General features: G+C 35.7%; 1 protein-coding gene and 1 long non-coding RNA gene across 12 annotated transcripts; one reads left to right on the top strand and one right to left on the bottom strand.

The window, feature by feature from the left end:
- The first annotated feature begins 129,319 nt into the window (after positions 1–129,319).
- SAMD4A (sterile alpha motif domain containing 4A) lies at positions 129,320–516,516 on the top strand. 9 transcript variants are annotated; one of them, XR_007950710.1, is made up of 15 exons: positions 130,771–131,078; positions 131,200–131,620; positions 312,547–313,068; positions 417,201–417,464; positions 437,419–437,528; positions 440,846–440,932; positions 455,552–455,849; positions 459,542–459,627; positions 471,438–471,556; positions 478,108–478,309; positions 480,043–480,169; positions 501,477–501,560; positions 506,489–507,462; positions 511,278–511,328; positions 515,983–516,516. XR_007950710.1 is itself a non-coding variant. In XM_051978100.1 (14 exons), the coding sequence occupies exons 3-14, from the start codon at positions 131,425–131,427 to the stop codon at positions 506,515–506,517; spliced, it is 2,124 nt and encodes a 707-aa protein (XP_051834060.1). In that variant the 5' UTR covers positions 129,320–129,616; positions 130,992–131,078; positions 131,200–131,424; the 3' UTR covers positions 506,518–510,387. The 9 variants fall into 9 exon arrangements, 5 of the variants coding, with proteins under 5 accessions (XP_051834060.1, XP_051834062.1, XP_051834061.1 ...); XM_051978100.1 differs by lacking the exons at positions 511,278–511,328; positions 515,983–516,516 and adding an exon at positions 129,320–129,616 and having other exon boundaries at positions 130,992–131,078; positions 506,489–510,387; XM_051978101.1 differs by lacking the exons at positions 511,278–511,328; positions 515,983–516,516 and adding an exon at positions 130,662–130,678 and having other exon boundaries at positions 130,992–131,078; positions 506,489–510,387.
- Positions 276,807–296,495, bottom strand: LOC127549786 (uncharacterized). Of its 3 annotated transcripts, XR_007950715.1 has the most exons (6): positions 296,397–296,495; positions 295,210–295,301; positions 290,747–290,862; positions 281,864–281,990; positions 278,161–278,383; positions 276,807–277,151 (listed from the first exon to the last, which is right to left on the bottom strand). It is a non-coding gene; the product is annotated as an uncharacterized LOC127549786 (long non-coding RNA). The 3 variants fall into 3 exon arrangements; XR_007950714.1 differs by lacking the exon at positions 276,807–277,151 and having other exon boundaries at positions 277,496–278,383; XR_007950713.1 differs by lacking the exons at positions 276,807–277,151; positions 290,747–290,862 and having other exon boundaries at positions 277,496–278,383.
- Positions 516,517–576,716: the final 60,200 nt, after the last annotated feature.

Here is a 576,716-nt window from a genome sequence, read left to right as displayed (position 1 = left end):
TCATAGTGTATTATCCTGGGGACGATTTTCTGTAATCTTTTTGCTAATATTTTATTTAAGATTTTAGCATCAATATTCATTAGGGAGATTGGTCTATAATTTTCTTTCTCTGTTTTCAGCCTACCTGGTTTAGGTATTAGTACCATGTCTGTGTCATAAAAGGAGTTTGGTAGGACTCCTTCAATCCCTATTTTTTCAAATAGTTTATATAACATTGGAATTAATTGTTCTTTAAATGTTTGGTAGAATTCACATGTAAATCCATCTGGTCCTGGGGATTTTTTCTTAGGGAGTTGATTGATAGTTTGTTCTATTTCTTTTTCTGAGATGGGACTGTTTAGGATATTTACTTCTTCCTCTGTTAGTTTGGGCAAGCTATATTTTTAGAGGTATTTTTCTATTTCATTTAAGTTGTCGAATTTATTGGCATAAAGTTGGGCAAAGTAACTCCTAATTATTGCTCTAATTTCCTCTTCGTTAGTGGTGAGTTCTCCCTTTTCATTTTTAAGACTAACAATTTGATTTTCCTCTCTCCTTTTTTAAATCAGATTTACTAAGGGTTTGTCTATTTTGTTGGTTTTTTCATAGAACCAACTCTTAGTTTTATTAATCAGTTCAATAGTTTTTTTACTTTCAATTTTATTGATCTCTCCTTTTATTTTTAGAATTTCAAGTTTAGTGTTTGACTGGGGGTTTTTAATTTGTTCCTTTTCTAGCATTTTTAGTTGCAAACCCAATTCATTGACTTTCTCTTTCTCTATTTTATACAAATAGGCCTCTAGAGATATGAAATTTCTCCTTATTACCACTTTGGCTGCATCCCATACATTTTGGTATGATGTCTCATTATTATCGTTTTCTTGGGTGAAGTTATTAATTATGTCTATGATTTGCTGTTTCACCCAATCATTCTTTAGTATGAGATTATTTAGTTTCCAATTATTTTTTGGTCTACTTCCCCCTGGTTTTTTGTTGAATGTAATTTTCATTGCATCGTGGTCTGAAAAGGATGCATTTACTATTTCTGCCTTACTGCATTTGAGTTTGAGGTTTTTATGTCCTAATATATAGTCAATTTTTGTATAGGTTCCATGAACTGCTGAAAAGAAAGTGTATTCCTTTCTGTCTCCATTACATTTTCTCCAGAGATCTATCATATCTAACTTTTCTAGTATTCTATTTACCTCTTTGACTTCTTTCTTATTTATTTTGTGATTTGATTTATCTAATTCTGAGAGTGCAAGGTTAAGATCTCCCACTATTATAGTTTTACTGTCTATTTCTTCTTGCAGCTCTCTTAGTTTCTCTTTTAAGAATTTAGATGCTACCCCACTTGGTGCATATATGTTTAATATAGATAGTGCTTCATTATCCATGCTACCCTTTAGCAAGATATAGTGCCCTTCCTTATCTCTTTTAATTAGATCAATTTTTGCTTTAGCTTGATCTGAGATCAGGATGGCTACCCCTACTTTTTTGACTTCACCTGAAGCATAGTAGATTTTGCTCCAACCTTTTACCTTTAACCTGCATGTATCTCCCCGCTTCAGGTGTGTTTCCTGTAAACAACATATTGTAGGATTCTGGCTTTTAATCCATTCTGCTAACTGCTTCCTCTTTATGGGGGAGTTTACCCCGTTCACGTTTATGGTTAGAATGACCAATTCTGTATTACTTGCCATCTTGTTAACCCCGGTTTATGCTTTTCTCCCTTCTTTCCCCTTTCCCCCCCTTCCCAGTATTAAGCTTGTGAGCACCACTTGCTTCTCACAGCCCTCCCTTTTTAGTATCCCTCCCCCTGCCTTAGAGTTCCTCCCCCTATCTTACCCCTTTCCCTCCCAGTTTTCGTATTCCCTTCTGCTTAGCTTATTCCTTCCCTTTTCACTTTTCCCTTCTCACTTTTCAATGAGGTGGGAGAAGTTTCACCATAGATTGAATATGTCTTAAGATTTTTCACTTAAAGCCAATTCTGAAGGCAGTAAGATACCCACTATATTCATCCCCCTCCATTCTTTCTCTCAGATATAATAGGTTTCCTATGCCTCTTCATGAGATGTACTACCCCCACTTTACCCTTTTTCTGATACAATGTCCTTTCCGCATCAATTTCTAGAACAAGGTATACATGTATTCTTTATACATCTATATATTCAAAATATAGTTCCCAAGATTAATCTTTACCTTTTTAGATTTCTCTTGAGTTCTATATTTGTAGATCAAACTTTTTGTTAAGTTCTGGTTTTTTCATCAGAAATAGATGAAATTCGCTTACTTCGTTGAATGTCCATCTTCTTCCCTGGAAAAAGATGCTCATTCTCGCTGGGTAAGTTATTTTTGGTTGCATACCAAGTTCCTTAGCCTTTCAGAATATCATATTCCAGGCCCTTCGATCTTTTAATGTGGATGCTGCCAGATCCTGGGTGATCCTTATTGTGGCTCCTTGATACTTGAATTGGGTTTTTCTAGCCGCTTGCAATATTTTTTCCTTCATCTGAGGGTTCTGGCATTTGGCCACTATATTCCTTGGTGTTTTGATTTTAGGATCCCTTTCAGTGGGTGATCAATGAATCCTTTCAATGTGTATTTTTTCCTCTGTTCCTATGACTTCTGGGCAGTTCTCTTTGATAATTTCCTGGAAAATAGTGTTCAGGCTCTTTTTTCATCATGTTTTTCTGGAAGTCCAATGATTCTCAGATTGTCTCTCCTGGATCTGTTTTCCAGGTCTGTTGTCTTCCCCAGAAGGTATTTCACATTTTTCTCCATTGTTTGATTTTTTTGGATTTGCTTGACTGATTCTTCTTGTCTCCTCGAGTCATTCAATTCCACTTGTTCAATCTGATTTTCAGTGAAGTAGTTTCTTCACTCACTTTTTTAAAATCTTTTTCTAATTGTCCAATTGAGTTCTTTTGTTCTGTGGAATTTTTTTCCATTTTGCCAATTTTGTTTTTTAGAGAGCTGTTTTCTGTTTCCAGTTCACTAATCCTATTTTTCAAGGATTTTACTTCTTTATCCACTCTCTCTTTAACTTTCTCCAGGCTCTTTTGCCAAGCTTCCCTCTCCTTTTCCCAAGCCTCACTCTGCTTTCCCCATTTTTCTTCTAGCTCCCTTGTGAGAGCCTTTTAAATCACTTCTATGAGGTTCATCTGTGCTGAGGAACAGATGATCTCCTCCTTTGGGGATTCACCTGGGGACTGTCTGTTTTTAGTCTCCTCAGGATTTAGAGTCTGCTCTCTATCTGTATAGAAGCTGTCAAGGGTTAAAGTCCTCTTCAGCTTCTTGCTCATTCTGTCTAATAATCAGAGACAAACTACCAAAGAAAAACAGAAAAAACTGGAGTCTTTCTTTGGGGGAGGGGCTGGGTATGTTATCGAGCTTCCTCTACAGACTGCAGGAGGCAGCAGTGAGGCACTAGCAGGACTGTGTTGCGCATGCGCTCTGAGATCCCAGAGCGTGCTGAGTCACTGTGGGGGGGGAAAGGGGGGGTGGCCAGGTCCCGAGAGACTCCAGCTGTTTGGGGTTGTATTCTTCAGCCCCGGTGTTTTTAGCTTCTCTGCTGGGCTGCTGACTTGCTGCCGGAGCAAAGTATCCAAACCTGTAGCAAAGTATCCAAACCTGTAGCGAAGCTCTCCCCTCAGAGACGGCTGCGATCACTCCCCACCCCCTCTCCAGTCTGCTCCCGTGCTCTCACTGCCGCTGCCCTCAGCCTGCGCCCGATCTAAAACCGTCCCAGCCCTCCAGTAAAGACAAACCTTTCTTGGCGAATCTCAAGGATGGCTTCTCTTTGTAACTATTTGTGGGTTTTTTTTCAGTCAAGCATTAATTCAGAGGCTTGTAATGGAATGGATAGTGAGAGAAAGCGTGGAGCTTATGCAGCAGTGTGCCTCCTCTCCGCCATCTTAACCGGAAGTCGTTCACTTTTTTTTTCTTCTTTTTTTTGGTGCTGCTTCCCTTTTGTTCTAATTTTCTCTCCCTACATTATTTATATTAAAACATGTTTAAAATGTACATGTATATGTGTGTGTATGTATACATACATATATATACACATACATATATAGGATTTAACATATATTTTAACATATTTAACATGTATTGATTGGGCTACTTGCCATCTAGGGGAGGGGATAAGAGGAAGGAGGGAAAATTTGGATTAGGTTTTGCATGGATCAATGTTGAAAAATTACCCATGCTACAGAAGTGTTTTGTAAATAAAAAGCTATAATAAAAGAAAAACAAAAAATAAAATAAAATATACATGTATAACCAAAAAGTAATTTCTGTTTTACATGTAACTGGGAAATAAATTAAAAAAAAAAAAAGAAATGGGACAAATATATTGAAAAATTAAGGTGGGGGCGGAGCCAAGATGGTGGAAAAGACATACGTGACTTTCTAAACTCTCTGATTCCCTCACGACCAATATTAAATTCAGCCTCAAAAAATAGTGATTGACTAGTAAAACCCAAGAAGACTAGAAATACAACTCACCAGCCGAAGATAATCTGGAATTTCGTCAGAAAAGGTTTGTCCTGGGAGGCTGGGGAGAAGATCAGCGCAAGCAGGGAGAGAACTAGAGGGTAGCATAGTGTGCAGACAGGGCGGGAGTGGTCTCTGTGGTTAGAAAATTACTGATAGACTGATTGCTCTGCAAAACAGAACAAAGAAATCAAAGCCACTCTTTTTTTTTTTTTTTTTTTTTTTTTTTTTTTAAAACACCAGAGCCTAACAGGATATGCCTGTACCCACCTAAAACCAACCAGAAGTGACAGCACAATGTTGCAGCCCCAACCCGCGGTATGGGGCTTTTCCTGGGGGGCAATTGTGAACCTGCATGTTAGGGGGGCACAGCCCAGAGCAGCCTCTAATGTGCACAGTGGGGGACTCAGCCTGGGGCAAGAGAACTTTCACAAGGTAATTTACTTTGGGGCAGAGACACTTCCAGTCTGAGCAGGGCTATTTGCTGGTCAGCTGCTAATACCCACAGCTCCACTGGGGGCTTTGGCCTCGGGTAGTGACACTTTCACTCCTTAGTCTTTAGCCTTAAGGCAGTCGCTAAACCGCATAAAGGGGTTCTCTACTGGGCACTTCCGTAGCTCTGCTGTGCTGAATCACTTCCAATTGGGGGGAGGGAGGGGAACTTTTGCCCAGAATACTGTCATACCTTGCTGCCTGAAACCTGTTTACATCTTTCCCTTCTTTGCTGAGGAAGCTGGTAACCCCCTTGCCCTGAAGGCAGACCCTAAAGGCTTTAAAAAATGAATAAAAAAAAAAATCAAGGGAATATCGATAGCTTCTATACAGAAAAAGCAGGTTTGCAACTCTGAGGAGACTAATAGCAAACAGTCTCCAGACAATACCCCAAAGGGGAATGTTACCTGTCCCCCTTTACATAACACTCTCCTAGAAGAGACCATTAAAAGGCTCAAAAGAGAGAAGAAAAATGGAGAAAGGAAAGAGAAGCTTTGCAAGAAAGTAACAACTTCCTGAAATATGAGTTGGAATAGGTAAAAAATTTCCAGGAAGTGGAGGGAAACAGAATTTGTGAATTAGAAAAAGTAAAAAAATCTCAGGAAAGTAGGATTTGTGAATTGGAAAAGACAAAAAATTGGCAAGAAAATAGGATCTGTGAATTGGAAAAAGAAAATTCACTAAAAAAAAAAAAATTAGTGAAATGGAAAAAATTCCATAGAGCAAAACAACTCATTTAAAAACTCAATTGGACATATACAAAAAGAAGTTTAAAAAAAAAAAAAAAGCTAATGATGAAAATAATTCATTAAAAATCAGAACTGAACAAATAGAAACTAATGATTCATTGAGACAGCAAGAATCAGTCAAGCAAAATCAAAAAAATGATAAATTGGAAAAAACCATGAAATATTTACTTGGAAAATAGATCTAGGAGAGAGAATCTGAGGATTATTGGAGTTTCCGAAAATTATGATTAAAGTAAGAGGCTAGATACTATTTTACAGGAAATCATTAAAGAGAACTGTCCAGAGGTAATAGAATCAGAAGGTAAAATAGGCATTGAAAGAATTTATCAAACACCTGAAAAAGACCCTAAAATAAAAACTCCAAGGAATATTGTGGCCAAATTTCAAAACTATCAGATAAAGGAAAAAATATTACAAGCAGCCAGAAAAAAAATTTAAATACTGAGGTGCCACAGTAAGGGTCTCCCAAGATCTGGTTGCCTCCACATTAAAGGACTGAAGGGCCTGGAATCTGATATTCCAAAAGACAAAAGAACTTGGAATGCAGCCAAGAATAAACTACCCAGCCAAGCTGAGCATTTTTTTCCAGGGAAGAAGATGGACATTTAATGAAACAGATGAATTCCATTTGTTTTTAAGGAAAAAAAAAACAGAATTAAACAAAAAAATTGATCTCCAACCATAGGACTCAAGAGAAACAGAAAAGGTAAAAGGAATTCTTGAGAATTATATTTCTGTTGTGGACATTCAAAAAGACTATATATATAATTTGATTTTACTGATATAACATAAAAAAAGGAAGTAGAAATGGAAAAGGAATAATGTCAGAAAGGGGGAAAGGGAGGAAGAGGAAAACTACATCCCATGAAGAGGCAAAGGAAATTTATATCCAAGGGAATTTAGAGAAGGGGAGGAACATTGTGTGAATCTTACTCTCATTGGAGTTGGCTCAAAGAGAAAATAATTGACATACTTGTTTTACAGAAAATCTTCTCTCACCTCATTAAAAAGGGGGAGAGGGAAAGGGAAAAGGAAAAGAGTAATAAGGGAAGGGTACAAGAAAGGGGAAGAGATTTAAAGGGGGAGGGGAGGATCCTAAAGAGGGTGAGTGGCATGATACAAGTGGGGCACATAAGTTTAAAACTGGGAAAGAGGCTTAGGCAGGGCAAGTAAAAGAAAAGCATAATCTGGGAATAAGATGGCAGGAAATACAGAATTAGTCATTTTAACCGTAAATGTGAATGGGATGAACTCTCCCATAAAGTGGAGGCGGATAGCAAACTGGATCAAAAGTCAGAACCCTACAATATGTTGTTTACAGGAAACACCTTTAAAGCAGGGAGAGAGATACAGAGGTAAAGGTAAAAGGCTGGAGCAGAATCTATTATGTTTCAGGTGAAGTAAAAAAAAACAGGGGTAGCCATCCTTATCTCAGATCAAGCAAAAGCAAATATTGATCTAATCAAAAGAGAAAAGAAGGAAAACTATATCTTGCTAAAGGGTAGCAAAGACAAAGAAGCAATATCAATACTAAACATAATATGCACCAAGTGGTATAGCATCTAACTTCCTAAAGGAGAAGTTAAGAGAGTTGCAAGAAGAAATAGACAGCAAAACTGTAATAGTGGGAGATCTCAATCTTGTACTCTCACAATTAGACAAATAAAACCACAAAACAAATAAGAAAGAAATTAAAGAGATAAATATAATATTAGAAAATTAGGTATGATAGATCTTTGGAGAAAACTGAATGGTGACTGAAAGGAGTATACTTTCTTCTCAGCAGTTCATGGAACCTATACAAAAACTGACTATATATTAGGACATAAAGACCTCAAAATTAAATACAGGAAGGCAGAAATAGTAAATGCTTTCTTTTCAGATCACGATGCAATACAAACTACATTCAACAAAAAGTTAGGGGTAAATAGACCAAAAAGCAATTGGAAACTAAATAATCTCATCTTAAAGAATGATGGGTGAAACAACAAATCATAGACACAATAATTTCACTCAAGATAGTGACAACAATGAGACATCATACCAAAATTTGTGAGATGCAGCCAAAGCGGTAATAAGAGGAAATTTTATATCTTTAGAGGCTTGCTGAAATAAAATAGAGAAAGAGAAGATCAATGAATTGGGCTTGCAACTAAAAAAAACTAGAAAAAGATCAAATTAAAAACTCCCAATCAAATACTAAATTTGAAATTCTAAAATTAAAAGGAGAAATTAATAACATTGAAAGTAAAAAAAAAAAAACTATTGAACTAATAAATAAAACTAAGAGTTCGTTCTATGAAAAAAACCAATAAAATAGATAAGCCTTTGGTAAATCTGATTAGAAAAAGAGGGAGGAAAATCAAATTAGTAGTCTTAAAAATGAAAAGGAAGAACTTTCCACCAATGAAGAGGAAATGAAGAGAAATAATAAGGAGTTACTTTGCCCAACTTTATGCCAATAAATTTGATAACCTAAGTGAAATGGATGACTACCTCCAAAAATATAGGCTTCCCAGATTAACAGAGGAGGAAGGAAATTGCTTGAATAGTCCCATTTCAGAAAAAGAAATGGAACAAGATATTAATCAACTCCCAAAGAAAAAATCCCCAGGACCAGATGGATTTACATGTGAATTCTACCAAACATTTAAGGAACAATTAGCCCCAATGATATATAAACTATTTGATAAAATAGGCAATGAAGGAGCCCTATCAAATTCCTTTTATGATATAGACATGATACTGATACCTAAACCAGGTAGGTTGAAACCAGAAAGAAAATTATAGACCAATCTCCCTAATGAATACTGATGCTAAAATCTCAAATAAGATATTAGCAAAAAGACCACAGAAAATCATCTCCAGGATAATACACCATGATCAAGTAGGATTTATACCAGGCTGGTTCAATATTAGGAAAACTATCAGTATAATTGGCCATATTAATAACCAAATTAACAAAAGCCATATGATCATCTTAATAGATGCAGAAAAAGCATTTGGTAAAATCCAACATCCATTCCTATTAAAAACCCTTGAGAGTATAGGAATAAATGGACTTTTCTTTAAAATAATCAGCAGCATCTATTTAAAACCATAAGTAAGCATCATATGTAATGGGGAAAAACTACAACCATTCCCAATAAGATCAGGAGTGAAACAAGGTTGCCCACTATCCCCATTACTATTCAATGTTATATTAGAAATGCTAGCTTTGGCAATAAGAGTCGAGAAAGAGATTAAAGGAATTAGAATAATAATGAGGAAATCAAATTATCACTCTTTGCTGATGATATGATGGTATAGTTAGAGAATCCCAGAGATTCTACTAGAAAGTTATTAGACATAATCCACAACTTTAGCAAAGTTTTAGGACACAAAATAAACCCACATAAGTCATTAGCATTCTTATATATCACTAACAAAATCCAACAGTCAGAGTTACAAAGAGAAATTCCATTTAAAGTAATTACTAATAGTATAAAATACTTGGCAATCTATCTGCCAAGGGAAAATCAGAAACTTTATGAGCAAAGCTACAAAACACTTTCCACACAAATTATGTCTGCTCTAACCAATTGGAAAAATATTAAATGCTCTTGGATAGAGCGAGCAAATATAATAAAGATGATAATACTACCTGAACTAATCTATTTGTTTAGCACTATACCAATCAAACTCCCAAAAAACTATTTTAATGACCTAGAAAAAATAACAACCAAGTTCATATGGGAAAAAAAAGGTCAAGAATTTCAAGGGAATTAATGGAAAAAAAAAATCAAATGAAGGTGGCCTAGCTGTACCAGATCTAAAATTATATTATAAAGCAGCAGTTACCAAAACCGTTTGATATTGGCTAAGAAATAGATTGATTAGTTGATCAATGGAATAGGCTAAGTTCAAAGGACAAAACAGTCAATAACCTTAATATTCTAGTGTTTGACAAACACAGAGACCCCAATTTTGGAATAAGAACTCACTGTTTGACAAAAACTGCTGGGAAAATTGGACACTAGTATGGCAGAAACTAGGCATTGACCCACACTTAACACCGTACACCAAGATAAGGTCAAAATGGGTTCATGACCTAGGCATAAAGAATGAGATTATAAATAAATTAGAGATACACATGATAGCTTACCTCTCAGATCTGTGAAAAAGGAAGAAATTTATGACCAAAGAAGAATTAGAGATCATTACTGATCACAAAATAGAAAATTTTGATTATATCAAATTGAAGTTTTTGTACAAACAAAATGAATGCAGACAAGATTAGAAGAGAAGCAATAAACTGGGAAAATGTTTTTACAATCAAAGGTTCTGATAAAGGCCTCATTTCCAAAATATATAGAGAATTGAGTCTCATTTATAAGAAATCAAGCCATTCTCCAATTAATAAATGGTCAAAGGATATGAACAGAGAATTCTCAGACAAAGAAATTGAAACTATTTTTAGCCATATGAAAAGATGCTCCAAGTCATTATTAATCAGAGAAATGCAAATTAAGACAACTCCGAGATACCACTACACACTTGTCAAGCTGGCTAGAATGACAGAGAAAGATAATGCGGAATGTTGGAGGAGATGTGGGAAAGCAGGGACACTCATACAATGTTGGTGGAATTGTGAATACATCCAACCATTTTGGAGAGCAATTTGGAACTATGCTCAAAAAATTATCAAACTGTGCATACCCTTTGATCCAGCAGTGTTACTACTGGGCTTATATCCCAAAGGGATCTTAAAGAAGGGAAAGGGACCTGTATGTACAAGAATGTTTGTGGCAGCCCTCTTTGTAGTGGCCAGAAACTGGAAACTGAGTGGATGCCCATCAATTGGAGAATGGCCGAATAAACTGTGGTTTATGAATATTATGAAATGTTATTGTTCGGTAAGAAATGACCAACAGGATGATTTCAGAAAGGCCTGGAGAGACTTACATGAACTGATGCTGAGTGAAACAAGCAGGGCCAGGAGATCATTATATACTTCAACAACAATACTATATGATGATCAATTCTGACGGACATGGCCATCTTCAGCAATGAGATGAACCAAATCAGTTCTAATGGAGCAGTAATGAACTGAACCAGCTACACCAGTGAAAGAACTCTGGGAGATGGCTAAGAACCATTACATTGAATTCCCAATCCCTATAATTTTGCCTGCCTGCATTTTAAAATTTCCTTCACAGGCTAATTGTACAATATTTCAGAATCCGATTCTTTTTGTACAGCAAAATAATAGTTTGGACATGTATACTTATTTTGTATTTAATTTATACTTTAATATATTTAACATGTATTGGTCATCCTGCCATCTAAGGGAGGAGGTGAGGGGAAGGAGGAGAAAAATTGAAACAAAAGGTTGGCAATTGTCAATGCTGTAAAATTACTCATGCATATAACTTGTAAATAAAAAGCTATTAAAATTTAAAAAAAAAAGAAAAGAAAAGAAAAAAGAAAAATGAAAGTGTTGGAAAAGCAAAAAAAAAAATTATATTTTAAAAATCTTTCTCCTAAAGTCAATAATTCCTAAATTCAGACAATACTGAACTCTTTTAGCTATTATTAAATCTATTAATTTTCTACTAAAGTTCTTATAACTTTATCTGACAGTGGTTTTTACTTCAGGAATCAGTTCAGACTTATGGGTTAGTATCAAATAAAAAAACAGTGATCTTCCTTGTCTGTTTCTAACATTGAAGAGCCACCTTGTTATGGTCCAGAACTGTGAAACAAGGATTCTTTCAAGATGTTAAGTCAGTGGAATTGATAATACAATGGTTATCTAGTTTAGCATGGTGATTAATAGTTCCCTAAGTTCAACATAATTGATTTAATCTTACAACAAATAATGGTTTCCTAGTGATATAATGATTGGTTTATAGTCAGTGTAGAGCATATAAGTTAGGAGCCTCAGTCAGATAGATTCAGGACAGAGAAAACAAAGGACTGGGGGCAGGAGCTCAACCTCTGGAGCCAAGGAGAAAGAGATTCAATTCCATCTTCGGTCAGGCTCCTGGTGGCTGGCCTGGCCTCCTGAACTTCCCCCACTGAGACCACGTCCCCTCTGAAGACCAAGAAAAAGATAGCTGAGTACCAGGCAAAGGGGACAATAAAGACTTTTGGACTTTAACACCTGGCTATTTTTGTGCTGATTACTGAATTGAAAAGAAGGCTGCCCCCAAGACCTCCAGAAAACCAAAGCTTGAACATTACATTTTGGCGCCCAACATAGGGCTAAGAACTTACATCTGTGACCCAGAAATTAGGATAAGTACAAAAACAGATAAGAAATAAACTTTGTAAAAGGCTAAAGTAGTGCTTCAGCTGAAATGGGAGAGATGTTTAGAAGGGAGCCTTTTCCACTTCAAGGAAAATGTGTGGAAAGCTTGGTTAGACTGATTAAAAGCCAAGGTTTGATTGTAACTTGGGAGCAGATCATTGAACTTTTAGAAACAGTATAGTATACAGCTCCTTGATTCTCAAAGGAAAAAAATTAGATCCAGTGGAAATTAGTAGGAGAGCAATTAAGTGAATATTACAATGATAATGGTACCAATTCGATTCCTAAAGAAACATTTTATACATACAACTTAATATAATTGGCTTTAAGGAATTATATAAGTATTAGAATAAGGAAAATGAAGAAAGTACAGGAGGGGGAGGATACTGACAAACTAGGTAAAAAAAGATGAAGAGTTAGACAAGAATGGAGTTAAGTACAATTCTGATGAAATTAAGGAGTATGGTGCTTCATAGAAGCCATTAGGGAATTCCCTAATCCCTGATTTACCCCCCCTCAACCTTTCATGGATGGAGGGAGAAGGAGAAGGAGGAGGGGCAGTGTTGTGGTTCAAATGTTGGAGTTCTTGTTCTTCTATAAAATATTATAAAAGTTCTCTCTGGGTGCCTTCCCTGGAATCAGGATTTTGTTGGTCCCTTGTTCGGGCGCCAAAATGTTGTGATCTAGTTCAGATGAATCTGAATCAGTCCCTGTTCGGGCGCCAAAATGTGATGAGCTTTTTCTTCTCAAAGCACAGCCAGGTGATAAAAGTTCAGATCTTTTATTATCTCCAATATAGCCCGGTTAGCTTAGAGATCTATTTCTCTGCTTGGTTCCAAGAGCTCCCTCCGAATGTCGCCAAATCCAAAGGTTCTGTCCTTTAGCCTCTGCCTCTGCTTTCTTCTGCCTCCAACCAGCACAGAGATGGAATGAATCTCTTGTCTCCTTCACTTGGGGCTCGGCTAGCTTTCTGGTGAGTCTTTCAGACCAGCTTGGTCTCAGTGCGGGGGATGCAGGAGCCCAGCCACCAACTACAGTGGTGTGAGATGAAGATGAATCTGGTTGTCCACTGAACTCTTGACTCGTAGCTTCTTCCTCTGAAAACTCTTCTTCTGCCACCAGCCAGCCAAGTGGAAAATATTCTGCCTTGCCTCAGAGAGAGGGCTTCTGGCGTAATTCCGCTGAAATCTGTCAAAGTGCTCTCTGTCTGCACCAGAGTTGCTCCTCTTCAGTCCAGCTGAACTCTCCTCTGCGACCAGCCAGCCAAGTGGAAAAATATATTCTCTCTTGCCTTGCCTCGGAGAGGGCTTCTGGCGTAATTCTGCTGAAATCTGACCGAGAGCCTCTGTCTGTTTCTTTTATACAAGAGGGAGGAATTGTGGGATACGAGAGAGAGGGATTATGGGTTTTCTCCCATAGTGCTCTCTGGCCCAAAGAGCTTCAAGGGAGGTGTGAACTCACAAAGGTACAAAGTTTACTTTGTGAAGCTGGCATACTTGTGAACTCCAATGAGTAAATTTGCAAACACAAGCATTGTACTAATTAGTTCTACTTAGTACCTTGTTTCAGGTTCTGCCCAAAACATCTTCTTGTAAGATTAGATCAACTCTAATTAGTTAGCAGTTTGTAAGGATTCCAACAGGGCAGTGACACAATCAGCACCACTTATGTTGTAGACTATGACACAATTACAAAAGGCACTAGTTAAAGCTAAAACAGAAAGACAGGATATATCTGATTTGATAAATGCATACCCTGTTATTCAAGAGTTTGACCCTTCAGGTCAACAAAGGAGAATATGCACTTCTTTTAATCTAGAAAAAAATAAATGATTTAAAAAAGAGTTGCATATCATATTTTAAGATGTTATTAGAGAATTTGGCTTATGAAATTTCATCCCTGTTGATTGGAAACCTATAGCAAAGACATGTTTAGAACCTGGACAAAACTTCTTGTGGCTTTCAGAGTATAATGAACTCTGTAGTGTGCAAGCCCAATGAAATAGGCAAACTGGAGTTAATGTACAAACCACCTTTGACCAACTAGCAGGTAAAGGTCAGTATCAGACACTTCAGCACAGATTAATTACCCCCATAGCAGCATATGAGCAAATTGCTGCTGCTGCTATAAAAGCATGGAGTTCCCTCCCAGGGTGAAAAGATGGAGGGGAAACCTGCACAAAAATAGAGCAAGATCCAAATGAACCCTTTGCTGTTTTTGTGGGATGTCTACAAACAGTTGTCATACAAATGATTAGAGAAAATGAAGCTACAGGAATAATTAACAAACAACTGGCTAAGGTAATGAGGTTTGCAGAAGAATTATATGGGGACTACACAAAGATGTTCCTTTAGAGGAGTTCATAAGACGCTGTGCCACAGTGGACACAAATGCTTTTTATACCTAAGCTATGATGCAGAACATGGGAAGATGGGGTCCCTCTTAACAAGGGACTTCCAGAGAGACTTGTTGATGCTTTCATTGTGGTAAAGTAGAGCATCTGAAAGCTCAGTGTGGGCAAAGAAATAGAGTGAGAAGACAGGGTGAGAGAATAAACCCCCAAATCCTATGTACAAAATGCAGTAAGAATTTCCACTGGGCCTCAGAATGTAGATTGACCCAGGGAGATAAGAGGTGGGGCCCAGGTTCAAGACCTCAAACAAAAACCAGGTGGGGCATGATGGCAGCAGAGTTTATACCCAGAGGGTCTTTAGAAGTGCAGGACTCTGATATGATCAATCAGCCAAAAAGCAATCAGATGGAAAAAAGGGGATTACATGATCAATCAGCAGAGAAGCAATCAGATGGGAGAGAGGGATTACAACTGGGGAGGATATAGGCTTTTTAACCCAACAGAAGAGCAGTGTCCAGAGCAATCAGCTCCAATGTAATTGCTAGATGATGAGGAGAGATTTAGAAAGTGGTAAATAGAAGGGATTAGACAGGTTAACTGCTTAGGAGAAAGGGTTTGTTTGTATTTCTACAGATGGAAAAGGAATCAAATGGGTGCCAATGAACACCTGGAGAGAGACAGAAAAAGAGAAAAGCTTTGAAACAAAGGAGAAGACCTAAAAAAAAAAAAAATCTGACACTGAAAGAGCATGGCTGATAATGAGACTATTAGAGAACTTCAGAACCAGCAGGAATCATTGGATTACTTGAGATGAAAAATTGTTAAGACTGTTGCAGAAGTTCAAAATCTCTAGGAATCATTGGATTCCCTAACACAAGATGAGACTATTACAGGACTTCAAAACTTGCATTCCTGACATATGAAGTAATGGACAATAGATTGGTTTTGGACTATTTCTAGGACATATATAATTCCTTATATTGACTCATGTTATTTGTTACATCACTACTAGCCTGTATTATATTGCTATGTGCTTATGTAATAACTCTCATATTGATGGATTTATGTATACCTGTTTCAGGTGAGACCCTTCAGAAACCCGCTAATCTGGTTTAATTCCCCATTTCCTTTGGTGTTTTCATCTCCCTTCCTGAGATGTCAGGGAAAATGTGATCACCTCCTTTTTTGGGGGTTCTCATCTCCTTGAGAAGTCAGGGAGAACATGACCACCTTATGTTCTAAAATAAAAGAAAGCAGGAAATGTTATGGGCCAGAACTCTGAAGCTAGGATTCTTACAAGATGCTAAGTCAGTAGAATTGATGATACAATGGTTATCTAGTTTAGCATGGTGATTGATAGTTCTCTAAATTTAGCATGATTGATTTAATCTTACAACAAAAAATGGTTTACTAGTGACATAATGATTGGTTTATACTCAGTGTAGAGTATATAAAATAGGAGCCTCAGCAAGATAGATTTAGGGCAGAGAAGATAAAGAACTGGGGGCAGGAGCTCAAGCTCTGGAGCTAAGGAAATTGAATAAATTCCATCTTCAGTCAGGCTCCTGGTGGCTGGCCTGGCCTCCTATACTCCATCAACTGAATCCAAGGCTACTCTGAAGGCCACAAAGTTAGCTGAGCATCAGGTGAGGGAGACAATAAAGACTTTTGGACTTTAACATCAGGCTATTCTTGGGGTGATTAATGAACTGAAAAGAAGGTTGCCCCCAAGACTTTCAGAAAGCCAAACTGAGAACATTACACCAATCTCTAGTGTCTGAGATTTTGCTCCTACTCCTTATTCTTTACCCAAGCAGGCAGTTGGAATACATTCAGTTTTAAGATGATCTTTAATGATAGGGGGATAGGCTCATTCACATATTCTTGGACTCATTAAACATTCACGCTGTTGTCCCAGGGACAAGTATAGGACAAGTAATTTATTCCTGGTTTTTGCCTTTTGTAGTATATTTCAAGGTCTCTCATTTGTAATAATAGTTATTAGATCTTGTGTAATCCTTTGTTTATTTGGTACTTGGATTCTTTTAGGAGTTAGGAGTATTCTTTTTATTTGGGAGCACAAGACATTCATGGGTCTTCTATTTTAGGTCTTCTTTCAGGAAGTGATCTGTGTATCTTTCTATCAATTTATCAAGTCTTCTATTTAGTTTACTTCCTGGTTATAATAGACGTGCACAATTTTTTATTTATGATTTATTTTTTGTGGCACATTTTTTCTACATTTTTAAACATTTTTTTTTTAATCTTGAGTTCCAGATTCTCTCCCTCCCTCCTCAATCCCTTTCTCATTGAGAAGGCACATGTAAAGGCATACAAAACATTTCCATAAAAGTCATGTTGCAAAAGAAAAGCTAGAGTCTCCCCCCCACCAAAAAAAAAAAAAGTCCTCAATCAAAATAAAATTTAAAAAAATATATGTTTCAATCTGTATTCAGATTGGGAATTGATCACATTTTTCATCATAACTCCATCACAGTATTTTTGGATTATTGTATTACTGAGAATATCAAAGTCAATCACAGCTGATGACCCTACAATATTGCTATTACTTTGTATAAATACATTTCACTTTGAGTGAGCTTATGAAAGACTTTTTTTCCCTTTTTAAAAAAATTTATTTTATTTGAAAAAAACTGTAAGAAAAAATAAAAAGAGAAAAGAAATATAAAACACAATAAAGCAAAACAAAAGAGAACTTTGTCACATGCCCAGCAGAACTTCAGGGAAGATTCAAAATATATAACAAATTACCATATCAAGAAAGTATATATATATATATATATATATATATTATATATATATATATATATATATACACACACACATATATATATATATAATATATATATATATACATATATATATATATATATAATATATATATATATATATTATATATATATATATATACTTTCTTGATATGGTAATTTGTTATATATGTATGTATATATATATATATATATATATATATATATATATATATATATATATATAGTAAAAGAAATTATATTCATGAATGTCTATTTTTTTCCTTTATTTCCTTGTAAATTGTTCTCTGGTTCTCTGCTACACACCTTATGTACTTTATTCTTTGTTCCCCCTTTTATCCATCCATTTCATCCCCAAGCAAGCTACATTTAAGAAAAGATATAGTTATGTATACATATGTAGATACACATATAAATACATGCACTCACACCCATACACTCCCCACTCACACACATCTTTCTTATCCCTGCTAGCTTTGTAATTAAATTCTGTTCCATGACTTCCCTTGCTATTACTTAACCCCTCTCCCCCCCCCCCCAAGGATTCCTCCATTGTCTTCAACTCTCACCCTTTGCTTCCCTATCCTTCCATCTCTTCTCCCATTATTTCTTTATAGATTTTGGAGAGTGCTATATCCTTCATGATATATATGTAATGTCGCTTATTAAACCCATTCCCGATGTGCATAGGTTTTCAAAATTATAAATCCTCCTCCTTCTAATGCCTCTGTGTCTAGTCTTCCTCTGCACCCCATTTGTATAACATAATTACTATTTTTACCTTAACTCTGCTGATCTTTCTTTTGAGTGACACTATTTTGATGTGAATCTTAAATATAATTAACATAAAATATAAATACATAAATACTTTGCCCACATTTAAACAGTTTGTCCATGTTAAGTTCCTTAAACATTTATCTTTCATATTATCTCTTATATGTTGAATTTTCTGTTAAGTTCAGGTTTCATTGATAGAAAGTGCTGAAAATCTTCAAGTTCAATGAATGTCCATTTTTTCCTATTTAAAATTATATATAATCTTGCTGGATGTGATATTTTTGGCCACAGCCCTAGCCCTTTGAATTGTCATTAGATATAATTCCAGGACCTGCAGTCTTTTATTGTAGCTGCTGATAATCCTTGTTCAATTCTAATTGTAGCTCCAACATATTTTTTTTTCCCTTGCTTCTTGCAAAAATTTTTCTTTGATTTGGGGGATTTCAAAATTTGGAAATAATATTCCCTGTGCGTTTTCCACAAAGGATCTCTTTGAGATGGTGATCAGTGAATTTTTTCTATTTTTTATTTTCCCCTCATATTCTCTCACTAGGACAATTTTCTTAAATTATTTCTTACATTATTGTGTCAAAGTTCTCTTTTTTGGTCATAACTTTCTGGCAGACCATTATTCTTATATTTTCTCTTCTTGATTTGTTCTCCAGATTTGTCATTTTTCTAATAAGATGTTTCACATTCTGTTTTATTTTTTCATCTGTTTTGTTAGGTCTTGGTCTTTTATAGCTTCACTGGCTTCTCTTTACCCAATCCTTTTTTTTTTCCTTCTGAAGATTTGGGGTTAAATGATTTGCCTGGGATCACACAGCCAGGAAGTATTAAATGTCTGAGGCTGAATTTGAACTCAGGTCCCTCTGACTTCAGGGCCAGCACTTTATCCACTGTGCCATCTAGCTGCCTCTCCCTTGCCCAATTCTAATTTTCAAAGAATTTTTTCATCTTTGGATTCTGTGCCTCCTTTTCTAATTAACAGTTTTTTCATAATCTTGTTTTTCTTGATTGATTTTTCTTCAATGTCTCTCATTTGATTTTTAAATTATTTTTTGAATTCTCTTTGGGCAGGGAGCCAGTTCACATTACTCTTTGGGTTAGAAGCTTTTTTTTTTTAAACTAGAGTGTCCTCTTCTAGAGAAGAACCCCGGTCTTTCCTGTTCCAATATGTTTCAATGATGGGGTTCTTTCTTCTTTACTAATTCATTTATTTTTAATAAGAGTTATTAGTGCAAGCACCTTTAACTGTAGGGTTGGGAGATTCCTTTCAGCTCTCCCCTCTGACCAAAAACTTCAAACTAAGAGCTCTATCCTCCTGCTAGTAACCACAGCCAGTAGTGTCCTTGCCCCACTGTTTCTGCACTTGCAGGTATATTGGTTCTGTCTCATCCAGGGCCCCATCTCAGCAGCATAACTGATATTCAAATTTTTTTATGCCCAGATTTTTTAAAGTTATGGTTATTGGGAAATCTAGTAGTGTCAGAAGAACAATGGACAAAGGTTCACAATATTGTGAAGAATGCAGCAACAACAACAAAATACCAAAGAAAAAGAAGAGCAAGAAAACAAGATGGCTATATAATGAGGCTTTGCAAATAACTCAGACAAGAAGTAAAGAAAAAAGTAAAGAAGAAAGGGAAAGATAAAATCAATTGAATAAAAAATCCCAGAGAATAAGGAGGAGAGATATGAAGGTTTTCTTAAGTAACAATGCAAAGAAATAGAAGAAAACAATAGAATAGAAAAAATAATTGATGTATTCAAGAAAATTAGAGATTATCAAGGGAATACTTCATGCAAAAAAAGACATGATAAAAGACAAAAAGAATAGCGATTTAACAGAAACAGAAAAGATTAAAAAGAGGCAGCAAGAATATACACAAGAACTATACAAGAAAGATCATTACATGGATAATATAATGATGTGATTGCTGACCTAGAGCCAGATATATTGGAGAATGAAATCAAATAGCTAGTGGAAGTGATAGAACTTCAGCTGAGCTATTTAAAAGCCTAAAAGATGATACTGTTAAAATCAATAAGCCAGTAAATTTTGAAAACCAAACAAGAGCCATTAAACTGGAAAAAAATGAGTTTATATCCCAGTCCTAAAAAAAAAAAAAAAAAAAAAAAAAAAAGCAATATCAAGGAACATTCAAATTACTGAACAATTGTGCTCATTTCAACATTACTAAGGTTATGCTTAAGATTCTGCAAGCTAGACTTCAACAATATATGAACCAAGAATTACCAGAAGAGCTGACTGGTTTTTTGAAGAGTCAGAGGAACTAGAGACCAAATTGCCAATATTGGAATTATGGAGAAAGTAAAGAAATTCCAGAAAATCATCTAATTCTGCTTCATCAACTACATTAAAACCTTTGACTATGTGAAACACAACAAAATATGGCAAGTTCTGAAAGAGAGGGGGTTGTCTGCCAACTTTCTTGTCTCTTGAGGAACCCTTTTCCAAGTGAACAAGCAAGAGTTATAATTAAACATGGAACAATTGATTGGTTTAAGATTGGAAAAACAGTATGACATAACTGTATATTGTCATTTTATTTAATTTATGTACAGAGCACATCATGCAAAATAGCAAGCTTAATGAATCAAAAGCCAGAAGCAAGCTTTTAAAGAGAAATATTAATGAGAGAAATAATAATAATAATAAATAATAATAAAAATAATTAATAAGCTCTTATGGTTAGGGAATGGTCAAGTTCTCACAGGAGAAGGAGCTAAAACATATGTTCTTATGGGTGAGAGAACGGTCAAGTTCTCACAGAAATCACATCGTACCTTGATTAGGTTCACATGGGGAAAGTCATTCACCTGGAGATTGGGTTCACATGGAGAAGGTCACATTCTAACAATGATTTGAAATGAACTTACTAATAATATGGAGATTTCCTATTCATTTGGCCTTAAGTTCATGAGAAGCATAAGAGAAATAATTAATAATGTATGATTTTAGGTGATTTTAGGGAAAAGTTCAGATCCACTCCTATAAATGAGACTCTCGTACTCAAAGTGAAAGTAAAATTTAATTATACAACACACGGAATAGAATGCTTATAATAACAATTAATACAGGAAATAACACATAAAAGACAAAGAATAATGAGGATTATGTTTAGGATAGAGGACAGAGAGAGAGAGAATACATCACCGATCGGGGGAGCTCCAACTCTAATTTGTTTGCAGTGGCTGGGAAACCCCGATAATTCAGTCTTTGAGTCCCAAACGGGAAAATCCTAGGCAGATTGTCATCTCCGTAGGTGAGGTTCAAAATAGAGGATCCTTTATCCTCCTTTTATAGGAGTCAGGACAAAGAAGGTTTTGAGCCAAATAAAGACATCATACAAGACAGGGAAGTACCAACAAGGGCTCCAGGTCGTTGTAGTCAAGTGTTGCATCGACAAGGGGGCCAGTCCTTAATTGACAGCAACTATTCCAAGGAGTGGCGAGTTCCTAGAATCATGTAGTTGGAGCTAAAACACATGTGATATGTTCCCAGCTTATAGGTCAAGTTCTCATGAGAGAAGGAGTTAAAACACCTCTTCTTATGGGTTAGGGAATGGTCAAGTTCCCACAAGAGAAGGAGTGAAAGCATATGCTCTTATGGGTTAGGGAATGGTCAAGTTCTCACAGGAGAAGGAGCTAAAACATATGCTCTTATGGGTGAGAGAATGGTCAAGTTCTCACAGAAGCCACATCATACCTTGATTAGGTTCACATGATTCACATGAGGATTAGGTTCACATGGGGAAAGTCATTCACATGGAGATTGGGTTCACATGGTTTGGATGAAGATTAGGTTCACATGGGGAAGGTCATGTTCTAACAATGATTTGAAATGAACTTACTAATAATATGGAGATTTCCTATTCATTGCTGATGGAAGAGAGTGAAGAAAAACCAAGAAATTTCTTGATTAGGGTGAAAGAGGAGAGTATAAAAGTGGCTTGAAGCTGAACATAAAAAAAAAAAAAAACCTATGACCTTAGCAACTGGTCACATAATCTCCTGGCAAATAGAGGGGAAAGAAATGAAAGCAATGTCATATTTTATATTATTGGGCTCAAATATCATTGCAGGTGGCAATTGTAGCCATGAAATTAAAATATGCTTGCTGCTTGGGCAGAAAACTATGGCAAAAACAGACACACCTTGTCAACAAAAGTCTATAATAAAAATTATAATTTTTCCAGTAGCAATTTATGGCTTTGAGAGTTAGAATAAAAGGAAGGCAATACTTTTGAACTATTGTGCTGAAGAACATTTTTTTTAAAAAAAATGTAGGGTTTAAGTGACTTGCCCAAGATCATGAAGCTAATAAATGTCTTAAAATCACATTTGAATTCAAGTCTTCTGGCTCCAGGGCCATTGCTTTACTCACTGGATCACATAGCTGCTCTTTATTTTTTTTTCCTAGAGAAGCCTTTGAGAGTCCATTGGATAGCAAGGAGATCAAATGAGTCAATATTTTGAAATTAATTCAGGCAATTCACTTCAAAGTCATAAATATTGAAGCTTAAGCTTAAATACTTTGGTCACTTAATGAGAAGATAGGTTTCATTGCAAAAAACACAGATGTTGGGAAAGATTGAAGGCAAAAGGAAAAAGGGATGGCAGAAGATGAGATGGACAGAGTGTGCCATGGAAACAATAAACATGAACTTAGACTTTGAAATATAATGGAAGATAAAAATGGCCTGGCATGCTGTGTTCCATGAAATCCTGAAGAGTCATATATGACTAAATGACTGAACAATAACAATAATTCTTATCCTCTTGGCCTGTGTTCTAGTTTGCTTTTCTTTTTTTGGTGAGGCAATTGAGGTTAAATGAGCATGTGCCCAAGGTCATAACACACTTAACACTTGTTCTGCATGACCCTGACATCTGGGCAGTTTGAGGCTGGATTTGAACACAAGCCCTCCTGACTTCAGGGCAAGTCTCTATCTACTGCACCATCTAGCTGCCCATCATTCACTTTTTTAAACTATTGTTTTCAGCCTTTTAATTTTGTTATAATATTTCTCATTGATTCAAGAAGCTATTGGTTTCAGTTTGGTCTAGTCTAGTTTTCTACAGCTCTCTTATAAGGATATGATGTACAGTTTTCTATTCCAAGCTATTTTATTCTATCAGTCAGTCAATAAGCATTTATTAAACACCTATCATGTGCCAGATACCATACTAAATGCTGGGGGGGAAGGGAGAGGAAGGCAGGCAAACAACAGTTCCTATTGTGGATGAGCTCACAGTATAGACAGGGATACAGCATGCAAACATGAACAAATAAACTATATATTTTAAATATTCAACAGAAGGAAGTCAATAGAATTAAGGAGAATTGAAAAAGACTTTCTTTTGAAAATGGTATTTGAAGGAAGCCAAGAAAATTAGGAACCAGAGATAGAGAAATAGGGCATTCCAGACATGGGAACAGCTAGATAAAATGTCTACAGCCTGGAGATGGGGATTGTACTGGAAAAAGAGGAAAATGGAGGTAAAATGGAGGAAAATATATCTCATGAAAAGGTAAAGAGGACCTATTATAATTGAGGGAAAGAAGGGAGGGGGGTGAACATTGTGTGAATCTTACTTTCATCAGATTTGGCTCAAAGAGGGAATATTAGACATATCTGTTTTCACAGAGAAACTTGTCTCACCTTATAGGGAAGTGGGAAGGGAAAGGGGAAAGGAAACAGGGAAGCTAATAGAAGGAAAAACAGAAGTAGTAGAAGAAAGGTATAAGAAAGGAGTAGGGCTATAAGGGAGAAGGCTCCTTGAGGGAAGTAGGGTCAGAATCAAAAGACTGGGGAAGATGGAAAGGGCAAAGGAAAAAGAAAAATATAATTTAAGATAAATAAGATGGCAGGAAATACAGAATTAGTTATTTTAACTGTGAATGTGAATGGGGTGAACTCTCTCATAAAATGGAAATGGATAGCAGACTGGATTAAAAACTAGAATTCTACACTATATTGTTTACAAGAAACACATTTAAAGCAGTGATACATAGTAATATGTATAGGTATATATAGTATAGGTATATACTATAGTATAGGTATAAGGCTGGAGCAGAACCTATTATGCTTCAGATGAAGTAAAAAAAAGCAGGGGTAGCAATCCTAATCTCAGATCAAGCAAAAGCAAAAATAGATCTAATTAAAAGAGATAAGGAAGGAAACTATATCAGCTAAAAGGTATCATAGATAATGAAGTAATATCAATATTAAACATATATGCACTAAATGGTATAGCATTTAAATTGCTAAAGGAGAGTTAAGAGAAATGCAAGAATATACAACAAAACTGTAATAATGGAATATCTCAACCTTGGTCTCTCAGAACTAGATAAATAGAACCACAAAATAAATAGGAAAGAAGTTAAGGAGGCAAATAGAATTTTAGAAAAGTCCAGTATAATAAATCTTCAGAGAAAGTTGAATGGAAACAGAAAGAAATATACTTTTTTCTTGGCAGTTCATGGAACCTATACAAAAATAGACCATATATTAGGACATAAAGACCCTAAAATCAAATGCAAAAAGGTAATGTCCAACTTTATGCCAATAAATTTGATAACTTAAATGAAATGAATATCTTCAAAAATATAGCTTGCCCAGATTAATAGAGAAAGAAGTAAATTGGTTAAACAATCCCATTTTAGACAAAGAAATAGAACAAGCTATTAATCAACTCCCTAAGAAAAAATCCCCCGGACCAGATGGATTTACATGTGAATTCTACCAAATATTTAAAAAACAATTAACTCCAATGCTATATAAACTATTTGAAAAAAGTAGGGATTGAAGGAGTCCTACCAAATTCCTTTTATGGTACTGATACCTAAACCAGGTAGGACAAAAACAGAGAAAGAAAATTATACACCAATCTCCCTAATGGACATTGATGCAAAAATCTGAAAGAAAATACTAAAAGATTTCAGAAAATCATCTCTAGGATAATACACCATGACTAAGTAGGATTTATACCAGGAATCCAGGGCTGATTCAATATTAGGAAAACTATTAACATAATTGACTATATCAATAACCAAATTAACAAAAACCTCAATAGATGCAGAAAAAGCATTTGATAAAATGAAACACCTATTCCTATTTAAAACACTAGAGATTATAGGAATAAATGGACTTTTCCTTAAAAGAGTCAGTTGCATCTATTTAAAATCATCAGTAAGCATCATATGTAATGGTGATAAACTGGAACTATTCCCAATAAAATCAGGAGTGAAACAAGGTTGCCCACTATTACCATTACTATTCAGTACTGTGTCAGAAATGCTAGCTTCAGCAATAAGAGATAAAAAAGAGATTGAAAGAATTAGAATAAGTAATGAGGAAATCAAATTATCACTCTTTACATATGATATGATGCTATACTTAGAGAACCCCAGAGGTTCTACTAAAAAGCTATTAGAAATAATCGACAACTTTAGCAAAGTTTCAGGATACAAAATAAATCCACATAAATCCTCAGCATTTTTATACATCACTAACAAAATCCAACAGCAAGAGATACAAATAGAAATTCCATTTAAAATAACTATTGATAGTATAAAATATTTGGGAATTTATCTGCCAAAGGAAAGTCAGGAACTATATGAGCAAAACTAGAAAACATTTTCCACACAAATAAAGTCAGATCTAAACAAATGAAAAATTAGTAAGTGTTCTTGGCCAAGTGAATATAATTAAGATGGCAATACTACCTAAACTAATCTATTTATTTAGTGATATACCAATCAGACTCCCCCCAAAAAAACTTTTTAATGAGCTAGAAAAAAAAAATAACACCAAAATTCATATGGAAGAACAAAAGGTCAAGAATTCAAGGAAACCAATGGGGAAAAAAAAATCAAATGGAGGTGGCCTCGTTGTACCTGATCTAAACCCATATTATAAAGCAGCAGTTACCAAAACCATTTGGTATTGGTTAAGAAATAGACCAATTGATCAGTGGAATAGGTTGGGTTCACAGGACAAAGTAGTCAATAACTACAGCAATCTAGTGTTTGACAAACCCAAAGACCCCAATTTTTGGAATAAGAATTCACTATTTGACAAAAACTGCTGGGAAAATTGGACACTAGTATGGCAGAAACTAGGCATGGACCCACACTTAACACCATACACCAAGATAACATCAAACTGGGTTCATGATCTAGGCATAAAGAATGAGATTATAAATAAATTAGAAGAAATAAGATAGTTTACCTCTCAGATTTGTGGAGGAAAAAATAATTTGTGACCAAAGAAGAACTAGAGATCATTATTGATTACAAAATAGAATTTTGATTATATCAAGTTAAAAAGCTTTTGTACAAACAAAACTAATGCAGACAAGATTAGAAGGAAAGCAATAAATTGGGAAAACATTTTTACAGTTAAAGGTTCTTATAAAGGCCTCATTTCCAAAATATATAGAGAATTTATAAGAAATCAAGCCATTCTCCAATTGATAAATGGTCAAAGTATATGAACAGAAATTTTTGGATGAAGAAATTGAAACTATTTCTAATCATATGAAAAGATGTTCCAAATTACTGTTGATCAGAGAAATGCAAATTAAGATAACTCTGAGATATCACTACCCACCTCTGAGATTGACTAAAATGACTGGAAAAGATAATGCTGAATGTTGGAGGGGATGTGGGAAATTTGTGACACTGATGCATTGTTGGTGGAGTTGTGAACGAATCCAACCAGAGCAATTTGGAATTATGCCCAAAAAGTTATCAAACTGTGCATACCCTTTTTTCCAGCAATGCTACTACTGGGCTTATACCTCAAAGAGATACTAAAGAAGGGAAAGGGACCTGTATGTGCCAAAATGTTTGTAGCAGCCCTTTTCATAGTGGCAAGAGACTGGAAATCGAATGGATGCCCATCAATTGGATAATGGCTGAGTAAATTATGGTATATGAATGTTATGGAATATTATTGTTCTGTAAGAAATGACCAGCAGGATGAATACAGAGAGGCTTAGAGAGACTTATATTAAATGATGCTAAGTGAATGAGCAAAACCAGGAAATCATTATATACTTCAACAACCATCCTATATGAGGATCAATTCTGATGAAAGTGGCTAGCTTCAGCAATGAGAGGATCCAATTCAGTTCCAATTAATCAGTGATGAACAAAACCTACACCCAGCGAAAAAACACTGGAAGATGAGTGTGGATCACAACATAGCATTTACACTCTTTCTGTTGTTGTTTGCTTGCATTTTTGTTTCTCTTCCCAAGTTATTTTTGTCTTTCTAAATCTGATTTTTCTTGTGCAACAAGAGAATTGTATAAATATGCACACATATATTATATTTAAGATATACTTTAACATGTTTAACATGTATGAGACTGCCTGCTATCTAGGGGAAGGAGTGAAGGGAAAAAAGGGAAAAGTTGGAACACAAATCTTTGCAAGGGTCAATGCTGAAAAATTACCCATGCATATGTTTTGTCAATAAAAAGCTATAATAATACAAAAAGAAAATAAAGAAAATACAAAGCTTTAATTAAAAAAATAAGAAGGCCAATGTCATGCAAAAGTAAGAGGGGAATAGATTGTGAAAAGCTTTGAATGACAAACAATGCTGTATTTGATTCTGGTGCAGTGCCAACAGGAAGGAAACTATCAAATGTCCTAGACCAGTGGTTCTCAAAGTATGGTCTAGAGAATCCTGAGGATCTCTGAAACCCTTTTAGAGGGTCTACAAATTCAAAAATAGTTTTTTATTTCCAATATAGTAAATGTCTATAAATATAACCCAGATAAACAAAAACGCTTTGGAGAGATCCTCAATAATTTTTAATAGGATAAAGATACTGAAAACAAAAGTTTGAGAACCACTGTCTAGGACCTAGACAGTCAAAAAATGGAAAAAGTAAAAGGTTTAAGATGAAAGCAAGTTAAATATGAAGCAGGAATTCCAGACAACATAGTAAAAGGGACAGATCTGCAATTCCATGTTGCAATATGGAATAGTATCAAAGGATGTGGGCAGCCAGGAAATTGTACAATTATACTACAATTATATCTGGGGACTCAGAATCACTAGGATGGGGAAACTGCAAAGGGTGAGAGTATGTTGGAAAGTAGTCTGTTGAAGACTATTTGACGCCATCTGTTATGAGGCTGTGTGTTACATCCTGTGAAGTCCAAGAACTCTTACCTTAGCAGACAAGAACAGAAGGTTTGGGCTGGGGGAGAATGGACAGGAGATAAGAGTTGGCAGTTCAAAATATGTCTGTTCTGAGAACAGCCAAGGGAGCAAAGCAAAGACCTTAGGTCAAAAGCAGAGGCCAATAGCTGAATGGTCTGGATCCAGTGCTAAAGAAAGGCATCTTCCACAATGTGGGGTTTGAGTTGAATCCTGAGGAAAATCAAGGAAATTTGGAGAAAAGAGGGAGAAAGTAGATAGATTCCCAAATATTTTATGCTATCAACAGTTATTTTGAATGGAATTTCTCTTTGTATCTGTTGCTGTTGGATTTTGTTGGTGATGTATAAAAATGCTGAGGATTTATGGGGATTTATTTTGTATTCTGCTACTTTGCTAAAATTATGAATTATTTCTAATAGCTTTTTAGTAGAATCTCTGGGGTTCTCTAGGTATACCATCATATCATCTGCAAAGAGTGATAGTTTGGTTTCCTCATTGCCTACTCTAATTCCTTTTATATCTTTCTCGACTCTTATTGCAGAGGCTAGTGTTTCTAATACGATATTGAATAATAATGGTGATAGTGGGCAACCTTGCTTCACTCCAGATCTTATTGGGAAAGATTCCAGTTTTTCCCCATTGCATATGATGCTTACTGATGGTTTTAAATATATGCTCCTGACTATTATAAGGAAAAGTCCATTTATTCCTATGCTCTCAAGTGTTTTTATTAGGAATGGATGTTGAATTTTATCAAATGCTTTTTCTGCATCTATTGAGATGATCATATGGTTTTTGTTTGTTTGGTTATTGATATAGTCAATTATGCTAATAGTTTTCCTAATATTGAACCAGCCCTGCATTCCTGGTATAAATCCTACTTGGTCATAGTGTATTATCCTGGGGACGATTTTCTGTAATCTTTTTGCTAATATTTTATTTAAGATTTTAGCATCAATATTCATTAGGGAGATTGGTCTATAATTTTCTTTCTCTGTTTTCAGCCTACCTGGTTTAGGTATCAGTACCATGTCTGTGTCATAAAAGGAGTTTGGTAGGACTCCTTCAATCCCTATTTTTTCAAATAGTTTATATAACATTGGAGTTAATTGTTCTTTAAATGTTTGGTAGAATTCACATGTAAATCCATCTGGTCCTGGGGATTTTTTCTTAGGGAGTTGATTGATAATTTGTTCTATTTCTTTTTCTGAGATGGGACTGTTTAGGATATTTACTTCTTCCTCTGTTAGTTTGGGCAAGCTATATTTTTAGAGGTATTTTTCTATTTCATTTAAGTTGTCGAATTTATTGGCATAAAGTTGGGCAAAGTAACTCCTAATTATTGCTCTAATTTCCTCTTCGTTAGTGGTGAGTTCTCCCTTTTCATTTTTAAGACTAACAATTTGATTTTCCTCTTTCCTTTTTTTAATCAGATTTACTAAGGATTTGTCTATTTTGTTGGTTTTTTCATAGAACCAATTCTTAGTATTATTAATTAATTCAATAGTTTTTTTACTTTCAATTTTATTGATCTCTCCTTTTATTTTTAGAATTTCAAGTTTAGTGTTTGACTGGGGGTTTTTAATTTGTTCCTTTTCTAGCATTTTTAGTTGCAAGCCCAATTCATTGACCTTCTCTTTCTCTATTTTATACAAATAGGCCTCTAGAGATATGAAATTTCCCCTTATTACCTCTTTGGCTGCATCCCATACATTTTGGTATGATGTCTCATTATTATCGTTTTCTTGGGTGAAGTCATTAATTATGTCTATGATTTGCTGTTTCACCCAATCATTCTTTAGTATGAGATTATTTAGTTTCCAATTATTTTTTGGTCTACTTCCCCCTGCTTTTTTGTTGAATGTAATTTTCATTGCATCGTGGTCTGAAAAGGATGCATTTACTATTTCTGCCTTACTGCATTTGAGTTTGAGGTTTTTATGTCCTAATATATGGTCAATTTTTGTATAGGTTCCATGAACCACTAAAAAGAAAGTGTACTCCTTTCTGTCTCCATTACATTTTCTCCAGAGATCTATCATAGCTAACTTTTCTAGTATTCTATTTACCTCTTTGACTTCTTTCTTATTTATTTTGTGGTTTGATTTATCTAATTCTGAGAGAGCAAAGTTGAGATTTCCCACTATTATAGTTTTGCTGTCTATTTCTTCTTGCAGCTCTCTTAATTTCTCTTTTAAGAATTTAGATGTTACATCACTTGATGCATATATGTTTAATATAGATAGTGCTTCATTATCCATGCTGCCCTTTAGCAAGATATAGTGCCCTTCCTTATCTCTTTTAATTAGATCAATTTTTGCTTTAGCTTGATCTGAAGTCAGGATGGCTACCCCTGCTTTTTTGACTTCACCTGAAGCATAGTAGATTTTGCTCCAACCTTTTACCATTAACCTGCATGTATCTCCCTGCTTCAGGTGTGTTTCCTGTAAACAACATATTGTAGGATTCTGGCTTTTAATCCATTCTGCTAACTGCTTCCTCTTTATGGGGGAGTTTACCCCGTTCACATTTATGGTTAAAATGACCAATTCTGTATTACTTGCCATCTTGTTAACCCTTGTTTATGCTTTTCTCCCTTCTTTCACCCTTACCCTCCTTCCCAGTATTAAGCTTGTGAGCACCACTTGCTTCTCACAGCTCTCCCTTTTTAGTATCCCTCCCCCCGCCTTAGAGTTCCTCCCCCTATCTTACCCCTTTCCCTCCCAGTTTCCGTATTCCCTTCTGCTTAGCTTATTCCTTCCCTTTTCACTTTTCCCTTCTCACTTTTCAATGAGGTGGGAGAAGTTTCACCATAGATTGAATATGTCTAAAATTTTTCTCTTAAAGCCAATTCTGAAGGCAGTAAGATACCCACTATATTCATCCCCCTCCATTCTTTCTCTCGGATATAATAGGTTTCCTATGCCTCTTCATGAGATGTAGTACCTCCACTTTACCCTTTTTCTGGTACAATGTCCTTTCCACATCTAGTTTCTAGAACAAAGTATACATGTATTCTTTATACATCTTTATAGCCGAAATACAGTTCCCAAGATTAATCTTTACCTTTTTAGATTTCTCTTGAGTTCTATATTTGTAGATCAAACTTTTTGTTAAGTTCTGGCTTTTTCATCAAAAATAGGTGAAATTCGCTTATTTCGTTGAATGTCCATCTTCTTCCCTGGAAAAAGATGCTCATTTTAGCCGGGTAAGTTATTTTTGGTTGCATACCAAGTTCCTTAGCCTTTCGGAATATCATATTCCAGGCCCTTCGATCCTTTAATGTGGATGCTGCCAGATCCTGGGTGATCCTTATTGTGGCTCCTCGATACTTGAATTGGGTTTTTCTAGCCGCTTGCAGTATTTTTTCCTTCATCTGAAGGTTCTGGCATTTGGCCACTATATTTCTTGGTGTTTTGATTTTAGGATTCCCTTCAGTAGGTGATCGATGAATTCTTTCAATGTCTATTTTACTCTCTGTTTCTATGACTTCTGGGCAGTTCTCTTTGATAATTTCCTGGAAAATAGTGTCCAGGCTCTTTTTCTCATCATGCTTTTCTGGGAGTCCAATGATTCTCAGATTGTCTCTCCTGGATCTGTTTTCCAGGTTTGTTGTTTTTCCAAGAAGGTATTTCACATTCTTTTCCATTGTTTGATTTTTTTGGATTTGCTTGACTAATTCTTCTTGTCTCCTCGAGTCATTCAATTCCATTTGTTCAATTCTGATTTTCAATGAAGTATTTTCTTCACTCGCTTTTTAAAAATCTTTTTCTAATTGTCCAATTGAGTTCTTTTGTCCTATGGAATTTTTTTCCATTTCGCCAACTTTGTTTTTTAGAGAGCTATTTTCTGTTTCCAGTTCACTAATCCTATTTTTCAAGGATTTTATTTCTTTATCCACTCTCTTTAAATGAGTGGGATGACTTCTCCAGACTCTCGTGCCAAGCCTCCCTCTCCTTTTCCCATTTTTCTTCTAGCTCCCTTGTGAGAGCCTTTTTAATTGCTTCTATGAGGTTCATCTGTGCTGAGGAACAGATGATCTCCTCCTTTGGGGATTCACCTGGAGACAGTCTGTTTTTAATCTCCTCAGGATTTAGAGTGTGCTCTCTATCTGTATAGAAGCTGTCAAGGGTTACTATTTCTGCCTTACTGCATTTGAGTTTGAGGTTTTTTTGCTCATTTTGTCAGAGAAGAATCAAAGACAAACTAGCAAAAAGAAAAAAAGAAAAAACCTCTAAATGGAGTCTGTTTTTTGGGGGGAGGGGCTGGGTAGTGTTACCAAGCTTCCTCTACAGACTGTGGGGGCAGCAGCGAGGTACTAGCAGGACTGTGCTGTGCCTGCTCTCTGAGATCCGAGAGCGTGCTAAGACACTGTGGGGGAGGGGTGGCCAGGTCCAGAGATACTCCAGCTGTTTGGGGTTGTATTCTTCACCCCCGGTGTTTTTAGCTTCTCTGCTGGGCTGCTGATTTGCTGCCAGGGCAAAGTATCCAATCCTGTAGCAAAGTTCCCCCCACAGAGATAGCTGAGATCACACCCCACCCCGCTCCAGTCTGCTTGGCTATGAGCTGCTTCCTGTGCTCTCGCTGCCACTGCCTGCGCTGATCTAAAACCGTCCCTGCCCTCGAGCAAAAACAGACCTTTCTTGGCAAATTTCAAGGATGTCTTCTCTTGGTAACTATTTGTGGGGTTTTTTTTTCCAGTCAAGCATTAATTCAGAGGCTTGTAATGAAATGGATTCTGAGAGAAAAACACGGAGCTTACACAGCTGTGTGCCTCCTCTCCGCCATCTTGGCTGGACGCCTCTCCTTTGTCAATCCTATGGATTATTTGATTCCTCTATTTCCCTGACTTGGAAACATATACATAGGCATTTAGAGCAATTTCTAGTTATACTTTAACCATCTTTTGGTTCCTAGACATACTGATCTTTTCTGAATTTAAATAGGTAAACACCATTATTTCCTAGACCTTTGGATTCTCTCCCATAGTGACAATGCTTTCCATGGTGTTCTCTCCTTTATCATTTGTTTCAGTGAGAGATTAGTTTTATTAGGACAGAATATGCATATAGAAACATTTCTAGTTAACTTGCCCAAATTTCCCTTGTCACAGATCTTTTTTAGATAATGTTTAGTGCTATAATCAAGTCAATTATAAATAATATAGGAAATAGTAGTCCACTAATGAGAATCATAGAAGGAAATGTTGTTCCTGCATGAGTGCTGTGCACATTTGATCTCAGTGCTGAGCTTTGCCAATCAGCACAGAGATTGTGGCTCCCAACAGGTTAGGTCTCATCAGAGTCACTGAAAATGATGGAGCTATTTCTGAGTTTAGGACGTTGCAATGAAAAGGGAACAGATAAAGAGCCAAATCCAGAATCCAAATTGAGACTACCAGGAGGCTAAGCGAAAATCCAAGAATCTGTCATAAGTTAAGGCCTAGTCTTATCCACTACATCCAAAACCAGTCAATCTACATCATCCAGGAATTTGAGAATGATCAGAGTTTGTTCCAAGGACAAAGTTCCAGTCCAGAAACTAAAGAAGAAAATATAAGAAGAGACTGTTGAGAATCCCAAGAGGTAGATCCAGAAGAAAATAACTTCACCAGAAATTCAACTAAAGTTTCAGAGAAAAGAATGTCCTAGTCATAATAACTATGAGTATCTAAGGGGAAAAACATGAAATGAGATACAAAATGTAACATTAATGAAATAGAAGCTAGGGAAGAAATAATGGTAAGGAAATTCATAGGTTGGAAGAGACAGTGGTAAACTTTAAGAATTGAACTTCCCTAGAATTGAACTAGTTGAAAAGACAAATCAATGGCTTTGTGATATAAGCAATATTAAAATAAAATCAAAAGACTGAGCAACAGAAGGATCTGGAAAACAGGTCAAAGATAGATACTATAAGGATCATAAGAAGACCTAAAAATTGCTCCCTCAAAGTCTAGAAAACCATTTTTTAAGAAATCAAGATAAAAACTGTCCAGTTCTATTAAAACTAGAATCCATGCCAGGGTAATTTTTTTTTTACAACATTATCCCTTGCACTCACTTCTGTTCCGATTTTTCCCCTCTCTCCCTCCACCCGCTCCCCTAGATGGCAAGCAGTCCTATATATGTTAGATATGTTGCAGTATATCCTAGATACAATAAATGTTTGCAGAACCTAACAGTTCTCTTTTTGCACAGGGAGAATTGGATTCAGAAGGTAAAAATAACCCGGGAAGAAAAACAAAAATGCAAATAGTTCATATTTGTTTCCCATTGTTCTTTCTTTGGGTGTAGCTGCTTCTGTCCATCATTTATCAATTGAAACTCAGTTAGGTTTCTTTGTCAAAGAAATCCACTTCCATCAGAATGTATCCTCATACACTATCGTTGTCGAAGTGTATGCTCATTTCACTTAGCATCAGTTCATGTAAGTCTCTCCAAGCCTCTCTGTATTCATCTTGCTGGTCATTTCTTACAGAACAATAATATTCCATAAGATTCATATACCACAATTTACCCAGCCATTCTCCAATTGATGGGCATCCATTCAATTTCCAGTTTCTAGCCACTACAAACAGGGCTGCCACAAACATTTTGGCACATACAGGTCCCTTTCCCTTCTTTAGTATCTCTTTGGGATATAAGCCCAGTAGTAGCACTGCTGGATCAAAGGGTATGCACAGGTTGATAACTTCTTGGGCATAATTCCAGATTGCTCTCCAGAATGGTTGGATTCGTTCACAACTCCACCAACAATGCATCAGTATCCCAGTTTTCCCGCATCCCCTCCAACATTCATCATTATTTTTTCCTGTCATCTTAGCCAATCTGACAGGTGTGTAGTGGTATCTCAGAGTTGTCTTAATTTGCATTTCTCTGATCAATAGTGATTTGGAATACTCATATGAGTGGTAATAGTTTCAATTTCATCATCTGAAAATTGTCTGTTCATATCCTTTGCCCATTTATCAATTGGAGAATGGCTTGATTTCTTATAAATTTGAGTCAGTTCTCTATATATTTTGGAAATGAGGCCTTTATCAGAACCTTTAACTGTGAAGATGTTTTCCCAGTTTCTTGCTTCCCTTCTAATCTTGTTTGCATTAGTTTTATTTGTACAAAGGCTTTTTTAATTTGATGTAATCAAAATTTTCTATTTTGTGATCAGTAATGGTCTCTAGTTCATCTTTGGTCACAAATTTCTTTCTCTTCCACAAGTCTGAGAGATAAACTATCCTATGTTCCTCTAATTTATTTATAATCTCCCTTTAATGCTAGGTCATGGACCCATTTTGATCTTATCTTGGTATATGGTGTTAGGTGTGGGTCCATACCTAATTTCTGCCATACTAATTTCCAGTTATCCCAGCAGTTTTTATCAAATAATGAGTTCTTATCCCCAAAGTTAGGATCTTTGGGTTTGTCAAATACTAGATTGCTATAGTTGACTATTCTGTCTTGTGAACCTAATCTTTTCCACTGATCAACTAATCTATTTCTTAGCCAATACCAAATGGTTTTGGTGACTGCTGCTTTATAATATAATTTTAGATCAGGTACAGCTAGGCCACCTTCATTTGATTTTTTTTTCATTAATTCCCTTGAGATTCTCGACTTTTTATTGTTCCATATGAATTTTGTTGTTATTTTTTCTAGATCATTAAAATATTTTCTTGGAAATCTGATTGGTATAGCACTAAATAAATAGATTAGTTTAGGGAGTATTGTCATCTTTATTATATTCACTCGGCCTATCCAAGAGCACGTAATATTTTTTCAGTTATGTAAGTCTGACTTTATTTGTGTGGAAACTTTTTTGTAATTTTGCTCATATAATTCCTGACTTTCTTTGGTAGGTAGATTCCTAAATATTTTATGCCTCATCAAATCTTCAAATGGGACCACTCTTCTTGTGATTATTCTAGAAAAATAGTTGATCACATGCAACAGAAACTGGGATGTAATTCTTTTTGCTGAATAGTTTTTTATTTAAACTCAACATCAACTGACACCATTTGGTGGGGGCCCTAAAACAATTCAAATTTATGTATGCATCCTAGGTATGTAAGTCCAGAGTTTCTTTTCCTTGTCCAAATTTCCTTACTTTCCTTATTAAAATTTCCTTACATTCAAATGCATAATTTTTGAAGTTTTCTAGAACACAATACATATAATAGCAAGCTATTTGGTTTTTGACCTGTCTCCAACAGCAGCTTTGTACAGTCCAGAGGACCTACTCCTTGCTTGATGAATAAATGATGAATCTAATTTTAAACTCAAGCTGTTAAAAAAAATAAAATAAAATTACTATTAATATAATGGTGTATATGCTTAATGAATATAGCAATAATCAGGAAATTTTGCTTTAAAGTAATATTAAAAATTAGTTTAAAATAAATAAATTCAGAATAATACACAAATCTTTAAGTGGAGGAAAAAAAATCAAAGTTTAAAAAAATTCTCCCAGATGTAGTTTTTAATTTTAACTATTAGGTATTGCTGTAGAATGATGTTCCATTTCCTCACTTCATGACTTTGTAATGATTGCCTATCATATTTGGAATACTATTTCTCCTCCTTTCTGCCATTTAGTTTCCCTGACTTCTTTTGAAACTCAACTGAAATCCTAAGTTCTGTGGGAGGTCTTTCCCAGTCTCTTTCCCTCCAGCTCTCTTTCTCTTTTTCCCTAAGGAAAGAGGTTATTTTTTATCTTTTCAATATATATCATGTATGTACAAATTTATTTACATGTTGCCTCCCCCTTAAGAAGGGACTAAATTTTTGCCTTTGTGTGATAAAACTCAACTTTCTCACTTTACGTGCACACTAGCAGGTTGAATCCTCAGTGCTTGACTATGGCAGTTTTGAAAGTTTATGCCATGAATTCCCATTTCTTTATTGGGATTATGGACTTACTCTCCCAACTCATATGTGCACTAGAAGGTCTGGGCTCCAGAATACAGCTGGCTACATCTCTCCTACAGTTATCTAGGGGGTATCTCCAAAGGATACTCGAGATCTACTTCTAGTTCTCATCATTCCAATATGTGTTCCCTGCCCCATACCAGATATCTAGAGCTACTTAATATCTTCTCAGTATCATTGATATCAATGATTAACATCCCTATTATCAATTTGATAATTTTATCTCTTTTTAATGTCATTGATAAATAATTAACATCAATTTTACAAAGGGATATTTGATGAGAAGCAGAAATATAAACACATTTGTCAACCAGTTCTCTAACAGATTATCTCTGGAGAGAATGGGCTTAAGCTTTAAATAGCTTCAACAAATATTGCCTCAGTCACTGAGTTCACTTCTGGGTGATAGACAAGTTACTCCCTTGTTTACAGGACACGTTTTCTTCACCAGGGTATCAATTCATTAATTGACCAGTTGCAGCAAGTCACTTCTCAGATTTTATTCCTTCTTCAATTCAAGAACCAGTAAATGTAATTCCTGGATTGACTTTTCTGACTTTTTGAAGTTTGAAAGGTTATTGTCTAGTCCGTTCCTTCTTAACTCATTCACAGAAAAGAATAAAAGTGACAACAGAAAACCAGTAATGTTATGATAAAGGCTCAGTTCTCTTCATCGGCCACCAGGGCAGACCATGCACTTTAGTGGATAGTAAACAATCATAGAATGACTACTCACGTACTGAATCATGGGCAGAGCACCTCCACTGTTATCTCACACTTCCAGGATCAGAATCACCAAGCTTCTTCCCCATGAGAATTGACAGTAGGCTGAACTCCCCCTGCACATTCTCTGAGGATTGAACCCCAAGCTGTCAAGTTCCCCCATTACATTTGTATCTCCAGTTTTTAGTACAATGCCTGGCTCATTATAAGCCTTTAATATATGTCTGTGGACTCACTGTTGCACTTGACAAACATGGGCAAGTTTTGGAGAAATGGGTTTGGAGCATGAAGGAAGATAATTTATCTTTCGATTTGTTGAAGGTGATTATGGGATATTTAAGAGGAAATATCCAGCAGGCAACTATAGGTGGAAAACTGGCTTTTAGCAAAGAAGGCAAGAAAAAACAAATGTGGAAATCATTCTAGAGGTGATGATGGAAAATGTGTAACTTAAGTCCCAAAACCAATTGGTGTAGTATTCTCTTATTAGTGGAGCTCAATGCTCTTTGCCTTCATGGGGGGGGGGGGAGGAAGAGGGGGAAGTAGGGCTGGGGAGAGCTCTAGTCTCTTTAGTCTGTTCTGTCTTGTCTGTAGACTTCTTCCTAGAGTCTTTTCCTTCACCAACTTAAAGTAAGATTGGCATCTTCAGTCTTCCATCTCAAAGCTGAAGCCAGAAACATTTGAAGTCTAAAGAGACTGAAGCAAGTCAAAGACTTCAAGAGACTGGGGTTCTTGCTAATTCTACCCCTACATTGACTTACACTAAAATTATGGAGAAGGAGAAGGAGGATGTGGAGAAGGAAGAAGAAAAAGTGAAAGAAACATAGGGAATAGTTCCCTATGTACATGTAATCAGTTACATTTATATAGTATTTAATGGTTACAAAACATTTTACATATATTATTTCATTTGATCTGTAATTTTCTGAGATGGGAAAATAGTGCAAATATGATTATCCCCATTTTATAGAATAGGGAACTGAGGCTTAGCAAGATTAAATGACTTGCCCAAGATCATATAGTTAGGTCTTCTGATTCCTCCCCCCCATCAGATGCTCATTCTACCATAACACACTGCTTTTCATGAAACAAAATTTCAATAGCATACCACACATGATCGGAGGCAAATAATCAGAGTAGCTCATCAATATCAAGGTATCCCTGACATTGACCTAGCATCAACTGTGAACGTCTTTCAGCAATGTGATTACTCAGCACATTTGTGTTGTCTTAATTCTCTATATCTCAAACCTATTTCATGCTCTTGTGTATGGAAAATCTTGCTAGTATGTGTGACTATATTTGTCAACCATTTGGACATCTATGTAAAGGATTTGCTTTTGTAATGCATCATTGACATAAGGGCATTAAAGAAGTAAGAAAACTGAGGGGGAAGATACAGATTATTCTTTCAAGTAGAAGAATGAATTAAGCTTTTTCAGACTAGAAGAAAACTATTTATAGGTGTTGAAGAAAGGGCTATTTAAGTCAATGAAAAACAACACAATGAAGATAATGGAAAGAGAAGGTAAAGACATACACATAGGAACAACCTCAGGATTTGGCAAAAGACAGAATTAAGAACTGAGATAGTTGATCAACAAGCATTTATTAAGTGTCTACTATATTCCAGGCACTGTGCTAAATGCCAGGAATAAAAAGGATTTTTTAAGGTCTCTGCTCTCAAAGATATTTGCAGTCTAATGGAAAGATGCAAACAACTAGGTACAATTGAGATATAAATTGGATAAAGTATGGAGATGTAGAGGGCTGAGTGAACTTGAAACAAGTAATCTTACAACAAGGTGTTAACTCAGTGGAATTGAAATAATGATTTTCTAGTTTACATGTACTTAGTACTTAGTATAGTTCTACAAGTTGACACCTATTCTATACGATTGACACCTATGATGATGTACTTAGAATAGATAAGAGCTAAGAGATCTGGAGGGAAAGAGATTCTGAGATAGACAGAGAAGACAGAGGACAAGAGGCTGGAGGACAGACTCGAAGACAAAGACCCTCGTGGTGGCTGTCCTATCTCCTTCACCACTCAACATACCCATGCAGGTCACAGAGACCTAAAATACAGAGAAACTAAAAATACAGAAGAGGAAGTTAAACGTCCTTGAAAGTTCAGCTGCTGGAAGTTCTTCACTTTATCTTTACTACATACAGCTGCTGGAAGTTCTTCACCTTATCTTCTACTACTAAACACACACACACACCTTAACTTCCAGCACCCCTTCCTCCCATGCAGGGCTATGAAGTTGGTGGGGAAGCTTGTTTTTTTTTTTTTGTTTGTTTGTTTGTTTTGTTTTGTTTTTGTCAAAAGGCCCATACAGTCCTATGAATTTGTTAAAACCCTGAAAGTTAAACTAATCAATCTCTTGCCCTGGCTTCAGTCCTACCTAAAGCTGATGAAAGGCGGGGCCAAGCCCTAGGAGCCTTGACTCAGGCTCTTGAGCCATATCCCACACCCCCTGCTTACTTCTCAAAGAAACTTGGTGTTTGGGGGGTGATCCTCCAGCCTAAGAGCAGTAGCTGCCACAGCCCTTCTAATTGAGGAAGCTTCTAAGCTCACCCTAGGCCATCCATTGGAGATTCTAACCTCCTCTTCCCCCACAGAGCATTTTTGCCCTCACAGAGTTTTAGAATTGGGGAAAGGAATGAAAGTGCACATCTATACTGACTCCAAATATGCTTTTCATATTTTGCAACTCATGGGGCTAAATGGAAAGAAATGGGACTTTTGACAGCAAAAATTCTATTAAATATGCAAGGGAAAACAGGCTTTCATATTCAGCTGGCTGTGCTGCTACCTGTTTGCTCCTGAGCACGGCACCTTTAACTCCCTAGCTCCCCAACTCCTACACTCTTTCATACCTCCCAGGAATAAGTCCTTGGCTAAAGAAAGGGTTCCTCAAGGCAGTCCACATATGTGACCTGATGAATTATTTACAAAGGCCCTGTTCCCAAATGTCACCATCCCCACCCTGAATGCCACCCCATTTGTACTAGCCACCCCACCCACCTACCCAGAGGAATAACTTTAACCTCACTGACTCGAGTGAACTCTGTAAAAAAATGTGTAAAATAATCACTGAAACCATGTCCCCTTTGATCTGCAAAAGAAGAAGCGATCAGGGTTTCCCAGGATCCAAGGATTCTAGAGAGAGGTTCCATCCTCCCAGGAAATTCTAAATTTTCATTCAATTGAGAAATCCTGGTCTGATTATCAATTCAAACTGCCCCAGATTTGCTCTTAAAGTGGGTCTTTGTAAGGGTCCATTAGAGAGGTCTGGCAAGCGCAATTGGGATGTAAGTAGGCCAATGGTCTTGAGATCCCCAGATGTGATAGGGCATGAGTACTTGCCGCTTCGTGGGTGGGATCTCTAGCCATAGCGGGAATCCTAAACACTCTGAAATCAAGTCAGATTCGGGATGTAATCTCCATCATCAATTGGCTTGTGCCTGTGACCTCATAGACCCTATATAAGCTCAGAGGAAGAGGGACTTGACCTCTTTTCCCCCTCTTTTCCTTTCCACCTTCTTCACCTGGAGCAGGAGATCATAGGGTGAGGTGTAAACCACATGAATAAAGTCTAAGCCTGTCTCTCGAGTGCTCTGTTGTGCTCAAACTGCATCCATATGAGATAGCAGCCAGAGGATTCTGGAGACTTCACAGCAGAGGTAAGATTTGTAATATTTGCCAGAGTTTCTCTGATTAGACCAAGGAATCAAGATAGATTAGTGGTAGTTGAGTGAGAAAATAGCACTTAACAGGTCTTTGCCAGTCATTCTTTGCAAAAATATTTCTTCATTAAGAAATAGGCCCACTAAAGAGAAAGCCTCTTAATGTAAAATAAAATCTCTTTTTTCCACAGCCTCCAGGGTTAGAGAATTCTTTCACTTCTGAACCTGCATCTCTGAGCAGAAGGGATCTCATTTATTCATTCACACATCTCGTCAAGACTATCCCCTGTTCAAAGGATACGAACAGACAATTTTCAGAGGATGAAATTGAAACTATTACCACTCATATGAAAGAGTGTTCCAAATCATTATTGATCAGAGAAATGCAAATTAAGACAACTCTGAGATACCACTACACACCTGTCAGATTGGCTAAGATGACAGGAAAAAATAATGATGAATGTTGGAGGGGATGCGGGAAAACTGGGACACTCATGCATTGTTGGTGGAGTTGTGAACGAATCCAACCATTCTGGAGAGCAATCTGGAATTATGCCCAAAAAATTATCAAATTGTGCATACCCTTTGATCCAGCAGTGTTTCTATTGGGCTTATATCCCAAAGAAATACTAAAGAAGGGAAAGGGACCTGTATGTGCCAAAATGTTTGTAGCAGCCCTGTTTGTAGTGGCTAGAAACTGGAAAATGAATGGATGCATGGCTGGGTAAATTGTGGTATATGAATGTTATGAAATATTATTGTTCTGTAAGAAATGACCAGCAGGATGAATACAGAGAGGACTGGCGAGACTTACATGAACTGATGCTAAGTGAAATGAGCAGAACCAGGAGATCATTATACACTTCGACAACGATATTGTATGAGGACATATTTTGATGGAAGTGGATTTCTTTGACAAAGAGACCTGAGTTTCAATTGATAAATGATGGACATAAGCAGCTACACCCAAAGAACGAACACTGGGAAACAAATGTGAACTATCTGCATTTTAGTTTTTCTTCCCGGGTTATTTATACCTTCTGAATCCAATTCTCCCTATGCAACAAGAGAACTGTTCGGTTCTGCAAACATATATTGTATCTAGGATATACTGCAACATATCCAACATATAAAGGACTGCTTGCCATCTAGGGGAGGGGGTGGAGGGAGGGAGGGGGAAAAAAAATCGGAAAAGAAACGAGTGCAAGGAATAATGTTGTCATTATAAAGTAATCATTAAAAAAAAAAAAAAGATTGGCATTGCAGTAGAAATGCTGGAGTTCATTTGTACTACTATTCTCCAATGCAGGATTGGCCCCATGCAATTTTCATTTACAACACATTATCATAAGTTTATCTTTTCATTTGCCTCTTATAATTTCTTATGCCTATAAATAGTGCTAACAACAGCATTTATATAGTGCTTTAAAACTTGGAAAGTACTTAACAAATATCTGATTTTATGCTACTAGGGAGACTGAGATGAGTGGATGAATTGACTCAGAAGTTCGGAGCTTCAGTAAAGTTTAAAACCAGTTGGGCATCCATATTAACTCTGCTACAAAATACAATGAGCTTGGAACCACCAGACATTCTGATGAAGGACAAAGTAGCCTTCATCAGAAACAGAACAGGTCAAAGCTTCCAAACTGATGAACTGGGATATCAGCCTGTGAAAGACAGCTGCACTTCCAGCCTTATTGAAATAAGAAAACTCAGTCTCAAAAAAAAAAAAAATTCTAGGAATAATCCAGTTCAGGTTTTTTTGTTGTTGATGATGTTTTACTTCAAAAAGATAATGTATACATTCATATTAGCCAAGAATTACCTCACTATTTCAATCCCTTCTTTGTAAAAAGGGAGGAACTACAGGTGTCCTATATTGTACATTGTGTCCAATATTGTATACATGTTTTAGAAAGAAAAAAAACAGAATAGTCACTGAAAAAAAAAAAAAAAGACTATCCCCTGTCTTCTTGCCAGAAAGGATCTCTTACTCACATAATAATTGTAACATATCCATTGCAAGATTATCGTGGCAAACTCACTCATAATGCTTCTACTTCACCTTGAAGCCTCTTCATAATCTCCTGAGAACTAACATTCTGACAGATAGAATGTCATATAATTATAATCATCCTTGGAGACAACTAACTAGGAAGTTACTACAAAACTTGACCTCAGATACCATCTGTGGAAACCTAAGGGTTATGTTTTTCTTTGTAAAATGGGTTTTCCATTCTACTTTGCTGTTTCTGAGGGACCTATTATGGTGCTTGCACCCCAAGTCACCTGAGTGTTCCTTTCACTGCTTCAGACACTGCTCCCACTCCTTTAAGGAGACAAAAGCAGGGATTTGAGGGAAAAACATTCTTTGGTATTTATCCTAGGAAAAGCTGTTTGGATGAGAAGCATTCATGATAGCCTCATTCCTTCCTTCCCTCCCCCCAGCTTTCCTCTGGGTGGAGTTCTGGCTATTGTCCCTACTAACTTCACTTTTAATTATTTTTGCTCATATTTGACCCTATTTTTAACCTACTTATGAAAATTTTTTCCTCCACACTCTAAGCTATGAACGTCCAACTATTTGTTCATTCTAAATACCATTGACTAACTGTTCTTGACACCCAGCATCTCTCTGAATGCTGCTGCTGCCATCTTGCCTCCCCTCCCCTGTCTGGACCCCACTAGATAGGGCCTTATATTACACCCCTTATCAGCATGAAACAGCTCCAGAAGATGAGACCTCCATCCCTTTGTCCCAAATGAATTATGGAGTTCAAACTGTTTGAGAGAGTAAAAAAAGGAGTTTTTCTAGGGAAATATAGTGGTAATTTTGGGGGGGCTTTGTTCTGGCAATCTGATTCCAAAATCCTCTGGCTTTGCAACCCCCATGCCCAATCTAGGAATGCTATTATTCTGACAACAGGTCTGATTCTGAATAGACCACTCCCCTCAATTCTTTGCTGACTGATAATCTGGTCAGTGAGAACCAAATTCTGGAAACCATAGAATTATCATTTCAATGATAGAAAACTGGATAAAGGGGTCTCCTTGCTTCTGTTTCTGCTAGGGTATAGGACACTGCTGAGAGGGAGTACAGAAGCCACCTCAACCTTTGGTGCACAATAAGTTTTCTGCCACATTGCAGAAATGCCTTTGTTGAGCAAGGAGCAGTGATGTGTGTCATGGGAAAGGGTTCAGTCTGAGGGTCACAGTATGGTTGCTTGTAAGCAGGAATGCCTTGACAAGGTCTCTCACCTGTGAGTGAGTTGCTAGAATGGCTAGATTGGCTTTCCTCCCATTGGTAGATACCATGCATATGCAAAACCCATGAACTGCTTCTCTGAATGGTAATAATGGATTGTCTACTGTTCACACGTTGATCATGCTTGCAAGAACATATATCAACAAGATTGTACAGCATAATAAACTGGAGCTCTTTTTACACTCCATGAGTCTCCTGCCTCATTCATTTTACCTCTGAGATCAAAGGTCTCATATATTTTGAGCTCTCAATCAAGATCGCCATATGTTTTTCTGCTGAATTCTCTTGGAATTTAGTCTGTTTGTAACTGGTATTACAATTATAATAAATTTTGTCCCTTGACTTGGAATGGTTCAAGTCTGCAAATTCTTTTGAGACACCTTGTGACACTAGTCTATGACCCCAAATTTTTGGGGTCCCCTTCCCAACCTCAACAAAACCTCTCAAGGGAGCTTTATGGACTAAATTTCTTTATTTAAGGACTATATCTTAAACCCAAATTACTCTAATTCCAAGCCTCACTTGGTCTTTGTTTGGATTTGATAACTCAGAATGAGTGTGAATAGCAATTGTTTCTGCTTTGGTCAGAAACCCTAAGGGTCTTCCCCTCTGGAATGATTTTTTTTAACTAGATAAAAGGGGTCATTTTTGGCTTCTTTTCTTACTTAGCCTTACTCACTGAATGGGCATTGCTTCACACAAACTGAGGCCTGGGAACGAATTTAACTTTAAAAGGCCAAGGTCTCCCACTACATCTGGGGCCATCTTCAGTCATCCTGATTTATATCTTACCACTGGACCCAGATGACTTCTGAGGAGAGAATGAGGTTGGTGACTTTGCACACTCCTGACTCACTTAACTTTAATTCACTTGCAAGTCAAGACATTACCTTCCTGAAGTCGTTGATTCTGTTCAAGAACAAAGGACAAACCACAAGAGGATTTAGAAGAGCCCTGGAACAGGTGTTCTGGGGAATTTACTACGGATTTAGCAAGAGGTCATGTGGCACAGTATTGACCACAAAAACAGAGACCCTAAGAGTAAGAAAAAGTAAAAGGAGGGTTATTATGATCTCGTGAAAAGACATTTCCCATCTGACAAGGTCTTTGTAGCAAAAGGAGTGCAAAGTAAAAACTGCAAAACACAAGATTAAATAGCCTTAACACAGAAGCCCCCAAGTCCCCACTCCACCCTCAGCCTGGTCTTTTCTCCCATTGTTTGAGGGAGTCCAGGTTTATACCCTAAACCCAGAAATCTATCCCAGAAACAAGAGTACAAGTCAATAATAATAAACTCTTAATTTAAATTTCCCTAGAGAACTGATATACAAGTAGATATCCTTGGATAAGAGAATTCAAAGTCATCATCAGCATTAAAAGAACTACCCAAATGCTAATTAAGAGGTGATGGGAAACAGGAAGAGACAAATACCTGCAACTTTCTCAGCTATGGCTCCATTTATTATTATAAAGTCTCAAGTCACAATTAAGGTACAGTGTAAGGCTATATTCCCATGAAAGTGTCTACTTAATTAATTCCACACAGAGTAAAAGGGAAAAAAATGCTCAAAGTTGTACAGATGAATTTGTAGAAACCATGAGGTTTCCCTTCCATCAGCAGCACTGATTTGAACATGGGAATTGGGAAAATAGAAGATGGAGGTGATATTCAATTGGGTAGACACAATGGAAGATCAAAAATTTGTGATAAGGGCCACATTCACAAAGTTAGCCATGAAGTTCAAAAGAAGTAGGAAATTTAGAGTATCCAAGAAAAGTGAATGAAGAGGCAGGGGGAAAGTCAATGAATCAGTGTGATGAAGAAGAGATTTCATGGCTCTGGGGAATAAGATGGATGATATTTATTTAGGAGCTTTTAATAAGGAAAGAAGGGAGGCACAAAATTTGATCCAGTGTCTAGCGATGGTCATGCTGGAAAGGAGATGTAGTATGTAAATACACACACACACACACACACACACACACATACACACACACACACACACACACACACACACACACATACACACACACATATATATATATATATATATAGTGCATAATGGAAATGGTACAGAGTTGTACCATTCTGAGTTTTTACTCTGGTTTCTACCCTTGGGATATATGCATTGCCAAATTAAGTATGTGATCAAAGGAGGATCATTGTTGATTAGTGATGATAGATAATGAATTATTAGATTGGAATGACTGATTTGGGATTATTAGAAAATCTTTGAATAATAAATTAATAATTTATTTACTTATGTTTGCCATATAGATACTTATTCTCTTTTTATTATAGCACAAATTGGAAGATGATTGGCATAATCAAAAGCCTGTTACTTGTATCATACACTAATCATATAATATTGAAGTAATGAAGTAGCAGACTACTTTTCCCTTTTTAATTGCTTTAAAACATAGTGGTGTACCAAAAGCCTTCATTTCTAGGTTTACTACTATCTCTACTTTAGGATAAGGAGACTGCCCTGAAGTTTTGCTATACAAAAGAGAGAGAGAGACAGAGAGACAAAGAGACAGAGAGACAGATCTCACAGATACCTCAGACTATCAGTTTTGCAATTAAAATATTAAGGCCCTTATCCTTGAAACCACAGATTTCACCTTTTTTCTTTAGGATATTTTTTTAATTTAAATAAAATTTTTTAAATTTTAAATAATATGATGGGATAACTAGATGGCACAGTGAATAGAGCAACAGCCCTGAAATCAGGAGAATCTGAGTTCAAATCTAGTCTCAGACACTTAACACTTCCTAGATATGTGACCCTGGGCAAGTCACTTAACACCAATTGCCTCAGCAAAATAATAATAATAATAATAATAATAATAATAATATAATAAAATAATAAAAATAAAATATTTTTTTAAAATGTCCTGCTGGTAACTTCTTTCCTTCTGAATAAGAGCAATGTTGTCTATATAACCTCATCAACATTAAACCTTTTTGCTGATTTTAACAAGATCAGCTTCTGATTTTGAATGAGCTATTATTACTTTGTAAAATTTTTCATTGTTTAATTTTTGCAATTTAAAATAATTTATGTTTGCTTTGAAAAATGATGTTATGCTTTATGAATGAAGAATAGTTCTAGTAACAGTAAAGGAAAAAGTAATTTAAAGTATTTAGAACATTTGTTAAAATTGCAAAATAATCCCACTAGTTTTTTGTTTGTTTGTTTGTTTTTGCTAAGGCAATTGGGGTTAAGTGACTTGCCCAGGGTCACATAGCTAGGAAGTGTTAAGTGTCTGAAACCAGATTTGAACTCATGTCCTCCTGAAGTCAGGGCTGGCAGCATAGCTGCCCCAATCCCACTCTTTTTTATTGATTTGTATAGCCTTTATGCTGTGCTAAGTTGCAAGCCAAGGAATTTACTATGAGAGATGAAATTTCTTGGGACTATAATCTTGGCTTATTGTTTATACTTGAAAAATTTTTGCTAACATATCAGCAATCCCTTTTTTTTCTTTTTTTTTACTGGGGCAATTGGGGTTAAGTGACTTGCCCAGGGTAACACATCTAGGAAGTATTAAGTGTCTGAGACCGGAATTGAGCTCAAGTCCTCCTGACTTCAGGGCTGGTGCTCTCTCCACTGTACCACCTAACTGCCCCCCTTTTTTAAAACTAAATCTATGAGTTTATCAGTATAAAGAGCTTTTGATGAAACTTGTTCTCTTACAATTCAGGTCCACAGCTTTGCAATGTTGCAAAGGAATTTCCTGGGGTACTCAAAAAATTAAGGACTTTGCCCAGGATCACACAGCTCATATGTCATAAATAGGCCAAGTCTTCTTGACTCCAAGACTGGCTTCTTATCTGCCACACCATGTGGGCTCTCCATCATGCAAAGCAAAAAAATCACAAACTCTTGCAGTATGACAATATGTGCTGCCTAAAGTCTTCGAGTTCTAAACTAGTTCTAAGTTGAGGTAGATTGCTGGGGAAATTGAGAATAGCCTTAAGAAAGTAATAGCAAGATGTCTCTAATTCCTTCCTTCCTTGTTGAATTTCCCCTTTGGATGGGAAAGCTCATATGACCTGTTAGGCCATGAGCCCATTGAATAATGTAAATCTTAATGTTACTGTTCCAATAGACATCTGCCATTTACAAAAGATCAAGTAGAGCTAGAGAGTTTGCCTTTAGATGCCCATGAGAGCTTAGTCTTTTGTAATAACTACATTCTGTTTCTTTCTATCAGAGCCAGATTCCAGGGTACAACAAGAAGTTTGGGGATGGCTTCTTTTGCTACTGCCATCAACTTAAGTCCCTGCTAGTTTTGTATCCTCACTTTCTAGGATTCTGTTACTAAGTACCTCAATTCCTATTAACCAATAAATAGCTACTTTTTACAAAGAAACATTTACTTTAAAGAGCTACTTTTTACAAAGAAACATTTACTTTAAAGATATAATCTAAACAAAGTACAAAAATTTCCCTCAATACTTCAAGGGCATAATTCTTTATACCACCCTGGACTCTGGGAGAGTAGGTTTGAAATTTAGCCTAGTTCTTGCTTAAGAACTTTTGGTTAAGAACAAAGGTTATCAGCATTCTTATATATCACTAACAAAACCCAACAGTTAGAGTTACAAAAAGAAATTCCATTTAAACTAACTACTGATTGTATAAAATATTTAGGAATCTATCTGCCAAGGGAAAATCAGAAACTTTATGAGCAAAACTACAAAACACTTTCCACACAAATTAAGTCTGATCTAACCAACTGGAAAAATATTAAATGCTCTTGGATTGGGCGAGCAAATATAATAAAGATGACAATACTACCTAAATTAATCTACTTATTTAGTGCTATACCAATCAGACTCCCAAAAAACTACTTTGATGAATTAGAAAAAATAACAACAAAGTTCATATGGAAAAACAAAAGGTCAAGAATTTCAAGGGAATTAATGAAAAAAAAAATCAAATGAAGGTGGCCTAGCTGTACCAGATCTAAAATTATATTATAAAGCAGCAGTTACTAAAACCATCTGATATTGGCTAAGAAATAGACTAGTTGATCAATGGAATAGGTTAGGTTCAAAGGACAAAACAGCCAATAACTTTAATAATATAGTGTTTGACAAACCCAAAGACACCAGTTTCTGGGATAAGAATGCATTATTTGACAAAAATTGCTGGGAAAGTTGGAAATCAGTATGGCAGAAACTAGGCATTGACCCACACTTAACACCGTACACCAAGATTAGGTCAAAATGGGTTCATGATCTAGGCATAAAGAATGAGATGATAAATAAATTGGAAGAGCATAGGATAGTTTACCTCTCAGACCTGTGGAAGAGGGAGGAATTTATGACCAAAGAAGAATTAGAGATCGCTATTGACCACAACATAGAAAATTTTGATTATATCAAATTGAAAAGTTTTTGTACAAACAAAACAAATGCAAACAAAATTAGAAGGGAAACAATAAACTGGGAAAACATTTTTACAATCAAAGGTTCTGATAAAGGCCTCATTTCCAAAATATATAGAGAATTGACTCTAATCTATAAGAAATCAAACCATTCTCCAATTGATAAATGGTCAAAGGATATGAACAGACAATTCTCAGACAAAGAAATTGAAACTATTTATAGACATATGAAAATATGCTCCAAATCATTATTAATCAGAGAAATGCAAATTAAGACAACTCTGAGATACCACTACACACCTGTCAGATTGGCTAGAATGACAGGGAAAGATAATGGGGAATGTTGGAGGGGATGTGGGAAAACAGGGACACTGATACATTGTTGGTGGAATTGTGAACATATCCAGCCATTCTGGAGAGCAATTTGGAACTATGCTCAAAAAGTTATCAAACTGTGCATACCCTTTGATCCAGCAGTGTTTCTACTGGGCTTATACCACAAAGAGATACTAAAGAAAGGAAAGGGACCTGTATGTGCCAAAATGTTTGTGGCAGCCCTGTTTGTAGTGGCTAGAAGCTGGAAAATGAAAGGATGCCCATCAATTGGAGAATGGTTGAGTAAATTGTGGTATATGAATATTATGGAATATTATTGTTCTGTAAGGAATGACCAGCAGGATGAATACAGAGAGGACTGGTGAGACTTACATGAACTGATGCTGAGTGAAATGAGCAGAACCAGGAGATCATTATATACCTCAACAACGATACTGTTTGAGGATGTATTCTGATGGAAGTGGATCTCTTTGATAAAGAGAGCCTTAATTGATCAAAGATGGACAGAAGCAGCTACACCCAGAGAAAGAACACTGGGAAATGAATATAAACTGCTTGCATTTTTGTTTTTCTTCCCGGGTCATTTGTACCTTCTGAATTCAATTCTCCCTGTGCAACAAGAAAACTGTTTGGTTCTGCACAAATATATTGTATCCAGGATATACTGTAACCTATTCAACATGTAAAGGACTGCTTGCCATCTGGGGGAAGGGGTGGAGGGAGGGAGGGGAAAAATCGGAACAGAAATGAATGCAAGGGATAATGCTGTAAAAAATTACCCTGGCATGCGTTCTATCAATAAAAAGATATTAAAATAAAAAAAATTAAAAAAAAAAAGAACAAAGGTTATCAATACTATATGATGATCAATTCTGATGGACCTGGCCATCTACAGCAATGAAATGAACCAAATCAATTCCAATGGAGCAGTAATGAACTGAACCAGCTACACCTAATAAAAGAATTCTGGGAGATGACTAAGAACCATTACATTGAATTCCCAATCCCTATATTTTTGCCTGCCTGCATTTTGCATTTCCTTCATAGGCTAATTGTACAATATTTCAGAGTCCAATTCTTTTTGTACAACAAAATAACGGTTTGGTCATGTATACTTATTGTGTATCTAATCTATACTTTAATATATTTAACATCCACTGGTCATCCTGCCATCTAGGGGAAGGGGTTGGGGGGAAGGAGGGGAAAAATTGGAACAAAAGGTTTGGCAATTGTCAATGCTGTAAAATTACCTATGTATATAACTTGTAAATAAAAAGCTATTTAAAAAATTAAATTAAATTTTAAAAAACAAATTTAAAAAAAGAACAGTTTATCCTTCTTTTCAGAGTACCAAATAGACTTCACTATGTTACAATCAAGTTACAATTTGTTTGACTGTAGCTGATCAGACCAATATGAGTTCAGAATGCTCTGATGTAGGTCGTACACAAATAGTTCAAGTGAACATTTGGAGTAGCTTCTCTAATTTTATACATTTAGCATTTCCTTTGGGCTAATTCAATTCTGCTTTGCTCATAGAGCATAGCACCTTCTCTGATGGGCATACTATGCTGGGCGGTCCTGTGCCAATGTCTCCCATGTCATACAATCTATTCTAAAGTTCTTAAGAGATACCTGAAGAGTGTCCTTGCATTGCTTTTTTCTAACTACCTTGTGAGTGCTTGCCCTATGTGAGTTCTCCAAAAAAAATTTTTTTTGGAAAGCATACATTTGGCCTTTGAACAATGTGGCCAGCCCAACAGAGTTATGCTCTTTGCAATTAAGTTGGAATGCTTGGCAGTTTAGTTCAAGAAAGGATCTCAGTATCTGTTATTTATCCTGCTATGTCATCTTCAGAATCTCCTAAGACAATTCAAATGGAAGCGATTCAATTTCTTGGCATAATATTGATATACTCTCCAAGTTTCACAGGCATACAACAATCAGGTCAGCACAATGGCTTTCAGTCTAGCATCTCTACTTTTTCACACTTTCATTTGGAGCCTCCCAAACGCGGAGATAGTTCTGGCAATGTATGTATCAATATCATTATCAATGTAGACATCCTTGGAAAACATACTGCCAAGGTAAGTGAACTTATTCACAGCATTCAAAACTTCACCATTTATTGTATTCCACATATGGATGGTGTGGTGCTGGCTGATAGAGAACCTGTGTTTTCTTGATGTTAATTGTTAGGCCAAAATTAGCAAAGCAGCAGAAAATTAATCCATACTTCGTTGTATCCCTGCTTTGGAGGCTGCATTGAGTGTACAATTATCTGCAAACAAAAAAATTCACACACTAACACTCCTTCCACTTGTAGCCTTTTCAAGTTGAAGAATTTATCATTAGTGTGGTAGCTGACTTTGATTTCATGTTTGTCCTTATTGAAGGTGTTTGATAACATGACTGAAAATATCATGTTAAAAAGCATGGGAGCAAGCACACAGCCTTGTTTTATTCCATTGATGACTAGGAAAGCTTGAAAGTATTGCTCATTGTCTAGCACCTAGACAAGCATGCCATCAAGAAATTGACATACTATGCTGATAAACTTCTTTGGGCAACTGAATTTTAACATAATTTTCCATAATCTCCCACAACTGACAGTTTCAAAGGCCCTGGTCAGATCTACAAATGTTGTATGCAGACCTCTGTTCTGATCCTGGAATTTTTCCTGGAGTTGTGGTAGTAAATATCATTATTGATTATTTCTTGGCCCCTTCTGAAGCCACACTGGCTCTCAGGTAGATTTTTTTCTGGTGTAAGGTCAGCCTATTAAGGAAGACTGGCAAGAATTTTGTCAGTAATAACTAAGAGAGAGATCCTCCTGTGATTGGCATAGGACAAGCCATTCCCTTCATCTTTATAAAGAGGGACAATGGAGGCATCCTTGAACTCCAAAGGCATAATTTCATCTTGCATTATATTTTGGAAATTTTCAGTCAAGTTCTATATGAGCTATGGACCCCCTCCAACCTTGTAAATCTCAGCTGGAATAGAATCAGCACCCACATAAAAATAGCCTAATGGCATTCAAAACCTCTTCTTTAATTGGAACTTCAGTTAGGGATTGATTGATTTCAATTTGAGATAAATAGTCAATAACTTCTGTTGTGATACAGGAACCACCTGCCAGTGGCTGCTGGAGGTCTAATTCAGACCTGTAGAATGAATCTCTTCATGTAAAAAGATAATGGTAATACAAGGAGACTGAGAGGCAGTTGCTGTTCTCTGATCTCTCTTCTCTTCCCTCTGCCTCCAATTTATTTCATTCCCAGTCCACAAGCAACGCCTGTGCCAGTAAGGGCTGCTTTGCAACTTCTTCAGATATTATGATCCATATCTGTGGAGGCTCTCTGAGAATTGATCTGCCCTTTCACTTAGGCATGGTCCTTAACAAACTTCAGCATTGATTGATGATGGTTGGTTGAGAATACTATGAAAGTATTCAGCCTATCTATCTCTCCAGAACCAAGTGCTTAACACTAATCAATGTGGCAACATCAGCATTGAATAGTTGAGGTGCACCATAAGTCTTTGATTCATAAATAGTCTTCAGTGTATCATAAAAACACTTCAAATTGTTACTATCAGCATAAAACTGAATTGCATCAACCTTTTTACTGAGCTAAGAACCCTGCATCTCTCTAAGTTTCATTTGTACTTTACTTTTGATGGGGTGTAAGGAGTATGCAGGGAAGACTAGTTCCTCTTGTGTAGAGGCTGCTGAGCCCTTTAGAGGGCTGCTTCCATCTTTGGTGTCCACCTGATCCATCTAACTCACCTGTGCCTCCAAGAAGCTGTAGCATGCACCACAGCCATACTTCAGTAAACCTTTTGACAGATGGTATAATCCTGGTTGAGGATAACTAAAGGGCTTCAACCCTTATGTTGTGTTGGAGGAAAGGGTCTACCTCAGGCATGTAAAGACTTCCCCGGTGGGATGGGCAAAAGAGAATAATTTGTTCCAGTGGACATGAAGGCAAATGAAGCAGGTGTTATGGAGCACTTAGAGATTGGTTTGACATAGTACACACCAAGGTCATCCACTGCATCTTGAGTCATCACCAATTGTCTTGACTCTGTCCTTCCAGTGGACAATGATGGTTTTAGAGGAAAAGGTCAGGCTGATGACTTTATACAACTCCACCTCACTTAAATTCAGTTTATGCATGAATAAAAAGATATCACCATACCATTTTTACAATTTTTACCTATCTCAAAACCCTATGGTGATAGATGAGTTATAAAGCAGCAGATGTGGATACAATGGGAACTGTAGTCACAACTCTCTACACAGATGAGCCAGACCATAGGATTGTCTTCTTACTGGACACAGCTGTGCCCTGGGTATCTGAGCATTCTTTTAAGAATAGTACTGCTCACCTCCATATGTGAGGAAGGGGCTAGACAACTTGCCCTAAAATTGTCTGCTTAGCCAATTCTGGCCTGATTATAGCAGCAGACAGAGATCCCACTCAGGTCATGACACTAAAAAATGTACAAACCTTCTGAAAATCTAATTCCTCTCACCATTGGCAGATGGAATTATAGACAACATGAAACTACTAGACCTGAAAGAAGAACGGCTCTTGCTGTGAGAGAACTCAACAGGTATCACATCCAAATAGCAGCCCTGAGTGAAAAAAGGCTGGTGAATGAAAGCCAGCTTACTGAAATAGGAGCTGGATATATGTTTTTCTGGAGTGGTCATAATGAAAAGGAATGCTGGGTAGCTAATGTAGGTTTTGCAATCAAAATTAATCTCATTAAGCTCATTTACCTTCCAAAAGGAGTCAGTGACAGACTCATGATAATGCGATTGTTATTTGAAGGAAAACGCTATGCCACCATCATCAGTGCCTATGCTCCCATCATGACAAATCTTTTTTTTTTAATTTTTTAATAATTTTTTATTGATAGAACGCATGCCAGGGTAATTTTTTACAGCATTATCCCTTGCATTCACTTCTGTTCCGATTTTTCCCCTCCCTCTCTCCACCCCTTCCCCCAGATGGCAAGCGGTTCTTTACATGGTGAATGGGTTACAGGATATCCTAGATACAATATATGTGTGCAGAACTGAACAGTTTTCTTGTTGCACAGGGAGAATTGAATTCAGAATGTATAAATAACCCGGGAAGAAAAACATAAATGCAAGCAGTTTATATTCATTTCCAGTGTTCTTTCTCTGGATGTAGCTGCTTCTGTCCATCTTTGATCAATTAAGGCTCTCTTTATCAAAGAGGTCCACTTCCATCAGAATACATCCTCAAACAGTATCGTTGTTGAGGTATATAATGATCTCCTGGTTCTGCTCATTTCACTCAGCATCAGTTCATGTAAGTCTCGCCAGTCCTCTCTGTATTCATCCTGCTGGCATGACAAATCTTTATGAAGTCAAAGAAAAATTTTATAAAGGCTTGGAGATTATGATCATCAATGCTAAAAATAGGGGCAAGTTTGTAATTCTGGGTAACTGAAATGCTAGGGTAGAGAGTCCTTGAGAGGAATGGAGTTGGAAATAGCAACAGCAATGGTCATTTACTATTGAAGACTTGTGCATCTTATGATCTTCTAATCACTAATATTGTATTCTGTCTCTACTTAAATGCACTAAAACTTTGTGGATGCTCTTTCTCAGCAAACTTTGGCATTTAATAGATTATGTGATTATAAAAGAAGAGACAGATACAATGTGAGAATGACCAAGGCAATATGTGGTGCAGAGTGCTGGACTGATCACAGAATTATCTTCTCAAAGCTGAATATTCACAGTCAATAAAAGTGGTGACCCCAAGGCAAAAAGAATACTAGAAGAATTAATGTCAACAGATTAAAGTGTTGCTCTGAAAGGGAACAGTTTGTTGCCAACTTGGAGAGTACATTAAACCAACACACTGTTGGCAACAATGAAACAAAAAAGAAGGGGGCAGCTTTCAAAGATTTGGTATATAGCACTGCATTTGCTTATCTAAGTCAGAACACTAGAAAACATCAAGACTAGATGAAAATGATGAGGAAATTCAGAAACGAAAAACAAGAACACCACAGGCTGTACCAGAAGGATAGTTCATCCATTATATAGTATTGGTCCTACTAGTTTTATGTCCAGACATGGCACAAAATGTCAGATGAATCCTATTGGATCAAAGTCCGAAAGGCCACTTTTCAATATTGTTTTCTACTTTCCAGGGTAACTGTTGGAATCCTTACAAAGTGTTGTCATTAGAGCTGATAGAGATAATAATTACCTAATTTAGCATGATTCAGTATGATTGATCTGATCCTACGAGATATTATGATCCAGAACTTGAAACAAGGTACTAAGTAGAACTGATAGAAAAAATGCTTGTGTTCACACCTTTTGAGAGCTCATATAAGCAAGAAGCTCTTAGGATCAGAGAGCACTCTGGGAGGAAACCTATAATCCCACTCTCAGAGAAGAAGCATAAATAGAACTTCAGTGAGCCAGTCGAGTTAGTTCAGGAGAAGCCCTCTTTTGGAGGCACAACTAGATTCATTCATCCCACTGTGGTGGCTGGCCTACTGTACTTCCCCCACTGAGACCAAGGCTGGTCTGAAAGGTTCTCCAGAAAGCTGCCCAGCCCCAGGCAAGGAGACAAGACTCGGAAGGAGCACTCTGGGAGATTGAGAGCCAGAAGCCCTCTCTCAGAGGTAAGAAAGATTCATTCCATTTTCCACTTTTGTGTTGGCTGGAGACTGAAGGACAAACCTTTGGATTTGGAGACATTCGGAGGGAGTTCTTGGAACCAAGCAGAAAGATAAGCCTCTAAGAAAAGCTACCGGGGCCCAAGGAAGGAGAAAATAAACATTTGCATTTTATCAGCTGGCTGCGTTTGGAGTGATTATTACTTTTAACTGAAACTAAGGCTGCCTCAGAAAACCTCCCCAAGAAATCTGTTCCCAGAGAGAACCATTATATTTTAAAGAAGAGAACACCACAGGTAACAATGCTGGCTGGAAGAGAAATGTGATCAGCGGCTCTGAGTCTTTGCTTCCTGTGGTTTGTAATCCTGACTTTTTGAATTTTCTTTGATTGGTTGCCATTCATGGACAGAAAATCAAAGAGACTCCCTTTTTATATGTGATTAGAAGATTAACTAGTTACAGAATGTTCATATCTGCTCTACTTTCTCTATGGAACTTTTTTTTTCTTGGAAGTAACAAATCTGCTTCACTTCCTTCACATGGAGAGATGACATCTAAGGTGATCTGGATATGTATCAAATTCATGATACACTATAATTTTCTGACACAGATATGCCTTAAAAATTAGTTTAATGACTTCCGGTTAAGATGGCGGAGAGGAGGCTCACAGCTGCATAAGCTCCACGCTTTCTCTCACTATCCATTTCATTACAAGCCTCTGAATCAATGCTTGACTGAAAAAAACCCACAAATAGTTACCAAGAGAAGCCATCCTTGAGATCCGCCAAGAAAGGTCTGTCTTTACTGGAGGGCTGGGGCGGTTTTAGATCGGGCGCAGGCGGCGGGCAGCAGCAGTGAGAGCACAGGAGCAGACTGGAGAGGGGGTGGAGAGTGATCGTAGCCGTCTCTGCGGGGAGAGCTTCGCTACAGCTTTGGATACTTTGCTCCAGCAGCAAGTCAACAGCCCAGCAGAGAAGCTAAAAACACCGGGGCTGAAGAATACAACCCCAAACAGCTGGAGTCTCTCAGGACCTGGCCGCCCTCCCCTTCCCCCCCCTCAGTGACTCAGCACGCTCTGGGATCTCAGAGCGCAGGCGCAGCACAGTCCTGCTAGTGCCTCACTGCTGCCCCCTGCAGCCTGTAGAGGAAGCTCGATAACACACCCAGCCCCCCCCCCCAAAGAAAGACTCCAGTTTTTTCTGTTTTTCTTTGGTAGTTTTTCTCTGATTAATAGACAGAATGAGCAAGAAGCTGAAGAGGACTTTAACCCTTGACAGCTTCTATACAGATAGAGAGCAGACTCTAAATCCTGAGGAGACTAAAAACAGGCAGTCCCCAGGTGAATCCCCAAAGGAGGAGATCGTCTGTTCCTCAGCACAGATGAACCTCATAGAAGTGATTAAAAAGGCTCTCACAAGGGAGCTAGAAGAAAAATGGGAAAAGAGCCTGGAGAAGTCAGTTAAAGAGAGAGTGGATAAAGAAGTAAAATCCTTGAAAAATAGGATTAGTGAACTGGAAACAGAAAACAGCTCTCTAAAAAACAAAATTGGTGAAATGGAAAAAAATTCCACAGAACAAAAGAACTCAATTGGACAATTAGAAAAAGATTTTAAAAAAGTGAGTGAAGAGAATACTTCACTGAAAATCAGAATTGAACAAGTGGAATTGAATGACTCGAGGAGACAAGAAGAATCAGTCAAGCAAATCCAAAAAAATCAAACAATGGAGAAAAATGTGAAATACCTTCTGGGGAAGACAACAGACCTGGAAAACAGATCCAGGAGAGACAATCTGAGAATCATTGGACTCCCAGAAAAACATGATGAAAAAAAGAGCCTGGACACTGTCTTCCAGGAAATTATCAAAGAGAACTGCCCAGAAGTCATAGGAACAGAGGAAAAAATAAACATTGAAAGGATTCATTGATCACCCACTGAAAGGGATCCTAAAATCAAAACACCAAGGAATATAGTGGCCAAATGCCAGAACCCTCAGATGAAAGAAAAAATATTGCAAGCGGCTAGAAAAACCCAATTCAAGTATCAAGGAGCCACAATAAGGATCACCCAGGATCTGGCAGCATCCACATTAAAAGATCGAAGGGCCTGGAATATGATATTCCGAAAGGCTAAGGAACTTGGTATGCAACCAAAAATAACTTACCCAGCGAGAATGAGCATCTTTTTCCAGGGAAGAAGATGGACATTCAACGAAGTAAGCGAATTTCATCTATTTCTGATGAAAAAACCAGAACTTAACAAAAAGTTTGATCTACAAATATAGAACTCAAGAGAAATCTAAAAAGGTAAAGATTAATCTTGGGAACTATATTTTGACTATATAGATGTATAAAGAATACATGTATACCTTGTTCTAGAAATTGATGTGGAAAGGACATTGTATCAGAAAAAGGGTAAAGTGGGGGTAGTACATCTCATGAAGAGGCATAGGAAACCTATTATATCTGACAGAAAGAATGGAGGGGGATGAATATAGTGGGTATCTTACTGCCTTCAGAATTGGCTTTAAGTGAAAAATCTTTTTTTTTTTTCTCTCTTTTTTTTTTTAAATTTTTTATTTAATAATTACATTATATTGACACTCGTTTCTGTTCCGATTTTTTCCCCTCCCTCCCTCCACCCCCTCCCCTAGATGGCAAGCAGTCCTTTATATGTTGGATATGTTGCAGTATATCCTAGATACAATATATGTTTGCAGAACCGAACAGTTCTCTTGTTGCGTAGGGAGAATTGGATTCAGAAGGTATAAATAATCCGGGAAGAAAAACAAAAATGCAGATAGTTTACATTCGTTTCCCAGTGTTCTTTCTTTGGGTGTAGCTGCTTTTGTCCGTCATTTATCAATTGAAACTCAGGTCTCTTTGTCAAAGAAATCCACTTCCATCAAAATATGTCCTCATACAATATCGTTGTCGAAGTGTATAATGATCTCCTGGTTCTGCTCATTTCACTTAGCATCAGTTCATGTAAGTCTCGCCAGTCCTCTCTGTATTCATCCTGCTGGTCATTTCTTACAGAACAATAATATTCCATAACATTCATATACCACAATTTACCCAGCCATTCTCCAATTGATGGGCATCCATTCATTTTCCAGTTTCTAGCCACTACAAACAGGGCTGCTACAAACATTTTGGCACATACAGGTCCCTTTCCCTTCTTTAGTATTTCTTTGGGATATAAGCCCAATAGAAACACTGCTGGATCAAAGGGTATGCACAATTTTATAATTTTTTGGGCATAATTCCAGATTGCTCTCCAGAATGGTTGGATTCGTTCACAACTCCACCAACAATGCATTAGTGTCCCAGTTTTCCCGCATCCCCTCCAACATTCATCATTATTTTTTCCTGTCATCTTAGCCAATCTGACAGGTGTGTAGTGGTATCTCAGAGTTGTCTTAATTTGCATTTCTCTGATCAATAATGATTTGGAACACTCTTTCATATGAGTGGTAATAGTTTCAATCTCATCCTCTGAAAATTGTCTGTTCATATCCTTTGACCATTTATCAATTGGAGAATGGCTTGATTTCTTATAAATTTGAGTCAGTTCTCTATATATTTTGGAAATGAGGCCTTTATCAGAACCTTTAACTGTGAAAATGTTTTCCCAGTTTGTTGCTTCCCTTCTAATCTTGTTTGCATTAGTTTTATTTGTACAAAAGCTTTTTAATTTGATGTAATCGAAATTTTCTATTCTGTGATCAGTAATGGTCTCTAGTTCATCTTTGGTCACAAATTTCTTTCTCCTCCACAAGTCTGAGAGATAAACTATTCTATGTTCCTCTAATTTATTTATAGTCTCGTTCTTTATGCCTAGGTCATAGACCCATTTTGATCTTATCTTGGTATATGGTGTTAAGTGTGGGTCCATGCCTAATTTCTGCCATACTAATTTCCAATTATCCCAGCAGTTTTTATCAAATAATGAATTCTTTTCCCAGAAGTTAGGGGCTTTGGGTTTGTCAAACACTAGATTGCTATAATTGACTATTCTGTCTTGTGAGCCTAGCCTTTTCCACTGATCCACTAATCTATTTCTTAGCCAATACCAAATGGTTTTGGTGACTGCTGCTTTATAATATAATTTTAGATCAGGTACAGCTAGGCCACCTTCATTTGATTTTTTTTTCATTAATTCCCTTGAGATTCTCGACTTTTTATTGTTCCATATGAATTTTGTTGTTATTTTTTCTAGATCAATAAAATATTTTCTTGGAAGTCTGATTGGTATAGCATTAAATAAATAGATTAGTTTAGGGAGTATTGTCATCTTTATTATGTTCGCTCGGCCGATCCAGGAGCACTTAATATTTTTCCAATTATTTAAGTCTGACTTTATTTGTGTGGAGACTTTTTTATAATTTTGCTCATATAATTCCTGACTTTCCTTTGGTAGATAGATTCCCAAATATTTTATGGTATCAACAGTTATTCTGAATGGAATTTCTCTTTGTATCTCTTGCTGTTGGGTTTTGTTGGTGATGTATAAAAATGCTGAGGATTTATGGGGATTTATTTTGTAGCCAGCTACTTTGCTAAAATTATGAATTATTTCCAATAGCTTTTTGGTAGAATCTCTGGGGTTCTCTAGGTATACCATCATATCATCTGCAAAGAGTGATAGTTTGGTTTCCTCATTGCCTACTCTAATTCCTTTTATATCTTTCTCGACTCTTATTGCCGAGGCTAGTGTTTCTAATACGATATTAAATAATAATGGTGATAGTGGGCAGCCTTGCTTCACTCCAGATCTTACTGGGAAAGGTTCCAGTTTTTCCCCATTGCATATGATGCTTACTGATGGTTTTAAATATATGCTCCTGACTATTTTAAGGAAAAGTCCATTTATTCCTATGCTCTCAAGTGTTTTTATTAGGAATGGATGTTGGATTTTATCAAATGCTTTTTCTGCATCTATTGAGATGATCATGTGGTTTTTGTTTGTTTGGTTATTGATATAGTCAATTATGCTAATAGTTTTCCTAATATTGAACCAGCCCTGCATTCCTGGTATAAATCCTACTTGGTCATAGTGTATTATCCTGGTGACAATTTTCTGTAATCTTTTTGCTAATATTTTATTTAAGATTTTAGCATCAATATTCATTAGGGAGATTGGTCTATAATTTTCTTTCTCTGTTTTCAGCCTACCTCGTTTAGGTATCAGTACCATATCTGTGTCATAAAAAGAGTTTGGTAGGACTCCTTCAATCCCTATTTTTTCAAATAGTTTATATAACATTGGAGTTAATTGTTCTTTAAATGTTTGGTAGAATTCACATGTAAATCCATCTGGTCCTGGGGATTTTTTCTTAGGGAGTTGATTGATAGTTTGTTCTATTTCTTTTTCTGAGATGGGACTGTTTAGGATATTTACTTCTTCCTCTGTTAGTTTGGGCAAGCTGTATTTTTGGAGGTATTTTTCTATTTCATTTAAGTTGTCGAATTTATTGGCATAAAGTTGGGCAAAGTAACTCCTAATTATTGCTCTAATTTCCTCTTCATTAGTGGTGAGTTCTCCCTTTTCATTTTTAAGACTAACAATTTGATTTTCCTCTTTCCTTTTTTTTTATCAGATTTACTAAGGGTTTGTCTATTTTGTTGGTTTTTTCATAGAACCAACTCTTAGTTTTGTTAATCAATTCAATAGTTTTTTTACTTTCAATTTTATTGATCTCACCTTTTACTTTTAGAATTTCAAGTTTAGTGTTTGACTGGGGGTTTTTAATTTGTTCCTTTTCTAGCATTTTTAATTGCAAACCCAATTCATTGACCTTCTCTTTCTCTATTTTATACAAATAGGCCTCTAGAGATATGAAATTTCCCCTTATTACCGCTTTGGCTGTATCCCATACATTTTGGTATGATGTCTCATTATTATCGTTTTCTTGGGTGAAGTTATTAATTATGTCTATGATTTGCTGTTTCACCCAATCATTCTTTAGTATGAGATTATTTAGTTTCCAATTATTTTTTGGTCTACTTCCCCCTGCTTTTTTGTTGAATGTAATTTTCATTGCATCGTGGTCTGAAAAGGATGCATTTACTATTTCTGCCTTACTACATTTGAGTTTGAGGTTTTTATGTCCTAATATATGGTCAATTATTGTATAGGTTCCATGAACTGCTGAAAAGAAAGTGTATTCCTTTCTGTCTCCATTACATTTTCTCCAGAGATCTATCATATCTAACTTTTCTAGTATTCTATTTACCTCTTTGACTTCTTTCTTATTTATTTTGTGGTTTGATTTATCTAATTCTGAGAGTGCAAGGTTAAGATCTCCCACTATTATAGTTTTACTGTCTATTTCTTCTTGCAGCTCTCTTAGTTTCTCTTTTAAGAATTTAGATGCTACCCCACTTGGTGCATATATGTTTAATATAGATAGTGCTTCATTATCCATGCTACCCTTTAGCAAGATATAGTGTCCTTCCTTATCTCTTTTAATTAGGTCAATTTTTGCTTTAGCTTGATCTGAGATCAGGATGGCTACCCCTGCTTTTTTGACTTCACCTGAAGCATAGTAGATTTTGCTCCAACCTTTTACCTTTAACCTGCATGTATCTCCCCGCTTCAGGTGTGTTTCCTGTAAACAACATATTGTAGGATTCTGGCTTTTAATCCATTCTGCTAACCGCTTCCTCTTTATGGGGGAATTTACCCCATTCACGTTTATGGTTAGAATGACCAATTCTGTATTACTTGCCATCTTGTTAACCCCGGTTTATGCTTTCCTCCCTTCTTTCCCCTTTCCCCCCCTTCCAAGTATTAAGCTTGTGAGCACCCCTTGCTTCTCACAGCCCTCCCTTTTTAGTGTCCCTCCCCCCGCCTTAGAGTTCCTCCCCCTATCTTACCCCTTTCCCTCCCAGTTCCCGTATTCCCTTCCGCTTAGCTTAATCCTTCCCTTTCCACTTTTCCCTTCTCACTTTTCAATGAGATGGGAGAAGTTTCACCATAGATTGAATATGTCTTAAGATTTTTCACTTAAAGCCAATTCTGAAGGCAATAAGATACCCACTATATTCATCCCCCTCCATTCTTTCTCTCAGATATAATAGGTTTCCTATGCCTCTTCATGAGATGTACTACCCCCACTTTACCCTTTTTCTGGTACAATGTCCTTTCCACATCAATTTCTAGAACAAGGTATACATGTATTCTTTATACATCTATATAGTCAAAATATAGTTCCCAAGATTAATCTTTACCTTTTTAGATTTCTCTTGAGTTCTATATTTGTAGATCAAACTTTTTGTTAAGTTCTGGTTTTTTCATCAGAAATAGATGAAATTCGCTTACTTCGTTGAATGTCCATCTTCTTCCCTGGAAAAAGACGCTCATTCTTGCTGGGTAAGTTATTTTTGGTTGCATACCAAGTTCCTTAGCCTTTCGGAATATCATATTCCAGGCCCTTCGATCTTTTAATGTGGATGCTGCCAGATCCTGGGTGATCCTTATTGTGGCTCCTTGATACTTGAATTGGGTTTTTCTAGCTGCTTGCAATATTTTTTCTTTCATCTGAGGGTTCTGGCATTTGGCCACTATATTCCTTGGTGTTTTGATTTTAGGATCCCTTTCAGTGGGTGATCGATGAATCCTTTCAATGTTTATTTTTTCCTCTGTTCCTATGACTTCTGGGCAGTTCTCTTTGATAATTTCCTGGAAGACAGTGTCCAGGCTCTTTTTTTCATCATGTTTTTCTGGGAGTCCAATGATTCTCAGATTGTCTCTCCTGGATCTGTTTTCCAGGTCTGTTGTCTTCCCCAGAAGGTATTTCACATTTTTCTCCATTGTTTGATTTTTTTGGATTTGCTTGACTGATTCTTCTTGTCTCCTCGAGTCATTCAATTCCACTTGTTCAATTCTGATTTTCAGTGAAGTATTCTCTTCACTCACTTTTTTAAAATCTTTCTCTAATTGTCCCATTGAGTTCTTTTGTTCTGTGGAATTTTTTTCCATTTCGCCAATTTTGTTTTTTAGAGAGCTGTTTTCTGTTTCCAGTTCACTAATCCTATTTTTCAAGGATTTTACTTCTTTATCCACTCTCTCTTTAACTGACTTCTCCAGGCTCTTTTGCCAAGCCTCCCTCTCCTTTTCCCAAGCCTCACTCTGCTTTCCCCATTTTTCTTCTAGCTCCCTTGTGAGAGCCTTTTTAATCACTTCTATGAGGTTCATCTGTGCTGAGGAACAGACAATCTCCTCCTTTGGGGAATCACCTGGGGACTGCCTGTTTTTAATCTCCTCAGGATTTAGAGTCTGCTCTCTATCTGTGTAGAAGCTGTCAAGGGTTAAAGTCCTCTTCAGATTCTTGCTCATTCTGTCTATTAATCAGAGACAAACTACCAAAGAAAAACAGAAAAAACTGGAGTCTTTCTTTGGGGGAGGGGGCTGGGTGTGTTATCGAGCTTCCTCTACAGACTGCAGGAGGCAGCAGTGAGGCACTAGCAGGACTGTGCTGCGCCTGCGCTCTGAGATCCCAGAGCGTGCTGAGTCACTGAGGGGGGGGAAGGGGGGGCGGCCAGGTCCTGAGAGACTCCAGCTGTTTGGGGTTGTATTCTTCAGCCCCGGTGTTTTTAGCTTCTCTGCTGGGCTGTTGACTTGCTGCCGGAGGAAAGTATCCAAACCTGTAGCGAAGCTCTCCCCGCAGAAACGGCTACGATCACTCCCCACCCCCTCTCCAGTCTGCTCCCGTGCTCTCACTGCTGCTGCCCTTAGCCTGCGCCCGATCTAAAACCGCCCCAGCCCTCCAGTAAAGACAGACCTTTCTTGGCGGATCTCAAGGATGGCTTCTCTTGGTAACTATTTGTGGGTTTTTTCAGTCAAGCATTGATTCAGAGGCTTGTAATGAAGTGGATAGTGAGAGAAAGTGCGGAGCTTATGCAACTGTGAGCCTCCTCTCCGCCATCTTAACCGGAAGTCTCTAAGTGAAAAATCTTAAGACATATTCAATCTATGGTGAAACTTCTCCCATCTCATTAAAAAGTGAGAAGGGAAAAGTGGAAAGGGAAGGAATAAGCTAAGCGGAAGGGAACACGGGAACTGGGAGGGAAAGGGGTAAGATAGGGGGAGGAACTCTAAGGCGGGGGGAGGGATACTAAAAAGGGAGGGTTGTGAGAAGCAAGGGGTGCTCACAAGCTTAATACTTGGAAGGGGGGGAAAGGGGAAAGAAGGGAGAAAAGTGTAAACCGGGGTTAACAAGATGGCAAGTAATACAGAATTGGTCATTCTAACCATAAACGTGAACGGGGTAAACTCCCCCATAAAGAGGAAGCGGTTAGCAGAATGGATTAAAAGCCAGAATCCTACAATATGTTGTTTACAGGAAACACACATGAAGCGGGGAGATACATGCAGGTTAAAGGTAAAAGGTTGGAGCAAAATCTACTATGCTTCAGGTGAAGTCAAAAAAGCAGGGGTAGCCATCCTGATCTCAGATCAAGCTAAAGCAAAAATTGACCTAATTAAAAGAGATAAGGAAGGACACTATATCTTGCTAAAGGGTAGCATGGATAATGAAGCACTATCTATATTAAACATATATGCACCAAGTGGGGTAGCATCTAAATTCTTAAAAGAGAAACTAAGAGAGCTGCAAGAAGAAATAGACAGTAAAACTATAATAGTGGGAGATCTTAACCTTGCACTCTCAGAATTAGATAAATCAAACCACAAAATAAATAAGAAAGAAGTCAAAGAGGTAAATAGAATACTAGAAAAGTTAGATATGATAGATCTCTGGAGAAAATGTAATGGAGACAGAAAGGAATACACTTTCTTTTCAGCAGTTCATGGAACCTATACAAAAATTGACCATATATTAGGACATAAAAACCTCAAACTCAAATGTAGTAAGGCAGAAATAGTAAATGCATCCTTTTCAGACCACGATGCAATGAAAATTACATTCAACAAAAAAGCAGGGGGAAGTAGACCAAAAAATAATTGGAAACTAAATAATCTCATACTAAAGAATGATTGGGTGAAACAGCAAATCATAGACATAATTAATAACTTCACCCAAGAAAACGATAATAATGAGACATCATACCAAAATGTATGGGATGCAGCCAAAGCGGTAATAAGGGGAAATTTCATATCTCTAGAGGCCTATTTGTATAAAATAGAGAAAGAGAAGGTCAATGAATTGGGTTTGCAATTAAAAATGCTAGAAAAGGAACAAATTAAAAACCCCCAGTCAAACACTAAACTTGAAATTCTAAAAGTAAAAGGTGAGATCAATAAAATTGAAAGTAAAAAAACTATTGAATTGATTAATAAAACTAAGAGTTGGTTCTATGAAAAAACCAACAAAATAGACAAACCCTTAGTAAATCTGATAAAAAAAAAGGAAAGAGGAAAATCAAATTGTTAGTCTTAAAAATGAAAAGGGAGAACTCACCACTAACGAAGAGGAAATTAGAGCAATAATTAGGAGTTACTTTGCCCAACTTTATGCCAATAAATTCGACAACTTAAATGAAATAGAAAAATACCTCCAAAAATACAGCTTGCCCAAACTAACAGAGGAAGAAGTAAATATCCTAAACAGTCCCATCTCAGAAAAAGAAATAGAACAAACTATCAATCAACTCCCTAAGAAAAAATCCCCAGGACCAGATGGATTTACATGTGAATTCTACCAAACATTTAAAGAACAATTAACTCCAATGTTATATAAACTATTTGGAAAAATAGGGATTGAAGGAGTCCTACCAAACTCCTTTTATGACACAGATATGGTACTGATACCTAAACCAGGTAGGCTGAAAACAGAGAAAGAAAATTATAGACCAATCTCCCTAATGAATATTGATGCTAAAATCTTAAATAAAATATTAGCAAAAAGATTACAGAAAATTGTCACCAGGATAATACACTATGACCAAGTAGGATTTATACCAGGAATGCAGGGCTGGTTCAATATTAGGAAAACTATTAGCATAATTGACTATATCAATAACCAAACAAACAAAAACCACATGATCATCTCAATAGATGCAGAAAAAGCATTTGATAAAATCCAACATCCATTCCTAATAAAAACACTTGAGAGCATAGGAATAAATGGACTTTTCCTTAAAATAGTCAGGAGCATATATTTAAAACCATCAGTAAGCATCATATGCAATGGGGAAAAACTGGAACCTTTCCCAGTAAGATCTGGAGTGAAGCAAGGTTGCCCACTATCACCATTATTATTTAATATCGTATTAGAAACACTAGCCTCGGCAATAAGAGTCGAGAAAGATATAAAAGGAATTAGAGTAGGCAATGAGGAAACCAAACTATCACTCTTTGCAGATGATATGATGGTATACCTAGAGAACCCCAGAGATTCTACCAAAAAGCTATTGGAAATAATTCATAATTTTAGCAAAGTAGCTGGCTACAAAATAAATCCCCATAAATCCTCAGCATTTTTATACATCACCAACAAAACCCAACAGCAAGAGATACAAAGAGAAATTCCATTCAGAATAACTGTTGATACCATAAAATATTTGGGAATCTATCTACCAAAGGAAAGTCAGGAATTATATGAGCAAAATTATAAAAAAGTCTCCACACAAATAAAGTCAGACTTAAATAATTGGAAAAATATTAAGTGCTCTTGGATCGGCCGAGCGAACATAATAAAGATGACAATACTCCCTAAACTAATCTATTTATTTAGTGCTATACCAATCAGACTTCCAAGAAAATATTTTATTGATCTAGAAAAAATAACAACAAAATTCATATGGAACAATAAAAAGTCGAGAATCTCAAGGGAATTAATGAAAAAAAATCAAATGAAGGTGGCCTAGCTGTACCTGATCTAAAATTATATTATAAAGCAGCAGTCACCAAAACCATTTGGTATTGGCTAAGAAATAGATTAGTGGATCAGTGGAAAAGGCTAGGCTCACAAGACAGAATAGTCAATTATAGCAATCTAGTGTTTGACAAACCCAAAGCCCCTAACTTCTGGGAAAAGAATTCATTATTTGATAAAAACTGCTGGGATAATTGGAAATTAGTATGGCAGAAATTAGGCATGGACCCACACTTAACACCATATACCAAGATAAGATCAAAATGGGTCTATGACCTAGGCATAAAGAACGAGATTATAAATAAATTAGAGGAACATAGAATAGTTTATCTCTCAGACTTGTGGAGGAGAAAGAAATTTGTGACCAAAGATGAACTAGAGACCATTACTGATCACAGAATAGAAAATTTCGATTACATCAAATTAAAAAGCCTTTGTACAAATAAAACTAATGCAAACAAGATTAGAAGGGAAGCAACAAACTGGGAAAACATTTTCACAGTTAAAGGTTCTGATAAAGGCCTCATTTCCAAAATATATAGAGAACTGACTCAAATTTATAAGAAATCAAGCCTTTCTCCAATTGATAAAAGGTCAAAGGATATGAACAGACAATTTTCAGAGGATGAGATTGAAACTATTACCACTCATATGAAAGAGTGTTCCAAATCATTATTGATCAGAGAAATGCAAATTAAGACAACTCTGAGATACCACTACACACCTGTCAGATTGGCTAAGATGACAGGAAAAAATAATGATGAATGTTGGAGGGGATGCGGGAAAACTGGGACACTAATGCATTGTTGGTGGAGTTGTGAACGAATCCAACCATTCTGGAGAGCAATCTGGAATTATGCCCAAAAAATTATCAAATTGTGCATACCCTTTGATCCAGCAGTGTTTCTATTGGGCTTATATCCCAAAGAAATACTAAAGAAGGGAAAGGGACCTGTATGTGCCAAAATGTTTGTAGCAGCCCTGTTTGTAGTGGCTAGAAACTGGAAAATGAATGGATGCCCATCAATTGGAGAATGGCTGGGTAAATTGTGGTATATGAATGTTATGGAATATTATTGTTCTGTAAGAAATGACCAGCAGGATGAATACAGAGAGGACTGGCGAGACTTACATGAACTGATGCTAAGTGAAATGAGCAGAACCAGGAGATCATTATACACTTCGACAACGATATTGTATGAGGACATATTTTGATGGAAGTGGATTTCTTTGACAAAGAGACCTGAGTTTCAATTGATAAATGACGGACAAAAGCAGCTACACCCAAAGAAAGAACACTGGGAAACGAATGTAAACTATCTGCATTTTTGTTTTTCTTCCCGGATTATTTATACCTTCTGAATCCAATTCTCCCTACGCAACAAGAGAACTGTTCGGTTCTGCAAACATATATTGTATCTAGGATATACTGCAACATATCCAACATATAAAGGACTGCTTGCCATCTAGGGGAGAGAGTGGAGGGAGGGAGGGGAAAAAAATCGGAACAGAAACGAATGTCAATATAATGTAATTATTAAATAAAAAATTAAAAAAAAATAGTTTAATATTGTTACAGCTGTATTCAGCTAAATGACCCAGTGGGTCGAGTGCTGGCCTTGGAATCAAAAAGATCTGAGTTCAGATCTAATCTCAGATATTTACTGTGTGACCTTAGACAAGTCATTTAACCTTTTTTTGCCTTTGTTTCCTTATCTGTAAAATGATATAGAGAAGAAAATAGTAAACTACTTCAGTATCTTAGTCAAGAAAACCCCAAATGGGAGTCATAAAGAGTTGAACATGACTGAAAACAATAATAATAGCAATAACAACAATAACAATAAATATTCACTTTTCTTTTTACTGTAAATTCCTCTAACGAAAATTCTATAAGATGCAAAAACTATATCCCAGAATGTACCAAAGTTAAAGTCATTTCCTGTGCTCAAGAATGCTGACAGAATATGAAATCCACTCAACAAACAGGTGATCTTTTCATTCACTAAATCAGAGCATCTTTCTGCCCATTTTCAACCCATCTTTAAAATATTTGTGTATGCCCTCTTCTCTCCAGTCAATGCAAAACTTTCTTATCTTAATGTCTAGTCTATTCCAATAGCTTTCTTATTGTTCAAATTATTTTTTTGTTTCCTTACTCTAATTCATCTCCTATTCAACTACCAAACTGATTTTCCTAAAGCTTCAATCTGATCATGTCACATGTTTAATGACCTAAACTCATTAAATTCTATTGGCTTCATATTACCTCAATTTTATATTTAAAGCTCTCATGGCTTTGGTTTTTTAAGATCTGTCTAGTCTCCTTACACTTTACTCCCCTTTGCATATATAAAGTAGTTACACTGGCCAATATTTAGATTTCAAACATGACACTCTATCTTCCAGTTCCACTTCTATTCACTAACTCTTCTCCATTTCTAGAATGCTCTCTCTCCCTATATCCACCTTCTAGTTTTCCCAGCCTTCTTCATGACTTGGCTTAAATTCTACTTTCTGCAACAGGCCTTTCCTACCCTTGTTCTACTCCAAATGCCTTCATTTTGATCATTTATAATATATGTAGCTTATATGTACGTAATTGTTTGCCTGTTGTCTCTCCCATTATATTGAGCTCCTTGAGAGGAAGAACCAAATTTTTGTCTTTCTTTTTATCTCCAGCATTAAGTACAAGGTCTAGAATATAGTAAGTGCTTAATAAGTGCTGTTGACTGCTTACTCAAAATCCATGTCAACTTAAACTTACTTAATGTTTCTTCTATTTCTATATTAAATTTCTAGGATGGAAGAGTCATATGCCCTTAAGGTTCTCATTATTCCCAATCCAGGAACCAATTTCTTTGTTGTTGAGAATAAGATCTGAAATTGAATTTTACCTTGATTGTTTTTCTCTTTTTAAGGATGAAATTACCACTAAGACAAGCCAAGAATCTATTAACTGTTCTGCTTTTGACAGAGAGAAGAGATAATTGAAGCTCCCTTCACTATTATATCTTGCCTTGTACCATTTGTGATGTTTACCAAACTCCTCATCTATTTCCTCTTTCCACATAGGTGGTCTATGTCATTTGTCATCTTCTGTCAACTATGAGTGTCTGAGGCATACATTTTATAAATTGAATTTTAAAGGAAATTACAATTTTGCATTTCAACAGCATTCTCATATGCAGGTTTACCAGTGATTTTTAGAGATTGTGAAATGATAATTAAGAATCTTTTAGAACATGATAGCTAAGACTCCAGATTTGTGTAAACTAAAATACTCCTTAATGATCTTCCTTCTGATGTCACACTCACTGATAAGGAGGAAGGGAATGAACATTTATTTATTTACATAGCTCTTACTATGTGCTAGGCACTGTGCTAAACTCTTAATAAACATGTCACTTAATTCTCACAACAACCTTGTAAGATGGTGTTGTTATCATCCTCATTTCACAGCTTAGAAAGGAAGAAAGGAGAAGTTAAATGACTTATCCAGTGCACCACTTAGCTAGTAAATATTTAAGGCTGGATTTGAATTCATTCTTTTTGATTCCAAACCCAGTCCTCTATCCATTGCTTCATTTTTATTGGGAATTCTTTGAGCAGAAGGCATGGCCTATCTTATCAGACTCTAATAACATCCTATACCAAATATCTACATAAGATTGTGCTGAAAGTTTCTTCACCAATAGGTTACCAAAAATCCTGCCCTGATAGCCTGACACCCTTTACCACAAGCTCAGTTTGGAAGTCTGGTCTCATTAATAAGAAAAAATTAGTTCAGCACTAGTAGTCTAACTAACCAGTAAGATTACAGATCACTGTTATGATCATCAAACATGGATCACTCATTCCACTGCATATCAGCAAACCTACCTACCATTGGAAATGGACACTTTTTTTAATATGCTGGTCTGTTTAACCCTATCAGGACCTTCTAAAGAGCCCCCAAAATGGACATACTAGCCTATTTCCACTGAATTCAAGATGTCTTATCCTCTGTATCACATGATGATCCCCGATTAAAGCTGGACCCTGATGCCTAGGATTCCTTGACTTAGATTTTTCACTCAAGAGTTCTCAATCTACTAGAAGAGTTAATCTGTATGCCTTTTATGCTTTGGTTTTTCCTTAGTCTGATGGAGCTCCCAATAACTTATCAGAATTCTGTCACCTCAAGGTTCATGATGACATCCAGTGGTCCCCTCTAGCTCCTGTTTAGAGATCTGAGTGTTAACTGTATATTTATGGAAGTACTGAAGACAGATGACATTAAATGAAGTTACAGGGCTTTAAAGGAACTATGAGATGTGGAGGCAAAGAGAAAACTACCTTGGTTCTTTCTTTTGATTTGTATACCTCTATTTTAAATTAGACTCCATTCCGATTAAAATAAGAAGTTTATTTTAGACTTCTAAATACTTCTAACTACTATCCTTCTTTATTTCTAGGCTGTTAGACTTATTTCTGGAAATGCAGATTAGCCTATCTTGTTTCTAAAGGTTATATAAACTTTCTTCAAGCCCTTACAAAGGTAGCTGCTTTCTTAAAGGAGTCTGCGGATGGCTATATATTTGTATTTCTGTATGACTTTAAAAGACACATATTCAAGAAGGCAAATTAAATCTCTTTTCTATCCATTAAAATCAAAATACATTTTATTGATTATATTTCTTTTTGTATCCTAGCCATTTCTACAGGAAAAAAAAAAACTCTACCCTCTATCCAAATGGAACCCTATGGGAAAAAATTTAAGGGGGAAAAAACAGTTATCATATCTTAGATTGAATACAACATTCTGACCTATTGGTTGCACTCCTTTCTTTTGAGCATAGTATGTTTCTTTTGTAGACTCTCTAATTCATCAGCATCCTTCTTAAACTATGGTGTCAATAACTGAACATGATATTTCATTTGAGATTTGAAGAGGGCAGGGTACAATGAGACTATTATGTTCCCAATCCTAGAAACTATACTCCTTTTAATGGGGCCCGATACCACATTAGTTTTTTGCCTGGACTCAGAAAGACTTGAATTCAAATGTGAAACTTAGTAGCTATATAGCCAAATCATTTAACCTCTCTATGCCTCAGTTTTCTCAATTATAAAATGAAGATTATAAAAGTATCTATCTCATAGAATTGTTGTGAGGATCATATGAGGTAATATTTGTAAAGTACTTAGCAAAGTTTCCTGGCACATAGTAGGTACTATATAAATGTTTTTCCCTTTCCCACTTCCTATTACTAATTCATATTAATATTACAATCCACCCACTATGGCTATAAAACTGTACATATCCTTTGATCTCACTACTGGATTTGTATCCCAGAGCATTAAAGAGAAAAGGACTCCCATGTGTAAAAATATTTGTAGCAGTTCAAGAATTGGAAATTGAGTGAATGCTCATCAATTGGGTAATGTCTGAAAAAATGATAGTATATCAATGTAATAGGATGTTATTGTTTTTTAAGAAATGATGAGCTGGCTGATTTCAAAACAGCTTGGAAAGACTTACATGAACTGATACTCAAGTGAAGTGAGCAGAACCAGGAGAACATGGTACATAGCAATAACTAGATTATATGATGATCAATTCTGATGGACATGGCTCTTCTCAGCAATGCAATGATCCAAGACAATTCCAATAACTTGGGATGAAAAATGTCATCTAGACATATCCATAAAGAGGATCAAAAAATACCATTTTCACTTTTTTTGTAGTTTGCTTTTTATTTCTTATGGTTTTTCCTTTTTGTTCTGATTTTTCTTCCCCATGACAAATATGGAAATATGTTTAAAATGATTGTACATGGATAACCTATATCCTATTGCCTGATGTTGGGGAGGGAGGAAGGAGAGGAAAAAAAAAGCTTAGAACTCAAAATCTTACAAAAATGAATGTTAAAAATTATCTTTACATGTAATTGGAAAAATAAAATATTACTGAGAAAAAAAATTACAGTCCATTCAAACCCCAACTTGATTTTTTAAAAAGAATTGCTGTCTATTCATGTCTCCCTTAGCTTATATTTGTAAAGTTGTTTTTATGTACACAAGTGTAACAATTTTACATTTATTGCAATGTAATTAAATCTTATTAAATTAATATCTATATTCTATGCTGTTAAGATCAATTTGGATGCTCATGATCATTCACTGTGTTAATTATTCCTCCCATCTTTTTTTATCTATGAATTTGATAAACATGTCATATATGGCTCTAAGTCATTGATAAAAATATTAAACAATACAAGATAAACCCAGATCCTTGGGGTATTACATTGAAGACCTCCTATGCTGACACTGAATCATTTATAGCTATTCTTTCCATCCAGCCAAAAAAAGCCAATTCTTAATCTACATGATTTAATAATCATCTAATTCATATCTTTCCATTTTTTCACAAGAATATTATGAACTACTTAATTAACAGCTTTGTGAAAATCTAGACAAATTATTTAAAATATTTCCTTCAATTACAAATTTAGCAATCATGTCCCCCAAAAAGGAAATCAGGTTTATCTTAAATGATTTGATCTTGATGAATCCATAATGGCTCTTTGTATCACCTTGAAAGTAGCTCTTTCCACAGGAATTGCTCTCTACTTCCAAGTATCTTCAGATGGATACCTCATGAAATTGAAGAACCCCCTGAGGATGGAATACCACCTATATGACTAAACTTTTTACTTGTGTGCTTGATCCCATTTTCACTAGTAACTTATACTTGCAGTTGCCCCAACTATTATTTATCTTCAATCTCCCACCCTAAAAGATGTTCAGATCTTCCCTATTCTTAAAAAAAAAAAAAGTGGCATGCCTTTCAATTCTTCCGTCATATCTATTATCTCATTTTCCCACTCTCCTTAGCTGCTACAGTTTCAGAAAATAACTTATCTACAACCAATGTCTTTTCTTTTTCACTATCTTCTCCCACTCAACCTCTTGCAATTTAGTTCAAACCTTATAATCCTCCCCCCAAAAAAACCCCAAATAGTAGATAATCTCTCTAACCTCTCTGTTTCTTGAGAGATGCTATGCTCCTTTGGTTTTCCTCTTTCTTTCAAGATTGTTGCTTATGAATCTATTGAAAAAACAAAAATCTATAACTGGCCAAGATGGCTAAGATGAGGAAACAGTACTACCCAGCTATTCCTCATCCAAAAAAGATCTAGGAAGTGCCCAAGACAGAGTAGAGATTGTGAAATCCAATTTAAAAAGACAGTGGTTCATTTTTCTAGGCAAGTGAGCCACTCTGACATCAGAATTGGATTATAGCCATCATGGATTAAGGACGGAATGTATGGCTAGAGGCAAGGCTGAGAAGTGACTATGTAACAAAACAGAAAATGGTCACAGTTTTAGGGGGTACTAAGTCTGACCTCATGTACCTTGCAGGGAGCAGCCAGCAGTTGACTGACTCCAGAATTGGATGTAGATCTAGCAAGGATAAAGCAGGGGATCTATGGCTAGGCTAGAGTGGAAAGACTGACCTGTTGCTATATTATGCTATTCTATGACAAAGAGAGGTCGTGCAAGGATCTAGCCTGGCCTGAGACTCTGTATTGGGCAAGGTACAAGAACAAAAGTGAGCAACAAAGATGTGGCACTAAAGAGGAGTGGATTGAAAATTAAGTCTCCAGGCCTGGGTTGGTACTTGAGGTGGAGGTTTGGGACTCAAAGGGGAACATTTGATTCTGTTACTCTGAACCTGCAGAGCCTTAGAAGGCTCTATCATCTAGATGACAGAGATTGAAACCAGCAGAAACCTACTAAAGTTCCATCTAGGGCCTACAGATATGTTACCCAGATTTACATTGGGATTAGAGTTTGCAGAGTTCAGACCAGGAAGGCAATGATTAAACTTCGCCCCAGATAATACCACTTAGGGCAAACTAAAAGTTTTCATGTCTGTAGTCTGATCTATCCCTAAGAAGAAAGAATTTAGTGCCCCAAGAAAGCAAAAACAAGGACCACAGATAAACCAAATTAGGGTCTAATAAGATACTAATACTTCCTGCAGAAGTGCATGATTTGACTTTTATGCAAAATTTAAATTTAAGAAGTAATACTGGCAGAATGAGTAAGCAAAAGACTCTAACAATAAGGAACTATTCTGGTCAGAAGTATCCAAGACACAAATGCAAAAAAAAAAAAAGTATAACTTCAAAATTTGCCACAAAGTCAACTAGAATTCCTAGTTGGCAGTCAGAGAGTTGTTAAAATTCCCTTTTGGTTGGCACAGGTTTTTCATGAAAGAATTCATGAAACTCCAAATTATTAATTGGCAAAAATGAAAGTTTATTGTTGACAGGAAGCCACTTTTGGTAAGAGACTTTCTTCTATAGTGGCAAAGTCCTAGTAGAAAAATGGAGTCTGGCACTGAGAAGAGAATGCCTTCTCAGTAGGCAGGGTTCTTCACAGGTGGCTATGCCAAGGAGAAAGAGAGGTTTCTTGGCATGGCATGTTTCCTACTTTGGACCTCTGCAAGGAGTGAGTTTAGAAACTGCCCTTTAAAAGGAGTCTTGAGGCTTCAGGAAGCCAAAATTCCCAGTCCTATATGTTTATTAGTATCCAGCCCAGATCTCCTATTGGAATTAACAACACTTAAGTCAAAGGGGTGCTTTTTGACTAGGATTTCTAATTTAATCAAAGGCTCTGGCATCCTCAAAAGATAATTTATCTAGGGAGATATGCCTTTTCCAGAGGGGCTGAGACTCCAAAAGGGATCACAGATCAAAAAGGAACATAGTTTTAGAGTAATAATCTTAAAGGGAACACAGCTTCAGTAAAGGAAACAATTTCCTTTCCCCTTCACTAGGACAAATAGAGCAAGAGTTGTTTTGTTTTATTTATTTATTTATTTATTTATTTATTATTTTTGCTGAGGTAATTGAAATTAAGTGACTTGCCCCAGGTCACACATCCAGCAAGTATTCAGTGTCTGAAGTCAGATTTGAACTAAGGTCCTCCTGACTTCAGGGCTCTATCCATTGTGCCATCTAGCTGCCCCTGTTTTATTTCTTTAAAGAAAGAATTAAAATGATATTATAAATCAAGTATTCTTGTGAATTTGTTTGTTTCATTGACCTTCTTAGCAAGCTAGTCAAATCTTTGAACCCCTTTTGAAAATATTGGTCTAAAGGGCAGAAAATAAAATACACAGGATTAGAAAAGAAACTAATTACATTGAAATATATACATTTATTAAAATTAAAAATCCCAAGTTAAGAATTTGTGTTTTAAATAAAATGAAAGCACTAAAGAAAAATTGATGAGTATTAATAAAAAAAAATACAAGAAGTACAAAACTTTACCCAAGCAATAGATTCTCAAAATTAAAATGGACTAAACAAATAAATAATTCCATGAGACAAAAAGAAATATTAAATCAAACTCAAAAGATCTCTAAATAGAAGGAAATGTAACATTTTATATTTTTGAAAAACTGATTTGGAAAACACATTTAAGGATTGATTATCGACTATCTGAAAGCCAAGATCAAAAAAGGGGGGAAAGTACTTACACAATAGCATGATGGCAAAGTCACAAGAATGAAGGATGACTGGTCTGGGCCCTTCCTCAAAGTAGAGGTTCTGGGAAGAAATGTAACAGCAGGAGACATGGCTTCAAAAATGGAAGGAGAATGAAGCTGAAGTATGGTGACAAAATCAAGGAATATTCAAAGACAAACAAGAAACAAAATGATCAGTTTTTGCAGATAATATCATCATCTACTTAGAAAACCTGTTGGAATACGTGGGAGCTGTTGGAATACACGGGAGCCACACGACAGTAACTGGCTGCTGGAGATCTAACCCAGAATGGATCATCCTCGTATGAGATGATATAAGAAGATTGAGAGGCAGTTGCTGTTCTCTGACCTTTCTGACTGAGAGGCCGTTGCATTTTCTGACCTCTCCCCTCTTCCCTCTGCCTCCAATTTATTTCGTTACCAGGTGGCAACACCTGTGTCAGCAAAGGGTGCCTTGCAGCTCCTTCAAATGTTATGATCCACAGCTTTGGAGGCTCTTAGGGAATTGACCTGAACAATTCCCCATTTTTTGTTTTTTACTGTTATTTCCCCCCCACAGCATGGTCTGCACATTGAGGAATGCAAGCAGCATTATCACCTCTGCATGGTTGTAGCAGGTGTTCATCTTATCATGGAGGCAAACTTTCAAATGGAAAAGAGGATTGTAGTCAGAATAGACAGTTAAATCTCTCATCAGTCTCCTGACTTGGCCCTTTGATTTGTTGGCCCATTTAATTACCCTGACTAAAAAAAGTCTTACCGGGGCTCTTCTTCCTTAAATCTGGAAGGACCCTTCTCATGAACAGTTCTGATTCTTCCTCTTCTCTAGTGCTCAAACAAATGAATGTAGGGTCCTAGCATTCAATTAATCTAAAGACCACAGCTGAAGTAAGATTTATTATTCCATAAAATCTTCTGGGAAAACTAGGAAATATCTTGGCAGAAATTTAGTTTTAGATGTGTATATATATATATATATCTCACACCATATACCAAGATAAGTTCCAAGTCAATACATGATTTAGATATAAAATCTCATAGATATATAGATAGAAGACCATGAAAAAACAAGTAGTAGAATCATAGAAGATAATAAAGACAATTTGATTAAATATATTTCAAAAATTGTGTGTACAAATAAACTGATAAAACTAAAATGAAAAGGGAAACATCTAACTGGGAAAAATACTTTGCAAAAGTGACAAAAGTCTCCATTCCCAAAACATATGAGAAATTAATATTTATAATAATACGAATATTCTTCAATTGATAAATGGTTAAAGTATGTGAACAGGCAATACTTTTCTCACCAAATGCATGAAAATTGTCATAAGCTACTGTTGGAATCTTTACAAACTGCTAACTCATTAGAGTTGATAGAGTATTGATCTGATCTTACAAGAAACAAGAAGTTTTGGGCCAGAACCTGAAACAGGGTACTAAGTAGAACTAATTAATACAAGGCTTGTGATCACACCTTTACTCACAAGTATGGGAGTTTCACAAAGTAAACTTTGTAACTTTATGAATTCACACCTCCCTTGAAGCTCTTAGGGCCAGAGAACACTATGGGAGAAAACCCATAATCCCTCTCTCTCGTATCCCACAATTCCTCCCTCTTGTATAAAAGAAACAGACAGAGGCTCTCGGTCAGATTTCAGCTGAATTACACCAGAAGCCCTCTCTCCGAGGCAAGAGAGAATATTTTCTCACTTGGCTGGCTGGTAGCAGAAGAAGAGTTTTCAGAGGAAGAAGCTACAAGTTGAGATTTCACCAGAATTACCTGACGAGTGGAGCTGGCTGGAGGCTGAAGAAAGCAGAGGCAGAGGCTGAAGGACAGAACCTTTGGATTTGGAGACATTTGGAGGGCTCTAAGCTAACCGGGCTATATTAGAGACAATAAAAGATCTGAACTTTTATCACCTGGCTGCGTTTTGGTTGATTATTACTTTCAACTGCAACTAAGACAGCCTCCAAGAAAACCTCCTTCGAGAAACCTACCCTCTCCCCCAGAGAGAACTATTCTACTTATTTTAAAAGAAGAAGATCACCACAAGCTACCTTATATTTTCCTTCCATTATCTTACATAATCTTTTCATTTTTTTGCCTTCATATTTCCTTTTGTCTTGTGAAGTTCATTCTAATTTTTATGGAGTTTATTGCTAGTGTAAAGTTTGTATGTCTTGTGCCAACCTATTAATTTCCTCTCCATTGTCTCCTTCATAGTTCTCATTTCATATACACCCCCATTTTTTCTTTTAATGTTCTCATGTAATTTACAAAAATATTTTTAGTTCTTTTTAAAAAATTCTTATTTCTATTCCAGACATTGTTGAATCTAATTGAATTTTTACCCAAAATGGGTTTGGGTTTGGATTTTTTTTTTTTTTGAAATTTTCTTTATGCATATTTTGGAGTCATTCTCTTATTTTGTGTTGATATCTTTATATCCTTTTATTGAAAGATTCTTTTTTTGTTTGTTTGTTTGTTCTTTCTTAGAGCCTACTTCCTAATTATAAACTTTATGTTAGGACTAGACTGCACTTTTTTTTGTAGGAAGGTCTAGTTAGATCCTGTTGCTGCTTTTGAGTGGTATTGTTTGTTGCATTATTCCAGGATCTCAGGGACAACTCAGGTTTCAGTTCTTCCAAAGTGTTTTAATTCACTGATACATATGATTCCTAGCACCCTAATTTGAGCTCTGCAAATTCTTGATCTGCGTTTGGATCTAAATAACAGGGCTGCTGGTCTCAGATACATCAGGTGGAAAGCAACAATGGTTGCTTCATAGTAACAGTCCTTCTTTTTGCCTAGGATTCTTGCCCCGACTATTCCTCTGCAGGCTTTCAACTGGACTTGAAATGAAAAGACCTTATTCTTCTCCTCCAGAGAGGATATGGGCTGTACTGAGGCAGTTTACTCCTGATTTTGCTTCTTTCTAGGTACACAACTTCGGCTTAAAATCATTCCTTACTTTGGAATGCCCAGACATCACTCCTGGGCACAGATCCTCTCTGCCATCTGCCCTGAATCTAAGACTTGGGACTACTCTCTTTCACTCTTATCTTTCAATAAATAAGCATTTGTTTTCTCCTAATTCTCCCAATTTAAAAGAAAAAGAAAATTCTTGTAACAAATATACACTATCAAACAAAACAAACTCACAATGCCCTTCGCACATTCTGTACTTTGAATTTATTAGCTTTCTATGACTAATGTATATCATGTTTCATCATGAGTCTTCTGGAATGGTGGACAGTCATTGCATTTATCAGAATTCTTAAGTCTTTTGAAAGTGTTTGTCTTTACAATGTTGCTACTGTGAATGTATAATATTCTTCTGGCCCTGTTTACTTCAACACTGCATCAGTTTATGTAAATCTTCCCAGGTTTCTCAGCAACTAACCCCTTCATCATTTCTTATGGTACATTACATTTATGTCCCATAATTTATTTAGTCATTCCCCAATTAATGAATACTTCTTTGCCATTATACAAAGAATCATTATAAATATTTTGTCCACATGGATCTTTTTTCTTCTTCCTTTCATCTTTTCAGGAAAATAGACCTATTAATGGTATCACTGAGGCAAAGGGTATGCACAGTTTGTGACTTTTTGGACATGGTTTAAAATTGTTTTTGGAATGGCTGGAGTAATTCATGTTTCACCAAAAATGTTTTCCTACAGCTTTTCCAATGATTGTAGTTTTCTCATATTTGTAAACTTTGACAATCTGAGAGATATGAGATACAAAGATGATAAGATTAGTGTCTGACACATAGTAGATGCTTTAAAAAACTTGTTCCCTTTCCCTCTTTCCCCTAAAATAACATCAATATTGTAAAGACAGCTCTGAAAGACTATAAATTTGAACCATGAATGACCAACCAGGGTTCTAGAGGACAACAGTGACATATATTATCTATCTCCTACCAGAGAAGTGATGGACCAGAATGCAGATCAAGACACATTTTTCAGATATAGCCAATTCAGGCACAAGTTTTGATTCTACATGTGTGCCATAATGGGTTTGTTTGGTTTTTTTTTCTTTTTCAATGAAAGGATGGGCAATTGGTGGGAGAAAAGTCAGATTTTTGTTGAAAAATTACTAATATCATACTATTTATATAATTATATTAATATATAATTTATGAAATATATTTATTTCATAGTACTTAGATCAGTAAAACAAGTCATAGAAAAATTGACTTTTTATATGGTTTTACCAATTATCAATTGAAAAATCATTTTTATTTTTAAAAATTTTAATCAATTCCTTATATATTTTGGAAGTGAGACTTTTATCATAGATACTTGCTACAAAAATGTTATCTCAATTGTTTTTCTCTTAATTTTAGCTGCATTGACATTATTTGTGCAATCAAAATTTTCCATTTTATCCTCTGTGATTGTCTCTATCCCTTATTTTGTGATGAATTCTTCTCCATCAATGATCTCAAAATAAAATTAACTCATTCCTCTTTTTTTTTTTTTTGATTAACGTGTGCATGTGCATGCACGTCTCTCTCTGTATGTGTGTGTGTGTGTGTGTGTGTGTGTGTGTGTATGTGTTTGCTTAGAGTTAATCTTAGCATATAGTGTGAGATGATGGTTTCAAAGTTATATGTGCCAGACAACTTTCCAGTGTTTCTAACAAGTTTTGTGAGGTAGCAAGTTCTATAACTGTGATTGTTAGTTTTAATGAACCCTAGGTTCTTAGGTTCCTTTGCTTCCTTATACTGTATATTTATTGTGTTTTACTGATCAGCTTCTTTATTTTGATTATTTCATTCTGATTATTCCCGTTTCATAATACTCCCAAGTCCCCTTTCTTTTCTCCCTTGTTTTTCTCCCTTCTTTTTCTAAATTGCCCATTTCCAGGAAGATAATGCTAAAATGTACTCATGATTTAATTTTTATACTAACTCTTAAATCTCCAGAACCATTTGCCTATAAATAGGTTATAGGGATAGGATCTTCATATTCTAGGATGTGGAATATTCATGAGAAGAGCCAATAAGCAATTGGCCTGGAGTACACTAGATATAGCTCTATTACAAAACATCTATAAACCCTGTTTGCCTCTGTTACTCATCTGTAAAATTAGCTGGAGAAGGAAATAGCAAACCATTCTAGTATCTTTCCAAAGAAACTCTGAAGATGGAAAGATTAAAATCATAATATGGAAATAATTTGAATAGCTTATGAGAGTATGATTCAGATTTCTAGACAAGAATCAACAAATATACCAATGAAATATGATGATTTCCTATTTCAAGTTTTGTTCACATTCTAAATATTTCTAGTTCTTATGAACTTTTCTGTTTTTAAACTATGCTCTTTAATAGAATCTGCAGCTTCCAGTATATGCTGATTCAGCATATCTACTGAATCCAAATGAGTTTTTAGCATACTCCCTATAAATATTTGGATATTTATAATTAAATTAACTAGCTGATACGTAAGACAAACATTAACCTGAGGAAAAATACTGTCTCTCATAAAAAATATCTTGACTATGTAATAGCATTAATTCACAAATCATCTAAATAAATTACATCATTGACAATCCAATGTCTTATGTATCACATTCTAGATATCATTCCCAAATTTTAATAGTACTCTTCTAATATTTTCTAAAAATAATATGCAAGAATCTTCTAAACATGTTATTGAGTCATTTCAGGCATGTCTGACTCTCTGTGGCCCTATTTGAGGTTTTCTTGGCAAAGACACTGGAGCATTTCCTTCTCCAGCTCATTTTCCCAATGAGAAAGCAAACAGGGGTAAGTTACTTTCCCAAGGTCATACAGCTAGTATCTGATATTGTTTTTGAACTCAGGTCTTTCTGACCCCAGCCCTAGAATTATATTCATTTCACCTTCCCGCCCCCTTATAAATATAGTACCACTAAAAGACAATTTTGTGAGCAGCTAAAATGTAGACCCTAAAACAAAATTTATTGTTATCAATCAAATAGAAGTAATTTAGTTAAATGCATGTGCAAATTGTGTTCATTGAAAAAAGTTCAGAGAATGTATTTCTTAATTTTGGCCTTCTGAGTTTGTTACACTAAGAAACTAGCATAGAATAGTTAATACTTTTAATTAACACCATCTCCTAGCAAATACTATCCACCACACAGATCAACCATATCATGAATAATAATTGTTCCCTATTATCAAACCCAATATAAAACCAAATTTCTAAAGATTTTACTTCCCAAATCCATGAAGATACCAACATCAGTGAAATTAAACTTGAAAATCATTAGAAATCTCAGCTCTAATTCCTCAGGGGAAAGAACCGTCTCTTTAGAGCCAATCTTCTGTCCCAGATAATTTCTAAAAGATGTTTCCTATGACAAATTTCTTTCTGTCGCTGATCTATTCTGTTTAAATCTGCCCTGGATTTTGCCTGCAGTTTATTTGGTTCTGGAATTCTATATGAATTCTTTGTGCATTTAAACTAAGCCTTTTACCAGGGATAGTGATAGTCTTTCCTTGGTAAATAAAGTACCCAAATTTAAAATAAATATTTCCAAATGGAGCTCATTATTCCATAAGTATAGCAATTCCATTTTCCTGAGCAAGTAACATCTCAAAATTTTCCTCTTATGTCAATAAGGTCTAAAATTTTTCTTAAATAGATTGCCATTTCTTAGCAAGAAATTGTATCTTTTTTTGCTTCCTTTTTAGTTATTATTTTCTGAAGATTCTGATAATTGGTGCCAAAATGGAGACCTGAAGTTAGTCTCTATTCTTATTTCTATCTTCTTGCTGGAAGAGAACAAAAAATTAATTAAAAAATTAAGCCACTGGCCTGGGCTCTAGATCATTTTGTTTTCAGATGTTCCAAATGAGTCATTCGTTCTAGTTTCTTTTTCCTTTATTGAATTTGTATCTTTCAAAAATAAACACTTTTTTTGCCAAATAAAACCCATGCAATCCTTAGTGTCCAGACTACACTGGGTTCCTTTTTGCTTCCATATGCCTAATGCTTTTATGAACATTTCTAGAATTTATTTTGTAGTATTGCTATTGTGTGAGCAGCTATAAAACTTCTAGGTTATTAACAGGCACAATTTCTTTCCCTCTTGCCCCATCCTTCAGTTCCCCTTTTAAAACATTAAGAAAATATTTTTAAATCATCCTACTCTAAAAAATTAACTTTCTTTTAGGAAAGTACACAAAAGGTTAGATTTGAAAGCTAAAATGACATTGTGTGTGGTGGTACATGCCTGTCACCCCAGCTACCATGGAGGCTGAAGTTGGTATATCTCTTGAGTTCAAGGGTTCTAGGTTGCAGTGACCAATAGTGATCTGGTATCTGTACTCACTTCTTCATTAATTTGGTAAACTTCTGGGAAAGAATGAAGCATAAGGTTGTCTAAGGAGGAACCAATCCAGGTAGTAAGGGACCAACTCAAAGTTTCCATACCAATTAGTGGAATCAGGTCTATCAATAGTCATTGCCTTTCCATTCTGGGCAAGAAAAGGAGAGCTTGTCTTAAAAAAAAAAAAATGAAAGAACATATCTCAATCTAGTTAAAGTCATCTTCAAAGTAAAACCCATACTTAAAATCAAGGGTTTGGGGTTTTTAACCTTTTAAAAATATTTTTTTTCCAATTGCATGTAAAAATAATTACTTTTTTCAAAGTTTTGAGTTCCAAATTCTCTCTCTCCCTTTCTCTTTCCTTGAGATGGTAAGCAATTTGACATAGGTTAAATATATGTAGTTATGTAAAACAAATTCCAAATCAATCATGTTTAAAAAAAAAAAAAACAAGAAAAAGAAAGGTTGGATTTTTTTTCAAGTATGTTTCAGTTTGTATCCAGAATCTATCAGCTCTTTCTCTGGAAGTTAATGGCCTTTTTCATCATAAGTTCTCTGGAACTATCGTAAATCATTATAGTGCTGAGAATAGCTAAATCAATTCGTTGCTGATAATGGTACAATATTGTTCTTATTATTTACACTGTTCTCCTAGTTCTGTTCATTTTATTTTACATAAGTCCATATAAATCATGTAAGGTTTCTTTCTGAAAACATCCCATATTTCATCACAATCACATACCAAAACTTGTACAACCATTTCCCAATTGAGGGGTATCTCCTCATTTTCCAATTCTTTGCAATGACAAAAAAGGATCTACTATAAATAATTTTGTACATAGAAATTCTTTTCATTTTTTTTAATCTCTGGGATGCAAATGTAGAATTGCTGGGTCAAAAGGTATGTAGTTTTATGGCTCTATGGGCATAGTTCCAAATTGCTCTCCAGACTGGTTAGATCAATTCACAACTTTACCAACAGAGGTTTAGTATACCAAGTTTCCACATCTTATCCAACATTTGTCATTTTCCTTTTCTGTCATATTAGCCAATATGACTAATGAGGTGATACCTCAGAGTTGTTTTAATTCTCTAATCAGTAGTGACCTAGAGACTTGGGAATATTGAAATATCAAAGCATTGATGAAGTTTTGGAGTGTAATTAGGAACTATGTCCAAAGGTCCATAAAACTGTGCATACTCTTTGACCCAGTAATAACAATATGAGGTCTGTATTGCAAAGATTTTTTTAATAAAAAAAGGAAAAAGGACTCACATGTTAAAAAATATTTACAATCACTCTTTTTGTGGTGGCAAGGAATTAGGTACATATTATGGTAGATGAATATAATGGAATACTATAAGCAGACAGATTTCAGAAAAAACTGGAGTTATATTAACTAAAATGCTTTAGTAAAGTGAGCAGAACCAGGAGAACACTGTACATAGCAACAACAATGAGCAAATTTTATATGTTTGTGTCTTCTCATAATGATCTAAGACAATTTTAAAAGCCTCGTGATGGAAAATGCTGTTTACATCTAGAAAAAGAATTATGGAGTCTGAATGTAAAACAAAGCATAGTATTTCCATTTTTCTGTTTTTTTTTTCTTTTTGTGTGTTTTTTTCCTTTTGTTCTGATTCTTTTTTCACAACATGACTAATGTAGAAATAAGTAAAATATGATTGTACATTTATAACATACCAGATTGCTTGCCATTTTGTAAGAGGGAGAAGGAAAGGGGAGATGGAAAAAATTTGGAAATTAAAATCTTATAAAAGTGAAACTGAAAACTATTTTTACACATAATTGTAAAATGTAAAATAGAATTAAGAATTGTGGCCAATAGCATTTTTTCCTGACCATTGATAGCTTTGATTTCTTTTTCTGAAAACTGCCTGAATAACAGATAAAGTTAAGGCCAGATTTAAGTTGAGGAAAACCTCAATCTAGTTAAAGTCATACTCTAGTTAAGGCCTATCCTCATCCCCAGAAAGGATTAAAATAATGACAAGACTAAAAAAAGAAAAAAGTCTTTAATTATTTCACTTAATGGAAGTATATTTTGAGGTCACCTTTAACCAGCTTGAAAAGATTAGACCTTAAAGGGCTGATCAAAGAGGGATTGAATGATTTTAAATTATATGGCGTAGAAATATGAAGTAGAATTGGGAAAGCATAATTTTTTAAAGAATAGTATAATAGAGATTCAGTTTGAGCCACAAAGCAAACAAGTCAGACAAATATCACATGTTATAAAAGCTTGTCATTTATTACACGAAATAGCTTACAGATGTAATCAACCTCCACTAAGCAAGGGAGAGTCAGGTGATTAAGCAAATTGCTTTTTGTGGGAAAGGACTTTTAAAATCTCAGGGGAGCTGGTGGAGGGAGCAGGATCTAAGGAATAAGGGGAGAAACCAGAAAGAAATTTGATTATCTAAAGATTGATGAGTATAAATCAAGACAGTCTCAAAGGTTGAGAACAGGATGGATGGATCAGAATTTCAAATAATAGGAAACCTGAGAAGCTCCAGGATGAGCATCTTTTAGAAGTTACTGATAATAAGTTGCTTTAGAATTCACAAGCTGGTCTAGCATTCACATCACAGGAATACTATAACATTACTTTTAAAAAGAAGTTAGGGATATTTTTAACATCATGGTATAATTGTCCACTTTTGGTACTAAGCTGTGTGTTTGTTTGTCTCATTCATACTGAATAGTTAATACTTCTAGCCTGGGCAAGATAGGGTGAAAGTGATCATCACAAACATACAAAGGACAAAAATGAGTTTTATATTAAGGTCAATCTTTATTATCCACTTCTACTATTTTTAACAACATACCCTTCTTTCAGACAATAGAAACAGCTAGTCTGGGCTCTAGGCTCAGATTTTTCTTTCTTCTTCTCTTTTCTCTCACAACACACTTAACTATATCTTTAACTGTTCTTTTATCTCATCAATTACAGTCTACTATAAAAGAGAGTGGGAGATTCTTCTGGAAAAAAATAAAGGCCCCAGAATTTTGGGGTTAGTATAAATGAACAAAATTTGCAAATTTTAGTTTGAGTACCCAGTTAAACCTGGATTCACAATTTATAATATTCAGTATCAATTCTTGATTAAAGTTATTAGAAAAATATAGTTACTTCAAGGCAAATTACTTCAAAACATGGGGAAAAACATTAACCCCAGAATTAAGCCTTACTTATCTTCCAGATATGAGAAATGGGGGCATTTATCTGGTTTCCACAGTTATGAAAATGGGAGAAATGAAGCTTAAATTAGAAAATTGAAATCCACAAGGATATCAAAGAATAATCAAGGGTGGAGGTTAATTTATCTTCCCCCTTCTGGAATATAAGTTCTTTTGGGGCAGTAACTAACTGTGTAATGAGGAATGGAGATTCAAGTCTTATAACTTCTGCAACATCCAATAAATGGGAAATTAGGGGAGGGACATGGGCATCAGGATAGGAAATAAAATGCTACCTCTGGAATTTCAAAGGTGTGTATACTAACCTTGGCACCCATTCTTACAAAAAAGTAAAATAAATCTTTCCTGTATCAGTGAATCAGTGAAGTTCTTGGTAAGATATTTTATTTCTTACAAATGTAGCCTCATCCAGGATCCAGATATTATGTGTTAAAAATGGCCCCTGTAGAAGCACAAGGAGATACATCCTCTTGATAATTGATTTCAATGGTTGCACGGTTTGGTTCTGGTGTCCCTCACTCATAAACTGTCCAAGATCTGATGAATCCAGGAAATCAGGAAGAGAAAAAAAGTACATTCTGCAACAGTCAGATAACTCTGCACAGACTGAGACTAAGAACACAGACTATCTAGGATTGCCTTTGGTGACTGGAGCCATCTTACAGGGTCTGAGGTATCAGACAGATTAGTAAAATGGGAAATTTAACAGCACCAAGGAGTGGGAGCTCCTGGAATATATTTCTCATATAGTCTAGAAGAGAGGGGATATCAGGTAATCTAGAGTTGAGTAAATATTAATGATCTAGGACCACTGGAATGTGACTTCCATGCTGGAGTGCAGGAAGGTTCTGCACAAGAGATATTTACAAAAAATCTAGGGAGTAAAGAAGTGGGACTCCAAAAGAGAAGAGGTTCTTCTCCAGGAAGTCAGGAAGGAACAATTCTGAATTAGACATAAAGAAAAGCTGTTTGCATGTGTGTGAGTGTTTTTAGTCTTCTATGTTTCAGTCAGCTTGATTACAAAGAAAAAGATCTGGCTATTTTAGGATTTAAAAGTGCTTTCTTTGCTATTTGTTTTAAGTCTCCTTGATTCAAAACTAATCTGAATTTTTCTTAAGTTTTCAAGCTTCTTTCCTTAAAGAGGACTGGGGAACTGAACAGCCAGGATTGATGTGTGTGGATTTATGTCCGGTCCTTGATTCAAAGTCAGGCACCTTGATTCAAACTAATCTGAATTTTTCTTAAGTTTTCAAGCTTCTTTCCTTAAAGAGGACTGGGGAACTGAACAGCCAGGATTGATGTGTGTGGATTTATGTCCGGTCCAGCCTCTCCAAAGAATAGTAGGCACCCCAAAAACCTCCACCCCATGCTCTGGAGATAGTCTCAATTTTTCTCTAGATAGGTCCCTATGACTCCAAATTCTCAAGAGTCCCAAAACTCTTCTTTAGGAGAGTCTGGACTCAGTAAAAGGGTGTGATTTATCTCCATGTGGTTTGGGGAAATCTAGGGGAAATTCACTTTACGCTTTAAAAATTTTCGCCCTACCCTGTATGAATAGTTCACATGTGATAAGGATGAATCCTGAAACTATATCCCCTTTGATCTGTAAAAGAAGGGTGAGTGGGGGGTCTCAGGCTCTTCCCTAGGAAAAGCACACCTTTCTCAGACAATGCCCTCCCTAGGTTAAGTGGTCTCATTCAGTTGGAGATCTCAGCCTGCTAGTCCTATTGCATGGCTAGAAACTCAAGAAAACTCATCTCTTTTCAATTGAAAATCTAGGCCAGAGGCATTTAAGCCCAAATCTCAGTAATTTATTGTAGTATTTTCTTCTTTTTCTAAAATATGATGGTACTCTGGGAGTGGGATTCTTGGGGAGGTTTTCTGGAGGCAGCCTTAGTTTCTGTTCCAAGGAATAATCATCTCAAATGCAACCAGGAGTTAAAATCCAATCTTTTATTGTCTCTTCCAAAATAGTCCAGTTAGCTTTCTTTGGTTCCAAGAGCTCTCGTTACTAGTCTTTTGCCTCTGCCAGCTTCTGCCTCTAGCTCAACTCTGACTCCGGGCAATCTTCCGAACTGACTGACTGACTGAAGCTCTAAGAGCTTCTTATATATGATCTCTTAAAGGTGTGAAACCAAAGGTTGACTCCTCCTCTGAAAGAGTGGGATTATGGGTTTCTGACTTGTGAATTTCCCGAACTTGTGAACTCCAATGTGTGAGCTAATGTGTGAACTCTCAAAGGTATGAGCTCTAATGTGTGAATTCTCCCAAAGGTGTAAATCCTAAGCATACAAGCATTGTTTCCATCAACTCTATTATTAGAATTAACACTTTGTAAGGATTCTAACAAATCTATCGAGATGAAATCTCTTGGGATTAATTTTGCCTTTTATGGCTAATTTCTATAATCAGACTAAATGGTCAACAAAAACCATAAGCACAATTCAAGTATGTAATATCTTGCAGTTTTCAATTTGAAAATATGTAGTCCTTATATCTTATAATTAGGTAAATAAATAAAAGACAACTCTGAACCTCAAATATTTGTAGAAGTTCTAAACAGGATTATGCTTTGCCAAGGAAGCTCTCTTCTTGCAAAATTGCCTACCAGGACTTTGACTCCCTGTGGGGATATTGTCTTCTTGGTGTTAACCTTTGCCAATTCCTAATGAGGAGTTTTGTCCACTAAGAAAGCTTCCTTCTTAATGAACACATGGATTTAGGGAAGAATACAAAATTTGGGGGCATTAGATTGCCATTTTGCTCCCAGGAGTCTGTGTCTCCATCTCAGGTTTTAAATAGTTTCCTGCCATTTAAGAGATTTAGAGGAGTCTAAAGGAGTGGAGTTTTTGAGGGAGAAGAGTTTTCTCCCAAAAATGTAACCTGAATTTCTGAATATGTTTAAATTTAAATTGCATATGATAAAATTAATTTCAACTTTCAGTTCAACTGCATTTGGGAATAAGATTTTATAAATATGTGTGCAGTAATATTGAAATATTGCTACTAGAAATTGAAATCTGTATTTGATTTGATTTTTTTTAATGGATATTAACACAGAGTTCTCTGGTAACTTATATAAAAAGGCCTATGTTTATATCTCCTAATTAGTTGAAATACATTTAAGGTACTATGTTGCTTTTAAAATTGTATATTAGGCAATTTGTAAAAACTGTATGAGCTAAGCTTTAAAATTTTCTCAGCTCTGATGGACATATGATACAAATTTTATGAAATTTGGTCTAAAGTTATTTAGATATTACCTATATTGTGAATCTTAAGGTTTGTCTTCTTTTCTCCCTTTAACAAAGAAATATACTAAAATTATAGAGTTTCTAAAATTTTGTAGAAAGTTTTTTCTTTAAAAAGAGTGATTTTAAAAACAAGGGACAAAAGAGGTTGATTATAAAAGCAATTGATAAGATTAGAAGGACAATAAGAAGCTTGTACTAGCATTAATAAAAGTCAGGAGTGTGGAGCTGTGCTGGGAACAATCTCAAGGAGAAAAGGCACATATTCTTCAGATAGAAATGGACACTTAATCCTTTCCTGGCTTGTGTGAATTAACTAAGAGTTAATTGAGTTTGAATGGAACATCCAGTTCACAACTAAAGTGTTGATTTTTAAAATAACTTTTTCAATTGGTATTATACAAAATTGGTGTGTATTTAAAATTAGAAATTTGACTATAAAATTACCTGAGATTCCTGTCCATTTTTGTGATAAGTTATATCTATTTGGCTATCACTTATGACAATTGTGAGATTTTAAAGTTATTTGGGGTTATTGTTATAATACTGAAACCTAAAATTGATAATTACTACTAAAGATAGAAAAACTGGGGTTGAACAGACAAGGGAAGCAAACTCAGCTCTTGCTTTGGGGTCCTTTCCCCTTATTTGTAAACTTGCCAGGTTCCCATGTGGCTTCAGCAAAATTATTTAAGTGCATCATGGCCTCATTGGTTAATGAATATGATAGCAAATATGATTTATAGCTTTCTTGAAGTACCCAGAGCAGATTTCACCCCGACAATCCTGCATCTGGTTTTAATTGTGCTCTGCAGGTACATGGGATAAGTTTAGGATCTAAAACCTCTGATTAGTGAAACTTGCTATCAAGATGAAATCTCTTGGGATTAATTTTTTCTTTTATAGCTAATTTCTATAATCAGACTAAATGGTCAACAAAAGCCACAAACACAATTCAAGTATGTAATATCTTGCACTTTTCAATTTGAAAATATGTGGTCCTTATATCTTATAATTAGGTAAATGAGTATTTGGCCTAATCATCTATCTGTTACATCTATATATGTCTATATTAAATAAAGTCCTTAAAGATTTCAAAATAATGTAAGAAGGGCAGCTAGGTGGTACAGTGGACAGAGCACCAGCCCGGAAGTCAGGAGAACCTGAATTCAAATCTGACCTCAGACATTTAACACTTCCTAGCTGTGTGATCCTGAGCAAGTCACTTAACCCCAATTGCTTCAGCAAAAATAATAATAATAATGTAAGAACAATTGATACAACTGTTTATGGGACCTGTTATTTATTTTATTTATTATTGAAATTAAAGCTAAAGCATCTTTAGTATGGTTTAAAGAAGAGGATTTTAATGTATTTGAGTTTTCTCAGAGAGATGTAACATGAAATATTTTGTTATATCAATGGGAAAGTCAATTATATTTAAATTTGTTACTAACATGAGGAAAGCATGTTTGTCTTGTGTGTGTCCTATGGCATAAATGTTTTTATTTTGTAAATAACTTATTTGATATGCAAAGCTACTGGCCAATCTATATTAGCCTCTCCCAGGCCATCCTACAACAGACCCTGGCAAAAGAGAGTTTATACTCTTACCCTGCTCTGAGTGGTTTTTAAACACCCTCAGGCCAGCCAAGCCAGTGAAAAGTCAGAATAGGGATATTTATCTCGGAAAAAATGCTGGCAGAGAGGTTTTAAACATGTCTTATAGGAGCAGCTAGGTGGCACAGTAGATAGAGCACCAGACTGACTTCAGAGTCAGGAGGACCTGAGTTCAAATCTGGTCTCGTACTTCCTGGCTGTGTGACCTCGGGCAAGTCACTTAACCTCAATTGCCTCAGCAAAAAAAAAAAAAAAAAAAAAAAAAAAAAAAAAGAATACAAAAGTTAAACATGACTCATATAGAAGTTTGGGTTACTCTATCTCAATATCCTACTTTATCAAGTAAATGAGACTTTGTTAAGAAACACCTTTGTTATTCTGATGAGATTTCCCCCTTTCTGAAAATTGCTTTTAGATTATAATGTAGTCTCTGTTAAAAAAAAAAAAAATGATGCCTATTTCCAGAATCTTCAGGGAAAATATAAGCACACCTCCAAAAAATGAGGGCTCTGCTCTCTCTCTCTCTCTCTCTCTCTCTCTTTCTCTCTCTCTCGTTTTTTTTTTTCCTCTAGGCTTTGATCAATTCACCTTCAAATGACCAGCACTAGACAACTACCCTGACCAGCTTCAGATATCTAATTCAACCCAATAAATCTTCAATCAGCTCAAACTCCTCCAAATGAGAACATGACCCAGCTCAACACCCATTCTTAGCAAGAAGTAGTTTCAGAAGATGAAATTAACACCCCATAATCCAAAGGATTTGAGTATGAACTGGAACTTGTTGGTGAATGGATCCCAAATTATTCCACATCTGAGTGAGATCCATATAAGAAGTACATTAATCCTATGAAAGGGGAGATTATATAGGATGAATGAATGCTACTCCCCTGCTAAATTCCCTGGGATTTAGGATAGGGACATCAAGTTAAGAATTGGGTTAATATTATTGAAAAAGATACCCCACAAACAATTAAGTTTGATGTTTGTCAAAATATAGAATTGTAGAGGCTTGACTTGTCATAGACAAGTAGGTACAATAAGTGTTTGTGTCCTAATAAAGAAAGAAGATTGTATGGAACTTACTTTCCAATTTGGAATAATGTTTTGGTTTGTTAGAAGGTCCAGACATTTAGAAAATGCAGATCAAAGAGTAAGTTGGGAATAGAGGTAATAGGTATAATAATCTTTTAGGAAGATTTGGAATCAAGTGATAGACAACTATACCTGAGTAGAATTGATAAAGTACTCTGTAGAGCCTAAACAAAAAGCAGTTTCTATGTTTATGCTGTGGATTACCCAATGCCCAGAGAATATCATTCCTTTTGGGTATGGAAAAACATGAGTATATGGGATCCTCCTGTTCCCAAACTAACATTCCTGGGGAGAATTGCAGTACTTTATTCTACCTATTTCCTTCTGTGAGGGAATAAAAAAGGCTATACTGGCCCTTCAGCTCTGGAGATCAATCAGTTTGCCTCTCATGGTAGGGTGAAAGATTCCAAAATCTTGGAATTGTAGTGGCATGTTACCAAGTCTGTAATATAACTGAGGGTAGTTGTAGCAATTTTTCAGGGATAAGCATACTTCAAACCTTGGGTGATATTGTGAAGGCAATACTTTCAAACTTTATTTGCCTGGGAACTGAGTGGGCACCTGTGCACCAATCCACCAATCCACCACCAAAGGCTATTCCTTTTACTCTGCCATTCAAAGAAGAAAACTAAGACTGAATCAGGAAGAATTAAGTCAAGAATAATAACTGATGAATTCAAGGCTAGAAATCTAGTTGGTTCTAGATATAGGTCATTTCTACTCTGCTGGGTAAATATTATTGGATAAATTACACTAGGGAGGTAGTGATGGAAATAACAGAGTAGTTAGATGCCACTAGCAGAATGACATGAGAAAATAGAATGGCTGTGGACAGTTATTGATGCAGAGGGGTGGGAAAGGGCACTCCGTGTACAGCCTGGTCAGAAGAATTAGCAGAGAACTCAGGGATTAATTACTCATCCTGTTGTAAGCTCTGTGCAGAAGTTAATAGACCCATATGAAGACATTAGCCAAATTTAAGGAATTAGAAAAGAGTGTGGAAACCAAATTATTTAAAAAAAAAAAAGAAAAGAAAAGAAAAAAAAGGGAGGGATTATGAGAAATGAATGAGCATTTAGTTGGCTCCCACAGTTATTAAATTGGAGAAATGAAACTTAAATTCGAAAATTTAAATCCACAAGGATATCAAAGAATAATTATTCCCAAAAAGAAGGTAAGAATATAAACTCTTTGGGAATTAGCACTAGTTTTTGTGTTCTGGGGTGGTGACTTGAGATTTGAAAAGAATATTTTGTTCTTTGCCCCTAAGCCTCTGTTAATCTTCCCCCTTCTGGAATATAAGTTCCTTGGGGATAGAGACTGGCTATGTAATGAGAGGTGGAAATACAGATCTTGTAACTTCTGGAACATCCAATCAATGAGGAATCAGGGAAAAGACTTGTGCATTGGGATAGGAAATAAAATGTTGCCTTTGGAGTTTTGAATGTGTGTGTACTAATCTAGGCACCCATCCTTGCAAGAAAGGAAAAAAATCTTTCCTGAATTCATTGAGTTGGTAGAATTCTTGATAAGATATTTTCTTACTGAATAGGACCAGGTGAAGATTTCTCAAAAAGTCTATATGATGGAATGGGTCAAACCCTAGGTCTAAGCTTCAGGAAGTTACATCTCCCTCTGGAAATAGATGGCATTGCTGACCATTGTCAATGGTTACCTCCTTTTCAGTCCATCCAATGAACAAAGTCTTTTGCTATTTAACCAATTCACTATTTCCTGCTCGACAAGCCCAAACACTATGCTGGGAGCTGAAAGGCTCTGTGTTTCTTCACCTGGTGTGTTTGGACCTGTCCTTGAAAGGACCAAATAAATGCTTCCTGTTTATATCTGAAGATGTCTCGGAGTAGTCAATTTAGAGAAGGGGGTCTAGTTCCTATCCCATATAGTTTATGGGGGTTGTCTGGGATCTATGACTTCTCAGAGAGATGAGTGGGGTTCTGATTCAAGGCAGAGACCAGGTTGGACTTTCTCTGACCATCCTTGAGATCAGACTCTTATCCTCCCTCTCTGTGGAGTAAGAGCCTGAAGAGAGGCATCCAGATACAAACAGGAGCACAAGTTTCTGAAGATGAAGATGACCGAGGGCAAGTGAAGTAGCTATTCAGACAACTTGTGTGTGCATAATCCAGAGGTAAAAAAAAAAAAAAAAAAAAAAAAAAAAAAGGAACAGTCCAGAAATTGGAACTTCTTTCCCCAGAGTTTGCACTGCTTTTGTCCTTGGGCTGTCCTAAGGCTGAAGGGGACTCTGGGATCATCAAGGTTAAGGGGAGGCCCCTAGTAAGCCAGAAGGAAGTCCTGATAAACAGCACAGAGTGGGAGGTGTTCTGAATCACTGGATGAGGACAATTCCCCCAAGCTTGGAGATCCGAGTTGAGAGGCTCAGTGTATTTCAGGATCTCAAGCCATGAGATTGAAGCTATTCTCCCCAGAAGGAGAGGGGAAGAAGCAGTCCAAACCCAAATCTTCAGAGCAAAAAACAAATCTAAAATACCAGAGAGTGCATTTATGAGATATTGCTGTTTTCTGTGGGGAAGGGACAATCCTCTTCCATGTAATTTTTGTCTGTGTTTGTGTCTTTGTGCAGAATATCGGTATAATGTCTATTCTGTGAGCTAGGTTTTGTTAAAAAAAAAAAAAGGCCTAAATTTTTCCTGTAGACTCCAGCTTTGGCCAAGCTGGGGGCTACAAAAACGTTAGCTAATTTTTGAAAGCAATAATTGGGGAGTTCAGCAATTGCTCATTTCAAAATTGCAAGTGCTTAGCATAAAATCAATGCTATATGAATGTTGCCTTCTTCATTGGATTTAATTGCTTCATATTTTGTTGAGCTATGACACTTCTTTAACACCTCTCTCCCTCCCTCTTCACAACCTGTGAACAGACAAACATTCTGCCACCTGTATCCTGCTTTCAAGACAAGTCCTTCATAGGATTTCCTCACTCCTTGTTTAGAATAGGCACCCCTTGAAACTGTTCTTGTTTAGAACACCCCTTAAAACTGCTGACTTTTGGCTTCTTTATCTCGCTGCTAACACAATTAATGACCCTCTAGTTTGTGGTTTTAGCCTTTATACCTTACCTCCAGCTGTTCAGGGCTGCTTGATTTGAGTTTTACTACTCCCCTTGCAGTCGCCGGAAAAATAAACTCCACTTAAAATTTACCAAGTCTCATTGGCTGTTTGTCTCAGCAATTTGATAGCTTTATGGGTTTTTAGATGTGCCCAACATACAATGCCAATGTTGAGATAAATGAATTTTGTGTTTGTGTAAAGTATTTTGGAAACAAAGTCAACTAAATTAAGGCCTCCATGAGGAGGATAGTGCATAGGATAAAGAAACACATGGGAGGAGGAATGAAAGAGAAAGAAAATATGCTCAATCAATTCAGTGAAATTTGTTATTTGAGATATGATAGTAAAAGAAGTTTTATGTAAATCCTAAACCCTATGTACTGACTGTGTTAACAGAAGATTTAAGAGTTTAGGAACTTTGGGAAAAACACAAAAGGCTCCTTTTAAAATCTGGCAGCAAACAGCCTAGTTGGCAAGCCTTTTTTGTTCACAGAGGGAAAAAAAAGAGAACAAAAATCAGGTTTGCATTTTTAAAAGCTTGGAGACCTGAGAGTATGGAGCTCTGAATGAGGGCAGGTAAAAGAACAAAGAAAGCTGATGTCAATCAAATAAAGTAAATAGATAAAAAGTGAAAAGATTTATTATGAAAAAGGGCAAGCTCCTAGTAGAACTTGCCATTTTCCAGGAGAGAAAAGACACCGCATGAGGTTGGGGCATGTCTTTGGCTGGCAGGCTGGGTCCTGGGGGATATTTGGCACCCTAAAGGAATTGGCTCTAGGGAGGAGAGATGAAGTCAGGAAGGATGATGGAAATTGGGAAAAACACGTGGTAGAATGGGGGAAGGGGAAAGGGAAAAATCTGTTGGCTTGGGAAAGTGAAGATTTAGCCCACCTTTCCCCTACTGGGTGTGGCTGCTTTTTAAAAGTGAGAGAACAAACCCACTCACTGGAGCTCACACCCCCTCCCAACTTTTGTCACCTTCCCCTCCTCCCTTCCTTCTCACCCTCCTCCCCTCCCCCATTAAATGAAACTACTTTAACATTAATTGCTTTTATTGTTTAAAGGAATAGCTTACATTTACATGTTGTAAAACTGAATAACTGAATGTTTTTATTTTTCAAGTCTGTGGTTGTTTTAAGGCAAAGTCATTTGTGATGCTATGTCAAAGGTTCTACCACTTAGTAATGCAAGGAACTTCTAAGAGACATTTATTAGATTTCTGGTTCTCTGAAAATGATTATTTCTACCAAGGTCTCCATCTGTCTTCAATAAATTATCTGTTATTTATTTAAGTGCATAATAGTCTCCTTGTTTAATGAATATAACAAATAAATAAAATTATATATATATATATAATTTTATTTAATAATAAAATCAAATCTATAGCTTTCTTGAAGTACCTAGAACAGAATTTTAACCTGATATTCCTGCACTAATTTTGACTGTGTTTTGCAGGTGCATTTGATAGATTATGCACAGTGGTTTGTAAGATTTTTGTTTGTTTATTTTTATATAGACCTGAACTCCCTGATTGGTGAAACTTGTTATTGAGATGAAATCTCTTGGGATTATAACTAATGTTGTTTTGAGTTTCAAATTTGGACATGGTAATCCACCATTCCAGAGAAATGTCATAAATTACTCAGAGGGATGCCTTCCTGAACTGTCACAAGTAGATGTCTTATCTGGGCAAGAAGTGAGAGGACAACTTTAGCCTCTGCCTAAGGTGGGATTCTTCTGACTCACTTTCCCAGTTCTGTTTCTTTGTTTCCCACCTGATTATTCCTGCCTGAATCTGGCTGTTAGGTGGAATTGTTACCGCATGGTAGTTGTCAGAGCTAACCATGTTTTTATCCTGTCATGTATGTCTGTTCAGATTGAGACCTTGAAGAATCAGTTTTGACTGATTGTATTATATTATAATCATGTCCTGCTTTTACCTCTTATAGCACATTTCTGTAATCAGCGCAAGTAGTCAGCAAAAGACATGAAATACAAGTAGATAGATAATAGCTTGATCTGCAGCTCAGCCTTGGAGGCTTCTCTGGCTACTGCCATAAAACCTTTAATTTTCTTGGTTCCTGAGGTGAGAGTTTCTTTGTCTGAAGGCCCACTTTGCTTAAGTATTTGGGCCAGACCTCCCTTTTGTTCAGTGGGAGAAGAAGAAGATAGTCTTATCACGTTCTGATCAGGCCAAGGTTTTTACGACATTGATAGCTAAACTGACCTCTCTCCTGCCTTAGCCCTACCTTTTAGACTATATTGATGAAAGGTGGGACCAGGTTCCAGGGGTATTAACTCAGTCTCTGGAACCCTATCCTAGACCCTTCTCAAAGAAACTCAGTGTCTTCGGGGTGAACCTCTTGCCTTAGAACTATTGCCACAACCCTACTAATTGAGGAAGCCCCTAAGGTCATCTTGAGCCAATCTTTGGAGATTCTGCCCCCCCCCCAACCCCTACTAGATTCAGAGCATTTTTGCCTATATCAGAACTTTAGAATTGATAGAAGGAATGAGAGTTAATATCTATACCGACTTCAAATATATTTTTTATACTCATGGGGACTATAATGGAAAGAAAGGGGATTTTTGACAGCCAAACATTCCCCATTTAAGTATGCAGAGGAACAATTGCTACAAGCTGTTCCTGGGCCTGGAGAGGTTTCTGTTATATTTCATAAAGGAAGGGGGATTCACTTCAGGCTAAGGGAAACAGGCTTGCAGATTCAATTGCCCATGCTGCTGTAATTCCCCAGCTCCTGACTCCTGTATTCCCTCATATAGCTGCCAGGCAAGTAAATTCTGAAAGGACTGTTAAATGACTAAAGTTTTTGCTAAAGGCGATCATACTCACTTATGGCCACAATATTCCATCCATTGTTTCTACTCCTTTGAGGAAACAAAAGCAAGAATTTGGGGAAAACATTCTTTGTTATACTAGGAAAAGCTGTCTGGATGAGAGACATTCATGATGATTTTATCTACCCCTTCCCCCCCCCCTGCAAGTCTTCCTCTTGATGGGGCTCCTGGTTTACTGTCCATACTAATTCCATTTTTGTTTATTCTTTTTCTTTTGCTCATATTTAGTCCTTGCATTTTTAATCTACTTGTGAGAGTTGTTTCTTCCAGACTTCAAGTCATGAAATTTCAACCACTTGGTCAACCTGAAATAAACTGACACCTGATTCTGATATTCAGCTCCAGATGCTTCTGACACTACCTACAAATCTTGTGCCTCCCTCCCCAGTTTGGACCCCACTGAGTAAGCCCAGCTCTACACCCCTTATCAGCCCAAAGCAGTTCCAGAAAATGAGACCTTCATCCCTTTGTCCCAAATGAATCTGGGTCTGGACTGTTTGAAGTAGGCATGATGTGACAATGATCCTGAGGCCACTGGGCTGTAATTCTACAGATAACTGGCTGTTAGATGCAAGTCTGTTGGTCTGTAATGACAGGGTTTCCAAGACAGATAGTGGGAGTTCCTAAAAGCAGGGTCTCTGATTCCTACTCATTGCTTTAAGCAACAATATCCTATCACCCACTTACTTATGCATTCAATCCCTAGAATGGTTCAAGATTTATTATCTAAAATGGTTCCTAAAAGCTTTCACTGGTTGTTGGTTCTAAATGGGAGAAGGGAGGTTACAGTTGATACTGAAGAGAAAGACAAGTCTGAAGGCCTAGATAACAAAGATGCTCTAATGAAAGAAAAGTAGCAAGATTGGCATGAGAAATCTTCAAACATATGGAATAAAGAGGCAGGAATGAATGGGACCAGGTGAAGATTTCTCAAAAAGTCTATGAGATGGAATGGATCAGACCCTAGATCTAAGCTTCAGGAAGTTATGTGTCCCACAGGTGGTAGACAGCATTGCTTACCATCGCCAATGGTTACTTCCTTTTCAGTCCATCCAATGACTCCAAGTCTTTTGCTATTTAACCAATTCACTATTTCTAGCTCGACAGCCCAGATACCATGATGGGAGCTGAAAGGTTATGTGTCTGTGTAATCAATTTGGGTTAGGGGGTCTAGCACCCATCCTACACATTACACTGGTATTTTCCCAAAGTTAAACACATTTCTTGCAAAGTAGGTTTGGCAAGTTATTTAATATCTGTTAAGCTATTTTATTGATAAGTACCTTGTCAACAAAATAGAAGCTATTCAAAATCCCAACAATTTTTTTCCCCTTTAAACCAGTGTGGGAGGGGAGGAAAGCACAGACACAAAAACATGAAACTCCAAAGCGGGGAAGGGAGGAAATTGCACTATGTTTTGATTGCCCTCTTTTTGCACAACTGGGAACACAAATTTCTCTACCACTTTGATGGGATGCAGCTCTCTCATTTTTAACATTGAGAATACCATACTCTCTAAAGCCTAAAACCAAGAGCTACTCCCAGAGAAAATAAATCTTCTAAGGTTTAAGAACCACCTCTGTTACGAGTGGGGGAAAAAAGTACTCTCTCCACTCCCCAAAAAAAGTAAAAATAAGGCTTTCCAGAAAAGGATATTAACTTTAGTCAAGAACTTACCCTTTAAAGAAAGATTTTTCCTAAAGTTTTAAGTGCTATCTCTCTCAAGGTGGCAAGACCTCCTTGAAAAAGGAATTTCTTCAAGGGTGTAAATTCCTTAAGGTAATTACCCAGGCTTTATAGTGCTAATTATTTCCAAATATCCTCATTGAACATAAAACAGCACCCCAATACAGACATAAACAAATGTAAAATACATAAATAAATAAATAAATGTAGAAATGTAGAAATAGATATAACTTTTCCCTTAAAGCTCAAAAGAAATTTGGGGCTGCAAGGATCCTTTATGGAAAAGCCCTCAGGTGGCAAAGTACACCAGTAAGTTCCAAAAGGTTTTTTGGAGGGCTATTTCAGGGATTCTTCTGTCTCATTTCATCCTTTTAACCATGTAACCAATTGTTACATTTGAAAATTAACGTAAACTTTGAGATAATGGTCTGAACATGATCAATTTATTGATTAGGCCAGCAATAACTAATAAATTGGATCAATGATAATTCTCAATGACCAAAAATGCTGAGATAGGAATCACAGGCCTTAATACAGTTTAGGGAATTACAGAGTATGATGAGGATGAATAAGACCCTAGCAAAAAGCTATACCCCTGCTAGTAACCCAGCATCTAGATGGATTATAGAGAGAGATGTTGACTGAGAGAATTTGAATTACTATAAACAATCTGAAAGCCAAGCTACTGCCAGAAGCTATGAGTGAGAAGCATTTTGTTAAATGGACCTTTTGATTTTGATTAGACTTTTTGTTATTCTGTATAGGCTTTTATTGCAGTAAGTCCTGGTTGAATTCTTTGTTCAATTACTTGCATTGACAAACTCTACAATTATCATATCTAATCAGAAGGCTAAATTATGGTTAGGGTTAGAATTTAGGTTTAGGGTAGGGTTAGGGTTGGTTAGGGTTAGGGTTAAAGTTAGGGTTAGGGTTAGGGTTATAGTTTGGATCAGGGTTAGGATTAGGGTTAGGCTAGAATTTGGGTTAGGAGTTAGGATTAGGGTTAGGTTTAGGTTTAGGAGTTAGGATTAGGGTTAGGTTTTTGAGTTAGTGTTAGGGTGGTTAAGATTTAGGGTTATGGTTAGGGTTAGTGTTGGCCTGAAATCTAATATATTTGGGGTGTTCAATTCCTGCACTCCATTATTAATTGTACAAGGGAATGGGACTGATTGGATGAAGTATTTTTCAGTATTTTCATATGATCCCTTTTGCCAGAACTGGGACTATGGAGAGGTCTTTTGAACTCTAGAAACTTTGAAACCTGAGATACAGAAAGTTGTTGGAATGATGTGACCTGTGGGAGGCAACCAACTTTGGTAACCAAATGTTTCTGTTATGAACAATAGGCAATTTAGAATTTTTCTATGTATTGGGTATTTTAAAAGCAAAATGATCTGCGTAATGTTAGATATGAAAAATAAGCTGTACAAACTGTGAACTTTCTAGGGTGAATCTCACTATGATCTTTGAGCTAGATTCATCTGGAGTTTTGATTAATGATAATTGTTGTAGGAGATAAAATCTTTTGGGACTGCAGCTGATATTTTTTTGGAGTTTCAAATTCAGGTATGACTGTCTGGATAGATCAACAAACCAGTGCTTCACCATCTGCATGGAATTTGCCACAAGCTACTCAGAAGAAGCTGTTACAGGTGGAAGGTCGTATTTGGGAATGAATTAGAAGGACGATCTTGGTCTGTGTTAAAGGTAGAATCAATTTCCCAGTCGTGTTCTTTTGAATGAGAACCTACCTGATTATTCCTGAGTCTGGCTTAAGGTGGAATGTTTAAAAAAAAAAAATTAGGACAGTTATCTAAAGTAAAACTGCTTTAAGTAAATCATGTCCCTAATTTTTTCTTTTACAGCAAATGTCTGTAATCAGAGCAAAGTGGTTAAGTGGAAGACATAAAACACAATACAAGTATATAGATATTTTAATTTGCAACCCAGCCCTGGAGGACTTTCTGGTTGTTGCAATTATATCTTTTAACTCTTTTATTTTCTGGGGATAGAGTTTCTTTATCTAAAGATTTACTTTACCCAACTACTTGGGGCCACTTCCAGTTTGCCTGTTGTTTATTGAGAGAAAGGAGGCAATCTTATCACGCCTTGATTTGGCTAAGTTTTTTTTTTAGGATCCTAAAAATTACACTGTATGTTGATGGAAGGCAAGGGTAGGTCCTTGGGGTCTCTGGAACCCCAATCCTAGACCCCTGACTTATTTATCAAAGATCTATACTGACTTCAAATGCATTTTTCATGTTTTGCATGATCGCGGGAGCCTATATGGAAAGAGAATTTTTGACACCCAAAGAATTCCCCATTAAGTATGCAGAAGAAGAGTTAAATTCATATAATAAAAATTAGAAGTAAGATTAATTCTGATATTTTCAAGGGTAAAGAAAAAGCATTGTTTTTAATTAGATTAATTAAAGAATGGTCCTGCTCTTAATCTAGTTTCAGAGATCTTATCAGTTCTTTCCTTCAACTTGAATTAAATTTTCCTTTAGAAACCGTTTAGGCTTCTGATAAGTATGAAGCAAGAGAACAGGACATTGTTACTTTGGAATTTATACTTTTAAAAACACATAACTTTTTTTATTCAGATGATTCCAAAGCTATAGACTAGCACACTGACAATTTTATTTCCTAACATTTTCTAATAGAAATGTGTAGAATGGAGAGATAAAGTGAAGAATTTACAGAAATGTTTAAATTCTTTTTCTGTATTTTTTATTATTTCTATGTCTCTGTGACCTGCATAAGTATGGTGTGTGCAAGCCAATGTTTACTTAAAACTTTAGATATATTTACTTAACCAGAAATTATGACTTTTATCCTTGTTCAATGTTATCAATATTTAGATTATTAAATGCCATCAGCTCAGTAATCTGAAGTTTGAAGGTCTGACTGATGATTCTTCTCTGAATCAGGGAAACAAAGCATTCCGTTCTAATCTGTCTTTGGCACCAATGTTTAACATTCAATTAGGGGAGAAGGCACTTATTTCTCAATGATCCCCAAGCTATGATGTAATCCTTTGTAACCAAAGCTATGAAAACTGTATATCTTTCCTAAATCTTTAGCCCTTCTACTGCCAGCTTTCTCTCTTTCCTTCCTCCCAGTGGAATTGCTCATTCTCATGAGAATTTATTTATTTATTTTTTTTTTTACTGTACCTAATTTTCTTTTTCTTCTTCTTCTTTTTTTTTTAAATAACTTTTTATTGACAGAATCCATGCCAGGGTAATTTTTTACAGCACTCTTGCACTCACTTCTGTTCCAATTTTTCCCCTTCCTCCCTCCATCCCCTCCCCCAGATGGCAAACAGTCCTTTACATGTTGAATAGGTTACAGTATATCCTATATACAATATATGTGTGCAGAACCGAACAGTTTTTTTTTTTGGTTGCACAGGGAGAATTGGATTCAGAAGGTACAAATAACCCGGGAAGAAAAACAAACATGCAAGCAGTTTATATTCATTTCCCTGTGTTCTTTCTTTAGTAGCTGCTTCTGTCCATCCTTGCTTGATCAATTGAAACTGGATTAGCTCTCTTTATCAAAGAGATCCACTTCCATCAGAATACATCCTCAAAAAGTATCATTGTTGATGTATATAATGATCTCCTGGTCTCACTTAGCATCAATTCGAGAATTTATTAATAAATAACTTTTCTGCTTTCTACTGGGTGATCTCTGAGTAGTCATTTTGGATAAGGGTCTTCTTCATCCCTCACAGAAATAATGTGCTGATGGGTATTGTTTTACACATTTAAACAGTCTAATACTTCTCTCCCACTTTTTCATTAACAATTCTAAGCCTCCTTAACATCTCTTAAGGATCAAACTCTTCATCTCTAAAATAAAGAGCACATTCTTTCTTATGTTTTTTTTTCCCCCCAATTGTTAGTAAATGGGACCAGGTAAAGATTACTCAGAGGCTGTAGGACTTTAGGCCCAAGTTTCAGGAAGTCACATTGATGGGGTGAACTCTGTATGACCTGAGGAAGCTCTGTAAAATTATGCAAAATCACATAAACTATGTTCCCTTTGATCAATACCTCCAAATGGTCTCAGAGTACAATAAGTGTAATGCCAGAGAAACTGAGCAAGATAGAGATTAGAGAGTATTTAATAATTTATTAAATGGGAGAGATTTACTGGGACCAAATGGATCCATGGTTTGGTCCCAGGGCTGAATGAGACTATCATCTTTAAGAATCCAGCAGTGAATGTCAGATACAAGATTCTTTTATAGGGTTACAAGAATGATGACATAATGGGGGAGGTACCTGGATGGGCATGATCTAATGGGGGGAGGAACCTAGGATGAGGATGACATAATCGAGGTAGGTATTAGAGAGGCTCCTGATGTTCTAATGATGTCTAAAATGGATAAAGACCTTTATCCCATCAAACATTAGAAGGGAATGATTATAGCCTAATGTCTAAGATATAAAACCTTTATCCTAACAGTAAGAGGAAATGGTTATAACCTGAGGCAGAGTAACTGAATAGGCCAATTAGGGAAACTGGGCCAGAACATTAAATGGGAACTGTGGCACAACATAAGCTGTGCCATTCAAGAGCAAATCAAGCACCTATTGATCTTGTCAGGAAGTCACAACCCCAGGCAAGATTTCATATTCAGCTGAGAATTATCAAACTTCCCCTAGATTTACACATAAAATAGGTCTTCTAAAAATGATTATTTGCAGATCTCTCTTAATTGAAAAAGATGTGCCTGCTAAGAGAATGCCTCTTGCTGTTTTTTTTTTTGTTTGGTTGGTTTTTTTGTTTTTTTTTTTTAATAAAGCCTCCTTTTTGCCATAGCTTCTGGGAGTAAACTAATTCTTTTGCTTTTGAACTCATGAACTAGTGTCTCGGGGCAAAAGGTCCTTCTCTCAATATGACCCCCAGGAAGTATATAGCATTGCTGACCATTGGTCAATAGTTATTTCCTTTTTAATCCATCCAAAAAGTTTAAAATCAACAGGAAGTTGATTTTTTTTTTTTTTTTGCCATATAATTCATTCTCTGTTCCTGCCATGAGCCACACACCATAATGGACTGCGCTAAATCTTCAAGTTTCTTTTTCTATAATCTCTCTGACACATAGCCCATTCTCTCCATTCATTCAGTCACTATGCCAGTCCAGGCCCTCATCATCTCTCACTTAAGACTATTGTAATTATCTTTTAATCATTCTCTCTCTTTCAAGTTTTAACCTATCTGAAATCATTCAAATGTGAAATTACTTTCTTAAAGTGTAGGTCTGCTATCCTACTCTCCTACTCTCCTATTGTCTCTAGAATCAAATATAAATGTGTAAAGGGTTGAAACTCCTAAAAGGTGTCCTTGAATCAGACAACAGAGCACTTAAGGCTAATTACCTTTTCGACAATGACTCTATTAGCATATGTTTGGGAAAATGGCCCTTCTCACCTTCAGTGCTTACTCAATGTTTGGTGTATACAGATAATCCTAGGCAAGGATTAGAGGGTAGGGTGAAATAAGCCAGACTTCACTTTGTGGCAGGAGGAGGAGAAAAGGAGTTGGTGGCAAGCCTCCTGGTGGTTTGTCTGTCTCTTTCATTTCTCCCCCTAGAGAGCAAGGACTTTTATTTATCCTGATTTCAGTTGTTCCTGACATAAATGCACTTATTTGTGTTTTAAAACTCTTTACAATCTAGCCCCTTCCTACCTTTCCAATCTTTTTATTCCCCTTTATTGACAATCCCTGTTGATGGGAACTCTGGACCAGCTTATTCTCAGAATTGCTAAACACAGCCCATTCAGTTCCTATTGTCAAACATAAAAATTCAAGTTTTCCCAAACTATCTTGATTAGCATATTTGAGCCCTGATTAGCCTTGATAAGAACTCAGTTTTCCTAAACTGTCTTTAAGACAGTCACAACATCTTAATACATAGCTTCATTATTCCCTATATCCTGTCTTTATTTCCCCTCCTCCCCTCAGACTTAAAAATTGTGTCCTCCCAAAAGCAAATTGCTAAATCTTCTATGACTCTACTCTGCTGGCTTAGTTGTGGTTGATTTGAGGCTGGGTGCTATTCACATAATAAAACAGCAAATCTTTCTAATGTGTGATGGATGGTTATGTCATAGAAACAAAGTTGCTCCATCTCATAAACCAAATCTCTATTATGATATTTTTATAATATAATATAACATTTTTAATAATGCAATTATGCTCTCCCAAATCTACTTCTGGTACCTTTATTACTACTTCACTGTCATACTGTCCTATCTGCTATTCTAGACATAATATGACACAACTTCTGCTTCAGTACCTTATTAGCAAGTTGTCTCCATGGCTACTCCATGATCTCCTTTCCAACTCCTGTTGTCTAGTAGATCTACATTCTTTAAATACTCAATTCAAATGTTACTTCTTCTGGGAGGCTTTTTCTGATTACCTCTCGTTTTTCCCAGTTTCAAATACCATCCATTCTAAGGTTTCTTTCTGTAATAGGAGCAATATCTCAACTCCTCCCCCATGTAAGTTAGGCTAGTTTTGCCTTGAAAAAGTATTGAGATGTTTTTAAAGAATTAATTGATTCAAGCGCAGGTAGATAGCAGGTAGAGCACCAGCCCTGAAGTCAGCAGGACCTGAATTCCAATCTGAAAACACTTAACACTTCCTAGCTGTATGACCCAGGGCAAGTCACTTAACCCCAATTGCCACAGCAAAAATGAATGAATGAATAAATAAATAAATGCAGTATTCAAAAAAGAGAGAGAGAGAATTAATAGACTAGGGACTCTAAGAGTTCAGACTGTTATTTCACCATCTGAATTCAAAGCAGCCATAAGGGGAGAAGGTAGTCTTGAAAGTTGAATTGGTGGATCCCTATGAGTAATGCAAGTGAAGGAATTTCTCTCACCTGAATAAATTCAGTGCTTCTCCTTACTGAATTTCCTTCTGTTTATGTTTAAGTAAATCTCATTTGATTAACTGTTGAATGACCTATTTGGTCTCATTTTGTTCTAATACCAAACTTAAGCTCCTCATTTGGTGACTAAGTCAGATCTAGTCCTGAAACTCCTCCATCTATTCTGTTCTTATCTTATATAGTCTGATTTAAATAGTTGTATCCCTCATTAGAATGTAAATTCTTTGAAAGCAGGAACTATTTTGTTTTTCCTTTGCATCCCCTATGCTTAGCACAATATCTGGAGTAAGTGCTTATTAAGTGTTTATTGACTTATTAGTTACCATGTTAAAGAGAATGGATTGTTCTCGATTTTACCTTTGCAATATGTCTGCTTACTTTGTCTTGCTCTGACCTCAGATTATTTTTAGCTCAATGTAATGAGGCTTAAATTCCCTGTTGTTTTTCCTAAGTACTGCTACCTGCTCATTGCTTAACTTGCAGATCATTGTTGCTATTTTAGCAAATTCCCAAAACATAAAATCCAAACTTTGCCTTCCCTGTATTTGAATTCCACTTATTACCAAATTCTTCAGCTTATTCCTAACATCTTTACTCCTTAGCTAAATCTTTTATCTATGACTTGCTATCTTATACAGATATTGTTGTATTGCTCAAAAAAAAAAAAAGTGAGTTCTTTTGGTAATGAACACAATAGATTTATTTACTTGGTAGGTAGAGAAGAGAAAGGGAGTGTGATGTTCTCATCATTAGTAGAATGGTCATTATCAATTTGTACATAAAAAGTTGCAAATGCAGGACCTAATAAATATATACTTGGATGGTCTAATAGGACTGCCACAATATTGTCACACAAGGCCAGTGTTTGGAAAATGTTTGTGATGAGGTGCAAGAATTAGGGTAGGATATCCTCTCTGGTCAGAGCCACAAGTCAAATGAGAAAGAATTACAAACCCAAAATCTGTGGCAAAAGGAATTTTATTTCCCCTAAGAAGACAGCTTGCTAGGAAGTCAGCCTGCGTAGTGAGCAGGGAATATAGCAAAGGTGGGTTACACTGAGAAGAAAATATCTTCAACAGTGGGTAAGGTCCTGTTAAGACATCTGCAAAGATAGGTTTGATCAACTCTTGATTATATTGGGTAAGTCTTGGCCTGAGGGCTAGAGAGCAGTTTGAGCTACTCAATGGGGGACTATTCAGCCAAGATCTCCAATTGAATAAGATAATTTACCTGGGAGTTTGAGGCAATTCAATAGAGTAGTGACTATGTCCCTGGCCAAGATCTCCAAATAAATGAGATCACTTAACTGGAAGTTTGAACCACTCAATGTTGATTATGATCCAGGCATAGATTTCTAATTGAAAAGAAATTAGTTGGGGATTTCCGGTTAAGATGGCGGAGAGGAGGCTCACAGCTGCATAAGCTCCGCGCTTTCTCTCACTATCCATTTCATTACAAGCCTCTGAATTAATGCTTGACTGAAAAAAACCCCACAAATAGTTACCAAAAGAAGCCATCCTTGAGATTCGCCAAGAAAGGTCTGTCTCTACTGGAGGGCTGGGACGGTTTTAGATTGGGCGCAGGCGGCGGGCAGCGGCAGTGAGAGCACGGGAGCAGACTGGAGAGGGGGTGGGGAGTGATCGCAGCCATCTCTGCAGGGAGAGCTTCGCTACAGGTTTGGATACTTTGCTCCAGCAGTAAGTCAGCAGCCCAGCAGAGAAGCTAAAAACACCGAGGGTGAAGAATACAACCCCAAACAGCTGGAGTCTCTCGGGACCTGGCCGCTCCCCCCCCTTCCCCCCCTCCCCCCACAGTGACTCAGCATGCTCTGGGATCTCAGAGCGCAGGCGCAACACAGTCCTGCTAGTGCCTCAATGCTGCCCCCTGCAGTCTGGAGAGGAAGCTCGGTAACATACCCAGCCCCTCCCCCAAAGAAAGACTCCAGTTTTTTCTGTTTTTCTTTGGTAGTTTGTCTTTGATTATTAGACAGAATGAGCAAGAAGCTGAAGAGGACTTTAACCCTTGACAGCTTCTATACAGATAGAGAGCAGACTCTAAATCCTGAGGAGACTAAAAACAGACAGTCCCCAGGTGAATCCCCAAAGGAGGAGATCATCTGTTCCTGAGCACAGATGAACCTCATAGAAGTAATTAAAAAGGCTCTCACAAGGGAGCTAGAAGAAAAATGGGGAAAGCAGAGTGAGGCTTGGCAAAAGGAGAGGGAAGCTTGGGAAAAGGAGAGGGAGGCTTGGCAAAAGAGCCTGGAGAAAGTTAAAGAGAGAGTGGATAAAGAAGTAAAATCCTTGAAAAATAGGATTGGTGAACTGGAAAACAAAATTGGCGAAATGGAAAAAAATTCCACAGAACAAAAGAACTCAATGGGACAATTAGAAAAAGATTTTTAAAAAGTGAGTGAAGAAAATACTTCACTGAAAATCAGAATTGAACAAATGGAATTGAATGACTCGAGGAGACAAGAAGAATCAGTCAAGCAAATCCAAAAAAATCAAACAATGGAAAAGAATGTGAAATACCTTCTGGGGAAGACAACAGACCTGGAAAACAGATCCAGGAGAGACAATCTGAGAATCATTGGATTTCCAGAAAAACATGATGAAAAAAAGAGCCTGGACACTATTTTCCAGGAAATTGTCAAAGAGAACTGCCCAGAAGTCATAGGAACAGAGGAAAAAATAAACATTGAAAGGATTCATCGATCACCCACTGAAAGGGATCCTAAAATCAAAACACCAAGGAATATAGTGGCCAAATGCCAGAACCCTCAGACGAAGGAAAACATATTGCAAGTGGCTAGAAAAACCCAATTTAAGTATCGAGGAGCCACAATAAGGATCACCCAGGATCTGGCAGCATCCACATTAAAAGATCGAAGGGCCTGGAATATGATATTCCGAAAGGCTAAGGAACTTGGTATGCAACCAAAAATAACTTACCCAGCGAGAATGAGCATCTTTTTCCAGGGAAGAAGATGGACATTCAACGAAGTAAGCGAATTTCATCTATTTCTGATGAAAAAACCAGAACTTAACAAAAAGTTTGATCTACAAATATAGAACTCAAGAGAAATCTAAAAAGGTAAAGATTAATCTTGGGAACTATATTTCGACTATATAGATGTATAAAGATTACATGTATACCTTGTTCTAGAAATTGATGTGGAAAGGACATTGTACCAGAAAAAGGGTAAAGTGGGGGTACTACATTTCATGAAGAGGCATAGGAAACCTATTTTATCTGAGAGAAAGAATGGAGGGGGATGAATATAGTGGGTATCTTACTGCCTTCAGAATTGGCTTTAAGTGAAAAATCTTAAGACATATTCAATCTATGGTGAAACTTCTCCCGCCTCATTGAAAAGTGAGAAGGGAAAAGTGAAAAGGGAAGGAATAAGCTAAGCAGAAGGGAATACGGAAACTGGGAGGGAAAGGGGTAAGATAGGGGGAGGAACTCTAAGGCGGGGGGAGGGATACTAAAAAGGGAGAGCTGTGAGAAGCAAGTGGTGCTCACAAGCTTAATACTGGGAAGGGGGGAAAGGGGAAAGAAGGGAGAAAAGTGTAAACCGGGGTTAACAAGATGGCAAGTAATACAGAATTGGTCATTCTAACCATAAATGTGAATGGGGTAAACTCCCCCATAAAGAGGAAGCGATTAGCAGAATGGATTAAAAGCCAGAATCCTACAAAATGTTGTTTACAGGAAACACACCTGAAGCGGGGAGATACATGCAGGTTAAAGGTAAAAGGTTGGAGCAAAATCTACTATGCTTCAGGTGAAGTCAAAAAAGCAGGGGTAGCCATCCTGATCTCAGATCAAGCTAAAGCAAAAATTGATCTAATTAAAAGAGATAAGGAAGGGCACTATATCTTGCTAAAGGGTAGCATGGATAATGAAGCACTATTTATATTATTATAGACCAATCTCCCTAATGAATATTGATGCTAAAATCTTAAATAAAATATTAGCAAAAAGATTACAGAAAATCGTCACCAGGATAATACACTATGACCAAGTAGGATTTATACCAGGAATGCAGGGCTGGTTCAATATTAGGAAAACTATTAGCATAATTGACTATATCAATAACCAAACTAACAAAAACCATATGATCATCTCAATAGATGCAGAAAAAGCATTTGATAAAATTCAACATCCATTCCTAATAAAAACACTTGAGAGCATAGGAATAAATGGACTTTTCCTTAAAATAGTCAGGAGCATATATTTAAAACCATCAGTAAGCATCATATGCAATGGGGAAAAACTGGAATCTTTCCCAATAAGATCTGGAGTGAAGCAAGGTTGCCCACTATCACCATTATTATTCAATATCGTATTAGAAACACTAGCCTCTGCAATAAGAGTCGAGAAAGATATTAAAGGAATTAGAATAGGCAATGAGGAAACCAAACTATCACTCTTTGCAGATGATATGATGGTATACCTAGAGAACCCCAGAGATTCTATTAAAAAGCTATTAGAAATAATTCATAATTTTAGCAAAGTAGCTGGCTACAAAATAAATCCCCATAAATCCTCAGCATTTTTATACATCACCAACAAAACCCAACAGCAAGAGATACAAAGAGAAATTCCATTCAGAATAACTGTTGATACCATAAAATATTTGGGAATCTATCTACCAAAGGAAAGTCAGGAATTATATGAGCAAAATTATAAAAAAGTCTCCACACAAATAAAGTCAGACTTAAATAATTGGAAAAATATTAAGTGCTCTTGGATCAGCCGAGCGAACATAATAAAGATGACAATACTCCCTAAACTAATCTATTTATTTAGTGCTATAGCAATCAGACTTCCAAGAAAATATTTTAATGATCTAGAAAAAATAACAACAAAATTCATATGGAACAATAAAAAGTCGAGAATCTCAAGGGAATTAATGAAAAAAAAAATCAAATGAAGGTGGCCTAGCTGTACCTGATCTAAAATTATATTATAAAGCAGTAGTCACCAAAACCATTTGGTATTGGCTAAGAAATAGATTAGTGGATCAGTGGAAAAGGCTAGGTTCACAAGACAGAATAGTCAACTATAGCAATCTAGTGTTTGACAAACCCAAAGCCCCTAACTTCTGGGAAAAGAATTCATTATTTGATAAAAACTGCTGGGATAATTGGAAATTAGTATGGCAGAAATTAGGCATGGACCCACACTTAACACCATATACTAAGATAAGATCAAAATGGGTCCATGACCTAGGCATAAAGAACGAGATTATAAATAAAGTAGAGGAACATAGAATAGTTTATCTCTCAGACTTGTGGAGGAGAAAGAAATTTGTGACCAAAGATGAACTAGAGACCATTACTGATCACAGAATAGAAAATTTTGATTACATCAAATTAAAAAAGCCTTTGTACAAATAAAACTAATGCAAACAAGATTAGAAGGGAAGCAACAAACTGGGAAAACATCTTCACAGTTAAAGGTTCTGATAAAGGCCTCATTTCCAAAATATATAGAGAACTGACTCAAATTTATAAGAAATCAAGCCATTCTCCAATTGATGAATGGTCAAAGGCTATGAACAGACAATTTTCAGAGGATGAAATTGAAACTATTACCACCCATATGAAAGTGTTCCAAATCATTATTGATCAGAGAAATGCAAATTAAGACAACTCTGAGATACCACTACACACCTGTCAGATTGGCTAAGATGACAGGAAAAAAATAATGATGAATGTTGGAGGGGATGCGGGAAAACTGGGACACTAATGCATTGTTGGTGGAGTTGTGAACGAATCCAACCATTCTGGAGAGCAATCTGGAATTATGCCCAAAAAATTATCAAATTGTGCATACCCTTTGATCCTGCAGTATTTCTATTGGGCTTATATCCCAAAGAAATACTAAAGAAGGGAAAGGGACCTGTATGTGCCAAAATGTTTGTGGCAGCCCTGTTTGTAGTGGCTAGAAACTGGAAAATGAATGGATGCCCATCAATTGGAGAATGGCTGGGTAAATTGTGGTATATGAATGTTATGGAATATTATTGTTCTGTAAGAAATGACCAGCAGGATGAATACAGAGAGGACTGGCGAAACTTACATGAACTGATGCTAAGTGAAATGGGCAGAACCAGGAAATCATTATACACTTCAACAACGATATTGTATGAGGACATATTTTGATGGAAGTGGATTTCTTTGACAAAGAGACCTGAGTTTCAATTGATAAATGACGGACAAAAGCAGCTACACCCAAAGAAAGAACACTGGGAAACGAATGTGAACTATCTGCATTTTTGTTTTTCTTCCCGGGTTATTTATACCTTCTGAATCCAATTCTCCCTATGCAACAAGAGAACTGTTCGGTTCTGCAAACATATATTGTATCTAGGATATACTGCAACATATCCAACATATAAAGGACTGCTTGACATCTAGGGGAGGGGGTGGAGGGAGGGAGGGAAAAAAAAATCGGAACAGAAACAAGTGTCAATATAAAGTAATTATTAAATAAAAATTAAAAAAAAAAAAAAGAAAAGAAATTAATTATCTTGGGAGTTGCCCTTGTGGACAGAAGGATGTGGCCCCTCCCAAGAGGCTGGGAGAGTTTGAGACCCTGGATTACCCTTCTTTCACAGATTAAAGGGGACATAGTTTCAGCACCTCTCAAAGGTTAAAAAGGGACACAATTTACATTACTTGCAATTGAGGTCAGAATGTGATGCTCTTAAGCTTCTGAGATATTCTGAGAAAGTTACAAAGACTCAGATTATCAAAGTTGCTGGGGTTATTTTATTCACTTGGGACAGCCATCTATTAGCAAAGACTAATTTGGGATGCAAGAAGATTAACAATAGTAGAATAGACCAGTTAATTCAAGGCATGACATAACAAACTATTCAGGATAAGTAAGCAAAAGTAGGCAAAGGTCACTTTCACTTTTGGCTACTGGAAAAATTTCAGTATTTGAGGTGATGTTCCGCAGGTACAAGATGGTTGTTTATTCTACAATCTTTTAGTCCAGCATAAACTTATTATTTAATGTGCTTTAATCCTAAATTTTAATCCCAATATTTCTACTTCATATCTCCTAGAAAACTTTCCTTTGTCAATGAATGGCAGTTCACTTTCTTCCTTTCCTTTTATTCTTTCTCCTCAATAAATAAAAACTTGCTGTTCTGCAACAGTGTTACCTGGTATTCTTTCTATATATAGTAGATTGAGCTCAGTCTTGAAGTGCTCTTCACTGAATCTATAAGAAATCATTGCTTGGATTCCCTTATTTATGACAGCTGTGACCACACTAGGACGGAGACACATTCAGATATCCACTGTTTTCCATATGATTTACTAGTTCCTTCTTCTAGAGAATTCTGTATTTGGCTTTTAAAGTTCTTCATAATAGAATTTCTTCCTGCCTTTTCAGTCTTAACCTTTAATCCTCTTCACATAATCTATAATAAAGTGCTGTTTCTCACACAAGGCATTCCTTTCCCAAATCTGTGCATTTTCACTAACTGAACACATTGCCTGGAAGGTCTTCTTTCATTTCTACCTCCTGGCTTCCCTCACCTGCTTTCCAATCTTAGATAAAACATGCCTTCTACAAGAAGACTCCCAATTCCCTTCATTGCCTATGCCTACCTCTGAGATTACTTCCAAATTATAAGAGTATATATGTTGTGGCAGGGGAGGAATGAGGGAGTTGTCTTTTTAATTTCTTTGTTGCCTCAGTGCTTAGCACAGAGCAAGTGCTAAATAAATGTTTGTTGATATGTCAAGGAAAGAACATTATACTAAGGCAAATAAAGTAAGCTTGGACTATTCATTCCTATATTCTCATTGCATTATAAATTTCAAAGAGGATGAACAAGCTTTGAAACTTGAGACCAGTGATTGGCTCAACTGGTCCATCATTCCAGTTGTGTTCTTCCACTTCAACATTTGCTTTTTGGTTAATCTCATAATTACTTACATAGTTCCATTTTAGAAAAAAAAAATTGAACAAGCTATTAATGAACTTCCTAAGAAAAAATCTCGAGGGCCAGATAGATTTACAAGTAAATTCTATCAAACATTTAAAGAACAATTAATTCTATTACTATACAAACTATTTGGAAAAATAGGAAAATGAGTCCTACCAAATTCCTTTTATGACATAGATTTGGTGCTGATACCTAAAACAATAGAGTCAAAACAGAGAAAGAAAATATAGATCCAATTTCTCTAATGAATATTGATGCAAAAATCTTGAATAAAATATTAGCAAAGAGATTATAGCATCTTATCACCAGGATAATGCAAACAGAAATTCCATTTAAAATACCTGTAGATAATATAAAATATTTGGAGTTTACCTGCCAAGACAAAGCCAGGAATTATATGAACACAATTGCAAATCACTTTCCACACAAATAAAGTTAGATCTAAGAACTGGCAAAATATCAACTGCTCATGGGCAGGCCAAAGTAATATAATAAAAATCACATAGTATTTTCACCTTTTTTGTTCTTTGTTTGCTTTTTTCTTTCTCATTTTGTCTGGGGGAAGGAGAAGGAGAGGGAGAAGAATTTGGAACACATAGTTTTGCAAAGGTGAATATTGAAAACAATCTTTGGATGTATTTTGAAAATAAAAGATTATTTTTTAAATGAAAGCTTTTTATTTTCAAAATATGTACATGGATAATTTTCAACATTCACCCCTACAAAACCCTGTGTTCTAATTTTTTCCCTTCTTTCCCCATATCCCCATCTCCAGGTAGCAAGTAATCCCATATTGGTTATACATGTGCAATTCGTCTATACATATTTCCACAAATATCGTGCTGCACAAGAAAATCAGATCAGAAGGGGAAAAATGAGAAATAAAACAAAATACATGCAAACAACAACAAAAAGAGTGAAAATACTATGTTGTGGTCCACATTCAGTTCCCACTGTCCTCTCTCTGGGTGCAGATGGCTTTCTTCATCACAAGACCATTGGAAATGGTCTGAATTATCTCACTATTGAAGAGAGCAATATCCATCAGAATTGATCATTGTATAATTTTGTTGTTGCCATGTATAATGATCTCCTCATTCTGCTCATTTCACTTAGCATCAGTTCATGTAAGTCTTTCCGAGCCTCTCTGAAATCATCCTGCTGATCATTTCTTATAGAACAATAAATATTCCACAACATTCACATACCATAACTGATTCAGCCATTCTGCAACTGATGGATATTTACTCAGTTTCCAGTTTCTTGTCACTACAAAAAGGATTGCCACAAACATTTTTGCACACGCGGGTCCCTTTGCCTACTTTTTGATCTTTTTAGCATATAAGCCCAGTAGAAATACTGCTGGATCAAAGAGTAGGTCCAGTTTGATATAAAAGGCTATTTTAAAAATTGCTATTGATAACTGTATTTTCCCCCATTTATTCTATTCTCTCTCTCCTTTCATCCTGTCTCTCCAAGAAAGTATTTTGCTTCTGACTACCCCTTCCCCTGGTTTGTCTTCCCTTTCTCCCTCCCCCATTCTTGAATCCCTTTCCCCTCATATTTTCCTGTAGGATAAGATAGATTTCTATACCAATTCTCCTGGGACAACCCAAGAAGACCTGAAAAAAGACTCCAGGATGGGGCTTAACCATTTCGAAGTATGAACACTTACAAGATAGTACCACAGAAACAAGTAGAGAATGCTGGGGCTAGCTGAATTGGGCTGGAATCTCAGGCAGAACCAAAGGAAGTTTCATCTCCTAGAAAGTGTGGGGAATGGGAGTCTGAGTCCAGGGCTTAGGTAAGAAGGAACCAACACACCCACTGAATGCAGAAGCAGTGGAGCAGGGATAGTGCTGACTGGGGGAAGTTGCAGGAGGGAAAACTTTTGGTTTGGGGTTCCAGGTCAGATTAGAGAGCTGAAGTGAAGCTAAAGGCACTATCCCCTCAAATCAAGGATTAAAAGTGCTTACACTAATAGTTCTCATAAATACATACATATATCTCTCTATCTATCTATCTTTCTATCTATCACAGGCAAAAAAGAAATAACCCAACCATAAAAACTTATTATGGGAATAGGGAAGACCAGGGTTCATCTTTAGAGAATAGTGGAAAATTAAAAAGCTTCTTCTGCTTCAAAGAGTAACTTTAAATGGTTATTTGCCCAGAAAGAATTTATAGAATTCAAAGAAGACTTTTAAAATGAAGTGAGACTGAGGAAAAACTAAACAAACAAACAAATAAATAAGAACCATCCAAGAATAATAAGAATATTGTGGAAAAAAAAGAGTTAACCAACTACAAAAGGGGATACAGAGTCTTAAAAAAGAAAATAATTCTTTGAAAATTAGAATTGGACAAGGAGAAGCCAGTGAAGCTATAAGAGACCAAGAAATAACAAAATAAAATGAAAAAAATAAAAATAAAGAACAGAATGTGAACCATAAGATAAACAACTGGATCTGGAGAAGAGATCAAAAAGAGAAAATATAAGAAAATTGAAAAGAAAGAAGAAGAAGAAGAAGAAGAACCTTCACACAGTAATACAAGAAATAATTAAAGAAAATTTTCCTGTGACTATGGAAATATGTTTAGAAGAATTGCACATGTTTAACCTATATTTGATTACTTGCTGTCTAGGGGAGGTTACAGAGGGGAGGGAGGGAGAAAAGTTTGAAACACAAGATTTTACAAAGATGAATGTTGAAAACTATTTTTGCATATTTTTGGAAAAATAAAAAGCTATTATTAAAAAAAGGTTCTGGATTGAACATGAAAGGAAAGTAGAAACAGGAAAAAAAAATCTACTGATCTCAAAGAGATCCTTTGTGGAAAACACAGGAATATTATTGCCAAATTTCAAAAACCTCAGATCAAAGAGAAAATTTTGCAAGAAACAAATTAACAAGCAAAAATCAATTCAAATATTCTGGAACAACAATTAAAATTGTACAGGACTTATCAGAAGCCGCAGTAGGAGCCACTAGAAAACTATACATTTTCTCTGTATTCCAAAGAGATAAAAGATCTCTCCTTCTATGACTCTCTTCCCTCTTCTATCATTTCCAGTACATCTCCATCTTTTAAAAAAAATCTCTTATATTGTTATTTAGCATCTGTGTTGAATCCTCCCTGTGAGTTGGATTAAAAACTCCAAAGTACATAGAAAATCCCTGGATTCTCCTTTTCCTTGTGGAGAGTTAGCTCATTTTAAGATCATGTTAAATTTTCAAAGTGTTAACCTAAAATCTTTCCTGTGGACAAATGAGAGATAGGGACAAGAGAATAATCTAGTTCAGTATACTTGAAACTGGTTTAGTGGTCACACCCAAAGAGCATATATGATTCAGTATCAATTTAGAAGAAGTAAAGTATGTGGAGTATGTAAGGGATCTCTATTTGACCTTTTCTTAAACATTTTTATCAATGATTTGGATAAAGGCATAGCTTTGAATGAGGGCATGACTGTCAAAATTATCCAAAAATACCTAAAATGATTTGGAAAAAAGCATGACTGTCAAAATTGCAAATGAGGATGGTGTAATTCCAGCTACTAGGGCAGCAAAACCTGGAATATATGTTGAGTTTTGTTGTTTTGAGGAAGAGGTGACAAAGCCAATTGGAGGCTCACACTAAGTCTGGAATAAATATTTGCCCCTGTTCTCTCTTCCACTATGATTCAGGTACACAAAAATCTCTTGCCCTTGAGTATTTATGTCCTTCAGATTCCAAAAAGGATATGAAAATATTAGAATAATGGACCCTATCTAGTAAGATGAAATTTAATTGGTATAGTCTTACACATAGGTTAAAAAAAAATAAGCTCCACAAAGACAGGGCAGTATGTCTAGAGAGCTTATCTGAAAAAGATCTGGGGATTGTAGTGGACTTCAGGCTTTATATGAGTCAATACTGTGTTAATGGAAGCAAAAATGGAAAATAGGATTCTAAGCTATATTCAAGAAGTACAGGATTAGAAAGTTTCATTGCATTCTGACCTTGATCAGATCTGGAATACATAGTTCAGTTCTAGTTGATACATTTTAGAAAACATTGCTAAACTGGAAATTTACCCAGAGAAGAGCAACCAGGAATGGTAAATGACTTTAAAATCACATGATATGAAGATTGGCTTAAGATTAGTTGAAAATGTTTTTTCTGAAAAAGAAAAGATTCAGGGACAATGTAATGTTTTGTTGCTTTTCAGTCATTTTCAGTTATATCCAACTCTTTATGACCCCATTTGGGTTTTTATTGGTAAAGATACTAGAGTGGTATGTCAGTTCCTTCTCTAGCTTATTTTACAGATACGAAAACAGAAGCAAACAGAATTAGATGACTTGTCCAGTGTCACACAACTAGTAAATGAGGTTAGATTTGAACTCAGGTCTTTTTGACTCCAGGTCTAATCTTCTATTCACTGTACCACCTAGATGCCAGACTATATAATATCTGTTTTTAAATATATGAAGGCCTCTCATACAGAAGAGAGATTAGATTTTTTCTACTTGACCCAAGAAATGATAACAGTAAATTGCTAATTTGAACTTGATATGAGAAAAACTTTCTAATGATTAGAGATGTCCCAAAGTGGAGTGGGCAACGTCAGGATGTAGAATGTTCTCTCTCACCTGAAATCTTCAGTCAAAAACTCTTTGTTATAGAGGGGATTCCTGACAGATATAGGTTGAACTAGATGGCCTCTGGTATCTTTCCAACTGAGATTCTGTAATTCTGTGATTTTGATAATTTTCCAAAATCATATTAAGTAAATATAATGTGATTTATACTGAACATGCATGGATATTCTCTGCCTATTTCCAATAGACCACATGAAAGCTTTGAATCTGATTCTGCCCATATGGTGACCTATTGCTGAAAAGACTTGGTGTTTTAGATGTGAAGAACTTTGAATTGTCCCTTGAACCTCCTGTCATTCAAGTACAGCTGCAGATGGGTAAGGTGCTGTTTCTGTTAAAAGAAAAAAAATGGCTTCCAGCTTGGGCCTCTTTGACTGTAACTTTCCAGTTGTCAAGATGAACTTTAGTGATGGGCAAGAAAGGAAAGGGTTTTTTTTTTCTCTATTCTACTTGGTATCTTAGTGATTTGTCCACATGGTAGCCAGTACTTGGGTTCAAGAAGCTATATACCTCCTCAGTATACTGCTCAAGGTCCCTGATAGGTCCATAACAATCAATTGCCTTCCTTGAGAAGGTTTAGATGTCAAAGAGTGCAGTGGCAGCAGCAACATCAACAATACCACAAGAGTAATTGATTGAGGTTATTTATTTATGATTTATAAAGGAATCTTCTGCATAACAAAGTGGGACCATTGAAATGAAGATTGACCTAAATTTAACTGATTGGATAGTACATTGATTAAGTGAAATGTGAGGTGCCCAATTACTAGTCCTGTAAAAATGATTTTATGTTAGCAATGAGTATTAGAACTCTGCTTTAAAGGCAATTGAACCTTATATAGGTTAAGTGCTGAATTTTGTTTTTAATCATTCTATAAATAAAGTTTGTTATAATTTTTGTTCTTATTTATTCTATGTATACAAAGGAATAAAGTGCCTTATTCATTGAGTACCTTTGTTACTCTCCCTCGTTGGGGGAATCTGAGACTAATTAACTATATAATCTCATATACTATAATTAGCATAATCTGGAGTGTTTGTAAGTCATTGAATATAAGAAAAAAGAAATCTTTCTTACTTGAGCCAGGTTGCCTAGTACTGAATGCAGTTGGGCCAAATGAAATGTTTGCTGAGTACAGGAGAAGGAGGAGTGCTCTGTAAACTGAGCCTAATTGTTCCAAGGCCACATAAATATATAAAAAATTAAAATGGCAGAAGAAATGTTTATCAAATAGCCCTTATCTCTTCTGATTTAATATCCATTCCTAGAGGCAAAGAATATTTCAAATATTTAAATATTATAAGATCTTTTTTTGCAATTTGGCAAATCCCTAAGCCTCTAACCAACTCCTTGTCATTGTCTCTTGAAATCCTTATTTTCTATTAAGGTTTAGATGAAGAATCATCATCTCTTATTTTTTGCTTTCTTTTATTCTCCACCCTCCCCAATAATTGTACTTTCCCTTCAATTACTTTGTTGTAGTTGCTTTTTAAAATATATATATATATATATAAAATACTTCACCTCTCATTTCCAATAGAATGTGAGCTTCATGAAGTCAGGGAATATATCATTTTTTTCTTTGTCTGTACATTATACTTCTATTAATTGAGAACTGAAATGTAAAACAAAAGTTATGGTCAATCTAGAAAATAATTAATCAATCTCAGAATGATGGAAAATTAACATCCCTCCTGAATTTTCAAAATCATTTGGGTTAAAAATCATTGTGATTACTAATTTTGTCCAGTAGATGGTGACTTTTTCTAACTATTAGTTAGAACTTAGAACAATTGCTTTCATAATTATAATGTTTTGGGGTGAGGGGGTTTTCCCCTTTAAGTAAGTTTCAGATGATTATACATTTAGTAAAATATCTGTTTCTATTATTAACATATTTTCTTCTTTTGGAAACTTCTGACATCTTAAAATGAATAAGGACATCTTTGCTTCTTTGCCATTCAGTAATCTCCTCAAAACACTGCCAGTTTAATGCTGCATTTACAGTTACTGATTAAAGTAGGCATAAATATGAAAGAAATCCAAAAAATTAAAAATTAACACACAAGTATAAAATATTATTTGAATTATTACATAGATATGTTGGTTCCTTTGGCAATTATAAATGACAATCTCAAGCCTTGAAACCTTTTATAAGCAATAATACAAGGAAATACTCCAAATTAGAAAATAATAGTATAAGTCCTAATTCCTTGAAGGTAAAACATGGATTTATGGAGAAATATAAAATGAATTTCACTAGGTTAGATAGAAAAAAAGAATGATTATTTTAGTTTTTTCCCCCCTTTGATAAACTAAGAAGCTCCTAGAAGAAGTGGGAAGAGCAATCAATGATTTTTCTCATAGAGTTTCCATAGAGTTTAGCATTTTGGTGCTTAAGTGACTATATTAAGTAAACTTTTGACTAACTAGTTATATACATGAACTTTGGTTTATTGATTGAAAATCCCAATTTTTCATTACTAATAAGATTAATAATTTTGAATGTCTTAAAAGTAGGGTTAAGATAGAATTAGTTCCTCTCAGATGACCCTTCCATTTCACCTCCTTTTATCTCCACTAAAATACCAAACAAAAAACAAACAAAAAAAGGCATTATTTTTCATTTCTTTATTCTTTGTACTAATACTGTTACAGATAGGCTATTCATCTATTGTAGATGACTTTAGAATTACAAAGTTAGGAGGGGTCTCACATATCATCCCATACAACCCAAATCCAAAAGGAATCCCCACTATAACTAAGCAAACAAATAGCATGCACCTTCTTCTTGAAGACTTCTACTGCACTCTGCCTTTAGTATAGAGAGATTGAATGAGAGACTGACCTTAATTCTTAGGATTGTTCCACGCTTACTTTTGAAAAGGAATAATAGAAGGTACTAAGCATATAAGTGAGCAATATGCTGAGAAATAAGCACTGATAGTGTTTCTATTGGGCCTATATCCCAAAGAGATCTTAAAGGAAGGAAGGGACCCACATGTGAAAAATTTTTGTGGCAGCCCTTTTTGTAATGGCAAGAAACTGGAAACTGAGTGGTTGCCCATCAGTAGGAGAATGGGTGAATAAGTTATGGTATATGAATGTTATAGAATATTATTGTTCTCTAAGAAATGATCAGGAAGATGATTTTAGAGAGGCTGGAGAGACTTACATGAACTGATGCTAAGTGAAATGAGCAGAACCAGATCATTGTACATAGCAGCATCAATATTATATAATAATCAATTCTGATGAGCATGATTCCAACAATGAGATGACTGATGCCAGTTCCAATGATCTTTTGATGAAGAAAGCCCTCTACACCCAGAGGGAGGACTGTAGGAACTGAATGGGGATTATAACATAACATTCTCACTCTTTTTGTTGTTGTTTACTTGTATTTTGTTTTCTTATTATTTACTTTCTTTTTTTGATCTGATTTTTCTTGTGCAAGAGAATTATATAAATATGTTCATAAATATTGGATTTGACATATATTTTAACATGTTTAACATAGATTGTATTGTTGGCCATCTAGGGGAGGAGGGGGGAGGGGAGAAGGAGAAAATCTGAAACACAAGGCTATGCAAGAGTCAATGTTGTCAAATTATCCGTGCATATGTTTTGAAAATAAAAAACTTTATTAAAAAAAAAAGAAAGAAGCACTGATAACTTATCAGAAGATATAGACTAATTCTGTCAGGACACAACAGGAGCAACCAAACCAGAGATCTACAGCTCCAGGGTGGTAAGAAGTGACCAATACCAATGAGGTATCTCTTTGCTACTTCCTAGCAAAGTTATATAGTCCTCTTCTATTTAGCCAGGTACTTTAACTTAAATGTTCTTTATCTGTTGTCTTCAATTTTATCTAACTTATTCACTATAAAATCTTGTTGGCCAGCACAAATGCAAAACAGCATGTTGATGTTATTTAAGTTTACAAATAGAAACGATAAGGAAGAGAGTATTTCTTATTCCAGAGAGGGGAAAGTCTTGATTAATGGGATCAAGATAGAACAGTGAGATGAGACTATACAGACTTGGCACATAAATTTAGAATTAAACTATTCCTAGAAACAAATCATGACCAGTGAGACTGATTGCTAAGAGGAACAAAATATGAATAACCTCATTTTCATTTTCATTTTCAAATTACTGACTTAGTTATTACTAAACTGGGTTTAAAAGGAAAGCCATATGAAGTCTAGCTTCTCCTCACCTGAAAAAGAGACACCTGTCACCATTAACCCATAATCCCTATTGGCTCCTACATGTCTTATTAGAGCCACCTGCTGTCTATATGTAGAGGCTTTCTGGGAATCAAGGTCAATTTCTAGTCTGTCTCTTGTGTGTGTTTTTGTCTTGTGTCTCACTCTTTCTTTCTTTCTATCTCCCTCACCTACCCACCCCCTCTCTCCCCATCAGGTTTCTCTGCCATAGTGTAGTCCTGTATCTCCAATCCGTCTGGGAAACTCATCACCAGCAAGGTATCCCATTCCACTTTGGAATGGTTCTAATGATTAGAAAGGTTTTCATGAAATCAAGCCTGAATTAATTTTTTTTCACCTTCTATTTGTTACGTCTAGTTTCCACCTTGTGAGGCTAAACAGAATAAATCTAATACTTTCTAATACTTATTTGACAAAATGATCACATCCTTCCCAAGTCATTTCTTCTCCAAATTAAATACCTGCAGTTCCTTTGATTGAAACTCACATATTCCTTTAAGAAACAAATTAAACATCTCTAGTTCCTTTGACCAAAATTCACTAAGGGAGACTCTCTATTATTCTTGGATTCTCCTCTTGAATGAACACTTATGAACATCCTTTAACTTTAATGTCTGACTAAGAGTATAGTGGGACTATCATTTCCTTATTCCTGGAAATAAATGTCTCTTAATGAAGAAGATTGTTTGTTTCCTTTTATGCTATCAAATATTGTGAAACCAATTTTTTTGAGTTAAGTTTATCTCCATTGAATTTCCTATTCTTAGATTCACTCAATGCTGTTCCTGTCAAGAACTTTTGTGATCCTGTCATCATTAGCTATGCCTTTCTAGTTTGGTATCATTGATCAACTTAATGAGCATGCCATTTATCTCTTTAAGTCACTGATTAAAAAAAAAAAGTCAAGGAGAACTAAGTATGATCCATGAAAAGCTTCAATGGAGACTTCCTATCACATTGACATTTGGCCATCAATAACTTTCCTATCACATTGACATTTGGCCATCAATAACTTTTTTGGATCTGTCTGTTGATCTGTTCTGAATCCATCTAACAGTATTAAAGTCTGGTTATGTTTTGTTGAAGTCCAGGGAAACTCTATCCTATTAACTTCCTCATAAAAGGAAATAAGGTTTCCTGACTTGACTGCTCTTAAGAAGCTCTGTTTTTGTTGTGTTGTGTTGTGTACCTACTAATTTGGGGAGATATTCACTATCTCTTTAATGATCCTTTAATTCGAGAGTCTTTTCCCAAATCAAGCTCTGCTGATCAGCAGTTCAACCCATACATTTTCTCCTTTCTCATTTTCTGTGATCTTTCTCATATTACTAATAGTTCATTTGGGCTAGGTCACTTGAATTTATGAACAGTGAGTAAGCATTCTCTTTGGGAACCAATTCTCTGTTATACATTTTCTCCCTCTTTGCCCCCCACACATTTTCAGTGCAAAATCCTTAGCAGAGAAGACCCAAGCAAAACAAGAATTTTGCACCACTACATTCTGTATCCACTTGAGGCAGTTGTCCAGTGCTTACTTTGCCTGTGTTCTTTCTCCCCAATAGGTCACAACAGAACAAAACAAAACAAAACAAGCCAGCCAAAAAAACCTTTCTATTGTTCAAACCAAGCCCAAGCCTTGAGAGTGAAAGAAGTGAAGGTATCTGGGGAATGAAGTGAGAGGTGGGGAAGCTAGGCTAAGGTTTCATTCCCTTATCTCTGTGTCATCCTCACTATTTCTCTCCATATGCATGAACATTAACCCTCCACGACCAACCTCACTAATGAGGAAGGGCAGTAGAAATAAGTGAAGTTTAATCCCTGGACAAACTCCCCAATTAGCCTGTGTTAACTTAGCAACTATGGAACTCTGCCTAAAAATACAAACTACATTCTGGCAATGGCCAGGAATAAGTCTATACAACTGCAGCAGAAAAGTTTCTTCCATAACTTGTAAAGGACTTTTGAAAAGCCCCAATTCCCTGTTTGTTTATACAGCAAGACCTGGAGAAAAACCAGTCCTTGCTCTCACCTTTTGTTGAATAAGTACACATACTGGATAAGTATAAACATAACCTGTTCAGTGTGTTCACGTCTAATTAAACCTCACAGCTTATAGCCCGCAAGGAGGACATGTATTTTCTATACAACACAACCCCAAGTTTACTTTTCTCTCCGCTCTCACTCAGCACCTCCGCAACCTCAGGTGCTTCCTCTTTCTCCCACAAGTGTCTTTCTCACACACACCTTTTTCTTCCTCTCCCCCATTTTCTTTCCCTCCACTCCTCTCTTTTCTCAGAATGACACGTTTTTAAAAACCACACCTTTGAGAATGAAATTCTGATCTTGCGGGTGTGATGCAATATATAATAGGCTGCAGAAGTGAGATCCCCGATTCTCATTCTCGGTTTCTCTGTCTGCTTGTCTCTCACACATTGCTTGTCTCTCACACATACACGCACGCATCACACACAGCACCTCACACATCACCCAGACACATCACTCACATACACACACAGTTTCTCTCTGTCTTTGCCTCTCTAGCCGCTTTCCTTGACTCCGCGCTCTCTGTAATCCCTCGGAGGGTAGAATTTCGGAGGTCGGAGAGAGGAATTCGCTGAGCCCCACCTCCTCTCACCCTCTACTCCAAACTTCTTTGACCCCCTCTTTTTCATCGAATTCCTCCCCTAGTCACATTTAGGGATCCTCCTCTTCCACTACCCTCTCTTTTAGTTGGGATTTCCCCCCCATCCCTCACCTCCTCCTCCCTTTCTCTCCCCGCGGGGTTGCTCTCCCCGCACTTTGGCTCTTGCTGCCAAAGCCATGATGTAATGGTGTATGTTAATCAGTAGCATGTGGGGAGCTCGACTTGGTCTCGGTCGGCCCCAGTCTTCACTGAGCTGACACAAGAGGCGGCATCAGTGGCTGCAGCGGCGGCAGCCGAGACACTGCCGCAACCACCACCGACCCCCGACTCCTGTCACCAGTCTCCCAGCCTTCGGGGAACTGGCCTCCGGAACGACCCACATCCGCGAACCTCTGAGTTCCCTACTCCTTTGAGAATTGCTGCCTGCCCCGAAACCAGCGGTGCAGGGGCGCTAGACCGCAGCTATGAACTCGGCCGAGGTGAGTGACCCTTCCCTTTCACCCCACACACTTCTGGGGAACTACGGCGAGATCCACTGGGCCTCGACCCAGCCCAGGGCTTCCTTTTCTGCTTGTGAAGTTTGGAAAACCAGGAGGGCAGTGTGGGTGAGGTAGGGGATGCTTGAAGCCCGAATTGCTCTGAGAGTTGGTCTAGAGTCTGAGCACCTCTTTTCCCACTTCCAGATCCAATCCTTAAGACTTTAAGAAGATGTGGAAGGAGAGGGAGAGAAGATGAGGGTAGCCCGGAAAAGCCATAGGAACCTAACTTTTTTTTTCTCTGCGATCAACGTTTGGGGGCGTGTTCTGGCAGCGCGGAGCCGCATTCTCCCCGAAGCTCCCTATTCTGCTAATGAAACCATTCCGGGCTCTGGCGGCCCAGAAGCCGCCAGGGTGTTTAGCCGGAAAGTCATTTTGGAGATGCCAGTGGGGAGGAGAAATGTGTAGAGGCTTTGTGCCAAACCGACCCTCCCTGCCGGGAGGAGGAGGAAAAAGGGGTGTTAAAATGCTTTTATTTTTATTTTAATATCATGTCAGGCTTTTTTCTAAAAGGACGATGGAAGAAGAAGGGGAGTCGAAGGTGGGAGGGAAGTCTGGAAGCTCATTGCTCCTGCAGGTTGTGTCTTAAGGCTTGGGTGGGAAGAGTTTATTTTTGTTTTTTGCTGCTGCTGCTCAAGGCCTAGATTCAAAAGGGAGTCTGGTGGTTGGAGATGCTGGTTGGTTGTAGATGGAGTGGCAGCCGCTAGGCTGCTTCTCCGGGAGGAGGAGGGAAAAGAAGGAGGAAAGGAACCTGGATTCTTTTGAGGGGGGTCTCAAAACCTCCCCTCCCCTCCCCTCGGCGTATTGTAAGTTTTCATTGCTCGAGTGATCTGTTGCATTTAGAGGTATCAGGTATAATCCCTAAAGTCCTCAGGGAAGAGAAACCCGTATGCAGCAGGAAGAGGCAGTAGCCGCAGTAGCAGCAGCAGCAGCAGCAGCAGCAGCAGCAGCAGCAGCAGCAGCAGCAGCAACAGCAGCAGCAGCAGCCAACAGGAAGCTGCTGGGGTATCCTCCTATACCTTAGTAGGGAGGTTTCTTTAACTCTCTCCCCTGGAAATCTCGTTATCTCTGTCAGAGTTGCATGCGGGGGGGGGGGGGGGGGGGAGGCGGGAGGGGGAGCCGGGGGAGAGGGTTGTTATTTTTAATTTTTACTGCTCTACACATCTTCCCCCGTCCCCTCCCCCCTGCCCCCCACTACTCAAATTATTGATCAGAAATCCTCTAAAATATATTGTGAAGCGGGAGACTACCTTCCTGAATCATGCAGTTCTCCTTATCTCCGCGGGAGTCTAAGCGCAGCCAATTTCTTTCTTTCCAGTTGTGAACCTTGGGAATTTGAGTGTGAAGAGGGTCTGACCTGTTGCCCAGGGGAAAAGAGAGCTGAAAACGTCTGAAATCCCTGGCTGTGAGAGAGAGGGGGGGAGGGAGGGAGTTGGGGAAGGGAAGGGAAAAGCTGTACATTTGTGTGCCTTGTGGAGATTTTTTTTTTTCATACTAAAAAAAAAAAAAAAATTCCTCTGCTACAGTCATCTTCGTTGAAGAAATCAGCAAGAATTACTGACGCATAACTGAAGAAAGAAGTGAACATAATCTGCCATATCCATGCACCAAAGGCCTTTTTTTTCCTAAAAGGACTTTATTCTGGTGATCATTGAAATTGCAACTCCAGTAAACTTTGGGGTGGGGGTAGGGTGGGAGGGGGATTTATATTTGTTTTCCCCCTCTCTCCCACTGAAGCTTCCCCTCTAATAATGATGTTTCGAGATCAAGTCGGAGTGCTGGCAGGTTGGTTTAAAGGCTGGAATGAATGTGAACAGACTGTTGCTTTGCTGTCCCTTTTAAAGCGGGTGAGCAGGACACAGGCTCGATTTCTTCAGATCTGCTTGGAGCATTCCCTGGCGGACTGCACTGAGCTTCACATTCTTGAAGGAGAAGCCAATAACCCCGGTAAGTTTGGTGCAACCAATCCATTTTTGACTACTAACTTGTGCTCTTAGACCTCTCCTCCTTCTAACCTCTGTTCCCGCCCCTGTGACAGCAGAAGCAAGGGGACTAGAATGTACTAGCTGGTAATTTCTTTATATATAAGTTTTCCCATCCCCATTCTTTTCCCCTTAATTCAGGGGACTTACCTCAACTTGATTTTTTTTTTTTTTTTTTGCACAAGTGAACTACTTCAATCTATTTGGTGTTGTAACTGGGGTACTATATGTTAACTGGTAGCTTGAATGATTGATTTTTTTCTTTCATGCAGTTTCCTATGAAATAAGTGAGTCAGATCACGTAGAGTCTGGGTTTTCTGGGTTTCTTTTGGATAATGTGTCTTGCTTGATTTAAGTAAGGTAGGAATAAGCCCAATACGGCCCCTAGGAACTCATTATATTGCTTCAGTATGATGTGTAAAGAACAGATAATAAAAATAAAATTCATATTTTCATTCCTTCACTTATTTCCTCCCTCTTTCCTCCCCCCAGTTCTTTCTCAGAATTTTGTTTTAGAGTAATTTGTTCTCTGGACCTGATACAATATACTATTAAAAAGATAGTGAATGCACTTTATAGTGTTGTAAGTGGCCTTAACCACAATGAGGTACCTGGAGATATTCCCTCACTTGGGGACGTCCAGAGCAGCTGGAAGTCTCATCTATTACCTCCTCCACCCCACTTACATTTTTAAGCATTTTATAACTATTTCTGGAGCCTTATTAGCCCCACTCCTGTAAATGAGCCTTTTGTTACACAGATTCACTTGATACAAGCAAAAGATTTACCTTTAAGTAACCTATCAGGAATTTATGTAGATATACAATTCATTTATATTTGTGTTTTTAATAAAGAAATTATTGAAAACTACATTTTCAGATTTTTTTGTTTCTGTACTTATTCAAGTATTGTAGATTGCTAATACAGTTGGAAAATTCAATGCCTTCTTTGCTAGCTTTGTGGAGAGAGATTTTAAAATAAGTTGTGTGCCAGTAGAGGAAAAAAGTCTGTAGAATGAGTTTTTGAATAGGTGAAATTCTTTAGGCCTTATTGCAGCAGGATACTGAACAGAGTCTCCAGTGTTTACTCAAGAGAAAAGAATGCAGGGTCCTTCTCCAGCTGTTCCATATTAGAGCACTGAGCCTGAAAGATTTGGCAGATGTCTATGCTGCCATTTAATGATATTATCCAGTACAATAAAGTTAGACCTAGGATTTATTTAAGTATGTCTTTAGAAAAGAAAGAAAACAGTATAATAGTACACTATTTCAAACTCCGATTCTTTTTGTACAGCAAAATAACTGTTAGGATATATATATGCTTTAACATACTTATAGTGTTATTGCTCAGCCTGCCATGGGGTGGAGGGGATGGGGGAAAGCAGGGGAAAAATTGGAACAAAAGGTTTGGCAATTGTCAATGCTGTAAAATTACCTATGCATATAACTTGTAGATAAAAAGCTATAATAAAAAAATTTAAAAAGAAAAGAAAAGAAAGAAAAAAGTTGTCCTGTTTTACAGTTCTGTAATCAGAATGATGAAAAATTTAGAATGGGAAATATCCTTATGTAGAGTCATCCAGCTAGAAGAGATTTTTAGTTGTCTCTATGATGACTCTAGATATATCCCTTTTTAAGGTAACTATATAAAAGGAGATTCCACAGCTTCCCCTTGAGAAACCCATAGTTTAATAACACACAATATTGCTTATAAATGCTCATGAAAAATGTTGTATCGTGTATTTCAGTTCAATGACATTTATAACTAAGAAAATGATTCTACCTCATTTATAAGTGTATTAATTAAAACTAAAATAATTATTATCTTTAAATCGTTCTCTAACAGAACAGAGCAATAATTCTAGTTGCCTGGTATGCTTATTTGCTTTTGCTTTTCTAGGTTTAATAAATACTATTATATAAAACATTTAGGTTTTATTGTTAATAAAAACTGAAAGTACAGCGATTCTTATGTAATATTATTAGATTTTTCAGTAATTGGAGAACAGCTTTTAAATAAGAAAATATGGGACCCAAGATAATTTTTTAAAATTCTTTAACTTAATTAAAGGAATTTTAGTATAGTGACTAAACTTCCATATCAGATGAGGAACTCAATTACTTAAATTTGGGATAGGAATTTCTCATTTTGAAAAAAATTTCAGCAGTATTATAAAGTAGTAAACTAAAAAGTGGAAGCACCTCGTTTTTCAGAATGACACAGCTGTTTCTCTCTCTTTTGTTACTCAAATTTTAAACAATGATTCAAGTTTAACACCTGGTCATAAAGCTACTAACATAAAAATAAAAATGGCTAGTAATAATAGAAAACCAGTTAAGTAAAAATACACCTTTTGTTGATAAATTTCCAGTTACAAATTAATAAATTTAGCATCTTTCTGTTTCTGGATTTACACGCTAGTGGCATAAATAAGCATGTTTGACCTATTCCTCTATTATATTTTTTTCATTAAGAAAGTTCTGGCTGAATGAATCTTTTTACTTGTGTAGGTGATAGTTAATTTCCTTTTGGAATCTTGAGGTTAATAAGATTTAAAGTAATATTTCAGCTATATGGTACTCAGCATGGTACAACAACACAATCCATATAAAACTTATTTGTATTTATGTTATAGATCATAACCTAGAACAAGGATGCAGAGAAAACAAGGCTTTTGAGTGGCAGACACCAAGCTCCTGTGTAAATTTATGCCTTTTATTCATAGGAAAGTGCCTTAGGCCCTTATAAAAACATTTTCAGTCTTGCTTAACACTTAGTTTAAACAAAGTTCTTTAGCTGATCTCCAAACCCATCACTGAATAGAAGCAAAAAGATTATTAGAGAAGTGAAGAGCTACCACTCACATCTTTACACATGTAAACTAATAAATAATAGCCTGACAAAAAAGCAAGAAATGGAAAAAACATATGAAGTAACAAAAATTCAAAAAGCAATTCAAATTATTGCCATTTTGCTTAATTAACACATCTTAATAGATCCAGGGGTACCCTGATCATTTAACAGTTACATTTAGCAAATCCTTGAGGTCAAATATGTGCACCACTTTTCATTTCTATATCCTTAGTACATGGGTATCAAATAAATATAGGTACAAATAAATACCTATTGCAATTGCTTAAAATTTAAGTAGTTTTCAAATTGCAGTCCAGGAACCTCTAGGAGTTCTTGGGATTCTTTTTAGGGTATCCCTGAGGTCAAAATTCTTTGCATAATAATACTAAGATGCTAAAATTTCTAATATGGTAAATATCAATAGATACAACACACATCATCCAGAGCTCTTTGGGATCTAAATTAATTTCTGAGTTTAAAGAGACTCCTGAGGTCAAAAAGTTTGATAATTGTTGCCTTAGATAATCTCTCTGTCAAAGCTAATATGCATGATATAGAAATGTAGTACTGTCTACAAGCCAAGGTACAACAACAATGAACAAGGAAGTTTATCTTAGATTAAATCACAGATTTTAAGAATTGGAAGAAACCTGAGTAGCTATTTATTTCAACTCATATACTGTTTTGAGCAGGGCTTCTTAAATTTTTTCCACTTGTGCCATCTTCTTGCCTAAGAAATTTTTATATGACCCCATTGGGATGTACTAACCACAGTTTAAGAAGTTTTGATCTAGAGGACGAATACTCATTATTTAGAAGGAAATATTCCTAAAGAAGTGAAGAACAATTAATTAAAACTTTCTAGTTTGGTGAATGTTTCCCTTTTCTGTTTTTTTTTTAAATTAATTGTGTGTGTGTGTGTTTTTTTTTTTTTTTGGTTCTACATACATATTAATTTTTTAAATACACATTTCTTCACGAATCATGTTGGAAAAGACAAATCAGAACAAAGAAAATTTCCCTTAAGAGCTCTCTAGTCTATCTTCATTCAGATTCTCTCCCTAAGAAGCAACTTTCTGATTCTGTTTGACTGACCCATCTGGAGGAAAGTACTTTGTGCACAAAATCACAACTTTGCTAAGTGTATGTAATTCCCCTGAATTATGGTTCACAATTATTATAACACTGACATTATGGTTCCTAAATCTTTTTCTCTTAGTGTGAATCAATTCCCTTAGAATCAGATTGGCTTTGATTCGGCTAATTTTCAAGAATCAAATTCTATATGCAATATTTAAAAATATTGCACTTAAAAAATTGCATTTAAAAATCAAGGAAGTATGAGATACATTTTTGGAAGATTATTCTTCTAAATGGTTAAAATAGAAAAGACAATAGTTTTAGTGCTTAATGTATAGACCTATAATGATTACTTCCCTAAGATTTTTGAATAGTAGAGATTTCCTCATACATTTTCCTCTATATAATTATTACAACTGTAGCAGTAAAGCACCATTTATTTTATTTTTGTGATAGGGTTTTTTGTTTTTATGATTCTCACTGCTAAAGTTTGATGAATGTCAACAATGGTACAAATTTATCCTTAATTTTTCCAAAATGATTATTTTAATACAGACTGCATACAGTAGAAATAAAAAGTAATTGAGGCCCAATGGAAAATAAATTATTTTTGGATGCCTGCCTTCTATTGTTGCTGGATTAATATGAGGCAGCCACTGGGTAGTGCACTCATTATAGTCCTCATTTTTATCTTTCTTAGCAATTATTAAGCTGAAATTTTAGCCCATAACAATCATTGTTTTTTGTCTACAGGGATTGATTTGGTGATCTCTGACTATACTCTTTTTTTTTTTTTTTTTGGCTGAGGCAATTGGGTTTAAGTGACTTGCCCAAGGGCACACAGACAGGCAAGTGTTAAGTGTGTGAGATCAGATTTGAACTCAGGTCCTCCTGACTTCAGGACTGATGTTTTATTCACTGCACTATCTAGGTGGCCCCCTAGTTTTCCTTTTCTTTAGAAAGGCAGTATCATTATTATTACATGAAATTGATTGCAAGTAATAATTATATCAAATTTTGGTGTTTAAATTCAAAACAAAAGGTTTTTTTTTTAAGTAATGAAAAAATATAATCTTCTCTCAAACTATCACATAAAAGAGTTGTTTCCTCTATCTGACATCCATTTGGTTTAATTTAAAAAAATGGGAATTTAGATACTTTAATAGATCAATGATATTATCAATATGGGTACTACTACTTTCAACCACATAGATCATAACAATTAATATTCTCTTATCCGATGGAACATATTTATCTATCTTCCCACAATTCTTTTAGTTGGGGATCTACCCAACATGTTTGAGGCTTTCCTTTGGATGCTTGTTGACTGACTGAACTGACTATTTATAGGGAAAAATAGACTTAATATAATCAGAATTTCAAGATGAGGGAGAAAGTTTAGAGGAGCCCCAAAGAGTTTAAATGCCTTTGGAAAATGTTTTATTGAAGTTTTTTTTTTTTCTTATTTCCCAATGATTCATTTTCCTCTCTTCCAAATGAGCCTTTCTCTTTTAACACATAAGTATAGGTAAAAAAAAAAACAAACTTATACTTGGGCATGTCTGATGTATGCCTTATTTTACAACTGTCTGGGGAAAAAGAGTCTATTGTTAGTCTTCTGAAATTAAGAATGGTCACTGCTTTGTTCTCAGTGCTAATGTCTTTTACCAATACATACATGTGTATACATATGATAAACATATACATTATTCAGTTCAATCGTTTTTCAGTCATGTCTGAATCCCTATTTAGGATTTTCTTGGCAAAGATCCAGGAGTAGTTTGCTATTTCCTTTTCCATCTCATTTTACAGATAAGAAAACAGACAAACAGGGTTAACTAGTCAGTAGACTGATTAGTCTATGGACATATAACTAGTAAATATCTGAGGCTAGATTTGAATTCAATTCTTCCTGATTCCAAATTTGGCATTCTATCCATTGTACCATTCAGCTGTCCCATATACAGCACACATACACACACACACACACACATATACAATATGAGATTTTATGGTGATTGTGTAACACTGTTCTCTTGGTGTTTCTTGCTTCCTCCTGTATTATGTCCTATAGGTTCCCTCAAATTTCTTTAAATTCTTTTTATTCATATTTATATTCATTCTATTGGCCAGGCATATGGTAAGAGTAGGTACTGTTGATGACTAGCTCATATGTTCCATTGATATACAACAATGCCAAAAGATCCAGAGCCCAATCTGTCATGTTGGGTACAACCTTAATGAGAAAGATTATGAGGAGATTTTGAGAGGACAAGGACAAGATATTGATGCAGCATGAAAGGACATGGAATGTTTGTAATTTGCAATGGTTGGAGATGGTATACACATCAGTGAGAGCATAGATCTGTTGAAATAGCAAAATTCCCATTTTGGGGGGTTATTATTTTTTTTTTTTACCAAAGGACTGCCAAGTAGAGGAAAGTTCTATTTTAAATGATAGTCAATAAGTTAAATATCTTAAGAAAATGTTAAAAATATCTGTTGAGATTTTTTCCTCTCTCTTAAAAATTATTTTTATTCTTAACTCAAGCACCAAATAACATGAATAATTTTATATACAAAGCAGGATAGAAAAGAGGGTGTTACAAAACCCCAAATCTGTGATCCAAAAAGCTACATTTTCCTTTAAAGTATAAAGTAAATTTAATATTTAACTTTAAAAGCTGTCCTGCTTGTCTGTTATTTCTTCTGATTTTTAAAAATGTTTTCTTCTATGTATTTAAAAATAATACAATCATCTTTTTTTCTTTTTTCTTTTTAACAACTTTATCACTTCCCTCTAGCCTTTTCCCAACAAACTGAAGGGGGATTTCCATTTTTTAATAGAAGTAGTGCAATTCTAGAGGTGAACAAAATCCTTCTTATATAATATTATCTTTTTTCTCTTTTATTAGAATAAAACCTGGTCTTAATAGGATTAGAAAAATACTTGTAGATTCTGAAGTGGATAGTGTTTGTTTTTGATATTCTGACAATTTAGATTTATAGAAAGAGTCATACACTAGGAGGCTAAAATTCTAGGTCTGTTCTACTGCTAAGAAGCTGTGAAAACTTGACTGAAGTAGTTTTTTGTTGGAATCTTTACAAACTGCTAACTCATTAGAGTTGATAGATTATTGATCTGATGTTACAAGAAGATGTTTTGGGCCAGAACCTGAAACAAGGTACTAAGTAGAACTAATTAATACAATGCTTGTGTTTACACCATTGGAATTCACAAGTATGGGAGATTCACAGAGTAAACTTTGTAACTTTGTGAATTCACACTTCCCTTGAAGTTCTTAGGGCCAGAGAGCACTATGGGAGAAACCCATAATCCCTCTCTCTCACATCCCACAATTCTCTCTGTAATAAATAGAGCTTCAAAGGGGCCAGTCAGAAGAATTTTCAGAGGAAGAAGCTACGAGTTGAGAGTTCAGCTGAAGATTGAGAAGGCTCTCTCAGAGGCAAGACAGATTCAACTTGGTGCTGGCTCTGGAGGCTGAAGAAAGCAGAGGCAGAAGCAAAGGACAGAGCGGCAAGAGCTCTTGGAACCAAGCAGAGAGATAGGCCTCTCAACTAACCAGGCTATATTGAAGGCAATAAAAGACCTGAACTTTTATCACCTGGCTGCATTTTGGGTGATTATTTACTCTTTAACGGAAACTAAAGCTGCCTCCAGAAAATCTCCTCGAGAAACCTTCTCTTGCAGAGAGAACTATTGTATTAAAAAGAAGAAAATCATCACATTTTGGTTCCCAATGTGGGGCTCCAGTAAGAAAAGCATTTCTAAAAGTTATGCTATTACATTATATGGATGATATATTGGGATATGCACCTGAGGAGCGAATGTGAGAAGCATGTCTACAAAAGACCATAGAAACACTAAGAAACTACAAACTTCATATCGCTACAGAAAAAATTCAAAGGCATGCTCCTTTTCAATATTTAGGATATGAATACATTCTAAGGCACTTACAGTACAAAAACTGTCTTTAAGAACAGAGAGGTTGAACACCTTAAATGATTTCCAAAAATTAATAGGAGATATCCAATGGATGCGTCCAGTGTTAGGTTTAACTACCAATCAATTACAACCATTATATGACATTTTAAGGGGAGACACTGCTTTAAATTCACTACGCCAGCTTACAAAAGAAGGTCAAGAGGCTTTGAGAGAAGTTGAACTGGCTTTATCTAATGTGGTTGAAAGAGTAAATCAAAAACCCTTAGAAATATTAGTTTTTGCTACAAAAGAAGCACCCACAGCAGTCCTTCATCAAGGAGACAGTGTGATAGAGTGGGTGAACCTCCTGGAACAATCAGAACAAAGCCTTACTCCTTACCCAGTACTTTTGGCTAGAATTTTATTAAAGGCCATTAAGAGAGCAGTACAATTATCTGGGACAATACTTGACAAGATATACACCTTTTATACAAATGCACAAATTAATGTATGCTGCGAGACCATCCCAGAGTGGCAAATTTTATTGGCCACAGCTCCAAATTTTGCACATGGATCTCCATTAAAGATAACCAGACTACTGCATAATTGTCAATGGATTTTTGAGGAGAAGGTTTCTAAGGTTCCTCTTAAAGGACCAACTATTTTTACAGATGCGGCCAAACAAAATATTTGTACTGTATACTCTCATAATTTAACCATAAAAAGAGTAGTCAGAACTCCTTTTCAATCCACTCAGCAGAATGAATTATATGCGATCATGCTAGCTCTCACTTATTACCCAGGAGACATAAATATAATATCTGATTCAGCCTATTCAGTAGGTGTGGTACAAAGAATTGCCATAGCCCAAATAAAATTGGCAGCTTCTAATATATATCAGCTCTTTAAGGAACTTCAAGAGCAAGTGAGAAAGCATCCAGGAAAAATTTATATCTTGCATGTCCACTCACATAGTGGACTTTCAGGTCCTATTTTTGACGGAAATTCAAAGGCACATAGCCTTTTAACTATGTTAGCCAGTACACCTTTATTTCAGGAGGCCCGGGAATCCCATTCTAAATACCATTAGGCTGCTTGAGCTTTGCGTTTCCAATTTGGGATAACAAAAGAGGAAGGTAGGAGCATAGTAAAAAGCTGTACAGCTTGCCTTCCTTTCTACCCTCCTACGCTCCCTCCAGGGAAGAACCCTTGTGGTTTGAGACCCAATAAAATCTGGCAAATGGATGTGACCCATTATAAATCTTTTGGTCGTCTGTCTTTTATCCATGGTGTAGTAGACACCTTTTCAGGATTCACTTTTGCAATACTCATTGGAATTCACAAGTATGGGAGATTCACAAAGTAGACTTTGTAACTTTGTGAATTCACACCTCCCTTGAAACTCTTAGGGCCAGAGAGCACTATGGGAGAAACCCATAATCCCTCTCTCTCACATCCCACAATTCCTCTCTCTGGAATAAATAGAGCTTCAAAGGGGCTAGTCTTTGTTCCATTGTTCCAGCAAAAGAGACAGCCTGAGTGGTCACTGAATTCCTCATTCAAGCATTCGCAATTATGGGTGTGCCACAAGAAATAAAAACAGATAATGGACCTGCATATAGCTCCAAACATTTTGAACGCTTTTGTGCACAGTATAAGATTTTACACACCACTAGCATACCTTTTAATCCTCAAGATCAGGCAATCATAGAAAGAAGAAACAGGGACATTAAGATATTCCTCCAAAAACAAAAGAAAGGGGGAGCCACCAGTAACCCTAGAGAGCTTCTAAATTTAGTTCTCTATACCATTAATTTTTTAATTTTTGATAAAGATGCTCTGGCTCCAGCAGACAGGTTTTATAATCCTTCAGAAGAGCAGTGTCCAGTGCGAGCAGCTCCACTATCTTTAGATAATTGCCAGGTGATGTGGAGAGATCCAGAAAGTGGTGAATGGAAGGGACCAGATAGGCTAACTGCTTGGGGAAGAGGGTTTGCTTCTATCTCTACAGGTGGAAAAGGAATCAGCTGGGTGCCAACGAGCCACATTAGCCTTGTCCATCGCAGAGAGATGGAGCAGACCCTTGAAACGAAGGAGAAGACCCAAGAAACATCGGGTGGTTCTGTTGCTGATTGTGCTCACCATTGAAAGAGCATGGCTGACAATGAGATTGTTAAAAGAACTTTAAAATCTTCAGCTTTCAGTTCCTGAAAAACCAGCAACAATCATTGGATTCCCTGAGATGAAACTGAAAGAGAAAAACTTCAAAACAAAGGAGATTTAAGAAACATCTGACATTGAAAGAGCATGACTGACAATGAGATTGTTAAAAAGAACTTTTAAAATCTTCAGGAATCATTGGATTTCCTAACACAAGATGAGACTGTTTTAGTTCTTGAAAAACCAGCAAGAATCATTGGATTCCTTGAGATGAAAAATTGTTGATGAGAGTATTGAAGTACTTCAGAGCTTACAGGAACTATTGGATTCCTGGCACATGAACTAATGGATAATGGATTCCTTTTGGATTATTTCTAGGACTTATGGACATGTGTAAATTCTCAGGTTGATTCATGTTATTTGTTACATACTATTAGCCTTTGTTATATGTGCTTATGTGTTTTATGTATTTGCAAGAATCATTGGATTTCTTGAGATGAAAAATTGTTGATGAGACTATTGCAGTATTTAAATTTTCATGTTGATTCATGTTATTTGTTACATTACTACTAGCCTGTGTTATATTGCTATGTGCTTATGTAAATTATATGTAATGCCTCCCATATTGATGGATTTATGTATACCATGTATATCTGTTTCAAGTTCTGGCCCATATTAATGGATTTATGTGTACCTGTTTCAAGTGAGCCCCTTCAGAAACCCACTAATCTGATTTGACTTCCTATTTCCTTTGGTATTTTCATCTCCCTTCCTGAGGTGTCAGGGAAGGCGTGATCACCTTTTTTGGGGGGTTCTCACCTCCTTGAGAAGTCAGGGAGGTCATGACCACCCTATGTTCTAAAACAAAAGAAAGGGGGGGATATTGGAATCTTTACAAACTGCTAACTAATTAGAGTTGATAGATTATTGATCTGATCTTACAAGAAGATGTTTTGGGCCAGAACCTGAAACAAGGTACTAAGTAGAACTAATTAATACAATGCTTGTGTTTACACCTTTACTCATTGGAATTCACAAGTATGGGAGATTCACAAAGTAAACTTTGTAATTTTGTGAATTCACACCTCCCTTGAAGCTCTTAGGGCCAGAGAGCACTATGGGAAAACCCCATAATCCCTCTCTCTCACATCCCACAATTCCTCTCTCTGGAATAAATAGAGCTTCAAAGGGGCCAGTCAGAAGAGTTTTCAGAGGAAGAAGCTACGAGTGGAGAGTTCAGCTGAAGATTGAGAAGGCTCTCTCAGAGGCAAGACAGATTCAACTTGGTGCTGGCTCTGGAGGCTGAAGAAAGCAGAGGCAGAAGCAAAGGACAGAGCAGCAAGAGCTCTTGGAACCAAGCAGAGAGATAGACCTCTCAACTAACCAGGCTATATTGGAGGCAATAAAAGATCTGAACTTTTATCACCTGGCTGTGTTTTAGGTGATTATTTACTCTTAACAGAAACTAAAGCTGCCTCCAGAAAATCTCCTCGAGAAACCTTCTCTTGCAGAGAGAACTATTATATTAAAAAGAAAAAAATCACCACAGTTTTTGGTGTCTTAGTTGCTTCATTTTTAATATAAGGATAATAATATCCTAATTTCCTGAAAATACAGGTGTCATTTTGAGGTCATATCTAACGCTAACTCTAGAGCTATATTAAATGAAGTATAAGAATTTAATTTGTAAAGTAATCAGAAAAGTGAACGTATGTTTCGTCAACATTTTAGGATTTTGGATTAAGAAGACAAGTTTCCTAAGCTTATTTGTTTAAATTACTAAGGCATCATGTTTTAATATTTTGGTCTTTCAGTGGTCAAAATAGAGCATGAGATTGACCTGACTTTCATGCTAACAGATTTGAATAATAAAGTAAGAATATTGGTTAGGTGACGTTTAAGAACAATAACCAAGTCTTTTGTTCTGTTCTCCCACTCCCCACAAACTCCCCTCCCTTGGCTCCCCTAATCTTTATACTGTTGTATTTCTCCTTGTGCTGCTGTCTCAACTTCTGACCTGGCCCTTTGAAATACTGCTTTAGGGCTCTGAGCTTCTTACTAATTAGTATTCATCACAAGTAATCTGGATCCAGACTCAATTTATTACTATTCTATGGTCATCTTCATGCTATTCCCTCCCCACCTTCCTTACTTGAGCTTTGAGACAATAATCAAATCATCAGTACCCAAACAATTTTCCCCTGGCCACTACTTCCCCGGCTGTAATGTCTTTTTTTATTAGAATGTAATGTTCTTGGTGAGGAGAGATTCTCACTTATCTCTTATCATTGTTTGCTTTTGCATTTGATTACTTTATTCTGACTTAAATTTATTTGCAGTTCAAAGAAGTGGTCACAGAATCTTAGAATATATCTAGTCCTATTAGGATCATAAAAAAGAATCATTGTAATCACTCAGAGAGGCGCACAGAAATAGTAAAGACTCAGTTTTAGAAAATAATTACAAATTATTTTTTACTGATAAACCATTCCTCCAGGATTAAATGTTCTCTTAAAAGAAAACTTGATGAATTAAAGCAGTAGTCCCACTATTTTACATCTTTTCCTATGTGAGAGTTTTAATTCATCCAAAAAACTTAGAAAGATTTAATCTTACATTAGGTAGTTATTTATAGCTACAGGCTCTTACTCCTATCTACACATAGGAGTTTGAAAAGAAAAGATTTAATTTTAGCCTGGCGTAAGGCTACCTAGCATTTGCTAGCTGGATATTGTGGCAATGGAGATTTAAGCATATATTTAGGAAAGGAATTTAGTAGCTATATCCTAGCAGACATTCCTGTAGAAGAGCCCACAACAAAGATTATAGCACAAACCACCAAGAGTTTAGTAAAGTAATCCTAAACTGAGACAACATTCCCAATAGTAACTATGATATGAGAATGAAACTGGTAAAGTAATACTCAACTGAGACCATGCAAAGACCAGTGGAACAACTCAATGGCATCACTAGATGACACTGATGATCTTGCTTTGTTATAGACATAAATTGCCTTTCCAGGTACATTCCCTCTATGCTTATCTCTTACATAAACTTCTTTGCTCCCCCCACTAATGATCCTAGTACTTGTGAGAGCATTGCCCTAGGCTTATTGAGTGAACCTTTTAGTACAACTTAAATTCTTCTTCAAATGCTTTTGTTTCAAACTAATTTTGTCCTCTGGCTAATTTTTTTTTAAAAAGTAAAACATCTGAACAAATTTTGACTTGATAGGGATACATAGAATATTTTGAACCGGAGGTAACCAATTTGGGAGGTAAAAAGTATGAAGAAAGTAGGATACTCCAAATATTATATATATGCCTCAACTTGGCTTTTTCAATTGCATGGGCTTTTTTTTTTTTTTTTGAAAAGTTTGACTTTTACTTTAAAAGGAAATAAAAGACTTTGTACCTAATAGTTTTCTTACCTTTATGAAGATTCTTGAAATGAAATCTTTTGCCTTCTCTGCATGAATAACAGAAATAAATTCTTTAAGATGTAGATAAGAAAGCTATAAAATGTGTTACTTAATAGCCTGTGATATCCTTAACTTTGACAGACTACAAATTGATGGAATGGGTCAGGAACTCCTCAGAACTAAGTTAGGTAAGAGCCACCCTAAGTCACCATAAATTAAAACAAGTTCTTGATTTGTGTGTTTGTAAATGACTGAACATTTGCTTTAGTAAAAGAATGATGGAACTTGAATTCAATTCACTAGATGCCTACAAGCAAACTAGGCATGTTAGTCACTAAACAGATATTATATTATAGATGTGTGTTTTACTGACTCAAGTATCTCAAAGACATGCCTTAATTGCTTTCAATCTTCATACCATTTCTGGAATTTTCTTTTTAACTTTTATGTTGTCCATTTAATTCATGGGTTTCTTTCTGTTAGAAAGTGGTTTTAAAATAAATACATATTTAAAATAATTGACATAAGTAATAGACTAGCAGGGTTGCCTTTAAGATGTTTAATTTTGATTTCACAATAATAAAGATCACACTTTCTTTCTTGAACCTGACATTTCCACCTGAAGCCTCACTATAGCATGTTCTCTGTGACACATAATAATGTAAGGAAGTGTAAGGGGCTATCTTAGATATTAGCTAAGCAACAGTATAGTTCATTCCTTTTGTCCAAAAAAAATTTATTGAGCACTTACTACGTGCATAGCTCTATGTGAATAGGACTAGAGGGGAAAGAGAAAAGCAATTTTTGGATTTTGTATTAGTCCCTTTTTCTCTCTGGACCTCACTTTCTACATCTGTAAAATGAGAAATTCAACTAAATAATTTCTAAGATCTTTAATAATATGTAGTCCCCACCTTAAGGAATTCATAATGTAGTTTGTAAAAAAATAAGATAAAAACATGAGTATGTAGAGAGAAATATAAACAGATAACTTATGGAAATAATAGAGATGCCACAAAGAGATCAGATGAGTGAGAAGGGCACTAAGTTTTGTCAATTCAGAGGAATAAGAATTTCAATATGGACTTAATACATGGTCAAAGTAGAAGAGGAAGCAATTAAGATAGGCTCTGACCAAAGTGTAAAACTTCAATAGAACAAATGAAACAAGTAATATTTTCCCTATGAACAGAGGTAAAGAATAGAGAATGTTATGAGAACACAGAAAATTTATGAAGGAAAATAGCTGAAACCAACAAGGTTATGGAGGGCCTTGAATGCCAAAGAAGTATTTGGATTTCACACTGTTCAATGGAAAGGATTAATATAGTAGCAGTGGGTAGAATAAAATTGAAGGACAAAGAGCCTGGAAGCAAGGCAATCATTTAGGAACCAACTGCTATAAACCAAGTATGAAGTAATGTGGGTGTTGACTAGAGGTTTAACAATGGGAAGAGAAAGGGGAAAAAAACAAGCAAGCCTTTTTGAAAGGAAAATTGACAAAATTTTGTTATTATCTTTGTGTGAGGATGATGAAGTGGAATTAATAGAAACCTATTTGTTGGTAGGATAATAAGTCAAGTTCAGATTTATTTTCACACAGATTTAAAAATATTTAGTAAAAAAAAAAAATGTGCGATCTGCTGAGCAAGAAGAGTATAAAGAATTGGCTTTGAATCCAGAAAGATCTAAATTCAAGTCTTGCTTCTAACACACATTGACTGTGTGACCCTGGGAAAATCAAAACTGCTCAGTGCTCTTGGAATCTCTCTAAACATGCAGACTTGCATTAATAGAGGGAATTTCCTCACCTAGGGCTTCCTTAAATCAATGGAATCACAGTTCTGGTCCCTATTTTTATCCCTGTGGACTGAGTATTGTATTTAACTTTGGGGGAGAATAAAACATACTTTCTGTGCTCGTGGATCTTACAATTTAGTTGATATACCTCCACAGATAATACAGAATTGAATGTGAAATGCATGAAATAATGATCTATGATGTTGAAGGATGGAAAAAGTATTTGTGACCAGGAGGGATAAGGAAAAGCTCATGAAAGAAGTGACAGTTGAATTGAATTTTGAAGGAGTAGTCAAAGAAGTAGGAGACTCAAAAGATTATGGTGTCAGAGTCTAAGGTAGAAAGAATTTCAAGAAGAGACTTTTTATCATATTATTTGTTACAGAAAGGGGAAAAAATAAGAATGGAGAAACAGATTTACAATTAGGTATGGGAAAACCTAGAAAGTTTTTAGATAATACTATAATAACTGTAATTCCTTTAAAAGACAGAAACTCTGTATTTCCTAAGTTTCCATAGTATGTTACAAAGTAATCTGTCTTAAGTTATTGTTTAGGGTACATCATAGAGCACAACTCTTCCTCGTACTTTTGTTTATAGCATTGTGCATGGGATAAGTCCTTTTTTCAGTCTCCTTCTATATTCATGCCTAAACTATAAGATTTACTGATATGAATTAGAGATTAAGATTATATAGACAGCAAAATAACTGTTTAGACATGTATACCTATATTGTATTTAACTTATTTAACATGTATTGGTCAACCTGCCATCTGGGGGAAGGGGTAGGGGGAAGGAGGGAAAAAGTTGGAACAAAAGGATTTGCAACTGTCAATGCTGAAAAATTACCTATTCATATATCTTGTAAATAAAAAGCTATAATAATTAAAAAATAAAAATTCAAAAAAAAAAAAGATTGTATAGAGCAATGACAAGTTGGTTTTCTTGTTCTATACAGCATTTAGCATTCTGTAGGAACCCAGTGAATCAGAAATTATGAAAGAGAAATTAGATTGAAGAGTGGAAAAGATGAGAGGCTACTTACTCCTAACAACTTGGCTCCTGTTTTTTTTTTTTTTTCTACTGAGAATTTATTACAAACCCAATATATATAATCATGTTGTTTTGATGCGGGTCTAATAGTAGAGAATTGATATGAGAATCCCCTCTGATCCGAGATGCAGGTCCAATGTGAAATAATTCACTAACGTGAAAAATCTAAATGGCAAAAGGGATTTTTATTGGCACTGAGAAACCAGCTTTGCTAGGAAGACAGACTCCTCAGTGCTAAGAGGTCAGAGAAATAACAAAGGTTATCAATAAGAAGAGAATGTCTTCCCGGAAGGCAAGAGGCCTACTAGGCAGCTGTGCCAAGAAGAGAGACCCCTTGGCAAAGCATAATCCTACTTCCGACTTCTGCAGAGATTTTGAGTTCAAAATTGTCTTTTTAATGGCACTGAGGCTTGTTTCCAGTTGAAAAGAGAGTCAATGCCCCTAGACCTAGATACTTATCTTGGGGTTTCAAGCCACTCAACAGGCCCAGATCTCCAACTGAATAAATTGTTTTGAAGGCTTTTTTCCAGAGCCTGGATCTGAAGAGGATCGAGCTACCCCTAAAAGATCATTGGAAGGTGATTTGACCAAGATCTCCAATTGAATGAAGCCACTTAACTAGTCTGAGAACATATGCTTTCCTAGACTTTTCAGACTCAAATCTCCTTTCTTTTACAGATCAAAGGGGGCACAGTTTCAGAATTCACCCCATTACTCCCCCTCAAAAGTCAAGGGGGACAGTTTCAGGCTTCACCCCATCACTTTGAAGTCAGGAGAAAGGGGGGCATTACTTTAGGCTTAAATAGACCAATTCCAGGAGAAAAGACTACATCTTATTAATTGCTGTTCTTATCTAGGAATGAACATCTTTTTATTCCCAAAGAGTCCACCTAGGACATTAGAGGCAAAATATTTTTTTCTTGATTACCTTTTTTTAAGGATGTAGGAGAAGGGTAATTATGTGTGACCTCTGTAAGAGGCTATTGGTTCATGTAAAAAAAGATGGAACACACCTAACTTCCCCCTGACTCAGAATGACGAACCTTTAGTGTGACAATTCATAACATTCTCTTTGGATGAAAGGCCTAATAAGCAAACCCACTGATTAGATTGCCACTTTTCTGAGAAAGGCTTTTGTTTTGATTACTTTCATTCCTTAACCTGCTTATATCCAAGGGGATTCTGTAGTCAAGCAGATACATTTTAGCCACTAGGTGTGAGGAATTTTTTTTTCCTCTGGAAGAATGGGGATTAGAAGAAGGACTGAACTTATGATTTCACTGATTTGGGGACTTCTAAATGAGAAAATGACCAATATACCCTTGGAACTTATAATCTTTGAGTTGCTTGGAGCCCTGTATGATTAAATAACTTTCAGAGAGGTCACAGAGTCACTATGTTTTAAGTGCAGGACTCTATTAAATTGATCATGCTCCTAATCCTATCTGAATCTTCATGCAATCATTTAAAGTATGACATATGATTCTTAAAAATGATGTTTCAAGATTGTGACATTTGAAATATGCAAGATAACTTAGGTTTTTAAGAAATGCAACCCATGGAGGTAGGGAAATCACTAACTTAAATCCATTCAATGGAAATTTTGAGTATTTCTTAATTTTTTTTTAACTTCCTGATAATTAAGAAATAAATTGTTCTTCATTTTCTTCTTTACTCTTACCTTTCATTGACCAAGTGCTACTTGGAAAAGGAGGTGGTCATTATAAAAATTCTTTCCCCATTATTTATCTTCTCTTGCAGAACAAATTAAATCAGCACATTTGGGGAATTTCCCTAGTTTTGGAGATTATATGAGCATGGTTAGAATATTGCAATAATGAACAGTAAGATTAAGTTTGACTCATGAGTAATTGGAGGTACAACTTGGGTTTATGTATAGTACATAGATGCTTAGACCCCAGGCATTCAGGAAACAAGATTTCCTCATATAACTTGTTTTTGAAAGATCTAGTGTGTATTTCCTAGAAAAGAAAAAAGTGGGAACTAATTTTTTTGAACTATATATTCATTAGAATGGAGAAGGAATGAATAGCTATATATTGTACATTCATTCATCAGATAAAGCAGATGTGTTTGCTTTATCAAAGAACAGAGCAAGTCCCCTACTATCCATAGGCTATGGAATTCTTTTTTAATTGTTGTTGTTATAAGTTTATTGCTTTATTAATTATGTTGGCAAAGAAAAATCAGAGGAAAAGGGAAAAACCATGGGAGAGAGGGAAAAAAAAGCAGAAAAAAAGAAGTTAACATAGCTGTGTTTTACATTCAGTCTCCTTAGATCTTTATCTGGATGCAGATGGCATTTTCTGTCTAAAGTCTATTGGGATTGCTTCAGATCACATAACACTGAGAAGAACCACGCCTTTCATAGTTGATATCACACATTCTTGTTGTTATTGTGTATGATGTATTCCTAGTTCTGCTTGTTTCACTCAATATCCATTCATGTAAATCTTTCCAGACTTTTCTATAATCAACTTGTTCATCATTTTTTATAGAACAATAATATCCCATTACCTTCATATACCTCAGTTTGTTCAGCTCTTCCCCAATTGATGGGCATCCATTCCTTTTCCGATTCTTTGTTACCATAGAACCAGCTGCTACAAACATTTTTGCACATGTGGGTCCTTTCTCCTCCTTTTATGATTTCCTCAGGATACAGACCCAGTTATTGGCATTGCTGTTCAAAGGGTATGCACAATTTTTTTTTAGCTCTTTGGGCATAGTTCCAAATTGCTCTCCAGAATGATTAGATCATTTCACAACTCCACCAACAATGCATTAGTGTGCCAGTTTTCCCACATTCCCTTCAACATTTATCATTATCTTTTCTTGTTATTTTAACCAATCTGAGAGGTATAAGGTGGTACCTCAGAGTTGTTTTAATTTGCATTTCTCTAATCAATAGTGATTTAGAGCATTTTTTCATATAACTATAAATAGCTTTTTAATTTCATCATCTGAAAATTGTCTATTCGTATCTTTTAACCATTTATCATTTGGGGAATGAAGTATATTCTTATAAATTTGACACTGTTATTTATATATTTTAGAAATGAGACCTTTATCAGAAATACTGACTATAAAGATTTTTTCCTAGCTTTGTATTTACCTTTTAATCTTGTTTCTATTTGTTTTGTTTGTGCAAAACCTTTTTAATTTATTGTAATCAAAGTTGTCCATTTTGCCTTTCATAATGTTCTCTAGTTCTTCCTTGGTTATAAATTCTTCCCTTCTCCAAAAACCTAATAGGTAAATTATCCCTTGTTCTCCTAATTTGTTTATGATATCATCCTTTATGCCCAAATCATGTATCCATTTTGACCTTATTTTGGTATGGGCTGTGAGATACAGGTCTATGTCAATTTTCTAACATTATTTTCCTGTTTTCCCAGCAATTTTTGTCAAATAGTGAGTTCTTATTCCAGAGATTAGAATATCCCTGAACTCCAGCCATGTATCAAATACTAGATTGTTTATAGGCCTTGATTATTGTGTTGTGTGTATCTATCTATTCCACTGACCCACTACTCTATTTCTTAGTCTTGATTACTGCAGCTATATAATATAGTTTTAGGTTTGGTACTGCTAAGCTGCCATCCTTTGTATTTTTTTTATTAATTCCCTTGATGTTCTTTTTGTTTTTCCTGATGAATTTTGTTATTATTTTTTCTAGTTCTATAAAATAATGTTTTGGTAGTTTGATTGGTATGGCACTGAACAAATAGACCAATTTAGGCAGAATTGTCATTTTTGTTAAATTAGCTTGGCCTAACCATGAATAATTGATATTTTCCCAGTTGTTGAGATCTGATTTTATTTATGTAAGAAGTGTTTTATAATTGTGTTCATATAGTTCTTGAGTTTGTCTTGGCAAGTAGACCCTCAAGTACTTTATTTTGCCTACAGTAATTTTAAATGAAATTTCTCCATCTCTTGCTGATGGGCTTTGTCAGTAATATGTAGAAATGTTGATGATTTGTGTGGGTTTGTTTTATATCCTGCAACTAGGCTAAAGCTGTGAATTGTTTCCAGTAGTTTTTTGGATGATTTTCTAGGATTCTCTAACTATATCATCATATCACCTGCAAAGAGTGATAGTTTTATTTCCTCATTACTTATTCTAATTCCTTTTATTTATTTTTCTGTCCTGTCCGGCAGGACATCAACAGTGGGTCATCGAAGGGAACCAGGGCCGAGGGGGAGCAAAGGCTCTGTAAGACAATCAGTCTGTAAAGCACCACGTGCTTTGGAATGGAATCGGAGAGACAGAGAGGCAACTCAAGCTTTAAGATGGTGAATGTCTCTGTTTAATGAATGAAGAGAGTTTAATTAAATAGGATTTCTGAGTGGGGGGTTACAATGAGAAGAATGTCGGACCATAGGTGTGGCGGAAATCCTAGAGTATACTGTTATCTAGATCTTGGGCGGAGATGACCGATTTCTTGGGACACACATTATCTAATCTCAGGAATTTAGGGTGTTTGCTGCTCTTCTTAGCTCTTTGTCTCCTGCGTCCAAGGACATGGCCTCTGGCAGTGTTCAAGGACATGGTCTTGAAGAGCATGGTCTCTGGCATATCCCCCTTTCCTTATTATTAAATAGGTGGGAGGCCTGTCTTAGGCTATGTGGCCGGCATCCATATTCAGTACCCAAGTAATCCGACCTTAAAAGGCCAGAGAAGGGCAGGACCCCTGTCTTAGGCTATGTGGGCGGCATCCGTCCCAGCACCCCAGCATCAAACTTCCAGGGTGTGCTTCTGGAAAACGGGCCCACAATAATCCCGTCATTGGGTGTTCCTGCAGCCAGAGGGTATGATGATCCTGAAATATGGGGCCACAATAATCCCGTCATTGGCTCACCCACAGCTTATTTACTGAATGCAGGGGGGGCAATACCTGAGACCAGACCTTGTATGGATATGAGGAGGAGGTGGGGCAAGAGTGCTTAAGGCAAAGTGAATAGGAGCTAAGAGTTCCCATTCTTTCAGGTATATTGAAAAAATATACCAGTTTCCCCAATGTTCTATCTCTACCTCCCCTTTTCAAATGACCATTCCCCGTATAAATCCCAAGAGCAAATCAAAATCCCTATACATAACAGACTAATACAGTAGCATTTCCTAAAAAGCCCTCAAACATAACAGCAATTACAGTTTTAACAAATCCCATCCCAAGTCTTAAACACACAGTAATAGATGATCCAGGTAAGGTTTAACAGTCAGTCATCAACCATTCCCAAAGTCCCTCATATCAGTCCAAAGTACACTCGATGCAGGGTCAAGTCCATGGTCTCATTTTAAAACTGCTGCTTCAGGCTGTGAAGTGATAGGAGGCTCTCATTCCTTGTAGAGTGGGTGTGTCATGCTGGCAATCAAAGCTGATCAAAGCTGATCCAGGTTCCAGAAGCAAGTCAATATCTGTAATTTGACCAAAATCTAAAACAAAAACACAAATCTAGCACATAAAGATTGGATCAGTCTTTGATAGACTCAGTTCACCAAACTGTTGCAAAACATGAGGAGGCCAAAATGGATTGACGAGCAGTTTCCTATGTGAAGAGATGAGTTTGCTTTACAGGCCAAGCAAACAGCTGCAGTCTTACAGACCCTTGTTAATTGTCCACTTATCCTGTAGAAACCTTAAAGGAACAAAACACAAATATCCAGTAACAGACAGTTGACTAGGCGAAATAGTTGCCCAAGCATTTAGGATACAATGATTACATATAACCAGACTGAAAATAGCAAGGCATGACATAATTGAATTGCATTAACAATTCTATTGACCATTGCTCTGATCAGAGAGATCAGTTACAGAAGGAAAAATTCAAGAACATAACTATAACATAACATAAGCAATTGAGTTTTAACAGCTTATCAATCAATTGTCCCATTAACTGTCACAGGGTGGAGCTTTAAAACTCCCAAATAGCATTAGCGAATTAACTCTAAGCCCAAAAACTCCAATGACAGATGTCATCAAATTTCGGATAAATCTTAAAGAGTTACCATAACCTTACAGTAATAACAGAAAGAAATTTCGCCTCAGTAAGTTCACAACTTAGAACAATTATCATATCTAGGTAGATGTTACATGAGTGAACATTATACATACAAATCATTTTGCTTTTAAAATACCCAATACATAGAAAAATATCCCAAATTGCATATTGTCCATAACAAACATTTTCAAAAGGACAAAGAGAAAAAACTATTATGTTCAGAGGCCCTTTAAATAACCTCAGAATGACCCAATACAATCAATTTAAACTTATACAAAAAACCCAATTCCACATGAAAGAATTCAAGAAGGTTTTTTAACATAGCAATTAAACTTTTAGAAATACTCAGACCAAAGTATGGATCACATTTTATGGATCATATTTACGACCATATCTCTTAACCAAGAAAACCTTTATGAAGAAACAAATATTCAATCAATTAAGCTAAAGTAAGCATGTCCTTAAAAATCACACTTTGCTGCACTGGCTGTAAATCAGTTAAGAAAAAAAGCGGCAGGAACATACTCAGGGAGGTGAGGGGCGGAGAAGATTCCATATGGCCATCCTTCCCCCACTCCTGACCCCCTAGAAAAAACTTCCCTCAGGTTCCCCACTCAATTTTCTACATGGGGATCCTTTTCAAGATTTAGCCCATCAGTTTCCCAATATCAGGTTTCTTCCCAAATCCACCCATTTCCAACTTTCTCTTTCCTTCTGACTACATACTTATACAATCTCCTTAAAGAACTTTCCTTCCCAGATACTCCTTTGGTAAAGTAGCAGAAGGCAGTGGGGGTGGGTGACTCCTTCCCCCACTTCTTCACCTACTCCCAAAAGTCTTTCTTTCACCCTTCTGATACCAATCGAACCTTTAATTTCCCTAGCAAATCAGTCCTTCCTAACTCACCTGCATTCCTCTTTCCTTTTCCCATCAAAAACCTGTAAGATTCAACCCTATAGTGAATAATAAACCTCCAAAAATCCACACATGTCCAGCAGAGCTGGTTTTAAAGTATTAACTTGTGTTAACAACCTTCAGAAGGTAACAAACTGAATCAAAGTAATACAGCTGATTTTTTTTTTTTTTTTTTTTTTTTTTTTTTTACACCACCTTTCTTCTAGCAGCGATTATCATCTTATCTCTAGAGCTATTTATTGCCTAGGTCAGGCTAAGCTTGAATTTTATAGTTCTTTACTCTAGCAGGCTTTTCCTTAAAGACATGCAAATTATCCTTAATCATTGTTCTTAAAACTTAACAAAGCTTTTAAATCAGCAAAAACAGATTAGGGGCAGATTAGTCCTGGAAAAACTCCCCACCCTCAGAGAGAAATGTTTCACCTTGAATTCCTTTTTCCCATTCCAAAATCCAAAGCGGCTTCGGTGAATTTCCAAGGAAGCCCATTTAGTGTTTTACTCTGCCTTCACAGAGAATGCCTAGATATTCTATTCAAACGTCTTTCCTTTAAATGTTAGCATACTGCTGTATATTAACTTTCCAAACTTTCAAATCCCTTTCAATCTATATATATATATATATATTTTTTTTTTCTTTTCTCTCCCTTTTTCTCACAGGCTGCTGCAGTCAGCCAGAGACAGAGAGAGAGAGAGAGAGAAAGATTTTTCAAGCTTCTTGATATTTTCTAAGTCTGCAACACAGAGGCTGAATCCTTATCTCTTACAAGCTTATTTTAACTTTTAACACAAACACACACAAACAAACATGGAGCTCCAATTTACTATGTACAGTTGCAACGTTGTTTTCCAAACAACAACATAACAGACAAACCACACAGAACATGGAACATATATGACAGACTACAGTTATACAGATTCCATGACATTCAAGATTAAACATGAGAACAACAATTTTCTCAATCGTTGACACCCTGTCTGTTTCAGGAGCTGTTCAGTGAATTTGAGTGGTTCGATCTTCTCTTTAGGTTCCAAGGTGTCTTGGTCTCGTAACTGATGATAAAAGATGTGTCTTTTTGTGATCGCAGAATCTACTTGATATTTAACGAAAGTGGTTAGTTTATTAAAGGCCCAAGGGCCAAAAGAAAGGAGAAGGAGTCCCACAAGAGGGCCGAGAATACTAGGGAGAAGAGTGGATAGCAAGGGGGAAGTGGAGAACCAGTTCTTATGCCAGGATTCATTTTTTTTCTCTTTCCTGTTTTCTTTTTTCCAGACTGTCCCTAACTTTTGGTAGACTGTTTTCAACAAGGCCAAGTTTATCTGAATAAAAGCAGCATTCCTCCTTGAGGGCTGCACAAAGACCTCCTTGTTGTAAGAAGAGAAGGTCTAAGCCTCTTCTGTTTTGCAGGACGACTTCAGCTAAGGATGCTACTGAGTCTTTAAGGTGTTTAGGTCCTGCTTGCAATTCCTGTAAATCCTTATCTATAGCAGCGCTCAATTGGGAATATTGTTTGTCATTTTGTATGAGGGATGCTATACCCGTCCCCCTTCCTACCGCTCCTAGGCCAAGGAGGACGGTCAGGGTTAATGCAGTAAGGGGTTCCCTCCTGGTCCTGAAATTGCCAGTACTTTTTCTTTCCCAGATATCAAGGAAATCATCGGCCTGGTGTATATTAATATGAGGGAAGAGAAAGACAGAAACGCAGTAATCGCGTTTTTTGATAAAAGATCGGGCATCCAGAAATGTAGTAAGGCCAGCAGAGCAGGCAAAATACGAGCTGTCAGGAGCGGCCACATATTGCCACATCAGGTTGACAGGTATGGTGTGGTTGCAAACGCCTTCAAGCTGTTTGGGAGGAAGCATGTTAGGTTCTAGGAGACAAATTCCAATGAATTGATCAAACTGTTCTGTTAGCCCAGTGGGGTCTTCTATCAAGGACCTCATTTCCTTCTTAAAGGCCCTGACTTCTGTGGTGCTCAGGGGAGCGTTCACAAATCCTATACCTCCCTGGGCCGAAGGAACCTCTCTTAATGGATATAATTTAGGACTTGGGGTTTTAGTTCCTGGCAAAGGATAATTTCGGATATCTCTTTGAATTTGATCTAATTCCTTCCTTAAAGAGGAGAATGACTCTTTTTGGAGTCCAGGTGGGGTCAATCGAATTAAATCCTCCCGTGCCCTGAGGGGCCCTGGAGGAGCTGATGGGATTAAGTCCTTACCTTCCCTTTCCTAAAACCATGGCTTCTTCTGGGGGTGGGGATAAGTATGGAGGACTGAGAGATAACAATGGGTCCCATTGCTGGGTCTTTAAAGTTTCCTCCTTCGTGTCCTTTACACTTGGACTCTTACTCAACATTATAGAAGCCCCGGAAAGTCATAGTCCTGCATATAGAACCTCCTCTGGATTAACAGGTTCTTTGTTATTAACCCACAAATTCAGTATTTGGCACACCCAATCTTCAAGGGAGCCAAATTTAGGCCAAATAGTGCCTCCACCAATGTCTTTGTCACCCCAGACAAAGTAGCAATACCTTATCATCTTTTTCTTGCTTTTTCCTTTATATTTTGGCAGTTTGTTCCAATTACTTAATTTGTTTCCCAAGGGACTATCTACCGATATTCTCTGATCATTTTTCTCATTTCTCTCCGCGAGGGCTGGCTGGGACTGGGCCACACCCATTGGATTTGGACAGAATCTAAATTCCAAAAACATCCAAACACGCCAATTGTCGCCAATTGACTCCAGTCACCCTAGAAGGCCTAGCCAAGCCTACCTGTCCAGAGACCTAGAGTTTAAGATTCAGGGCCTCACAGAGTCCTATGAGCGACAAATCCCCCCAAGACTGCAAGAGTTTCCCAGCGAGCTCAAATTAGGCGGGCATTTGAGCCGCAAGTCAGGGGCCTAGCCCTGCCTTCCATCAACATACATTGTAAAAGGCCGGTCATCTTTCTCAAAAGGCAAGGTGGGAGCGGCCCCAAGTACCTGGGCGAAGTAAACCTTTAGATAAAGAAACTCTAGCCCCAGGAAAAAAGCTTAGCAACAATCATAGTGTGGCCACAAATTAAAATAGTTATTTAAGGCAGTTCTACTTCTGGTCTATGCAATCACACTTGAACTCAAAACTCCCAGTAAATATTAGCTGCAGTCCCAAAGGATTTTATCTTCTACATCAGTTATCATTAATCAAGGACTTCAGATAAAATCTAGTTCAAGAATCACAGTAAAGGGTTTACAGCTTATACAACTATTTTTCTTATCTAAGTAGATAGTTTTAAATTTAACATTACACAGATCTTGAAGTTCACAAGTAACTGAACCAAACTTCATATAACTTACAATTGCCCATCAGAGATGACAAATTTTAAGGCATAACTCAGTTACAAATTACCCAATACCTCTAGAAAACACACCATCTAAGTAGGAAGGTAAACTATCCCATCTTAGTCCCTCAGTAACTTCTCAAAGAATGGAGGAGGGAAAACAGGGAACAAGTCTAGAGAACATAGAAAAGCACACAGGAAAGGCAGACTTCTTTCCTAAGGGTATTCACCGAATTCTTGAATGGCTTCAGTTTCTCTCATTTACTCATTTCTTGCTGCAGTCAAGGAATGAGGGGAGAAAGGAAATAAAAAGCCATCTTTTAAAGAATTTAATTTGCCTTGACCTAAAATTTCATTCCCAGCCATCATTCCAAAGGTCTTTCTTGAAGCTGCAACCTGGCCAGGGTTGGAGCCCAGGAAAAAATCCTTTGTTGGCAGGGACATAGAATGCCAATCCAGAAAAGAATAGAAACCAAGTGTGCTAAGAGCAAAAGGTTTTAGGACTAAGAAAATTAGGAGCAAAAAAGAGTTCCCACCTGTAGGGTTAGGTAGGAAAGTGTGAGACAGACAGACCTAGCCTGGCTTACCTAGATTATCTCTCCATAAGCAGCTAAGAAAGTTTTAAGTAGTGCCCTGAAGCTAAGAAAAAAACCGAGAGCAGTTTAAAATCCCATCTTTGTAGACAGCCTTGATGACCAAATCAGGGAAACTGAGTCCCGTTTAAATGTATAGGACGAGCACACGTCCCGAGGGCTAGAAGCTGCGGCTTTAAGAGCCAGGTAAATGTCTGGAAGGGGCGCGGCCCACTTGTCCAAATTGCTAGCAAATTTCTATTTTAAAAGTTGGTGATAACCTTTCCGGAAATTAGAGAAGATTAAGATTGAGTCCCCAATCTCCCCACTGTACAGTAACCCCAAGGAGGGGGCAGGATAGAAGCATTTAAACGGCAGGTTGCCAAGCCACATGGGAGAGGTCTGAACCAGGCCTCGAGTTCTACACTCCCCACTCCATGGAAGAAGGGGGAGGAAAGGCCAGAACGAGGGTTGGGGAGGAAGAGATGCCATCTTACCCAGCGCAGTGCGTCTTGAATGGCGAGGGCTCCTCTGGCGATTCCACGCTGGAACTTGAAGGCAGGGCAGCTCATCTAAGTCCCCAAATCTTACTGGGAGAGCAAAACCTGAAGGGAAGACTGCTTACCCCTGTCCAGGGAGTAGCTGCCGTGGGCAGAGACATTCTCTAAACTCACCCCAATTTAGTGACCTTTCTCCTCGTGGCTACAGCCTGACCATTAGAGACTCCATTGCATTTAACAGTGGCATGGGAGAAGGGCTCAAACACAGCTCCTCTTACGTTTCTCCGGCTATCTCCCCAGAACAGAGCAAAGAGAGCGCTGGCCTGGGACCCCCGAGAAGGGAAAGGTCCCCAGAACGGCCACATGACCACTCTTTGGTCTGGGGTGGTGTTAAAGAGACACTTCCTCTCGTGTCTCAACAGTTCCTGCTGGACAGCAGGACTATCTGGTGACAGGAAAAAAAGATTAGAAATGCATTGAGATGCAAAGGAAGGGCCTTTCGCTTTCTAAAGGATTTGGTCAGTGGGAGTTTCTTCAAGCAAAGCATCTGCTCCATGAAAAGACTTTAGAGAAGCCTTTTCACCTGAAATGGAAGTAGGGTGAGACGGAACACAGATATTCTCCCCACCACCTTTAGAGATAGAGTGAGACCAAAGAAAGAACGCAGATTCTTCCCGGAAGAATACTGCTTGAACAGCTCAAAACCCAGATTGGTTCTGAGTGTGCCCCGAAAAGGTCAGGGTCCAGTTTGATCGCCAAATTATCTAGCTTCCGGTGTTTGTTGAGGTCTAGCTTTGGGGTACCTAAATGAAATTAGGGTTAAGGTCTAGTGGCAGGTTTGGGGTATTTCAAGCGAAAAGGATCTATGGACGGCGCAACATATTTTCTTTGGAAAGGGGCCACTGGTCAAACCAGACTGGAGTGTTTTGATCTTGTCCGCCTGCAGGCTGGGCGGACCAGTGGCCCTTATAAAAAATGGTTCTGAAAACCAAGGCCAGCACGGCCAGGGTACGGCTGTACTTGTAAAGGCTGATTGATACCTTGGTTATTTTTCCCTAATCCTTGTTGAGGGAGAAAACCCTGGCTTAGCATTTGTCTTGTGACTACAGAATTGGGGCTGTACATAATAATACCCATTTGTGAGAGAATATCTCTTCCCCATAGGTTAATAGGTAGATTAGGAACTATGTAAGGGCGGACAGTGCCTTTATTTCCCTCAGCGTCTTCCCAAGTTATCTGAGGACCCGGGGGTAATTGCCGAACCTTGCCGTTGTTAGAGGCTCCTTCAATGACTTCATTAATTAATGCCCAGAGGGGGAAAACATTTACAACGTTTGGCCCTTCTCGTTTTAGGTCTCGGCCAACCTTCTGCCATTTCCCGGGGTGTATTTCAGGGCCATTTACAATAAACCAAGGACAGACCTTAACTATGTATATAAAGAATTTTATAAGGTCCTTCTTTTTTACTTTTATGCCTCTTTCCTTAAGATTTCCTTTAAGATCTTTAAGGAATATTTGTTCTTTAGATAAATACGATTCCATATTACCGACAATCGCTAAAACTTACCTCTACCCTTATGGGGTTCCGTAGAGACCGTGAATTCTCTCCCGGAATGCTCGGGGGCGATGTCGGGCCGAGGTCCACTTAGAGGCCCACGTTGGGCGCCAGTTGTCCTGTCCGGCAGGACATCAACAGTGGGTCATCGAAGGGAACCAGGGCCGAGGGGGAGCAAAGGCTCTGTAAGACAATCAGTCTGTAAAGCACCACGTGCTTTGGAATGGAATCGGAGAGACAGAGAGGCAACTCAAGCTTTAAGATGGTGAATGTCTCTGTTTAATGAATGAAGAGAGTTTAATTAAATAGGATTTCTGAGTGGGGGGTTACAATGAGAAGAATGTCGGACCATAGGTGTGGCGGAAATCCTAGAGTATACTGTTATCTAGATCTTGGGCGGAGATGACCGATTTCTTGGGACACACATTATCTAATCTCAGGAATTTAGGGTGTTTGCTGCTCTTCTTAGCTCTTTGTCTCCTGCGTCCAAGGACATGGCCTCTGGCAGTGTTCAAGGACATGGTCTTGAAGAGCATGGTCTCTGGCATTTTTCTTTTCTTATTGCTAAAGCCAGTATTTCTAATACAATACTGAATAATATTGGTGATAATGGGCATCTTTATTGCACCCCTGATCTTACTGGGAATGCATCCAGAGAGAACTCTATTACAAAAAATGCTTGCTGTAGGTTTTAGATAGATACTGCTTATGATTTTAAGGAAAGCTCCTTTTATCCCTATGCTCATTAATATATTTGATAGGAATGGGTGCTATATTTTGTCAAAAGCCTTTTCTGCATCTATTGAGATTATCATATGATTTCTGTTGGTTTTATTATTGATATGGTCGATTATGGTAATAGGTTTCCTGAGCCAGCCCTGCATTCCTGGTATAAATACCTATTAGATCATAGTACTAATGTCCTGCTAATAAATTGCCATAATATCTTGGCTAATGTTTTATTTAAATTTTTTGCATCCATATTCATTAGGGTGAGTGTAATTTTCTTTCCCTGTTTTGGCCCTTCCTGGGTTAGTGTATCAGTGCCACATTTGAGTAATAGAAGGAATTTGGCAGTACTCCTTCCTTTGCCTATTTTTGCAAATAGTTTACATATTATTGGAATTAATTGTTTGGTAGAATTCACTTGTAAATCCATATAGATCTGGAGATTTTTACTTAGAGAGTTCATTAATGACTTCTTAAATTTCTTTTTCTGAAGGGACTATTTGAGAATTTTATTTCCTCTTCAGTTAATCTGGGCAATTTACATTTTTGTAAATATTCATCTATTTCTGTTAGATTGTCAGACTTGCTGCCATAGAGTTGGGCAAAATAGACTCTAATTATTTTTAATTTCTTTTTCATTGGCGGTGAGTTCACTCCTTTAATTTTTGATGCTGTTGATTTGGTTTTTTCTTTCCTTTTCCTGATCAAATTAAGCAAAGGTTTACTTAGTTTGTTAATTTTTTTATAAAACCAACTCTTAGTTTTGTGTATTAGTTCAATAGTTTTCTTAGTCTCTATTTTATTAATCTCTCCTTTGGGTTTCAAAATTTCTAATTTGGTATTTAATTGGGGGATTTTAATTTGTTCTTTTTCTAGCTTTTTAAGTTGCATACCTAATTCAATGATCTCCTCTTTCTCTATTTTATATATGTAGCTATTTAGAGCTATAAAATTTCCCCTAAGAACTGCTTTGGTTGTATCCCAAAAGTTTTGATATGTTGTCTCATTATTGTCATTTCTTGGATGAAATTATGGATTGTTTTGTGATTTGTTGTTTGACCCACTCATTCTTTAGAATTAGATTATTTAATTCCCAATTGGTTTTTAGTCTATCTTTCCCTGGTCCTTTATTGAATTTAATTTTTATTGCATTGTGGTCAGAAAAGGAAACATTTACTATTTCTACCTTATTGCATTTGATTGTAAGGTTTTTATTTCCTCCTCCTTCCATGGTCTATTTTTGTGTAAGTGTCATGTACTTCCGAGAAAAAGATGTATTCTTTCTGTCCCTATTCAATTTTCTCCGGAGTCTATCATATCTAGGTTTTCTAGGCTCCTAATAACCTCCCTAGTTTCTTTCTTGTTTATTTTGTGGTTAGATTTGTCTGATTCTGAGAAGGCAAGGTTGAGGTCCCCCACTAGAATAGTTTTGCTGTCTGTTTCTTCCAGAAACTGGCTTATATGGAATTCTTTTCATCACAGATCAATTAGATAAGCAGTTTGTGTGTATGTGTGTGTGTGTGTGTGTGTGTGTATTTTTGAGAGAGACAGGGAGACAGAGAAGGAGAGACAGAGACAAAGAGAAGGACAGAGAGAGATATGGATTCTCCTTCCTTGTCAATCTCCACCTCTGCTAAAGATATACCAAAACCATATTCTCTTTTAATTCTTAAAAACACTACTCTCTTCCCAATAGCTACTAGTTGGGAATCACATGATTTGCTGTTGCATTTCAAGATCCTGAGGCCTTGCCCATCTGTCCTTCCATTTCACTTAATAGAACCTAAAATTTTAAAGAAGGGAAAGGGACCTATATGTGCAAGAATGTTTGTGGCAGCTCTCTTTGTAGTGTCCAGAAACTGGAAACTGAGTAGATGCCCATCAATTGGAAAATGGCTGAATAAAATGATTTATGAATATTATGAAATATTATTGTTTGGTAAGAAATGACCAACAGGATGATTTCAGAAAGGCCTGGAGAGACTTACACGAATTGATGCTGAGTGAAATGAGCAGGGCCAGGAAATCATTATATACTTTAACAACAATACTATATGATGATCAATTCTGATGGACATGGCCATCTTCAGCAATGAGATAAACCAAATCAGTTCTAATGGAGCAGTAATGAACTGAACCAGCTACACTCAGCGAAAGAACTCTGGGAGATGACTATACATATGACCATTACATTGAATTCCCAATCCCTATAATTTTGTCTGCCTGCATTTTTTGATTTCCTTCACAGGCTAATTGTACACTATTTCAGAGTCTGATTCTTTTTGTACAGCAAAACAATGGTTTGGACATGTATATTTATTTTGTATTTAATTTATACTTTAATATATTTAACATGTATTGGTCATTTTGCCATTTAGGGGAGGGGATAGAGGGAAGGAGGGGGAAAATTGGAACAAAAGGTTTGGCATTTGTCAATGCTGTAAAATTACCCATGCCTATAACTTGTAAATGAAAAGCTATTTAAAAAATTTTAAAAATAGAACCTAATGTTTGACCCTTCTATTTGACATTCACTGAAGCCCTCCTTTATGTGTTGTCTCACCCAATTAAGATGTAATTCACTGAGAGTAGAGACTATCCTGCTTCTTCCTTAGTCTCCTCAGCTCTTAGCACAATATTTGGCACATTGTAAGTGTTAATAAATGCTTTTTTTGTTCCATTAGGGTTAGGAAGTTGTGTGATTTTTGCCTTTATATTTATTCTGAGTTTCTAGGATTAACATACAGCATGTTTTCTATCCATGGGGTTTTAAATCTAGATTCCCAAAGAAATTTGTCTATTAGGTCAAGAATTTCAAGGGAATTAATGAAAAAAAAAATCAAATTAAGGTGGCCTAGCTGTACCAGATCTAAAATTATATTATAAAGCAGCAGTTACTAAAACCATCTGGTATTGGCTAAGAAATAGACTAGTTGATCAATGGAACAGGTTAGGTTCAAAGGACAAAACAGTCAATAACTTTAATAATATAGTGTTTGACAAACCCAAAGACTCCAGTTTTTGGGATAAGAATGCATTATTTGACAAAAATTGCTGGGAAAATTGGAAATTAGTATAGCAGAAACTAGGCATTGATCCACACTTAACACCGTACACCACGATAAGGTCAAAATGGATTCATGACCTAGGCATAAAGAATGAGATTATAAATAAATTGGAAGAGCATAGGATAGTTTACCTCTCAGACCTGTGGAAGAGGGAGGAATTTATGACCAAAGAAGAACTAGAGATCACTATTGACCACAAAATAGAAAATTTTGATCATATCAAATTGAAAAGTTTTTGTACAAACAAAACAAATGCAGACAAGATTAGAAGGGAAACAATAAACCGGGAAAACAATTTTACAGTCAAAGGTTCTGATAAAGGCCTCATTTCCAAAATATATAGAGAATTGACTCTAATTTATAAGAAATCAAACCATTCTCCAATTGATAAATGGTCAAAGGATATGAACAGACAATTCTCAGATGAAGAAATTGAAACTATTTATAGACACATGAAAATATGCTCCAAATCATTATTAATCAGAGAAATGCAAATTAAGACAACTCTGAGATACCACTACACACCTGTCAGATTGGCTAGAGTGACAGGGAAAGATAATGCGGAATGTTGGAAGGGATGTGGGAAAACAGGGACACTGATATATTGTTGGTGGAATTGTGAACACATCCAGCCATTCTGGAGAGCAATTTGGAACTATGCTCAAAAAGTTATCAAACTGTGTATACCCTTTGATCCAGCAGTGTTTCTACTGGACTTATACCCCAAAGAGATACTAAAGAAAGGAAAGGGACCTGTATGTGCCAAAATGTTTGTGGCAGCCCTGTTTGTAGTGGCTAGAAGATGGAAAATGAATGGATGCCCATCAATTGGAGAATGGTTGAGTAAATTGTGGTATATGAACGTTATGGGATATTATTGTACTGTAAGGAATGAGCAGCAGGATGAATACAGAGAGGACTGGCGAGACTTACATGAACTGATGCTAAGTGAAATGAGCACAACCAGGAGATCATTATATACCTCAACAACAATACTGTTTGAGGATGTATTCTGATGGAAGTTATCTGATCTCTTATATGAAGAGAGCTAATTCAATTCCAATAGATCAAGGATGGACAGAAGCAGCTACACCCAAAGAAAGAACACTGGGAAATGAATATAAACTGCTTGCATTTTTGTTTCTCTTCCCGGGTTATTTATACCTTCTGAATCCAGTTCTCCCTGTGCACAAGAAAACTGTTCGGTTCTGCACACATATATTGTATCTAGGATATACTGTAACCTATTCAACATGTAAAGGACTGCTTGCCATCTGGGGGAGGGGAAAAATCGGAACAGAAGTGAGTGCAAGGGATAATGCTGTAAAAAATTACTCTGGCATAAGTTCTGTCCAATAAAAAGTTATTTAAAAAAAAAGAAAAAAAAAAGAAATTTGTCTATTTCCCTCATTCTACATAGCCTATTAGTTGCTAAATCTTAAAATATCTCTCAAATCTGTCCCTTTTTCTATTCACTTGACCACCAACCTAATTAGGCACTCATTGCCTCTCTTTGTCTAACATTGAACTACTCCTAGTCTCCTAATTAGTTTTCTTGTCTGAAATATTTCCCTTCTCCAATTCATCTTCGATTAAACTACCAAATAATCTTTCCACTGTGCAAGCCTGATTACATCGCTCCCCTCAGAACAAATTTCAATGATTTCTAGGATCACATATAACCTTGTTTAACTTTTTTTTTCCTGAGGCAATTGGTTGCCCAGGGTTACACAGCTGGGAAGTGTTAAGTATCTGAGGTCAGATTTTAACTCAGGTCCTTCTGAATTCAGGACTGGTGCTTTATCCACTGTGCCACCTAGCTGCCTCACCCTGTTTAACTTTTAAATCCAATCTACCTTTTTAAAATTTTCACTTCTTTCCACGCTATACTTCACCTAAACTTTCCTCCTTTACTCTTTATCCACATTTCCCAATTATTTGTCATTTCTCATTCCTCCACTTTTGCTCCAGCTGTTTTTCCATAAATGGAATGCACTCTCATTTCACCTTCATCTAGTCCAGAATTGTACTCCTATGTCACCTCTTTTTGTTTGCCCTCAATGGTCAGAAAAAGACAACTTTTTCCCCTATCATCTTCAGTTTCTTGCTCCAAACTCATAATTCTTGGCAGCATATTTTAGGTTCCTTCTGATAGTATTATTTTTAATTATATGAATCACAAATAGTGAATAATAATCATTTATTTGGAAGGTTCCCTATTATGTCTTGGATATATGCCCTGGGAAAACAATAGTTCTCTCCATTGTTCTGATCAGATCACAATTCAATGTAGTAAGTGCCTCTAGGTAGTCCAGAACTACACTTAAAGATGGATAGAAGTTGGTAAAGGAAGACAGATGGATTGTACCAAGGAAGCAAGTGTAAACATGTAAACTCTTTTAATGAGCCCTGAAGTTAAAAGGACTGGGAAAAGGAACACCAAAACAGAAGCAACAGAGACAGGGTATAGCTAAATACTTCTTGGGAAGTGAAGGCCACACAAGGAGACATGAACAATTCAGTGTCTGAGAATTTACTCTAGGAGACTTTTCAGAAGCCTGCTAATAGCATGAACTTCTATTTCCAACAGAGACCCATCAGAACCACAACAGGAGATTATGCAGAGATTATGCAGATATTTGCAGAAAAGAGCACAGATTTCAACCATGTTCAAAATCCATGTTGAAACATTGACTAATATTTTACCCTGTCCAGATCATCACTGAAAGAAACATGAAGAGGAGACATGAAGAAACAAGATCTACCCAACCAAGTCAAGAGTTTTAGAAGTGTGAGAGATTAACTGGGCTGCCTATGTACAAAATTCCAAACCACAAGTCAAAGATGAAAATATAAATAAACACAAGAAATACTATAGTTTAAGAGAAGATCAAGGGACCAAATCAAAACAAAACAACTCCATAACAACTATAAAGTAAAAGTTCAGAAATTTAAAAAAAAAAAGCACCAAGAAACTTGACCATAAGGATGATGAAAATATCTAGAAGAAAAAAAAGACTTTTTTATATTATTTTATTTTTCCAAATACATTCACCTTTAATACAATTTAACACAATTTAATACAATTCAACATTCACCTTTAAAAAACCTTGTGTTCCAAATTTTTCTCCTTCTCTCCCTTCTTCTTCTCTCCTGAAGATAACCAATATAGATTAAACATGTGCAATTAAATGAAGACCTTTTTAAAAAAAATTATAAATGAAATTAGAATTAGAGAGGGAAAATACATAAATTAAAATTGGAAAATTCTTTTTTTAAAATTATAGCTTTTTATTTACAAAACATATGCATGGGCAGTTTTCCAACATTGACCCTTGCAAAATCTTCTGTTACAACTTTTCCTCTCCTTCCCCTCTACCCCTTCCCCTAGATGGCAGGTAGTCCAATACATGTTAAATATGTTAAAGTATATGTTAAATACAACATATGTATACATATTTATACAATTATCTTGCTGCTCAAAAAAGATCGGATCTAGAAAGAAGATAAAAAACCTGATGAGGAAAATGAAAATGCAAGCAAACAATAACAGAAAGGGTAGAAATGCTATATTGTGGTCCACACTCATTTTCCATAGTTCTCTCTCTGGATATAGCTGATTCTCTTCATTACTGAAAAATTGGAACTGGTTTGGAAAAGACCCATGTCCATTAGAATTGATCATCGTACAATATTGTTGTTAAAGTGTATAATGATATCCTGGTTCTGCTTATTTCATTTCTCATCAATTCATGTAAGTCTCTCCAAGCTTCTCTGAAATTATCCTTCTGGTCATTCCTTACAGAACAATAATATTCTATAACATTCATATACCACAATTTATTCAGCCATTCTCCAATTGATGGGCAACCATTCAATTAAAAGTTGGAAAATTCAATCTAAATAGTAAATTCCTTGAAAAACAAAAGGGAGCAAATAGAAATCAATGATTTCATGAAACAAGAAATATTAGAACATAGTCAAATAATTGAAAAATAGAGAAAATGTAAAATCTCTACTATCTTATTATGTTTTGCTTTGCATCTGGAAATATTCATTCTACTTGGTGTTTAAGTTCAGAATAAAAAATAATAGAACAGAGTTTGTTTGTTTGTTTGTTTTTAAAGTAGGGATGTCATTGATTTTTGGGAACTGTAAGAGCAATGTGCCAAGCCAATGTGCAACATTTACCAATTCTGTTAACATATGTTTAAAAAAATTTTTAATGACAAGATATGGGGAAGAGAGAAACATCATGGTTGTTAGAGAGAAAGGGTACAAAGAAGGAGTAATACTGGGTCCAAATCTTACCTCTTTTACTTTCTGTCACACAGAATTTGGTGATCCTAAGCAATTCATTTCACCTTTATGTGCCTAAGACAACTCCCTAGAATTTATTTTCTAAGTCAGAGGTAGTTGATAGCTGTATTAATAGAGAGAATTCCCTCACTGCAAAAAATCTCTCATCCTTTTAGTAGATATTGATGTGTCAAATTAAAATATGCTCAGTCAGGATTTTAGGTCCTATTAAGGTTAAGAGGCTCCAAAGTTTTACAGTCCCCCCAAAAATATTTATCATTATGACAATATACTCAGATTGGACAAGGCATGTAGTTTCTAGTTCCAATTCTGCTTCTAGCTAGCTATGTTACTTTTTTTCTCTTTGCTTCAGTTTCCTTATTAGTAAAATGATTTTGGACTAGATGTTCTCTTGAGTTCTGTTGGTGTGAGTCTACAATTTCATCTCAGAAAAGGTTTTTACTTTGAGCTATTCATGTCTAATGGATGACTAGTGGGTGTTTATGAGGTACATTTTCAGAATGTGGAGTCACTGGGTACTTTAAAACTGGAACTTAGTCATGCTTTTCCCATTTCTCAGCAATCTGAGAGCTCAGAGTGAAGGGGAAAATGCAGAGGAAATGTATGAATATATTATCTCTTCTGCTGATATGAAATTTTCTTGAGGGAAGGAATTATTTCATTTATGTCTTTGGATCCATGATGGTTAGCATATAGAGGGTCACAATTCTCTGAGATAATTTAAACATGATCTAGTTAAATCTTATTTTGCAGATGATAAAACTGGTGTCTGGAGAAGGGAAATGACTTAACTAATATCACAAAGGTAGGAAATGTCACAGTCAAAATTTTAACATAGGTCCTTTGACTATAAATCCAGAATTTTCTTTCTTTTCAAGTATTTTATTGATGTTCTTTTCTCTATTTTTACATTAGTCATTTCCAAATGACTTCCTTCAATAAAATTTTCCTTGTAACAAATAAGTACAGCAAGCAAAATACATTGGTATGTTGATTATGTCAAAAATATATTACTTATTTTACACCTGTTACCTGTTGCTTAGAATTCCCTGTTGGTTCATTCCAATGTTCTCAAGTTTTTCAGCATCATTTCAATTTACATTACTGTGGTCATTGTATAATTTGCTCTCCTGGTTCTGCTTACTTCTTTTTGCATTCATTGATGCATTAATGATCCTTTCAAGTCTCTTGGAATTTTTCACAGTTGTGGTATAATGTTGTTCTATCACTTCAAGTACAACAATTTGTTCAGCAAGACCCTAATCAATGAATCAATGAATTTTTTCAAGTTCTTTGCTATGGGCAAAAAATATTACAGATGTTTCTATATTTATTATACATTTTCCTCTATTTTTGATTTTTATGAGTATATGCCAAGTAGTAGTATTTCTGGGTCAAAGGATACAAATTGCTCAATGATTTTTTTTTAAGTAAAGGCATCTCATTTTTCTTTAGCCTGAAGGCAGCTATGGAAAACATAATACTTCCTCTGGCAAAAATAAGATAGTCTCAGAGCATGCAATAAATAGGTTTAAAATAAATTAAAAATAGAAATATTTTTTGAAACAAACAGAAATCCCTTTAGAAAAGATATAGATGGGCAAGAGATATATTTGTATGTTTATGTATAGATATAACTATTTTGATCAACACTGGATTTCCTGAAAATCACTGAAAATAGTTTAGTTACAGATAGAGCCTATGAAACAGCTAAAATCTAACAGTAGAACCAAAAGGAATTAAATAAGCAATAAAAAATTTCATTTCCTACGTAGATGCACTCATTTTGGACTTCTTTGCCTTCTCCACCATGTCTATCATATCTCCTTTCCTCACCTTTCAGTTTTATTTTGTGTGTTGTCTTCCCCCATTATATTGCAAATTCCTTGCAGGAAAGCGCTTTTTATTTTATATTTGTATTCCTAGTGTTTAGCACAGTTCCAGGAACATAGTGCTATGTGCTTAATAAATATTTATTGATTAACATTAGTTGTTAGAATCCTAGTGTTAACTCAATGGAATTGATACACTACTTATTGGTTCACATATTAGAGCAAATCCTTACAAGGTGTTAAGTCACTAATATTGATAGAAACAATGCTTAAGTTAACACCTTTGAGAGTTCACACATTAGCTCACACTTTTGGGAGATTTCAGGGTTCAGTATGAGATATCCAAATTCACATCTTCTATAATCCCACTCTCAGAGGAGGAGTCAACCTTTGAGTTTATATCTCTAAAAGAGCTTCAGTCCATCAGTCAGTTCAGAAGATTGACAGAAAGGTCAGTTGGAGATTGAGAACCAAGATTCAGAGGGAGCTGGAGGCAACAAAAGACAAGTTGCAAGAGCTCTTGGAGCCAAGGAGGGAGATAGGCCTCTAAAAAAGCAAACTGGGCCCAAGGAAAGAGACAAGACTTAGAAGGAGAAAATAAATATTTGTATTTTATCAGCTGACTGTATTTGAAGTGATTGTTACTTGGAACCAAAACTAAGGCTGCCTTCAGAAAACCTCCTCAAGAAACCTGCTTCCACAGAGAACCATCATATATATTATACAAAAGAAGAAAACATCACATTTTGGCACCCTGAACGTGGGACTGATAGGACTCTGATCTCAGTGGAAAAGCCTCTGATCCTGATCCAGTGGAAAAATCTTCTCAGCCCAGAATAGGGTGAGTACCACAAAGAAATTTTGTTAAAAGAATTAAAGTAGAATTTCATCTAAGATGGGATAGATGTTTAGAAAACAGCCTTCTGTTTCTGTTCAAAGAAAATGTTTAGAGAGCTTTGTCAAAGTTATGAAAAGCCAAGGTTTGATTATAATTTTGGAGCAGATCACTGAACTTTTAGAAACTTTAAAGCACATATGTCCTTGGTTCTCTATGAAAAAAGAATTGGATCCAAATGAGTGGAAATTAGTAGGAGAGCAACTAAGTAAATACTACAATTCTAATCCAAACTCAATGGAGTGGAAATTAGTAGAAGAGAATCTTTGTCAATTCTGCAATAAAAATGAACCTGACTCAATTTCCAAAGATATACTTAATACATACAATTTAATACAACTGGCTATAAGAAATTATATAAGTGTTAGAATGAAGAAAAAGAAGAAAGAACAGGAAGGGGAGGTGACAACTAGGTGAAAAGGAGGAAGAATCAGATAAGAATGGAGGTAAGTACAATTTTGAGTGTGATACTTCACATCAGGAGAAATTAGATCATTCCACATCTCATGACCCTTCTCCTTCAATTAACCCCTCATGGGTGGAGGAAGAAGGAGGAGGGGAAGAGGCAGAAATAGAATCAACATATCCTGTGAAGCAGAATATGACAAGATTAGAAAAGGCATTGATTAAGGCAAAAAATGAAGGAGAAGATATATCTGATTTTATAAACGCATATCCTGTGATTGAAGAGCTTGACTCTTCCGGTCAAAAAGGGAGAAGATACACTCCTTTTAATTTGGAAAATATTAAGGATTTGAAAAAGGGTTGCACTCTTTATGGGGCTACATCCTCTTATGTTAAGATGTTACTAGATAACTTGTCTTATGAAATCTTAACCCCGAATGATTGGAAATCCATATCTAGGACATGTTTAGAACCTGGACAAAATTTATTGTGGCTTTTGGAGTTTCATGAATTATGTAGGATTCAAGCCCAATGCAATAGGCAAACAGGAGCTAATGTACAAATAGCTTTTGACCAACTAGCTGGTGAAGGTCAGTATGGAGAAAATTCATAACATATTTATTATCCCATACCAGTATATGAGCAAATTTCTAAGGCTGCAATACAAGCTTGGGATTCCCTCCCAGACAAAAAGATCGAGGGCAAGCCTTCACAAAAATAGAGCAAGGTCCCAATGATCCTTTTGCAGATTTTGTGGGACGTTTGCAAACAGCTGTCATAAGAGCCATTGGAGATAATGCAGCTACAGAAATAATGACCAGACATCGGGCTAAGGAAAATGCCAATGAGGTTGGCAAAAGAAGTATATGGGGACTAGACAAAGATGCTCATTTAGAGGAGACATAAGACATTGTGCCACAGTGGGCACAAATGCTTATTATGCCCAGATTATGATGAATATGGGAAAACAGGGTCCTTCTTGGCAAAAGAATTCTAGAGAAAGTCGTCCATGTTTTCAGTGTGGAAAAGTTGAACATTTGAGAGCCCAATGCAATATAGAGATAGAGTGTGAAGACAGGGTGAGAGAAAACCCAAAATCCCATGTCCAAAATGTAACTGAGGCTTTCACTGGGCCTCTAAATGTTGATTGACTCAGAGAAATGAGAGGCGGGGCCCAGCTTCAGGGCCCCAGGTGGGGCAAGATGGCAGCTGAGGTTACATCCAGAGAGTCTTTAGAAGATCAAGGACTCTGATGTGATCAATCAGCCTAAAAGTAATCATATGGCAGAAAGAAATTGCAGTTGGGGAGAATACATATCCTTTAACCCAACAAGACAGTGTCCAGTGCAAACAGCTCCAATGTAATTGCCAGATGATGAGGAGAAATCCCCAAAGTGATAAATAGAAGGGAATTAGGTAGGTTAACTGCCTGGGAGAGAGGGTTTGCTTGTATTTTTACAGATAGAGAAGGAAACAGATGGATAAGAAATCAGATGGGTGCCAGTGAGCTGCATTCCCCTTGTCCATCAGAGAGAAATGTAAAGAGAGAAAAACTTCAAAACAAAGGAGAAGATTTAAGAAACAACTGACACTGAAAGAGCATGGCTGACAATGAGACTGTTAAAAGAACTTTAAAATCTTCAGGAATCATTGGATTCCCTAACACAAAATGAGATTCTTTCAGTTCTTGAAAACCAGCATTGGATTCATTGGATTCCTTGAGATGAAAAATTGTTGATAAGACTATTGCAGTACTTCAAAGCTTGCAGGTATTATTGGATTCCTGGCACAAGAACTAATGGACAATGGATTCCTTTTGGACTATTTCTAGGACTTATGGACATGTATAAATTTTCATGTTGATTCATGTTATTTGTTACATCACTTCTAGCCTGTGTTATATTGCTATGTGCTTATGTAATTATATGTAATACCTCCCATATTGATGGATTTATGTATACCTATTTCAAGTGAGCCCTTTCGGAAACCCGCTAATCTGATTTGATTTCCCATTTCCTTTGGTGTTTTCATCTCCTTTCCTGAGATGTCAGTCAGTTCGGAAGATTGAAAGAGAGGTCAGTTGGAGATTGAGAACCAAGATTCAGAGGGAGCTGGAGGCAACAAAAGACAAGCTCCAAGGAGCTCCTTGGAACAAGGAGAAGGCCTCTAAAAAAGCTAACTGGGTCCAAGGAAAGAGACAAGATTTGGAAGGAGAAAATAAACATTTGGATTTTATCAGCTGGCTGCATTTGAAGTGATTATTGATCAGAACTGAAACTAAGGCTGCTTCCAGAGAACCTTCCCAAGAAACCTGCTTTCCCAGAGAGAACGATTATATTATATAAAAGAAGAGAACACCACAATTAGGGTGGGACAAATTCTCATTCTTCAACACAAAACCCAAAATGACAATTTTGACAATTACAAAGAAAAAAGGGTGTACTGGAAGGAGACCATTATTATCAACAGCGATATAACTCATAACCACTTAGACATAACATTGATCCATAAAAATTTAAAAGCATCATTGTTAATAAATGTCTTCATATATAGTACTCATAATCTCCAAACCACATGAAATGAAAATCTTTTAAAATATTGAAATACTTAGCAAAAGTATATTTAATCTATGTGGAAACAGGATGAGATCTACTAGAATTGTCCTGTATGAATTTCATTGATGGATTTGTTAAAAAGGAATATAAGCCTTTTCATCTGCAGTATATAAACAAATAATTGGCCTGTATTTTGAGGGGGGCCTGATCTCATCTTTTGTTAGTAGATCTGTGATGCTTTCTTTAAAAAAAAAAAAAAAAAAAAAAAAAAAGAGGTCTGTAAGTTTTGTCTTGCATCTCAAAGGAAGCTAGTAAAGTGCTTTACTAAAAATTCATACTCTACTATATAGTGTTAGAGTTAGGGATTACGGATCTTATTTTGGATTCACTGCTCTAGCTACTTCCCTTGTTTTTGTCAGTTAGTAAGTATTTATTAAGTACCTACAGTCTCATGTGCTAGGCACTGGTCTAAGCTCTGGGAATACAAAGAAAACCAAAAAATGAGAGTCACTGCTCTCATGGAGCTCTCATCCTAATGGGAAAGGCAATATGAAAATAATCATGTACAAATAAGACAGATAGAGTGTAAGTGGGAGATTTTCTCAGAAAGAAGATACTAGCATTAAGTGTTATCAGGAAAGGCTTCTCTTGTAGAAGATGGAATTTTAGCTGAGATGATGCAAACGAGGAAAGCCAGGAGGCTTTTGTTAGTCATTATATTAACAATGTTAGCTTACTATTATTTGATTCAAATTGCATTTCATCCACAAAACCAGAAACGTTTGCATTCTTCTCTCTCTCTTTCTCTCTCTCTCTCTCTCTTTCTCTCTCTCTCTCTCTCTCTCTCTCTCTCTCTCTCTCTTTCTCTCTCTCTCTCTCTTTCCTTCTCTATAGTAAATTGTTGATTGAATTTTTTATTTTGTTATTTGCCCTCCTTTTATCTCTTATATTACTTTAACCTTTTGATTTTTTTATTTCAATTGCTGGTTAAGAGAATCTAAAATCCCTGATAGGCTTTGTTTTCTGGATACTTTTCTGCATATATTTTTGGTTGCCTCTAACTGGGAAATATGGAGTTAAGTTTTCTGTTGTATGTGCTAGTTACATATTAATGCAATCCTTCAATGTCTTCAATGTACAAAGATTTTTTAGTAGCTTTCAAATTGCTCCTACCATGATCATTTTTGATTTCTGTTGTTAGTGGTACTTTTTGATAGTGCCACATTTCTTCCAATGATTCTTACCATGACAGTGGTTACCATTTTTACTGCTATATGCAGATCCTGAAATGTTTGTACATTTTCTGTTACATACTGTGAGAAAATGGGTTTGTCTTCATTTTAGTAGAATCCTCTACTTGGATTCATTCTATCAAGCTCAAAAAAGGTTTTCAGAATTCTAGTCTGAGTGTCCTCATTTCTTTTTCAATTTTTTTTTTTTGGAATACCAAGTCTGTTTTTATCATCCATGTATTTATATTAATTATTATAATTTCTAGAGTTTGCATGAAGTGAAGATCTTCAGTGACCTCAGGGCCTCCAATTTTTTCTCCTTCAGATTTTATTTAATTTCATCTTTTACATCTAGTTGACTTAGGGGTAGAATTTTAAAGATATAGTTATTTATTGTTGTGATCACTTTCTTGGGTCTACAATACATTACTGTGTGACTTAAGAGTTTAGATGCCATTAACAAAAAGCATTCTGACATCCTTGTCTTTAATTGGCAAGTTCTATTTCCAATTTTGATATGATAGTGCAAGACATATATATATATGTGTGTGTGTGTGTGTGTGTGTGTGTGTGTGTGTGTATGTAAAATGGGGTAGAACAGAACAATAAGAAGGTAAGAAAATGATAGCCAGAGTGATTTACATCAAGAAGGCTTGGTGTGCCCTGAGATCAGTATGGTACTTTTGGGAAGTGAAATAGGAACCCTGAACCCTGAAAGTATTCATGTATTCAATTAATTTCATAGACACTCATGATTTGCCTGTTTTAGTGATCAATACAATCTGAATTTAAGTGTTTCTTACAGGTGGGACTTTGCTATTTCTGACTTTTGTTTTCCTTCAAAATACTTTGCCTTTTTGTGTTATTGAAGCACAAAAGAATACCACTTGTTCCACTGACCTCCACATATCATGTTGAACTTCATGATGATTTTTAATAATTCCAGTTTGCAATTGTTGGCTTCCACATTCAATTCTTAGATTCAAAGAGGCATTTTTTTATCACACTGATTAGTATTCCAAACCAATCAGTAGTAGCATCAAGGCTTAAGCTGTCCAGCTTCCTACTAGTTATCAGCTTCAAAAGTTACTTTAGCAGTTTCTAAACACACAGAGTCCCTGTTTTATATTGCCCTAGCTAGTATTCCTTTACTTTTCTATTATTTCTTTCTACCCCATTATGACATGTATAATAGACTCAACAATGAGAAAGGCATTTTATTAGTAGTAGTAGTATAATTATTATTATTCTTTCTTGATGGAGATCAATTCTATTGCTATTATTCTTTTTTTTTCTGACACAATTGGGGTTAAGTGACTTGCCCCGAATCACACAGCCAATAAGTATTAAGTGGTCTCAGATCAGATTTGAACTCAGGTTCTGACTTCAGGACTGGTGCTCTATCCACTGTAACAACTAGCTGCCCCCGCTATTATTCTTTTATATTAAATTTTCTGCATAGGTGGATGCTATTGTGATTTACCAACACAAGTTCATATGACAATGTTTACAGCTGTTTGTGAAATATTGCTTAGTGTTTAATCAGGGAGCATTTGCCTGAATCTAACTTATTTAATACTGGTGTGTAATTTTTCTTTTGTGGGAAAGGTTATTTATTTGATAACTTTCAGGAAATTTAAACTTCTGTTTATGTCAGATACATAGAGTGACCATGAATGATGCTTCTCTGAAGTTATCACTATAATCTCCAAAAATTTTTTAAAAAGTATCTCAAATGTTAAGGGCTATTTTGAAGCCAAACTTAATAGAGTATAATCTCCAACTGAATACAGAGGTTACAGCAGACTAGATTCATTGCAAGGTTGAAATTCTTGTTAAGTGAAAGTAAGTAGAGTCAGTTTTATTGTTGCTTTTTAAGAAAATGAGTTTGGTTTTGGTTATGCTGAGCTTATGGTAACAATACAACACCCAAATGAAATATTTAGAATATATTTGGACATATAATACTGGAATTTAGATAAAGGGGCAAGGTGAGAAGTATAGATTTGTGAAGAAAGAGGTGGTAGTTGAAATCATGAGAATATGAAAAGAACAGGGACAAAAATTTCATCTTGAGAAAAAGAAGAGTAATATAAAATATGAAGGTCAGAAGAAACAGGTTAGTGTAGTTCTATGGAAATCAAGATAAGAAAATTCTGAGAAGGGGGTAATCAGCACTATCATATATCACAGAGAGATCATAAAGAATGAGTACTAGGAAAACCCTATTTTATGTGCTACTTTATTCTCATCTACCATTAGAAAAATGATTTAGAATTGGAAGAGACTTTAGAGGTTAGTTAGTCCAACATTCTCTTTTTTAAAATGAGATAATTGAGGTCCAGAAAAATGAAACAAGTTGTCCAGATCACACTAGTAGTTAATAGCTAATATTCTCCCATCTAATCAGTTACTAAACTCTGTTGATATTACCTATAGGAACTCCTTAATGCACCTCCTCTTAGAACCTGTTGTAACAAACAACTAGCAAGTTTTATTACAACCACTCTTCCTCTCCAATCTATTTTGCTTTGCTTTTCTTTAAAATTTTTAATTTATCCATTTTATTTATATTTATTTTAATTTAATTTGTGGAATAAAACAAGCATTTTCATTTTCGCAAAATAAAAAAGATTGTATTTGAAACTGCAAGTCTATATGAACATGCTATTCCTTTTAAATATATAATAAATTGTCGTGTACATTTCCTTTTTTAGGTTTTTTCCTTTTTTTTCCACTTCCCCACTCCTAGTGATGGCTACCATTAGACACAAATATCTGTTTGTTCATATATAGATAGATAGATAGACATGTAAAACCATTCTATGTGCCCTTTGTAATTCATTTGAATATTTATTATAACCAAAATGACTTACTTGCTCAGAGTTTTTCTTAAAACAATAGTGCAATAACTGTATAAAGCATTCTCTTAGTTCTGCTCATTTTGTTCTTCGTTATTTTGTGAAGTCTATTTATGATTTTCTAAGATCATTAAGCTCATCATTTCTTATAGCCTTTCCAACTTTGTGTCATACAGTTTCCTGCTATATACACTCTTCTCCAGCCTACCTAGGCAGAGATATGATAATCTTTCTTGTCTGTAATCTTTATTTATTTTGTTCCTTATTTCTCAGATGACCTCTATTCTCTTCTTCAACCATTAAATTCCATTGAAGACAAATTCAAATTATACTCCATCTATGGAAATATCCCTGATTCCACCAGCAGTTGATTTTTTTTTTTTTTTGACCTCTTACTGCATTTTTGTTTACACCTTTCTAATGCACTTATATGTTATAATTCTTTCTATAGAGGTTATATTACCCTACCAACTAACCAAAAGTATTTATTAAATATGTGCTATATTCTAGGCACTGTGCCAGGCACTAATCATACAAATAAGGAAAGACAAGACCTGCCTTCAAAAATCCTATATCCTACTGGAGAAGGGAATCCTATTTGTTCACAGATAAATAAATCTAGGGTACATGTGAAGTAAATTACTCAGTGCTTATTTTGAGAGGGATGGGGCATGGCACCTAACAATTACAGGAATAAGGAAAGACCTCTCAGGAAGGTGACACTGGAGCTTAACTTTGAAAGAAGTTGGGAATTCCTACAGGCAGAAGTGAGGAAAGAGAGTATTTTAGTAGAAGCACAGAGTACATTTGGGAAACAAGACTGGATAAATAAAATAAGGTCCAATTACAGAGGGCTTTGAATGCTAGGAAGAGGATTTGAGATTTGATCCTAAAGGCACTGAGGTACTACCAAGAATCCTCAACCAAATGCAACAAGAATTTTTACTTAATCAAAGAATAAATTTTCATTTTCTCTTTCTGGTCACAATTTTTTTGTGAAATTGGTAGTATATATTTCTAAGTACAGTTATAAGGGAAATACTCTGTAAATCTTGGGTTTTATAAATACAAGTTAATGAGTACTTAAAGTCACCCAGATCCAGCAATCTAAGACACCAGCATGATTTTCTGCTACTAGAGACAAATGTGATGAAATAATAGTTAGGAAAATCTTGATTTAAATCTGCTGAATGACCATAGGCAAAGCATTTTACTGCTCTATGGCCCAATTTTCTCATTTGGAAAATGGGGATAATATGGGTAATATGGGTAACCTCACAAGATTGTTATGAGACTCAAGTATATGTTAACCACTACGTTAAATATCATCTATTATTATCATCCCTAGTGCTATTCAAACATTGTTGCCTTCTTAGATCAGATGTTATCGTTGCTGTTGTCATTTTTTGTTGTGTTTAACTCTTTGTCACCCCTTATAGGGTTTTCTTGGCCAAGATACCGAAGTAATATGCCATTTCCTTGTTCAGCTCATTTTACAAATGAGGAAAGTGAGGCAAACAGAGTTAATTGACTTTCCCAGAGTCACATAACTAATAAATTTCAGAGTCCAGAGTTGAATACAAGAAGAGATTCTTCCTGACTCCAGTCCCAGAGCTTTATCCACTGCACAACTTTGCTGCCCCTAAATTATCTATCAGATACTTGAATGTTATTAGGAAGCTCACTGTACCTTAAATCATTTGAAATGAGTCATGTAAGAACTTCATGAAAAGCAAAAATCCTATGTTATCTAAATTTAGCATCTCCCCCAGTACTGAGAAGAATGTTCTGTCTCTTGGTACCTACCTCTTAGGGTTGTTGTGAGGATCAAATTAGATGATATATGTAAAATGCTCTGCAAACTATAAAGCCTCATATAAATGTCAGTCATTATGAATATTAGTTGAAGTTATTGAATTGAATGATAGTTGTGAAGTTTAGTTCCTTTTTATCTTCCTTGTTCTTAAGTTGTTAATTATTGAAAGGCAATATGGAGTAGGAGTATTTTGTACAAGACTGTCAGAGGGAAAATTGATTAAAAACATAAGACATATGATTAACATGTCCCTTGCAGGACATGCTTATTTACTCTTCTCGGAGCTAGAATAGGAAAGGGTTGGTAGTGGAGATCAGGAGGGTAAGCATGCTACTAGGACCTGAGATTTCTCAGAGTCTAAGGTCCTTAAACTGGGAGTTAAGTTTTGGTAGGTGATAGTATGAGGTTTATATTTAGGGAACCAAAATGAAGTTAGGGTTTCTGTTGGTCAGGGAATTAAATAAGGTCTAGAGGCAAGTTAAGGGTTCAGGGAACCAAATTGAGAGGTTTGGCTTCCCCTGCAACCCCTTAGGGGGAGTTTTGGGGACTCTCTTCTGATGGTGCAGAGGTTCTCTATAAAGGAATTTACAGACCCAAAAATCTAGATTGATAAAAAGAGGTTTATTATAGGAATTGGAAGTAAGGTTAGAAATCCTGACAGAGGTATAAAGTCTGGTTGGGAAAATAGGTGAGGATAAGGAAAGGATAACACTGGAAAATAATATTATTCCAGTGGGCAGATCTATGGAAAATGGAGTTTTGCACTGAGAATGTAGTTCTTCGAGTCCAGAAAGGCCTGGCAACTGAGTAAGCCACTGAGGTCCATCTGCAGAGCCCTTAGTTGATGGAAACTCATTATATTGCTTGTCTTGATGGAGGTTGATGTAATGTTCTTCTCTAAAATATAACGTTCTCTGGGAGCAGGTTTCTTGGGGGGCTTCTGGAAGCAGCCTTAGTTTTAGCTTAAAGTAATTATCACCTCAAATGCAGCCAGGGATTAAAGTCCAAATCCTTTGTTTTCTCTTTCAAAGTCTTGAATCTTTCCTTGGGTCCGGTTAGTTTTCTTAGAAGCCTATCTCTCTTCTTGGTTCTGAGAGCTCTTGCTGCTATTCCTTTGCTTTTGCCAGCTTCAGCTTCTAGCTCCCTCCGAATGTCTCCAGCCAGCACAAAGGTGGAAAATGGAATGAATCTGTCTCCTCCTCTGAGAGTGGACTTGTCCTTGCTGACTTCTGAAAGTCCCAGACTGAATCCTGGTTGAGGCTTCTAGCTTATATATGCTTTCTTAAAGTTGTGAATCTTGCAGAACTCTAATAAGTACTAAGTATATTAGTGAACTAGAAAACTGTTAAGTACCATGCTAAATTAGATAACTGACTTAGCACCTTGTAAGAATCCTAACAGGTTGGGAAACTTGAGATGGGCAGCCCAAGCAAGTCAGAATAGGGGCTGGGACAACTGGAGCAGATCAGATCCAGTGGGGGCTGAGACAAGCCCGGATCTCCTATTGGAATTCAAAGGCGTGCTTTTGACAAGGATTTCTGAATCAAAGGCCCTGGCATCCAGGAAAGCTGGAGAAGTTATGCCTCAGCCAGTAGGGGGCTGGGAATCTGAAAGGAATCACAGGTCAATATGAAAGGAATCACAAACAAATAGGAAATACGTCTTCTTAAAGGGACCACTATAGTGTTCTTCTTTTTTAAAAATATATGACGGTCAGGATAATACACTATGACCAAGTAGGATTTATACCAGGAATGCAGGGCTGGTTCAATATTAGGAAAACTATTAGCATAATTGACTATATCAATAACCAAACTAACAAAAACCATATGATCATCTCAATAGATGCAGAAAAAGCATTTGATAAAATTCAACATCCATTCCTAATAAAAACACTTGAGAGCATAGGAATAAATGGACTTTTCCTTAAAATAGTCAGGAGCATATATTTAAAACCATCAGTAAGCATCATATGCAATGGGGAAAAACTGGAATCTTTCCCAGTAAGATCTGGAGTGAAGCAAGGTTGCCCACTATCACCATTATTATTCAATATCGTATTAGAAACACTAGCCTCTGCAATAAGAGTCAAGAAAGATATTAAAGGAATTAGAATAGGCAATGAGGAAACCAAACTATCACTCTTTGCAGATGATATGATGGTATACCTAGAGAACCCCAGAGATTCTACTAAAAAGCTATTAGAAATAATTCATAATTTTAGCAAAGTAGCTGGATACAAAATAAATCCCCATAAATCCTCAGCATTTTTATACATCACCAACAAAATCCAACAGCAACAGATACAAAGAGAAATTCCATTCAAAACAACTGTTGAACTGGGAAACGAATGTGAACTATCTGCATTTTTGTTTTTCTTCCCGGGTTATTTTTACCTTCTGAATCCAATTCTCCCTGTGCAACAAGAGAACTGTTCGGTTCTGCAAACATATATTGTATCTAGGATATACTGCAACATATCTAACATATATAAAACTGCTTGCCATCTAGGGGAGAGGGTGGAGGGAGGGAGGGGAAAAATCAGAACAGAAACGAGTGCAAGGGATAATGTTGTAAAAAAAATTACCCTGGCATGGATTGTCAATATAAAGTAATTATTAAATAAAATTTAAAAAAAAACTGTTGATAGCATAAAATATTTGGGAATCTATCTACCAAAGGAAAGTCAGAAATTATATGAGCAAAATTACAAAAAAGTTTCCACACAAATAAAGTCAGACTTAAATAATTGGAAAAATATTAAGTGCTCTTGGATAGGCTGAGCGAATATAATAAAGATGACAATACTCCCTAAACTAATCTATTTATTTAGTGCTATACCAATCAGACTTCCAAGAAAATATTTTAATGATCTAGAAAAAATAACAACAAAATTCATATGGAACAATAAAAAGTCGAGAATCTCAAGGGAATTAATGAAAAAAAAAATCAAATGAAGGTGGCCTAGCTGTACCTGATCTAAAATTATATTATAAAACGGCAGTCACCAAAACCATTTGGTATTGGCTAAGAAATAGATTAGTTGATCAGTGGAAAAGGTTAGGTTCACAAGACAGAATAGTCAACTATAACTATCTAGTGTTTGACAAACCCAAAGATCCTAACTTTTGAGATAAGAATTCATTATTTGATAAAAACTGCTGGGATAACTGGAAATTAGTATGGCAGAAATTAGGCATGGACCCACACTTGACACCATATACCAAGATAAGATCAAAATGGGTCCATGACCGAGGCATAAAGAACGAGATTATAAATAAATTAGAGGAACATAGGATAGTTTATCTCTCAGACTTGTGGAGGAGAAAGAAATTTGTGACCAAAGATGAACTAGAGACTATTACAGATCACAAAATGGAAAATTTTGATTATATCAAATTAAAAAGCCTTTGTACAAACAAAACTAATGCAAACAAGATTAGAAGGGAAGCAACAAACTGGGAAAACATCTTCACAGTTAAAGGTTCTGATAAAGGCCTCATTTCCAAAATATATAGAGAACTGACTCAAATTTATAAGAAATCAAGCCTTTCTCCAATTGATGAATGGTCAAAGGCTATGAACAGACAATTTTCAAATGATGAAATTGAAACTATTACCACTCATATGAAAGAGTATTTCAAATTGTTATTGATCAGAGAAATGCAAATTAAGACAACTCTGAGATACCACTACACACCTGTCAGATTGGCTAAGATGACAGCAAAAAATAATGATGAATGTTGGAGGGGATGTGGGAAAACTGGGACACTAATGCATTGTTGGTGGAGTTGTGAACGAATCCAACCATTCTGGAGAGCAATCTGGAATTATGCCCAAAAAGTTATCAAATTGTGCATACCCTTTGATCCAGCAGTGTTTCTATTGGGCTTATATCCCAAAGAAATACTAAAGAAGGGAAAGGGACCTGTATGTGCCAAAATGTTTGTAGCAGCCCTGTTTGTAGTGGCCAGAAACTGGAAATTGAATGGATGCCCATCAATTGGAGAATGGCTGGGTAAATTGTGGTATGTGAATGTTATGGAATATTATTGTTCTGTAAGAAATGATCAGCAGGATGAATACAGGCTTGGAGAGACTTACATGAACTGATGCTAAGTGAAATGAGCAGAACCAGGAGATCACTTTACACTTCGACAACGATATTGTATGAGGATGTATTCTGATGGAAGTGGATTTCTTTGACAAAAACTCAGTTTCAATTGATAAATGATGGACAGAAGCAGCTACACCCAAAAAAAGAACACTGGGAAACGAATGTGAACTATTTGCATTTTTGTTTTTCTTTCCGAGTTGTTTTTACCTTCTGAATCCAATTCTCCTGGTGCAACAAGAGAACTGTTCAGTTCTGCAAACATATATTGTATCTAGGATATACTGCAACATATCTAACATATATAGGGACTGCTTGCCATCTAGGGGAGGGGGTGGAGGGAGGGAGGGGAAAAATTGGAACAGAAGCAAGTGCAAGGGATAATGTTGTAAAAAAATTACCCTGGCATGGATTCTGTCAATATAAAGTTATTATTAAATTAAATAAAATATATGTGTGTGTGTGTGTGTGTGTGTGTGTGTGTGTGTGACGGTTCTCTGTGTGAGCAGGTTTCTTCTGGAGGCAGCCTTAGTTTCAGTTCAAAGTAATAATCACTTCAAATGCAGCCAGCTGATAAAATCAAAACGTTTATTTTTTCCTTCCAAGTCTTATTTCTTTCCTTGGGCCCAGTTAGCTTTCTTAGATGCCTCTCTCCCTCCTTGGTTCCAAGAGCTCTTGCAGCTTGTCTTTTGGCTCTTCCAGCTTATGCCTCTAGCTCAACTCCTACTCAATCTCCTCCACTGAGTGATTGACTGAAGCTCTAAGAGTTTCTTATTTATGATCTCTTAAAGGTGTGAACCCAAAGGTTGACTCCTCCTCTGAGAGTGGGATTATGGGAGGTGTGAATTCACAAAGTTACAGTTTTATGTATCTCCTGTACTTGTGAACTCCAATGTGTGAGCCAATGAATTCTCAAAGGGGCAGACTCAAGCATTGTTTCTACCAATTCCAGTGAGTTATCACTAGGAGTCTAACAGACCACAACCTGCTAGAATTGCTGGTGACACAGCAAGGAGATGACTGTGAAATGGCATGATAGGAGTTGATTTATACATTTTTGCCAAATTCCTTCATTACTGATTCAGGAAGGCTTTGTGTTTAAATTCTCCAAAGAAAATTAGTGATGTTTACATACTTTAGACAGTGTATTTTATTAAAGGGGGCTGTAATCTAATTTTTCCATTAAAAATCTATAAAGAATGGCAAATTTTGATATGGTCCAAGTGATAACTGAGGCCAATCACTTCTATCATATGTTAGAGTTGTTCTTTCTCTTACCTAATTCTCTTAACCTAATGAGGCCAGAACCAATTGGTGCCACTGAAAAGAAACAAGAATTATTTTCCTTTTCCTTCTCCAATCAGTCCTCATGGTTTCATTATTTAGTTTCCACCAGAAATAGAACTGGGACTCTTAGCTACTTGCTAATTCCTGTATTCCAGAGCCCCATTCCACTCTAACTTTTGGACTTTCTGTTCTCTTGATTGAAGATCATGTGCCTAAAATAATTTCCTGTAGTCTTCAGGGCCTTTGCCATCTACCCTGCTACTTCCCCTTTTGTTGCCTTTTCTTTCCATCTGCTATGAACAGAATATGAAAATAAGCCCTCCTTCATGGATTGTCTTCCACAATTAGAACGTAAACTTTTTGATAGCAGGGTTTCCCTATTTGTATTCCCAATGCTTGGCACAATGTTTCATACATAGTCTTTAAAAGCATTAATAAATGCTTTTCTATTCCATGATGTCAAATCCACTTAATGGAAAGTCAAAAGCTTTTCCAAGAAACAAAACACTTTTGTTGAAAAATTCATGAAAGAAATTATGCATCTTAAACTTTGAACCAATTGTATGGAATAGGTTTTGCCTGTTCTTGATGATTCATATCTAGAGAATATTTACTGGAGGTATTATAAGAAACTCCATATTAAAATGGAAGTTCCTTAAGTATAGGTATGATTTCATTTTAAAATTTGTATCCATAGTCTCTAGCATTGTGTCTAAGCACTTACTAAACAATTATTGTTTGCTCAATTGATGTTTTTTTATTATTATTATTTTGTTTTATTTAATAATAACTTTATATTGACAGAATCCATGCCAGGGTAATTTTTTTACAACATTATCCCTTGCACTCGTTTCTGTTCCAATTTTTCCCCTCCCTTCCTCCACCCCCTCCCCTAGATGGCAAGCAGTCCTATATATGTTAGATATGTTGCAGTATATCCTAGATACAATATATGTTTGCAGAACTGAACAGTTCTCTTGTTGCACAGGGAGAATTGGATTCAGAAGGTAAAAACAACTCAGAAAGAAAAACAAAAATGCAAATAGTTCACATTCGTTTCCCAGTGTTCTTTTTTTGGGTGTAGCTGCTTCTGTCCATCATTTATCAATTGAAACTGAGTTTTTGTCAAAGAAATCCACTTCCATCAGAATACATCCTCATACAATATTGTTGTCGAAGTGTAAAGTGATCTCCTGGTTCTGCTCATTTCACTTAGCATCAGTTCATGTAAGTCTCTCCAAGCCTCTTTGTATTCATCCTGGTGATCATTTCTTACAGAACAATAATATTTCATAACATTCATATACCACAATTTATCCAGCCATTCTCCAATTGATGGGCATCCATTCAATTTCCAGTTTCTGGCCACTACAAACAGGGCTGCCACAAACATTTTGGCACATACAGGTCCCTTTCCCTTCTTTAGTATCTCTTTGGGGTATAAGCCCAGTAGTAGCACTGCTGGATCAAAAGCTATGCACAGTTTGATAACTTGTTGGGCATAATTCCAGATTGCTCTCCAGAATGGTTGGATTTGTTCACAACTCCACCAACAATGCATCAGTGTCCCAGTTTTCCGGCATCCCCTCCAATATTCATCATTATTTTTTGCTGTCATCTTAGCCAATCTGACAGGTATGTAGTGGTATCTCAGAGTTGTCTTAATTTGCATTTCTCTGATCAATATCAATTGATGTTTAATGTAAGCATTTTACAAATTTTTTGTTATTTATTGGCAAAATATTTGGTTTGTAGATTATTAAGATTTTTTCTTTTCTTTCTTGATTGTCCTAACTTTTTGAGACTTGAAAAGTGAAAATATTGCTGAATTACAAAGAAAAAACTCAATTCAATTGAGTTTTTTAAATTTTTCTAGCTTTATAAAAGATATAATGGAGAAAATCACTAAAATTAATAACTAATATGAACTTCTGGATTATTTATGAATGCCAGTCATGGATTATCGGAAAGCTGACTGTATGAGTCTTATCTTGTTGCATTTTAGAGTATTTTGATAATCTATATGAATTCCTAGAAGACGATATTTATTAATTCACTCTTGAAATGATTATTTACTAAGAATGAATCACAGTGTTTTAAGAGAGACATAAAAAAATTAATCTTTCAGTAGTATTTTTGGTTTTGGACGTATGCCATGCTGAGTAAAGTTATATTCTAAGTTTTTTTAAACTTTCAGATTTGTTTGCAAGACTGGATGAATCTAATTATTGTCTTTAAAATAAAAATGAAATGTCTAGTTATTTGTTGTTTTCTTAGAAATTAATTTATTTAGGCTGGAGAGCTAGATACTTCCTGCAACAGTAAAGAGTCTCTCTTTCAGGCATGTAAATTGGGTTTCTGAAGGCCTGCTTAGATTAGGAAGTGGGCTCAGAGGTATTCAAGATTTAGAGATTGTTTTTACATTTAGACCTCACTAAAACAAATGACCTACCTCCCACTCCATATCTCCTACCTATTGAGAAAGAATGAATAACAAAACCCTTTACAAAGGTGTATTGTCATGCACAACAAATAACTACATTAGCTATGTTTAAAAATGAAAGAAAGAGAAGGAAATATGTTTCAATCTGTACTCTGATCCTACCAGCTCTTTATGTAGATGTGGATAGCATGTTTCATCATGAATCTTATTGGTTGTTTATTGTATTGATCAATGTTATGAAGTCTATCAAAGTTGATTCAAACACTTTTTCCCTGAGTTGGTACTAGAATTTAAAGCAAATATTTTATGAAATAAAATAGGAATTAAAACATGAGGATAAAATCATATCTGTGGCCTAATATTCACAGATTCTCTATTATAAGCATGCCAACAAAGTGTTGTTGTTTAAGAAACTGTTTTTACCAGATAATTCAGCCTGGCACAAATCCTTATTTCTGTTCTCTCATGATTTTAAAAGTACTCATTTTGGGGAACATTTCTATGATGTTCAGTTTTAAACTATAATATGTGACCAGATATTTACATTTAGCTCAGCTTTCTCTGTGATGAAATTAATTTATCTGATGTGTTTATTTTTTTTATTTTAAAATAAACTTATAAGGAAAATTAAAATAATATAGGCTTATTTCCAAGATCAGTTTATTCTTATTGTTCTATTTTATTTTTAAATTAACTAATATTCAGTATAAAAGCTTAAATTTGGAAGCTTCCAGCTTATAACCTATCCATGCTTAGTTATTCTGTTGGCTCTTTGTCTATATATTTTAATATGTCCTATGCAGAGAAGTGTGCCATTTTGGGGTCTATTTTTGGGTACCAATATGGCCTATACTAAAATAGTCATACTAGTATGACTAGTAAAGGAGGGGAGCTAATATGTAGAAAGAGTGAGAATAATAGATGGCTAGTCTGCATCCTGCCTTAGTCCTTTTTGCAGGTATGAATTACCATATCTCATACACCAACCTTATGTCTCTCCATTGCCCTTTTGGTAATCTATAATTTTGATTTCTCTAATATTTCATGGTCCTTAGCTATAAATCACAACTGGAAGAGTATTATCATTGAAAAGATAGAATTTTGTTTCAGGAAGTAGCTCAGGGTTGTTGAAAATGCTTCATAAGTTTTTTAAAGGAAACTCAAACTGCTCTTTTTGAGTCCACTTCATCATCCACCTGAAGTCTATATCCAAGATATAACTATTGATGGACCAAATGGGAGGGGGGAATGGCAGATGAGTGGGAAAGGAAGGAGGAGCTATCTATCCAAATGCACAGCAGTCTAAGCAATGTGTATATTTTGATCTATTTTATCAATATATCCTTAATAGTTATTGAATTCTTTTTTTCAGTTGTGTTGAAATCCACATTTTATCTTACTCTTTTGTAGTATTTGTAAACCCATCCCTTAATGACCTCAAAATGGTATCAATTCTATCACAGATCTAATGTATTTACTTGGACTGGCCCAGGTGATATCTCAGTCTTTATTTTCTTTATTTCCTTTTGTATTTCCTCATGCAGCACATTGGGATTGATGATATTAAAATTTAGAAATGGTGACTCTGCTGAAATATATTTTATATATACAGCTACTATTACATAATTAAAGCAAGAAGCAGAATTTGATGTTTTAAATAACTTCTAAAGCCATTGTAAGGCCTTTTTTTAAATCAAGTAATACTCATTAATATAAGTAGAATTTACAGTACTTGAAACTTGCAGATCAAAATTTATATTAACAGGGGCCACTTAAAACATATTTTAATATTTCGACAATATATGAACTATGAGAAAGATCGGTCACCTCCAACCATCAAATGGAAGTGGAACCATATGAAACAAGTAGGTATGAAAGGGGAAAAGGAAAGAGCATGCATAAGTTTTTGAAAAAGACTTTCATAAACTGGCATGGAATGAAGTAAAAACTAGGCTAATTAATATAAATTTATTAATTTATGAACACATCAAAATATATCTTTTGATTGGTTTAGAATGCAACAGAGGATTAATAAGGAAATGGTCTAGTAGATGTTAGAAAAATGATAACTACTTTATAATTAGGCTACATACATGAGGATGTCATCCTTGAAGTCTGTTATACTAGCAATAGATTTTTATGAACAAAGAAAGGAGTAATAACACTATTACTGTAATCATTGTTTGTACTTGAATTTTTATTAAAAATAATTTCTTTAAGATGACATTAACTCTTTCAAAAATGTTTCAAATATGACAACCTTACTGTTTATTATTATTATTCCCTAACTCATTTTAGTGTTTGACTGCCCTTTCCTATAGGGGTCTTGTGCATTTGTCAAAACAAGGTCATGAAAGAGATCTGGCCAAACCTGGAGAAAATTAATCAATAAAAAATGTTACTTGCTGATAATTAATTTCTAATCCTTAAGCTGTAAGCCAAAGCCTAAAGCCATAACAAATACCTCAAACATATTCCCCAAACCCCATTTCTATAAATACCTGTCACTCAAACATCATAATGGCCTTCTTGCCTATAGTACCAACTACCTTTTTCACCTAGACTTGAAAGCTGGTTGTGATCCATTTCTTTCCTCTCCCAAGTCCTTCAGTGTCAATTTGCTGCCATGTTCTGTCCATTTTAATCTCTATAATTTCTTTCTCCTTCTCCCTCTCTCTCATTCTATAAGTACCTGAACCATTATAAATGAGCTAAACAGTAACCTAAAAAAAAAAAAAATTCTAATTTTCTTTTTTTTTTTTAAATAGAATCATATATTCCTATGAACAGATAATCATTTTAGTGTAGGAAAAGTTATTTAAATCTAAAATATCAACTGAAAAGATATGGAGAAATTTATAGTAGTGATCTCCACTAATCTACAAACAAGTTAAATGTTGATAGTAAAATACTTCTCAAGTTAAATGTTGATAGTAAAGTGTTTCATAAAAATAATAATGATGTATCGTGTATGTTTCCTTTATTGTCTAAAGCAAATAAAACACAAACTGAGAATTTTAAAACTTTTATCCCTTAGAATTTTATTAAAAATAGAAAATTTAAGAATCTAAAAATCTTAATCTACAAAATAAACACATTTTTACAATGTGTTACAAGCACATAGAGTGAGTTGCATTGAAATTCACTATATAAATTGGTATTAAATGGAAAAAATAGGACATAATCTGATCCAGAATTCAGAGACTTGATTTCTTAAATTTAATTCCCTCCTTTTTATATCAATGATACATTATCTTAAGTAGCCATAATTAACATAAATTTTGATTTGCAAGTTTCAAGTAAGATAAATCCTACTTATATTAATATTACTTGATAACAAAAGCCTTACAATGGTTTTAGAAGTAATTTAAAACAACAAATTCTGCTTCTTGCTTTAATTACTATATATAACAGTAGCTATGTGCATATATCTACATACATACATATATGTATATATGTATATATATACATATATGTATTTCATCAGAGTCACCATTTCTAAATTTTAACATCATAATCCCCAATGTGCTACATGAAGAAATACAAAAGACAATAAAGAAAATAAAGATCCAGATATCACCTGAACCAGCCCAAGTAAATTCTATGATAGAATTGATACCATTTTGAGGTTATTAAGGGATGAGTTTGCAATACTATACAAGAGTAGGATAAAATGTGGATTTTAACACAACTGAAAAAAAAAGAGTTCAATAACTACTAAGCTATATGTCTACTTACAACTAACATGTATACTGAGGCTATTTTTAATGAACTATGAAAAGGGCTTTCTACAACAGAATAATTAGAGATTTTATATAGTTATTTTGATATATATTATTATAAACACAATTGAATTACAGATATATAATATAAACTTTAATGTTGACAAGATATCATTTGATAAAATAGATCAAAATATACACATTGTTTAGACTGCTGTGCATTTGGACAGATAGCTCCTCTTTTTTCTCCCACTCTCCTCCCATCCCTCCCTATCCCATTTGGTCCATTAATAGTTATATCTTGGATATAGACCTCAGGTGGAGGATGAAGTGGACTCAAAAAGAGCAGGTTGAGTTTCCTTTAAAAAAATTTATGAAACATTTTCAACAACTCTGAGCTTCTTCCTGAAACAAAATTCTGTCTTTTCAATGATAATACTCTTCCAGTTATGATTTATAACTAAGGACCATGAAATCTTTGAGAAATCAAAATTATAGATTACCAAAAGAGCAATGGAGAGACATAAGGTTGGTGTATAAGATATGGTTAACTATGAATTACCTGCAAAAAGGATCAAGGCAGCATGCAGACTAGCCATCTATTATTCTCACTCTTTCTACATATCAGCCCCTCTCCTTTATTAGTCATACTAGTATGACTATTTTATTATAGGCCATATTAGTACCCAGATAATAGATCCCAAAACATAATGGTACACTCCTCTGCATGGGACATATTAAAGTATATAGACAAAGAGCCAACAGAATAACTAAGCATGGATAGGTTATAAACTGGAAGAAGTACCCTCATTAGCAAGCTCATGGGTCCATTAAAGTGTCAAAGTATTAAAGAAAAGTATGGAATAGCTTAATGATAAACAACAGGAAACTAGACTTTTCTGTGTTCACAAGTACTTTTAATATATTGTTCTGTTCAGTCAAGTTCTCTTCCATCCTTCCCATCCCCCAATGTATTACACCTAAAGTATCATCAGAGGCTTCCAAATTTAAGCTTTTGTACTAAAGATTAGTTGATTCAAAAATAAAAAGAACAACAATAAGAATAAACTGATCTTGGAAATAAGGCTATATTATTTTAATTTTCCTTGTAACTTTATCCCAAAATAAAAAATAAACACATCAGATAAATTAATTTCACCACAGAGAAAGCTGAGCTAAATGTAAATACCTGGTCACATATCAATATACAACCAGTTCTTCCCTTTAGCTCCATCAAGATGGTAATTAAAAGTCTCTTCGTAGGATATCTTCTGCAGAAAAGAGTTAATTTCCGTTTTCTTCAGTCCCTTCAGATTTTCTCCTTGACAATTAGTACATTCAGTTTTTTTCAGTAAAAAGTACTAATAGAACCTCTGTGCCTTTCACATTCTCTCACTCATGACAATTAATTTTCTAAGTGATAGATAAATTTCCTCTTCCCCAGATCTTCTTTACACCAAAAAAATTACAGTTACTATTCATAATCTCTGTAGGAGGAACAATTGAAACTGGAATTACATTAGTAACAGCATCAGTAATAATAGGTGTATTCTTTTTTAGTCAAGTGGCTTCACAAATCCTCTTTGGTAGTGAATAAGTAGTTTTCAAAATGTTGATTGCCTCCTACTACTGGTGAATTCCCTTTGTGTTTTTAATTACTGGTGGTAAGCCAGTTGCTTAGCAGTCTTTAGGGAGAAAATAATCACAATCTAAAAAACATTTTAAGAAAATATTTTTTACAAAGTTGATTTTTCTCCAGTTTTGCCTCTCTGTCATCTATTTATAAAACAAAACCTTACTATACTTGATTCTTTTGACTCATTCATGTTGATGAGAAATAAATTATCTGATATAGTCTTATTGTCACTATTTCTAAGAAATAGAGGCACAAATATGCTATTTTGCCTTTGAATGATAGCACAAGTTGGATAATGATTGTTAGGCAAGTGAAATGGAGAAGGATAATTGCGACTTTGTGTTGGTTAAAGTGAATAGCCATGATACAAAGAGTCTGTAAAGATCTAATTCTAGCATTTTACTTTTCACTTAGAATTTTGGATTATTTGTGTTCTGCAAAAGTTCCAATAAGAATAATTAGTGGCAGCAGCAACAATAGTAGCCCAGATATTTGAAAAAATAAGTTCTAAGTCAACCAATTCTAATTTTTCTTATTTTTGTCTGAGTTTATTATTGGGTATATTTTTCCATAAGAATTATTCTCCATTCTCCTTATCACTTGAACACACTATGAGAACCTTAATTTCTCTGAGTCTTCTTTAGATGTATTTTTATAAAATTTAATGTATCTATTAAAATCTTTTCCCTTGCAATATGATGTCTTTCTTTAATACCTAGTCTTATTGATCTTAGGATAATTATGTGGTGCAGTGAATAGTTTACTATAAAGCTCGTCTTACTGAATTCCAATATGACCTCAAACACTTACTAGCTGTGTGATTTTGGACAAGACACTTACCTCTGGTTGCCTCAGTTTCCTCAGCTGAAAATGACCTAGAGAAGGAAATGGCACATCACCCCAGTATTTTTGCCAAGAAAATCCCAAATGTGGTCATCAAGAGTTATACATCATCAAAAAATGGTTGAACACCTGTTGATCTTAATTCTTATTTCTTTGATCTAGAGTCATCTGTAGTAGATATATTACTGTGTACACGGGAATATGATGGTAATAATAACTAGCATTTTAAGGCTTACAAAGTACTTTACAAATGTTCTCTCATTTCTGATCCTCAATGTGATGACCGAGTATTTAAAATCAGTTGGAGTCAGGAATCAGGTTAAGGGAAAAATCTTCAATCTTTATTGAAGCGAAGAGGTGAAGAAGAATTGTGATAGCAATATGGGCAGACAGGAAGCCAGCTAGCAGAGGGGAACTGGAAGTGAAGGATAGCAATGCAAGCAGCTGTGAAAAGACGCCAGCCAGCAGTCTCTCTTTCTGCTTCCCTCTCCACTCCCCTGCCTCCACCTACCAAAATCGTCATTTCCTATACAACACATCAGGACTTGCACAAAGAATGGGCGGGGGCCATTCTTTCTCCAAGCTTATATATTAATAGAGTATGGTCCAATTACTATTTAGCCTCATGTGCTTGGGATCTCAGTGCATCAACTCGAGCCTCAGCCCATTACACCTCAAAACAACTAGGAAAGGTAGGTGCTATTATTATCATCCCTACTTTACAGATGTGGAAACTGAGATAGAAATTGATTAAACTGACCTTTTAATGATACAACTAGTAAGCATCTGGTGCAGGATTTGGACTCAGGTCTTTCTGACTACAGGTCTAACATTTTGTTATGGTGCTGTCTAGCTGGCTTTAGCACATATTAAGTGTTTTGTAGTCTGAAAATAAATATTTCTGTGTTTTTTTATGTTATTCAAAGTGACAAGTTAAAAAGGAAAACCAATATGAGAAGACTGAAAAATATGCAGCCAGTTAACTCAATGATATAATTTTATTTCAACTACTAATTTGGCAAGCTAACAAAAGTAATTTTTATTCTATATCACGTTTCCCAACCATTTTTGGTTCAAGATGCAATTCTTTTATTCAAGCATCACCACAATCATTCCATTTTATGCTCATAAGTATGGTACTATCCTTCTAACTCTCTTTTTGTTGTCATTTCTTTCTTATTGCTCCCCAAATTGCAAATGAAGGAAGAGCCCTGGACATCATGATTCCATAATAACTACATAATATCATAATTTTATATATATATATATATACACATATATATATGTTTATATATAATTTATTATATTTACTACATACATACTTATCATTTATATATATTTATATTTGTTATGCATATAAAAACACAAACTATGTGATATATTAATGATAATTATCACAACAGGAAATATTTGTAATATCTTGATATTTCAATACTTCAGCAAATTATAATTAGACATGTAGAAGTACTATGGCTGATATGACTGATGTAGAAGTACCAAGATCTCTTTTACCAAATGATTTCAATTGTACTTTACACAGGGTCTTCCTTTTTCTTCCATTTACAAACAATGAGTTAATTTAGTGTCTTTGAAGGAGATATTTGCTTTGGATAATGCAGAAGTTCTTCATTTAAAGTTATTTAATAGCCAAATAAAATTACTTTATTTCAAGGATAGCAATAATAAGAAATTATCCATTTTATGAGCTTCTGTGACCAACCTAGGTGGTGGACTTTTCTTTACTTAGCTTGACTGGTCCTTGGACAAAAAAGATATAGAATCTTGTTTGGGGCTCATACTTGAAGCTTTTTCAACATAGTATATCTTACATGTCATACAATGATACATCCTCCTTCACTGAAGGAGCTTAAAAACTGAGGGTCAGGTATTCTCTTTAGACTGGATCAACGAAGTATATTACCAAAATCATTTATATACCTCCTCATAAAGTACTTTGTGTCCAGACCTTAGGGGTCATAGCACCCAACTACACACAAATATAACTGGGGACCAATGAAATGCCATTTGAGGTAAGGACTATTTCTTTCAGAGATTAGGCATCCAGGACTACACAGCACACAGAGAGGAAAGTCAAAGGAACATCAACTGTAACACTGAAGTCAATTTAATGTGCTGTTTCTTGGAGTCTTTGCTAACTATTTGCTCCCATACTTTCCTATGTGTTGCTCAAGCAATTATATCTCAATATTGGCCAAACTGATGTCATTGTATAAACTTTGAACCGTTATAACACAAAGATTTTCTCTTTAATCTTCAGTATATGTATGGAATGACAGCTCTAATATACAAGCACAATAGTATTTCTTTTTCCCCCTATAGATTGTTAATGCTATAGAGCTTTCTATCTTCTAGAATACCTCACCCCAAGATCACCTGCATGTTATAGTAGAGCACTGGACTAGGACTTTAGCAGAAACTTGATAAATTTGTCCTTCTTGCTCCCATCCAACTAAATAATTTCATGTTGAAAAAGAGTACTTCAACACATGAATAGAGTATTCCCTCCAGGGGGTTGATATTGGCCACTAATCCAAATTATTTAGTTCTTTCCGCCAGGCACAAATACCTATTATATTATCATTTCATTCACATTTATTAATTTTGTCCAAAAATATATCATGAAAGAATTTTTGGATGTCTTGTTTAAATCTGGGTGCATTAGAGCAACTGAATCTTGCTAATCTATCCTTCTCATGACTTCATTAAAATTTTTAATGTGAAGTGTTCTTAGTGAACGAATATTGGTTCACACTTCCCTTTCTAAGTACTCACAGAGTATTCTAGCAGCTGTTGAATGTTGAATGTGTTGAATGACAAGATTCAACACGCAGTTGTATTAATAGTCTCTGGGGAGGAACCTAGTCATCATTAAATAAAGCAGTAGGCTGAGATCAGAATAGTTAAAAAAGAAGTAATCTACTGATTTGCTGGTTGCTGCTAAACATCAATTGGTTAGGATGAGTTTCCAATGATAAACAAAGACTATTTCTTTAAGCTTCTTTCTCAGAGATAATAATGAATTATATAAATCATATTTTGTCTTTCTTATCAAAGAATTTATTTACTCTAAAATTGATGACAAAGATAAAATATATTTAAAAGCTATAATCCTTTTAAAGAATTACTTAGTTAATGATTATATTGAGATTTTTAATGTAATATTACCCACTGCTGTTAATCCTGAGGATAATGAGGAGAAAAAAAGTCATTCTCACTTCTTCCCTCTCTGCCTCTGTTTCCCTTTCTTTCCCCTTTCCTTTTTTCCCCTCTCTTCCCTTTTCTTTGTTCCCTTCCCCATGTAAATTTGTCAGAATTGTTTGCCTAGCTAAAGAATGAAGTGCTGCATTTGAAAATGATGAATGCTTTCCAGACATTGAAAGACATGGTGTTCTATGTTAAAGTACCAAAATCACTAAATGATGGCCTTACAAGGATACCTTGAGTTGTATTTCAGCATTAGCCAATAAAATAATGGAAACACAAAGCAATTTTCCTAATTAAAAGTTTTCATTAAAAAGTGAAATTTATATTTAGTTTATTAAAAGTACTCAAGGAAACATGAAAACCTGTAAGAAAGTGATTTATACCAAATATATATAAATCTTTATACCACAGTAGCCTACTCCTTAATGACTTTGCATTTTTTCTTCTTGAAGTAGAAGGTCAATGAATGTAAGAAAGTCCAACTCATTATTTGGTGCTTTATAAATTTAATATGAAGTCATTGGATATTAGAGATGGGAAGATACCATTGAGTCATTATTCTATTGCATATTATTGATAAAAATTTTGAATACTACAGCTCGTTCTTAAATTTGTTGTTGAAAACTATTCATTGAATATGAGCTCTATGTCCAGGTGTACATCTACCATTATTATTTTCTAGATCAAAGATTCTAAACCTGGTATCTATGAATATATAAAAATTTATGAAGACTATGTTTCAATATAATTGGATTTCTTTGCAATATGATGAATTCATGCCTTGAAAAATCAATATTCTGAGAAGTAATCTGTCATTTCCACCAGGCTACCAAGGAATTTAATCATTATTAACCACCTTTTTCCTATTTCTGCTAAGATATTTGCAATTAATTATATCACAAGTATTATAAATTTATGATTTTAAAATAAATTGATAATATGGTGATTCCCTCAAGAGTGAAGGATCCAATTTTTCCCCTTATCAGAGAAATGCAGACAGAACTTCCATTGCCTTTTTGTACAACCTGAACAAGAATTTCTACTACTAACTACATAACTGGCAATTGAATACAGGTTTGGCTTCAGAAACTTTAATGAAGGAGAGTTCTATAGTTCTATAGTTAGCATATGTTTGAGATCTGAAATAGATACAGAATTTACAACATAGTTTGAAAGTATGAAACAATGTGTACTGGAAACAAAAATACAAAAATAAATCATGTACCCTTTGATAAACTACTAATGCATCTACTCCAATTCCACCTAAACAATTTCTCAGTAAGCCAGGAATAAAAAAAAGTTACTTTACTTTTGTAAGGAAGAGAGAGACCTTCCTTCAGTTTGAAGTCAGGTAATTGTGAGTACTTGAAGTGGAGTACCAATCTAGAATTATATTATTTATGAGCATTGAAGAATTAATGCTTTTGAATTGTGGTGCTGGAGAAGACTATTTAAAAGTCTCTTGCACAGGAATTTGCATGGAGGTCAAATAAGTCAATACTTAAAATAATTTAATTCGTGCTGTTCACTGGAAGATCAAAACTAAAACTGAAGCTTAAATGCTTCGCATAAAAAGAAGATGGGATGTATTGGAGGGGAAAAAACCCCTGATGTGTGGAAAGATTGATGGCAAAAGAAAAATGAGATGACAGAAGATGAGATGGATTAAAAAACATCATGGAAACAATGAACATGAACTTGGACAGACATCAAGAGATAGTGGAAGATAGAAAGGCCTGGTATGCTATGATCCATGGGGTCACAAAGAGTTGTTCACAACTGAATGACAGAATAGCAAAATATTACTAGTTTAAAGGGCACAATAACTTTAGAACAGTCTGACCTTTAAAGGATGGAGAATAGATCTTAGCTTATTTAAGAGTTGACCACAAACACACACACACATACACACACACACACACACACACACACACACACAACTTATTCAGCAAATTGCAAACAAAAATTGGAATTAGAATTTAAAAAGAGATTAGAATACACCAAAAAATACACAGAGTGAACAAGCTCTCCCATGGGAAATGAAATCTCTCACCTCAAAAAAAAAAAAAAAAAAAAAAAAAAAGTCCTGATCTCACCTGAGAAAAAATTCCTAGATTCTTAGATTCCTAGATTCCTAGATTTCTAGAGAGAAAAGATATAAATCAGGAACATGTTGAAGAATTGGAGTCCTCTACACAGTGTGTCATTTCCCAAAGTCTTCCCCCCCCCAATATGTCTCTCTCTGAAGAGTCTGCTACCAAATATGTTCTCTTAAAGAAAAAACATTTCAATTTTCCAAAGCTCCCATACCAGCTACACCTCTTGTATCAGCATTCTCCACAACAATTACAAGAGCTTCTCACAAAATATTCCAACCTTGGCTAGAAACCTAAATTACATTATGATCTCATGACTGCCACCTAGTTCAAAATAGGCTGTGGCAAGGGTCAGTTTTTACCTCAGAGATAGTCAACACTTACTTGGTCCTAGGGCATCTGTGTATAGAACTTCTGAGGACAAATAATAGAAGCCCTAAAAAGTACCATATAACATAGAAAAGAATAACATGGAGCACATTTAATTAGTGCTCTCCACTTTGGCAACTAAGAAATCACTTCTGAAGGGAAGTGGGAAGAGACTTTTTAGAGTGTGCCTTTTAAAATACACGATAACAAGTTAGTAAATGAGCATTTATTAAATGCCAACTAATTTCCGTGCACTGTTAAGTGCTAAGTATATAAAAAATAAGAAGAAAGGAGAGAAAGTGAAGGCTATGAATATAGAATAGCATTTTCAAGAAATTTAGCTGAAAAGTGTAGGAGGGATAGCTAACTTGGATGGTTGGATCAAGTAGGATTCTTTTTTTAAAAATGAGTGGGATGATGATCTACATATTAGGAAAGGAGCCAGTATATAGGGATAGATTGAAGATTAGAGACAGAATGGGAATGATAGTGAATTAAATCTGACGGGGAAGATTGGATGGTATAGGATCAAGGTTATATGTTGATGGGTTGGCTTTGGCTAGGAGAAGGACCACTTTTCATTAGAAAACAGAGTAAGGGAGCAGAGAGTAGGGAAAGATATTAGAGGGAAATGAGATGTGAAGACAGGAAGATGAATGGCAAATGGCTTCAATTTTTTCAGTAATGTTTGAGGCAAAATCTGTAGTAGAATAGGACTGGAGTATGGTAGGGCTAGCCATGAAAGAACGAAGAAAGATGAAAAGATTCAAGACAGCAACCCTGCTAAGGAGGACAGCATATTAATTAGAGAGGAGACCAAGAATTGCTTTATTGTAGTTAGGATCCATTTAAGATTACATCTAAATAGGATTAAAATGGTAAAATGGTTCAAATAATTGTGGGTTAGATATGGGCAAAAAAAACACGGAAAAAAGAGAAATGAAAGTTGAACTGGTCATGTGGTCATGATTTAGGAGGGAAGGAGTATCCAGTGTAGGGATAGTGAGCTGGTAATATAATAAGGAGTAAGGGGATTAGAAGTCTCATTGACAATGAAGAGCAAAAATTGGAAAAAAGATGGAATGATAAAAGATTACAATTAGATAAAAGAATTTCAGAATTCACAAACTTGACATTGGAAGATTTCTTGTTTGATGGCAAGATCAATTGACCAAGGTCATCAATTACTCTTGAATCTATCAATGTTAAATTCCAAGTTTTCTGAAGATATTCATTTATAATTTAAAATTTTAATACAGAAAAGCTAATACTATAAAGATTACTTATCTAAAATATTTTTTTTCTCTTCTTTGCCTCTTGTTAGATATTTGAGAATTATTTTGAAGTATAATCTCCAGGAAAAGATTTGAAATTTTCCAAAGGCCAGATTTCCTATTTGAGTTTTAAGAGTAGTTTAAGTTAGTCTTTGTTCCACAGAAGTGACCACAGAGAGTATGAGAATATCAATTTTAAAAAACTAGCCAGCCTTTTATGTTTACTAAATATTTTTCCAAAACTGTTTTTTTTAAGGTAAAGTTATATTATTAGATTCTAGAATGTTCCTTTTCTTATGCTTTCATTCACTCATATATTCTCAAATTCCATGAATCTCTTCTAAATAGGATAAGAGTGAGGATGAATGGAAAACTATTTTCTTTAGAACACCAGATATACCTTTCAACACTTACAAGAATGATGATCATGATGCAGATATTCCTATTCCTATTTATCATTATGCTATAAAGGTAACCTCGGTTTCTCAAAGACCACAACTTCAAATGTAAGTTCTTATAGACTGTACTGAGCTTGAATGGTTTGCAGTCTCAGTGACAGACTGCAACTGCCCTTTGAGAACTGGCATGGCTAAGAACAGAAGTTCATATTCCTAGTTCATTGGATGGAAGGGTTCATCCTGAGAAATAAGGTTAATAGGCAAAAAAGGGGTGAATTTTGGAGAACTCTGAATATCAGGCTGAAGAGTTTGAATTTTATCCTAGGGGTAGCAAGGAGTCATTGAATTTTTCTTGAGCAGAAAGGAGATTAGAGTATAGGGGGAAATAATTTAGCATCAGTGTATAAAATTAATTGAAGTGATCACATACTAAAAGCAGTTGATCAATAAGTATTTATTTATTACTATGTGCCAGGTAATGTACTGAGTAACTAGAAGCAGAAAGATAGAAAAAGAGGCAAATTATAACTCATGCCTTCAAAGAGCTCATAATCTAATGGGAGAGACACCAAGCAAACAAACATGTTCAAATAAGCTACAAAGAGAACAGATAGTAAATAATCAAAAGAGGGAAGGCACTTGACTTTAGGTCAAGAGGGATTAGGAAAGATTTCTTGTAGAAGATAGGAACTGTTTTGATTGAGGATTCTAAAGTCTTCTTAGTATGGTGTTACTATATAATAAAAACATATAAATCAGAATGCAGAAAAGGCACAAAAATTGCATGACATTGTTATGCCTAACACTGTTGTTGTTTTGCACTGAATTTAGCAAGCAAAGGAACCCAAGTATCATTGATCTAAAACTGTAGTAGACCGTGAAATAGTTGCTCCATTGAAAAAGAAATATCTTTTAATGTTGGCAAGAAACTTTAAGGTTTGCTAAGTAATGAGGGTCAGGGAAAAAAATAAGTTTTCTTCCTCACAAGGTACACTAATTTAGTGGAGAAAATAAATATTACCGACAAGAAAGCAAGTGGTTATATTCTTATTAGTTTACAGTTGCTTTCAGGAGCCAAATTCAACTAATGAACACAATAAATAGTATGCACCATAGAGGGACAACATGGTAGGAGTGGGAAGTGACCATAAATGATTGAAGAGCTTATACTAAGATACATCAAAAAGAACACATGTTGTAATAGGATTCCTTTCAAATTCAAGGACATTTTAGGTGGGCTTCACTATGGAGGATTGGCTGTTTGGTATGTCCTTTTTATTGTCTCTTCCTTTCTGGAAGGGATAGATATGAATTAGTGCCTATTTCCTCCGCAGTGTTGGTTCAGGGTGTGACTTTTTCTTTGGTCATTGACCTTTTCTCCATGTCCCAATTCTCTTTAAAGCAGAGAGAGTAGATATTTAATCTGCCTTGTTCAATTACAGATAGTTTACTTTTAGCCTAAAGGCAATATAAGGACTTCAGCTCCATTTGGTGCCCTTTAGTTGCTGTTTTATGGAATTTATATCAGATAGAAAGTTATTAATAACACAATAGCTCAGAGCTACCAATTAGGAAAATTCCTAACTTTCATAGAGAATATTAACTCTATCCTAAGTTAAATAGTGTTTATTTTCAGCTAAACCCTAGCTTCCTCTATTTCCCTTTTTGCAAAATAGATGAAGTATATAGACACGCAATACAAATTTTTTGACCAAGCACTAAAAAGTTTATATGGAGCAAAGTCAGGATGTAGGGATCAGTTTACATAAAAAGAAATGAGAAATGACTAATAGTGTTTGCTACTGGACAGTCATGAGAAGGGGAAGTTGAAAAAAGAGTCAATCTTTTAAAACTTCCCTAAATCCTTGAAGAGGCAAACAGAATCTTTGACATTCTTCATCTAGACAGCATTGCTTTTTTTCCCCCTCTTGTTTGTCCTCCAACATTAATTTTTTGAATATGATCTGGCTTAATGAAGATTTTTCTAATGTACTGCTTAATTACTGTGGAAAGAAGGAATCCCCTTTTCTCAATATTTGTAGAAGCAATTTCTCCTCCCTCCAAAAAAAAAAAAAAAAAAAAAAAAAAAAGATTAATCAAACTTTTAGGAAATTAAGCAACTCAAAGAAATTGCTAATTCTATAAATATTTTTGTAAATTTGGCTCAAACTAGAAATAATTTCAGCAATTTGAGAAATGGGCTTGCCTGCTGTTGCATTCATACAGATTGTACTCTGTATGAATACATATTTCTACAGGTTTTTCTCAGCTTTCCTCTTTATACTAGGGCGTAAGAATATAATGAACTTTACAAAAATACTGCCTCCACAGAAATCATTGCCAACAAGTTTAGTCATGAAGACAATAAGGAACCTGACATCTTTCTTTTACCTGGACAAATGTTTCCTTCTTGAATCTACCAAAGCTTTTTGATTTATCTGTGAACCCAAGTAGGTGGTTATTTAACAGATTCATTGTTTGGTTAGCAATCTGTTTGAAATCTTAGAAATCAGAGTCAGTGTTAGGATCATAAATCAAGAACCTGAGAGACAATATGTTAAAATTTACTTATTTTATAAGTAAGGTTCAGGGAGGCTAAATTATTAGTTAGATCATGTAACTAGTGATCAAAGACAGCATTTGAACTTAATGCTCTTTTCTTTGTATCAGTGAATTTTTAGAGGACAAAATGATTTTAGGTACTTTCTGATTTTATGTCCAAAAGCAGACAGAGAAATTAATTGATTTTCTCACAGTCACAATGCTAATTAGTGACAGACCTTCTATGAGACCCAAAGTTATTACTAGAGTTATTACTAGTTTTTACTAGAGTTATTACTATTACTAGTTTTGACTAGAGTCAGGACTTTGCCCAAGCTATCAAATCTAGATAGTACTTGACGATACTTGCAGTTTTCAGCAACTTAGACAAAATGGATTTTAGCACCTAGTTAGCAAAAATATGACAGCAACTATTTGACAGAATGGGATAAACTCTTCCCTTCCCTGATAAATTTATATTGTATCTTTTCAACTATACTTTACATTGCTTGTTCTGGGTATAAACAATTCTTGGTTATAGCCTTGACTACACCAAAGTCTTCTGACTCTCAATAGTATTTCTTAACACAAAGAACTTCTTTGAGAATAAATTTATTTTGCACTTGTTTAAAAATGTGCCCCTTGATCATTTTTTCTCCCTATGTTTATGTTACAGTATATGGGGAAAATGATGTTTAAAGTCCTTTCTAGCACTAAAAAACCTAAGCCTCTTTAAAGTGTCAATAAAGCAACCACCTAGAAGCTTAATTTGTAAAATAATCACAGAGAGAAAAATTCAAAAGTGATGGGATTTAAGAAATTATTTAATAAAGTTATTAATACTATGAATTCTTCTGTCTACCTTTGCTCATTTGGAAAGTACTTGTTCTGTCTTCCCTTTTTTAAAATCTGACCTTTGCTTCCATTCATTTTATAGTTCTTTTTGTGTTGTCAGTCTGTTCTTCAAATATCTCCCTGACCACAATTTTTTTTAGTTTCCTCTTTTTCACTAATGAAAATATTATGTTTTATCCCAAACAAATAAAACTTAAAGGAGAAATTTTTTTTAGGCAAGGTTTGTTTTTAACATTTGACAAAGGTGTTATTATGTTTTCTGTATATCTACTTTAAAATAATTTGCTGCCAGTAATAACAACAAAAACAGTAATGATAGATAATATTTATGCCCACTTTTATTTTCACTGTTGACCGTATGACTATATCTTCTGAGCATTATAAGCTTCCTGAGGTTTGGGCATGGTTTTAACATCAATATCCTAGCATCTATCTATATACAATATCTTGGCTACAATACATATACAGTAAGTATTAGATGATAACAATCCTCCTTTGGAGTGTCACTTTTCATATGCTATTATATTTGTTCCATGTTTCCTAATTTTAGGTGTCATTATTAATTAAAAGAGGAAATGATAATTAGATCTGAGATGATTACTGTTTTACGATTGGAAGGGACTTTAAAGGTCACAAGGTCCAATCTTCTTATTTCACAGATAAGATATGGAGGCACAAAGAAGTTAAGTGATTTGCCCATTGTAGTATAGCTATTAAATGTCTTGGTTTAAAATTGGCTGATGTATTTATATGTCTCACTTGGAAGTAATTTCCTCCTGAAATTGTAGTATTTCAAAAATCTTGACCTAGATCTAGTACTGAATAAGTTCCTTCCCTCATTGTTTCTGTCACTTTTATCCTCTTCAGCCCACATATAATAGGATCTTTTTTCAGTCTACTTTAGCAAACTTTGAATTATTCAGTTTTTGCTGTTTTTGAATTTTCAGTTTTTATAATTTAGAAATTATATGAAAGCTTGTTTTCTTTCCTTTTTTTCTTTTAGCTGCTCATCTTCTGAGCATTTTATTCTTGGATTCACATATTGATAGATCTTGGAGGGACTTTTAAGACCATGAATCCAAATGCTTTGTTTTGCATAAGAAGAAACTGAGGCCAATGGATTTTTGCCCAAGATCTTACTAGCAGAACTGAAACTTAAACTTGGTCTTTGGTCCCTTGTACAGATTGTCATTTCTCATTAACAAATTTCCCAGAGGTCTGAGGGAAGAAAAAGGAAGTAAAAACCTTAATTAGTCAACTTTGACACTTGTCAGCAGCACTGATCACATTTTTGTAATTTGAGATTTGGGGGTTATCTGTCCATTTCCTATGTCCACACACTCCCTTTACATTATTTAGTAATACAGATAATTGAGAACTACTGTTATACTGTTAGTATAATTTAGTTCTCCAGTTTTACTTAAATTTTTCATTTATATTTCACATTATCTATAATTTAGGTATATACAATGTAGAATTTACAATTTTTTTGTTTCAGGCAAAGAGAAGTGTCTTGAAAGGAAACAGCTGTCTTTTGCACTTACTGAAATGAATTATGAACTTAGTGTTTATCCTGTTAGAAAATAACATATGAGTTTTTAGAAACATCATGGCATAAAGGACAGATTGCTAGGAAATCTTAAATGAGACAGCTAGCTGGTGGAAAGATTGTGGAACTTAAAGTCGTGAAGATCTGAGTTTGAATCTTGCCTCAGATATGTATAAATTATGTGACAATAGGCAAGTTACTTGACTATTCTGTATCTCAGTTTTCCCATCTATAAAATACCCAGATCATAGGATTGTTATGTGGATCAGATGAGGAAATATGTGTAAAGCATTTTGTAATCCTTAATGCACTAAATGTTATGTGTTATTATAAGAGTACAGGACAAAATAATTACATGTTTATTAATTTTATTGAAATGGTCCAAAATTATAAAAGTGAGATTTATTGAGTTTCAACTTACCAAGTATAGGATTATAGATCCAGAACTGGAAAAGATCTCAGGTATTAGAATCTTTACAAACTGTTAAGTCATTAGAATTGATAGAGACAATAATTATCTAATTTAGCATGGTTCAGTATGATTGATCTGATCCTACAAGGAGATGTTATGGGCCAGAAGAAACAAGGTACTAAGTGGAACTGAGAAACAATGTTTGTGTTCACACCTTTACTCATTGGAGTTCAAGAGTTTGGGAGAGTTCAGGGTTTAGTATAAAATATCTGAATTCACACCTCCCTTAATCCCTGCCTCCAGAAGAAGGAGTCAACCTTTGGAAGATGATATATAAAGAGGCTCTTAGCTTCGGATTAGAGAGAGTTACTTCAGAACATTGCCAGAGATTGGAGAGGAGCACTCTGGGAGGAAGCCCACGAGCCCTCTCTCGGAAGCAAGAGAAATTCATTCCATTTTCCACCTGGCTGGCTGGAGGCTGAAAGACAAACCTTTGGATTTGGAGACATTCGGAGGGAGCTCTTGGAACCAAGCAGAGAGAGAGGCCTCTAAGAAAAACTAACCGGGCTATATTGAAGGCACAATAAAAGATCTGAACTTTTAGCACCTGGCTGCATTTGGGTGATTATTACTTTTAATTGAAATTAAGGCTAACTCCAGAAAACCTCCCCAAGAAACCTCTCTCAGAGAGAACCATTATATTTTAAAGAAGAAAAACACCACACTCAGGGACCATCTAATCAAAATTTCTCTTTTTATAAGTGAGGAAACTGAGGCACAAGGAGATCAACAGAGACACAAGTAGTAATTTCAATGTCCTTTGAGTATTCTAGAAGACATGGTTACTTTTATTTAACCTTCACCACAACAAGATTTAGGAAACCAGAGTGTAAAGCAGGTCCCTACTCAAAAAATAAATAAAAATTTGCTAGGCAAACAAGGGACATGATTATTGTTACTCAAGTGAGGAGACTATCCCTAACGGATGGACTGAATTGAGCTGAAATTAGCTTTTTCCTACTTTCAATTTACCCTTGGCTCGGCTGCTCTGTTTGCGCCTGTCTACTTATAACAGTTCTGTGAAACTCCACCAGTTACCCCAGACCATATCTAGCATGCTGAAAATAGTCCCCTTCACTCATGAAAAAATTTGAATAGCAGCTGACCTTTCTGAGAACAAATAGGACTTAAATTGTATGAAAGTAATAAACAATATGCCAAGGAAAGAGCATTCCTAAGTTTCAGTAGAATACTTAACAAAATAATCTTATTCATTTTCTTAAGCATTTCTAAGAATTTGTCTGTCTCTGTCTCTTTGTCTCTCTGTCTCTCTGTCTGTCTGTCTCTGTCTCTCTTTGTCTGTCTCTGTCTTTGTTTTTGTCTCTGTCTCTGTCTCTCTGTCTCTGATAGTCTGTCTCTCCAGCTCCATCCACTGTTGCTTGGAAAATCATGCTGGATTAGGTTTATGCTTGCGTAAAAATTGGGCCTGAAATTGGCCTCAATTCTAAGAAAGCATATTCTACTCAGTGTAACTGGTATCAGGAGGTTCCTCCCACTCTGTAGTATTTGTTTATTTACAAGCTTTAAAGGGCCATCATAACTTCAAATCTTCTTCTGATAATTGACTCTTTCATTCTGAGTCGAGAAGACTAGAGTTGAATCATGCCTCAGACACTTATTAATTGTATCATCCTGGGCAGGCCAAGCCCCGTCAGGTAACTAGCATTATTAAACAACAATCATGGGCCAGGCACTATGAAGTACTAAAAAGGCAAAAAGCCAGTCACTGCCTTCACAGAGTTCACAGTTGAATGGAAGCTCTCTTAGTTTAAGTCATTTAACCTCTTTGTTTCAATTTTATCATATGTGTAAAATGGAGGAAATAATAGCACATTTCATAAGGCTGTTGTGAGCATCAAATGAGATAACATATGATAGTGTATATATAAAGTGTTTGCAAAACTCAAAGTGCTATGCTATTTTATTATTATCTAAATGGGACATGGTAAGACTAACACTTGCAGTGTTTGGTAGTCATAGAATGTTGGCAGCATTGTCCCAAATGATAGAATGTTTTTGGAGGTATCATTTCTTAATATATATTATTTTAAATGTAAAATTGTATATGGAACTTTCACTTCAACTGATTATGGGAAAGTTGATGAAGTGGCTATGGTATAATTTTCCAGGTAATTTTTTTATTCATTTATTTAGAATTCATATATCACCTAACTTGGTAATTGATATATTTAACAACTACTTACTTGAGATTTCTATGTCCATGATGTTAGTCTGCACAGTCAGATTTAAACTAATGTTATTTTAGGTCATTCTTTTCACTTTTGGCCAAGAGGAAGGTAGGGACTAACAATCCTCCCATTCAGTTTACTATAGTAAAAATATTTGGTGCTAGTAAGGCCTACTGACCCTGTAAGTGTATGACTGTGTCACTATCGCTACCATTGTTGTTATCATAGTTAACATTACTGCTTGTCTGTATTTTGGTCCTTTAGGTAGGAAATTGTGTTGGGAGTCTTCATTCTGCTGAGAATCAGGAGTCTGCTTTCAAGTTAGCAGAATCAGGTAGCTTACTATCCAAACAGAAGTGATCCAGGCTAAAATTTGCTGGACAAAATTGAAAAAGGAAGCCTAATTTTAAAAATGAGTAAGAACAGTATATATACAAGATCAAAAACAGTCTGAAGAACTATCCAACAAAAGGTAATTTTAGCGATACAAATTTTAGGGTTTGGAAGCATCAGCAATCCAATAAACTATAGCCCTCGTCCCAGTTACTACCTAAATGATGAAATAGGAAGACAGGGATCACATAATTTGTATAGGTGCAAAAAATGGACAGAATCCAAAAGAGGTTGAGTAGAAGGTGAAACTCTGCACAATAATCTTCCTTCTTTACCCAAACAGTTGTAGAACCTGAAAAGGATTAAAATTAGATTAAGAAAAAGTAGGGAGTGAACAACAACTGCTTAACTTTCTGACAACTTGTTATAGGGAGTCAGTTCCCATAGTTCCTTATTCCCCATGTAATACACACACACACACACACACACACACACACACACACACACACACACCCCTTTCTCTCCCCCCCTCGCTAAGGAATTATATAGATTCCTGGATTTTTTTATTTTTGCTAAGAATTCCACATACCCCAATAATTAAATTCCAGCCATCATGACTTCTACTAATATTTTGTTTTGTTCTCTTGTCTCTTTTTAAGATCTCATGTTAAAATAGGTCAGTTTTTGCAATCCCTCCAAACTCTATCCTTGTCATTTCTTTCCAGACAGTGTGTGATTTGTACCTATCTTCCTGGAGAGAGATAATTATAGAGCTTCCAAAGTTTCTTTTCCACAAAGAGCTACTATTCCAGTTTAAAGAATATTAGCTCTCCATGACGCTCTATGAGCAGAAGAAATTCCCATCTTCACTTAATCAAGCTGTTTGGCCAGTGCCCACAGGATTAGTGCAGTTGTGGGCTATAACTTGTGGATTGTATAAGAAAGAATATTCAGTTGTGAGCCAACTGGTTTCATCTGAGCACTTAAAATGACATTCCCTATAAATGTTTTACTTGGCATTGCCTCCCCCCCCCCCACATTTGTTTCTTGGTTTAGCTCAGCTAATGCTACACAAAATGTTGTGTCCATCAATGTTCTCCTTCTATACAATTCACTAGAATTCTAGAATAGTTAGTATATTTGGGAATTTGGGGGAGCATTTATTTTAATGAGAATTCCTATTGTATTGTTGTACATTGTACATTGTACAGTATTTAGGGGCAGCTAGGTGGTGCAGTAGATAGAGCACTAGCTCTGAAGTCTCAGACACTTTTAACACCTCCTGTGTGACCCTGGGCAAATCACTTAACTCCAATTGTTTCGGCAAAAACAAAACAAAACTTGAAGCAATATTCTACTTAGAATGAAACTTTTTGAAAGATTAGTGATAAAATATCCAGATGCCTTTTTGAATCCTTTTATACTAAAATCTAGATATCAAATATCCTAAACATACATGCAAACATATCTATCTAAATATTAATCTCTATAAAAAGCCATCACATTAAATGTGCTTAAAACAAAGAGATTTCTATGAGGTTTTACTCAGGAATATTCATTAAATATTAATTTAAAGTTGTTGGTTTTTTAAATTTCAGTATAGGTTTCTTTTTGTTCTAGTAGAATCTCCCTCATTTAACTTCTAGTCTTATGAACAGTTATTTACAATAATTTCATGCTGAATTGGAAAATTTCATTTTTACCATTTGGATTCATTACTTACCTACTGGTCAATGATGAGAATGCATAAGCATTTGGAAATTTTAGTCTTGCTTTTATTGTAGCAAGAGGATTTGTGTGTGTGTGTGTGTGTGTGTGTGTGTGTGTGAAAGAAGTATAGTTATTTTCCCCCTTCCCTATTTTTGAAAATTACAGATGACTGACCTATTGTGACACACAGGTCACAAGCAAAACACAGACAAAAATTACTGGACATCTTCACCTGGCATTCTGGAAACAGGATGTCTTTAATCTCACATCTTCCAAGCTCAGCAAGATATATAGTTAGCCTGCCTTTGTCATTACATTGAAGGGCTTTTTGGTTCCTCATGAAAGAACAAAGAGGGATGTAAATGAGTTCCTCTGCTTCTTGTTGGTTTGCTTTAGTCCTCCTTAGTCAGAATTTCATGAAAGAAATGGCTACATGTTTCCAACTTCTGAGCTACTGTCTTTTTTCTTTCTTCTTTCAAAAAGGACTTAAAAGAGGAAAGATGATGACATGAGCAAGTTACATTCAGTAATGTTTCTAGAGGAATCACATAAGAGTGAAATTCAAAGTTGCCAATTAAGCATTGTGACAAACATTTCAATTAACTGAATAAATGAGGAAACTGAGACAACAAAGATGTACCAGTCTTGCCTGGTAGAATCATCCAGGAAATTTATAACTACAAACTGGATCAGAATTTTAATCATCAGAGTTTATAAATAGTTGTCTATTCCCTGAGACTTATTATTTTGATTTATGGCCTGAGGGAAAGTCTCTATCTTCTCTGTGTTACAGTTTTGAAGGTCAATTCTATATTGGTAAAAATGTTTTCAAAATATCACTGTCTTGAGGAGGCTTGACTCATTAATGATATTATAGCAAAAAATTCTACTATTTTACATTAAAAGTAAATCCCCTTTTTTAACATTATATCTTTGTAGTTTTGTTTTTGAAGGGAATGCCTTTTGGTTGGGAAGTCTGAACAACATTACTATTTTTAGCACAATATTTTTGTTTGATATTGAATAATCTTGACATTTGTTTACAAGGTATCTGCAAATCATTGTCAAATGGGTCCTGTTACTTCCAGAAATTCAAGGAAACAAATGACTTCTTTTGGACTTGCACTGATAAAAATGATTTATAGACATTGTCTTCAGTATCCTGAGATACTTGGTGTTTCCTTTTCTTTCTTTTTTCCCCCTTTCTTTCCTAGTTTTTGTCATAATCAATTTGAATTTTTATAACATAGATTTTCAATGAGATTCACTTTGGTATTATTATATTTGTTTAATGATCACAAAAAACTTCCTTGAGTAATCTGTTAAATATTTTTGTTTAATTAATCTTTAGAATTGATTGTCAAATGATATAGAAGGAGAAAAAATGATTATCAAAATAAATATATCTTATCTGGTAAGCTTTTTGTTTTCACACATGTTAAAAATTATTTAATCCCAAGAAAAAGCATTCCTAATAGAATCATTTTCCAGGACAAGCACTTTTAAATAATAACTTAACATCTTTATAGTGTTTTAAGATTTACAAAGTGCTATTTAAATATGAAATAAAAATAGCAAAGAACTTGGAGCTGTCTGTTCAAATCTTAGCTTTGTCCCTTAGACAAGTAAATTTACCTCTCTATTTTATATCTACAAAGTGGTTAATAATGTTCATTTCAGCTCTACAGAGACTCCTTGTTACAGATGCAGTCAAGTTCAAACTTTTTGGCGTAGCTTTAAACATCTTTTGCCTCCTAACACCACTCTTTCTTTCTAATCTTGACTAATATTACTCTCATTCATATATGTTATCCTCAAAATTATGAAATGTTGTTCTTGAAAGAGATGTTACAGATCATCTGGTCTGATTCTCTTATTTTTACAACTGAAATGAAAGGCCCAGAAAGACAAAATAATTTGCTTTGGATCATACAGTCAGTAAGTTGTCAAATAAGTACATGAGCCCTAGTTTGCTGAGCCCAGGTCCTTTGTTCTTTCTACCATCCCCTGCCAAAACTCAATCTAAGTTAGACTCTTAGCCCCTTGAACACATATTACAATAACCCATGGAAGTACATTTCTTATTCTGCTCTTTGTTCCTGGAATGCCTTTTTCCCTATACTTATGCTTATTGTCCAACTTAAATAATATCTTATGATATGAAGCAGTCTTTTTATCCAGTGTGTAATTGGCCTTTTTTTCCTTTGGGTTTCACACTTTGCTTCCATCTCCCTTAAGCATTCATTGTACCATCTTATTTTATAATAATTTGCAAATGTCATAGTTCCTTACTAGACTGTCAGTTCTGGAGGCAAGAACCATATAAGTTATTACTGGATATTGACCTCTAGAACATTGCACAATGCTCTATTTACATTATGGGTATTTAATAAAGATTTGTTGAATTAATACCTCATGTGGCAGCTGTAAGGATCAAATGGACTAATGTTTATAAATAACATGGCTTTGCATTATTTTTTAATACTATTTAAGGATAGTTTAATTGTGTAATTTGTTACTACCCTTTCTGGTTTTCATTTCTGGTGGTGAAATTAGCTTTACTTTTTCATTCTGTTGGCTCCCCATGAGAATCTTGTTAAAACCCTGGTGGTTAAAAAGAGTTGGCCTTGGGCATAAGAAGAATTATAGACATATTAGAGAATCTTTCTTGACTTCAAGGGCCTTCTTTCAACTGGGGAAACTTTCACAAAATGTTTCTTGGTTCCTGCATCTAAGGGATACCCTGAGATATTTGTAACTGTTTCATTTTATTCCTCACAAAGATCCCTCATTGATACCATAAACACTGAGGCTAACAAATGCATTAAACTTGGTTTGGGCCTTATTTGTCATGATAAAAAATACAGAAAGCACCTGTGTCTGAGATCCATAGATAGCCAAAGACACTCTACCAGATATCCAATGGGCCCTCATCTCCTTCAGGGACATATAAAGTCTCTTTTGAATTATAAAAATTCTCTCCCAAGTGAGATAACTTTGCAGGTGTCCGATTGCTAAGCAAATTTTTTTTGTTCTGATAGGTACCATCTTCAACATATGTTACCCTAAAATCAAGAGTTTCTCCTTTATTATAGGGAAATTACTCAGAGTAACTAGAAAGTTGACTCTCTTCACCCTCTGCACTAGTGCCACTTCTCTAAATTTGAAGGATTGTTTTTCATCCTGAATGGAAGATTTGAAAAAGGTTATCCTAGGCCTCAATTTCTACATTAAAAGAGCAAATTCATCTCCAAATGGGTGATTTCAATTTAAGGGCCATGAATAAGTGCCATCAAAAATGTGCATGAGAAATATCTAGTTACAAGATACTTAGACTGAAATTAGATTATCTTATGTGAAAAATCCAGACAAGATCAGTTTGACTGAATCATAGAGCCTGTGAAGGGTGATTAATGGTCAAGGAGGCTGAAAATATAGGTAAGGGCCAGGTTTTTATAGAGTTTTAAAGGCTAAACAGAATAATTTTATTTTTTATCACTAAGTCAATTTAACTAGTTGAGTAGGAAGAGTCACTTTTTCAGATGTGCTTAAGGAAAATTAAAGGTGACTCAATTTGTAATCCAAGTGACTGAAAAGGTTGGTGTTCTCAAATGAAACTTAGAAGTTTGAAAGATGTGGGTTTGGGAGAGGGATTTTGTTTTAGATATGATGAGTTTGAGATGCTCTTGGGACATCCAGTTGGAAATGTGCAAAAGGTAATTGTTAATGTGGGCTTCTAGGTGATACAGTGGATAGAACCTAAAGAAGGAAAGACTTATCTTCATGAATTCAAACATAGCCTTATTAAGTTTGTGACCCTGGACAATTCACTTAATCCTGTTTGTCTTAATTCCTCATTTGTAAAATGAACTGGAAGGTTGATTTCAGAAAAATAAGGAAAGACTTGTATTAAATAATGAGAAGTTGAAATGAACAGAAACCAAAGAATACTGTGTACAGTAAGAGCAATATATTGCTTGAAGAATAACTTTGAACAACCATGTTTTTCTGAATATTACAAATATTCAAGTCAATTACAAAGACTCTATGAAGGAAGATGCCATCCCCCTTCAGAGAAAAACTGATAAATAGGAATATACACAGCATGGTTTGGGGGTTTGTTTGTGTGCGTGGGTGTGGGTGTGTATGTGTGTTAAATGGTGGCTTTATCTAGTGATGAGGTAGGGAGGGAGGGAAGGAGATCATTTGAAACTTAAAATGTAAACAAAAGTAATTTTTAAAAAAATGAATTGAAAAGTAAATGGCAAACCACTCCATTATCTTTACCAAGAAAACCTAAATGGGGAGATGAAGAGTCAGGCACAACTGAACAATAATAACAAATGTGGGGCTAGAGTTTTTAGACAAGAGAGTAGAGGTGTATCAAGAGATGTAGCAGGTGTCTGCATACAGGTGATAGTTGCCCTTCATTGTCTAGAGCACTGAGCTAGCTAGGCTAAATTTAATAAGTACAAGCTAGAATTTGTTTCTTAGCAAGAACTTAATAAATACTTGTCTTTCCAACATTCTTTTTAGGAACAGCAGTTGTTCTGGGGGAAAAAATCTAGAGGGTTTTAGTGGGCTACAAACAAAATACGAATCAGCAGTGTGGTATGGCAGCTGAAAAAGCTAATGTGATCTTGGGTTAAATGAAGAGAGGTACAGCTTCCAGGAATAGGAAGGTAACAGTTCCACTGTACTCTTGACTTTGTCAGGCCTTATATAAACTGTTTTGTTCAGTTCTGGGAACCACAATTTGAGAAAGACATTGATAAGCAGGAACGTATCCAGTTGATAGTGAACAGAATGGTGAAAAATCCATAGAACATGAGCATTAGTTTGTACTGTCTGTCTCCTGTTATGGGCCAGAACTTGAAACAAGGTGCTAAGTCAATGGAATTGATAGAAACAGTGATTATTTGGCATGGTGTTTAACAGTTCTCTAGTTCAGTACAGGTACTTAGTATTTACTATAGTAAATACTGTAGTTCTACAAGATTCACTTTTGATAAGAGAGCATATATAAGCTAGGAGCCTCAGCCAGGATTCAGATGGGGAGATTCAGAAGCCAGAGAAGGCAAATGGGAGCTGAAGCTCTCAGAACCAAGGAGAGAGATAGGCCTCTAAGAAAGCTAACTGGGTCACAGGAAAGGAGACAAGACTTAGAAAGAGACAATAAAGGATTTGGAGCTTAATCCCGGGCTGCACTTTTGGTGATTACTGAACTGAAACGAAGGCTGCTCCCAGAGAACTCCAAGAAAACCCCAAGAGAATATTACATTTTAAAGAGAATATTACAGTTTCCCATGTCTGAAAGGCACTTTTCTTCTCCTTCAAGGTGTAACTCAAACATCATCCTTTAGACCAAGCCTTTTCAGGTTTCCACAAATTTTTGTTTCCACTCCCAAATGATATTAATCACTTTATACTTGTTCTATGTACACTGATTTATAGATTTGTCTTCTCCATTAAAATATAAACTCTTTGATAATAGGGCTTGTTTAATTCCCTGTGTTTATATCCCAGGCATCTAGCACAATGCCTAGCATATAATTAAAGATTAATAGATATTTTTAAATATAAAAATAATACAATTTTCCTGTCAAGGATACTATCATCCTTCCAGTCACCCAGTCTTATAATCTTATTGTCATCTCTCATTTGTACGCATTCCATTATCCCTTGTCTTGGAAATCTTATTATTTTTCATTTCTACCTTCATACCGTCTCCCACATAGGTCCCCTTCTCTCCTTGTACACAACTACAACCCTGGTACAGACCATCATTACCTGACACCTGGATTATTAAAATATCCTGCTGATTGGCATCTCTGCTTCAAATTTCTTCCCTTTTTAATCTATCCTCAAATTCAGCTGCCAAAGTAATTTTCCTACAGCATATCAAGAAACTCTAGTAGCTCCTTACTCTCTTCAGGACCAAATATGTTATGAAATGTTATGTTTGTTACTTAACTTCCTTCACAACTTGAGCCCTTTCTACCTTCTTGTGACTCTGAACAATTGTCTTAATCCTGTTTCCCTTAATTCTTTCTTTGTAAAAATGAACTGGAAGATTGATTTCGGAAAAACAAAGAAAGACTTGTATGAAATAATTAAAAGTGAAATGAACAGAATCAAGCAGTGCTTAAAGAATAACTCTGAACAACTAAGTTCTTTTGAGTATTACAAATATTCAAATCAATTACAAAGGACTTATGAAGGAAGATGTCATCTATCTTCAGAAAAAAAAACTGATAAATAGGAGTATGCATAGCATGGTTTTGGGTTTTGTTTGTGTATGTGTGAGTGTATGTCCTTGACCTTGTACATGCCTCTCTCTTTTTTTTTTTTTTTTTTTCATTTTATTTTTTTATTTTTTTATTTTTATTTTTTTTAATTTTTTATTTAATAATTACATTATATTGGCACTCGTTTCTGTTCCGATTTTTTCCCCCTCCCTCCCTCCACCCCCTCCCCTAGATGTACATGCCTCTCTCTTAATTCAATACCTTTCTTAATTTCAATAACCTATGAAAAGTATTCTATATCCTTAATGATGCCTCTTGGAACTTCTATCTTCCTTCAATACTCTGGTCAAATCCCACTTTCTATAGGAAGCCTTTGCTTGGTTCCCCCTTACCAGTACATTCCCTCTGAAATACCATTAAGTTCAACTGCATATCTGGAGATAGCTAAGTAGTCCAGTGCATAGAACACTGGACTTGGAATAAGGAAAATCTAAATTTAAAGCCTGCCTCAGATAATTACTGAACTTGTGGTCAATAACTTCTCTAAACTGTATTTTCTCTTTGTCTAAAATGGTTATAATAATAGCACCCTACCTTCTAGAGTTTTTGTGAGAATCAGATGAGATAATATATTTAAAGAAGCATTTACTAGTGTTTAAAAAAAACTATATAAATCCTAGATATTGTTAATATTATTATAAATATGCCAAATCTTTTTGTTCTTTTCTTGGCCATCACCCTCTTCTCACTCTCTTATAGATGAAATTTCACCTTTTTAAGTTAGTCTTATTATTTTGTATGTTCACATATATATTGGATTATTCATATGCAAAATGTTGGTACTCACTGTTGATTTATTTTTTGGTTCTTGCTGCTTCCTATCTGCCTTTTCCTTGCAAATATGTGCCATTTTGTCATATGGAATAATTTGTCCCTAAGACAAGAATTTTTGTACTCCTCATTGCCTAAAAATTTATTCATAGGCAAATTCCATTTATTACCTTTTTACTTTTTTATTCTTCTCATTCAGTGCTCCCTCCACTTCTCTCTCTTTCTTCATATATAAATATATGTATGTGTGTGTATATAAATATGTGTGTGTGTATTTGTATACATGTGTATATCCTTGGACCAGATCTTTCAGACACAGAAAGATCTGAATTTCTGAATGACACTGAGTTCCTGAACCTAAAAGAGGCTTTCCTCTACCAACTAACTACAGGCATTCTTAAGCTCTTGAAAGTTTAGGACTTACTCTATCTCTCCTGCTGGCTTATATTCCTGCAGTTTCCAACATAGCATAGATATTGCATGTATATGTATGTGTGTGTGTGTGTATACACATACATATTTGGACAAAAACTTGGATGACATGTTGATTCAGAGACGGTTCACATACCTGAGCTATACCCTTGAACTCAGTCTTTGAAAGAGAACCAAAGTGAGAAACCAACTACATAAATATGGATTCTGGTAATCTGAAGACAGCTTGTATAGCCAGATTAATCTGCAATCCCTCCAGAGAATTATTGCATCAAGGAATTATGTGCTCCAGGGAATCATGTTGTGGTGGTGACCAAAAATGGAAGTAGCACTGGAGTAGTAAAGAGTATTTGTGCCATATTGGAAGCTGCAGCAGTAAAAATAGAGCAAATTTCTGGTGCACATGTATACACACATACATACCACACACACACACACACACATATATAGCAAATATACACACCTGGCATGTACCTATATTATATGTATACATAATACATACAGGTAACACATACACCACACACATTTTATACACACACACGTACACACACGCACATATGTATTTGTGTGTGTGCACATATATAAGTATACACATACAAACAGATATAGAATTGCATTTGGGAAACTGTACTGCTTTTAACAATTCCAGACTTTTCTCTGGCCCAAAGATCCTACTTTTTAAACAAAGATATTCTCCTTTTGTGATGCTGTATCAGTGCCAATCTTGAAACATAATCTTTTTTTTTTAAATCAAAGATATATGTGACCCAACAGGGAAATGGAGAAATATGTGATAAGTACAAGTAGACTTTACATATTATACACAATAGTATATTATTATATGGCAACATTGCTATGTAATATAGCTAAAAACAGAAGTATTATTATTTTAATACTTTATCAAAGCATGTATTTATACAGTGGGGTTTGTAATGCCTTTTCCTTCAAATGACCCACTATCTAGTGACAAAGCTAATTGATGATGTGATAGTGTTGACAATGTTATGTCCTATATATGAAATAATGAAAAAATCACAGTTTTCTTATAGCTCACTAGGTCTTTTACAGATTTTTAATCAGCTGTGGTTTTCTAAGAAAAATAATGCTTCAAGAAGCAATAAATTGGGAAAACATTTTTACATTTAAGGGTTCTGATAAAGGCCTCATTTCCAAAAAATATAGAGAATTGATTTAAATTTATGAGAATTCAAGCCATTCTTCAATTGATAAATGATCAAAGGATATGAACAATTTTCAAATTAAGAAATTAAAACCATTTCTAATTATATGAAAAGGTGCTCTAAATCATGGAGACACCAATACACACCTGTCAGATTGGCTAACATGACAGGAAAAGATAATGATGAATGTTGGAGGGGATGTGGGAAAACTGGGACACTAATACATTGTTGGTGGAATTATGATTGGATCCAGCCATTGTAGAGAACAATTTGGAACTATACTCAAAAAGTTATCAAACTGTGCATACCCTTTGATCCAGCAATATTTCTACAGGTCACACAGCTAGGAATTTGAACTCAGATCCCTCTAATTTCAGGGTTATTGCTCCATCCACTGAGCCATCTAGCTGTCCATGCTTTACTCTTTTGGAAGAATTGATTCCTGAATGCTCTGATCCATATGATGGGTGATAACAAATTTTTGTAATTTATAATGGCTCCCCTGTTGTAAACTGGTAACTTTGAATAGGAAAAATACAGAGACTTCAAGGTCATAATATAGATGACTATATATACATATATATGTAGTCACAGATTCTCATTACAAGTCAAGGTATATGTTTATACATATGCTCATACACACACACACACACACACACACACACACTATATATATATATCAGATATACACACCTGGCATGTACCTATAGTATATATATACATAATACATGGACTATGAATTTAGGATATAAATAACTGTCTTATGCCTTGCCTACTTTGTACATTGATTACTTTTCTAGAAATGCCTAGTCTAAATTTGGTCAAGATAAAAATCAAGAGATGTTAAGATCTTAAAAACTTTAAAATGTAAATATGTCTTTGGTTTGGGTTTTTTGTTTGTTTGTTTTTACCTTTAAGTTGATTTTTGTTTCTTTAGTTTTGGCTTCAACTTCAAGCAGTATTTATTCCATTATTGTGTATAAAGCATTGTACTGACTTTTGATCACCTTTTTTCAACTTGGAAAAACCTGAAAGAAAAGTACAAAGATGGGTTCATGTAGAATGTACAAAGAAGATTCTGAATGATCTGGTTGGTTTGGCCTTTTGAGGGATGTGAAGAGTGAAGTAAAGCCAAAGTAGACTGGTACTGGATTGTGTAGGGCCTCAAATACCAAACAAAAGACTTCTGACCTTATTTAGTACACAATTTGAGTGGTTTTGTGCCAAGGGGAGGGGGGTGATTTTTGAATTATGGAAAAAAATTTAGTTGTTTTTCAGACAAATCTGACTCTTCATGGATCCTTTTTGAAGTTTTCTTGGCAAAGATACTAGAGCATTTTGCCATTTCCTTCTCTAGCTCATTTTACAGATGAGAAAACTGAGACTTTTGTCTCCGGATTAAATGACTTGTCCAGGGTCACACAGATAAGTGTCTGAGGCCAGTTTTGATCTCAAGAAGAGGAGTCCTCCTGATGCCAAGCCCTAGTACTCTATCCTCTATGCCACCCAGATGCCCTAGTAGATTATTTTTATAGGTAGGAAAAAGTGAATTTGTTGGTCAGGTGAAGAGCTTGCAAGGTGTGAAACAAACTCCATAAGCTAGAGGCCGAAACAAATTCCATAAGCTAGAGGCCAAGTTCAGAAAAAACATGCAAGAGGAAATAGCATTAAGTAGTGTGTACTCAGGCAGAATGGTCAGCTTTAGATCACTAAGAGGCCTTGGCTCTGAGCCCAAGCATACCAGATTCATTGTCTGGGAGAGCTTGAACCCAAAGAAAGAAGTCAGGATTTTAACTTTTCTGACTCATGTTGCCCCAACCCCAGGAATTTCTGAGACAGTCAAAGAAAGTTCAGGAATGACTCATATCTAGGATATATCCCTAAAAGGGATTAGCAAGAGCATTTCTAGAAAAGTAATCAATGTTCAAAATAGGTAAGGTATAAGACAGTTATTTATTTTCTCCAGCATAAAATATTATTAAAACACAAATGATTCATAAGCCTTCATTGACAAATACTTAAAATATAAAATCCAGTAACCTATAACTCCTATTATACTCTTCTAGGAGCTTGATCCTTAAAAAGATTAAAAAAATGAAAGACTTTTTCAAATTACTGAATGGTAACTTCATCTTCACTTCAGCTTTACATTCATTCCTTAAGGTCCTATTACTCTTAGAAGTGGTTATGTCTTCCAAGAAATTGTTTTGGAGATTACCTCCTCATAGAAAATTATCCCTCAGACTCAGAGCTCCCACTTTCATAGTGGTCTGTAAACCTAGAAACACCCATTTCAGGACTGGGTTTTAGTCACCTATATTCAGAGAGAGATAAGAAGAAATATATGGGAGCCCAAGAAACAGCTGTTAAACAAGCAAGCCACATTTCAGAAGAAAAAAAGAAGAAAGTGAGAATGAAAATTGTCTCTCCCTTTAAAGTCTATTTAGTTGGGTATCTTTTACTGCTCAGTACCTAATCATCTTCTCTTGCCCCCAGCTTCTGCTTCCTTTCTTTATCCCCTGCTTCTCATGGCCTTTCATTCATGAGTTGCACATTCTACATTTTTCCTTGTAAGTGACTGCACTTAGGTATAATCTTTTAAAGTTAACCAACTTTGTCAGTATCTGAAGAGTGCTCCCACAACAGTATAAGGCCTATGAAGTAGACCAGCCTTAGGTCTCTAGCCAAAAAAAAAAAAAAAAAAAAAAAAAGGGATGGGGTTTGGAGGAATTTGAAGTCTGGGAGAAAAACTTATGGAGAGACAAGGTTCAGTTATGAGAAAGATAGAAATGGGAAAGGTGGAATTAGAAATTGAATAGAGGTCCATCAATTGGGAAATGACTAAATAAGTTATGGTATGTGAATATAATGGAATATTATGATTCTACAAGAAATAATGAGCAGGCTGATTGCAGAAAAGCCTGAGGAAATTTACATGAAATAATGCCGAGTGAAGTGAGGAGTACAGTGTACACAGTAACAACAAAATTATGTGATGATCAATGATGACAGTCTCAGCACTTCTCATCAATGTAGCGATCCAATAATTTGGGAAGTAAAATTCCATCTGCTATGGATACTGAATGCAGATCCAAGTATACTATTTTCACGGGCTTTTTTGGTTGTTTTATTTTTTCTTTCTCATTCTTCCCTTTTTGTTCTGATTTTTTTCACAACATAACAAATATGGAAATGTTTTTTTAAAAATCTAGTCTCAGATACTTCCTAGTTCTGTGACTCTGGGAAAGCCACTAAGCCTCTCTCAGCCTCAGTTTACTCATCTATAAAACGGAGATAATAATAACATCTACCTCCCAGGATAGCTGTGCTGATAAAATGAGATATTTATAAAGCATTTTACAAACCTTTAAGCATTATACAAGTGCTATTATTATTCTGTTTTGTTGTTGTTTTGTTTTATTGCTGAATTAATTGGGTTAAGTGATTTGTCCAGGGTCACACAGCTAGGAAGTGTTAAGTGTTTGAGATCAGATTTGAACTCAGATCCTCCTGACTTCAAGGCCGGTTCTCTATCCACTATACCATCTAGCTGCTTTGTGTTATTATTATTCTTTGATAGGTATGCGATATGGTCAGTTGTAGGAGGATCACTGGCAAATAAGTGAAAGATGATTTGGAGATGCAAGAGACTCAAGACTGAAAGACTAATTCAAAATCTTGCACTAAACAACATGAGAGATTATAACAGGGCTGAACTAGATTGGTGGCTGTGTAGGTAGACATAATGGACTTGGATGTGAGGGATGTTGTAAAGGTTCAAAGAAAGAGATTTTACTTAATAACTAATTTGATCTGTAGGGGGTAAGGAGGAGAGCAAGAAGATCCAAATGTGACACTAAGGTTACAAAACTGAGTCATTAGAATATGAGTATTTTCCTTGACAGAAATAAGAGAATTTTTGATGGAGAAAGATATGTTTGAGGGAAATGAGTGGATCTGGTTAAGATAACTGCATGAATGGTAGAAGAGAAGTGCAGATCTTACACATATTTCAGCAACAATCTAAAAATAGGACCAGACTGAATTATGATCAAGAAGAACAAGGAGAAATACAGTAAATGTATTCATCAAATAAGACTACACCAATAAATAGCCAGAGGTACTACCAGAAAAGCTAATTCGAATTTAGTTAAATGAAGCCAGAAGTCTAGAGCATTCTGTCCTTAGGAACAGAAAGACCAGAGTGCTCAAATGAGGAATGTTTCTAAGTAGTTGGAAACCCATAGTACTATAGCTGCTCTGACTGCAGATATAAGAGTGTTTGGTACCTACCCACCAGTGCTCAGACCAGGATGTAGCAGTGTACCAGCACTCTGAACTGGACATTCCTGAGGGTCCTTAGGACTGCTGGTTCATGAACAAACATGATCCTGAGGGAATCAATAGCACACTGCCTCCTACCTCCAGACTCTTATCAGCTGCCAAAGTGATCTTTCTAAAGCACTGGTCTGATCATGTCATACTCCCTACTCAATAAACTTCAATAGCTTCCTATTGTCTCCAAGATCAAATAGAAAATCTACTGTTTGGCATTCACAGCCTTTTATAACCTGCCTCCCTTCCCCTATCTTTCTACTCTTCTTATATCTTATACCTCCTCTGTCCTTCCCTCTCTTGACTGAAGTAGGACTGATAAAAGGCCTCTTTATTATTCCTTTAATGGGACCACTCCATATCCTGATTCTAGGTGTATTCATCAACTGTCTCTTATGTCTGAAATGTACCTCCACCTGACTTTACTAGTTCCTTTTAAGTTCCAGCTACATTCCTAACCTTCTACAGGAAGCTTTTCTATATCCTCCTTAATTCTTAATTCCCTCTATTTATAATGTCAAACTTATCTTGTATAGAACTTGTTTATGTTGAATTGTTTGCATATTGTCTCCCCCATTAGACTGTGAATCCCTTGAGAGTCTTTCCCTTGAGTTTAGCAGAATGCCTAGCACAGAGTAAGCATTTAATAAATGTTTATTGATTGACTAAGTTCTTTTATCCTTAGCACTTATCACAGTGCTTGAGACATAGCATGCACTTAATAAATGTTTATTTACTGACTTGCCTAATCGTCACAACAATCCTGTGAGATATAGGTACTTTTATTATTCCTATTTTACAGATATGGAAACTGAGAATGAAAAAGTTTAAGTTTGAGGCAGCTAGGTGGTGCAATGGATAAATTGCAGGACTCAAGAAGACTTGAGTTTGAATTCTGCTTTAGTTTCCAGCTATATGATAAGTCAGTCTCTCTACGCTTCAGTTTTTTCATCTGTAAAATGAGGATAATAATATAACTACAGAGTATCTAAGAATCAAATAAAAGCATGTAAATCCTTTGGTATATAAATACTAATTCTTAAGGAATTTGTCTAGGTGCACACAACTCATGTCTGAGATAACATTTTAATTTAAACATCCTTAACTCCAAATTTATCACTTTAGCCATTATAACATTTTGTTGCCTCCTTTATTTGACATTTAAAGCATTTTATAACCTAACCCCTTCCTACCTTCTCAGTCTTATGACTTATTTGCCTCAATATCCTCTACATTCCAGCAACACTAGTACTTCTAGTTCCTCAAATATGTAATTCCACTTCCTATTTCTGTATCTTTTAAACTAACTATAGCCTAACCTGGAAAGCTTCTGTTCCCTCACTTCCACTTTTAAATTTCCCTAACTTCCTTCAAGATTTAGCTCAGAATTTCACCTTCAGCAGTAGTAAGAAACCTTTCCCCATCTCTTCTCCATGACTTTCCTGCCAAGCTGTTAAGGCCTTCTATTCTTAGAGTGCCTTCCATCTCTGACTTTGGGAATTTTAATTTCCTGTTCTCCATACCTAGAATGCCCTCACTCTTCATCTCTACCTCGTACCCTACCTAACTTCTTTCCAGAATCCACCAAATTCCTACCTTTTATAGAACACCTTTCCTGATCCCTCTTTTTTTCCAGTGACCTCTCTTTGCTGATTATTTCCAATTTATTTTTTATATCTCCTCTAATAGACTGTGATTTCTTTGAGATCTTGGACTATCTTTTACCTTTCCTTGTTTTCCCTGTACTTCAAACAGTTTTGGCTACATAATAAATACTTAATGAAAGTTTATTTGACAATGGGTTGATTGCCTGATTCCACCTACTATGTACACATTTTCTTTCTATCTAATTGTCTATGTGTTGTCTCTCCCAACAGAATGATAGCTCTTGACAGTGGAAATCTGATTTGTCTTTTTATTTTCAGCACTTAGCCCTACTCTTATTTTATAGTAAGCACTTAAAAATTCTTGTTGACTTGGGAAATGGATTATAGTTTTACATTTCTATTACTTGATTATATATCTTGGATAATAAATATTTATCAGACATACATGATAGAAAGTTTTTCCCAATGTTGCTTACTTTTCTTCATATCTGAAATAAATGAATTCATTTTGTTTATGTAAACATTTTTCAATTTCATTTAATCAAAATCATTTATTTTATCTTTTGTAATTGTCTTGGTCAAACAAAGGGTACTTTGGTTAAAAATCCAATTCATCTCTGAATTTCTTACTCATTTCTGAAAGATACATTATCTACTTTTAATATTTTTATGGTATTGTATATGATAGCAGATATACCCATTTTAAATTTATTGTGGAATATGGAGTAAGATGCTGGCTAAAAATTTGATTTCTTCTAGAATGATTTCTAATTTTTATAGCAGTTTTGAACAAATAATGAGTTTTTCCTTAGGTTTATTCAACATTGGTTTATTGAATACAATTATTTCAGATTTTTTCTTATCTAGTTCTTTTAATGTTCTATTTATTTACATTTTAATGAATACCAAAGGTATTTGATGATTACTGCTTTATGTTATAGTTTGAGGCCTGAAAAAGCTATTGGCCTTTCATTATTACTTTTTTCATTATTTTCTGTGATAGCTTATATATTTTTATCTTTAAATGAATTTTGTTATTATTTTGTTTAGTCCTTTGATAGACTAGTTGGTAGAGGTTAAATTTGATTGGTAGGTAAATTAACTTTAGATAGTATTATCATTTTCATTATATTAACATGCCTCATTCATGATCAATGAGTGTACCTCTAGTTCTTTAAGTTTACTTCTTTTTAATTATTTGAGTAATTAATTAGTTGTTAGTGGTTTTGTATAACTATTTAATCTGATTTGGTATATTAAATCACAAATATTTTATGTATTTTTTTATTTTGAATGGGATTTCTCTTAATTGCCTTCTGTATTTGGTCATTATAATATAGAAATACTATTTGTTTTTGCAGGTTTATCTTGTAGCTTGCAACCTTGATGTAGCTATTGTTTCAATTAGTTTATTGTTTGATTTTCTAAATAAACCATAATATTTTCAACAAATAGAGATAGTTTTGTTTTCTCTGTATCTTTAGTTACTATTTCTTTTTATTGATATTTCTAGAGCATTTCTAGATTTTAGCAAACAATAGCAGAGAAAAAGGATATTCTTGTCTTGATCCTTTATTTATTGGGAAGGCTAATAGTGTTTATTTGTTGCATTATGGAGCTTACTTACGATTTTAGATAGATGTTTTTACATTACATTAAAAAAGTTTCTATGTTTACACTTTATAGGTTTTGATATTGTTTTGTTTTGTTTTTTAGCATAAATGAGAATTGTGCTTTGTTAAAGACTTTCTATATCTAGTGAGAGAAAGCTGGGTTTTGATGTTTTTGTTTTTGTTATGATTATGTTAATTATATTTATATTGTTTTAACATTTTACTTGCATTCCTGATTTAAATCCATTAGTTAAGGTTTTTTGAGATTTTTTTTTACCATTTCTTCCAGTGGTTTCTTTTTCCATTTCCTTTTTTTTCCTCTTTTAAAACCAATTTAACCCAACAAATCCATACCGTCTCTGTGATTGTCTTTCCTCCTATTCAATGAACTCTACTGATTTCTTATTATTTGGAGGATTAAATATAAAATTCTCCTTTTGACTTTCAAAGCCCTATACAACTTTACCCCTTCTTTCCTTTGTAGTTTTCTGCTTTTCTGCCCTTCACATATTCTGTGATCCAATGACATTGCTATATCACATAGCATCTTTTGCTTCTGTCCCCATCCTTCAAAATCACTCTTTTCTTGTGTGTATCTCCTGGTTTTCCTTGCTTTCTTTAAGTATTAGCTAAAACCCCACTTCATGCAAGAAATTTTCCTCTGGTTCATTTCTGCCACTGTTTTTCTTTTGTCATGATTTCCAATTAATCCTGTACATATCTTATTTGTTGACAGTTTTTTCATATTGTCTTCAGTATAATCTGCTGATTATAAGTTCATTGAAAGCAAAGCCTTTTTTTTTTGCTTTTATATTTCCAATGCTTGAAAAAGCCTAGCCCAGAGTAGCCACATAATATTTGATCTGACTCAGTTTTGATGCTCACATGGTGACTCCCTCTAGGTACATATATGTATATATAAATATGTATTTTAATATATATATTTAAAAATATATATGTGTGCATATACATATATATTTTTAAATATATATGTGTGTATATATATTTTTTTTAATGGTTAGGTGAGTAGATAGGTAGATAACTTCAGGACCTTTTTAAATAATGGTTCAGCTCTATCCACTTGTTGATTTGGATTTTCGTATCATATATTTAGAACTGAATGAGAAATTATAGTTATCTAGTCATCTTCCTAATTTTAAAGATAGGATACCTGAAGCAATAATTAACACTCAGAAGAGAAATGCAAATACTCTGACAGAAAATTCAGCACTGGGATAACTAATATAGCAAATTTTATCCACTTTGTCAAAAGCTTATTTTGTCTTCTTGTTTTCTCCTATAAAGAATATTTTTTCACTAGTCACCAAACTTGCAGAAGAAAGTAGCTGATATCTATGTACTTGCTCTGAGTCTTTTTTCCCAGTATTTGACAATTGCTTGCTATTTTTTCTTTCGGGTTTGTTTTATATTATTTCCTTACACCCCTTGAACTGACCTAATAGAAGGTCAGAGGTAAAAGAAAATGACTACATACTCTTCCTTAGAGAAAAATCAGTTAGTATTTGCTAATACTCTATGAGAGTATTGCCCTCTATGAGGGCAGAGTGATATAGTGAAAATACTGATAGAGTTGGTGTCAAAAGACACAAGGATTTTAATCAACTCACTGTCACTAAGTCTGTCTACTCAGCTTCTCTGGGTCTCAGTTTCTTTATTTGTACCATGGGACTTCCCTTGGACAGGAAGGAGATATCCAGTAAGTCCAATATTTAAGAACTCAATGGAAAAACAAATACTGAAACTGAAGTTTAAACACTTTAGTAATAAAAGAAGCCAGAATCACTGGAAAAGACTTTGATATTAATAAATATTGAGGGCAAAAGGAAAACAGGATGGCAAAGAATGAGATGGATAGATAGTGTCACGGAAGCAATGAACATGAGTTTGGACAGACTTTGGAAGACAGTCAAGAATAATAAAAAACCGTGGCATGCCTGGCATGTCCATAGGGTCACAAAGAGTTGGATACAACTAAATAAATGAAGTGCAATAATACCTTCAGAATCTATTTCACAGCATCATGTGATACTTAATTAAGATAAACTACAGGTTCCTTAAAGCAAACATGACACTGCACTTAGACATTTGGGACACTTGGGATTTAAAATGTTTTATAAATCCTTAAAATGCCACCTAAATGTCAGCTCGTATTGTTTTGCGTGTAGGGGTCTTTGTCAAGTGCTAAAGAATAGCAAATTTGTAAATTTTAGCATCTCAAGATAAATTAAATTATCCCTTTTGGTCTTAAACCTGAACTGTAACTTTAAATAGTGTCTACTTTTCTTACTCTTTTCATCTTCTTCTAGAATACCAGGAGTTCAGGTTGTCCTAGTATTTTTTATAGCTAGGAAAGGAAGCAATGTACAACAACTTATGTTATCCAGGTAACTTGCTTTTTAAGAAATATCTTTTATTATAATGCTCAGAGCCAAGGAGGAGGAGGAAAGAAAAACAGTGGTGGAAACTTGGAAGTGAATATGATTTTAAAAATTCTTCTCTTTATAAAAAAGTTCACTGCACTTTTCATCTAATTGGTCAGCTTTCTTAACGTGTTTATTGTCTAAAAATCATTAATCACTGGTGACAAGTGTAACTTGCCTACATTTAAAGCAGTCTAAGCTACTGGTTAGGGATAATATAAATATGTCTCATTTTATTAATTAAGATCACAAAATTACTAGATTGAGAGTGGGGAAAATAAGGAGAAAGATAAGGGAACTAACCCAATAAAGGATTGTCTCTTGTATGGGATTATGTAGAATGTATAATATCTAAAAAGTTATATGCAAAACATACAAACTTTAATAGTTTTAAACTGCACTAAGACTTTTTGGAACAGCCTTTATAGAAATATGTGTAAATAGAATTATGTTTTCCTATGGACAAATTTTCTAAAAATTCTGTTATTATGAATTTAATATGAGCTTTTCAACATACAATCAATGGAAAAAGAGGATTTCATAATGAAGCTACGAACTTGTATTACTTTGGAGTTTTATTTTTAAAAAGTATATATTAGACAATGCAGTGGTACAGTGGATAGAGCATTAGTCCTACAGTCAGGAAGACCTGAATTCAAATCTAGCTTCAGAGACTTTACATTTATTAATTGTGTGACCTTGGGCAAGTCACTTACGCCCAATTGCTTTGCAAAAAAAAAAAAAAAAAAGCATATATTAAATCTAATTTTTGTCAATATCTCCTATTCCAGTTTTGCATATTTTATGTTCTATTAATGTTCATTTCTTTCTTTAATTTTTCTAAATTATTATCAATCTCTATTAACTTTCCTTCCCACCCCAAATAGAAGGCTACCATTGTAACAATAAATATAATCAAGCCAAACAAATTCTTACATTGCCTGAGTCTAAACATAGACCTATCATAATTTCAAGAAAAGTTTATCTTTATCTCTGTAATTGAACTGACTACTTATAACTTATCTTTATTTTTTGAAGATGTATATCAAATAGATCATACTTTACAAGTAAACACTGAATGTGGGAAAGGTCATTACTTAAAGAAATAAATCATTTAATCATTTCTCAAGTGAGACTTAATGAAATGTCTTTTGTTTTGAGGCAACAACCATTAGTTAGAAAGGTCTGTCTAGAGTGAGAAAGATCTGAGTTCAAATATGATTTTAAATACTTCCTAGCTATTGGATCCTGGTAGCAAGGCACTTATGATTTTAGCACAGCTTCCTCACTTATAAATGGGGATGATAATAATAACAGCTACCACCTAGGTTGTTGTGAGGATAAAATTAGATAATATTTGTAAAGCACTTTGCAAATCTCAAAATTCCACATATGCTAGATAATATTAATATAGAAAAACCACTCCATAATTCATTTGTTTTGTAAATTGGAATTTACACTTTTCATATTTTGACAGCAGGGCATCATCATGCTGTCAAAGACAAAGATAGTAAGGCTAGCAAATAGATTGTTAGAGCTGAGAGATATAAGAAACAGGTATGTGTAAATGTACATATGCATACATGTACACACGTGTGTATATGTGTAGTATAACCTGATAAAAAAATACATCTCTTTCATTCCCCCTTCCTAACTACTGTAATTTAGTACATTGGCCTTATTGCTGTTGCTCAAACAAGAACTCCATCCTTTGACCCAGAATTTTCACTTGCTGTCCCTCATGCCTGTAACTCTTACTTCTCCATCTCTGCCTTCTAACTTTCCTGGTTTTTTTCAAGTCAGACTTTAGTCTCACCTGCAAGAAGTTTTTCCTGATCCCCCTTAATACTTGTATCTTTCTGCTATTGATTATCTCCAATTTACCCTGTATATATCTTGTTTGTACATAGTTATTTGCATGTTGTCTCCTCTATTGGATTGTAAGCTCATTGAGGGCAGGGACTTTATTTTGTCTCTCTTTATTCCCAGAATTTACCATAATGCTTGCCACTTAGTAATACTTGCTGACTGACTAATTTAGGGAAATTATAAGATCTGACCATATTTAGAAAAGCTTAATATTTAGCCTTCTAAAGCTATCTCAAATTGTCTTGAAGAGATGCCTATTTCACTTAAGAGTTGAAGTTCTGTAGCACGTCTCAGTTATTCAAAATGTATTGTACAATACATACCTTATAGAAAGTTTTTACTTAAATGTAAACTGCATCCTCAAAATTAAGGGTATTATTTGCTATATATACACACATATATATGTTTGTGTGTATTTATGTATATGTGTATATACACACACATATATATATATATATATATACATACATTTTTATACATATACATTATCTATACACATAGGATCCTTACATAGTTTAGAGATTAGAGGGTGATTAAAGATTATTGAATGACACACAAACAATTGAGCTCTTAATATACACAAATGAAAGAAAATGAAAATTCTTGACTTCTCACTCTTGGCCCTAGTTGCCAAACCATGCTGTCCCTTGCATAATGTATCCAAGTTATCTAGAGACTGATTTCAAATGAACAGAGAGCAGTATACTGTACCTACATTTGTAGTCATTTAGCAATTTTATCAAGTGGTAAAAAAAATTGAAATGTCAGACATCTAACCTCTTTCCATTTCTCTGCTTTATAAATGGCTAACAATGATCTCAAAGTGAAGGAATGTGACTAATCAGTATTATTTGGGATCTTCTAAAGTACTACGGAAACTCTACATTCTTCAGACCAACTTGTGGCCTGCCAGAGCATTCCAAAATGATGAAGTGTAAGGAATACTGGGAGAGTGTGCTGTGATTTCTGTGACTGGGGTGGGGAGCTGCTGTTTAAAAATACATTTTAATGATATTCCTTCTCTGCAGTAACATTGATTTCATTTTCAGCTAGTTACAAATACTGTGATTTTCATTTAAATCAGATCCATTATCTTATTGACCTAGTTTTTGTTTTAGAATCAAAATGTATTATTTGTAAATAGATTTGAAAGGTTATAGACCTTTTGCTGAGTTTTTCTTAAGTATCCATTTATGGAAGAAATACATCTGGACTCATATTCAAAGTGGAAAGTTTTTGATAAATTATGTAATTTTTATTTTACATTATACATTAAAGCTTGATGTTTTCTTGTCAATCTTAACATTTTCATTTTGTTTCAAATTGAGGTATCATAGGAGCAGCCAAGTGGTGCAAGTGAGTAGAGTACAGGGCTTGAAGTCAGGAGACCTGGGTTCAAATCTAACTTTAAAAATTTACTAGTAGTATGAGCCTGGGCAAGTCACTTAATTCTGCTTTTCTCCATTTTCTCATCTGGAAAATGAGCTGAAGATGGCGAAGCACTTCAATATCTTTTCCAAGAAAACCCCAAAATGGAGTAAAAAAGAGTCAAAAACAGCTAAAATGACTGAATAGCAAACACCTTAGATTTGGTGACTTTTTCATGAATGAATGGTAAAAAAGTAAGGAATTACCTCTCTGGACCGTGGGAACTGAATGTGAACCTCAACATAGTATTTTTACTCTTTTTGTTCTTGTTTGCTTGCATTTTGTTTTCTTTCTCGTTTTTTCCTTTTGAATCTGATTTTTCTTGTGCAGCATGATATTTGTGAAAATATGTATAGAGGAACTGCACATATTTAACATGTATTGGATCACTTGCCAATGGGGGTAGGGGAGAAGAAGAGAGGGAAAAAAAATTAGAACACAGGGTTTTGTAGAGGTGAATGTCAAAAATTATCCTTGTATATATTTTGAAAATAAAAAATATAATTTTTTTAAAAAAGGAATTATCTCTCTATGAGAGGCAGCATGTTGTAGTGGAAGATGTGCCAAATTTAGAATGATGAGACCTATTCTAATTCCATGTTTTCCATTTACTATCTATGTGATCTTGAGCATGCTACTTAACTTTTCTGGGCCTTAGTTTTCATAGGTATAGAAATGTGGTGGCCAGATGACTCCAGTCATCTGTGATCTTATGCTGGAAAAGTGATCCTGCTTTTCCTTTTCTCCTCCTTTCTCATTTCCTGTCTACTATTCATTTCTACATTTTTCTTTCTTCTCTTTTTTCACTGTTAAAAATGAATTTTTTTTCTTTCTTCTTCTACTCTTGACTGGTAGCTTTTACATTTACCCACTAGTAATTATATACTGGTACCCAACTCTCAAAAGGTTTTCTTTCACCAGTATCTGGTCATTAGGAAGCTGTAAATATTTCCCTGCAAGATTTTTCATTCCTTTTCTCACCATGCATCCTTTAAATCTGATGGATGACTTTCCAAGGAAGCCTTCTCATCTCTCTAAGAGTCACTATCTAAAATAGTAGGATTTTAAATCTTGGAGATATTAGACTTAGGAGATGATCTAATACAATCCCTCACTTTACAAATAAAGAAACTGAGGTTCTGAAAAGTTAAGAGACTTGCTAAAGATCACATAAGAAGTTACCATGAAAAACTAAATTAAGCTATGAGAATAAATATAAAGTGAATTGGACTACCTAAATTCTAATAATCTTTTTCCAATTTCAGAATTCTCTGAAGCACAGTGGTGCTAAGCAGGAAGCAGGATTTGCTAGTTCAAATCCAGCCTCAGACATTTACTGATTGTGTGACTCTGGGCATGTCATTTAACCCTGTTTGCCTCAGTTAACTCATTTGTTATATGAGCTGAAAAATGAAATGGCACACCACTCCAGTATCCTTTGTAAGAAAACTCCAATAGGGTCAAAAGATTCAAATGTTATTAAAATGACTGAACAACAACAGTGAAGAGTTGTGTTCAACTCAATCACTAAGTGAAATTAGAATTTTATATATGTCAAAGGGATGTGACCCCCTCAAGTTCAGCTAATGCATTTATAGTATATAATCACACATGGTGATGTATAAATAAAATGCATCTTTGCCCTATGATTCTGACCCATCATTGATTGGGTCAAGAAGGGAACAGAAGACAAATAAGCTAGCCATACCACTGATGACTTAAAAGAACTGAATGAATTTCAGAAATTTAGGTTCCAGTGTGAGAGTCATACAATTCTAGGTTGAGAATTAGGAAGAAGTTGTGTGAGAGATCACTGAACTTAAACCAGAGGTGAGCATGGTAGGAGAAGGATTTTCCTTTCTCTCATTGTCTCCTCCTCTTTCCCTTGTTAATTATGTCATTAAAGCTGCTAGACCATTTAAAAAAAAAAAACATTTATCTGGGAACAGAGATGTTTACACAGGACAGACTTGGATATAGAAAGACACAAGAGGAAACAGTTTTTAGGACAGAAGTAGAGAATGCCAACCACGGACTCAAGAAAGGAAAAGATTCTTGAGAACACAACTGAGCAGAAATAGTGCTTATAAGGGAAGCTTAGTAAGGACTCTACAGAGAAAGGACTTAGAGGCCAAGAGAGTAGTAAGTTGCCTTTTGCTATATATGAATCCTATATATTGTACCTCATTACATATGTGCTCTAACTTAGAACACATTCCTTCTTTGGGAGTTAGGTATATTTGTGGTAGTTTGCCCTTGACTTGATTTGTAGGGAGAAGGGAATGTTTTATACCAACTTTGCTTTTTATATCATCTCACTTAAATCCTTTGCTTAAATCTGATAGATCTACTGACTGATTATTAATAGGAAACACAGTGGATAGGGACTCATGACTTGTAAAAATAGGAGCAACCTAGGGTTACTACCCTAAAATCTGAAGTACTTCTTATTCCTCCAAAGACTTATATAACTATACATATATGTATACTATATGTAACTATAGTCTGTGATTATATAAGCTATATGTAAGTATACATATAGTGTATATATGTAACTATATATAACTCTAGTCTGTGATTTTATATGTGTGTGTGTGTGTGTGTGTGTGTGTGTGTGTGTGTGTGTGTGTATTATGGAAAGGGGGAGGAGGGAATAGAGACAATAATCACATTTCTTCTCCCTTAGAGCTCAAAGAGACCTTAGAAACCTGAGATTACAAAATCTAACTCATTTATCTTACAGATGAAAAAAAAAAAAACTGAAATCCATAAATGTTAAGAGAATTGCATAAGATACACAGCCAGGACTATAGAAATTGACCACTAATTCTAGAGAGTGAGATTTGGGGCAAAGTTGCCATCATTTTACCAATGAAAGTGGGGTTCTTCTGATTTTCTTCACCCTGGAACCTACTGACATATGTATAGAGGAGATACAATCTCTTTAACAAATTTCTAAACTGTCTGAAAAAACATCTCAGCTCATTGTCTAATGTGATGGTAGGGGAGGGCCAGATAAGTGATAACACACGGCCAAGCATAAAGATGGAACCTATTCTCTCCTGTGCCTATTTTTGCTGACCAAGAACACAACAACCTTCCTCTTTACTTATCTTATGCCCAGGAGATACGGACTGCTGCTGATAGCAAGGTTTCTGCTCTAGAGTTAATTGTTCACTTCAAACCTAGTTACTCTCAGGGACTAGATTTTGAGGCTTTATCACTACAAAACCTACCACCATATGTGGAGGTATTACTTTCTCTGATTTGCTCTTCTGAATAGTCTGAGGAAAATAATATAAACATCACCAGGCTTCTTGCTATACAAGACTTTCTACCAGGACCAAAGACATTAGGTCTGACCAAGAAGCCTAATATATGCTCTGCATATGGAGTATTTTTTTAAATGTGCATAAACTCTCATCATGTTGGGACAAGACAAAGACAGTGACCTTGAATATGAGTTCACTCAGGCCTCTGGTGACTCAGTCACCAGGTATTTACCAACCCATCCCCAGTGACCTGATCTCCTTGCTGACTCAGTCTCTCCTTTCTTGGTATTTGTAAAATGAACAGAATAATAAACACAGTTAATCACAGGCTAGGGACCATAATAAACTTCCTTCATCTGAGAGTCAACAAACTAATAGCAAGCTGGTTCTTCTTGTACTTCCCTCATTTCTCTTGAGAGCATCAATATATTCACAGTTTGGGAGTTATTTTTGATTCTCTCCTTTCTCTTGTTCTCCAGATCCAATTAGTGGTTAAATCTTGTTGGTTCCTTTTCTTTCCTCAGTGGCTATTATTCTAATACAAAATTTCATCACCTCTTGTCTGAACTATTTCATTAACCTTTTAATTAGCCTCTTTGCTTCTAGGCTTTCTCCTTTCCAAGCTACCTTTCATAGACTTGCCAAAATAATCTTTCTAAATCACAGGCCTGACTGTGTAACCCACTGTTTGAAAATCTTCAGTAGTTCTCTGCTGAAATGGGGATAAGAAGCATACTCCTCATTCTTGCATTGACAAACCTCTATAATCTGGCTTCAGTTTATCTTTCAAGACTTTTTCAATAAGCATCAAAAACTGCAACATGAAAATTGTCAGTTAAGCTCAGATCTTTTGAGAAATATCCCAGCAAAAATTTTAAAGGGTGTAAGGTGAAGCAATGATTCAATGAAATAAAAGAGAAATATCAATAAACTCTTCTGTGTAGTCCAAGACACATAAAAAAAAGATGGCCCAAAGACTTTGGATATTCTGTTTGGAAATGTCCTAGCAGGCCTGAAGTCAATTTAACAGTTCAATCTCTAATAAATGGGTCCTGAAATCAGTGGGATATTGGCCCCTGATTATTAGAGTGACAGTAGGAGACAAAATTAGCAAAGGAGAAATCAGGGCAGAGGTATCCTGATGCTACCAGGTTCTTCAAAGGGTTTGAAACTTCAAGTTTCAAGTTCTATCACTTGTATCACAAGTATCAAGTTCAAGCACTATCTGCTATTCCATACTCTGTTAGAGCCACTCCATCTGTTAGAGCTAGCTTCCATCTTGTGACTGCCTAGGAGAAAGAAATGAGGTAGAGATCCCTGGTAGCCTGAACCAAAAAATCTCCCATCTTTGATGTGCTATCAAGGATTGTCAGGATCACAGAGAAAGATAAAAGCAACTTGATTGATAACTGTGAAAGGAGATGGAAGATGGGGCTTAGAACAGTGCTTCTGTGGCCTCTTGTACCATCAAAATACAGAGGTAGGATAAAAGAATTAAAGCTTCATACCCCATCCAAATAATAAGATCTAAGTTACCTTATCCAAGATGGATTGAACAAGGCCCTACCAAAAAAGTCCCTATCTAGGAACTGTTTCTAGATAAGAATAAACAGAAGAACATGCCTAATATAATCAAGAAAATACTCTACATAATAAGAGAGCCCATTTGGTAAACTAACTACACCCAAAAAAAGAACCCTCCCCACCAAAAAAAAACAAAAAAAACAAACAAACAAAAAAAAAAAACCCAGCTGTTGGAATAGATGGAAAAAATGAAACAAAAGATTAAAAACATAGAAGATTTATTTTCCTTTACATATGCTACATTCCAGCCAAAGTACTCCTCTGATTCAATGTTATATCTCTCATCTCCAAGTTGTCACACAGGCTATTCCCTTTCTTCTTGATTTCTTCAAATGCTTCCTCCAAGTACCAATCTCTCCAATGAGCCTTTCCTGTTCCCCTCTAGTTATTCATGCCTTCTCCTTCCTCAAATTATCTAGTATTTATTTACCTCTCTCCATAATTTTTATATCTCTCCACTCCCACCTCCTTGAATGTAATCATTGAGGGCAGGGACTATTTCATTTTTGTCTTTTCATCTCTAGTAATAGTGGACACATAATAGACACATAATATTTAAATGGCTATTGGATTGAATTGATGAGACCAGAACTAGGGCCTCCTGATACTTATTGTAGGTTTTTTCCACTATACTCTATTGATTCTTATACAGGAAATTGTAGAGAAAAAGTGTTTCTGGCTCATCTGCCTATTCTGTTTATTTCAGCCATTATCTAGGTTTTCTGGCTTGACTGGATTTTTACCATAATTAAGTTTGAGGCATATGATGACTTTCTTGAGGAGAGGCCATAAAATAGTTAAATTGATACAACAAGACCTAAAAGTTGATTTATTTTCTAGGTATTGTCCTAAGGATAGCATTCCTTCCAGAGTTTCCCCAATAGATTTTCTCATTCCTTTTAGCTATTAGGAAATATAGTGTAACATTCCAACTAGCAGCTTCTTCCTGTCTAGTTGAAATCTTTCTACTAATCAAGAAATCAACCACATAAAAAGATGTATCCTGTACTCTGCTGCAATAGCAGTTTAAATAGGAAATAGGGAATTACTATTTGTGGCAGCTGTCTTGGGTTAAGAATTGAAACAAGTCAAAAAAAAAATAATAATAACCTCCTAATATGGTAGATCTTCAGAGTACAGGGTAAATTTCAGCCACCTGAAAAAAAATGTTTCTTCTTTAGAACCTCCTCAATCAGGGTCCGCATGCAAGTAGTATTTTAAGGTTTGCATTTGAAATTCTTATCTATTTAATCCTCAAAACAAACCTATGAGATAAGGTGCTACAATTGTCCTCATTTTATAGATGAGGAAATGAAGGCTAAGAAATTAAGGCTAAGATCCTTTCCTAGGATCACACCACTAGGACAGAATTTAAACTCAGGTTTTTCTTTTTTTTCTTTTTTTTTTTTTTAATAACTTTTTATTGATAGAACCCATGCGAGGGTAATTTTTTACAGCATTATCCCTTGCATTCACTTCTGTTCCGATTTTTCCCTTCCCTCCTTCCACCCCCTCCCCCAGATGGCAAGCAATCCTTTACATGTTGAATAGGTTACAGTATATCCTAGATAAAATATATGTGTGCAGAACTGAACAGTTTTCTTGTTGTACAGGGAGAATTGAATTCAGAAGGTATAAATAACCCGGGAAGAAAAACAAAAATGCAAGCAGTTTATATTCATTTCTCAGTGTTCTTTCTTTGGGTGTAGCTGCTTCTGTCCATCTTTGATCCATTGAAACTGAATTAGCTCTCTTTATGGAAGAGATCCATTTCCATCAGAATACATCCTCAAACAGTATCATTGTTGAGGTATACAATGATCTCCTGGTTCTGCTCATTTCACTTAGCATCAGTTCATGTAAGTCTCGCCAGTCCTCTCTGTATTCATCCCGCTGATCATTCCTTTTTCTACTTCTCATGATTCCTGTTGTTGGAGATCAAATTTTTTTGTTTAAGTCTGTTTTTTTCCTTAGAAACAGATGGAATTCCTCTATTTCATTAAATGTCCATCTTCTTCCATAGAAAAAAATACTCAGCTTAGCTGGGTAGTTTATTCTTGGCTGCATTCCAAGCTCTTTTGCCTTTTGGAATATCTGATTCCAGGCCCTCCAATCCTTTAATGTTGAGGCAGCCAGATCTTGTGTGACCCTTATTGTGGCATCTCGGTATTTGAACTATTTTTTCCTGGCTGCTTGTAAAATTTTTTCTTTAGTCTGAAAATTCTGAAGTTTGGCCACAATATTCCTCGGAGTCTTTATTTTAGGGTTTTTTTCAGAAGGTGTTCAATGAATTCTTTCAACGCCTATTTTCCCTTCCGGTTCTATTACTTCTGGGCAGTTCTCTTTGATGATTTCTTGTAAAATAGTATCTAGGCTCTTTTTTTTCATCATAATTTTCAGGTATCCAATGATCCTCAGGTTATCTCTCCTAGATCTATTTTCTAGGTCTGTTGTTTTTCCAAGTAAATATTTGACATTTTTTCCCAATCTTTCATTTTTTTGGTTTTGCTTGACTGATTCTTGATGTCTCAATGAATCAGTCATTTCTATTTGTACAGTTCTGATTTTTAGTGAATTATTTTCTTCATTAGCTTTTTTTTTTTTTTTTTACTTCTTTATGTATATGTCCAATTGAGTTGTTTTGCTCTATGGAATTTTTTTCCATTTCACTATTTTTTTTTTTTTTTAGTGAGTTATTTTCTTTTTCCAATTCGCAAATTCTGTTTCCCTGTACTTCTTGGGAGTTTTTTACCTTTTCCAATTCACATTTCAGGAAGTTGTTTTCTTTTTCCACTTTATCAAATTTTTCTTTTAGTGAGTTATGTGCCTTTTCTGTACTTTCTTGCATAGTTTCTCTTTTCTTTCTCCATTTCTCTTCTAGCTCTCTTTTAAGTTTTTTTAATAGTCTCTTCTAGGAGAGCCTTTTGTATTGGAGACCAACAATTGTCTGGAGACTGTCTGCTATTAGTCTCTTCAGGGTTGAAAAGCTGTTCTCTTTCTGTGTAGAAACTATCAATCGTTCTTTTGATTTTCTTACTCATTTTGTTAAAGCCTGTAAGGTCTGCCTTCAGAGCCAGGAGGTTACCAGCTTCCTCCGCAGAGCAGTGAAAGGTATATGGACGGGTAGCTTGTCCTGCCAACCAGCTACAAAAAGCAGCGAGGTACTGGAGTGCTCTGGGAAAGAGTTCCCCACCTGACAATAACTCAGGCCTGCAGGCCCAGCATGGAAACTGCCCTTCAAAGAACCCCAGCTGTGTGAGATAACGACTGCCCTGGGGCTAGACGCTGAGCAGTGAGTTTCACTTCCCAAGCCAAACCCTGCCCTGGGGCTGTGGGTATTAGCAGTGAATGGATTTGCAGGAACCGGACCGGAAGCCATCTGCCCGGGAAGGGCAGTCAGCTGGGGAAGTTCTATTGCCCCAGGCCGAGCCCCCCACTCTGCCCATTAGAGGCTGCCCAGGCTGTGCCCCGCTGCCGTGCAGATTAGTAACTGCCCCCGCAAAAGCCCCGAACTGCCGGATGTGGCCGCAGGCCTGGGGTAAAGTCTGCCTGAGTCACTTCCGGTTTTGAGGGGTTACAGCCAGATCTCGTTAGGTTCTGGCGGTTTTTAGAGTTCCCTCTGTTTCAGGCTTTAATTTCTCTGCCAGTTTACTGCTTTATAATCAAGGCAGAGCAGTTAGCCTATAGCAGAGTCGTCTCTATAACTTCTCTAGCCATAGAGATCACCCCCTGCCCCTGGTCTGCTCAGGACGCTAGCCTCTCGCTGCCTGTGCTAGTCTGTTCTTGGCCTCTCAGGACAAACCTTTCTTGGCAATCTTCCGGATTGACTTCGGCTGGTAAATTGTAGTGCTTCTAATCTTCATGAATTTAAGCAGTGAAGAGTTATTTTTGAGGCTGGATTAAATAGTTGGTTATGAGGGTAATGAGAGGAGCTTAGAGAGTTGTGTGTGCCTGCTCCGCCATCTTGGCTCTGCCCCCAAACTCAGGTTTTTCTAAGCCCAAATCTAATAGGCTCTACAACAGCACTTAGTTGTTATATAAAACCTTGCAAAATCCATTGTGAGTCCTGCTCATGAGTCATTAAGTACTTACTATGTGCCAGACACTACACTGAGTGTTAAGGATACAAAGAAAGACCACAGCTATTATTCACAAGGAATAATCTTTTCCCTCTAGGAAAAGTACAACCATGCAATTGCTTCTTCTGGTAGCTTCTGTATTAAAGATTGTTTCAGGATGAATCTCATATACTTACTGTTCTACCTTGATTCATTCATCATAGTCAAGGGTCTGTCTGGTCCTCAGCTTTGCAAGTGGAGAATATTGGATGTTTTTTTTTTCAGTTCACCAATTGTGATTGTGTTCTGAGAGAATGATTCATTCTAACTGAAGTTATATAATAGGCAGTGCACTCAGGCATCCACATAGGTCCATTTTGTTCTACTAATGAGGAATTTTATGATGCCTTAATAATAGCCAAAATAGAAATTTCCCCCATGTCTTGGGCTCCTCATAGCCACTACATTTAGGATGATCAAATGATTCACAATTATTTTATACTCTTGGCTATGTAACTTTGGTTTTAAAAAAGGAGAGTGAATAGACTTGTAATAAAGCCATCTGAATCCAGAGAGAGGACCATGGAACTGAATGTGAATTACAGCATCATGTTTTCACTTTTTTGTTGTTTGCTTGCTTTTTTTTCTTTCTCCTTTTTTTTTTCCTTTTTGATCTGATTTTTTTTTTTTTTTTTTTTTGTGCTGCATGGTGAATCATATAGAGATATGTTTAGAGAAATTGCACATGTTTAATTTGGATTGCTTGCTTTCTGGGGGAGGAGAGTAAGGGGAAAGGAGGAAGAAAAGTTTGGAACATGGGGTTTTGCAGGGGTGAGTGTTGAAGACTATCTTTACATGTATGTTGAAAATAAAAAGCTGTTATTAAAATAAACAAAAAATTAAAGAAGACTGGAGAACTGGGAAAAAGAACCAAGAGTTTTGTTGCTTGGAAGTAATCCTGAGCAGCCACAGTCCTTCCAAGGTATCATATTCCTTAAAATTAATTATACCAGGAAACCATCCTGATTCATAAATTATAGCAAATGAAGATAATGGTAGAATAGCAAGGAGTTCCTGGGATAAGCTGAAAGGTTCAGAAATTCAAGCTGTGAGCAGTGATGGATCATTAAAAGACTTCTTGGACTAAGCTGCCTGAACTTGAGAGAAACCTTCCTAAATCAAGCCAACTTCTTGGACTTAATAGGAACTGTAACTGAGGACAGTTAGTAAGGGACAGAACCACAATGTGGAAGAACAAACCTAAACTTTAGCTTTCATTGGCACAATGAGTTCTGAGGAAGAGCATTCACTCCCTGCACATTTGACACTTTCTCCTTGTGGTAGGGGAAGTACACTAAGGTAACACTATAAGAATGGAAATTTACCAGTCTCTGGGAGTCTAGAGATTACCAAAAGGTTGGACTATTTTGTTTTCTAGCAATCTTGAATGTTTTCCCAATATAAGAATCAACAAATTAGTAAGCATTTATTAAGCACTTACTATGTTCCAGGAACAATGATAGCCATTGGAGATAACAAATACAAGTCTGAAAAATCGCTCATGTCTCTGGAAGGTGAAGCTAGAATGGGAAGGTGGATTTAACTTAAAGGCTTGGGATAAGTCTATCTGATCCGGTAAAATAAAATCTACCTTATATCCAATTATGCTAGTCAGATTTTTTTCATGAGAGTTATAATCCTTTTCTTTTTATTGTAGAAACTTAATTATGAGCTAAATTCTTATGTTCTCAGGGGAAAACTTGTGTCGAGGAAATGAGCCAAAGATTTTCTTTAAGACACCAAGACGGAATCCAGTACATGTAAATGCAAAGCTAAAGTTCTGGGAGGGTCACCTGAACTAATAAGAAACTGACTTACAAGTTAAGAAGCCTTCAGTTAAAATTCTATCTCAGATACTTATTGGCTTCACGAATTTGGGCAATTCATTTAACTTCTCTTAGACTTAGTTTTATTATCTGTAAAATAGGATTAGTAACAGCACTTACTTTATAGTACTGTTATGAGGATCAAATGAGATTGCATAGGCATGGTGTTTTGCAAACCTTAAAGCAATACATATGTGCTCAATAATAATATTTTATAAAAATGCCATTTTATTAACATAATGGGATACATGGATTTATTATTGGGTGACCATTAATTTGAGCTCAGAGGGAACTTAGAGATCTGACAGATGGAGAAACTTATACTTTGTAACTAATTAGTGAAAGAGCCAGAACCTCAGCCTGCTCCTTCTGACTTAATCTTGTCTTGGATCAATGTCCTCACCTTATCTTCTGGTCATTGAAACACTCAATTTATAAGCATATTCATTTCCAGTATTGAGATACTTGGGAAATGAATAATCAGAAAATGTCTTCTTGAGCATGGAATCAGAGCAGAGTTTATTATATGTTATTTAGTTATATTTAATCTGCTTTGTAGTAGATCCCTTTGTGCTATATACCTCTGCTGTGTAACAAAGTACAACTTTTTTGTCATGTTAACATTCATACACTATAATTCTTCCTAAGACAGTGGATTAGATAATGGATATCTTGCATAAATAATAATGGCTTCATGAAGAGAAGGAAAAAAACATTAGCTATTAGAGGATTACTAAGAATTGGACCCATTTATTCTATTTCTTTATTTTAGATTCTATTTATTCTAGATTTCATGGAGACCTCCAAACTGTTTTGCATTTATCATTTGAATATTTCATATTCTTATAATCTTTTTGTTTACACATTTATTTTTCATTAATTATATAGGTTGATTATGATGATATATTTATATATATATATATGCAAATTTTTTTCTAATACATAGGGAAAATCTTAATCTTATTGGTCTTTTTTTTCCAAGTCACAATAAAAGATGAATTACTTCTGGGAAGGCTTCCCATAGACAACAATAACCATAGTAGACAGATTGCTATTTTGGAATACTTATCTGAACTTATTCATAGATTTTATAGTTTTTCTATAGATTTTAAGTTTCCTGTAGTGATCATTGTCCAAAATTTTTAATATGATCTCACTCCCATTGCTTTTCATTGTGGACATATTCTATCTTCAAGAGATTCTGGAATGGTCAAATATCCACATAATTCCAAGTGTTTTATAAAAGAAAGATTGGTGACATATTAGCCTAGAGTCAGTGATGAGCTCTTATTTTGCTAACCTTTGAAGATAACAGCAGTCCTCATTCTTTTTGTTTATTTTATGTCCCCATGTGAAAAAAAATAGAGCTACTATTTTACAATGAAAGTAAAAGGCAAAACTAGACTTCATAGGAATTTTTTTTTTTTGCTTAAATACTTCCCTATGTATGTACAGATATCTCCAATACTTTTAGTCTAATCATTTTCCCATTTTCTCTTTAAATTTGTGGTAATACATTATACTTAATGTCAGTCATTAAAATATTTTAATATAAAAAATTTCAGATACTTGGTTACAGAAGTAAACTAATCCACCCACTGGTAATATGGAATTTAATGAAAAAGTCACATTCTTAGTCAGCTTTTTTAACCTAATGCTCTACTGCTTCATGTAAAAATTGTTTTTCCTAACTTCTGTTGTTTTAACATTTCAACCTCAGATTTTCTCCCTGTGGTTTTATTTCTCAGAAGAGTTTACTTATCTTGTTTGTTTATTACCATTAGAAAAGTTAGCAGAGACTCAAAAGCTTCAGTCTTGTTTTAAGGTTTCCCTGCTGAAAGATGTTTGTTGTCTGTTGGGAGAGTATGCAGTTGAGTTCTCGGCACAAACCATTCCAAGGTTGTTTACTACTACTGCAGCAATGCATCACATTCAGGATGTCCTACCAGCTGCCTTGTTCAGGGATATTTGGAGACCAGAAGTGTACCACACAGTCATGTGTTTAAGCTGTTAAAAAAAAAAAAAAAGATCACTCCAGAAAACCAAGATGAGATCTACTTATATTATTCAAACAAGACTAAAAAAAATTTTGAATATAATCATTCTTCTTAAACAAATGTTTTCTAATAGAGTCTATCAATTAAATGTCACAGAGAGATAGATTCTCCTCATCAAAAAACTGTCACCAAAGACATTGCCAAAGTATCAAGATATAGAGAAACTTAAAGAGGATCCATTGATTTTTTTTTAATTCGGCCAAAAATGTAATATTCTTTTATAAGTTCAATGCCAAGGCCATAGAGTAAAGATTATTAGAGCTCTTAAAGTTTGTCTGGTTTAATCCTTTCATTTTAACTATGTAGAGATTGAGACCAAGACAGGTTAATTGATTTGTCCAAATACTAAGAATAGAGTTTCTGGAGATTCATCTTCCTGAGTTCAAATCTTGTCTCAAATACTTACTAGGTGGATGACTTTGGGCAAGTTTTTTAATCCTGTTTACCTCAGTTCCTTATCTATAAAATGAGCTGGAGAAGAAAATGGCAAACCACTTTAGTCTAAGCCAAGAAAATCCTAAATGGAGTCATAAAGAGTTGGACACAGCTGAAAAAGGACTGAATAACCATAAAAGTATATAGCATGTTATCAGTTGAATATGTCCTAACTCTCAGGTCAGTGGTCTTTCTACCATATGAAACTAATAACACATCAATGGAATGTAAAACAAATAGCTGGCAAAAATGCTACCTAAAGGTAAAATGAAAAGAAATTATATTAGGATGAAAACAGTGGTGTTAGGATAAAAGATGGTAAGAGATGTTTCAGAGAAAAATTTAGAAAACTGATTAAATAAGGAGAAATGAAATGGAAATGGAAATAAGGAGAAATAGAAAGTGACACCAAGGCATGAAATTTAGGAAGAATAATGGGGTAAGGTCGCTTTATAGAGGCAAAGAAATTGAGAAGTTGCTTTCAAAGAGAAGATGATAATTTTTATTTTAAATATATTGAGTTTTAAGAAGCAGGGATTCATCTGAATTCCTTGAAGATCACAAGAATGATTCCTAAGTATCTTTTAAGTCAGCACTGCCCAGTAATAGGAAAAGAGCCATTAAAAGGAAATAGAAATAAAGAAAACCTAAGGGATGAAGAAAGGGCAAGAACCAATGTCTCTTCAAATAGAAGTATTTGTAAGGCATTTGGAGATGGGAGGAAGAGAAGAAGCATTTATTAAGCACCTACTATGTGCCAGACACTGTGCTAAGTGTTTTTCATATATTATCTCATTTGATCACAATAATCGTATGAAGTAGGTAACTCCCACTTTACAGTTGAAAAAACTGAGGCAGAAGTTAAGTCCTCGTCTGGGGATACAAAATTAGTGTCTAAACACTTATTTGAACCTACTTGATAACTCCAGGCCCAATACTCTCTCCACTGTGTCACCTAGCTGCCTAGAGATTAGGAACTGGAGTTTAAGACAAGAGGTTTAAAAAAAAAATTGAGTTTTTACATAGAAATTAGAGTAAAAGCTATGATAATGAGCATAGATATAAAGGAACAGAAAATCACAGTCTTAACTAGGGAAAATTCTTATAGTTAGGAGACAGAAAGAAAATCCAGAGCAATTAATGGAAACAAAGAAAGATTGAAAAAAAGGAAATAGAAAGTATACAATAGTTCAATGTTTAGGAAGTCGGAAGAAGAAAAAAACAAAGGAGAAAATGGGAAGTGATCAGCAGTGTCATATGCAATAGTGAATGAAGAGAGAAAAGAACACTAGATTTGGTAATTAAGAGATCAACAGTAACATCAGAGAAAAAATTTTTTGAAATAAATTACAGAAAGTTAATTGCTAATAGATGGAGAAGAAATGGAGACAAGAAGTTTATACCACTCATTGAGGAAATGTCTAACTTAGAAAGAAAGAGAAAAAAGAATTCAGAGGGGAGAATTCAGACCAGGAGTCAAATAAAAATGTTTTCTAGAAAGGGAATACCTGTGATGATTGAAAACCTTATTCTTTCATTGTCATTCCATCTCCAAGAGGATCATGACATTAGGAAGGTATTGTCATTACTTGCAAATGAATTGGATTTGAGTGAAGGAAGATGATGCAAAAATTACCAGCCTCACTCTCTCCCCAGAGTCCAGTGGCAAGATAGAGATCAGTTTGGTTAAAGATGGCCTCAGATTCAGTGGGAGACATTGGCTTTTTTAAACTAAAGTCATGCCTGGGTCTCAGTTTGACTAAGGCAATGCCCATTCAGTGATTAAAATTAGGTTAAAAAAAAAAAAGAGGCAAAAAATGCCTTCTTTTACCTAATCAGAAACAAAAACAAACCATAATAATATTATACATCAATCTGGTAGGGGAAGACCCTTTGAGTTTCTAGACAAAACAAAAATAATTGCTATTTACACTTACTCTGAGTCATCTCAACTCAATCTATGATCAAGTGTAGCTTGGGCTGGGACCTATTATTGGCCTATCAATGCTCTCATTGATAGTGATTAAGGTTTAAGGTATAGTCCTTAAAAAAGAGATCTAGCCTGTAAACCGCAAGATATCTTGAATTTTTCAGCAATCAAAATTTATATTCTTTGGGGCAGGATACTCGTAAGTAAAGGTATGATTCCCTATGTGGACAGAGGGAAAGGAGGAAAATGGTTGAAAGTATAGCTGAAGAAATAAAGGATTTAAAGCTGTCAGCAAGGAATGGAATAAATATTATGGTAATTTCAAGGGATAGGAATAAGATTAAGGACAAAGGTGAATGGATTTGTTTTAAAGTGTTTTTAATGTAATGAGGATTTAACGGTTTTTGAGCATAGTATAAGCATAGTAGACCTGTTTTGAATTGGGGACTAAGAGAGTGGTTGGTTTGTACTATGGGATATAATTCCTTTAGATTATAAAATCCTTGAGGGCAGAATTGTCATTCTTTTTATTATCTCCACTTTAGTGAAGAGTCTTAATAAATGTTTGTTGGATTGGATTTTAGTTGGGTGGAAAAGATCATGCAAATCTGTAAGCTAAACTGTTTAGATCAGAACTAAGTCAGGTACCAATATGATGATTCATTTGGGGTAAGTGGCCACTAAACTACCGTGGAAGGGGTAAATCTAAGCCCAAATTGGGAAAAAACAGAAAGTCAAAGCTCTTGTGCTGATCAGTAGTGATTTATATCTGTGAGTGGCCACTGTTTCTGTGTGTAAGAGACCCAGGCTCAAAACCTGTTCTATTCCACAAACCCACAGAAAGTGAGGTAAGATAGTAGTAAAATTGGAACTATATTGAAGTCAAGTCAACAAACATTTATTGAGTGCCCACTATATTCCAGGTACTGTGCTTGAAATAGCCCAGGCAATAAAATTCAAGACAGCCAAGATATGGGTAATTTAGAGAGAGTTTATTTACCAGCGGGGAAGGCCTGGACAGACCTCCAGTAGAGTTCCAGTAGAGTTCCGTGACAAACCGAAGTAGGGACAGCCTTATAAGCATTCTTGTTCAGCCTTGTGATTACATTGGACGTTAAACAGTGACTTGATAGGGGGCTTACAATGGCAGATGTTTGGCATAGATTATTTTGAGTGAGATCTGGGTTATGGAACATAGCAGATACCCATCATTATTGATCAGGCACTTTGAAGTGCAAAATACTTCCTTTAATCTAGCTTGAGCAAACATTTCTCTGCAAGTCTGAGGCCCTTAGACCTAAGTCTGAGGGAGGGGAGAGGAGACCCATCTTTTGTCCATTTCAATGCTAAACTTTAGGGATTTAAAGATTAAAAAAAAAAATAGACCTTGTTTTCGGATCTCACAGTTTAATATAGTTATCCAATTCTCTTGACTCTTAGTCTTTTCCCCTCCAATTTTCCTCTCCTCTTTGTTTATTTACAGTACTTATGATTTCATAGGGGAGTTCTTGGTGAAGAACTCTCTTGACTAATATTAGATCAGCTTCTTGTTGCTTGGATGTACATCCAGGATGTTGGGTGATCTGCTCAGGGGCACTCAGCTAGTATGTCAGTGATGAAACTTGAATCCAGATCTTCCTGACTATAAGTCCATTCATCTCTTCATTACACATCTCTTCATTTGTTCCTGGGAGAGAAATGACTCCTTGCAATATATAGTTGATGGATTTTTCAACAACATTTTATGTAAGTGCGTATGTTAAAAAATATGTTTACTTTATTATACTGAGAACCATCTGTAACTCAACCAACTTAAACTGTTGATTGGAAAATGGGAAATGGTTAAAGGTTAAAAAGAAGTTTAATATAAAATGGTTTCTACAGTAAGGACAGCTGTCCCTATTAGATTGTGAACTCTTTGAAAATAATGTATTGTCTTGCTTTTTTTATTATACAGTGCATTTTATACAATAGGCACTTAATAAATGCTTTTTCATTCATTTGAAAAAATCCAGAAACAACATCTAGTAGAACATATTTGATCTTAACAAGTAGAGTACATAAGAGAATCAAGTACTGTTTTGTTGTTTTTTTTAATAATATTTTATTTTTCCCTAATTACATGAAAAACAATTTTAATATTCATTTAAAAATGTTTTAATTCTAAATACTCTTCCTCCTTTTCCTTCTTTCTCTCTTAGACAGTAAGCAATCTAGTTATACATGTTCAATCATGTAAAACATATTTCCGTATTAGACATTTTGTAGAAAGCAGGAAAAAAAGGAGAGAGAAATGAAAAATACTATGTTTTAGTCTGTAGTCAGACTCGATAAATTCTTTCTCTGGAGGCAGATAGTATTTTTCATCATGAGTTCTTTGGGATTGTCTTGAAATACTGAATTGCTGAGAATAGCTAAGTCATTCACAGCTGATGACTGTATAATATTACTGTTACTATATACAGAATTTTCCTGGTTCTGCTCACTTCATTTTGCATCAATTCATTGTTTTTTTTTTTTTTTTTTTTTTTCTGAAATTGTCCTGTTCATCATTTCTTATAGCACAATAGTATTCAAGGATAGTTTTAGAATGTAAGCTCATTTGTAAAATATTACAATTTTGTAAATTGGTAAAATACTACAAAGAAGGATAGCAGGAGATTATAAACACTATCATAGGGCAGAGATAAGGCCATATAGTCAAAGGAACTGAGGCCCAAAGTCACAAAGTACCATAGGAAAGGTTTGAATACAGAGTTTTTTTTTTGGCACCAGAACCTGTGTTCTTTCCACTATTTTTGTTATTCAGTCATTTTTTTAGTCATGTTCAACTCTTCATGATCCAGTTTTCTCGGCAACTGGAGTATTTTTCTTCTTCTCCTGCTCATTTTACAGATAAAGAAACTGAGGCCAACAGAGTTAAGTGATTATCTACCATCACACAAGTTAGCAAATGTCTGAGGCAAGATTTGAACTCAGAAAGAGGTTAGTGACTAGGAGAAGTGGGGTTAAGAGGGACACCACAAGGCATGGTAGGGTTTGGAAAGACACCACAAATCATGACGGGATTAGGAGAGATACCATGTGGCATGGGAGAGGAATAAGGGGAAAATATGGGAAAAGTCTACTTTCTCCCTGCCAGCCTAAGGATTAATTTTTATCAGTTCTTCAGTTTCTCTTTGCTAACTACACCCAACATTGAAGACCTCATCACCATCTTAGTGCCTTTTTCCTGGCTATCTCTGATGCCTGGATTAGCCCCTCCTAAATACCCAACTCTTAGAATCCTTTTTTTCCTTCATAACTTGAGGATCCCTCTAACTCCTAGTGCCTTTCCTCCCTAAATTATCTTGTATTTGTTCTGTATGTATCCATTTATGTGGTTTTCCCTAGTAGAATGTTAACTCCTTAAGGATAGAGACTTTAATTTTTGTTGTATCCCCAGGGTCTAGCACAGTACTGTGCATGCAGTTGCCCCCTCATAGATGTTTGTTAATTAATTGACTGATCAGTGCTCCCATCATGAGTGTTCCTGGTACATATCAAAACCCATTCAGAGCTTCTTATCTGGTGGCATTCATGTCCATCTTCTCTCATAAATTCTTCAGAAACAATCTTTTCATCATACTGAAGATTTTTCTCTAGTTTTTTTTTTTTTAAAGTACTTTGTGGGTATCAGTGCTTCATTTAGATTTTCCATCTCTTGCTCAAACTTATTTCCTACTGCATTTTCATCCTCTCCTATTATATTGTAAACATGAGTTTATGTTCTAAACCAGTGTTGTCCTTGATTAATATGTGTGAGGAAATCAAATATCCACTGAATAAGGTAAATTTCTGAGCTCTTTTGACCTCCCTACTCCGCTAACCTCTTTATGTCAATTAAAATTCTCTTTAGTTATATCTGTTTCCCAATTTTCATTGATAGCTTGTTTAAGTAGACTGACATATTTGCATGACCTTGTCTATCTTCTTTTTTTTTTTTTTTCTAATTTGGCATTGATTCTGACTTTTGTTCTTAACCAGTCATAGTTTGATTGCATGCTGATAAAATTCCAAACTGGCTGTTTATTCTTATTCCAATCTTGTGGAACTTACTAGATTTCTGAAGATAATTTAAAAGTGCAGTTCCCCACATTTATAAAAGCAAATTGTTTTCAAACAAAATTTGTGTTATTCAGTTAAGCAAAACATCTTACCCTAAAACAATAGATTAGAACTAAGGCTCATTTTGTAACATTTTTTTTTTCTTTTGGTCAGAAGAAAAAACAGAATTTTAGAGTCTTCTAAGACTTTTTAGAGCCAGGTTTTTCATTTTTGAATTACTAGTGCTTATGGAAACCAAAGGAAACAATCACCAAAAAGTCAAATTTATTTCTGTCTCTGTAAAATAGAAAGCATATTTTTAGGGTTGCAGTCATGTATAGCTTTATCCTTATTCCTTCACAACTAAAGATCTATCATCTTGCCTCTGAGATTACTATTCTTATGGAATCCTATTATTATTACTGGCCTTTCTTTAATCTTTCTTTACCATGACCAGTAAGAGATTGCTTATAAATATAACATAACAGATGGCTATTATGAAATAGAAATAAATTATAGAATATTATAGAATGTACATATCCATATATATAAACATACAAATACTATGTGTGTATTTATCCATATATTCACACATATCCATGTGTGTATATGTACAGCCCCAGGCTTTTCCTTGAGCCTCTAGTCTTTTGTTTTTACCAATATTTTTGTCTTATAATGCCCAATGGATACAATGCTAAACACCTAGAAAGCTTCAGTTAAAATCTAGTCTGACTAGTTGTGTGACCCTGTCGAGTCACACATCTATTTGTGGTTATTTAGTCATTTCAGTTATATCTGGGTCTTTGTGATCTCGTTTGGGGGGTTTCTTGTCAAAGATACTGAAATAATTTGCCTTTTCCTTCTAAAATTCATTTTATAGATGAGGAAATTGAAGGAAACAGGGTTAAGTGACTTGCCTTGCACATAGTAAATATCTGAGGCCAGATTTGAGTCAGGTCTCTATGACTTGGGCCCAGTACTCTAGCCACTGGGCCACCTAGCTATTCATTATATAACTGAGATAATAGTCCAGGGTTGTCATAAGGAAAAAAATAGTTAATATTTATAAAGCACTTTGAAAACCAAGCCTTAAGAGTGCTATATAAATACTAATTATAATCTTTCTCCCTAAACCTATTCCATATCCCAACTTCTCTCCTTTTTCCCCCCACTTACTCCATTTCAAAACCTTGGAATTATCTTTGATTCTTCCTTCTCCCTTACCTTCAGCAGATACATTGCCAAATCCCATTAATCAACACCTTGCCTTCCTAATATTTTTGCCATCTGTCCTTTTTTTCTCCACTTATATTGTCACCACTCAGCTTAAGCTCTTGAGCTTAACACTTTTAGAATATCCTCCTAATTGGTATCTGTATTTCTAAATCTTTTTTTTTTTCTAGTTTATCCTTCATCTAGCTGCCAAAATAATCTTCCCATTGTATAAGTCTGGCCTATCACTACTTTTCTCAAATATTTTTATTATTTTCCTCTTGTCTGCAGAATAAAATACATGTTTTTAAACATATATGTGGTATATATACATATATACACAATTACATGTGTATGTATGATATCTATCATATCTTTTGTTTACTTTTTAAAAGTTTTCATTGATGTTTTTTGGGTTTTATTTTTGTATCACCATAGTTTCCCCTGGTATTCCTCTTCCTCCTCATCCCAGAGAGCCATCTTATATCACAAAGTCATGTTATTCATTTATTTTTAGTTGAATTTATTTTATTCTGAACTTAAGAAATAAAGCAGGCATTTCTATAATATAATAGAAAAAGAAAAAAAGATGATTGTACATGAAACTGCAAATCAATTATATACAATTCACTATTCCTTTTGAATATATAATAAAGTATATATGTGTCTGTGTAAAATCATTCTATATATACTTCTATTTAGGAGTTCTTTCTCTAGATTCAGATAGCATCTTCCTTCATATGTCCTTTATAATGAATTTGGGTATTCATAATAGTCAAAAGGATTCAGTCACTCAGAGTTGTTCTTAAAATAATATTTTTCTTACTATATACAACATTTTCTTGGTTTAGCTTAAAGTAGTATTTTTTAAAGAAAAAAAGAAGAAATTAGCGTAATTTATCAATACCTTGAAAAAAAATTTGTGCTATGTATGACACTTGTAAGGAGTAGGAATATCTCATATTTCTTCTTTAAGCTATATTTCTTCTTTTGAGCTATGCTTATTTACTCTTGTTTTTTGTTGTTGTTGTTGTTGTTGTTGTTGTTGTTGTTTCCATTATATATATTGAGGCAGTTAGGTGGCACAGTGGGTAGAGTGCTAGGCCTGGAGTCAGGAAGATCTAAGTTAAAAATTCAGCCTAAGATACTTAGCTGAGTGATCCTGAGCAAGTCACTTAACCTGTTTGCCTTCATCCATTGGAAGGAAATGGCAAGCCACTCTTGAAATTTTTCTTTGCCAAGAAAATCCCATGGATAGTTTGGTACAGTTCTGAAAAAATGGAAGAGAGTATACAATTCCTCTCCTATCCCTCCATGGGAAACTTAATGATAGATAATAACTTGATATATGGGAGAATAGAAGGAGAGAAGAACAGGTAAAATTTTCTTTCTTTTTTAATGGATTCAGGTCCCTGCCTTTCTCCCCTTTTTCCCCCACTTCGTCATAAGAGCCATTGTAGAGAAAGGGGGAAGGAGATGTTAAGGATCAAACCCCAGGGTTTGATGTCATTATACCAAAGAACCGAATCCTTCTGAACAGAGCAAGCACATGCCACAAAGGGGTAGGAGCTACAAGTATGATAAATGGTAAAGCCCCTGTAAAATTCGTTTATGCCATCAAAATAAACTAGGAGATAAGAGAATGACTTAAAAACTTCCATCAGCCTATTCTTTAGCTAGTTTTTCTGATATTTTCATTCAAACTCTTCTTCTCATTAGTTACTGTTGGTACAGAGCTCTCTCTGACATGGCTGGGAGTCTCTTTTTAAATCAGAAAAATTTGTAGGGGGGAAGAGGATGGAGTTCCCTCTTTTCAAAGCCTGTTAAGGAAACTAAGTTATTAAAGCAGTTTGAGCCAACCCAGATCAATTGCTTTACTTTGGTAGTAAAATCTCCCAAAAACTGTTAATGACCATTCAAGAGGACATATGTAGAAAAAACAAATAAAAAGCTGGATAAATCTATAGGATGCTATCAATTGTGGATATGACACCTTGATCACAAGGGAAGAACTCATTTTTCCAAATAGCTGCTTTAGACATTTTGAACACTCTGGATAGATAGATAAGAACAAATCATTTGGTTGAGAAATAGAAAAATCTCCCAATTTATTTATAGCTTTTCAATGGAAACACCTTTAAATTACCTATTTATTAGTATCTTTTAAAAGAAGACTCGTGCACACATTTTCAGAAGCAGAATTAAATGCCTCATATTGGACTTAAAAATTCAAGGTACACTTCTACTCCTTCCAATAAAAGATTTTTGTTTTTGAATTTCTATGATCAGACCTTTTTTTGGTTATTGCTTATAATAAGATAATATAGGCTAATTGGTTAATTGCCTGCTGTTTCATTTAATTTTTTGAAATAACATTTTTTGTACTGATTATGTCAGCAAATTCTTGTTTCTAGTGGACTGCCTATTTTTCTTTTGGTCTCCTTACATCTAGAGTCAGAATATTTAGTTGCATACACTAGAGTTACTTGTACTTATCTGCTAACTTTAATCAATTATTATTTTAGAAATTTAAGCTGTATTTCTTATAATATTCTACCTGTTCCTCATCTCAGTCAGGGAGACTAGATATCCATTTTTTTATCTGTTTCTGGGTATCCAGTTGTTTAGGACAAATTCTGATGAAACAGAAGTCATATGAATATAAAATATACCATATTAAATTGGACCCTGGTTCTTTTAACCTAATATTCTATCTTTGACAGGAAGAAGGACCAAGGGATTTTTTTTTGAGAGGGAGATCTGGTTTTTCTCTATGAAATCAAGTTCAAATAGTAGTTTACTTTCCATATATTCCTAACTTCCCTTAATAAAACATGTAGATCTACTTTCTATAAGTTTATCTGAATTCTTGAACTTAGCCACATGAGTTGTTTGTTCAGTGTTGGCTAGCTAGTTTTACTCCTTTCTACAATCTGTATCCATAGATTTAATTTAGTTAGCGATCTTGTACAACATGGCTGTTGCCATTGTCTAGCCTCATGGGAAAATATTTGAAGGAGAGTGTGGTTAAACCCACTGTGGTATATTGAAATGAAAACTGGCTTCAAAATCAGAGGAACTAGGTCAGATTTTGACTCTACCATTTACTACCTCAGTGATTACGTTTTTGTGGGCTTCTCTGGTTTCTTCTGGTAAGATGAAAAATTGGACCATATTAGGGGTTCGTAAAAAGGAATTTATGGATACAGTTCAGTAACTTAGATGCGGGGAGGATTATATTTTATCCCCCCCTCCACTAATCACTAACTGAAAATTATCATTTCCTATAATTATGAATTTAAAAAAATATTCTGAGAAGAGATCCATAGTTTTCATCTGGGTACCAAAGGGTCCATAACACACATACACACACATACAAAATGGTTAATATTCTCAAATTAGATGATTCCTAAGATCTTTTTCATTTTTAATTTCTATGATCTAATAAGGGGAAATTGTATATCCTTAGAGGCTTACTTGAATAAAATAGAAAAAGAGAAGATCAATGAATTGGGCCTGGAACTTAAAAAGTTAGAAAAAGACCAAATTTAAAACCCCCAATCAATTACTAAACTTGAAATTCTAAAATTAAAAGGAGAAATTAATAATATAGAAAGTAAAAAAAAACTATTGAACTAACAAATAAAACTAAGAGTTGGTTTTATGAAAAAACCAATAAAATTGATAAACCTTTGGTAAATCTGATTAGAAAAAGGAGAGAGGGAAATCAAGTTGGCAGTCTTAAAAATGAAAAAGGAGAACTTACCACTGATGAAGAGGAAATTAAAGAAATAATAAGGGGTTACTTTGCCCAACTTTATGCCAATAAATTTGATAACCTAAGCGAAATGGATGACTACCTCCAAAAATATAGGCTTCCCAGATTATCAGAGGAGGAAGTAAATTGCTTAAATAGTCCCATTTCAGAAAAAGAAATAGAACAAGCTATTAATCAACTCCCTAAAAAAAAATCCCCAGGACCAGATAGATTTACATGTGAATTCTACCAAACATTCAAAGAATAATTCGCCCCAATGCTTTATAAACTATTTGAAAAAATAGGGAATGAAGGAGTCCTACCAAACTCCTTTTATGACACAGACATGGTACTGATACCTAAACCAGGTAGGTTGAAAACAGAGAAAGAAAATTATAGACCAATCTCCCTAATGAATATTGATGCTAAAATCTTAAATAAGATATTAGCAAAAAGACTACAGAAAATCATCCCCAGGATAATACACCATGATCAAGTAGGATTTATACCAGGAATGCAGGGCTGGTTCAATATTAGGAAAACTATCAATATAATTGGCCATATTAATAATCAAATTAACAAAAACCATATGATCATCTCAATAGATGCAGAAAAAGCATTTAATAAAATCCAACATCCATTCCTATTAAAAACTCTTGAGAGTATAGGAATAAATGGACTTTTCCTTAAAATAATCAGTAGCATCTATTTAAAACCAGCAATAAGCATCATATGTAATGGGGACAAACTGCAACCATTCCCAATAAGATCAGGAATAAAACAAGGTTGCCCACTATCACCGTTACTATTTAATATTGTATTAGAAATGCTAATGTTGGCAATAAGAGTTGAGAAAGAGATTAAAGGAATAAGAATAGGCAATGAGGAAACCAAATTATCACTCTTTGCTGATGATATGATGGTATACTTAGAGAACCCCAGAGATTCTACCAAAAAGTTATTAGAAACAATCTACACCTTCAGCAAAGTTGCAGGATATAAAATAAACCCACATAAGTCATCAGCATTCTTATATATCACTAACAAAACCCAACAGTTAGAGTTACAAAAAGAAATTCCATTTAAAGTAACTACTGATTGTATAAAATATTTAGGAATCTATCTGCCAAGGGAAAATCAGAAACTTTATGAGCAAAACTACAAAACACTTTCCACACAAATTAAGTCTGATCTAACCAACTGGAAAAATATTAAATGCTCTTGGATTGGGCGAGCAAATATAATAAAGATGAAAATACTACCTAAATTAATCTATTTATTTAGCGCTATACCAATCAGACTCCCAAAAAACTACTTTGATGAATTAGAAAAAATAACAACAAAGTTCATATGGAAAAACAAAAGGTCAAAAATTTCAAGGGAATTAATGAAAAAAAAAATCAAATGAAGGTAGCCTAGCTGTACCAGATCTAAAATTATATTATAAAGCAGCAGTTACTAAAACCATCTGGTATTGGCTAAGAAATAGACTAGTTGATCAATGGAATAGGTTAGGTTCAAAGGATAAAACAGCCAATAACTTTAATAATATAGTGTTTGACAAACCCAAAGACACCAGTTTCTGGGATAAGAATGCATTATTTGACAAAAATTGCTGGGAAAATTGGAAATTAGTATGGCAGAAACTAGGCATTGACCCACACTTAACACCAAGATAAGGTCAAAATGGGTTCATGACCTAGGCATAAAGAATGAGATTATAAATAAATTGGAAGAGCATAGGATAGTTTATCTCTCAGACCTGTGGAAGAGGGAGGAATTTATGACCAAAGAAGAACTAGAGATCACTATTGACCACAACATAGAAAATTTTGATTATATCAACTTGAAAAGTTTTTGTACAAACAAAACAAATGCAGACAAGATTAGAAGGGAAACAATAAACTGGGAAAACATTTTTACAATCAAAGGTTCTGATAAAGGCCTCATTTCCAAAATATATAGAGAATTGACTCTAATCTATAAGAAATCAAACCATTCTCCAACTGATAAATGGTCAAAGGATATGAACAGACAATTCTCAGATGAAGAAATTGAAACTATTTATAGACATATGAAAATATGCTCCAAATCATTATTAATCAGAGAAATGCAAATTAAGACAACACTGAGATACCACTGCACACCTGTCAGATTGGCTAGAATGACAGGGAAAGGTAATACGGAATGTTAGAGGTGATGTGGGAAAACAGGGACACTGATACATTGTTGGTGGAATTGTGAACACATCCAGCCATTCTGGAGAGCAATTTGGAACTATGCTCAAAAAGTTATCAAACTGTGCATACCCTTTGATCCAGCAGTGTTTCTATTGGGCTTATACCCCAAAGAGATACTAAAGAAAGGAAAGGGACCTGTATGTGCCAAAATGTTTGTGGCAGCCCTGTTTGTAGTGGTTAGAAGCTGGAAAATGAAAGGATGTCCATCAATTGGAGAATAGTTGAGTAAATTGTGGTATATGAATGTTATGGAATATTATTGTTCTGTAAGGAATGACCAGCAGGATGAATACAGAGAGGACTGGTGAGACTTACATGAACTGATGCTAAGTGAAATGAGCAGAACCAGGAGATCATTATATACCTCAACAAGGATACTGTTTGAGGATGTATTCTGATGGAAGTGGATCTCTTCGATAAAGAGAGCTTTAATTGATCAAAGATGGACAGAAGCAGCTACACCCAGAGAAAGAATACTGGGAAATGAATATAAACTGCTTGCATTTTTGTTTTTCTTCCCGGATTATTTATACCTTCTGAATTCATTTCTCCCTGTGCAACAAGAAAACTGTTCAGTTCTGCACACATATATTGTATCTAAGATATACTGTAACCCATTCAACATGTAAAGGACTGCTTGCCATCCGGGGGAAGGGGTGGAGGGAGGGAGGGGAAAAATCGGAACAGAAGTGAATGCAAAGGATAATGCTGTAAAAAATTACCCTGGCATGCGTTCTATCAATAAAAAGTTATGTAAAAAAACTTCTATGATCTAATGAAATTGAGGCCTAGATTTTCCCTCAGAATCCTAGAAGTGATTTTTCTCAAGTGACATAAGTGATAAATCTGGGATTAAAATCTAGCTTTTCTCATTTAGTCTGGCATCTTTGCAATTATATACAAGTTGATTTTTTTTTGCTGTTGTAACTCTTTCAGAGAGAAAATCACCAAAGCATAGGAATAAGATTCAATATTGAAACTTGACTCAGCCTATAAAACTTTTCATCAAAATATTTTCATTGAATGACTTAAAATCTATTGTAAATGCCAATGATAAATAAAGAGATGAAGAAAGTGAGTGAATTTCTTACCTTTCCACTCATCTAGAATTTCATTGGTTAGAGATTTAAACATGCTATTAAGAATCAGGCATGAATAGGTATTTAAGATACTTAGACTATGAGGTACATCCTAACTTTGACATCATCTGTGTGTATACGTTAGAAGAGAAGGAGAAAGCTGAGATTGGAATATGAACAATAGTTCATATATACTTAAAAAGAAATATCCTTCCAAAATTGGTATGAAAATACAATGAAGAAAGAGAAAAACAAAACTAAACACATTTAGATGTAGAAGCAGAGTAAGTAAAAAATGTTTGTCCTGTAGAGAAATGTTTTTTGTATTATAATGTATTCCTCACAGAGTTTTATTCAAGCAAAACAACAGTATATAAATCTAGATTAAGAAAAAAAAGACATAATGTATGTGATGCAGAATTATTTTCTTTACATGGTGACTACCTAACAAATGGTTTCCTAAAATTCTCTTTAAATAGCAAACCCTTAAGTTAATATTTTATTTTTTAAAAATCTGTCTAATGAATGAAAAATAAAAATAATTGTAAGGATTTTAAAGTTGGTATGCAGGTCTGAGTTTTGGAGTAATTCAGTTCTCTTTGATCTTAAGACATTTTTAAGTTATACCTCTATTCCTATATTATGTCTAGATTCACATGAGATTCAAGTGCATAAGGATTTAATTCTTACAAATCTGGGAATATTGTAGTATGCAAACAGAAGCATTTCTCTGCCTACAAGAAGAAGAATATTTTAGAATGAGGTGGTTGCTATAATCAATAATATGTTCCATCTGAGACTTTTCTTTTCTTTTTTTTCTTAAATAACTTTTTATTGATAGAACTCATGCCAGGGTAATTTTTACAATATTATCCCTTGCATTCACTTCTGTTCCGATTTTTCCCCTCCCTACCCCAGATGGCAAGCAATCCTTTACATGTTGAATAGGTTACAGTATATCCTGGATACAATATACGTGTGCAGAACCGAACAGTTTTCTTGTTGCACAGGGAGAATTGAATTCAGAAGGTATAAATAATCCGGGAAGAAAAACAAAAACGCAAGCAGTTTATATTCATCTCCCAGTGTTCTTTCTTTGGGTGTAGCTGCTTCTGCCCATTTTTGATCAATTGAAACTGAATTAGCTCTCTTTATCGAAGAGATCCACTTCCATCAGAATAAATCCTCAAACAGTATCATTGTTGAGGTATATAATGATCTCTTGGTTCTGCTCATTTCACTTAGCATCAGTTCATATAAGTCTCGCCAGTCCTCTCTGTATTCATCCTGCTGGTCATTCCTTACAGAACAATAATATTCCATAATGTTCATATACCACAATTTACTCAACCATTCTCCAATTGATGGGCATCCATTCATTTTCTAGCTTCTAGCCACTACAAACAGGGCTGCCATAAACATTTTGGCACATACAGTAGAAACACTGCTCTCCAAATTGCTCTCCAAAATGGCTGGATGTGTTCACAATTCCACCAACAATGTATCAGTGTCCCTGTTTTCCCACATCCCCTCCAACATTCCACATTATCTTTCCCTGTCACTCTAGCCAATCTGACAGGTGTGTAGTGGTATCTCAGAGTTGTCTTAATTTGCATTTCTCTGATTAATAATGATTTGGAGAATATTTTCACATGTGAGACTTTTATTTTCAATGAGTATGCAGGATCATACACATTCATAGCAGAAACAATTATAAAATCCAATAACAGTTATTAATCTTAAATTCATATTGACCTAGCATGGGCAGATGCCCAAGATAGGAGTACCAGAATGTAAATTTATGAGAAAGTATGAATTTACATACCATTAACAGTAAAGAGATCTTTCCTTAATTTCACCAAGTTCATAATAGAAGAGTTAATCACAGAAGAAAAGGAAGCTGGTTTTAGAACATATAGAACATATGCTTCAATCAGTTTAATAGGGGGTATTGAAAACAGACATATTTACATGTTAGTGGTAGTACTGAAAGCAGTCATATTTATCATTGTTGGCAGTGTGTTCAGTTATTCAGTCATGTTCTACTCTTTGGAGGTCAGATATAACAGGTCAAAAGGATGAAGCTTGAGAAAAGCCATTGATATGGGGAATGAAAAGAGGGAAAATTGAGTTGAGAACTGAAAACAGAAGCCATATTGCTGAAGGTTGAGATATGAAAGCAATGATTTTTCAAAGACATTTGTTTAGAAAGGGAGATGAATTATAAGATAAAAGCTTGAAGGGATAAAAGGATATCATGAAAAGTTGTTTTTGTTAAATCTCATCTTTTTAACGAATAGGTGAAAAGAATAGATCACATATTAATATGTGACAGGGATCGATTACCAATAGGCAGGGAGAGAGAAAGAGAGAAAGGGGAGGAAGAGAGAGAGCCAGAGAGAAGGGAAGGTAGAGGAGAGAGGGAACCATAACAAAGAGAGGGAGAGAAAGGGAGAGAGAGAGAAAGAAAGAGAGAGAGTGGGGGAAAGAGAGAGAGAAAAGAGAAAAAGAGAGAGAGAGAGAAAGAGAGAGAGAGAGAGAGAGAGGAGAGTTTGTATAAGAAAAGAGCAAGATGTGGGAATTCAAAGGCACAAGGGTTGGTCTAAATGAAGAGAAGATCTACTTCTTTAGAGATAGAGTTAAGGACAAGAGAATAGGGAGTAATAACTTTTAATTTCAAAGTTACACTACAGCAAGGATTAAATTTTGGAATGGTTGGAGTAACTAGAAATTACAGTGAGAATAGATTTTAGAATAGATTTTAGAGGAGGGGTAAGGTACAAGAAAAGAAATAAAGTATAGGTGATTTTGGTCAGAAGAAGAAATTTTAAAGTTCTGGGTCATGAAGATGGATCATTTGTGGGCTATAATGAGATCAAAGATATGATCATTCCTATGAGAGGCTGAGGTGGAATTAACATCATCTGGAGAACAATAGTTCTCCTAATAATTTAAAAAAAATGTGTTAAAATGTTGGGTTTTGCACTACAAATAGCTTGGGATCCTAAAAAGCACAGGACAATTCCTCAAATATTACTCAGGCAGCTATTTCCTCCTCTTTAATTCTGAACTCTCAGAAAGAAAGGGAGAATTGCCTGAATCACCAGTGCAAAGTTTTGATGAAACAAAGAAATCTTTAGCTGCCCACATGGCAGAGTTTGCTCAGCATCCGACTGGCTTGCAATCCAATCTGCTCTGCACACTGGGGACTTTCCCTTTGAAATTCTATCCACACTGAAGCCTAGGAATCTCCCCCTTGAATTCCAATCTGTTCTCAAAGATAATATGTTTTAATGCTGATGACAAGCTACAGAAACATCAATGGGTAAATGATTTATTTAAAAACCTATAATATATATGTATGCATGTATATACATACATCCATAATAAGATTGGGCAGTAATAAATGATGAATATGACAAACTTAGAGAAATATGGGAAGATTGTTTGAACTGATGCAGAGTGATATGAGAACTGTGAGAATATTGCATACAATTACGCAGCTGCTTTTGTAACAGTATTGATGAAATAATTGCTAAAAAGAAGCTGAATTCTAAATTCCTGAAAACTCATTAATTGTCCCAGTGAAGAGATAAGTAAATATCTGTCTCTGGAATAAGAGGATCTGGATTCACATTCTACTTTTGATACTTATTAGTATTAGCCCTTAGTATTGATGCCTTTCTTCTGAGGTTACATTTCATCTGGTCCATGTGTTTGTGTCTATATATACACACAATATTTACATGTTCATATATGGACATATGTGTAATGACCGCGTATTTAAAATCAGCCGGAGTCAGGAATGCAGGTTAAGGGAAAAATCTTCAATATTTATTGAAGTGAAGAGGTGAATAAAGATTGCGATAGCAAATATAGGCAGTTGCGACAGGAAGCCAGCTAAGAGAGAGCTAAGCGAGCCGAGCCAACCGTGGCAATGGCAATCCCAAAAGCCTCTCCCTCCTTCCTTTTCCACTCCCCTGCCTCCACCCACCAAAATCGTCATTTCCTATACAACACATCAGGACTTGCACAAAGAGTGGGTGGGGGCCATTCTTTCTCCAAGCTTATATATTAATAGAGTATGGTCCAATTACTATTTAGCCTCATGTGCTTGGGACCTCAGTGCATCAACTCAAGCCTCAGCCCTTAGTATTGATGCATACACATATGTGTATGTATATGTATGAATGAGTTTATACACATACATTTTGTATTTATGTAGTTATTTGTATGTTGTCTACAATAATAGAATGTGAGCTTCTTGAAGGGTAGGCACTATTTTTGCATAGTGTATGGCATATAGTAAATGTTTCATAAATACTTGTTAACTGATTTAACTTCCCTGGACTTCATTTTCCTCATCTATAAAATTGAGATTGAGCCAGAAGTTCCCTTCACAACCATATCAATGATCCTATGATCTATGTTTATCCCTAATCTCTTTTCAATACTCTAGGTTTGCTTTGCCAAAATGAAGCTGATTGCCTTCCTCCATAAACCAAAATTGCATATGTGTGTTGAGATCATTAACTATCCATCTCTTCTAGTTACCCAGGTTTGTAACCTTAGGTATACTCAACTCTTTCCTCTCTCATCCTATCATTTCCAATCAGTTCTAATCAATGAAACATACTGAACAGTGTTGTTCACTTCATCTCCTCAACATATCTTGTTATCTTCTCCTTTCTCTCTATTCTTGATAAGATCTCCTTGAAACCTGTCAAACATGGTCTAGATCAGAGATATCAAATTTATGGTCTCAGGCAAGAGGATCTGAACCAGTTAAAAATGTACACATTGAGAAATATTTGATAAATTAATTAGCATACAATACCACATAAGTAATGTTAGTTTCTGGTTTTCTAAGTCAGTAGAGAAGCCTACTTGGATCTAATGGCACTGCTCTAAACTATCACAATAAATCTTTTTGCTTCCAGTCTAATCCCTTTCTCATATATCCTCCACATAATTGTCAAAATATTCTTCTTAATGCACAGATGCTACTCAAAAACTCAAAACTCAAAAACTTTCAGCAGCTCCCTATTGCTATTGCCTCTAAAATAAAATATAACCTCCTCAGCCTGCCATTCAAAGTTTTCAAAAACCTAGCTTCTACTTACCATTCCAGCTTTTTTCATACAACTGTCTTTTATGCAACACTAGAAATAGAATCAAGAATACTTGAGTTCAACTTATGGCTCTGAAATATACTAGCTAGGTGACCCTAGGCAAGTCTTCTACAAGCTTTGAAAAAGGAATAATTAATGTCCATATTCACAAGGTTGTTGTGAGGATCTATTTGATAAAGTTTTTAAAGTGTTTGGAAACTTTAAAATCTTATAGATAAATTATTATCATTATGGTTCTAGTCAAAATAACCTATTTGTACTTCCTGGAACTTGACACTCACAACTTCTAGGATAAATTAATAGTCATTTAATCTTGCCAACTAAACAAAATTCTTGGTTACTTAATCCTTTCTAGTAAACCTTCCTTTGAATTCCCCATCTTCTAAGTCATGATCATAAATCACATTTGGGTTTCAAATACTTTTTGTATAAACTACTCTAGAATAGTGGTTACTCCATTAGTTACCTAATATTTAAAGCGCTCAAGTCCATAGGAGTCAGGTTGGTATTTCATTTGATTTCTCGAAAGAAGAAAATGAAGATATGCCTTCAACAAAAATAACCAAACTAGTTTTAACTACTGGGCCTCCCTCTTGCCAGAGAGAATCAGAGAAACAAAAAAAAAAAAAAAATGAATGAACTGAAGTGATTTAGCAAAATTTAACCTTAAATCTTATAAGCAGTTCATTTTTCTAAAATCATAGAATAGTGATTCCAACTATTTTAGACAAGAAGAACTTAAGGCTTGAAATGTATTGATAGAAATTGTAAAAGCCAGTCTGGGGCATAGGTAGGAATCTAAAGATATGTAATGCCCTTAAGAAAAAAGGGAGATTGAAAAAGATTTATGTGAAAATTAAAACTACCTTCATATTTTATATGTGTATATAAATTTCATTTTTAATATTTTTAAAGCCTTAGAATTTTTTTCATGTGACTTCCATTCACATCATACAGACTACCACATTTGCATAGAATTCAATTTGGGAAATGCTATCTTAGTATGTATTTGAATTGGCTTGTGATACTCTTGAAATTTAGGTAGTGTTAATCTTTAAGGTTTTCTTTCCTAGAGCTCTTATAAATGCAAAATATTGTTTCATATATAATACATAGTATATATGTATACATATACACATGTATGTATATATTTCTCTAAGTTTATAAAATAGGCCAACTGCAGTGACAGAAGACTGAAAATAATAGCCTGATAATAGTTTTATCAATGCTGATAAGTGTTTTGATGACAGTGAAAGCTAGGTAGCTTCTCCAAAATTGTGTGACTTCCCAGAATGGCTACCTTGTGGTATTCCCAGTTCAACTTATTGCTTCCATCCCCTATTTCTGAGAACATTTGCCACAAGAACTAATTTATCGAAAGCAAAGGATTAAGTGCTTCCTGTTACTAGTGAGTGATTCCATAACTAAAGGAATAAGTAGAGGAGATAGATTCATGGAATTCTGACATGAAAACACAGTTGAGATCTTACTCTTGGTATTGAAACCTATCTAGCTTAAGAAAAATCACCAACTTTCTTATTCAAGTGACCACAATAATGAAAAACAATTTATAAGAAAATAGCAATAAAATAAGAAATACAGGCATACTTCAAAGATATTGCAGATTTGGTTCCAAATCACCACAATTAAGGAAATAACACAATAAAGTGAGTTACAGAAATTTATTGGTTTCCCAGCAAATTTAAAAGTTATGTTTATAATATGCTATAGTAAAACTCTACAGACCTTACTTTGGGGAAGTAGAAGATGGGGAAAATGGGATTAAATGACTTGTCCAGGGTCATACAGATAGAAGTGTTAAATGTCTGAGGTTAGATTTGAATTCAAGTTCTGCTAACTTCAGGGCTAGTGTTCTATCCATTACACCATCTAGCTGCCTCTATATAAACATTAACTCAAAAAAATACTTTATTACTTAAAAAATTGCTATTCATTATCTGCACTTTCAGTGAATCATAATCTTTTTTACCTTGAAGTTGATGGCTACTAACTGATTGGGGGGTAGTTGCTGAAAGTGTGTCTTGTGTGTCTGTATTTGAGTGTCTGTGTCAGTTTCTTGAAATAAGATCATAATGAAGTTTGCTGCCTCAATTGACTCTTTCATGAAAGATTTCTCTAGCATGTGATGCTGTTTGATAATATTTTACCCTTCAATTTTAGAATCAGTCTTCTCAAAACTTACCACTGTTTTATCAACTAAGTTCATATAACATTTTCCAATATTATGTCTCAGGAAATAAAGAGGCTTGAGTAGAGGGAGAGAGAAGGAGAAACAAGCCAGTTGGTAGAGCAGTCAAGTCAAAAGCAATATTTATTAATTAGGTTTGCCAGTGAAGTCTCAATATAAAATGCCATACAACACCACAGATTTAGTTACAGTAGAGTTTATCACATGTACAATACATATAGTAATATAATTTTCTTTCATTTAAATAATGAAAGATACCCTATAATAATGAAGTTATCTTTGATTATTGACACTAATCTTGTCCGTAGTTTGAACTTGACTTTCCTAGAATTGCCTTCCCATCTTTCAATTAATAAGAGAAATATTTTCTTTTTTCATAGCTTTGATCTTAGATCTTTCATATATTCTTCATATATTCATATATTCTTCAACCTGTGTGAGATTTTTAAGAAGCTCTTGGATCCATTACTATTCTGTCAGTGAAGCATGGTATTCAAATAATACTTAACTGGGAGTCAGAGGATCAGACTTTTATCCATTTATATATGTTCTTGGGCAGATCACTATTTCTCATCATCTATGAAACCCAGCCAATGAAATGAGTAATCCTTAAGATTACTTCCACTTTTAGAATGATCACACACACACACACACACACACACACACACACACACACACAAGTTTTCCTTTCCTTCCCTTTTTTTCTTGGATGAAGGAAAACAAAATCTCATTTATATCCATAATATAAGGACAGAGACATTGTTGAATATCTTTTTTAACATTGTCAATTATCTTTTTTAAATTGTGGAAAAATAGAAGAGGCACACTGGTAGACCGAAAAATGGTAAATGATGTGCAAATTTAAAAATAAAACAAAGCAAAAAGAAACTTTGTAAGCCGGTGAATTTGATTTTGTTTTCTGGCAAAATTATAGAACATGTAATTAAAGGGATGACTAATGAACACCTAGAAAAGGAATAGGTATCTTGGTAGATAGCCACATGTACTACCAGTGGCCCCAGGTTTATTTTATTGCCCATCCAGCCGATTCATTTGGATTTTGCCAAGAATCATTAGGATGATTCTGAAGTTCACTATACGAGGCTTTATTGGTGGCTCATTGATATTTCCTGGCACCTGCAGTCAGTGGATAGGCAGCAGTTCTTCCAGAAGCAGTTGGAGCAGCAACAAAGAAACTCAAATGGGGTTAAGGGAGAAGAAATAAGGACAGTGCTGTTATTGGCCAGAACTTGAAACAAGGTGCTAAGTCAGTGGAATTGATAGAGACAATGGTTATTTAGCATGGTGCTTAACAGGCCTCTAGTTCAGTCTCCCGACTCTAACCCTAACCCTAACCCTAACCCCGACTCTAACCCTAACCCTAACCCGACTCCCGACTCCTGACTCTAACCCTAAACCCTAACCCTAACCCTAACCCTAACCCTAAATGCGCTTCCCGACTCTAACCCTAACCCTAACCCTAAATGCACCTCCCAACTCCCGACTCTAACCCTAACCCTAACCCTAACCCTTAGTACTTAGTACTTAGTACTTACAATAGTTCTACAAGATTCACACCTTTGATAAGAGACCATACAAGCTCGGACAAGCTCAGTCAGAGTCAGAAGGAGGGAATACCAGAGAAGTGGTGGTGGTAGGCTGACCTCCTTCACTTCTCCACTGAAACCAAGATCTGGAAGACCTCCAGAAAACTTAGCCGAGTCCCAAGCGAAGGAGATAAGACTCTGATGGAGACAATAAAGGATTTGGACTTTAATCTTTGGCTGCACTTGTGATGATTACTGAATTGAAATGAAGGCTGCTCCCAGAGACCCCAAGAAAACCTCAACAGAGAATATTATATTTTAGAGAGAATATTACACAGTGCCTAAAGGAGTAGCATGTAGGGATTTAAGTAATCCATGAGAAACAGAGAGGGAGCTCAGCTGTTGCTAAGAATGACATACAATCAATCAGGTAGTCCAGAGATTATCAATGATCACTCCACCATCTGGGGTTTCAGTATGTGTGTATGTTTTTTGGGGGGGTGTTTTTGTTTTTTATCCTGAAGTGTTCCCCCTTTTGGCTATCTGAATAGAACTGAAACATTTCTCCTTGCCTTGAAGAGAGGAGGAGAGGAGCATTTCACAGTTCTTTCCTGACTTTGAAGTGAGGGTTTTGCCCTTTTTTTTGCCCTTGAACATCTGAGTCTCTAGAGGTCTTTTTTTACTAAATCAAAAAACCTTTAAATTCTCCTTTATGGATAGCTCTTCATAGGCTCAGGTGTTAGTTGATATAGAACTGCTGCCATCCCCAAGTACATTAGTGCTGAGCACACATGTCCCTGGAAGTGACTTGCGGGACCTTGACTTGACTCCATGTGGACTCCACAAGTCAAGTTCCCATGCAATTTTGTGGCAAATTTGTGGTGCTGGACCCAAGAGAGGAGGACCAGAGTTCAAATACAGTCTCAGCTATTTATTAGGTGATCTGTATCTGGCCACTGGAGCCAGATGACTCCAGATGAGAAAGTGAGACAGGTAACCTTGCCCAGCCCTTTCTCACTTAAATCCATTTGTAAGTCATGACATCACCTACCTGATATCATGATTCTCTTGGAGAATAAAGGGCAAACAACAAGAGCAACCCTGGATAAGTCACTTAGCTTCTGTTTGTCTCAGTTTCTTCATCTGTATAATAAGGATGATAACACATCTCCCAGAGTTATTATGAGGATTAAATGAAATAATAATTATAAAGCACTTAGCACAGTGCCTGAATCATAACAAGCACTATATAAATGTTAGCTATTAAATTTTTTTTTCAATAATTTGGATGAATAACAGAGTCATGATTCCAAAAGCTCTTTGGTTCCATCAAGATCAAAGAAGAAAAGGTCCAACAAAATTTGAACTCACATCCTCCAAACTTTAGATTCTGGTTCTGTCCATTATATTATATTTCATAACTCAGAGCCTGGGTAGAATAAAGCATCTCAACATCTATTCAGAAGAGATCCCCAGAATGCTTTGAAGCATTGGGTTGAATTTAATAAGATAAATTTTAATAAGGATAAATATACATGAGTTTACAAAAAAAAAAAAAAAACTTGATAAATGTAATTTGAAGACACCTTCAGCTACAAAGCACTTTCTCTGAAAAAGTTCTTCATTAGTAATTTATTTTTCCAAATACATGTAAAGATAATTATGAGCATTCATTTTTGTAAAATTTTGTGTTGCCAATTTTCTCCCTTCTTTTCCTTATTTCTCCTCCCCAAGACAGTAAGCAATCTGATAGAGATTAAATATGTTCAATTTCTTAAAACATATTTCCATATTTGTCACATTGTGCTTGAAAAATCAGATCAAAATGCATAAGAAAAAAAAAGCAAACAACAAAAAATGATGAAAATACTATGTTTTGATCCACATTCAATTTCCATAATTCTCTCTCTGCATACAGATGACATTTTCCATCTCTATATTGGAATTGCCTTTTATCATCTCACTGTTGAAAAGAGCCAACTCCAGGACAGTTCATCATCATATAATCTTGTTGTTACTGTGTACCATGTTCTCTTAGTTCTGCTTTTTTTACTCAGCATCAGTTCATGTAACTCTTTCCAGACTTTTCTGAAATCATCCTGCTCATAATTTCTTACAAAACAATAATATTCCATTATATTCTTATAACATAACTTATTTAGTCATCCCCAACTGGTAGGCATCCACTCAATTTCCAGGTCCTTGGAAACAATTACAAAAAGGGCTGCTACAAACATTTTTGCACATGAGTGTCCTTTTTCCTCTTTCATAATCTCTTTGGATACAGATTCAGTAGAGGCACTGCTGGATCAAAGGCTATATATACAAAGTTTTAGAGGCCCTTTGAGCATAGTCTGAAAAAGATTTTAAAGCTCTAATGAACTGCAAGCTGTACATGAGTCAACAGTTTGACCTGGAAATCAAAGAAAGGCCTAACATAGGAGGTGCTAGTGTTGCTGTATATAGTCCTGGTTATAGATAGTTGGATAGATAGAGTATTTAGCTAACATTTATATATACCCTACTATGTGTAAGGTACTTTACAAATATTTCACGTTATACTCTCAACAATTGTGGAATATAGGTGCTATTTTTATCTCAGTTTTAATGATGAAGAAACTGATATTATACAGTTAGGAAGTACCTGAGCTCATATTTGAATTCAGGTCTTTGTGATTGTAGACATGGTGCTCTATCCACTGTGCCAGGTAGTATTTATTAAGCATTTACTATTTGCTAGACATAAGAGTTAAGCACTGGGAATATAAATAAGAACAACAGGAAAAAAAGACAGTTGCTGCCCTCGAAGAGTTAACATTCTAATGGAGTAATTCAACATATAAAAGGATGGAGAAGGAAAAATAGCAGCACTGGAGGTGAGATGGGAAAGTCGAGAGAGTATGAAGTAGAGCTAGGTAAGCAGTGAGCATGGATGGTCTGAGCAGTTCCTTAAATGGTGATTTCCTGGGCAGGAACTCATCAATCAGAGAAGATATGATAGAGGTAGGTAGAGGCATCTCTAGAATTCATTTCTGGGTGTCACATTTGGGGAAGGATATTAGTTGGATATAAAGTGACTGAGAATAGTGAAGAGTTTCATGTTTATGCACAGAATGATCTTTTGAAAGAACTCAGGATATTTATCCTGGGAAAGAGAATATAAAGAGCTATTATTTGTCTTTCTTGGATCCATGGGACAGAACAAGGAGCAAGGAATAAATGTTGCAGAGTTAAATATAGATTTGGTGTAAAGAAAAGCTTCTGGGAGGCAGAGCCAACATGGCAGAGAAGACACATGTGCCATTCTAAGCTCCCCTTCTATCCTCATTACTAATTACCAAATTCTGCCTCAGAAATGGTGCTTGACTAGTAAAATCCATGAATATTGGGAGTACAACAAATTACCAGCTGAAAATAATCTAGAAGATTGCCAGAAAAGGTTTGTCCTGATTGGCAGGATCAGGCCAGTGCAGGCAAGGAGGCAGGGCATAGAGGCTAGCACACTGAGCAGACCGGGGTGGGGGAGAATTTGCAGGTAGAACTGTACCACAGGTTGGCTTCTCTGCTTTGGTTGGAAAATAGTAGATTAGCAGAGAAGTTACACTAAATGCCAAAGGTAGAGTGTACTCCAAAAAAACACCAGAATTAACAGGACCTGCTACACACATCCAGCACCAGAAGTGACTCAGCACAGACCACAGCACAAGTGTGCAGCTGCATCTGCAGTATGGGGCTTTTGCCCACAGCAGTCACACTTATGCATACCAGGGGCTTTGCCTGAGGCAGCCACAATTCTGCACAGCAAAGGGCTCTGTCTGGGGCAGTGGAACTTCCACAGCAGCAGCACTTCCCAGGGAAGACACTTCCTCTGCAGGGCTCTTCCTAGGGCACTTCTGCAACTTGGCCACTCTGTGCAGACCGTTTTCAGAACAGCTACTGTCCATATAGCTATCCCTGTTCTGTAGAGGAAGCTAGTAACTTTCTTCCTCTGAAGGCAGACCCTAAGGGCTTTTTAAAAAATGAGTGAAAAAAGCCAAGAAAACTCTAACTATATAGATAGCTTCTATACAGAAAGCGAGCAGGTTTCCAACCCCAAGGAGACTAATAGCAGACAATCTCCAGACAACACCCCAAAGGGGGATGTAACTGATCCCCATCACACAAGACTCTCCTAGAAGAAATTATAAAAGATCTTAAAAGAGAGCTAGAAGAATAATAGGGAAAGGAAAGAGAAGCTCTGCAAGAGAGTATGGAAAAGGCATATAACTCACTAAAAGAAAAATTTGATAAAGTGGAAAAGAAAACATGTGAAATGTGAATTGAAAAAGGTAAAGAACTGTTAGGGAAACAGAATTTGTGAATTGGGAAAGATAAAGAACTTCCAGGAAAGTAGTATTTGTGAATTGGAAAAAGAAAGTAACTTAGTAAAAAAAAAAATTAGTGAAATGGAAAAAATTCCATAGAGCAAAACAACTATTTAAAAATCAATTGGACATATACAAAAAGAAGTTTAAAAAGCTAATGAAGAAAAATCAGAACTGAACAAATAGAAATGAATGATTCATTGAGACATCAAGAATCAGTCAAGCAAAACCAAAAAAAGAAAAAGAAAAAGAAAAAATAGAAAAAAAATGTTAAATATCTACTTGGAAAAAACAATAGACCTGGAAAATAGATCTAGGAGAGATAATCTGAGGGTTATTGAACTTCCTGAAAATTATGATGAAAAACTTCTTAGCAAACAGAGGTATCCAGATGTGAAATTAACTTTCTTGGGAAATAACAGGTTCCCCTTAATAGAGGTTTATAAGCAATCTTTATATGTATATCCATTCTTAGGATCCTAGATCCATAGGCAAAAAGGATCCCATAGAGGTCCCCATTTAACATATGAGGAAACTGAGACTTGGGGAGAGTGAGTCTTTTGACTTCCAACCAAAGGATTTTTTATTTGTACCATGCTGCCTAAAAACAATTTATCAGCTTTTAGGTTGAGAGGATTCTTACTCATATACAGATTGAGCCAAATGATCCCTCAGATCTCTTCCAAATCAGAGTCTATCTATTGAATTGATGCATGTTAATGGGATGGAAAACTATAATGTAATTAAGACCAATGAGAATAAAATATGCAGGGAAATTTGGATAGGCCTTTTTGAAAACAAATAACAAAACAAAGTGACAGGAACTGTTTCATTTTTGCCTTTATATTTTTAACATCTAGCACAGAGTTTCTTATAAAGTAAAAACTTAATGGTTGCTTTTTGAATAGATTTGAATTGGAAAAAAGAAGAAACAGATAAACAGAAAAAAACACTTGGTTAAAAAGTACAACTTTGTCTGCCTTAATTTCCTCATATATAAAATGAGAATAATAATTGCACTTACTTTCTAGGATTGTGTGATGATAAAATGAGGTAATATTTTTCTATCTGTTCAAAAGTTCTTTAAAATCTTTAAAGCACTATATCAAGACTATTATTATTTCCATATAAGAGGTTGTATTATACTTCATTGTAAAATAAGTTTTATTAATTGTATTGATATTTAATATCATTTACAATAAATCATTTTAAAGATAAATTATTATTAGTTCAGACATATTCGAAAGCAATTTGGAACAGCACCCCCCAAAATCATATATGACTGTATGGCCTTTGACCCAGTGATGCTTAAAGGGGATCAACGGAAAAGGAAAAGGGATCATATGTGAAGAAATATTTACTGTAGTAGAGAAGAATTGGAAACAAAGGAAGCATTCATCAATTGGGGAATGACTAAACAAATGATCGTATATGAATGTGATGGAATATTATTACACTGTAAGAAATGACAAAGGAGAAGCCTGGGAAGATTTCACATGAACTAAACCAGTAAATTGGTCAAAAGTAGAATAATTTATTCATAGATAAAAGCATAAAGAAAAACAACCTGAAAGACTTAAGAACTCTGATCAATGTAATGATCAACATGATTTAAGAATGCTAGTGATAAAGCATGTGCTATCCATTAACTGACAGAGAGGGGATGGATGCAGGATGAGTGGTACAATTTTTTAATATAGCCAATATAGGATTTTTGTTTTGATTGACTATAGATGTTTGTTACAGAATTTTTTCCTTCTTTTTTTTCTTTCAATATGAGGAAAGTGGGAAAAAGATGGAAGATAGGAATAGGAGTTTCCCTTGTCCCCCCTAAAATTTAGAAAGAAGGCCAGAGGGAATCAGGACAGCTTTGGAGGTTACATGTTGAATTTATTATGTACTAGAAAGTCAAGGCAAGCTTTTAGATGGAGATCTGAATTTCATATATAATCTTTTATAATAATCCTTTTGGAAAATCTTATTTGGTATCAATTAAATTTAGAAAAGTCTTTTGTTTTAATCTAGTAATAGAAACTTTTTTTTTACACTTAAAAAGAATTTTTTTTTTGCAAGGCAATTGGGGTTAATTTACTTGCTCAGGATCACACAATTAGTAAGTATATAGTATCTGAGGTTGGATTTAAACTTTAAAAGTTCTCCTAACTTCAGGGCCCATGCTCTATCTACTGTGCCACCTATCTAGCCACTCTATTAATAGGTAACAGAAATCTTAAAATCCTTATATTTGAAAGAAAAATTGAATGGCAACAATTCCACTGTTCTACATAATACTCTTCCTATGATTTACATACCATTTATAATATTCTTCAAGAAGAAAACATTAAAGTTAAAATGAGACAATGTTTTTATTTTTCAAAGAATTTCAGATGAATGTGATTATTTATACGTGTTCTAGTCCCAGATCAATTTCATAACAGAAAATATTAAACAAAATGTAGGCCCACGAAATGCTTTATTTGTTGTTGTTTGTCCTCCATTCTGGAAGGGAACCAATGACATCATGAGGATGATGTCTTAGTTTGCATTTGTTGTCCTAGAAGAACAGCTATGTCTCTTCCCACAAAGTGGCTAAGAGGTACCAGCTCCATTTCAATTCTATATTGAAAGGTTCTCCCACAGATTTTGAGAGATCAACAAAGACAAGGTTTCAGTTTCCCTTTTCAAGGATTTCCTGAAGGATAGAAATAGAAAAGGGCATATGCAAATGATTTCAACTTTTTGCAGATCCCACCCTTTGATTTAAAGCAGCATCTTTTCCATATTGCCTATGTCTATGCTGGTGTTTATTATTAGCACACTATATTAAGGACTCAGGAACTATTTATGAATCTGTTACACAGTCTCTTAGGGAGCAGGTTTGCCCTCCACTGCCTGAGCAGAAGTTTCAGTGACTTCAACAGGAGTTGCTTATATTTATCCAAAGGCAGCATTTAGCTGTTTTTAAAATATGGAACTAAAAGATTGTTAAAATAGTAATGATCATGATAACATTATAGAGGATAGCATTTTATTATATAGTATAGTATTATGTAATTTGATTTTATTATATAGTATTGGTGATTATTATATAGTAATGATTATAAACATAGTTATAGTCCTTATACCCAAAGTGATCCATTCAAAATTAGAAATAATAGGCAATACTAGTCTTCCTGGATCCTGTGAAGAAGTAAACGATTGCTTGCACTTCATACTGCATTTTATGAGAAGTGTTGGCAAAGAAAACCACATATTGTACACCAAGGTTCAATTCAGAAAAACATTCAGAAAGTCTATTTGATCCATGATTGACTGTTGCCAAGATCCTCACTGCCTTATTCTCCCAAAGTATTCCAAACCAAGGACATAAAGCACAAGTGATAAAAATGTGCAGGCCTCAGAGACAATAGTCCCAGGCACAAAAGTCACACTTCTCCTGGGATTATATTGCCCTTTGCCAAAGAACTCCCACAGTTTCATATTATCTAAGCTAAAGCATGAAAAGATATCACCCTTTATCTAAAAAATGAGTTGGCATCATTCATTATAAAATTTAAAAATTTTAAAACTTCAGCTTGGGTATCTAGAAACATGTCCCTCTATTTTGGTCAAATACATCATTATTCTTTCAAGTTTATAACACTGAAGTTCTTTGATTCTGCAGTCTCTTTCATTCTCATATAAAATAAAATAAAAATTACCAAGCTGGCTTGATCTCCACAGGATCTTTTATCTATCTCTCTCCATTTAAATGGCCACCATCTTTGTTCATACTCTTCTTACTTTTTCTGGACTATTATAGTAGTTTCTTAGTTGGGCTCTCTGCCTCAAGTTTCTTCACTCTCCAAGCCATCCACTTCAACAGCAGTTCTCAACATGTGGGTGAAGGACCCCTGAGAAGTCCCCAAGACCCTTTCAGGTAGTCTGTAACATTAAAGCTATTTTAATAATAATATAAATACATTTAAATTTCTAATATGGAAATTATCAAGATAAAACCGACATCAATAAAAGCTCTTTGGGGAGAGAGAGTAGGGTTCTTCAATAGTTTTAAGAGTGTAAAATTGTCCTGAGGCCAAAAAGTTTAAGAACCACTGTTCCACACAGCTCCCTAAAAGTCAAGACTAAACATGTCACCCTTCCCCAAATACTCCAGCCCCTGTTCTCTTTCCCCATAATGACAAAACATCAACTCCTATGTTTGTCATTTAAAGATTTTCACAATCTGCTTCCCACTGTTCTTTGCATGTCACATCTTCCTTTCTGTGCTTTTGTACAAGTTGCCCCTCCATCCTAGTATGACCTTATCTCTTAAATTTCTGCATCCTTCAAAGCTCAACTCAAATACCATCTTCTACAAGAAATCTTTTCTAATTCCCTCAACTGCTTCCTCCCTACCCCAAAATAGTTTGTGAATATTTATATATATGTATGGATGCATGTACATATATATATGTAAAGAGAAACCACATGCAGACAAAATACTATGTGTTTAAATATATCAGGAGAAACCACATATAGAGAAAATTATATATATACATGTATATATATATATATATATATATATATATATATGTTTTGTATACATACACATTCATAATATAATATATATACATAATATATTTAATGCTATATATATATATATATACAATATGTGTATATATAATATGACTTTGGATACATGGTATGTATCCATGACTTAATAGATGTTGTTTGATTGATTGAGGTTGCATAGCAGATAGAGCACTGGGCATTTAGCCTCAGATATTAGCCATATGACTGGCCAAGTGACTTATTACCTGTCTGCCTAAGTTTCCTCCAAAAATGGAGATTAATAGTATCACCTAATTCCCGAGGTCATTGTGAAGACATAGAGATAATATTCATAAAGTATTTCGCAAAACTTAAAATCCTAATATAAATCCTAGTAATTATTGTTGTTGTTGCCATTGCTATTAAATTCCACCTTTCCAGAATTTTTAAACAAAGATTTCTGCTTTGCAGCATAAAACTTATTTTCAAATCATGCTTTGTAAAAGTAAAGCTTTTACAAATCAGATTTAAAAGAGAATGTTAATCCATTTTCTTTTGTCACTACCAGTTTTCATTGTAGGTTGATCTTAAGAGGTACCCTTGCTTCGATCAATCTTAGCTTTGCATTTGTATCCAACAACATATGTAAGAAATTGAAGTGTAATATTCTCATTCCTTTCACAGGAAGAAGCAGGTAGCAAGGGATTGTGATGCCTACAGAATCATGGAGAAAACATTTAAATTATAAATATATGCAAGATAACAAAAGGACTGCCAAGTATATTTATGTCTGTTATAGAGAGAGGAAGGCAATGATTTTTCTGCTTCTTGAAATTTACTTTAGAATATAAATTTCTCTAGAAGTTCCTTCAGAGAGTACCACAAAACCTGATTATGCTTGTTATCTTCAGCTTTCCCAGGGGGAGGTAGCATGGCATAAAGGAAAAATCATAATACCTGGGATTCAAATAATAAATAATAGTCATAAAACCTAAGTTCAAATCTTGATTCTCTGACTACTTGTGTGTTCTTGAATATATCCTTTCATCTTCCTCATTTGCAAAATGAGACAGTGAGTCTAATTGATATCTAAAGTGACATTAACCTCTAAACTCCATGGTCATACTCAATATACATACTCAATATAAGAGCAAGGGCTCTTTAGAATGACCAAGAATTTTGGAAACAACATTTTTTAAGTTTTTAACTTGAAATTTTGTTGATTTTTTTCTGAGGTAATTGGGGTAAAGTGACTTTTCCAGGATCACAGTGTCTGAGGCCAGATTTGAACTCAGGTCCTCTGACTTTAGGGCTGATGCTCTATCCACTGCACCACCTAACTGCCCCCAAATTTTGTGGATTTTGATTAAGTTTACTTAATAATAGAGTTTACTAGCTCTCCTCTTGACAGGAGTGCACTGGACGTAGATGATTAATTGAAGAATATGTTGTTAAATTCTTTACAAGAAATAACTTTTATATTCTTATTATAGTGATGAAAGGCAATGGTCTAGTTGAGTGAAGAGCTAGTCTGTGTTGCCGAAAGACATGGATTCTACTTACCCCTTTGACACATACTATGTAACCTGAACAAGCACTTATCCTTACCCTAAGCAACTCTCTGACTATCAATTGTAAAGACTGTGCCAGCATCCATTGATAGAGGGAGTTTCCTTTTCTGGTAGTTATCTACATCAATGAAATTACAGACCCAGTCCCTCTCTGTTATTATCATTATGATCACATGGTAGGATACTTAGCACAAATAAAACAATTACTCATATTATATCTGAATCATGGGGACAGGGAGATCATGAAAGATGATGGATCTTCTATGGAGAATTACATGTCTTATGATTAGTAGGGGGAAGAGAACCTTTTCATTTTGAGAGTCCAGAATCTGAGTTTATGACACTAATTCTAGGCCATTTTATTTTTGTGCTATCAATCTTTTGGGGTTCAGAAAATTCCATAATACAAGAAGAAAAGGGAAAGCAACAGAATTCTGAAGCCAGAGATCAGTTTTAACTTTGCTGTACCTGCTAAAATCTTATGTGTTCTGCAATAATTTTTGGTAATCTTTTGAAACATTTTGGACATTGTTTTCTACCCAAAACTTGGCCTTGTTTTGTTTAAAGTGTGCTAATGGTTGTCATTCAAAGATAAAAATTCATATTAGTGAAAATGCCTAGGATCTGAAGATGGATTATATTTCCTCTCATGACAATGTTTTGTGATGTCAGAGAATTTCTTGGAAAATCTCATGAATCCATTATTATTGCAACAAAGTTATTAGGATACCAATTGTTTGGGTAACCAGTTTAGATATGCTACTAGAATCCTGTTAGAAAAATTAGAAGGAATTAATGGATTTTACTATCTGGAGGATAAATGAGTTTCATGAATATTTCTATTTAAGGAAAACGACTCAAAAATACCAATCCCTATTACCATCCACACACACACAGTACTCTAATATGGTTTATTCCTGAGACTGACTCATTCAGCTTTTCCCCTTGAAGTTGTCAATGTGTATGAGTGCCTGGCAAAATGGAGGTAATTAGTTTTGTGCCCAGATTGAACATTGCTATGACTCATTCATGGCATTTTCAAGAGTTTTGTAATGGAAATCACAGTCACAAGCTACCAGTTCTTACTGAGTGGATATATGAACATTAATGTTGAAAAAAGAAAGTCTCAGAGGCTACATAACTCTTCCTGTGGTTGCAATGTCTGCTTTATGAAGTGAACATTCTTGATGGATAGATTATTTAACTCTCTGATCTCTGCATGGCAGGAGACCACAATACTGTTTTAATTAGTCTTTTTCAGCATAGCAAAATATTGAGCTTTTGGTAAAAAGAGGAAAACCTGATATATGTTGGAACTGTTTGGTTAAAAGGGCATTTCTCAATGGAGTCTCTCTTCTGGGTTCCCCTAGTGGTATCTGGCTGCTTTTTAAACAGTTCTTGATGACTTCTAGCCAGTTCTCATTTTTCTATGGAAAATAGGAAACAGGGAGAAAGAAAGTATCAATAATTGAAATACGAAAAATACCAACCTTTCATTGAAACTATTAATATTGAAATACGAAAAATACCAACCTTTCATTGAAACTATTAATTTTAATCTCTTTGATTATATCATGTTCCTAAACTTCTAATACATTGTCAAAAGTATTGATTTGTTTCATTTCCTTTTTTTCAGTCTCTGCATACATTGTGAGGGAAGTGATAAAAAATAGTGAAATGAATAAAAGATAGATAACAGGAAGGAGGAAGGAAGAGTAAGATTGGAAATCTGGATGATTCAAAATCTAATTAACCCCTAAATTGAGAAATTTCACAACAAATGTTGTAAACATTTACCCTAAGAGTAAAATGCAGAGTATCATAGTTTGCAAGTATATTTTTAAATTTGGGCAAGTAAGTATATGTTGTAGGAAAGCCATCAACTATAAACTAGAGAATATAATACACACACACACACACACACACACACACACACACACACACGTACATCAAGTTTAAACCTTGGTTTTCAATGACTATCACAGCCTGAAAGGAACTCAGATAAATCAATGTTCCAATTTCCCTGCTAGGCATTTAGGGTTAGGTAGTATAGGAAGTAAAGCATTTTATTTTGCTTTGGACAATAATCCTCTATATCGCCATCCATTGTGGCCCATGGGCAAAATGCCAAGAGGCAAATTGATTTGGTTATTGGCTATATATTAGAACTTATAAAAGCTAATGAGAGGCTAATGTTATGAGAAATTAATTAAATGAAAATAAACCTAATCTTTTCCAAGAGTGAGAAAATACAAGCCTGCAAAAAAGAAAATTGTTGCAATTTCCTTCCTAAACAATAGGATGGTCATGGAGATTTTAATTTTAGAATCACAAGAAATTAGGGTCTTCAACTCAAATTTCATTTATAAGGATAAGAATCTTCAGATAAGACCTTAAAAATTAATCTCTTTCTGTGAATATCTTTTCTTTCTGTTGTCCTTTTTTTCAGGTTCTCAAAACAGTAATCCCCATACATTTTTTGGAAGGGGAAGTATCTTATTTTCAGTTTTGATATGAGGTAACTAAAGAACAGAGAAGTTTGGTGATACAGTAGATAGAGTACTGAACCTGAAGTCAAGAAGATTCACTTTGCTGAATTCAAATCTGGCTTAGATGCTTACTAGCTATGTGATCCTAGGCAAGTCACTTAACTCTTTTGGCTTCAGTGTCTGTAAATATAAAATTATCATCCAGTATTCCAGTATCTTTGCAAAGAAAAACCCAACTAGTATCATGAAGAGTCAAATGTGACTGAAAAAAATGAATTAATTGAGGGATAAAGAAATGGCACTAGTTGTGGGAGGTAATATCACTTCATTTCTCAGAACCTCAATTTCTTCCTTTTTCATTTTTAATTTATAGATGTTCATTTCAGTTGCACCCTGCCTTATATTTGTATTAAAGGAAAAAAGAACACTATACTTACATGCCATTTGTCTATACCAAAAGCAAGATAAACATGTGGAAGGAGCTTTATTCTTTTATTGATAAAAGAAGGTATAAGACAGGAAAGGATAGGTTGATAAGTCAGTAAATACAGATTTAGTAAGCACCTACTGTGTGCCAGGCACTGTGCTAAACACTAGGAGTAGAAAGAAAGAGAAAAGATAGTTGCTTCCCTTTAGGAACTTTTAACAGTCTAATAAGAGAGATAAAATGCATACAATGTATAAATAAGGTATAGACAAGATAAATTGGAGATAATCAAAAGAAAAAAATCAGAAGTGGAGATGAAATGGAGAGCATTCCAGGCATGGGAGACAGTCAGTGAAAATTCCCAGAGTCTGGAGAGAGAGTGTTTGGTGTGAAGAACAGCAAGGAGGCCAGCAAAGAGAGTGTGAGAATACTGGAAAGGTAGCAGGCAGGGGGATGATAAAGAATTTTGGATGTCAAACTAAACTTATAGGAATGACATAGTCAAAACTGCACTTCAGGAAGATTTTTTTGGCATTTGGGTGAAGGATGGACTTAAGGGAAACATACTACCCACCAGACTATTATAATATGTATGTTTAAGGCAAACATACTAATCAGGCATCTAAGGGCTATAAAACTGTATACCTTTTGTCCAGCAGCATCACTTAACCATCCAATCGGTAGTAGCGACGGGCAGTGTGTACAAAGGGCAGGGACTTAATCAACGCAAGCTTATGACCCGCACTTACTGGGAATTCCTCGTTCATGGGGAATAATTGCAATCCCCGATCCCCATCACGAATGGGGTTCAACGGGTTACCCGCGCCTGCTGGCGTAGGGTAGGCACACACTGAGCCAGTCAGTGTAGCGTGCGTGCAGCCCCGGACATCTAAGGGCATCACAGACCTGTTATTGCTCAATCTCGGGTGGCTGAAGATTCCAAAGAGATCATTAATTAAAAAGGGAAAAGGACCTACATGTACAAAAATGTTTGTAGCAGCAAGGAACCTGGTATCTGAGTGGATGCCCAATATGGGAATGGCTGAATAAGTTATGGTATATGAATGTTATGGAACATTATTGTTCTATAAGAAATGATCAGCAGGATGATTTCAGAAAGGCCTGGAGAGACTTTAGATGGATTGATGCTGAGTGAAGTGAGTAGAACTAAGAAAACATTGTACATAGCCACAACAAGATTATATGATAATCAACTCTGATGGACAATCTTTTCAGCAATGAGGTGATTCAGGCCAATGTCATGGAAAGAGCCATTTGCATTCAGAAACAGGACTGTGAAGACTGAATGTGGATCACCACATAGTATTTTCACCTTTTTGTTGTCGTTTGCTTGATTTTTTTTCTTACTTTTTTCCCTTTTTGATCTGATTTTTCTTGTGCAGCAAGATAAATGTGGAAATATGTATAGAAGAATTGCATATGTTTAACATATATTGGATTGTTTCTAGATAGATTGGCGTTTCTAGACTGTTTCTAGAGGAGGGGTAAGAGGAGAGGGAGAAAAATTTGGAACATAAGGTTTTGAAAAGATGAATGTTGAAAACTATTTTTGCATGTATTTTGAAAATAAAAAGCCAATAAACAAATAAGTAAATTACACACTTGCCAAAAAAAAAAAATACTACAGGCATGAGGTGATGAGAGACCTGCACCAGGTCATAGCAATGTCAGAAGAGAGAAGGAAGTATATATGGAAGAAATTACATAATGTAAAAGTCAACAAGTTTAACAGGTTGCAAGCATTGGGGGTATGATGATACCCTCAAAATTAATGGAGAAGTTGGGAAGCAGTCCAAGTTATCTGGACTTGGTGAGTTTAAGATGTCTGTGGGACATACAGTTTGAGATGTCTAAAAGGCAATTTAACATGTGAGACTATAGGTCAGTGAAGAAGGTTGGAGAAACAGATTTGAGAATTCTCAACATAGAGATGTTGATTTCACAACAGCTGATGAGATCACCAAATGAAATACTATATCAGGAGAAGGCAAGAGGACTTGGGATACCCACAGCTAGAATGAGTGATCTAGATGAAGATTTAACAAAGGAAACCAAAAAGAAGCAGTAAGATATATTGAAAGAAAACCCAGAGACATGTTATGAAAACCTAGAAGTAAGAAAATATCTGAAAGAAAAAGGTCATTGACAATGTCAGTCTGCAGAGAGGTCAGGAAGCATGAAGACTGAGAAAAGCTCACTGAATTTGGCAATTAAATGATCTTAGGTAACTTGAATTTGGAAGCCAGACCTATAAAAAGTGAGAGAAAAAGAAGTGAACGTTTCTATTGATGACAGTATTCTCAAGTGTTTAGTCAAGAAAATGAGAAAAGGGATTAGAGGACAGGGAAGTGCTGAGGATTTTTTGAAGATGAAACAAAAGTGTGTTTGCAGAAAGTAGGGAAGTAGCCCGGAGACAGATAGAGCATGAAGATAAATAAGAGAAGAGGATGATAGAAGAGGCAATCAGCTGAATAGGATGGAATGAAATGAGATCATTTCTGTGCATAGATGGTTTTGCCTTGATGACGAGAAGGGCCATTTCATAATATGACAAAGAATTAAACTGATTCACTAAAGGATAAGACAGAAAAAGGAGAGTGTAGTCAGTTCAGAAATGATAGCCTCTGTGAAAGAGCTAAGAGGTGATCAAGGGATTGTAAGTCACAGTGAGGACAAAATACAAGATTTGAGGCTGGAAAAATAGAAGTAAAAGTGGAATGAAAACAGATTGTGCTCAAATAAGGGAATTTCAGAGTTCATAAACATGGAATTCCATATGTGAATTTGTGAGTGATGATAAGATCAAAAATGTAATCATCTCTCTGTAGCTAATGTGAAGTAGAGAATTACATCAAGGTACCAAACCACCTTGTTTTCAATCTTGTTCATAGATACCTAATTCTCAATACAACTTTCATTGCCTTTTAGTATACTTCAGGAAATCAGAAAGCAGTGGAAAACTATAGTCTAATATATCAAAAGTATTTCTCTTTAGGTGGAAGAGCTGGGACAGTGAAAACATTGTTCTCAATATATCTGCCAGTTTTTCATTTGGTGAAAAAAAATGATTATACAATTTAAAAATGTATAAGGTAACACCTGGTGAATTGATCATAATAGTTGCCACTCATTTTTTTTAATGGCACCACTACTTGTCTGTCAATTGGATTTGATTTTTATATCATATAACTCATTAATTGAAGCTATGTAGTCATATCTCATCACCAAGTAGAGGTGATGCCTATGATCATAATCTGGGCATTTGAGAGAGTTCATTGATGTCAAATTTCTTTTTGATATGGATATTCTACCCCCTAAAATAGTTTAAATTCAGTTATTTATTTAATATACTTGAATTCAAAATACATTTTTAAAATTATTTTTTCTCAAAAGTAAAACATTAAATTGTTGAGATACACAAACTTTGATTTTTTAATCAGCTTGCAATTTTGAGGCTGCAATGAAACATTCTCTTTTAAAATTTGTAGCTTTTTAGCCTAGAAAGAAACCTCATGTTTTTAATTTTTTAAATTGAAATTGCCAACAAAAGTTCTGAACTTTTGTTATGTAATGGTAATGGTATGTTCTGGGTTCTCTTAAGCCTCATCCAACATATCTAAATTCACTCACACATTCAAGTTAAGAAAGACAGAGTCAGAGCAATGAAGTCTCATTTTACTTCCATTTCAAAATGGGAATATTCAATGTTTTGGAGAAATTCTGGGACTTACTCTGTAGCCTTCATTAATGGTCACATGGTTACAATGGAAAAGGGGACTTTTACCATACTAACAACAATGCAGAACAAAATTCTTTGGTGCTACTCCTCCATCTCTAGTGTTTTTAAGTGTCTCCTTTAAACTGATAAAAGTTTCAAAACAGTTTGCATGACTCAAGTACTAGCTGATCAGGACATGGTGAGAAGTGAAAGGACAGATGAAAGTATGCGCTTATTTTTTTCCAGCTTCAGGCTTTTCAGCTTCAGAAAGAGTAGGAGACTACAAGAGATACTATCTATAAAGGGTGTAAAGATAGTACTTTGAGGAAAGGAGGAGATGGAATTCACCTTAGTACAGTGAATTCCAGCATTGAGAAGATTAACTTTCCTTGATAGTTGGGACAGAGGATGGGGTTAACTAACAAGATCTTAACAGAGTGACCCTTTAGTTGGTATATCATCTGGGATTTAGTCCTGACTAAAAAAAAGCTGAAAATTTGCTGGTTAATCCTGAAATATGATGGATTAGGGCAGTGTAATATTGAAAGCTTCTCTAGAAGAAACATCTTTAGTAGCAGAGGGTAACAACAAGCTTATTGAACAAGCAGAAAATCACTGCTTTGGAGGCAGAAAGAAGTAGTGAAGGGGGAAGAGCTTCAGTAGTTGAAATCCAATGAAGGCAGAGTAGGATAGCAGAGGCAAGATTTCTCTGGTGATTGCCAAGAGGCAAAGCTATGAGAACTATTTGGAAAGGTATTTCAACTGTGATGCAAATTTCCTCTCTTTTGAATATGAATTTCTCAGAATTGTTCCCTTTCACATCAGTGTTAACTGGTGAGACCTCACAATTTCTCCAGTCCTGAGCTTCTTTCTATTCCTCATAATCACCAAGCTCCTATTATCCAGCATCTCTAACCCAGAATTCCAATTGCTGTTGATTGGTATTTTATATTTTGTATTTCTAACATGACCTAAGCACCCCAACGATTGTTCTACTACACACTACTATTATCAGACCTTTTCTCTTTTCTTTCTCCTCAATGCTCAGTTCTGGGAACAATAATCAGATTAATACTATCATTTATGGATAGACTATAATCAGATCAATACTATCATTTCTGGATATCAATAAATTATTTTATGACTCTACTTTGACACCCTTGTAAATCACAAGATTTACAGACCAGACCAGACCAGACCAGACCCCTAATTGTGTTGCTTTCCCCAATCTGAATGTAAACTCCTTGAGTGCCTGGATTATTTTTGTTGTTGTTCAGTCATTCCTGACTCTTTATATAACCCCATTTGGATGTTTGTTTGTTTTTGTTTTACAAAGATACTAAAGTCATTTGCCATTTCCTTTTCCAGCTCATTTTATAGACAAGGAAACTGAAGTCTAGGATTATACAACTAGTAAGTGTCTGAGGCTAAAGATGAATTCAATTCTTCCTGACTCCAGGCCCAACACTCTATACATTGAGCCACCTAGTTGTCCCAGGGATTTTCTTTTTCTATTTTTATACAAGTAATTAGCAAATGTTGGACACATGAGAAGCACTTAATAAATATTTTTTCATTCATTCACTTGTCAGCTCTCTAGTCCATGAGAGATAATAACCATTCATGTATAAGGGTCTGAAAATGATTTTCTTGCTTCATTTTCTCTTATTTACTTTACCATTCTATACTTAAATGAGTAGCTATTTGATATAAATCATTGCTTTCCCCTATTTGAATGTAAGTTCCTTGACTGCAAGAATTGTCTTCCTTTTTCTATTTTTATATCTCATAATTGGTACACTGCCTGTCACATAGTAAAAAGTATTTATTAAATACTTATTCATTCATCAACTCAATAAACCATGGGAACTAATGTGTGGGACAATGAGAATGATTTTCATGCTTTATTTTCTCTTACTTTGCCATTCCATACTTAAATGATTAACATTGATGAAAATCATTCACTATTTATTCATAGGTTTGTTCTCTTGAGTGTCATCTCCCACTGAGTATACGGAGAGCTCTAGGCTCAAGTGGGTACTAGGGTTAGCTTGGGGGAATCTGGCCCCTGAAGAGAGAATTTGAGCTTTTTCTCATTGTTCTGATGCTTTATATTCCTACCTTAGCGTCGCAGGGAAAATGACTGAAAGTTTAAGCTTGTTTCACATCTAGGAATTTTCCAAAAAGAAGTAAAAAGGTACTCAATGAACAATATTCATTATATGACAGTTATTTATTCAATCCAAATTTTTTTTAAGTTTAAAATACAAAATATATGTATAAGACTAATTAAAAATGACAAAGTAACTCATAATCCTTCTTATACTCTTATACTACTAAACATTTTGCCTTCTTCTTGCTCTGTATTATGCAAAAAACTCCCTCAATATTTATGTCTTCTGACAAGTCATGGCTTATGCCTTCATCTCTAAGGAAAGTGAAGTTACAAAAAAACGAAAACAAAAACCAAAAAACTTCTCCTGAGCCAGTCAATTCTGAACTACACTCCTCTGAAATTCATGAGGTTGCCTCAAGACTTAAAATGTCCACTTCAGCATCACTTTTCAGTCACAGATACTCAGGGAAAGGAACACAAAGCAGAAGCATCATCCAGAGTCTTAAGACTGCTACATAGGCTCATGTGAATGAGCACATACTCTAGCTGACACATGGGAGCAGCTGCCATAGGTGTTGGATTTCCCTCATAGAAAATCTTCATAGAGTCCCCACTTACCTGTCAAATGAACAGGACGAAAAAGAGGTAGAGCAGTTCTCTCTTCTTTTAAAGCTTTTTCTAGTTTAGGAACCGAACTTCATATGATACATCCCTCTATTAGTTCCAAGAGATTACAGCATTGCCCCAAAGTGCCAAGTCCTTAATTTCTGAGCCAGGACATATGTGGTCTGCTGGAAGTGTCCAATCATCTCATTTCCTCATATACCCCCACAGGACTTGCTATAGCCAAAGCACATGAGGGTGGGGGCTAATCACAATTATTCCCATTATAATGGGATATGCCTTATATATAAGGCATAATGACTTCATTGCCAGATTCTTTATTGAATATTCACTTTGAAAAATCCATTTGAAATTTCCTTCTTATTGGTAGTTATATCATGGCATAGTCAAATGGCAAGACAGAAAATCAGAAAAATCTGGAAATCAAGAGATTTGGATTTAAGACACTTTTTACCACAATGACTTTGGGTAAGTCACTTTGTCTCAGTTTTCTCTTTTCCTTTAAAGAGACTAGATAGTCTCCAAATTCTAAAAATTATATGACTATTTGTTGATGTTAACTCTTCTTTTCATCAGGTATCCAAGATTATCTGTTCTGGATGAAAGAATTAAATGTCAGCCATAGCTGAATAGCTGAGAAATATTCAAGGAGATTATTCTCAGTGGAGAATAATCATGTCCTGTTGAAACATAAATAGCATAAATATATGCTACCGCTCTACTAAGGAAATAGGTCAGTTAGGTTTTAAAGGTTCTCAACAAAATACATTTTAAAAAATAAGCCTTACATATTATCTGATGGAATGGTTTGGAGTTTCAGGACCCAGGTTCAAAGTCTGTGTTAGTCTCTTCCTGGCTGTTAATATATCAGTCACTTGATTTCTTTGGGCCTCAGTTTCCTTATCTGTAGTATGAAAAGCTTGGAGTTAAATGATTTTGCAGCTCTAAATCTACAATTGATGATTCTATAAGTATGTTTGTTTAGTCATTTTTCCAGTTATGTCCTATTCTCTGCAACTCCATTTTGACATTTTCTTGGCAAAGATACTAGACTAGGTTGCTATTTTCTTCTCCAGATTATTTTACAGATGAGAAAACTGAGATAAACAGTTTAAGTGACTTACCCAGGATCATACACCTAGTGAGTGTCTGAGACCAGATTTGGAGTCAGAAAATGAATATTCCTTACTTTAGGGCTGATATTCTATCTACTATACCAACTAGCTGCCTCCCTGTTTCTAAATGTAGATATCCAGCATAAATATATGTCAAATAAACAAAAATGCAAACAAGGAAATAAAAAGTCATCTTAATATAATATATTCTATTGAACACTTTTTATTGAGTGGCTCTATTTTCTCCCTCATTAATATCACCAACGATTCTTTGGATTGTTGGGCATTGGCCTAGTGAGCTCATTTGCATATCTCAGAGAACTGGGAAACAATCAAATTCTGCATCTTGGTCTTGAGTCTTGAAAATGTACTCTAATAACTAGTATTTATATAGTACTTTGAAGATTAAAAAAGAACTACATCATCTCATTGTATACTTTGACCTACAGTAATGTAAAAAACCTCAAAGATGCACAGCTAGTAAGTGACTGAGCTTGGCTTTCTGGCTTCACTTTCTGATGTTCTTTTCATACTACCTTTTACCTGGGGATTTATACAGCATAAGGGACCAGTAAGAGAAGATACTTTTTGGGGTTAATATTGTCTTCATTTGTCCAGAATTCAGACAGAGAACATAAATTCTCCTTCTGATCAGTGATATTCTGATCAGCAACAATATTTTAAGTGCTGCACAAACACAAATAAGTCCCAAATTCTTTCCAGAGTCTAATAAGCTTCAGAGAGAAACTGAAGAAAGCACACAAACAGAAATATATTATGCTCAAAGGCAAGGTAGAAAGCTCTTCATTTTTATTTTTAAAAATGATAATTTTGTTATGTCCATCATTTCCTAGTTTGATTTCTCTCAACCTATGCCTCTACTTATAGTTTTCACATTTCTAGTATAGAGTTCACAAATTCAAAATCATTTTTAAAGATGATTCTCATCTATTTGCACTTTTAAAAGATGTCATTTTTCTGTCAAATAATTGGGACTACTTCCTCATGTTTGCTTGCTTGACTAAGAAAGGATACATGACTGAAAGAGAGCTTTCATAAAGAACTTTTGCACTAGATAAATTAGGTCTATAAGAAATTGGCTTTCTGTGCTTCAGGCCAAAGAATTTTTCAAGCCTGCTGATTGACACAAAAGTGAGTGGGAAGTGTCATACTGAAGAGCCCATTATTTTATTAAGTAAAGCATACTAGGATATCCTATATGTTTTTGCCTCACCTCATAGAATATAGTAACTTACAGAATAAAGAGTTTTTTCAATGTCTCAACTCCAAGTGGAAAACTAAAATAGAAAAAAAGGGTTTTCCAAAATCTATTAGACATTGTCTCAGATACTATTAGAAATTAGAAAATCAGAGAGACTAAGAAAAGGGAGAAAGTAGGTTATTTGGGTTTTTAAAAGATTTTCCTGGTTTTGATTTTTAATGGAGCTTTTCTTTCTACCTATTTCTATTCTTTCTAAGTAAAGAATTTTTTTATCAATCAGTCAATACGTATTTAGTGCCTGCTATGTATCGTGCACTGTATTAAGTGCTGAGAAACAAAGAAAGTTTAAAAACAAATTAGCTAGAGACAAATTAGGTGGATAGCTTGCTGGGCCTGGAGTTAGGAAAACTGGGGTTCAAATCCAATCTCAGAAACTTACTAAGCCCTGTGACCCTCGAGCCAAAAATGTTTGCCCCAGTTTATTTAACCATAAATAGGGATGGTTATGGCACCTATGTTTCATAAATTATTGTTGTCTTTTGAGTCATTTTCAACATCTCTGTAACTACATTTGGAGTTTTCTTGGCAAAATTCTGGAGTACTTTGCCATTTCTCAGATGAGGAACTGAGGCAGATAGTGTTAAATGATTTGCCCAGGGTCATATACTGTCTAAATATCTAAGTGCCAAGGTGAGTGTTGAAGATGAGTCTTCCTGATTCCAATGTTCTATTCACCATGCCATCTAGCTGCTCAACCTTCCACAGATGTGAGGTTCAAATGAGGTAATGTTTGTAAAGCATTTAGCACATGCCTGGCACATAGTAGGTGTTTAATAAATGCTTTTAAAAACAAACCTAACACAGACCTTTCTCTTAAGGAGTTCATAGTATAGTAGGAGCAATAGCATGTAAATAGCTATGTACAAATAGAATATATTTTTATATGTACACATATATAACACTGCATATTTATATTTATGTATAACTATATATGTAACAAATTAAAGATAAGAGGGAAGATACTAAAATTAAGACTTCCTAGGGAATAAGTTATTCAGTAAAGAAGAATGAATTCTTTTCATGGTACCCCTACAGGACTCTACTGACTTAGTAAACAAATAGAAAAATTCAATTCATGTGTCAATATATACTTGGTTAATGATTTCTAAAATGATACCTTGGAGAAGTCAGTTTATCTTCAGAAGGAAACAATTGAATCTTGTACTTCTCACTGATGGGATTGGGCCATACCTAACCCAAAGTGTTTGTTTTATTCAAAATGTATACGGGGAATACAAAAAACAAAACCACCTATCCTAAACCAGCTATACTTTAAAATGAAGAATTGAACAAACTTAACATAGATTTGAACTAGCTTTAATTGTTATAGGAATTAAAATACTTCCTGACCTCCTTGCTGATTGCTACATGAGTGTTACAGATTATAAGTAATTCTAAGCCCCAAGAGAGATTGCTTGCCATGCCCTGTCATGCAATTAGTCATTCATTGCAATTAACCATCTTGCCATGAAAAACAAGAAAGGGGGGAAGGAGGAAGATCTCAGTTAAGATGCTCTACAAATGTCACCTTTGTTAGTTCAAGCAGTTCTCAATTGCAATCATACACAGTTGTTTAGCTAGTATCAGGGCTGGTGGAATTAGAAAGTGAGTAAAATGCCATTTATTTTTCTTTACTATCCTGTTTCTCTTACACTACTCGTTACATAAAGCAGTAGTCTCACTTCCTCAATCTATTTGAGGAAAAATGCCTTTGTGAAGGAGGATTTCATCTCTCTCAAGTTCCCCTTCTCCCTATGAGATTTTAAAGTATAATTTTGGAGAAGACATACAGACTACATCAAGAATAATAGTGTCTTCAGTTCAGTTCAGGTCCACATTTTTGGATTGCCATTGAGTATATCCAGAATAGGCACTATTATTTGAATAGCAAATATCAGGTGTAGATGACTGAGTTCAGTTAAATACAGGCGGTTTTTCTTAGGAATTTTGTGTATATGTGGGTTATGCATGGGTACATGCATTTTTATGTGAATGTATATATGAATATTGAATATGGGTATGGCAATACAATCCATTTCATTCTGTATCATTGGATTTCTGTCTTATTAGTTTGAATAGTCTAGCCAGATAAGAGTTCCTTTTGCAATATTAGAGAGTGACTTTAATTGTGGGTGATTTCATTCTGCCCCTTTTATGTTGAAGCCAGGGGCTTGCATCATACAACAGTAAATTTGAACAGATTTTATTTGCATGTGAATCATAGCTTTTCCAGATGAATGTCACTTACTTGGAATTTTTGTCTGACTTTGTTTTTATTTTTGTCTCCTGGGTTTTTCCATTGGGTTCTTTGGCTAATCAGAAATAAGATTTTTTTTAAAAAAAAGATTTTTTGAAGAAAAGTTCATTCTGACTAGAAAAAGGTTTTAATTGGCAACTAAAAAAGGAGTATGTTATGAATGTGAAGGGAAAAAAAGAAAACAGATGCTTTATTTTGCTTTGAGGGAGGGACTGAGGCCAAGTTAAATTGAGAGCTCTAATTTAGGAATGGTGTTATTACAGGTCATTGGGAATTAGTTACTAGCTAAATTGGGAGGTCATAGTCACATGAAGAAGCAGCAAAGACAGATCACATGGTGTCAATCCAGGATATCTTGTAGAATGAAGACTTATTTTATTTACTATGCAATTAAAATGCATGTGGTTTTACATTGAAAATACTTTATCAGCTTATTGGAAACTTATTTCTCACTCCTGTCCATTAGGATTTCTTGCAGCTAGTTAATTCATACACTGATTTTCCCAATATGTGTAACTCCAGTGGCTTTATTTTGGTGCTGGAATCTGTTCAGTGATAAGTAGTTTAAATTGTGTGCCAAATGCTATATATCAATACCTCACATATTCTTCTTCTTATCTCATTCAGAGGGATTTCCTCATCCAAAGGACTTTTCCATAGTAGACAATTTAGTCCAGATATTCATATACCTTAAAAACAAAGAAACAAACAAAAATAAATTAACGATTCTATTTATTAGATTATCTTCCAATTCTTTTAGATTATTTGTTGAGCATTTATTTTAAAAAAAAATTCTGTCTGCAGAATAGCAAGACAGAATAACATTTCTTGCCATACCACAAAAGGCTGTGAACAAAATGTTCCTACTGAAAACACTGCCGACTTCAGGCTTTCTTGTCTATGTTAAGAACTGACTATGAAGGACAGTGGCAAGCAGCTGCTTTTTCCTTTAAGAGTCGGGTTTCTGATTTACATGAAATCCCAAGTAATAGTGCCCCACTTCTGATTTATATGAAATCCCAAGTAATAGTGCCCCACTTCCTTTCTTCTCCAGCTCCCTCTTTTTCTCTCATTCTCTCTGTCTTTCTAACTACTCTTTTTTCTATCTCCATCCATTTCTTCTCTCTCTTTTTGTCTCTATATCTGTTTTCTTGTTTGTGCTCTTTTTCTATCTTGCTCTTAGATATCTCCTGTTTATCTCTGCCTCTCTTTCTCTTCCTCTCTGTGTGCCTGTCTCTTCCCTCCATCCTTTCTCTTTCCCTTTCTCTCTTTCCCTTCCTTACTCCCCCCTTTCCCTATTTTCTTAAATAAGGGAATATAGAGGAAGGAAATTAAATTCAGTAAATTCAATTAAGTCCTAGCCAAGTTAGTGCTCATGGTCAGCCCTAGAGAAAGAGTCAAATTCTATAAGGGTCACAATTAGTAGGTCTGTGACATAGATAGTTCATGTGGTGTTGCCTAAGGCATGAGAACAAGCAATGTTTGTTATCAAAGTTAGGAATAGAAGGCGTTTGGAAACTTTCTAAAAAAAGGCAGTGAGGTCCACTGGACTCTTCAGGACTAGTTAGTTATCTGCCAAGAGTCTTGGGTTTAATTCCTGGCTCCACTATTAAATTGCTTGATGATCTTGGGCAAGTCATTCAATTTCTCTGTGTCTATCAGTTTTCCTTATCTGGCAGAAAGATGGTGTTGATGATTTTGTTCTCTGAAATCTATTAAATAAAATACAAATCAATTAAGAGATAGCTATCTTTTTAATGAATCAGATGCAAGGTGTTTCCAACCTATGAGAGGAATAAAGGTGGCATATAAACCCAAATCATAATTAACCAGTGCTGAGGCCTCTATCTTTGTAACACTGCTGGTCATTGCTATCCTTTGAGTCACCCACCAAACTCTGACATCACAATCCCCTTCCCACACACTCAACAATGGGGAGCTATGCTCAGAGGACACCAGGGGAGGGAAGAAAAAGAGGAGGGCAAGGTGGAGAGGGAGGAGATGGAGTAATCCCTTATGTTATAATTCCATCAACCCACCGATTTTTCACTTACCATCTGGTTCAACTGTAATGTGTTCAGCTCCATATGACCTGTGCAGCTTCTGTATCCTCCCTCAAAGATTCAGCAAAATATTATGGTCCCAGAATCCGAGATAATTTCAATATTGTTGCTGAATATCTCACAGCACTGTGTCTTCAGACCTCTGAATTGATGCTGGAAGCTACTTCTTCACCAAACTGCCATCAGGAACAACCAATTAGAGGTAATGTTCTGGCAGCTTAGCTCAAGACTTTTCTGGCTATCCAAATAGGGACTTAGAGGTGGAAGTGATCTTAGAAATCATTCTGGTCCAGCCACTTAATTTTACACATGAGGAATTTTACACATGAAGAATCTAGTCTTCAAAAAGTAAAGGGACTTCCTTAAGATAATCGTCATTATCTTTCTGTGTAACTGGAGATTTTTAAAAAAATTTTTCCCAGGGGTTTTATTTTTATTTTTTGGGAGGAAAAAAGTGGGGCTTTGTATGTCTTTTATTTGTTGAAAGATTGTATAAAGCAAAAATATAAACTAGGTCATAAAAGACATTTTTCACTACTTTAAGTGCTATTTACTGAAGCATAAAACAGGGAAAACTGTTTTTCAGGTTTTTTCAAAAGATGAGATATTTGTACCAGTCAGCAAATATTAAGGGCCTGCTACCTGCCATTCACCCTGTATTATGGGCCAGGCAGGGTGCTAAGTGTTTGGGATAAATACAAAGAGAGGCAGTCTTGCAAACAACTATGTATAAGCAAAATTCATGCAGTATAAACTAGAGATGACCAACAGAGGGAATGTGTTAGAATTCATGGGGACTGGGAAAGACTTCTTGCAGAATTTGGGATTTTAGGTGGGACCTGAGGAAGCCAGGAGGCAGAGATGAAGAAAGAAAACATTACAGGCATGAGGCATGGCTAATTTAATTTCCAGAGTTGGGAGAATGGAGTGTCTTTTGTTAGAGGAACATCAAGGTAGCCAGTTACTGAGTTGAAGAATATATGGTAAGGGGGTGGTAAAATATGAGAAGACTAGAGCTGGGGGTGGGAGAGTTAGGTAATGTATAACTTTGAACTTTGAACACAGAGGATTTTTCATTTGACCCTGGAGATGATAGAGAGCCACTGGAGTTTGTGGAGTAGGGAAATGGTAGGATCAGACCTGTGCTTTAGAAAAATCTCTTAAAGTAGAATAGAAGGGAGATTTGGGGTCACCTGCAGATTTAGTAATACTATTGCAAGAGTCTTGGACAAGAGGTGAGAATGGAGCAAATATGAAAAATGTTATGAAGGTAACATTGTCTTGACAAAAGATTGGAAAAATGGGGAGATAACAATAAGGAGTCAAATGAGGAGTAATTGGGAAAATGGTGTTACCCTCTAAAGTAAAAAGTAAAGTTTAAAAAAAAGGGAGGGATAGTAAAGGAAGTTAGGGAGAGGGAGGATTGGGGCTAAATGAGTTTAGTTTTGGACATGCTTATTTTAAGATATTCTTATGGGGGGATAATCCAGTTTGAGATATCCAATATTGGACACCTCAGAGATGGAGATGCACAACTGGGAGTCAACAGAGGGAGAAGTTGGGGCCCAATTAATAGATTTGAGAAAAATCAACATAGAGAAGATAATTGAATTCATGGCATAGAGGGAGAAGAGAGTCCAGAACAAAACTCTGTGGAATGTCCACATTAGCAAGTGTGATCTGGATGAAGTTTTAGCAAAGAAACTAAGCAAAAGCTCTCAGGTAGAAGGAACACTAGCTAGAGTATTATATCACAAAAACCTTGGGAGTATCAAAGAGAAGATGGTGGTTGACAGTTGTCAAAGGCTTCAGAGAGGTCAAGAAGGATGAGAAGGGCTTTTAGATTTAGTAATTAAGAGATTAATGGTAACCATTTCAATTGTATGATAAGATGAGAAGCCAAACTATAGAGTTAAGAAGAGAGTGAGAGGAAAGGCAAGGGGCAGATAATTATTAGAATGCAGAATTGTCAAGAAAATCAAAAGCCTCAATGAAACAAGACTTTTCTAGTCTTGTTCTATTGTTCTATTGGCAGCCACTTCTGGGGCAGAAAAAAAGAGATCTTGGAGTTATGGAATCACAGAATGCCAGTTTTTGGAAGGACTTCAAAGACCAACCTCTCATATAATCTAGAGCTCAAAATATTCATAATCTTTATTTTAATACCTCCAGAGAGGGGAAAGCCCATTTACCTACCTTGGAAGCCCATCCCACCATCTTTTACCTCTGTTTCAAAGGAAAATATCCCCTCTCATTAAACCCAAATTTGCCTTTTTTATAATTTCCTCCCATTGTTCCCAGTTTACCAGAAGCTAAGCAGAAAGGGGTTTACTATCTCTCCTCTGATAATGCTCTCCTACCCCTTCTAAGTCTTTTTTTTCAAGCCTTTAATCAGTTCCTTCAACTATTCATCATTATGGCCTGCTCTTAAGAACTATTCACTATCTTGTCTGCCTTTCTCTGGATTCTTTCTAGTTTATCAAAAAATTTCCTAAAATGTAGCAACTAGAACATACTCCAGATATGGTCTGAGTGAATTAAATCTGGGATATACAAACGAGCTCTGATACTAATGGTGTTATTATGGCAAAGTCACTTGAGCTCAGTCTCCTCATTTGTAGAATAGGGGATAATACTTGCTGTCATACTTCATAAAGTGGATGTGAAGAAAGTATTCTGCAAATTACAAAGTGCTAAATGTGATTTTTTTTTTTAGTTACACCACTGCTTTTATAAATTGGGTTGGGGGGGGAGAGGTTCTCTCTGCTGTTCAGCTGATATAGTCACAAAATGAAGCCATTCATGATGAGATTTTAATGTGTAAAAGAGATGTATCTATAGCAGGTGAATCTTTTATGAGGTATACATTTCTTTGGTCAGAAGAAGGGCATCTCTGTTGGATGAGCAAACAAACCAGCCATGCATCTTGAGGATTTAAATAGCTGGGTTTCAAAAGTTCAGTTGTTGGAAGCAACTGAGACCATGCTACAAAGCCTTTGTGGAGGAAGGCCCTGTAGGAGGGAAGAAAGGTATTTTTCTCTTCCATTAACCTCATCATGAGACATGTTTAAACTGGGGGAGAAAATATGTCCAGTCTGTATCAGAGAGACACATAGATGCAGAGAGACAAAGTTGGGATCTGGAGGGACTCAAGGTAAAAGGGAGGAATTCCTTTGTGGTAGAAAGGAATTGGTAGCTATGGACTCCAGAATTGAGCAGCCTAAGAGCCCAGCTACTTAGCTCACCCAACAGAGATACTGCATTTAAGAGGAGCTGCATTAGTACTCTATAAAGAGAGAATGGATATTAAATCATGTGGTACTAGTTGTGAATTATATATCTTTTGCCACACATTTTTCTTCTAGTGTTAATAAAGGTCCTCTGTAATCTGAGCCCACACTTCCTATGGATGCTATATTTGTAAGAATGTATACCCTTATTTGGGGAATATTTTGTAACAACTATTCTTAGTAAATGCCTTTGCTAAAGATTATTTAAATCCTCTTGACAGGTTGTGTCCCAGAGGTAGTGGTTCTAATCTCTTTCATAGATTTAATCTCAGAACTCTGTGGGAAATGGTTCTATCTCCTTTCTGCAATTTCTCTCTGACTCCAGACAGTTCTTCTATAGAACTCTTTCCTCTTTTCTAGGCTGATTCTCCTTAGCCCCTTTGAAACAGTGAAGTTCTACTCTTACCTGTATAGTAGATTTCACTCTAATAATGAATGAATTTCCACAAACCTGATTTTAAATTCTTAAGACTACACTGTAAGTGTTGCCAAGGGCTATTTGCTGAACAACTATCAAATTGCTTAGGGCCTATTTGGAGGGTTTGCCAATTTCTAGCATCAAACCTTTCTCATTTTCCCATGTAAGATGGATGAAATTTTAGAAATATTGGTAATTTGTTTCCAAGTATGAGATCATTAGAAAATAATGACAAAATTAATTTACAAACATTTTTCCTGAAATATTTTTGTGAATATTGAAAATTCTTATTAAAACACTTTATTTTGGCAAAACACGATTTATCATGGCAAGGGGGAGAATAAATGACTGTGGGGGGATTTTTTTTATTAGTGAGGTAAAAACTCATGGAGATAAAGCCAGAAGGCACAACTGTTTCTATACAAAAGAGGAGCACAAACTTCACAACGACTCTGTGAGGTAGGTGCTATTATGATCCTCATTTTACAGTTGAGGAAAATGAGGCAGGCAAAAGTTATTTGCCCAAGGTCACACAGTTTAGTATCTGAGGAACTTACTTGAATGTCATCCTGATGCTGATCCAGACATCCCAGTCTGCTATCTATTGCCACCTAAATGCAGATACTAGTCAAGTCAATGAATATTTTTAAATACTATTTACCAGGCTCTGAGTTAAGTGACTTTCACTGTGGGTAGTGAAAGAGAGAATAAATAGTCTTAAGTATGAGCACAAAGTTCTGAGTCCTGCAAGAAAGAGAGTAGAAGGTGGTAATATGAAAGTGCTCTTCATTATTTTAGAATTCTGAACTTTTAAGTTTTAGACATTCAAGAGAGGGTCCCTTTAGTGCCTAGAAATAATGTAGGAATCTGGACTGAGTCATCTTGCTTTCAATAGATTCTGGAGAAACTGCATTGTATAGCAGATAGAATGTGGAATTTAGTGTTAGTATAAGTCCTGCCCCTAAGCAAATCACTTAATAGGCCAAATAAGAGTAAAGTTCACAAATATATATGAAATTTCCAACTTTAGTGTCTACTATAAATATCAGTTATTACACTACACAGCAAAGGTTTCTAGCTGGTCAAATGACACTGAAGGTATGCCTGGTTGATTGTAGCCCATTTCACTTGAGGTTTAAAAATGGGGTTTTCTTAAAGACTATCTCTAGTCCTCACTCCAAATTCATAAAAGTGTCTATCCCCATAATACCCAATTAAGAGACCTTTTACCATCAATCCTCCCTCACTTTATCTCCCCACTCCCATCCTCATCATTCTATGAAACTTGAGGGAAATTAAGTCATACTTCATAGAGACTGGGGATCCCTCCTCTGAAACAATAACTGCTACACTGGGAAACTGGGATCTGGTAACAGAGCATTCAAGTGCAAATATCAGGAGAAAAGGCCCAATTTTACCAAGCTTTGCTTTGGAGCAAAGTAGACTATTAAAAAGGATTACATTAGCATTTATTTGAGATCTCTTAGTGTTGACTAAATAGTCTCTAAACTTAATATAAAAAGGAAAATGTGTCTTTGACTCCCTCTACAAGTCTAGACTTAATGGGGATTGCCTAATTTTGTTCTAAGGAATTGCACTTGTCCACTTGTCCAACTTTTCTCATTCTAAATTAAACCATTGTTAAATTGTTATGAATAATAAGAAAAAACATTAAATCACTTACTCACCCTTCATCACAATAAATCATGCTGAGTTTTAAAAAATATTTCTACAGAAATCACAGATCACAGAGGAAGAAGATATTTATAAACTAATTTTATCATCAATTTTCTGTTGATCTCATATTTTGAAAGCATAAATGCTTGTCCAATGAAAGAATAGAATTTCAAATTAATCCACTTGTAATCTTAGCATTCATGTACTTTTGAATTTTGGAGAAATTTTTGAAAATTAATTTCGAAGTTAATTTTTTGAATGTTTTGAATGTGTAGAAATAGGGTGACCTGACATTTTGCTAATGACTTGAGAAAGCCATTTTTTTTACAGGAGATAAAAAATGCTTTGTTTGGGGAATTTTTATTTCTAGACATTTTAATATTGATACAGCATTTAGTGTTACCTTGATATTTTTCATAAATTTTATTTTAACCTCAGTGTTGTAGAAACATGGGAAAATTAAAGCAATTTGTTTGAGATTATATATGCAAAGGATAATTCAAAATTAAAACACATTCCCTTTTGATTTCTAGACCTTGCATAGTATACTGAAACCTTTTTCATTATGAAATGTATCAAGAAATAAAGTCCATAAAATTCAATATGAATACTTTTTATGGGGTAGGGAGAAGCTCCAATGAGGATTCTTTTTGAGTTTGAGGTAACATTGGGAACAAAAAAGAGAAGAAAATTAATCTTAAAATCAATAGGATCTAAGCTTCTTACTATTTAGATGACATGTTAAGTGTCTGATATCAGATTTGAACTCAGGTCCTCCTGACTTCAGGACTGGTGTTCTATCCACTGCACCACTTACCTGCCCCCTAAAAGCACATTCTTGAGAGTAACTTGTGAAACTAATATATTTGATATGAGAGTTACATTTCTGCCATGACTTGATTTGCTTAATTCCTTCCAAGACACTGTCTTCTATTGATTCACAAATCTGACAGAGTTGAGACTTAAAGTTTCTATTGGTGAATATAATAATATTTCAATTAGATGAACAAAACTATATTTTTGGAGTTTTCAGACTGTGTTCCATGAAACATACATTGAAAGGCTTACTCAAGACATAATTGTATAAAGGGTGTTTCTTCTCCTTCTCTCCCTCCCCCCCCCCATGTTAGTATAAAGACAGTATACTTACTCCTATAAAATAGCAGTGTAAAATGGATTCTTTTTGAGTTTGAGGTAACATTGGGAACAAAAAAGAGAAGAAAATTAATCTTAAAATCAATAGGATCTAAGCTTCTTACTATTTAGATGGCCTTTACATCTTAAAGGACTTAACTGGATATCCATTTTTTAAAATGATTTATTAATCCATTAATGAAGAGAAAAGGATGATTATACATCTTTTCACCTCTAATTTTTGTTGATAATGTTAGGAGATTCTATTAAGAACGTAGTCATTTATAGTCAGAATCTCTTTATCCTGAGTTTTCATGTGCTTTTTTTTCCTTCTCCAATAGATATTCTTGAAAATTGTAAAGTCATATGAACTATAATCTCATTCTGCTTCTGAATGTTATATGACTAGGGAATCCTTAAAATTTTTATTATGAAGGTTATTTTAATAAGCATCAGTTACAATTAGGAAAGCACTCAATAAGTGCATTAACTGATGCAGTGGGTGTTTTCAAGCACATGGGAAAATTTTCCATTTTAAATGGTATTGAGAAAATTTAGCCCAGAGTAAAAACAATTTTAAATTGAGCTAACCTTTTTATTCTTAGTTCTGAAATGTTTGTTTTGGTCTTAAATTAAAGGAAAGTATACCAGCATAATGTAGGCTCAATAGAGATGTGACACTAAATATCTTATTGCTCTGTGTCTTTATTTTGGTGGAATTAACAACAAATAGTTTGCAGCTGAATAAAATTTCTGGGTCATCCATCCAGTCCATTTACCAGACTGAGTTATGGTAAAACAGAGATTTCTGGTCTGGAAAGCAGAAGGTACCTGATAATAAATACAATACAAATAAGAGTTGTGACAGTGAAAAATACTAGCCATCAATTGAGGGTAGGGACTGGGCTTGTGATTTCATTGATATAGAGAACTCTTAGTTGAGAACTGCATTGAAGGTTAACCAACTTCTGTAATGTAGATCTTAGAGAGTTACCAAAGACCCTAAAAGAGGCAATAGCATGCTCAAGGTCACATGGAGCCAATGTGTGTAAGAGGCAGGATTTGAATCCAGGTTTGTATCTTCATTGTGCCCTCCCACTGCTTCTACTTAAGTGAAAATGCATGAGAAATGTGTAGTGAAACACAATCTCCTTCGGATTAGACTTCAAAAATTCAGCATGGATTCCTAGTTAAAGGCAATAACTATAGAGACTTAGGTTCTATGATCATAATCTTTGAGACAATAGTTCTACCTTCATCTTAAAAACCATTTTTCTTCTGGTAGGGAATGTTCCTTGCCCTCTAGGAGCTACCATTTACTGGACCTTACTTTAGGGATATACCAAGCATAAGAGTTAAGTGAAACCTTAGGGACATAAACTCCATTTGGTGACTGCAAATAAAATAATATAGGCAGGAAAAGAAAGTAAGTCACTGGAGCCCAGGGACATTTTCTCTCCAACTGTGTCTCTCCTTAGATAGAACTGGGTCTCAACCTGGAAGGATCTAATACTGGAAATCAAGCTAAGAAGAAGGTTAACAGGTATCATAAGGGTAGGAAAATAAAGGGTCGAATTAAAAAGGCTGGCTATAATAAAACAAAACAAAACAAAAAAATATTTTAGGCATCTGAAGCAGAGCCAAAATTCCAGGAGGTTTGAGAGTTACCTAGCTAAACAGAACTGATAAAGGGTGGTGAATACTGATCTAAGAAAGGGGACTCTGTTCTCTGACCTTTCTATGCTGCCTACCAGAAGAGGCTCACAGGTGAACTTCTAAATTACTTCACAGAAGTTATTTAGAAGCAATAATGAGGGATGGTAGTGGTGAGAAGAAGACTCTTCTAAGAATGCCCAGTAATAGCAGTTTGAGGTACCCAGTACTGAGTCAACATATTCACTTCTGTTTCAATGATCATTTAAGCGAAATCCCCAATGATGATCTTTCTGAAGTCTAAGAGGTAACCAAGAGGAACAGAGGGCCCCATTGAGATTAGGGAGAGCCTGCATTTTTTCTATTAAGTCTGTAGGTGCACAAGCATACACTTATAATAGTGATTATTGATAGCTGTTAACATTCATGAGAAGTTAATAACAATGGAATAAGTTACTACCTTACTCTGGTTCCTACAACACTGATTTCTGTTTCTTTTGGGGACATACCTACTTTGAGGACAGTAGGTATGACAGCAGAAATAGAACCTATATTTAAAAAGGGACTTTTATTTTCTGTCATCTTAAAACTCTTAGTATTCTCTATATACATGCACTACAGCATGTGATCAGTAGAGACCAATGTACCATCTGGCTAGGCAATGAAGTGGGATACAATGCTGAGCCTAAAGTCAGAAAACTGTTGTTCATTTGCACCTGACTCTGCATGACCCTGAAACCATAGCATGCCAATGCCATCTATGTGGTTTTCTTGGCAAAGAAACTGGAGTGGTTTGCCATTTCCTTCCTTCTCCAGTAGATGAAGTAAGGCACATAGTAGGTGTCTAAGGACAAATTTGAATTCAGGTGAACTCCAGTCCCAGCTTTCTATCCACCATTAAGCCAGCTACCTGCCTAAGGGTCATGTGGCTTTAGATACTTATTAGCTTTGTGACCTCGGACAAGTGACTAAACTGCTATTTGCCTCACTTTCTCCATCTGTAAAATGGGGATAATAACACCTATTTCCCAGAGTTTTGAGGAGAAAATTAGATATTTGTAAAGCATTTAGCACAGTGCCTTCCACATAGAAGGGCACTGTACATAGTGTAGTTATAATAATAATAATTGCCATTATTATTATTGACTATTTCTAGTTTTACATGCCCATGTCCCAAAATGAATATCTCCAATACTCATCCAACCCATGAGTCCTCTACATCAGAGGTCTCAAATAGTAGCTTGTAGCACTTCTGAATGCAGCCTGAATCTGAAAAAAAAATTTTTTTAATTGGGAAATATTTAACAAAATAAAAGTTCACCAAAACAAAGATAATTCATTTTAAAACTAAGTTAATGCATAGCCCAGAAGAGTTCATTATATAGATGGTTTAGTGGCCCAGCTTCTACTTCAGTTTTGATACTACACTGCTCTTGGATATTTTTCCTTTGTTATCCAGACACCAAACCATGGTTGCTGAGGCCAAGGCCAGTTGCCAACTTGAAAATATTTGAGAATGCCTCAGAATCCGTTAGGAGACTTTTTTTTTTTTTTTTTTTTTTTGCTTGTTTGTGGCTGCTTTGTTCTCACCTTCTGTCTTTTTCCAATTTATAAGAGTCTTGGCCATGTTGTTTGAGAGGCATGTAGCTATAGAGAATTGTACTTGTTTAGAAAATTTCACAATATATTTTTTCTAGGAAGTTTTTTTTTTTTCTTTCAGTTCTTAATATAAATTTCTATATCACCTTTGACAACTTAGAAATTTTGATATTTCTCTCTTCCAACAATCTTGGTTCTTGTTTAACCAATACCTTTTAGTTGTGTGCATTTATTTGTAAGTTATTTCTTGCATGAACAAGTTGTCTAAATGCAGTTGTAAGAAACTTTCTATGGTAAATGTTATTAAAGTGAAAAACAAGGGTATAATAAAATAGCAATTTAAGTGTAATTTCCTAATAACTGGAGCCCTTAAACACTCATTTACCATTATGCTGTAATAATGCCACATTTTGAACACTCACTTAACATTGTGCAGTAATAATGCCATACTTTGTTTTTAAATACGCTCTCTTGTTACTCCAAGAATCCTTGGGGTAGTTTTTAACATCCTCATAGTCTTTAATTATAATTCTTCTTACTACTTCTTTGTGTCTGTTTTATAAATTGCAGTTCATTAGCTTTTAGTTTGATAAAGCCTCCAGCAGACATAACTGGGCTCTTTACTCACTGACAGTGTTAAGAGTTGTGTAATTTTACTGCTGCTATGGAGGTGGGTTAGCCGTCAACTGCTCTTCTATTCTAGGGTTTACTTTCTTTTTGCAAAATCATGACCTGAGTGAATATTGTTAAAGTGCTTCAAGAAATGGATAATTAGGACTATGAGGGCTTTTTTCATGAGTGGAATCATGGCGTGAATAAATGTGAGAGGGTGGGAAGAACATTTGAGCTTTTAAAAATCCGAGAACCTGGTGTTCTACTCCTTAATAATTTACATGCCAATTTACTTTATTTGTCTGGGCCTATGAAGTATTAAATAGTCAGATTATATATGTGGTATCTAAAGTCCTTTCTAAATTCAACAAACGTAGCCCAGCATCTCTTACTTGCCTGTTAGAAGGGTCTTCTGTTTAATCAAATCATTCCCCTACCTGGCTAGTGGTACAAGCTCTCGGTCTTTTTTTGTGTGTCTCTTTCTCTCTGTGTCTCTCTCTATAATACTCAACATCTCTCTCACCCCATAATAGATAAGTTAGATAGATAGATGGAGAGATGGATAGATAGATACATACATAAATGTATAGACACACATACATAGAGAGAAAAACATATACTTAGTACTTATATGAACCTTAAGCAAGTCCTGTTTACCTTAAAGGCAGTGGCAAACCACTTCAGTGCCTATGTGAAAAAAACAAACTCACTCCATGGACAGAATTGGTATGCTATTATCCATGGGGTCACAGAGTATTGGACACAACTGAATGACAGAACAGCAGCATATCTGGTGCTGGGTCCCATTTAGTATAGAATTTTAGCACCTACTCTACTGTATCAGTGTTTATTATTAACACTACATATGTTCTGTGATACTTTCTTCTGTAGGTTTTCCTGATGTTTCTTTTTGCTGATTCTCTTCCTATTTATTTGTTCTAGATATCTTTTGTTGAATTTTTTTTATCCAAGCTACACCCACTAAGTACCTTGGGTATTACTCCACAGACTATCCTCCTCCCTCAATACTTCCTAGGTCAGTTAATGATCTCATCTCTTTATCTAGCCCTAATCCTAACTTTTATCTTTAACTCTGGGCTTTAGTATCAAACTTGATGTCCCATAGACATCTTAAATTCAACATGTCCAAAATGAGAACTCATTATCTCTCCCTTCAATACCTCCCCTATTATTAAGGCATCACCATTCTCCTAAGTAATTATTCAGGCTTAATTACCTTGGGAAGCTTAACACCTCACTTTTAGCACCACTGTCTCCCATATCCAATCTGTATTCGAGTCTTGTCTACCTTTATGGCATCTCTCATGAATACCTCTGTTGTGATACTGGAGCCACCTGTCGGTTGGCTGCTGGACGTCTAACTCAGACCTGTAGAATGGATCTCTTCATGTGAGAGGATGATGATGATACAAGGAGACTGAGAAGCAGTTGCTGTTCTCTGACCTCTCCACTGAGAGGCAGTTACTGTTGTCTGACCTCTCTCCTCTTCCCCTTGCCTCCAATTTATTTCATCCCCAATCCACAAGGAACATCTGCGTCAGCAAAGGCTGCTTTACAACTCCTTCAGATGTTAGGATTCACAGCTGTTGAGGCTCTTGGAGAACTGACCTTCTCCTTACTTAGGCATAGTCCTTAACATGCCTCCTTTTTTTTCATTCATGCAACTGCAACCTTGATACAGAAACTAATTACCTCACTCCTGGGTTAATGCAATAGCCTGTTTATTGGTTTCCCTACCTCAAGCCTCTCTTCATTCCACCTGTCCTTATGTCACCTTTCAAAGTGATCTTTCTACAATTCAGATATGATCATTCTACCCTTCTCACTCAGTAACTAAATTTTATTGGCTTCTTATTACTTCTATGCTCAAATATAAAATTCTGTGATACTTAGTCATACTTGACACAGCACATTGCATGTAGTAAGTGTTAAATTGTGATGAAAGAGTATGTAAGTATAGTAAAAGTGAAAGTATCATTTATTCTGATGCTGGGGGCTCAATTATCATGGATTTCTCAATTTAAGATCCTCTGGGAACCAATGGCTTTCTCAAGTTTTTCTTTTGGTTTAGAAATAATTTTATTAATATGAATGGTAGAAGTATTTTAAGTTACTTATCTCTCATTTGGCAGAGTTTAAGGTAGAAAAAGATGAGGAAAAAAAAAAAAACATGGAATAGGTTTGGGTAAAGTGTCCTTGTCATATTTTGGGATCACAGGATGTTAAGATAATAGGTTATAGGATCATAGATTTAATTAAAATCATATATATTTTGAGAAGGAAGGGGGGATGAGAAGGGAAAAAAGTGAAAGGATTTATTGATAGGTTTGCATCTATCTAAAAAAGAGGCTAGCAATAAAGATGTCTCCTTCCCATTCTGGAATTCTTCTATGCAAAGAGCAATACCCATCTATCAGTTGTGGAAATAGGGGGACTAGGCCGTGGAGCTTCTTGTTTTCCTGTCATCTTCATTGTATTTACCCTTCTTGTGATTCTCAGTTTGATTCCTGTGTAGAGAATATTTGTGTAGAGATTGCATGTATTTAGTATGTAGCATCTGTTGTTCTTGCTTATTTTTAGCTCATAATTAAAAACAAGCACAACATAATACAGGGAATTTATAGATGATACAGATACCTTTCCAGATATCTTTACACTTCTTGACACAAAATTATCTGATACAGATAACTTTAAAAGTCATGTTGAACTTGTACAGGATGATCACTTTGCAGGAAAAATGACATAAGTAAAATTATTCATAGAAACCATTCTCTTGAATTTTATTTACTACAATTTTCATTGTTTTAATTTTATATTTTGGAGAGGAAATAGACAACTTGGTAGGAAGTTGGTTTTTATTCAGACTTTTTTCTCTCCTTAGTTTCTTTCCTCATACTTCTTCAGATTGTTACAGAACTTACTGAAGAAAAGTTGTTGGAAATTTTTTAATTTATTTTAAAAAAAAAACTTTTATGTTAAGTATTAAACTGAAAAGCAAAGGTGTAATAAAATAACAAAATAAAAAATTATCTCACTGGAGAGGAGAGACAGATTTTGTTAAATCAAAATGCTTTTCTTTATTGTGGCAACAATCACTCATTTAAAATGGTAAAAATTGTATGTTCTAAAAATCAGATGTACCATACAAGACAGTATGTTTCCACTTTTATATTAAAAGTAGTCTGCTTTTTGTTACCAAATAGATACTCGTACTATAGTAAAATTAGCTTCAGATAATTTTGTGTCAAGAAACTGAAAAGTAAAACTAGATAAAATTAGAAGCACAGAGTTAAAAGAGACTTGGAAATCTCAAAAATAATCCATTCCTTTGTCTTTCTCCTACAAATAAAATTTTAAACCAGAAATTTTTGTCTTAGAGGGATTACTTCAATGTAATTGGTTTTCTTTATAATTCTATGTATTTTATAAATTTAAAGACATTATATTTCAAGAAGTGGTCCATATTCCCAAAGAGTATGCAATGATAAAATAACTTTTTGGAGACCTTCAGGGGATGAAGGTTCTGTTACCTCTCTTGGAATTTCAACCCAATGGTTTATAATCCTGAGAGACTAGATCTTTCCTAAATCCAATATAAAGTTCTATCAAGTACTTTGCAAAAGTAAAGTGCCATGTAAATACATCACCTCAAATGTTTTCTGTTTTTAATATCCTTAGAGAAACTCTGCCCAGCAACCTTCTTCCTGAATTTAAAAACATTTATCTTTTAACTTTTCATTATTGTTAAAGGATCTACTTTTTCCTCTATCATGTAGATTTTCTTTACAATTGCTAACTCATTAAGCTTGTGATCACCTATGACCTACTATGACCTTTAGGCCCCTTTTAAAGTAAATAAATATCTAAGTCTAGCGTCTTAAAATGGGCTTCTTTCATCTTTCAGAATTACCCTCCTTGTCTTGTGAATCAGTTTCCTGAAATATGGGATTGATGTAGTGCCACTGAATCTTTGCCAAAAGTTAGAGTATTTTTAGAAGGCAAGTTTTACCCACTATTTCTGTGGATAGCCAGTCACCCTACTTTTAAATGGTTTTTAATATTTGTTATTTAGAGTTGCCTTTTGCTCTTTATGTCAGACTTTTTTTTACCTTGCTTCACATTGAATCCTGCCTTGTCAGTTAATAGTTATCAAGCACTAGTATATATTAGGCATTATGCTAAATGACAAGGACACAAAGAAAGACAAAGAAAATAGTCCTTTCAAAGAACTTACCATCTAATGGAGGAAATAATATACAACAAGATATATGTGTGTATGTAAAGACACACATATGATAAATTTGGGGAGTAGAAGTAGAGGGAAGGCACTAAGATCAAATAACAAGAAAAACTATTAAAATTTACTGGGCTGACAGCCTGTGTAAGTGTCCTTCTGTTGGGTTCTACCTCTGCTAAAAAAAATCTCTTTTAAGGAAAAAATTGCAATTTATGATAGAAGGCAATAGCTTACTTAGAATAAAGTGTTTTTGTTATTGTAGTTTTGGAGTAACTGTATCATCAATCAATCTGATCTTGAATTAGTGACTTAAGGTCCCCCTTTTTTGATTTAGTTATACACAGGAATGATGGGGAGAGATTATAATGATATGAAAGGACAATTATTTTTTTCTGACAGTCATCTCCATCTGTGACACACAAATTTTAGACAAAAGCCAAGCTCTTTTGCTAATATTATTTTAGAGAGAGAGAGAGAGAGAGAGAAATTTTTACATCATCTTCATTTCTGAATGTATCCTTCCTTTTATCCTGTGAAACTATCTTTTATAACAAAGAACGTTTTTAAAAAGAGAAAACACAACTTAGCTAAACAAAACATTTAACACCCTCCTTCCCCCATGACATCTCCATATATGAATGTCCCATCAGCATTTATAATTCAATCTTTCTTTGTCAGGGTTTAAACAACATTTGTTTCATAGGCAAAAACTGAGGGTAGCAATGAGAGTTGTGGAGGAAGCTTATTATTTGGGTTCTAAGGCCCTTGTATGCAAACACTTGATTATATAGTAATTCTGTTGTGTGCACTGCCCGAGTCTCCTAGTCTTCTCTCTCACAAATCTTTCTACCTTTTATGAATATCTAGTCTTCTTTTCAAAAGAAAATAAGGCCAGAAAATTTTTTATAGATTATCCTAAAGTACTGGCTGTATTCTTTTTGGACAGCTGTGGATTATGGGAGTGCGGAGATGGGAATCACATAGGTCCATCGATAGGTAGGGTGTTTTCTCAGTGTTTTGATTTTTGCTATTAGTTACTACAGAATCAAGCTTGAGAGTCCATTACTAGGAATCCAATGTATAATGTATTCATTTGGGGGAAATAGGTGAGTTCTATAGACTAAGAATCCAAATCAAAGGAATTATCTTTTCAACTTTGTGTTTACAGTATTGATATACTTCAGGGGAGGTATATTTGTTCCAAGAATTTTTCTGTGTTTTCTGTTCCAGGAATCATTAACCAATGGCAACAGGAATCCAAGGATAAAGTGATTTCCCTTTTATTAATTCACCTGCCTTTGTTGAAGCCAGGAAACATTGAAGCAAAAGTGGAGTACATGAAACTGTTGCCTAAAATCCTGGCTCACTCCATCGAACACAACCAGCACATAGAAGAAAGCAGGCAACTCCTGTCTTATGCTTTGATCCACCCGGCCACTTCACTAGAAGACCGGAGTGCTTTAGCCATGTGGTTGAATCATTTAGAGGACCGCACATCAGGGAGCTTCAGCAGTCAGAACAGAGGTCGGTCTGATTCTGTGGATTATGGGCAGACACAGTACTATCACCAAAGACAAAACTCTGATGACAAGCTCAATGGATGGCAGAACTCTCGGGATTCTGGAATATGCATCAGTGCCTCCAACTGGCAGGACAAAAACCTGGGCTGTGAGAATGGCCACCTACCCCTCTACTCTTCATCTTCAGTCCCCACCACAATCAATACTATTGGGACTAGCAGCAGCAGCACAAGTGAGTAGTACCCTTAATTCTGTTATCATGGTTCAAATGGTCTAGTTTAGGCAGTTTGCTGTGGCATGTTCCCTTTGAAAATATCTATTAGCTGTATTCTGTAACTTTAGGAAGAAAAGGGCTGATGGTTTTAAGTTGGTTGTAAAAAATGGCCCTGGGGACCTGCATAACTCTTGCTTATTTTGACTCTCTTGTAGTATGAAGACACAAGACTGCTAGAAATGATTAATGGATGAGAATTAGCTTTAAAATGAAAAAAGGGAAAAAAAAAAAAAAAACAAATAACACTGTTTCAAAACCAGGAGTACCTTTCACCCTGGTGATATTGGACTTTCTCTGACACTGAGTTCCCATGTTATTATCTCAACCTAACTTCTAACTTATGGATTAACACAGCCAGACTTACAGGCTCTTTGTACATTTCTTGTTTTATTTCACACACCTGGATTGTGTTCTTCTCTGAACTTCCTGTCATTAATTTCCAGTTACTAAGGCTGTTTCCCTCACTGGAGAGGAGAGACAGATTTTGTTAAATCAAAATGCTTTTCTTTATTGTGGCTTGGTATGAATGCTGTGGAAAACCCTTCTTGTTCTTAACCTATTTTATGAGTAATGGGAGTTGGGTATTACAAAAGGGAAGATATATTTCTCTTGGTGGGAGAAGGGAGGGTAAGGTGAGAGGAAGACAATAAATAATCTTTCATTCCATGAATCATACTTAATATAGGACGTTGACACTAGTAAATGCCTACCATTAGTATTCTTTATTTAGGGTGGTGACCAAAGTGACATGCATAGAATTCATCTCAATGGAGTACAACCATAACCATTTCTATCATTCCTTATACAGTCTATGTTGCCAAATATCTGTGAATGTATAGCACTGACTGTGTAGAACAAGTTTTTTAAAGAGGGAAAGCTTTTTGTAGTAAGATATGTACATGTTGACATGCAAGAACCTGCAATTAAAAGGTAGGAAAGCATTAAAATTGTCATTGAAGGCTTCTTGACTTCTGAAAGGTTTGCTTGAACTACTGTGTCTTCTAAAAATGCAAAATCCTCTGGAATTCAATAGAATGGTAACCTTACTATATAAATTGACATAGCTATTTGGCAAAATAATCAAGGTTGTCTTTCAAGTCCTATATCTATATATCTCTCTATCTCTCTATCTATCTATCTATAGATATATTTCAATATAGCTACAATTTGGGAGTTCTTGTAGGTTCTTTTAATTTTTAAAATTATATAGTATCAAAATTAGGTAATTATAACACCTTTTACTAAAGAGATTTTATTGAATTCTTTTTCCTTCACAAACTCGATAATAATCTAGCCATACATTGTTTTCATGAGGCTCTGGCATAACAGGGTGTGATAGGGTACATCCAAAGTGGAGAACTGTAATGACCGTGTATTTAAAATCAGCTGGAGTCAGGAACTCAGGTTAAGGGAAAAATCTTCAGTCTTTATTGTAGTGAAGAAGTGAAAAAAGATTGTGATAGCAATATGGGCAAGAAGGATTGCAATAGCAATATGAGCAGCTGCGACAGGAAACCAGCTAGCAGAGAGAGAGGTCTGAGCTCTCCTCCCCTTCCTTTTTTCCTCCCCTGCCTCCACCCACCAGAATCGTCATTTCCTATACAACACATCAGGACTTGCACAAAGAGTGGGCAGGGGCCATTCTTTCTTCAAGCTTATATATTAATAGAGTATGGTCCAATTACTATTTAGCCTCATGTGCTTGGGATCTCAGTGCATCAACTCAAGCCTCAGCCCATTACAGAGAACAGAGTCCATTAGAGCTTTCTTTATTAAACCATGGGATTTTGTGATTCCTATAGAAATTATCAAAAGCTATGAAAGATTTAGGGTTTCATGCTGATCTCCTCTCTTGACAAGGGGATGGTATTACAAGGCATACCAAAACCAAAAGTTTTCTTGTGTCACTACATCTTTGGACGTCATGAGAACAAAAGAAATCACCACCACATATCTGTCTCCAATTAATAAACGCTTGGGAAGGATTTGACAAGTGAAATTTAACCTTGGTAAATAAAGACTTTACAATTTAGTTAGGGTTATCAGATTTTTAGTAGATTGATGTTTTGCCATGGCCACCCAACCACATTGAGGGAATGAAATGAGAGATAATTCACATTATTCCCCAGCTGTTTTTGAGGCCTTGTATATTATTGGGCTAATATGTATTCAATAGCCTTAATAGAGAAAATGATTATGCCTTTTCAGAAGATACAAAGACTAGCAGTAGAACTTGTAATCTTATGCTTGGGCAGCCACACACCCCAGAAAGCCTCCTATCATCACTTTCTCCAAAGACATTCATAGACATTGTGACAACAGTAGTGACTCTATAATTGTAATGCCAGAGAAACTGAGGTAAGATAGAAATTAGAGTCTTTTTTTTAATATTTTATTTGAAAAGGAGAGATTTACTGGGACCAAATGGATCCAATGGTTTGGTCCCAGAGCTGAATGAGACTATTGGTCTCCAAGAATCCAGCAAACAATGTGAGTTCTCAATGACATATATATATACATACACACACACACACACACACACACACACACACGGCTCAGTTACAGGGGTAGACTAAGGTAGGGGCAGAGCGCTGAGAGCAGAAACACAACAGGACTAACAGATTCTGACTGGGGGAGGCACTCTGATAAACTGGGATTACTGAATGGGGAGAAGCACCCAACATTTTGATGATGCCTAAGATAGAAGGTCTTTCTCCTTATCTGGATCATTATGATTATGAGGGAAGGGTGGTATTGCAGGATTGAACAGAACAGTTAGGAACTGGGGCAGAACAATTGAGTCAGGACAATAAAAAAGAACTGTGGCACAACATAATAATACAGAAATTTTAATTTTGCTGCTCCAGAAGAAAGCTATTTGCATTCTCTATAGAATTTAGATAACTTGTGGAGAAGAAAAATCACTACCAGCTGACTCATCTTCTAGTTAAGAGTTTTTAGAAAAATAAGTAGATTGATTCTCTTAGGACAGAGAAAGAATCTATTGGCAGGCTTTTGTTTAGCCTTTCTAGTGGTATTAGACTTTTCAGAACTCTGGACACTACTCCCTTCAAGAATTCAACTTAAAGCAATAACTGCAAAGCAAACAGGGTTTTACTATATAGCATGTAACATGGGTGCTAAAGATGGGTGAGGCAGGTTTCCTCCCTGAAGGAGAAGACTTCTCTTATGGAAGACAAACTTCCTTCCAATAACAAGCTCTCCTTTAATGCTGGGACACCCAGTCCTCTAAAAATGTACTATACAATTATACCCATCAGTCATTCCTAAAGTTCTGTTGCTATGGTGTCCCTCTTTCCAATCCAAGGATTAGATTCTCCAGAGATTGATGGACTGGCCCTTTTACTGGCAAGACTGCCACTTATCCACCACTATGGCAATAGATTCTTTATCTGTCCTAAGAGAATCAATCTACTTATTTTTCTAAAAACTCTTAACTAGAAGATGAGTCAGCTGGTAGTGATTTTTCTTCTCCACAAGTTATCTAAATTCTATAGAGAATGCAAACAGCTTTCTTCTGGAGCAGCAAAATTTACATTTCTGTATTATTATGTTGTGCCACAGTTCTCTTTTATTGTCCTGACTCACAGGTGAAAGAATTTGTGACCCAGAGAATCACCTCCATATGAAGGGGTAACAACTGAATTTAGATTTGCTAAAAGGTTTATGGTAGCTATCTATATCGTACAACAATAATTATAAACATTGCACAAATGTTATATAATCCAAACATGCAGACTTGGCTGAAAACAGGAAAAGAGGCATAAATGATAGTTAAAATTTTAAATCATTGTGAACATTGATAGATTGGAAAGTTATTCTTTAGTTATCTTGTTATTTATTATATATGTCAAATGCAAGTACTCTCAGGACAGTGTGACACAGAAAGTGTATAATGTGTGGGTATTCTCTGAAGATATTCTTCTGATGGTCAAAATTGATTACAAGATGCTGTTTGTAAAATTACCTTCCCCAGGGATGTTATAGTAATGTAATAATTTAGTTGATTTTCACCAGACAGTGTATTAATGCCCCTAATGCCTTTCCTGTGATATTGAAGATTTACATTTTGGTCCTCATCTTTTTTCAAATGTAAAAAAGTATATTGTCAGTACAAAAGCAAAATGACTAAAGTAAAAATTAGCTTAGGGCCAAATGTTCGTCCCATTTTTTCAGGGTTAGGTGCACTAGTGACACTAGGTTGAAAATATTTTCCTTTTTCTATATTAATTCTTTCTACTAGCAGTTTATTTTTCTAGTTGTTATGCTCTGACATTGGGACTGACATATTTCCTTTTTAACTTGTGTTGGCTCTCTATTTATTCATTCATTAGTTGAATATTTACTGAGCACCTAATATGGGGTGGTACAAAGAAGTAGTGTAACACATTTTGCCTTTCCTCCAAGAATTTATAGTTCAGAGATAAAAAGTACATAAATAAAGGAATGAGTTATATAATACAAGGCAACAATACTACCAGATGCCAAAAGACATTGTAATGGTTAAGTGTCAAATTAATAATAGAGAGTAAATGTAGTGAGAAGAAAGGCAAGAGAGAAACTTCTGTGGGTATAAGTAATTCACTGAAGACTGGTGAAGGCTGGATTTAAGCAGAGCTGATATTTAAGATTCACCTTAGCAGAGAGTGTAGGAGTGCCATTATAAACATATATAACAGCCTGAACAAAGCACAGACTTCATGTAGATGAGAATAATATACTTGCACACCCTGAATTTAAACAGTTGTTGTGAGGTTTAAATGAGACACTGCATGTCTAGCATTTTATAAACTTCACATGTCAGTTATTTTATTCCAAGACTGCTAAACTCTTGCTTGAAAGATATTTGTCAAACTTCCTAAAGCACCATAAACGTATAAAGATGCAAACGTATTATAATAGCTACTTAACATTAAATAATTTGAACTTATATAGAGCTTTAAGTTTTGCAAAAGAACTTTACAAATATTATCTCATATGATCCTCTAAATAAGGAAATTCTCTTCTGCACATTCTCCCTTCCAAAAACAAATTGTGCATTGTAGCCTTTCAAGGTTTAGGGCTCTCTCAAACATTTTTAAAGTAACACCCAAGGATATCTCTAAACATTTTCCTCTAGAGAATGGCATATAAGAAGGTTAAGCTATAAGAAGAAGCATAATAGAACAGTAGAGTCAATAAGGATGGGAAATAGATTAAATCCTGATACAAAAAGGCTTTGAATACCAAGCTAAAGAGTTTGGTATTATCCCATTGTTAACAATAAAATATTTAACTTTTTTTTTAAATTGAAGCTGACATGATGAAAGCTGTTTCTAAGGGATATTATTAGTAGTATGAATTGCAGCAAAGAGAGAATAGATTTAGGGAAGCCAGCTAGGAAACTGTGCATAATCCAGGCAAGAGGTAATATTCCAGAATGGCAAATGGACTCTTAAGAGTGTGAGGCTGAGAGACCTTAATCCAACCACTTCCTGATGCAGATGAGAAGCCTGAGGATCATCAAGGTCAAGTGTCTTGCCTAAGGTCAAACAGAAGAATCAGTTTTAGAAACTAGAGTTTAGAGTCTTTAGCCCTATATTTGCAGCTCTCAGACCTCTAGAAGAAGGAAGATTCAAGAAGAAACTCTTAAGAATGGATAAACTCGATGAGTCAACTTGTTGAGGTATAGATTTGAGTGGTACCTAAATGAAATTAGGGTTTAGTTGATGTCTAGTGGCAGGTGTGGGGTACAGGAAGTCAAGCAAAGTTCCCCTGCAACTCCCTTGGATTTGGCACAAGAATACAGCGGTAAATGAGATCTAGTAGCAGTGCGAGTCCCCAATAAAGGCATTTATTGGCCTGAGAGCTAGATTGATAAAAAGAGGCTTATTATTGGGTTTGGAAGTAAAGAGATAAGTGAAGGTAGAGATAAGGCGGGCACCAGAGGGTCTAGTGGACAGAGCCATGTGAGCTAGCTAGTATGTTTAGAATCTCTGCAAAGAGGGAGTCCCAGCATCTCCCTTTTATAATTGGAGATTTAGCTCGAGGGCTTTTGGGTGTAGTCCCAAAGTTGGCTCAGATCTGGGTGGGGCTGGGACAGGTCTGGATCTTCTATTGGAATTCAAAGGGACCAGGATTTGTGAGTTAAAGGGTAATTACATTAACTAGGGGGAGGTTGGTAATCAAAGATAAATCTTTCCCACATCAAACTCAATTCAGCAAACTTTTATTTAAGTACTACTGTGTGCCTCTTCACTGTACTAATCACTGGGAGAGTTACTAATATTTCAGATGGAGCTGAAAGTTTTTGGTCTTGTTCAGTCTTTTTTTTTTTCAGTCATGTCAGAATTCTCATGACCTTATTTGGAGTTTTCTTGACAAAGATAGTAGAGTATCTTGTCATTTCCATCTCCAACTCAGCTCATTTATAGATGAGGAAACTGAGGCAAGAGCTAGGAAGTGTTGGAGGCCAGATTTGAACTCAAGCAGATGAGTCTTCTATATTCCAGATGCAGCACTCTATTCACTGCACCACCTAGCTGCCCTTTTTTTTGTTTGTTTGTTTTTAGTTTTTAGTTTTGTTTTAGGAAGGTAATGGAGTAATGTGATATATATTGATATAGCTGGATTACAAAATTATATATAAGTATGATGAGAGTGAACTTTATAAAAATTGTGTAAAATAATCACTGAAACCATGTCCCCTTTGATCTGCAAAGAGAGAGATCAAGGTTTCCCAAGCTCCAAGGAGTTTAGAGAAAAGGCCCATCCTCCCAGCATGAGACAAACCACATTATTCAAGGGCAAATCAACTCCCATTTATCTTTTGGGAAGTCACATCCTCATTCAGGAAATTCTAAATTTTCATTCAGTTGAGAAATCCTGGTCCGATTATCAATTCAAATCACTTTAATTTGCTTTAGTGGGTCTTAAAATAAGTTTGCTCTTAAAGTGGGTCTTTTCTAGTCATTCTTCGCAAAAATATTTCTTCATTAAGAAATAGGCCCGCTAAGGGAAAAGCCTCTTAGTGTAAAATAAAACCTCCTTTTTTTGCCACAGCCTTTGGAGATTAGCAAATTCTTTTACTTCTGATCCTGCGTCTCCAGCAGAAGGAATCTCATTTATTCATTCATTCACTCACACACCTCATCAAGTACATAAGAGGTTCAAATGAAGGTTTATTTAAGTTAATAATTAGGTATAAGGAATGAAGTAGAGGGGCTAAGTGAAAAATATTTTCCTCATCAAGAGCTCATGAATGATCATTTCAAAATCTGGGTGACTAGGATGTCATTGACAAAGAAGAAAAGTGTTGAAAGAGAAAGCTGGCTGCAGGGGAAAGAAATGATGAATTTTGTTTTGTTAATTTGAAGTTTTGAGTTGACTAAAATTGTAGTGAAATAGAAATAAACTAAGTTAAATCATTAGAAATAGGCAACTGTACCTCCTCAGAAAAGAAGCCAGGGATAAGAATCAGAACAACCATCTGAAAGGAGGTGAAATTTGAATAGATGACTTCTTTGAAAGGAAAAAAGCAGATTGCTGCTATGGAATCTAGAAAAAAATGAGTTGAGACTTGAATTCTAGGCTAGAGTGGTCAAAAAACAGAATTGAAGCCTCTTGTTTTTGACAGCTAAGTTTTTTTTCTGAATTGAAAATTTTAATTTTTCAGTGACTGTAATCTTCATCTTCTTCCTTTTCCTTTTCTTGTTATTCTCCTTCTCCTCCTCTTTCTCTTTTTCCTCCTCCTCCTCCTCTTTTTCATCCTAATTTTCATACTTTTTCTTCTTCTTCTCTGAAAGAAATGCATCTTAATATGAGCACATATGAGCACTTGGTGCCAGAAAGGAACTCTCTTAGGAAAAGTGGAATCCCACTACATTCATAGTTATCTACAAATCATTCCCAACTTTGTTGTTGTTGTTGTTGTTGGGGGGAGGGGGAAAGGTTGTTTTTTGTTTTGTTTTCTGTCTTGAAGTGTACAACAAAATATGTAAGGCAGACAGTCAGGAGAAACATAACACCCATTCATTTTGAGGGCTGAAGAAAACTCTAGGAAGGTTGCTTTTTCTTTTCTTTCTTTCCTTCCTTATTTCCTCTCTTCTTTCTCTCCCTCCCTCTTTTTCTTCTTTTTTTCTTCCCTCTTTCACTCCTCTCTCTCTCTCTGTCCTTCTATCTTCTCCTTCCCTTCATACTTTCCTTTTTCTCTCCCTTCCTCCCTCTCTCCCCCCACTACTCCCCCTTTCTCTCTTTCTCTCTCTCTCTCTCCCCCTTTCTCTCTCTCTCTCTCTTTCTTTCTCTCTCTCTCTCTTTCTCTCCCCCTCTCTCTCTTTCTCTCCCCCTCTCTCTCTTTCCCCCTCTTGTTGTGCCACAGTTCTCTTTTGATGTCCTGACCTTGTTTTTCCCCATTGTCCTATTTAGTTATTCTGCCTCAGATTATAACCTTTCCCTCTTAATGTTTGATGAGATAAAGGGTTTTATATCTTTAGGCTATAATCATTCCTTAATGTTTGACAGGATAAAGGTTATCCATTTTAGATGTCATTAGAATATCAGTAACCTCCCTCCATTGTGTCATTCTAGGTGCCTCCCCCCCATTAGGTTATCCCCTTCCAAGTACTTCCCCCATTATGTCATTGTTCTTGTTATCCTATAAAAAAGCTTGCCCTCTGATGCTTAGGGTTGGACTCTTTAAGATGATAGTCTCGTCCAGCCCTGGGACCAACATGGATCCATTGGTCCCAGTATATCTCTCCATTTAATAAACTATTGAATTGGTCTCTAATTACTGTCTTGCTCAGTTTCTCTGACATTACATTTTCTCTCTCTCTTTTTTTTTCTCTCTTTCTCTCTTGCCCTCTCTTCCCTTCTTTCCCTCCTTCCTTCCTTTCTTTTCTATCTTTCTTTTGTTTTGCTTTTCACATTAAAGTGATTTGCCTAGAGGTTTATTTGGATGATTGGTATTCATTTAGAAGGATCAGACAAAACAACCCAAACCAAATTGTCTTTTTGATGAGGTTTAGCTTTGGGGTACCCAAATGAAATTAGGGTTTCTAGTGGTCAGGTTGTTAAATAAGGTCTAGTGGCGATGCAAGGGTAGAGAATTCTGAGGATTCCCTTTCTGGCAGCACAGAGATCCTCTGTAAAGGAATTTACAAACCCAAAACCTAGATGGATAAAAGAGGTGTATTATGGGGATTGGAAGTAAGGTTCTGGTTAAGGAAATAGGTGAGGGTAAAGAGAAGAGGGCACTGGAAACAGTATTCCAGTGGGCAGAGACCCTTGGTGTACCAAGTGTAGGGTTGGCATGTTTGGAACCTCTGCAAAGAGAGGGTTTGGCTCTTTTATAATATGGGGTTTTGGCTACAAGCTGAAGGAGGCTCCTGGGTAGAGTCCCAGGTTGGCTCTTAGCTGGGTTTCAGCTTAGGGCTAGAATTTGAATTGAATTCAATGGGTTTCCGGACTGAGCCGACCCCACTCAGATAACAAAGATGAAACTGTGCTTGGGGTGGAGTCCCCTCACTGAGGCCGAGTTGAAGGAGGTTTTCTCCTTTGAGGATTTTCAGAGTTTTGGGATTCCTTCTTCATTTTTTTTTGCAAAGTAAAAAAATTGTCAAACCTGATTTTTTTGTTCTTTTTTGTGATTCCTCTTGGTCAGTTTTTAGAGTAACTTCAGCAAACTCTTAAATTTTCATTTACTTTCATTCTCCCAAGACCATTTTCATAACTTCTTTTACAAGAAAATCATATACCAGTGATTTAAAGGATTTGATGTAGCAATAAGGGGAGGATGGAAATGATTTGATGCAAATAGGGAAAGACTACAGTTGATTATGATGAGGTTTGAGTGGTCTAGATTCCTGGTGGTCTAGAAGTTAGTGGCAATACGAAAGTTGCTAAGAATACCCTTTAAATTGGCCATGGGTTTTAAGAGTGAAAGAATTCACTTGTTCTCAAATTATTAGTTGCAAAATGAAAGTTTATTGTTGGATAGAAATCAGTTTACCAAGAGATTGACTTCTATAGTGGCAGATCTATTGGAAAATGGAGTTTTGCACTGAGAGAATTCAGTTCTCAGTGGCAGAAGGGTCCTGAAAACTGAGTGAGCTATCTGGGTCCATCTGCAAAAGACCTTCGTTGAAGGAAGCCTATAATATTAGGTCTTAGTGGGGGCTGGGATAGCCCAAGCAGATCAGACTCAGTGGGGACTGGAGAACAGCCCAGATCTCCTATTGGAATTAACACTTCAAAGAGGTGCTTTTTGACCAGGATTTCTAATTGAATCAAAGGCCCTGGCATCCTGGAAAGATAATTTATCTGGGGAGGATATACTTTCCCCAGGAATGGTTGAGACTCTGAAAGGGACCACAGATCAATAGGAAATATCATTTCTTAAAGGGACCACAACCTTCTTCAATTAGAGATCCAGTTCTTCCTTTTGGTTTCTGGTTTCTTACTTGATAATGAGGATCCTGGGGTTGAAAACATTTTAACGTTAATAACTACTAACATTTATCTATGATTTGCTGTATTCCAGTCATTGTACTAAGTACTTTGTAGTTATCTCATTTAAACAGTCTTGCAAAGTAGGGGCAATTCTTACCTTCATTTTACAGATGAGGAAACTGAAGCAAATGGAGCTTAAGTGACGTTTCTGAATCAGTAAATAACTGATATAAGTGATTCCTTGAGATAATCATAGTATTTAGAATAGGATGGATGGAGCCAGACCTTTGTAAGGTCATCTAATTCACTTGATCTTTGAGGAAACAGAGTCTCAAAGAATTTAGTTATAGATTCTGTTTAAATCCAGTATTTTTGCTAATGTATATATTCTTATTTTAAAAATTAATAGTTAATAAAAGATTTTTCTTTGACATGTTTGTAAATATGCATAAAACAATACAAAAAAGTAGTAATACCTGTATTTACAAAGTATCTTAGCGTTTTCATAATATCTTCACATAATATCTCTCTTGAAACCATTTTAAGAGATACGATTCTGTTAATATTATTACTAAGGCATGAAAAAATTCGGTTTTGAGCAATATCCCCAAGTACAAAATGTTATCTTGAGCAATTTCTAAAATGAAAAACAAACTGCCAGAAAATTGCTCATTTTATTTTCAGCAAGGTCTACAATTTCCATGACTTAAATTAGAATATCTGCAGAGAGATTTGAAAGAGCATTAGAGTTGTTATCAGAAGACCTAAGTTCAAATCTCAGCTTTGTTCCTTTGAGCAATCCTTTCTATTGAAAAGGATATTTCCCTGCCTCATTTTCCTCATATGTAAAATTAAAATAATTATACTTGTGAGGATCAAATATATCAAAGAGATACGATCACATATGTCTTTTTTTTAAATAACTTTTTATTGATAGAACCCATGCCAGGGTAATTTTTTTTACAGCATTATCCCTTGCATTCACTTCTGTTCCGATTTTTCTCCTCCCTCCCTCCACCCCCTCCCCTAGATGACAAGCAGTCCTTTACATGTTGAATAGGTTACAGTATATCCTAGATACAATATATGTGTGCCGAACTGAACTGTTTTCTTGTTGCACAGGGAGAATTGAATTCAGAAGGTATAAATAATCCGGGAAGAAAAACAAAAATGCAAGCAGTTTATATTCATTTCCCAGTTTTCTTTCTTTGGGTGTAGCTGCTTCTGTCCATCTTTGATCTGAATTAACTCTCTTTATCGAAGAGATCCACTTCCATCAGAATACATCCTCAAAGAGTATCGTTTTTGAGGTATATAATGATCTCCTGGTTCTGCTTGTTTCACTTAGCATCAGTTCATGTAAGTCTCGCCAGTCCTCTCTGTATTCATCCTGCTGGTCATTCCTTACAGAACAATAATATTCCATAACATTCATATACCACAATTTACTCAACCATTCTCCAATTGATGGGCATCCTTTCATTTTCCAGCTTCTAGCCACTACAAACAAGGCTGCCACAAACATTTTGGCACATACAGGTCCCTTTCTTTAGTATCTCTTTGGGGTATAAGCCCAGTAGAAACACTGCTGGATCAAAGGGTATGCACAGTTTGATAACTTTTTGAGCATAGTTCCAAATTGCTCTCCAGAATGGCTGGATGTGTTCACAATTCCACCAACAATGTATCAGTGTCACTGTTTTCCCACATCCCCTCCAACATTCCACATTATCTTTCCCTGTCATTCTAGCCAATATGATCACATATATCAAAAAATAATGTATGTCAGGAACTTTTTTTTTTTTGGTTGAGGAAGTTTTCATCTTTGTATACCTGCCTTCAAAAAGCAGTGGGGTTGATGTTTGGGAATTGCTATATTATTATACTGGGATCATTTAATAAAACTCATCATTAGCAGCAAACAGAAGCTGAGAATCCAACATTAAGATCAAACTATATTTGTGCTTTTATATATATATAAAATCCAAACCAAATGTAATTGATTTCACTGTAGGATGAAGGGATTCAGGTAATGGCCCTTAGGATCTGACATAAAAAATAAAAAATTACAAAATAATAAAAAAGTGCCAGAGCCTTTGGGCAAAATCTGAAAACTTATTCTACAAGTTATTTGAATTTCCAAGTTGTTTTCCTGTCCATTGCTTTTATATTTTTCATATCTTTGATATTTTTGATCCTCACAAGTTGACATTGTTGCTGCTTCTCCTCTGAAGAAGGATGCTATTCCAGCAATATATATTGGCTGCCCCAAATGGAAAAAGCTTCCAGTATCTGTTATTTGAGGACCAATCTACCTAGGTTTTATCATAGATGAATGGCTGCATCCAAGACTATATTTTATTATGTGGTTGTAATTTTTCAATAATTTTTTTTGTTTTGTTGGCAAGACAAATTATCTATGTATCTAGTACTGCCAGTTGGTAGTGGCAGCAGAATCTATTCCCCTTCCTCAAAATATCCCTATAATAAAAGCTCCCATTAAAATTCTCTACTTGACAGGCTGCTTAATTTGGACAGGGGTCCTCAAACTACGGCCCAAGGGCCAGATGGGGCAGCTGAGGACGTTTATGTCCCTCACCCAGGGCTATGAAGTTTCTTTATTTAAAGGCCCACAAAACAAAGTTTTTGTTTTTACTATAGTCTGGCCCTCCAACAGTCTGAGGGACAGTGAACTGGCCCCCTATTTTAAAAGTTTGAGGATCCCTGAATGGAGTTTAGAGATAGATTTCAGATGCTCCATGAAATTGGGTAGGAAAAAAAAGTATATTTTGATGTTCACTTAAATAACCTCTAACTAAAATGTAATATTTCTTTCAATTATGAATTTAAAAATAATAATGCTAAAGAGGATGACAGCTGGAGGAGGACACAATGGATAGAACAATGGCCCTAGAGTCAGGAGGACCCAAGTTCAAATCCAGCCTCAGATATGAACTAACTATATAAATCTGGGCAAGTCACATAACCCTGTTTACCTCAGTTCCTCATCTATAAAATGAACTAGAAAGGAAATAGCAAATTACTGCAGTATCTTTGCCAAAAAAGAAAAAGAAAAAAGAAATGGGATCATAAAGAGGCAGACACAACTGAAAACATCAAATTCTGAGGAGTCCTTCAGCTTCATCAGACCTCCCAGTAAGTCCATGATAACCAAAAAGTTTAAGAATTCTTGTTCTGGTTTGTAGATTTTCTAATCCATCTACCCTCATTTTATCAATGAGAAAAGAAGCTCAGATAGGGCAAATGATTTTCTTAACATAATAGAGCTATTAAGTAGCAGAGTTGGAACTTGAATCCAGGATGTCTGATTATAAGTTAATAACGACAAAAGCACTCTCTTCTTCTTTGCATCTGAAATATACTCTTATATGGAATTGGGGCTAAATTAGATTTAAGTGAAGGGCCTAGTTCATGTCTAGAGAACTGAATTTTTCTGTTCTTTTTTCATCCTCTGCTCCTTTCTACCACTCCAGCCAGATCTGCAGTCTTTCTCAGCTTCTGACTTGGTTTTCTCCAGACACTAATCATTATGTTTGTGAAAATGGAGGGGTTTTTTTAATAACAATTAATGACTAGCTCTTTGCCATTAGAAATTACAGAAATGTTATTGGTTAGGAGTCTGGATTTAATGTTCAATGTATTTTATACAAGGAAATGATAGATCCTTTCTAACAGCCTATAAAAAATTGGCACCTACTAAAAATCTAACATAACATGACCTTGGAACTAAAATTATTTATAACTAGCTCACTATTTCTTAGGCTGATATCCATGATAATAAGCCAAGATTGACTTATATTCCAATGCTTTTATTCCACTATATGGAGAGAGAAAAAGAGAGGGGAAGAAAGAAAGAGGTTGGGGGGGGGAGAGAAAGAGTAATCCATAGAACATTCAGTACACAAGAATAATAAGTTAATGACTTGTACCAGGACTATTTCTATAAGAACTCCATCAAAAAAGAGAGGAATGAGATGATGATGATGGAGTGGTGGTGGTGGTGATAGTGATAGTGATAATAGTAATAACCTTGGCCTCCAACATAGATTTAAATAGATATAAATTTAGTTTACATGATGCTTCCCTTTTTCCTCGATCCTTCATATTTTGTGAAATTACAGCTTATTTAGGCACATTCTAGTCAATAGGATGGAAACCACTACTGATTAGATTTATTGGATAGAAAATGGTTTCAAGCAACCCCCTCCTCCTACAGTAGTTCCCTTATTCAAGGTGGGGAGAAAGAAATGGCCCTTATAGAGAAGCATTTACCAATGAGAAAAAAGAAAAGTTATGTGTGAATCTGTATCTCAGAGTTGCCTGGAAATTTTAGACATTTTAAGAATGAGTTGGATTGGGGATCCCTTCTAAATTTCAAGCACAATTATTTTGTTTCCTCAGACTTTTTGTGGCATGGAAAATTGTTCCATCCCAAATATCCAGCAGGAGCTGCATGTGATTGAATAATTCTGTTGCATTAACCCTGAATTTGGTCTTTAATGTTATAGCATACAAAATAGTTATTTTGCTTCCTTTGAAGAATATTACTAACAGCTGGCATAATGTTATTTTTAGTTTTGGTTTCCTCCTTTTAGGGAAAGATTTAACAAAAGAAAAGTTTGTTACAGCCCTACCTAATATCACATCTTTAAAATTAAAATAGCAAAGAATAGCTCTGACAACTTGTTATTTCCACAGAAATGATATCTACCCTTTTTCCAAGAAGCTACAATTTTGTAAAACTAGTTGGTTTTCGGACAGTGTTTTAGGACCAATACTGAAAAAAAAAAAAAAAATGATAAACCCAGTTCTCCATTCTAACTGTTTGCATTTAGTGATCCTTAAAAATCATGGAACTTTTTCAAACCAGTTCATTAGCCCAACTACCTGAATGTGCAATACTGTCTCCAGATACAGGGAGAATTTACTTTAAAAATAAAATGCTTATGGATTCTGTCAATGCGAAGTTATTATTAAATAAAATAAAATTTATTATTAAAAAAAAAATAAAAAAAAAATAATAAAATGCTTTAAGAACAATGGGGATTAATTCAACACTAAGAGAGGTTACTGAGAGAAGGTTGTGTTCCTGTTTTCCATGGAAAATTAGGCATGAACCTCTCACAGTGCTGTTCTTTCTCCTCCATTGTGAACTGGCAATCATTTCAGGCATCTCTGTAATGGTTAGTTTGATTCCATTCAGTAAACATTAAGTGACTACTATGTGTAAGGCACTGTGCTAAGCTCTGGGGATACCAAAAGAGTCCAAAAATAGTAAAGAATTTCCTGTTTGGTCAAAATAATCATTTTGCTCTATGAGGCAAAAGATAACTCCTACGCCCACAAACTACTGGGGGGATCTCTGGTCACATCTAATGGAAGGACAATTGCAAACATATAGAAAGCATATCCAGATAAACAGAATATAATCGTTAGAGGAAAAGTATTGGAATTAAGAGGAGTTGAAGAAGACTACCTGTAGAAGATGGGATTTTAGTTGAAACTTAAAACAAGCCATGCAAGTAGTTGTAAATATAAGCTTATATACAGTGTAAATGGAATTTAATCTTAGAGGGAAAATACTACTATATGTGGAGATGAATGGAGAGAGACACAAGATGGCATTTGAAGTGACTGTTGAAAAAAAGCTAGGGAAGCTAAACAATAATATTATAAATACTTTTTCTCCAGATTGCTAGAGTTAAATGTTATAGTTTGCTTCACTATACAGTAGAAAATAGGGGTGAGAAGGAGAAAGCATTTCAGGCTTAGTGCAATGAGAAAATATGGAGTTGGGAATTGTGTGTTAGGAACATTATTGAGGGTGATACTTTTGGAAGAGTGTAAATCGGGGTCCTCACCTAAGAATGGGGAAGAGGGTGATGTGAGAGGCTTGAGGTGGAATGAAAAGGTGACTGAAGATAGAAAGCCAAGTTGGGAGATGTAAAGGAATTATCTTACTGCAGTGAGGATCTAGTTGAAATTAGATTTTAAAACATAATTTTATAATTTGTATGCTTTTGTTAGCTTCATTCAGAAGCACATGAATTGTTTCAAAGAAGGCAGATAGTGGGAATAATTCAATCTTGGAGTATGACAAGGCATGGTTGATGATAGGACAAAATGGCAAGGAATTCATGTGAGAGGATATGTGGAGTTGAACTTAATTTGCCTGGGATGGATGTGATCGTGGAGCCAATATTATCAAAAAAAACTTTGTATTGTGGCACAGATAAGAGAATGAAAATGTCACATTTGCTAATTGTCCCCAATTTAGGCAAGGGAATTGCTCACTTGAAGACTTGGAAAGCTATAATATTTATATTATCTTTTACATTACTTCCCTCTTAAGTAATCTTTCTCCTACCATGGACCTAATTAAAGACTCATAATCTGTATTTATCTTATTACATGGGGCAATTAGGTGACACAATGAATAGAATTCTGGATCCTAGAGTCAGGAAAATCATCTCTTTTTTTCCCTGCTTGCTGAGGTAATGGGGGTTAAGTGACTTGCCCCCAGGGTCACATAGCCAGAAAGTGTTAAGTGTCTGAGGTCACATTTGAACTCAAGTCCTCCTGACTTCAGGGCTAGTGCTCTATCCGATTGTGCCAACTAGCAGCCCCTGAAAACTCACCTTTTTGAGTTCAAATCTAGTCCCAGACACTTTCAAATTGTGGGACCACAAGAAAGTCACTTAATCCTGTTTACCTTTTCTCTTCTATAAAATGAGCTAGAGAAGGAAATGGCAAAACCATTCCAGAATCTTTTCCAAGGAAACTCCAAATAGGATCACAAAGTGTCAGACATGACTAAAATGACTGAACAACACTACCTCATTACTGGTTTTTCATTACCTGGTCTTTGCAATGGCTTCCTGATATCCCTAAATTTCAATTTTTTCCTCCTTACTTCTTATTCTAATTAGGAGGTAGAGGGGGATGGATAGTACTGCAGCATTAAATGTCCTTGCATTGTTCTGATAGTTCCACTACACTAATTAAAATACAAACTACTTATCCTGGTATTTATGACCCTACACAATTTGATTCCAATTTGGAATAGAGAAATGCAAAGAACATTAGATCTGGGAAAGAGAAGACCTCACTTTAAATCCTAGATCTGTTACTTACTCCTTGTAAGATCTTGGATAAAATGATTTAACCACTCCTCACTTCTATTCAAAAAATGAAAAATGTTGGAATAGAGGAACTCTAAAATTGCTTCTGGTTCTAAGTCTTATGATCAGATGAGCCTCTACAGCTTTTTCTAATGTTTCCTCCTGAGGTAATTAATCTGTGTACTAGTTAAAATGGACTAGAATGCTTATTTTATTGCTATTTTTGTTTTGTTTTTTATGGCTTAGACCTAAAATTTCATTAATGTAGAGAATTCTCCTAGGGAGAAAACTCCCTCGACTAATACAGATTAGCAGTTGCTTTGCAACTTTATAGTTTTAGAGAGTTGCCTGAAAGTGATGAGGTTTGAAAAGACTTGCAAGGGTCATTCCCCTAGTTCTCAAAGTTGGGAATGGACCCAGAGCTTCATAATTCAGGGTCTGGATCTCTATTACATCACATTGACTCTTCTTGTCATCCCTTAAATAAATCACGTGCCTTTCATCTATATATTTTTGCCAATGTCTGTCCTAATTTCAAGAATATTCTTCTGTTCCCATTTCTGACAGTTGAAAATCTTATTCAAACTCCATGGTCTAGTTCACAAGGACCTTTCCTTGTGATTTCCTTGATTATTTGATACTTCCCCTAGAATCAGGATTATAGAATCATAGAACTGGAAAGGATCTCAGAGATCACCCATCTTCACTCTTATAGTGTAATGTTCTCTTTGGTTCAGTTTCCTTGGAGTCTCTGGGGACAGCCTTCCTTTCAGTTCTGTAATCACCATGAGTGCAGCCAGGTGTTAAAGTCCAAATCCTTTATTGTCTCCGTCAAAGTCTTGTCTCCTTTCCTGGGGCCCAGCTAGCTTTCTTAGAGGCTTATCTCTCTCCTTGGTTCTGTGAGCTTGAGCTCTTGCCTGTCTTTTCTAAACTCTGAATTTCTCCAAATCCAAAGGTTTATGCTTCAGGCACCAGCCACCACACACAAAAGTGGATGATGGAATGAATCTGTCTTAGCCTCCAAGAGCTTTCTAGTGTGCTTATCTTCTCTGGCCCTGAGAGCTTCCTCTCTGTGACTCTCAGTCCCTGCTTATATGCTCCATACCTAGTATACACCAATCATTATATCACTAGGAAACCATTATTTATTATAGGATTAAATCAATACTAAACTAGATTTAACCATTGTCTCCTCAATTCCACTAAGTACTTTGTTTCAAGTTCTGGCCCATAACATTATATAGTAATCATGAATCCTATTAAATCCACCAAAATGATACTTGTGATATCACTGCTTGGGATAGTTTATACTCAATGTCCTCTGAAATAGCCTGTTTCATTTTCACATGACTTTAATTATTAGAAAATTTTTCCTTTAGGTCTAAATATGTCTGCCTTTGAGTTTTACCCTAAAGTTCTAGTTAGGAAAATATAATATTCTTTCTAAATTCCCTTTAGATTCTTGAAGCTAGCTACTGTGGATAACCTTTGTAACTACCTACAACCACCAAGTGTTCTTTTTTCTAGGCTAAACAGCCCTACTTCCTTCAAATGACCTTTGGATAGCATACTTTCTAACATGCTCACTGTCGTGGACGTATTCTAGTTTAACAATGATCCTTATACAATGTGTCATCAAAAAATGAATTACAATATTTTAGATGTGGTATGAATAGCAAAGGGCTATGAATTCTTACAATATAGTCTTAAGATTACATTAATAGTTTTGGCTACTATATCTTCTACCAACTCATATTGAGCTTGCCATCCAGTAGAATTCCTGGCTATATTTTCATATGCACTGATTTCTAGCCATGTATTCACCATTATATATTTGTGAAGATGATTTTTTCAAACACCATGCAAGATTTTATATTTTACCTCCCTGTTAAATTTCATGTAATAAGCAAGCTTCATTCCATGTGGCAACCTGTTCTGATCTTTCTGGAGTCTACATATATATCAAGTCATTTTAAGTAACTGTCCTAGTTTTATGTCATCTGAAATCTACTTTTTTACTTATAGAGGCAGTTAGGTAGTAAAGTATATAGAATGTGCTGATCTGAAATCAGAAAGAATTGTGTTCTATTCCAGCATCATTTATTTACTGGCTATATGACCCTGGGCAAGACTTAACCTCTGCCTCAGTTTTTTCACCTATAGAATGGGGTTAATAACTCCTATTTCTTAGGGCTGACATAAGGATAAAATGATCTGTTTTAAAACTACCTCTTTGCTAACTTTAAAATGCTATATAAATGTTAGTTATTGTTGTTGCTATTATTTTATCTTAGTCATAGATAAAAATGTAAAGCAGATTAGTATCAAAGGAAAGAGATCCTTAGGCTTTTTCCAAATTCACATTCATTAATCTTTTAGGCCCAGTCATTCAGTGTAATGGGCTGAGGCTTGAGTTGATGCACTGAGGTCCCAAGCACATGAGGCTAAATAGTAATTGGACCATACTCTATTAACAGATAAGCTTGGAGAGAGAATGGCCCCCACCCACTCTTTGTGCAAGTCCTGATGTGTTGTATAGGAAATGACGATTTTGGTGGGTGGAGGCAGGGGAGTGGAGAAGGAAGGGGAGGAGAGACTTTTGGGACGGTCATTGCCACGGTTGCCTCCACTCACTTGATGTAATGGGCTGAGGCTTGAGTTGATGCACTGAGGTCCCAAGCACATGAGGCTAAATAGTAATTGGACCATACTCTATTAATAGATAAGCTTGGAGAGAGAATGGCCCCCACCCACTCTTTGTGCAAGTCCTGATGTGTTGTATAGGAAATGACGATTTTGGTGGGTGGAGGCAGGGGAGTGGAGAAGGAAGGGGAGGAGAGACTTTTGGGACGGTCATTGCCACGGTTGCCTCCACTCACTTTTTCTGTTTGTTAAGTGTCTGAGGCTGGATTTGAACTCAGGTCCTCTTGACTTCAAGGCTAGTGCTCTATCCACTGAGCCATCTCCTCCCCTTCCTTCTCCACTCCCCTGCCTCCACCCACCAAAATCGTCATTTCCTATACAACACATCAGGACTTGCACAAAGAGTGGGTGGGGGCCATTCTCTCTCCAAGCTTATCTATTAATAGAGTATGGTCCAATTACTATTTAGCCTCATGTGCTTGGGACCTCAGTGCATCAACTCAAGCCTCAGCCCATTACAATTCAGCATTTCAAACTATAAATCTGGTTGTATTATCCATTTTTAATATTGTAATGCCAGAGAAACTGAGGCAAGATAGAGATTAGAGAGTTTTTAATATTTTATTTGGATTTCTGAGAGAGAGAGATTTTCTGGGACCAAAGGATCCATTTTGGTCCCAGGACTGATGTCTCAAGGCATTAAACAGTAGTAGCAGCTTCAGCAGCAGCAAGTAATGTGAGTTTCCAATGAAATATATATATATATAGTTCCAAGATCAGGGTAGCAAGGCAGGGGGTGGTATCCCAGCATTGGTAAATGGCAGGAATTTCCAGGAAATGACCGTCAATCCAGTTCTGACAGGTGCGGGGTGAAGGCCATAAATTCTTACAAATTGGGAGTAAAGGAGATAGTCAAACTAGAGCCAGGAAATCTAGAGAGATAGAGGGTAGAGGATGTTAATTAGAGAGGACATCTGGAGTCTTATCTTTTGCAATGCCAGAATCTCTATAGCTCTAATTATCTTAGTCCTAATAGTCAGGAAGGGGGGTTGCAGTTAGGGGGATGGAGAGAACAATTCAAGGAACTGAGGCAGAACAATTTAGGGAAACTGAGGCAGAACAATAAAAGGGAACTGTGGCACCAATTATGTATGTATGTATGTGTGTGTGTATAATTTTAACACTTAGTACCTTCTTCAATTATACTATGAAATTCCCCTCACACATGTAATAATCAAGTCACAGTGTATTTGATTGTAGCTGATCAGACCAATATGAGTTTGGAAGACCCTACCAGAAGTCAAGCACAAATAAATAGTCCATATGAACATTTACGTAAATTCTCTAAATTGGTGCATCTCACATTTCTTCTGAGTTACTTCAATTCTGCTTTGTCCAAAGAATCCAGGATCATCTTTAATGAGGGAACTGCCATGCTGAGCAGTTCTTAGCCAACATCTCCCATATCATATAATAAATTCTAAAGTTCTTGAGACCTTGAGAGTGCCCTTATATCATTCTTTCTCATCACCATGTGAGCTCTTGTTCTATATGAGTTCTCCATAAAATAGTTTAGGCAAGCATAGGTTTGGCATTCAAACACACGGCCGACTCATCAGAATTGAACTCTGTACAGTAGAATTTGAATGTTTGGCAGTTTAGTTTGGGAAAGGATCTCAATGTCTGATATCTTATCTTGCCAGAATCTTCTTAAGACAATCTCATAGGCATACAATATCAAAATCAGCACAGCAGCTCTGTAGATATAGCAAATATCTATAGATTGTGAAATAAGATTAACAGAAAGAGTATAAATTGAAAAGGAAAGAATTTTTCAAAATTTAGGACAAACTTCTTGAGGTTTTGTTTGGTTTGTTTTCTAGTGATTACACTGGGGCAGACTATAAGAGACTATATCAAACTCTTCATCTCTGTTGATCTTTAACATTTAATTAACTATCTTTTCTCCCACACTTTCCTATGGAACCTCCCAAACTCTGATCTCTTTTTTGACAATGCATCCAATGGAGGTTATGGTGCTGGTAGCTGATGAAATACCTGTGTTTTCTTGGTGTTAATTGTTAGACCAAATTAAATTAGCACAAGCAGTAGAAAATCGATCCATAGTTTGTTGCATCTCAGCTTCAGAGTTGAGTGCACAATTATCTGCAAACAAAAAAAAATGCACCAAAACTCACCTCTATTTTGGTCTTGATTTTGTAGTCTTTTCAAATTGAAGAATTTAGCATTAGTGCAATAGCTGATCTTGAGCCCAAATTCATCCTTGTTTCACAACCCTTGAAACCCAAGGATTTTTTCCAATTCTGAGTACTATTACTGTTAGGAATATTAAGTTTTATTAAAGTGAAGACATGATCTAATTGTTTGCAAATATCTATAGATTGTGAAATAAGATTAACAGAAAGAGTATAAATTGAAAAGGAGAGAATTTTTCAAAATTTAGGACAAACTTCTTGAGGTTTTGTTTGGTTTGTTTTCTAGTGATTACACTGGGGCAGACTATAAGAGACTATATTAAACTCTTCATCTCTATTGATCTTTAACATTTAATTACCTATCTTTGGCATTTTAGGTTTTACTGCCTTGAGAAAGGGAGCCTACATCAGTTTGCTTCTTCAGGTTTCTTCTAGCACAATTATGAAATTTTATTAGGTAATAATTCTTTAAGGAAAAACTGGATAGTATATTTTTAATTTTCTTTAGAAAAACAAACAAAAAACATACTCACCTTTTGGTACTTAATAGTGGGTTGAGATAGTCTTAACAATAGCAAGAGAAACTCATGCCACAGAACCATGTGAGGTTGACTGATCATTGCATTTGGATTATCCATCTTCCTTACCTTTGTGAATTCAACATTCCCACAGCAAATATTTTTGACCTAAAAACTAACACTGATATTAATGCTTTAAGGTTTTTGAAGAACTTTATGTAGATTTTTTTTTTTTTTTTTACTGAGGCAATTGGGGTTGAATGACTTGCCCAAGTTCACACAGCTAGGAAGTGTTAAGTGACTGAGACCACATTTGAACTCAGATCTTCCTGACTTCAGGGCTGGTACTCTATCCACTGCACCACCTAGCTGACCCCATGTAGATTATCTTATTTGGTCCTCAAAACAAATGCTATAAAGTAGGTGCTATCATTATTCCCATTTTAAAATAAACTAGGAAAGAGAGGTTAAGTGATTTGTCCAGGGTCATACAGTTGAGGTATATCTGAGACAGGATTTGAATTCAGGTCTTCCTAAGTCCATGTCAAGCACTTTATCCATTGCTCATCTTACTATCGAAATTTAATGCAGCAAACCCAGCAAAGTCAGATCTCAGCTATGATCTCTTTGGTGGCCTGGTGAAGCTTGTAGGCTCCTCCTCAGAATAATGTTTTTTAAATGCATAAAATAAAAAACATTAGATTACAACGGAAAGCAATTATATTAAAATACAATTATCAAAATTTTTTTTTAAGTTTGCAGATCCCAGATGAAGAACCTCTGAATTAAAATTTCACTTTTCTAACAGGTACAGTCATGGATTTATACTAAGGTTAAATTTAGTTTATCATCTGCATTGGTGGCTGTCTTAAATAGAAATAGTTAACTGAATATAAGTAGTAAGAAAAAAAAAGCCAGTTTCTCTCTCTGTTATCGTTAGTGAAGATCATATGAAAAATATTAATATATTTCTAAAGAGATGTCTAGGACAAAGAGGGGGAAATGGTGTGTCTCATTTTGTACAGTACATATTTTTCTGAATTTTTTGATTAGTCAAGTAAGTCATATGTTTCTACTTTCAGTGACTTATGCAATTTATCCTATGTATGTTGTTTGTATATAGTTGTTTGAATACCTTATCTCCTATTAAAATGTATGGTTCCTAGAGGGTAGGAACTTTTTGTTTTCTTTGTATTCACGAAATTCCTGACACATAATAAATGTTTGGCAATTGACTGATTGACGCCTATCACTAAGGCATTATAATGTTCTTTGACTTATATCCCTTCTGTCAGGTATAACACTTCTATGGGACTCCAGGAAGTCAGTTGATGAGAGTTCTTTCAAGAGTTTTAGGAGGCTGTATTTCTAGTGCTATTGCTTATAATCCCCCACTGGTGTGCCTTCCCACTAACAGTCAAGAGCTCAATTAGATTTTAGTCAGAATATTTACTAAAGATGATATAGTTTGAATGCTTGATATAAAATATTCTTTCTAAAAGCCTGGACCATACTTTCCTACTAATATATAAAAACAAGATACAAGTTCATAGAATCAAACTTGTAGTATAATGATAATAGGAATGTGTGTAGAAATATGTATATGTGTCACAAGTGAACTTACAACTTCTGATACTTTACTGCCTAGAAATCCTCTTTTAGATTCTGCAATATAAGGGATCGTGTTCTTTGTAGCTGCTTCCTTTCTTCAGTGACTGTATTTACAAAGCAATTTGAGCTTAGTGTGTCACTCTACCCCTCACTGGATGTACTGTTCCTTACTGGTCTGTCTCTTTATAACATGGTGAATGGGACAGGAGGGAGAAAAAAACTAAACACTCCTCTATTATTGTTTTCAGTCATGTCTGCCTTTCTGTGACCTATTTAGAGTTTTCTTGGCAAAGATACTGGAATGACTTGCCATTTCCTTCTCATTTTTTGTTCATTTTACAGCTGAGGAACTTAAACAAACAAGGTTAAGTGATTGGTCCGGGGTCACACAGCTAGTAAGTATCTGAGGCCTGCTTTGAACTCAGGTTTTACTGACACTAGGACTGATACTCTATTCATTGCATAATATAGCTGCTGTATTCTTATCCTCTCTTCTAACAACAGTGCCTTCTCAGGGGGTTGTCTCCAACAGGTATTGAAATCTTCAACTCTCAAATTTGGAATTCTCCATGTCTAGACTGATCCAGTGATTGATTACCCAACCACTGAAGGCTATTTTTATATGTAAACCCAGAGATATACCCAATTCTTTCAGCCAATCACAGGATGTTTCCTATGGGAAGTCATCTGCTTTTATTCAATGATCAAAGCACTGTAATCCTTTTTCAAATTGATTAAAGTCTCATTCACATATTTTATTGAGGTAAGAAAATATCCTCACATCTAATTTATTCCACTGATTATCTAATTGATTCAGCTGAAGTATCAGTCTTCTGTGATTGTATTGATTGGGATGAGATTGGAATTCCTACCCTTCAAAAGTACTATAATTAACAATCTTATTATTTTGCAAAACTGTAATATAATCAGTAATCCTGGTGAATTCTTTTCTAATACAAGTAATTGTTCTTTAGTTTTATTTATTTATTTTTAGTTATGACTTTTGTTGGTTTTTTAAATTATGAGTTATACTTGTATAATGTTGGATTGCAGTTGCAATAATGCTCCACACACAAAACAAGATTTTAAAGAGATATGCAATATGGTTTTTTTTCCTATAAATATTTGCAGCTATATTAAAGACATCCATTGGAACTTAACTATAATACTTTTAGGTGAAGTTCTGTAATGTAATTTACAGAGTGTAATGGATTGTCTTGGGAAATTACTTGAAAAGTAATGAATTTCCTATTTTTAGAGGTGTCAAAGTGAAGGTGAGATGACCATTTGTCAGCATGTTATATATAAAGGAAAATTCTTGGCTTCATTTGAGTTGAATAAGATAATTTTTAAAGACATATCTAGGTTGCATAGTAGGTAGAATACTGGGCTTGAAATCAGAAAGACTCATTTTCCTGGTTCAAATCTGGCCTCAGACAACTTACAAGCCATGTGACTCTGGGCAAGTCACTTAACCCTATTAGCCTCAGTATCCTTATCTGAAAAATGAGCTGGAGAAGGAAATCCTTTAGTATTTTTGCAAATGAAACTCCAAATGAGGTCATGAAGAGTTGGACATGACTGAACAACTGAACAACAACATATGAAGACAATTCTAAATCTCTTCTAAAGTCTGATTTTATTTCTTCTTGAATATCTTTCAGTGAGCTAGATTAAACATTATTTATATAAGTGCAAAAGTAAAGTATGAATTAGTATTAACTGATTAGAGCCATTGAATGAGGAATGAAGTAGAAATATTCTTTTATCTACTCAACTTCATTGAGAAAAGTACAATGTAATACCACTTAGGAAAACAAATGAATAGTGAAGCCATCAATAGAATTTTGAAGATGAGATCTGGAATTTTCTATACAAGCTCACATTTCCTCTGAGAAAGTAGTAATTTTTACATTTATAGCCTTTTTTATTTTAATTAAAGGTTACTGAAATCTAAATGTATATGTATATGTACATATAAATACATATACATGTATATAATTTAATAAAGGGTGATTCGCCCACCAACCCTCCAAAGGAGACTATTATCACCTTTCTGGGAAGTAAGAAAGTTAGGTTTTACTCTTGAAAATTTGTTCAATTACTCTTATTTCCAAAACTAAAATTAAATCTGTTTACTCCACATCAAATATTGGTAGTCTAGATATATTATGTTATTCAAAATATAAACCAATTTCCTTAGTCACTCCCAGGAGGAAGACAGTAGTTAACTTATAATTATCAGCAAGCTTAGTTCCTTTCCACCAAATAATAGTAACACAATAGATGACCTCTGATAGAGGACAAACACATGTATCCAAACAAACAGTAAATGGAAATTGAAGAAATTATGCAGATTAGTGTAGACAATTGAATATACATAGGTATAAAGTATGGACTAGCTCCCTGGAGGGCTTTAGGGTCAGCCAAAGTCAGGATAAATTTTTTAAAAAGTCCTTGGTCTTTAGAGGGAGAAGTGAAGGAGGCAGACAAGCTACTATGAGGCTTACCAAAGATGTATCCTGAATTCTGGAGTTCAGAGTCACCAGGCTCCCTCCTACTTGTCCTGCTGCCAAGTCACTCTCTCTTCTCTCCCTCCACCCCCCAATCCTTGCCTACCACCATACATACCATAAAGAGACACTCTACCAAACATTCAGCAAGCACTAAAGATGAGGAGAGCCATGATCCAAATATATGCTAATAAAACCACTGTCTCATATCAAATAGGTAATTAGCCTTAAGTGCTCTGCATTCTCAGATTCAATTACACCTTGACAGAGATTCAGTCCTCTACATCTCCTGCTTTCTTTTGTTTTAGAACACAGGTGGTCTCGCCCTCCCTAACTCTCAGAGAGGTGAAAACCCCCAAAAAGGAGATGATCACACACCCCTGAATTCTCAGGAAGGGAGGTGAAAACTGTTAAGAGTCACAGCCCCAACTTCCAAGTGGAACAGGTCTTAAGTGACCAATACTGCCTGAAATGGCAAAAATTGTGAGCAATGAGGAGGCAAGAGCCATGGGTGAGAACCCCTTTCTCCCAGCTCCGTCTTGTTCACTCTTACAAGGATACCCTCAGATTACCTGAACCATGCCCTGTGCAATACCCAAGGCTGGTGGAGTGGAGGTGGGGGGATGGGGAGGGGCGGGGAAAGGGGAAAGAGGAGTGGCAGGACCCTCTTACAGAAAACACTAAAAAGGAGATGATCATGCCCTCCCTGACTTCTCAGGAAGGGAGATGAAAAACACCAAAGGGAAATGGGGAGTTAAGCCAGATATTGTTAGCAGGTTTCTGGGCTGAAGGGTCTTACTAGAAATAGGTATACACAAATCCATCAGCTTGGGAAGTATTATACAAGCACATAGCAATACAGCACAGGCTAGTAGTGATGACTCTCCCCACAGCTGGCGCAGACAGTGTGGTGTAACAAACATGAATTGTACATGTAAGTAGTGATATAACAAAATGAATCAACATGGTATTGTAAAAGATTTCCAGAAGTCCTAGAAGTAGGGTATGTAACAATCACACATACGCCTCCTTCAGCAACCAAGAGATTGTCCAAAACCAATCTATTGTCTATTACTTCACATATCAGGGAGTCCAATGATTCCTGAGGGTTTTGAAGTCCTGCATCAGTCTCATTAACAATTTTTGATGTCCATGAGTCAATTGCCATAACTGCCATGCTCTTTCAGTGATGGGCACAATCAGTGATGGGACCACTCAATGTTTCTTGGGTCTTCTCCTTCATTTCAAGGGTCTTCTCCATCTGTCTCTCCAATGGATAAGGAGAATACAATTTGTTGGCACTCATCTGATTCCTTCTCCATCTGTAGAGATACAAGCAAACCCTCTTCCCCAAGCATTTAACCTATCTGGTCCCTTCCATTCACTACTTTCTGCATCTCTCCACATCACCTAGTGATTATCTAAAAATAGTGGAGCTTCTTGCACTGGACACTGCCCTTCTTGTGAGTTGTAAAATCTGTCTGCCGGAGCCAGTTCATCTTTGTCAAAAATCAAGAAGTTAATTGTATAAAGAGCTAAATTTAGAAGTTCTCTAGGGTTATCTGTGGTTCCCCCTTTCTTTTGTTTTTGGAGGAGCATCTTAATGTCTCTGTTTCTCCTCTCTACTATTGCCTGTCCTTGAGAATTAAAGGGTATGCCAGTGGTGTGTAAAATCTTATACTGTGCACAGAAGTGTGCAAAATGTTTAGAAGTATATGTAGATCCATTATCTGTTTTTATTGCTTATGGCACACCCATAATTGCAAATGCTTGTATAAGGAATTCAGGGACCATTGGGGCTATCTCTTTTGCTGCTGGTATTGTAAAAGTGAATCCTGAAAAAAGGTGTCTAGTACAACGTGGATAAAAGACAAACGACCAAAAGATTTATAATGGGTCACATCCCATTTCACTGGGTCTCAAACCATGAGGCTTCCTCCCTGGAGGGAGCTTAGGAGAATGGAAAGAAAAGAAAGCTGTACAGGCTTTTATTATGCTCCTAGCTTCCTCTTTTGTTATCCCAAATTGCAAATGTAAAGCTCAAGCAGCCTGGTGATATTTAGAATGAGATTCTTAGGCTGCCTGAAATAAAGGAGTGTTTATTGGCCAACATGATTAGAAGGCTACCTACCTCTAAATCCACCATCAAAAATAGGACCTGGATGTGTCCACTATGTGAGTGGACATTTAAGATATAAATCTTACCTGGATGCTTTCTCACTTGCTCTTGAAATTCCTTAAAGAGCTGATATATATTACAAACTACAAATTTTATTTGGGCTGTGGCAATTCTTTGAACCACACCTACTGAATAGGTCGAATCAGATATTATATTTATATCTCCTGGATAATAAGTAAGAGTGATTGTATACAATTCATTCTGCTGAGTGGATTGAAAAGGAGTTCTGACTACTCTATAGTTAAGTCATGAGAGTATACAGCACAAATGTTATGTTTGGATGCATCTATAAAGATAGTTGGTCCTTTAAGAGGGATTTTAGAAACCTTTTCTTCAAGAATCCATTGCCAATTATGTAATAGTCTGGTTATCTTTAATGGAGACCAGTGTGTAAAATTTGGAGCCATGGCCAATAAAATTTGCCACTCTGGGATGGTTTCAAAGCATACATTAATTTGTGCATTGGTATAAAAGGTGTATATCTTGTCAGGTCTTATCCCAGATAATTGTACTATTTGCTTAATGGCCTTTAATAAAATTCTAGCCACAAGCTCTGGATAAAAGGAGTAAGGCTTTGTTCTGGTTGTACTGGGAGGTTCACTCACTCTATCACACTGTCTCTTTGATGAAAGACTGCTGTGGGTGCCCTCTTGTGTAGCAAAAACTGATATTTCCAAAGGCTTTTTGAGTGACTCTTTCAAGCACATTGGATAAAGCCAGTTCAACTTCTCTCAAAGCCTCTTGAGCTTCTTTTGTAAGCTGGAGTGGTGAGTTTAAAGCACTATATCTCCCCTTAAAATGTTATATCATGGTTGCAATTGAAAGGTAGTCAAGTGTGATACTGGATGCATCCATTGGATCTCCTATCAATTTCTGAAAGTCATTTAAGATGTTTAGCTTCTCTGTTCTTAAGGACGGTTTTTCTACTGTGAACACCTTAGGGTATACTTCATATCCTAAATATTGAAAAGAAGCATAGCATGTCTTTGAGTTTTTTCTGGAGTTATATGCAATTTGTAGTTCCTTAATGTTTCTATGGTCTTTTGTAGACATGCTTCTGACATTTGCTCCTCGGGTGCACATCCCAACATATTATCCATGTAATGTAATAACATTACTTTTGGAAATGCTTTTCTTACTGGAGTAAAAGCAGTAGCAACATACATTTGACACATAGTAGGGCTATTTTTCATTACCTGTGGCAAAACTGTCCATTCATATCTTTTATAAGGCTCAGCTAAGTTAATATTGGGTACTGAAAAGGCAAATATTTTCATATCTTATCTAGAGGGATAGAAGAGAAATAATCTTTAATGTCTATAATCCAAAGAGGTCATTCTTTAGGCAGTTGAGTAGGAGATGGAAGTCCAGGCTGTAGAGTTACCATAGTTTCGAAATGATTATAAACCACTACATAGAATTCCCAATCCCTCTATTTTTGTCCACCTGCATTTTTGATTTCCTTCACACACACTATTTCAAAGTCCAATTCTTTTTGTACAGCAAAATAACTGTTTGGACATGTATACTAATAATATATTTAATTTATACTTTAATATATTTAACATGTATTGGTCAGCCTGCCATCTGGAAGAAGGGATGGGGGGAAGGAGGGGGAAAAGGTTTGGCAATTGTCAATGCTGTAAAATTACTCATGCATATAACTTGTAAATAAAAAGCTATAAAAAAAAAAAAAAAGAATTCCCATAGTTTCCATCTGTTCATTTACTTTTCTTAAATCAGTCAACATCCTCCATTTTCCAGATTTCTTTCTTACAACAAGTACAGGGGGATTCCAAGGAATTAGAGAAGGTTGTAAGTGTCCTTGGTCAAGTTGCTCCTGTACTATGTCTAATAAGGCCTGAATTTTATCACTAGCTAAGGGCCACTGTTCTATCTACTCTGGTGGATCAGTTTTCCATTAAATAGGAACAGGTGAGAGTGTTGGCAGGCCTTCAACAGCAGCCCTACCTAAAAAACCGAAGTAATCATAATTGTCGTAAAATGTTTCTTTTCCACAGATTGATGGGGATTTTTTTCAGCTATAAAAGGAGTAAAAACTCCTGTTTCATGTTCAAATGTCTATCTCAAAGGGGTAGCACTAACGTCATCTATTTATTGATCCTCCTACACCAGTGACTGGGCCAATTGGCACCTCTAATGACTGTATGATCTGTACCTGTGTCTACCAATCCTTCTAATAGTATGCCATTTACATAGGTAGTGATCCTAGGTCAATCAGCTGTCACAGCTGCTGTCCAGAATATTCCTGGGTTCTGTTGCTTGGAGTCAGAATCTGGACAACTATCTCCAGATTGCCTATTAGGAAACTATATCAGTAAATCTGATGCTACTACTTGTCCTGGTTGATAAGTCACACATTGTCTACCTGTATTTGTGACTGAGATATTAGCTATACATTCCCCAGTTTCCCACATCAGTGTATGGATTAACACTGCTTTGTAAGTACTCTCAGGAGGTGAAATGGTTAAGCCTTGCCTGGAGGTAAGGGATCCATAGGCTGGAGAGGAACAGATTTCGCCTCTCCAGGAGATATCTCAATAGTCCCAGCTGCATACAACTCTATTCTCCCCAATTATAATTCCTTTCTCCCATCAGGTTGCTTTCCTGGCTGATTGATTATGTCTTTCTCCCATCTGATTGCTTCTTGGCTGATTGATTATGTCTTTCTCCCATCTGATTGCTTCTTGGCTGATTGATTATGTCTTTCTCCCATCTGATTGATTCACTGATTGGTCATGTCTGAGTACTGAACTTCTAAAGACTCTCTGGGTGTGTAGCACCAGCTGCCATCATGCCCCAAGTATTTTTTGTTTTGGGCCCTCCATTTCCCTGAATCAATCTACATTTTGATGCTCAATGGAAGCCTCTATAGCATTTTGGACATGGGGTTTTGAGTCTTGTTTTCCCACCCTGTTTTCTCACTCTGTCTTTATGCCAACATTGAGCTTTCAAATGCCTTACTTTACCATATTAAAAGCATTGACGAGTCTCTCTGGAAGTCCCTTGCCAAAAGGGACCCTGATTTCCCATGTTGGGATCTTGGGAAGTCTGCATCATAACCTGGCCATAAAAGGTATTTGTGCCCACTGTGGCACAGAGTCTTATGATCTCCTCTAAAGGAGCATCTTTAGTATAATTATTTTACAAACCTCATTAGCATTTTCTTTAGCAAGTTGCCTTATCATAATTTCTGTTGCTGCATTTTCACCAATAGTTTGTATGACAGCTGAAGGCAGACATCCCACAAAATCAGCAAAGGGTTCATTTGGACCTTGTGCTATTTTTGTGAAGGCTTCTCAACTATCTTGTTTACCTGGGAGAAAGCCCCATGCTTTTATAGCAACACAAGCAACTAGCTCATATGCTGATTATATCTTGATTTCTTTCACAGGCTAATTGTACACTATAATTAATCTGTGCTGAAGTTTCTACATAAGAACCTTATACCTGTTAGTTGGCCATAGGTGATTTGTATTAACTCCAGTTTGCCTATTTCATTGGGCTTGTATCCTACAGAGTTCACTATATTCAAAAAGCCACAAGGTTTATCCAGGTTCAGTGTTGGAGGGGATGTGAGAAAACAGGGACACTGATACATTGTTGGTGGAATTATGAACACATCCAGGTATTCTGGAGAGCAATTTGGAACTATGCTCAAAAAGTTATCAAACATTGCATACCCTTTGATCCAGCAGTGTTTCTACTGGGCTTATACCCCAAAAAGATATTAAAGAAGGGAAAGGGACCTGTATGTGCCAAAATGTTTGTGGCAGCCCTGTTTGTAGTGGCTAGAAGCTGGAAAATGAATGGATGCCCATCAAGTGGAGAATGGTTGAGTAAATTGTGGTATATGAATGTTTTGGAATATTATTGTTCTGTAAGAAATGACCAGCAGGATGAATACAGAGAGGATTGGCGAGACTTACATGAACTGATACTAAATGAAATGAGCAGAACCAGGAGATCATTATATACTTCAACAACGATACTGTATGAGGATGTATTCTGATGGAAATGGATTTCTTCAACAAAGAGATATCTAACTCAGTTTCAGTTGATCAAAGATTGACAGAAGCAGCTATAGCCAAAGAAAGAACACTGGGAAATGAATGTAAACTGCTTGCATTTTTGTTTTTCTTCCCGGGTTATTTATACCTCCTGAATCCAACTCTCCCTGTGCAACAAAAGAGAACTGTTCAGTTCTGCACATATATATTGTATCTAGGATATACTGTAACCTATTTAACATGTATAGGACTGCTTGCCATCTGGGGGAAGGGGTGAAGGGAGGGAGGGGAAAAATCGGAACAGAAGTGAGTGCAAGGGATAATGTTGTAAAAATTTACCCTGGTATAGGTTCTGTCAATAAAAAGTTATTTTTTTAAAAAAAAGTTTTGTCCAGGTTCTAAGCATGTTCTTGCTATAGATTTCCAGTCACTAGGGGTTAAAATTTCATAAACCAAATTCTGTAATAACATGCTAGCACAAGATGATGTAGCCCCATAAAGAGTGCAAGCCTTTTTCAGATCTTTGATAATTTCTAGATTAAAAGGAATGTATCTTCTCCTTTGTTGACCTGAAGAGTTAAGCTGTTCAATCACAAGATACATTTCTATTCTCAAACCAGCTGTATTCTGCCCTTCCTCTTTGGCTTTAAGTAGTGCCTTTTGTAATCGGGTCATAGGAGGGCATGATTGCTGGGGGAAGATGCTGATGATATCACTGCCCCTTCCCATTCCTCCTTTCTCTACCCAGGAAGGTGAAGTTGATGGAGGAGGGTCAAGAGCCTGCTCGGGTGTAGGCAGAGTTGAAGCTGGGTTGTGAGCGTGAGAATCACCACACCCTTCAAGTTCATTTAACTCCTCATGCCCTCCATTATACTATCCTTCTCTTCCTCTTTCTCCACAAGCTTCCTTGTTTGACTGTTCTGCTCAAAACTTCTTTTTTCCTAAAACTTGCAGGATTCTTTAAGGCCAATTGTATTTTGTTGTATATATAGAATATTTCCTTAGAAATTGAATCAGGACCTTTATCATTGTAATATTCACATAGTTGATCTCCTACTAGCTTCCAATTATCTGCCTCTAGTTCTTCTTGCTTGAAGAACCAAGGAGATGTGCATTCTAATGTTTCCTAGAGTCTACCAATCTGCTTCCAAGTTACATTTCAGCTAGAAAAGGAAAGTTACTAATTTAGTCCTTAACAAAGTAAGTTCCCTGTTTGTCTGTTTCAATACTCACCCTATTTTCTGGTGACAGGGACTTCTTCAGTGAAATTAGGGTCCTTGATCCACCTGTTGGGTTCCAAATGTAAAGTAGAGGGTAGTTCCCTGGAAGGCTTCAGGATCAGCCAGAGTCAGGATAAATTAAAGTCCTTGAACTTTAGGGTGAGAAGTGAAGGAGGCAGCAAGCTGCCATGAGGCTTGCCAAAGATGTACCCTGGAGTCTGGAGTCTGGAGTCACCAGCCTCTCTCCTCCTCTTCCTGCCACCAAGTCACTCTCCCTTTTTTCTCTCCACCCCGAAATCCTTGCCTATGATTATCTTACTACCAAACATTTAGCAAGCACCAAAGGTGAAGAGAGCCATGATCCAAATAATATGCTAATAAAGCTATTGTCTCACATTGAATAGGCAATTAGCCTTAAGTGTTTTGCATTCTCAGATTCAAGTATATCTTTGCAGAGTCTCAGTCCTCTGCACATGAGTAAATGAGCTACATGAGTCTAAGGACTTCTGGATTTCCAAATTCAATGTTCTATACTGCTACAGAAACAGAAAAGCATTATACACAGAAGTAGCTAGCAACAGTTAGATAATATAGTGGGTAAGAGCACTGGATTGGTAGTCGGGAAGAACTAATTTTAAATCCATTAAATTCAGACTCACATTTACTAGCTCCATGATCTTAGGTGAGTCACTTAATCACTATCTGCCTCAGTTTCGTCATTTATAAAGTTGATTCTTCCTTGGGTTATGAGGATAAAATGAAATAAATAAAATGATATATGTAGATATAATATGAACAAATATTTTATGTATTCATGTATGTATTACATATATGTATATATAATTTGAACAAATATTTTATATATGTGTGTGTGTGTATGTATCTTTGCAAACCCTAAATCTAGATGTTAGCTATAGTTATATATAGCATCATTATCATCATCATCATTGAAAATAGGGATATTTGTTAGTATTCTTTTTCATTTAGAATTTTTCTTTCCCCTTTCTGCTCATCTACATCCAGTTTAGAGACTAACTCTAAAATGTAGCATAAAAGTTATTTTCAGAAAAGATTGTTAAAATATTACAACATATGCAAAAGCTTCTAAGGTTCTGTCTACTCTACAGTCCTATTTCCACCTCTTCCCCTATTTGAATATGGAGAATTTTATTTTTTTGTATTGTATGAAAACACTATTCTGAAATAAATCAGAGTCCAAAAGAAATATTTTTTCTTGAAGAGAATGTGTGTGATACACATTAACTATTACTTGTTTGGTCTTTAGGACTAACTAGAAAACTGTAGAAACAACCAGATCCCACGAGAACAAAATGTTCTTATTCCACACAGGTCCATGTTGAGTCTCCTCCCCCCACTACTTGTCTCTGTAGCAATTTAGGAACAAGGAACTTTACACACAGAAGTAACATTGATATTGGAAAGTTTGCACTAATTTCATAGCATGCTGAATTTTGTTCGGTAGCAGTTTGCCTTTGTATGTGGGCCAACTTTCTCAGAGAGATTTATCCCTGCTTTTTTTAAAGGACATATAAAGCTGGTGAATAAATCACAACTAACTCATTTTCTGTAAATAAATTAACTATTTCAGACCATTCATCTTAAAAGTCACATGCAAAAGAATTCATTTGTTGAATCAAATTTATGAAAGCCTGACTTTGAAAAAAAAAGTGAATTTTTCCATTACCTTTCATTTTGATAAGTTAATCAATTTCTGACCTAGTTTTCAATTATGAACTCAGACTGGAACAGGCAAGAAAAAGATTTCTTCTTGTAGGTAGCAAGACTCTAGGAATCAGGGGTCCTCAAACTATAGCCTGCGGGCCAGATGCGGCAGCTGAGGACATTTATCCCCTCACCCAGGGCTATGAAGTTTTTTTATTTAAAGGCCCACAAAACAAAGTTTTTGCTTTTACTATAGTCTGGCCCTTCAACAGTCTGAAGGACAGTGAACTGGCCTCCTATTTTAAAAGTTTGAGGACCCCTGCTAGGTAGTCTCTCCAGGCTCTCGTTTATCCTGAGGGTACTGACGTATCCTGAAGAAGGATTGCTTTTCTATAGCTTCTCTAGATCAGAAAAGCTTCAGGATAGACTTCATCTTGACTTCTTATGTCTTCTAACCCATTTTCTGGACTTTTGCTCTTCTTATTTAAGATAGATCTCATGAAAACTGGATGTTAACTTCTTACTCACTCAACTTGAAATCAGAAGAATAGATTATATGCTCTTTTTTAGCTGTATAACTTTGGGGAAGTTATTTATTAATCTCTCTGTACTTCAGTGCTTTTGTAGACTTTTAAGTAGTTTTATAAATGTTAGTTATAGCTATTATAATCATCAATATCATCAGTTAGCTCCAGTGGCTCCTTATTACTTCCATGATTATATATAAAATCTTCCCTTTAGCTATTAAAGTCCTTCATAACCTGTCTCTTTCCAATTTTTCAATCTTCTTATGACCTATTCCCCTACCACATAGCTGTCAATCCTGTGAAACTGGCCTTCACGACACACCATCTCCTGAGTCTGCTATAGATCTAAAACCCTCTTTGTCTCTACCTCCTGTCCCACCTTCTGCAAGAAACCCTTCCCTATTCTTAATTCTAGTGTCTTGCCTTTGAGACTACCCCCATTTATCTTGTACAGATTTTGTTGTTTACATGTTTTGTCTCTTGTAGTGTGAGCTCCTCCAAAGCTGCATAAAATAATATTAATAAAATAAGAATAACTAATAATAATATACTACTTACTATGTGCCATGCACTGTGCTAAGTGCTTTACTATTTTCATCTCATTTAATCCTCATAATAATCCTGGGAGGGAAATACTATTATCCTCATTTTACAGATGAGGAAACTGACATAAACAGAGGTTGTTGTGACAGCCCAGTCTAAGGCTGAATTTGAATCTTCCTGGCTTTAAAACTGTACATACTATTCACCATAGCTGCATTCTTTCCACATAGAGGTCCAGTGCCCCAAACATTAGTCTTGATAAAAGCCAATTGACCAAATGATTGGATACAGCATTGGATCTGGAGTTTGAAAGACCTGCCTGAGACAACTGCTTTGACTCTGGACAAGTCTTAACTTCTATCTGCCTCAGTTTCCTTATCTGTAAAATAAGGGTTTGTGTTATAAAGATCAAATTAAATAATCAAGTGCTTTGTAAACTTTAAAGCACCATATAAATGCTAATTATATGTGACAATATAATCAACATGTCATTATTATTATTATCTGTAAAACAGAAATAACACTTATGTTGCCCTGGTAATTTGGTTATTATAAGGATCCAATTAGATCATTGATATACAGGGTGTCCCAAAAGTCTTACTTCCCTTTTAAGCTTAAAAAGAAGCTTTTGGGATGCCCTATATGTATATTTAAAACTCAAATTTCTTGTATATTTACAACCCTTAAAGCCCCATGTAAATAGTAGGTATCATTGGTAGTAGTATTTATGGTATAGTTTTGACTACATTTTTATTGTTGTCTCATGTTTTATTAAGAAATATATGGAAATTACCTACAATTTAGGTAATTTATGTTGGTAATATAACATTGGAAGGAATATCAATTAAGTTGAAAGATAGAATTGGGATTTAGAAAGATCCTGACAATCTGGGGAATACCTAAAAAGATAGAATTTAAGAGATCTCGAACTTCAATTCAACCATGATAGAGCACAGAACCTCAACCTCCTCCACAAAAGTCTAAAGCTGCTTAGAGAAGAGATTCCTTTTAAAAACATAATAGCTGCCTCCAAGTCTTTAAAGAGTTCCCTTCATATGGAAAAGCAATTAGATTTGTTCTGCTTGGTCCCAGAAGGCATAGCTAGGAGCAGTGAGTGGGAGTTGCAAAGAGGCAAATTCAGACTAGAAGTAAAGAAAAATATCTGGGGACGGCTAGGTGATGGAGCAGTGGATAGAGCTTCAGCCCTGAAGTTAGGAGGACCTGAGTTCAAATGTAACCTCAGATACTTAATGCTTCCTAGCTGTGTGACCTGGACAAATCACATAACCTCAATGGCCTCAGGAAAAAAAAAATGAAACAAACAAACAAACAAATCAGAGATATCCAAAAGTTGAATAGGATTGTTTTGAGTGATAATGGGTGTCTTTCCTACTTTCAGATCTTCTGACAAAAGCCAGATGATTATTTGTCAGCTGTGTTTTAGAAGGGTTTCCTGTTCACATAGGATTTGGACTGAATAGTCTCAAAGGTTCTAAGTTTAAATTCCACAGATGTTTGTGATACAGTTCTAGACTTGGACCTACGTAGACCTTGCTTCTGCCAGTTTTAACCTATTTGACCTTTGATGGGCAGCTAGGTGATAAAGTGGATAGAGCACCATGCCTTAAATCAGAAAGGTCTGAGTTCAAGCCATGGGTTCCAGCTAAGTCACTTAATTCTTATTTGTCTCATTTCCTCACATAAAAAAGGGGGGACACATGGAGAAGGAAATAGCACAGTATTTCAGTATCTTTGCCAAGAAAATTCCACAGACTTCCATGAAGGTCACATAGAGTCAGGATTGACTAAACAATAACAAAGTTACTTCTCTATAATTCCATTTCTTCATCTATAAAATGAGGATATAAATATATGTTATCCATATATCTCAGAGTTCTTGTGAAGCTCAAGTGAGAATATCTTGAGGGGCAGTAGAAGAGAACATATGATAGTTTAGAAATAGCTTAACTAAAGTTTATATGAAAAAGACCTGTGGATTTTGTCTGATGTATTTGGTAGAATATTTGGCTCTGAGTCCTGGCTTAATTAGTACCAGACACTATACTCCATGTTTTACAAATATCTTTCTCATTTTATCTTTACAATAAGCCTAAGAGATAAATGCTGCTGTTCCCATTTTATATTTGAGGAAAGTGAGTAACTTGACTTAATCTAATTTTTAGGTTAAAATTAGATTAAGATTTAGGTTAATTTTTAGATTTTGTTAAGTGACTTAATCTAAGTCAAACAGCCACTAAATATATGAGACCAGATTTGATTTTACTGCTTAGTCACTTAGCCCTCTGGGTCTCAGTTCCCTCATCTGTAAATTAAGAGGATTATCACATATACAAAAATTTATAGCAATTCTTTTTGTGGTGGCAAAGAATTGGAAATTGAGGGGATTCTCACCTATAAGAGAATGGCTAAACAAATTTTGTTATATGAATGGAATACAATTCTATTAGAAATGATGAGCCAGGCAGATTTAAAAAAAAACAAAAACAAAAACAAAAAACAAACAAAAAAAACAAAACCTGGAAATACTTACATGAACCAATGCTGAGTAAAGTGAGCAGAACTAGAACACTCTACATGGTAACAGCAAGATTGTGCAATTACCAAATTTGGTAGACTTAGTTCTTTTCAGCAATGCATATTTTTATACATAGTAGAATATAATTATAATGATACAATAATTTATACTATTAAATGGAAAAAATATTTTTAAATAATTTTTTAAAAAATATAAATGATTTAAGAGGTTTCATCTATCCTTAAATCCATGATCCAATGATATAAGTTTATAATGAGCCAATAGTGCAGCCCTCCCTTGCTGAAATCCAAATTCACTTTGATATCATGGCATCACCTCCCTAATGTCATGGTCATCTTTGAGAACAAAATACAAGCAACAACAACACACCGATAGTAGTGTCTAAGACTGAGACTACACCCCAAAAAAGAGAAGTAATAATATGCTCTGTCTTCCCTAGTTATACCATACTAGAATGTGATTTCTAAATTTGACAAAGGATAGCAACAAACTATATCCTGACCAGAATAGTAAAAGAACTGAAACTAGATCATATAAGAAATATTTTAATGCATGTTTAACTTGTAGGATAAAAAATATTTAGGGTGGGGAGAGCACAGATCTTAAAATATGGGGATGGGATAGAAAGAGGAAGGAGATAACACAGATATAATGAGATGGCACCTCTGCTCTTAAGAAACTTAAAATCTAAGAATAGAAAGGAACTATATGCACAAACAGCTATACGATAGAACATGAGAAAAATAATAGTCTCATATAGGAAGGTTACTGGGTCTAAAAATAAGCAAAATTCTACAACTTTAGAGTTGGAAGGTCCCTTAAAGATCATCCTAATCAGCGTAGGATTCCTACCCAAACTCATTAGCCTGGAATGTAAGGTCTGTCATAATCTAGTGCCATGTTAGAAGTATTTTTAACTTTATTTTATACTGTGTGTGCTACATCAACTGTGCATTCTAATATCCTTACTCATATTATTCATTAACCATGGAATGTCTTCCCTGTTTCTCTGCCTAAAGAAAAACTTGATTATTGTTCAGTGAGTTTTCTATTTGTCTGGCTCCTCATTACCCCATCTGGGGTTTTCTTGGCAAAGATCCTAGAGGTTTGCTATTTTCTTCTCTAGCTCATTTTACAGATGAGGAAACTGAGGCCAATAGGGTTAAGTAACACAGCCAGTAAGTGTCTGAGGTTTGAACTCAGGAAGATATCTCCCATGCCTAGCACTCTAACCATTGTGTCAGCTACTAATTCTTTGAAATCAGTTCAATTGCTCCCACTTCCCAATAAGCAAGATAAAACATGATTCCTAAATTCATAGACTTAAAACTGGAAAGAACTTTAGAGATTATCTAATCTAACACCATCATTTTACAGATTTAAGGACTTTCTTATAGAAAAGAGATTAGATTTTGTTCCACTTGACCCCAGAGTACAGAACTGTGAGCCAGTGGGTAGAGAGTGCCAAGAGGCACAGCTTGTTAAATAGCTTTTGAATAGTCTACTGTCAACTAATAGTATTCAAGGAGAAACTGTAGAAGCTTAAAACGTAAAGGGGACCTCAAGAGGGTTAAGACCTGGATTTCAAGGTAGGAACAAAGAGGTTACAGTTTATAATAGTAAATGTCATCCATGGTTACTTTAACTTGATGTCACTTCTCTCTGCTTGTTAATATTAAGTTCAGTTGGGAAGGAACAGGTGGGAGGTTAGGATATAAGCCACTTTAACATATGATTGTAGCCTTTTTGAATCTTGAAATAGTTCAGAGTCTGGGTTTGGGCTGGAGAGAGAGGGATGCTTACAGAATCATTGATTTAGAAACTACCAAGGTTAATTACTTTTTGATGGCTTTCTAAAATGTCATTAAATAGAAAATGGCCAACTACATAGTTCAGACTATGATTGACACTTAAACTTGCCAAATCTTTTCAAGTAAAGTATTGTTTTATTCATATAGTTAATGAAATTTGGCCTATTTTGAAGATTTAGAGAATTTAGCATTACAGCAACAGAAGTAAATGTATGCCAAACTAGATAAAGGGCTCAAGGATAATCAAGAAACAGTTCTTTCCACCTAAAAGTATTGTGGAAGTCTTAATTGTCATAGTTTAGTATTAAATTGGAGAAAGCATTTCAATTTTTGAAAATACAAATGAAGTGACCTAGACGCTATAGCAGCAGTCTGTTAAACTAGGAAGCCAAATGTGAAAGGATCCCATGGCCAGTCCCTCAGCAAAGTAAGGCTAAACATGGACATGGGTCTAATTTGAGCTGCACAGGTGCACAATAGATCTGGAAAAATCTTGCCTATGTGTGGATGTACATGTGCAGTGTTGGTTCCTCCAAAATATCCTGTGGCATTTACTCATGTATTTAAGCTCAGAGACCTAGTTTCTAGTGTAGCTGCATAGCACATCCTAAATTTAGGAATTTATCTTTTGTAATTCTACCCATGAAGAGGGAAAGCCTCAGACTTGGGTTATTAATAACTATCACCATCACATTTTGTATGGCAAAAGAAAACATCTCACAACAATTAAAGGTAAACATAAGATTGATTCCTATTTCTGTCACAAGTATTACCATTCTTCTAATCACCTAGTTTTCATCCTCCTTCACCTTAGAAACCTAATCAGTTGCTGTCTTATTAATTACACTTTCACAACATATGCCATATCTCAAATCTGTCCTCTTTTTTAGATTCTCATATCCACTATCTTAGTTCAAGTTCCTAGTATTTCTTGCCTAGAATATTGCAATATCCTCCTAATTGATCTCTCTTTCTCATCAATCTTTCTCCACTCCAGTCTTCCAAAATGATACACCTACAGCATAAATTTATGTCACTCTCCTATCCAATAAACTCTAGCAACTTCCTGTGAGGAATACCACTACAGATCCACTGATACCCTTCCAGAATTGTGACTCAGCTATAATTAAGCTGGGCTTGAAGAAAACAAGGAGCAACAAGGAAGCTAGGAAGGTACTGATGATATGAGATCATCCCACACTAAAGTATAAAAACATGGGTTTAATCCCCCCTAGGCAGTGACTTCTCTGATTTGATAGTATTAGCCATTAGGAGGTCCCTGGCATATGATAGGTGCTTAATAAACACTATTTGATATGACTTGATGGAATCCTAGCTCCATACAGGCTGTCAATATCCAAGCAAAAAATGTGTCTTTGCTAGAAGAGTAAGTACACCAAGGGAAACTATACACTATTATTATGCATTCTTTCCAGATGTTTCACTTGTATCCTTTAACATAGGATTTAAGTGGTCATTAAGTCTTCATTGTAATAGATACTTAGACCTGGCCTAGTTTGTTCCAATTCCATACAGAATCAACTACAAACTTTTGATTGACATTGAAAGTCCTCTTCAATCAGATTCCATCCTATATTTCTGATCTTGACATACATTGCTCCTGTTCACTTCCCCTTCAATAGTGTTGCCAATTTGGCTTTCTTGCAATCTTCATACATGGTATTCCTTCTTCCTTCTCTGTCATGTTCCCATAGTTGAAATTCCTTCCTTCCTCATCTCACTGTCTTTGAATTCTTTACTTCCTTCAAAGCTTAGCTCAAGTGATATCTCCCACATAAGGACTTCTTGATCCCATCAGCTGCCAATACCTCCTTTGAGAAATTGCCTTATATTTACTTTATGTGTGTATATGTGTGTGTGTATATGTGTGTGTGTGTGTGTGTGTGTATGTACATGTTATCTCCTCCAACAGAATGTATGTTCTTTGAGAGTAGGGACTATTTTCTTAGATACTTAAAATATTTATTTATTGATAATAAAATATTATCATCACCTCACAGATGAAGAAACTGAAATTCAAGACACTTAAGTTACCTCCTCACAGTCATACAGTCAACACACTAAGGACTAGAGATTTTCTGATTCTAAATTCAATGGTAGTTCATTATTCCATGTATCTTCTTACTCTGTCAGCAAAATTACAATGCAGGTTTATGAAGCAAATGTTAATATAGGGGAGAGATAATAAAAAAGGAAAACAAATATTATATAATGAATTTAGAAATCATTAATCCTCTCAGAACTTTAATTTCCTCATGTGTTAAATAGGAACAATAATACTGATACTATCTACCTCATAGGAATGTCATCCAGCAATTAACAAGAATTTATTAAGAATTTAACTTTCTACTAAGCACTGAGATAACAGAAAAAAGTGAAATGGTTCTTACCCTCCAGGAAACTTGCATTCTAATGGGGGAAACAATATGTTACACATGTAATAATATAGAGAGAATGTATGAGTAAATAATTTGTGATCCTAAAAAGCAGCAGATGATAACCAAGCTACCTTTGCATTCCATTCTTCAGAAAGTAAACAACACTCTTTGAAAAGAAGCTGACAAAAATCTGGCATTTTCATGGAAAAACCAGCATCATTTCCTCTGGGCACATCTACAGAATCAACATTTATTTTTCAATAAAATGATAGTGTTCTTTTACTCAGTACAGATTCAGATGAAAGCTTGACTTGAAATAAACAACTCTCTCCTTATAATATCTGGTAGATTGGTGACTCCAAATGTTACTTTTGAGGTGGGCGGCAAAAGACTCCATATTTAAGTTTTTAGCAGGGGAAATATATAAGTAAACAAAGCCAGATTTTCCCTTTGATCTAATCTGGGACATTTTAGGTAGTACACTGGATAGAGCCCTGGTTTTGGAATTGGGAATTCTTGAGTTCAAATTCAGCCTTAAACACTTACTAGCTATGTGATCTGTGGCAAGTCATTTAACCCCTTACTACCTCAGTTTCCTCATCTGTAAAATAGGGTGAATAGTAACACTTACCTCTCTAGATTGTCATGAGGATCAAATAAGATAATTTGTAAAGAGCTTAGCACAGGACATAATTTATTTTGTATGTATTTTTGTATGTATGCATGTTACTTCCCCAGTAGAATCTTTGAGATTAGAGACTATTTTCCTAGACACTTAAAATATTTGTTGATTGATATTCAATACAAATATTATTATCACCACTTTACAGATGAGGAAACTGAAACTCAAAAAATTTAAGTACTATGTGCCAGGTTCTGTGTTAATGGCTAACACTAACCATCTAGTCAGAGAAGTCTAATAGTCTCTACTCTCAAAGAGGATCAAGCCCATGTTTTTATACTCTAATGTGGAGAGAGTAGTCTTATATCAGTAACTTCCTAGCTTCTTGGTTGTTCCTTGCCTTCTTCAAGCCTAGCTTAATTATAATTGGGCCACAATTCTGGTATTAGGGTATCAGTAGCACATACTAAGTGTTATATAAATGTTAACTTAACATTATTAAAAAACACTTATTAAGCATCTTTTATATGCGCATACTTTGTTTGAGCTCCTTGGGATATAAAGGCAAAAATGTAATAGTCCTTATTCTCATGGAACTATTCTTATTTATGGCATCTAATTTCATTCATAAAGACTATAAACAAATTGCTTACTTTCTGTGGGGCCTCCATTTTCCTCATCTCTAAAACTAAGGAATTGGACCAAATGGTATCTATTGTTATTTATAGCTCTTAACACTGTTTCAATGACTCTGCCTTTCAAGAGTAATGTGCATTTGACTATATGAAGTTTAGCCAAGAAAGAAAATAAAATTAATATAAAAGGCAAAAGATGATGATTATCATTCTTTTCCTTTGGTCTAATTTTCTCAAAATTAGGAACAGGGAATTCACAAGCATTTAGTTGTTGATGAAGTGTATAGAGTGTATTCAAATCTTAGAATCAAGAAGATCTGAGTTCAAATATACTACTTTATTACTAGCTGTGTGACATTGAGCAAGTGATTAAACCTATATATGTATCTGTTTTCTCATCTTTAGTGATAATAAGTGATAATAAACCCTCCCCCTTCCCCTCAGAATAGAGAGGAATTTAACACATAGTAAAGACCTTTGTTAACCTTAAATACTATTATTACTATACTTAATAATCTAATCATCTTTAAGATGTTAAATAAGAGTGGCAAAATTAATTGGAATCTCAATTACCTAAAATCTTTTTATTTCCAGTAGCAAATCCATACATTCATGAGCAAACTTCATGGGATTGCCTGTATGAATCACAAACATAGAGAGATGATTTTTCAAATGATTGAAAGGTGGTATTTATATTTTGGGTTTTCTTTTTTCTTACGCTTTTCAGTTTTAAGTGTAATGCTGGAGAAACTGAGGCAAGATAGAGATTAGAGAGTTTTTAATATTTTATTTGAAAGAGATTTACTGGGACCAAATGGATCCATGGTTTGGTCCCAGGGCTGAATGAGACTATCATCTCCAAGAATCCAGCAGCCAAAGGAATTCTCAATGACATATATACACGGTGGTTCAGATACAGGGGTAGACAAGCAGGGGCGGAGTCAGAGCACTGAGAGCAGAAACAGGATTATGGATACAGTTCTGACAGGGTGTGGAGGGATGGGGGACATCTGATAAACTGGGATTACAGGATGGGGAGAGGCACCCAACATTCTGATAAGTTGGAATGGGGAGAGGCACCCAACATTCTGATGATGCCTAAGAAAGAAGGTCTTTCTCCTTATCTGGATCATCATGATTAGAAGGGAGGGATGGTGTTGTGGTGTTGACCAGAATAATTAGGAACTGAGGCAGAACAATTCAGGGAAACCGAGGCAGGACAATTTGGGGAAACTGAGTCAAGACAATTAGGGAAACTGAGTCAGGACAATAAAAGAGAACTGTGACACAACATAAGTAGCATTGATTAGAAAGGAAGAAAGATCATCCAGCTGCTATCATCCTGGCTCACTGACTGTGTCTCCCCACAGAGTTGAAAATCTTTATAGTCACATGAAACATTGTACCTTCAGTGCAGGTGAGATAAAAGAGAGACAATAGAGGAAAGAAACAAGGGAAAATAGAGTACCTAGCTGAGCAAATAATAAGTGCTTATTAGTTTTTCTTTGCCTTAATCTTAGTCTATGAGAAATAGGTGACAATTTATTGATTTGTTATTCTGTCCAGAAAAAAAAAAAAAAGCAAATTCTATGCTTTAAAGTAAATTTAAAAAGCAGTGGGGAAGAAACATGGGAGAAAAAAAGATTATAGTCTCAAAAATAAGCGAATAGTGAAGGGCGGGAACAAAGGGGAAAAAATAGATAAATGGTATTTATTTCATGGTTTTCAATTTGTCTTCCTATATTTAACAGTCAGAATGTCCAATAATATTCTATATGGTTGAATATATATTTCTTGTGTCCTGGTTATCCCACTAAAATTAGAAGTTTATTTCCAGAAAGATAACAAATAATGTAGGAAGAAAAAGGTCTTAGATCTGAATTTAGTGGAGAAAAGAAAGATCATCAACATTTTCTAACTTTCTGGTGAACACAACATCATCCAGAAAAACTACACCATAAGTGTGATCATTGGGCACTGTTCAAGAGTGGGAGGAGAGGAGGTGACAAAATAGAAGATGATTCGTTAAAGAAAATCTGCTTCTGTTCCTGAGTATTCCAAAACAGTGGTGCAGTCACTATAATAAGGGTTTTTAATATGTAATAACTTAGTCTGGTACTATAAAACTCCTACCTATGTAAAGAGTTATAACATCCTAAAGAGTTAAAGAGCACAGATGGTGTTTTTTTAATTTAGTATGCTGTTGGAAAGAAAGGGCTTCATTAAGAGAAAAGTAGAACTAACCAAGTGAATAGCTAATTTAAAAATATAGTATCTAAGAACAGGCTATAGATTTATGGTTCATGGTTTTAAATACATGAGTGACAGTGAATGATGATGTAATGGTGAGAATATATTTATTTGAAGTTTAAAAATCCAACCAAAATGATTTTAAGCTAAAAAAGAAAGGGGGAAAGTAAAAAACTTACTGTGTTCATTCATCAAGCTAGTTATACCATAGATTATAATTAAAATGCAGGAAGAATAGCAAATAGCACCAGAAATATCTAGAAATTTATAGAAGACAAAATCCAAAAAAGAAGCTAACCATGACTAGCTCAAGATGCCTATACATGACAAAGTACAGAAAACCAACAGATTGAATTTAGAGATCCTGATACAAGATGGTAAGTTTATAACATAGCTCTCACTGACATTTTGGGATAAGACGTTTGACTGAAATATAATTCTAAAAAAGTACCTTATTAAAGATGAACAAATAGGTAAAAAAAAAAAAAGTAGGTCATAATATACATTATATATTAATAAATTATACTCAAGTGAGGAATTCCAAGAATTAGTGGGAAGAATGATTAAGAGGAGCATTTGGACAAAGATCTTTGAGGAAAGGGAAATAAATTATATTGTCATAATACATACTATCTGGACATAAAGAAGATATGGATTAGGAGTATCAGGTTATAATCTCAAACTTAGAATGAAGGAATAAAACATGATAAAGGATTTCAATTTTATGGACACCTACGGAAATTCTTTTAACCCAAAGAACAGTTCATAATTGCTTGCCTTTCCTTAATGATGATTTCATCCTTCAAAACATATTTGAGTCTTACAAACAAATAATCTTAGGAAGGAAGGGACAAGTTCTTCTTAGATTTTTGAGGTAGAGAAGAGACAAAAGTTGCCCCTAATCTCATATTGTATCATCCTTTTGGGGAGACCTGATTTTCAGGGATTCAGAAGACTAGAGAGAATCTAGGAGAGTTAGTTAGCTAGGGGGCGGCAGCTAGGTGGCAGCTAGGAGGCACAGTGGATAGAGCACCAGTCCTGAAATCAGGAGGACCTGAGTTCAAATATAGCCTCAGACACTTAACACTTCCTAGCTTGTATGATCCTGGGCAAGTCACTTAACCTCAATTGCCTCAGCAAAAAAAAAAAAAAAAAAGTCACTTAGTAAACTCTTAAAACTTGAATTCTGGCCTGATAAAGAGAAATAGTTATGCCAAGGAGAAAAATAGGGAATTGCATAAAGAAACCAGTGTAAGTGGACAGTAAATTTCTCAACTGAAAACATGAGAAGTGAAAAATGAGGGCAGTTAAGAAGACAGAAATACAAAAATCTTGGACCATCTTATAAAAAATACGTATCAAGAGCAAAATCTGAGGCCAGTGAAGAAAGATAAAAGTAATACAAAGAGTCAATCAGACATTACTGTTGAGAACAAATGAGAAGGCAAAGGCTGGTCTACTCATTTTGTTTTTTTCATTCTTCGTCAGGGAGAATAATCTTTCACTTGGAAAAACAGGACAGAAATCTCTAATAATAGGAAGGAAATAATAAGTCTTTCCTTGATGAATACAAATCACCAATCTGAAGTGAAAATACAATAAAACCTACAATATTTATTAGGGATGGCATTTTATTAAGCCAATTAATGATCTTTATTTAATCATAAAATTCAGGATATATTCCAAGGTTGTCACAATGAAAGAAATAAAGATCACCTATCAAAATATTTAGTAAAGAATTTTTTGTGGTGACAGAATTGAAACCAAAATAGATGTCTAATGTAAACTAAACTATAATGTATATGAATGCAATGAATTATTACTAGGCTATGAGAAATGAAGATTTCAGAGAAGCATCATGAAAACTTTTTGAGTTGAAATAGTAAAGTAAGCAAAATTATAGGAAAATATATGAAATTACTAAAAGAAAATTAAAATAATAACAAAAAACTGTTATATAATCATAATGATGAAGGTAAGATTTGGTGAGGAGTTTGATTTCTTTTTTTTTTTTTATAACTTTTTATTGATAGAACGCATGCCAGGGTAATTTTTTACAGCATTATCCCTTGCATTCACTTCTGTTCCGATTTTTCCCCTCCCTCCCTCCACCCCTTCCCCCAGATGGCAAGCAGTCCTTTACATGTTGAATGGGTTGCAGTATATCCTAGATACAATATATGGGTGCAGAACCGAATAATTTTCTTGTTGCACAGGGAGAATTGAATTCAGAAGGTATAAATAACCCAGGAAGAAAAACAAAAATGAAAGCAGTTTATATTCATTTCCCAGTGTTCTTTCTCTGGGTGTAGCTGCTTCTGTCCATCTTTGATCAATTAAGGCTCTCTTTATCAAAGAGATCCACTTCCATCAGAATACATCCTCAAACAGTATCATTGTTGAGGTATATAATGATCTCCTGGTTCTGCTCATTTCACTCAGCATCAGTTCATGTAAGTCTCGCCAATCCTCTCTGTATTCATCCTGCTGGTCGTTCCTTACAGAACAATAATATTCCATAACATTCATATACCACAATTTACTCAACCATTCTCCAATTGATGGACATCCTTTCATTTTCCAGCTTCTAGCCACTACAAACAGGGCTGCCACAAACATTTTGGCACATACAGGTCCCTTTCCTTTCTTTAGTATCTCTTTGGGGTATAAGCCCAGTAGAAATACTGCTGGATCAAAGGGTATGCACAATTTGATAACTTTTTGAGCATAGTTCCAAATTGCTCTCCAGAATGGCTGGATGTGTTCACAATTCCACCAACAATGTATCAGTGTCCCTGTTTTCCCACATCCCCTCCAACATGAGGAGTTGATTTCTTATCTCCCTTCTTTGTAGACATATAGAGAACTATGAATTATTGAATATATTATCAGACTAGAATGATTCATTGAATAGATTTGCTAATAGGCTTTTAAATTTTTTCTTTTTGTCATATTTTTAAGGATAATTCATTGGGTAAGGGAGGGAGAAAGGAATGTATTTGGAAATGAAGATTGATTTAAAAACAAATTATATCAACAGATGTTTTAAAAAGAAAAAATGTTTCATGGGCTGTGATTAATTTGGAAAGTTAGAGGAAATAAATGTGATTTTTAAAAAAGATTATAAAAAATGGGAGATATGCTTATGGGATTAGACTGGATGATCTCATTGGAAATATTTAGAGCTGATTTTTCGGCATGTCTTAACATGGTTTTCTGAGTCCTTTTCAATTCTAGAATTAATTGATTCTATGATGTAATTTGCTACTACAAGCAAGTCATTTTAGCTGCATCATCAGTAAAATTTGGGATTGACAAGATGAGTTTTCTAATATCTTTTTCAAATCTAAAGCTTTCGAAAAACTATGCTGTGAAATAGCTTGTTTGTATGTTTTAATGACCCTGTTGGCTATCATTATTTCTGAAATATAGCCAAAGATGAATTAAGATGCTTTGCTATCCTCTTAATAGATTTCTGTTATGCATCATTCACTGGCTATTGTGAAATTTGTGATTATTACATTTTATCCAAGCAAACATTGTAAAAGGATTTTAGGACAGTAAATTCTTGATTCCTGCATTTGCCTTTCAAAGTTTCTCTTAAAGTTCAGATCTTTTCTTCACACTTTCAACATAAATACTATTTCATTAAAATTTATTCCCTCCCACACCCACTTTGTAGGGTTATACTCAGCTTTGCCAGATGTTATTTTTATTTGGGAGTATCCTATTCAAGCTCTCTCCTTTTTTATTAGTAACAGCCAAGTCTTTTATGATCTTGATATTAGTTCCTTGGTACTTACATTCCTACTTCTTGGTTTCTGACAGTATTTTTCCTTTGACTCTATGGATTTTGGGCTATGACATTCTTTGGAATTTTTTCTATTGAGGTTTCTTTTACCTTTTGATGTCAATAGATCTGGGTGGTTTTCTTTTTCTTTTCTTTTTTAAAAAATACATCAATTGGGGGATGGCTTGTATTCTTACAAATTTGAGTCAATTCTCCATGTATTTTAGAAATGAGGCCTTTATCAGAAATCTTGGATGTAACCTTAGTAGAATTCATTTGTAAATCCATCTGGCCCTGGAAATTTTTTTCTTAGAAAGTTCATTAATGGCTTGTTCAATTTCTTTTTCTAAAATGAGATTATTTAAGTAATTTATTTCTCCATCTGTTAAACTGGGCAATCTACATTTCTGTAAGTATTCATCTATTTCATTATTGGCATACAATTGTGCAAAATAGCTCCTAATTATTGCTTTAATTTCTTCTTTATTGGTGGTAAGTTCACTCTTTTCATTTGTGATCTGGTAATTTCCTTTTCTAATCAAATTATTCAGAGTTTATTTTGTTGGTTTTTTCAAAAACCAACTCTTAGTTTTGTTAGTTAAATAGTTTTCTTACTTTAATTTTTCTAATGTCACCTCTGTTTTTCAAAATTTCTAATTTGGTAAGAAATGGTGGTGGGGTGGGGGGTTGATTTGTTCTTTTCCTAGCTTTTTAAATTGCATGCACAATTCATTTTTTTCCTTATTTTATTTCATAAGCACCTAATGAAATAAAATTTCCCATAAGAATTGATTTCTCTGCATCCTATGAGTTTTGGTATGTTATCTCATAATTGTCATTTTCTTGGATAAAATTATCAATTGTTTCTGTAATTTGTTATTTAACTCACTCATTCTTTAGAATTAGATTATTTAATTTCCAATTAATTTTTAGTCTGTTTTTCCTTGATCTTTTATTACATGTAATTTCTATTGAATCATGATCTGAAAAGAACATATTTACTATTTCTGTCTTTCTGCACATGATTGTGAGTTTTTTATGTCATACATAATACATGGGGGTAGGTGCCATGTATCATTGAGAAAAAAACTTATCATTTTCTATCCCCATTCAATTTTCTCCAAAGGTCTATCACATCTAACTTATATACAATTCCATTTGCCTCCTTAACTTCTTTCTTGCTTATGTTATGGTTAGATTTATCAAGTTCTGAGAGAGGGAGATTGAGATCCCCCACTAGTTTAGTTTTGCTTTCTATTTCTTCACTTGCTTAACTTCTCTAAGAATTTGGATTTTATATCACTTGTTGCATATATATTTAGTATTGATATTTCTTCATCATCTGTAGTACACTTTAGCAAGGTGAAGTTTCTTTCCTTCTCTCTTTTAATTAGAACAATTTTTGCTTTTGCTTAATTTCAGGATCACTACCCCTGTTTTTTGTTTTGTTTTGTTTTGTTTTGCTTTTTACTTCAGCTGAGACATAATAGATTCTGCTCTAGCCTTTTATCTTTATATTTGAATGTGCATCTCTACTTCAAATGTGTTTCTTTTGTAGCATTCTGGTTTTTAATCCAATCTACTATCCACTTCTATTTTATGCCAGAGTTCATACGATTTACATTCACATTAGATTACTTATGCTGTTTTCACTTCCATCCTATTTTTCCTCAGTACTATTTCATACTTTTCCTCAATTCCCTCACCATTTATCTCCTCTTTCCCCATATTGCTTTGCATTTATTTCTATGCAGATATATTGTGTTTACCTTGATAGACTATCAAGACTTACCTTGAGGATAAGGACTTTTGTATCTGCACTGCCAAGATCTTTGTTGTTGTTGTTGTTTTGTTGTTGTTGTTGTTGTTGTTGTTGTTGTCCTGGACCTGTGAGATCCTGGACCTGTGAGATCCTGGACCTATGAGTTCACTGACATAGAGCTCTCCTAATGAGGGGCAGCTAGGTGATCATGTAACTTTAACCTATGTGGCTCAGAATGGTAAGTGGTCACCATTTAATTTTTTAAAAATTAATTTAAAAAAAAAAAAAGCTAGAGAGATCTTCAGGAGCAAAACAAAAATTTTATTGTACATTCATGTGAAGCGGTGTCCTGCAATCAAAAGGAGGTCCTTTTGGGACAGGTTTTACCTTTTTTTTTTTTTTTTTTTTTTTTGCATTTTCTTTTATTATTATTATAGCTTTTTATTTACAAGATATATGCATGGGTAATTTTTCATCATTGACCCTTGCAAAACCTTCTTTTCCAGCTTTTTCCCTCCTTTCCCTTTCCTTCTACCCCAGATGGTAGATATACTCATATATGTTAAATATATTAAATTTTATGTTAAATACAATATATGTATACCTATCCATACAGTTATTTTGCGGCACAAAAAGAAATGGACTTTGAAATAATGTAAAATTAACCTGTGAAGGAAATCAAAAACTCAAGTGGATGAAAACAGAGGGATTGGAAATGCTATGTAATGGTTCACACTCATTTCCCAGCATTATTTCTCTGGGTGTGGCTGGTTCTATTCATTATTGAACAAATGAAACTGATTTGGTTCATCTCATTGTTGAAGAGAGCCACTTCCATAAGAATTGATCATTATATAATATTGTTATTGAAGTATATAATTATTTCCTGGTCTTGCTCATTTCACTCAGCATCGGTTCATATAAGTCTCTCCAGGCTTTTCTGAAATCCTCCTGCTGGTCATTTCTTTCAGAAAAATAATATTCCATAACATTCATATATCACAATTTATTCAGCCATTCTCCAATTGATGGGCATCCATTCAATTTCCAGTTTCTAGCCACTATAAAGAGGGCTGCCGCAAACATTTGTGCACATACAGGTCTCTTTTCCTTCTTTAAGATCTCTTTGGAATATAAGCCCAGTAGTAACACAGCTGGATCAAAGGGTATGCACAGTTGGATAACTTTTTGAGCATAGTTCCAAATTGCTCTCCTGAATGGTTGGATCCATTCACAATTCTGCCAACAATGTATCAGTGTCCCAGTTTTCCCACATCTCCTCCAATATTCAACATTATTTTTTCCTGTCATCCTAGCCAATCTGACAGGTGTGTGGTGGTATCTCAGAGTTGTCCTAATTTGCATTTCTCTGATTAATAATAACTTGGAGCATCTTCTCATATAGTTAGAAATAATTTCAATTTCTTCATCTGAAAATTGTTCATATCCTTTGACCATTTATCGATTGCAGAATGGCTTGATTTCTTATACATTAGTCAATTTTTTATATATTTTGGAAATGAGGCCTTTATCAGAACTTTTGACTGTAAAAATGTTTTCTCAGTTTATTGTTTCCTTTCTAATCTTGTCTGCATTAGTTCTGTTTGTACAAAAGCTTTTCAATTTGATATAATCAAAATTTTCTATTTTGTGATCAATAATGACCTCTAGGTCTTCTTTAGTCACAAATTCCTTTCTCCTCCACAGGTCTGAGAGGTTCTTCTAATTTGTTTATAATATCATTCTTTTTTTTATTTTACTAGCTTTTTATTTACAAGTTATATGCATGGGTAATTTTACAGCATTGACATTACTGCTCCATTAGAACTGATTTGGTACATCTTATTGCAGAAGATTGCCAGGTCCATCAGAATTGATCATCATATAGTATTGTTGTTGAAGTATATAATGATCTCCTGGTCCTGCTCATTTCACTCAGCATCAGTTCGTATAAGTCTCTCCAGGCCTTTCTGAAATCATTCTGTTGGTCATTTCTTACTGAACAATAATATTCCAATAATATCATTCTTTTTATCTAGATCATGAACCTATTTCAACCTTATCTTGGTGTATGGTGTTAAGTGTGGATCAATGCCCAATTTCTGCCATACTCATTTCCAATTTTCCCAGCAGTTTTTGTCAAACAGTGAATTCTTATCCCAAAAACTGGAGTCATGGGGTTTGTCAAACACATATTATTAAAGTTATTGACTATTTTGTCCTGTAAACCTAATCTATTCCACTTATTAACTAGTCTATTTCTTAGCTAATACCAAATGGTTTGGGTGACCACTGCTTTATAATATAGTTTTATATCTGGTACAGCTAGGTCACCTTCATTTGATTTTTTTCATTAGTTCCTTTGAAAGTCTTGACCTTTTGTTCTTCCAGATGAATTTTGTCACCATTATTTTCTAGGTCATTAAAACAGTTTATTGGGGAGTCTGATTAGTATAGCACTATTACATAGATTAGTTTAGGTAATGTTGTCATCTTTATTATATTTGCTCGCCCAATCCAAGAACATTTAATATTTTTCCAGTTGGTTAGATCTTACTTTATTTGTGTGGGAAAAGTTTTTATAGTTTTGCTCATATAGTTTCTGATTTTCCCTTGGCAGATAGATTCCTAAATATTTAATGCTCTCAGTAGTTACTTTAAATGGAATTTCTCTTTGTAACTCTTAACTGTCAGATTTTGTTAGTGATATACAAGAATAGTGATGAATTTTGTGGGTTTATTTTGTATCTGCAACTTTGCTAAAGTTGTGGATTATTTCTAATAACTTTTTAGTGGAATCTCTGGGGTTCTCTAAGTATACATCATATCACCAGCAAAGAGTGATAATTTGGTTTCCTCATTACCTATTCTAATTCCTTTAATCTTTTTCTCAACTCTTATTGCCAAAGCTAGCATTTCTAATACAATATTGAATAGTGATAGGGGAAAGCTTTGTTTCACTCCTGATCTTATTGGGAACAGTTCCAGTTTATCCCCATTACATATGATGCTTACTGATGGTTTTAAATAGATGCTACTGATTATTTTAAGGAAAAGTCCATTTATTCCTATATTCTCAAATAGTTTTCCTAATATTGAACCAGCCCTGCATCCCTAATATAAATCCCAATTAGTCATGGTGTATTATCCTGGGGATGATTATCTATAATCTTTTTTGTTGATATTTTATTTAAGATTTTAGCATCAATATTCATCAGGGATATTGATCTAAAATTTTCTCTGTTTTCAACCTACCTATTTTAGGTATCAGTACACCATGTCTGTGTCATAAAAGGAATTTGGTAGGAATCCTTCATTCCCTATTTTTTCAAATAGTTTATATAACATTGAGGTTAATTGTTCGTTAAATGTTTGGTAGAATTCACATATAAATCCATCTGGTTCTGGGAATTTTTTCTTAGGGAGTTGATTAATAGCTTGTTCTATTTCTTTTTCTGAAATGGGACTATTCAAGCAATTTACTTCCTCTTCTGTTAATCTGGGAAGCCTATATTTTTGAAGGTTGAACTCATTTCACTTAGGTTATCAAATTTATTGGCATAAAGTTGGGCAAAGTAACTCCTTATTTTTGCTCTAATTTCCTCTTCATTGGTGGAAAGTTCTCCCTTTTCATTTTTAAGACTAACAATTTTATTTCCCTCTTAACTTTTTCTAATCAGATTTACCAAAGGTTATTCTCTTTTTTATTGGTTTTTTCATAAAACCAACTCTTAGTTTTATTTATTAATTCAATAATTTTTTTTTACTTTCAATATTATTAATCTCCTTTTAATTTTAGAATTTCAAGTTTAGTATTTGATTGGGAGGGTTTTAATTTGCTCTTTTTCTAGCTTTTTAAGTTGCAAGTGCAATTCATTGATATTCTCTTTCTCTATTTTATTCAAGCAAGCTTCTAAAGATATAAATTTCTCCTTATTACTGCTTTGGCTGCATCCCACAAATTTTGGTATATTGTCTCACTGTTGTCATTCTCTTGGGTGAAATTATTAATTTTGTCTATGATTTGCTGTTTAACCCATTCATTCTTTAGGATGAGATTATTTAGTTTCCAATTACTTTTTGGTCTATTTACCCTTAGCTTTTTGTTGAATGTAGTTTTTATTGCATTGTGATTTGAAAAGAATATATTTACTATTTCTGCCTTTCTGCATTTAATTTTGAAATTTTCGTGTCCTAATATATAGTCAATTTTTGTATAGGTTCCATGAACTGCTGAAAAGAAAGTGTACTCCTCCTTTCTGTCTCCATTCAGTTTTCTCCAAAGATCTATCATATCTAACTTTTCTAATATTCTATTTATCTCCTTAACTTCTCTTATTTGTTTTGTGGTTTGATTTATCTAATTCTGAGAATGCAAGGTTGAGATCTCCCACTATTATAGTTTTGCTGTCTATTTTTTCTTGCAACTCTCTTAACTTCCCCTTTAGGAAGTTAGATGCTATACTACTTGGTGCACATGTTTAGTATTGATATTGCTTCATTCTCTATGCTAACTTTAGCAAGATATAGTTTTCTTCATTATCTCTTTTAGTTAGATCAATTTTTGCTTTTGCTTGATCCTGAGATAAGGATGACTACCCCTGCTTTTTTTACTTCACCTGAAGCATAATAGATTCTGCTCCAGTCTTTTACCTTTTCTCTGTAGGTATCTCCCTGCTTTTAATGTCTTTCCTGTAAACAACATATGTAGGGTTCTGGCTTTTGATCCAGTCTGCAATCTACCTCTGCTTTATGGGAGAGTTCATCCCATTCATATTTATGGCTAAAATTACTAATTCTGTATTTCCTGCCATCTTATTATCCTGAGATTATGGTTTCCTTTTTCTTACTCTCTTTACCCCCCTCCCCAGTATTAAATTTATGGGCACCACTTGCCTCATGCAGCTCTCCCTCTTTAGAATCCCTCCCATCCCCTTTGAGTCTCTTCCCCTTTCTTATACTATACCTTTCCCTTATTACTCTTTTCCTTTTCCCTTTTCTTCTCCCACTTTTTAATGAGGTGAGAGAAGTTTCTCTGTAAATTAAATATGTCAATTATTTTTGCTTTGAGCCAAATCTGATGAGAGTTCCACACAATATTCCTCCCCCTCCCTAAATTCCCTCAGACATGATAGGTTTCCTTTGCCTCTGTGTGGGATATAGTTTCCCTCTTTTTAATCCCCCCTTTTCCCTTTTTCTGATACTATCCCTTTTCCACTTCTACTTCCCTTTTTTTAATATTATATCAGTAAAATCAAATTATACATGCACTCCTTAAGTATGTCCATAACAGAAACACAGTTCTCAAGAGTTTTTTTTTTTTGCCTTTTTCTGCTTCTCTTGAGTTCTATAGTTGGAAGTCATTTTTTTTGTTGTTTAACTTTGGTTTTTTCATTAGAAATGAATGGAACTCACCTGTTTCATTAAATGTCCATCTTCTTCCCTGGAAGAAAATGCTCAGCTTAGCTGGGTAGTTTATACGTGGCTGCATTCCAAGTTCTTTTGCCTTTTGGAATATCAGATTCCAGGCCCTTTCGATCCTTTAATGTGGAAGAAGTAAATAGATCCTGAGTGATCCTTACTGTATCTCCTCAGTATTTGAATTGTTTTTTTCTGACTGCTTGTAATATTTTTTCCTTAGTCTTATAGTTCTGAAATTTAGCCACAACATTCCTTGGAGTTTTTATTTTAGGGTTTCTTTCAAAAGGTTGTTCGATGAATTCTTTCAATGTCTATTTTACCTTCTGATTCTATTACATCTGGGCAGTTCTCTTTGATGATTTCTTGTAAAATTGTGTGTAGGATCTTTTTTTATATCATAATTTTCAGGAAGTCCAATGATCCTCAGATTATCTCTCCAAGATCTATTTTCCAGGTCTGTTGTTTTTCCAAGTAGATATTTAACATTTTTTCCATTTTTTTCATTTTTTTTTTGGTTTTGTTTGACTGATTCTTGATGTCTTGAGAAATCATTCATTTCTATTTGTTCAGTTCTGATTTTTAATGACATATTTTCTTTATTAGCTTTTTTTACTTCATTTTGTATTGTCCAATTGAGTTTTAAATGAGTTGTTTTGCTCTATGGAATTTTTTTCCATTTCACTATTTTTTTACTGACTTATTTTCTTTTTCCAATTTACAAATCCTACTTTTCTGGGTTTTTTTTTTTTATCTTTTCCAATTCACAAATTCTGTTTCCCTGGGAGTTCTTTACCTTTTCTAATTTCTTTTTCCAATTCACATTTCAGTAAGTTGTTTTCTTTTTCCACTTTATCAAATTTTTCTTTTAGAGTTATATGCCTTTTCCATACTCTCTTGCAGAATTTCTTTTTGCTTTCCCCATTTTTCTTCTAGTTCTCTTTTAAGTTCTTTTATAATTTCCTTCTAGGAGAGTCTTGTATGATGGTGACCAGGATACATCCCCCTTTGGTGTTTTGTCTGGAGATTGTCTGCTATTAGTCTCCTTGGGGTTGAAAACCTGCTCTCTTTCTGTATAGAAGCTATCAATGGTTAGAGTTTGCTTGGCTTTTTTACTCAATTTTTAAAAGCCCTTAGGGTTTGCCTTCAGGGCAAGGAGGCCAGCTTCCTCTATAGAACAGAGATAGATAGATGGATAATAGCTGTCCTGTAAAAATGGGCTGCAAAGAGCAGCTGAGCTGCAGGAGTGCCCTGAAAAGAGCCCTGCAGCGGAAGTGTCTCTGCCCTGGGAAGCATGGCCACTGTGGAAGTTCTACTGTCCTGGACAGACCTCCCACCCTACCCCACCCCACACACACCTCACCCCACCTCATGCCGATTTGTGGCTGCCCCAGGCAAAAGCTTCATCCTGCAGAATGCAGCTGCACAGCTGTGCTGTGCCTAAGCTGAGTCAAGTCCAGTGCTGGGTGGGTGTAGCCAGATCCTGTTAAATTCTTGTGGTTTTTGGAGTGCACTCTAACTTTGGTGTTTATGTAACTTCTCTGCTGATCCTACTGTTTTGCAACTGAAGCAGAACATCCAACCTGTGGTAGAGTCCTCTCTGCAAATTCTCCACCCCTGGAGACCGCCCCTGCCCTAGTCTGTTCAGTGTGCTACCCTCTATGTTTTGCCTCCCTGTCTGTGCTAGCTTGCTGATCAAGACAAACCTTTTCTGGCAATCTTCCAGATTATCTTTGGCTGCTAATTTGTTGTATTCCCAATATTCATGGATTTTATCAGTCAAGCACTATTTCTGAGGCTGAATTTGGTCATTAATAGTGAGAGTAGAAGAGGAGCTTAGAATGACGCATGTGTCTTCTCTGCCATCTTGGCTCCACCCCCACAGATTTTACATTTTAAATAGTTTTTAATGCAAATACTCCTCCACCACTGACCATCATCCTCATTGGCTGAGGGGCTTGTATTGTAAATGTGGGAACTACCCAAGAAATTGAACTTGGCCAAAAAGTACATAGTAATCCATATTTAATCAAAGTAAGAAGAAAATGGGTTATGGAAGGGGGATAGCAGGAAAGGAACTTAGGTATGCCCTTGACTCAATACTCAAGGACTTTCAGGCCTACTCCAACTCTGAAGTAGTAGATGAAGCTTTACTTGATTTTCACAACTGTCTTGAGAGACCTCATCTCTTCAAACCTTTTATCTGAATTTTTTAATTAATCTGGGGGAAAAAAAAGAAATCTAACTCTTTCTATCTAAACAGGAACTGCTATTGATAGAATGGTGCTTCTATGTTTAAGCAATATCAAAAAAGAACCAATTTGAGTTTTTAAATATTTCTTATATTGGAGTTGCTCTGGGAAACAGCATATTCTGCGAACATGTACTTACAATATGTTTTGGAATTTTTTAAAAATAGAATTTATAATCTATAATCAATAAAAGACAAGCAATACATTAATTCTATTACAATGCACTATTGTTTGAAAAATAAAATGTGAAAAATTCTAATAATATCTATTATCAATTTTATATCTGCAATGCAGATTGCACATGAATCTTCTATGCCAAGTTATGGTAATTTAAGTATTTTAGGAGAGAGTGAAGATATAGAAATTGTGTTCATATAAAGCCATAATAAATGATCCTCTTGAACTAATCAAATTAATTATCAAGACAAATTAGAGAGTTATCTAGTTTCTCTTAGTTAAACCCCGAAAGAACTCTAATTAGCAGTGTGAGCTCAAATTGTGTCTTCTTCAAATGGTCATCTTGGTTATCTTATGTGAATTATTGCATTTGATCTTTTATCTGAATCTTCTAATTAATCTGAAAAAAATCTAATTAGCAAACTATTTTTGAGTCCATAATCCTAAGAATCTATTCTTTTATGAAGAAGTTATCTATTTTACTGACCTAGAAAAAATAACAAAACTCATTTGGAAAAAGAAAAGGTCAAAAATTTCAAGAGAATTACTAAAAAAAATTTTAAAAGCAAATTGAAAGTGGCCTAGCTGTACCAGATCTAAAACTATATTATAAACCAGCAGTCATCAAGACCATTTGGTGTACTGGCTAAGAAATAGACCAAATAGACTAAGAAATAGATCAGTGAAAAAGGTTAAGTTCACAGGACAAAATAGTCAAGAACTATAGTAACCTGCTGTTTGACAAACCCAAACAGCCCAGCTTTTGGGATAAGAATTCACTATTTGACAAAAACTGCTGGGAAAATTGGAAACTAGTATGGCAGAAACTAGGCATTAATCCACAACTAACACCATATACCAAGATAAGGTCAAAATGGGTTCATGATATAGATATAAAGAATAATATTTTAAACAAATTAGAAGAACATATGATAGTTTACCTCTCAGATCTGTGGAGGAGAACAGAATTTGTGACCAAAGAAAAACCTAATGATATCATTATTGATCACAAAATAGATAATTTTGATTATATTAAGTTAAAAGGTTTTGTACAAATAAAACTTAATATAGACAAGATTAGAAGGGAAACAATAAACTGGGAAAACATTTTACCAAAGGATCTGATAAAGGCCTCATTTCTAAAATATATATAGAGAATTGACTCAATTTATAAGAATTCAAGCCATTCTCCAATTGATTAATGGTCAAAGGATATGTGAACAGACAATTTTCAGATGAAGAAATTGAAACTATTTCTAGTCATATGAAAAGGTGCTCCAAATCACTATTGATCAGAGAAATGGCAAATTAAGATCACTCTGAAATATACATTTGTCCAACTGGCTAAGATGACAGGAAAAGATAATGACAAATATTGGAGAGAATGTAGGAAAACTGGAACACTAATACATTGTTCCTTTTTTTTTTTTAATAGGCACACATTAAAATTAATATATAACATATAACACAAAGATTGTTAATAGGCACATATTAAAATTAACACATAATATATAACATAAAAGTGTTAATGGGCACATATTAAAATAAACATATATAACACAAAGATTGCTAATAGGCATATTAATAAGGGCATTTTGGGTGGCACAGTGGCTAGAAGGCTGGTCCTGGCATCAGGAAAACTTCTCTCTGGTTGTTGCTCAGTTGTGACAGCCTTGTCCAGCCCTTGTTGTCCCCATTTGGCCTTTTCTTGGCAGAGATCTTCCCTAGTGGATCCAGTGGATCCACTTTGTCAAAGGTAAAATGACTTGTCCAGGGCTAGGCAGGATGTGAGGCTAGATTTGAATTCAGTTCTTCTTGACTCCAGGTCCTGTGCTCTCTCTTTTTTTTTTTTTTTTTTTTTTTTTTTTTTTGTGAGTGGGTTGGGGAGGAGACATTTATTTGGTCACTCCAAATACAGGATTTGGAGGCACAGGAGTCAAGGGCATGTTACAGTGTGCCTGCCCATGGGAAGCACAATGGCAAGTGAAAAGAACATCGACTCTGAAGATAGAGGACTTGAATGAAACACTTGAGTCTTACAGTTTCTCATCTTTGTTGAAATAGTTGTAGGAGAAGTTGGGTTGAACTGGATTCTCTTACTTTACTATGTTGTCTAGTTTCTCCTTTTTCTACTTCTCTTGATTCCTGTTGTTGGAGATCAAATTTTTTGTTTAAGTCTGGTTTTGTCCTTAGAAACAGATGGAATTCCTCTGTTTCACTAAATGTCCATCTTCTTCCGTGGAAAAAAATACTCAGCTTAGCTGGGTAGTTTATTCTTGGCTGCATTCCAAGTTCTTTTGCCTTTCGGAATATCGGATTCCAGGCCCTTCGATCCTTTAATGTTGAGGCAGCCAGATCTTGTGTGACCCTTATTGTGGCACCTCGGTATTTGAACTGTTTTTTTCCTAGCTGCTTGTAAAATTTTTTCTTTAGTCAGAAAATTCTGAAGTTTGGCCACAATATTCCTCGGCGTCTTTATTTTAGGGTCTTTCTCAGAAGGTGTTCGATGAATTCTTTCGATGTCTATTTTCCCTTCTGGTTCTATTACTTCTGGGCAGTTCTCTTTGATGATTTCCTGTAAAATAGTATCTAGGCTCTTTTTTTCATCATAATTTTCTGGTAGTCCGATGATCCTCAGGTTATCTCTCCTTTTCCAGGTCTGTTGTTTTTCCAAGTAAATATTTGACATTTTTTTCCAATCGTTCATTTTGTTGGTTTTGCTGGACTGATTCTTGATGTCTCAATGAATCAGTCATTTCTATTTGTTCAGTTCTGATTTTTAGTGAGTTATTTTCTTCATTAGCTTTTTTTACTTCTTTTTGTATATGTCCAATTGAGTTGTTTTGCTCTATGGAATTTTTTTCCATTTCACTAATTTTTTTTTTTTTTTTTTTTTTTTTTTTTTTTTTTTTTAGTGAGTTATTTTCTTTTTCCAATTCGCAAATTCTGTTTCCCTGCACTTCTTGGGAGTTTTTTATCTTTTCCAATTCACATTTTAGGAAGTTGTTGCTCTCTTGCATAGCTTCTCTTTCCTTTCCCCATTTCTCTTCTAGTTCTCTTTTAAGGTTTTTAATAGTCTCTTCTAGGAGAGCCTTTTGTACTGGAGACCAATAATTGTCTGGAGACTGTCTGCTCTTAGTCTCTTCAGGGTTGAAAAGCTGTTCTTTTTCTGTGTAGAAACTATCAATCATTCTTTTGATTTTTTTACTCATTTTGTTAAAGACTGTAAGGTTTGCCTTCAGAGCCAGGAGGTTACCAGTTTCCTCTGCAGAGCAGTGAAAGGTATATGGATGGGTAGCTGTCCTGCCAGCCGGCTACAAAAAGCAGCGAGGTACTGGAAAGCTCTGGGAAAGAGTTCCCCACCTGAAAGTAACTCAGGCCTGCAGGACTGGGCTGGGAAAGTGCCCAGCTGGGAAAGTGCCCTGCAAAGAACCCCTGCTGTGTGAGATAATGACTGCCCTGGGGCTAGACACTTAGCAGTGAGAGTTTCACTGCCCCAAGCCAAACTCTGCCCTGGGGCTGTGGGTATTAGCAGCTGAGCAGTGAATGGATTTGCAGGGACCAGAAGAGTCTGCCCCGAAGCACAGTCAGCTGGGGAGGTTCTATTGCCCTAGGCTGAGCCCCCCACTCTGCTGATCAGAGGCTGCCCAGGCTGTACCCCGCTGCCATGCAGATTTGTAACTGCCCCCGCAAAAGCCCCGAACTGCCACATGTGGCCCGAAGGGCTGCGGTAAAGTCTGCCTGAGTCACTTCCGGGTTTGAGGGGTTACAGCCAGATCTCGTTAGGTTCTGGCGGTTTTTTAGAGGACTCTTTGTTTCAGGCATTAATTTCTCTGCCAGTTTACTGCTTTGTAATCAAGGCAGAGCAGTTAGCCTAGAGATAGTCATCTCTATAACTTCTCTAGCCGCAGAGATCACCCTCGCCCCTGGTCTGCTCAGGACTCTAGCCTCTCGCTGCCTGTGCTAGTCTGTTCCTGGCCCCTCAGGACAAACCTTTCCTGGCGAGCTTCCAGATCGGCTGGTAAGTTGTAGTGCTTCTCATCTTCATGAATTTAAGCAGTGAAGAGCTATTTTTGAGGCTGGATTAAATAGTTGGTTATGAGGGGAAGGAGAGGAGCTTAGAGAGTCGTGTGTGTGCCTGCTCCGCCATCTTGGCTCCGCCCCCGGAAGTCCAACACTAATACATTGTTGATGAATTGTGAATGGATCCAACTATTCTGGAGAGCAATTTGGAACTATGCTCAAAAAGTTATCAAACTGTGTATACCCTTTGACCCAGAAGTGTTTCTACCGGGTAGATCTTAAAGGAGGGAAAGGGATGCACATGTGTAAAAATGTTTGTGGCAGCCCTTTTTGTAGTGGCTAGAAACTGGAAACTGAATGAATGCCCATCAAATTGGAGAAAAGCTGAATAAATTATGGCATATGAATGTTATGGAATATTATTGTTCTGTAAGAAAAGACCAGCAGGATGATTTCAGAGAGGTCTGGAAAGATTTACATGAACTGATCTGAGTAAAATGAGTAGAACCAGAAGATCATTATACACTTCAGAAACAAGATTATATGATGATCATTTCTGATGGACAGGGCTCTCTTCAACAATGAGTTAAATCAAATCAGTTCCAATTCTCCAGTAATGAAGAGAGCCATCTACACCCAGAGAGAAGACTATGGGAACTGAGTGTGAACCACAACATAGCACTTTCACTCTTTCTGTTATTTTTTGTTTGCTTTTTTGTTTTCCTTATCAAGTTTTTTTCCTAGATTTTTCTTATGCAGCAAGATAGCTGTGTAAATATATATATATATACAGATAATGGATTTAACATACATTTTAACATATTTAACATGTATTAAACTACTTGCAATCTAGGGGAGGGAATGAGAGGGAAGGAGGTAAAATTTGGAACAGAAAGTTTTGCAAGGGTCAGTGCTGAAAAATTACCTATGCATATGTTTTGTAAATAAAAAGCTTTAATAAAAATTTTTCTTAAAAAAGAAGCTAAGTTATGGAATAGTCAGAACCATGTAATAAAATTAATTGCTGCCTTTCTCTTAATCTTTTTTTAAAAATATGACTTTTTGAATGCTATAATGGTTAGTCAATCAACATGTATAGTCACTATAAACCACTGTGTTAAGTTCTGGGATACAAATGCAAACAAGCAAGACAGTTTTTGATTTTATTTCCAAGAACTGCATATTCAAATTTAACAATTTATTTTAAAATTAATTTTTATTTTTATTTTGTTAAGTATTTATCTTTTTTCTGTTCCACTTTTCCCAATGGGGGAAAAACTCTAGGTAAACAAAACCTTTGTACCAAATAATAAGAATATTCCAGCAAAACAAATTCCCACAGTGGTCATGTCCAAAAATATATAAGCTTTCAGAAAACAAACGAGATGTAACCAAAGATTAATACAGCAATGAAAAAGTCTGTCAAAACCATTCTCATTTATTTTTTTTTAATTCAAATGTTTTAGGTGTTAATGTGAAGAAAGTCATAAGATTTTGTATGGTCTAAAGGCTGTGCCATGTCCTGTAGTTGGAGTTAACTCCAGTTGCAAAAAAAATCTCCTTCTGCATTTTGAGTCCTATCATCTTTCTATTAGGAATGGCTAGCATACATCATCATTAGTTCCCTAAAATCATTGTTTTTCATTGCAGTGATCAGAGTTTTCAACTCTTTCAAAATTTTTGTCTTTGCAGAGTTGTTCTTTGGGTACAGATTACTTTATTCTGCATTAGTACACATTAGTACATAGAAGTCTTCTAAGTTTCTCTGAAATTGTTCTTTTCATCATTTTTATAACACAATAGTATTCAATTTCATTCATGTTTCATAGTTTTGTTTAGCCATTCTACAGTTGAAGGGAACTCCCTTAATTTCCACTTTTTTGGTACAGTGACAAAAAAGGCTGCTATCAATATTTTTATACTTATGGGTCCTTTTTTTCTTTCTTTGAACTTGTTTTACTGTAAGCCTACTTATAGTGTTCCTGGGTAAAAGGGTATATTTACTAATTTGAGGACTATAGTTGCAAATTGTTTTCCAGAATATCTAGACTAGTTCACATCTCCACCAATAATACCTGAATTTGCTTGGAAATTTACATTTGTATGAGAGAAGTCTGGTTGGAGTAGGCCAACGAGGAAAGACAAGGAAAGAAGGAAAAGGCAGAGAGATAGTGAAGTTGGAAGTAAAATAAAACATTGTTGGGGGCCATCCTGAAATACTGTTCTGGGTAAGCAGAGGTGGGATTCAAACAATAGGAGAATGGGGCTCAATGCAAAGTTGTTCTTTTTGGATTTTCCCCCTAGGCAATTCTACTGCCTTTATCCTATTTTGATTTGACTGCTGTCAAATAGAACAACTGCACCAGAGAAAACAGACAGTTTCATTTTTTTTTAAGTTTAAGGCCATCCCCAAACTCTTGATTAAGTTTTTTTTTTTTATTCTGTCATAAAACAATAAGTCATATTCTCTTTTTTCATGCAAACGTGAGCATTTCTTGTCTTCACTCCATGTTCTGCAGAATTTCCATTCATTTTCTACCCAGGAAACAAAAATGTAGTATTTGAGAAAGATACAAAGGTAGAATTGACCCAAACATATAGGATTGGGAGGGAGGAACCCACAAGTTCTACTGATTTGACACAAACATATATTTAACTGTTATCAAATGTTTATAGTACTGGGCATCATTGTATCTGAGGGATTGGAATGAAAAGAATTTTTAGTAATTTTTTATTTAGTAAATCCCTTTGATTCTTACTTAAGTAAAGTCTTATTGATATCCATATATTGGCATCTTGTTTAACATGACATAAATAATGACCATAAAAAAGTTAAATAGCTATATAAAAATAATTTCCTACCACGTAACACCTAGTTTTGCATTATGAAACTGAAAAGAGAAAACAAACGAGCTGTAACCAAAGATTAATACAGCAATGAAAAAATCTGTCAAAACCATTCTAATTTATTTTTTTTAATTCAAATGTTTTAGGTGTTAATGTGAAGAAAGTCATAAAATTTTGTATGGTCTAAAGGCTGATGTGTGCCATGTCCTGGTAGTTGGAGTTAACTCCAGTTCCAAAAAAGTCAAAATATAAGAGGTTTTAGTTTAGGTGATGCTCCTCCTGCATCAATAAATTTTATTTTATTTCAATACATTGTGGAAATAATATTTAATGTGGGAAATTTTTTATGAAGGTATATCCATAAATCTTTCTTTGCTTTTCTTCTGCCTTAGTTCTTCCAATCCACCCCCATATTCTCAAATTTAATCTATAGCTTTATAGACATGTGATTTTATCCCATGGATTTACCATGAATCCCTCTATCACCATTTATATTATCACACAGGAACATGTTCTATTTTCCTTATCTAGAATGGAAAGGAATATGACAGCCTTGTATAGTAATATTCTGAGAACCCCCTGTTATGAATATGGTTTTCCAGGTCTTAGGATAAGATATAGAGACTAAAAATCTAGAATTAAGACATTAAGCTTTCAGGACTACTTAGATCTTCCAGATTTGTCCTTAACATTTTTCCTGAAATAATAAAAGAGAGCAAGTTAATTTTACTCTTCATTATTAATACCTTTCTATTGCTCCCACAGTTCTACATAATTCCACATAATACAGTGAAATGGACAAAGGACTGGCCTCCCCTCCCCCCTCCCTCAGTCTTAGGTTAAAGGGCCTGGAGCTCGAAGAGAAAGGTATGCTCAGCTAGATTAAAGAAGGTGTTTTGCACTTCAAAGTGCCTGTTCATATAACCTGTCTTATAAACTATGTTAAATATCTGCCATTGTATCTTTTGTCCTGTAAAATCAAGTCACTGTTTAATGTCAAAATGTGCCAGCAAAGGTGAACAAGAATACTTATAAGGCTGTCCCTACTTCAGTTCAGCACAGTACCATGCCAGAATCCTACTGGAGATCCGTCCCAGCCATGTAGACCATCTAGGCTAGGCCGGTCAGAAATAAATTTATTTCTAAATTATGAATTACTATGGCCATCTGAATTTTATTGCCTGGGCTATTTCAATATGAATGCTTCTATTATTTTTCCTTTTATGATACCATTGCTAAATGCTTTGGTTTCTTTAAAAAAAAAAAATGTTTTCTAGTGTTATTGAGCATTTCTCCCAATATATTATCAATGACTTCAGTTTACTGATAACTATTAAGGAATTTCTGATTGTTGGCTAACAGGATCCGTGAAAGAAGAGGATTCTGTGATGCTTCAGCTTAATATTTGTTAAGTGCCTTCTAAAAGCTAAACATATATATTTTTAAATGAGATAAAACATCCTTTCAATAAGTTTAAAGACTAATTAGGAAGATTTTGACACACAAATAACTGTTGCACAAGGCAAAAGATAAGTTAAATGCAGGAGAGATCCCCAAAGTACTATAAGAAATGTCAATTGAGAGATCCCTCCCCTCAGGAAAGCCTTCATGAAAGAGATCTATGAGATGGACCATTTCCAGGAATGGGAAACTGCATAAACTGAAATGGACAAAGGACTGGCCTCCTCTCCCCTCCCTCAGTTTTAGGGCCTGGGGCTGGCAGAAGGGTCTGCTCAGCTAAACTAAGGGACTTCTTTTGCACTTCAAAGTGCCAGATCAACAATGCTCCCTGGAATATTTGTTCCATGAGCGTGGTCACTTAACCCTGATCCCTATCTATGTTAAAACATCTGCCTTTGTATCGTTCTTCCTGTAAAGTGGAGTCACTGTTTAATGTCAAAGGTGCCAGCAAGGGTGAACAAGAATGCTTATAAGGCCGTCCCTACTTCAGTTGGGCACGGAACCATGCCAGAATCCTACTGGAGATCCATCCTGGCCATGTATACCATCTAGGCCACTTACAAATAAATTATTTCTAAATTATGAATTACTATGGCCGTCTTGAATTGTATTGCCGGGGCTATTTCACTTGGAGGTCCCCCTGAGATAAGCCTTTGGCTCCATCTGAGGGTCAGTCCCTCTCCCCTGGAGGGCGAAAGAGATTATGGATCCTAGGGGATGGCCACCAGAGACCTTCCTCGACTTCTAATATTCAGTAATCTCTTTTCTGCGGACCAGGAGAGTAAGACCCAAATTTTGAATTCAGTCCAAAATTGGCATAAAGCATTCTAAAAGCCAATTCTGGTTATTTTGAGGGGCCCCTGCAGCTGCAGTTGCCTAGCTATCCTGCAGCCTCCTGTCTGGTCTGTTGAGTACTCCTGTATCTGTAGCAAGTGGGCCTAGCTGGACGCAGTGTTTGACGGTGACCCTTGCTGGCTCTTCATGGGACACCATCGTAAGAGTCCTGACCTGGTTCTGGAAGACTAGACTGTATGTTCTGTGTGTTCTGTGTGATTTGTCTGTCTATTTTGTTGGTTGCTGTTGTTGTGGTATGTTCTGTGTGTTCTGTGTGATTTGTCTGTCTAAAAGCTTTGTTAACAATGTTGCAACGGTGTTTAGTTTAAAATTGTGATTTCTAACTTTTAATCTGTTGCACTAATTCGTAAGAAGGTGAAAATGGAAATCTGTGCATGTCTGTGTGTGTGTGTGTGTTTGCTTTGTATTTTGTGTTCTGTGTTAAAAAGTTTGCAAGCTTGTAAGAGAGAAGAATTCAGCCTTTGTGTTGCAGGCTTAGAAAATATCAAGTTTGACCTGTCAGATTGGCTAAGATGACAGGAAAAAATAATGATGAATGTTGGAGGGGATGCGGGAAAACTGGGACACTGATGCATTGTTGGTGGAGCTGTGAACGAATCCAACCATTCTGGAGAGCAATCTGGAATTATGCCCAAAAAAATTATCAAATTGTGCATACCCTTTGATCCAGCAGTGTTTCTATTGGGCTTATACCCCAAAGAAATACTAAAGAAGGGAAAGGGACCTGTATGTGCCAAAATGTTTGTAGCAGCCCTGTTTGTAGTGGCTTTCCACTGGAAAGCCACTACATTTTCCATTGGAAAATGAATGGATGCCCATCAATTGGAGAATGGCTGGGTAAATTGTGGTATATGAATGTTAATGGAATATTATTGTTCTGTAAGAAATGACCAGCAGGATGAATACAGAGAGGACTGGTGAGACTTACATGAACTGATGCTGAGTGAAATGAGCAGAACCAGGAGATCATTATACACCTCAACAACGATACTGTTTGAGGATGTATTCTGATGGAAGTGGATTTCTTTGACAAAGAAACCTGAGTTTCAATTGATAAACGATGGACAAAAGCAGCTACACCCAAAGAAAGAACACTGGGAAATGAATGTGAACTATCTGCATTTTTGTTTTTCTTCCCGGGTTATTTATACCTTCTGAATCCAATTCTCCCTATGCAACAAGAGAACTGTTCGGTTCTGCAAACATATATTGTATCTAGGATATACTGCAACATATCCAACATATAAAGGACTGCTTGCCATCTAGGGGAGGGGATGGAGGGAGGGAGGGAAAAAAAATCGGAACAGAAACGAGTGTCAATATAAAGTAATTATTAAATAAAAATTTTAAAAAAATATATCAAGTTTGAAAAATCTTTCTCTCTCCCTCTCTCTGTCTCTGGCTGACTGCAGCAGCCTGTGAGAAAAAGGGAGAAAAGGGAGAGAAAGGAAGAAATAAAAAAATAAATAAATTTTTAAAAATAGATTGAAAAGGATTTGAAAGTTTTGAAAGTTAAAAAAATATATATATATATAGAAGAGCAATGTGCTAACATTTAAAGAAAAGAAGTTTTGAATGGAATATCTAGGTATTCTTTGTGAAGGCAGAGAAAAGCACTAAACCAGCTTGCAAGTTCACAGAAACCCCTTTGGATTCTGGAAGAGAAAAAGGGAATTCAAGGTGAAACAAACTTCTCTCTGGGGGCAGAGATCCTGGAAAAAGCCCCTAATCTGTTGCTGATTTAAGAGCTTTGTTAAGTTTTAAGAACAATGATTAAGGAATTTGGGAATTGGTTAAATTTTTTAATTTGTAAATGAATGGAAATGGCTAAGTCTTTCCTGGAAGGAATTTGATTAAAAAGTTTGGGATAGTTCTGAAAAGAAAAAAATTGTGAGAAATGATTTTGCTCTAGCCTTTGCATGCTAGATTTGTTTATTCTGAGTATTAGATCTTGGAATTTGTTTGAATATTGATAACTTCCTTACTAAAAAGGAAGAAAGAAAAAAAAAAAAAAAAAGGGAATAGAATTCCATTTTAGTTTGGGCTCCGTCATGGAAGGCTCTGCCTAAGCGATGCTAATTACTGTCAGACAACACTCAGGTAGAATAAGAAAAAACATTTGTAAGAGCCCTGTATTAGTTTGGTTCAGAGTTTGTTATCTTCTGAAATATATTGAGTTTATTTGTTAACATAAATTATACTTTAAATCCAGTTCTGCTAGACATGTGTGGTTTTTATGGAGGTTTGGGCCATTCACTATAGTGTGAATTTTACAGGTTTTTGAAAGAAAAAGGAAAGAGGAGTGCAAGTGATTTAGGAAGGACTGATTTGTAGGGGCAATTAGAGGTTTGCATGGTTTTAGGAAGGTGAAAGAAAGACTTTTGGGAGTAGGTGAAGAGGTGGGGGAGGAGGGAGCCACCCACCCCCACTGCCTTCTGCTACTTTACCAAAGGAGCATCTGGTAGGAAAGTTCTTTAAGGAGATTGTTCAAGTATATAGCCAGGGAGAAAGAGAAAGTTGGAAATGGGTGGATTTGGGAAGAAACCTGATGTTGGGAAACTGATGGGCTAAATCTTAAAAAGGATCCCCATGTAGGAAATTGAGTGGGGAACCTGAGAGAAGTTTTTTTTTAGGGAGCAGGAATGGGGGAAGGGTGGCCACATGGAATTCTCTCCTCCCCTCTCCCTCTCTAAGTGTGTTCCTGCCGTTTTTTTCTTATCTGATTACAGCCAGTGCAACAAACTGTGATCTTTAAGGGCATGCTTACTTTTGGATTAATTGATTGAATATTTGTTTGTTTGATACATAAAGGTTTTCTTGGCTAAGAGATATGGTCATAAATGTGATCCATATGTTGGTACGATTATTTCTAAAAGTTTAATTGCTATGTTAAAAAACCTTCTTGAATTATTTTATGTGGAATTGGGTCTTTTGTATAAGTTTAAGTTGATTGTATTGGGTCATCCTGAAGTTATTTAAAGGGCCTTTGAAAATAATAGGTTTTTTCTTTGTCCTTTTGAAAATGTTTCTGTTATGGACAATATGCAATTTGGGATCTTTTTCTATGTACTGGGTATTTTAAAAGCAAAATTATTTGTATGTATAATGTTCACTTATATAACATCTACCTAGATATGATAATTGTTCTAAGTTGTGAACTTACTGAGAAAAATTTCTTTGTTATTATTACAAGGTTATGATAAATATTTGTTTAAGATTTATCAGAAATTTGATTAATGTCATCTGTTATTGGAGGTAAAATTTATTGGGCTTAGAGTTAATTAGTTAATGCTTTTGGGAGTTTTAAAGCTCCACCCTCTGACAGTTACTGGGACAATTGGATAAGCAGTTAAAACTCAACTGCTTATGTTATGTTATAGTTATGTTCTTGCATTTTTCCTTCTGTAACTGATCTCTCTGATCAGAGCAATGGTTAATAGAGCTGTTAATGCAATTCATTTGTGTCATGCTAACTATTTGCATGGTTATTTGTAATCATTGTATCCTAAATGCTTGGGCAAGTAAGTATTTCGCCTGGTCATCTGTCTGTTACTGGATATTTGTGTTTTGTTTCTTTAAGGTTTCTACATGATAAAAGGACAATTAACAGGGGTCTGTGAGACCTCACTGATGTTACAACCTGGGATTGCACCCATTTGCTTGGCCTATAAAGCAAACTCATATCTTCACAAAGGAAACTGTTGGCCAATTTATTTTGGCCTCCTCATAATTTGCAACAGTCTGGTGAACTGAGTCTTTCTATCTGAGACTGATCTAATCTTTATGGGTTAGATTTGTGTTTTTGTTCTAGATTTTGTTCAAATTACAGATATTGGGGCTTGCTTCTGGAACCTGGATCAGCTTTGATTGACAGCATGACATACCCACCCTCTGCATGGAATGAGAGCCTCCTATCATTTGTCAGCCTGGAGCACCCTGTTTTAAATGAGACCATGGACTGGACCCTGCATCTAGTGTACTTTGGACTGATATAAGGCACTTTGGGAATGGTTGATGACTGACTGTTAAACCTTGCCTGGACCATCTATTACTGTGTGTTTAAGATTTGGGATGGGATTTGTTAAAGCTGTGTAATTATTGCTGTTATGGTTTAGGGATTTTTAGGAAATGCTACTGTACTAGTCTGTTATGTATAGGGAGTTCGAGTCACTCTTGGGATTTATATGGGGAATGGTCATTTGATAATTCCTTTCCGTGAGAAAAAAAAAAAAAAAAGGAGGGAGGAAGAGATAAAACATTGGGGAAACTGGTATATTTTTTTCAAAATACTTGAAAGAATGGGAACTCCTAGCTCCTATTCACTTTGCCTTAGGCACTTCTGCCCCTACTCCTATCTCACTAGTTCAGATTGAATTTGAATGCTTTGGCTTTAGAATCCCTTATTTTGTTAAAATTGCCCTGGCAGACTCAGTTTTGGGGATTATTATATTTTTCTTAGAAAAGTTTTAGAAATCAGACACCTGTCCTGGGACTGGCAGTCTCTCTGATCTGTTTTTCTTCAGTCTTGTAACCCCAGTTCATTAATAAGTACCTCAACATTTCAAAGGACCTTGTTTGATATCAGGCATCTAAAAGTTTGGGGTTTGCCTGCCGTGATGATCTAACTGTGTATAATCTGTTGTGCAACCTGATCCTTTCTGCAGCCCTGTCTGTCTGGGCGGGGACAGGTGGAGCTACTACAGACTCACCCTTCTTTCCTGGAGAGATCTGCCCCTCTGAATGGGCTTGAGCTTTTGGGCCCTGCTGCTCTGTAAGCAGAGACTGAGTTAAGTGCACAAATGACCACAGACCTAACTCACAGCGAACTGTCCATCTCAAACTGGATTCTCTGGCTGAGATGGTGCCTCAACTATAGAGGACCTGACATGCTTGCAACAGGGAGCCTTTGTACTGCTATTAACTCTGGGGTTTTCAGGAAGAGACTTGTCCTTGCATTTTTCTAATTTTATTTGATGTTGGGCCACAGTTCTCTTTAATTGACCTGACTCAGTTTCCCTAATTGGTTCTGCCTTGGTTTCCCTAAATTGTTCTGTCTCAAGTTTCCTTAACTGTTCTGCCTGATCCCCTTAGTTGTAAACCTGCTTCTGGTTCATTAAGGACTGAGGGCCACTTGTTCTAAGGTTATAAAATGTTAATGTGAGACTCAAGATAAGGGGGAGTCCAGATTTCCTGGCTCCTATCAGAATGTCCAGTGTCTTCAATGTCCAGTGTCTCCCACTACGCTGTCAGAACCAGATCCATAGTCTGTTCCCACTCTCTGTGTTCTGGCCCTGCCCCTGCCTTGGTTTACCCCTGTGGTTGTACCATGTGTTTGTATATATGTCATTGAGAACTCACATTCACCACTGGATACTTTGAGAATAGAGTCCTGTCCAGTCAATCAAACTCTCCTGCTGATAGAATGTTGGGCATTCTCTGATCTCTGTTTTGCCTCAGTTTCTCCGGCCTTACATTTGCCTTGTTAGTTCTCAGGTCGATGCAGACATTAGGATCCTAGAAGGTCTCCTTACTCATCTAGGAAGGTCAGTGAGCTCCCTGGCAGAAGTTGTGTGGCAGAACCACCGTGGGTTAGACCTGCTGTTCATGAAGCAAGGGGTCTGTGCATGGCACTGGGAGAATCTTGTTGCTTCTATGCAAATCGGTTGGGTGTCATTAGGGAATCTCTTGCTTCCCTGTGTAAGCACTTAGGTGACCAGGGGAGGCCAATACTGAGGCTTCAATCAGTTACTCTATGACTGGCTGACCACCCTTCTCGGGAGGTACAGGCCCAGTTCTCTTGTTCCTTCTCCTCCTCATAGCTCCCTGCATAAGAAAGTGCCTCATCTCTTACGTTCAGGATCGCATACAGACCCTGGAACTTTTCCCTCTTAAAATGGCTTATTCCTGGTGGGCCTCAGATGAGTCACAACTATGAGCATAGAAAGGGGGAAGTGAAATGGACAAAGGACTGGCCTCCCCTCCCTTCCCTCAGTCTTAGGGCCTGGGGCTGGCAAAAGGGTCTGCTCAGCTAGATTAAGGGACTTCTGTTGCACTTCAAAGTGCCAGATCAACAATGCTCCCTAGAATATCTGTTCCATGAGGGTGGTCACCTAACCCTGTTCCCTATTTATGTTAAAACATCTGCCTTTGTATCTTTCTTCCTGTAAAGTCGAGTTACTGTTTAATGTCAAAGGTGCCAGCAAGGGTGAACAAGAATGCTTATAAGGCATGGAATTATAAGGCTCAATTGGACACGGAACCATGCCAGAATCCTACTGGAGGTCCATCCTGGCCATGTACACCATCTAGGCCAGTTAAAAATAAATCATTTCTAAATTATGAATTACTATGGCCGTCTTGAATTGTATTGCCTGGGCTATTTCAAAACAAAAGCTCAGAGTTTGGAGAAGGCAGGACAAGAATGGGGAATGGTTAGTCCACTTTGCTAAACCAAGAATAGCATTAAAACATGATTGAAAAGAAAGATTGGAGCCAAATTATAAAGAGTCTCACATACCAAAATAAGTTTAGAGTTATTGGTTTGTCAACAGTAAATAGTTGGGCGTGGAACCAAGATGGCAGAGCACAGACACAACTCTCTGTGACTACTTCTGACCTTCTCTCAAACCAACAGCAGAGCAAGCCTCTAAACTGGTTTTGGAGTCAAAGAATGCACAAATATTTGGAATACAACACATTTGTAGAAGAAGATACTTTGGAAGAACTTCAGAACAGGTCTGTTTCAAATGGGCAGGGGAACAGTCTGCCAAGCCCAGACCTCAGCACAGTGAGCCTGGGACAGGAAGCTGGGGCAGGGAGGTGGAGCCTTGTAGCTACCACCATCTGGGAATCTTCTGTGACCCTATTTGGCCACTCTGTCCTGGTTGCAAGCAGGTGGTTTCACAGATTTGCATTTTTTTAAAAGGCAATTTATAAATCACTGAGCCCGGGAAAAACACTGGACCCTAGCCACCTTTACCCAGCACTGGGAATCAATTAGCAGCACTGCCCCAGGGCAATTAAAGCAGCTGTCTCTCTCCTTTGCATTGAATAGCTCTCAAGCCTTTAAAAAAAAAAAAAAGAAAGAAAAGAAAGAAAGAAAGAAGAAAGAAAAAACACGTAAAGAACTCTTACCAGAGATAGCTTTTATGAGAACAGACCTCAAATCCTGAGGTTCCTAAAGGCAAAGCAACTCTAGATGAAGCCCCAAAGAGAGACATGAGCTGGTGCCCATTTCACAAGGCTTTCTTCGAAGATTGCATAAAGGATCTTAAAAGAAAGTTAGAAGGGGCAGCTAGGTGGTATAGTGGATAGAGCACCAGCTCTGAAGCCAGAAGGATCTGAGTTCAAATGTGGCTTAAGATACCACTTCCTAGCTGTGTGACACCCTGGGCAAGTCACTTAGCCCTAATTGCCTCAGAAAAAGGTTTTTTAAAAAATTTTTAAAAGAGAGTAGAAAAAAGGGGAAATGAAATGAGATCATTGCAAGAAGGAATGGAAAAAGTATATAATGCCCTACAAAAGAGATGTGAAGAAGACACCAATTTACTAAAAAACAAAATTTGTAAAATGGAAGGAAAAAAACAATAAATAGTCAAAATATTTTCTTGAGTGCCTATGTGCAAGATGTTTTTCAAGACACACACACACACACACATATATATATATATATATATATATATATATATATATATATATAATATATGTGATATTATATATAATATGTATAATCACCTCTGATCTATGCTCTGAGTAAATGCCAATAATTTTTTTTAAAGTAGCATTATCAGCATGAAAACATCCTCCCTATTGTATTTATTCCTTCTAGAGATGAACTTAAACCAAAGGTCCAAAATAAGACAGCAGGATGGAACTTCTGAAGTATATATGAGAGTAAATCTAAAGATAGAGTGTGAATTATAAACATTCCCTGATTTCTTTGTAATAAATGCTTTTTTCTGTAAAAAAAAAAATGCTTTGCAAAATTGTTGATCAAGCTTTTCCCTTTCTCATTTGACAAATTACAAACCATCTCTTTCAGCAAAATGAAAATAAATTGGAGAATGAATTAACTATCCCATTGCCATTCTGTCTTGATTTTCTTTTGGGGACTGTTCTAGAGGTAACTATCCTAATATTATATTCACAATGTTTTCCTTCAAGATAATAGTTCCCATATTTTGTGGTAGATATGTTAGCTCATACCCATTCCCATGATCACAAATCATTGCTCCTTGCTCAACAAGGGCATTTCTGCAATGTGGCAGAAAACTTCTTGTGCACCAAAGGTCAAGGTGGCCTCAGTACTTCCTCTCAGTAGAGTCCCATAGCCCCCTTTTTATCTTTTAGATAAAAAGTCCTTTCTTGAGCTGCAACCTCTAAAAGGATGGTGGAGAAAGATCTATAAAAGCATCCTAATATTACAGGGCAACAACAAAGCAATAACAACATAACAACACACAGATTCTAATTTTAACCACCATGGAGAGGTATTAACAAACCAATGTATGACTTTTTTCAGCAGTTTTATTTGGATTCAAATCTTCATGAAAAGTCTCTCTGTCAGATGCTAATTTATATAAGCTTTCTATGTCACCTTCAATTATATTATTGAGAAATAAAACATTCAAATGCCTCTCAATACTGTCCCAATCATAATCTTGTGCCTGTATGATTATATAGCAAAAGGGTTACACAAACCTTTATATATCTATAGTCACATTGTAATTGAGATCATCTGATACAATTGTTCATCTATCTTAACTTGTAGGGCAAAACTCACTGAGACATTCCTAGCTAGTTAGCTTGTACTATACTATTTTGTACATTAGATATGGACATTGCAAGAGAGACTGATGAAACTATAAGTGAAACCAACATAGTGATACCTAATATGACACAGCAGATACATCTCTTTTTCTATTATGGTATTGAACATATGATCAGTCTTAGTATGATAGCATTTCTCACTTTTTAACAGAAAACTTTGATACATGAGCTTCAATGACCACAAATACAGTTTGATTGTCAATTTCAGTATTCAAGCAATCACTGATTATACAATTCCAACAAGTAACATTGTAAAAATCTAATGTATGTTTGGTAACAGAGTCTCCTCACATGAGGGCTTATTTCCCTCTCAGACAGGCTTTAGTATAGAATTGGTATCCAATTCTCGCGCCATTTGTCCAAGAGCCAGGGTCCAAAATGTTTTTCTATGTGCCAAACTGCCAGCCCAATTCTTGAGTGATAAGAATGTGTCCCATGGAGGCTTGTGTTTTCCTAGCATTGCCTTTGTAAAGTACCCAAACAAGTACTGGGAGACTGTCATAAGTCATCCTTTTAACCTCGTGCCATGATTGTAATTGAAATAGCCCAGGCAATAAAATTCAAGACGGCCATAGTAATTCATAATTTAGAAATAATTTATTTGTAACTGGCCTAGATGGTGTGCATGGCCAGGACGGACCTCCAGTAGGATTCTGGCATGGTTCCGTACCCAACTGAAGTAGGGACAGCCTTATAAGCATTCTTGTTCACCCTTGCTGGCACATTTTGACATTAAACTCCACTTCACAGGACAAAAGATACAATGGCAGATGTTTTAACATAGATAGGGATCAGGGTTAGGTGACCACCCTCATGGAACAGATATCCTTGGGAGCATTGTTGATCTGGCACTTTGAAGTGCAAAAGCAGTCCCCTAATCTAGCTGAGCAGACCTTTCTGCCTGCCCCAGGCCCTAAGACTGAGGGAGGGGAGGGGAGGCCAGTCCTTTGTCCATTTCAATAATGTACAATTTGTAATCATAAAAGAAGTATGAGCACAGCACAAAGATATGAAGGGCCAACCTGATGACCCCTTTATGTAGACATACCACTGCAACTCTCCTGCATGGATGAGGTGTCGCGATGACAAGGCGTCTCCTGCATGCCTAATTTGTGTGTCACATGATACCCCATACCTGAAACTAGCATTTGTAAAGTCACATTCTTCACTTCGGCACAATAGGCACTATTCCTTCATGACTAGCACAAAGAAAGCCTATTTGCAAGTCCAGCAAAGTTGTACTTTACTTTTTACCATAGTTCCATTGTATTTCTCAAGGTGAAATTCATCCCCCATTGTTCGGGATGCATTTCCTGTTAGCACTATGTCCATATAATTCCCCAGGCGAGACAATTCTAGGCCATGGTGGGTCCATCATGATAGGCCACCTTTTGGCCTCTGTTGCCAATCCTAATTGTATGTAACATAAAGCTATATGTGTGTGTGTGTGTGTATATATACTCTTGGGGCATGTCTTCTCCTCCTTTTGGATAGTGACCACTTCTTTCTTCTTTTCCTTTTCTGCTTTATGGACAATTTTGAGATGTCTGGTGGGAATCCACTGCTTAAGGTTTTCTCCTGTAAAGAAACAAGCATATCCTGGACCCCACATTAGAACCCTATAGGTCCTCCCATCCTTCCAGACCCCTTTTCATTACCATGGTCTCATTCTTGGGGACCTTCTTAATGAAGATGGGGTGTTATCTTTGAGTGATTCTCTGTCTATGTTCACCAAAGAATATTAGATAGCTGGACTTAAATCATTTGAATCAAATTTTAAATAATTTATTGTGTATACAGCTTTTATCTATATTTTTCTGAGTGACCCTACCTCTATATCTCCCTCTTTTTGTTTTTTGATAAATCTCTTGAGGGTCTGATTAGTCCTTTCTACTATGGCCTGTCCTATCCTATATAAGGAATCCCAAAAATATGATGTATAGAGAATTTGTGTAAGAACTTTTTTTAATATGTCCATTATCAGTTTTGATAGTATGTTGAATACCCATAGAGGCAAAACAATGAAATAAGTGATTTATTACATGTGAAGCAGCTTCCCCTCATTGAGAGGATGCAAATACAAAGCCTGAATAAGATAAGTATCAACTGTTACGTGAATGCATGTTTTTCACATATGTGTAACATCCATTTGCCATACATCATTTGGTCACCTCTGGGGTTAGTCCCCAGCCCTATAGGTCTTTGAGAATATGATACACAAGCTACACATCTTTTTCTATGCCTGCTACTTCTTGCTGGGACATCCCATACGATCTTTGTAGAGATCTGGCAGACAGATGCAAATGTTCATGAGTTTTATTGCTTGTTCTAGAGGGCAGAGAAGAATACATTGTGTAAACAGACCATCCCACTATTTTGTTCCCTTCAAATATAAGTCCCAGCCCATCCATATGAGAACAGTTGTGCATTATTATATAAAAAGGATGATATTAATTAAGTCACTCATTAAAATCACCTCTTGGACCTCTCAAAACAATGAGAAGATAGATCCTATTTGAGCCTTTATATTTGCTGTCTCTATTCTCTGGATCACCCCAACTGCATAGTGACTACCTGAAATGATATTGATGGGTATGTCTATTTTAAATGCTTGTATAATGACATACAACTCATTTTTCCATGTAGAAGCATAATGTATAATAAATACATTAGAGATGCCCAATTGTGAGGAATACATGGCCACTTTATTTTGCTTGGTGGTGTCAGTGAACACATTAGAGTTTTTAAGTAGATGTGTTTTTGTTTTTGTGGGAAATATCCATTGCGACTATTTATGGAATGACAACTGGGTGAGAATTTTTCCTGCTCTTACTTCTCCTAACCCTAACAAAATGGTCCAGGTTTCCTGAGTATCAATTAAGCAATCTAACCTATCCTTGTCTATATTAATCCATATAATTCCTGTTTCTCCTGCTAATTGGATAATTCTGAGCAGTGTTTTCCTTGCTATTTCAGCTGTCATGTCTAAGTATGGTTCTAATAACATTTTTGTCTTAGAGATAAATAGCCATTCATAAATGTGACTGTTTAGATGTATAACTTCTATGGGTTGTACAGGCACTAAAATAACAGAGCCATTGTAACCTTTTTTTTTTTTTTTTTTTTTGAAGTACTCTTAAGTACTGAAGTACTTTTGCTGTTATTTGAATTATCTACTTTATGTTGTCAAAGGCTTCAGGAGTCCAAGTCTTGCCGGAATCTAACCAAGGATAGGCCCTATAGTATTTTATATAAAGGAAACATTATAGAGTATTGGTATACCAGTTCAGGGGTCCTAAGCCATTAAATGTCCCCAATCAATTTTTGGACCTGATTTAATATGTATACCTGACCAGTCCAGAATTCAGATGGTTTTTGATATACACCCTCTGACTGAACAGTGAAACCCAAATAACTAAAAGAGGGTGTCTTTGAATTTTTTCTGATATTATCAAACCTAAGCATTTTAATTCTCTTTCTGTCATTTGTAACATCTCCAAATCATCAAGTTGTGGATGACCAGCCAAAATATCATCCATATAATGGGAGGATGACCACATTGGGGTAATGTTTCCTTATCTTGCTAATAGCTTTATTAACATACCATTGACATATGGTAGGACTGTTTTTCATACTTTGAATACCTTCCACTGAAATCTCCTCACAGGTCCTTGAAAATTATATGTTGATACTGAGAAAGCGAATTTATCTCTGTCCTCTGGGTGAAGGAGGAGATAGAGTAAAAGCAATCTTTAATATCTATTATCTATAAGGACCATTCCCTAGGGATCACGTTTGGGGATGGCAAACCTGACTGTAAAAAACCTGTGTCTTTCAGGACTGAATTTACTTGTCTCAAATCTGTTAACATTCTCCATATTCCAGATTTTTTCTTTATGGACAAATATAGAGGAATTCCATGGACTGTTTGTTTCCTTAATGTGTTCTAATTCTAATTCTTCTTGTACTAATTGATGTAGAGCAGCTATTTTTTCTTTGGTCAGGGCCCAGTGCTCCACCTATACTGGTGTGCCAGTAGTCCAAATCATTTTTGGAGTGGTGGAAGCTGCAGCAGTAATAACCTCTCCTAAAAATCTGTGGTGATGTCCCTATCCCATAAGTTAATATATGTAAGTCATCTATTATTAAAGGAAAAATGGTTCCTGTCTCTCCACTTTTTGCATCTTTTGTCTGGTTCAGCAGACATCAAAGCCTCCTTACTGCTTCCTACCCCTGCCATTCTATTGTTAGCTGAATTAGTAGACCACCAAGGGGGCCAGTGAGAAGCAGTCACCACAGTCCTGTCAGTTCCAGTGTCTATTAATCCTTCAAATTGTTGGTTATTCAAATGTAAGGGTGGTCAGTATTAATTGAGTGAGTGTGATAGCTTTTGTAAAATATGTTTGTACAACGGCCTCTGAATTTGGACCCATCTGTGGGGTGAATTCACAATTATTATTTTCTATTTTAATTGTAAATTCAGATGGAATTCCTTGAGCTAACACATATGTTATCCCTTGTTAAGATATGCTTTAATATTGTCAGTATTAATCATAGTTGCAGATACAGGCACTTCCTCATATTTGTATGACCAGGATCGCTAATGAATGATAACTACTGGTGTAGTGGAGGATTTATAACAAGGATTTTTAGTTGTTTTTGTCTTTGATACTGTTGAATGGCCATTTCACAAACAGCATGAGGGGGTAGGTGGTAATAATCGTTGCTCCTGAGTGTGTACTTATTACTGTAAGTGTACGTTGGCATCCAAAGCTGCATATCTAATTCCTTCATTCCTGATTTATGTCTGTCCTGACTTGAGGTTCCCCTGGTTGGTCCCCCTGGCTCTGACCTCATTTCTCTGATTCCTGCATTCTAAAGCCCAATGTCCCAGTATTATGCATTTTGGACATGATGTTTTAGGTCAGCCTATTATCTGCTTTCTTACTTCATGAACAACAGCCTTTCTTAAAGTGTCCTGGTTTACTTTACCACAAGTATAACAATTCCCTTTTGGCCCTTTCTTAGCAGCAATCACATATTTTGACATCAATTCAGCTTGATATACTTGTAAATCTACTCTCTGAATCATTTCTCTATGGTACAATCTCTTCTCAGTCCAATCATTGCTCTATGACAAAATCTGCATTACAGTTTTCCCATAACAAAGTCTTTAATATCCTATCTACACCTCCTACATCCCATGGCCTTAGCTACAGCAGCCTGTAATCAAGCAACAAAATCAGTGAAGGGCGCTCCCCAATTTTTTGTCTTATTTGGGTAAAGCTTTCCTTTTCTATAGGAATCCTACTCCATGATGTTCGGGAACATTGAGATATTTGGGAATATGTCTCTTCAGTAAAATGAATTTTATCTTCGGTGTCTACATGAGCCCCACTGCCATTAAGTTGCTCAAAGTATAACTTCATGCTTGCTACTGGAGCAACCTGAATGGCAGTCAACTGAGTCTGTTCTAAAAATTCTGTCATCCAAAACACTGCCTGACCTGGAGTCAGCACTGCCCATGTGAGCTTCCAATCATTGGGGCACAAAATTGCCCATGACTTTGTTTCAAGTTGTAACATAACAAAAGGTGCTATGGACCCATATTTATGAACTGAGTCTTTAAGCTGGGTTAGAACTTCAAAGAAAAGTGGTTCATGTCTGCGGCTTCTCTGCCCTGAGTCAAAAGGGTCATCCTCCTATATAATAAGATATAATTCTTCCCACCCTTCCATGTTTTCTCCTTGATCTCTAGTCTCTTGCAAAACTTTTTGACGTGAAGATAAAGAATCTAATTGATTACTTTTATTTTTTGTCTGCTAAGTGTCTCTGTAGTCATTGTTTTATATTTCTGATCCTGCTTTTTCTCAGTTCTTATTTCATTTTTGGATTTTATATTAGTAGAACCTTTAAAAGGCTGTAGGTCTAGATAGACACAAAAATAAGATGGGGCCAAAAGTGGTGGAGAGCGGGAAGGCCATTCAATATTATCCTCCCCAGGCTTAGAAGAGGAACAGCTATTGCTAAGAGATGGGCCTTTCTGTGTTCCAGCTATACATTTCCTGACCTCTTTTTCTGATTCTGATTTCAGACTTTGTTTAATGAGATTATATATAGTAAAATGACTTTTTTGTATTTCTCCTGAGCATTGCTTAACATAAGCAGTGAACTGCTCATCAAAAACAATCCACTGCTTACAATTATAACCAGCTTTCTCAGGTAACCATGAAGAAACTTTGTAAGCAATGTCCAGGAATTTCCTAATGTCTCCTAATTGAACTATGCACCCCTGCTCTTTTATATATTTATTATATATACTCCTGAAATATGCTTTCCTGTCTGAAGGGAGTAGGGTGCCTATTTTCTGCCCCATTAGATTACTTAACCATAGCCACCACATTCTGCCTGGACCAGAACAGTCCAGTTTGGTGGGCTCTCCCTCTGGAGTCTTCTTAGAGGTTATCTCTACCTATCAACCTAGCAGTGGTTGACTATGAAGTGGTGTTTTGACACCATTCCAAGTCCCTTTTGGGCACCAGTTGTTGTGGCCATCTTAAGAGCTCAAAGTATATGAGTCCTTTGATCTCAGAGGGGAGATGAATGAGGTGGGAGACTCATAGAGTGTGAAAAGAGCTCCAGTTTATTATGACATATACAGCCCTGTTAATATACATTTTTGCAAGTGTAATCAGCATGTGAACAGTAGGCAATCCCCAATCACCATTCAGAGAAGCAGCTCATGGGCTTTGTGTATGCATGGTATCTGCCAATGGAAGGAGAAACAATCCAGCAATTCAGCAACTCACAGGCGAGAGGCTCTGTCAAGACATCCCTGTTCATGAGCCACTGACTGTGACCCTCAGGGTGACACCCATTCCCATGATTACAAATCATTGCTCCTTGCTCAACAAGAGTGTTTCTGCAATGGGGCAGAAAACTTATTGTGCACCAAAGATTAAGATGGCCTCGGTACTCCCTCTAAGTAGAGTCCCAAAGCCTAGCAGGGTTTTGTGTCTATCACCCCTTGTCCTATTACTTGATCATTAATTAGTTAGCTATTATCCACTATACCAGTTTATTAAATTTCATTTAATAAAAATGAATTTCTTTGGAGAAACTTCATTGCATATAAGCAGTTATTTACCTCTCTATAGTTCCAAAACACCCTAATCTCCTAGATTTAAATAAGTATCATGGTTACTGGCTTTACAACTCATTAACAGAGTTACAATAAAACAAAGATACAAATAATTACTTGTAATATTATAATTGTAAGATCATGACCATAGTCACTTCAATCACTTCTTTTTTTTTAATTATTATAGCTTTTTATTTACAAGTTTTATTTACAGCATTGACAATTGCCAAACCTTTTGTTCCAATTTTTCCCTCCTTCCCCACAAGATGGCAAGATGACCAATACATGTTAAAATTGTAAAAGTATAAATTAAATGCAAAATAAGTATACATGTCCAAACCATTATTTTGTTGTACAAAAAGAATCGGACTCTGAAATAGTGTACAATTAGCCTGTGAAGGAAATCAAAAATGCAGGTTGGCAAAAATATAGGGATTGGGAATTCTATGTAATGGTTCTTAGTCATCTCCCAGAGTTCTTTCACTAGGTGTAGCATTCATCTCATTACTGCTCTATTGGAACTAATTTGGTTCATCTCCTTGCTGGAGATGGCCACATCCATCAGAACTGATCATCATATATAGTACTGTTGTTGAAGTATATAATGATCTCCTGATCCTGTTCATTTCATTCAGCACCTGTTGGAATCTTTAATCAAACTAATTAGAGTTGATCTAATGTTACAAGAAGATGTTTTGGGCAGAACCTGAAACAAGGTACTAAGTAGAACTAATTAATACAATGCTTGTGTTTGCACCTTTACTCATTGGAGTTCACAAGTTTGCCAGTTTCACAAAGTAAACTTTGTAACTTTGTGAGTTCACACCTCCTTTAAAGCTCTTAGGGCCAGAGAGCACTATGGGAGAAAACCCATAATCCCTCTCTCTCGTATCCCACAATTCCTCCCTCTTGTATAAAAGAAACAGACAGAGAGCACTTTGACAGATTTCACCGGAATGACATGAAGAGTGGTGCTGGCTCTGGAGACTGAAGAAAGCAGAGGCAGAAGCAAAGGACAAAGCAGCAAGAGCTCTTGGAACCAAGCAGAGAGATAGGCCTCTAAGCTAACCGGGCTATATTGGAGATAATAAAAGATCTGAACTTTTATCACCTGGCTGTGTTTTGAGAAGAAAAAGCTCACCACATTTGAACTCCAACATTTTGGCGGCCAACATGGGGCAGAAGAGTCAGATATAAGGCCAGCGAAGAGAGAGCTATTCCAGAATATATTCCACTTGGCTGGCTGGTCGCAGAAGAGAGTTCAGCTGCATTGGAAAGGAGCACTCTGGTGCAGACACAGAGCACTTTGGGAGATTTCAGCGGAATTACGCCAGAAGCCCTCTCTCCGAGGCAAGGCAGAATATATTCCACTTGGCTGGCTGGTGGCAGACGAAGAGTTTTCAGAGGATAAAGTTACGAGTGGAAAGTTCAGTGGACAACCAGATTCATCTTCATCTCACACCACTGTAGTTGGTGGCTGGGCTCCTGCACTTCCCCCACTGAGACCAAGCTGGTCTGAAAGACTCACCAGAAAGCTAGCCGAGCCCCAAGTGAAGGAGACAAGAGATTCATCCCATCTTTGTGCTGGTTGGAGGCTGAAGAAAGCAGAGGCAGAGACTAAAGGACAGAACCTTTGGATGTGGAGATATTTGGAGGGCTCTAAGCTAAACCGGCTGTGTTTTGAGAAGAACAAGAACTCCAACATTTGAACTCACAACAAGTACCAGTTCGTGTAAGTCTCTCCAGGCCTTTCTGAAATCATCCGGTTGGTCATTTCTTATCGAACAATAATATTCCATAACATTCATATACCACAATTTATTCAGCCTTTCTCCAATTGATGGGCATCCACTCAGTTTCCAATTTCTGACCACTACAAAAAGGGCTGCCACAAACACACTTGCACATACAGGCCCCCCCTTTCCCTTCTTTAAAATCTCTCTGGGATATAAGCCCAGTACTTCTATCACTTCTACTTCTTACTCCCTATACTTTGACTTTTCATTTCTAAAACATAACCCCATCACTCAGCATCTCCAGATAGCAGCCAAAATCTCTTGGAAATCCCCTTTTTTTTTTTTGACAATTTATTTATTTGCAATATAAACTCAGTCCTAATAGGAAATTAGTTACTTCTGTCTTTTCTGTTTCTCCACAGCCATAGCAGGTAAGTCTCCAAAATTAACAGTTAAAACTTTCCAGTCTCCTAACTTCTATAGTGCCTGTCATATAGTAAGTGCTTAATACAGCCATTCTTTAACTTATTTGACAGGTGGAGATTGTTCCTAGCACAAAAATAAAAAATATTGATATATTGTACCTATGGGAAATAGAAAGATTAGATTCTCACAACCACCAAAAACTAATCTATTTATAAAAATTGCTGAAAATGCACTTGTTGGCATGCAATTTTTACAACAAAATATTAATTCTGATAATATGAACTTTTCTTAAAACAAGTAACCATGAAGTAATCCATAAAATTCAGTACACAAAATAAAATTGGTAACTTGCAAAAAGTTTTTTCTCAATTCTGTGACCTTCTATATCCTTTTGCAAATATAATAAATCCTCAACTTTCTGATTTGTGGCCCATAATGTCTGTGAACATTCTGGCACAAAACTTCAAAGTTCTAAGGTTTATACTATGCTTTGGAGGCATACATGCAATACAAAACTTGAGGTTTAAAATGCAAGTCATGAAAATAAGCAACTACAAGGGGGAAGCTCTTTATAGTGATAAAGATCAGTGAACTGCCTATTAAGATATCAGCCACTCCACAAACTTGCATGTATCACGTCTTTTTTTTTCCACTTAGCTATGAATGTGTACAATTACCAACTTGAAAGTAAAAATGAGGTTACAAATAAAATCAAGGAATTCTTGAAGTCCTGAAACAGTGTATGAATGTTTAGGATTGATCATAAATGTTGTATGATTTATAAATTTATGCAAATTTCTTGATGGCAAGGTCTTTGTTTTATTTCTTTTTATATTCCCCACAGTGCTTAATATGGTTCCTTTTATGTCCAGGTCCTTAATGTTGAAAACAATGTAAAAAGATATCAGAATTTCATGTAATTATTACTATATATAAGTTTATTGATTGATTTCTTAAGGAATATTCATATAATGAATGCTTCTCCATAAGATGAGATAAAATAGTTTTATTTGGAATTTCTTTTCATGCTCTTTCCCTCATTACTTCTCTCTTAAGCCATCACCTCTTAACAGTCTCTAGAATAACAGTTAAACTGTTAGATCTCCCTTAAGTATGTATTAAGAATTTTAAGCAACTCCCAACACTTGAGGATCTAGACATTTTATAAACTGATGAAATGTTATAAAATATATAAGATGACATTTTAATTAGGAAAGAAGACACTCATTTAGGGCAACAGCAACAAAAATATTAAATAAGCTAATCATTTTTGGTAAAAAGAAGTGGTGATTAATGAAGACGAGAAAAACAGATGGAAAAAACCCTCAAGTTTAACATAAATTTGTAACTTGATTGATATAAAAGGTGGGAGTTAGAAGTAATTTAGAAGAAGATACATTGCTGGATATAGTACTGGGCACCAAGTCAAGAAAGCACCTTTTCCCCTATTTGCCTCAATTTCTGCATATGTAAAATGAGCTAGATAAGGAAATGGAACAACCCCTTCAGTGTCTTTGCCAAGAAAAACTCAGATATGATTGAACAATAAAAAGATTAAAATTTAATTCCTTCACATAAGTGGAAGTCAGATATCAGCCTTCCAGAAATTTTAATTACTTCACTGTAAATTTTTTGATAGCCAGATCTGTTTTATTCCTCTTTGTATTCCCTACAGTGCTTAATATGGTTTCTTTTATGTGCAGGTTCTTAACAAGTATTGAAAGCAACCTAAAAAGACATAAGAATTCCATGTAATTGTCATTATATAAAGCTTATTCCCTTTTTCTTTCCTTCCCCTAAAACCCATCTAATTTATTCCATTAGGAACACAAAATTATTCTTAAGGCTTCAACCTAGAGAATTGAATTTGTCAAACCTCAGAAGCAGCAATGAAAAATAGCAGGCAGGAAGAGACAAAAATTTTAAAGACATAATTGTATAAAATGGTCATCCCTATATGTACCTCAGTGTTAAGAGTTCAAATGTTGGAGTTTGTTCTCAGAGGACAGCCGGTTTAGAGGCTTAGAGCCCTTCGGATGTCTCCAAATCCAAAGGTTCTGTCCTTCAGCCTCTGCCTCTGCCTTCTTCTGTCTCCAACAGAGATGGAAGATCTCTCTTATCTCCTTCTGGGGGGCCCAGCCACCAATTTGCCGCGGAGAGAGGGCTTCTGGCGTAGCTCCACTGAAGTCCGTCAAAAGTGTTCTCTGCAGCAGAGTTGTTTCTCTCGAGTCTAGCGCGATCAGCCAGCCAGGAGGAAAAAATGTATTCTGGAATGGCTGTCTCGCCTTATATGTGAACCTTCTGAGAGAATGGGATTATGGGTTTTCTCCCATAGTGCTCTCTGGCCCAAAGAGCTTTAAGGTGTGGACTTTGAGTAAAGGTGGGAACATGAGCCTTGTCTTGATTAGTTCTACTTAGTACCTTGTTTCAGGTTCTGGCCAAAACAACTTCTTGTAAGATTAGATCAACTCTAATTACTTAGCAGTTAGTAAGGATTCCAACATCTCCCCCTTTCTTTTGTTTTAAAACATAGGGGGTTTCTGAGGGGGTACACATAAATCCATCAATATGGGCCAGAACTTTGTAACAGATATACATGGTATACATAAATCCATCAATATGGGAGGCATTATACATAATTTACATGAGCACATAGCAATATAACACAGGCTAGTAGTAATGTAACAAATAACAAGAATCAATCTGAAAATTTACACATGTCCATAAGTCCTAGAAACAGTCCAATAGGATTCCATTGTCCATTAGTTCATGTGCCAGGAATCTAATAATTCTTATGAGCACAATCAGCAACAGAACCATCCGATATTTCTTGGGTCTTCTCCTTTGTTTCAAGGGTCTGCTCCATCTTTCTGCGATGGACAAGGCGAATGCGGCTCGTAGGCACCCATCTGATTCCTTCTCCACCTGTAGAGATGCAAGCAAATCCTCTCCCCCAAGCAGTTAGTCTATCTGGTCCCTTCCATTCACCACTTTCTGGGTCTCTCCACATCACCTGGCGATTATCTAAAGATAGTGGAGCTGCTCGCACTGGACACTGCTCTTCTGGTGGGTTATAAAACCTGTCTGCTGGAGCCAGTGCATCTTTATAAAAGATTAAAAAATTAATGGTATAGAGAACTAAATTTAGAAGTTCTCTAGGGTTACCCGTGGCTCCTCCTTTCTTTTGTTTTTGGAGGAGTGTCTTAATGTCTCTGTTTCTTCTTTCTACTATTGCTTGACCTTGAGGATTGAAGGGTATGCCAGTAGTGTGTAGAATCTTATACTGTGCACAAAAGTGTTCAAAATGTTTGGAGGTATATGCCAATCCATTATCTGTTTTTATTTCTTGTGGCACACCCATAATTGCGAATGCTTGAATGAGGAATTCAGTGACCACTCGGGCTGTCTCTTTTGCTGCTGGTATGGCAAAAGTGAATCCTGAAAAGGTGTCTACCACAACGTGGATAAAAGACAGACGACCAAAAGATTTATAATGAGTCACATCCATTTGCCAGATTTCATTGGGTCTCAAACCACGAGGGTTCTTCCCTGGAGGCAGTGTAGGAGCGTGGAAGGGAAGGCAAGCTGTACAGCTTTTCACTATGCTCCTAGCTTCTTCTTTTGTAATCCCAAACTGTAAACGCAAAGCTCGAGCAGCCTGATGGTATTTAGAATGGGATTCCTGGGCCTCCTGAAATAAAGGCGTACTGGCCAACATAGTTAAAAGGCTATCTGCCTTTGAATTTCCATCAAAAATAGGACCTGGAAGTCCACTATGTGAATGGACATGCAGGATATAAATCTTTCCTGGATGCTTTCTCACTTGCTCTTGAAGTTCCTTAAAGAGCTGATATATATTAGAAGCTGCAAATTTTATTTGGGCTGTGGCAATTCTTTGTACCACACCTACTGAATAGGCTGAATCAGATATTATATTTATGTCGCCTGGGTAATAAGTGAGAGCTAGCATGATCGCATATAATTCGTTCTGCTGAGTGGACTGAAAAGGAGTTCTGACTACTCTTTTTACGGTTAGATCATGAGAGTATACAGCACAAATATTTTGTTTGGCTGCGTCTGTAAAGATGGTTGGTCCTTCAAGAGGAACCTTAGAAACCTTCTCTTCAAAAATCCATTGCCAATTATGCAGTAGTCTGGTTATCTTTAATGGAGATCCATGTGCAAAATTTGGAGCCATGGCCAATAAAATCTGCCACTCTGGGATGGTTTCACAGCATACATTAATTTGTGCATTTGTATAGAAGGTATATATCTTGTCAGGTCTTGTCCCAGATAATTGTACTGCTCGCTTAATGGCCTTTAATAGAATTCTAGCCACAAGCACTGGGTAAGGCGTAAGGCTTTGTTCTCGTTGTGCTGGGAGGTTCACCCACTCTATCACACTGTCTCCTTGATGAAGGACTGCTGTGGGTGCTTCTTTCGTAGCAAAAACTGATATTTCCAAGGGTTTTTGAGTTACTCTCTCAACTACATTGGATAAAGCCAGTTCAACTTCTCTCAAGGTCTCTTGAGCTTCTTTTGTAAGCCGGCGTGGTGAATTTAAAGCAGTGTCTCCCCTTAAAATGTCATATAGGGGTTGCAATTGATTGGTAGTTAAACCTAATACTGGACGCATCCATTGGATATCTCCTATTAATTTTTGGAAATCATTTAAGGTGTTCAACCTCTCTGTTCTTAAAGACAGTTTTTGTAGTGTAAGTGCCTTAGGATATATTTCATATCCTAAATATTGAAAAGGAGCATGCCTTTGAATTTTTTCTGTAGCGATATGAAGTTTGTAGTATCTTAGTGTTTCTATGGTTTTTTGTAGACATGCTTCTAGAATTTGTTCCTCAGGTGCACAACCCAATATATCATCCATATAATGTAATAGCATAACTTTTGGAAATGCTTTTCTTATTGGAGCAAGAGCAGCAGCAACATACATTTGACACATAGTGGGGCTGTTCTTCATACCCTGTGGCAAAACCGTCCATTCATATCTTTTATAAGGCTCAGCTAAATTGACACTGGGCACCGAAAAGGCAAATCTCTTCATATCCTCCTTATCCAGAGGAATGGAATAGAAACAATCCTTGATGTCTATAACCCAAAGAGGCCATTCTCTAGGAAGCTGAGTAGGAGATGGAAGTCCAGGCTGAAGAGTTCCCATAGTTTCCATCTGTTCGTTCACTTTTCTTAAATCAGTGAGCATCCTCCATTTTCCCGATTTCTTTTTTACAACGAACACTGGTGAATTCCAAGGACTTAGAGAAGGTTGTAAATGCCCTTGTTCAAGCTGCTCCTGTACTATATCTAATAAGGCCTGAATTTTATCGCTACTTAAGGGCCACTGTTCTATCCACACTGGTCTATCAGTTTTCCATTGGATAGGAATAGGTGAAAGTGTTGGCAGGCCTTCAACAGCAGCCCTGCTTAAAAAACCGAAGTACTCATTTTTAACCCCAATTGTTGTAAAACGTCTCTTCCCCACAGATTGATGGGGATTTTTTCAACTATAAAAGGAGTAAAAACTCCTGTTTTGCCTTCAAAAGTCCATCTCATAGGGGCAGCACTAACTTCAGCTGCTATTGATCCTCCTACTCCAGACATATAGGTATCTGCTTTAATCTTTGGCCAGTGACTGGGCCAACTGGCACCTCTAATAACTGTACGATCCGCACCTGTGTCTACCAATCCTTCCAATGGTAGGCCATTTATATAGATAGTGAGCATAGGTCGGTCAGCCGTTACTGCTGCTGTCCAGTATATTTCTGGTTTTTGTGGTCTGGAGCCAGAACCTGGGTGACTATCACGAGGCTGCTTATTAGGATTCTGTATGAGTAACCCTGATGCTACTACGTCTCCTGGGTGATAAGTCACACATTGACTACCTGTATTAGTGACTGGGATATTATCTACACATTCCCCAGTTTCCCACATCAGTGTGTGGATGGACACTGTTTTGTACATACAAGAAGGTGAAATGGTCAAGCCTACTGTGCCTGGAGGTAAGGGATCCATAGGCTGGAGAGGAACAGATTTCACCTCTCCAGGGGGTATCTCAGTTGTCCCAGCTGCATACAGCTCTATTCTCCCCAATTGTAATTCCCTTCTGCCATCAGGTTGCTTCCTGGCTGGTTGACTGTGTAATCCCCTTCTCCCATCATATGGCTTTCTGGTTGATTGGTCATGTCTGGGTACTGGACTTCTAGGCACTCTCTGGGTGCACCATTGGCTGCCATCATGCCCCAAGTGTTTTTTGCCTTGGGCCCTGGGGCTGGGCCCCTCATCCCGTTTCCCTGAATCTGTCTGCATTCTGAGGCCCAATGGAAGCCTCTGTTGCATTTTGGACATGGGGTTTGGGGTCTTGTTCTCCCACCTTGTCTTCCCATTCTATCTCTATACCAACATTGAGCTTTCAGATGTCCTACTTTTCCACACTGAAAGCATCTATGAGTCTCTCTGGAAGTCCCTTGCCAAGAGGGATTCTGTCTTCTCATGTTTGGATTTTGGGAAGTCTGCATCATAGTCTGGCTATAAAAGGCACCTGTGTCCACTGTGGCACAGCGTCTTATGAGTTCCTCTAAAGGAGCATCCTTGCGCAGTCCTAGTATAATTCTTCTGCAAACCTCATTAGCATTTTCCTTAGCAAGTTGCCTTATCAAGATGTCTGTTATTGCATTTTCTCCATTTGTTCTTATGATAGCTGTCTGCAAGCGTCCCACAAAGTCAGCGAAGGGTTCATTTGGCCCTTGTGTTATTTTTGTGAAGGCCCCCCCTTTGTCGTCTTTATTGTGAAGAGAAGCCCACGCTTTGATAGCATTATCAGCAATTTGCTGATATGCTGCTACAGAATAACCAATTTGTGCTGCGACATCTGCATAAGGACCTGTACCTGTTAGTAGATCACAGGTGATTGCAGTATGAACTCCACTTTGAATATTTTGTTGGGCTTGTATCCTACAGAGCTCACTATATTCAGAAAGCCACAAGTAGTTCTGTCCAGGTTCTAGGCATATTTTTGCTATCGATTTCCAGTCATTAGGGGTCAAGATTTCAAAAGACAAATTTTGTAATAGCATCTTAACATAAGCTGATGTAGCCCCATAAAGAGTGCAAGCTTTTTTCAGGTCTTTGAGGATTTCTATATCAAAAGGTGAGTATCTTCTACTTTCTTGACCTGAAGAATTAAACTGTTGAATTACAGGAAAAATGTGGTGTTGAAATTCTGATACATTTTTCCCTTCTTCTCTGGCCTTAATTAGTCCCTTTTGTAATCTACTCAAAGGAGCAGCTGGATGCTGGGGGGGAGGTGCTGGATGCCGGGGGGGGGGGGGGAGGTGCTGGATGCTAGGGAGGAGGTGCTGGATACTGGGGGGGAGGTGCTGGATGCTGGGGGGAAGGTGCTGGTGCTGTCACTGCCCCCCCCACTACCCCTCCTCCCTCCATCCCGGAGGGTGGAGTTGATGAAGGAGAGTCAATTACCTGCTCCTCAGGTGGGGCTGAGGCTGCCTCAGATTCACCCCACCCTTGAGCCTCACTTAAGTCTCCCTGCCCTGTGGGGATATGGCCATTAATCTGTTCTTTGTCTTCCTCCTTTATCTCAGGCTTCCCCCTTTGGATATCCCGGTATTTTAAGGCCATCTGTATTGTATTGTATAAATAGAACACTGCAATGGAAACTGAACGAGGACCATTTTCATTGTTATATGCAGACATCTGTTGACCAACCAATGCCCAGTTTTTTAGAGAGATTTGCTTTTCCTCTAAGAACCAAGGGGAGGTGCGTTTTAATGTAGCCAGAAGTCTAGCTGTCTGTCCCCAAGTTACAAGTAGCCCTTGATCTTCTATCAGCTTAAGCAGGCTTTCTATAGCACCACTCTTGGGTGGGTCTGGGGTTGGGGGGGTTGGGGTGGGGGATGGAGAATCTTTACCTAGGATCTGTCCCATTTCAGCCAAAAAAGGTTGTACTCACTCAGTTCCTGGTCACTGGAGACTTCTTCAGTGAAAGTAGGGTCCTTGGTTCCCACGCTTGGGCGCCAAATGTTAAGAGTTCAAATGTTGGAGTTTGTTCTCAGAGGACAGCCGGTTTAGAGGCTTAGAGCCCTTCGGATGTCTCCAAATCCAAAGGTTCTGTCCTTCAGCCTCTGCCTCTGCCTTCTTCTGTCTCCAACAGAGATGGAAGATCTCTCTTATCTCCTTCTGGGGGGCCCAGCCACCAATTTGCCACGGAGAGAGGGCTTCTGGCGTAGCTCCACTGAAGTCCGTCAAAAGTGTTCTCTGCAGCAGAGTCGTTTCTCTCGAGTCTAGCGCGATCAGCCAGCCAGGAGGAAAAAATGTATTCTGGAATGGCTGTCTCGCCTTATATGTGAACCTTCTGAGAGAATGGGATTATAGGTTTTCTCCCATAGTGCTCTCTGGCCCAAAGAGCTTTAAGGTGTGGACTTTGAGTAAAGGTGGGAACACAAGCCTTGTCTTGATTAGTTCTACTTAGTACCTTGTTTCAGGTTCTGGCCAAAACAACTTTTTGTAAGATTAGATCAACTCTAATTACTTAGCAGTTAGTAAGGATTCCAACACCTCAGGGACTCCTGAAAGTACCACTTTGTTTTATAGTTCAAATATTCAAATGATTAAGTTTTCTTATCAATTTGGGAACTTTGCAAATGTCACAACCTCTTTATGCCTACTCATTTTTCTTCATGTCCTCCCAATAGTTTCCCAGAGAGAGGTCACCACCATTTTGGTGACCTTTCACATTTGTTGTTGACATTCATAAAGAGTGCCAAGTAAAACATTCTTGTCATTACTACTTTTGGCCATGACACCTGTTCTTCCTCCTCACTGGATATATGTTGCTTATGTCTATTATGCATATACTTCTGCCTTGCCCTTTAAGAAAGTGCTTTTGAAGGCACTTACATTACATGATTCAGCGGCATGTAGTAGTCCTAAGAGAAAGTTAGTATTGAAAAAAGTAAATCTTTACTTGAAATCAATAAAGAAACTTTGTAATTGCACCAAAACTCTCTCTCTTTCCCATCTATTCTGGACACATTCATATGCATGTGTGTGTATTACTGTTGAACAAGGTCTACTAGGCATCCTTCCAAATATATATTAAAATCTGATCAGTGCATATTCTTCCATTTGTTTTGTCTTCTGTGGAAGAACAAACCGGTTTTTTGATTAGTCACAGCTCTCTTCAAAGAGGCTCTTCAGCAATGAGTTGTTGGGTAAAATCAATAGCACAAGGTCATATGCAAATAGGAATTTCTTAAGGATCTCACAAAGGATCTCTCTTTAATCTCAACTCTGAACAGGATCTCCATACTGTCACAATGGTGAAAATCTTTCAAAGGAACATACTTCCTTGTTTCCCTGTTTTATGCTTTGCCTAACATTTATTATCAAAGGGTCTGGGTTATTCTTATTACTATACTTTCCAACTAATCTTGAATGATCTTAATGTATGAATGGGATTGTGATTTAAAAAAAAAATTTTAAGTTTTCTATAGAATGAATTTTTTTTTCTCTAAATAACCAATAAATAAACATAATGGAATACTATATTTTTCACATCTTTCACTAAATTGTACAACAATAAGGAATGTGGTCCATTGTTGATTATCCCTTGTAAAAGCCTGTAAATTTTCTTACTAATGTACTTAACAAGAATGCCTTCAATTCATATATAGCTAATTGTCATAAAAGATTTGTGTGGATGAAACAGTATCTAAATTAGTAATTACCAAGAAAGATATTAATAAAGTCTAGAATTTCCCCCTACAAATTTAGTAGCTTCTCCTTCAGACATTTTACTACATCCAGCCCTCAATATGCTCATAACAGCAACTTATTGTTTATGGCACAGTATAGTAATAAATACCCTTTAATGATAGTTATCCAACACAAAGGTTAAATGATGTTACATCGTTTAACTATGTAAAAGGCTGAACTTCAATTAACTGGAAACTCATTTATGTGAAATAACTAATGGTGATGGATAAGTTACTTAATATAAAGGTAGGGCTGTATTACAGAGAGATAAATGAAAAGGAAACCACATTGTTTCTCAAATTAGAAGTTAAGAAAGAATAAAGAATTCCTAGCTATTTATAGCTAGTATTGAGGTTGGTAAGGGGGATTCCAAAAGTTTGTCCCACACCAGTGTCATAAAATGTCTCAAATGTTTTGTAATGCAAAGTGGGCTTGAAGTTCTAAATTCTAAGCAGAGAAACAGAAGCAAGGAGATACATTTATCCAGCTTTCAATCATAGATATACTAATTCTATGGCTCATAGGAAGGAGTGTTCTCCAGAATTTGGTTCTCTTGACCAGATTATTACTGACAAGATTATTAGTCAGCAGTGAATTGAGGAGTGCTCTACTTACTATTGTCTCAGAAGTTTGATCTGTGGGTATTTCCTGAGGCCAGAAGCTATCAGACTAAGACCACTCCAGACTAAGGAGTGGTCAGAGTCAAAACAGATTGGGTATGGGAGTTTTCCTGAGGCAGAAAATCTAAAATTCACTGACTTATTGTCAAAACAGAAACCCCCATTAAAGTCAGGGGACCACAAAATAATATTACATTACTAGGACAACCCACTAGCTTAGAAAAGTCCTTTCCAACCTTTTCCTTAAATTTAAAATTTAGACTAAACCAAGAAAATGGAAAGAAATATGAGGGTTTAGAGAATTTCAAAAAACAAAATCCAAATGCAGGTATTCTAAAATTTATTGAAAAGTTATTCATTTTTGTCTACTTTGTTAGAGATATTTCACATAAGTTATTATAATTATGAAATTATTCAAGGTCAGAGAAACTTGCAAGTTTTAAAGGGGTGTAGAATGAAGTTTAGATTTAGGGGGAACCAAAATGAAATTACTTTCTAGTGGTCAGGGAGTTAAATGATAAGGTCTAGTGGCAGTATAGGGCTTCAGAGAACCAAATGGAGAGATTTGGCTCCCCTAGAATCCCTTGAGATTCAGCGCAATGGTAGGGAGTTTTGGGGACTCCCTTCTGGTGGTGGTGCAGAGGTTCTCTGTAAAGGAATTTACAGGCCTGAAAACCTAAATTGATAAAAGAGGTTTATTATAGGAATTGGAAGTAAAGTTAAAGTCTGGTTAGGGAAATAGGTGAGGGTAAAGAGAGGAGAGCACTGGGAAGAGTATTCCAGGGGACAGAGGCCCTTAGTGTGCCAAGCATAGGGCTGGCATGTTTGGAACCTCTGTAAAGAGAGGATTTTAGTTTGGATCTTTTATAATGGGGGACTTTGGCTGCAAGCTGAAGGGGGGGATAGTGGGTGGAGTCCCAAATTAGCTCCTAGTTGGGATTCAGCTTCGAGCTAGAATTTAAATTGAATTCAATGAGTTTTAAGGACTGAGCTGACCCCACCCAGATATCAAGGAAATTGTTTGTACCTGGGGCAAAGTCCCTCATTGAGGCAGAGTTAATGGAGATTTTCTCCTTCAAGGATTTTCAGAGTTGAGGGGCCCCCTCTTCATTGTGAGTTATCATTTCTTGACTGCCACGATTATTTTGAACCCTTTTCTTAAGACCTCTAATACTTGTTGAAATAAAATTATGTATATTTAACATATGTTAATAATTCCCTCTAATATTTCCCCCTTTTTGTTTTTATCAAACTTATCCATATTATGATTTTTATAAAAAGTTCACTTGAATAAACATTCCCAACTGACGTCTCCCAGTGGATTATAGATATACTTGGATTCTCTTTTTGAAACTAAAGAAAAGTTATTTCAACCTAAATCAATAATTTAAAATTCAGGTTTGGTTTTCAAGAGCAATTTTAAGGACTATTTTGTTTCTTTTGGAAACATATAGGATGATTTCTCAGTTGCTGTGCCCATCTTAAGAAATACTTTTCTCTCCTCCTTCCTCCTGTAAGGTCACAAATATACAAAATAAACATAAAACATAAAATTCCATGGTAGCAATTGCATATTTATGCTTTTCTTTCCAATGAGTGCTAAGATTTTTTAAATGAATGCCTCCTTCTGTAGTATCTAATATTACTTTTAAACAGCTTGAAGTATTTTCTTTTCCTTGGTATGATGTACAACACAGAACATTTAAAAGTTCTGTTTCTAGTACCTAACAACACCTCTGAAAAACTTTTCAGAAACCCATTTTCATTCTAAAATTTATCCTCCAAATCAAGACAATATTAAGTTTCTATTTTATTTTAAATCCCTATAAGCATTGCAAAGTGAATAAACTTTTAGTGCCACTAATTCCCTGTGTCAGTATTGGAATTCGATACCTTCCCATACAGTGTTATATGTATATAAAATGCACTAACATGGTCAGGTAGAATGGGAATTGAGGTATCTTTAGCTAGAAGAAAAATTGAATTTTCTCTAGCCCTGGGTTTGTAGTCAAACTCTCAACATGTCCTTGGCATTCAAAAATGGCAGAATATGACCACCATGTGGTATTATGGATTTGGATGGTTAGTTAGCTGCCACAGCCATTCTTCCCAGAGCCTTCACTACTGTTTATTTGATTTTCTGCTTTTACAAGCTACACAAGGACCTTGCTCTGATAGACTGACCTCTTCTACATTATGGTTGTCATATGCTATTAATATCCATTGGGAACATCTTTTAAATGTTCCAAAAGAGAGAGCTATTCCAGAATACATTTTCCACTTGGCTGGCTGGTCGCAGAGGAGAGTTCAGCTGGACTGGAGAGGAGCGACTCTGGTGCAGACAGAGAGCACTTTGACAGATTTCAGCGGAATTACGCCAGAAGCCCTCTCTCCGAGGCAAGGCAGAATATATTCCACTTGGCTGCTGGTGGCAGACGAAGAGTTTTCAGAGGATAAAGTTACGAGTGGAGAGTTCAGTGGACAACCAGATTCATCTTCATCTCACACCACTGTAGTTGGTGGCTGGGCTCCTGCACTTCCCCCACTGAGACCAAGCTGGTCTGAAAGACTTACCAGAAAGCTAGCCGAGCCCCAAGTGAAGGAGACAAGAGATTCATTTCATCTCTGTGCTGGTTGGAGGCTAAAGGACAAAACCCTTGGATTTGGAGACATTCGGAGGGCTCTAAGCTAAACCGGCTGTGTATTGAGAAAAACAAGAACTCCAACATTTGAACTCCCAACACTCCGCCTCCTTAGTGAGGGGAGAAGCACATTTCCTCATCTCTTCACTGTGGCATTTTTCTTGATGTCCGGCACCGTGGAGTGTGCTGGAGAGGACATAGTGCTGGACAGAGACCCAGGACTTGAATTCCAGTTCCGCCTCTCCCCGTACTCATGTGTAGCAAGAATAGGTAAAGCGTAGAAACAAAAACAAAGTTGGGGTTTCTGGGATTTTAATGCTTATTGCCCAATTCTACCTATCATACACAAGAAATAGATCTTTTAGGTTTCTTGGTTTTCGTTTCACTTGCTTTTCTAACTTTGCTATCCTTTTTTTCTTTTTCCCTCTGCTACTATTTTTTTTTCCGTTTTTCTCTTGGTAATTCTGATTGAACCAGGCAATAATGCCATTTCTAGGAGAGTCATTCTTGGTAGTCTTGTAACTAGGATATTTAGTGGAAATTGAAGAGTATACTTTAGTAAAATAGTTAGTTCCCTATTCCTGGGTCCTACCCCCTCTCCACTTCTATCTCCAACACACATATGTCTGAGTTAAGGTGTAAATCTTTTATCTTGAAACTAATGTAATTTTTGTCTCTGATTATATTTACCCAAAAGAAGAAATTGTGAAATCATGAAATTCTCTGTCAGTTTCAAATTCTAAAGAAGGAACCTACCTTTCTTCACCTTAAGAAAGTATATCCTTCTGGAAGTACACATAATAATGATACAAGTGATTATAGTTAGGACTTATAGAGAGCATTTTGAAGTTTGCAAATTATTTTACATTTTGTTTTCACATTTCATCCCCACAACAACCCACAATGTAGATGCATATTTCCATTTTGCAGATGAGGAAACTGAGACTGAGAACAAAGTTAAGTGATTTGCCAGTGATCCACTCAGGCATGTAAAGTGCCTGAGCCAGGATTTGAACTCGTGTCTTCCTGACTTATAGTTCAACACCCTGTTCACTTTGGTGCCTATATAATAACCAATAGACTGTACAATGCTGCTTTTCAGCCAGAAACCGTATGGATAGAAACAATAATAGTAAGAAATATATTAATTCCTGCTATCAAATGCAATATGTTCTGAGAATCGAAGCCTAATATCAACTAATTTTTAACCACATTAACCACCTCACTGCTGCCAATACAGCCTATAAACATTTCTCTTGGACATTTAGAAAGATCCAAATAGTTTTGGGTTGGGTTTTATTTTTTTGAGTAAATGGATGGACATGAATGCTACAATACTAATAAGAGCAGGTTAATAAAAACAGTCAAATAAATTTAGATTTTCACTTTTTTGTTTTCCAAATGTAGAAGAAATAATGTCAAAAATAAATTTAATAGGGGCAGCTAGGTGGCACAGTGGATAGAGCCACCAGCCCTGAAGTCAGGAAGACCTGAGTTCAAATGTGACCTCAGACATTGAATACTTCTTAGCTGTGTAACCCTGAGCAAGTCACTTAACCCCACTTGCCTCAGCATAAATAAATAAACAAACAAACAAATAAATAAATTTAATGCTAAGTCAGACTTTATGGGAAAAGAGTTAAGTCTAAGATGGAACCTGAATGGTTGCACTGAAAAAAAAAAAAAAATGTGTTAAGATGCATGTGGGAAAAAAATGCATGTGGCTTAATCCCATATTAGCAATTAAATAATAACAGCAATTAAAATAAACTTTACCTCTAAGAAAAGTGTTAAAAGAATTTTATGAATAGTCTTACATTTGAAAACTGTATCCTTGCCTCTTCAGCTGCATACCCAGAAGAACCAAATTCTTAGAGTGATTTTAGTGACCTATCTCTTCCAAATACAGAGTGTAGCTAAAAATGCATGAGTTTCCTTGCTTTTTTACTAGTTTTCTCAAAAAAAAATAGTAAATTAGGGAATAAATAGGTGCCATTCAGTGCACATAGGATAATATATGATGGGTAAGGATCATTCAGGATTTAGTAAAGATTTGCCTCTGGGTTCTGAATTGTACTCTTGTTATCTGGAAATGTTTTCAGTCTAAGTTTGACATTAACTTGCTGGAACACAAGAAAGAATAAGTTTTTTCACAGCTACCAGTTTCTAATCCATTTATCTCATACTAGTTGTAGTATTCAGTAGTATAGACACCTATTTGTTCTGCACTGCCCATTGACAGGTCTCTGTGACTCCAACTGAAAAAAAAAAAAAAAACAGAGCAGCATGTTCAATTTTGTTTTAATACTGCCCACTTGTAGAGGGGAAAAAAGGCAGTTTAACAGCTGACCCTCCCTTTAAGACATATATTACACTAATGTTATAAATTATATCAACTGTCTTTTAGAATTGCCTGGCACATCTTACTCATTATGGGCAGATAGCTATTTTTCAAGTTATTATGGCCCTATTCTAAGAATCTTGATTTGATACCTTAAAAATCAAAACAGATTAAGATTGAATGTCATATATAGGTATAGGTTTATATTAAAGTAAAAAATCAAAGTTTACTGGATGTGCACTCAATCCTTTTCCCCCTAAAGAAATAGCCAGACTAGGATTTTGTCTTCTTATTTGGCAGCAGCAACACCATTGTAATTAAGAGAATTAGTTTTGCCCATCATGGTTAATTGTTATGGGGGTTCTTCTGCAACCCAGAACTAAAGGGGGGGGGGGTGTGGAGAATAACCTGTTTCATTTTATTTCTTTTTTTTTCCAGTTCTCTCAGGCCAGGCACATCACAGCCCTTTGAAAAGATCTGTATCCCTTACCCCACCCATGAATGTGCCAAACCAGCCTCTAGGACATGGATGGATGTCTCATGAGGACTTACGAGCTAGAGGACCCCAGTGCATCCCATCTGATCATGCCCCCCTGTCTCCACAAAGCAGTGTAGCCTCTTCAGGAAGTGGTGGGAGTGAACACTTAGAAGATCAGACTACTGCTCGTAACACATTCCAAGAAGAAGGTAGTGGTATGAAAGGTGAGTGAAAAAATAAGAACCCACTTGAAGAGATTACCTCACTTTATTTATAGTTAAAAGTCTAAAAGGAGAGCAGAGTTAGTCAGAGAGGAAGGCCTCCCAACGTCTCAGTAGTGACAACAAGCTTCCATCCCATCTTTAAAGAACTCTGAAATGTGTCCATGTATTCTCTGCAAAGACTGCATAAACCCCTACAGCCAAGGCAGCAGCAACCAGAGGAAAGAGAGGTTAATGTATCCTTTTAATCATTGGTTTCTAGACTTAACCACATGCCTTATGTATATAGTAGGCATGATAGGGCCTACCATGACAGATATACACATTCTTCAGAACATATGCTTTAGAAAGATCCTATAGTACTTTAGTGTGCTACCTTATTCTTTTAATCAAGGAACTGTTGATAACTTAGGAAAAAAAATTACTTCTATTGTTCATAATATCAAGTTTCATTGGTGCTTTCTTTTTCCCTCTGTGGTCTTTTATCCAAAGTACCCTATAAACTCTTCTGTATGCATCTGTTTAAGAACATGAACATATCATTAAGTGTCTTTGGTAAAAATATTAAGTATGATATATAGCTCTCAAGATATAGGTGATAGTCTTCTGTGCAGCATATACAAACATCCCAGCATTTACCAATCAATCACTTTTTTCACAGACATTTAGGAGAATCAATCAGTCAACAATCATTTATTAAGCTTTTACTGTGTACTAAGCAACTGTGACTTCAAAGACAAAAAATAACTTCATTTCTACTGGGGAGTCAACATATACATATATAAATATTGTAATGCTGGAAAATCTGAGGCAAGATAGATATTAGAGAGTTTTTAATATTTTACTTGAAAGGGAAAGATTCACTGGGAGCAAATGGATCCATGATTTGGTTCCAGGGCTGAATGAGACTATTGTCTCCAAGAATCCAGCAGCAAATGTCGGATACAAGATTCTTTTATAGGGTAACAATAAGGATGACATTGTAATGCCGGAGAAACTGAGCAAGATAGCGATTAGAGAACAATTTAATAATTTATTTAAAAGGAGAGATTTACTGGGACCAAATGGATCCATGGTTTGGTCCCAGGGCTGAATGAGATTATCGTCTCAAAGAATCCAGCAACAAAATGTCAGATACAAGATTCTTTTACAGGGTAACAAAAACAATGATATAATGGGGGAAGTACCTGAGATGGCGATGATCTAATGGGGGGAGGCACCTAGAATGACATAATAGAGGGAGATACCTAGGATGACATAATGGGAGGTACTGGAGAGGCTTCTGATATTCTAATGATGTCTAAAATGGATAAAGATTTTTATCCCATCAAACATTAAGAGAGAATAATTATAGCTTGAGATCTAAGATACAAGACCTTTATCCTATCAAACATTAAGAGGGAATGGTTATAACCTGAGGCAGAGTAACTAAATAGGACAATTAGGGAAACAGGGGTCAGTACATTAAAAGAGAACTGTGGCACAACAATATAATAGGGGAGAGGTACCTGAGATGGGGATGACCTAATAAGGGGAGACACCTGGACAGGGATGACCTAATGGGTGGGAGGAGGTACAGGAGAGGCTCCTAATAGTCCAATGATGCCTAAAATGATTAAAGACATTTATCCCATCAAACATTAAGAGGAAATGATTATAGCCTGAGGTCTAAAATATAAAACCTTTATCCTATCAAACCTTAACAGGGAATGATTATAGCCTGAGGTCTTGGTGCTGAGTAACTGAGGGTAAGACAATTAGGGAAACTGGGTCAGGACATTAAAAGGGAACTGTGGCACAGCAGTATTTACAGCACAAATTATGCACAATGCATGCAAAATAAATTCCTGATAGGGAAGAAGAAGGGCACTTGATGTATCAAGAAAATCTCTGTAAAGGATTATATATTAAGATGTTAAAGGATTTAAAGTGGAGGAGATGGGAAAAAAATGTATTTCAGGCATGGGCAATGAGGTAAAGACATGGCAGTGGGAAAGGAGTGCCATGTATTCAGAAGGGAAAACAACTTTTAATTAGATAGCAGAGTAAAAGGGAAGCAATAGATAATGAGGTTGGAAATATACACCAGCACTAAAAAGTTTATATTTTGTCCTAAAAGACCATCTGGAGGACCACCTTTAGTTTATTGAGGAAATGTAATGCCAAAGAAACTGAGCAAGACAGAGGTTAGAGACCAATTCAATAGTTTATTAAATGGAGAGAGATACTGGGACCATATGGATCTTGGTCCCAGGGCTCTACGAGACTATCATCTCCAGCCCCCAGGACAGCAAGCTTTTTTATTGTATAACAAGAGAACAGTGACATAATGGGAGAAGTACCTAAGTGGGAATAACCTAATGATGGGGGAGGCCCCTAGGATGACACAATGGAGGGAGGTTACTGATATTCTAATGACATCTAAAATGGATAAACCTTTATCCGGTCAAACATTAAGAAGGAATGTCTATAACCTAAAGATATAAAACCTTCATCTCATCAATCATTTAAGAGGGAATGATTATAGCCTGGGGTTTTGGGGCAGAGCACAATTGAGGTAGACCTTTATCTCATCAACCATTAAGAGGGAAGAATAGGCAGAATAACTAAGACAATTGGAGAAACTGGGTCACGACATTAAAAAGAGAATTTTGGCACAACAGAAAGTAGTGACATGGACAAATTTGTGCTTGAAAAAATCACTTGAATGACTTATGAAGAGAATGGAGGCAGGAAGAACAAATAGGAATTCATTGCAATAATTCAGGAAGAGATGATGAGGACTTGAACTAAGGTCTATATATTTTGTCTATGTGGGTAGAAAAGAATCAGATGAGAGAGGTATGACAGAGATAAAAAGAATAAGATTGCCCACTTAGATAGTTAGCAGAATAAGAAGTTAAATATGCAGCAGACTGGAGGAATGATAGTTTTCTTGACAGAGAAATTTTTTAGAGAGGTCAGATTGGAGGGAAAGATAAGTGTGTTTTGGACATGTTCAAATTGAGAGGTATTTCTGGTAACATAAAATTTCAACTGTCCAGTGGGGAACTGGTGATGAGGGGTGGAAGCTCTGAGACTTAACTGGTTTTGGGATATATGTATTTATCTGTGAGTCATCTGCATAGAAATAGTAATTAAACTTATGTCTGTTGAAGAATTAAGAGCCCAGGAAAGAGCTTTAGGATACATTTACATATAAAAGTGATTGATTATCCAACAAAGAATCTGAAAAGTATTAATAGAGCCAGGTGAGAACATTAAAACCAAATAAGTTAAGAAGAGATGGTGGGCATCAATGTCAAAAGCAGCAAGAGATCCAGAAGGATGAGGGACTGAGAAACAATCTTTAAATTTGGCAATTAAAAGACTCTTGGTAATCTTGAAAAGAGAATTCTCAGTTAATTGATGAGGTCAGAAGGTACAAAACAAAAAGTTGAGAACTAAATGAGAATAGAGGAAATAGATGCAAAGTTATAAACAGCTGGATTTGGCTAAGAAAAGAAGATAAGATAAAAGCTTGAGGATGATAGAGCCAAGTGAAGATGGAGGTAGTTTTTGTTGGTGGTGATTGTTTGTTTGCTTGTTAAGTTTTTTTAAGGAATGGGGGTGGGGGAGGAGAGGGGAGTAGATTGGACATGCTTGAAGGCAATCAGGAAAAAAACAGTAGAGAGAATTTGAAGTCTAGAGAGAAAGAAGGGATAATTGAGAGAATAGTCACCTGGACACAGAGATGTAATCAAGGGGTAGATATTATCCTTGGCAAGGATATGGGACACTTCATTATCAGCTATTGGAGTAAAGGAGAAGAAAGAAGAAGGAGGATGTCAAGTATTTTAAGATTAAAAGAATGGCAAATGGTCTCAATTTTTTCATTAAAGTGAAAGATTTGGTCTTCAAATGAGAGGCATAGTGAGAGAAAGGATGAATGACTTGAAGTTTCAAACTGCATCTGATAGGCGGGGCATGAATGAATTAGGATGGAGATAAAAGAATTGTCTTGCTCTAATATGAGGGAAAGTTGAAGCTACATAGCATAAATTTATTTCAAAAATCTTCAACAAACAGGAACAGTTCCATACAATGGCCAGAAAAAAATCATGACTCTACAGCTATATATGTGTGAATTTAAAGTGGTCGCACCAACCTTCCCTGACTTTTCTACAGAACTTCATCTGTTATTTAAATTATTCAGTAATGCTATTTTCTTTTCTTTTATTTACAATATTATCACTACCCCCACTATTCCCTTCAAATTCTCCCTACCCCTAGATAAAAATTTCCCCAGTAGTAATTATGTATGGTTAGACAAAGCATGTTGTATCCCAATAGGAAAGTTTCTTTATCAGTCTTTCAGAGATCTGATTGATTTTTGTATTGATTAGAGTTCTTAAATGTTTGAAGTTCTTTTCCTTTTCAATTTTGTGTTCTTATATAAAAAGTTTCCTAATTCTATTCATTTCACTTTGTATCTGTTTATACAAGTATTTTCAGAGCTCTCTAAATCTTAGTCCCTTTTATTATTTTTTATGAAGCAATACCATTACCTTTACATTCATGTTTTTGTACTTGATCAAATGAATTTGAAGTGATCCCTGTGTGACCTCCTGAAGCTACAATCAGTAACATGTGAGTAGTAGAAGTGAAGGAAGCAGGTATGGTAGGGAGTAATCAAGTATTTGGGTTGGCAAAAGACAAGTGGAAATAGAATAAGAGGACAAGGGATTCTGTGGTAGCAAGGATAGCGATAGCATGGCTAGAAATAAAAGTGAAGTTAGAGGAAGAGTACTAAAGGTATAGGAGGTCATGATGAGGGCAAAGAAGAGGATTTCCAAACTTCAAATGAGAAGTTCAAAGAAAAAATGTACAACTTACATCTTATAGCTATGGAACTGCTTACATATCTAGAAATCCTTGGTAAGAAAGTGCTTAACAGATGCAAAGAATAATTTGAAGATTATAATATATTAGTCAGAGCTCATAAAAAGTGCCTGTAAGCAGTTCTTAAGCGCTTCCCATCTGCCAAGTACTGTAAAGTACTGATAGATGAGACAGTTGCTCCTCTCAAGGAGCTCACCATCAAATCAGATAAGGCAACTATATATAAGAATTATTCAGACTTTTTCCCTAAATTTTAGTGACTTGATAAAGTTTTCCTTTTGTAACTACAGTTACAATTGAAAATAATATCTGTGAGCCTCCCATTGAGGTGTTATGAAAGAGAATGCATGAAGCTATGATGTGTAAGATTATCCAGGTGGCCAGTGTCAGCTGGGTTAAAAAAAAAGGGGGAGGGGCTGGCTGATTGGGTTTTTGTTTTAGCTGAAGTCTTTTTCTCAAATGTCATCCAGTCTAGTGCTGTTCCTGAGCTATGTGATAGCTGATTGTTTCTACCATGTTCCTGTATCATATAGAAGATCTTTTTAGTTTTTTCTGTTGTTTGAAAATGGGTCTTGAGATATGCTGGCCTTTAAAGGACATTAAGCATAAAAGCTAAAGTTTCATTATGTCATGTAGAGAAATAATAGTGCTTCCTTTCTTATTAGACATTCTTAAGGAATCATAAAACATTTTCCTGCAAACTAGCAATCCACTCCAATCTAAGACTACAAACATTAAGAGTTAACTATGTGCATAGCACTGAGACTGCTAATAAAAAAAAAAAAAAAACCATTTTCTGTCTTTAAGGAGATTATTACATTGAAGCTCAGGTATATCTGTAAGTCTGAAGTACCCTTGGGTTCATGATAGTGCATTAATTAGTGATATGATTATCTTTTCAACTGAATCATGAATAACCTGAGTACCAGGTGTTAGCTATAATGAGCTCAGCTTGATTATTTGTGAAGCATTGAATGGTTTTGAAAAATCAGACTATTTATCTTGAAGTCATCTCTGAGAAAATATGAGTCTGCACTTAGAACCACTTCGAACTTGAAGACAGACCTACCTAATGAAGATAAGCAATAACAGAATGTAATTTAAGGTAATAGAATGCCAAGTAAAAAAAAGGAACATTAATTAAGTAAACCAGTATTTGATTTTTATGCTAGGAGACAGTTAATCACCCTGCACTGGACCACTGGTCCTATAAAAATGTTCAAAGATAATCACTTCATATTTGATTATTTTGAGCTCAAATTGGTCTGATCAGCCACAGTTGAACACACTAAAACTAGATACTAACATCCTTTGAATCCTCTTCAAAAATGAAGGACAATAACAAAAACCCAATTGGTTCTTTTGCTGTAAGTATTGAATGAATGTTATAGATAGCACTTTATTTGGACAATGCACATGATAGCAATACATAAATGTTCAAAGAACAAAGCTATTGAGAGTCCTTAAACATATAGTCCCCAATATAGATTTGTTAAATTTTACTTTTGTACATGTTAAGGAGGGAGAAATTTTTTCCCCCTAATTCAATAATTGACTTAAGTAGCCTAGCAAATCCAGGCACTTTTTTGTGTGTGCTTGAATTTTTTTATTTTTGTTTTTGTTTTGTTTTGTTTCTACCACATTGGGAAAATGGTCTTACAAACTGACACATTATGGAATAAATGACTGCCTCTCCATGTTTTCTCATATTCTTTGAGTTTTCTTCCCAAACTTATATGAAAGATTTGAACCTAGGTATTTGTAAAAATTTCATAAGCAGATTAATTGAAAAAAATATAATCAAATGTTATGGGCCAGAACTTGAAACAAGGTACTAAGTGGAATTGAGAAGACAATGGTTAAATCTAGTTTAGCACTGATTTAATTCTACAATAAATAATGGTTTCCTAGTGATATAATGATTGATTTATACTCGGTGTAGAACATAAAAGGAAGAAGCTCTCAGGGCCAGAAAAGATAAGTACACTAGAAGTTCTCAGAGGCTGAGACAGATTCATTCCATTGTCCACCTTTGTGGTGGACACAAACCTTTGTTTGGAGGCTGAAGCACAAACCTTTGGATTCAGGAAGCTAGAGCCAGAAGCAGAGAAGACAAAGGACTAGCGGCAGGAGCTCAAGCTCTTGGAACCAACGAGTGTGAGATAGGCCTCTAAGAAAGCTAACCATGCCCCAGGAAAGGAGACAAGACTTTGAAAGAAATAATAAAGGTTTGGACTTTAACACCTGCTTGTACTTGTGGTGATAACTCTGACTGAAAGAAAGGCTGCTTCCAGAGACCCCAGGGAAACCAAACCAAGAACAACATTACATTTTGGCGTCTGAATGTAGGACCAAGAACCTTCATCTCTGACCCAGAAATTAGGGTAAATACAAGAAGAAAATTTTGTAAAGAGCTAAAGTAGTAAAATGGGACAAATGTTTAGAAAGCAAATTTCTCCACCAAAAGGAAAATGTGTCAAAAGCTTGATCAGACTGATAAAAAATCAAGGTTTAATTGTAACTTGGGAGCAGATCATTGAAGTTTTAGAAACAGTACAGTACACATCTCTTTGGTTCTCTAAGGAAAAAGAATTGGATCCAGATGAGTGGAAATTAGTAGCAACTATGTAAATACTACAATGGTAATGAACCTGACTCAATTTCCAAAGAAACACTTTATACATATAACTTAATACAACTGGCTTTAAGAAATTATATAAGTATTAGAATAAGAAAAAAGAAGAACGAACAGGAGGGGAAGGATTCAGATAAACTAGATGAAAAGGATGAAGAATCAGATAAGAATGGAGTTAAGTACAATTTTGAGTGTGGTGCTTCCCAGCAGGAGAATTTAGGACATTCCCCATCCCCTGACCTACTTCCCTCAATTAACCCTTTATGGGTGGAGAGAGAAGGAAGAGGGGGAGAGGCAGTAAGATAATCAGCACCATGAAGCAGCCTATGACAAAGTTACAAAAGGTACTAGTTAAGGCTAAAAAAAAAAAAAAAAAAAGGACAGGATGGAGAAGATACACTCCTTTTGATCTGGAAAAATTAAGGATTTGAAAGAGTCACACTCTTTATGGCTACATCGTCTTATGTTAAGATGTTACTAGAGAAATTTGGCTTATGCAATTTTAACCCCTAGTGACTGGAAACCCATAGCAAGGACATATTTAGAACCTGGACAAAACTTGTTGTGGCTTTCAGAATATAGTGAATTATGCAAGATACAAGCCCAATGCAATAAGCAAACTGGAGTTAACATACAAATCACTTTTGATCAACTAGCAGGTGAAGGTCAATACACAAACAATTTAGCACAGATTAATTACCCCATAGCAGCATATGAGCAAATTGTTGCCACTACTATAAAAGCTTGGGATTCCCTCCCAGGGACAAATCAAGGGGACGTTTGCAGACAGCTGTCACAAGAACCATTGGAGAAAATGCAGCTACAAGAATAATAAGACGACTGGTTAAGGAAAATGTTAATGAGGTTTGCAGAAGAATTATATGGGGACTACACAAAGATGCTCCTTTAGAAGAGATCATAAGATGCTGTGCCACAAAAGGCACAAGTGCTTATTATACCCAGACTATGATGAACCTTGGTAAGACAGGGTCCCTCTTGCCAAGGGACTTTTAGAGAGACTCAGACTCATCAGTGCTTTCAGTGTGGAAAAATTGGACATCTGAAAGTCCAATGTAGATATAGAGATAGAGTGAGAGGACAGGGTGAGAAAAGACCTAAAACCCTATGTCCAAAATGCAACCAAGGTTTCCACAGGGCCTCAGAATGTAGACTGACCCAGAGAAATGAGAGATGGGGCCCAGCTCTAAGATATCAAACAAAAGACAGGTGGAGCATGATGGCAGTTGAGATTACACCTTTAGAAGTTCAGGACTCTGATGTGATCAATTAGCAAAAAAGCAATCAGATAGCAGAAAGGGATTACAAATTGGGGAGAAAATAATAGGTTTTTTAACCCAACAGAAGGGCAGTGCCCAGTGCAAGCAACTCTAGTGTAATTGCCAGGTGATGTTGGAGAGATCCAGAAAGTGGATAGGTTAACTGCTTGGGAGAGAGTGTTTGCTTCTATTTCTACAGATGCAGAAGGAATCAGATGGGTGCCAAAAAGCACCTGGAGACAGAAAAAGAGAAAAACCTCAAAACAAAGGAGAAGACCTAAAAAACATCTGACACTGAAAGAACATGGCTGATAATGAGACTGTTAAAGAACTTTAAAACCAGGGAATCATTGGATTCCCTGAGATGAAAAATTGTTCACAAGACTGTTGCAGAACTTCAAAACCAGCAGGAATCATTGGATTTCCTGAGATAAAAAATTGTTGATGAGACTGTTACAGAACTTCAAAACTTGAAGGAATCATTGGATTCCCTACACACATGAAGTAATCGACAATAGATTCCTTTTGGATTATTTCTAGGACTTATAGACAATGTATAATTCCTCATGTTGATTCATGTTATTTGTTACATCACTACTAGCCTATGTTACTATGTGCTTATGTAATTTATGTAATTATGTGTAATACCTCCCATGTTGATATTATGTATAGCTGTTTCAAATGAGACCCTTCAGAAACCTGCTAATCTGATTTGATTCCCCATTTTCTTTTGGTTTTCATCTCCCTTCCTGAGATGTCAGGAAGGCGTGATCACCTCCTTTTTTGGGGTTCTCACCTCCTTGAAGTCAGGGAGAGCATATGACCTCTTATGTTCTAAAAACAAAAGAAAGCAGGAGATGTTATGGGCCAGAACTTGAAACAAGATACTAAGTGGAATTGAGGAGACAATGGTTAAATCTAGTTTAGCATTAATTTAATACTACAATAAATAATGATTTCCTAGTGATATAATTTATTTATACTCAGTATAGAGCATATAAGGAAGAAGCTCTCAGGGCCAGAGAAGACAAGTGCACTTTAAGCTCTTGGAGGCTGAAACAGATTCATTCCATTGTCCACCTTTGTGGTGGCTGCAGGCTGAAGCACAAACCTTTGGATTAGGAGAGATTCAGGAAGCTAGAAGCAGAGAAGACAAAGGACTGGCAGCAGAAGCTCAAGCTCTCAGAACCAAGGAGAGAGGCCTCTAAGAAAGCTAACTAGGCCCAGTAAAGGAGACAAGACTTTGAAAGAGATAATAAAGGATTTGGACTTTAACACCTGGCTGCACTTGTGGTGATTACTGAACTGAAACGAAGGCTGCTCCCAGAGAACCCAGGGAAACCGAACCAAGAAGGACCTTACGGTCAAGTATGTGTAGAAAAGATAAAAATGGAATAAGAAAGATTTTTTTTTCTGGGAAAAGCACATTTGCATTGGGTTGGCACCATATAATTTGTGGACAGATTGAATAACATAGGAACATATCTTAAAGCAATTGAATGAGTGTTTTCTTATTCCAACATGGGGAAGATAAGCTTATTAATAAATTGTTCTTAAATTAATCCCTGGATAATTCCTTATGGATTGTCAGAGTAATTGTGAAGAAATGGCCCTAAACATCTTTAATCCCAAGGTCCTCGATTGTTTTTCATTTCAAAATGTGAATGTCAGCTTAAAATCTTTAATTTAAATTTTTTGTGTACTGGTTTGAAGAAGAAATTGGAAAAAAAAATTGGACTGCATCTAAATATAGCTTTTCTCTTTGAAAAGTTTGGGAAGGAATGTGTATATGGTGATATATCCACACAGATAATATATGTCTATACATACATTTATGTATATATATTATATAAGCATAAATACACATCTGCGCCCTCTCTCTGTCTTAATAATTTTGCAAGTATTATTTTAAGCTACTTTCTTAATTACCTCAGTGTGCTACCTTCTATTTGCAATTTTTTCCATATGCCTTATTTATAAGAATAACAGAATATTTCTTAGACTTTTTAAGATCTCCAAATCTATAGGAGGGAAACTGACTGCTTCTTTGGAAAAATAATTAAAAAGTCACCAAAAATGGAATTTAATTTCTTGTGAAAATCATTCTCTTCATATTCACAATGATTGCATAGCTAACTTTTTCTCCGTATTTGATTCACTCCTTGCTATATAAACTAAGTAGGCTTTGATTCAGAGATGAATCAAACACTGCTACAAACACTGCTTTTAAAAGTCCCTCTTAGGGAGAAGATATTCAAGATCCCACCAATGAACAATGTTTTTCATTCTTTACTTTCATATAGAAATAGAATTTACCTTCTCTCCCTAAAACCATCAGAGAGTACTATTTGATGGTCACCAATTTCTTTCCCAAATAGACCAATTTTTGGACTAAAAAAATAACAGCAATAACCTGTCTGCTTTTACTCTTTTTACTTTTCAGCAAATACCAACATAAAAGTTTGTGTACTCTGTAGTACAGATTATATGTGTCTTGAAATAATTTTGTTGTTAATACTAACCAAGGAATGGAATTAGCTAGTCTACATGAAGTAAACCCATGAGAAAATAGGAAATTGAACTGGATGCTCTACTCTTCAATATCTCCTGTGAAGAAGGCAATTTGTGCTTGTTTAAACCAAATGTAGGTTAGATTTTTTTTTCCATTTTGTTTCATATATATGATTACAATCATCTTGTTTACTAGTAATCCTGAGTTTTACATGATTGGTAGCATTGTACTAGACCTTGAAACATGAAGACTGCATGAAGTGAAAAGGAGGTAGCAATATGAAATGTGTCAATAACAATAACTCTCTATCTAACTTGATAGAAAAATAAGATTCAGTATCTGAAAGATGAGATTGGACTAGGGACAAGATTTGTCACAGATGGTGCTGAAATTTGCTACTATTTTAAGCAATCTTTTTTTAAGGTTAGCTTTTTGTAAGGGAATAAGCATTTATTAAGTGCCTATTATGTGCCAGACACTGTAATTCTTTACACATATTATTTCTTTCTGTGTATACGATCAAGTTAAAAGTGTGATATTTAGTCATTATCAGTCATGCCCAACTTTCTGTAACCCCATTTGAGCTTTACTTGGCAAAGATACTAGAGTGGTTTACCATCTCAATTTATAGATGATGAAAGTGAGGCAAATGAAGTTGTATCATTCAGCTAGTAGCTGTACAAGGTCAGATTTGACTTCAGGAAGATGAATCTTTCTGATGTCATTGTAATCTAGCATTGATAAGATAAAGTGTAGCTACTACTAGCTAAGATAAAGTGTAGATTCTGTGTAATATTTTCGTGTAGTGTTCTTATTTGTCTATAATATGATGGCTCTCTCTGGGAGCAGGTTTCTTGGGGAGGTTTTTCTGGAGTCAGCCTTAGTCTCAGTTAAAAGTAATAATCACTCCAAATGCAGCCAGGTGTTAAAAGTTCAGATCTTTTATTGCTTCCTCCAAAATAGCCCAGTTAGCTTAGAGGCCTATCTCTCTGCTTCGTTGCAAGAGCTCCCTCCAAATGTCTCCAAATCCAAAGATTTGTCCTTCAGCCTCCAGCCAGCACCAAGGTGAAAGTTGGAATAAATCTGACTTGCCTCTGAGAGAGGGCTTCTGCTGAACTGCCTGACTGGCTCACTGAAGTTCTTTCTATGCTGGGTGTAAAAGGTTGACTTCTCCTCCCAAGGAGGGATTAAGGGAGGTGTGAATTCACAAAGTTACACATCTCCCATACTTGTGAACTCCGATGAGTACTTAAATACATTAGTGAGTTAGAGAATTTGCTAAGTACCATGCAAAATTAGATAATTATTGTCTCTATCAATTCTAATGAGTTAACACTTAGTAAGGATTCCAACATTTTCCTATCATTTTTTTCTATTAAAAAAAGGTGTTTCAATGGTATGGTGTTGAATTTAGAATTAGAAAGCCTGAATTAGAATCCTCTTTTGTTCACTAATTGTGTAATCTTGGCTGAATAAATCTGTCTTATTTTATCTATCCATAAAATGGATAGATGATTCTGGAGGTTCCTTCTTGTTCTAGTTTTTTTAGTCCTATTATTAAGGTTAGGAAACATTTCATGGAAGATATGAACTTCTTTTTAAAAAAAAGGAATTTCAGGCAGAAATCTTGGGTCACAAAGGACTAGTCAATTAAGAAATATCTGACCATCCTTAAGAATTAATACATAAGCAGAATTTTGCTTCCCTATATATTGACTTGAATTTATTTACCTTAGATATAAGCATTTGGTAAATTTGCTTAATTTTCTTTCTTACCAATTACTAGGATATTTCTTGTAGAAACATATACTAGTGTGCTCAAGATTGGATTCCAAAACAAATTGAAAATCCTGAATTCTTTGAACTTGGATAATCCAGAGACTCCAAAAGATGATGATGCTTTTACCCTTTATTCATAAGGCTGAAATGCTTAATGCATAGTAATATAGGGTACATAGAGATTATTTATGACTTACAAAAACGTTGCTTTATGCAATTGAGTGAAAGAATATCATACCCCATTAAACCTGCAAGTAAAAATTTAAATTATCTGTACACATTTAGTCCTCCTAGATAAACATGTCATCAAAACTGAACAATCTTTGCTTATTCAAAGGGTACCCTGTATGTCTTTCTATAATGGATAAAGTGTTGAGGCAGCATAATGTGGCTCACAAAGAACCATCTTTGAAGTTATGTCCTGTCTTTGATATATGCCAGCTATGTAACTGGGTAGATTATTTAATTTCTTAGTGCCCTGGACAACTCTCTGTGACTATAAATTAGGGGTTCTTAACCTTTTCTTTGTCAAGGACCTCTAGCAGTCTGTCAAGGGCTTTTGTTGTTTTTGTTCAGTTGTTTCAATCTTAATGACCCCCTTTGGGGTTTTCTTTGCAAAGATACTAAAGTGGTTTGCCAACTCTTTCTCCAGCACATTTTACAAAAGAGGAAACTGAGGCAAACATGGTTAGATGACTTGTCCAAAGTCACATAGCTAGTAAGCATCTGAGACTGGATTTGAATTCATATCTTCCTGACTCTAGACCCAGAACTCTGTCTGCTTTGTCACTTAGCTAATGTTTGTAAATGCATAAAATAAGATACATAGGCTACTATAGAAACCAAATATATTGAATTATAATTATAAAAGTTTTTTTAAGTTCATGGATCCTTAGTTCAGAACTATGCTATAACTTATAAATTATTTGCCAATCTGCACTACTGAAGGGAATTTCTACACCAAAGTTCCTTGTATACTGATAAAATTCCATGTCCATACTTATTTCCAAAGTGATAGAATATCCCCCTGAGGACTTTCAGTTATATTTCCTAAGCATCTCTCTACATCTGTGAGGCATAACAGATAGGTAAGATCAAAGTATTTTTTCAATCAATCAGTCATTCATTAAATGCCTACAATGTGCCACACTCTCAACTAAACCTTGGACTATGGTAAGGATTACCCCCCCCCCCAGAAAAATAAGGATATAATTCTTATTTGCAATGAATTTACATTCTGTCAGGAGTAAATAGTATTTATCAATGTAAGTGTATATATAGCATAAATATAAACAAATAATAATTTGGGAGGGAGGGATTTAGCACCTTGGGCCAATGAGATTGGAATGAACTTCATGTTATTTTTTGGGAGGGCAGCTGAAAAAAAAAAGATTATAAAAATCTTAAGGATACTGTTATTCCATTGCTATTGGCTTCTAAGCTAGAGCTTTTTCCTCCATTTTTTTGTCTAAATTTTCTTTAACTTACCATTAATTTGGTCCTACATGGGTTGACTTTTTTCTTCCCTTGTCTTAGTCTTTAGCTTAAAACTTCTTGACATCATCTGTCCTTTTTTACTCCAGTGTCTGATAATTTTCTATTTCTTATCCTTGCCAAGGCTACCATGTCCCTTTAATCCTATTTTCTCTTAATAGATTGTTCTTTCCATTCTTCCTTTTTTTTCTCCAACCTTCAGTCCCACCCTAAATGTTCTCTTCCTACTGCCTGTAATCATGCCAAACTCTCCCCCTTATTCTTAAAAACTATAATTAGAGTCTACTATTCCCTCAAACCATCATCCTTTATCTTACCTTCCTTTCTTAGCCAAATTCCTAGAAACAGCTGTCTATATTCATTGCCTCTGCTGCCTCTCCTGCTACTCAATTTTCAATCCTCTATTATCTGCCTCCTGACCTCATCACTCAATTGAGACTTGTTTCCAAAATGACCAACAATCTCTCAATTGCCAAATCTGATGGTTGTTTTTCATTTGATCTTTCTACTGATTAAGATTATGGGTTTACATACTTCTATCCTGGTTCTTCTCATATTTGTCTGACAGCTCCTTCTCAGATACCTTGCTGAATGATCAGAGTCACTTTGTGCTTCTTATTTTAAGGTACTATCCCAGACTCTTTTCCCTCCTCTCTTTCCACTCTTTTTTCTTATTGAACTCAGCAATAAACATCATTTTCATTTTCTTCTCTAGAGGGATGATTCTCAAATATTCAATCCGAGTCTCTCTGCTGACCTCCAGTCCTACATCACTAACTTCCTGCTGGATATTTCATATGGGATATCCTAAATACAACCTCAGCCTCAACACAACAGAACCCATTATTTTTACCCCCAGTTTCCAAATTTGAATGAAAGAACAAAAAAAAAAAAAAACCACCTTATTAAGTGCTAAGTAGTTACCAAGCAGTATGCTAAGTGCTGAAGATATAAATACAAAAAGTGAGACATTCTCTGTCAGCAAGCTCACAGTCTTTTTAGAAAAGAGAGCACTTATTAAAGAATTTAATTGATGAGGTTCAGCACAGGTCCTTCATAAATGAATTTACCAACCCGAAAAGTTAGAACTGAGAAAAGTCAGCTTTTGCAGGCTGACTTCCTTAGTGGCAAGGTCCCAACAGAGAAGTAAAGAGCTAACAGAGAAATCCTCCAGCAAAGAAACTTTCTAGCAGAGAAATCCTGACAGAGAAGTGAATGAGGTCCTGTTAGGGAAATAGGTGAGAGAAATAAAGAGGGAAGAAGGCTGAAAAAGAATATCTTTTCAGCAGGCAAAGGGTTGAAGCTATGCCAAAGGGAGAGAGAGGTTTCTTGGCATGATTAGGTCCTCTGCAAGAAATTGGGCTGAAGGAAGCTTGTTATATGGGCAGCTCTTAGTGGGGGCTGGGAGCAGTTTAAGTTGAAATCAGAATAGAGAATCTTGGAATTGAATGAGTTTTCCTGGACTAATTTCCACATCAATAGAGTTGGATAGAAATCTCCATCTCCAACTAGGGCTAAGAAACAGTGGTCCAGGACTCAACTAATCCCACTCAGATGACAGAACAAACCACTTGCTTGATTCCCTGGGGCGGGTCTCTCAGGAGACAGCTTCTCTGAGGAAGAGTTTCCCAAGCTTTCCCCCTCCAAAAGCCTGAGAGAGAGAGAGTGAGAATGAGAGATTCAGGGCTGCCCTATCAGTAGGATGAATTGAAAAGCTTCAGAGGTCCTAGATGTATGCCAGCCAACAAGATAACAGTGCCTAGGGGTGTCGAAGGATGGGAGATAATAGAGCTTGGGTGACATTCTATCAGAAAGTGCCTCTCAGTTTATCAAACAGTATGAGTGGCCATGTCATTCTTTCCTCTTCCCTCTATGGTCTTGAGCCTTCAGAGAAGGAGAAAGGTAAAGGAAAGAAAGTGGAAAGGATTCCCCCATTGACAATTCTTCCCACCAAACTACCCCAAGTATTCCAGTCTCACAACTTTTCACTCTCCTTCATCATCCTACATATCCAATCAGATCCCAGTTCTTCCTAATAGTTGTTTTATTCTTTGTATTTATATCTGTAGCACTTTGCAGAGTGGCACTTAAAAAGTACTTAATAAAGCTTATTCTATTGATTGATTACAGGTGTAATGTATTACATTCAGTACTTTTCTTTCTATTGATTCTGATGGTGGGTAGATGTATTTTTCTGAATTTCTTCTTGAAAGAAATTCCTCATAGGATCTGCATAGGACTTAAAGATAGAAGGGAGACTTAGAGCTCACTTGACACATTGGAAAGAGCATAGATTTGGAGTCAGGGTGCAAGGATTCAAAGCCTGAGGTTTTCTTATCCTATACAACACCTTGTGAACCTTGGACCTGTTTTTCTAAACATTGAGATGTTAGGGGTATATTGTAATTAATGACTTCAAAAGTCAAAAGAATGCTTAAAGGATTCCTTAAACTCTATATATCTGACCCAGCACAATAATAAGTTACCCATATCACATTATTAAGTATAAAGTAATTTATGTGTATTGTGTCATTTGAGCCTCAGAACAACTTTGTGGAGTAGATGCTATAATTATCCCCATTTTACAGATCATGAATTTGAGGCTGAGGGAAGTGACTTGACTAAGGTCATACTATAAATAGTAAGTAACAAAGAAAGCCAGGAGCCAAATCTTCTAATTCCAAATCTTTTTCTATTAAATTACATTGTTGATTCATAATTAGGAGTTCTGAACATCCTTTGGGGTTGCAGATTGGGAAAAAATAGACTGTCTGTGCCAGTATATGAAGGTAGAGAGAAGATAAGGAGGGGGAAAATTATTGATTTCCATGACTATCCAGTCATTGATCAATGAAGACTAGAGCTGTTAATCTGAAGTCAGCCACTTATATGTGAATATGACTTTGTTTTCATCACCCATCCTTTCTGTGTCTCAGTTGATTTAATCTACAAAATGGAAATAGATAAGAATCCTTATCTCCTACCTAACACAGATAGGGAAAATTTATGTGGCTGTCAGAAATTAACTCATATTTAGGACAGATGCTGCAAGTTTCTTTTCTCTACCACCTCCCCCCAAAAAAAATTAAAAAAAAAAAAACTGACATCTTTTCTCTACCACTTCCCCCAAAAATTTTTTTTAAAAAACTGACACTCTTAGAAATAGGACACTTGTTGAAGGAAAAGAAAACACATTAGCTTTGTGGTTCATGGTTAGAAGTTTTTTGATATGGGAAAAGCTTAATTATTCTGGTATCAGAATTTGGCCATTATGAACCTTAGGTAGTAAAAGTTTTATGTGTATGTACATATATATTACATACACACATACATACACACTTATACATATATATTTATATCTAGCACATATCTCAGGCATGTAACATTTAGTTTAGCAGTTGTGTAATGCCGGAGAAACTGAAACAAGATAGAGATTAGAGAGTTTTTAATATTTTATTTGAAAGGGAAAGATTTACTGGGACCCCCAAATGGATCCATGGTTTGGTCCCAGGGCTGAATGAGACTATCGTCTCCAAGAATCCAGCAGCCAATATGAGTTCTCAATGACATATATACACGTGGTTCAGATACAGGGGTAGACAGAAGCAGGGGCGGAGTCAGAGCACTGAGAGCAGGAAGGGGGACTATCAATCTGGTTCTGACAGGATGAGGGGGAGGCATGGGGAATATCTGATAAATTAGGATTACAAGAACGGGGAGAGACATTCTGATAAGTAGGGAAGGACTGGGTCATGATGTCTAAGATAGGTCTTTCTCCTTTTCTGGGTCATCATGATTAGGTGGTGGTGTAGGATTTACCAGAACTATTAGAAACTGAGGCAGAACAATTGGGGAAACCCAGTCAGGACAATTTAGGGAAACTGAGTCAGGACAATTAGGGAAACGAGTCAGAACAATAAAAGAAAACTGTGGCACAACAGTTGTACCTTGCACACAGAATAAGGAAATTCTTGGGTTACTTAACATGTTTGAATTGTAATAGCTATGTTAATTGAAACCTTTTAAGTGCCTCATGCCTCATGGTTCAGTTAATATAAAATAGCCCTGTTAAAATTGCACAATTGTGTAGTAGACATTGTTCAGGCACCCAACCAAAGACATACCCCTTCAAAAAAGGATCGGCTTCTCTAGGAAATAGGGATTTTTTGTTTTGGTTTGGTTTTCTCTCCAAAAGAGTTTAACAGATTTTAAAAGGAAGTTCCTGGGGGTAATTATTGTGGTTCTTCTTGCTCATTTGGGGATTAGCATCTGGACTTTGAGGAGAAAAAAATCTGGGTGTTTTGTTAGGTTAGTGTTAGTCAGAATTTTTACATCCAAAGAATTTGGCTTTCTGGCCATGGAATGAAAACTTTTAGGAAATGTTCTTTATTTTTTATGTTCAAAGGACTGATGAAAGGAAAGTGCCCCATACCAATTAAGAAATGACGAAAAGCAGAGATACGTGAAATTATGATACAGAACTTTACTCTGCCTTTTACTCCTCCTCAAGTAGCATCACATTAAGGATCAGTTAGTCGATAAGAATTTATTAAACTCTCTCTTTCAAATTAGAAGCAACCTCTACCACAGCAGAAATCTCATTTTCAAGAAGGTTTACAGTCAAAATGAACATACATGTCTCAGGCCTACATGAGAACTATCCAAGAAAACTGAAGTATTAAGGTTTTCAGTTTTTGTATGTCCATCCATCAATCAATAAACTTATATTAAACCCCTACTATGTGTCAGCATTAAACTTTGGGTATGTAGTAATTCCACAGTGCTATGTTCAAAAATGTCTATTCTTCAACTAGGGAATGAATAGAGGAATAAGGCTCCCCAGATTTCTGGTAGACTATAAGTCCTTGTTCTAAAACACTAGCTAAACAACCACCTTAACTGGCTTCACAGCTAAGCAGTATGATCCTACTAGTTGTGTCATGAGTTAATATGCAAGAAATGGTATTAAAACAGAAAGGTCACCTGCTGACTTATATGGCCTCATGGGGAATACTTTTATTCTCTTTAGGTGTAAAATTATATTGTATTGTATGTTTGAGCTAGCCATAGCTATGTGAATCAGGAAACCTTGTTTTTCAGAATGACAAATTGTGTTTTTCCAGCATAAGCCTAATACCAACTTGGGACCTATGGACTTAGAGATAAACATCTGTGTTGTGTTACTGAACAGGACACACAGGAAATCTGAAAAGGAAATGAATCTCAGATTGCATATAAAACATGTAATAACAGGAATTTCTTTTTTTCTTACCCTTTTCTTCTTTCATTCTTTTCTTCACATCTCCCTTACCATTTTTTTTTTAAATCTTCTTTTCTCTTCTTTGTTATTCCCTGTTTTTCTTATCTCTGATGCTATAGATGTTCCTGCCTGGTTAAAAAGTCTCCGTCTACACAAATATGCTGCACTTTTCTCTCAGATGACCTATGAGGAAATGATGGCTCTCACAGAATGTCAACTAGAGGCTCAGGTAGGTTCCTGTCTTATGGCTAAATCCTTTTTAGCTTTCTCTAAGACTGAGAACCAAGTTAGGACATGACATCGTGATCCTGAGTAAATCCTGTTTGAAGTGACTCATTTTCCACATGAAAGGCCTGGCCTACTCACAAGTCATTTCTAAAATCACATCCAGCCTTTGTCTTTTGGTTTGTAGAGTTTACTGTGTTTTAATTAAACCAGTTTTTCATTTTATTGACCTAGAAAAAAATAACAACAAAATTTATCTGGAAGTACAAAAAAATCAAGGGAATTAATGAAGAAAAATCAAATGAAGGTGGCCTAGCTGTACCAGATCTAAAACTATATTATAAACAGTGGTCATCAAAACCATTTGATACTGGCTAAGAAATAGACTAGTTGATCAATGGAATAGGTTAGGTTCACAGAACAAAATAGTCAATGATTATAACTATCTAGTATTTGTCAAAAACTGCTGGGAAAATTGGAAAATTGCCATATTATGGCAGAAAGTAGGCATAGACCCACATAACACCATATATACCAAGATAAGGTTGAAATGGGTTCATGATCTAGACATAAAGAATGATATTATAAACAAATTAGAGGAACATAGGATAGTTTACCTCTCAGATCTGCGGAAGAGGAAGGAATTTGTGACCAAAGAAGAACTAGAGATCATTATTGATCACAAAATAGATAATTTTGATTATATAGAGAGAATTGACTCAAATTTATAAGAATTCAAGCCATTCTTCAATTGATAAATGGTGTCAAAGGACATGAATAGACAACTTTCAGATGAAGAAATTGAAACTATTTCTAGTCATATGAAAAGGTGCTCTAAATCACTATTGATCAGAGAAATGCAATGAAGACAACTTTGAAGTACTACTACACACCTGTCAGATTGGCTAAAATGACAGAAAAAGATAATGATAAATGTTGGAGGGGATGTGGGAAAACTGGAACACTGATACATTGTTGATGAACTGTGAATAGATTCAACCATTCTGGAGAGCAATTTGGAACTATGCTCAAAAAGTTATGAAACTGTGCGTATCCTTTGACCCAGAAGTGTTTCTACTGGGCTTATATCCCAAAGAGATCTTAGAGGAGGGACAGGGATGCACATGTGTAAAAATGTTTGTGGCAGCTCTTTTGTAGTGGCTAGAAACTGAAAACTGAATGTGAATGCCCATCAATTGGAGAATGGCTGAATAAATTATGGTATATGAATGTCATATGGAATATTATTATTCTGTAAGAAACGACCAACAGGATGATTTCAGAGAAGCCTGGAGAGACTTACATGAATTGATGCTAGGTGAAACGAGCAGAACCAGAAGATCATTATACACAGCCACAACAAGACTATATGATGATCAATTCTGATGGATGGGGCTTTCTTCAACAATGAGTTGATTCAAATGAGTTCCAATTCTCCAGTAATGAAGAAAGCCATCTACACCCATAGAGAGGACTATAGGAACTGAGTGTGGACCACAACATAGCATTTTCGCTCTTTCCTGTTACTGTTTGCTTGCATTTTTTTTCCACCTCAGATTTTTTTTTCTTTCTTAATCAGATTTTTCTTGTGCAGCAAGATAACTGTATAAATATGTGTATGTATATATATATATATATATATATATATATATATATATATTGGATTTAACATATACTTTAATTTGTACTGTTCTTTTCTCATTTTTATTAGCCTTCTACATTTTTCTTAGGAACCAGCTTCTTTCCTTCTCCTTAAAAACCATCTTTTCAAAATGACTCTGCCAGAGGCAAGGCAACAAGAGTCCCTCAGAATAAGTTTATTTCCTTCCATGCTGTGCTTGTGTAAATAGATTTGGCTGTGTTCTTTGTTTTTCCTTGGTTAAAATTCTATTTGCATGTTGTGAATTTACTTCATTTTCCTCTGAACAATGATTTTGATAAACTAATGAGCAGAGAATGGGCTAATGATATTTTCCTTTCAGGAAGAGGAGAAGATATCAACAATATTTTTAGTGTCCCTGATTTCATGTTCCTGTTGCACCTCCCAGCAAATTGCTAGCTTTAACTTCTATTTTCAGTGCCCTCAACTGATATCTTAAGACTTGATTGAATTTAGACAAATATTGAACTCAGTGCAATCCTGCCAGAATAATGAATCCAACTCTAACCCTAGTTCACACTAATTTCACCCACTTTTTTTTTTAATGCTGGATTGCTCAATGGAATATTAGAGTTGATGAGAGGACCATTTCTAAAAACAATTTTATTTTGTCTGAGTCAAAACTGGTAGGGGCAGGAGAACTGCCTTGGGTCATAACTTATTAAACATTAGTGACACAGAAAGAAAGGCAAGAACTTGGTAAAAACTACTAAAAATATTTTAATTCTGTTAAAACACTGTCTGGTATAGATCAAAAACATAGAACCCCATGCTTTATCTCAGAAAACAGACTTATTTTTTGATAATATCTTCTTTTTCCAAGTCAAAGGAATACCCCTGCCCTTTCCTTCTTCAAAATGGGCTTCTTTGGCATTGAGTTTAGTCATAGGAAACTCATATTAGAGATGAGATGAGGAAATGAACTTTCTAATGATACACATAGCAAGAGTTTTCAGCAAATCTCTGTTGAATGATTCTTTGGCTAACCATTCTATGATAGTGAGAAAACTGAACTTCGAACATAGGACCAAATTGATCTAGTTGAATATTGGGCATATCTTGACACTAATATCTAAAATTTAGATTTTTTTTTAAAATCTTCTTTTCAGTTACATCTTCCATTATAAAAGAAACAAAGAAACAACAACAACAAAAAAAAAACTTTTGGAATATACACAGACACATATTCTGTGTTATTTATGGATTAGCTAAGAACTGTCAGAAAAGTTTAGAACACATGCAATGAGATATCGTGGAGAAGCAGATATTATGATTTGCAATATTTCAAGTATGTAAAAACTATTATGGACAAAATGGTGATTAGCTAATTTTTTATCTGTATTAAAGGATTCATTTAAAAGAGGGACATAAGGAAAGAGAGTTATTACAGCAGAAAGATTTAAGATAGGCACACAGAAAAGTTTTCTTACTATAAAGACTCTAGCATTAGAATTAGATTACTGAGGAAAGTGGAGTAAAAATCATGGGCATATGACCATTTAAGTACAAAGGAGAAAGAAGAAAGGACTTACATAATTTGTGAGATTCCTGGGTAAGTGATTCCCCTGGTTGTTTCTGACTACTCTATTTCTTTGCAAGCTGATTTTTTTTTAAAAAAAATGATAAAAATTGGTGCTTTTCACATTTTCATTTGATTTTAGAATGTTACCAAAGGCGCAAGACACAAAATTGTCATCAGCATCCAGAAGCTCAAGGAGAGACAGAATCTGCTAAAGTCTTTAGAAAGGGTAAGTGATATATTTCCACCTTTATAAAGGAAAAAGTCACCAAAGAAAATATCCTTAGCCTATTGAGAATATTATTGATAGTCCTAATTCTAATCCTAACCAGATTCAGAAAATTAAAGTATTGCAAAATCAGTTCTTCTATTTCATAGGTACCCTAAATTCATTTTTTCTTCTCACTCTCTCTTCTTCCTACATATAAAATATGCCTTATTAGCCAAGAGTCCACTATTTAATGGAATATTTGAAAATGTGCTCTTGATTTTTGAAAATTGTTAGTTCTATACTTTATCTTTAACTTTTACTATTTTATTCAAAAATAATTTATTAATGTTCCTAAGGAATTTATATCCTGCTCATGAGAGATATTCACATATCCTTCCAAAACAGGTCATTTTGTCAAAGAATAATTATAAGTTAATTTATCATTATTCAAATGGCAGGCAGATCTAGAAAATGAAATACACACTATTTCCATCTTCACTTCCTTTCCAAACACGAAAATTAATCTATGCCTTTCTTTGGGGATAATTTTTTTTTTTTTTTTTTGCTGTGGCAATTGGGGTTAAGTGACTTGCCCAGGATCACACAGCTAGGAAGTGTTAAGTGTCTGAGGTCAGATTTGAACTCAGGTCCTCTTGACTTCAGGACTGGTATTCTATGCACTGTGCTACCTAGCTGCTCCTGGGATAATTTTTAAAAGAAATTTAAACATTAACAACTAGTCCAAACTACTCTGTATAAGCACTACATTTAAATGAATTGATTTTAATATGTAAATAAGTCTCTATCAGAATTCTGTCTATAGTCAATTCATTTTCCTCATACTTTAGTTAGCTTTTTTTTTTTGCTTTGCATTTTTTAATAAAGGTTTTTCTAAGAAAGAAACTTTAAGTTTCTCTGTAATCATGTACTTGTCCATCATAATTACTCTAATGTATTACATAAAAAAACAGCTTTGAAAATCTTTGAAAACCTAATCTTTTAGTTGGTTTTGGTATCAATGTTGGGGTATTTTCATAACAAAGATCAAAATGTTTGTTTTATTTTTTATTGCCACATAACTATTTAGGAAGATTCTACTAATTTGCTACAACTCTACCACAATGTTAAGTTTCCTTACTTAAAATTATTTTTGCTAATTTGATGGGCATGAGGAAGGAAGTCCCTTAAAGATATTTTGATTTGTGTCTCTTCATTAGTACTGACATTGAATATTTTTCAACTGATTTTTAACAATTTGGGTTTCATATTTTTGAGAGTCATAGTAGGTATAGTAGGTTAGGGGGTAGTATATAAGCCTTGGAATCAGAAAGACCTATATTCAAATCCCATCTTAGATACTCTAGTCAACCCTTGGTAAATCCTTAAACCTCTCTATGCTTCAGTTTCTTCATCTATAAAATGAGGGGGACTAGACATGTTACCTATAAGTCCTTTACAGCTCTACCTGTATAAGCCTTTGAAAAATGTTTGTGCTATCTTTTACCATTTCTGGACAGCTAGGGATGCAACAAATAGAGCATTGTCCCCTGGAGGTAGGATGCTCTGAGTTCAAACATGGCTGCACACATTTCTTAGCTTATGTGACCTTGAGCAAGTCACTTAATCCTGTTTGACTCAGTTCCACTTCTGTGAAGTGAGCTGGAGAAGCAAATGGCAAACCATTTCAATATTGATTTGCCAAGAAAACCCCAAATGGGGTCACAAAGAGTCAGACACAATTAAAACTGTAATGCCAGAGAAACTGAGCAAGACAGAGATTAGAGACCAATTTAATAGTTTATTAAATGGAGAGAGATACTGGAACCAAATAGATCTTGGTCCCAGGGCTGGAAGAAACTATCATCTCAAAGAATCCAGAGACAGCAAGACTCTTTTATAGGATAACAAAAACAATGACATAATGAGGAAGGTACCTGGATGGGGATAACCTAATGGGGGAGGCACCTAGGATGACACAATGGAGGGAAGGTACTGGAGAGGTTACTGATATTCTAATGACATCTAAAATGGATAGACCTTTATCTCGTCAAACATTAAGAAGGAATGATTATAACCTAAAGATATAAAACTTTTATCTCATCAACCATTTAAGAGGGAATGATTATAGCCTGGGGTTTTGGTACAGAGCAACTGAGGTAGACCTTTATCTCATCAAACATTAAGAGGGAAAGGTTATAACCTGAGGCAGAGTATATAGGACAATTAGGGAAACTAGATCAGGACATCAAAAGGGAACCGTGGCACAAACATTCCACACACTCTCTCTTTTAACTATTCAAATCTTTGAATTACCTTCCTCTAGAAGGTCTTAGCACTATAATTTTGACCAAACCCATGTGAAGTAAATAGACCAAATAAAAATCAAAATAAAGCTAGAACAATGCAAGGTCAAATCTCTCCCTGATAACCCCAGAGTTAATCAGCAATACACAAAGTTCCTTATTTCAATCATGTCAGGTCCTCTGCATTTGGGGAGCATATGAACAGTCAATCCTAAGACAGGTATCCAATTTCTGGTTGTTTCTAAAAAATAGTCCCAAAAACTGAGTCTGCCAGGGCAATTCCAACAGAATAAGGGATTTCAAAGTTAAAGCACAACTAGCAAATCATAGTCCATTAAATTTAAGCAAAGAGTAAAAAATGAGAAGAATTATTTAAAGGACTTCCAAATTAAATCTGAACTAGTAAGATAAGGGGTAGGGCAGAAGTGCCTAAGAAAATACACCAGTTCCCCCAGTTTCCTATTTCTTCCTCCTTTTTTTTTTGAAGGGGGGAAGGAATTATCAAATAACCACCCCACATATAAATCATATACATATGCATATACATAACAGACTAAAAGTCCCTCAAACATAACAGCAATAGTTACACAAGTTTAACAATTTCCATCTCAAGCCTTAAACACACAGTAATACAGTTAAATTCTAACAATTCAACCACTTTCCCATTCCCCTATATCAGTCCAAATTATATCAGAAGGGGCAATGGTTCTCAAAAGCTGTTTCCTGCTGAAAATGGGCAAAGATGCTCAATCCAGGGGGGAAGGGAAGGGGGGGGGGAGGATGGGTGTAGTTTGGTGTGCTGACAATCAAAGCTTGATCTAGGTCCCAGAAGCAAGTCAATATAGCTATAATTTGACCAAATCTAGACACAAAAACAAATCTGACAAAGAAAGATTAGAACAGTGTGAGATAGAAAGACTGTTCCACAAGGACTGCTACAAGGTGTGGCCTCTTATTAGTTATAAACCTTAAAAAAACTTGAATATCCAGACACAATATCTAGTAACCAATAGATGACCAGACTAAATACTTATTTGCTCAAGTATTTAGGATATAATGATTACAGATAACCAGATTGGAAACAGCAAAGTATGACATAATTGAATTAACAATTTCTTATTGACCATTGCTCTGATTATAGAAATCACAGAGGGAAAAAAATGCAGTGACATATTAACTACAAACCCAAGAATTTTTACCTCCAATAACAAGTCCTAAACAGATATTTACCATAACCTTATATTTATACAAATCAGTTTGCTGCTTTTAGCCAAGAACCAGGTAGCTATAACTTGATAAAAAAAGTCTGGAACAGTTTAGAGGGAGGGGGGAGGAGAGGATTCTATGTGGCTGCCTTTTCTCCCATTCCACCTCCCAAGGCAGGGAAGAGTTTAAATCTTTACAAAAGATCCCTATCCTTCCCAACATTTAAAGTAGCAGAAATCAGTGGGTGGGTGGGGGAATTCCATAAAACCCACATGTTCAGAAGAGCTGAATTTAAAGCATAATTTACAATGTTATAATATAGGTAACAAACAGCTTTAAATTCCTAGTAATATAAAACTGCTTTTCTTAACTCATTTCAAATAATGAAACAGCATAGTTTCCTTCTCTCCTTCTGGCCCCATGTGGCCATTATTCTCAATGCACTCTTCCTAAGCTCCAACTTGGCTAGAGTTGAAGCTTTAGAAAAGTCAGATCTTTTTTGCTACATACTTTACCTAATTAGAGGCACATGACCCCTTTCAGGCAGGTTAACAGAACTTCTTTAACAAGCTATTGTTCTTTTAAGATCTTATATTTAAAGATAATCAATTCTAGCCTGCATAGTCAACAGTAAAATTTATTTCCCACAATTTTAAAACTGCCCTTAGCCAGGAGCGTAAGAGATAACTTGTAGCCAGATGTCAATATAAGGATACTGATCTGGATGGCCAGATTCACTTGAGAAACTATCTGGTGCAGTGCTCATGCTATTTCTTTATCATATGTTCCTTCTGGTGACCATCCTACCCCAAAGGAAGGCCACACTTTTTAGCAAAAGAGTTTTAATTTATCCTTTTTTTCCATGATATCCCATAATCTTGGTGTTTAAATGTCTCAAAAAAATGTTTAAGGAGATGCTCTAGTGGAGTTTTTGGTTTTGAGACAGATTTTCCCATGATAAAGTGACCTTATACTGTATACCACTAGAACTCCTAATATCTTTTTAATAGGTTTTTTTAAACCTTAAGCCACAAAACAGGCAATAACAATACAACACATACAGAACACTGATCACACTTAGACTACACAATTACAGCATTCAGTAGGACACTGACATCAAAACCAGAGCCAAATGGCATCTTAAAAAGATACCCAAGTAGTGACAACTGCCTCTGGTTCAAACTAATCAAGAATCAAGCCAAATAGTGTCTTAAAAGAACACCCCAGTAGTGACAACCGCGTCCAGTTCGATGCTTAATCAAGGCCAAGCCAAATGGTGTCCAGATTTATACTCTGGAATGCCCAGAGTTGTACCAACTGGCACACAGAACCAGATGTGTCTCAGGAGACACTTAGGTAGTGCCAACTGCATCCAGTTTGACACTACTTCTCAGAATTTTAACACCTGTCAGTGTCCTGTTATTCTGAGAACCCAGGTGTTAGCAAGTATCAGACCAGGTGTCTAGGAGACACAAAACCAGAGGGTATTATCCAGCGTCCTGAATAATAACTTTCTCAGAATTCAATGCTTGTCATTCTGTCAGCATTCTAATATTCTGAGAAAGTGCTCACACAGACAAACAAAAACAAATCAGATTGTGTCTTACTCTCTCCTGGCCAGATCGAAAGTATCCACTGTCAGGTGTGGCCCCGGCTGATGAACTGGAGCCTCTGAAGGAATCCAGAGGGCTAGCCTTTTCCAAGAAAGAGAAAACCTAGATCCCCAGCTGTCTTCCAGGACTAAAGTGGAGACTTGAAATGTCTCTAATCCCTAGTCCCATTCTCAGTTCCCGATATCTCTAGCTGGGGAGCTCCAAAATGTAATGCCAGAGAAACTAAACAAGACAGAGATTAGAGGCCAATTTAATAGTTTATTAAATGCAGAGATATACTGGGACCAAATAGATCTTGGTCCCAGGGCTGGACTAAACTATCATCTTAAAGAATCCAGCATTGAGCATTAGATAGCAAGACTCTTTTATAGGATAACAAGAACAATGGCATAATGGGGGAGGTACCTGGATGGGGATAACTTAATGGGGAGGAGGCTCCTAGGATTATATAATGGAGGGAGGTTACTGATATTCTAATGACATTTAAAATGGATAGACCTTTATCCTGTCAAACATTAAGAAGGAATGATTATAACCTAAAGATATAAAACTCTTATCTCATCAACCATTTAAGAGGGAATGATTATAGCCTAGGGTTTTGGGGCAGAGCAGCTGAGGTAAACCTTTATCTCATCAAACTTTAAGAGGAAAAGGTTATAACCTGGGGCAGAGTAAATAGGACAATTAGGGAAACTAGATCAGGACATCAAAAGGGAACTGTGGCACAATAAAACAACTAGCCAATAAAAGGGAAAGAACCAAATAGCACATGAGCCTGGAGTCAGAAGACTCATCTTCCTAAGTTCAAATCAGGCCTCAAATACTTATTAGCTGGGTGATCCTTGGCAAGGAAGTAACTCTGTCTTAGTTCCTTATCTGGACCATGAGTTAGAGAAGGAAATGGCAAACCACTTCATATCTTTGCTAAAATCCCAAATGCAGTCACAAAGAGTCAGGCACAATTGGAACAACTGAATGGTGACAAATTGTTTTTGTTTTGTTTTGTTTTGTTTTTACCATTTATTCAAAGTAAACCTGGGATTAACAATAGTTAAAGTTTTTTTAAATTCTGTGTATATTTTAGATGTCAAGTTTTCATTAATCAAACTTGCCATATTTTCCCCAGTATGTTTTGTTTTTCTTTTAATATTACATTATTTTTAATTGTATAGAATTTTCTCACTTAAATACACAATTTTCTCTATTCTCTATAAAGGTTAAAATTTTCAGCCTGAGTGTTTATATCTTTAAATCTAACTACCTGTGTAGTTTACAGCCAATTGTCACTTCTTCACAAATTATTACTGAATTAGTTAATAATATGAATTAATAAGTGATAACTAAATAGCTTATATAGGTATAAAAGCTGGTAGGTAGTAATAGAGAAAACTGCAAGACCTAGAATAATAAAGACTTGAGTTCAAATACAGCCTCAGACACTTAACTGTGTGACTTTGGGCAAGTCACTTAAATCTTATTCAGCTTAAGTTTCCTCCTGTTTTAAAATAGGGGTAATAATAATAAGACTTATTATAAGGATAAAATGAAAGTTGTAAAAAGTGCTTTGCAAATCTTAAAGGTTTATATAAATACTAGCTGCTATATTATTAACTTGTGGATCCTTCTTACATTATTTTCATTACACTCTACTACCACACCCACTTCCCTTTTATCCTGTTTAATCCTCTAATTATTCCACTTGCCTTTTCTTCTTTACCTCATACCAGAGGCTACTTTCTCCTTCTTCTTAAATCTGCCTCTTCAGATTTTAATTTTTTCATAATCCTTCTTAGTTATCTTTGATCTTTATCTTTTCATCCCTAAAGTAGACTCTAAACCTGTATCTGATACTATAAAATGCTATCCTCTCAAATTTGGCCAATTTCTTTTTACCTCAAATTCAACTTCTTTACAAATCATCTACATGGCTTTATTGCATTGAAGTGCTTCTTTCTCCAGTCATTATCAAAGAAACTGAAGGTGCAGAAGCAACAATATTTTTTATCAAGTACATTTATTAAATAGTGAATACTTTCCTGATTCTAAACTGATCAAACATTAATCATTCACATAAATTTGGTTGGAATTTTTGTGGATCTATTTTATTCTTTGATCATTTTCAGATCTTTTGTATCCTGTGCCTGACAGCTTTTGATAGTAACTATTTTGCCAGCTTTTCCTTTCAGTTTTATTGTTTAGCCATTTTTTCAGTTGGTCCAACTCTTTCATGAACATTTTTTGGGGGTTTCTTGGCATACTAGAATGGTTTGCCATTTCCTTTTCCAAATCATTTTCTAGATTGAGGAAACTGAGGCTGGATTTGAATTTAGGTTTTCCTGCTCCAGGCTTATTATTCTATTCATTGTGCCACCTAGCTACCTCTTTAAGTTTAGAGTATTTCTTAATATTTTTACCTACTTATTTTTCTATTTAATTTGCCTTATGATTTTTACTAATTCCATAAAGAAGTTGCTTATTCCTTTTTATGTTGATTGTCAGTCATGATGCCTTTACAAGTGTGCATCTTCTCTGAGTGAATCCAAAGGGACAATCCCACAATCTCCTGGAAAATGGCCACATCCCCTGAAGAGCCTTAAAAGACAGCTTGAGAATCAGTTTTAGGTTAATGCAAGTTTGTAGTCAGAAGTGAAGAAAGAACCTGGAACCCTACGAGCGAACAATTCTTGATTAGGAAAAAGATTTCTTTTTTCTTCCCTCAACCAAATCAGCCAAGTCATTTTAAGGTATAACTACCTTAACCACTGCATCTACCACATAATGGAGACCCATATACATACCAAACAGACATGAATACCATAGAGAGAGTAACCTAAAGAAAGAATCAGCTTCCTCCATTATATAAGTGGAATTTCTGGCAACTGGGAAGACAGCTGTCTATGGAATAAAGAGAGAGTTAACCCTGGAAATAAATAGGTTAAATTGCAGAGAGGAGCAGACCTTCAGGAAATCCAATTGAACCACCTACTCAGGAGAGAAATTGTACCTAGAGAGAGAAGTAGGTACCTAGGTGACTAGTAAGACTAGTAAGGACTTTACTAGGAGAAAAGAGATCTTATCATTCTGGAGTTGTTAGTTGCCCTAATTATGTATAATTTCTAAATGTTTGCCTCACTAACATTATACTCTATATGTTTTGTATATGCTATTCTCGTGTGTTTGTGGGAGAATGTTCCTCAGATTTATGAAGGGATATTTTTTAGCTACTGTTTTTAGTGTACCAGCTTGGCAAAAGCAAAAAAAAAAATGCTTACTAAAAACTAATCATGTTTAGCTGAGTATTAATGGAAAGCACACCTTATGTAAGGACTTATGAGTGATAGTGTTGAGAGTAGAGTTTTGAAATAGTAACTACTGCTTTGGGGACCAAAGTCACTAGTCTGAGTATGAGGGTACCATATTCTTTGCTCTCCATTCCATCCTCTTACTCAGCTTTCAAAGTGATTTTTCTTCAGTACATATAAATAAACTCTAGTTCCCTTTTGATTTTAAAATAAAATGTAAATTCTTCTTTTTGTTTTTTAAATCCTTTTTTGCAACTTGAATCACAGCCTATCTTTTCAAACTCACTAAACATTAGTCCTGATGACAATACTACCTAAACTAAATTATTTATTTAGTGCTATACCAATCAAACTCCCAAGAAACTATTTTATTGACCTAGAAAAAAATAACAACAAAATTCATCTGTAAGAACAAAAGATCAAGAATTTCAAAAGAATTAATGAAGAGAAAAGCAAATGAAGACGGCCTAGCTGTACCAGATCTAAAACTATATTAACAAAGCAATGGTCATCAAAGCCATTTGGTACTGGCTAAGAAATAGAGAAGTTGATCAGTGAAATAGGTTATGTTCACAGAACAAAATAGTAATAACTATAGCAATCTAGTATTCGATAAGAATTCACTATTTGACAAAAACTGCTGGAAAAATTGAAAACTAATATGGCAGAAAGTAGGCATAGACCCACACCTATAAGGTAGAAATGGGTTAATGATCTACACATAAAGAATGATATTATAAACAAATTAGAAGAACATAGGATAGTTTACCTCTTAGACCTGTGGAGGATGAAGGAATTTGTGACCAAAGACGAATTAGAAATCATTATTGATCACAAAATAGATCATTTTGAATATATTAAGCTAAAAAGGTTTTGTATAAGCAACACTAAAACAAACAAGATTAGAAGGGAAGCAATAAACTGGGAAAACATTTTTACATCCAAAGGATCTGATAAAGGCCTCATTTTTAAAATAGAGAATTGACTCACATTTATAATGGTTCAAGCCATTCTCCAGTTGATAAATGGTCAAAAGATATGAACAGACAATTTTCAAATGAAGAAATTGAAACTATTTGTAGTCACATAAAAATGTGCTTCAAATCACTATTGATCAGAGAAATGCAAATTAAGTCAACTCTGAGATACCACTACACAACTGTCAGATTGGCTAAAATGACAGGAAACGATAATGAACAATGTTGGAGGCAATTATGGGAAAAATGGGATACTGATACATTGTTAGTGGACCTGTGAACAGATCCAAACATTTCTGGAAAGCAGTTTGGAACTATGCTCAAAAAGTTATCAAACTGTGCATACCCTTTGATCCAGAATGTTTGGGATTATATCCCAAAGAGATCTTAAAAGAAGGAAAAGGGATGCACATGTGCAAAAATGTTTGTGGCAGCCCTCTTTGTGGTGGCAAGAAACTGGAAACTGAGTGGATGCCCATCAATAGGAGAATGGCTGAATAAGTTATGGCATATGAATGCTGTGGAATATTATTTTTCTGTAAGAAATGACCAGCAGGATGATTTCAGAGAGGTTTGGAGAGATCTACATGGACTAATGTTAAGTGAAATGAGCAGAACTAAGAGATCACTATACGTGGCAATAACAAAACTATATGATGATCAATTCTGATGAATGTGGCTCTCTTCAACAGTGAGATGATTCAAACCAGTTCTACTTGTTCAGTGATGAAGAGAGCCATCTACACCCAGAGAGAGAACTGTGGAAACAGTCACTCTATTATTTGCTTGCATTTTGTTTTCTTTCTCAATTTTTCTTTTTCTTCCTTCTTGATCTGATTTTTCTTGTGAAGCAAGATAAACTGTATAAATATATATGCATATATTAGATCTAACATCTATTTTAACATATTTAACATGTATTGGACTCTACCTGCCAATTAGGGAAGGGAGTAGGGGAAGGAGGGAAAAATTTGGAACAAAAGATTTTGCAAGGGTCAATATTGAAAAAATTACCCATGTATATGTTTTGTAAATAAAAAGCTTTAAAAAAAACAAACAAAAACATTAGTCCCCTTCTGACTTTCTTTAGTCCAGCCAAATGTACCTTTTCTCTGTTCTCCATTCCCCATCTTTGTACATCTGAATATTAGGACTAGAACTCCACTTCTTAAAATCCCTTAATTTCTTCAAGACCAGGCTGAAGAACCATTTTTGATATGAATGAAACCTTTGCTAATCCCTCCCAACTTTCTAATGCCTTCCGTATTTTAAATTTTACTCCCTTGTATTTATTTTATATTTATTCTGCATATACTCATATGCATATGATCTCCTCTGTTAGAACATAAACTCTTTACAGGCATCAGATGAAGCAGTGGATAGAGCACTAGCCCTAGGAGTCAAGAGTTCAAATCCAGCCTCAGATACCTAAACACTTATTAGATGTTTGACCAAGGGCAATTCATTTAAACCAATTGCCTCACAAAAGAAAAAGATGGAAAAGAGAATACAAATTTAAGAGTAGGGCTTGGTTCATTGTTTTTTCTTTATATAACTGATATCTAACAAAATAATTAACATATAGTAAGCACTTAATAAATTTATGTTGATAGATTGATAGAGTGAATTCAGAAAATCTTAACACGTATATTAAGATTCACAAGGGAAAAGCAATTTAGTAAATGTTTCCTATACTTTTTATTTTTATGTGGTTGATTTCATTGAAATGTGTTTTTGGGAAAAAGTTAAAAGCAGTGGGAGGCTCTATGAGTAGTTGTAATAGAGATAGCTTACTGATAGGGTAATCTCTAATCAGAAGGTTTAGGCCAAGGAAAAAACATCTGTGAATTATTCACAAGTTTTTACAGAACTAAAGTTTTTCATCTATCTTCAAAAATGGCCATTATTATACATTAGTCATGTTTTAGACTGTTCCTGTAGTTAACAAATAGATTGGTCTTTTTTTTGGTAGTAGCATATAATGAATGTTGTCTACTGCTACAAAGAAACTTGAGAATTACAAAATATGAATAGTCTAAAAACTGAACATGTTGCTTTCTAATTCCTTGACCAAGAACTTTGCTGAAAAGGTGTACAATTACCATCATACTTAAGGGAAAAAAATGATTCCTTTGAGAACAATTGAAAAATGTTTTTTCTCCTCCCTTTCATCCTCCTATTAGTTGAAATAGGAAATATTTCAAGTAATAGAAATGGAAAACCTCAAGGGTATGATAACTGATGTTAGATATATTAATAATGTCATCCTAAATAGCATACAAATGAATTTTTTTTTACTTGATTTTGTAATGCTGAAGAAACTGAGCAAGACAGAAATTAGAGAACAATTTAATAGTTTATTAAATGGAGAGATTTACTGGGACCAAATGATCCACTTTTGGTCCCAGGGCTGAACAAGACTATCATCTCAAAGAATCCAGCCCTGAATATCAGACAGCAAGACTCTTTTATAGGATAAGAAGAACAATGACATAATGGGGAAGGTACCTAGATGAAGATAACCTAATGGGGGGAGGCACCTAGGAGGACATAATGGAGGGGAGAGGTACTGGAGAGGTTACTGATATTCTAATGATGTCTAAAATGGATAGACCTTTAGACCTTTATCCTGCCAAACATTAAGAAGGAAAGATTATAGCCTAAAGATAGAAAACCTTTATCTCATCAAACATTAAGCAGGAAAGGTTATAACCTGAGGCAGAGAAACTAAATAGGACAATTAGAGAAACTGGGTCAGGACTTTAAAAAGGGAACTGTAGCACAACAGTTTGAGCTTTATTTTTCCATTTGTTAATGAAGGTTCTATCTGTTATCATTCATCTAGAGATTATAAATTAAGAAGTTTTTCCTTACAGTAAGTCTTTATTGGAGGTCATGGGTTTTATTTCTATTGATTCCTTTGAGTTTTGTGTTCAACTACTGTTATTCCTAAATATAGTTATCCTCAATGAGGGAGAATTATCTCAGTGATATCTAGCTTGTTTGGTATATGTATGCAGTTTCTGCCTACAAAAATATCTGTGATATCTAGCTGTAGTACCTAATTTGGTCGTGTATATGTAAGCAGATTTAACCCTTCCCCTATTTTTTTAGTTTAAAACCCCTTTAAATTTGGTAAGTTTTACCTCTTATGAAGGTGTATTCCATCCCTGAATAAGATCCCTTAATTCCCCAAATCTGTCATATCACACACACACACACACACATATATATCCTGTTAACCTGTCAATGTTTCCATATCTTGCATATATCCTTTTTAAAAAGGATATCATCAAAAAATATCAGTGATTTCATTGTGTGTCTTCAATCTTTAGATAGTTCTATCTTTTTCTTTCCGCTCAGCATTTATTACAATGATGCCAGATTTTCTTGGTTTATTGAGCACTAGGCTACTATGGCAAGAGTTACCTTTAACTCCTGTTTATCTAATCTGAGTGATGTTTACTTTTTTTAATCCATATGAAAGAATTTTAATGATTATTCCTTTGCCATATAGTTTGAAATAAAATACTGCTAAACTCTCCTTCATTCGTACTTTTTTCTTCTTTTTCCTAAGAGTCTTGACTTTTTGTTTCTCCAGGTGAGTTTTGTTAGTATTTTGTCTAATTCCGTAAAGTAATACTTTGTTAATTTGATTTTTATGGCATTAAGTAAACTTAATTTAGGCAGTATTTTTATTACATTAGTATGTTGAATAATAGTAACAATAATGAACATCTTTGTTTCACCAATGATGTTATTAGAAAGCCTCCATCATTTTTCTCTTATATATGATGCTCATTCTTTGTTTTAAATATATATATTGTTTACTGTATTAAATACAGATCCATTTAGCTTATGCTTTCAAATGTGTTTTTCTTAAAGTATAAATAGGCATTTTTCTTTTTTTTTTTTTTTTTACCAAAAGTCTTTTCTAGATCTATTGAATTTTTTTATTAGTATGGTCCATACTATGTACTTACTATATTTTGTTCTACAAAGTAATTTTCCCAAAATTGAACTAACTTCCTGGCACAAATCCATCCTGGTTATGATGTATATATAATAATCCAACCTGGTTATGCTGTAATCTTTTCAGCATGTTGCTGTAGTCTTCTTGTTAATATTTTATTTAGTATTTTTTTTAACATTCAAAAGATATTACTTTAAAGTTTTCCTTTCCTGTTTTACTTCTTTACTTCTCCCTGATTTGGTTATTAGGGTCATGGTTATCTCATAAAAATTAGATAGAATGCCTTCATTATTTTTATAAACACTTTATAAAATATTGACATTAATTATTCTTTGATAGAATTCACCTGTAAATTAATTTTTTTGCTTCTGGGTGCTTTTCTTCTAAAAAATAATTTATGACTTGTTCAATTTCTTTCTGAGATTAAATTATTTCTTGCTCTGCCAATCTGGATAGTTTATATTTTTGTAAATATTTTCATACACTTACTTAAATCAGGTTTGTTAGCATAGATTGGGAAAAATGGTTTCTAACAATTTTCTTGATTTCTTTGTATACTTTGATTCTATTTTTTCATTTTCCGTTTTGATCATTTATTATAATCTTTTAAAAATGGAATCAGTGAATGACTTATCTATTTTATTAGAGTATCTCCTCTCAAAAAAAATCCCTTCTATTCTTATTCTTTAGGGAGTTTTTGTTTTTTGAGCTTTATATATCTTTGATTTTCACCATCTCTATTTCTGCCTTTTGTTGAATACATATTTAACTCTGTTTTGCCTGATTCCAGTAAAAGTGAGTTTCAGAAGATCCCACTCTGTAGGTATCCGTATTGTATGTCATTGTTCTTGTGTATCCTAATTTTAGGAAATACTAAACTCTTTTCCCATCTTCCCAAATTTTTTCTTGTTTTTCTTTCCCTGTACTCATTTTTTCCTCTCTTGTTCTTTGTTTCTCTCTAAGACCAACAAAATAGAACCAAATCACATCAAGATTCTGAGTTTCTCTTTCTTTGTTTAATTCCTCTAGAGATTTGGATATTTCTGTAGAAACACCTGAGGCCAAAAGTTTTATTATTGACTCTATTTCTTGGATTTTTTTTTTCTCCTAAGAACTTCTTCTGGGTATCTCAGTTGCTCTTTTCCTTCATTATAGCCCCAATTCATATACCCTCAGTTTCCCTCTCTACCAGAAAACTGAAATGGGTCAAATAGAGATTATATAACTCATGTTATTAACTATAAATTAACTTTAAATTTTCAGGACATCTTAGAAGGGGGCAACCTGCGTGTCCCTCTGCAAGAATTGCACCAGATGATCCTTACTCCAATAAAAGCATTTTGCTCTCAGAGCTCTAATTCAGAGGAACACAGCCAAGAGTCAGAGCCTCATCATCATCTTACTCTGATTGGTTCTGATAATCAAGCCCTTGAGTGTAAGGACTCTGCAGCAGGAGGTGGAATTCAGCAGCACCACATGAGTGGCTGTGAGGGAGAATCTGCAGGGGCACCTCTGCCCGAAGGCGATCTCCCTGGACAGTTCACAAGAGTCATGGGAAAAGGTGAAATGTGATATCTCTTTGCTTCCAATTTCTTCTTTATCTTTCTCTCCCTTTCATTTTCTTCGTAGAGAGAGATAATTGCTCACTTCTTCAGAAAAAGGATGTGTTATTTGTCTTTTGTATACCTTACATGTAACAAGTTCAGGTGTGAGATTCTGAGAAGGATAATTTAAGAAACAAACAAAGTCCTCAGTGGCTGACTCTATCCCTTTAGGATCTTCTTTCTCCATAGTCAGCATAAGGTCAGAAGTTAGTAAAAAATAGAAAGGGTATTAGGCACTTCTTGCTGTTAGCCTAATACACTTTCAGTCCCCGGGAAGGTATGCTCCTTTATTCTGGCAGTTCATTTGGCTGTAGGAAGCTGGTAAATGAAGAATTTTGTATTAGAGTGATAGGAAGAAGGGTGGAATTGAGTGTTTGGATTTCTCTCTTAAATGCTGAGGGACTAGTCTAAGCATTTTTTCTTTAAATCTCTTCTTTAAAAAAATTATTTTATGATAGTGGGAAATTCAGTCACTAAACTCCATATTTTTCTCCTCTCTGTTCCTTTTCCCCTGCTTTTAATTGAAGCAGAGGATTTAAAAAATGAACAAAGATCTCTAAATTTTAAAGTTTTGAGACTTAAAGCAAGAACTTTAAAAGTAGAATATGGCAAAAGCAGGATGGAAAAGGGTTGAAGAATGAACTGGTGGTGAGAAAGTGGAGGTAGTCAACATTCTTTCTAGACATTTAACAAAAGGAAAGATAAACCATCAGATGATAGCTTGAGACAAGTTTGGGTTTGGGTTTTTTTTGGTGCTTGGAACAGGAGGGAAGGGTAGGTGCAAGGAGGATCAAGGATAAAAATTTCTGTTGTTGTTGATCTGTTTATTTTTTTCTATTTGCTTTTAGGTTCAAAGAAACTTGATTATTTTCATAGGCAAAAATGGATAAAACCCCAGGAGGAAGAGGAGGAGGGTAGAACAATAGAAACAGAGGAGAGAGTTGGGGAAGAGGATAGAAATACACACAGATATTGAAAAAAGAAATGTGGAGAAGGAGAGAGACAGAGACAGATAGAGAATATGATATGATGACTAAAACAAGAACTTGGAGTAGACAAAGAATTCAGTTCAAGACAAAGTAGAGATATCATCTCATCTAAGGAGACCAGAAGGAAAGATAGAATGATAGAATGAAAGATAATATGATTTAGAAAAATTTTCCAACTAAAAACAAAACACTAAGATTAGAAAAAATCCTCTATCACTTTTTTAAAATGAAAAGAAAAAGTCTTTTCTTATTTGGGTAGAGAAAAGGAAATTCTTATTTTAATAAAAAATATTTAATAATTTTAAAGAGCTCAATTTTTGTTAAAAAGAAATATACCTTATAAAGGCTCACTTTTTACATAAGGAAGGAAGGATAGAAATATAAGCATTTATTATCTACTATATGCTAGGCACTGTGCTAAATACTTCTCATTAGATCCTCATAACAAAACTCCAAAAAGTATTATTATTATCCCCACTTTATAGTTTAAAAAACTGAGGCAGACAAGTTAGGTGACTTAACACCATATAGTTAAAGAGCATCTGAGACCAAATTTTAAGTCAGGACTTTTTCATTCCTATACTCTTAATGAACAGTACTCTTAAACACTATACCCCCTACTAATGGTCCTTAATGTTTCTTAAACAAACTTGACATTTATAGAATGATTTCAAAGACAGATCTCTTGTGTATGAAACCAGCCCCATGATGATATCATTATGAACAATTATCTATTTCCTCACAACCTATGATTTTTTTTATCCTATACCCAAATTTCCCACTGTGTATTTTAAAAGTGATCCTGCCAGGCAGGGAAAATGGCTTAGTTGAGTTTGAGTTAGAAGGGATTTTCAATGAAGAGATTTTCTGAATGTGAGAAAATGTATTAATAATGAACCACTTGGGAGGAAATTACCTTAACTTACATGTTTACTGAACCCAAAGTCTTCCTACAACTTGGACACCAAATACTTTTATGTAAATTCAAAGTGGACCTTTCTTTTTAGGAATGCAAGGAGTTTTTGTTTCTGGCTATTTTAAAAGGTACATAGAGAACAGTTTGAATGAATAAATGAATGAATGAAAGCATGTATGAGTAAAATAGCATTTATCAAGCTCATTTATCAATGCACCAAGAACTGATGATAAAAGTCCAAAAGTAAAGACTATCTGCCCTCATTCTAATGTGAAAGGAAAACTACTTACATGGGAGAGTAGGGGACAGAAAGGGCGCATTTAGGTCTAGAACGTAATAGAGATGATGAGTAGAGCCAGAGAGATTAGCACACTCAGGAATAATGGCTGAGAATATGAGTTCAGAACTAAAGAGAGTAGAAGAAAAGGCAAGCCTGCCATGGCAAGACAAAGCTATGGAAGTTGTACAGAGAGTGGAGAATAATACTTTGAACATTTAGAAGTGTTAGACAGAGCTTAACAATACTGTTTGGTAGTGAATAATCTCTCATTAAGTACTATTTTGCCACCTATGCCAACATTAGATCTCTGAGCTACATGTCATTATACACATACACATATATGTATGTATGTATATATGAGTATATATATATATATGTGTGTGTGTATGTATGTATGTATATTTCCTTCAAGGCTCAATTCAGTTTCCACTCTTGTGGGAAACCTTTTACAATCTAATCCCCCTTGTTATTAGTAATCTCATCCTCTTCAAATTCTATTTAGTTATCTGTTTAATTTTTACATCCCCTCTCCCTCTGGAAATAGAATGTAAGCCATTCTTTTTTTTTTTTAATAGTTTTTTATTGACAGAACATGTGCATAGGTAATTTTTCAACATTGTTCCTTGCAATCACTTCTGTTCCAATGTGTCATTCTTGAGGGGCATTCATTTTGTCTTTGTATCCTTAGTGCTTTGCACATTCTAAATACTTAATTATTATTGAATTATTGAATTGAATTGAGTTGAGCAGAGAGAAGTTAGGCTAATAAAACAAGGAGAATCTTCACTTTTGCTTTTACTGACTTTGCACTCTGACTACATTATTAACCTACTCTTATGTAAGTGAGCAATAGTTTTGAGTTGTATGGATAGATAAACGTTCATCCAGTATATTGGTCAATGTGGAAATGTCTACTATAAAATAGAAAAGTATTAATTTAATAGGAACATAGGTATGTATGTGTCCACACATTTCATTTTTAAGAAAGATATATATCATGTCCAAGTTCCTATAACTGAAAAATAAAGTCCTATTAAATAGATTTTGCAAAATTCAGGTACTTCAGTCATAAAAATGACTAAAGAAAGAGGATTTTTTTTCTTCTTTCAGTAGGAAAGGTGCCTGTTAGTTCATTTCAATGAGAAAAATTAGGTGCATTACAGACAGTTACTATGTTTCTCAAATCCTGGTCAATAAGCAAAGGGCTTAAAATAGAACAGTATAACTGGGATTAATTTAGAGGGTTGCTCTTGACAAGTGCTCCTCCAGTGACAGTTCACTTGAACTTGATAGAATAGAAAAATGCAGATTCTTTTTGTATGTCTCAATAAGTTTACATAAAAATTCCATAAAGATAACAATCATACATGTACTTCTCCCACTTCATATCTTCCCTTTTGGTTGGCAAAGCATACATATTTCAGAAAAATGTGCAATATTCTAAATTCTTCCTTCCCTTTGCAGTGTGTACACAGCTCCTGGTCTCTAGACCTGATGAGGAAAATATAAGTTCCTATTTACAACTCATAGACAAGTGTCTAATTCATGAGGTAAGTAGTGGCAAGTATTTTGAGACACTCGTATATATTGATTTTAAAATGATTCAACATTTGTGTAAAGTTGATATTCTTCCCCTTAGAATAAGATTATGACCAATTAAAAAATTCAGCATGTTTTTTGAAGTATCCAAGGATTAATATAAAATCAAAAAATTTAAGAATGAATGCTTGACTGTGAAAAATTCCCTAAGCAATGAACCAGAGGATGCTTCATCGAACCCAAACTGGTCCTTAACATTTTCAATACTGTTTTATTTTGGAATACAATATTCTATCTCTTGGTTCATGGAATTTGAGAGAGAAAAAGAATCAGAGACAAGAGATAGAAAGAGTGTTTATGCATCCATGTGTGTGAACAGATCTTGTACATTATGACGTATTTCTGTGTTTTGACTTAGAATTTACTGGGATATGTTGAGGATATGCCTATTAACACAATATATGAGGAATCTTACTTTATGGAGAAGAAAAAGGTCCTAGGTCTATGCACTACATATACACTATAGATGTTTTATATCTGACTATATAGATGGAAGAAGGATAGAAGGCCATATGTGCAAGGATAGATTGAGGTTTCCAAAATTTCTCAAAATCTTCTCATAAAGGTTACAGTGTAAATTCTGAGCTTTCAAAATTATCTTCCTGCAGAAATCATATTTGGTAGGGTTTTTCCATGATGGTAGGCATAAAGTGAGATTATAAAGTCCCAAAGGACTATGTACAATGAAAAGCCATCAAATGACATGTCAATAGGATGTGCCAACTCTTTGATAGCTGAGAACCTTGGGTTATGTGAAAGAAGATATAAATTGCAGAATTCCAGCTCTCTCCCTACTCTCTCTCACACCCTCTTTCTCCTTCATGCTCTCACCAGCTGTCCATTAGGCATTGCAGCTGTGGTTTATGGTCAAAGCTAAAATTAAATTCTCTACCAAATCCCCAAGGAGAATCTTTTGCCACTCTTGAAGGCCCCCATTGCTTTCTCTCTTAGAGCAAAAAAAAATATTTGTTTTGATTTTTAATTCTAGCTTTTTTATTTCAACTTCATTCATGACGTCTTCTCTGTTTTTCCTATTTTTTCCCCTTCACAGCCTAAAAAACTAGTTATTTATCTCGAGTATTTCACCCAGAATTTTTCAAACACCTGATCAACTAACTACATTAATAACTTATACTTGTAGCTTTTTAAAATACTTGAACTGCTCCAAGAAAATTTTTTATAATGAACTTGCTTTTCTTTAATGGTCTCTTTAGAGAAAAGTACTCTCAATACAACTAAAGAGAGCCAGATAGAAAAAAAAAACTAGTCATTTATGATAGTTTCCATCTTCCCTTTGACCAGTAACCTTAACTTTCCTTTTCCCAACTTTGTGTGCCTTCTTGAACACTGCAATTTGGGGTTTCTTTTATACATGTGTGTATAAATATGCGCTTGTCTATAAAGAAAGAAAGTTTAAAAAGGGTACTCTTAAGAAGCTTACAACTATTCATAAGTGGAGAAAAAGAATTCAAAATTAAGACATGGTAGATCTCTTAAGTTTCTAAAAGAAGATTCAAGTCTTCATGCAAGAAGTATTTGTTAAGCACTTACTCTGTGTTAGGCAGGATGGATGGAAAGGTAAAATTACATTTGCCCTCAAGGTATTTATATTCCACTGTGGGAGAATGGTATAAATGAAAAAAATACAAAAAAAAAGAAAGAAAGAAAGAAAAAAAGAAAGAAAGAAAATTGGCTACAAAATAAGTTGGCAAGCATAGTGTGGGATAGTCAATAGAAACAGGGAGAACTATCCTATGGAAGAGTTGAGCTGAGCTTTTGAAGCAAGCTAAGGCTTCTGTGAAATGAAAGTAAAGAAAAAAAGGGCTTTTCAGACATGAGGAAGGAATGGAGAAGGAGATGGAATATGATAATGGGGGAAAGTAAGCAGAGCTTTCCTTCCCCACTATATCTACTCATAAGAATTGAGCCTACAGCATATCAGAATATACAAAACTTTTCCACCTAGTCTCAAGTGCTCAGAGATTATATGACACATTAATCTAGTTAATTATATTTTTAAAAGTTATCCAGGCTTCATAATGTCTGTTTCACATACCAGCCCATAAATGTTGGCCTCCTTCATGGTATCAGGATGTTCTCTCTGTTTCTTCTCTTTCATTTTTCTCATTGACCACTTTTGTGGCATATAAAAGACAGGAATACAAAGATCAAGTTTCTCTCAGTCTGCTTTTACTTGTGAAGTATTAATGCTAACAGATACATTCTGACTGCAGAGGGTTAACTCATGGACAGGAAGCTTGAGGAGGAGCCCTGTCTCCACTTTAAAACTAGGAAAATGTTCTTTAATAGGTTTATTAATTATTATTTTAGTTTGAATAATTTTCCACAGTCCCAAGTTATTCCATGCCTACCGAACACACATTCCCTTTTGAGGTTCCCATGTGATACACACTGTTCATTCCAACTGAGGGTTAAACAGAATTCCCTCAGGACTCTCACTTTAACTGGAGAAAAGGAAGGTTATTGACCAAGTTGAGACCGCTTCCTTCTTCCCTAGGGGCGATGGGCACTGAACCCCACAAAGCAGTGAAAAGGTATAATGTGAGAGAAAGGACAAAAGTTTCTATTTCTACTGCCTCTGGTGCCCAAATACCTCATTGTTCTAGGACATTATTCTCCAACTGTAATACCTCATTGTTATACCTCATTGTTCTAGGACATTATTCTCCAACTGTTAAATGCTTCTTGCCTCATGATTTTTTCTCCATGGGGACTTTTTTCCCCTTGTTAAGCATTAATGCAACTATGCCAACTTCAGAAACAATCTTACTTTTCTGTCTTAAAAACATGCTTATTTCTCCAAATATGATATTAATAGTGTTGGTCTGACCTGAGTTCTAGTGACAACTTTAGAATGATGGGTTTCTGGAGATGTCTGGGATGAAACATTGCCAGTGTATTTGAGGTCATTATCTTTACATGATGAATGTTACATGTCCCTTCCTCACTGTGAGTCTAGAGACTCATTTTGGGTATATAAGAAAATAACCATGACCCCCTCCAAACCCAAAGCTCTGTTAGAAGCCAAAATAGAGTGATAGCTAATACTGAGCCGCTTCTAAGGTCAGTGCAATGGCCTATATGGAGATAAAATAACTATGGAAAACCAATGCCCTAGAGCACTGATTCTACCTCCTATGTTACCATAACATGACTTGTAATATTGAGGAGATGCATCCTTAGTAGTTCACTACCATTATATGTACCCTTGGGTTGGTTACATAGCAAATCTAATGTGTCATGGGCGTTAGATAAATCAATTATTCATTTTGTGAAGAAATAAGAACCATTTCTTATTGAATACTACTTGTTATCTTGGGAAATGTTTGTTTGAAATGGCATCTTTGGGGGTTTTTTAAATGCTCCTTTAAATTGTAAATAGCATCTTGGGACTATTTTTTTTAATAATTTTTTATTGATAGAACGCATGCCAGGGTAATTTTTTACAGCATTATCCCTTGCATTCATTTCTGTTCTGATTTTTCCCCTCCCTCCCTCCACCCCTTCCCCCAGATGGCAAGAGTCCTTTACATGTTGAATGGGTTGCAGTATATCCTAGATACAATATATGTGTGCAGAACCAAACAGTTTTCTTGTTGCACAGGGAGAATTGAATTCAGAAGGTATAAATAACCCTGGAGGAAAAACATAAATGCAAGCAGTTTATATTCATTTCCAGTGTTCTTTCTCTGGGTGTAGCTGCTTCTGTCCATCTTTGATCAATTAAGGCTCTCTTTATCAAAGAGGTCCACTTCCATCAGAATACATCCTCAAACAGTATCATTGTTGAGGTATATAATGATCTCCTGGTTCTGCTCATTTCACTCAGCATCAGTTCATGTAAGTCTCGCCAGTCCTCTCTGTATTCATCCTGCTGGTCGTTCCTTACAGAACAATAATATTCCATAACATTCATATACCACAATTTACTCAACCATTCTCCAATTGATGGACATCCTTTCATTTTCCAGCTTCTAGCCACTACAAACAGGGCTGCCACAAACATTTTGGCACATACAGGTCCCTTTCCTTTCTTTAGTATCTCTTTGGGGTATAAGCCCAGTAGAAACACTGCTGGATCAAAGGGTATGCACAGCTTGATAACTTTTTGAGCATAGTTCCAAATTGCTCTTTGGGACTATTTTTAATGCTCCTTTAAATTGTGAATAGCTCCTTTATTATCAGGAAAATCAGATATTTTGCTCTAGATTTGCAGCTAAAAGGGACCCTTAGAACTCTCCTAATCCAGCCTCCTCAATTTATAGATGAAAAAACTCAAACAGAAAAAAGTTAAATGAATTGTCCTATGTAATGCAATATTAAAATATATAAAAAGACAAAGTTGAGATACTTAGGATTAGTCTTGTTTTATATCATACTCCTTTGTAAGCCCTCTAAGTTAGTTGTTTGGCTCAGATTTTTCTATGGCTAGAAAACTGAGTAATGAGAAAAATGAGTAATGAGAGCTATGTGGTGCAGTGGATAGAGCATCAGCTCTGAATTCAGGAGGACCTGAGTTCAAATCTGATCTCAGACACTTAACGCTTCCTAGCTGTGTGACCCTGAGCAAGTCACTTAACCCTAATTGCCACAGCAAAAAAAAAAAAAAAAAAAAAAAACTGAATAATGTACAAATAATGCTAATGAATTCATCTTTATAAACAAAAAGGAGTCAGTTGTTCCTTGCTGTTGATTATAATCTTTTTAAGGGTAGGAAACCCTTTCTTATTAATCTTTGTATCCTCTGGTCCAGTCATAGAAATATTCAATAAATGTTTGAATGAATGAATATTATTTCTAATTCCCTACTGTACTTCCCTGAGAGCAAGAATTTTGTGATTATGGTTCTCTTTAGGAAGATGTTCAGTTAGAAGATGTGCAAGATATGGCTTTCTATATCTTGCACATCTCCTAAAATGACCCTGTGGACATAGTAAATACAGCAATTAATGAACAAATAAAGGAAATTTTGAAAAGGAAAGACTATGCTACTCGCTTTCTTTATTAGTTAAATATGGGTAATAATTGCTACCTCACATTTCTGTTAGCATTATAGTTGGATACTTACTAATTGAAAACAATGAGTTAGGTCCAAGATAAAGCATAGAAGAAAACATATTTTCAATGTACTTGTGAAATTATATTGTTCATCAAAACTTTAAAAGCAATTTCTTTTAAAGCTTCACTCCTTAGCCTTGTCAATTATACATTAGATACCTTCTGTGGTTAGTGATCATCTTCAGTGACATTTGATTATCATGAAATGAAATGATAAGAAATAGAAATGAAAAGTGGCTTGTAATAATATTGACTTTTTAAGAGTAAAAATTCATATGAATCAATTTGAAGAAGCCATGGCAGTATATAGAGAGAACTGGCCTGGGTCAGGAAAAATTGGATTTAAGTCTTGTGTCTGAACTCTCTCATTTTAGGTTTTCTATAGAGAAATTTTCCAAAGTTGATGGGATAATACAACTCTAGCCATTTGATCATTTATTTACACAGATCCCCCTGCCCTCTAGAAAACTAGTTATTATTTTTGCTTCTAAGATCTTGGGTAAGTCACTTAACTAGTGATTCAAAGTGGAGATTCAGAAATGAAGATTTATCAAAAGATAAACACATAGATGAAAATGCATACAACACAGGAGAAAAAATTTATGCTATGAATTTTAATCTAAATCTCTCAAAGGCAATTTATTAAGATTATAAACATTTCTACTTGGAAAGAGGTTCAGATATGTCTCTGCTCAACCAAATACTCACTCTGAACCAAGTAGTTACTAGTTTCTTTTTATAATGCTTTTTATAATGCTAAAATGAGACAAAATTCCACAATAAAGTAAAAACAAAGATGCATAGTTTAATGCATAGTTTAAGTCAAAAGGGTTTTTTAAAAATTTTATGGGAAAGAATTATAGTCATATTAAATTATTGCATCTTTAGAGAAATTATCTTTCCAAAATCAATTACTCTCTCTTCTTTATTTTAATCTGGTTAAAAGTGAATAAATACCTTTCTTAATTGAATCAAAGTCATTGCCACTTTTAGTTTAGTCACCATAAACAAGATAGAGCTCTTCAGTTTTAGGGAATCAGTATCATTCCTTGAAATTAAGTTTTCTAATTCAAGGAAGACTAATGCAAATAAGACCAAGGATGCAAATTAGGACATTATCATATTATATATTAAAAAGATGGCTCCTTGTACCAGGAAGGCAATTAAAAGCATCAAGTTTTCCAAATATAATCAATCCATTCTATTTTTCATATTCAATTCTGGGTCCAATTTCTTGTCTATTTAATGGTGCCTACTCCAGTTATTTATGCTTATATACTAATTCAATGGACTAGCCATCTAAATTCATGTCTGAGTCTGTATAGCTTGGCTTTTTTCATCTATTTAGTTTTTCTGGTATGACATATTAAGCTGATCTCTTGAATAATCATGGATGTCATTAAGAAGGCTCTGTAATATTTTTGTTGCTTGATGATATTAGTATAATATCATTTGCAACAAGAACACCTGGAACAACCTTGCTAGTTGCAGAGAATTTTTCTCTTAAATCCTGCAAAAGACATCTTCTATGATAGCATGCATATTTTGGTAAGGAGAGACATCTTGTTTCATGCATCACTTGATAGTAATAATCATGGAACAAAATTATCTCTGGGGTAGCATTTATCAAGGTATTTATTATGGTTTTAAATATATGCATAGAACCTTTTTTATTGGAAGATAACCTTTAAGGCTCAATTTTGTTCTACGTAGCCAAATGTTTTTAAAATAATCAACAAGCAACAAACTGAGGCCTTGAATTTTCTGTACTTTTTGTGGTGCTGTAAACATATAAATAATTTGCTGTCAGGTACTATTTGTGAAAAATTGTTCATCTTCTCATATTTTCATCCAGGATACCCTCAATATGTATATAGCTCATTCTTATAAAGATTTTGTAAAGATAAGAAAGTAGACATATCTTAGTAGTTGTTAATGTTTTCCTAGACACCTTTTGGGAGCTTGATATTGCCTGATTTTTTCCCCCATTTTTTGCTATCTTCCTTTAACCTAAAGAACCTAAACCTAAAACTTTTAAGACCATATTGCCTCACAAGCAGAGATTTCCTCAGTGTACACTTAGTCTGATCCAGTCACTTTTCCTAACTTAATAAAACCCATTTCTATTTATTTGTATTGCATATTGAAAACTAAGATGTTAGGTCCAAATGTGGCAACTCCTTTTTTGCTGGAAAAATGAAATAAATGTTAATGTTAATAACATTATGTTATTGAAATGTTAATGAAATAAATCATTACATTCATAAATTTGTTCCATTTTATATGTTTAAAATACTCCTGCCAGTTTCATATATGAATATTCTTTGGTGAATATGAATCATTTGAACCTCTTGACGCAACCTCTGTTTATAGATTTGTTTTTGCTTCCACTGTGTTTTACTGTTTTAAAAGTTGATTTTTTTATTGACAATATTCTATTCTATTATTGCCTGCTAGCTTCCATCTCTCTCTACTTGGCAGAGAGGCTAAATTTTGCTAGCTAAGTCAGTTTCTATGCTTTGTTGGCCTCCTTGTGAAAACTTTTTTATATGTATTAAACTTGTACAGGAATGGTGTTAATTAAGGTGAGAATCTTTTGTCTTTTTTTTTTTTAATTTCCCAGTTTCATTAACAGTTTCTTTGAATAAGGCAAATTGAATCTGTTGCAGTTATCCATGGTATCTCCTCATTTTTATCCTTTCTTTTAACATAATGTTATTGTCAATTTTTGATCTAACCTGTTTGATCACAGACAACTGATTGAGATCTGTTTCTCACATCAGTAACCAGTTGTTTCCTGTCCCTTCCATTACAGTCAACTTCATTTTTGTGATATTTGCTCAATGCCTTCAGATTCTTTTTAGGAAAAATGTGTTCATGACATATAGCTATTGAGATTTCTAATAGTCTATAAACCTTTGACTTCTTGTTTTTCAAGCTCAAGACATTTTTAAACCACCATTTTTTTACATTTCTATTTTAAGATTGAAGTTACTGTATATCAAAATATATATTGACTTGATTGGGAAGAGTTGATTAAGATGTTCATAGAATTTCTCTCCTTTTTATACTTTATAGAAGATGTTAGCATATATAAGCTATAATTATTTTCATAGTAGTTTTTTTTTAATGGTCATTGAACTCTCTACAAAATGAGAGAAATATTAAATGATATTTTTGACTTTGATTAAATGGTTAAACCACCTCTACCCATACCTTTGTTTTTCTCTCCAAAGAGATTCACTGATTCCAAAGAGTTTTACTGTAATAATAATGTCAATTTTCCTTTTTTTCATCAGAGTGTGTTTTTTGGTCACTGGATCAAAAAGACAAAAGTCAAAGGACTTTCTGTCCCTGTCAATATGGAAAAAGAAAGAAATGTATTGGATTGGGGTTCACTTAAATATCTTTGTTTCATGGGTTGTCATAATCAAAAAGTTTGTCATCTCAAGGTTTACCTATTGTTGATATGGCTGTTTTTACTATTGGTCCTTAGACAACAGAGTCAGTCTGACATCAGGTTTATGCTTGAAGCCTCTGAAAATAGGAAAACTTGAAGATACCTATGCCTACTGCTATATCCTTTAAGACTACAGGATCACATAGATGTCACAGAGGGGTATCAGGATATGAAATATCCTATAAAGCATTAAAATTTGTGTAGCCTAAAATAAACACTAATGAGAAGAGTCACTAAAAACTATAATTTCTATGAGTTGTTCCCCAATTGTCCCCAACTAATAAATGGTTAAAGGATATGAACAGGTAGCTTTTTCAGAAGGAGGAATCAAAGCTATCAAGTTACATTAAAAAATGTTTTATCGATGAGCAAATGCAAATTAAAACAACTCTAAGGTTTCACACCTATCAGATTTGCTACTCTGACAGAAAAGGGAAATGATAAGTGCTAAAAGGGATGTGGGAAAAAATGTGATAATATAGCTGTTTCAATCCACTATTGGTGGATTTGTGAAACTGATCCAATTATTCTGGTGAGCAATCTGGAACTATGACCAAAAGGCTATAAAACTGCAAATCCCAAACTACTAATCCCTCTGTATCCTAAAGAGATCAAAGGAAAAGGAAAAGGACCTATATTTAGAAAAATATTTATAGCAGCTCTTTTTTTGTGGTGGCAAGGAGAACAGAAAATCAAGGGAATGTCCATCTATTGGAGAATTTGTTGTGGCTTGTGATTGTGAAAAGTATACTATTGTGTTAGAAGAGATGACAAGCAGAATGGTCTCAGAAGAACCTGAAAAGACTTACAAGAATAGATTCAAAGTGAAGTAAACAGAACCAGGAAAACATGTACATAATAGTAATAATACTATATAATAAATGTGAATGACTTGATTATTATAAGCAACACGATGAACCCAAGACATTGCCAGAGTACTTAACAATGAAAAATGCTATCCACTTCTAGAGGGAGAACTAATGAAATCTGAATGCAGATTGAAACATGCTTTATTTACTTTTTTTGAGATTTGGGTTTTTTTGGGGGAGGGGTTGCACTGTGTTTTCATTCACAACATGGCTAATGTGGGAAATGTTTTGCACGATTGAATGCATATATAGGCTATATCAGATTGGATGCTTCCTCAGAGAGAGGGAAGGGGAAGGAGTGAGACAATTTGGAACTCGATTTTTTAAATGAATATAATAGGAAAAAAAAAAACTTTTTAAAGAGAGAATCAAGTCTATTGACCTGCCTTTACGTAGGACCATTTATTTTAGATGAACGAAAATGGGGAAGGAAGGAAAATAAAGAGAGATATAAATATATAAATAAAGGATAAAGAGAAACACAGACAGAAGGGGGGGGAAAGGGAGAGAGAGGGAGGGAGACAAAGGGAGAAAGGGAGGAGGGAGAAAGGAAGGAAAAAAAGAGGGGGGAGGGGAGAGAGGAAAGAAGAATGGGGAGAGAAGAGAGAGAGAGTTCTCCTATCCTGGTAGATGTTTGTTGTTGTTGTTGGTTTGGGGGTTTGCTTTTTTTTTTTTTTTTGCTAAGGCAATTGGGGTTAAGTGACTTGTGCAGGATCACATAGCTAGGAAGTGCTAAATGTGTGAGGTCAAATTTGAACTCAGGTCCTCCTGACTCCAGGGCTGCTGCTCTATCCACTATACCACCTAGATATTCCCTGGTAATTTTTTTTTAATTCTTTAAATGTACAAATGATGTGAAGGTTATACAAATTGTGATAATGTATTATTATAGTACATTATCATAGCACATTGATATTTGAAGAAGTTAAAGAATTTCCACCAATTCTGAAGATTCAGGAAATCCACTAAAGCCTGATTATTACAAATCAATTTTGCAATTCATTCCTACTTAATAACTAGAGTAGGTGAAGGAGGGCAAATATTGATGGGGTATAATTTTTTTATTATTATTATAGTTTTTTATTTACAAAACATATGCATGGGTAATTTTTCAACATTGACCCTTGCAAAACCTTCTGTTCCAATTTTTCCCCTCCTTTCCCCACCCGTAGATGGCAGGTAGTCTAATACATATTAAATATGTTAACGTATATGTTAAATACTATATATATATATATATATATGCACACACACACACACACATATATATATATATACACATACACACACACATATTTATACAGTTACTGCACAAGAAAAATCGAATCTAGAAAGTAAAAAAAAAAATCTGAGAGGGAAAACAACATTTGCAAAAAAAGCATTTGCAAGCAAAAAACAACAGAAAGAGTGAAAATGCTATGGTGTGTTCCACACTCATTTCCAATAGTTTTCTCTCTGGATGTAGCTGATTCTCTTCATTACTGAATAGTTAGAACTGGTTTGAATCATCTCATTGTTAAAGAGATCTATGTTTGTCAGCATTGATCAGTATATATTATTGTTGTTGAAGTGTATAATGATCTCCTGGTTCTGCTCATTTCACTTAGCATTGGTTCATAAGTCTCTCCAGGCCTCTCTGAAATCATCTTGCTGCTCATTTCTTACAGAACAATAATATTCCATAATATTCATGTACCATAATTTGTTCAGCCATTCTCCAATTGATTGGCATCCATTCAGTTTCCAGTTTCTAGCCAACATTTTTGCACATATGAGTGAGTCCCTTTCCCTTCTTTAAGATCTCTTTGGGATATAAGCCCAGTAGTAACTCTGCTGGGTCAAAGGACATGTACAGTTTGATAACTTTTTGAGCATAGTTCCAAATTGCTCTCCAGAATGGTTGGATCCATTCACAACTTCACCAACAATGTATCAGTGTCATAGTTTTCCCATATCCCCTCCAACATTCATCATTATCTTTTCCTGTCATCTTAGCCAATCTCAGAGGTGTGGAATGGCATCTCAGAGTTGTCTTAATTTGTATTTCTCTGATCAATAATGATTTGGAGCAGATGGTGTAATTTTTAAAAGATTTTTAAAATATGAATTTTTATCAGGCTTCAAATAATATAGCCTACCAAGTATCTTCTGAATTTTGTTACAAATGGTTGCCAAAATAAGATGGTCTAATTAGTATATTTCTGTTCAATTAAAAATGGGTTTTTTTGGAGGGAGGTGTTTTTTTTTTAAAAGCCAAGCTGACCAGATTCCAATGTTTTTCTATATTTAATTGCATGTTTTCCCTCTCTTTCCAAGCTGTATTACCCATGAAAAGTCCTATTTGCTTTTGCAGGCATTTACAGAGACACAGAAAAAAAGATTGTTGTCATGGAAACAGCAGGTGCAGAAGCTCTTTCGGTCTTTCCCTCGGAAAACCCTTCTAGACATATCAGGATATCGACAGCAAAGAAAGTATGTTGGGATTTCATTCATTATGATGCATGTTAGTTACCTACTGATTCATTTGCCTACTTTGGGCTTTGAATACAGTAATATGTTTGAGTATCACATATTATTCATGGCAGGTACCTTGTGGCCAGTTCTAAAATAGTCATTAAATAGGTGGGGTTGTGGAGGGGAAAGTATTGATAGGATTCCCTGAGGAAGATAGATTCTGAGCAAGATTTTCTATATTTAATGAATACTTGCAAAGAAAGCACTTAAATATGTGCAGGTGAGGGAGAGGCTAAGTATTGTTGTTCAGCCAGCAGCCTGTGTGATTGTATGAAGATCTGAGGTTTTTTGTTTTTGTTTTTGTGTTTTTTACTTTTTGCTGCAGACAAGTTAATTATAGTCTATGGCTGAATTAAGCATTACATTACTATTCTATTTTGGACTGACCAGCATTCTAAAACTGTAGACAATATCATTCTTAATATGTCTACATATCAGGAAAAGGTGAAAATAAACCTCATTGTGCTTTATAGCTTCTAAATTTATAGAGATTTGGATTTGCCATCCAATTGCTTTGTGAAAATTAAATATGGGGAAATCAAGAAATTAACTTGAAATTTTCTATGATTACCAAAGTCACAGGAAAAAAACGTTGTTCAGAATTCCCTTAAACCAACCTCTGCCTATAATATAGAAATTCCTACAATAATATTTTCAACAAGTATTCATTCAGCATTCATTTGAAGATCTCTATTTGGAAAAAAAAATACATCCCAAGGCAGAGTTTATTCCAATTTGGCCAGCTGTAAGTGTTAAAAACAGCTTTTCCTTACATTCCAGTAGAATATAAATTCCTCAAAGGAAAGTATTGTTTAGAATCCCTAATGCCTGGCACCATGCTTGGCAAATAGTAATTAGTTAACAAATGCTTCTGTAAAATCTGACTAAATCTGACTAAGCCTAAATCTGACTTATTGTCATCTCTATCCATGATTCCTAATTCTTATGTCTAAAGTCAAGATTAATCTGCCTTCTTAATGACAGCACTTCAGATATTCAAAGATGTCTATTATGACCTACCTTAGTGTTCTCCTCTTCAAGCTAAACCTCTCCATTTCCTCCAACTGATCCTCATGTTATTTAGACTGCAGAACTCTCATTATCCTGTTTGGATGCTCCTGGATACTTCCAAGTTTGTCATTCTTCTACCTAAATTGTGACATTCCAAATTGCCAACATTACTAGACCCATGCTTGGGACCAGGGTGATAAACAACAGGTTTAGACTAAATCAATCTGAGGAAAAAGAATCTCTGTCAAGATGCTAAAAGGTGAACTAGCGTTTCAACATTCAGCAAAAAAAAGTTTCCAAAGGGAACCTTTCTACTTAATTCCTGAATACTTTTCTTAAGAGTAGGGATTACTTTTACTTTGTATCCCTAGCACTTAGAACACTATTTGGCTCATATTAAGTGTTTAATAAATGCTTGTTCATGAAGTGAGAAAACATATAAAAAGATTTTACAGATCTTAAAATGATGCATATAAATGCTAGTTATTAATTGACTTAAAGAGTATAAATTTGAGGTGTTTACTAATTTAAAAAAACTATTTTAAGTTCTTTTAAAAATGACAATTAGACTGGTTTTTCTAGAGATTTTCTTTTTTGCATGGATAAAATAGACTTCTTATCTTATAGATTATCCAAAATGAAGTGTTGACATTTGCACTTTTGGAACATTAATATGATCCATTTTATTGGAATTAAATCCTGTTATTTTTCCAGAAAGCTAGAAAATTTTAAATAAGTTTCATGATGAAGGAAGCAATTTTTTAGAGTGCTGTCATTTTCCTCTTTTGGGAAACTTATGTCTTTCTTAATGCAGACACAAGAATAAATTAGTTTTTGCTTGCCAAAAAAAGAAGTCATGCTTTTGACTTAATTGAGCTTTCACTATATTAACACCCCTCTCCATTTGTTGAAAATAAATTGGTGGGACAAGAAAGATAATGTAAGCATCAAGATCAATCAGAATCTTACTATATAGGAATCATATATAGATCAATATTAACACCTCTATCTAAAAGGTCTAAATTTTTAAATATATTTGCACATATGTATTCAGATATGTCTTGTTAATGATTGTGTAATCTTTTGCATTCACATATACAGTATATCTATCCAAACAGTGAAAATCAAACTACTATCCAAACAGTGAAAATCAGACTACTTTGTATTAATTGGAGGGAAGAAATATCAATCTAAATTAGGGGGGAAAATTTTTTTAGCTAATTAAAGAATTTCAGTTTCATTATTTTCAGTTCATACTAATTTTAATAGAACTAAGCTAATAATAGAAGTAATTATTGATATATCCTATATTTTAGATTTGATTTTACATTGTAAGTGATTTTAAATTATAGCCATAATCTGTATTCTATATAACAAACCTAAAGCCTCTTCTCTGTCTGAGGGAAGAAATCCAGTTGTACAAAAGTTCAGTCTCTTCTCTCTCTGAAGACTTAAGCTTTCTCATAATCACTATTAAAGAAATACTTTAACTTACACGAACTGATGCTGAGTGAAACAAGCAGGGCCACAAGATCATTATATACTGCAACAACAATATTATATGATGATCAATTCTGATGGACCTGGCCATCTTCAGCAATGAGATGAACCAAATTAGTTCCAATGGAGCAGTAATGAACTGAACCAGCTACACCCAGTGAAAGAACTCTGGGAGATGACTAAGAACCATTACATTGAATTCCCAATCCCTATATTTTTGCCTGCCCGCATTTTGGATTTCCTTCACAGGCTAATTGTACAATATTTCAGAGTCCGATTCTTTGTGTACAGCAAAATAACGGTTTGGTCATGTACATTTATTTTGTGTTTAATTTATATTTTAATATATTTAACAGCTACTGATCATCCTACCATCTAGGGGAAGAGGGTGGCGAAAAGGAGGGGAAAAATTGGAACAAAAAGTTTGGCAATTGTCAATGCTGTAAAATTACTCATGCATATAACTTATAAATAAAAAGCTATTTAAAAAAAAGAAATACTCTATTATCAATATTCTCATAAAACATTATCTCAGAATTTCCTACAAGGTTTGTATGTTATCTTTAAGAAGCTAGACTAACTGACCTTTTTCCATCGTTAATAGCTTAAAATCTTATCCTATCCAGTTCCCCAGGCTCCAGTTTGTCTACTTGTTCAATATGTCCAGTTTGGTTCCCTATCAGTGACCTCAGGAATGTAGCTGGGATCCACAAAATTCACAAAAGCATTCAATGAAGATAGCATTCCTTGGAGATAGAGTGAGATGGTCTCCATCTCATATGTTTTCTATACTCACTTTCTTCAACGCAGCCAGTTATGATTCCCTGATTCCTATGATGTTGCCAATTCTATAAGCAATCATCTGATTTTTGTTTTGTTCTTTGTTTTTTGCTTATAAAAACAAGTTGGGGTCTTTGGCATAAAAGGAGGCAAGCCATAGGTTCAGCTCCCTATTAAAACCTATTATCTTACTCAAAGTATTACCTTAGTTTATTTTTTTTAAGTTTCATATAAAACACTAATATAGAAATTTTATTACAATTTCATCAACAAATTTTGACTGTATTTGGTTCAATTTGATAAATATTGCCTTTTGAAGCTCACTTATGGGAACTTAAGCAATGATGAATTTAAGACTATTTGTGATGTTCTTGAATCATTGAGAATCAAGTGCTATTGGGGAGGGGGGGGAAGAAAACATATACTGATCATCAAAACCTGATTTTACACATTAAATATGGGAAAATAAATATCAAAAATAAATTGATCCTGTTTTTACAAATAAAGGGCGTTGCTAAACTGTAGATTATCTTCAGATAAAGAAGGTAATCACAATGGTGAAGTGGCTTAAATTCATGCTATATGAAAATAGGTTTAAAAAGTTGGAATATTTGAAGATTTAAAAAGCTGTAATGTGAAAAAATACTCAGGCTTTTTCTGCTTAATTCCAGAAAACAGAATTAGAGAGTGGAAGTTTCAGACAGGTATATCTGGGCTCAATGTAGGGAATAGCTGCCTCAGGAAGGTAATGGCTTTTCCCTTACTGAAGGCTTTACTAACAGAAAGGGAATGTCAGTGACTTTTAGGGGAACCTATACATAGAAGTTGGGCTAGATGGTCTTAGAGGTTTCTTCTAGTTCTCATAAGTATAGTGCTGCTAAATCACTGAAAATTTTCTCAAACATTTCTCCTGTAAATTTTTCCTCCCTCTATTAATTTGCTTTAAAAATCTGACTTTTTTTATAGATACTAAAAAGGTAAATTTTATCCCAGCCTCTCCCAAAGTACCCCAAATTTCATATTAATGGCTTCTTATTAATAATCTTAGGATATTTAATCTCATTAATTTTGACAGTGAAACCAATTAGTTATCTTTAGAGAGTCAGAAGAGAAAAAGAGGAACAACAGAGGAGGAAACTTGTTTCTGTTTCTTTTTTTCCCCTCATTTCCTATCTCTTTAGGAATCAATTGTCCCATAATAATAACGATCAGCTCAATGTCAGTAATAGTAAATCTCAAACCCTCTGCCTTTTTGATCAGTTGGTCCATGACATGCATTTGCTAACTTGAGTGTCAACCTAAACTTTGTCATTCCTATTCTATATAATTTATTATTTTTAATTCAATCTGTAGCTAAGACAGGATTTTCATAGAGTGTGTTTGTGATATGGAATTTCCTATCAAATGACCAAAATTATTAAAAAAGAAAATAAAAGGAAGAGAAAAACACTAAGCAATCTAGAAAGACCAGAGACATTCTTCCTTCCCCGCTCTCTTACGTGGGCTTCTGGGTGTGATATGAGTTAATCAGGCAACCAGGATTTAAGCATATACTGTGTGCCAAAGTCTACACTCAGTGCTGGAGATACAGAGAAATGCAAAAACAGTTCCTGTTCAAGGAACTCACTTTCTAATTGGTGGATTAGAATAGAGAGGAACAATATCCAAATAGTTTTTATATATATACACACACATATACATCTTGTATGTAGTATAATTGTATGTGTATATATATGTATGTGTATGTGTATACACATATACATCTTATTTGTAGTATAATTGTGTGTTTATATATATGTATGTATGTGTACACACACACACACACACATATATATATAAAATAAACTAAAGGAAACCTCAGAAGGAAACTACTTTTCTCACCCAGTGAAGAGTAGGAGGGAGGAAATATGGGAAAGGTCTCTTCCAGTATGTGGATTTGAACTGTCTTTTTCTTTTTTTGCTGAGGCAATTGGGGTCAAATGACTTGCACAGGGTCACATAACAAGACTCAACTTGAAAGAAAAGGAACATGAGGAGATATAAATATAGTGAAGAAGCAAAGAGCATTTCCTTCATTTATGAAGAATAGATCAGAAGTCACTGTTGTTGGGTTTTAGAGTTCTTAGAGAGAGGAGCATAATATAAAAAGACCTTAAAAGTAAAGCAATGGCTTTAAAAATCCAAAGGATCTATATTTAATCCTGGAGATAATGGAGAGTCATTGAGGTTTATTGAGTGGTATTGTAGTTTGGAAAGAGCACTTTGGCAATTAAGTAGAAGATGTACTAGAGTATGGGGAAAAGACATGAATTAGGGAGACCAATGAAGATACTTTGCAATAGTTCAGGTGTGAACTGATGAAATCCTATACCAGGATAGCGGTTATAAGTGAAAAGAAGAGAACATATACATTGTTTTTGGACCTTTTTCTTGATCACAAACACCTTAGAAAGGGAAGCAACTAAGCCCAGAAATGAATGGTAACAAGTTTATCAATTGCAGGACATTGTTAATGTTTCCTTCCCCTTCCCCCTCCTGAGGAAAAAAAAAAATTCTGGGGATTAGAGAAATATCCGAAGGCATATATTGTATTGACAATTTAGAGTCTCCTTCTCCTTTTCTTCTTCAACCCATTCTTAGCAAATTACAGTGTCACAATTCCCTTTCACTCCCATCTTGTTAAAAACTATCTGGACAAACTATCTCAAAGCTTGCTCAAGTTGTTTCTTCAGAAATGGTATGTTCTTGAAAAGATAACTAAAGAAAGTAAATGTGTTCCATCTTGTGGCTGTCTGGGGTAAAGCATTTTGATTTAAACAGTATTGAATAGAAAAGCTTACACTTCTTGGAAAGAATGTGCTGATTCCTAAAACACTGCTCACTGCTATGTGACCACATAGAATCCATATGTGTTCACCAGTGAGAGAATGAGTTCTTCAGGCTATAAAAGCAGAGAAATTGTGAAAAACGGAAGTCCAGAGTCCCTAATTACCTACCATAAATTTGGGTTGTTTAGTTTGTCAGAATGTCTAGAGGTTAAACTGATTTCTGTACAGAAAACCTTCCCAGTGTTCTCAAGATTAAGAGATTATAATGACTGCCTGATATTGGTTCTCACTGGAGGAAGATAAGAAGAAAAGAGGGAAAAACAGAAACTGTGGAAAAGCGATTTGAAATATGTCTCATGTTCTTCTGGTTTTCCTTCCATTTTGTGACAGTCGAGGTTTTGGACAATCAAACTCCCTACCAACAGCAGGCTCTGTAGGTGGTGGCATGGGCAGGCGGAATCCTCGCCAGTACCAGATCCCTTCAAGGAATCTCCCTTCAGCCCGACTTGGCCTCTTGGGTACCAGTGGGTTCATCAGCTCTACCCAGCGTAGCTCAGCAACCAACCCTACCATCCTAAAACAAGGAAGACAGGTTTGTTTCCCTTCAGGCTTTCTCAGCTTTTCTTTTTCACCCTTTCTCTAGAAGGGAGGGTCGGGGAGAGAACTTAACAAATTCAAAAACAGAGAAGCTACAGAGCCCCTTAACCATAAAGCTCTAGATGTCCCCATAAGTCCAAAGAGCAACTGAACATTTTACCAGTGACCTGTGGAATAGCTTGTCCTTTTTGTATTTCTGCAGAAGGTGTGGACAATAATGGACCTGTCCCTGGAAAAATCTGGAGAATTTATCCAGATTGCTTTGTAAAAGTAGCCTTACTTTGGGAACTCCCACATTTGAGGCATAGTCTTTAAGAAGAAGTGCAACACTCATCTCTCTTTTTTTGTCTTTTTGTATAGGTATGCTAGAGCTAGCTCATCTTTAAATTTTCAGTTAAGCATTTATACCCCAGAGATCAGGGCTTGTTTTTTATTTTATTGATTATCCAGGCTTAAGAAATTATTGAGAAAATGGCAGTAATGCAAATTAAATTTAAAAGTGTAACATGTTTGCATTTTTTTTCCCCTGGAGAACCAGTTGTTGAACATTTACCAGTTACACTGCTGCCTATAGGTTATATTCTAATCTTTTAGGTGGAACTGAATATACGTTTCCTCACTGTGTATTACATTTCAAATAAGTAGGCCTTTTGACAAAAAAAGGTACTCTTGGCATCAACAGAATAATGCATAGGAAGATTTCAAATCTTCTCAATACACATGTTATAGGGGAAAGAGGTTGTTTGTGTGTGTGTATGTGTGTGTGTGTGTGTGTGTGTGTGTGTGTGTGTGCCTGTGTGTCTGTATGTGTATTCAGAGGTTCTCAATGAGGGTTAGGACATTCCCTCTTTTATTCTACCACTGTTTCACAAATCCACTCACTTTGTTGAAGAAAGAGAGAAATAGAACCAGAGAGGAAAGTGAACGGTGTACTAATACTTTAAATATTTGTCCAATTGATTGCCTATACATTGGGGATAGCAAAGGTATATTAAAAGGAACTTGGGTAGAGATACTGTGTTTTCATTTGTCAAGTCCAATTGGAGGGATTTAAAATAAGCAGAATGTACTGAGGACAGTGTAATCTAAATTGGATCACCAAAAAAAAAAAGAAATTAGATGCACCAAACATCACTTTCTAGACTGTTCGTTCTCTGACTCATTCAAAGGGAACCCATTGCTAAGGAAATCCAAGTAATTTTAAACATGCCAGCTTAGTGTGTGGAGCAGTTATTTTTTTCCTCTGATTAGATTTTCTGATTTCTTTATTAAAAAAAAAAGGCAAAATATTTCAAAACCAAACCCAGAAATAGAATTCTCTGCCACACAAATTCTCCGTATTTCCTGATCTATTATTGCTTAGAAAACAGGAGAGTGAAAAGAATAGAAAGGAGTCAAAAAGACAAGCGTCCCTAATAAAGTCATGTCTCACAGCGAAGTTTAGGGAAGCCAAAAATGAAGCAAATGAAAATTATAACCTCCTCCAAGCACCAGGACAAGCTCTGGCTATAAATAAGCAGGGAAGATACCATAGATAGACCTGGAAACATAACCCAGTATTTAGCAGAGACAGATATTTTAGTAACATTTGCTTCCTGCCTGAACTCTAGCATTTGTGTGTGTGTGTGTGTGTGTGTGTGTGTGTGTGTGTGTGTGTGTTTCTGTCTGCCTAGAATCTGTTTGTTGTAAGTACAGATGCACAATGTATATATCCCTTTTTCCTCCTAGAACCTTTGGTTTGCCAACCCTGGGGGCAGCAACAGCATGCCAAGTCGAACTCACAGCTCTGTCCAAAGGACCCGTTCCCTGCCTGTTCACTCATCCCCTCAGACTATGTTGATGTTCCAACAGCAAGGTAAGATATTTTTCTAGCTCATGCTAATTAATGCAGAGTACAGTAAATTAAAATAGTTGCCTTGGTGACCCTGGCCTAAAAGTGCTTAGCCTTGACTATCAAACACATTCTTGTGTGTTTATGAAAGCCTTTCTTTATTTAAACCACATTGTCAGCATGAATAAGGACTAGCTGGCTGGCTGGGATCCAGGGAGATACATATGTTGGCATCTGTTAAAATCTGACTAAGATGATTTTTGATTCTAGTTAGATTACTGAAATGATTTAAACCAAAGTCATCACTGAGGAAACAACGTATATATTACATTCATGATATGATAGCAATGCTAAGATAATGTAATGGATAGTAACATGTTACTAAGAACCAAAAAGACATAAATAAGATAGTTATGGTCAATATTACAGGACTCTGGATGAAGGAGATGTATGTTAGAGTAGACAGACAAGTCTCTAAGAAGCAGGTGAAACAGAGATCTGGAATTTGAAGAATTCCAATAGGCAAGAGAGGAGAGGAATTCCAATTTTAGAGGATAATGTGAGCAGTGATAGATTTTTTTATTCAAAAGAAAGACTGAATATATCAGTCTGGTTGGGATATAGGCTTCTTGTAAGAACATAGCAGAAGAAAAAAGTTCAAATTGTGGGATACTTAGAGGCAACAAGGTAGCCCAGTCAATAGAGCATTGCACCCTGGAGTCAGGAAAAAATTCCAGCCTTATTAGCTATGTAATACCTTGGTCAAGTCATTTCATATCTCTGTCTTGGTTTCCTCACCTGTAAAATAGTGATAATAGGGACAGCTAGGTGGCACAGTGGATAGAGCACCAGCTCTGAAGTCAGGAGGACCTGAGTTCAAATCTGGTCTCAGATACTTAACACTTCCTAGTTTTGACCTTGAGCAAGTCACTTAACCCTAATTGCCTCAGCAAAATATATATAATGATAATAGAGTTGTGAGGATTGAATGAAATAATATTTGTAAAGTGTTTAAAATTTAATAAATTGCTTTGACTTTATCATTTTGCCAAACAGAACAGGAATATGATAAAATTTAGGAAAATGTGTCAGTAGTATGTGTGTATGTATATATATATATATTATATATATATATATATATATACACTATAGTATGCTATAGTATCGTAGTCCAAGCATGTGATGATATAGGCCTGAGAACTGCTCCCACTTCTCAGCTCAGATCGCTCAAAATATTCTCCAACTATCTCCTTCTTCCTTACAGATTCTAATGAAAAGTAGCCAATTTCTTTATATGTGTCCCTGAGACTCTCCTCTCCCGTCTTCTCCAACAGATTGCCACCACTGTCATCTCCATTCTCTCTAATCTTCAATTTCTCTCTCCTTCTATTGGCTTCTTCACTGTTGCCTACAAATACACTCAGGTCTGTTCTATTCTTAAAAAATCTGATTTTATTCTATTTGTCCCATAACTTCTCCTGTTTTTCTCAGCTAACCTTGAAACAGCCACCTCTACTTGGTGCTTTTACTTCTCTTCTACTTCTTCTCTTAATCTTTTTCAAGACTTCTGCAACTTTATCATTCAATTAAAACCATTCTCTTCAATGTTACCAATGATCTCTGCAATGCCAAGTCTAATAGTTTGTTCCATTCCTCCACTTTTCACATCTCAAGCATATGACATTGTTGATCATCTCCTAGATATTCTCTTCTAGGCTTTTGTGACTCTGAATTCTCTTAGTCCACCCTTATTCAAATATGTCTGATTATTTCTCCCCAGTATCCTTTGCCTGAATTATCATCCAAATTATGTTCACTAATCTAAGATTCTATCCTTGGCCCCTGATCTTTTTTTTTCCTATACTTTCTTGCTTGATGATCTCACCATCCTCCTGTTGACTCAGTTATCATCTCTAAACAGAGGAGACTCACATCTATTTATCCAGCCATGATCCCTCTCCTGAAATCCAGTCCTATATCACAGAATGAAATGAATATCATATAGGCATCTCAAACTTAACATTCTAAAACTTATTTTTCCCCCTGAAAACCCTCTATCTTTTCAACTTCTTTGTTACTATCAAGGGCTCCACTATCTTCTCAGGTAGCTATGTTCATAACCTCATTTCATCCTTGACTTGTTACTCTAACTCACAGCACATATCTAAGTTGATGTCAAATCTTGTCATTTCCACTTGCATAGCTTTCATGTACATCTTTTTCATTCTGCCCACATATCTATCACTCTAGTTCAGGCCCTAATCTCTTTTCACTCAGACTATTTCAATGTCCTTCCAATTTGTCTCCCTTCCTCCACTTTCAGCCCACTCCAGGCCATTCTACATTCAGATATCAAAGTGATTTTCCTAAACTACAAGTTTCATCTGCCTCTTCTCTCTTCCTAAATTCCATTGACTTCCTGTGATTTGTAAGATCAACTATAAACCCCTCCATTTGTTATTTAACTAAAGTCCTTCACAATTTTGCCATTTCCTACAGAAACGCTGTCCATTTAAAATTTTCCCCCTTTATATCTTTCCAAGTCTTCTTATAGTAGATTTTCCATTCACAAATTCTTAAGATCCAGGCACACTTACCAATTTGCTGTTCCTCACCAAAGACACTTTGCTTTGCATTGACTGTTTCCCATGCCTGGAATTCTTTCCTTCCTCATCTATCACTCTCTCTTTCTCTCTCTCTCTCAGAAACTTTGGCTTCTTTCATAACTTTCAAAAACTGCTACTTTTTGCAGGCCTTTCCTGGTCCCTCCAGCTTCAACAGCCTTTTCCTGTGTGTACCTTATATAAGTACCTTTTTCTTTACATATTGTTTTCCCCATTAAAATAAAAGTTTCTCAAGTGCAAAAATTGTTTTTGTCACTCTTTCAATGCCTAAACCTGTTCCTGGGCTGACTGACAAAGATATAAAATCCTGATTGATTCTAAACTCCTCTTGGTCTTCCCCCTTCATTAAGAATTTATTTGAAAAAATAAATAGCAAACCTCTATTTGAATTCTTTTAAAATATCTTTTATTGGGAAGTTTCTGAAATTATAGCTTTATAGAGCCTACCATAAGTCACCATCATGTTTTCAAGGAAACTTGTAAGTAAATCATCCCAACAGAGAACCGAAACTATAATTTAAAATATCCCTGGATGAGGGTACTTTAAACACCTACTTGGGTTACATTTCACTATTTCCATCACCCCTTTGTTAGAAGTTCTGCTTTTAACCCTAAATTCTTTGGGCCTATATATCTTCTCATTGTTATCTCATTGGAAATGAAAAATAGCTCACCACTGCCCCCTATTTGAGAATCCTTAAATATATTTGAAGACAGATTGCCTTCAGCTTCCTTTCTCTAAACCATGATAATCATTAGAAGTGGATAACTGTCATTGATTTTTATAGGGTGTTGATGGTGTTGGGAGATATTCCATTATATCTTAGACACTGTCTCAAGAGGACATACAGACCTCTTTTCTAGATACATGTCTTAAAAAAAAAAAAAAAACCTCTTTATTTATCATTATTTCAGAGTGAGAATGACCCAGCTAATTCCTCTTATTCCTCTAATGAGTTAATGACATCTGCAGCTCAACAATATACTTTGGAAAGATAATCAACTTCCTTCTCATAACATCCAGGACTCTTTCCTCTTATCCCACCCCCTGTCGCCTTTCAGGAAGAGCCTCAAATCTATTTTATCACTAATTGTACAGCCGTCTTTTCTCTTCCCTTTCTCTTCTCCTACCCTCCAACACTCTGACAAGGGTCAAATCTCTTTTATCCCAATTCATCCTCCCCCCATTTAAAAAAAAAATCAATTAAAGCATCTGAGGCAATACTTTGAATATAGCTGTGACTTAGCTGTGGCAGGAATACAAATATTGCACATTCAGTACAAGTCATTGTACTCTCTATATACAATGTTTGAATTTTTCAGCTATGGTTTTTTAAAATCTTTTTTACTCTCGAGTACCACTTAATAACTTGGCAATCTCACTCAACTCCTTAGTCAAGACAGCTAGGTCACATAGTAAATAGACCTCTGGATATGGAAGTCAAGAAGATCTTGAGTTCAGAACTACATCAAATACTTATTATGTTACTATGGTTAATTCACTTAAACCTCAGTCCCCCCTTTCCTCATCTGTATAAAATAGGACTTATAATAGCAACTACCACTTGGGTGGTTGTTGTGAGGATCAAAGAAGATAATATTTACAAAGCCCTTTACAGATTGTAAATGCCATTGTTGTTGTTCTTATTGTTGTTGTTGCTATTATCAATAACAAAATCAACCAATATCAATCTCCCTTTCAGACTTTCATCAACCTATTTGTTTAACCAATCTACTCCCTTGTCAATTCACCTTTTTATTTCGCTTAACTCTCTAACTGGCAATGGATTGAATGTTAGGCCCCATGTCAGGAAAACTCATCTTCCTGAATTTAAATCAAGTCTCAGACACTTATTAACAATCTGACCCTGGGCAAATTACTTAACTTTGTTTGCCTCAGTTTCCTCATCTGTAAAATGAGCTAGAGAAGATGACAAACTACTGCAGTATCCTTATCAAGAAAACTCCAAATGAGGTCATGGAGCATTGGACACAACTGAACAACAACAATAATTGATTGGATTATACACTTCAACAATGATATTGTATGAGGATGTATTCTGATGGAAGTGGATTTCTCTGACAAAGAGACGTAACTCAGTTTCAATTGATCAATGATGGACAGAAGCAGCTACAGCCAAAGAAAGAACACTGGGAAATGAATGTGAACTATTTACATTTTTGTTTTTCTTCCTGGGTTATTTTTACCTTCTATATCCAATTCTCCCTGTGCAACAAGAGAACTGTTCGGTTCTGCAAACATATATTGTATCTAGGATATACTGCAACATATTTAACATATATAGGACTGCTTGCCATCTAGGGGAGGGGGTGAAGGGAGAGAGGGGAAAAATCGGAACAGAAGCAAGTGCAAGGGATAATGTTGTAAAAAAAAATTACCCTGGCATGGATTCTGTCAATAAAAAGTTATTATAAAATTAAATTAAATTAAAAAAACAAAACAAAACAATAATTGATTGGTCCACTTACCTTTTTTTTACTTACCTTGTAAGTAAAAGGCAAGAGTCTTACCTGTTACCTTCATCTTATCCTTCTTGAATCTCACTCACTAATCTCCCTTAATCTGCTTAATTGTTCTGTGTCCTACTCTTCTTTCAACCCAAAAGTAGAATTTAAACTAATATATAGAACTAGAGATTATTTTCATTCAAATTTTCCAAAGTTCTCTCTAATTCAGCTACTGAACTTGGTCCAAGTGTCTCCAAATCACCTTCACAATTTCCTTCACTCCAAGGCTTTTCTCATCTTCCACAACTTTATCCAATAGAACATAGAAGCAGAAAGGGAAATTGAATATCAAATGAAAAAACCATGAAAATAGTCATTTTGTTATATTCAGAACTGATCTCTCAGTGAATTTAAACTTCATAAGTAGGAAGAGGAGAATCTGATAAAGTTTTAGGAAAAAAACTGAAGATGATTGGGTTACCTGAAGAAAAGAAGTCTGGGATAAACTGCCTTTGAGAATATTAAGGATTATCAGGCAGGACAATGAAAGGCTATTTTTGATTTCCAGTGGGGTCACCATCAGAGTAAATCCACTATCAAGAGTTTACAGATGCACATGAGAATTTCCCAAAAGAATAGTATTAAATTGTGAAATAGGTAGCCAAAAAGATTTAATTATATCTGGACTGGTATACCTTTAATTATACTTCAGATTCTCTTCTGTCTTGTATGATTTTTTAAAATTTTATTAAAGCTTTTTATTTACAAAACATATGCATGGATAATTTTTCAACATTGACCCTTGCAAAACTTTGTTCCAAATTTTTCTCTCCTTCCCCCCACTCCCTTCCCCAGATGGCAAATAGTCCAATACATGTTAAATATATTAGAATATATGTTAAATTCAATTTATGTATTACATAAACATATTTATATAGTTATCTTGCTACACAAGAAAAAACGGATCAAGAGGGAAAAAAAAAAACCTGAGAAAGAAAACAAAATGCAAGCAAACATCAACAGAAAGAGTGAAAATGCTATTTTGGGGTCCATATTCACTTCCCACAGTCCTCTCTCAGAGTATATATGAATGTTATGGAATATTATTCTGTATGAAACAACCAACAGGATGATTTCATAGAGACCTGGAGAGACTTACATGAACATGAGCTAAGTGAAATAAGCAGAACCAGGAGATCATTATACATGGCAACAACAAAACTATACAATGATCAATTCTGATAGACATGGCTCTTTTCAACAATGAGATGATTCAAACCAGTTCCAATTGTTCAATGATGAAGAGAGCCATATAGACCCACAGACAGAGCTGTGGAAACTGTCTTGTATGATTTAATCATAATTCTGAAAGAGGACGTAGAAATTGACTGGGTGTGACCCCCCAGTAGAACCCTACAAGCTTATAATTTTAAAAATCTTTCCCCAATAAAGAAAGCATCTAAAAGATTCAAATAGAAATTTAAAGGTTTACTTATTATTTTCCAAACTAGCCTTTCCTGAAGAAGAGAATTGTAGATTAGATAAATTGATTTCACATTTGTTTTCCTTTCCATTCCCACTAATACCAGCCTTGCTTAGGTCTGTATTATCTCATACCTGGATCATGGCAGTAATCTACTCACTGCTACCTCCATCAGGTCCTCCAATTCACTGTGTATAATACTGCCAGAGAGCTCTTCCTAAATCTGCATTTTTCCATCATATAATTTCACCACTTCTCTGCTTAAAAATCTTCAAATTCTATTTAGTTAAAAGATAAAATTCTTTCATCTATCTAATGAAAGAAATAGTTGGTGAGCATATAAAAAGAGAAGCAGTGATGATAGAGACCCACTGTGGCTTCATCAAGAATAAATCATGCTAGACAAATGTCATTTTTTAACAAGATTTCTAAACTAGTAGATGAGAGGAATGTCTTGCATATAGTTTGCCTAGATTTAAGCAAGGTTTTTATTAAAACATTTCATTCTATTCATGTGGAGAATAAGGAGAAATATGGATTAGATGTGAATATAATTAGATTCTTAAGTGTCATTCATAGATGTCTAGACTCAAAGAACAGTTTGTTAATAGTTAAATGTCAAAGTGGCAAGAGGTTTGTAGTGGTGTCCTACAGGGATCTGTGGTTGGCCCTGTACTATTTAACATTTTTCTCAATGTCTCAGATCAAAGGAAATATGGTAGACTTGTAAAATTTACAGATTACACAAAGCTAGGAAGAATAACTAGCACATTGAATAATAATATTAGGATCCAAAACATCCTTGATAGTCTAGAGCATTGAGAAGAATAAGCTGAACAAAATTAAAATCAACTATAATAAACTGAAATTCAATCAGTATTATCATGTGCTGGGCCTTAACTTAGCCTATTCTTGTGCTATTTTAGATTTAATATTGGAATGAAATGAGACACTTGTAGATCATTCAACAGTTACAAAAGGAGGTTTACTTAGCATAGCATGTAAGCACTTGTGCTTAGCTTACATAAATGTGACTCAAATCTTCCCCAAACAAAAAAGACTTTGTTCAGCAGCATATATTTACTCATCCAGACTTCAGATATTCACCAAATCTCAAGATCCCAAATTCCACATGGGCTTAGGTGACCAGGAAACAAATGCAGCATGATATGAAACTATCAAGAAATTCTGTCACAAGCAACTGGCGCCTGAGCCAATTAAGTCTTCTTTGCCTTTCCAGGAAAAAAACTAAAGAGAATTGCATAGCAAATAGGGATGGGTATAGGATTCAAAATCTGGTAGATATTAAACCTACTACATTCTATCTCTGGATGGAAAAGTTCTACAGGTTTTCTGGATCAGTGGTATCAAACATGCTACCTTCACTTCAAACTAGATTAAAATATAATTGGGAAATGTAATATTTAATAAAATAAGTAAAAGTACATAGATGATGTTAATATATTCTAATTAATATGCAGCCTCCAGGAATCTTTATGTGTGATTTTGTGACTCCTTTTTTATTTGAGTTTGGCACCATTGTTCTAAAGGACCTGCCACTATTTATACAGCTTTAGGACTTTTACTAAACCACTGTAATCTCATGAGGATCCTGGTATTTACTTATGATACAAAACTTTAGTGAATCAACCCTGTGAAATTAACCATTCTTATTTAATCAAACCTTAGCATCCAAACAGTTTTTTGGGTTTTTTAGTTTTTTTTGTTTTAAGCAGTTAAATGCAATTGATCTGAGAGATTACAACAAACGCCAGCTTTGTTTCCACAATTGTTTCTTTATAATTTAGTGTTTGCCATTTTTTTAATAAATAAAAAATTCTTTTCATGCCCCTTTAAATCATCACACTGTTCTAGTAAAAAGGATCAATACCATACAACTTTAGTAACAAAATCCTTTGTTTTTATGCCATAGTTCATTTTGTCTCCTTTATAATAAAACTACACAAAACTTATATGAAAATTTTCTTTTATATGCAGATTTTAGCAGATTTTGTTGAACTAAAGTTGTTTTCTTTAAAGCGCATCAAGTTATTCACCTATGAGAGAAGCAATACCTTACATCTTTTACAACCTGATTTATTTATCTTTTCTTAATTCAAAAGTACTTTCTACTTCTTTCAGCACTAAACTACAACATTATAAAGGAATAGATTCTTATAAAAACAGTAACCTACATCTTGAGTAATGATTGCAAAAAATTTAGTTGTCTTTGTCTATCTCAGTGGGTAAAACTGTCATTAAATCAAGTAATGTAGTGTCCTTTGGGTACTCATAGAAGGATGCCTTTGGGCTAGCTGAACAGGTAGAGTTTCAGGCTAGGAGACTCAGCATCTGGCAGAGGCATAATCTATTTGTGAAGAAAACTAACGCCTAAGGGGGAACCAAGCATTACAATTTTGAATGTATCATTTCTGTTTAATAATAGAAACCTCTTCTACTCTAAGAGAGTCAAAATAGGCAACTATACAAAGAGTGTTTTATGACTCTACAACATCCATTCAGTAACAACTAGTAATAATAATTTACAAAGTAGCAAAAATTACATACCTGCTTTTCAAAAGTGGGAAATGGATGATTGAGTGTCTTTTCTAAAGAGAGGAGTTTTTGTCATAAGAGTCCCCAATGTCTAATGAGTTTATTTAGTCTCTCCAGATGTTAGTGTTGAAGTGTGAGAAATGAGAGTTGAGAGATCCCCTAACAGCAATGGGATCCCCTGGCCAGTTGTGCAGGCTTTGCAAAAGAATTCACAAACCCCAATGAATATAGGCTTAAGGTTTGTAGCAAAAGTGGTTTTAATACACTAAGATGACAGCTTTCTTAGCAGGCAAACTCCTGTTAGGATTTTTTGCAAAAATTTTAGAAGTTTACACTGAGAAGAACCAACTTCTCGTTGGCTTTCCATATTAGGAATTGGCAGAGATGAATTGACAGACCTTGGATTTTATCAGGTGTGCCCTGGCCGTGAACTGGGGAACCGTTGGAGGGACTAATCTTTAACTCAATAGAGGAGTTGACCAATACCCCAGGCTGAGACTTCCAATTGAATGAGATTACTTATCTGGGAGTCTCTTATGGATGGCCAGGAGGATTTGAGACCCCAGATCACCCTTTCCCCAAAGATTCCTTGATCCCTGCTAAAACCTGCTGTTTATATTAAGAAATCTCTAAAAACATGATCCCTACAGAGTCATATATAGTCCCAGGAGGGAAGAGTGCTGAATGAATGACTTACTTTTAGAACTTTCAGGTTGTAACCTGTTCTCAGTCTTACTCTCGAGAAGTGAAATCGCAACATTTTGGGTAAATTCCATCAAGATATTCATTTGGGGAGTGTGGATTCTCTAAAATAGAAACATCAAACGTGATCCCCCCCCCTTTTTTCCTTGTGGGAAAGTGAATGTCAGATATGACTTAGTTGGATGGTGTTTTGAATTATCTTAATTCATTAAGATATTATATTAATGATTACATTATATTCCCCAAAACTTGACTGAGAAGGCTAGCTCCTTGATTTTCTGAAAATTGATTTCTTGTCCTTTGTCATCCTTCATCTTTCATGGTCTAGCATCAGATCTTAATCACCCTTATGCTATGTATGCATCAATGCTTTTAGGAAAGGAAGGCTCTTTGGGTATCTGTACCACAAAATGTGGCTGTATGTTTGAGAGGGAGGATGAAAGTAACCCTGGAGAGAAAATAAGGTTTATTCTGACCTCCTTGCCAGGTGATTTTGAATAAAGACTTGTTCACAATGACGGCAGTATTTGTCCAAGTCACCTCTTTCCAGTTGTCCAAGTTACCTCTTTCCAGATCTCCCAAAATTTAGCAATTGAGAAGTGCTAATTTATGTGGCTATTGCTGGGGGAAACCCATAACTAAAGCTTGATTCCATATGGATAAACCTTTACTCAGAAAGTGGAATCTAATTGTCTCAAACACAGGTTAGTCAGAGGGTATGTCAGGTTATATGTGGTAGAGCAAGGTACATAAATCCAATCTGTGAAACCCAGTTTAGAAACTTCATTCCCTCTCTTGCAGACTTTCTATTAGGGAACTAGCTGTAAAAGGAATTCATTTTTTATAGAGTCAGGTATACACAAGTCTCTAGCTTAGCTATCTCAAAAGGGACAAATAATAATATCCATCTATTTAACTAGTTCAAAAGTAAGTCTTCTAAGAGCTCCCAAAGTCTATGAAATTCTGCTGAGCAATTTAGATTTTGCATTGGCTCCATTACATGAAGTAGACAATTGCTCTAGAAAAATATTAGGTTGCTACTGAATCTTCTCTTGCAGTATGTGCAGTACCCACCTCCTCTGGGATCCCTAGTGGCAAAAGTCTGGCAAAAGTCTGGCAAAAGTCTATCCATCTTCTGCTCCTTTTGTGGAAGAAATTGTGATGAGGAGGAGTAGTAATTGAAAAAAATTAAAAGCTTTATTACCATTATTACCACTAATGCTTAAGTTTTATCCTCAGTTCTGCTCTCAGATTTTAAATAAGATGGAATTCAAGATATTTTCTGGTAAATCTCTGGGTCACAAGCTATACTTCCTCTCTACCCTCTATCACCAAATATAGGAACTTTCCCCTTGTTTTCTTTCCTTAGAGTTCTGTCTCTGGCTATTGAATTGCTGGAATTCTTTTTTACTTGAAGCTTTCTTATGCTAGCAACTCTGATTCTCTATGGCAAGTAATAATAAATAGGAAATTGGAATTTATTCTATCATTACCACCCTCCCCATAATCCTTCTCTAGCATCCATATAGGAATTACTTGTATCAGTTGAGGCCTTGTCTTTGTTCCATTAAGAAATTATTCCATATACCACTAGAAAAGCCTTGTATCTGACTTTCTAATTTCTCTAATCTACATATTTGCATTGTCGAAGGACAGTTCAACCATAAAGCCATCATAAAGCCATTTTCTTTAAGTTTTTCACTGATACCAGTTAATGGTGAAATGGACCTGACTCAAGCCATTAGTTAATGATAGTTAAGGTCTAGTACTCAAATAAATTGAGACATTTATAGATCATTCAGTACTTAATACAGGGAAATTACTTAGTCTTTGCATAGATCACTTCAGTTTACAGTAGAGGAGACTGAACCTCAGAGTGTCATTGCTCATGATTATATAGCCAATTGTCCAAGGTTAGATTTAAGGTCCTTCTTGACTCCCAATTCCAGAACACTATCCATTAATCATACCTATGATACCTACTATATAAGTCGAGCTACAAAACTAAGTAAGAATGATCTTTGTTCCCAAGTAGTTTACAATCTAGTAATGAAAATATCATACAGATAATTACAATAAAGATATAGTAAGCAATTACAAAATGCTGTGGGATTTAATAAGAGATGGCTGTTGTCTGGCAAAATCAGAAAGGTTTCATGGAGGAAGGATCATTTGTACTAGACTTTGAAACCATGTAAGAGAATTGGATTAAGAGTAGCAGGCAGTATCAAGAACATGAAGAATGTTCTTCAAGATAATAACATTTTCTGCTATAAACAACGCTCTCCTCAAATTTTCAGCTTGAAGTTTTTCAGGTGTCAACCTGAGGATTTGCTAAATATGTGTTAGGTTCTATCATTCAGATTATTGATGAAAATAATAAAAAGCACTAAACTACCGATCTGCCTCAATGGAATATAATTCCTTGTCAGGAATATTTAGAGGGAATAATATATTCCTTGTTAGGAATATTGAAGAGACTTTTCAAGTACAGCTTAGACTAGATGACTCCTGTGATCCTGAGGTTTTTTTGATAAGGTATTAACTATCTTTCTTAAGGTACTAACTATATGAACTTCTTCCTTTGGCTCTTTGAGTTTGTTGGAGGTATTAGTAAGTTCATAAGTTTTGAAAATCATGTAAAACTGGGGGAAAATACTATTAGAAAATTAGGGTATGGAATTTGATCTAGAATTTAATTCCACAAACATGATTTCCAAATTGGTACCTATAATTCACAGCTTTTCATGACATTATCAAGAGTCTTAGTGATATGACTAATCCATGATTTCTGATAAAGAACACTTAGTACATTGAAAAGTGCAGTAGAACAAAGTACTGACTGCCATGTCAGAAGATTCCTTGAAAAGAGAATACTACCAGATAACTTCCGCAATGAGAAGATCCAATTCAGTTCCAATTGATCACTCATCAACAGAACCAGCTATACCCAGAGAAAGAACACTGGAAAATGAATGTGGATTGCTTGCATTTTTGGTTTTTTCCCCAGGTTATTTTTACCTTTCTAAATCAGATTTTTCTTGTGCAACAAGAGAACTGTGTAAATATGTACACATATGTTGTATTTAAGATATACAATAACATTTAACATGTATGAGACTGCCTGCCATCTAGGGGAAGGGGGGGGTGGAGGGAAGGAAGGGAAAAGTTGGAATAAAAGTGATTGCAAGAGACAATGCTGAAAAATTACCCATGCATATGTTCTGTCAATAAAAAAGCTATTAAAAATGCATGGGGGGGAAAAAAGGAAAAGGAGAATACTATTTTTTTCTCAATCCTAATCCTCACTGACTTCTGCAGCATTTGATATCAGTCACCATGTGTTGGTCTCAGGCCTCCTAGCTGCTCAAATACTATGCCCAAACACTATGCTGGTCCTGTGTTACATTGTGGCAATAATAGTAACAAAGATCCCAAGCCTCCTACAGTTCCCTGAGATGCTGATACAATTTCTGGCCTGTCTCCTTGCATAATGATGCCTCTGCTTCTCAAACAGGTCCCACTGCCTTTTGAGCTTATTTACTTGAGATTTTGTTGGCTTCTGCCTCCCTTCTGAGCACTCTCAGGCTTCTGGTCTTCTTTTCCCCCCCTACAATCTTGGATTTATTGCAGCAACTCACTGAGCTTTCTTTGGTCTTCTTGATTATTATTTTTCTGTGCCTTTATAAAACATTTTCAAAGTAGAGAGAGAGCTGGGCTATTCTAGTACTTTTCACATCTTCATCTTAATGGGGAGTCATAATATTATTTCTTACTAGCAATTTAGCCTATTACCTCTGACAACAATAATGCATAATTAAGCTAAGGCCTATAACAACAGTTTAGGCATTGACCAAAGAATGGCCAAGAAAAAAAGGAATAAATTTAGAGATTAGGCTTGTTTTCTCCTCCACAGCTCAAATTTTTCCACTTGATTCACTATTCTTTGGCTTTAGCATTTCATATCTCCAAAAAATAGAATTCATACTTTCAAATAGAAGTGTTTTAAAATGTTGAAATAACAGAAATTCCAGATTTTCTGGGGATTGATTTTCACCTTTATGATGAAATATGATAGCATATTAGAATACAGGATGACCATCCTTAAGTTGAATACCAAAAGTTTGATTTGAGGCACAATCTTCCTCCTAGAAAAACAATCTCTTTAATGTAACCATCTTAAAACTCTGTGGGAACCACCAGCAGACTAAGAGCAATTGATTTGCTCGGGACATTTTGATCCTGCAAACTAAAAATTATTTAGATGAGATTACAGAAGAGTTTGGCCATCTCAAAGGACTGTAGAAAAAACAGGCTAGAACTTGTCCCTTTCTTGTATGTGACTAGAATGAGGTTCCTTCCCTGAGTCTTCACTGAGCTCACTAACCCCTTGGAGGCAATTTGTAGGGCTTATTTTTAAGCTTGTTCTTCATGGAAAGCTTCTAAAACTTCCTCAAGCTAACTAAAGGAGGAACCTAGTGATTTTGCTTCTCTCCAGATGTTGAGATGAGTAAGGAATATAAATTTGGTCTATTCAAAGGACCAAATCATGTTAGGTCTAATAAATCTACAACAAACTACAACAACAAGATAAGGCTATATCTTGTGCCCAAAAAAGTTTAGTGCCAGGCAGAGAATAGTTACATTCATTAAAAAATACAGGATGTGTTCTTCCCCTGGAGAATTAGCTTTAAAATTGCAGAATGATTATTTATTTTATAAAACGCACTATTCCTGCTGACACAATCTAAACTGCCCTTTGGAACTTAACTAAAGAGCTCATAAAACAACAAGATCTGTGGTTAAGAGTAGATCCAATGACCTCAGCTTAATTCTCCATATTAGTAAATCTGATAGTATAAACTAAAAAGACCAGGAAGTAATCATAGGATTTAGAGCTAGAAAAAACCTCAGGGAACTTCTAATGTAATTTGGAGGTAGGGGGGAGGAAGGGGTTTACAAAGAGAGTAAATGATAGCCCTTGATTCAAAGCTGGGTCTTCGAAAGGATATATCAATTACAGAAGCAAGAGAAGGAAATATCTCTCACAGCTGTGGATAAGGGAAGTGTCACTAATCGAACAAGGAACAGAAAGGATCACAGGACATAAAATGGGCATTTTTGATTGCATAAAGTTAAGGTTTTGAACAAACAAAATTAATGTAGCTATGACCAGAGGAGAAAGAAAACTGGAAATTTTTCACTGATAAAGTCAAATTGCCAAGAGGTACACAGTATACAAAAATAAAAAAACCAGAGTCAATTCCCCCAAAAATAAACATTCAATGTTATGAATAATAATGTCTTAATGGGAAAAAACAAGCTATCAAAAAGCATGGAAAAATGCTCCAACTCAGTAATAATAAAAGAAATACAAATTAAAACTTCTCTGAGGCCCATGTATTGACAATGATGAATAAGGAAAATAATAATTGGAGGTGGTGTGCTTTATTCTTTTGGAGGATTGTCCTAGACTTAAAGTGATGGAGAAAATGTAAATAATGTAGATTAAGCTTAAAAATGTATCATGTTATTTTAGAGAGCCATTTGTTAAACATTTACTAGCATACCTTTGCTTCTATGAATTAGAGATTAGGATTAAAAACTTAATTATAAAATGGAATTAGGGTAAGGATTAGAAATAAAATTGGAGTAGAAATGAAATTAGGGACAGAAATAAATATGGGGTTAGATGATGGGATAAGCACAATAAATAGAACAATCTATAGAATTACAGCATTGTAAAGAAAAAAGAACCTTGAAAGATTTCGGGATTCTGATCAATGTGAAGACAAATCATGACTGCAGAAACTTGAATTCTGCTTTTTTTAAATCTATTAGCAGAGAAGTGTACTGAAAGTTCAAAATGAAACATATATTTTCAGATGCAGCCAAATTAATGAATTTATTTTGCTTGAATAAAATTATTTGCTACTGGGGGGAGGATTTTGCTTTTGAGAGAATGAGAGTTATAAAGGAGTAGTGATAGTAACATAAAAAAGAAAAGAGCCTTCCTAAAAGACTTTTTAAAATCATAAAAGAGTAAAACAAAGTTCATAGGGAGGACACAAGCAAAACAGGACAGTATTGGTTATTGTTTTTTTTGTTGTTCAATCATTTTTTAGTCATGTCTGAGTCTTCATGACTCAGAATGCCAGTTTGGCATTTTCTTAGCAAAGGTACTGGAATAATTTGCCATTTCCTTCTCTAGTTCATTTTACAGATGAAGAAACTTGAGATCAGCAGGGTTAAATGACTTGCCCAGGGTCACATAGCTAGTAAATACACAGCTAACCAATGTGTCAGAGGCAGAGCTGGAACTCTAGTCTTCCTGATTTTAAAATAAACTTTCTATTAACTTCTGTGCATTACAACCTGGTATACAGCAATTTTAATAAGTATTGATTGATTGCTTCCCTCACTCATCTTTCTTGATAAGTCTCTGTAGTCTGTAAGCAAATGTGATCAATGATATATCATATATCATATATCCTACAGTGTTGAACCCAGTGGTCAGATTGAAGGGCTGGAGTAGTTCTGGCCTGTTTCTTAATGACTTTCATTAAGAGCCCCACACATTAAGGGAAGCACAGCCAAGAGGTTCCAGCTTGTTATGGATGTTGTGTGATATTCTACTTTCTGCTTTGTGTAAAGCAATGAGAGGTTGTGGATCTGCTTTTGTCAAACATACAGTAAAAAAAGTCCATAATAGTAGGAAACTGAAGCTTTGACATGGACTTCTACTGAGACTTCATGCTTCTCAGAGCTAGTTGAAGAGGGGGTTGTTATGATCATATCACCTCTTTCTAATCATTTAAATACTGGGGAGGAGGGGGAGGAAGAGAGGGATAAAGAGGTGAATAGATCCATCTTACAACCTAAAAGAGCAACACAATAGGATTTGGTTGATTTTGGAGAAAGCACAGCTCTGCAATTTCCAGTCTTTTATTTTTGAACACACAACACCAGGCTTGAAAAATGGCATTTACTATGTGTTGCAAGAAATCCTACAGCTAAAACACTTCTCTCCAAATGTCGAGCATCTTTATTTATCCAAATCGCTCCACAATGTTTGTTTAAAGGAGTTATCTGGAGAATAAACTAAATTTTACAAAGAGCATATGGATGGCTATAATTGCTAGTTTTTTCATATTTGTCAAAGAGCTATACATAAAATTGTGTGTTTCTGTTTCATAGATTTCAAGCCCCATAGGACTTCTAATTTTTGCATGTACATGATTTTCACATAGATGGACCACAATGCAAAAATGCTCTTCTTAAGAATCAAGATTCAAGATAGATAAACATGAAAGATCTACACCCAAAAGTCAGGGCTTGAAGTCCAAGCTCCTTGACTCTTTAGCCAAAGTCCTTTTCAGTTAACTAAATTTCCATTTTATCCCCCTAATTTTTCCTTAAAAATCTCCTCTCTTTGGTTTTACTGGTCTTAATAGCCAAAAGAGGATGTATCTCCTTCCAAGCTTATCTCTGAATAACCTTTTTGATCTACTATATCTTGTCTTGCTCCCAAGGCTTCCTCAGAAACATTCTTTATAGATATTAGCAACAGTATTCTCTTCTAGTTCCATTTATGTTAGAAATCAATTTAAGAAAATGGCCTCAGAATTTAAAAAATATGCCCACTGTGGTTGAACTTCCCTTTAGATAACTTAAACTATAGAGATAATAATGAATAGAGTGCCAACAGGAAACTTGAGTTTCAAATTTTGCCTCAGATTGCTAGTTATGTGACTCTAGACAAGTTGCTCAACCTCTGACTGCCTCAGTTTCCTAATCTGAAAAATGGGGATAATAACATTTATATTGCAGGATTATTGTAATGAGCAAATCAAATAACATATGGAAGCACTTTGCAAAATTTGCAAAGTACTACATAAATAATAATTATTATTATTAAATAATAGTACTTCAGTTTAGATACCTTTGATTAATTTATGGTAGTTGAAGATAAAGATTGCATGAATGACTGGCATGAAATTTTTTTAAGATCCTCATTTTAGGTACTACTTAATCCTTCTTTCCAGACAGATCTTAAAATTGGATTCTAACAAGAAATAACATTTTACATCTCAGTATTTTACTTTATTAATCTATCCCTGTGTGGTCTGTGGTGGCAGTACAAAGTAGTAGTAGAAATAACTAAAAGGGATGCAGGGGGAAAGTTAGGGTAAATGGATGAGGTGTTACACATCTATAATCCCAGGTACTAGGAAGAACCAGGTTCTCCTATGCCAATTAGAATGGGATTGGACTCATTGCCTTTCAGCCTAGGTAAGATAGGGTGACACCTTATAAAAAATGGAAAAGGAAGTCCTATAATGGATAATTAAAGGAAAATAAAGCAGGGAAGTAAATTAAGCCACAGGGTAGGACATATCTTACTTTAGACAGGTTCTCCTTTTCCCTCCCCATATCTCAATTTTAATACCAGAAACCCAATCAACTTAACCACTGCAGCTCAAAAACTCCCAAATTCAAGAAATCCACTGGCTCTGTCTCCTTAGTAACAGGAATTACAAGTGTGTATTACCATGCCCCAGTTAAGAGACCTACAATTCTTTACCGCTATAGCTATCTCTTCTTCACATAATTTGATCAATAAATCTTTTTTCAATATTTATTACCAATCAATAAGCATTTATTTTCCCTCTTGTAATGAATATGCCTAGTCAAGAAAAACAAATGCACACATTTTCATGTCCAAAAATCCCATGTCTCATTCTGCATCTTGAATCTGTCACCTTTTCATCAAGTCCATTGGAGTTATGATTCATGAATGCATTGATTCTAATTCTTAACTTATTTCCAAGTTTTTATTCTTTATATTGTCATTGAGCCTTTATTAACACTTACTAGATGCCAGCTCCAGATGCTAAATATTTTTTTAGAAAAAAAAAATTGTAATGTTCGTGTTTGGTTTTCTGGAGGTTTTGGAAGCAGTCTTTGTTTCAGTTGAGTAATCACCACAAGAATAACCACAGGTGTTAAAGTCCAAATTCTTTATTATCTTCTTCACAGTCTAGTTTCCTTGCCTGGGGCCCAGGCTAGCTTTCTTAAAGGCCTTCCAGAGTCTTGGTTTCAGTGGAGAAGCTAAGGAGGAGAGCCCTGCCATCAAGGTGGTGTGAGATGGGATGAATGAATCTGGCTGTCCTTGTCTCTGAGAGCTTGAGTTCCTGCCCTCCAGTCCTCTTGTCTTCTCTGTCTCTATCTCTGAGCTTCTTGGTCCCCCAGGAGAGCCACCAAGAGCCTGACCGAAGATGGAATGAATGTGCCTCTGGGTCCTTTCTGAGTCTGTGTTGTCTGGCCCTTCTGAGTCTTTCTCCGAGTCCTTCTGAGTCTGTCTCTGGCTCTGACTCAGGCTGAGTTTGTCACAGCTTATATGCCCTACACTGAGTATAAACCAATCATTAGGAAACCATTTTTTGTTGTAAGATTAAATCAATCATACTGAACTTAAAGAACTATTAATCACCAGGTTAAACTAGATATCCATTGTCTCATCAATTCCACTGACTTAACACCTTGTAAGAATTCTTGTTTCAGAGTTCTGGCCCATAACCAAAAAAAAAAAAAAAAAAAAAAAGGTGCTTTTCCCCTGCAGAGCACTATGGATGGGAGTTATAGACAATGTTATCAATGAAGTGTTTGATGCCTCTTCTCTTGAAATTTATAATCAAATTGGGAAATTACATGAAAAGAAAATTATCAATAACAGGCAACATGACTTAAATAAAAAAGGGTAATGGAGTTCAAAAGGAAGAAAACTAACAAGGACTGGAGTGGGCCTCATATGCGGGTTTTAAAGCTAACTTTAAAAAATTAATAGGATTTATCAAAAGCAGATACTTTGTACTGGGACACTAATACATTCTTGGTGGTGCAAATGAATCCAATCATTCTGGAGAGCAATTTGGAACTATGTTTAAAAAGTTATCAAACTGCATACCCTTTGATTCAGCAGTGTTACTATTGGGCTTATATCCCAAAGAGATCTTAAAAAAGGAAAAGGGACCCGTATGTGCAAAAATATTTGTGGCAGCCCTTTTTGTAGTGGCTAGAAACTGGAAATTGGATGGATGCCCATCAATTGAAGAATGGTTGAATAAATTGTGGTACATGAATGTTATGGAATATTATTGTTCTGTAAGAAATGACCAGCAGGATGATTTCAGAGAGGCCTGGAGAAACTTACATGTACTGATGCTAAGTAAAATGAGCAGAACCAATAGATCATTATACACTTCAACAACAATAATATATGATGATCAACTCTGATGGACGTGGCTCTCTTCAATAAGAGATGATCCAAATCAGTTCCAATTGTTCAGTAATAAAGAGAACCAGCTACACCCAGCAAAAGAACTATGGAAATTGAGTGTAGACTACAACATAGCATTTCCACTCCTTCTGTTATTCTTCTTGCATTTTTTTCTTTTTCAGTTTATTTTTATTTTCTTTCTAAATCCGATTTTTCTTGTCTATGTAAATATGTATACACATATTGTATTTAACATATACTTTAACTTATTTAACATGTATTGACTACCTGCCATCTAGGGGAAAGAGGGAAAAATTGGAACAGAAGGTTTTGCAAGGGTCAGTGTTGAAAAATTACCCATGCATATGTTTTGTAAATAAAAAGTTATAATTAAAAAGAGCAGGTACTTTGGCATATAGTCCTTGTCTTAATCCCATTCTATTAAGCAAACTTTCACTTTCTGGTCAGTTGGTTTGTTGTTATAAAGTTCCTGAGAGTTATATTTTTTAAAATAAACACTCTTAGTTAATCTTACTCAGGTTGACAATGTTTTATCATTCATCTTAATGGACCATCCTACCATAACAGGTGAGACATTTATCCTTGATCTTGTGGTGAAAGATCACTGAAGGGAAGTCAAAATACTAGGATTAAAACTGGATTATTTCTCTGAGCTTCAGTTTTCTCACTATAAAACAGGGACTTTAATACTTGTGCTAGTTACCTCACAGGGTTGTTGAATAAAAAGTGCTTTGTAAACTTTAAAGTATCATAGAAATAAGTGTGGTGCTAATTGTGACAACCTAATTGGTCTGAAGCTCCTCATATGTATTCTTGGAGTTTTCTGAAATTGAAATGTTTTCATCCCCATTCCCTGTTTGTCCTATAGCAAAATGCCTAGGATACAAACCTTTTTTGGGAACAGTTTAGGGAACATTTAGGGAACAGTTACTGTGTCTGTTGTGACCAGCTTATTTTAACCAAGGTAATCGCCTGTGGTGACCTTTCTGTGCATAATAGAATGTGTTTGGTCATACTTAAATGGAGAAAAATAAGTTCTCTGCTTAGGCTGAAAACATCCAGTTGGCATGTCCCTGAGAATGCACATTAAGATTTCACTGGAAAAGCTCCCATGTGGCTAAGCAAGATTTTTCATTATATAAATTTACACCATTAGATTGCTCATCACCAATGTGTAACCCCATTTGCCCTTTACAGAGTTCCAGGTTCCAGTGACAGAACCTGACATCAACAACAGGCTAGAATCCTTGTGCCTCAGTATGACTGAACATGCCCTTGGGGGTGAGTTTCTTTCTTTATCCACTGGTGACTGAGAGAATGAATGCACTTGACAACCCTTTGGTCACAAATATGCTATAGTTGCCTGAAGGAGGGTGGGAAGAAGAGGGTGTTGGGAGGGAAAAAGGGACTCAATATGTTTGAATGAATTATATCACCCCAATGGAATGTTCCTTAGCTTCTTTCTTTGTTGGAAAATGAGTTAATTGCTGAGAGAACTAAATTGTCTTTCTCCCCAGCAGCTCAAACCAGGATCACCAAATCCTTCTTAAATTTAAATTGCTCTAATGTCTTGAGTAGCCAGAGAGGGAAGGAAAAACAGAGAGAGGTATTATTGTTCACAGAACAATTCTTCACAGAAATTGGGTTTCTTTTATTCCAGGCTCTAGGCCCCTATTTGGGCCAGACCTTCACTAGCAGTAGTGAACTAGCAATAATGGAAAGAAACATCCTAACAAACTTATTGGTCTTGCATCTGAAAAATTTCAAATTACTCAGGTGGATCTGGAAGCTTCAGCCTAATGACTGGCTTTTCTAATCCTTGACAAGGAAATTTCTATTTGGGCAACACATTAACATTTTTCAGTAACTGAAGTCAGCAATGTGGTGGGTGTGATATGCAGAACTTTAGCCCATAAATAGAGCTAACAAAATGCACTGTGTCTTTCCAACATCGACTTGTCAGACTTCATATGCTGTACTATTACAGCCACCCTAGTAGACATTTCCTCCATCCACCTCCTCTTAATAAATGGGTTGCATTAGCTGTATCAGTGTTGTCATGGATCAAGAGCACAGACTCAATAGCTTCTTTCCAAGGGGAAGGTTGGTGGAGCTAGCAAAACAGATGTTCTTTTCTGCCATCATCTTTCCTTATACTTTAATATACTATCATTGGGTGCTTTTTTCCCCCATCATGTCCAAAAAATTGGCTGCCAAGGGGCTCTAATATTAAAGACTCACTTTAGTTCTCGAATCTTGGCAGGAAGATGGCAGACATATCCAGATTGGTGAACTTTGACCCATGGGCCAAATCAGACTCATTGTCTGTTTTTGTATAGCCTGCATTCTAAGAATGTTTATTTAAATGAAGTTTTGAGTTTTAAAATGTAAAAGGTCATTCAGCTTACAGGCTGTACAAAAACAGATAGCAAGCTGGATTTGACCCATGGACCATGTGGCTTGACCTTAAGGAGTCTTTTCTGTAGACATCTCAGCTACTGAGACTTGGAGACAATAATAGTCACTGTTTTTCCCTTGGTGCCTAAAGTAGGACACTCATTCTCCATCCTGACTTCATGTCCCCCAGAGAGCTGGTTCTGAGCCAAGAGCTTCCTTGGGAAATAATGGGGACAACATGATTCTGAAGAGCAGGGCAAGAATTGGGTCCACAACATCTTTGTCCCTAGTTCATATTGAGGCAACATGGGTTAAGAACCTGGTAGGTTTTTCTTTAAATTATTGTTGTTTAAAGCAAGCTGAATTTCTTAATATTGTCTCAAGCTCAACATGTTGGGGAGCATTTTCTAATGGGAGGGGGAACACTTGAAGGCAGGAGTTCCCTAGACCAAAGAGGCAAGGCTTAAGTTCTTATTCAGATTTTGATGATTTCCTATATGAATCTGAGTGTCAGTAAGGAGTGATTTTTCCTTACAATATTATATTCATAGCTTGGATAATTGGCATTTTGTTTGCATTTTTGTTTGTCAGCATTATTATCATTAGCCATGTCATTTTCTTTATAAAGAAAAAGATTTCTGATTAAACACTTAGAGCAAACCTCTATTTTGAACCAGTATTTTTGCTACTCTTTAAAATTAGTCATTTAATCTCTTTTAGTCACAGTTTCCTCATCTGTATAATGGGGATAAAAATAATATCTACTTTACAGGGTTCTTGTAAGGATCAAATGAGATAATATATGTCTACATATATTTAGTAGACCATTTTATAAATATTAACATGCTAAATAAATATTAGTTATTGTAATTTTTATTTTGCTTGGTAACCCTCCTCATGAGAAGTCATGTGAAAAATAATCTAAGCTCACATGATAAATTCAATTGAAGATAGCCTTAGAAAGGAAGAATGGTTTACTTTCTTACCATGATCAGTTTTCCTCCGGGCTATGCCTCACCCCCTCCTTTTAGGTAATAATGCCCTTGCCTTGCTGGAGATTGTTGTAGAAGGACTGATTTCAATTTTGGTGGAGAGAGAACATCTAGGAACAGTTCATTTAACCTAGCCAAGAATCTCCCTCACCTATTCCAAAAATTAATGGTATCATTTTTAAGAGTTCTCAACAACCAAAGGTTGTTAGGAAGTTCTTTCATGTAGCTAACAATACTCTTCAGCTGCCAATTTAAACCCATTTCCTCTTTACTTTATAATCCCAATTTATCTTATCTTTACTTGTTTCCTTCCTCCTCTTCCTTTTCACTTTTTCCAAGTTAAGAATCATCAGGAAAGGGAAGTGAAGGCTATGGGAGGAGAAGCAGTCCTGACACATAGGCTGGACTGTTATTGTGCCTTGTGATGAAAGAACACCACTAATAATATTTCTTTAATAGCCCTGAGTGTTAAAGAAAAATATAAATTCAGTTTCTCTGTTGCTAGGGTATCATTATCCAAGGCCAGACAAACTCTGTCATTCTAAAAGTTGAAGTTCATTTATAATATATGAAGACCCTTACAGTCAACTCTTGATTATTCTGGAGCTGATTAACCAGTTTGTGGATAATCCAGGTTCCTTCCTTCTCTTTTAGCTACCATTCTTCCCATTCTCCCTTGTTCCTACTGGTTATCTCTTGACCATTTGCCTAGTGATGAGCATTTCTATTCATGGTTTATGGTGATGAAAATATAAATTGTTAAAATTGGGATTCAGAAATTATTCTGGGGCTTTCCCTTTAACTCTCCCAATGTCCCATGAATTCTGTGGACCATTTATAGAGAATTCTCTAGGGCCCCTGGAAACCTACACTTTCTTTTACTTTTCAGAATTTAGGCTTAACAATAGAATAGAAACAAAAGATTTTCTTACAAGCCTAAGAAGTAGCTTGTGGATGACCATAAATTCAAGTTTCTAATATACAGCTGCTGCTCTTGTTTGGTATTATTCAGAAGGCAAAAGGAAGAGTTTATTCCTACCCTTTGGTCTCTATAAGGCCAGTAAGTATTACCTTGAAGCTCTGTCCCATGAAAAATGAGAAAACTAAAAATCTCTACTCTAAATATAATTGATAAAGTCTAACAATGGAATTCAAGTCAGAAACCACCTCTAACTTGTTCATTCAAAAGAGTTAATTATTTGACAAATAATTCAATACTCTTTTAAGTCTCAAAAATCAATAGTCACTACAAATCCAAAGTTTATATATATGTATATATATATATATATGTGTGTGTGTGTGTGTATACATATATATTATTGTTGATTTTCTAGATTTAGGTATTTATAATGCAGATTTAACTTAGAAGTATGTGTTTATACATTCCTCTTCTTCCATTGTTTATACATTCCCCTTCTTCCACTCCAGATTGCTTGTTAAATATCTATCAGCACATTCCTATATTTCTCTATAAACATTGCTAGAGCTAAGCAGAAGTATATATACGTAGAAAGAAGGTTCAAAGAATATAGTTATCATAAGGTTGGAGGTCTAGTGATGGTAACTTAATAATAATACCTGGCATTTATCTCATTTGAGCTTCACAATACCCCTGATCCAGAATCAAGGTAAAGATAGGACTAAAGAGTAGAAAGAACACCAATTTGTAGTCAGAGAACCTGTGTGACTTTAGGCACTTTATCTTTCTAAGCTTCCATTTTCTCATCCAGAAAATGAGATAATTTAGATAAGAAGATAACCCTTGAGAATCCTTTCTAGCTCTAGATCTTGGTATGGAAGAAATATCTTTTCTTTGAGTTATTGTGATAGGTCACTGCTGTCATAAAAAATTACTACTGTGCATAAGTTATAGAGGTAAAAACCTCAGATGAGGTTAATATTAAAAGGAAATAAACTTCAGCTAACCAAAATGTTCCAGGAGGAATGGTATAATGAAATTTAATAAAAGGAAATTTTTAAAATTTCCATTACAATTTTATGCTAGGTACTCAATGACAATTGCAGTCTCTCCCTTTGATCTTCTACTGGCCTGTTGACTAAGGTCTTAAAAATGCAGTTCCTTCAAGAAATAAAGTATTCATGTATCTGGCCTGTTGACTAAGGTCTTAAAAATGCAGTTCCTTCAAGAAATAAAGTATTCATGTATCTAAAAAACTCTGTTATCTGTCTTATAGGTCATTTCCCCCTTAAAATGCCTCATCTGAAAACTACATTAGCATGTCAGAAATATTCCAGAGCAAAGTCAGGATCCTGTTACTTTTCTTCCTCATGGTCCAAAATATTCAGTCACCCCTATATTTGTGCCATCTTCACTTTATCTCTGAGTCCCCTCTATTGTATAAAGAGCAGAAGGCTTCATAGACTAATCAAGTTAACAATTTATTAAATGTCTACTGGGGACACAAAAGTTAAAAATAGTCTGTGTCCTCAGGGAGCTCACATTCTAATGGGGAAAACAAGATGCAAACAGCTGTGTACAAAATAAGATCTGTATGGGATGATTTGAAGATAATCTCAGAAAGAAGACACTTGTACTTACTGCCTCTACCTCTTAAAAAAGATAAAATTCCAGAATGACAATTAGTTTCAAGTTATCCTAGCCATAATATTTCACCAAAACTGGAAATTTTAAAAAGTCCATGGACACATCCTTTCTGTTAACATGCCGAGTGAAAGGATGTTTTCTAAAAACAATTGCTGCCAGAGATCACATAGTGGCCAGTAAAATATTTGGCTATGCGTGCCTGGTGCTTACTTCACTTTTTCCTGTTGTGGTTTTTTTGTTTTTTTTTTTTTCAGATGGGGTTGATCGAACCTCCACTATCTAGAAACTGAAGGAGTTAGTGACCGCGCTGGCCGTGAAATCGACTGCTGCGGGTCCAGTGTCAGCCATCTTCAGACTTGCACAGGATCCTCTGAGATACTTTGCAACCTTTTTTTTTCCTGGTCCCTCTCCCATTTTGATTTTGTGAGAGCGTAGGTCGTCCTTGTAAACATATCATTAGACCCGGGATTGGTTATTTTGTTATTTATTACATCAAGAGTAGAAGAGTGAGTAGAATGGATTGATGGGAGGAGCATGGAGAAGGAGGGAGCATAGAGGAGGAAAGATAGGTCTGGTGAGGTTTCCCAGATGAAATAAAATAATAAATAGTTCCAACAGCAAGAAAAATATAAAAGAAACACATCATTGGGAAACAGAAGACCCTGGTCCCAGTAAGCCCCAGTAAAGAAGAGAGCCTGGCTTCAAAAATCAGTCAAAATGCATGTGATCAAAGCAAGGTGGCATCTCATAGCTTCACCTTTCTTGTCTCTCATTGACTGGCTTTTTCTGAGGGTCTTGCCTGACCCAGAGATATAGGGCCACTTAGGAAAGGGGATGAAAAAGGAGACATTTTCCTCCAACTAAATTTTAGATAATTTCAATTTGTGTATTGTTTACATAATAACAAATCAAAAGGGTACATAATGTATAAAGATGTCAGTTAGGCCCTCTCATAGTATTGTAAAGGATTTTTGTTCTAAATGATGATGTGAGATGTTTTTCTCTGTTCATTTTTAAAATAGCAGCAGGTTTGCATTTTTATAAATGGCTGCCAAGCTCTGCTTCTAGGAAAGATGGACACTGGCATGTAGAACTGATGGATTTTTTGTATTTTGAGCACAGGTTGATGAAAAGGCTGGGGATGTTGTTTGAAGGGGTGACAGTGTGGATGATGCAAAGAAGAGAATGTCATGTGATCAGTGTTATGGCTTCTCTCTCATTTCACAAGGTGATTTCTAAAAGTTGCTGCACGCTTATTGTCATGGATCTACTTCTACCCCAGAATATCTTCCTCCTCTATTCACTAAGCCCCATCTGATCAATCTTCTTATCTCCTGTCATTACTCCTTACCCTCACCACCATCACCACCACTCCACCTTCCCTTTAGACTATTAGCTTAAAGAAAAAAAATCTGACACTCAAAGGTGTTTGCATGCACATTCACCTATGGATGGAATTTGTATTTTCCCTATGAATATGCCATGTATACATGACAAAGAGCATTGCTTTAGGATGAAGGAATCTAGTTTGAGTTATGGGGCATATGAATAGTGATCCCTTCACTCAAGTCACTGGGGGAAAAAAGGACCCTGAGTCTTTGGGATATGGCATAAGTTCACTGCTGAATGAAGAGTACAAATGTGGAGGACAGCCTGTGCTTCCCATTCCACACTTAACAAGCACAGAGTCCCCAGCTTTTGTGGTGCTATTGAAAGTAGGAGTGGAGACAGAGAGGTCAAGGAAGGGAGGGACTAATATATAGAGGAGAGATCTTATGATTATAATGGATACCTATAGCAAGGTTTAAATCAGGGATTTTCTGTGATGCTGGTTAGTCTTTCCACACACAGAAAAGAAGGATGTCATTACGTAAAGATGGTGCCTTTTCTTAAGGGAAAGAAAGTTAGACAGTTTGGTGCTGTGAAAAGTGCATTAAAAGAAACCAAACAGAAGTTAAGGTCTGTACTAGGAAGCTGAACTAAATCTTGGTATGAATGCGTAGCCAAAAAGAGGTAGGTTCAAGGAGATATGGCATTAAAGTTAGTTCATTAGTTAAGTGAATTGGATATATAGTGAATATAATGAGAAAGGCAAGAGAGTTTGGGAAGATTTATTCAATGCTAAGAAAATAATAATTATAGTATTTTTACATGGTATAAAAGAAGGTGTTAAGTAATTCTAACTACATAAAACTTGCAACTTGGAAAAGAAATACACAATTGCATTAGCATGAAGTCTTTAAAAGAAAAATTGCTTATTGGAATTTCTTTTTGTTCCTTTATAGAAGCAAAAATTAAAAGATTATTGATATACTTTTGTATCTTGCTGTGGCTGGTAACCATAATTTCTGTCATTAATAACCACATCAGTAATTTTTAAAGCTTATTTTTCATTGTATAGATTAATTTAGTTTTTGCTTTTTATGTTTTGATTAAAGAAAAAACAGGGTTTCTGTTAAATTTTAGAAGACTACCCTTGCTCTATGTGGAACCTGTATTGACTGCAGGTATAGATAGAACTCAATTTTTAAAAAAATCCTAAAGCAAAAGAAATCTATTTATTTAAAAAAAAAAAAGCAGTTGCATGCATAATGCTGTGAAGTCAGATATTTAGTAATAAAGCGGCAGTGCCTTTTTTTGTATTTACCCATTTACTCCAAATGCAACTGTTTTATAATAAGCAAATATTTTTTTTAAAAATCAGAAATATTTTTTTGTTCTTGATTTAAGCAATGTATTCTTAGCATCTCTGCACACTACTCCATATACAGTAGTGTACTGCTACAATATTCTTATTCTTACGTATGATGTTTTATTGGTGCTTTTTATTCATAGTGGTTTCTTACCATTACTAATAGGAAGAGACACACACCCTATGTATACAACATGAAACATTGCTGCTGATATGTTCTCACATGCTTTGGGTTCCACTTCTTAAATGATTGCTGGCAAGCCAAATAGACCCTATGAGGTCTACAAAGTGATGGTTTCTGGGCCAAGAAAGAAGCTATCAAATCCTTGTGTCTAATTGGTATCAAGAAATAGGGCCATAACGACAACCATCACCCCGTTTCCCATTTCCTACCTTCCCCATTCCCATCCCCACCTCCATCACTCTTTGAAGAAACATTGAGGAAAATTTGCTTTTCATTAAATATCCTTTTCTACCTTTTACCAACCCCATCCAGCAACCCTTTCCACCCACCACAAGCCCTTCTATCCCCCAACCCACTTACACAGATACAGGATTTGTCTCTCCTCTCCATTATGAACTAGAAACTTGAGAACATCCCCTCCAGCCCAGACAAATATAGAGATTCAAATAGAGATTCAAACCCAGGACTATGACATGCTTGCTGCTGGAAAACTGAAGAGAGGAGAGAAAAGAACACAGGAGTGAGCAGAACTCAAGTTTGTCTCTCCTTCAGAAATCTCTGCAGTCAGCCCTAGTTTGGGGTACAGAAATATACAACTTTAGACTTTCTAAATGTGCCTGATGATAAGTAGCTCCTGCAGAAATATAATTTGCACACACAGCTATAATAACACTAATGTTGATTTTATACAAATCATCAGAGTTTGCAAAATGAGTTTTATTTTTTGTAATTCCTTTATCTTTACTTAAAGGTGAATGTTTTATTCCTCTGGGAGGAATAGGAAGAAAATAGGAATGTTAATAATGTTAAACAGAATACTTCCTCCCTTATTAATATATAACCCTTTTGTATTTATGCATCATGTAAGCTGACTTTAAAAAGCTTTGCCTTTTTTGTTGTTGCATGCTCCATGCGAGCAAGTGATATTGTACCTGCATGCATTTAGTCCTCTTTTTCTGTATAAAATAGTGCATAAAGGGATATTTTTGTCTAGTTTGTTGCCAACAATGCACATTTTAAATTTTTGGCCACATATAGAAATATAGCATGTTTGTTACATGTAAAAAATTTACTGATATACAGAAATACTAATATTTGGAGATGCCCTACTTTGCAAGTATACAGTTTTCAAATGTTGTTACCAGTGAAAACACTCTTGTGGTTTAAACTTGCTACAATGTATTTATTACTCATTTCCTCCCATTAACTAAGAAATCATGGCTATATTTCATATATTAAAAGTGAAGGGAGATGATTCAATACAAGGTTTTGTAACACTGGTGTGTGTTTGCTTTTTTCTTCCTTTTTTGAAAACATGATTAATTAGAAATCATATGATCACAGATTTCAGGTTGGGAAAGATGTTAGATCCAATAGCCACATAACTAATAAGTGTTGAAGATGGGATTTGAACACAGATCTCCCTAACTTTCAAGTTCATTGTCCCACTATTCAATGCTGCCTGTTAAAGGGAAAAAAGAAATAACGATGGTGGTGGTAGAAAAACACTTAGCAGAGTGCCTAGCACATACTATATAAATGTAATTGTTATTAATAACATATTTTATAGTCCTTTAAGGTATGTATTTATTTGGACCTCACAATAGCTCTAGGAGATAGGTGCTATTATTATCTCCTTTTTAGAGATGAAGAGATTGAGTAACTATTTGTAGCTCACAAATTTTTCCAATAAATGATCCTTCAATAAATGGGAAAGTTTCTAAAATATGATCTTTGAAAAGTTACTTACTTCCACCTTGTTCCTCAAGGAACTTTCCATGCTTCTGGAAGATGGCTTTTACTGATCACAGAATAAATAGAATGAAAACCTTTGCTTATAAGTTTGCATTTTAAAAGCCAAAACTGCAGATCTTTCCATAATCCACCAGTAACAGCATTGGCTTGGGGAAGGTTCAATTTCTGAGACAAAATTATACCTAAAGTTAAGTCTGTAAATATAATAGAAGGGAGATTAAGTAGTATTCTTTAGAGAATGATGACTAATGCTTATGGAGCCAACCATATATTTGGTAAAGGAGGGTTTGAGCTCAAAAAGTAAAAGCAGAAAAGCTTTTAATAAATTTTCATTTTTTAGACCCCTTGAAAATTTATACATTTGCAATAATCCTCTGAGATAGATAACTCAAGTATTATCCTTATTTTGCAGATGAGAATATTGAGACTCAAGGGTATGCAAGGTCTCACTTGGAGTCATACAGTAAGTGTCCAATCCAGAATTTGAAATTGTCTCCTGACTCCAAATGCAGCACACTTTCCACTATGCCATATTTCTTCAGTGGGGTTCACTCATGCTTACTGGATTCAATAAACTCTCAGTTATCCATGGTATGGAAGAAAAACTCAGGGATAATACAAAAATGGATAAATGAAAACAGATACTTACTCTTGGGTCACAGATATATTTATACCCACTCCATTCCATTTCTGGTTTAGAGTCTTCTAAGTAAATCAGCAAAGGTTATCTGTAAAGCCATCATAATTATTTAGGAATTTGAGTTCTCTGAGAATAACTGACTTGCACAATGCTTCTGTTCCCATGGATGCACAATAGTAATAAACATGAATTCACATTAAACCAATGTGATGTAACTCAAGTCCCATACTCTGGCACTAAATGGATGGTTAAATAGCTATATAATAGCATATGTTTTTTTCTGCTTTCACCTGGCATTCTGGATATTTCCATCCCAAGCATCATGCTTTCTAAGAAAACTGCCCTAAGTCCTCAACCCTGACACTTCCCAAGTTCAATTCCAGCTATTGTCAAACCATGCAAGTCTTCTTATACAGAAAAGGTCCTTAATTCACAAAACCATGAAGTGAATATGCATTGTCATTTTATTTCAGACCCACTCTAAGGGTACTCTCTTGAGAGATAAGAATTCAGTGGATACTTTGACATCCCAGCATATCCTCAGTGGTGACCATGTAACACATTTGAAGGATGATTAGAGATGCTATAAATACCAAAAGCTAGGAAACCAGTCCAAAACATTTCCCCTAATGTTACCCTCATGAAGCCAAAAAAATATCAATATAGAGGAAGGAAAAGCTTGAGTGTGGAAGGTAATAAAATGACTAAATAAGAGACTTAAGAGCTCAGGTCTTTGTTTCTTAACACAATACAGAATCAAAAGGTCATAGAAAAGATTGTAGAAAATCACTTACTACAAAACCCCTCATCTTTTTATCAGGAAAGAAGAATGAAGAGACATCTTAGATTATAAAGCTACCTAGTAGAAAAGTGGGACTTAAATCCAGGTTTTCTTTCAAGACAACCCTTTTTTCAGCACATTTTGATGCCTTTGTTGTTCAGTCATTTTTTAGTCACTTTTCATGACCCCGTTTGGAATCTTATTGGCAAAGATACTGTCTTTCAGCTCATTTTACGAATTTGGAAACTAAGACAAACAGGGTTAAGTGACTTGCTGGAATCACACATCTAGCATTTGATAGATTTAAACTCAGGAAGACTTGTAGAGGGTCTTGAATTTCCATTCCACATCATAAATTTTTTACCAAGGTAGTGTTTTTTAATACATTGTTGTGTGGGTGGATTTTAATAAATGGCCCTAGTGGAAAAAAGGGAAAGCACTCTCCCTCTACTTCTTTCTGGCTCAGTTTATGCATGTGTCACAAATCCAAAAGGCATAAGAAATACTGAAGTAAACTCATTAGGATTCTGTATTTATATCTATTGTTGAGGATCCTTTCTGGCAAGTAGTTTTTCAGCTCCACTAAGACCTATACCAACACATTTACCACATTTGCTCATGGAACTATTGTTAGTTTATGCAGTATAAACAGTAGAGCTTCAGTGTCTGAGTTTCCTCTATGGAATCTATTTAATTTAAATGTATTTGGAATAGTTTGTTATTTTTTTAACTAACTGAGAATTTTTTTGATCCTCTTACAAAGCTTGTATCTTTTAAAAAACAGATTTGTGTCTTTTTGACTTGATATTAATTCAATATACTCTATAATGTTCTTCTCTAAAATATATTGTTCTCTGGGCACAGGTTTCTTGGGGAGCTTCTGGAGGCAGCCTTAGTTTCAGTTCAGAGTAATAATCACTTCAAATGCAGCCAGCTGTTAGCCCAGTTAACTTTCCTTGGTTCTGAGAGCTCTTGTTGCTAGTCCTTTGCCTCTGTCAGCTTTGGCCTCCAGCTCCCTCTGCATCCAAAGCCTCCAGCCAGCACAATGGTGGAATATTGAATGGATCTGACTCCTCCTCTGAGAAAGTGGGCTTGTGGGAGCTGTGACTTGTCAATCTCCTCCACTGATTCCTGACTTGTGAATCTCCCGAAGTCTCTAGTTGGCTTGTAGGAGCTCCTTATATATGATCTCTTAAAGGTATGAACACCAAAGGCATAAACCAAATACATAAACATTGTTTCTATCAATTCCAGTGACCTAGCACCCTGTTTCAAGTTCTGGCCCATAACATCTCCCACTTTCTTTTGATTTAGAACATAGGTGGTCATGACTTCCCTGACTTCTCAAGGAGGTGAGAACCCCAAAAAAGAAGATGATCATGCCTTCCCTGACTATTCAAAAAAGAAGTGAAAACACCATAAAAAGGAGGTGGTCACACCCTCCCTGACTTCTCAGGAAGGGAGATGAAAACACCAAAGGAAATGGGAAGTCAAATCAGATTAGCGGGTTTCTGAAGGGGGCTCATTCTTAAAACAGGCATACATAAATCCATCAATATGGGAGGTATTACACATAATTACATAAATTACATAAGCACATAGCAATATAACACAGGCTAGAAGTGATGTAATAAATTACATGAATTACAATGAGGAATTATATATGTCCATAAGTCCTAGAAATAGTCCAAAAGGAATCCATTGTCCATTTGTTCATGTGCCAGGAATCTAATAATTCCTGCAAGTTTTGAAGTCCTGCAACCGTCTTTATCAACAGTTTTTCATCTCAAGGAATCCAATGATTCCTGATGGTTTTCAAGTCCTACAACAATCTCATCTTGTGTTAGGGAATCCAATGATTCCTGCAGATTTTAAAGTTCTTTACAGTCTCATTATCAGCCATGCTCCTTCAGTGTCAGATGCTTTTTAGGTCTTTGTTTTGAGCTCATTGCCACCCATCTGTTTCCTTCTCCATCTGTAGGAATTCAAGCAAATCCTTTCTCCCAAGCAGTTAACCTCTCTTAATTCCCTTCTATTTACCACTTTCTAGATCTCTCCTCATCATCTGGCAATTATTTTGGAGCTGTTTGCACTGGACATTGCCCTGCTGGTTTAAAAAGCCTGTATTCTCCCCAATTGCAATCCTTTTCTGCCATCTGATTGCTTTTCTGTTGATTGATCATGCAATCCCTTTCTGCCATGTGATTGCTTTTCAGCTGATTGTTGAACTTCTAAAGGTGTAACCTTGGCTGCCATTATGCCCCACCTATCTTTCTTGGAGCTGGGCCCTGCCTCTCATTTCCCTAGGTCAATCTACATTCTGAAGCCTAGTGGAAGCCTTGGGTTGCATTTTGGACATGGGGTTTTGGGTTTTATTCTCTCACCCTATCCTCTCACGCTATCTCTATATCTACATTATCTGCATTGGGCTCATTGATGAGTTTCTCTAGAAGTCCCTTGCCCTGTCTTCCTATGTTCAGTATAATAAATTTGTGCCCACTGTAGCACAGCATCTTATGATCTCCTCTAAAGGGCATTTGTGTGTAGTCCTCATGCAAATCTCATTAGCATTTTCCTTAGCCAGATGTCTGATTATTATTTCTGTAGCTTCATTTTCTCCAGTGGTTCTTGTGACAGCTGTCTGCAAACATCCCACAAAATCTACAAAAGGTTCATTGGGACCTTGCTCTCTTTTGTGAAGACTTTACCTCCATCTTTCTGTCTGGGGAGGGAACCCCCAAGCTTTTATTGCAGCCTTAGAAATTTGCTCATACACTATTATGGAAAGAGTGCAACCTTTTTTCAAATCCTTAATTTTTTCCAGATCAAAAGGAGTGTATCTTCTCCTTTTTTGACCTGAAGAGCCAATCTCTCCAATCACAGGGTATACATTTATAAAATCAGATACATCCTGTCCTTCATTTTTTGCCTTAACCAATGCCTTTTCTAATCTTGTCACAGACTACTTCATGGAGATGCTGAATGTATTTCTGCCTCTCCCCCTCCTCCTTCTCCCTCCATCCATGAAGGGTTAATTGAGGGAGGGAGATCAGGGGAATTTTTTCTGCTGTGAATTCTTATCTGATTCTTCATCCTTTTCACCTAGTTTAGTTGGCACCTTCCCCTCCTGCTCTTCTTTTTCCTTATTCTGACACTTAATTTCCTAAAGCCAGGTGTATTAAATTATGTGGTTAAGTGTGTCTTTGGAAATTGAGTCAAGTCCATTTTATTGTAGAATTGACAAAGTTGCTCTCCTCCTAATTTCCATTCCTCTAGATCCAATTCGTTTTCCATAGGGAACCAAGGAGATGTGTACTGTACAGTTTCTAAAAGTTCAGTGATCTGCTTCCAAATTATGATCAAACCTTGGCTTTTCATAATCCTGACAATGTTCTCTAAACATTTTCCTTGAAGGCTGTTTTCTAAATATCTGTCCTATTTCAGCTGAAATTCTACTTTAGCTCTTTAACAAAGTTTCCTTATTTGAATCACCTTAATTTCTGAGTCACAGATGAAGGTTCTTAGTCCCACGTTCAGGTGCCAAAATGTAATGTTCTTCTCTAAAATATATTGTTCTCTGGGAGCAGGTTTCTTGAGGAGCTTCTGGAGGCAGCCTTAGTTTCAGTTCAGAGTAATAATCACCTCAAATGCAGCCAGCTGTTAAAGTCCAATCCTTTATTGTCTCTTCCAAAATAGCCTGGTTAGCTTTCCTTGGTTCCAAGAGCTCGTTTACTAGTCCTTTGCCTCTGCCAACTTCAGCCTCCAGCTCCCTCTGAATTCAAAGCCTTCAGCCAGCACAATGGTGGAATATCGAATGGATCTGACGCCTTCTCCGAGACAATGGGCTTGTGGGAGCTATGATTGTCAGTCTCCTCCACTGAATCCTGACTTGTGAATCTTCCGAAGTCTCTACCTGGCTTGTGGGAGTTCCTTATATATGATCTCTTAAAGGTGTGAATTGTAAAGGTGTGAATTGTAAAGGTGTGAGAGGTGTGAACTCTAATGTGTGAGCTAATGTATGAACTCTCCCAAAGGTGTGATGAACTCCAAAGGTGTGAACCAAGTACATAAGCATTGTTTCTATCAATTTCAGTGACCTTAGCACCTTGTTTCAAGTTCTGGCCCATAACAATACTCTGTGGATTTTAAAAATTAAATTCAGGAAAAAAAGTACTCAAAAGTTAAGAAAATCCAAACCAAAGTAACGAAATAAAATAAATTTTTAAAATATTTTTCTTTTCTGTGTTGTTTTTCAGTTTCCAAGAGTGTCCAGCTTAATGTGTCCTTATTTAATTTTAGCTCTGTTCATTTGTTGTGCTTAAACCAGTTATGTACATTTGGGCCAGGGCAAAAATTCCCATGACCTCATCATAAGCCCTAGCTTCAGATGTTTTTATAGATCTATGATGTCAATGTACTTTCAGTCCGTGCTAAACACAAGTCAATGACTTCTCATCCTGCAAGATCCTTATTTTTTTCTGCCCATAATACCTCTGAATATTGATGCTAGTGACTTTCTTTTGGGTATCTTTGAACATATTGTCCATGGGTCTATACATGGGTCTATTGCTAATTATACTTTCCTTGCAGATGCTTCCATGGCCATTTTTGATGTATGAGCTATCCCTGCATATGCCAACTATGCAGCTCTCCATGATTTGTTGATTATGTTGCTCTTTGACTCATAGAATCATCAAAAGAATATTGATGTTAAAAAAAAAAAAAAAAAGATAGGCTTAATGTTGGAGATAACCTGAGATCTTTGAAACCACTCTCTAATTATAAATAAATTGGAAGAGCTATAGGATAGTTTACCTCTCAGACCTGTGGAAGAGGGAGGAATTTATGACCAAAGAAGAACTAGAAATCACTATTGACCACAAAATAGAAAATTTTGATTATATCAAATTGAAAACTTTTTGTATAAACAAAACTAATGCAGACAAGATTAGAAGGGAAACAATAAACTGGGAAAACATTTTTACAGTCAAAGTTTCTGATAAAGGCCTCATTTCCAAAATATATAGAGAATTGACTCTAATTTATAAGAAATCAAGCCATTCTCCAATTGTTAAATGGTCAAAGGATATGAACAGACAATTCTCAGACAAAGAAATTAAAACTATTTATAGCCATATGAAAATATGCTCCAATCATTATTAATCAGAGAAATGCAAATTAAGACAACTCTGAGATACCATTACACACCTGTCAGATTGGCTAGAATGACAGAGAAAGATAATGTGGAATGTTGGAGGGAATGTGGGAAAACAGGGACGCTGATACATTGTTGGTGGAATTGTGAACACATCCAGCCATTCTGGAGAGCAATTTGGAACTATGCTCAAAAAGTTATCAAACTGTGCATATCCTTTAATCCAGCAGTGTTTCTACTGGGCTTATATCCCAAAGAGATACTAAAGAAGGGAAAGGGACCTGTATGTGCCAAAATGTTTGTGGCAGCTCTGTTTGTAGTGGCTAGAAGCTAGAAAATGAGTGGATGCCCATCAATTGGAGAATGGTTGAGTAAAGTGTGGTATATGAATGTCATGGAATATTATTGTTCTATAAGGAATGACCAGCAGGATGAATACAGAGAGGACTGGCGAGACTTACATAAACTAATGCTAAGTGAAATGAGCAGAACCAGGAGATCATTATATACCTCAACAACGATACTGTTTGAGGATGTATTCTGATGGAAGTGGTTCTCTTCGATAAAGAGAGCTAATTCAGTTTCAATTGATCAAGGATGGACAGAACCAGCCTCACCCAAAGAAAGAACACTGGGAAATGAATATAAACTGCTTGCATTTTTGTTGTTTTTCCCAGGTTATTTATACCTTCTGAATCCAATTCTCCCTTTGCAACAAGAGAACTGTTCAGTTCTGCACACATATATTGTATCTAGGATATACTGTAACCTATTTAATATGTAAAGGACTGCTTGCCATCTAGGGGAGAGGGTGGAGAGGGAGGAAGGGGAAAAATCTGAACAGAAGTGAGTGCAAGGGACAATGCTGTAAAAAATTACCTTGGCATGGGTTCTGTCAATAAAAAGTATTTTAAAAAAAGAAAGAAAGAAACCACTCTCTAATTTCCTAAATAAAAACCAGTCTACTCTCTTCATCCTTTTCAGTCTTAAAACCAGTTTTTAAGAGTATCTTTCAAGATCTTGCTACGACTGTTTTGTCTCTAGTCAGTCAATAAACATTTATTGAAGGACTATTCTAGGCCAGATATTGAACTAAGCAGAGGAGAGAAAAGTAAAATATATACCCTGCTTTAAAGAAGCTCACAGTCTACTTGAAATTCTATCACTACCATGACCAAGTTTATTCAACATACACTTATAATTAAACACACAATTATTAATTGGGATGCAAAAAGAGAAAAACCAACCTGCTAAAACAATAATTAGCATTTATATAACATTTTAAGGCTAGCAAAACATTTTACACATATCTTCACAGCAATCCTGTGGGATAAGTTCAATTATTCCCATTGGCAGTTGAGACATAGTTGTTTAGTTGACTAATCATGTCTGACTCTTTATGAGCTTTTTTTGCATTCTTGGCAAAGATATTGGAGTGGTTTGCCATTTACTTTTTCAACTTTAAAGATGAGAAACTGAGACAAACAGTATGAAGTAACTTGCCCAAAGGTACACAGCTAATAGAACTGAACAGGAAAAGATGAAAGAAGCCAATCATAGATAGTTTCTAGGTTGTCAGAGGAGAATACTGAAATTTCTAAAAAGCTTTAACTACCTCCAAAGAATGTCAAATCGTCACCTGCTCAAAAAGATTTCATAGAAGAACTCGAATACTTTAAAAACTAAATAAGAGATTGAGGGGAGGAAATGGTATTTTTTTTTAATCCAGGAAAAACAAGATTATGAAAAATCAACCAACTGGGAAAGGAGATCCAGAATCTACAGCTTCTTAAAAATTGGAAATTGGGCAAGGGGAAACCAGCAAAGTTATGAGACCAAGTAATAACAAAATATAAAGAAGGAAAAAAATAGAAGATAATGTGAAGTATCCCATAAGAAATCAAGAGTAAACATAATAGAACTACCTAAAAGCTACAATAAAAAAAATACAAAAATTCAAGAAATAAAATCATCCTGAAGTTTTTGAATAAGAGGGAAAAATATACCAATAACCATCTGGAAGAGAACCAAGAAGGAAAACCTAGAGGAATATCATAGCTAAATTCTGAAACCTCCAGATGAAGGAGAAAATAGTATGAGTAACAAGAAAAAAAAAATTCAAATATGGCAAAGCCATAGTTAGAATCATATAAAATCTAGCAGCAACTATACTATACAAGACTATACTACAAAACCACATATTTTGGAATACTATATATCATAGAGCAAAAGAATTGGAGTTGAGGCCAAAAATTTCATGCCCAGCAAAGTTAAGCATGATCTTGAACAAAAAAAGAAAAAGGAAAAAAAAGGACATTCAAAGAATTACTAGAATTTCAGGATTTTGTTGCAAAAAGATAGAAAATGATAAAAATTAAAGAATTACAAAGGATTCAATAAACAATTTACTTTTCATATTTTGACATGTAAACCATGTCTAAGACTGTCATTAGTAATTAGGTAGTTTGAAAGAAAGATTGCAGTATTGCTGAGTAGGATGTGATTCTAAAAAGTAAAACCATGTAGGGAATGATAAAAAGAGTAATTAGGCTATACAACTGAGGTACAAGAGGAATTAGATGGGGGAGGAAAGCTGGTAATCCTGCTCTCATTTGGGAATGAATTAAGGGGACAATATGTTAATTTTATGTGTGTGTATATTATATATATACATATATATATGAATATACTATATATGCATATATATGTATGTATGTATATATAAAAGTCTTCTAAATTCAGAAAGAAATTAAGAGGGTAAGGGAATAAGAAAGGGGGAAAGGATAAAAAGGGAGGTATTTTTTAGAGAAAACCCCATTCACATCAGATTTGGGTTAAAGAGAAAACAACATATACATTTAGAAGGGAATAAAAAGTCTTCAAAATTTATAAAGGAAAAAGGATGACAGAACAAAATGAAGGTGTTGTGTATAAATTAACAGGAAAGGAATAGAGAGAACAACATATATTTAGAAGGGTATAAGTCTTCTGAATTCTAAATTCAAATAGAAACAAATGGATAAGGTGTGGGAGAAGATAAAGGCATTCTTGAAAGTGGAGCAGTTAATTGGACAAAGTGTGGATAGAAGTAGAAGAATCAGAAGGGATAGGAATAGTAAGGAAACTAGGAAGGAGAAAAAAACAAAGTTATAGCTTAAAATGTGAGTTGGATGAATCCACCCATAAAATAGAAACAGATTAAAATTTTGAATTTAATAATGTAGTGCTTTCAGAAAATGTAGTGCTACAAAAATGAAAGATAACACACAAAGTTCAGGAATAGAATTTATTGTATAAAAAAAAGAGTTAAAGCTAAAATAAGTTAAAAAGCAAAGTTAAAGCTAAAATAGATTTAATCAAAAGAAAAAAAGAAACTACACAATGTCAGCCATATTAATATTGTTTTAGACTATAATAACTAAACAGTATAAAGTTGGAATATTTCCATGGTATAAGGAATGAGGAGGCTGTATTTAGAGGAGGTGAATTTAGAAACATATGGAAAGACTTGGATTTATGAAGATGCTAATCTATCTTCAGAGAAACAGGATGGTGGAAATAAGCATAGTATAGTGTTACATCTAAACATATGAATATATATGTGTATAATTATAGATATACATGTACATGTGTATTTAGATGTATATGTTTGTACATGTGTGTGTGTATCCATGCTTAATTTGTAGCCTTAAAGGGCAGAAAAGGGGGAAGAAATAATGTAAAAAAAGCATAGCAGAGAACAAAAAAATCTACAAGGAAGCAAAGAAAAGATGGCTCTAATATGCAATCTTGATTACACAGGCTCATACAGGCTCTCTTGAAATGGAAATTATTGCTTTATATTTCGAATTCTCTCATGTTCTGCTGTGTACATGGCATTTTTTTCTTTCATTTTCTATTTAAAGTTAAAGGGAAGATGAAGAACTGAGACAAACAGTTACTTATCCAGAGTACCAGATTTTGATCAGGTCCTCGTGACTCCAAACTTGATACTCTATTTATTGAATCATCTAGCTATCTCAGATGAAACACAAAGATATTTTCCCAGTCATACCACAAGTGTCTTGAGATTAAACTTGAACTCAAGTCTTCTTGACTCCACATTTAGCATCTATCTATTGTACCATTCTAGCAGTAAGCAACAGATACACATAGAAATGACAAAATAAAATATGTACAAAGTAAATACAAGATAAAATTTTTGGAAGATAGAAGGTACTAGTACAGGAATCACTTCACCTAGAAAGTAGGAATTCTAAGAAATGGAAGTGAAGAGGGAATGCATTCCAGGTGAGAGCATGTGAAAAGACACAGTAGTGGAAGATCGCATGTTGTATGAGAAGAACCAAAAGAAACACCATTCCACTTCCAGGTTCTCTCCGTACCTCCATCATTCAATAATCTCTTCACCTTTGAGTTTCATATAATTCATCTCTACCACCCCAATTAAAATTCTGGTAACTGTTTTCTACAACACTCCTGGTAATTCCCCTTCCTTCCTTAATAATAGTACATCTCTAACAATTTTTTTTTTCTCTTCCACAATTACTGCTTTCATGCTAAGAGACTTCAACATACATATTGACTCTTCCCCAAAATATCTTAACCACTTAGTTCTTAAATCAACTCACTTTCTACAAGCTATTTCTTTACCCACCTGAGCTGCTTACAATGATGATCTACCCCTGATCTTACCATCACTCATAAATAAATATCACCTTTACAATCAAGAAGTAAGAAATCTCCTTCTCTGACAATAACTTAGTGACTTCTCATGCCTTTCCTAACAAAATTCTATTATTCTACATTGTGTCCTCTAATCCCTTTGCCCTTTAATTCCTTCTGTACTGGCAGCTTTTTTCTTTTTCCCCTTCTTGATCCTTTAGTGAACCAATTCAACTTTTCATTATCCTCTTCTCTTAAATTCCTACCCCTCTTATCATTTCACTGATAATACCCTGCCAAGTTCTGAAGATCATGCCTATGATTGGTCATTTTCACTCCTACATATATATGCTGCTAAATAAATATAGAGAAAATCATGCAACCATTCTAACTAGCTCCACTATGAAAGTATGTCACACATCCTTAATCAGGCCTTCATTGCTTTTAGGCAACCCTTCTATACCTATCTTATTATCACTAACACACTCCACAGTGACTCTTCCAAATATTTTCATCCTACTTCAAAACTCTCATAAGAAAGATCAGCTAGATGACACAATAGATAGAACATTAGCCCTGGAATCAGAAAGACCTGAGTTCAAAGCCAGACTCAAAGCTAGCTGTATGATCCTGGACAAATCACTTAACCCCTTTTGCCTGGCCAAAAAAAAAAAAAAAAAACCTTTGGCTCCTCTTGCTGAGAATGTGACTCAGTTGACTCCAGCAGTTTTTACAAAGTTTTTTTCTCCTTCATAAATTGGGATCCCCTAGACTCTAATGGGGAGCTGCAAGCTCATAGACATTTCCTAAGGACAAGAATTCACCTAGATTAGATTCTGTTTGTAAGAAATTCTAGTTGATGGAGTCTCACTCAAGATCACAGAACATTTGACTTGAGGATTTGAGCATTCTCATCTACCATCAGGTCCTTCAAAAACAGACTGGGCTGCAAGGGCTAGCCTCTGAATGAGGGAAGAGAAAGGAAAAACTTCAATCTTATCGGTCATTAATATAATAGAAAACAATTTCTCTCAGAAGATACTATAATTTGGCAGCTGATCCAATATGTGAGGACATTAAGGGGTGTGCAGAATTGAGTTTGAGATTTTAAGGTTGTGAACCTGGGTAACCAGAAGAATGGTGGTACCTTCAGAAGGATGGGTTTAGAAATATGAGTTTATATTGAGTTACATATAGCTAAACAATAATGTAAATCAGGACCTCAATTTGAATCTCAGTTCTGACACTAACTGTGTTGCTGCTGACAGACAGTTCAGTTGTTTTAGTCATGTCCCCTGAACATACTAGAGTTGTATTGGAGTGATTTGTCATTTCCATCCTTGAGATCATTTTTGATTTTCCCTGGGTGTCACAACTTGTAAAGTGTCTGAGGTCAGATTTGAACTCAGAAAGATGAATCTTCCTGACTCCAAAGCCATCAGTCTACCTACTGTACCACCTTTTTACAAAAGGAGGGAAAAAAAAGTATGCAAGTCACAGCTGAGCTTAACATTACTAGAAGGATTTAGATAAAGGGACTTGTACAATGGTACCAAAAAATCAGAATGAACACAAATTGGAGGCACAGAAAAGGCCTATAAAAATGAGAAGCTTCACCTGTCTACTGAAGTCAAGAGTTCCTTCTGGGAAGTAGCAGTGAAGTTTAGGTTGGAACCAAATTTTAGGGTGTCAAATGTTATATTGAGAAATTTGGACTTTATTCTTTAGACTAAATCATAAGAATTGAGAAAATATCATTGGCTTCAATGATGATTTGGAGAAAGCAGTTTCAATTAAGTATTGAGATTAGCATTCAGAAATTAAAAAATGAGAAAGTGGAAGCAACAAGAGAGGAAAACTTTTTCTAGGAATTTGACTGTGAAAAAGAGGAAACATAGGATAGTTTGAGTCTGACACTTGTGATCCACAAGCCATGTATCCTCAACTACCCTAAACTCACCCAGATCAGATTAAATCTTAAAAGCCTGATCCCAACAGGCATGTCTCTTTTTCATTTGTACCTTCAACTTAGAATTTTACTCTGAAGTTATATATTAATATATGTATATTTGTATTTATATATGTAACTATATATATTTGATTACATATATATATATATACATATATATATACCTTAGGTATTAAGCTCATATCCTGGTAGCCCCAAATGGTGTAACATAGGGTTCCCAATTCTTACAGGCACTCAATATGGATATTTGTTATATATTGGAATATTCTTTATTTTACCTATTAAAAGGAAAATTCTTTGTTCAGGAGAAAAAAATTTTTTAATTTTTATTGAAACATCTCAAGGTAGCCATATATTGATGAACTAAGAGATCAGCAAGGGATTCAAGATGGAGCCAGATTTTGTTACTAACTTTCAAAATGAAATAAAGACAATTTGGATAGAACCACATGAGCAAAAAGGACTGGGATGTTGCATCTCAGCTCCTCCCCTTGATTGTATATGATGTTTGATAGATCATCTCCCTTAACAGAAAACTTCCTTCAAAAGAGCCTCCCCCAACAATGATTTACAAGTAGAACTGGGAACAAAGAGACACATAGCATAACTCTCACTATGCGTATTACAGAAAAAACATAAAAAGCAAATCAAAGAAGCTCATGAACAAAGGCAGAAATATATAGCATTGGATTCTACACTATAAGTAAAGTCAGGCAACTTCTGTTAAGCAGCTATTGTGTGCTAAGTACTGGGAATACAAAGAAAAGCCCTCAGGGAATGCAAAGAAAAACAACTTGCAAGCAAACCATATCTAAACAAGATATAGACAGTATAAAATGGAGATAATTTCAGAAAGTGTGCACTGGTATTAAGGGAAATGGGGGAAGATTTATTGTAAGTAGGGGGGTTTTAGCTGAGATTGGAGAAAATCTAGAATGCTAGGAAATAGAAATGAATAGGGAGAGAAATCCAAGCAATAAGGGGTAGCCAATGAAAATTCCCAGCAGAGGAAAATGGAGTATCTTGTGCAAAAAACAGCTAAGAGTACAGTGTCACTGAATTACAGAATATGTTGGAGAAAATAACATATAAGATTTGAAAGGTAGAGGTCAAGTTATGAAGAACTTTGATGAATTTTAAGGTGAAATATATCAATCAACTCTTAAAGAAACAATTCAATATTAAAAAATTATTTGAAAAAAAGCAAAGAAGGTATCCTACCATTTTGGTATTTAATCAGAGAGAGTCAAAACTGAGGAGAAAAAAACTAAGGCAAAACTGAGAAATTGTAGGTTGATATCCCTAATGAATTCTTATGAAAAATATTAAATATTAGTTTAAAAAAATCTTAAAACAATTATACACCATGACCAAATTGGATTTGTGCCAAAAATGCAGACTTGGTTCAATACTAGGAAAATTTAATCATCATAAACCATATGAATAACATTAATAAAATATCCACAAATATATTAAAAAGACTGAAAAATAGAACACCTATTTCTGCTAAAATCATTAACAAATAAATCTTTCCTTAATTGTTGAAATTTTGTTTATCTAAAATCAAGAACTAGCATATAGAGGAATTCTAGAAGCTTTTCTTATAAAATCAAAGGTAAACAGAGACCTAGGAACTGATACTAATTCATTACAGGTAAGAATGATCTCTCTTTGAGGACTGGACTTCTGTCATGGGTCCAAGTGTTGTAGTTTCACATTCTCTTTATTGATTAAAATGATTTTTGAAAATCTCTTCCATTTTTCTTGATCACAGTTGTAAGAAATACAATAACCTCCCTAATCTGCTTAAGAAAAAAGCCCTCAGAAGCTCTCAAGCCCCTGACAAGCAAGCTGAGTCAAAATTAAACCAGTAGTAATGGTCCTAAACTCCCTTTCTTGCCCAATAAGATTTTAAATATCTACTAGGTGCCAAATCTCCAAGAATTTTTCCTTCCTTTATTAATCAGTATCCCAGGTCCAGGCTCCTCAGTCTTGCTAGACCTAGATAACTTGTTTATAAAAATCTGTCTGACTCTACTGTTTTTACAATTTGGGGAAATAGTGCTCTAATCTCTTTGGGGCCTAAGCAGAATGCCCAATTCTACCTAAGGACTTAGAAGGCCTGACTTAATTGCATCATTCTTCCTGAAAGCTTCGTTTCATGATTATTTTTTTTTATTTCATTTTTAATTTATGGACTAAAGCATTTCTATAACATAGTATAATAAAAATTGCACATAATTTCATGTGCAATTCTACTAACTCTACTATGTACAACTTGCTATTCCTTTCAAATACACAACAAAGTTATGTAAATTTCTTTTTACCTTTTGTCTTCCTTCCCCTTCCCACCCACCTTAGAGATGGCCACCATTAGACATAAATGGGTGTATATAAATATATTATATACAATATATATACACATATAGACATATGTATATGTAAATTTATTCTATACAAATATTTATCAGTTCTTTCTTTGGATACAAATAGCTTTTTTTCTTCATCTGTCCTTTATAGTTAATTTGGATATTTATAATAATCAAAATAACTTATTCAAAGTCATTCTTAAAGTATTACTATTACCATATACAATGTTCTCTTGGTTCTGCTCATTTTCTCTTTGTAATTTTATGCAATTCTTTCCATGTTTTTCTAAAATTATTGAGCTCATCATTTCTTAGAGCACAGTTATATTCCATCAAAATCATTTCACAACTTGTTCAGTCATTCCTCAACTGATGGACATCTCTGCAATTTCACTTCTTTGCTACTTCAATGAAAACTACTACAAACATTTTAGAACATATAGGTTTTTTTGCTTTTTCCCTAATCACCTTTAGAAATAGACTTAGTAATGGTATTGCTGGGTCAAAGGACTTCCTTTCAATAAAGAGAGCTTGCATTTGTGAACTCTGTTTTCTTGTACTGAGCTTTTGGTATTCCAATCTTAAGATAGTAGTCATCATTTTATTTTCATTTTTTAATTCTTTTGAGATGCTTTGCCTTTTGAGAAGATACTGATCATAATCATCCATCTTTATTCTTTTTTGTATGAATTTACAGTCTTTTCTGGTGTTACCCTATTTACATTTCCCATTTGGTAAAGTTATCAAAATATAAGACACTTTCTAGGCTCTTTTAATTTCCTTATTGTAGCAATTAACATGGCTTCAGCTTATTGTTGGTGTTAAATTCAGTTCTTTTATTATTTCCTAATTCTGATTTTTACATACTTTAGATAATTCAGGTTTCAATCACTTTATTTACTCTCTATATTATGGGCCACAAAAGAAATCTAATTTGAAACAAAAGAAAACTGAGGCAGACTTCTGAGTTATCATTAGGGAAACCAACATTCCTTAAGCAATTGGATCCAAGACTTCCTCATGGTCAAGGATCCCTTTACTTGGACTCAAGTCCTTTTTATAGAAATTGAAAGATCACTAAAAATAGAATGAGACAATATAATTCATGATTGATTAGTGAGAGACTCATATATTTGACTAAAAAAGGACTGTTTTTTGATCAAGAAAAATGTATTAATCATTACCACTTTGTCAGCAGCATTCTCAGGCCTCCACAATCCAACTCAGAAGAGTTTTCCACCTGCTTGCAATATTCTAGGACAAAATTGTAAAATTTCAAGCACAGCTCTCATAGGACACTTGTAGGAGTTGGAAGTGAATGGGTGATACTAATACCCATACCTACCTCTAATACAAGTTAATATAGACCTAAGTATAAATCTATCCCCTAACCCAAATATGAGTAATATAATGATAATACATAATTAATTCTAGCCTATACAAGTCCAAATTTAACAGTCTTAATGAAATCTAACAGTTCTGTCATAATTTACTAATATAATCATATTAAATCACAATGAACTAAGTAAATACTGATTAAATTGAGTAGGGGCATCAAAATTCTCACATCTTTTTCTCATTGTTGAGAATGTTCTCAAGTCTTGAAAATTGTTTTTTTTCATTGTTTTTTTTTTTTTTAAGTTACTAGCTATGTGACCATGGTCTGACTGTAAACAGACATCAGATTCAAAGATAACTCCCACTTGAATAAAAAAGTTTTTCCCTGTTTCTTAAAATAAAATCTCTTCATCTTTCATTCTGTTATTGGGTGTTCATCATGTTTAGAACCTACTTAACATATTCCTTCTGTATTCATGATTTAGAGGCAAATGGCTTATATTCTTTAAGTCCTTGGCTTTTCTCATTTCTTTATCATAACCATACTTTCTCATATGTTTCTCCCCAACTTCACTTTTTCCTGCTTTTGCATTGATATTACCAAGCATCAAAAAGTCTTAAGTCAAACAAGGGTTGATGGAAAGCTACTAAAAGGTTTTTTGTTATTATTACTCCAAAGTTAGATAAATTCATTTTTAATGAGATCCCAAAGCTGAAGTTCTAAATTGTTGTTTAAATCTTGAGAACTGTCTTTGCCCACTGTGCGGAATGGAAAGATGAAATGAAGAACTTACAGGGATTTGTGAATGCTTTTTCTTTATTTTATTTTCATTATTTCCGTATCTCCCTATGACCTACGTGTAGGCCTCTATTTACTTAAACCTAGGCCAGTTACATACATATTAGTTTAAACACTGTCAGCTTAGTTATCTGCTGATTTGTGGTTTCCTAAAAAGCAGGTAATTTCAGGGAAACGAAAACATTCCATTCCAACTTTTTTTTTTTTTTTGGCAGTGATATCCAATTGAGGCCCCACGCTTCTTAATGCTTTCTAATTTGTATCTATAAAGGCCCTGGTCCTGATCATTTTGTGCAGTTTTGAACACGTTGATCTGATGTTTGATATACTGGGGGGGGGGAGGGGGAACGCAAAAGACCCTACGCAAAATGACTACGGGCAAAAAAGGTTGTTTATTACAGCAACTCATAAGTGTCAGGGCAGCTTTGAGAGACAAAGGGACTCACAGCAGCAGGAGGGTCCAAGACTCAGTGGATACACACTGTTTTTATAGGTTTTTGTTGCAAGAGATTATACCACAAATTAGAAAGCATTAAGAAGCGTGGGGCCTCCTAATTGGATATCACTGCCAAAAAAAAAAAAAAGTTGGAATGGAATGTTTTCGTTTCCCTGAAATTACCTGCTTTTTAGGAAACCACAAATCAGCAGATAACTAAGCTGACAGTGTTTAAACTAATATGTATGTAATTGGCCTAGGTTTAAGTAAATAGAGGCCTACACATAGGTCATAGGGAGATACAGAAATAATGAAAATAAAATAAAGAAAAAGCATTCACAAATCCCTGTAAGTTCTTCATTTCATCTTTCCATTCCGCACAGTGGGCAAAGACAGTTCTCAAGATTTAAACAACAATTTAGAACTTCAGCTTTGGGATCTCATTAAAAATGAATTTATCTAACTTTGGAGTAATAATAACAAAAAACCTTTTAGTAGCTTTCCATCAACCCTTGTTTGACTTAAGACTTTTTGATGCTTGGTAATATCAATGCAAAAGCAGGAAAAAGTGAAGTTGGGGAGAAACATATGAGAAAGTATGGTTATGATAAAGAAATGAGAAAAGCCAAGGACTTAAAGAATATAAGCCATTTGCCTCTAAATCATGAATACAGAAGGAATATGTTAAGTAGGTTCTAAACATGATGAACACCCAATAACAGAATGAAAGATGAAGAGATTTTATTTTAAGAAACAGGGAAAAACTTTTTTATTCAAGTGGGAGTTATCTTTGAATCTGATGTCTGTTTACAGTCAGACCATGGTCACATAGCTAGTAACTTAAAAAAAAAAAAAAAACAATGAAAAAAAACAATTTTCAAGACTTGAGAACATTCTCAACAATGAGAAAAAGATGTGAGAATTTTGATGCCCCTACTCAATTTAATCAGTATTTACTTAGTTCATTGTGATTTAATATGATTATATTAGTAAATTATGACAGAACTGTTAGATTTCATTAAGACTGTTAAATTTGGACTTGTATAGGCTAGAATTAATTATGTATTATCATTATATTACTCATATTTGGGTTAGGGGATAGATTTATACTTAGGTCTATATTAACTTGTATTAGAGGTAGGTATGGGTATTAGTATCACCCATTCACTTCCAACTCCTACAAGTGTCCTATGAGAGCTGTGCTTGAAATTTTACAATTTTGTCCTAGAATATTGCAAGCAGGTGGAAAACTCTTCTGAGTTGGATTGTGGAGGCCTGAGAATGCTGCTGACAAAGTGGTAATGATTAATACATTTTTCTTGATCAAAAAAACAGTCCTTTTTTAGTCGAATATATGAGTCTCTCACTAATCAATCATGAATTATATTGTCTCATTCTATTTTTAGTGATCTTTCAATTTCTATAAAAAGGACTTGAGTCCAAGTAAAGGGATCCTTGACCATGAGGAAGTCTTGGATCCAATTGCTTAAGGAATGTTGGTTTGCCTCAGTTTTCCTTTGTTTCAAATTAGATTTCTTTTGTGGCCATAATATAGAGAGTAAATAAAATGGTTGAAACCTGAATTATCTAAAGTATGTAAAAACCAGAATTAGGAAATAATAAAAGAACTGAATTTAACACCAACAATAAGCTGAAGCCATGTTAATTAATTGCTACAATAAGGAGATTAAAAGAGCCTAGAAAGTGTCTTATATTTTGATAACTTTACCAAATGGGAAATGTAAATAGGTTAACACCAGAATACAATCACTTTAGGATGTCAGTGATTTTTTAAATATATATACAGTGTAAAAGCTATTTTCCTTTTATAAATAATGTTGGTGAAGGGTGTGAGAGAAATACAGTACTTGATTTGTAAATTATTAAGTGTTAACTCCAGATTCTACATGGTGAAGAGAAGTTGAGCTCAAAAAAAGGGTGAATTTGAGTAATTGTGAGGATTTTATCAATTCTTGGAAAATGTCTATAATATTTCATTTCAGCAACTAATGTTGGCATATAAACAGCAATTATTTCCTGGTGGTCTTATCATTAATATAAAATAAAGCTTCTTGTCACTTCAGAGCATACTATAAAATCACTGCAAATAAATCCTTTCATTGCCTCTCCAAAGAGTGAGCCATTACTTAGCTGTATCTTTTTGTGGTTTTATTTATAGAAAAAATTTCAAGATTATTATGATTCAGCTCTTCCAATAATATGTCAGAGCAAATATATTTCTCTGGCCTTAGGAGTTGTTTTTCCTCTGGATCCTACAAAGTCTATCACAAACTCATAAAGTCACTTATCATTCGGATTTCCTTATAGGCAAATATACTTTGGAACTGCAAAATAGACAAATCGCCTTTCTATCAAATCTTCGTAAAAATAATTTAGTTTATTGTCTTTGGGCATTTTTCTCTCTCCCAATAGAATGTAAGCTCTATGAGGGAAGGAATCGTTTTATTTTTAAATCTTTGTGATGAGATAAGCAGAAGCTTTTGGCCGTTAGTGATAAACATACAGTCCTCCAAGGAAGCAAGCTAACCAATAGATAATACAAAATTTAAACAGGATATTGGCCATAGAATGATAGCAGGGACTTACCCCAAAATGGCATCTGCATATAACCATCCTTCACTTCATACTCAGGCTCACTGAATTCTCTTGTCTTTCAAGTTTGTGACTTGCCACTTTTCCACTAATTGATCATAAGTCCTCCTACCCTATGTAGAACCATTCTTCAATCTGGCTGGGCTGCTACCTCTCTGAAGGAGATCCAGTGAGTGCCTTACTCCACATGCCCAAATAAACATCTTTGAGTTGGAGACTGTCTGAGCCTGAATTATTTTGAAGATGATATTGAAATACATGCAGGTTACCTCAACATTTTGTTGGCCCAATCAGGAAAAGTCTTTTGATTCTGATCCTCTCCATTTCAAGATAAGCCCACTGCCTTGCAGCCCGCACACTTAGTAGTCAATTGGAAAAGGGTAGCAAGAAGTTTTCTGAATCCTAGTGATGTGTTTTAGGAGAACAATTTCAGCACCAAATGATATGTTCAATTCCTAGTTCAAAATGACGAGTTTGAGGTACAGCACCAAAAATTGAGATAAATTCAGGCATCAGATGTTGGGGTTCGGTCATGTGGAGAATCCTCAATGACCATTCTCTTTGGCAAAAGGTAATTTATTTATGAGAAGAGGTTACAGACTAAATAAAGAGATACAATAGAACACCAGGAATGGTAAATATGAAATAAAAGTTGAGAGAGTATATAGTTAGACACCAAAGAGGTTTTAACAATTAACAGAAAAGACAATTTTCCTCAGTGGAATTCACAATTAACCAGGAGAAAGTATACTTCATGAGGTGGCAGTATGCCCTTAACTGACAGGTTAAATTCATGGAGGAATTTAGCACCCTAAAAGAAGTAGTTAGCTATAAAGAAAAAGATACTATGAGGCATGGGGAAAGGGGAGGAGAAAGACACCATGAGGCAGAGTGCCATGGGAGGCTTAACCCAAAAGGGATTCAGTAAAGATGACACAGTCCATGGACAGATTTACACAAGAAATTTAACCTTAAAGGCCTGATCTAACTTGGATTTCTGTCTGGAAGGAAGGTAAGATAAGGTAAGATCAGGTAAGATAAGATAAGGCAATCCATCATCTCCACAGAGAGTGAGACTACAAGGTTCAACTGATTCCCATTGGTGCTTTTCCCTGCTTGTCTCAGGGAGTAATCTTATTAGTATAAGATTACTGATAAGCTAATCAGGCTTTCTCTGCCAATCCCACCTAGTTATTCAGGACCTCATCACTAGCACCAACAAGTTCTCTCTAGTTGGGGGGCACTCAGTTTGAAAATCTTGTGTCTCCTCTCCTCCCTACAGGATGCTGTGTGGGAAAATGAGTGGCTTAAGCTTTTCCTGGGCTTATGGCATAATGAAATAATCCCCTTCCATGCTATGGAATTTGCCACAAGATTGACTTTTGCAGAATTAGGAGAAAAAAAAAAAAAAAAAACTTGGCCTCCAGGAACTTAAAAAAAAAACAAAAAAAAAAAAAAGCATGAAACTCCCAGGAAGAAATTAGTAGAATTAGTGAAGTTTTGTTTTGTTTTCTGTGGTAACCTTGCAGCTTTAAACTAATAAAAATCTAGACCAAGAAGCCTGAAGATAGCAAAAGCTCATGAGGGAATACTAATAGGTTTTTTGGTTACTCCAAAGTTAGATTAATTTTTCATTAAAACTCAATGTTAAAGTTGTAGATTAAGTTTAAATCTTGAGAACTGTCTCTGCCACCCAACCTCCCCACATTATATCAGACATCAGATATTTAAAAGTGCATAAAATAAAATTCTTTGTCTTGTAATGTTATGACAGTTTCCCTAATTGTTCTACCTCATCCAGAATTTTCCTTGAATTTCTCTGAATTGTTCTGCCTCAGTCTCCCTGGTTGCAAACCCCACTTCCACCCCCAACCATTAGGACTGATATAACTTGGGGCTGGCTACTCTAAGGTTATAAACTATAAATGTTTAATCTCAGACAAGGAGAAGATCTTCTATTTTAGACATCATGGCTCCAAACCTTCCCAACTTATCAGAATATCCAGTGCTCACTCTGCCTCTCCCCCACCCTTCTGTCTTTGTTCTTCCTTATTACTAAAGTCCTATAAAGAACTTCTGGAATCTCACATTCGATACTGGAAACTTTGAGATGTGAGTTATCTCTCCAATAAATAAAATATTAAAACTTTCTAATCTTTTTCTTGCCTCAGTTTCTCCAGCATTACATTTTGGAGACTCCCCACAAAATATCAGAACTGAGAGCAGGATTAAAGATTAGAGACCTTCGGGTCTCTACCTGGAGCCTTGGAGCGACTGAGGTCTGGGCTCTTTGTTGGAGAGGCTAATCCTAATTTGTTCCAGAATTCCCACGAAGGACAGCAGTCTTCAGCTGCAACAAGGCTCGTCATGAACACCTCCATTTTGGCCACAGGAGAATAAGTCTGGGTGTCTTAGGACATACTTTGGTCTGTTTACCTGTTCTGTCTGTTTGCTAGCATCTGGATTCTCAGAAAAATAAGATGACAATGGGCATTAATTTCTGGGAAGAGTATCAACAGGTATAAAAGTCTGAAACTCTTAAAAGGTATGCTTGAATCAGACAACTGAGCACTCAAGGCTATTGAATATAAGACAATTACTCTATTAGCATATGTTTGAAAAAATAGCCCTTCTCTCCACTGGTGCTGGCTCAATGTTTGGGGTTAAGATAATCGTAGGCAAGGATTAGAGGATAGGGTGACAGAGGCCAGAAATTCACTTGCCGGCAGGAAGAGGAGGAGAAAGACGAAGGTTCTGAACTCCAGAATCAAGAAGAGAGCTTTGGCAAAGCTCCTGGCAATTTGCCTGCTTCTTTAACTTATTCCCCTAAAGACCAAGGACTTTTACTTATACTGACAGGCCTGCTGATCCTGAGGCCTCCAGAGAGCTAGTTTGGACTTAACAAACAAGACACTGAGTATATTTTAAGACACATTTGGTTTGAATATTATTTGGACAATAAATCTGGCTGGATGCTCTATCACTATCTGGTTCTGGATCTGGTTACTTCTGAGCATTCTCAGTGAAGGCAGAGAAACATACCAAACGGGAATTTAGAAGCTTGTTTAAAAGATTCTTTTTGAGTTATCAAACTGTGCATACCCTTTGATCCAGCAGTGTTTCTACTGGGCTTATACCCCAAAGAGATACTCAAAGAAAGGAAAGGGACCTGTATGTGCCAAAATGTTTGTGGCAGCCCTGTTTGTAGTGGCTAGAAGCTGGAAAATGAAAGGATGTCCATAAATTGGAGAATGGTTGAGTAAATTGTGGTATATGAATGTTATGGAATATTATTGTTCTGTAAGAAATGACCAGCAGGATGAATACAGAGAGGACTGGCGAGACTTACATGAACTGATGCTAAGTGAAATGAGCAGAACCAGGAGATCATTATATACCTCAACAACGAGACTATTTGAGGATGTATTCTGATGGAAGTGGATCTCTTCGATAAAGAGAGCTTTAATTGATCAAAGATGGACAGAAGCAGCTACACCCAGAGAAAGAACACTGGGAAATGAATATAAACTGCTTGCATTTTTGTTTTTCTTCCCGGGCTATTTATACCTTCTGAATTCAATTCTCCCTGTGCAACAAGAAAACTGTTCAGTTCTGCACACATATATTGTATCTAGGATATCCTGTAACCCATTCAACATGTAAAGAACTGCTTGCCATCTGGGGGAAGGGGTGGAGGGAGGGAGGGGAAAAATCGGAACAGAAGTGAATGCAAGGGATAATGCTGTAAAAAATTACCCTGGCATGTGTTCTATCAATAAAAAGTTATTTAAAAAAAAAAAGATTCTTTTTGGATTTCTAGGAGGGAAGAGTAAAACTTCCCTCAGGGGTATTCCTAAGGTTTCTGTAGCACCCCTAGAATGTGTGTGTTAAATGTCTTGTTAAATGTTGAAATTGTGCAGTCTATGTTTAAGACTTGTTTGCCTGTTTTGTTGATTAAAGAGCTCTGTTAAGTTTTAAGAACTGTGATTGGGAAATTTGGCAATTGGTCATAAAGGGACAGAAAAAAGGTTTGGCTATTTGGTCAGAAAAAGCAGTGTTCAAAGATGTTAGGAATTTTCCCGTAGTGGTATAAGGCTATCTGTCAATTCAACCACCTTATCATGGGGAATTCTGCTTCAAAGGCAGGAATTCCACTTGATTACCTTCTTAATCATTTCTCTGAAATATTTAAACATCATAATTATGGAATAACATGGGGAAAGGATAAATTAAAACTCTTTGCCAAAAGGAATGGCCTTTCTTTGAGGTGGGATGGCCACCAGAAGGCACATATGATAGAGACATAGCACAAGTATTGCACCAGACAATTACTGATGAACGAGCCCATCCAGATCAGTATCCCTATACTGATGTCTGGCTGCAAGTTGTCTCTTACCCCCACCCCTTCCTAGCTGAGGGCTGTGACCATGAAAAATGGTACTTGCATTTTGGTCACACAGTCCAGAAGGAAAGACAAGAAAGGTTGTAGATTGGTGGTTGCTCAATCAAAACTTGAGAAGAAAGTCCTATAGGACTCTTCTGAAAATCCCTTAGATAATCCTCCTCCTCCCCTTGCCAACACATCTGGGTTTGGGTCTTTATCCACTCTTGCCTGGAAACTCCACATCTCTACTTGAATTACTACCTGAAAGACTCAAACCTCTTGAGTCTCATTTTTCAGCACCAGCCTCTTTCTCAACTTCACTTGCACTCCCTTCTGCTTCCCCAATTTCTTCTCTTCCTCCCTGCACACAGGGACTTCATAAAGCCAACACAGAAGTACTGGCTCCCGCCCCATTGCCTTCTGCTTCCCCTGTTTCTCCCCCTGTTTCCCACTTCATCTTCCCCTTCATCTCCTCTGTCTCTCTTGCCTTCTTGTACCCCAGGCAAGTTTCATACAATGCTTTGGGATCTGACCGGGCATCCCCATTTCTCCCAAAAGCTGTTCTGCCTCTAAGGGAAATGGTGGGCTCAAGAAGGTTATTAACATGACAAAGCTTTCTGAAATTATTCAGGGTCTGGAAGAATCCCCTGGTGCATTCCTAGAACATTCATATGAGACTTACTGAACTTATATAGTTTATAGACCCTGAAGCTCCTGAGAATTATAAATCTGTGAATATTACATTTGTTAGTCTGCCCCAGATATGCATAGGAAGCTACAGAAGCAGGAGGGATTTGAGGGCATGAATATATCTCAACTAGTTGAGATAGCTCTGAAAGTTTTTAATACCCAAAATACACCAGCTATGGAAGCAAGTAAATAGTACACCAAGGCAGTCCTGGCAGCCATGAGAGAATCAAACAATTTCTCTAAGGGTTCTGCCTGGTGTCCCCATGGACAGTAGTCATTAGGCTCAGATCAGTGTACCTATAGTAAGAAAATGGGCAACTGGAAAAAACAAATGTCCAGTCCAGAATTGTTCCAAGAATATTCTTTCTCTTGAGGGGGTATATTTACAAATTGGGGGTCAGCCTGTCAAGTTTCTGGTTGATATTGGAGCCATTAACTCTGCTCTAACAAAACCTCTGGGTCCACTATCTCCAAAATCTACCCCTATACAAGGTGCTATTGGTAAAATTGTTACAGATTACAGGGTCTCTGCTAAGAAGGCTCAGCTCTGCCTTCTCAAATCTGGCCACTGCTACTATTACAGACTTCAAAATCTGCAGGAATCATTGGATTCCCTGACACATGATAAGACTATTTCAGGACTTCAAAACTTGCAGGTATCACTGGATTCCCTGACATGTGAAGTAATGAACAACAGATGGGTTTTGGACTATCTCTTGGCTGCTGAAGGAGGTGTATGTGTGATTGTTATTTATATACCCTTCTTCTAGGACTTATGGACATGTATATTCATATTGTTTGTTATATCATTATGTTGATTCATGTTGTTTGTTATATCACTACTAGCCTGTGTTATATTACTATGTGCTATGATGCTGATGGATTTATGTATACCTGTTTCAAGTAAGACCCTTCAGCCCAAAGGAAATCTGCTAACAATATCTGGTTTGATTCCCCATTTCCCTTTGGTGTTTTCTTCTCCTATCCTGAGAAGTCAGGCAGGGCGTGACCACCTGTGTTCTAAAACAAAAGAAAGGGGGAGATGTAGGGGTTCAGAACTCTGAAAAAGTATTCTTGAATTAAGGACAGCATGATGCTTATAGTTAAGCACCTACTCAGTGTGAGATAATGGTTCTCTAAACATATACTTAATGTGACAGTGATGTAATGGGCGCATGTTCAGTGTGCTATAGTGACATAATCATACTGAGGTATTTAAGGGAATCTCAGACACCAAAGACTCTCTCAGCCACAGACACAGAAGTCACTCTCAGCTACAGACACCGGAGAAGATGCCAGACTCCAGATTCCTGACTCCAGACTCCATCTTTGACCAGCCTCATGGTGGCCCTCCTGCCTCCTTCACTCCTCCACTAAGACCTTAGACTTGGGCTGATCCTGAGCCCCTCCAGAGAACTAGCCCAGACAGTACATCTACATATTCTTCTTTGGAAGATTCCTTTGTTTCTCGGAACGAGGAAAGAGGGTGGGTCCCTGGTGGTACATACAGGACAAAATTTTTATTCCACAAGCATTAGGCAGAATGCTGGTGAAGGACTTGCATGATTTCACTCATTTGAGTGAAAAGAAAATGCATCAGTTATTGAGCAGATAAAGGATGTCAGCCAATTGATCAGAAGTTATATTTATATATGTAACACCTGTGCCAGAGTAAATATAAAAAGAATTAAAGAGGCCCATGTGGGAATCAGGCTTAAGAGAAATATCCCAGGGGAGAGATGGGAAGTAGATTATACTGAAATATAGCTGTCAACAACTAGGTACAAATACTATCTCGGGGTGGATATAGGCCTTCCTCACACAAAATGAAATGGCTCTCACAGTGGTCAAAAAGATACTAAATGAATTAATGCCCCACTTCCATCTTCCAGTAGCCATAGAGTCTAATAATGGCCCCTGCCTTTGTTGCAAAAATAACATATGGCATTAATAAGGCACTGGAAATAGAGTGGAAACTTCATTGTGCATATAGACTGCAGAGCTCTGGGCAAGTGGAAAGAATGAGAGAACACTTAAGGAGTTCCTTACAAAGCTTGTCTTAGAGACCCAGAGCTCCTGGGTCTTACTGCTACCATTAGCATTACTTAGAAGTAGAAGAACCTCCAACAGATTGGGTTTTACTTCCTTTGAAATTCTGTTTGGAGACCACTGCCTATCCTACCCTTGGTTAGAGAAGACTTAATTGCTAAAGTCTCTAACTCTTCCTTTATCAAGTTTCTATAGGCCCTGCAGAAAACCCAGAAAGATATCTTACAACTAGTTGAGAGATTCTTCCTGTCCCTGTTACTGAGACCACTCATCCATTCCAGCCTGGTGATGCAGTTCTGCTAAAGAAATTTTATACCTCCAGCCTGGAACTCAGGTGTAAAGGACCTTATCCTGTGATCCTCACCATGCCTACTGCTGTAAAGGTTGAGTCCATCCCCACTTGGATTCATTACAACAGAGTGAAGCCAGCAGTGACCACTGAATAGAAAGCAGAATTAGTGAGGCTTCCCTGAAACTGAAACTGATCAGCTCCTCTGGTCCTTGATTTCCCCTAAATCTTTGAAAGATATTGGGCAGGAAAATCCTGCTTTGTTACTACTGTTTGTGATTGCCCTATTTGTCTGTATAGAGGCAACATGATTCCCTAAGGGCCCTCCCCACTTTCTCCAGAATTGTAATTCCAGTGCCATACCATGAGACTTTCCTTAGTTCTCCTCTTCTTCCCTCTCTTTTCCAAAACTTCAGAAAACCCACACACCCCAAAGTCCACATTACCCTTAGAGACCTGGAGAGAGGTCCTTTCTCTTCTGTCACCTACTACTTAGGTTTAGAACCGTCTATGACAGTAGATATTACCTTGGCTCCCTGCTTCTACTTTAGATCATCCATAGATTCTCCAGTGCCTCGATGCCAGGTGGTGCCTACTGCCAGGGGACAACTCCTTTAAGTTGACCATTCAAACCTTTGATCAGCAGACCCAGACCACCCTGCAGAATCCCCCACATCATCCTAACAATCCAGCAACTGACCCACCAGAAATAGGAGAGGTCCCGAAAGTTGACCCTTTGATCCTGGGCAGGTAGCAGTTTTCAGTTCAACAACTACCTCCTAGTTCAACATATAGCTCCACACACACCCCTCAAAGGGCCCCATGGGACCTCTGACTGCCCTACTAGTCTCTCCTAGAACATCAGTCCTAGTTGATCTTATTCAGCCAATGCCATCCTTGGCAACACTGGACCTTGCCCTGGTCCAAAATCCCCTTACCTTTCTTGACCCATCAGTTCCAGTTGATAGCCCCCCCAAAATGCTTTAGTCCCCACTCCATTCTCGATTTACTGCCAATAGTGCACTCATATTTGAACTCCACAAATCCCCACCTGGGCCGTGATTGTTGGCTCTGCTTTAACTCTGAATCCCCTTATTTTGTTGGAATTTCCTTGGCAGAGTCAGTTCCTGGGACCACTTCTCAATCTACCTATTCCGGGGAACAACCTTAAATCACCCTTGGGAATCTCCAAAGCATAGGAATCTGTGTTATGACTGCTTCCATGAGTCTTTCTGATCCTCTTTTACAGTCCTGTAGTCCCAGTTCCTTAATATTTCAGTATCTTCAACAGATGTTGCACTTTGGTATAATGCCCCTGAAGGTTCATGGTTTGCCTGTCACAATAGTCTGACTAAGTGTGCATGCTCTGATACCCTACTCAGAAATCTGGATCCTTTCTGTATCCTGGCCCAGCCTGTCTGTTCTTCCAGGAGGGGACGGATGGAGCTACTTTTGGTCCCATTTTTTCTCCTTGGAGTCTGTCAGACAGAGATGTGCTCTGCCATTCCTTCCCCTCATATTAGGGCTAGAGCTGGCAGATGCCACCACTTTTAGCACTGCAGCCCTTCTGACCAGGCAGTTCTGGGTATGCTGAGTTAAGTGTACAAATGACTACAGATCTAATTCAGATCAAATCATTTATCTCGTAACTGGAAAGCCAGGTTTATTCTTTAGCTGAGATGGTAATCCAAAATCATAGGGGGCTTGATTTACTATTTCTGCAAAAGTGGAGGTCTGTATGCCATTCTAAATGAAGAATACTGCTTTTATGCTAATTACTCTCAGGTAATTAGAGAAAATCTGGCCCTGGTTCATAAGAATCTTAAGTCTAGAAAACTGGAGCAGAGTTAGGGAAAAAACTAGTACCAGTATCTGTTTAATTCCTCCTCATGGTTAACCATCCTTATTACATCCCTTATGGGACCTTTGCTTCTCCCTCTCCTTGTCCTTGCCATAGGCCCTTGCATCTTTTCTAATCTTGTTCGCCTCATCCGCTCCCAGGTAGAGGTGCTCAAAATTATGGTGCTAAGCCCTTTCTGATATCGAGGGGAAGATGATTCAATGATGTGAATATTCAGAAGAAAAAACTATTATATCACAGTTTCCTTTGATTGTTCTACCTCAGTTTCCCTAATTATTCTACCTTAATTTCCCTGAATTGTTCTGTCCCTCTGGTTGCTACCCCTCCCCTCCTGATCATTAGGATTGATATAACTTAGGGCTGGCTACTCTAAGGTTATAAATTGTAAATGTTTAATCTCAGATAAGGGGAAAATCTTCTATTTTAGATATCATGGCTCCAGACCTTCCCAACTTATCAGAATATCCAGTGCTCACTCTACCTCCCCCCTTCTGTCTTTGTTCTCCCTTATCACTAAAGTTCTATAAAGAATCTCTGGAATCTCATATTCTATACTGATTACTTTGAGACATGAGTCTGATCCAGTCAATTAATTAAGCTCTCCAATAAATAAAACATTAAAACTCTCTAATATCTATCTTGCCTCAGTTTCTCCAGCATTACAGTAATAGATTTTGATTGGGGCCACAAAGCAATCTAGAATGCCATCACTTTAAGATTTTCATGATTTAAATATATGTGTGTGTATATATATGTATATATGTATACATATATATACACACATATATATTTACATTATAAAAGCTGTTTTCCTTTTATAAGTAATGTTGATTAATGGTGTGAGAGAAATGTAGCTCTTGATTTATAAATTAAGTATTAAATCTCTCCAGATTCTAAAAGATGAAGAAAAGCAGGACAAAAAAGGTGAGTATGGTTTGTAATTTGGAAAAATTCTGAAAAAAAAAAGTATTGAAGTAGACAATTAAGCTTTTTGTAATCTGTTAATGGGGTTCAGAAGTAGCCAGAAACCCATTCTTCAACATGTCTCCTAAAAGTTTTTGTATTTGCTAAAAAACGTCTTAATGGATTTCTTTTAAGGATTTGCCCCACAAATTTCCTCCTAGAAATAGACTGCAGATTTCTATCTCTTTTTGAGAAAATGAGAGATTTGGAACCCTCTATCTCCTACAAAACATTTGAATTTTGTGATACACAGATATTCAGAATTCAAAAGAGAATTATCTGGATTGAAATTAACTCCATAGCTTGGGAAAGTAGGGTTGTTGTAAAACATTGGATTAACAAGATGTGCAGTCTGGGATATGGTTGAAAAGTTAAGACATGGGATAATGTGAATAATAGCTTTGAAAAATTAGGAAAGAGAAATAAAGACGAGTGAAAATCCATCTTCAGGTTATTTAAACATGTTGAGACGGTGTGAGGAAGTTTGACTTTGTTTTAAAAAAAAACATTGAGAATGAAACTGTGTGGCTTGATTTAAAAGTCAATAAGGTTATTCCAGGGTTCAAAGGAATCAAAATGGAGGACAACATGTGTTTCAAGCTCCTCCTAGTATATACTGTCATTTTAGAATCTTCAACAATAGATTAACTGAAAATAGTGAGTCCCATAATATGAAATGCTTGGAATAAATAACCTTTGTGTAAAACATACTAAAGAATTGAAATTATAAATATTTCTAATTTTTTTTATGTTGTGTAATTTGGTAAAATTATGAGATAGTTAACTATTTGGAGTAATTGTTTAAATCAAGTATTTACATAGGTATTTAAAAAGGAAAACTAGTATCACATAAAGAAAATCTCCTTTGTAAACTTTTAAGGATTCTTAGAACCATTCAGTCATAAATTCTTATCAGTCTTACACAAGAGTTTTCTGTGTTGTGGCATTCCTGCTGAATAAATAGAACACAAAATGGAAGTGAAATTTTCAAGCCTATTTATAATGTAGGGTAGGTTTCATTTAAGGTCATGTATCTTATCAATTGTGGAGGAGATATGTTTGTATATTTATATGTATGAATATACATCCTGAAGCAACTCTTAACAAAGTTCACTATTGAAGATTAATTTTGTTAGAGGGATATATGTTAATTTGGAGCTTTTTTCCCCCTAGAGCTTTAAGTGAACTATCACAGTCATTATCTACTTGGGATTCTAGAATGTATTTTTCTTGATTTCTAGTGATAAGTTTAAAGAGAAAGGGAAGAAAAAGTATACTTTATTATTTGGGGAGGGGGGGTGTTATTCTATTTTTTAAAGCTTTTTATTTTCAAAACATATGCATATAGTTTTCAACATTCACCCTTGCAAAACCTCTAAACCTTGTTATTGTAATAAAGCTAATTTAATTGGTTACATTTTTCTTTTTGACTTATAAAAACTTTTTATAAACACCTTTCAACTAAAGGAAGGTGCTAACTAGGAAGTTTGTAATGAATAGGAATTTATTTTGTTAGGGTAACTTGGGGATTTATGTTATTTATAGATATTTAACACCAATTAGTTTTGATAAATTCCAATTTTAAAAATTTATTTTTGCTTTAAGGTTGAAAAGGAGAGATATCTGTTATTTTAGAGATCCCCAACTAATTTGTTTTGTAAAAGTTTAGTGAGTATTCCTTTTAAAATTAGGATAAATTTTCAAAGTTGTTTTTTTTTTTAAAGGGGGAAATAGTTTAGGAAGAAATATTTGTTTAAAAAAATTGTAAAAATCTTTTCTGTGGTTTTAGAAGGCTACTAAATTTTCATTTGTAAACTAATTTATTGTAATGATAATTTGATATTGATAATAATTATGCCCAAACCTACTGCAATTAGTGAGACTTTGAACCCTAAATATTCTTTTTAAAGTTTCATTCTTAGGTTTGCTGTGTCTTTGGACCATTCTTGCATGGGTGCTTTCAAAGAAACAGAGTCAATAGTCAGTAGCTCAATGGAAGCAATGTCTGAGGTCTAAAATCTAGATACCGTGTCACTAACACCGTGGATAAGGACCAATGGCTGGATGAAGTTTTCAGCCTCTGGATCACTGAGCTAGAGTTCCTGGTTTTAAACCTTCTTGTCAGCACTCCTAACCCCTTTCTTCATTGTCTTATTGCTGTTGATATTTGGTCCTGGATCGGCTCACTAGGTTTGTATTCTCTAAGACTATGTCTATATGTATTCTATATGTATTCTCTAAGACTATGTCTTCTCTAAGTCTATGCCCATTGGAACTTCCCTCAGATTCTGAATAAGCTTTATTTAAACCATTTCCCTTCTTAAGGGAAGGACCCATTGAAGCAGGGATATCTCTACAACCCTTGTCAGCTTAAAGTAATTACAGAAGAAATGACCCTGACTTCTTACCCCAAATGGATTTGGGTTCCTACTTTTTAAGTGGAGAATAATGATATAAGCAGAAGCTTTCTGCTGAGAGTGATAAACATTCACTCTCCAAAGAGAAGTTAGCTGATATACAGCTTAAACAGAATGTTGGCCAGAGAACCACAGAAGGAACTTTCCCAAAATGATATGTGCTCATAACCAACTCTCACTCCATACCCATCCATCTAGAGTCCTTTTTCTTCTGCAATAGTGGCTTGCCAGATGGTCGGAAATTGTATGTGCACTGAGTTCTCTTTTTGTCTTGTGGCTTGCCATCTTTCCATCAGCCAATCAGAAGCCCTCTCCTATAAATGAACCATCCTCCATCATGGCAGTGCGGCTGCCTCCCTGAAAGAGGAGAGCACACTGATTGTGTTACTCCAAACAAATGCCCAAATAAATATCTTTGCTTGGGTTGCAAATAGTCTGAGCCCAAATTCTTTGGAAGACATACCACAACACATTCCTAGTATCTCAACATTTTTATCATTAGCACTCAGCAGAGTACGTGACAATAGCCATTAAATAAATGCTGGTAGATTTTTCTTATATAATCATAAGTCACAATCATGGCTGATATTAGTTCCAAAGTAAAGTCCAGCTGGCAGAAATGAACCCAAAATAAAAATGACTTCTGTTTGATAGGTTCCCAGGATTGAACCTGGTGTGTATGAGCCAGAACTTTAAAAAAAAAAAAAAAAATATATATATATATATATATATATATATATATTTAAATTCAGAAGATTTTACTTTAAAGTTGTGAGAATATTTAAAATGAACTTGAAACAAAATATTTATTTAAAACTTTTTATAACATAAATAGATGTATTAATTAGTGAAATAAACCAATTATTGTACTTAGAAATTCTCAAAATTAGAGATTGTTAGAATTTTTTTTTAAATAAAGTGAATTAATAAAGAAAGTATCATGACAATGTAGGAACTAGCAGATCTTTTTGTCCTTGAACTAAATGAAATTTTTAGGTCATTAGGCTGCTTTGATGACATTATTTTCTGGTTTTAACTAAACCAGGAAAAAAGTTTGTGATTAAGATGGAAATTATTTAATTTTGCTTTATTCTGTACAAAGGCTATTTAAAGCATGAAAATGATGAGGTGCAACAATTGGGGTGGGAGATACCCTTTGGTCAGAGTGGCAGGTCCTATGCAAAAGAATTTGCAAACCTAAAATCTATGGCAAAAGGAATTTTATTTCACCTAAGAAGGCAACTTACTAGGAAGTCCATCTTCTTAGTGGCAGGGAATCTATATAGTAAAGGTGGATTACACTGAGAAGAAAATATCTTCAGCAGTGGACAAAGGTAGGTTTGACCAACCTATGTTATATTGGGTACACCTTGGGTTAGGGGATGAGGGGAGGCAGTTTGAGCCACTCAGTAAGTGGCAGAGATCTCTAATTGAATGAGATCACTTAACTGGGAGTTTGAACTACTGGGAGCTGTTTAAGGCATTCCAATAGAGGGTAGTGATTATGTCCCTAGTCAAGGTCTCCAATTGAATGAGATTACTTAACTTGGAAAGGGTATAGTATGGGAAAGATGTGCTATTTCCCCAGGGGAGAGCTTGAGACCCAGAATCACCCTTCTTTTACATGTTGAAGAGAACATAGTTTCAGGGCCTCCTCAAAGGTTAAAGAGGACACAATTTACATCAAAATGAAGTTTAGCAGACCCTCCCTCCTTGCCAGTTCCTTCAAAATTATTGAATCTAATTTTTAGAAAATTTCAGTTATAAAATGCATGGGACACACTGAGTGAAGATCCCTCATGGGAATATGGTCTTAAACTATGCCCTAATTGACACTTTGCAGTAACAAGTTGTTATAGCTAAAAGCTGCAGGTGTTCGATGCCTTGGATAAACATTTCCCCTCCTGTTTCCCATCACCTCTTAATTAGCATTTAAGTACTTCTTTTAAAGGTGATGATGGCTTTGGAAATTTGGGTAACAGATTCTCCACGATATCTGCTCATAAGCAATTCTCTAGGAAAAATTTAAGAGTTTGTTAAAATAAGAATATTAATTATTGTTTTGGGGATAGATTTCTATGTTTAGGGTATGAGCCTGAACATCCCTCCAGAGAATCTCTCCCCGCCAGAGAAAAAGTCAAAGTGCAAGGGCAAAGAGGGCAGTCATCTGATCTTTATAATCTTGTGTTTTGCAGTTTGTGCTTTGCTCCTCTACTGACACTTTGTCTCTTAGGAATTGCCCTTTCTCTCAAGATCTTAATAAATCCCTTTTTGCATTTTTTTTTAACTGTTAGAGACTCTGATAAGTCACTATTCCACACATAAGGCTATCCAGTCCAACCTCAGCTTTTAAAAAGAGAAAGTATTCCCCTAAAACAGACTGATCAAATAATCATCCAGACTTGGCATGAAAATCTATAGTGGTGGGGCAATGGGTAGAGCACCAGCCCTGAAGTCAGGAGCACCTGAATTCAAATCTGGCCTCAGACACTTAACACTTCCTAGCTGTGTGATCCTGGGCAAGTCACTTAATCCCAATTGTCTCAGCAAAAACAAACAAATAAGTAAATAGATAGATAGATAAATAAATAAAAATAAATTCACTAGGGAAAAAAAAAAAAAAAACAGAAACGATTAGCCGTTATTTTCAGAAAGGCCTGGAGAGATTACATGAACTGAAGCTAAATAAAGTGAGTAGAACCAAGAGAGCATTGCACACAGCAACCACAAAATTATGTGATGATCAGTTCTACTGGATGTGGCTCTTTTCAACAGTGAGGTGATTCAGGCCACAATGGTATTATGATGAAGAGAGCCATCTGCACCAAAGAGAGAGAACTATGGGAACTGAGTGTAGATCACAACTTAGTATTTTCACTTTTTTGTTGTTGTTTCCTTACATTTTATTTTCTTTCTCATTTTTTCCCTTTTTGATCTGATTTCTCTTGTGCAGCATGATAAATGTGGAAATATGTATAGAATATATGCATATATTTAACATATATTTACTGTCTAGGGGAAGGGGTAAGGAAAAGGGAGGGAGAAAAAAAATTTTGGAATGCTAGATTTTGCGAGCGTAAATGTTGAAAACTATCCATGCATGTGTTTTGAAAACAAAAAGCTTTATTAAAAAAAAAATTTTTTTTAAAGACATAGTGGATTTTTGGAGTAATGACAAGGAGACCAGAGTCACTGAAACATAGAATTTGTGGGAAAGTATGTGAGAAGACTGGAAAGTGGCAGCGGCAGCAGGTTATAAAGGGCTTTGAATGCCAAATGACTTTGTATTTGATTCTAGAGATGATAAGGCATGATTGGAATTTATTGTATGTGTGTTGGAGGATAGGGGTGGGGAGGTGATTATATGGTCAGATCTTTTTATTTAAGAAGGTCATTTTGACAGCTGAGGGGACAATGAATGGGAATAGGAATAGATTTATAACAGAGGACTAACTAGAATGGTCTAGCCATAGGGTGAAGGCCTATACCAGGATAGTATCAATGTTAAAGGAGAAAAAGGGTGTATATGGGAGGTGTTATGAAAGTAATTGCAATAGGCCTTAGCAACAAGTTGACTATTGGTGGATAAGAGTGAGAGTAAAGTCAACTTAAAGTCATGAGCCTAGGGGATTGGGAAGATGGTGGTATCCTTGATATTCATAAGGAATTTAGGAAGAAGGAAGGGTTTGGGGGAAAAATAATGAGTTCATATTTTAAACCATTTTAATGCCCTGTTGTACATCAGTATTGTTGACTTAAATATTCCTCCAATGCCCTATACTGAATTAAAAACAAAACTATTACTCTCACCTCATCCCACCCCCCCAAAAAAACAACTCTTTTAACAAATAAGCATAATCGATTAAAACAAATCCATAGAATGGCTTTGTCTAAAAACATATATTTCTCTATACGTTGAATTTATCACAGGTACTCTGGAGACATGGATAGTCATTACATTGATCAAAGTTCATAAGCTATTCAAAATTGTTTTTCTCTACAATATTGTCCTTGTTAATAAATTACTTACCTGATTCTGCTCACTTTACTCTGTTCATATTATCCAATAGTCTCTGAAATTCTCTTTGGCAATTTCTCATGGCATAATAATATCCCAGTACATCTGTACGTCATAGTTTGTTTAACCTTAATTGAAAGAAATACTCTTAGATTCTAATTCTTCTTTCCTCCCTCACTTAGTTCCCTTCTTTTAGTATTCAGAAGTTTCTTTTGCTTATGGCTAGCCACTTATTTCCTCCCTCTTGATATTCTTATTTCCCTATTGAGTTTGATGGATTTCAACCCTAAAACTAAGTTCAATCTTCTTTACAAAAGAATAAGACTTATCTGCTTTCTTTCCTTACCCCTTTCTGTTTGTTATATATTCTTTTTCTCACATAACCCAATTATGAGATGATAGGAAGTTCTATCCTCTTCTTTTTCCTTTCTACAATAGTGTATTCCTTTTACCCTCCCTTCTCTTTTCCCATTTCAAACCATCAGACAATCTATGCCCCCTCAGGTATTCTGTTTTTATTATGTCACTCCCTCAATAACCTTTGAAGATATTAAGATTCTGAAGAGACACTTTTTCCCTCTCCCCTTTGTAGAATGTTAGTATTATTACATCATCACCCAGCCCCTCCTTATAGGAGCTTAGATCTATCCTATCCCTTAAGCTTTCCTTTTCCCTTCTTTACTTGTTTCCTTTTTGAGTTTAATATATTTCTATACCAAATTCTTAGTATATACATTTTCAGCCTTCCTTTATGATTCAGAGAAAAGTGAAGATCATGAATTGCCCTTTGGGGTCCAAAATTGTCCAGCCTACAACATAAGAAACAATTTCCAAAGATGATCAGAAAAAAGGAAAAGAACCTATATATTCTAGAATGTTTAAAACAACTTTCTTTGTGGTAGCAAAGAACTGGAAATTACAAGGATGCCCATCAATTGAGGAATAGCTGGACAAAAAATGGAATATGATTGTGATGAAATAGCATTGTGCTCTCAATGATGAGCTCAATGATTTTAGAAAAGCATGGAAAAACTAAAATAAAGAAGAATGAAATGAGCAGAACCAAGAGAATATCATATATGTTAAAGACAATATTGTTTTAAGAATGACTTTGAGTGACTAAGTTACTATGACTATTATAAATATCCAAATTGACTATAATAGACATGTGAAAAAAGATACTATCTTTATAGAAAAATTTTATATATATATATATTTATTTGTGTCTAATAGTGATCATCTGATAGGGGGAGGGAAGGAATAAAAAGGAAAAAGAAGAAATAGGCATAATAATTTTATTGTTTATTTGAAAGGAATAACAAGTTATATGTAGTAGATTTGCAGTTTCATGCACAATCATCTTTTTTATTGTACTATGTTGTGGAAATGTTTGTTTTATTTCATAAAAATAAGGAAATTTTTTAAAAATTAATTTAAAAATTAAACTGAGGCATAGCTCTAAGTCAATACCACTTTATTAGATCCATAGCCTCCTCTAATGAAGTGAACTGCAGATCCACCTTATGATCTGAGATGCCCCATTCTTTCAGGGACTTAGTTTTTAAATTTTTAATGTTGAGATGATACAGAAGGGACCCAGTAAAATACAGAATCTTATTGGTTGATAGATCCTAGCTCTAATGCTCCAGGAGAGATTACACAAAATACAGAATCCCAGTGGTTGACAATGAGCTGATGAGCAGACCTTTGACAAATCTATTTTAACCTTTCAGGAGACTCTACCAAGATGATGAACAGATACATAGGCTGGATTAATAAACAGATATCAAAGCTTATATATGGACCAGTGGGCCAGTAGGAAGGCAGCCCAAAGGCTCGCAAACAGAGTCACTTTTGGTCAAGTGATCATGGCCATCTCCCTATGTTAAGCAATAGAAGGATGATAAGAGATAGAAGAGCAAAAAATAATAATAATATCATTGATGTTATTCATGTCATTGAGGGACCTCTGCCACACCGGGCTTGGTCACCATAACCAAGAAAAATAAAAGGGAGAGATAGAATCTTCTAGTTAGCTTTCTATGACTAAGCAAGTGAATTTACAATCTGACCTTCACAACCCTAGGGCCTAATATACAGAACTTATAATAACTACCCCTATGGAATCACATCAAACTGATTAATACTGATTAAAACAAAATAGGGGTCCAATTAATCATCTCTACAACCCACGCCCTCCACTACTTTGCACATTCTTCTTATACACTCCAACTATGTAAAGTAGAGTTAGGGTCAACAAACATTTAAGTGCCTACTATGTGTCTACCATTACACTAAGTATTAAGTGCATGCTAAGTATACAGAAAAAAAAATGATTCTTGAGTTTTCTCCTTTGTTTTGAGGTTTTTCTCTTTTTCTGTCTCTCTGAAATGGACAAGGTGAATAGAGCTCATTGGTACCCATCTGATTCCTTTTCCATCTGTAGAGATACAAGCAAACCTCTCCCCCAAGCAGTTAAGCTATCTGGTCCCTTCTATTCATCACTTTTTGGATCTCTCCACATCACCTGGAGATTATATTGGAGCTGCTCGCACTGGACACCGCCCTTCCTTTGGGTTAAAAAACCTGTATTCTCCCCAAATGTAATCCATTTTTCCCATCGGATTACTTTTTGGCTGATTGATCATATCAGAGTATTGAACTTCTAATGACTCTTTGGGTGTAACTTCGGCTGCCATCACTAAACAACTCTAGGGTTGTCAACTAATAGGTATTCAACTGGCTGTGTAGAAGTTTATCACAGAAATTAGTTGCTTCTTACTGATTCTCAATTTCTTCAACTAATTAACACATGGTACAGGTTTTCTATTCCTCATTGTCCTTGCTGCTTTTCTCTAGATCAGGAATGGGAAATCTTTTTTTCTGCTAAGGGCCATTTGGATATTTATAACATCATTCACAGGACATACAAAAATATCAACTTAAATAGTTGAATGTAGAAGGCTGGAACTCTAGAGAAGTATACTTGAAACAGGGATACTCCAGGATATACTGTAACCTATTCAACATGTAAAGGATTGCTTGCCATCTGGGGGAGGGGGTGGAGGGAGGGAGGAGAAAAATCGGAACAGAAGTGAATGCAAGGGATAATGTTGTAAAAAATTACCCTGGCATGAGTTCTATCAATGAAAAGTTATTTAAAAAAAAAAAAAGAAAAAAGAAACAGGGATACTTACAACAAGGTGTTAACTCAGTGGAATTGATGAGATGATGGTTCTCTAGTTCACATATATACTTAGTATGGTGATGTAATGGTTCTCTAGTTCACACATATTCAGTATGCTATAATGATGTAATTGTACTAAGGTATATAAATAAGGCTGAGAGGACTGGAAATGAGACATTCCATCTTTGTCCATCCTCTTAAGTGTCTCTCCTGCCTCCTGCACTTTTTCACTAAAATCAAGACCGTGTCAAATTGTGACAGACACAATCTGTGAAGGAGACTGACTATGAGAATAAAAACTTTAGACTCTATTCCTGACTATCCTCGTGATAGTCCTCCAGATAGACCTCCAGAAAGCTAGCCCAGACATTATAGTTCAAGAAGTGGGAGGTTGTTATAACTAGATATCAGTTCATCAGAGCTTACAGTTGTCTTACCAATTGATAAATCCACAGGCCAGATGTTCCCCAACTCTGTTCCAGATGTTGTATAATTTGTCATGTCTCACATGTGGTTGAATCAAACTAGAGTAGAGTAGAACTATAATATCCCTCAAAATAATTCTCTCTATATATAATGGTTCTTTGTATGATGACAAAAAATTGGAAATCAAAAAGATAAAGAATCAGCTGGGGAATGGCTAAATAAGTTGTGCTATGTGATTGTGATGGAATGCTATTTTGCAAGAAATGATGAGCAGAATGGTTTATATAAATGGAAGACTCACCTGATCTGCCACTGAGTGGAATTAGCAGAACCAGGAAAACATTGCACACAGAAACAATAATATTGTAAGGATAATCGAATATGAAAGACTTAGCTTGATCTGATCAAGACAAAGATCCAGAAATTCCAGAGGAATCCTTAAAAAGTGCCATATATCTCCAGAAATAGAATTAATGAACTTTTAAGTGCAGATTTTTCACTAGTTTTCTTTTTTTTTCTTTGTAACATGGTCAATTTGGAATTATGTTTTGACTGACTTCTGTGGAATGCACAACCCATGAAAATGCTAGAAAGCAGACCAGCTGTTCTGGCTCTCAAGAAACCATGAAAACGAGAGAAAGAAAGACAGTGTTCTTCCAAAGTGAAGTAGTAACAAGAATAAAGCAGAGAGCTTTATTATCATTAATTGTACCCTTAATGCTTTCTAACCACAATATTGCTAAGAAAACACAAATGAAAACAAAAAGTAGATAAATTAGTGTATGAAAGGACTATGTGAAGGTTGGGTTCAAGGAGAAACTTTAGCATTCTCACACAAACTTTCTCTCCTCCTATTTGGGCAGGTGGCTTATCATTTCTGCAGACTCTATCATAACATCTCATTACTCCCGAAGCTTCCCAGCTTCTGCTGCCAATGAGCAAACCTGGTTTGTGCCAAGTCAGAATGACACGAGTTACTGCAAACCGAGTGCAGATTAAACTGGCCAAAATGCCTGTGAAAGTACAGGTTGGAAGTAAGTTATGCACTGGTTAGGTAGGTGTGATTACATCATCAAGTCAGGTGTGATTATTACCTGGGAGGCCACAACTTCTATTATATAATTTATATGATATAGCCTGTCTTGTCAAGGGAAGAGGGAGGTACTTGACGGAGGAAAAGAATTTGGAACTCAAAAATTAGAAAAAGAAAAAAAAAGCATGTTAAAGTAAAAAATATATATATACTTTAAATTTTGATATGGCATCTTCCTTCTTGTTAATAGTGAATTAAACTCTCCCTTGGGAACTTAGCTCTCATCTTTCCCATTGTTAATTGAAAAAAACTCCCTTTTGGAACTTAGCCCACCAATCAATAGCATAATAATAAAATCTTTTCCTCGTGATTTGGAGATGGTCTAAACCTACAAATTCTTTTGAGACACCTCACGACATTGACCCAAAACCCCAATATATTTTTTAGATTCAACCCCCACACCCTAATAGAATTAGATGGACTCTGCTGATCCTTCCAGTTCTTGGATTCTATGAATCTGAGTTTTTAATCCTAAAAATGAAGTATACTTTTTGCATTAAGGTATAATACAGATTGAAAACATAAGATTCAAATTGAAACATAAGCAGCAAAACATTTTGCACTTTACCTACAAAATCCACATACACATGGTAGACTATATATTTATAGTCATTCTCTGGCTGTTTAAAAAACAAAAGTCCTGAAAAGGGATAGAAAGTTGATTCCTAAATGGTAATATACTTCCATGATTAATCTGCTATCTCAGAATTTTTCCAAAAGCTGATTATCCTTTTTAAGCTGGCTAGTTATCTCATTTCCTGAATAATTTCTTTAATTCCAAACCACTATACACTCTCAGTTCCAAAAGGTCATTTTGTAACAAGTGAGTTGGAGGAAATTCCCTTCACAGTACTATGGACATAAACTCTCTTTTTTTTTTTTTAAATAACTTTTTATTGATAGAACTCATGCCAGGGTAATTTTTTACAGCATTATCCCTTGCATTCACTTCTGTTCCGATTTTTCCCCTCTCTCCCTTCACCCCCTCCCCGAGATGGCAAGCAATCCTTTACATGTTGAATAGGTTACAGTATATCCTAGATACAATATATGTGTGCAGAACCGAACAGTTTTCTTGTTGCACAGGGAGAATTGAATTCAGAAGGTATAAATAATCCGGGAGGAAAAACAAAAATGCAAGCAGTTTATATTCATCTCCCAGTGTTCTTTCTTTGGGTGTAGCTGCTTCTGCCCATCTTTGATCAATTGAAACTCTTTATTAGAAGAGATCCACTTCCATCAGAATACATCCTCAAACAGTATCCTTGTTGAGGTATATAATGATCTCCTGGTTCTGCTCATTTTACTTAGCATCAGTTCATGTAAGTCTCGCCAGTCCTCTCTGTATTCATCCTGCTGGTCATTCCTTACAGAACAATAATATTCCATAACGTTCATATACCACAATTTACTCAACTATTCTCCAATTGATAGGCATCCATTCATTTTCCAGCTTCTAGCAACTACAACAGGGCTGCCACAAACATTTTGGCACATATAGGTCCCTTTCCCTTCTTTAGTATCTCTTTGGGGTATAAGCCCAGTAGAGACACTGCTGGATCAAAGGGTATGCACAGTTTGATAACTTTTTGAGCATAGTTCCAAATTGCTCTCCAGAATGACTGGATGTGTTCATAATTCCACCAACAATGTATCAGTGTATGGACATAAACTCTCAAAGATTTTCTATAGAAAGCCAAGTGTAATCTCCAAGTAATTTAGTACATTCCCATGTCCAAATCCACTTTTGTCACTAAAGTTCTTTATTACCAATCCAATTCATTATCTTACACACTCTCTTTTGTCATCTGATTGAAGTCTGAAAATTAGTTTTGACAGAATTAATTTAAGAGTAAAAGCTACAGTAAAAATGCAATTTAAAATTCCTCTCATATTCCAGAGTTTCCTAGTATTTATAATTAATTCTCTTGTCCATGGCATTTTTACTTTCTTTAAATTTATTGAATTCTGAGGAACAGAAAATATATTAAAAATCTGTGCTCAATTCCCTATTTCTAAAGTAACAATATGGTTAATCTCAGAATTCTATGAATCTTTTAGGGGTACCTCCCATTTGAGGATGACTGAAAGAAATATTAAAGTAAACAAAACTCAAAGCATGTTTCAGCTAGAGCTAACCAAAATGTTGAAGAGTCTATATTTACTCAAGATGTCAATGTGAAAGATTGTAGCTGAGCGTCAAAAAAGAACCCCAGATAAAACAATGATTAAAAAAGAGAGAGGAACAGCAGTAAACTCCTCCATCCACTCAAGAACTCCAAAAAATAATAATAATATTAATGATAATAATAAAAAGCCAGTGGAGACAGGAAGAGGCATCACACTAGGAAAGCCAACATAATCTCTGAAACCTGCAGGTTCTGAGAAATTTGCTCCAAGGACAATATGCTCAAGGACATTGAAGCTTTGTGGGCTAGTCTTTGAAACCAAATGGCATTCCAAACAAGGACATTACAGGAGGGCAAAGAACAAAGCTAAAATGAGTTCTGGTAATAGGGTATGAAGTCACATCCCAGCCCTAGTTTGTCAGTACAGAAGCAATAAACAGACCTGACCTCAGTTGGTCATTCAGCAAAACTGGGCATATTTGTGTACTTCTCATAGTACTGGGACTCACAATAGGAGATGGAGCCAATTTATAGCTGGAGAGGAAATGGGATGGAGCAAACAGGATTCCATGAGTCCAAGAAACAACAAAAAATGTTAGTACAGAGTCAAAATTTGGGAGAGGGTGTTGAATGTGTAAAATATCTTATCAAAAAGAAGACCTACATCCTTCCATCTAGGGGAGGAGGTGGGGAGAAGGAGGGGAAAAATTGGAACAAAAGGTTTGCAATTGTCAATGCTATAAAATTACCTATGTATATAACTTGTAAATAAAAAGCTATTAAAATTAAAAAAGAAAAGAAAAGAAGACCTAGAAAAGAAAGTTTAGGAGAGAAAATTTATCAATCATTGGACTTCTCAAAAACCATGACAAAATAAAAAGCCTGGATACTGTATTTCAAAAAATAAGAAGAAAACTGCTATTAGAACCAGAGGACAAAATGGAAATAGAAAGAATCCAATAGATTACCCCTAAAAGAAATTCTAAATAGAAAGCACTCCAAAATTTCATAAAATCTCCCAGAGTGTATATGTGTGTATGTATATATGTGTATGTGTGTCTGTGTATATGTATGTCTATATATGTATGTATTTGATAAAATACTAAATTAAAAAAAAACTTTTTAAGGAATCAGTCAGACCACAAAAGACCTATCAGGAGCTACTATAAAACAGGATAATAATTTAAAATATGATATTCATAGAATAATTCTAAAAAACAACTTACCCTGTAAAACTTAATATAAACCTCAAAAGGTTTCAAAAAAATGTATTCCTTATGAGAAGACCAAAACTAATAGAAACTTTGAAGTGCAAATTCAAAAGTCAAATGGAACTAGCTAAATGATGATGAAATAATTGCATTGGATGATTTAAAGTAGTTTCTCTTCAGCATTACATTGTTTTTTTCATGAGTTAAGAATGAAGCTGAGTAACAAACCAAAAGCAAAAGCAAAAACAAAAGTCCAGTATCAGCCTATAATGTTTTGTTGATTTTAAGAGAGGAAATAAAAGGGAATGGAAGGAAGGAATACACTTGGGAAGAAATGAGAAAAAAGAGGGAGGAACTTAAAATTTCTCATTTTATTGAAGTTTGTAAGAGGAGTTATACAAATATGGAAGAGGGAACTTCTAGTGCATTGGCATCTCATGAACCAAACTCTTATCTGAAATACATAAAGGAAAACTGAATATATGCATATATATATATATATATATATATATGTATATATATATATATATATATACATGTGTGTGTGTGTGTGTGTGTATGTGTATATGTACATGCACACACAAATTATATTAAACTCAATTAGAAAATAAGAGAGGTCAGGGAGAAGGGAGCAGAGTTTAAAATGAAGGACAGAATCAGGGAGCAAATAGTTAAAAATAAAATAAATTTGAATTTTGGAGGATATAATGACGTATTATTATATTATATTATTTAATTAATGATATATAGGAATTTTAAAAGAAAGAAAATATAAAAATAAAAGTTGGGACTTTTACAAAAGTAAAGAGAAACACACCATTTTGATTCCTTCTATTTCTTTGTTCTATTCTTTGCGAAGAGGGGGCAAGTAGAAAAGAGAGGAAAAAATATAAAAAGATATAATAAACGGAAATGGGCAGCAAGAAGGTGCTGGGCCTGAAGCCAGGAACACTAATTTTATTGGATTCAAATTTAGTCTTAACTGGGTGGCTTGGATAAGTCACTTAACCCTTTTTGCTTCTGTTTTCTCATATATAAAATGAGCCAGTGAAGGAAATAGCAAAATACCCCATTACCTTTGCCAAGAAAAGCAGGGAAAAGTTGGACAAGACTGAAATGATTGAACATAGAGGGAAATAGACCAGCAGGATGAATACAGAGAGGACTGGGGAGACTTACATGAACTGATGCTAAGTGAAATGAGCAGAACTGGGAGATCATTATATACCTCAACAAGGATACTGTTTGAGGATGTATTCTGATGGAAGTGGTTCTCTTCGATAAAGAGAGCTAATTCAGTTTCAATTGATCAAGGATGGACAGAACCAGCCTCACCCAAAGAAAGAACACTGGGAAATGAATATAAATTGCTTGCATTTTTGTTTTTCTTCCCGGGTTATTTATACCTTCTGAATCCAATTCTCCCTGTGCAACAAGAGAACTGTTCGGTTCTGCACACATATATTGTATCTAGGATATACTGTAACCTATTTAACATGTAAAGAACTGCTTGCCATCTGGGGGAGGGAATGGGAGAGGGACGGGAAAAATCAGAACAAAAGTGAGTGCAAGGGATAATGCTGTAAAAAATTACCCTGGCATGGGTTCTGTCAATAAAAAGTTATTAAAAAAAAAAAAAAAAAAAAAAAACATTGAGATGATACAGACCAGTTCCAATGATCTAGTGATAATGAGAACTATCTGCCCTCAGGGAGGACTGTGGGGACTGAGGGTGAATCACAATATAGCATTTATACTCTTAAAAAAAAAAAAAAAAAAGAACATAAAAGGAAATATACAATTAACATTATTACCAGTGATCCTAAATGGGATAACTCTTTCATAAAATGGAGGAGGGTAGAGTAGTGGATTAGAAAAAATAAGAAAGAATTTAAGAGTTTGAATAATACTTTAAGCAGATAGTTTTCTACTCATTTTACTCTGCATCAGATACAGGCTTGTACCAGAGTTAGTTTTAACCATTCACAAGGGCCAGTTGTCGAATTCTCAGTGTAAGCATTTACACCTTGAGAAACAGCAAGATTTTTTTAGGGTTTTATTTTAATTGTCTAGACTTTAGAAAGTTATTGAGCTTTTGTTTGGGGGGGAAGCTATTATTAAATATTGACTAGTATGCTTCTTATCACGTATACTACCCAAGATACTTTATCACCAAGTCTTTCACTATTTTTCCAGTTCAAGAATTTTATTACATTCAAATAGATAAAACATTTATTAAATATCTATTATTTAACTAAAAATCCTTTCCTTGTAGAATTATACTTAGCCTTTCAGGTTAAATTATTCTTGATTACAGAGCAAGAGATATAACTGACTCTAGAATCTAAGACTCCAGTGAATCTTAGATATTACCATGTTTCCCCGATAATAAGACCTATCCTGAAAATAAGCCCTCCCCTTACTGTGTAAGATTCCTCTAAAATAAGCCCTCCCCTGAAAACAAGCCCTATTGAGATTGCTACTGTAGTGAAGGTGATACCCTGTACTACACGCTACATTACGGTACCCTCTGTATGCACCGTCTCTCCCTCCCCCCCCCCCCAGGTGAAATGCACACCACGCTCCGAGCTGCATCCAATCAGCACTGCAGCAGTGAGCACGTCATCCTGTTCTTCCCCAATGATTTGCTTACCAGTGCCATTGAGAGCAGTGCCGCGGAGAACTGAGGCAGGACAACATAAAAACCCGGTATGTAAGCGGGAATGAGGGGGCATGATGGAGGATAAAAGGGGCATGATGGAGGATAAAAGAAGAACTCAGCCAGCACTCACTGAGCTAAAGAAATGAAGAACTTCCTTGCAGAGAGAAGAATAGATCAAGTAATGATTCCTGCAGGAATGACTGCCTATCTCCAGATCCTTGCAATAAACAAGTCATTCAAGGACCATTTGCACATGGAAGTCAATGACTACATTGAAAATAGAATGGAAAGAAATCAGAGTGGAAACTTTGTGAAGCCCTGTCTGCAAGAAGTCGTGACTTGGGTGAGGAAGTCATGGAATAAAATTACTGACAGCTGTGTCACCAAGGCACTACGAGCAGGTTACCTGGACAAGACATGTTCATTTAAAGAGAGCTATATTGCTGGACATGACAGATTGGGTCCACTTCTTCTGAAGGAAATAGAGGCGCAAGACATCCAGGACGGAATTCAGGCTATGGACACTTATGATGATGTTGTTGAAGAAGATGACATGATCATTATTGAATAAAGGTACTTTTTTTTTTTTGTTCACATTTACCTGTTTATTAAAATTGCTGCCAATGTTCATTAAAATAAGCCCTCCCTGAAAATAAGCCCTCTGGGGTTTTTCTGTCCAAAAAATTAGTAAGACAGTGTCTTATTATCGGGGAAACACAGTATCTTATCATTTTACCAGTAAGGAAACTTAAGTTCCAGAGACACTGAATGATTTGCCCTTTTTACACAGGTACATTAGGATTCAATCAGAAATCTCTATCAACACTATCCAGTGCTGTTTAGCACAATGAATATAATTCCATTTTTATTCCCATTGGTTCATAAAAGATTTTCCTCAGAGAAAGATACAATATTCCTAGTGCTAGCATATTCCTAAATCTATCCTACAAGGTATATGTGTCATTACTATTAAACTTTCAATAATACAGCTATTATCCATAAGAATTAAGAACTCAAGTCCTTAATCATCTCATTGCAGCCAAAGAGAAGTAAAAGGGTCATATTGGATTGAATGTGTGTATTCTCTCCACACAAATTCTCTTCTACTTTGCACTATTGGTGAAGTTTTTACTGGTAGGAGAAAAACCTGTAGCTCTCTATCAAGTGATTTAGACTATAGTAAAATTCCAGTGTTCTCATTAAATTGTTATGCTTTCTTCTCAAAAGTTTTCTGTTCAAAGAACAAGTGTTTTGGGTTTTTTGCACAATTGATCCTTTATGGTGGTCTAGCTGTACCTGATCTAAAATTATATTATAAAGCAGCAGTCACCAAAACCATTTGGTATTGGCTAAGAAATAGATTAGTTGATCAGTGGAAAAGGTTAGGTTCACAAGACAGAATAGTCAACTACAGCAATCTAGTGTTTGACAAACCCAAAGAGCCTAACTTTTGGGATAAGAATTCATTATTTGATTAAAAATTGCTGGGATAACTGGAAATTAGTATGGCAGAAATTAGGCATGGACCCACACTTAACACTATATACCAAGATAAGATCAAAATGGATCCATGATCTAGGCATAAAGAACGAGATTATAAATAAATTAGAGGAACATAGGATAGTTTATCTCTCAGACTTGTGGAGGAGAAAGAAATTTGTGACCAAAGATGAACTAGAGACCATTACTGATCACAAAATAGAAAATTTTGGTTACATCAAATTAAAAAGGCTTTGTACAAACAAAACTAATGCAAACAAGATTAGAAAGGGAAGCAACAAACTGGGAAAGCATCTTCACAGTTAAAGGTTCTGATAAAGGCCTCATTTCCAAAATATATAGAGAACTGACCCTAATTTATAAGAAATCAAGCCATTCTCCAATTGATAAATGGTCAAAGGATATGAACAAACAATTTTCACATAATGAAATTGAAACTATTACCAATCATATGAAAGAGTGTTCCAAATCACTGTTGATCAGAGAAATGCAAATTAAGACAACTCTGAGATACCACTACACACCTGTCAGATTGGCTAAGATGACAGGAAAAAATAATGATGAATGTTGGAGGGGATGCGGGAAAACTGGGACACTGATGCATTGTTGGTGGAGTTGTGAACAAATCCAACCATTCTGGAAAGCAATCTGGAATTATGCCCAAAAAGTTATCAAATTGTGCATACCCTTTGATCCAGCAGTGTTACTTCTGGGCTTATATCCCAAAGAGATACTAAAGAAGGAAAAGGGACCTGTATGTGCCAAAATGTTTGTGGCAGCTCTGTTTGTAGTGGCTAGAAACTGGAAATTGAATGGATGCCCATCAATTGGAGAATGGCTGGGTAAATTGTGGTATATGAATGTTATGGAATATTATTGTTCTGTAAGAAATGACCAGCAGGATGAATATAGAGAGGCTTGGAGAGACTTACATGAACTGATGCTGATTGAAATGAGCAGAACCAGGAGATCATTATACACTTCGACAACGATATTGTATGAGGATGTATTCTGATGGAAGTGAATTTCTTTGACAAAGAGACCTAACTCAGTTTCAATTGATCAATGATGGATAGAAGCAGCTACACCCAAAGAAAGAACACTGGGAAACGAATGTGAACTATTTGCATTTTTGTTTTTCTTCACTGATTATTTTTTACTTTCTGAATCCAATTCTCCCTGTGCAACAAGAGAACTGTTCGGTTCTGCAAACATATATTGTATCTAGGATATACTGCAACATATCTAACATATATAGGACTGCTTGCCATCTGGGGAGGGGATGGAGGGAGGGAGGGGAAAAATCGGAACAGAAGCGAGTGCAAGGGATAATGTTGTTAAAAAATTACCCTGGCATGGATTCTGTCAATATAAAGTTATTATAAAATTAAATTAAATTAAAAAAAAAATTGATCCTTTACAATAAATTAATGTGTGACATTTTTCATTATGCCAAGAATTATAAGCATTTTTATGTGAGAAATAAAATTCAATTCTTAAAAAAAAATAAGTTATTGTGGTTTTAAACCTGTATTATTTTATTTTGGGGTTTATTATATTCCAAGACTTCCTCTTATTTTAGTGTATCTTGTTGGATCCTACCAGTGATTCCTTGGTATTTGAACTGCTTCCTGGATGTTTATAGTATTTTTTACTTTGACATGGGACCCCTAGATTTGGATTGTAAATATTGCTGTGATCTTTCTCTTTGGAATTTCTTTCAGGAAGTAATAAATGGGTTATTTTTTCCTATTTTTACTTTCCCTTCTTGTTCTAGTAGATCTAGGAAGTTTTTGTTTCCAGCTTCTTGCAGTGTAGTATCAGATCTTTTCATTTTCTTCTATTTTTTAATCTTTTGATTTTGTTCTAATATTTCTTGTTGTCTTAGTGAGTCATTGATTTTTGCTTTCCCTTAACATATAAGGAATAACTTACTTTGGGTAAGATTTATTACTTTGGGTTCTAAGTTATTTATTCTTCTTCCAATTCTTTCCTCCATAGCTTTTATTTTATTTTTCAAAATTTCTTGCTTCATTTGTTCTAAATATATTTTTAATTTGCCTCTGCTTGCAATTGCCATCGAGTTACTCCTTCAAATTATAATAGTTAGCACTTATGTAAAGAGCTTTACATATGTCAGATATTCACAACACTGAAAAGATGGTTCTATTAATATCATTTTGTAAATGAGAAAACTGAGGCATAGAGAGGTGAAGTAACTTGTGTGGACTCATATAGTTAGTAAGTGTCTTAAGTAGAAATTAAATTCAAATTTTACTAACTTCAGGACCAGTATTCTATTGTACCACTTAGCTGCCTGATATTGGTGAATGTTATTTGTTATGCTTATTTCTCCATTTTTAGATTCTAAATTTGGACTTTTTTTCTAGGCCCAAGCTCTTACTCCACTATATTTTTGTATGGAAGTGCTTAATCCTACTTAATCTTGCCATGGGTCCCTTGAACTCCACTTGCCAGAATTAGGGCATCTGGATTTTTGAGGTTCAAAATGTTGGATATTTAGGGCTTTCAAGAGTGTCTTATGTTGAGGTGGTAGGCCTGAGATATATAAATATTGGTCTAGATCATTTTTGTCCTAATTATCACCATAACAGATTTGTTGTGGCTTTTTCCCAGGGCCTCCCTCTATGGGTTTGCAAGTACCCTGGGCATTTCTCATGAGAGTCCTCTACCCTTTGCTTTACTAAACAGAGAGCCTTACAGGCTCTATTTCTGACATAGGCAGTTTTGGTAAAGACAGGCCATTGCAGACTTAGTTGTCTAAATTGATGCTGCCTTTTCTCTTGGCCATAAGCTACTGGTTTACCTTTTTTGTAATGTTTCAGAGTGATAGAAATTACTATCAAAGAAGACCTGATTCCTCATCCCCACAGCTTAAATAGGGTCTATAAGGTCACATGCACAGCCAATCAGAGAAGGAAATGCTTCCCATTAACCATGCAATCTCAATGCGACCAGAGTTCCCACCCACAAGGTGGTCCCTGTTTATTCAAAGTTTACTTCCTGTTTGCACTGTATGTGACTGACTCTTACACATTGTATTTTCTCATTGAATTTCTTGATGATTCTTACTCCATCACGTACAAATTTCAGGCTGGAAACCTGTTGGGCTCTTCTTTTTCCCACTCCTTGTTTTTTTATGTCCTCCCCAGTCCAGAGTAGATTTGATTCATATCTAGAGTTTCCCCCCCCAAAAAAATGGGGAAGTATATTATGCAATCTACAATGTAGATCAAGATTAGATAGACTATTTGTTCTACACCAAATTTTGGTACTCAAAACACATATCACCCAGAAACATGCAGTGATAGAAAAATCTAAATATGCAGTTAATTTATAAGCACGTTATATTTCCCATTGAATTTATGCTTAAAACTTCAAGATATGAATCAATTAACTAAATCAGTATTTTTAATTTCTCCCCAACTCCAAACAATTTCCTCCAGATCTGTCTTTGTCTACTGACTGGGAGTTGGGCTTCACTTCCCTGTGAGTGATCATTCTCTCTGAGGCAAAAAATTTTCCTATGACCATTCCATTCTGACAAATAAAGTAATAATCTCTGAATCTCTTAAATTTTCCAGGTTTGTCTTTAAACTGCAAAACACCCAACAGAGTTTTATTAATTAGTCACTTGTTTTCAGGGAAAAAAAACCACACAATAGTAGAGCTATCAGGGCCCAAAGGCAGGGGTCAGACTATTCTAAGACAATACCAATGTTTTAATTACCTTGTGCTTACAATTCATTATTTTTTCTGGAGTTCTGGAAAATCTACTTCTCATATAGCTGGGAGTGGGGCAAAAGGGAGAGATTTTTCAAATGTTGAGTCAAATGAGGAGAGTGTTATCTATTTTTCTTTTCTAATGGTGAGGTAAATAAGATCTCCAGCAAAAGATCATGTCCCTGCTCACAATCCAGAATCTAGAGGCATTATCTCTTTCCCCTAAGTGGACGCTAGTTGAAATGGACCTTTCTTGAATTTACTGTAAACTATCAGGAAGCCAAGCTACTTTCTGTTGCAAGCTGGAGGAGCACTGTCAGGATTATCCTGTCCTTAAGTGGAAGATAACCTTTATCTTTGACTATTCTTTGATGTCCTTGTGGGTTTAACTTTTCTGATTTTAGTTTTATTTCTTCAGTTTAATTTTCATAACTGCAAAAATTTTTAAAATGCCCGTCCATTTCTCACACTAGACTAATATTGTTCATACATGAATAGTAATCTAGCTATTTACCTCACACTTTGGATTCATGCATTAAAAGAAACCCTGAGTTTGCAATTCAAGCAGAAATTAAGTCTTTAAGTTTAAGAAAAGACAAACCTTTTCTTCTTAAGTAGGCCTTTTGTTATTTTTTATTATATGAGACACTGGCTGAATACCTTGTGAATTCCTTGCATAAATAACATTATAGTGACCCCATAATTACTGTCTCCAATCAGAAGGCTAAGCTATGATGTCAATTCCCTAGGTTCTTTTTCTCCTATAAAAAAACTTATTGGTATCACACTTCTTTGCTAACTTCTATTAAGATTAGCCCATTTACTAAGCTACTACAATGAATAGCCTTTTTTAGGAATTTAGCCTGGCAATGAATGGCATAATTCCTCTCCCCTTCCCCTCAGTTTCATTAGAAACTGAGCCCCATTTATAATGGCTAGTTCATTGGGAATTGCCTGCCTTATGGAAGCAAGTTCTCTAGGAACTTTGCTTGCTTTATGGTGTCTCTCCCCTTATTATAGCTCCAATCTTAACGGCAATGAAGTGAGGGCCAGTGCCCAAAATTACAATAAACTACAGAAATCACTACCTGCTGTAAGATAAAAAAAAATACCTTATTAAGAACTCCACTGATTCATTGGTGAATGTAAGTAAGATTTATTTTACCTTCTTGCAAGAATGGGTGCTATGGTAAATAGTAATCATACATTTGAAACTCCAAAAGACAGCATTTTATTTCTTATCCTAAAGTACAAGAGTACACATTCCTCCCCCTGCTTCCCCATTAATTGGATGTTACAGAAGTTACACAACCTGAATCTCCACCCCCTTACATAGTCTGTCCCTGCCCCAAAGAGCTTACATTTTAGAAGGGAGAAGATAATAGTGAAGGACTAGGGGTAAACAAAAGATCAATTTCAAATCTCACATTGTAATGCTGGAGAAACTGAGGCAAGATAGAGATTAGAGAGTTTTTAATATTTTATTTGGTTGTCTGAGAGGGAGAGATTGTGCTGGGGGCATTAACCCCAAAGGATCCAGTGAGTTCTCAATGATATATTTATAGCTCTAAGCTCAGGTAGCTAAAAAAAAGGCAGTAGGGGTGGAGTCCAAACTCTGGTGATCGAAATCTCCAGGCAGGTACCATCAATCCAGTTCTGACAGGTTGGGAGGTAGGACCATAAATTCTTCATGACTTAGATGGAGTTAGGAGCCAGGAAGTTTGAACTCCCCTTTATCTTGAGTTTATGTATTTACAATTTATAACCTTAGAGTAACTAGCCCTAAATTATATCAACCCCAATGATCAGGAGGGGGTTGTAAACCAGGGGAATTAAGGCAGAACAATTCAGGGAAACTGAGGCAGGACAATTAGGGAAATTAAGTCAGTACACTAAAAGGGAATTGTGGCACCACCCCTGATTACAAAATCCAGTCCCTGCCCCCAAGAGGCTTACATTCTTACACTTTTGTGGGAGAAGATAAGATTCATCTTAATTATTCTTTGATGATCTTGTGGGTTTCAGTTTTCTAATTTTAGTTTCATTTCTTCAGTTTAATTTTCATAACTATGGAAATCAAATAAATGTCTATCCATTTTTCACATTAGACTAATATTGTTCATACATGAATAGTGTTCTAGCTATTTACCTTACCCTTTGGATTCATGCATTAAATGAAACCCAGAGTTTTCAATTCAATCAAAACTCAACCTATAACTAGACAGAGATATGAGCAGTTGGAGATAGTCTGGAAATAACAAAACAGACAAAATTAGAAAAAGTAAATGAACAACTTCAAGATGAGTGAAACAGTTTAAACTTTTAATATAGTCCTGCAGGAAGCCAATGTGAAAACTTAAAATGAGCTAACAGTTTTCAGGAGCAAGAGCATAGTCTTTTATTCTTAATCCCCACTATGTAATCCCTCCCCCATTTTCCCATTGACTGGGGTCCCCCCTCCTACTACATAAAATGAGTCTTATCTTATGCACACTCTAGGTAATTTATGACCTTTTCTTCTACTTTCAGCTTTTTTTTTTTTTAATTATTTAATTAGTTTTGTCCACCTAGTTTCATTTGGTTTCAGGGGCAATCCTGCTTCCCTCCTGTGGACTACTTCTGGATCCAAACATCCAGTTTTCCTCCTCTATGAGAAATAACTGTTATTTCTTATAAAATCATATAGAGAGATATTCTAGTGGTCCAAGGCAATTTCCCCCCCAGAGATCTACTATGTACTACTTTACTCAGGCCCTATTTTATTTAAAAAAAAAAAGAAAAAGAAAAAGAGGAAATTCCAGGTAATAGAAATTAATAGGAATGCCATCCATCCTTGGGTACCTGCACAGTTATAGACATAACCATAATTCTGGTTAAAAATTATTTGAATCCATACAATGATCCTTACATGTCAATAATTACTATATCTGAAAAGCAACCTCCTTTTTTTCTTCTCCCTGCCCCTGCCACTCTCTGCAACAAAAGAGCAGTTGATTTCTAACCATAATCACACATACTGAGTAGCTAAAAGAGACATTCTCTCTGCTAATAATTACATTACCCAATTTTCTTATCTTAAAATAGTAAACCTGGTTTCCTTTGAAGCTTCTAAACCTTACTAAGCACAGTGGGAAATGGTCTGTTAATAGGGCTTTGATGCTTCTAGCCTTGGGTGGCTGTATACCTGGCCATGTTACTCAGCAGCATCATAGCTGTTAATGTTTAATTTCCTTGTTTGCCTGATAAGAAGACTGAAAATGTAATTTGTGATGTGTGAGTTAGGCAAACTCACAGGATGATTAGATGAATCACTAGATTGATTCAAGCCACCATGCTGAACTACAAGGAACAAAATAAATGAACTGTGATTTTTGCTGCTGATATCACAGAGCTCATCACAATTTTCCAAATTTTCTAGTGAGTCTTGTCCTGTAAAACTGTTTCGTTTCTTTCCCAGATCATTAAAGGAACACTTCATTCACCTTTCAAAACCCTTGCTTTAATAATTATACTTTCATATCATTAAATCCTTTAACCACATCTGTTACACATAGTTAACTCCTTCATCTCTAATGGCTAAAGGATATATCATCAGGATAGAACAATCAAGACCCTGTTATATATGGTTCTGTTGGTTATTTCTTTCATGTCTCATAGCCTTGTCTTTGGAGGCAGAGACCATTTATTATGCACTTTTTGGGGGGACATATTCTACTTTCACAGTTGTTTACATAAAATCAGAGCTCAATAAATGATTAATAGGATGACTATACAGAAACCTCTCCAAGTGAAACCAGAAGAATGGTTATGAAAAGAGACAGTCACTACAGAATGAAGGCTTGAAAACTTCACCGAAAGGAAATTTTTTGTTTCATTTACCACCTGCCCAAGTGTTTAGTCTGAGTCAGTCCTTGCCAGCTGCCCTGCCCAGTGCTTCTGTTCCTCCCCAGTTCCTGTTCCTTGTCCTGTCCTTTCTCCAGTGCTTCTAGCTCACTTTTATGTGTTGTCTTCCCCATTTGAGTGTAAGCTACTTAATTGTAGGAATCTTCTTGTTTTCTTGTATTTGTAGCCTCCTCTCCTCACAGTCTGGCACATAGTAAGCAATTAGTAAATTCTTCATTCATTCATCTATTACACCATAATGTCATAGTTCAATAGAAAGAACACATTTAGAGCAATTAACAACTATGTAATACTATTCTCAATGTATACTTTGGAATAGTAAAATGGATTAAATTGATTTTTAAAATATCCAAACAAATGAAACATAATCTATCACCCTGAGGTACAAGTGGAAAGATTGTCACTTCATCAATAAAGAATAGAGAGATATTTTTCAGAGAACATAATAACAGCTTAAAAATTTCTAGAAATATTTGAAATAACACCACATAGAGTGATATTAAAGCAAATAGTAGGTATATGTCACTGGATTTGTCAATTGTCACCAAAAAATATTTTATTTTCAGGGAGCTAAAGTCAAAGAATGGAATCAAAAGGCCTTTCCTGAGTGACTCCTACATTAACTTATGTATCAACAAATGTATTGGATAAATAACTAATGATTGGTTGTTGGTTTGTGTTTTTTTTTTTTTAATAGAAATGGAGAAATTTATAACAACAATTCAAGATCAGATCATTGCTACCAAAATATGAGAAAAAGGAGCTTAAAGAGCCTGGATTTAACAATTGATGAGGATTTTGGAAGGAAATACGTAGAAACTGTATTATAAAAGTTGAAAAAATTTAGAATTAACCAAATACTTTGGAATGTTGCCAGAATTCTACAGCAGAAGTTCCTATCCCCAAATAATCTTGAGAATTTCACAAATTAAATGTACTGAAACTAAAGTATTAATACAGATAAAACTATTGTTCACTATCACCTAAACTTAACATTAATGGGAGTTTTTATTAAATACTTTTAAATTATTATCTTGCCAGTCATTAAGAAAAAGGCCATATGCAAAGCAAAGCAGAAAATAATATTATCGATAAGATTATCAATCTCCTAAATACAACTTATTGAAGTTTGAATTATTGGGATTTTTTTTAAGTATATGTAAGTTTTACATTGCTCTTCTTATTTACAGTAAGGCACTAAAATGGCCCAAAGCAATTCAGTAGCAAAATGGATAGATAAAATACTGGGCCTGGAATAAAGAAGACCTGAGGTCAAATCTGGCTACAGAAACTTATTAGTTGTAGGATCCTGGACAAAACCCCTTCACCTTCGTTTGCTTCAGTTTCCTCAACTACATGTAATATGGCTGTAGTCCTACTATTTCTGTAACAGTTATCCTCCCATCTTGTACTCCTCTAACTTGTGGATAGGACGACTCTCTTTTGAATGGCTGTATAACCCAGGTTTCTCTACAAAATAGATACCCCAACTCACTAGTAGGAGAACAGAGCAGTATTTATAGAAGCATATACCAGAATGCAAAGATTACAAGTTTCCTTTAAAAACAACAACTGCCATACTGAGAAAATCTTTTTCTTTCCTGTGGCTCTATGCTTTACAATGGGTAAAGATCACAGTTCATCTACAGTATTGGTGCCATGAACTGGATTAGAGAGGGGGAAGGGAAAAGAGACTCCCTTTCTACCTCCCTTTCTTCCCTCTTTCTTTTCTTCCTTCCTCCCTCTCTCCCTTTCTTTCTTCCTTCTTTGCTCCTGCCTCCCTGCCTTTACTTCCTGCCTCCCTGCTTTCCTCTCTCCCTTTCTCCCCCCTTCTCTCCCTCCCTTTCTTCCTTCCTTTCTTCCTTTCTTCCTTCCTTCCTTCCTTCCTTCCTTTTATCCCATGTCTAGAGTATTTTGCATTGTTTATTTGGTTTGGTTTGTCCAGACATAAATACAACACAGACACAGGCGTTGTTCTCCATTTGACTGGTAGTTCAAACCATGGTGACTATGGAGCCAAGATTCCAAGGAAAATGTTACAACTAACCAATCCCACAGGAAAGCCCAGAGAAGCCCATATGTCTGAGACTCCAATTTAAGGACTTGAACCCAGGATTGTTCTTTATAACAAAGCTTCTTAAGACAAAGGGGTGATGATTGCTTTAGTTTGTTCAGAGTCCAGTACTGCAGATTGACTTCCACTGCTAGATAAGCGTGGCCAAGTCCTGCGTTCTTCCAGGGCTCAGTGGCTCACAATTCGCCTTTTGTATTTGCTTTTGGGTATCTCACAGAAAATCTGCTGAACAACCAGCTTGCAACCAGATCAGAGTAGCCTAAGAGCCTCACAGTAGATTCCCCAGCTCCTTGACCCCAGCTCCCTGCATGCAGTCTGGACTCAGCAGTCTCTTTCCCTGCCCAATTGAAATAGACGTTTTCTGAAGTTCTTTCAATGTATCTTCTTCTGGAAATTTGTAGTATTCCAAATATTGGGTTCTGTCACTCCAAAACCAGTTCAGAGACTTCATTTGTTAATTTGAGGGAAGCTCTGAAGTCACATATGTGTCTGCTCTTCACCATTGGCTCTGCCCCCTATAACAAAACTTCTTAAACTATGGTTCGCAACCCCATATAAGGGTTTTATAATTGAATGGAGAGGTCATGAAATTATGGTTTAATATCAGTAAATGTTTTATTTGTATACTTACATATCAGGGATAGCATATAAATTTCTCAGGCAAAAAGGGTTTATAGTAGAAAAAGTTTAAGAAATCTTGTTCTATAAGAACTAACCTAAACTGTGAATGAAATCCTCCTTTCCTCCCAAGAATATAATATGATATAAAAGGGGTAAGTCCCATGTAAATGTATATTCATTATTATGCTTTTTGAAATGAATATTCCTCTGTGAAAGCTAATCTATTGCTGAGTAAATAAAACTTGGGTAGAGGAGACCTACCTTATACTTGAGGGAACAGAATTAATGGAGACTTGAGCCTTTGACAGTCTACAACTCTAAAACCCTTTAAAGATACCAGATAACCTTGAAAGAGGGGTGAGATGTCACATACCTGGCTTTCAAGCAATCAGGGCCAAAGAAGTATGGGCTAGATTTGTTGGTGTTACATATAAAATGAATATAATTTAAGCACCTACTATGTAGGTTTATTGTGAGTATTGAGTGAGATAATATTTCTAAAGGATTTAGCATATTTGGCATATAGAAAGTGCTTAATAAATGCCTATTTCCTTCCTTCCTTATGTTCCCTTTTGAACTTCCTCTCTCTCTCTCTCTCTCTCTCTCTCTCTCTCTCTCTCTCTCTCTCTCTCTCTCTCTCTCTTTCTCTCGGAGTTACTCTCAGTGCCTACCCCACTTTTTTTGCTAACTCTTTTCCCTAATGAAGGAAGGAAATGAGCAGTGTACTAAGCACTAATTTGCCTGCAAGTAAGGGAGCTGAAAAGCAGAGGATGGTGGGATGAAGTATCTAACCTAGGAACAAGAAGAGAAGAGGAATGAAAGTTAACCTGTTCCCCTTTTAAAAATGGGAGAAAGGGAAAAGATTTACCGAATGATATTCCAGAATGAGATGGTGACAAAGGTGGTTAATAATGAGTTCTCTGCCTTATCTACCTTTATCAAGATAGTAACAACTTTATGAAAAAAACAAGCTTGATCTTCTTGGGAGGGGGGGTATTCACCACTTTCTGAGGAATTTAGATTGTGTGAGAAAAGATGTATTAACACCAATGTCAGGTGATCAGTCAAATCTTTGAGAAACATGAATCTTATTTTACTGAAAAGTTTTGCTGCTTTTTAAGACCCAATTGAAAATTAACATAATAAAACACTAAAATGTAGGACATAGCTTAGAAAATGAGACCAGAGAACTTCAAGTTATTTATACATTCCTAATTGACACAATGATTATATTAATTTGGAGTCAGAGCCTTTTATCAAGGGCAATTTGTGCCTCGCAGTAATAGATCTTTTAGACATACCAAATAGGGACAATAGAGTGTTTAATACATGGATGATTAAACAGATTCTTGTCCCACAGTGAGTTAAGCATTTGTTCATCAAAACCAGCAAAGTAATATATAGCAAGTAAACTTAAAAATAAGAAAAGAGAGGCCCTGGGGCCAGACATTCCCTGATAAGGGGAGGTGGATAAAGATAGGAAAAAAAAACTATCTTTTTAGATACAGTTCATCAAAATACAATCTTTTTCTACTAGTGATATAAGGAAGAATGGTTACTGATTCTTAGAAAGTCAGAGATAGAAGAACTTTAGAGGTCAATTAATCCAGTCCTTCCATGTTAAAGAGGAACAATGGGATGTGAAAAGCTAAGTGCTTTTACAGAGATCATTTGACTCATTAGAAGACTAAAAAAAATCAGGCCTCTGACCCTCAAAGAGGACAATTTGTTTGATTAACTCAATTTCATACAAAAGTTTTCTGTTTTTTGAACTAAAAGGAAATACTTAACTTCAGTTAATCGTCAATAAACATTTGTTTAGTGTCTACTATGGTAAGTCATGCATGGTCACTATTCAGTTAATGAAATAGATTTTTGTGTATTGAGGAAATTGTTTTTCTTTGTGTTGTAATGTCAGAGAAACTGAGCAAGATAGAGATTAGAGAGTATTTAATAATTTATTAAATGGGAGAGATTTACTGGGACCAAATGGATGCATGGTTTGGTCCCAGGACTGAATGAAACTATCATCTCAAAGAATCTAGCAGTGAATGTCAGATACAAGATTCTTTTATAGGATAACAAGAACAATGACATAATGGGGGAGATACCTGGATAGGGATGACCTAATGGAGAGAGGAACCTAGGATGACATAAGGGGAGGTAGTGGAGAGGTTCCTGATATTCTAATGACATCTAAAATGGATAAAGACCTTTATCCCATCAAACATTAAGAGGGAATGATTATAGCCTAAGGTCTAAAATATAAGACCTTTATCCTAACATTAAAAGGGAATGCAGAGTAATTGAATAGGACAATTAGGGAAACTGGGTCAGGACAATAAAAGAGAACTGTGGCACAACATTCCACACTCTTTCTCTTCTGACTATTCAAATCATTGAATCAGGTTCCTCTAGAAGGTCTTAGCATCATAATTGACCAACCTTATGTGAAGTAAATAGACCAAATAAAAACCAAAATAAAGCTAGAAGACAAGTCTCTCCCTGGCTCCCTGTTGCTAGCATGTCTGGTCCTCTGCAGTTGGGGAGCATTTCAGCCAGAGAATCCAGTTTGATATGGACAGTTCACTGTGAGTTAGGTGTGTGATCATTTGTGCATTTAACTCAGCCTCTGCTAATAGAGCAGCAGGTCTCAAGGGCTCAAGGCCCATTCAGAGGGGCAACCCTCTTCAGGGGAGAAGGGTGAGGCTTAGAGTAGCTATGCCTGTCCCTGCCCAAGGCAGACAAACCCTGAACTTTTAGAAACCCGATGCCAAACTGTAAGGTCCTTTTAAGTATGCTGAAATACTAATTAAGGAACTGGGATTACAGGACTGGAGAAACAGATCAGAGAGACTGCCAGTCCTACGACAGGTATTCGATTTCTGGTTGTTTCTAAAAAATAATCTCCAAAACTGAGTTTGCCAGGGCAATTCCAACAGAATAAGAGGTTCCAAGGTTAAAGCATAACCAGCAAATCAATCCAGTAAATTTAAGCAAGAAGTAAAAAATAAAAAGGACTGTTTAAAGGACTTCCAATTAAATCTGAACTAGTAATATAGGGGGTGAGGCAAAAGTGCCTAAGAAAATATAGTTTCCCCATTTTCCTAACCAGTTTTTCCCTCCTTTTTCTCATGGAAAGGACTTATCAAATAACCATTCCACATATAAATCCCAAGAGTGAATCAAAATTCCTATACATAACAAACTAAAAATCCTTCAAACATAACAGCAATAGTTACACAAGTATAAACAGTTTCCATCCCAAGTCTTAAACACAGTAATACAGTTAAAATTTTAACAATTCAACCACTTTTCCACCCCACCCTCCCCCCCCATATCAGTCCAAATTACATCAGGAACAGGGGCGATGGTTTTCTCAAAAACTGCTTCTTGCTGAAGATGAGCGGAGATGGTCAGTCCTGGGAGGGGGATGGGTGTGCTGTGCTGTGCTAACAATCAAAGCTTGATCTAGGTCCCAGAAGCAAGTCAATATATCTGTAATTTGACCAAATCCAGGAACAAAAACAAATCTAACAAAGAAAAGTTAGAACAGTCTGAGATAGAAAAACTGGTCCACAAGGACTGCTACAAGATGTGGCTTCTCATTAGTATAAACCTTAAAAAAAAAAAAAAAAAAAAAACCTGACTATCCAGACACAATATCTAGTAACTGATAGATGACCAGACTAAATACTTATTTGCTCAGGTATTTAAGGATATAATGATTCCAGATAACAGATTGGAAACAGCAAGGTATGATATAATTGCATTGTATTAACAATTTCTTATTGACCATTGCTCTAATTATAGAAATCAGTTACAGGAGAAAAAAAATGCAGTGACATATTAACTACACACCCAAGAAATTTTATCTCCAATAAGAAATCCCATTTGTTGGAATCCTTACAAACTGCTAACTAATTAGAGTTGATCTAATCTTACAAGAAGATGTTTTGGGCAGAACCTGAAACAAGGTACTAAGTAGAACTAATTAGTACAATGCTTGTGTTTGCACCTTTACTCATTGGAGTTCACAAGTATGCCAGCTTCACAAAGTAAACTTTGTAACTTTGTGAGTTCACACCTCCCTTGAAGCTCTTTGGGCCAGAGAGCACTATGGGAGAAAACCCATAATCCCATTCTCTCAGAAGATTCACATATAAGGCCAGTGAAGAGAGAGCTATTCCAGAATATATTTTCCACTTGGCTGGCTGGTGGCAGAAGAGAGTTCAGCTGGACTGGAGAGGAGCACTCTGGTGCAGACAGAGAGCACTTTGAGAGATTTCAGCGGAATTACGCCAGAAGCCCTCTCTCCGAGGCTATTCCAGAATCTATTCCAGAATATTTTCCATTTGGTGGCAGAAGAAGAGGTTTCAGAGGATAAAGCTACGAGTGGAGAGTTCAGTGGACAACCAGATTCATCTTCATCTCACACCACTGTAGTTGGTGGCTGGACTCCTGCACTTCCCCCACTGAGACCAAGCTGGTCTGAAAGACTCACCAGAAAGCTAGCCGAGCCCCAAGTGAAGGAGACAAGAGATTCATTCCATTTCGGTGCTGGTTGGAGGCTGAAGAAAGCAGAGGCAGAGGCTAAAGGACAGAACCTTTGGATTTGGAGATATTTGGAGGGCTCTAAGATAAACCGGCTGTGTTTTGAGAAGAACAAGAACTCCAACATTTGAACTCCGACACCCATTATTCAGTTTCGGACAAATCCTAAACAGATATTTACCATAACCTTATATTTATACAAATCAGTTTGCTCTTATCTTGCTAAAGGGTAGCATTCACAATGAAGCAATATCAATACTAAACATATATGCACCAAGTAGCATCTAACTTCCTAAAGGAGAATCTTGTGTTAGGGAATCCAATGATTCCTGCAGATTTTGTTCTTAGGTCTTTTCCTTTGTTTCCAGATTTTTCTCTTTTTCTGTCTCTCTCTGATAGACAAGGCAAATATGGCTCGTTGGCACCCATCTTATTCCTTCTCCTCTGTAGAAATACAAGCAAACCCTCTTCCCCAAGCAGTTAACCTATCTGGTCCCTTCCATTCACCCCTTTCTGGATCTCTCCATATCATCTGGCGATTACCTAAAGATAGTGGATCTGCTTACACTGGACACTGCACTTTCGGTGGGTTATAAAACCTGTCTGCTGGAGCCAGTGCATCTTTATCAAAAATTTAAAAACTAATGGTATAGAGAACTAAATTTAGAAGTTCTCTAGAGTTACCTATGGCTCCCCCTTTCTTTTGTTTTTGGAGGAGTATCTTAATGTCTCGTTTCTTCTCTCTACCATTGCCTGTCCTTGAGGATTAAAAGGTATGCCAGTGGTGTGTAAAATCTTATACTGTACACAAAAGTGCAATATGTTTAGAAGTATATGCAGGTCCATTCTCTGTTTTTATGGCTTGTGGCATACCCATAATTGCAAATGCTTGGATAAGGAATTCAGTGACTGCTCAGTCTGTCTCTTTTGCTGTTGGTATTGCAAAAGTGAATCCTGAAAAGGTATCTAATCACAACATGGATAAAAGACAGATGACCAAAAGATTTATAATGGGTCACATCCATTTGCCAGATTTCATTGGGTCTCAAATCATGAGGGTTCTTACCTAGAGCGAGTGTAGGAGTGTGGAAAGGAAGGCAAGCTGTACAGTTTTTTACTATGCTCCTAGCTTCCTCTTTTGTTATCCCAAATTGTAAACGTAAAGCTCGAGCAACCTGATGGTATTTAGAATGAAATTCCTGGACTTCCTGAAATAAAGGAGTACTGGCTAACATAGTTAAAAGGCTATCTGCCTTTGAATTTCCATCAAAAATAGAACTTGGAGATCTACAAGGTGAATGGACATACTTA

Source organism: Antechinus flavipes, chromosome 2 (assembly GCF_016432865.1).
Source record: "Antechinus flavipes isolate AdamAnt ecotype Samford, QLD, Australia chromosome 2, AdamAnt_v2, whole genome shotgun sequence".
Taxonomy (NCBI): Eukaryota; Metazoa; Chordata; class Mammalia; order Dasyuromorphia; family Dasyuridae; genus Antechinus; species Antechinus flavipes.
This window is presented reverse-complemented; position numbering and strand designations above follow the sequence as displayed.

Excerpts from the sequence above, each read along its gene's own strand:
- SAMD4A (XM_051978102.1), top strand. The coding sequence starts at position 131,425 with ATGATGTTTCGAGATCAAGTCGGAGTGCTGGCAGGTTGGTTTAAAGGC. Across the intron at positions 440,933-455,551 it reads TGCTAAAGTCTTTAGAAAGG|GACATCTTAGAAGGGGGCAA; the intron begins GTAAGTGATATA and ends TTAAATTTTCAG. Across the intron at positions 478,310-480,042 it reads TCCTAAAACAAGGAAGACAG|AACCTTTGGTTTGCCAACCC; the intron begins GTTTGTTTCCCT and ends TTTTCCTCCTAG.